Raw genomic sequence first — 576,716 nt, forward strand, 5'->3', positions numbered from 1 at the left:
ATCAAACTTTCTGACAATTTAAGTTATTGAAACATGATTGATTACACGAAAGAACGTCTTCCAAATATGTTTTAGTACATAACACATTTGATGCTAATTTTAAATGTTAACTTTATCGTTGTATTTTTTGATCATATACATCCATGAATAAAATGAAATCTCACATATTTACTTGTTTGGTTCAAGTCTTATTACTATACTTGGTTACACCCACCAAGAAAACCCATAGTATTTCTTTACATTCACTCTACATGAATCTTTATCAGCAAAGAACCTGTACTCGGTCCTATCATTAACAAATTAAATGCTGTTGTTCATTAAAATAGGGGTTTTTTATATAGCAACTGTTTTAAGTGGACTTGTTGTCTCTGGATTCTATTGTTTTTTAAATCCATTGGACCATAAAGCTTACATACATTTAAAGGTATTTATCATTCTAATATACAACTACAAATAGATACGTGAATCTAAGTAAATACGTAGAACGCGTACGAATTATGTTTTACGTAAGTAATTTACGTAGATATTTAACGTAGGTTTTTACGTAGGTATTTTACGTAGGTATTTTACATATGAAATATACTTTGGTATTTCAAGGAGATATTTTACGTAGAAAATTTACGTACGTATTACGTAAGTTTATTTAAATATTTTATGAAGGTATTTTACGTAGGTAATTTACGTAGGTATTTTACGTAGGTTATTTACGTAGGTATTTTACGTAGGTTATTTACGTAGGTATTTTACGTAGGTAATTTACGTTGGTATTTTACGTAGGTAATTTACGTTGGTATTTTACGTAGGTAATTTACGTTGGTATTTTACGTAGGTAATTTACGTTGGTATTTTACGTAGGTAATTTACGTTAGTATTTTACGTAGGTATTTTACGTAGGCAATTTACGTAGGTAATTTACGTCGGTATTTTACGTAGGTAATTTATGTAGGTATTTTACGTAGGTAATTTATGTAGGTATTTTACGTAGGTATTTTAATTAGGTATTTTACTTAGGTATTTATTTCCTTTAGGAAGAAAACTACTACACAAGCTGTCCGTTCAGGCTGACCATTTTATGTAAATCAAACATTCTGACAATTTAAGTTATTGAAACATGATTGATTACACGAAAGAACGTCTTCCAAATACGTTTTAGTACATAACACATTTGATGCTAGTTTAAATGTTAACTTTATCGTTGTATTTTTTGATCATATACATCCATGAATAAAATAAAATCACACCTATTTACTTGTTTGGTTCAAGTCTTATTACTATACTTGGTTACGACCACTAAGAAAACCCGTAGTATTTCTTTACATTCACTCTACATGAATCTTTATCAGCAAAGAACCTGTACTTGGTCCTATCATTAACAAACTAAATGCTGTTGTTCATTAAAATTGGGGTTTTTTATATATCCCCGGAGATACCTGTTATTTTACGTAGGTAATTTACGTTGGTATTTTACGTAGGTAATTTACGTTAGTATTTTTCGTAGGTAATTTACGTTAATATTTTACGTAGGTAATTTACGTTGGTATTTTACGTAGGTAATTTACGTAGGTATTTTACTTAGGTAATTTACGTCGGTATTTTACGTAGGTAATTTATGTAGGTATTTTACCTAGGTATTTACGTAGATATTTTACGTAGGTATTTGAAAAATACAGAAATATATTACGTCTAATAACACTTGGAATATTATATTTACACTTATGATGTTGACTTACAAGACGGCAAATACATGTAAAAGTTGGTAAGTGGTGATTGATTTCGATTGGACACTCTAATCATCATCAGACCCAATAGGCGAATGACAAGAATCAAAATGGCGTTCCCTTATATACTATTGGTTACCGGAAGTACCGGCGAATAAGATTCTATAAGTACAAATGGAGTCAAAACTTACTTGTTCATTGATGAGCTTATTGTTATTTTTACATTTTTCCTTATAAATATACAATTCTTCCCAAGCATCCATCGCATTTCCCTTCTTACAATTTTACGTAGGTATTTACTAAAAAATTGGTATTTAGGTATTTAGTATTTTTACGTAGGTATTTTAATTAGGTATTTTCCGTAGGTATTTTTTTCGTTTAGGAAGGAAACTACTACACAAGCTGTCCGTTCAGGCTGGCCATTTTATGTAAATCAAACATTCTGACAATTTAATTTATTGAAACATGATTGATTACACGAAAAAACGTCTTCCAAATATGTTTTAGTACATAACACATTTGATGCTAATTTTAAATGTTAACTTTATCGTTGTATTTTTTGATCATATTCATCCATGAATAAAATAAAATCTCACCTATTTACTGGTTTGGTTCAAGTCTTATTACTATACTTGGTTACGACCACTAAGAAAACCCGTAGTATTTCTTTACATTCACTCTACATGAATCTTTATCAGCAAAGAACCTGTACTTGGTCCTATCAATAATAAATTAAATGCTGTTGTTCATTAAAATAAGGTTTTTTTATCTAGCAACTGTTTATGTGGAATTGTTGTCTCTGGATTCTATTGTTTTTTAAATCCATTAGACCATAAAGCTTACATACATATAAAGGTATTTATCATTACAATTTACAACGACAAATAGATACGTGAATCTACGTAAATACGTAGAACGCGTACGAATTATGTTTTACGTAAGTAATTTACGGCGATATTTAACGTAGGTTTTTACGTAGGTATTTTACGTAGGTATTTTACATATGAAATATACTTTGGTATTTCAAGGAGATATTTTACGTAGAAAATTTACGTACGTATTACGTAAGTTTATTTAAATATTTTATGAAGGTATTTTACGTAGGTAATTTACGTAGGTATTTTACGTAGGTTATTTACGTAGGTATTTTACGTAGGTAATTTACGTTGGTATTTTTCGTAGGTAATTTACATTGGTATTTTACGTATGTAATTTACGTTGGTATTTTACGTAGGTAATTTACGTTGGTATTTTACGTAGGTAATTTACGTTGGTATTTTACGTAGGTAATTTACGTTGGTATTTTACGTAGGTAATTTACGTGAGTATTTTACGTAGGTAATTTACGTTGGTATTTTACGTAGGTAATTTACGTTAGTATTTTACGTAGGTAATTTACGTTGGTATTTTACGTAGGTAATTTACATTTGTATTTTACGTAGGTAATTTACGTTGGTATTTTACGTAGGTAATTTACGTTGGTATTTTACGTAGGTAATTTATGTAGGTATTTTACTTAGGTAATTTACGTCGGTATTTTACGTAGGTAATTTATGTAGGTCTTTTACCTAGGTATTTACGTAGATATTTTACGTAGGTATTTGAAAAATACAGAAATATATTACGTCTTATAACACTTGCAATATTATATTCACACTTATACTGTTGACTTACAAGACGGCAAATACATGTAAAAGTTGGTAAGTGGTGATCGATTTCGATTGGACACTCTAATCATCATCAGACCCAATAGGCGAATGACAAGAATGAAAATGGCGTTCCCTTATATACTATTGGTTACCGGAAGTACCGGCCAATAAGTATCTATAAGTACAAATGGAGTCAAAATTTACTTGTTCATTGATGAGCTTATTTCTATTTTTACTATTTTCCTTATAAATGTACAAGTCTTCCCAAGCATCCATCGCATTTCCCTTCTTACAATTTTACGTAGGTATTTACGTAGATATTTTACGTAGGTATTTTAATTAGGTATTTTACGTAGGTATTTATTTCCTTTAGAAAGGAAACTACTACACAAGCTGTCCGTTCAGGCTGACCTTTTTTTATGTTAATCAAACATTCTGGAAATTTAAGTTATTGAAACATGTTTGATTACATGAATAAACGTCTTCCAAATATATTTTAAATCATTTCACCCGTTGTTTGAAGACTGTGATTTGCGATATAAAGTCACTATCTAGGCTTGACTCCAACACTTTGGTTTATTGTTTGAAACACTCTTACGAGAGGTTAGGAATGGGTTATGCTGTAGCAGTCCAAGTGAATCAAACTTGCGTTGAATCTAACAATGGCATTGAAAGTTACATAAAGGTTACATGTAAAACGCATGTAAAACCAAGTAACTATATACTATTTTATTTACGTTAAGGTAATATCGTTCAAACATGCAATGCCAGTTTAACATACCCAGTAGGTTAAGTTCCATGAGCCAGAAGGCGAAACGGACTGACTGGTTCCGCCCGTTGACTTTGAATAACACAACCCAAGTTCAGTTGAATCGCCCCGGTTTGGCTACTGACGCCCAAAGGACTTCCTTTTCTACTTTTACTGGAGAAACTTGTATATTTGATCAATTGAAATTATTATTTTGTAACAGGTTACTTACATGTGTTTTTTAAAACATTTCTTATAAGAAGTTTAGTTTAAAATATTTTTTTGTTAAACAATCTTTAGAAGACATTTGTATTAAACTGTATTTATTATAGGAATTAGACAGTGTTATTACGTATTAAACGATTAATTTATTTATGGCTGAAAAAAGTATTAAACCATAATCACATTTATAGCAAGATAGATATGGAGAATATTGTCAAATGTTGTAGTTTGCTTGTTTATGAATATATTTTGATCAAACTTGGCAAATTTATTTATTTTGTACTAAGCTATCAATATTTTACTCAAAAACACACTTTATTAGTTTGCTTGTAGCAGCAAACCTAGGTACTCGTTAAACCTAATGTTATTAAAATATATTTAACTGAAAATCAATTCAGACAAATGGAAATTCGCTTAGTCGGCAGGTTTGCTGCGGCGGGGGTATTCCTTATAAATATACAATTCTTCCCAAGCATCCATCACATTTCCCTTCTTACAATTTTACGTAGGTATTTACTAAAAAATTGGTATTTAGGTATTTAGTATTTGACGTAGGTATTTTAATTAGGTATTTTCCGTAGGTATTTTTTTCCTTTAGGAAGGAAACTACTACACAAGCTGTCCGTTCAGGCTGGCCATTTTATGTAAATCAAACATTCTGACAATTTAAGTTATTGAAACATGATTGATTACACGAAAAAACGTCTTCCAAATATGTTTTAGTACATAACACATTTGATGCTAATTTTAAATGTTAACTTTATCGTTGTATTTTTTGATCATATTCATCCATGAATAAAATAAAATCTCACCTATTTACTGGTTTGGTTCAAGTCTTATTACTATACTTGGTTACGACCACTAATAAAACCCGTAGTATTTCTTTACATTCACTCTACATGAATCTTTGTCAGCAAAGAACCTGTACTTGGTCCTATCAATAATAAATTAAATGCTGTTGTTCATTAAAATAAGGTTTTTTTATCTAGCAACTGTTTATGTGGAATTGTTGTCTCTGGATTCTATTGTTTTTTAAATCCATTAGACCATAAAGCTTACATACATAAGAAGGTATTTATCATTACAATTTACAACGACAAATAGATACGTGAATCTACGTAAATACGTAGAACGCGTACGAATTATGTTTTACGTAAGTAATTTACGGCGATATTTAACGTAGGTTTTTACGTAGGTATTTTACATATGTAATATACTTTGGTATTTCAAGGAGATATTTTACGAAAAAAATTTACGTACGTATTACGTAAGTTTAATTAAATATTTTATGAAGGTATTTTAAGTAGGTATTTTACGTAGGTAATTTACGTTAATATGTTACGTAGGTAATTTACGTTAGTATTTTTTGTAGGTAATTTACGTTGGTATTTTACGTAGGTAATTTACATTTGTATTTTACGTAGGTAATGCAATTTTTTAAAAATTTTTTTAAAAAAAGTATTAAACCATTATCACATTTATAGCAAGATAGACTAATTAACTGAAATTTGTCGTAATGTTGGCTATGGCTAAACAATAAATGTTTGTAAACCTTTCCACTCAACATTAATTTTTAACTCATATAGTAATTCCGTAATTCTAAAAATATTTTCACTTTGAGTAACATATTGAAATATCACGTATAGATTCGACATCCTTTGTGCTTTCAAACGTCTCCTTCTATTTGAAAAGTTAAATATTTATGTAGTTGGTTATAAAAGTAAAGCTGTTACCACCAAAAGATTAGTCTGAATTTAAAGTTTCTTATCTCCAAAATAATTAAATAAAAAATATATATAGGGCTGCACTTTTACGGCAGTTTCCAAACAATTATAAATTAGTTTTAAGAAATATTTCATGAATAGGTACATAGTTAAGGGACGAAGTTGTATTGTAATTTCAATTTACAAGCTATCTATGAACATGCTTCTAGTAATTATTTTAAAAATCTATAAATAATGCTGTTAGATAAACAAACTAATCTCCTAATTTAACTTGTTTTTTTTCAGTAAATGTTTATGAAAAATCTATAACAACCACATTAGTAGGAAGTTAAAAAAGAATTTGTAACATAAACAGCTTTGCAGTGAGTTAACCATAGCCGTTCCAATGGTTAGTTTGACAAATAATACGTGTTCTTGGACTGAACACATCGATTCCTTTTTTTCCCTTGAGATCTAAAAACATATGCATACTTGTGTGGGTGGGTGTGTCTGCAGTGTCCTTTACCATGATCATTGGAGTAAAAGATTAAGCGATTTCAATTATATTTTGTACAAACCTAAGTTTATTAAACAAATTTGCAAACCAGCATGGACTATGGGAACATGGTTTTATGGGGTAAAATAGGGTTTACGCATTTTAGACCTTTAATTCGCTTAGTCTGCAGGCCTGCCACGTCGGGGGTATTTGCAATTTCAAGGGAAATTTAACACCTCCCTTGTTATCTTCCCCGATTTTAAAAGACCGAAAGGAAACGTTGTCTCTTTCCCCCTAAAACGCCTAGGGTCTGCCTTAATCGCCAAAGAGATTACATTTTCGTTGTGAAGTTTTTCCTTTTGTAACATTTAAAGTTGAAAGTACTTTTCAAAGTATTATGTTAAAGATTACGGAAATTACAATTAGTAATATAATTTGGAACTTTAAGTTAACAAGTTACAGGTAAACAGTTTTACAGGTAAGGAAGTGGAATAAGAATTTCTACAAAGATTTTGTAAGACGTATTAATATAATCTACTTTTAAAGATATAAACATTAAATATGTATTGGCAGTGGCAGTATACAAAACTCGACCCATTTTCCTCCCTAATGACCCATTTTCACGAACCCAAATAAAGTGGTGCAAAATATTAACTCCGCACAATTTTTTAAGAGGTTTTAATTTTTCCCATATCTATATTTGCTCATTAGCAACGCTAAAAGATAGTTGTTGTGTAAACAAAAATAACAGAAGTTCCATTTTTCTATTAAGTTTTTTTTATACAGAATATTGGCATTTTACACATTTTTGAACATTTCAACGTTAGAACCTACCTGATCTTGAGTATAAACTACACGACTAGATAAACTAACTTCATCCCAAAGAAAGACAATTTTAGGTAAACGAAAGCCCTTCAGCCTTTCCTATGATTGTTTTAAGTAAGCGAGAGCGTTATGTTATATTTATATGTTACTCCATTCATTTGTGGAATTATTCTTAACTGACGAAAGTACAGTTTTTGTTGCAAAGATTAGGCATAAATTCTTTCAACTAAGAGGTGGTCATCTGTGTGATATGTGTTAATTAATGTGAGGTGTAAAACTAATTGTATGACAGATAATTAAAACATTTAAAGGTGAGACAAATTTGAGTTATTATGTAAATCAAATGGGAGCCTCGAAATTTAATTCGCTATAATTACCGATGCAAATGACTAAACTAAAATCGCACGCAACCTCCTAGATATATTTTTTTAGGTTTGTTAAGAAAATAAATCCATTTAGGCCTATGGTATCGGAAACACTGTTGCCCGATTACAATAACCGTTAAATACCTACCCCAGTAATAGTATCATGGTCTACTTAAACATATTATCACACAGGGAATAAATTACCTTATTATTTAAAGATCCCTAACATGATAAAATATGTAACACATTCCACAGCTTAGTTATGTTCTTAACTCTTGAGTAAATTAGCTGGATTACCAATACGAGATGGTTTAGGTATACGTTGGCAAGGCTTTATTAAGTAAATTACCATTTAATTAACCATCCAATTAGTTCAAATATAACGACTTTTCACAAAAATGCAAGCGTATCAGACACAAAATATCGCTGAAGGATGTTTCGTTAAGGAAAAATATAATATATTTTTTCGTCGGAAGGAGATCAAAGACGGGAATTTAATAAGATCTGGCAAAATAAAAACAAATTAAAGACTTCAGCTTGTTGCGAAGCGTTTCAAGTTTTCCGCGATAACGTAATTCGCCCCCTTTCACGCGATGATAGTTTGGTTTGAAAATACGTTATGAAGTGTAAAATCAAAATCTACAACAAAGTAAGTACCCGAAACTGAATATAAAACTAAGTAGGATTATGTACTATAATATAACTAAACATCTACGAATTGTATTTTAATCATACTATTTAAAACTTTTATGAGAATTGTGGACTTTATAAACCTCAATACGACAGTTTGTCAACAAAAATATTAATGACTATTGATTTCTGACAATTTTACACCATTTATTATGCTTAAACTGTATGTGCTATAGTGAAATAAAAGGTTAGAAAAGGTCGTAGGACATAAATTGTAAACATATTTAGTACTCAGAGAAGAAGGACCAAGATGTTCAATTGTTCTAGCTAGAAACTAACATAAATAGTTGTGTTGCAATTTTAGTACGTTACCCTAATGTAAACTAATATGCCATCATGTTGTATAAATATTTATCGTCCAACATACCATATTTCATACCTCAAAAATATCACAGATAACCTAAATCAACCAAAGAATGTCACAAGTAACCTATATTATTCGGAAGAATTTATGCTGGAGCAGTCACGAACATCAAAATTTATTTCGAAACAAAAGTAATAAATTGAAGACAACTCGGCCTCATGAGACATAAATCTTTTCCAGACAAAAACTTTGACTGGAATTCATTTTCTAAGGTAACGGGTTCTTAGTTTCACCAGCAAGACTGATAATATTTGCAAATGTTAATGAATAATTGGAAATTGTTGAACAAAAATAACATAACAATGAATAATTAACGACAAAAGCTGTTACTTTAACGTTGATCGAATTGACGAATTATATGTTAGCAAATATGTATAATATACATACATTTTCTATGTCATGTAAATGATATGGATAAATAAATGTTTATTTTATTTTCGTTTTTTTAGAAAATAAATGAGATGTTCCATATAAAATACAACGAAAATATAGTCAACACAAGATTTATTATAATCAGTTCTTACAAAAAGCTTGCAAATGTAACAGATAATGGAGCGCCATTATTCATTGGAAGATAAAATAATGTAAAGCTCTTTATACCCTTTTCATGTTTAGCATTTAATGCTCTCAGCCTCTTTGTTAACCCTCAATATAAAAAAAATAATGTATTTCTTGACTCAGCCTATATTCTATCCTTTTTTTAATAGAGCCATCTACCATGCACGGCCACGGATGCATATCGGCTACGCACGGCCTGCATAGTTATGTTTAAGAAGTAAAGTATATTGCCATTAACACAAAATTTGTAATTATAATATATTTAACCATTTGTGGCTAGTTTAAATTCAGCTATGTGTGTTTTATCGATAATATTAAACTCAATTACAAGTTTGTTGCTTATGGAAACTAAAGTGCAAAGGTTCCATCAAACACCCAGGTAACAAAAACTTGATGAAATCTGTTACGAACACTTTTTATTGAAATATGAGGATGTTTCTTACAATATTTTTAAAAATGGGGTTGTAGGAGTTAGTAGTTAAAAAATAACTACAGAGATATAGTTTTTTTCAATTGCTTTATTGTAAAATGATAACTTAGTTTTATAAATGAATTTTCGAGGGGCTGATTTACTAACCACTGTCACATTACAACATGCCACTTTACGGAATACGTTTATTTAAGACAACAAATCACGAGATTTGGCCTAAAAGATGTCTAAAAATTTTGAAGATTTTATGTACTTCGAATGTACACAGGAAAGTTGTAGTATGGATTTAATTATAAGGATACATTCTTTCTTCTAGAAAAGAATAACGTCTTCTTTAAATATACCAAAGTCAGATTGAGAGAGGTTTTAATTCTTAAGGTGCATAAACGAATATGTATGCTATGTAAAATTCATTGGAGGTAGGTACGGGTATTTTTACTATCACGTTCAAAAATAATATAATAGAAAAATTTTAACTAAAAAGCTTATATACAACTTTGGCCATTGTCTAAAATTATTATATTATATTATATATTATGTATATATATTATATTATTAATATCTTATTCTTATATTATACTTGATTGCTTGGCTATAAATCATTAGATGTTTCCTTACTCCTGACATGGATTGTGCTGTCCAACCCAAGTTGAGTTATAGCAGTTGGTAAAATGCGGCTGTAGTACCTCAAAGGGGTTTTATCTTTAAAATAGTTTTTAAAAATAAATATTAGATTAACACGTGACGCTCAACAGTTCGTAAAATCATTACTTTTTATTTAAACCATAAAGAGTCAATAATGATATATTTAATCACTTGGTCTAATGTGACTCTTTTGGTCCAAGACCAACTAAAAAAAATAGGAAGTACTATTACTACATTCTTCATGCAAAATAATACAACAAACGTGAATTCCGGTAGGTTTTCTTACTTTTATAATTAACTCTATAACTGGTCGCCTATTTTAGAGCAGTTAGTATACAACAGAAAAACGAGAAGGAAACAATTTTACTGTATTTGTTACTCTGCCAACAAATTTATATTGTAATAACTTATAATTTATACTTCAATTTGGCTAAAATGATAAATAAGTACATATATTTGTTGTTAAATAATGTGATGACAAACACAAATAAATGTTTATACTGATACTTCAATATATTTGTTCCCTGAAACCATTTCTCGTAAAAATAAACAGACGAATTTAACATTTTTACACATTTTTCACCACAATGCAGCAAACCCGGCTTTTTAAATACATTCGTTGCGTCCTTATACACAAAAAAGAATCTGCTGGAGTCAAGGACATGGACTAGAAGTGTCTAGTCGACCCTTGCTCATTTTCCATCCCAAACTCGCCTTGGTTTTTAAGCTTGAGTTCGTGTTGATAAAAACCACTATAGACCACGGTGTTGAATATAATGAAATTTCCACTTTTGCCAAAAAGGGGAATAATTTCCTACAACTCCTACTGCATTGCAGGTATGTAGTGTTCATTAAGTTACATTGTTTGTAGATAAACATAACGAAATCTATAAACTTACCTTTTATGTCGAAAATATGCATATTTAATCAATGATTAGTTGTACAAACAATTGTATTTGTAAATTAGATCATTCATATTCGAAACTCCACGTAAATACTTATAATACACAAAGAAGGAATTTAATTTGTTGGATAATTGACTTCCAAGATACCCACTTTCTGTAATAATAAATAAAGGGTAATATTTTGATATGATTTGAGAGTTTCAAAATAATGTAATAACTATACCCGAATACACACAAGTATTTGATTAATTGGCTACTATAATATAAATATATATTGGATTATAACTTTGTCTGATGGTAATTCAATTTGAAATTGTGCAACATTTCTTATTTAGTAGATACATGGAGTTAATGCTAATGCAATTTGTTAATTAACTTTGTTTATTGCAATTAGTCTACTGGTTTTCGGAATAATTATATCACATTCATAGAGTTATTAAAATATTACTCAGTTATATATTACTTTTATACCCGTGATATAGCGGTTTATTTAGGTTATTATTTTTCATATGCAAACCATTATCTGGCATGAACCATGTTGTTAAATAGATCAATATTTTATTTGTATATCAAGTATTTTTCTCCTTAATTTTAAAATGTAATAATTGTTTTATACTTCATTAATTTGATTTGTTTAATCCAAAAGGTCAGTAACACAACAAACAACTGGTTTTCTGTTTATATATATATATATTTATAACCCCAGCTAACACTATGCTCGCGGATGCGTTATACGTCTGAAGATACAACTGTTCACACATGAACGAAGTACATTTTTTTCTCCAATTTAAATTATCCTGATCACTATTTTAGCAATTGCTACAGATTTGTAGTCATTGATGGGGTTTGTGACTGGTTGTTACTGACTGATACTGGTTGGGTGTGTTTGTGGAATAACGTAAATATAAAGGTTGGGTAGATAAATAAGAGTTGAGACATGGAAATATTTAATAAAATAATTGTATGGTTGAGGAATTAGGAAGGGCTGTATTTGTCTATTTTAAAGGAAAGGTTTTACCCTGAGGTTGATCGTGCCCATTGCCGTAAACACCCTAAGCCAACTTTTCATGAGCTGTGTTTTACTAATTTATAACATGAAAACCTTATAACTAAACCACTACCTGAAAATGTAAGAATTGCGTTGACATGAATAACTAATAATGAACTAACTGTGGAGTATGAAACCTTTATTGCAGTAATGTAATTTGGGAATAAATTACTCGGATTGACAGCCGAGAATAAATGATCAATTTAGAGAGAACCATGTGTATTTGTGACTTTGTTTTAACAAGCTTAATGCTGGTTCCTCTTAGGGAGAAACCGACATTTTAAATTGTAAAACTACATACTAAAGCCCCTGGTTTCTCCCCAGCAACCCCTAACTAAAGATTTAACTATTTCATGTTACTGAGCGAGAGCCACAGCGAGTAGGTTAGGGCTTTTTGTAATTTCCTTCTGCTGCGTTTGGCAGGTGCTACTGGTTGTAGCCAGACTGAATGTGATTTCAGCCATTGCGCGCTGGGTACATATATATAACGGTGACGTGCACGGCACACTATAATATAACTCATATGTTATTTTTATTTTCATAATTGAATACTGTTCTCAATCGCAGTTTGAAATTAATTATGAAATACTTCACATATGCATTCGCTACCTCCAGAATAATATATTCATCCAAGCGTGCAGATTCGATTGTTTTAACCAGTTCTTTATAGTTGAATGAATACTCTAGATAAGCCTGTATGATTTAGTAATTACTGTAGTGCGTTCAGTTAAAGCCACATGCATCAGTAAGCAAGACTACTGGACTCCAAACAAATTAAAAGCTATATTTATTTATCTATTGACCAACGGCTGACGCCAATACATAAGAAGATTTAGATTAGATATAATTTGAAGAAAAATAACAGATGAAAACTGAGAAATAATTCAGAACAGTATACTGTAACAAGCAATAACATTTGACAACAATAATTGAACAATATAACAAATAACAATAAATAGCGACAATAAATAAAAGTTAACAAACAGGAAGAAGTTTGAATAATAATCTCCAATTCAAGAAAATTTTGATAGCTAATTTGGGGCTATATTGGTCTAGGACTTGATATTAATTACTCGCCTTTGGCTCGCTATATTTATGAGTTCACCTTAAAATCATATATGTTCAAATTAAAACTATTTAGCCGAAAAGAAACGCAGAATAAACCATCAATATTTTAGTTTTGGCCTAGTTGAAGTTGTAAGTACTATTTGGTTAAAAAATTGTTTTCACAAGGTATTTCGGCACAACAAAAACTATTATTTGTTGTAAAAATATTATATTTATCGTAACAAACTAAGAATGTACTTATTGAGTTATTAATACTGCCGTGTGCTTATATACCGTACTTCGAATTTCTAGTTCTAACAAAATAAAAAAATAAAAACACTACAAATTATGTAGTTTTATTTTTTTTCCAAATGTAGTGTTACAAGGTGACTTAGAACACGCGTTATAGGCTTACTCACACAAGTCCTTGGCTTGTCGCGAAATCATAATTCTTGTTTGACATACCCAACGTTTTTCTATTGTTTATAGCTCCTATTGTTAAGTCTTGTTTCAGTATATATTACACTTTTTATACTGTTACTTTGTAATGCATTTTTGACGATAAAACACATGGTGCTTTGCATTACAAACTGACAATCTAAATTATACATACGTTAAAAATTTAATATGTTTTAGTAATTTAATAGATTATGTATGGGTACTCAGTATACTCAGTATACTCAGTATAAAAATTAATATGTTTTAGTAATGTAATAGATTATGTATGGGTACTCAGTTAGCTGTAATGGACCAGGAAACATGCAGTCGCTAGAGTCAGCCAACCTAATGGAAGTTCACTATAAAGTATTGCTAAGTGACATTGAAACTAGTAGCACTGAGTTGTACTGCGAAAGCCTTCTACGTCACTTACCCGTTGTGTGAAGCTACAAAATGATTTAGAATATTAATAATTATTTTTAAAAAGAAATAATAACGTTCCACGTATGCCATTACTTAGTATCTTTTTGGCCGTGGAAATAGGGTGAAAGTTTACTACGATCCATGTAATAAAATGCCTACATTGATATAGCATAAAATTTTGAATAGCTTTAAACATATTTAACAAACAAATTACCATAAACAAAAATAAAGGGCATTTTACTTCAAATTTTATTCTAAGACCAACTGTTTCCCAGTTGTAAAAATATTTGAGTAAAATATCACTTTATCATAAAGGATCCCTAATTTCATCCTTATAATACAAGTTAATAGAATAACCTATATTCGATATCGTTACAGCGAATGCTATGGCACAGTTATTTCCATCGTAACTAGGGGTGGTTACTTGTCATATGTTTTATGCTTGTTGAACTGTAAATGTTAGAAATATTTGATTTTAGGCAAGTGGGATTATTAAAAATTATTACATCAGTCTGACAACTATTTTTTTCCTTACGATGCGGGAGGACATTCTGTCATTATAATTTGTGGTTTTTAAAAGTTATCATTAATATCCAACTCTTATAGCAGATGAAAAATCTCATCATGAGCTGAAAAACATGTTTCAAAATATAGTATTCAAACTAGACATTAATTTCAAAATTTAATTTTTCGTATCAAAATAATATTAAAATTGCGAAATGTCAGTGTGGTATATTTTAATTCATTCCGTGTGTCGATTTTATTGTTTTGAATCCATGATTGACACGGCAATAGGTTCAAAAATGAATTTTCTTGGACAGTAACGGACTACGTAAAATATCAGTACTTTAATCACTGTAATAAAACTGTTTAAGCGATTGAAACTTTTATGTATTACTGAGCATTATTTTTCAAAATTAAAAAAACCCTATAGGGAGTACAATTATGTAGTGACATTATCAGCTTAATTTAATCGATAAATGTGTTTATTGAACAACCAATCAGCTTAATAAAAGTATAAAGCATTACTAATGAAACAAATAAAATGACCATTTTATATTCCCAATATTAGTTATAACAATTGATTACTTTATCTTCATATTTAGCATAACCCATTAGACAAATAACAGGTAATAATATAATGGAAATGTAAATGGCAAGAATAAATAACACAAAGACAGAAAGATGATCCTTAAAAGGAAACAAAGCTTCTGCATTACGATGAATAATGAAGTTCCATTATCTGCAACATTTTCAAGCGTCTTTCCTTAGATATTTAATATGATAAACAGTTTATCCTGAAGTAAATATAAGTGTGTTTTACTCATTCGTATTAACTTATAGCTAAATTTGTATACACACCTTTTATCTACAAAATACTGTTGTTTCGTCAAATTGTAAATTTACAAACCACTACACAGCGTATGTCTCCATCAAATATTATTTGTAATTATTGTAACTTTGTACTATTGTAATTGGTATTGGAACCACATACAATATTACGATAACATTATTTTATAAAATATAGTTTGTTTTCCTCGACTCACAGATCCAAAAATGTCCATTGACCTCCAGGTGGATTTGCCCACCTGATGAATGATAAACTTAGAAACTTTGCTTGTTAAAAGTTACTTTAATTTAACATTTCAAACAGGACTAACCCTAAGCCTTTGAAGTGCGAAAGACTGTTAGTCATTAGTGACAAAGTTCCTTAATGGATTGTCTTTAAAAGTTGACTTGGTTTATAAGTGTAAACTTAAGCATTGACAAGACAGCAATCCTACAGTAACTTTGGATAGTTGCAAAAATATTTATTGTTCTTTAGGTACCTTTCTAAAAGTACAATTCCTCATTTGTACAATTTTATCCCTCATTTGGAATAAAGCCTAAGCGGACTTATATAATAAAACTCTTAACTGTTGTTAATTACAACCCCATCTTATTAAGCATACTGTGGTACAACATATTTAATACAAAGTGCATTACATTTTTACTAAATAAAGGAAATTGTTTGAATCGGTTTCTGTTGAAGGAAGAATGCAGTTTTTTTTATCTAGAAACAAACTTAGTCCTGCATATGGAAACAGCATCTCTAAGGAGGATGTGATTAGAGTTCAAAGAATTCAACATAAAATGTAAATTGTAAATGTCTTTTCATTTTAGTTTTTGTTATAGATTTGTATAGCCTGAATATGGCTGGTAGACTTGAGTAAGTATACAATCCTATAAATGAAACTCTGTTAAAAATAAAGGTATTTTCATTTATTTATTTGTTGCAATCAACTTAAAACTTTCTAACATATCTGCAGTTAAAAATGTTTGTTATATAATTCGAGTTAGGGTTTTGATCTTACTGGCCTTGTGAACACTATGCGTATACCTACGTGTGATTTTGATAATTTATGTATACACTACACACTACAGTCACTACAGTCACTGTAGCCACTACAGTCGCTAGGTCAATCAAATTGCTCATAAATTTAATAAACAATGCACTGTCTATGTTAATATGATCATTATTGCAATCTACTTTTTAATGCGATCACTGACTGTGCACAGCCTTATAATAAACTTTGCGCTTCAAAATCACCCAATTCAGCTTGTGCATCAGTTTTATATTGTGTTTTGAATTCATTTCGGTAACACAAACGCAATTTTCTCATTTGCATATTGATGACATTGTTTCCGATAAATATTTATCTGATGTTGAACCATCCTATTGCGTTCCACGTATAATTTCGATAAAATAGATTGTGTATCGTCGTTAATAAATTAGTTGGTATTGTTTATAATTTGATGACAAAACTGAATACGAGTTCAGACTTTTTGCAGGCATTTTCCAAAACCTCTATAATGATAATAAGTAATGTTGATGCAGCGAAATATCAGTCACAAATAATAAAGACTAAGATAATCGTGTTGAGGTTGGATAACATTTTATAAAGCTTAACAAATTGAAGTGATATAATATAATAAATTGTGTCACGTTAATTAAATGATTTATAAAGCCTCAACACCAAACTGACGCAGTCATTCACTGCTATCCTGATAATCACCTCTGCAGTGACTCACTGGGACTCGTTAATTACATTGTTATAATTGTTCTAAACATTATTTATGGCCTGATTTTAGTTACTCCCAAAACAAGAAGGCCCATAGTTGAACACATCGCTCTTCATCACTCATAAATATTATTTACTCTATATATGATTTGTTTTTATAGTTTTACTTTAATCCTTGGTTGTGTTCTAGAGAATGCATTTTCCTAAAACTATGAAAGGAACTACTTACTAGGTAGGATCAAAAGGTACTAATTGGAATTCATCTTCTAACCATTTCTATCCAAGCATTACTTCGTTGCCTGATCACTTATTACTAAAAACTTATTGCTACCTGATCACTTATAGCAGTTTTCATTTAAATGGTGTTTATGATTCATGAGTACTAATTATAAGTATAAATTACATCATGTAGATAGGAACGGATTCAATTTACAATTATATTTTTGTACAAAGAGTGAATGTCAATTTACGAAATATCACAGTAAATGTTTATTTTAGCTGAATAAAATCTCTAACTAAGTTTTCTTCGATGATAAAAGCCAAAACAATGTTAGCAAACTCGAGGCAACGGTTTCTAAATATCAAATTAATAGCATTAGTATTACTGAGATTGAATGCCACAAGAATTTAATACGTGAAATATTTATATAATCAAATGTTGTTCCAAGTACGCTCCATATAATATCTTTAACATTGACACTTTATCCACTATAGTTCATATTATTACAAGTTGATACAATCATACAAAGATTTTTAATATAATTGCAAGGTGGATTTTTACATTAAAATTTATGTATTTAATTTATTTATTTAATTTTACTAATATTAAGTTTTACTCCTTAGTGTTTACTAAATAACGCAACAAAATCTGAAAAATATATAAATAAAAATCTTTAAACCCTAATGGTGATTGGTTTTCAACAATGGGGATTCAACAGTTACGTCTATAATGGGTGAATGAATATAGCTAAAGTATGTGTGAGAATTGAGCGGATTAAATTGATATCAATAAGGTTAGAACATTTACTGGTTGTAGACGGGTTGAAAGGTATTGAGCTTGAACGGACTCTGTAGGACGTTAGTTAAAGTTGACCGTTATTGGTATTCATATTGTTCTCATGTTTGGGCAATTAGCAGCGGAAAATGTATTAAATTGGATCTCTTGAAGTAACTTGAAGTATCAAGTTTCTTAAAATATGTTTATTTTGTTCTACACCACTTATAGTTTCTTTGTCATAAATCATTCCACAGAAAGTCATCCTTGATCTATAATGATAGGGCAGGCCCAATATTGATTGAACTTATTTATATAATTACCTTAATATATGGTCACTAATCAGTCATGACTAATATCCGTAGTAATTTTTTTTACAAAGCCCACAACTTGTATATTTATTACAAACAAGCCTTCATGATTTGTAAGAGAATTGCAATAATTCGACATTTCATATAATAAAATTTAAAATTAGTCCTTAAGGAATAAAAAATCAAGTGAGCAGTGTTCAACCATCATTATCATACCAAGTGTTCAACAATAGACTCCTGTGAACATTCAAATAATGACTCTGAAGAGAGGAGGAAGCCATAACTTAAATTGCCTAAGAGGGAGTCTATATTTAATCCAATTTAATTAATCTCATCAAGAAAATCTAATTGATAATTGATTCAAGTTACACTAAACTCAAAAGGACTTAATCTAAGCTTTACTTTCAAAATTGAAGTATACACCTTTTATTTTAAGCTCACTTATTAGTAAATTCTGTGCAAATTTTGGACTTACCTTTTAAACATCAAAATTGTATTTCATTGTTAGAATGTTGTAAGTTCAACACTTTAATTATTTGGGTATTATTAAATTCATCCAATCTTAGGATTCAAGCCAGCACCACACCCTAGGCCTACCCTGAGCTTAATTCCATTTAAATTAGACTATAGTAAATTTGATAGGCCTAATAGGCTTACATTTCAGTGTCAGTCCTTTTCATTGCAGCCTTTTTAATTTTGTTTTAAATTTTCAATATGAGAGAATCAACAGGATCACAATACTTTTTTGTATATGAGTAAAATATAAAACATTTTCCTCAAAGGCTTTGTTAACAGTTTTTTTATAATCATGTTCTATCTATTTTGAACAGAAGTTAAATTTGTTCCTTACTAAGAGAACAGCAGAAGGTTTAGTGTGGCTTCTTTGAAACGTGGAAAAATCTTGAAAAAGTTCACACCACCACTGTTTGATGATAATATTTTTAGTATAATTTATAATAACTTGAAAACCCCCTGTAGATTTAGACTGAAACTTCTGCTTAAACAATCGTTGAGACATTTGATGCAGAGATAATTGTTTAATCCAACTGGTTTTGAAGACACCATATAAATACTGTAGTTTATACAACTTATACATTTTTATCTGTAAAAAAAACTCATGTCTATAAACTTGTCAAAGCTGGATTATAAAGCAATGAATCAGCTGATCGATTGAGTTTCCCGCCATCCAATTTCCCGCCATATTACTCTGATGACTTTTGTTCGCACTTCATTTGTTTTGTTTGTTGCCATCACTGTTATTTGATTTCTATGTAAACATGGAATTTGTTTTTTAATGTATTTATTTATATAAGAAAAACAATGGAGTGCATTTTGACTTTTTCCATAGTACGGTTTTTTTATATTATTTAATCTTCGTTTGGCAATTTCGATGTTAATAGCTTCATGTTAAGAAATTATCATAATTATTTCCATACAAGAACGATGCCTAAGAAGTTAAAATTGACATAAACTAATGTCAATTAAATGTATAGAATAAATATCTCTTATATTGATACCTGAGGGCTGTTTTTTGTGAACACTACTCCTCCCTTATTTGTGGACCAATTTCAACGTTTAAGGTGTCAAAAGTTTCGGCCCATTTCGTAGTTTTGCATTAAGGTTTTAGAATTTAAAAATTTTTATACTTAAGTGCGTGAGACCCTTTCAAAGGTCAACATAAGAATATGTAATGAAAATATTTTATTTTAAAAAGCAGCTGTATATTAAAATAAACTCACCAGCTTCTTAGGAGTAAATAGTAATGTGTGTAATATTCAGGAGGTTATAGACATATCCAAACAGTTAATCAGTTTTGTTGGAAGAACAGAAAATGTTTGGAGTTTAAAGAAGAAATATTGAAAACAGGAGGAGGTTAAGAGGAAAGATACGTACTTAAGATACGTAGAAGAAGAGTAGATAAGATACTTGGTCTAACGGTAAGGAATCCAAATACACAATCACTTGGAGAGATAGATGAATATTTTTACCAATTATGCTATGCAACTTATTTTGCAAGTAAAAAAATTATGAAGAATATACATATCATGTTTTCCCAGTGGTAAAGAAAACCTACCTTATGTCAGATCAAATGAATACATACAAGAAATGTTTGCTGGTAACAGCTGTAAGTCGGGAAACATTTGTATAAAACGCAAAAAATAAGGCCGGCTTCCAAAAATTGATAAAATCTGTTTACACAAAGTTCATTATTTCAACCTGTTATTTATAGAGCGAGTATATCAATTAGTTATATAACATTTAAGTCTTTTAAACTTATCGAAATAGAAAATTATGGCTTTTATAACTGCAGTTTTAAATAACGTCTGTAATAACGGTATTTGACAATTGCTTAATTTCGAGCAACAGGCACACTAGTGTTACATGAATAGTTGTTTCAGCAAATTAAAACTGCATTTTTGAAAACACATATCAAAAGTATTCTCAACCGATCTCTAAGTTACTGGTTTCGAGATATTCATCGTTAACAGTTTATAAAGTCTTGTTTCATGTTAGACTAGAGAGTTAGCACCAATTGACCAAACAAATTACACAATTTCAGCCCTAAGCCACTTCTAACTTTAACCATTTGTATCTTTACCCTAGTAAAACCTGGGCATTACGTTTATGTTAAGTTATTCGTTAAAGGAATGTAGAAATATTCACCTGATATAATCATAAAAAATGCAGGGAAATCTTTGTTTACAAGAATACTATTAGTAGAATTTTTACTTGGTTTTGAATACATATTGATGGATGAAACTGTTAAAAAAGAGTATTGATTAGATATGGAACAAATTACGAGTCACAGTTGATTATATTTTTATTTGGGTTTATTGTAATACTTAAATAGTACGAATTTAAGGTTTCTGTCACAGTACTGAACAATTACTGTTCATATATAATCGAAAAATTATTTTGAGTTGATGGTGCCAAAAGAAATATTTTTAAATATCAGAGAGTGTCTTATACATCACACGAGTAATAAATACATTAGCTCGGTCCCAGCCACTGACTCTCGGGTTCCGGATGTTGGCTTTGACCAACTTCGCCCAAGTTTAGTCTTACAAGCTATAGATGTGATCGTCAAGTTATATGGTCCATAACACATCGTTCTGCACGTTTGATATGCTTTGAGAACTTTGTATTGCACAACCCTTCACAAAACGTACTTTGGGCGACCACCAAATTACTCATAAACTATCTCAGACTAAAGCCTAGCATTAAATGTGCCATAATTAAATAAGGCCACTGGCGTGGATAGAAAAATAAGAAATTCATACATACAATTTAAAAACTAAGAGTTTACTTAATTGAATAAATCAAGCTGAAAAACATAATTATAATCCATAATGTGTTTTTCATTTATAGTCTAAGTGTTTGGGCGTTACAAATATTAGCCTCTAGTAAAGTGAATATAAAGTAACAATGCTACAACGGTAGGAGAGGATTTCCTTTTTCTGTGTCTTTTATTGGTGATCCAAGAGTGCATATTTTGTGGCTTAAACTGTTTAAACTAACTGTGAACCTCTCTGAAGATGGGTGTTACATACCAATACACTGATTAATTGCACTATCACCAATAGATCTACGTGACACAGTCTCTAAGGAGAGAGAGGCTTAGTACAAGGATTTAATTAATTAGTTTCCGTGTGAATCGGACCGTTTCTACGCATTTAGTTGGTTTGTCACATCATGTGCTAGATTGTTAGTATTTGTAATCCCGGATCTGTAATTGTCAAATGCATGTTAGTTTCTCTGTTTTTCATTAATATTTATTCACACATCCTCTTGGTCTAATACCCTAGTCTATGTAACCTGACTATATTAACAATCAGCAATTTCTTGTTTTAACGTCTCAAAATAAAAGGGTTTTATCGTATATAACGTAATTTTAATTATTCCCTTCTAACTTGTGTTGAGACTTATTACGCTCCTGATAAAGTACTCTCCCTTCTTAGACTTCGATAGTGTGGATTGCAATTGTCTTAAAAATCGTCAATTTCTAATGCAAAGTAAACATTAACATTTAATAGTGCAAACACAACATCCATGATTAAAAACCTCTTAAAACAACTCGATGCTGTACCGTATTTACAGTTTAATATCTTCAGTGTGTTATGTTTAATGTCTTTAATTATATGTGTTGTATGTTCAGTAGTGTTGAAAGATGAATTTTTAATCCTTGAGAGGGCACCTATACGTACAATTGGTATATGTTTTAGTTTTAGTGATGATTATCGATAGAGTGTAGTATTGTTAGTTGGATGGCGAAAACGTTTGGTAACACCTAATGCTTTACTAAGTCATTACTTTTCTAAGTATAAATAATACATGCACGTTAAGACATTCGCTGTACTCAGAATCAAACTATATCTCTTTAATATGTAATTTTAATGATCTTCTTAAGTTTATAGGTGTATAGAAATATTAAACTTATATTGGCTGAACCCAGAAGCTGAGTTAAGCCACTACATACACACAAGTGTCCCCAACTTTGAGTGGCAGTAAAGACAGATGACACGGGATTAAGCTGAGTTTACCTCAACTGGTAGCGAAGTGGAACTCGTTTGTCTTGTTGATTTTGTTTATAGTGTTACCCTAAATGTTAAGCCAAGAATTTACAACTACCAATGTTGTTCCTTATGTGCGATTTACACTCAAAAACAAACTTGATTCATAGTATAGGTAGTATAGTTTGCATTACTTTGACTTTTTAGTGATCCGTAAAGAAGCAAATAGTGTTATAGAAAATTGTATAACAAGATTAGAAAGTGAGGATCATATATTTGAGACCACGTTTAAGTTGAGAGGTTTATCGATTACTTTAAATATGGTAGTAATTCCTGAGCGTTTTTTTATGTAAGACCTTCTATTTTCAGTTCAAATTTATATTGAATGTACAGTTTTGGTTGTTACAGATTAAAGCAGTCGATAACAAACGTTTGTTTTTATGTATGGAAAATCCATAAAAGATAGTAAACATTACTTTTAAATAGTAAATATTCTTATTGCGTTGTATAAGAAATTAATTCTATATTAAATTACTAAGTTTGTAATGATGATTTTCGCAGGTGGTAAACGTATAACGAAAACAGGTGATTTCACAATGGTGTAGGAAAATGTTAGTTTCGTCCTAATTGATGAATGTGAATCAAAAAGTAAAGTTTATTGTAGTATTATGATATACTATGAATTTTGAACTAGTAGATATGAGACAAACGCACTAACCATCTGGTGTTTTCATCTTTTTAACCGACTTCCCCACAACCAACAAAAGGAGGAGGTTCTCAATTTGTTTGTGGCGATGTTTTTTTTTTCTATGTATGTTCACCAATTTCTCTGTGATTCTTTTACCGATCAGTGTGGTTCCATCACCAAAATAACCGGGAGAGTTTCTATTTGGTACCTTTTATATTATGTTTAAGTATAATATTTGTTTCGGTGAAAAATTCTGAAAACCTTAAATATTCAACATTTATTTTGTTTACATTTTTGCAGATTGTTTACATTTGTGCAGAGAAGGCAATAAATAATGATAACATTCCTACAGCTGTTAGTTGAAACCATTTAAATGAAGCTAGAGACAATTCTTCATGAAACAGTTGCTTCATATTGATCAATAAACTATTTCTTGCCATGCATTTTGTTTTGGTTACTATAAAAAATGTATTTTAACGTTTAATCTGATTTGTGTATACAGTAATTCTGTTTTTTGTATTGAATATTCTGACTTAAAAAAACATATATGTTTCAGTGAATAGCTGTATGATATTGAAAAATAAAGGTGTATTGTGAAAACCAAAGCATTCGTAAAACAGGTCTAAATATAAATTAAATGCAATTATTCCTTACATGACCTAAGAAGTGTGACAGTGCATAATCGTCAATTGTCGTAAAGTGTTAAATATTTTAATTACTAAACATGTATTTGCAGATGTGGAATGTTTATTAATATTCTCTACCTAGTTACTATATCATATCAATACTATTATGCCTGCTTCGGAAAGTCCTAGAGGAAGATGATTTGCAATTTCGACTAGGCTATATCTTGATCAAACAAAACCACCTACATGGCTTGCACCACTTTTAGCTGAACCAATCTTTCATAAACATATTTCATTTGCAGATGTGGAATGTTTATTAATATTCTCTACCCAGTTACTATAACATATCAATACTATTATGCCTGCATAGGAAAGTCCTAGAGGAAGATGATTTGCAATTTCGGCTAGGCTATATCTTGAGCAAACAAAACCCCCTACATGACTTACACCACTTTTAGCTGAACCAATCTTTCATATAATATTTTCCAAAGGTACTATACGTGTTATCGACCAATTTTCCACTTTTGAGAGATTTTTCATACCCATTGATTATGTAACCTGAACAGGTGACTCAAGCAGTTTTAAAATAATGATTGTTCTGTGGAACTTTTGATTGTTTCAACCAGTTTTGCTTATCAAAAAACCTCAAGTAATTAATATATAAAAAATTATACAGTCACTAAAAATCATGAAATAATTTATTTTTGTAAAAAAATACAACCGACTTCAAACGCTCTAAAAAGAATGAAATAATTTCAATAAAGTAAACTTTTGTATTAGGCAAGCTCACGTATTTCAAGTCGGCGCGGCTCAAACTGCAAATATGATTGAAATTAAATATTGTGTGTGTATTTTGAAAATCAATAAATTGTAGGTGGATAACATAAATATATAAAAAAAACATACTGAACTGTTTTGTTAATATATTAAAGGAAATATTTTCTTGTATTTTATGTTTTACTTCAGAATAAATGCATTATGAAAATAACACAAACAAATGTTCTATATGAATAAGAAAATAATTTAGTTTGATATTATGATAGGGAAAAGAAGCTAGTTTGGTATTAAAACGTTACTATTCCATGTTAGAAACATTTAAATGTGTTAAAATCTTTTTAAAGATGCTCGTTAATACCACTATAATGCCGATCTGATTACGGTAATAAAATAACACTTAACGCATAACTATGAAAAAGACATGCAGATTAACAACTTTAGTTATAGATAGTCACCTGCAATATGGACACCCTCTTTCAATTTTGTATCAAAAATCATCATAGAGACGCGCCGACTTAAAATACGTGAGCTTGCCTAATACAAAACTTTACTTTATTGAAATTATTTCATTCTTTTTAGAGCGTTTGAAGTCGGTTGTATTTTTTTACAAAAGTAAATTATATGTATTCAAGTTATTGTATTAAAATCTATTTTATACACCAAACGCTATATATAAATTTGTGAAATCGTGCGTTAGCCTAAATAATTTATAGGAAAGCTTGAAAGATCCTTATATTTAAGTAATCTAAATCCTAATCTACCTTTGAGTTTTGTTTTATTACGTAGTAGAACATCCCAAAAATCGTTTAGTTTAGGTGCAGTTGCCCATCACAACAAACTATTGTTTTGGAACTAATATCCAAATATGTTGTAGAACCCTTCCGCAAATCAGCTGCTATTAGAAAACAAATACAAATGAATGTATGTATCTACCGAATGTATGAATGTATGTACCGAGAGTCTAGCTTGATTGACATATTATACGGATTTAATGTTTTAGCATAGGAAGTAAATATTTACATTGCATTGCATTAGAATTCAGAGACAGTTGTTAAATCATTTCCCACACAAGGTACACTTAGAAAACCTAGCTTAAAATAGTTTTTAAATTTAATCCTACTTATTTTGGGTGATACTTCACTAAACCCTAGAACGGATAACAGATCACGATAGTGATAATGATCATTTTATTTGCTACAACTCAATTGTGTACCTTTGTGCACAATAGTTTCATACGAGCTAGACATTATTGACATCATACAATGCAGGTGCGAAACAAAAGCCATCATAGTAATATGGAGGGAAATTGGATGGCCGGAAACCAATTGATCAGCTGATTGATAGGGTCTTTGATATCTACTTGCCGTTTGAATGACCAACTTTTGTGTCGAAACTTTTAGGTATATCTCAAACTTACTAGTATAGTTTTATCTGAAGGTTACCGAGTTTAATTTTATGAATGTCCGACTTGCAAGCTCGATAAAATATGTTGAAGTTCTTTTAAGCTAGACAATAAATTCACTAATTAATCTTGCTTTGAAACTAGCTTCAAGGATAAAATTAAAGTTGACCCTAAAATATGGCATGTATTTTATGAACTTGTTTATGTGATGTTGCTTGTGACTTGTTTATGAAAATTAAAAAAAAAAGATATTTAAGTTTTAAACACTGTGGTAAAATGATTACTTACAACTGAGTACATACACTGCAAGACCATCATATAAAAAGTAGCTTTAGACTATTTATGTGACTAATAACATTCTAATGCTTTTGAAATTGTAAGAAAATTTACTAAACTTCTTCAGTTTGGCACTTTTACATTCAAATTTCATTTACATAAGAAAATAAGATTTGCTTGTTCATGATTATCATTTTGCTGAATAATATGAAATTTCATATTCGGTACACCAATGCATCTTACAGCAAAGATCATATCTCTATAATTGTGTACTGAGTGGGTGAAATTAGTTTATGATTTATTGCCCTGATACTTGGCTCAAGTAGAACACGTGTTTAATATTTATATCATTATTTTGAGTAACTGATATTATAACCTTAAGTCAAGTCATAATAACGCTATGTACTCGTTATGAGTATATCAAATAATCGGATTCATTGTTTAATAATATATTAGTCTAAACAATTATTGGTTTTCACTGCTTTCTTATAAAAACTACCAAATAAAAGGCTCATACTTGATTTTTTTATGGTAAGCTGTAGACTTTAAGATTTCATTTGCTTATTGTAGTAATATGCAAGGAGACCCCGTTTCAACACAACAAATACTAACAAAGGAGGTTCCCTTTATTTTCCCATTAAACTATAATACACGAAAAACTTTATTATATTCCTACAATTTATTTCAAGAGGTAATTAAATTTTCAATTAGTTAACAATGAAACAGACATAGAAGCCAATATTGTAACAAACAGTGGTTAGGTTTAACTTAAGTTTCAGTCATGCCCATTTCTACTTCAATACCTTTCAACCTGTCTAAAATCAGTGAACTTTTAGAAGTTACTAAGATAAATGGAATTTACCACAAATCAGTCACATTTCGTGAATATATGCTATTCTTGACTTAGGTGGATTAAAACTAAATCTTGTTCCATATAAAATACAAACAACTATAGTTACAAAATTGTATTCAATACATATGATACATGATATTAGAACACTTGTATTTCTGCTAAGAAAAAAGTAAAATTATTACACTAAAAAGGATATATTCAGTTAATAGTTTCGTAAAAGTAATAAAATTAAGTTGATAAAAACACATTACATAATTGTTTATAAATATAGTTAACAATACACAGTAAAGTAAATATTCAGTACGAATAAGATGGATTTCGCACTAGAGTATAATCTGAAGGTTGCATTGGGTGTGTAAAATACTCGACTTTTGACTTATACTAAAAATGAGAATGTAATGAATTTTACATCAATGTTGCTTAGCTGTTTTAAGCTATCGTGGTCCTAAATCACCCTCTTCTATCCCTCTCTATCATACGACTGGAGATTGTTTGTGGGTTTATGAATCACACTATTGTAAACTAATATTTTTGGATTTCTTACTTGTAACAAGCTCATTTGTTACTTTCATAGATTTTTTTATCTAATACTCAACACTCTTTAGGGATATGAACTTTAGATTGAAATAAAACTATTATTTTACTATCAAACAATTGGCATTTGGAAACACTCTAAGTGAAATAACGGGCCTATTTGTTTGACTTCATTCAGAATAATTGTACGGTATACATTAATAAAATATATATATAAGATTAGGAAAGTGGGTAATTCCTTTTTAAAACATATCAGTTAGTTTCACATTTTTTTATGTATTTATTAAAAGGACACTGATGACCGGACTGAACAAGAATTTTAAGCTTTGTCTTCTTTTTAGCCATGTGAAATGAATGTCGATGAACAACAAAGAGGTCTGAAGTACGTAAATACTGTTCTATAACTATTGACACTGTACTGTAAAAGAAACCTAAACCTAATTATTTTTTTTAAGATTAGTAGAAGATTTATAATTTAGTAATTGGTGAAAACCTTAAGTTTCTTTAAAAAACATTTGCCTTTACATTTTTGTGTGCTTAATTTAGGACTGCAGACATCATGCTGATACAAGCTTTTTTGGTGAAACAATAAAATGTATGAACATTTTGAAAATATTCAGCCTGACATGGATTTGATACAAAAAAGTTTAAAGACAAAAAAGTGACAAGTTACGTGGTGAACCGTCAAAGGTGGTAAATTTATAATGTATTCTCCTAGAGTAATTATATAACATAACAATTATATTGCTCCTTTCACTGTCAATACATCTAGCACGGTTAATTACATGGTTGCTTACATACAGTATTTGTATAGCTTTTACAAAAATACTCTGTGATAAGGAAAGCTTTTTTTGAATTTATCTTTTAAAGTAAATAGGCAATACTAACGCGATTGTTTCTGGAGCCTGGTATAATGATTTATTTACATACCGGTAGCAATTTATTTTTCAGTATTCAATCCTTAAAATATGCAAAGGCCGTGTGTTAATGAATTATTTATGAAAAATAACTGTGATGATTCTCTTTCTAAATGTTTAATTGCTAGATTATTTAAATATATAAGAATATAATTATTTACGTCCTTGATTTGATAACGTAAAGTTTACATACATGGGAGGAAAGCAGAGCGTCCTGTTTCAAACTGCATATTCGTATATATTTATTCAAAAATGTTAGAATAATAATTTAAATATTTAGTTTTTGGTTAATTGTAATCAGATGCTTGGCGTATAGAAGTTATATAGTTCAAAATATAAAGGTTGAGTGGTTATTTAACTCATCAAAGCAATAAAATACGTTGAAGCCAAAGTAAATTGTACTGAAATGTCATATTGCAGTGTATAGAAAATAAGTATATTCAAAAGCATCCCGCAATCATCCCGAATCAGCATCGTTCAATAATCTAGTTGCTGGTAACATTTTGGTAGTGAACAAAATTGTTAGCAAATAAATAAGTATATATTAAAAGCCATGAAAGTATTAGATACATTTTATTACAGAATATCTTCTTGAAATTGTGTCATACGTACGAGTAAAAAAAATTAACTAATCGCAACATTTAAGCTTACACTTTAGAAAAAAGTATAAGGAAAATACACAATGTTTTTTATGCGACAATCAACTGGAAATGAAGATTAAAGTCACTTTTAATTCTGTCAACCTGAGATTGTAAGCGGTTTCCAGGAATCAGATTTCATTTGGTTGATTAACTTCAATGTGAATAACAGTAAAATACGAAATAAAATATTTTGACAGTTCCACCGATTAAATCCAAAATCGATATATGCTTCTGTTATTTTTTTTTTACAGAGCATACAGAAGAATTAATTATTATTTAAGCAAGATGAAATATTTTTTTGTAAAATATTTTGAACTTTACACTGGTAAATCTAAGGTTGAAAATTGTCGGGAACCTATTTAAAGCCCCAAGTATGAAAAAATCTTAAGTTCTCGGTCATTAAGTGGTACAACATTTAATCATAGTACTACCCACCACTTGGATTTAGCCTAGTATAAAACATTGATAACATATATTTTGCCATACAAAGAGAAGGGTTAGCAATGCAGGTACCAGTCTAGCAGATGAATCCCTTGTACGTGTCACGTGACAACCAATTACAGAATTCCACCAATAGTTGTACACAAGTAGAGTAGTCATGTGTGGAGGAATTTAATTAGTGACGTCAATCACCTTCGAATGTAGTTGGAGGTTTGTAGTCTACAACTTTGAACCAAGAACTTGAGTATTAGTGAAACTTACTTGTACAGTGTTAGAAAATCTTTAGTTTTAATTAAGAATGACTACAAAGAACTAAAAAGATATCGCGGGATTTAATGTAGATAGTTTTTTTATTATTATTAGTTAAGGATAAGTATTTTAAAGTTGTGTAATAACCTACACAACAATAAGTTGGTGTTCTTTTTGTTTTACTAGGCTTTAGTTGCATTACTTCAGGCAATAAATACAAACCTTCAGGCTAGAACTTAGAGCTCACGGTAAAAACAATATTACTAAAAAAAATCTTATTTGTGATTGGCGGGTTTTGGACTCAACACTAGGAGATCGAAATCCTGTGCTCTACCACTAGACCAGACCTCTTATTCATGGTGGTTTGAGTTAGTAAAAACAAAAGTTATAACCATGTGAATAGTTTGTACCCTTAAGGAACAAACTATTCACTTGACGAGGTATCGATATTGCCAATTGAACCAAATGTTCCTTCTTATATTTGAATTTATTTTTTAGGGTTAAGTTTCGATGTTAGAGTATAAAGGAGGGGAAAAGTTTATATAAAAAAAGGGATAAAAATTTAACTAAAAGAGACTGATTTTTATATTTGTTCATTTTATCCAAAAGGATAAAAATAAATTTACTTTTTTCATTAAAAAATGGACCTTCTTCAAATTTCTATCCTCAATCTCCCAACTATATATGCCATTCTGTATAATTCAATCCTTTTAAAAGTTTTTACTCAACCAAATAAATATATATAGGTTAAAAGTAACTAAGTAAGTAAGTCAGTAACTAAGTTATAAGTATAAATATATATATATATATAAGTTTTTAAATGTATAGTTTAAGAGAATTGTTATGAAAGAAAACAACACTTAAAACTACTGCTTTAAAAAAGAGGATTAGGAACAGATTTTATAATTATATCATAGGTAAAAAAAAACAAAAAAAAAAAAAAAAATTGGTTACCAAAGGTTCCTGTTGGAATTTAACGAAATAGAGCCAATGTACCAAAAAATAAACAGCATTTCCTTTCCTGAAACTGAAATTCAATCACATCGTTGACTTCATATACAATAGACTTATTTAACTACGCGTGAAGATTCGTGTGTTTAGTAATATCCAATGTTTTATGGCACAATAACAATCAGCTTTTAGGCCTTGGTGTTGCATTAATGGGTTACCTATATCGAGGTGCGTTCGACCAAGTATAGTGAGAATAATGCAGTCTGGCTGGATGCGATAGTATTGCATACAGCATTGAATGATTATACAGTGATTTAAACTTAATAGCGAAATGAATTGAGTATACTATCGTTAAAAACCAATGGTAGTATAATTCAAATTCTTTGCAACCAATATACAATTTATCGTAAAAACAAAAATAAAAATACTAAATTTGTTTACATGTATTGCATATATGTAACATAGTTTTTAAAAGTGGCATGATTTATTTTATTTTCATGATGTTTAATTTTAAAAAGATAATCGTATATTGCTAGCCTAAATAAATGTTGGCGTTGTATTCCTTTTAAGAAAACATTTCAAAGGTATTATTTATGTATCAACAACCCTGTATTGTTGAACAATTCTTGAATACAAATTGCTAACTATTTTATACGGCTAAACGTAATGAAATAATGTGTTTTTAAATGTATATAAAAAAACATGCATGACCTAATAATGTAACAATTAATAGTTTATATTCTATAAAATATTGTGGAATTTAAATATACATAACAAAAATACTAATATATCCTCGCCGCCTAGACTAAAAAAAAACCTACAGACTAAGCAATTTTAATTTGCCTAAATTGATTTTTAATAAAATATTTGCCAATAACATTTTAATAAGTAGATTACCTAGGTTTGCTGCTACAGGGAGAGTAATAAATGTGTTTTTATTAGTAAAATATTAATAGCTTACTTAAAAATCAAATTAATTGCCAAGTTTGATCAAAATATATCCATAAACAAGTAAACTACAACAAACTACCTACTCAGTTATTCCCCATAATAATATCATGGGAATTTTAAATTTACAATTTTTCATTTTTCTCCGTAACCTATAATTGCATTTGAAAATACAAAATTATTTGTTTTTTGAGCTCTTCAAAATGTTTGAGAAACTGGAAAATTTTATGTTTTGAGGGTAAAAAGTTAGAAAATGTTTACTCCGTAAATTTCTCATAAAACCCCGTTCCCATAGTCCGATCATGCTGGTTCGTAAACTCGTTTGAATTAACGTATATTTACACTTTTGTACCTAATTTAATGCAAATCAAATCATTTTGCAAATATATGGATTTGAACGGATTGTGTTTTTTTCTGCTTCTGGAGAAATCAAAGCGAAAAAGTAAATCGGTCCCGGGTCCAGGTCATACCATGAGACCTTCAGTAATATTTTATTCCATATTATGGGAAATTTGCTGAAATTCCTTGAATGGGAAATTCGTTAAAGTTAGTACGTCGTTCAACTTATGAAACAAATTTACATCCAAGACTCTAAAGTAACCTATAATTTGAAAGTCAGTTAGCATTATCTAGTTAGATAATACGTGGTGGGGTTGAATAACGTTCTAGCTTTCGCATTGTGAATCTATTACTATTTCCATTAGATAGTGCATGCAACGATAAATATCAGTAGCATTCCAGTAACCTACTCTGAATGTATGAACAAATGTATATTTATTTTGTACTACATAAATGAACCCAAGAATTGTTTGCAATAAAAAAACTCAGTGTGGTTGCCACAAACAATAATGCGTCATTAATTTATTTGTATAATTTAAACTTATTTTATAATTAATTATTATCTTTTTTGTTATTGTAGCTATTTTCTACAATAAAAATTTCTACGAATTCAATAAATTCTTCAAAGCAAATAAAATTAGGCTTTTAAAAGTTTTAAGGAAACTTAGACAAACATATTCGAAGAAATATATTAAACATGGTACAAGAATACAATGATTTGCTCATGGTTAAAAACTATTCATTATGCAGTTCCTATACAATAAATGTTATCTTATTCCGCGTTACTAGTTTTATAGAATACTACTTATTATTTAAAATATTTAAATTATTTAAAACTACCCCCGAACATGCCAATATCAAAATGTTTGTGTTAAGATCTTATTGTGAATAAACATAAAAGTCCTTTGATTGGAATTATTTCACATTTGTATACCGATATCGCTTGGTACCGAGGAAAATTTATACTAATTCAAATTTGTAGAATTTTTATAAGCTCTATAAATTTGAATTAGTATAACAATTTAATAGTACTACTAATTAATTAAAACTGCTTATAATACTAATAAATTAAAACTAACTGTACTATTAACTATAAGTATTATTACTATATATTAGTTATTAGTTATACCATTAAATAATTGTACTAATATTTACTTGTTATATTATTAATTCAAACTTATTCAATTAAAAATTGATTTCAATATTAAGACAAATATATGTGTTTCAAAACTTTTAGGGCTTGAACCATATTTGTATTGGTAAAAAAAACCCAATTGTAAAAAATATATGACCAAAAATATAAATCCCAATTAATAAACAAAATGTATGCCTAAGAAAAAGTCACTGAAATCATACATGCACACTTACAAAGAACAAGATGCTGAGATTTAGTCATTGGAAAAAAGAAATATACCTCATCCTTATTACCTTATTACCTCCTCCTTGGCTTGATACCAGCATAAGCTGGTTAGTCTGCGTTAATGTTTACAATTATAAAATAAAAACTAATATTTGCAATATTTACAGACTTCCATTTAGTTGGATTAAATTAACACAACAACAATAACAACAGACAACCAACAACAACAATAGAACAACAACAAAAACAATAGAAATAACAAAACAAATAAAAATGAAAATAGAAATAGATATAACAATAGAATCGCAACCATACAAAACCAACAGTGATTTGAATGAATATACCTTTTGTGATATATACGACATGTGACTTATCTGTAGATATTTTTGTTACAAAACAATTTATAAACATGAAAATATATTACTATAAAGGGTATATCATGTTAGCAATTTTGAATGTTGCAGGGACGATAACATGAGGTGAATAAAAGTCATGGTGATATTAAACGTCAAATCTTTTAGCTCTGACATTTTCAATAAAACTCAATGTACTAAAATTCTTCCTTTTCATTTTATATTTACTTTCCTAACCTATCTCGGACTCTTGACACATCACAAGTTGATTTTTCTACACAAAATATTCAGGAAAGTTAAAGGTATTACTAACTAAAAAGGTTTAGACGGTTTGTTATTAAGTGGATATAATCTGCAACTGAGAAACACTTGTTTGGAATAGTATATTTCATTACTAGGACCGAAAGTGGCATTTTCCGTCGCGCGCCCTAGTTTTTGTGTGAGGCGAAGCCGAACACAGGGAACCCCAATTACACGTGCGAGGCGAAGCCGAGTATGTGAGAGCTATTTTCACGTACGAGGCGAAGCCGAGGACGGGAATAATGGAACAAGTGCCGGATAATAACTTTCGGTACGAGTTATGAACGATACTTTTCATCACGACGCAAAAATACACAAACACAGAATAGCAGACCTCAGTATATTAAAACGATTTGATTTCTCAATTAATTTGATTGAACTTCAAAATAAAATAAAATCTTCTAAAAAGAAACCTACGTATATTTCTCAATAAATTTTGTTTAAACATCAAAATAAAAGAATAACACAACTTTTAAAAATACATACAGCTGATTAAAATCATTAAATTAAACCGTAACAAAAGTTTTTCACCACACTATGATGTTTTTGGCTGTATTACATACGTTAATTGGTGGCTGAAAGTTACGTTTTGCTGGCCATGTCAGCTGTCATCGTAATTTGGGGACCGAGCAGGTTTTTACAGGCCGGGGCCGCAAAATCAGCTGTCCGCTTACTTACTTAAAACATGAATGAATTTTAAATACACAATCAAAATCCATAGCATTGCAATAGAATTGTGTTATTGTTACCGTTGCCTAGCAACTATTTATTTTTATTTTTGCTGAAAGTTACGTTTTGCTGGCCATGTCAGCTGTCATCGTAATTTGGGGACCGAGCAGGTTTTTACAGGCCGGGGCCGCAAAATCAGCTGTCCGCTTACTTACTTAAAACATGAATGCATTTTAAATACACAATCAAAATCCATAGCATTGCAATAGAATTGTGTTATTGTCACCGTTGCCTAGCAACTATTTATTTTTATTTTTGCTGATTCCTCAAATTATTTCTTCACGTAACCTTAAAGTTGTAGTTGTGTTGACTATCAGTGTGCATTATTATAGTGGTGAATAGTGGTAATAGGGTATAGTGTGGTGAAAAATAGCGTTCGTACCACGGACCGAAATGGTTTTGCAGCTCTCGATCGAGCTACAAAAAAAAACTATCTCGAGCCGGCAAAACCTCATTTTTGGCCCTAGGTACGAAGTGTACTATTACACTATAGTCTATGAATTATAGGGTCTGAGCTTTACAATGTAGGTAATTGGTGGGGTTTACACACGAACATCAAGACAGAAGCTATCCATTTTACCTACTAATATCCATTGTCAGTTAACTTTTATATCACCATGTAATCCTTTTGTGTAATTTTGATACTAAGGTCAATTATTTGAGTTTTAGTTTATAATCAGTAATGCGATTATCTAATACTAATAAACACTCAGCAAAACATGATCTAATTAGTTCTGAATGTAATTATTTCAACTTTCCTCGTACGTATTGTATTGGCTAAATGTACAATTTAATTACTGCACTTCACCACTAAAGTATACTTTTTGCATTCGTTTTAAATTAATGTTTCAGTTTATTATGATAGAGTATAAAATAAATGTTTACCAATAAAATCCATTTCCTGAGAAATTTTTATTTTTGTATTCATTACGTATTACAGCGAAAAAAGTATTTTTAGTTCTCATTTAACAAAAGAATATCTTTTCTACAAGTCTGATGCCAAATTCGTTTTGAAATTATGTAGGCTCTATATTATTAATGAAATAAATTTACATTCATAATTTATAATTAATATTATTCATAAGCCAATTAACACAAACAAGTATTATATTAAAATACAAGTACAATATTTCCATAAAAAATAAGCTAAAATAAAATATCGAGTAGGCCTACTATAAGTAAAATTAAAAATGGTGTGTATAATTAAAAAGTAAAAGGTAAGCTGAACTGTTTAATTCTTCAAGAATGTGGGAATCATCAGATTTTTGTGTTGTTCTTTCATATACATAAGCACAAGTTTTTAATTTGTTTAAATTTTTGAAAAGCATATAAGCGTATGCAATATTTTTCAAGAAAAATGGAAACAACAAAGAAAAGGGTTGACCATCGTTAAAAATTATATACTGTAAATTTGTATTCATCAAGTTCAGGTGATTAATCTCTTACCCAGACTAAGCTTCCACATTTTGGGTTATGAATAATTAAGGTCTATTATCTCATAGACCTCGTTGTCTCATTTGTCTCATAAGAGTTTGATAAATATTCCTTACTTCAGTGTTGAGCCTTGGAAACTATTCTCTAAAGAATGGCGACACACTTTAAAATGTTGGTTAATATTCATAATACCTATTATAAAATTACTTGTCAGTGGATATTTTATGGTAAACCTTATTTGATATTCACGGGATAAGCTTTATATACTAATTCTACTGATTTGTGTTTTAGTTGTTCTTTTAGTCAATTCCTTTTATTACATTTTAATCTTTATGATTGATACTTCTACTTGATAACATTTACAATAATCAACCACTTATTTCAGACTTTGTATAGCAATTCACACCATTGTTGTAAAAAGATTGAAATGCCTTGAAATAAAAGTTATATTTTAAATATTTAATTATAATTAATATTAACTCTCCTTTTAAAAGGAAAGAAACTAATCTGAGAAACAAACTTTAAGAGAATTCCAGTCAAAGTTTTGTTCTATAAAAGATTTGTGTCCCTTGAGTACGAGTTGTCTTCAATTTATAACTTAAGTTTTATGAATAAATCGGGACAGTCACTACTTTTCCTCAATGGTGATATTTTTGTGAACTTTGGAATTTGAATTGTATTTATTTTTGAAATGGTCAAAATAGATCTGAAAAATACGTTTAGGGTTCTTTTAAATCGTAATGTAAAGCGAACAATTCCATCAGTAAAAATACCACGTTGAGAGTGTAGATTCGTATTTTGACCACTTTAAATAATGTAATAAATTAGTAATAATTTAATAATTTTAAAATTATTTAGATGCAAACGGGTGAAAACATAAGCTTAGGAAGTTAAGGGAAAAAGTGTATATAAAATATTTTTTTTCTCTCTAATAATAAAGTGGTTACTTTTGATCTGTTCTTTTTTAGATACCCGGTATTCTTATTATTATTATTATTATTTTTTTTTAAGAGGTTGGCGGCCTCTTTTAACCTTGCATTTGCCCGTCCACATAGACTAAGCGCCCGTGCGTGGATCGTTTACAGCAAAGCAAGGAGAGAGCCGGTACGGTACGGTACAGTACAAATTAACCGCAGGGGGCTCACGCTTGCGTGGGTTCGTGGCCTGGGCGACCACGCGGACCCTAGCTCTCCCAGAGGGGAGGTAATTGCCCGGTGTTGGAACCGGCACTTCAGGTAGACCACAAGCTATGGACGACTGGACAAGCCAGCCTCTTTGGGTTTACCCAAAGTGAGAGTACCCAGTGACATTCCCTCCATTCAGGGTGGTGGGGGTGTTCAGCTCTGCTAGTGTTGATTAAGTTCATAGATCTTTCACCTGCCTGTAGCTTGTGGTTGTGACTGAGTCCTACCTGTCGTGTACGACTGGCATTTTGTGAGGCATATCCTCGACTTTGGAAGTAGCCTCGTCCTGGGAGGTGAAATACCTAGCCCCCAGAGGGGAGGTAAATGCTCCGTGTTGGTATCGGCATTTTCAAGTTGGCCACAGACATGGACGACTGGGCATCGGGTCCCAGTGACATTCCTTTATCCAGGATGGAGGGGTGTTTAGCTCTAGGAGAGATGGAAGTACATCATAATCTCTAACCTACCTGTGTCTGTGGTTCTTTGGGCTTCGGCCTGCTTGTTGTGTGCGACCAGCATTCAGTGGGCAAATCCTCGACTTTGGAAGTAACCTTTCCTGGAGGTGAAAACGGGCAAGTACCCGCAGCTCACGGGGACACTCAAGGGCAACGTAACTTTCCGCAGTGTGAGGGCAACGGTTTGTAGGTACTTATGCAAACCAATCCCTGTCTCTGAGCACGGACGGTATGGTTATCTTGAGTGTGGGGGGTTCTTCCCGGAACCTCAATTGAGTCAAGGGTGTCGCCACCTCTGGTGGATAGGTTCATCCGGGTGGGTCCCACTTCTATACCTGCCTCCTTTTGGGAAACCCTGATGGCCTGGCTGTTGGGTCTGACGGGCAAACGAAGTAGATCGGGTGCTGGGTCCGAGCCCGCCAGGGGTATCTGGGGATCTATCGCTCTGGTTATCTCTGGTTTCCCAGCAATGGGTAAGGCCTCGATCGGGCAGCGGTGTAAATGGGAGGTTGGGGTTCCCCCCGTCAGCGTGCTGATGGTCCCCTTCCTCCTGGCTATCGATGGCGGGTTCTGCCTGTCAGGGATTAGATAGGTCCCGAGTGTTGCTTGCACTAAATGCGTCGGGGCGCTCTACCATGGACCTCTAGGTCCCGACCTAGTGGAACCCAGGTGGAGTGACGCTTAAACAAGCAGCCGGAATCCCTGGTTAGGATTGAGGGGCAACCCTCTTTCCGAAGGGTCTGCTTCGGCAGCCGGCGAGCCTGATGACCTTAAGTCATCCGCCCATGGTGTGCTAAAGGTTGATGCGTAAGCTTCGGCCTACATCATGGGGCCCGGGTATGTCATAAAGGATAGGTACCGGGTATGCAGTCAGGGGGCTTCGGCTCTCATGACAACAATAAATGTAATGTAAATGGTACAGTACAAAGGTGAACAGTACTGATAAAATGTTATCGGCTGTGACCAGGATCCGAACCCACGACATCGCTGCCTTGGGCCCGAAGTCCCAAGGGCTACCGACTGAGCCACCGACTCACTAAAGAACTCACTACGACTCACTATTATTCTGAAGTTGTAAATTGGTGTAATATTATTCGTCTTGAAGCATTTTGATAAACTATTTCTTTGGATACGCCAAACCAACATTTACAAGTTTTGGTTAGTAGAGAAAAATGTCCGCCTTCATGTATAAAACGTTACTCCCTTCTGTAAATGTATCGACAAAATTATCTGCTTTTTGTATGTATTTAACTTTTACCATTAATTAAAAATATTTTTAATATTTATAGTTTAAATTATGTAACATTGTATAAATTGTTTGAACAATAACGCTAATTAAATCCGTATATGAACCATGGCTTCATAATACTGTTAGCTGTTAGAGTTTATATATGTTAACACTAAATAATTCCATTATTATTTTAACCTGTGAATACGATATTATACGTAAAAAAACATACATACACGATTTTGTTTTCATTTATGTAAACACCTTTTAACAAATATGTATAGATAATGCTAAGGAATTACTCATATATTTAAACTTAGACAGTTTATTCACAAGAGATATTTCGGGTATTTGTCAAACCAACCGCTGGAACGACAATTTTAGAGTCACACTCGGGTGATCACTTGGGTACAATACGTTCGCTGTATCCGCTATAGTTTGGCAAATATCCTATCAAACTTGTGTTTTCTGAACTACAACTGTATTCTTAAAAACAGTTTAAGAAGATTAAGATAGTCGTACTATTTTTTTTTGCTGTATTGAAATTATATTTTTTATGAATGAGTTTATACGTACAAGTACTTTAATTTGTATTCTTTGTCTTCATGAAAGTTTCTTTCGTGTATTATAAGCCATTCAAGAAATGATTGAAACCTACATGCAGACAAAACAAACATCGCATTGCTAACATTGTTTATCACAAGTAACGGACATCTAACAAGAGTTACCAACAGCAATTTTTGTGGGTAATTAGTACATTTCTTAGATTGCGAAAGTTAAGAAATAGATTAATTTAATACAAGTTATAAGACTTATAACTTGCTACTTAGTAGCATCAAACAAATGAGTAATATCTAACACTTCTTCTTTGTAATACGTCAGGTCCTGTCATCCTATATAAGCAATGTTTTTATATAATTAAAGATGCTAATAATGCATCTGACTTAACGATAATAAGTTGACATCATTATAGTTTCTGTTTTAAACTAATACAGTTTATATGTTCCCCAAGTTAGGTGTTTAAACTGTATACGATTGTGATGTACTTTTCCAAATTGAAGAGTTTCACTATCTAAGCCCAACCAACTGATCATAGATCGTGTAATACTAAGGTGAAAAATAAACCTTAAGAAGTAGAGTCCGACACTGCCATCTTAATACTTCTTTTTATATTACCACACCATGAGTATATTACGAGTACGAGTACGGTACGAGTGACGATTTCTAAATCCCAAAAGAGTGAATTGATTGAATTAGAGAGTTTTAAGATCAACTGTGTTTTGGAAGAGTTAATATTTGGTTTTTTGTATTTTTAAATTTGTAACGAACTTGCATAGTTCACTTAACCAAAGATATTGTAGGCAGGTTTTTCCTACTAATATTATGCAGTTAATAGACTAACGGTGCGAAAAATAATTCTTACGAAAAAAACATCACCATTAGAAAATTAATTGTATAGTTATTTGTGTAACTAGTGGTGAAAGTGGCACTTTGCTGCACACGAGAGCAATGTTTACGCACGAGCCGCAGGCGAGTGCGGAATGATCTCGAGTGCAGCAAAGGCCTTTTTAACTCGTGTTACACATTATATTTTTCCTACAGTCACTATAAAGCATATAAATAATTAGTCTTTCAAACACTATACAACACGTTTTTAGGTTCAGCTGGCAACACAAATAGGTGCCCTAGAGAAAGTAGTACCTGTGGTCTGTATCACTCCGCTATTTTTCCTCGGCAAGAAATGTGCTCCGCATTTTGAGAATATAGTTCCGTATGTTTTTGTAATTTGAAGTGGTTTCCGCGCCTAAAAAAATGCTTTAAAGGTATTTTCTTGTTTATTAAGATCCAGTCTAAGATCCAGTTTATTATTTATCCAAAATCCATAGCATTGCAATAGAATTGTGTTATTGTTACCGTTGCCTAGCAACTATTTATTTTTATTTTTGCTGAAAGTTACGTTTTGCTGGCCATGTCAGCTGTCATCGTAATTTGGGGACCGAGCAGGTTTTTACAGGCCGGGGCCGCAAAATCAGCTGTCCGCTTACTTACTTAAAACATGAATGCATTTTAAATACACAATCAAAATCCATAGCATTGCAATAGAATTGTGTTATTGTCACCGTTGCCTAGCAACTATTTATTTTTATTTTTGCTGATTCCTCAAATTATTTCTTCACGTAACCTTAAAGTTGTAGTTGTGTTGACTATCAGTGTGCATTATTATAGTGGTGAATAGTGGTAATAGGGTATAGTGTGGTGAAAAATAGCGTTCGTACCACGGACCGAAATGGTTTTGCAGCTCTCGATCGAGCTACAAAAAAAAACTATCTCGAGCCGGCAAAACCTCATTTTTGGCCCTAGGTACGAAGTGTACTATTACACTATAGTCTATGAATTATAGGGTCTGAGCTTTACAATGTAGGTAATTGGTGGGGTTTACACACGAACATCAAGACAGAAGCTATCCATTTTACCTACTAATATCCATTGTCAGTTAACTTTTATATCACCATGTAATCCTTTTGTGTAATTTTGATACTAAGGTCAATTATTTGAGTTTTAGTTTATAATCAGTAATGCGATTATCTAATACTAATAAACACTCAGCAAAACATGATCTAATTAGTTCTGAATGTAATTATTTCAACTTTCCTCGTACGTATTGTATTGGCTAAATGTACAATTTAATTACTGCACTTCACCACTAAAGTATACTTTTTGCATTCGTTTTAAATTAATGTTTCAGTTTATTATGATAGAGTATAAAATAAATGTTTACCAATAAAATCCATTTCCTGAGAAATTTTTATTTTTGTATTCATTACGTATTACAGCGAAAAAAGTATTTTTAGTTCTCATTTAACAAAAGAATATCTTTTCTACAAGTCTGATGCCAAATTCGTTTTGAAATTATGTAGGCTCTATATTATTAATGAAATAAATTTACATTCATAATTTATAATTAATATTATTCATAAGCCAATTAACACAAACAAGTATTATATTAAAATACAAGTACAATATTTCCATAAAAAATAAGCTAAAATAAAATATCGAGTAGGCCTACTATAAGTAAAATTAAAAATGGTGTGTATAATTAAAAAGTAAAAGGTAAGCTGAACTGTTTAATTCTTCAAGAATGTGGGAATCATCAGATTTTTGTGTTGTTCTTTCATATACATAAGCACAAGTTTTTAATTTGTTTAAATTTTTGAAAAGCATATAAGCGTATGCAATATTTTTCAAGAAAAATGGAAACAACAAAGAAAAGGGTTGACCATCGTTAAAAATTATATACTGTAAATTTGTATTCATCAAGTTCAGGTGATTAATCTCTTACCCAGACTAAGCTTCCACATTTTGGGTTATGAATAATTAAGGTCTATTATCTCATAGACCTCGTTGTCTCATTTGTCTCATAAGAGTTTGATAAATATTCCTTACTTCAGTGTTGAGCCTTGGAAACTATTCTCTAAAGAATGGCGACACACTTTAAAATGTTGGTTAATATTCATAATACCTATTATAAAATTACTTGTCAGTGGATATTTTATGGTAAACCTTATTTGATATTCACGGGATAAGCTTTATATACTAATTCTACTGATTTGTGTTTTAGTTGTTCTTTTAGTCAATTCCTTTTATTACATTTTAATCTTTATGATTGATACTTCTACTTGATAACATTTACAATAATCAACCACTTATTTCAGACTTTGTATAGCAATTCACACCATTGTTGTAAAAAGATTGAAATGCCTTGAAATAAAAGTTATATTTTAAATATTTAATTATAATTAATATTAACTCTCCTTTTAAAAGGAAAGAAACTAATCTGAGAAACAAACTTTAAGAGAATTCCAGTCAAAGTTTTGTTCTATAAAAGATTTGTGTCCCTTGAGTACGAGTTGTCTTCAATTTATAACTTAAGTTTTATGAATAAATCGGGACAGTCACTACTTTTCCTCAATGGTGATATTTTTGTGAACTTTGGAATTTGAATTGTATTTATTTTTGAAATGGTCAAAATAGATCTGAAAAATACGTTTAGGGTTCTTTTAAATCGTAATGTAAAGCGAACAATTCCATCAGTAAAAATACCACGTTGAGAGTGTAGATTCGTATTTTGACCACTTTAAATAATGTAATAAATTAGTAATAATTTAATAATTTTAAAATTATTTAGATGCAAACGGGTGAAAACATAAGCTTAGGAAGTTAAGGGAAAAAGTGTATATAAAATATTTTTTTTCTCTCTAATAATAAAGTGGTTACTTTTGATCTGTTCTTTTTTAGATACCCGGTATTCTTATTATTATTATTATTATTTTTTTTTAAGAGGTTGGCGGCCTCTTTTAACCTTGCATTTGCCCGTCCACATAGACTAAGCGCCCGTGCGTGGATCGTTTACAGCAAAGCAAGGAGAGAGCCGGTACGGTACGGTACAGTACAAATTAACCGCAGGGGGCTCACGCTTGCGTGGGTTCGTGGCCTGGGCGACCACGCGGACCCTAGCTCTCCCAGAGGGGAGGTAATTGCCCGGTGTTGGAACCGGCACTTCAGGTAGACCACAAGCTATGGACGACTGGACAAGCCAGCCTCTTTGGGTTTACCCAAAGTGAGAGTACCCAGTGACATTCCCTCCATTCAGGGTGGTGGGGGTGTTCAGCTCTGCTAGTGTTGATTAAGTTCATAGATCTTTCACCTGCCTGTAGCTTGTGGTTGTGACTGAGTCCTACCTGTCGTGTACGACTGGCATTTTGTGAGGCATATCCTCGACTTTGGAAGTAGCCTCGTCCTGGGAGGTGAAATACCTAGCCCCCAGAGGGGAGGTAAATGCTCCGTGTTGGTATCGGCATTTTCAAGTTGGCCACAGACATGGACGACTGGGCATCGGGTCCCAGTGACATTCCTTTATCCAGGATGGAGGGGTGTTTAGCTCTAGGAGAGATGGAAGTACATCATAATCTCTAACCTACCTGTGTCTGTGGTTCTTTGGGCTTCGGCCTGCTTGTTGTGTGCGACCAGCATTCAGTGGGCAAATCCTCGACTTTGGAAGTAACCTTTCCTGGAGGTGAAAACGGGCAAGTACCCGCAGCTCACGGGGACACTCAAGGGCAACGTAACTTTCCGCAGTGTGAGGGCAACGGTTTGTAGGTACTTATGCAAACCAATCCCTGTCTCTGAGCACGGACGGTATGGTTATCTTGAGTGTGGGGGGTTCTTCCCGGAACCTCAATTGAGTCAAGGGTGTCGCCACCTCTGGTGGATAGGTTCATCCGGGTGGGTCCCACTTCTATACCTGCCTCCTTTTGGGAAACCCTGATGGCCTGGCTGTTGGGTCTGACGGGCAAACGAAGTAGATCGGGTGCTGGGTCCGAGCCCGCCAGGGGTATCTGGGGATCTATCGCTCTGGTTATCTCTGGTTTCCCAGCAATGGGTAAGGCCTCGATCGGGCAGCGGTGTAAATGGGAGGTTGGGGTTCCCCCCGTCAGCGTGCTGATGGTCCCCTTCCTCCTGGCTATCGATGGCGGGTTCTGCCTGTCAGGGATTAGATAGGTCCCGAGTGTTGCTTGCACTAAATGCGTCGGGGCGCTCTACCATGGACCTCTAGGTCCCGACCTAGTGGAACCCAGGTGGAGTGACGCTTAAACAAGCAGCCGGAATCCCTGGTTAGGATTGAGGGGCAACCCTCTTTCCGAAGGGTCTGCTTCGGCAGCCGGCGAGCCTGATGACCTTAAGTCATCCGCCCATGGTGTGCTAAAGGTTGATGCGTAAGCTTCGGCCTACATCATGGGGCCCGGGTATGTCATAAAGGATAGGTACCGGGTATGCAGTCAGGGGGCTTCGGCTCTCATGACAACAATAAATGTAATGTAAATGGTACAGTACAAAGGTGAACAGTACTGATAAAATGTTATCGGCTGTGACCAGGATCCGAACCCACGACATCGCTGCCTTGGGCCCGAAGTCCCAAGGGCTACCGACTGAGCCACCGACTCACTAAAGAACTCACTACGACTCACTATTATTCTGAAGTTGTAAATTGGTGTAATATTATTCGTCTTGAAGCATTTTGATAAACTATTTCTTTGGATACGCCAAACCAACATTTACAAGTTTTGGTTAGTAGAGAAAAATGTCCGCCTTCATGTATAAAACGTTACTCCCTTCTGTAAATGTATCGACAAAATTATCTGCTTTTTGTATGTATTTAACTTTTACCATTAATTAAAAATATTTTTAATATTTATAGTTTAAATTATGTAACATTGTATAAATTGTTTGAACAATAACGCTAATTAAATCCGTATATGAACCATGGCTTCATAATACTGTTAGCTGTTAGAGTTTATATATGTTAACACTAAATAATTCCATTATTATTTTAACCTGTGAATACGATATTATACGTAAAAAAACATACATACACGATTTTGTTTTCATTTATGTAAACACCTTTTAACAAATATGTATAGATAATGCTAAGGAATTACTCATATATTTAAACTTAGACAGTTTATTCACAAGAGATATTTCGGGTATTTGTCAAACCAACCGCTGGAACGACAATGTTAGAGTCACACTCGGGTGATCACTTGGGTACAATACGTTCGCTGTATCCGCTATAGTTTGGCAAATATCCTATCAAACTTGTGTTTTCTGAACTACAACTGTATTCTTAAAAACAGTTTAAGAAGATTAAGATAGTCGTACTATTTTTTTTTGCTGTATTGAAATTATATTTTTTATGAATGAGTTTATACGTACAAGTACTTTAATTTGTATTCTTTGTCTTCATGAAAGTTTCTTTCGTGTATTATAAGCCATTCAAGAAATGATTGAAACCTACATGCAGACAAAACAAACATCGCATTGCTAACATTGTTTATCACAAGTAACGGACATCTAACAAGAGTTACCAACAGCAATTTTTGTGGGTAATTAGTACATTTCTTAGATTGCGAAAGTTAAGAAATAGATTAATTTAATACAAGTTATAAGACTTATAACTTGCTACTTAGTAGCATCAAACAAATGAGTAATATCTAACACTTCTTCTTTGTAATACGTCAGGTCCTGTCATCCTATATAAGCAATGTTTTTATATAATTAAAGATGCTAATAATGCATCTGACTTAACGATAATAAGTTGACATCATTATAGTTTCTGTTTTAAACTAATACAGTTTATATGTTCCCCAAGTTAGGTGTTTAAACTGTATACGATTGTGATGTACTTTTCCAAATTGAAGAGTTTCACTATCTAAGCCCAACCAACTGATCATAGATCGTGTAATACTAAGGTGAAAAATAAACCTTAAGAAGTAGAGTCCGACACTGCCATCTTAATACTTCTTTTTATATTACCACACCATGAGTATATTACGAGTACGAGTACGGTACGAGTGACGATTTCTAAATCCCAAAAGAGTGAATTGATTGAATTAGAGAGTTTTAAGATCAACTGTGTTTTGGAAGAGTTAATATTTGGTTTTTTGTATTTTTAAATTTGTAACGAACTTGCATAGTTCACTTAACCAAAGATATTGTAGGCAGGTTTTTCCTACTAATATTATGCAGTTAATAGACTAACGGTGCGAAAAATAATTCTTACGAAAAAAACATCACCATTAGAAAATTAATTGTATAGTTATTTGTGTAACTAGTGGTGAAAGTGGCACTTTGCTGCACACGAGAGCAATGTTTACGCACGAGCCGCAGGCGAGTGCGGAATGATCTCGAGTGCAGCAAAGGCCTTTTTAACTCGTGTTACACATTATATTTTTCCTACAGTCACTATAAAGCATATAAATAATTAGTCTTTCAAACACTATACAACACGTTTTTAGGTTCAGCTGGCAACACAAATAGGTGCCCTAGAGAAAGTAGTACCTGTGGTCTGTATCACTCCGCTATTTTTCCTCGGCAAGAAATGTGCTCCGCATTTTGAGAATATAGTTCCGTATGTTTTTGTAATTTGAAGTGGTTTCCGCGCCTAAAAAAATGCTTTAAAGGTATTTTCTTGTTTATTAAGATCGTAGGAATGTTTTAAAAAACGTTTAAATGAAAAGTCCAGAAAGTTCAGAAATACCTAAACTATAAACACGAAATGACATGTTAAATCGTAGTTATAATAGTCAATCAGCTGCTCATAGTATTATTATCTTTAAGTGTTGCCAACCTATTTCCAAGCGTACACGGATTACGTGCATAATAGAACCACGCTGTTTTGTGTTGTTTCGCTGGAATCCTGATGTGCGGCAAAGTATAAACCGTACGGCAAAGTATAAACCGTACGGCAAAGTATAAATATGCAGCAATTAGCAGCTTTCTGTACTATAAACAGTACAAGGAAGCCAACTTTGTCGGGTGACTGTAGGAAAATTATGTTTTCCATGGAATAGAAAACAAAAATTTTAACAAATCTCAGCTGTTTTCGTATGTAGAATCATGAAACGAAATTATACATACTATAAATGTGTTTTAATAGCATTAAAATATGCACTCTAGGCAAAGACCCAAATAAATATCTCTAAGAAGGACGTTGCGTGAGATTTAACCTTGTGATCGCGTTATAACCAGTCATTGGATCTAATGGCTTCCTCTTAAATAAAGATAAAACTCAAAAAATTGTTTTTCGCCTTAGACCGTGTGAATTAAATATGTTGGATGGCTATGTAGACAACGTGAAATTTCTTGGTATTTATCTGGATAAGACTCTTTCCTGGGGACCTCATATTGATTACATAAGTTCTAAGCTTTCAAGGGTAATTTGTCTTATGACTAAACTAATACATTGTATAGATCAAAATTATATTAAAACAGCCTACTTTGCTTATTTTCAATCCATTTTTAGATACAATATTATATTTTACGGCAATTGCAGTAGGATAGAGGAAATTGTAGTCTTACAAAAGAAGTTGGTTAGAATTATATCCTATGAACCCCAACAGGAACACTGTAAACCCCTGTTCATTCAGCTACAAATTCCAACAGTGATTAACATTTATTTATTTGACTCTGTATCATACGTTCTAAAAAATCCCAACTTAATCAAACAAATTTCTCATGTTCATTATACTAGGAATAAAAGCGTTGCTGCCATAGATTTTTTCAGACTGTCTAAAACTCTTAAAAGCCATATTGTAATCTCACTAAAAATATACAACAAACTAATACGTTTAATACAAAAATATCCTGAAAACACTTTTAAAACAAAATTCTACAGATGGCTTTTGAACAACCCATTCTATTCTCTAAATAAATTTTTTGAAATGTCTGGTATTAATTTTTAAGTAGAGTTAAGAGTTTGCGAATTGACCAAATTATTTACTGTTGGACTTTGTTGGTTATGCGGTTTAATCACTTCCATTATTTTCAATGCCACAAATTTTTCTTAAGATTAAGATTACCTATTCAATTGTAATATTTAAAATGTGTATTGTAAAGTGTCTCATTTTATGTAGTTAGCTATATTGTATCTTACTGTATTTATTAACTGACTATGCTATAAACCGTAGCAGTTGTATGACTTTGTCAATAATTTGTGAAAATTCTAAGGACAATAAACACATTTCATTTCATTTCATTTCATTCAACCAACATTCACTAGCGGCTTTACTAATTACCGTCATCTGTTTTACCGCCTATAAAGGTTTTACTTTTCATCCAAGCAATATTATCACGTCCCACTTTAATTAAAAGGAGAGTGTGTGAATAAATAAAAATAACACCTTTTTCCTACCGTGTTAAGACAACTGTGTTTACAAGTTGCAAGATGTGCATAATCTTGTACAATCATCACAAGCATTTATCACACTGATGACAACCTCTTATGTGAGGGGAAGATATGCCTAGTCTTTGTAACACAAATTGTGCATCCATCGGTTAAGAATAATCACGTACAACTACAATTAATATATTACATTTATATTCATAAATTGAAGAAGTAATGCGATACAATTTTGTTTAACTAAGAGAAAGGATGTTTCAGAGTTCGAAAAGTGTTATAGAAGGAACAAAAAAATGTTTTTACTTTACATATTTATTTTCATAATTCTAGGTTTCAGTTGTATGTGGTTCAACTCAAATCCCAGGATTAATTTTTATTTTTTTAACAATGTGACTATTGGCCCACTTTTGACAACATAAAACGAAAGTATTTTTATAAGTAAAAAAACTACCTTACCAATATGTGTTATCACAGCTTTTATAAAATATACTTGGAAAACGTTCACATTCATTCACAGCTTACGCCTATACACTTTGCAAAGTAGTTTTATGTTTGGGCAATGAAAAAAAAAGATTGATACAAAAATAAGCTTAACTATTTAGTGACAACACGGACCCGGTCATTGACAGCTAAGAGAAATATAACGTTTCCTTCCACATTTTTAAAATGGGAAAATAACTAGGGATATGCAAAAATGACCACTGAATTTAGAAATCCTATCCAAAAACATTTTTATTGTATTTTTCTCGCAACATTGTATACTCCAATATAAAAGAGAATCTACATATTCAGTCCGAGCATCCGCAATATTTGTCAAGCCAACGACTGGAACGGCGATGTACCGGTCACACTATGGCAGTTACTTTGGTTCAATACACCTACGTTTAGAGACCAATTATTCACAACCAAACATGTCTTAATATTGTGGTTATTGATTTTTGTTCAATGCATTTTATATAAACTAATACAAATATCTTAGTAAAGTTTTAAAATTGGTACACCTGTTTCACACCGGTTTATGGATTACTATCAAGATCAGAGTAAAATATAAAACTAAAGATACAAATATCTATTGTTTGAATGAAATACTTAGTCAAAATATCATTTGGAAAATAGACTATATAATTTCAACTAAATGGCTTGGTATACATAAACTCGAAACTATTCCAAACACATCTAACCTGAAGGCTGTGAAAAAAAACATTTAGAAATTGTTTAAAATTCACAAATTTGCTAAGGAAAAGTAGAGAAGAAAGTCCCGTGGGTGTCAGTTACTGAATCCAATGCAATCCAACTGAACTTGGGTTGTGTTATTCAAAGTCAACGAGCGGAACCAGTCAGTCTGTCTCGCCTTCTGGCTACACTGATGGAACTTAAACTTCTGCGTATGTTAAATTGGAATCACGGTTGTGGATGATAATAGTATAAAGTAGATAATTTATCCATATAATTTATACAAGTATACGTTTTGCTGCATGTTTTGTTGAGAAATAATCTCACAAAATTGTAAACGAGCACTGAGGGCATTTTGGGCTCTGTGGAGCAGTTAGATGTGTTAGATTTGAACCCGAGCATTAAACACCCTATTTGCGTGTACTCTATAAAACTATATTGAAGTGATATTTCAGAGTTATATCATTACATAAACATGAGTTGTAACTTTGTTTTGAAAAGACATAATAAATTACTGGTTTATAATTTTTAATAGCAGTAACTGTGACTTGACAATACATTTAATTTATTTAATTATTTAATATGAACGTGTATTTGTGTGTAAAATGAAGTGAGATAATATATGTAGCTGTGTTATTGACTAGGAACAGCTGATTTTAGTCAGTCTCTTAAGAGAGAGACTTTCTAAAGATTATGAAAAATTAGGTCTAGTTTCGATCAAAAAGCTGCTAGCTTTTCTCACGATGGAATAGGTTGCACTCTAATTTTCAGTTAACCTATCACCTACCAAACTATAGGCTCATATATAAGTTAAAATTAGAGTAATCAGTCTATTCGGATGTGTCTTAGATTAAAGGTAAACCCCCACTTTTAAAGTATTTTTTCCCATAAAAGATGAGTGTTTTTAGCGATGTCTTAACCATTTGTTTGATTTCTCAGACCTTTGAATTGATTAACTATGAAACTATTTTGTGTTGAATTTGTGTATACAAATCTTCCGAAATAAAAGAAAACATGCATTTTAAATACGTGCTATTCAAACACAATAATTCTGCTACATAACATTTTATTTTACTTCACCTTAACATATAAACATATTTACAACTGTCTTGTTTAATTGTATCAAACAGTAAGCCTAAGTGTTGGAGTCAAGCCTAGAGAGTGACTTTATATCGCAAATCTCAGTCTACAAACAAGAGGTGAAATGATTACAAGTGTGCTAAAACACAACTCTCTTGCTGAACACGTTCCAAACACTTGACATTGTGCTTAGATTTAGAGCAGTAATATCTGTTACTAAGTATTACCTCATGCAGTAAATCTCAGATGTTCACAAACAACATACATAATGATTATAAGTATGCATAACACAATTCACTTACATTAGAACACAGGTATTAAAGAATGTATATACATTCACAAAAGGTGTTAACCTACTAGCTAGGGCAATTAAATACATTTTTAGTAAAAAAATATTTTTATTTGTTGCACAAATTCCGAAATGTACAGAGTAGATTTTTTTATGTGAGAAGTATGCACGTCAAGATAATAAATTGAGTGTTAATATTTGGGACGTACCTATAGTAGTTTTCATCACTAGGAGCGAAAGTGGATCTTTTTGGTATGCAATGCGCCTCGCTTGGAAATACGATTAAGTACCAAAAAGAAACTTTTGCTCCATGTGATGAACAAACTATATTCATATTACTGTGGAAATAAGCTTCTAATCGTTATAAAATTAGACCACATAATTTGAGGTTTTAAAAAGTCATCATCAATTGTTTTGTTTACATTACTGTTGTTTAACAAAATAACTTTATATATTGTGTGGTTAGTAACATTTCCGTAATACGCTGATACAATTTAGAGATTGGTGAACCGAAAACATTACCAGATTTTTTTTCTGTTCCCTATTTGAAGTTACCTGAAAACGACGATTTTGCTGACGCTTTAGAGAACTAAAACGGCTGCTTTTCTGAACAGTATGATGAAAACACATATTATTTAAGAAGTGTTATTTAAAAGTCGTAGAGACAATATGATACTGTTGCTGAATATCTTTTAAGGAAAAACTTCCAGTGCATTTACTTCCTTGGATACGTAGATACATATCAATTCGATATAATACGCCGAGTGTTTTTTTAAAGAAAACTTATGCTGATTCCGTATAGATACGTGATAACCAGTCATTGAATATTTCTTTGGCTCAAATTAGCGTAAATAGCCTTATCTTTTTATGGTTACCAATCATAAGCCTATACATTTATAATTTTTTTTTATTTCGTAATAATAAGCTAGTGAATTAGCTATTACAATAAATCTCACGCTTGGGACCGATTTACTTTTCCATTTCAGGTCCTCAGAGGCCAAAAACACCATCCGTTCGAATTCATATAATTAATTATGTATATATATACATAATTAATTATACATTAAATTATACATAATTATACAAAAATATTATTATGTGGGTTGGCGTGACACTGTTAGCACGATACCTCGAGTAAAATTATTGAATTTCGATTTAATTTGATACAAACGTGTAAACCGTCGTTTATTCAAAGGAGTTCAAAAACCATTATGATCGGATTATGGAAACAAGATTTTAAGGGCGATTAAAAGTGTACAACATGTTTTTTCCTCCCATCATCTTAAAAACAGGCAATTTATTACACTGAAACGCTTTTGTATGTTTAATAATAAAGCTATAAGAGTTCACTAAAACACTCTTTATTAACTTTCCTGTAGGAACAAAAATAAGCATTAATTCTAATTTTATTTTAGTGAACAAATCTGACCTACGAAAGAGTTCGTAAACATCTTTCCTAGTATGCAATTTTCCTTTTGCGGGATTATTTTTAATTTAATCCAAAGGTTTATTTGTCTCTAGTCGACTGTATAATTATTTGCATATAATCTATGAGACATTATGATGTAATAAAATTAACTTCAAAACAATACAACATGATAAGGTATAATACAAATATATTTGAATCCATTAGAAAATACGTTGCTACCTAATAGCCTTACTAACTTTATTTTACCTATTTACCTAACTTTATTTGACTAGTAGCATGACAAAATAAATTAGTCTAATCAAATCTATATCAACGATGAATGAATCAAACTAATTACCCTATTTAAATACCTTACATCTTTGACAACTCTTTTACTAAAATCATAATCATCGAGCTACCATTATTAGCGTAATATAATCTAATTTATCTTACTAAAACAACAGGCCGGCTACAGGGCTGCCAGTGTAGCAAGATAAGAGTATTTCCATAACAAAGCAACGCTTTCCAAAGGACTTGTCCAGAACACCCGGCATACACATCCGGAAACTGTCACCCTAAATTGTTTATTAAAATATTTAGAACATATTATATTATATCATATTATGTTTGAAGAAAATATTTCATTAAAAATTGTGAACTGTTTAGTGATTTTCTTGGAAGTTAAAGGCAAAAAAAATATATTTTAAATATTTTTCTTACAGGGTGAGTTTTAATTGTTCCCCCCTAACTTTTTTCTACATTTTTTCAAATATCAATCCCACACCACTTCAAAACATTGTTGGGTAGTAAGTACTTCATTTTGACAAGGTGGTAATTTTCGGCCGCCATCTTGGATTCGTCATATTGGATACAAAATATTTTTTCAAACGTAAAGGTGGGGTTGTGACCCATTATTTCGATCTAGATTTTTACCCTGATTACAATGCCACAGACCTTTTTTAAAAATCTTGACCCATTCCAAAGTTATTGGCTTTTTATAACTTTATTTTTAGTCCATTTTAACATTGTGGATTTATAAACTAAGACTATTATCTCAAAATAGTGGTAGATAAAGATAAGTATACACTATGAGTCTTTGTTGACCTATTTCCACTTGGTTATGACAAATGTATTTTTTCCGCCGCCATCGTGAAGCCGTCATTTTATGTCAATATTTCAAAATCAAAATATGAAAATGAAAAATGGATCGTGGAATTGAGTTAAGCTTAAAATAAAATTTAGTTTGTTGAAAGAACAATATAGCCATAAAATATAGTCTCTATTTATATAGTCTGAATATAGTCATCAAAATAATAATAATACATTGCAGTACTGTATATGTTTTTTAACTTACTTATAATCATCAACAACCTTCCCATACACTGAAAATAATATTCTTGTTACCCACTGATGAAGTGATATGAAGTGGGACAATAGTATTAATACTATTTGGAGTTCATTGTTTAACTGTCTTTTAAATCATCATACGCTACAAATTGTCTTAATTTATATTTCGTTGTAATAGGTGTGTAAAAATCTTATGTTTCCTATGCTATAAGATGTTAAGATGTTGTGTTTAAAATATACTTATTTTTAACATTTATAGACTAGTTGACTATAATTGATGTATTTTGTTTCAATAAAACATTATCCTTGTAAAAAATTAAACTTGATACAATACAATACTATACAATACAATACAATACAATACAATACACATTCCACTTCAATAACCATTAGTTCTCACACTGTCTGAGTAAGTATTAGAGATGAAATGCATTGTTGTATTGTTATATATGACAGACATGTATGTCTAAACTGCATTACAATTGCTTGAGATCGTGATAAGTTCACATACACATTTCAATTTAGCAATACGAAAGCAATAAATATTGTCCTTTGAATAATACACCGGGTTTTAAAAACTGCGTATTTGTATTGAATGACAAAAAATATAAGTAAATAATTTAATAAATCATGTAAGAAAAGTTGTAACTCTTGAAAGGTAACAATCCATTAAATGCATTTTTACTGTATTTTTGTCAATTGGATGTAACTTAATTTCAATTTTACGTTCCTTATTAAAAGGATTGAATTCAATTTAAAGTTGTATTAATTCAATTTTAAAACAGTGTTATACACATTGTATATACGTTTTATACTTTTCATTTAAATGGCGACCATACAAAGTAGGTACACTGTTTACAGGTTTGGCAATGTGATCATTTCCATACAGTGGTAGGGTAAATTATATAGAAACACCGCTATTTGGACCGTCTGCATTTCCGTAACAAACTACCTGTCTCAACTTTACAACATAGAGTTGATCTCAAGTCGTACAACTCTCCCTGGTCCGTGACGAGAGGAAGGAGTTACAAGAAATGTTGATGTGGAAAGTCATTCATCAAATCACCAGCCGAGACTGATTTGTGGCCTCAGAACCTTCATTTGTACCTTGCAACTCTGAGTGGAGATTTATTTTATAAATGAAACATTTGATTTAATGTTTCTCTATTTAAATGTTAAGAATATTTGCGCTTTTTTATTGTAACCAAGATTAGGAACTTGTGAGACAGTATGTTAGTATCATCTCTAAAATAAATGCATTACGTGTTAATGGACACAATGAAAATGAGGAAACAAAAACGAATGTAAAAATATAATATTTTTGTAACTTATAGTTAAAATTTAGTGTTATATACAACCTTTTAACCATAAATATAATCTTTCTCCAAGTTCTAAAACTTGCCCGATATTTTATAATATCTGAATAATGAAATGTTGACTAATAAATCAGTTGATTTTTGACAGTGACGCAAGTATGGTCTATTTATTCTACTCTTAATTTAACACCTTAACTACGCAAGTTTGCAAATTTAAGAATGGTTTTGTGCTTATTGTATATGTAAACTATCCATCTACACACCATTAAATATTACATTTTCTGTTCGTATGTAAAACTGTTATTTTACCAATTTATTTTAGTGAGAAGGAAAACTGCAAAATGAGCTATGGAAGCTGAGAAAATTGGTTTGCTCTTGGAAATAACTTCTTGAAAAGAAACATAGTTTCCACGACTCCTTCCAAAACATTTGCTCCAATACCAATTATAACAGTGATTAGTTGAGGATAACTTATAAACCGTTTGTCCAAGTCCGATTCCGCTTTTTATTTGCGAGTATTTATTGCAGTATTGGAAAAATCGGCGTACTAATGAAATGTAAATAAAAAAACAAGTGTAAATACTAAATCCCCAAAAATCATATAGCGTGACGCGTGAGTAAACCGCAAAACTCCGAGAAGTAGTTCTATGGGTATAGAAAAAAATATTTAAAAAACGCTCCGTTAACCATATATGCAACATTTTATACTTTTTACATATACATTATTATCTTTGAGTTTAGCTGCCCTTATGTATAATTTTAAACTATTTAAAGGCCACCAATTTAGTGTTTATAGCTTAAATTACTAAGATATATCTTATTTTATGAGATGTTTCAAGAATAGTTTTAATCAGCATTTAAGTTTCTTTTATCAAACGACACAAAGTTTAAAAGAATCGAAAAATAAATAGCTCAAATATCACGATTTCGTGTTGTAAAATAAGGCAAAATAGGCTATGTTAGTGAGGGTGAACCTCATTTTTACTTATTTTACTATGGTAAATCTTGATAGTTTAGTTATTTGTCACTGTAACTTTAATTTGACCCATATATCCATTTCCCGAAGTCTGGATATTTAATATTATGAATCACCCTGAACAAATCTAATAATTTTTTTTAATACTTTTTTTTGTAAATCGTTGTCTTCATTTGTGCTCATCATAAATACAACATGCACGTACAAAAAAATAAGTACAATAAGTAATATATAGTTTAGGGTATTCATAACTTCTGTTTGTGTAATTAGGGCTTAGGCCCTTGCTAGGTCCATTCAACGATAAAAAGTTGTAAACCGTAGCTATTTTAAATATATTTTCACATATTGGCTTAACAAAATACAATATGTAAATTGTACGATAATATCCTAGATCACAAGTTACACAGCCGCATTCTAACACAATAGAATTGTAATTAAGTAAATGCATTGCTTGCTAATCCTAACACTTCATTCACACATGTGTTAAGCACTGATCAGATATGAAGTGTATTGTTCCTTTGTTACATCTGACACGGAATTGTGTTTGCCTCAAACAAACAATAGCTAGAAATACCGATTCTGAATTTGGTTAATGTTTTTAAAAGCTACAGTATTTACTGCAAGGAATGTGTTTTTCGTTCATTCGTTAAACAATGTCTAGATCAGCTGTTTTCGAAAAACATTGCAATTGGTGTCGTATAACTTAGCATTTTTAACATTAAATAGAAACAAAATCTGTTTAACTACAATGTTTATAAAGGATCACGATTGAAACACCTAAAAAGCCCTTATGAATGAATGTAAAATGGTACAAAAAGTTATATTATAATTATACAGGAACAAACAATTAAGTTTGTAAAACACTAAAAAAGTGTTGACCTTGAAGGATAATGTGAAAAATTACCTTTATCTGGTGCAAAAGCCATTTACTGCTAGAGCTTATGACGAATATCCAGAAACCCCTCAAAGCCTCGTTTAGGCCACACACATAGGGCTGTGAGGAAAACTCGATGTGGAAAGTCGTTCGTCGAATTGTCAGCCACGATTTTTTTTTTGTAGCCTCAATGTATCAATCCTCTTTCTAACATATTTTTAAGAACATTAGTTGAGATGTTTTTCTTTGAAGTTTATTTTCGGTCATTGTGGACTGAAGGATGATTGGGAATTTATTGCAGACATTTTCCAACACAATGCGCAATAAATTGTAAAAAATAGTTTTTTATCCATCTTTATAAAAAATATCCGCAATCCTAGCTACCATTTTGGAGGCATTAATAAAATGGCGAAAATATATTCTGTTTTTCAAATAAAATAAAATAAAATTGCTGTTAATGAAGGGCCGATAACCATCTTTTTAACATCATCATACCAATAGTTTAAGACCAAATGTGATCTAATATAGGTGTGTATACTGTGTTTTATAAAGGATATAGAGAATAAAGATTACGTTACAACATTTTCTTCGATCAGGCTGTTATAGTATTTTTTTTGTACATTATGTTTTACATTTAGTCCTCATTTCCACCTCTGTCCACTTTTCCGTGAATGCAAAAATTGAAAGTAAAACCTGAATAATTATAATATAAGTTTCTACCACAACGAGGATTTTCCAATTACCCAACAGAACGTTCATAGGTTACAAAATTCTAAAAACTACAAAATGTCATCTTACTCAAAGCGCAAAATGTCAGAATTTGTGAAAACAGTCGGCGGAAAAACATACGTTCAAAACAGAAAATTACTATCCGTCATTACTGTGTTTAAAGCGTATTAATTATGTGAGCATCGGAAGTAATTTACAAACTTTATAATTGTTTTATTTGAATGCAAATGTTTTCGTTCGTTTATCTTGTGTTTATTACATGCGATTGTATTGCTCAATTCATTCACTAGGTAAATAACCCTCAATAGTAATTATACGTAAACATCGCTGTTTTGTTAGTGTCGTGTCAGCCTACATCTCTCTCATTACTTTCATAAACTGTTGTTTATTCATTTCCGAACTTTAACGGTAATAGAAGCATAATCATCTTAATCGTAATTTGACACTGTTGATTCACATTAATCATTGCTATTTCACAGAAAAATTACCAATGATGTATTAGAGCACCAATTCGTTAAAAGAGAACTCCACAAGCATTATTTGATGAATTGAAACTAGTAATCTTTAAGTAAAAATATAACTGTCAGTTGTAATATTGGAAATATGTTGCGAGGAAATGCATTATTTTAAAAACGTACCCTTTGCATCCAAATATGAAAAGTAATGAATAAATAAATTAAGAACATTAAGTTTTATGCTCAAACTGGATACAGTTTTTTTTAAAAGAATTGAATTATGGATTACAATATATAGTTTAGGGTATTCATAACTTCTGTTTGTGTAATTAAATGTTTATTCACTGTTAGGATGTAACGTTTATGACACAAAGTATGACAGTTTTTATGTTTTTATAGTGTAATGAAATTGTGCAACTCCATGTCCTGTTTCTTGAAGCTTATTACCATGCATTCTCACACAAATCATCAGGTTTTTAAGTACTAACTGTCCTGTCTCACTTAGACAGATGAACTTTTAGGTCAAAGTTTACGTACTACTGCCGTACAACTAGTTTACTAGTTTAGAGCATCTAATTCAACCGCAGTTACAATAAATAAACATTCCTGGTCAGCTATTTTATCTGAATAAATCGTCCAACGCTCCAAAAAACTTACATTCACATTTTAAGCTACTCTTAACGCTCTAACGAATCTTCTATTACACGCACACGTACCCCAATCTTTAATTACACGTCAAGACCCATCCTAAACTAATTCTCACCCCTCGACAAGATACAAGGGCGACGATTACAAGTGACGGCGTGAGCAATGTAGTGGCGGGGGCAAAAGAGCGGACAAAGACGATTAATTAGGGGTGGGCGAGGGGCGGGATCTGCGCGGGGGTTGAGCAGCAGCGCCGCGGCGTCAGACAGTGCCGGGCCGGTGTGCGGAGTGCGTCGCGACGCTGCTAACAATACAGTGACGTGTGTGTGTCACATGGGGATGTGCTGAGTGTGACGTCATCATGTACTCAACGTCCTCAGCTACGTCACAGGTTCGTATCACGACACTGACAGTGTGTTGTGTGTACGATGAATCCATTGTTGTTTCTTTGTCATGTATTGTGTATACTTCAATGTCGTAACTTATGACTTAGATTGTAAGATTGTTAATTGGATCTTTGATTGTAATGTGATGGTAAAAGTAATACATTTAACAGATAGTAGTAGAATAGAAAAAAAAATATACATGTGGAGTGTAAGAAACATATTGTTTTAAGGGATTTTACAGGATGTATACAAGTTAATAAAAGAGGTACTATACAAGCTGAAGTTATGAGGTAAATATACATGATAGTGCTGTATTAGGAATACAAAGTTTTAATTTTATCGAGTATCCCACTATTAAGTAACCGCTTTGGTCCATTAGAGTAAACGTTTTTATTATTTAACTAGCTGGGAATCAGTGTGGTTATAGTGGTTGTCTAACAATAAAAAGGTTGGTGGTCCAATATTGAGAAAATTTAGTAGCTTTTCGATCGTTCAAAAATGGGCCCAGCTGCTCATGATCAATGGCTTACAATTAACGACCCTCGCTAAATTAACAGCTGATTTCAGTCAGCAATAAAATAACGAATAAATCCAATAGAGGCTAAACTAACGTCACATATTCAGCTTAAAATACACACTTTGGTGAGTGTTTTAAAGTATGGATAATGATGTAGTGCAATGTGCATTGTGCCAAAATAGAATACAATTATGTTAATTGTGTCATTTGTAACTACTTTTTCATCTTTAGTATGTGTTATTTATTGTAGGAAAGTATCTGCAAGAATAAATAAATAACACAGTTAATACTAAAAGAATAGCCTCAATCGTGGTACCTTGATTGCAGATTGTAATCCCGATTCAGGTAGTTTTAAAATTGATTATTACAGTTATTGTTGTAAGTTGGTAAACAAAGGATCCCGGTGGTCCGTGCACCTGCAAGGCTTAGCGTTACGTACGGTGCCATAAACAAGGTTTATTATACAAGTTATTCTTAGAGTTTTACACCATTTGGTACTTTATAACTATATTGATCCCGCCATATACTAGAGGTAGGTTAATGTTACTGTATGCCCTTTTTATAGGACGATATAGGTAGTTAAAAATAAAGTAATCTACAAGGATTTCATAAACATAATTAAGTGCTTTGAAACTACTGACTACTTATTGCTACTTATGCTACTTATTTAATGCATTCAATATTTGTTTATCTACTTTCATTGTTGTTAATAAAATTAGTTAAAATTATACTCAAGTATGATTATTTTTTTAAATGTCGTTTAGATCAAGTTAATAAACTTTTTTAGATGGTAACTTTTACATCAATAATATTGCTGTCCGTAAGTTTACTAGTATTCCCATGTATAAGTTAAATTAATATGTTTGAATCTAAATCGTTTCCTCTATAAAGCACAATGAATGTTCTTCAACTCACAATATGGCTTAGTCCGAAACAAAAAAAGAATAGAAATATTGCATGGAACTAAAAAGATAATGTTATAGGCCTATAAAGTTTTTATTTTATCACTGACTGAAATCGATTGTAAGTTTCTTGGAGCCTGAAGTTCTTTTTCAAACTCATACAGTACTACTCAAAACATTGAAAATAACTTAGCAGTTCTTTAAATTTCAATTTAAAACGATTTCATCTTAATTTTTTATAACGTCGACGCATTTATTTTTATACTCAGTTATAGTAAATTTATTTATGTATTTTGAGTTATATATTTCAAATACATATAATTTATATAACAAATATACTAACATATGGCTCATAAGTGGAAGCTAATTTTTGATTGCTAAACCATAAACATTTCTAATCAATTTAATAACATTTTATGGTATTGTAATGTTCCAAATTTGGAGGAGAATACTCCTATTATTACAATAGAAACGTCTAAAAATAATACTGTTACGATTGTTAAATCAACTTATGCATAACTCAACCTTAAAACATAAAATAGGTAAAATAATAGTTAGTATTAGGGTTTGAACGCTATATTTATATTGCTGCTTGTTAAATTATAATATCATGAAGTTGGAGAAAAGTTTTGGAGTTTACCCTTGCGGCTGCATAAAAGCTTAATCCAATATGAGAAAACTCTTCTCTTGAATGTTGTTAGGATTAATTTCTTGTAATTTTACCTTTCTTCTTGATAAAGATAAACTTTTCGACCCAAACGATTTCTCTTTTATAAAAGTACTCGGAGTTGTGGTGTATTTCCCTTTTTAAGTAATGTAATATTGTTTAAATATATATTTTGGAGTTTTAATTACTAGTTTTATGGCTTATTACATATTTGGAATTTGAAATATTGAAAACGTTTTACCAACTTTATGTCACAGTATACAAGGTGTGTCGCGAAGAGATTGCTGTTGTTATTTTAATATTCCAAAAGAATGGACGAAGTAAAATCTCGATATTCTACAGTTGTAATACCTTACATGTTTATTAGATAAGATCAAAATAAATGACGGAGTAACGAAATAAGAACAAAATAAATTACCAAAAACATTTGCTCGTGCGATTAAAAAATATGCACACCGATATATAGACCCAAGTTTGATCAAAGGGATAAGAATCAAATAATATAATTTAAAATTTACCAATAGCCTATAGCTCAAACAACTTTAATTTTGTTTCCCTGAGTAACATTATTTAAATATTAAAAACTAATACAAATTCATTTTAAAAAAATGGTTTAAACGAAAACGTACAATGATTTTGAGGTTCCACTGTTTTGTTTAAAATGGTCAAAATTATGTGGGAATAAAGGATAATTAAATGTGATAATTGCAGCTATAAATTTTTAATTTTGTAAAGTGTTCTTTGGTTTTGGCATTTTAATTCAAACATAACACCCTTTTTGGGATACCTATATTTGTAATAAAAATAATTTGTGTAAGTTATAAATACGCTTTGACCACTAGAGGTGAAAAGGTAATTCAAGCCTACTCTTTTATTTTTTTTATCTTTGGAATGGAATTCATCTTGGTATTTTTGGGAACTAATAATACTTATTTTACTTACCTTTCTAACCAAAAACCATTAATCGATATGCAATTTTAAAGAATTGGTAAGGTAATTGTAATTTTATTAACTCCATTGATTTTTTAAATATTGCTCGCATTTAATACGGATAGTGTTTGAAAACATACAAATACTTCACTGAAGCACAAATTGAACTCCAAGCTATACAAAATACTAATTAAACCAGTATATTTCAGTTTTTCGCTGCTAATTTTCACTGGAATTTTTCACCTCATTAAAGTCGCTGTTTTTAAACCAAATCCAGAGAGGCGTACAATTGCACGGTTGTGTCGATGATTTGAATTTCCCAATGGAATGGCGCTTTGTGTTTTAATCCCCCGCGCTGGGGAAATCTTCAAAAGCAGATTTTGTAAACAGAATCTTCGCGTCACTGATTGAACGCTACGTCACACCGGACATGTTTTTGACAAATTCTGTCAAGTTTTATTTATTTAGTGAACTGAAAGGACTTAATTTACAAAAGAATAAACAGGGTTGGCCTAACGAGAGCTCTTGTGAAACCGTTATCAAACTGTCGGTGTAAAAGTTGAATAGAATAATTTCACACTGTTGAGGTGATATTTTAGGTTGCAATTACTAAATTCTGTTGAAATATCAAAATATATGTATATTAAATAATTTTGAGGGCAAAATACTATATCAATATGTCACAAGGGGGGAATTATTAAGTCTTTAAAAAGATTATAACATATCATAACAAACAGATATTATATTTTTAGTTATTGACAAACACATATAAATTATAATTTATTAAATAAAATAAGCTAATGACGCAAAAAATAATATATAGCTTAAAATGGGTTTCATTTTTAAACTTAACAGACAAGAATTATTAATTTAATCAAATAATATGATTACCAATCTGCAATATTATATCCATAATGTCTTATGTTCTTTTACTTAAAGATTGAGTGATAATGTGTGGTTTAAATGTTTGATAATTTGTATTCATTAAAACAATAGTATATAATGTTTTGCACGATGTAATTCCAAATGTATACAAATGGTGAGGCGACAAGGCATGCTTGTTTGTCTGTAGCAATAATTAGTTTGAAGAGTAAATGAGAAATTGTATCAGTCATCACACAAACGTTTGCTGGATGTTTGCATTTCATTAATAGCTACAAGACATGACTTTGTATGTAAAATAATAGTGGTATTAGTTTTTACAATGTGAGTGGTAGGCCTGTATTTCCTATATACGAGAACATATTCATTCAGTTTCATGAGCATTAAAAAAACCACGAATGAAAAATATGTAAAGCAATAGGGTTATCAACTAAGAATACCAAACCTTAGTACATTTTAACCCTTAAATATCATATGCATGTTAATTTAAGCAAGGGCAGATTTTTGTCCTTACACAGTATTATAAGTATTCTATTTCGTTATAGAAGGAATTGATATTGTTAGTGAAAGAAAAACATAAACACCAGAAGGCAAATGATAAGCCAACAACACGCTTCAAACCAATAAAAAGTTAGCCAACTTTCCGCTCGATCATCGTGATTTATCCTTCGAATAAAAGCTGCATGTCAATGTAAACCCTAGATAACATTGTCTAATAGAGCTCAGTGACCACCCGCCCTGAACAAACTTTACTCAAACAGATTTACGGTCTTTTCCCTCGCAAGCATTCATCGTCACAAACAAATCCGAAACAGAGCAATTAAATACGGAATGGGTCTCCGCAATAAAGGAACCTCGCCAATCTACGTATAGACATTACAAAAGATACCGCAGGCCTGTTGTTTGGGTCGACGATGGAAAATTAAAACCAGCATGCGAAAAGAGCCTTTGTTTGTAATTGTACCTGCCCCCCTCCGAACCACCCCTTAACTACTTCCAACGTATAGAAAACGTCGCGTAGGATGAAAAGAATTGTATTAAAATGACCCTTACGCGTTTGTTTCGGTTTTCCGATAGAACGGTGGATCATTCGATCGTGAATAATGATTTGAAATCCGAAACATTTGAATTCAACGTATTTCAAGCGTTATTTAAAGCAGGTTTTAGCTAAGCGGTTTTTTATTTAGGATGGTATTAACAAAGGGTATTGAAGAGTGGTTTTCTTTTGTGTGTTTCAGTATAACAAGTATCATATGAGATTATGTACATAATGTTCTCCATTTGTTTTTTTATTATTATAACAATATTTTTGATAAACACCGCCGAATTTGATTTCAAATTAAAGTCAATTCAAAATAAATATTATTTATATAACGTTCCCAAAAGAGATAATGTTCTAGTTTACGATGAATAACAACAAAATCTATCGATCAAAGATGAATGATGAAGTACGTTTGAGTGATTACATTAAATTTTCCGTGCCATTAATACTTTTGTTCATACAACCACCAAAGATTAATAATCTTTTAATAAGTTATTAATAATCTATTATTAATCTAATTTAATTAAGATTAACTCATTAGGGATATTTCTAAAGAAATTCATACCTAAACATAGGCTAATGACTAAATGTCGGCATACTCACTATATATTTGTAAAAGAGACGTATGTTTTTATATTACAATAGCTTAGTAAGTAAACGAATTTCACATTTAAAAATAATCTGGCTTCTATGATAGTGATCCCTTAAATTTATGTAAAATCATAAATATGTTATTTAGAGTGCACACCATAAATAAACGGAACTCCTAGAAATGGAACTGGACATTTTAATCCTGCAGGGTTCGCTCATATTACAACATGATTGATCAACATAGTTTATAATGTTTTAACGATAACATGTTTATTTTTTCAGATAGTGAAGCACCTATAGTGCAGTGTGAGCCAAGCTCGGTCTCCAAGGATGGATTTGATTCTAACATTGTTGACTTGCGCAGTCACCTGCAACGCGCTAGCTTTTCTCAAAGGTAAAACAACTATTATTTTCATATTTTAATTTCATGTATATTAAACACAGTTAACATTTAATAATAATCTGACATTCCATGGAACGCTATCCCCATATTCAAATATTATATGGATTTAGTAATGATAGATTTGCGAAATCAGAAACAAAAAGCGGTTGACTTAAAGAAAAAAATAATTTAATCAGCTTTTGGTTGAATTTTTGTTTGTTTTATTTTGTGTCATATCGTTCCTATATTAAAATGTTTACATTATTGCTCAAATCCTCTTTACGGGACAGTCTTGTGGTAGTTGGTTTGGGTGTAAATGTCAATTTGTCTAATTAAAGATTATGTTTTGATTTCGGTTTAACTAACTATTACAAATTTTACGTGTTAAAATCTGCTAGATAAACTACAGTTTTAAAATGATTAAGTTTGCAGTAATTACTTTGAGAGTAAATTAAGAAAATATTTCCATTGAAAACTATATTAGTTAACAAATCCAGGAGTAACCAATTTTAAACATTATGTGAAAGGTTTTCCATAGCCAACCATACAACTAATATTGATTGTTGATATTTTTGACATTTAGTACCTTTTTCTTACGTATCGAGGCAGCAGCGAACTGAAATAACACGTAACACTTATATGAAAACGTGCCTCTGTAGTTATAACCCTCTTGTGTACACTTTAACTCCACGTGTTAGATGCCTATAAAAACTGTAACATAATAAATAATACTTATTAGAATATTTTAGTTTTCATGTAATTCCAAGTCAAAATAAAAAACAACAGTACACAAAAGACACAGAACAGAACACACCCTGTTAATACTACTTTGTAAATACATCAACTAGTACTAACAGTATTTTACTAGTGATAAACTATTCAGCATAATGTTACGAAACAGATTTTTTAATAAAGTATGAAGATAACGGTTGTAAAATATAAACCTAGATATTGTTTAAAGTTTTAGACGAGAAATAAAAATAATAAATGACTCTTCGTTCATATGGTAGATTCTATTCTTATCCAGTCTCACTATACTACCACTATGTAAAAATATTTATAAAGATAAAACATACATTTTACTCGATGGTCACTAAACAATACATAAATGTTATGTTAATATTCAGTGAATATTGATATCGATGTTTCGAAAGCAGTTCAAATAACTAGTCGAATATGTAACAATTAAATAAAATATTTAAGCTGTAAACGTTGAGTTATTTGCTAAGTATTATAATGTTACTCTTTTGGTAGTGTTAGATTCACTCTAAGATAAGTTCATATTTTATTACAAACAACCAGTAACAGTATAACTTAATTAACGAACAACTAAATTATTGAGAATCGTACCATATTTATATTTTGCTAAATAAAGCGCAAAATTATTCATAATTTATTGCCTAAACATATGAATGTTATATTTTGTAAGCTATATATACAGTATCACATTATGTTCAAAAGAATCGTTTATCAGTTAGTCTAATTCTTTATGACCTTTTACCACATAATAACAATAGTTTTATTTTACAGCTTATTGATAAACAAAAGCTCTGTATGGAAAAAAAAAACGTTGACTAAATACCAAAAAAATCTATTAATACAGCATTTAAACGATAAACTATTTTCCAAATCGTCCATATATACCAATATGTCTGCGTATATCCATTAAACAAATACGGCTGACCAAAAAACATTTAGAGTGTTTTAGCCAGCAGAGTGGAGTGGTGCAATGGCTTCAGTCAGTGATTTATGGTTATTGCTTCAATATCATCCCCATCATGTAATTACCATTGTGTCTAAGTGTCGCATCGTGTCATCTATTACAAGTATAATCGGATATAGTTACGGCTTACTTTACCATCGACATGCGATACGGTCATGTTTTGATAATGCAACATACACATTTTTCTATTATTGTTAAGTTATATTTAGATATTTGTTGTAAGCTGAAATAACTAAGATCGAAAGTCTTAGCTATTGAAGAATAATACAATTAAAATTGTATTTTATAACTATAATTAATACAGTTGGGGCTTGAATAAGAATAGATTTCATAAAACACTACTGACTGTAAGAATCACCTATTTTAATAAATAATTTTTTTTATTAATAATTTTAAAAGGAAGGTATATACCTGTAAAGAGGCTAATATTTAAATTATTAGTTTTTAATTTAATAAATTGTGTTGAAATTTTCTTATAACTTTAATATGTTCAGTTATTAAGTATTATTTTAATGGTAAAAGTATATTTAATTTCAAAATTGAGTGTTAACCTTATTAAAATGTGACATTTGCGCATGGGACCCTCGTTGTTAACAAATTGGTTGTAAAACAAGTATTTTAAGTACAAATATTTTCGTCAAACATCAACGTTGCTCGAATTCCTAAGGTATTATCAGCGTTGAAGTGTGCATAGTAAATTGCATTCCAATCAGCATTTAGGCATTCAATACGTAATATAATTGCAAGTTCAAATCGAATCATGTTATTGGGCCAAAGTAACAATAATACAGTTTGCTTTAGCCATGTCACAACAGTACAAAAATACTATACTTAACATCAATTACTAATTCTAATATTTACAACAATTACATAATAGAGCTTTCAAAACATTTTTTGAATTCTTGGACGCTGTAACAGGTTATACTTAGCAATTTATGTTTTAACTGATTTTAAAAATTTGTAAGGCTTGGTTCTAACTAGAGGTAAAATGATAGTGAGTTGAAAAGCTTTATGCCAATTTAACAATGTGTGTTTTTTGAAAATAATTCGTGTTTAGGAATTGGTAAGTTAAATGAATTGCGCAATGTGTATTGATTTGAGTAAAGAAGTCAAAATCAGCAAAGTTTTGTTTTAAATCGGTCAAAGATTCTAGAATGTAAATCAAGGGAAAAGTCAAGATTTTTGAATAGAAAAAGTACTCTCTGCAAACTGAGTATTTTTTATTGAATTATGTCAAGTTAAAAGTTTTTTTCATACTGTTCAAACCAAGCATTGATAATATAATATGAGCATACTTATTTTACACATAATTTATGTTTTATGTTTATGGAAATAAAAACTTCAAATCCCTAGATAAGACTTTGTCATAATTTAACTGATAATGTCTAAACACAACTTTATATTACTGATAAATCAATATTGCGATCAAATAGTGACTAGATACCAACAAATCTTTACTAGACAAATTCTATCTTTTTTTATTTTTATATCATACCTGTATTAGCATGTTTTTAAATATGAATTTATTGATGTTTTTTTAATCAATGCAATCTTGGTAAACCAAGATTTAATTTAAAACTTATTAACTAAATAAACCTTTGAATTCTCCAGTTATAATTTTTTCAGACAATTTTATATGTTTTATAATATGTGAGTAGTAGATTTATTTACTAACTCTCATGCAATAATTAAAACTAGACATTAGTTCATTGTTTAAAGTTGGGGTTTTATTATGTCAAGTTTTATATTATGACGTAAACTTTACATCTCTTAATAACTTAGATATTTTATGATATCAAATTTAGATAACATCGCTTATATCATACAAGTATATCCACTTTACTTATTCCCGTAAGTGTTATACAGATCAAACCTACGCTTGCAGTTAGACTAACAACATTCTGGGTTTATTAAAACTCAACTCCAACGCAGATTGCCTTGCTCAACTTTTAAGTGGGAATATTATACAAGTATTCTTGTGTGTTATGTCTCTGTGGATAATATTGTACCTACAACTTGCTGTATCTTACACTAGTAGACATGTAATATTTTAACAGTTTTGAATACGCAAAATAAAAGTTAGCACAAAAAACTAAGAAAAAAAAATAATTAGAAATATTTGATGAGTGCAGTTCACTAAACCACTAATTACCTAGTATTTAGACAGCAATGGGGCTGCAATAGATTTATTTTTTTAATTACAATTATTGTCTTAAACCATCTCAGCTACTACTATCTTGTTAAAGACGTACAGAATTGATAGTCCAGTTACTAGCTGGAAAGGTTGTCACACTTGCCCGTAGGACGCCCAATCGGTGCTGAACTATTAATCTATTTAGTAGAAACCATTACATCGTTGGTAGAAACGTAGACAAAAACTGTTTTGTCGCTGGTAGTAATGGGTTTTTTATTGTCTTTTACATAAGAGAACGTCTTTAGTCAACAACTATGTGTAACATTACTTCAGAATAATTCTAAAAGGTTGTGGAAATATTATATAACTAGCTGTGTGCCCGTTCTACGCACGGGGATCTTATAGTAGTCAGTTGAAACCTACTTATATTAAGATTAAGAACAGCAATTAGTTTGCACATTTACAGATATGCTGGCAAAACTATTATATATAAACCTTCGCAAATACAGTATCTGACAGTTCAAGCCAAAATAAATGCTTCGCAATTAAATGTCACCCGGATCGTGTTGGTCCATATGTCCAATGATTAAACTAAAAAATGTTTTATTGATCCATGAAGCGTAGCCCTAAAGTAGGCCTATAATTGAAAGTTACTTTCCACATCGGTTAACTTAAACGTATTTAAAGTACTACCTCAACCTCACCATTTAACACTTTATTCCGGTTGACATTTTCGGTATCAAAGGTGCTCTTGTCCATTCCGTGAAACACTGAGAAATAAGGACATTAATGCGTTACCAACATAGGTACAACAAAACAACACAATACAACAATCCAACAAAGGCCACGAACTATTGATACATAAACAATATAAAGGCGTAAACAATTCATGATGGTTTGCCCAACAAATGTTTTACTCAAATAGGTTATCATTTTCTTAGCATACCGGAAGCTAAGATTTGGAATCCAGACAGAAAAAGCAAAACTTATACAGAGTTAAGACATCACTTAAATTGAATACGGACGGCTCTAATAAATAAGGTGCAACACCAACGATATCAAATTTGTAAACTACCGGTTCTAAGGAAAAGAACCAGTACCTACGTAAGAACCTACCTAAGAACTATAGTAAATCGGACCAATTAAATACATTAATATCTAGTCCAGAGGTTATTGATCTCTTGCTTTCGGATTTTCTCGTAAAAAGTTATAGCGTAAACTTATCGGTGTCAGTTTGAAAAAAAAGCAACCTTACCCAAACAACTTTTTGTTATTTAGGCCTAATAGATTACGCATTCTATAAACAATGATTAGTATATCTATTAACATTAGAAGGAAATGTGACGAAAATCACAGAATGTTGGGGTTTTGGTCATTTGTAATTTTATTTTTTAAGTAGGTAGGCCATGTCGTATTCTATGGAAAAGTACCGGTATCAAGGATCGTCGTCAAAAAGGTTGTTATGAATAAATATGTAGGCTTACGTACCCAAGATATGAGCTATGGGCCTATTGGCTGTATGGTCCAGCGATTGCATCACACGGTGAGTAGAAACAGAAAGTGACACATTGGAAAAGCGAGTTTAGCACTTCCTCTGTTAAACCTCTGTTACAATCACCCACTGCAGTTGTGATTTTTTACTTTACACTTTACACAACCGCCATTGAAGCGCCGTCAATGAGTGGAAACCTTTTTTGTAAGCTATTGGCGACGATCATTTCAGTGTCCAGCCCTATACAACACTGATTCAAGGTCTTCTTCTTTCTGGTTGTCAAAACTCAAGAAACATTTTATACTCAAAGAATTTATGGTTCCGATTTGGACGATGTCTAGTTATTTAATTTCATTTACGGTTACACTATTAGACTATATTATTGCACTTGCGATTAATTAAATCCGTTATGTAAGAAAAACGTTTTTAATCCCACTTGGTTCGGATTTGCTTTCAAAACGTGATTCGAAATAGTTGCGGTATTTGTAAACAACATTTGTAAACATGTCATTGACAGCTAGAAAAAATAATCTTGATCCGAACAGCTGTTCGTTATTTCATAGACGATTATGTGATAAAAATTGAACGAAAATTTGACAAAAATCGCACAAAACTGCATTTTTGAACGTCCGTAATTTTATTTACAAAGTAGTGAGGCTATATTTTAATCACTAAAGACACTCTCGCCAATCCAGCGAATACATTAAAATGACTTGGATCTTGATATGTACTCTGGTTTTCACGGAGAAGATTGCGTAAAATGCCATCTTGAGTGTTACAGACAAAGGGACAGACAGACAGACAGACAGAAATTGAGATAAGACTCGTTTCTGCTTCTTTAATGTATAAAACGTAAAAATAACCTAAAAGTATATAATTCTGAGCAATGTACAGACAAAACTCTAATTTTATTTATATAGATTACTAATGATCGGTGAGATTTTAACCCAGAACATTGAAGACCTGAATACCGCATTCTACCCCAAACTATCTCATTCAACTGAAAATGGAATGAGAACAAACTACAGTATCGCTCTTTTTGTAACAACAATTTATCATCTACCTCTTAAATGTAAAATGTCTACAATTCTCCATCATTGCGTATAAATTAAACTATAATCAAATTACCTTTATTCAAGATTTTTTCATATTGTACTCATGTATCGGCTGAAAATTATTTATCAGAAAGCATAAGAATTTGTAAGCAACATTAATATTGACCCTTGTTTGGTAGCTGCTTACAGAACTACGATTGAAAAAGTTATAAGCGGTTTTAATTTAAATAAAACAAGAATTGTTGCGGTGGTCAATATATAACTGCAAATGGACACAACGTTACATAATTAAATTCCAAGCGTTAATTCGAGACTGAACTTTCAATGATACACATATTATCTAGCTTATTAATTCAATAGTAACATTTTACTTATAGTTTTCCAATTCAAATGTTAAACCTAATATAGTGACTATATTTATCAGACTGCAAGTTTCATTACAATTAACAAAATAAGTACAGTTCAATTAAATATAATACTGAGGGAGTTTGTCTATTCAAAAATATACCGTTTTATACAATAACGTAGATTAAGCAGTTGTGCATTGATAAAACAAAATTTTGATCAATAACACATGAACAATTTGACTTAAAATGGCTTACATGATGTTTCAAATTAATCCGCTTACTGGATGTATTGAGTTTTAGCAAAATGAACAATTCAATTTTAAATAATAATTAAAACTCATTCATTATAAATATCCAAATGTTATAGTTGCAGAAAGAAAACTGCTATCGACCTTACTCCTGAAGTCTTGGAGAGAACATAAAATGCAAATTCAAAGTTAACCTAAACCAAGTTTGACTCGCTTAACCTTTATTCATGGTAGAAATACTTACTTTAGCTTTAGAATGCGATGCAACTGGAATATACTTTATCATCAGTTAAACCTTTTTCAGTATTATTCTTGAAGCATGAAACAATTCTAATATGTAGCAAACGTTATCATTTCAAGCCACATAATCTATGTAAGGTTTATTTAGATATTAACTACCACTAATAAGCTCCCTTGTTTGAATATTGTTTTAAATGTTTGGCTATAAATGGTAGGTTTATTTGAACGTATTTGCTTGTAAAAAATGTTGGTTAAATCTAACAGCAGTATTAAATGGTTCAAACTTCAGTTTTAAGAAAGTAGTATATTATGTAAAATGCAGATAGTATTGAATATAAGTTGGGTGTAATAGAGACTTTATTATCACCTGCAAATTTTAAATAAGTCTAAAACCTGTGAAGCTGACCAAAAGATATTACATTCGTTTAATTCGTTAAAGAGTAATTATAACTGAGGTAAACATGTCATTACTTACTTACATTACTTAGGTTATTTTAGTTACCCTATAAATGTTGAAATAAAGTCAACACGTATAGAGAAAAGTAAATTTTATATAATTGCTGTTGTTTTCTTCTATAGAACAATAAATATTTGTATGGTTGTGGCAATTCACACCTGGGGAATGGTGTTTCTATAATCCGGCGAAAGTGGCGCTTTTCCACATAAGCCGGGCCGTGGTGCCGATTTTACAACTCATTCGGACCTTTATTAGCCCAATACTCCAGACATTGCCTTTTATCGTCCTTTCAAACAAGTTAATTCACGGTTTTTAGATATAAAAACCAACAACTAATGATAATTGAAAGGGTATATCCTAATTAAATCAAAATTTTTATGTTGCAAAATTGCAATGTTTATAGCAGCAGTGAGATAGATATGTTTAAGCTTACAGTAAACATTCACAAGTGAATTTTATGCAAAAAGAAAATATAAAGAATTTCGATTAAAAAATTACATAAGTAACATTTATATGTATCCATATATATGGAGTAAAATGAAAATAATAAAAAAGTAAGTAAGCTTTATATAGTTTTATATGGTTTATATAGTTCATGCCTTGTATTTAAGGATGCTGTTAAAGTTACAAACAGTAAATGTTTTAAAAGCTGTTTACATTCAGATTTCCATCGTTTCACAAAAATGTTACAACGATATGACCTTCGATTCGACTTCTATATGACCAAAAGTCTGCGAAAACTTGCTGTCTTGCGTTTTTTAACAATATTTAGTGGCATGAGAAGCTATGTTAACCTGAAGTTAAATATAAAATATTAAATTTACACTTTAATTTTTATAGTATAATGATCTTAAATATTGAAAGTCTAAGGGTAAGAGCCAGTTGATAAGCGTCATTTAAAATTACAGCTCAAATTACATATAATATTTTATTTAAAGAAATCTCACAAATGTTAAGCTACGTCACATATAGTATGATACAGGTTTATGAAAGCATCTGTTATATGTCTCATTTGAAAATGTGCTTGTCTCTTTGCTCATATATTCTGTCAGAATATGACATGGGGACTTTGAATATTGCCTTTATAAAGTGCAGCTTGTATATCGTTCTCTCTCCGGGAATTCTTCGTCTCTTAGTTATTATAACTAAACAAAACATATTTTTGAGTAACCATTATTGTATGGATAATGTACGATTGCAACATAAAAAAGTACAATATTGCATTAAAGCAACGATATACTGAATTTACAAATCGTGTAGAATTTGATTTTGAATAAATTATGGTGGACGAATTAATTTATGTGTAAAACATCATAACCGGTATGAAGAAGTATTTATAGCTTTGAGTATCAACAAAAATATATCAGTGAGAATGAGAATGATTTGAGAGAATGAGAGAGAATGAGAATGAGAATGAATGAATGAGAATGATTTATTTCCTGAAAGCATAATATGTACAAGGAAACGTCAATACATCAAAATCTTAGCCTAAGCCTGCAACACACCATGCAGAGAATTGAAAAACAAAAACAAAACTTATTTATCATCACACATTGGCACTCATTGGCTAAAAAAACTTACTTACTTGGCCAGGTGAAATTTCAAAATACTCTTTGAATGAGTAAATAGGATTTGCCAACAGAAGAGATTCAATCCCCATTTTGAATTTTGCTTCCGTCAGGTTCCAAGCTGTACAAGGGAGTTTGTTAAAAAACTTATATCTCTGTATACAATAGCTAGATTGGACCTTTCTTAATCTAACATAGGGTACATTCAAGTCGTCCTTCCTCCTAGTATTGTGAGGGTGGATATCACTTCGGAGTTCGAGAGAGCCTGACTCCTGCTTAGTACACAGAAGAGATTGGTAAATATATAAGCTGTACACTGTCATAACGGATTCAGAAATAAAGATAGGTTTGCAGTGGTCTTGAAAATCAGCACCTGCCAAGATTCTGACTGCCGCCTTTTGGAGCGTCAAAACCCTCTCGACTCCCGGAGTGCCACCCCAAAGTCTTAAACCATAAAGAATTATGCTCTGAAAAAACGCAAGGTAGGCAGTTCTTAGCCATTCAGTGGGTACAGAGTTCTTCAAGTTCCTGAGCAAGTGAATCACCCTGGAAAGTCTACTACATACAAAAGATATGTGACTATTCCAATCCAGCTTAGGATCCAACATTAATCCAAGTAGTTTAACGCTTGTGACATCTTGCTTAAGCTGTCTAAGACTAAATATTATGGACTGAGTCTTACTCTCATCCAGGAAGAGAAAGTTAGCTCGGAACCACGCCGAGGCCATTTGGAGAGTCTGAGACATAGTGCCCTGCAGGACATTTAAGTTATCATTTACCCCAATTAGAGTAGTGTCATCAGCATAGCAAACAACCCCCTCTCCCAAATGCAAAGAAAGGTCATTTATCATTATGTTGAAAAGCAAGGGCCCAAGGACAGACCCCTGTGGGACGCCATGAGTTAAAGATTTGACAACAGAGGACTGACCATTTACAGAGACAAACTGTCTGCAAACTGTGGGCAGACAAATACATTTTTTTATACTATTTTTTTAACTAATTTTATATTTTTTCATACCAATAATTCGGTGAAAACTAATATATCATGGCATATTTTCTACCAAATATATTGAAAATGGAAGCCCAGTCGATGGAAATTAATTGATTAATCAATTAAAGTATTTAAATTTAAAATTTCTCCATATGATAGCTAATTTAAGCCTCATATTACCATGGTTCCAGTTATGAATACATTTCGCTTCCATACCTGATACATCAAAAGCTGGACACCCTGTAACAAGTATCGTTGCAGTTGTGCAGTCTGTGATTTATCGTTATTGATTCAATATCCTCTTAACACATGACTATCTAATGCGTCATTCCGTCATGGAATTTTACCCTAATAATGATTATTTTATTACGAATGAATATATTACTAAGAGCAGTTTGCAATTGTAAATTATACATTTTCATCAAATATTTGTTCAAAAATCAATATAGAGTGTTATTACTGTTGTGTAATATGCAAAACCCAGTAGTATTAGTATAACTTGCTTACATGTAAGTATGTCATATCATCAACCATATGTCATATTCACTTTCAAAATAGTCTGCGCTACTCAAACAAATGACCTTAGTGAACTTCAAAGGGCGTAGGGCTATGGCAGCTTTATGGCGAGTCATAAGTGCGTTTCAGTCTTATGCATTTAGTCACGGCATGTTGGTTATCGCAAAATGTAAAGTTGGAAAGGCCGATGAGTGTGTTATGAATAATTTAATAATGCAACGAATATTATTCCTAAAAAAAATAAAGCAGATAGGTATTGAAAGAAAATCATTAAACATCCTATGGTTTGTGGGAAATATAATAATATAATGAGTGAAACCGATGCAATGCAAAATTTTTACCTAATCTTAAAATAAATTGTAAAGTCTTATACAAAACTGTTAGCGTATGTTAAAGTCGCACATTTAAAAACATGCTAATATTCTGAACAATATATTCCCGATATAAATAAAAGGGCAGCTGTAAAACGTATATTTGCAGATATAGAAGAATTCTGAAGATATCAAAAGTTGAATGATTCAAGCATTTTGCGCTTAAGGGTGATAAAAGAGCATCCAATTAAAACTACCATTGTGATAATAGCATTGCAGCAGGCTGTAAAATATTCATGAATATACATGATGATAGTGTCGTTTTACCTTTTAGTAAAATCTTTAAGTGAAATCGTTATGCTGAGTGTATTAATTAGATAAATAGAGTATTTGTTGTTTAGGAACGTCTAGGAAATTTATCCTATTTACAAGATTAATCAAAAGTAATTAGGTCCCAGTTATAAAAAAGTAGTCACATTCAAACCATCATAAAGAAAGTTGGTCAGCATAACTGGAGCTTTGAAAATTGACTGTAGGAATAAATAAAACGTGAAGGGGCGAAGCCCTAAAGGGAGCTACCTTTTGATTGCAATTTAATTACCTAAGGTGCGCTAAATCATAAGCTTTAAGATTACACCTCAATCACAACAATAGGTTAAGTAAGACGACTGGGAAAGATATGTTACAGGTAATCCCTTGTTGTATTAATTGTACACATTTTAATTTTTATTTAACAATTTTACATTTTTCAAAGTGACTTAAAATATTTTTTCCATGACAGTTTATATAGAAAAGGGATTATTTTTTGAGATAGTCAAAAATGAAATGAAATTATGTATAACGTGTATTTTCATGTCAGTTAGTTGGATTTTACATATAGTTATATTTTTGAAAGAGTAAAATAATAATGAACCAGGGGCAAAGCCACTTTGAGTTGGCTGAAATGTAATGGAACGAGTTAAAGGGACGCTTAAAGGTAAGAATAGTTACCTACATAAAACAGAACCCTAAAGCTGCGAACATGAGCAATCTGCAGGGTTATCTCGCTTTATGATTGGTTCAAGTGTCATTGGGGTTGTCTTTAGATAAAATCCTCTATATTAAATGGTCCTCAGCTTACACGGAATGAACGTTTTTATCTAGTGTTGTGAGAGACAGGGCCCACACACAATATGAGCAAAATCATGTCAAATTACTTGTTTAGTTGTGATTATAAGTAATTCCATAGTTAACAAATATTTTACTTCATATATTTTCACGAATCACATCCCATTGGTATGGGTTAATTTACATTAATTTAAATAATGAAACATGTTTCTACTCGTTAAATGATACATTGGCGAACTATTTTTGTTTCATTTAAACCACGCTAAATAACTTTACGAATATTATCCATACTTGCAAATATATATTGTAAATTTGTGTTATTATAATCATAAAACTTTATCAGATAATTGTGAATTTTTAAGATATTTCCTTAATGGAATTAGCTAAATCATGTTTAAATTAGTTTAAAGGTGCTCAACACCTTTTATCTATAAGTGCAAGAAGACCACAAGCCTAATCCTTCCCCAAGTGAAGGTTTATGCCCACGCAAGTGTCTGGACATAAACAACGTTATGGCTTCCACTAATCTCTTGTAATGAAAAACGCTAAGCCTTACATTAAAAGTTTCTGAGATAAGGATATTAAACACAAAAATGTTTATTTTACCAGGTGTGCAGTAATTTAAAATTCAAAACTAATTGTATATGCACTCAAATAAGATGAACGTGTTTTATCAACCTTTGAACAGAGCAATTTAAACATTATTCAATAAAAAAAAACAATGATAGGTTTTGAAATTAGTTTTAATAAATTGAAGATAACAAATGAAGATTTTTTTATATTCTCTACACACACGTCTTGCTACCCAAAGTTAAACACAAAACAAACCAAGTGAATACTTTATATGTTGACAATATCCATTCATCCAAACTAGATACTTGAATATTCATAGAAAGTCAGGAAATTCACAGTAACGTAAAGTTACTTAATAAAAGAATTTTGTTTAAAAATGTTATATTTTTTATTAATTTATAGTTTTAAAGTTGTTGCGTCTTTTTTATTAATTGAAAAGGCATATTTATTTAGAGAGAGTTTCTTTTACTAATCACATGAACTTCTAAATAACAAAACAAAGAAACATTTTTTTTATTCGCTTTTAATATTTCATTTGTATGCCATAACAATATTATATATTTTCTTAGATTCATCTTATTTGTTAATGCTATCAATATTTTTGTATTAGTTTTAATTCCTTATTATATGTATATACCTCATTAGAACTACACTAAACAGTATATCATAAACATTTATATAGAAAAACATTCAATCATACGTAATAATGAAGATTAAACGTATTAATTATAATAAGATTATAATAAATTATAATAAGATTATAATAAATTATAATAAGATTATATTAAATTATAATAAGATTAATGTTTAACCTTGTTTCAGATATATATAATTTATTTTGTAAAACGTGTTTATAAGTGAAAATAAAAAACATAGTGGGACATTTTTTTGTAAATCAATATAAAATTGGCATAGTTCAAACGCGTTTAACCAAATACGTTTTTGGATACTTCCAAATACAATTTTAAAATAGTTAATCTAATTATGTTTTTATCCCTTCAGCCATGAAGTTTAGAGTGTTTCATTATAAGGGTTTAGCGGTAAGCTATAAAACCTGTTTATGTAGACCACTTGCTGGAGGGATGTAAGATAACCCCTTGGCTTAGGGGATTACACGCAAACCCCTCCTCAAACTCGGAGAGACACCTATTTTGCTGGATGAGATATAAAATAACGTTCCTTGAAACGACGTTGGTTTTTCGTACCAGTAAAAACCCAAAACCACAGTTATCAGATGAAATCCTTCTAAATTGAACGTTTGGAATGTAGTACTCTATAAATTCTGAAACATTTGATCCACGTTTAGTAGAATTTAGTAAGAACATTTATTTTCTTAGCAAACATAATTAGGAACTGTTTACGTTTTTCCTTTTCACAAATAAGCACAGGACATCGACTAAGTTATACAATTATAACTGTTTATTGTGTGTCATTATTTTATATTCTTTTGTAAGTTTGTATTTTACAGTAACTATCGTTAAGTTAGATCTTTATGACGGTATTGTTAGCGTATACCATTACTGCACGGTCGTTGTAACATATTTTTTTCTAATAATAGATTATTATTATAATCGGAAACTTAGTTTTAAAATTTAAAAGAATCCTTATACAATATTAGTCACCACAACGATTGTTTAATTTATATACATGTAGAAAAGGAAAAATATTCAGCTAAAAGAAAAAGAACTGAACAAAATATTTCCTCTCCTAGAAGTTGTTTGTAGTGATTTTTAGTAAACAAAAAACTATCGTTGGTAAAAAGTAGTGTACACAACTTGTGTAAATAGTCTTAAACATACTTGCAGAAGTTTTTAAGGCACTCGCCAAGGCTGGTATATCTTAAATTTCTACTCGTGTCGTTAAGACTATTTACACAAGTTGCGTGCACTTCATTACCTACGAAAGAATTTAATCACACGTACTAACAATCACTACTCATAACTTCTAATAGAGGTCATATTTTCGTTTATAACACCTCATTGTCACTGACAGTGATGCAACAAATCATTGTACTAAACACTAATTTGCACCACTCAACAATTAAATTGGTCTATACAGCTGATTAGTTGACATTCAAAGCATCATAGTTTTACTTCTTCTCTCTCAATCCTTGAACCTAATTGGTCCGTCACTCATGTTGTTAAGTAAAGCAACAATACTGTTAAAGTAAGTAAACAATGCTATAATAATCTTAATAAAGTAAGTGATTCTTTTCAATTCTAAGAACTGACTGAAACGGCTATTAAAAAAACATTGGTAGTTAAAGCTATAACTACAAATCATTAATAATTAGCTATGCAACAAAAACCCGAGGTTCAAATAATTGTTTACGCCACTTAATATTATTGTAGAACTTGTAACTAAGATAGCATTAATCTCCCACAAATAAAACAGAAAATCATGGGTTTTTTTATACTGACCAAAAATAACATAAAACAACTTTTATAAAACATAAAAACTAATCAAATAACTTGTTATTTCATAAAAATACTGAAATTTATGCTCACTGTCTGTGTCGTATTTTACATACTGTATATATTGTATCTGTATGCATTCCATATTAATATAATAAATATTTATATGTGAACTTAAAGCTTGTAGTTTAGCATAGTATTGGAAATCATATAATACAAACAAATACATTAAGGTGACGAAATTATGAATATTAAACAGATTGTAGGTATAATGATTTCGCATGTTTCAATCCGTCTTAATAATAATTGCCATAATCAATTAAAACTCTATGCCTACAGTACATTAAAGGCAAATAATGCTGCAATATCCAAAATTTGTTTGCACCTACTGTTTGTTTGTGTAGCATGGAATAGTTGAAAGCTGCACGAAAAAAACTTTTGACAAATTTTTATTTACTACAGGCTGAGGTAAATAAGCAATAAATATCGATAAATATTTATTAAATATGATCTATATATTTCCTTTACACACTTATAAGATGCATTCTGAAACTTTGCTATCACTTATTCCCATGTTCAACATACAGAGAGGTGGTTTAGAGTTCAATTAACTTATTGGAGGGATTGTTTTTTGCAGCACTTAGTGCGGGCTATAGCCCAGGTCTTACCATTCGCAAGTAAGAGGCTTATAAAGCTGTCTGAGGGATTTAGGGATTTCCCTTTTATCCCTTTCCCCTTAAACGCGTCGCCTTTTATGTTGCTTTAATGTGAATTTTTATATCACGCTTCATTTAAGTTCCTCCGCAATGTCAGTAAAGTCATTTTGAATACAATAAAATAGGCTTCCAATTAAAAAACATTAAAAAATAAAATTAAAAAATAGTGTTTTGTGGACTTAGTTTTTATTTTTTTAACTCGCACTAAAAGATTGCATAGCAATGAGAAAATAATAAAAAATCTTGTGTAGTGAATGTTATAAGCTGCTGGAAGCATCTGTAATACAGCGAAAAGTAATGAACAATTACATCTTATTAAGGGCTTTTAGTATTATTCGACAATTACCATAGATTGTTGGGAGACCACAATACATAATGACAATACACAATACAGTTTTCTGTTATTATATGATAAAAACATACTCATTAAAAAAAGTGTCACGTTTCCTCTTCTAATTGTTTTAGTTTATCTTTTATTAAATTTAGTTTTACCTTTTTTCTGAACTTTAGTCTATTGAGGGCTTATTTTAGTTGATTTATCACTTAATAGAACTGTTAAGGGGTTATCTTTAAAATAGCTGTACATTTAGCTTTTTGTAAAGAATATGAATCAATAAACTCTAGTTTTTAACTTTAAGGAATGTATTATTAGTAAATATCAAGTATACTTAATCTATGAATTATACGTTTTTACGGGAAACTTTTAAGGCAAACATAGATTGAACTCATGTTATATAAATTGTCAATTAAATCCCAAAAATCCAAGTTGTAGGCCTACCTCGATGAAAAAAATACTTTACTTATAAAAAATTATATAATTGCGTTAAAATTAATAATGCTTTTAGATGCTAATATGTATAATTAAGAAAATCTATAATTAATAAATCTATGATAAAAACAATACAGGGTGTCCCGGAACTCTCTACCAATATCTTATGGCATTGCTCCTGGGTAAGAAACATACCTAAATATTATATTTAAATTGTCCGGAAGTCCTTAGTTACTCACACAGCCACCATTTTTTTTTCAGTTATTAATTTTTTTCTAAAGAATGGTTAAACATACGAAATGGAAACTTTGCACAAACATTTATGACAACTAGACAAAGCTACAAAAAAATTATGACGATTTTTCAAATTCACAAAAAAAATGGCGGCCATTTAAAATTTTTATAAAATAAACAGTTTTTGAGTTAATTAAGAGACAAAATTTTTAATGTCCGCCATTTTGTTTTATGAATTTGAAAAATCGTTATAATTTTTTTTGTAGCTTTGTCTAGTTGTCATAAATGTTTGTGCAAAGTTTCCATTTCGTATGTTTAACCATTCTTTAGAAAAAAAATAATAACTGAAAAAAAACAAAATGGCGGCTGTGTGAGTAACTAAGGACTTCCGGACAATTTAAATATAATATTTAGGTATGTTTCTTACCCAGGAGCAATGCCCTAAAATATTGGTAGAGAGTTCCGGGACACCCTGTATAATCGATTGAGATAAAATATGACAATAATTCTAAGCAAAACAACTTTATGTTAATTGACTCCAAACAAATAACTTAAACAACCAAACAAACATTTCGGATTTGAAAATGCTTTATAACTTACCTCAAAGGGGAAAAATGCCTAAACTTAAAATAAAACTATTAATAGCCCAAGCATCTGTTCAAAACTATTAGATACTGACTAGGTAACTACTTAAAGGTACTACCAGTACCTTACAATATACAGGGTGTCCCGGAACTCTGTACCAATATTTTAGGGCATTGCTCCTGGGTAAGAAACATACCTAAATATCATATTTAAATTGCCCGGAAGTCCTTAGTTACTCACACTGCCGCCATTTTGTTTTTTTTTCAGTTATTAATTTTTTTCTAAAGGATGGTTAAACATACGAAATTGAAACTTTGCACAAACATTAATAAAAACTATACAAAGCTACCAAAAAATTATGACGATTTTTCCAATTCATAAAACAAAATGGCGGCCATTTAAAATTTTGTTTCTTAAATAACTCGAAAACCGTTGATAAAAAAAATAGGATAACTTTTTTAAGGCAATTTTATTACAAATCGATTGGCATCTTAGTTTTTAAGATTGGACGAGTATTAACTGAGATATGGCGATTTTAGTGATTCGTGACCTCTGAAGGTTAGTTGGAGCGCATGCTGAAAGCGGTCACGTATCACTAAAATCGCCATATCTCAATTAATACTCGTCCAATCTTAAAAACTAAGAAGTCAATCGATTTGTATTAAAATTGTCTTAAAAAAGTTATTCTAGTAAAATGTTTGTAAAATCAACGGTTTTCGAGTTATTTAAGAAACAAAATTTTAAATGGCCGCCATTTTGTTTTATGAATTGGAAAAATCGTCATAATTTTTTGGTAGCTTTGTCTAGTTGTCATTAATATTTGTGCAAAGTTTCAATTTCGTATGTTTAACCATCCTTTAGAAAAAAATTAATAACTGAAAAAAACAAAATGGCGGCTGTGTGAGTAACTAAGGACTTCCGGACAATGTAAATATGATGTTTAGGTATGTTTCTTACCCAGGAGCAATGACCTAAAATATTGGTAGAGAGTTCCGGGACACCCTGTATCAAATAAAAGCTGCAACCTTATACGCCTTACGGATATTTAAGATCGCACGCTAGTCTTTTACTAACAAATCTTATTATTTCTTTTGTATAACTGTAAATAGGGATTTCCTGAGTTCGCCAATATCATGTTATGATGTTATGATGTGTTGTGATGATCATGTCATGATGTCGTGCTCAACTAAGAGTCAGAAGTTTACCAGTTAAATTTTGCGTGAAAAGTCAAGATGCTTTTTAGTGGTTCGAAACAAGACTCCCCATCAATACTGGATGTTTAATAAATGGTCCTGGCTAAGTAATCCAACTGATCTTAGTCTGTAACGAAGCTGACATCACATAAATTCTTCAAAAATCCTCCAATTATGTCGTACTTAAATTAGGCACCTGGTGTTTCTGCGCCACAGTAATTGAATGTAACGAAGAACAAATATATTTTATTCAATTTTGTCAATTTCGTTAGTTAGTTTCCTTCGTTTGTGTTTGTAAACGTTCTGTCAGAATCGTAAGCAGTTCAGTTCTACTCTCATCGAAGGACAAGACCTGGAACCTTGGTTTCCCCACTTGAGTTGGTCGTAAAATGGGATAAACAGGCGACACTTTTACACCTTCTCCGTTCACGATATTATCCATTTTAGAACCAGGTAATGCTTTCGTCTTTTATAAACTATTATTTTTCATAGTTTGTGGTTAGCAATTTTTAATTAAATAAACATAACAATTTATATTCTATTTAACAAAATAAAATTAATCTTGACTTTTAGTCCAGTCATTTTAGGTATAAATATCCCTCTACCTGGAAATAATTCCAAAAAATAACTATAGCAAATTAATTAAAATAATTAATTATTTTATTTGAAATAAAAATTGAAAGATAATGTCATGCAATATGACAAATGTAAGGATCTTCTAGTCAAAACCTGTAACACTACGTATTGGCGTATTTATCAGTTATCGTAACTAGCAACGCACTAACTATTAACGTACAAACGTATTAACTACTAACGTTGCTATTGACGTGTTAACGTATTAATATACCTTTTCGTTGGCTCATCTCATTTATGTAAACACCACCGCTCTAAAAAGGATAAACAGTTTACAAAATATATACAAGGTTGGATTTTGTTATGAAAACTCCCAGCTAAGCCTAGCTTTAAAAAGTTCGATTGGTTTTCTCATATTATTCTTTGTTTTACATGTATCTTCTAAATATTTGTTGGCAATGCATACAAATATATATTTATATTTATATTCATAATGCTAATATAAAGAATGGACGAATGCAGCAAAAACGTGAACCATAGTGAGCATTACAAAGAGCAGATGTAATCGAATATGCGACTTTACCAAAGATTGAGTTGTCAGCTTTAGGTGATTGTTGTGGATTCTCCTATTTTTAAAATTTCTTTCTCCATTTAAAAATACCTCAGAAGCGAGTTAAAAATCTGAAATATAGTAAACACCACATGACATTTTGTGAAATCAACTCAAATCAATATTGTGTTGAGGATGAAGAATAATATAGTTGTATTAAAAAGTTGCAACTGTTACATATGTACGACTAAAAACGTACACTTTGTTACAATCTACAATGTTTCAGTTTGACACATCTCAACGAGTACAAACTGTAAGTAAAAAAACAAATTAAATAAAAAAAAAACACACATCAAAGTCACGAGAGGAAACACTTAAGAGGGTGGTTGAGTTTAATAGCACGCCTTATTACGCCACTCTACTGTAGGTTATGTTATTAGTCGTCGGATATAAGCCTTTACCTTAGTGATTAAACCACAACTGGCGATAGTGGCTTACATAAGCCATACAATCATTACAAAATGGAGACTTTGTAGACAATTCAATTAGAACCATATCAATAAAAGTTTTATATATACGTAGGGAATGAAAAGTATTTATGAATATTGTCAAACTAGCAAGGCTAAGATAATTTTCTCAGTTTTTTTTTATCTCACTCTTAGAAGTTGTATATAAACAAGCTACTTTTTAGACAAAACTTGAGCAATATGTTTGCCGAATGCTTTTATGGCAGGAATCAAACCAAACCGGCATTTGGCCAAACCGGCCAAAATACTGTATATTTGTCTCCTTGTTCTACATCATCACTCAAGCAGTTTCTTTATGCCGGCGCTCAATAGTTAGAAAAAGTTTCATTCCTGAAATGTAACAACATTAAACTTAGCTGAAAGTGTTAAAACACTAAGAGAACCAAGTTCTCTAACATAATACCCTGTATAACTTTTTTGAGTAGGAGTAGAAAAAGACAGAGATTAAGTGGGTTTTCCTAGGAAACTTACAGCTCTGCGCAGATAGTTCGTCTTCTGTGAAGGTTAACCAAAATATATGAGACAAGTCTAGATCACATTAATATCGTAATAATTAAAATACTTGATAACTATTGGTAGTATAATAGCTTCTTAAAAAAATTCCATTACTGTACAATGATCTGGGTAGAAGGTTGATTATTGCGCTCACCTTTAACTATTAATGTAGCTATTCGATTCCATTACTATTGCTAAAATATGCTATATCTTAATGGTTATCTATCTAATAATGGTAAATAACTAAAGGTCGAAGTTAGATAGTTACAAGACCAGGGTTTAGACCGTTCCCTAACAAAAAGTTAAAATAGTTAAGGTGTGTACAAGTAATAAAAAACAGCCTCTGTATAAAAGCTATGGAAGAAAAATAATAAACTTTTAAAAGACGTTGACCTAAAATGGAATACAGTCAGTTGTCACGAGCTGTAGGGCAGATAAAGGATCGAAGTGGTTGTAAAACTGGCGTTATGTTTTAACGAGGAAGGCAGCGTGTTTTAACGGATAATAGAAACAACATGTAATCCTCTTACACACCATTTACAGGTTTTGAAGCATAAAACCCTTAAACTCTAAACCGAAAGTAATTCATAAAGTGTTATGTTTACCTGTAAGGATTTTCTTCATTTGAGAGTTATCATGTGGAGGTCAATATTTATTTGAAAATTAATTTTATGTTGAATGTTTATGACTTGAACTAGTTATGCTGTAAAGAATTATATTATTTTAGTATAGTAAAAAAATATATTTGTCTTATAGCATATTACGTTACTAGTCCTGAAAATAGGTGTTTACCGGACGAGTGTGTCAGTTCCCATGCGAGACAAAGTCGAGTGCGGGATTACCATACGAGTCCAGTAACAGATTTTGAACCAGTAACGTACGATATTTTACGTCATACTCTCAGGTAACTTAACAATAAAAAATCTGTACCGATCCTCATATTGCCACCGACAAAAGAACTATCAATCACTACTCATAACCTCTAAGAGAGTTTATGTCTTTGTTTGTAACCACCCATTGCCAAATATAATCAGCTGGTTGGTGTCCAGTAAAACAACACATTAGTACGTAATGGAACGCCATTTGATTAAGCTGGTGGCAAACAGTTTTTTCTGGACTAAATGCTTGTGTGGGAAGTTCGTTAAAACAGAATAGTATGGCGTAAAATATTTATTGAGCTCGTTTATTTGACCATAACTCTTGTAAAATAATCGATTTAATGTGTTTTAAATTTATTATGTGCATTGTACAAGGATTTAAGCTTTGGAAAGTTAAATATTACTGCTCTTAAGAAGGATATTTACCTAGTACTACATTCAATCCAAGCATGTTTGTATAAAACATGAAATATACACAGTTGTATTTTTTTTTTTTCAAAACCTTTCTTCATTTAAGCAAAGATGCCAATTATTACTGCTAGGACAGCGAAACATACAACGCAACGCCGCCTTGTGAAGTATTTTTATGGTATACAACAGGTTTTGAATTGAACGGAAAACATGTCTACAAGTTTTCACATTGTTACAACAAATTATTTATCGATGTAATATGTTTCTTTACGTAACAATGGTGTAGTTAACTTGTATTTATGTTTTTCATTATAAATAAATATAAATTATCTCCTTTCGTTAGATTATATTGGGATATAAAATATACAAAAGGAAATGTCCACGGTCTAATGGGGAATAAAAGAATGGCTGTGTTATAAAACAGGCCATAGCCAGGCTTAGGTGGGAAAACGTCACTTTTGACGGATTAAATAAACCACAGTTCACCAGTTGTGAATTGCCAGGGTAGCAAATACAGTTTTTCACAATCTAATACAAAAGCTTATTTATCTGTGAAAAGTTAAAAATTAATTTAATACCACTGTTTTCTTTTTATATATATAAACAAAAAATATCAGGTTAATTGTAAAAAATGTATAAAAGCATTACTCACATAAATGACCTAAAAAATAAATGACAAAGTTATTTGACCCAACTTTTTCAGTATGGAAAACTAATGTTGTAAAATCGATAACTTCGACGAGTGGATGGAAAACGTTTTCATTATTTGCATACAGGTATTTCTGGAATTTTGTTTCCAAGCTAGATGATGAATTGCATTGTTCAACGTGAACGAATATTTTAACTGTAAACATCCCAATGCAGAACAACCATGATTGACTGCAAACATATGTTTATTACTTTTTATTTTTTAGCTTGCCAGTAATGATCATGAGTACCGTATATAATTGTTAGATTGGTTTCGGAACGACGTTACATTCATGCTGATTAAAGATTAAAACTATACGCGTCAAAGTAAATTCAATGTTTAATAAAATGTTTTGTTGGATATGCATGTAATGTACTTTCTTAACCAATCTAATAATGTGTTTAAATTAAATGTATCAATACAGAATATATTAGTTAATAACACGAGTCTTAATCACGAGGGAATCAATGGAAAAGTGGATTTTAAAAAAAGTTCTTTTTAATCACCAGTTTTCCGCCATATTTTAAACTAATTTTGAAAATGATGGATGGCTTAATGTTTCAGGGATCACTATGCAAGATCGATGCAAAACAATAGATAATTGCCGTTATTTTAAGGATTTATCTTACGTTTTATGTAAAATACCCGTCATTGCTCAGTCAAGAAATATTTAGTGATTTCACCAACAAAATTAATTATAAGTGCCAGTTGTGACGAGGTATATACTAAAAGTACTATCCTACTATTTCACAACTATTTGTAAACTTTTTTCTTTAATAACTTTGGATATATACTAGGCAAATATTTTAACTAACTGTACGTAACTATCAAATAAAAATATCGATTTATAAAACATGATATTATTACATGACTTTGATTTGGAAGCTTTTTATAAAAAAAATTATCTTCTTCCCCGATAATACTATTTATATCTTTTGTATCTTTCTAGGTATGCTACTTATTTATATCTGAATAGGGGCTAAAACCACCAAACAATGAATCATCACAAAGTCAGAAACCAATGGCGGTTGGTGGTAGTTTGATTTGGACCTCATAGTCAGAAATTTTTCAATTTATGCCAACCATTCTGCAGAAAAATTAATAATAATGTTTTCTCATAAGTTTGTGTGTCAATTTAAAAGAGCACTTTTCTTCCAGTCAATATTAAAGCTAAGCATTTAAGCTAACAGTAAAATGCGACATTTAAACTCCAATACAAGGTATGGGTTAGGGTTTTAAGCGATAACTGGCTTGTAAATTCACCCTTGCTCCGTTATTGTATTTCCTGGGGCTACTCTCGCACCTTCGTCCATTCCCTAACTCGATCCTTAGGAATAGAACCATCACAATATATGCAAAAGGTTAATATTATTCTTATTTTACGTTTAAAATGTGTATGGAACTGGAACACAGCTAGGCAATTTTTAACTTTTGGACCAAAATAAACTTTCCTAAAATCCTTTCAATCTATTTATTGAGTTTTGTATACAACCTCTCTAACTTTGTGTATTAGTTGTTATGTGTGGTACATGATTTGGATTCTTAAGGAAAAAAATATATTAGAATCCAGTGATACTTAAAGTTCAAATGAGTGTTTTAATATTTAGTCAATATGTTACGAAGTATAAAATTAATATATTACTTGCCTAACCTGGAATATAACTACTAAACAAATTTACATTGTCACTTTAATATTTACCGATATAAATGAATATTTACATGACATTTTTAAGTTTCACTTTTTTTAGCCTAGACAGGTTCAGTTATAAACACTAAAATTGAATAAATATAAAAGCCGTGTTGTGAAATAAGTGTATTGATTATGTAAGCCACTGTCGCCAGTTGAGGTTTAATCACTAAGGTATATAAATCCATATTGCGATCAAATAGTAACTAGATACCTACAAATCTTTACTAGACATATTCTATCTTTTTTTATAGCATACCTATTTTAGAATCTTTATAAATAAGAATTTCTTGATGGTTTTTTTATCAACGCAATCTTGGTAAACCAAGATTTAATTCAAAACTTATTAACTAAATAAACCTTTTAATTCTTCAGTAATAATCTGATTATTTATAATATGTGAGTAGTAGATTTAGTTACTATCTCTCATGCAATAATTATAACTAGACATTAGTTCATTGTTTAAAGTTTATATTTTATTATGTTGAGTTTTATATTGTGACGTAAACTTTACATCTCTTAATAACTTAGATATTTTATGATATCAAATATAGATAACATCACTTATATCATGCAAGTATATCCACTTTACTTATTCCCGTAAGTGTTATAAAGTTGATTAAGCCTACGCTTGCAGTTACACTAACAACATTCTGGGTTTATTAAAACTCAACTCCAACGCAGATTGCCTTGCTCAACTTTTAAGCGGGAATATTATACAAGTATTCTGGTGTATGATGTCGGTGTGGATAATATTCTAACTACAATTTGCTGTATCTTACAATAGTAGCCATGTTATATTTTAACAGTTTTGAATACGCAAAATAAAAGTTAGCACAAAACCTAAGAAAGAAATATAATTAGAATTATTTGTTGAGTGCAGTTCGCTAAAAAACTAATTACCGAGTATTTAGACAGCAAGGAGGCAGCAATAGATGTATTTTATGATTTTCAATTATCGTTTTAATCCATCTCAACTACTACTATCTTGTTCAAGATGTACATAATTGATAATCCAGTTACCAGTTGGAAAGGTTGCCACACTTGCCCGTGGCACGCCCAATCGGTGCTGTAATATTAATCTATTTAGTAGAAACGTAGAAAAAAACTTTTGTCGCTGGTAGCAATGGGTTTGTTTATTGTCTACTACATAAGAGAAAGTCTTTATTCAACAACTATGTATAACATTACTTCAGAATAGTTCTTAAAGGTTGTGGAAATATTATATAACCACTGATGATTGGCGAGATTTTAACCCAGAACATTGGAGACCATAGTACCGCATTCCACCCCTAACCATTTAATTCAACTGAAAATGTAATAAGAGCAAACTTAGGTATCGCTCTTTTTATAACCACAATTTATCATCTACCTCTTAAATGTTTATAATTAATTCTCAATGATTGCATCTAAATTAAACTATAATCAAATTACCATTCACTCAAGATTTTTCCATATTATAATCATGTATCGGCTGAAAACTATTTATGAGAAAGCATAAGTATTTGTAAGAAAGATTAAATATGGACCCTAGTTTGGTAGCTTCACACAGAACTACGATTTAAAAAGTTTTATGCGGTTAACAGGTTTAATTAAATAAAACAAGAATTAATTGTTGCGATGGTCAATATTTAACTGCAAATGGACACAACGATACATAATTAAATTCCAAGCGTTAATTTGAGACTGAACTTTCAAAGATACACATATTATCTAGTTTATTAATTTAATAGTAACATTTTACTTATATTTTTCCAATTCAAATGTTAAACCTAATATAGTGACTATATTTATCAGACTGCAAGTTTCATTACAATTAACAAAATAAGTACTGTTCAATTAAATATAATCCTGAGAGAGTTTGTCCATTCAAAAATATACCGTCTTATATACTGCATATAACATAAGACAAAATTATGATCAATAACAATTGGAACTATTTTGTACAATATAACTTAAAAAGGTTTACATGATTTTTCAAATTAATCCGCGGACTGGATGTATTGCGTTTTAGCAAAATTAACAATTCAATTTTAAATAATAATTAAAACTCATTCATTATAAATATCCAAATGTATAGTTGCAGAAAGAAAACTGCTATCGACATTACTCCTGAAGTCTTGGAGTGAACATAAAATGCAAATTCAAAGTTAACCTAAACCGAGTTTGACTCACTTAACCTTTATTCATGGTAGAAATACTTACTTTAGCTTTAGAATGCGATGCAACTGGAATATACTTTATCTTCAGTTAAACCTTTTCCAGTATTCTCGAAGCATTAAACAGTCCTAATATGTAGCAAACTTTGATAATTTCAAACCACATAAACTATGTATGGTTTATTAACATATACTAATAAGCTCCCTTGTTTGAATTTTTTTAATGTTTGGCTATAAATGGTAGGTTTATTTAAACATATTTTGGTTGTAAAAAAGTGTTTATTTAATCTAACGAAATGGTTTAAGCTCTAGTTTGAAGAAAGTAGTATATAATGTCAAATGCAGATAGTATAGAAATATAAATTGAGTGCAATAGAGGCTTTATTACTACCTGACAATTTTCAATAAGTCTAAAACCTGTAAAGCTGACCAAAAGATATCACATTATTTTTATTCGTTAAAGAGTAATTCTAACTTAGGTAAACATGTCATTACTTACTTACATTTCTTTGTTTATTTTAGTTACCATATACATGTTGAAATAAAGTCAACACGTATAGAGAAAAGTAAATTTAATATAATTGCTGTTGTTTTCTTTTATAGAACAATAAATATTTGTATGGTTGTGGCAATTCACACCTGGGGAATGGAGTTTCTATAATCCGGCGAAAGTGGCGCTTTTCCACATAAGCCGGGCCGTGGCGTCGATTTTACAACTCATTCGGACCTTTATTAGCCCAATACTCCAGACATTGCCTTTTATCGTCCTTTCAAACAAGTTAATTCACAGTTTTTAGATATAAGAAACCAACAACTAATGATAATTGACAGTGTACATTCTAAGTTTAATCGACGATTTTACGTAAAAGGTAAGCTGATATTGCAATCTTTGTTGAAGCATATGCATATGATATAGGTTTGTTTAAGCCTAAAGTAAATATTAACAAGTAAATTTAATGCGAAAAGAAAATATGAACGTTTTCGATAAAAAAAAAACACATAAGTAACATTTATATGTGGACAATGGAGTATCCATATATATGGAGTAAAATTAAAATAATCAAAAAAGTAAGTAAGTTTTATATAGTTTTATATGGTTTATATAGTTCATACCTTGTATTTAAGGATGCATACCTTACAAACAGTAAATTTGTTAAAAGCTGTTTACATGCAGCTTTCCATCGTATAACAAAAATGCTAAAATTGAACGACCCTTATATGACCTTCGATTCGACCTTTATATGCCCAAAAGTCAGCGAAAACTTGCTGTATTGCGTCTCTTTGAAAATCTTTACGATATTTAGTGGCATGTGAAGCTAACTTGAAATTAAATATAAAACATTTAATTTACACTTAGACTTTTATAGTATATTGATTTAAAAAGATTTAACGTTTAAATTTAAGAGCCAGTTGTTAAGCACCATTTTAAATTACAACTCAATTACATATAATATTTTATTTAAATACATCTCACAAATGTTAAGCTACGTCACATATAGTATGATACAGGTTTATGAAAGCATCTGTTATATGTCTCATTTGAAAATTTGCTTGTCTCTTTGCTCATATATTCTGTCAGAATATGACATGGGGACTTTGAATATTGCCTTTATAAAGTGCAGCTTGTATACCATTCTCTCTCTGGGAATTCTTTGTCTCTTAGTTATTATAACTAAACAAAACATATTTTTGAGTAACCAGAATTGTATAGATAATGTATGATTGCAACATAAAATAGTACAATATTGCATTAAAGCAATAACGTACTGAATCTACAAATCGTGTAGCATTCAATTTTGAGTAAATTATGGTAGACAAATTAATATTTATATGTGTAAAACATAATCACCGGCATGAAGAAGTAGTTATAGCTTTGAGTATCAACAAAAATATATTAGTGGGCACACAATTACATTATTTTAACTATTTTTTTATATTTTTTAAGCAATAATTCGGTGAAAACTAATACACTACTAATTGTATTGAAAATAAAAGCCCAGTCGATGGAAATAGATTGATTAATGAAATAAAGTTTTCAAGTTCAAAATATCGCCGTATGATAGCTAATTTAAGCGTAATATTACCATGGTTCCGGCTATCCATACATTTCGCTTCCATGCATGATACATCAAAGCTGGACGTCCTGTAACAAGGGTTGATGCAGTTGTGCAGTCTGTGATTTATTGTTATTTCTTTAATATTCTCTAAACATATGACTATCTAATGCGTCATTCTTTTATGGAATTTTACCCTAATAATGATTATTTTATTACGAATTAATATATTACTAAGAGCAGTTTGCAATTGTAAATCATTATCAATGTTCATCAAATATTTGTTCTAAAAGTGTTATTCCTGTTGTATAGTATGCAAAATCCAGTAGTATTAGTATAACTTGCTTACATGTAAGTATGTCATATCATAAACCATATGTCATATTCACTTTCAAAATAGTCTGCGCTATTCAAACAAATGACCTTAGTGAACTTCAAAGGGCGTAGGGCTAAGGCAGCTTTATGGCGAGTCATAAGTGCGTTTCAGTCTTATGCATTTAGTCACGGCATGTTGGTTATCGCAAAATGTAAAGTTGGAAAGGCCGATGGGTGTGTTATGAATAATTTAATAATGCGACGAATATTATTCCTAAGTATAAGGAAGCAGAGATTGAACGTAAATAATTTAAACATCCTATGTTTTGCGAGAAAATAAATACTATAATGAGTGAACCAATGCAATAATTTGAAGGGAATGCACAATGTTCACCCAACGTAAAATAGATGTAAAGTCATATACAAAACTGTTACAGTATGTTAAAGTTGCATATTTAAAAACACGCTAATATTCCAAACAATATATTCCCAATATAAATAAAAGAACAACTGTAAAACGTATATTCTCAAATTTAGAGGAATTCTGAAGATATAAAAAGGTGAATGATTTGATTCAAGCATTTTGCGCTTAAGGGTAAAGTGTGATAAAATGGCTTCCAATTAAAACCACCACAGTGATAATAGCATTGCAGCAGGCTGTAAAATATTCATGAAATTGAATACACCTGATGATAGCATAGTTTTACCTTTATTATCTTTTTGCTGAGTGTATTAATTAGAAAAAGTAGAATATCTGTTATTTAAAGGAAATTTCTAAATAATTTATCCTATTTACAGGATTAATCAAAGTTATTTAGGTCACAGTTAAAAAAGTAGTTACATTTAAACCATCATAAAGAAAGTTGGTCAGCATAACTGGAGCTTTGAAAATTTACTATAGAAATAAATTAAACGAGATGGGTGGAAGCCCTAAAGGAAGCTACCTTTAGTTGCCATTTTGAGGTCAGAGGTGCACTAAATCGGTTAAGTACGACGACTGGAAAGGAGATGTTACAGGGAACCTCTCATTACAGTATTTGTAAGTATACACATTTGAATTTGTATTTAACAGTTTAAAATTTTTTAAAGTGACTTCAAATGTTTTTCTATAACAGTTTTTATACAAAAGTGATTATTTTTTGTGAACGTTCAAAAATCGAATGAAACTATGTATAACGTGTATTTCCATGCCAGTTAGTTGGGTTTATGATATAGTTATATTTTTGATCGAGTAAAACTGCAATGAATGAGAGGCGAAGCCACTTTGAGTTGGCTGAAATGTAATGGAACGAGTTAAAGGGACGCTTAAAGGTAAGAATAGTTACATAAAACAGAACCCTAAAGCTGCGAACATGAGCAATCTGCAGGGTTATCTCGCTTTATGATTGGTTCAAGTGTCATTGGGGTTGTCTTTAGATAAAATCCTCTATATTAAATGATCCTCAGCTTACACGGAATGAACGTTTTTATCTAGTGTTGTGAGATACAATAATTCACACTATTTTTAGTATATTAACAGTATAAGTGTACATTTGTGGGGCAAATATACTTATAAGCTTAAATTGCGGCAGGAGTTGACAAAAATGGATGACGTATTACATAAACAATACAAAAATATAAACCAAGTATTTACCATGATTAGTTGAATTGGGTTCTTTAAATAAAATACAACAGGGCCCACACACAATATGAGCAAAATCATGTCAAATTACTTGTTTAGTTGTGATTATAAGTAATTCCATAGTTAACGAATTTTAAATATTTTACTTCATATTTTTTCACGAATCAGATCCCATTGGTATGGGTTAATTTACATAAATTTAAATAATGAAACATGTTTCTACTCGTTGAATGATACATTGGCGAACTATTTTTGTTTCATCTAAACTATGCTGAATAATTTTATGAATACTACCCATACTTAAAAATATATTTTAATTTGTGTTGGTCTAATAATAAAAAATGTTTCAGGTAATTGAGTATTTTCAAGATATTTCCTGTATGAAATTAGCTATTTCATGTTTACATGAGTTTAAAGGTGCACAACACCTTTTATCTATGAGTGCAAGAAGACCACAACCCTAATCCTTCCCCAAGTGAAGGTTTATGCCCACACAAGTGTCTGGACATAAACAACGTTATGGCTTCTACTAATCTCTTGTTATTAAAAACGTTAAGCCTTGCATTAAAAGTTTCTGAGATAAGGATATTAAACACGAAAGTGTTTATTTTAACAGTTTTGCAGTAATTTCAAATTCAAAACTAATTGTATATGTACTCAAATAAGAAGAACATGTTTCATCAACATTTGAACAGAGCAATTTCAACATTAGTCAATAAAATAATAATAATAGGTTTTGCAATTAGTTTTAATAAATTGAAGATAATAAATCATGATTTTTTTATATTCACTCCACACACAAGGCTTGCTACCCAAAGTTAAACACAAAACAAACCAAGTGAATAATTTCTATGTTGACAATATCCATTCATCCAAACTAGATACTTGAATATTCATAGAAAGTCAGGAAATTCCCAGTAACGTAAAGTTACTTAATAAAAGACTTTTGTTTGAAAGTGTTATATTTTTTATTAATTTTAAATTTATAGTATTAAAGTTGTTGCGTCTTTTTTATTAATTAAAAAGGTATATTTATTTCGAGAGAGTTTCCTTAACATGTTTAAAAAAAATAAAGCAAGGAACAATTTATTTTGTTATTCGTTGTTAATATTTCATTTGTATGCAATAATAATATAAGATATTTTCTTAGATCCATCTTATTTGTTTAAGCTTTCAATATTTGTTTACTAGTTTAAATTCATTATTATATTGTTTATACCTCATTAAAACTATACCAAAAAAATCAAAATAAAATCAATATTTTATATTGTAAATCAATATAAAATTAGCATAGTTCAAACGTGTTTAACCTAATACGTTTCTTTGATACTTTCAATACAATTTTAAAATAATTAACCTACTTTTGTTTTTACTCCTTCAGCCATGAAGTTTAGAGTGTTTCATTATAAGGGTTTAGCGGTAAGCTATAAAACCTGTTTATGTAGACCACTTGCTGGAGGGATGTAAGATAACCCCTTGGCTTAGAGGATTACACGCAAACCCCTCCTCAAACTCGGAGAGACACCTATTTTGCTGGATGAGATATAAAATAACGTTCCTTGAAACGACGTTGGTTTTTCGTACCAGTAAAAAACCAAAAGCACAGTTATCAGATGAAATCCTTCTAAATTGTGTCTATCGTTCTATGTAGACCTTTCTCCAAACGTCAGTAATGTACGTTTGAGAATTTACACTCTATAAATTCTGAAAAATTGGATAGACGTTTAGTAGAATTTAGTTAGAAAATGTTTTTTCTTTGCCATACTTGGGACCTTTCGCGTTTCCCCTTTCACAAATACGCACATTGTAAGGACATTGACTAAGTTCTAAGACTTAGTGTCTGGAGAGAGAAGAAGTAAATCTATAATGCTTTGAATGTCAACTAATCAGCTGTTTAGACCAATTTAATTGTTGAGTGGTGCAATTGGACATTGACTACAATTAATTATAACTATTTATTGTGTGTCAGTATTTTATATGCTTCCATAAGTTTGTATTTTACAGTAACTATCGTTACGTTAGATCTTTCTGACGGTATTGTTAGCGAATACCACTAATACATGGTCATTGTAACATATTTTTTGTCTAATAATAGATCAGTATTATGTTCAGAAACTTAGTTTCCAAATTTATAAGAATCCATATGCAATAGTAGTTTACGCAATGATTGTTTAATTAATATGCGGGTAAAAAAGGAAAAATAGTTAGTTAGTTAAAGAAGGAAACTGAACAAAAACATTTCTTCTAAAAAGTTATGAGTAGTGATTGTTAGTAATCAAAAAACTGTCGTTTGTAAATGAACTGTACACAACTCATGTAAATAGTCTTTAAGATGCTAGCAGAAGTTTTTAAGGCACTCGCCAAGGCTCGTACCTTAAATTTCTACTCGTGTCGTTAAGACTATTTACGCGAGTTGCGTGCACTTCATTACCTACGAAAGAATTTAATTACTCGTACTAACAATCACTACTCATAACTTCTAATAGAGGTCATATTTTCGTTTATAACACCTCATAGTCAATGACAGTAATGCAACGAATCATTGTACCAAACACTAATTTGCACCACTCAACAATTAAATTGGTCTATAAAGCTGATTAGTTGACATTCAAAGCATCATAGTTTTACTTCTTCTCTCTCAATCCTTGAACCTAATTGGTCCGTCACTCGTGTTGTTAAGTAAAGCAACAATGCTGTTAAGTAAGTAAACAATGCTAGAATAATCTTAATAAAGTAAATGAATCTTTTCAATTCTAAGAACTGACTGAAACGGCTACTTAAATAAAACTTCGGCAGTTAAAGCTATAATTACAAATCATTAATAATTAGCTGTGAAACAAAAACCCGAGGTTCAAATAATTGTTTATACCCCTTATATTATTGCCAAACCTTTTAAGATATCATTAATCTTTCAAATAAAAAACAAAAAAATCATGGCTTTTAAAAATTATACTGAAAAAAAAATTATTTACTAAAAAAAAACAAATCAAATAACTTGTTATTTCATAAAAATTCTGCAATTTATGCTGACTTTTTTGTGTCATATTTTACATACTGTATATATATTGTATCTGTATGCATTCCATATTAATATTATTAATATATTATGCCAACTTAAAAGAGGGTTTTAACTAATTTTGTATTTTAGCATAGTATTGTAAATCATATGATACAAACAAATACATTAAGGTGACGAAATGATGAATACTAAACATATTGTAGGTATAATCATGAATTCGCATGTTTCAATCCATTTTAATAATAATTACTATAAGCAATTAATATTTTGTACCTACAGGCTGTACATTAAAGGCGAACCATGCTGCCGTATCGTTAATTTATTTGTACCTACTGTTTGTTTATTAGGCTGGAATAGTGGAAAGCTACAGGAAAATAAGGTTTGTCTAATTTTTATGTATTAAAGGTTGGGGTAAATAGGTAATAAAAATTACTGGATATTTAGTACATATGATATTTCCTTTACACACTTATAAGATGCATCATGAAACATTGCCATCACTTATTCCCATGTTCAACATACCTAGAGGTAGTTTAGAGTTCAATTAACTTATTGGAGGGATTGTTTTTTGCAGCACTTAGTGCGGGCTATAGCCCAAGTCTTACCATTCGCAAGTAAGAGGCTTATAAAGCTGTCTGAGGGATTTAGGGATTTCCCTTTTATCCCTTTCCCCTTAAACGCGTCGCCTTTTATGTTGGTTTAATGTGAATTTTTATATCACGCTTCATTTAAGTTCCTCCGCAATGTTAGTAACGTCATTTTGGATATAATAAAATAGACTTACAAATAAATAACTTTTTGTAAAATAAAATTTTAAAAAATAGCTTTTTGTAGGCAAGGTTTTTTACTTTTTTTAATTGGAACTTAAATATTACAAAGCAATTATAAAATAATTTGAGACCCTTAGTGGAAAATGTTATACGCTGTTGGAAGCATTCGTAAGATAGCAAAATTTAGTGATCTATTACATCTTATTAAAGGATTTTTAGTATTATCCGACCATGATACATGGATTGTTGTGAGACCACAATACATAATAACAATATACATGACAGGTTTCTGATATTATATGATAGTAACATACTCATTAAAAATAGTATATTTCGTACCTAGGGCCGAAAATGAGGTTTTGCCGGCACGAGATAGTTTTTAAGTTCGAGACGAAGTCGAGAACCTAAATCGATCGAGAGCTGCAAAACCATTTCGGTCCGTGGTACGAACACTAATTTTCACCACACTATACCCTATTACCACTATTCACCACTTTAATAATGTACACTGATAGTCAAAACAACTACAACTTTAAGGTTATGTGAAGAAATAATTTGAGGAATCGGCAAAAATAAATAGTTGCTAGGCAACGGTGGCAATAACACAATTCTATTGCAATGCTATGGATTTTGATTGTGTATTTATAATGCATTCATGTTTTAAGTAAGTAAGCGGACAGCTGATTTTGCGGTCCCGGGCTGTAAAAACCTGCTCGGTCCCCAAATTGAGTTGATTTACCATTTAATAGAACTCTTAAGGGTTTATCTTAAAAATATCTGTGCATTAAGCATTGTGTCAAGATTATGAATAAATAAACTCTTTGTTTTAAACTCTAAGGAGTGTAGTATTAGTAAATATCAAGTTTATCTAAGAATTATAATATTTATGAGGAATTTCAAAGGCAGGCATAGGTTGAACTCATATTATATACATTGTCAATTAAATCCCAAAAATCCAAGTTGTACTAAAAAAAAACTTTACATAAAAAAATGATATAATGATGTTAAAATTAATAATGTATTTAAATGTTAATATATGATGAAGCAAATATATAATTTATAAATTAATGATCTATGATTAACAAAAGGAATTAATAATGGATTGAGATAAAATATGACAACAATTCAAAGCAAAACTACTTTATGTTAATTGACGGACCCTTAACCAACCAAACAAAAATATTTTGGATTTGAAAATGTTTTATACCTCAAAAGGAAAAAAATGCCTAAACTTAATATTGATAGCCCAATCATCTGTTCAACACTATTAGATACCAGGTACTAGTACTACTTTAGTAACTACTTTAAGGTACTACCAGTACCTTAAAATGTATGAGATCAAAGCTGCAACCTTATACGCTCAAGGAATATTTAAATTCGCATGCTAGTCTTTTACTAACATGATCTTTCAATTTCATTTGTATGTAAATACCTGTAAATCGGGACCTCCCGAGTAGGCCAATATCATGTTACTAATATTCTCGGGTATAAGAATTCAGTTGGGTAGCTGATTGAATGTCGTGCTCATCTACAAGTCAGAAGATCACCAGTTTAATTTTGAGTGAAAAGTCAAGATGCTTTTTAGTGGTTCGAAACAGAATTCTTTTTCCCATCAATATTGGGTGTTTAATACTGGGTCCTGGCTAAGTAATCCAACTGATCTTAGTCTGTAACGAAGCTGACCTCACATTAATTCTTCAAACATCCTCCAATTATGCCGTACTTAAATTAGGCACGGTGTTTCTGCACTGCAGTAATTGAATGTAAAGAAAATCAAATATATTTTTGTTTAATTTTGTCAATTTCGACTTTTAGTTTACTTCGTTTGTGTTTGCAAACGTTCTGACAAATTCGTAAGCAATTGAGTTCTACTCTCATCGAAGGACAAGACCTGGAACCTTGCTTTCCCCACTTGAGTTGATCGTAAAATGGTATAAACAGGCGTCACTTTTACACCTTCTCCGTTCACGATATTATCCATGTTAGAACCAGGTAATGTTTTCGTATTTTATGAACTATTATTTTGTTCATAATTTAATATGTAAACACCACCGCTCTAAATAGGTTAAAAAGTTAAAGGATAAAATATTTACAAGGTTGGATTTTGTTATAAAAACTCCCAAAGCTAAGCTTAGCTTTAAAACGTTAGTTTGGTTTTCTCATATTATTCTTCGTTTTACACGTTTATTCTAAATATTTGTTGGCAATTAATACAAATATTTATTTATATTCATAATAATAATATAAAGCATTGACGAATGCAGCAAACACCACGTGAACTATAGTGAGCATTACAAACAGCAGAGAAAATCAAATATGCGACTTTACTAAAGATTGAGTTGTCAGCTTTGGGTGATTGTTGCGGATTTTCCTTTTTTTATTTTTTTTCTCCATTTTATAATACCTCAGAAGCGAGTTAAAAATCTTAAAAATATATAACACCACATGATATTTTGTGAAATCAACTCGGATCAATATTGTGTTGAGGATGAAGAATAATATAGTTTTATTAAAAAGTTGCAACTGTTACATATGTTCGACTAAAAACGTACACTTTGTTACAATGTATATTTCAGTTTCACACATCACAACGAGTACAAAACTGTAAGTTTTATAAAAAAATAAGAAGAAAACACACATCAAAGTCACGAGAGGAAACACTTAAGAGGGTGGTTGAGTTTAATAGCACGCCTTATTACGCCACTCTACTGTAGGTTATGTTATTAGACGTCGGATATAAGCCTTTACCTTAGTGATTAAACCACAACTGGCGATAATGGCTTACATAAACCATACAATCATTACAATATGGAGACTTTGTAGAAAATTCAATTAGAACCATATCAATAAAAGTTTTATATATACGTAGGGAATAAAAATAATTTATGAATATTGTCAAATTAGCAAGGCTAAGATAATTTTTATAGTTTTTTTTTTTAATACCACTCTTAGAAGTTGTATAGAAACAAGCTTCTTTTTAGATAAAACTCATGCAATATGTTTAGCGATTGCTTTTATAGCAGGAATCAAATGAATTCGTCATTTGTCAAAATATATTTGTCTCAGTGTTCTACATCATCACTCAAGCAGTTTCTTTATGCCGGCGCTCAATAGTTAGAAAAAGTTTCATTTGTGAAATGTAACAAACTTAGCTGAAAGTGTTGAAACACTAAGAGAACCAAGTTCTCTAACATAATACTCTGTATAACTTTTTTGAGTAGGAGTAGAAAAAGACAGAGATTAAGTGGGTTTTTCCTAGGAAACTTACAGCTCTGCGCGGATAGTTCGTGTTCTGTGAAGGTTAACCAAAATATATGAGACAAGTCTAGATCACATTAATATCCTAATAATTTAAATACTTGATAATTGGTAGAATTATTACTCCATAAAAAAAACTCCATTACAATGATCTGGGTAGTAGGTTGATTATAGCGCTCACCTTTAACCATTAATGTAGCTATTCGATTCCAAGGGATAGTATTGCTAAAATATGCTATTTCTTAATGGTTATCTAATGATGGTAACTAACTAAAGGTCGTCGTTAGATAGTTACAAGACCAGGGTTTAGACCGTTCCCCAACAAAAAGTTAAAATAGTTATGGTGTGTACAAGTGAAAAAATCTCTGTGGAAAAGCTACGGAAGAAAATAATAAAATGTTAAAAGACGTTGACCTAAAACGGAATACAGTCAGTTGTCACGAGCTGTAGGGCAGATAAAGGATCGAAGTGGTTGTAAAACTGGCGTTATGTTTTAACGAGGAAGGCAGCGTGTTTTAACGGATAATAGAAACAACATGTAATCCCCTTACACACCATTTACAGGTTTTGAAGCATTAAAACCCTTAAACTCTAAACCGAAAGTAATTCATAAAAGTGTTATGTTTACCTGTTAGGATTTTCTTTATTTGAGAGTTATCATGTGGAGGTCGATATTTATTTGAAAATTAATTTTATGTTGAATGTTTATCATGGCGAGCTATTCAAGCTGTAAAAGATGATATTATTTTAGTATAGTAAAATAAGATATTTGTTATATAGTACATTACGTTCTAGTCCTTAAAATAGGGGTTGACAATTGTGGTAGTTCCCGTGCGAGACGAAGTCAAATGCGGGATTACCATATGAGTTTCGGTTAACAATCGTACGATATTTTACGGCATGATAACTCTAAGCTAACTTAACAACAACAAAAAATCCCTCATATATACCCACTGACTAAAGGACAAATAATCACTTTAACCTCTAAATGAGATTACGTCTTTGTTTATAATTTACTCATTGCCATTATCAGCTGATTGGGGTCCGGTAAAAATTCATTACACTACAGTAGTACGTAATGAAATGACATTTGATTAAGCTGGTGGCAAACAGCTGTTTTATGGACTAAATTCTTGCGTGAGAAATTTATTCAAGTGAGAAATTACAAAGTAGTATAGCGTAAAATATTTATTGAGCTCGTTTATTTAACCATAAATCCTGTAAAAAATCGATTTTTAATGTGCATTGTACAAAGATTTAGGCGTTGGAAAGTTAAATATTACTGCTCTTAAGAAGGATATTTACCTAGTACTACATTCAATCCAAGCATGTGAGTATAAAACATGAAATATACACAGTTGTATTTTGTTAACAAAACCTGTCTTCATTCAAGCAAAGATGTCAATTATTACTGCAACGACAGCGAAACATAGCATGCAATCGCTGATTCGACTTAGTGTTCCTGTGAAGTATTTTTATTGTATACAACAGGTTTTGAACTAAACGGAAAACATGTCTACACGTTTTTACATTGGTACAACAATATATTCATCGATATAATATGTTTATTTATGTAGCAATGGTGTATTTAACTTGTATTGATGTTTTTTATTATAAATGGATATAAATTAATTCCCTACGTTAGATTATATTGTGATATAAAATATACCAAAGGAAATGTCCACGGTCTATTGGGGCAGCAAAAGAATGGCTGTGTTATAAAACAGGCCACAGCTAGGCTTAGGTGGGAAAACGTCACTTTTGACAGATTAAATATACCACAGTTCACCAGTTGTGCATTGCCATGGTAGCAAATAAAGTTTTTCCACAATCTAAAACAATGGACAGTTATTTAGCTTATTTATCAGTAAAAAATAAAAATAAATTTAATATCACTGTTTTTTTTATATTAAAACAAAAATATTATTAGGCTTAATGTAAAAAAACAATTTTAATAGAATTACCTCAATAAATTTTCCTAATGAATAAATGACAAAGTTATATGACCCATACTCAAATATATAACTACATTAATCCAACGCATATTAATAAAAATTAATAATACACTAGATATTTCCAATATGCATAATCTGAAATCGATAGAATAAATATAGCCATGAGTTACTCAACGCATTACATTTTGAATATAGAAAACGAATGTTGTAAAATCGATAACTTCGACGGGTGATTGGAATACGTTTTCATTATTTGCATACGGGTATTTCTGGAATTTCGTTTCCAAGCTAGATGATGAATTGCATTGTTCGATGGGAACGAATATTTGAACTGTAAACATCCCAATGCAGAACAACCAAGATAATTATTGACTGCAAACATATGTTTATTACCTTCATTATTTAGCTTACCAGTAATGATCTTGAGTATAGATTGTTAGATTGGTTTCGGAACGACGTTACTTTAATGCTAATTAAACATTAAAACGTATACGCATCAAATAAATTTAATGTTTAAATGTTTTGTTGGATATGCATGTATTGTATTTTCTTAACCAATCTAATTAATTTGTTTGCATTAATTGTACCAATACTGAATATCTTAGTGAATAACACGAGATTTACGCGAGGGTCAAAAGAAAAGTCGCTTTTAAATTAGGTTATTATAGATCATAAGTTTTCAGCTATGTTTTAAGCTAATTTTGAAAATTACGGATAGTTTCCTTTTTCAAGGATCGCTGTGTATGATCGATGCAAAAACAATAGAAAATTACTGTTATTTTAAGGGGTTATCTTACCTTGTAAGTAAAATACCCCTCATTGCTCAGTCAAGGAATGTTTAGTGATTTAACCAATACAATTATAAATGCTTGTTAATTATATATGTACTAAAATTACTACTATATATAATAACTCGATTTCTATAAGAACTTTGGATATATTAGGCAAATATTTGAACTAACTGCACGTAGCTATCAAATAAAAGTATCAATGTTATAAAACATGATATTATTATATGACTTTAATTGGTAGAAGCTTTATATAACGAAAAATGTACTTTTCTCCAGATAGTAGTATTTATTTATTTGTGTGTCTTTCTAGGTATGTAGCTTATTTATAGCTAAATAGTGACTAAAAACCACCACACCATGTAATCCATCACAAGGTTAGAAACCAATGGCGGTTGGTGGTAGTTCGGTTTGGACCTCATAGTCAGAAATGTTTTGCTTTATGCTAACCACCCTACAGAAAGCATAATAATTATGTTTTACTCTTTAGTTTGACTGCCAAATTAAAAGAGCACTTTTCTGTCAGTCAATATTAGGCTAAAGCTTAGCATTTAAGCTAACAATAAAATGCCACATTTAAACCCCAATACATGGTAAGGGTTAGGGTTAAGCGATAACTGGCTTGTAAATTCACCCTTGCTCCATTATTGTATTTCCTGGGGCTACTCTCACACCTGCGTCCATTCCCTATCTTGATCCTTAGAAATAGATCAATACTTTACACAATATTGGCAAAGGTTAATATTTATACGTATGTTTCAAATGTGTATAGAACTGGAAGACAGCTATGATTTTTTTTCACTTCTGGACCAAAATAAATTTTCCTAAAATCGTTTCAATCTATTTATCGAGTTGTGTATACTCTACAACCTCTGTAATTTTGTGTATTTGTTGTTATAAATGGTGCATAATTCGGATTCTTAAGGAAAAAATATTAGAAATTCAAATGCGTGTTTTAATATTTAGTTAATATGTTACGAAGTATTAAATTAGTATATTCTGTACCTAACCTGGAATATAACTACTAAACAAATTGATATTGTCACTTTTATATTTAAAAATATAAATGAATATTTACGTACATTTTTACATGACATTTTTAAGTTTCACTCTTTTTACCCTAGACTGGTTTAGTTATAAACACTAAAAGTAAATTAATACAAAAGCCGTGTTGTGGAATAAGTGTATTACTTATGTAAGCCACTATCGCCAGTTGTGGTTTAATCACTAAGGTAAAGGCTTATATCCGATGTCTAATAACATAACCTACAGTAGAGTGGCGTAATAAGGCGTGCTATTAAACTCAACCTCCTTCAAAGTGTTTCTTTTCATTACTTTGATGTAATGTTTAGAAAATAAAACCACAGTATTCGTTGTAATTATGTACCTAAAAAAAGTTATTTAGCATACCATTTTTCGCTGTAAAATCAAAACAGTTGTGTTAGTTATACATAAAACTATATTATATTTAAAATTATACTTAAGTGTACAAAATGTTCTGATCAAGTCATATCCCTGGTTTACATGAGTAGTCTTAAAACTATTAAACAACCAAATCAACTAAACTTTAATTGTTATTGAGCGGAGCGAGCGAAGCGAGCGAAGCTCTTTGGGATCAACATCAATGCAAACAATATAACACCATCACTCAATAACGGCTGAACCTATTTCAGCCAAACTTAACAAGACTACTTAGACTAATAATGAGATGGTTTGTAAACAAACAAATTTCAATTAGATAATGCTAATGCAATTTAAAACGAACTTAAAATTTCAAATTTTTATCATTAGGCTTATGGGCTTAAAGTAGCTATGACAGTTTTGTTGTTTACAAGAAAAATGTAAACCAGAGAATCATAAGGTATTTCCGAACTTTCTATACTTTTCTTTTAGACGTTTTTAAACCATTCCTATGATTTTAATAAACAAGAAAATGCTGTTAAAATATTTTTTTAAGGCGCGGAATTCACTGAAAATCGAGAAAATATACGGAACTACTTTTTCAATGCGCGGAGCATTAACAAGGATCGGAGGGATACGGACCAGTGACTACTTTCTTTGAAACCTATTTGTGTTGCCAACTGATTAGAAACAGCCAATGTTGGAAATCAGGATTTAATAAGCGATATATCGAATCGCATCGAAATCTATATTTAATCCGATAATACATCACAGATTATATTATGTTGAATTACATCGACGGTGCAGTAAGTTATTACACTTATTAATAAAACGCAGATTGAACACTGATCTAATTTAGGCATGTGGGGAAGGTAGGTCGGGGTTTATTCGTGACTACATTAAGTGTTTTGAAGTAAGGTTAGATTAGGGAGGTAAAGTGTAGGTTATAGGTAGGTGATCGAGTTTATTTGTGTTGCACCATATAATTCTTATATTTTGGAATATTTGGTTAAACGGGGAAATGATTTCAAAAATGTTTGCATATGGCCTTAACAAACCATCTACTGTATTCTAGCATTGACTAATATAAACATAAAGTCAATGATTCTAGCAAATTACTACATAAAAAAAAGAAGAACATTTGGATTTGGACCTTTGCCCATAGCAAAACTAACATATAGTTTATGAAATGTGAAAAGTTGTACATTATTAAATACTATTCTGTAATATTAATAATTGTTCGGCAAATCCTAATTTTAATGGCTCGGCTGAAAATAGAATCTGCATTTTGTGAAACAGTAGTTTGTTAACAATTCAGTAATTTCAAACGTTGATAAAAGTAGCCTATCCTATATAAATAATGTTATTTGATTGCCAAGCCACGGACTATACATACGTCCAGCTACAACCGTAACAAGTAAATAATTAATTACCTGGGCTAATAGAAGTACACTTTTAACCACGGTATGGATAATTGTCTAGGCCTGCCCAGAAGTAGGCTACTAATTTCTAATTATATTATCTACATTGTATATTTAAGGCATGTCTTCCCTTCTTATTATTATTCTGTTTTCACTTAAATCAGCTGAATGTGATGTTTACTTAAATTACTTATGTTTAGGCCAACATTTCAGCCATTTTATTTTATTGTTCAATAAATTAGTCTTTTTGCAGTTTTTACACATTGAAATACATGATTGATAATTCAGTTCATTTTAGTCTTTTAAAGGTGTTTTACATTTAAGTCTTACATTAAAATAGCCCTACATTTTTCGTAGGTCTATGTTTTATCTTTGACTATCAATACAACTTATAGACATTCCATCCCATGTTAAATTTATAGCCAGCTTTTTCATCAAAATCTTCTGTATCCAATGGTCAATGGTTTTATTAAGGCCAGTATTAAAATTCCGTCTCTAAATCGTCCCAATAATGGTAGAAGACCTACATTCCAGTTACATTACAATCATATCAAGAATACTTGGTATTAACAATCATAAATTATTTTCAGCAAAGAAAGCTGAGTTTAACCGATTGCAAGGGTTGAAATGAAGACCAATGTTTATGTTGCACAGTTGAATTTAAATTTTAAATGTCAAATTTCCCCTCCTGATGTTATACTTTAATACTCGTTTTTTTTTTTTTTAAATAGTTACTGTTTTTTTATACTTAAATACTTTAACCGACTGTAAGGGTGAATACCCCCGTTGCAGCAAACCTGCATACTAAGCAAATTTCCATTTACCCGGCTTGATTTCTATTAAAATATTCCCTATAAATTTTCAGATTTATTTCCTATTTAAATAACATTAATTTTAGTGAGTAGTTAGGTTTGCTGCTACGGGGAAGATGTTGAGGTGTGTTTTTTCAATTGAAATATTGATAGCTAAGTATGAAATAAGCCAAATTGCCAAATTTGATTAAAAAATATCCATAAACAAGCAAACTAGAACAGTTTATTTATTCTCCATAAGAATAACATGGGAATTTTAAATTTACAATTTTTTAAATTTTCTCCGTAGTCAATGAACATACCAAAAAAACTTCAATATACTAAATTATTTGTTTTTTTAAGCTCTTCAAAATGGTCTAGAGAGAAATTTAGAAATTTAAAGTTTTTAGGGTCAGAAATGAGAAAAACCCATTTTTACCCCATAAAACCCCCCATAAACCCCTGTTCCCATGGTCCGATTATGCTGGTTCGCGAACTCGTTCGAATAATCGTAGGTTTACACGTTTGCACCAAATTTCATCAAAATCGGATGATTTTTGCTCGAGTTATCGCGCTAACGGACACACATATATATATATATATATTAGGAAAACTGTAGTGATTAGGGCTACTTTTTTGATATGTAAATGCATTATTAAAACTAAGTACCCTTTTTTTAATTCATTTTATTTAACAACGACTAGTTTCGACGATTATGTCATAGTCATGTTGTTTTTATATCTAACAAATACAATAAACATTTTATCTAAATAATAAATACAATCATATGATTTCATAGGTTTTGATGACTGACTTTAGATTTCTTCTGTTTTAAATGGTCTTTATACTATATATAATAATTTTCTCTCTTAATTTAACTGCAGGATTTTTTTCAAATATTGGATTGCATTTGTTGATGTTCATTGTGTTTAGTAAATTTTCTGGGTGTTGTTTATAGAAATCTAAAGTCAGTCATCAAAACCTATGAAATCATATGATTGTATTTATTATTTAGATAAAATGTTTATTGTATTTGTTAGATATAAAAACAACATGACTATGACATAATCGTCGAAACTAGTCGTTGTTAAATAAAATGAATTAAAAAAAGGGTACTTAGTTTTAATAATGCATTTACATATATATATATATATATATATGAATTTGAACGGATGGTGTTTTTGGTCTCTGGGGACCTCAAAACGAGAAAGTAAATCGGTCCCGGGTCTAGGTCTTACCATGAGACCTACGGTAATAGCTTATTCCCTATATGGGAAATTCGCTAAAAATGAAGACCAATGCTTTTGTTGTAGGCTACAGTTGAATTTGAATGTTCGATTTCCTTTCTCTTTTTTATACTTTAATTCCCTTTTTGGATGTTAATATCAGATTCCAACTACTGTAATATTTTCCTGGTCAAAACTACCATAATGCACTTCTGGAAGAGGTGTCTAAATAACAAGATGTAGTAAAAACAAATTTGAATTATTATAATTTTAATCAATAAAACAAGCATTAATACATCTATTGACTTTTTTACATTTAGTTACTTATACAAATATCAAATCACGTTTGTTCCGCTCAACTGGCTTTCACCTCTCTGAAAGCAACCCTAGTTAAAATCGTATACAAACTGTAGAACGGACAAAGAATATACGGTATAAGGGAAATGATTGCTTTTTACAAACGTTTAAAAACTTATGTAAGGCGCGGGCCAACAACAGATGTTGATCCAAATTTATGAGATGGAGCTCAAACTTTGATAGCGTCTTCGCTGTATCCAACTCATCTCTTCTAACAAGTTTAAAACTATAATAATTACGGCTTTATTCAGATCCATGTTTGAGAAGATATTATTATTATTTTGGTGTGTAGTCTTGTATTAGAAAATATATTTTTATACAAAGTATCTCTCGACCTAACTAGTTATAGAAAAGAGTATGCAAGTTATTAAAATGTATTTTTAATATAGGGATATTAAAAAATTACATTTATAGGATTTATGCGATACATTTTAGATTTAGACTTTTTTTGCCAATTACTGTCTACAAGTCATTTAATGATTGATAGTTAAATTAAAATCCTGAATAAAAGTAGTTTAGACCTTTGGAAAAGGTGTGCTGGTAATCTCTAAATCTACCGGACAGCTTTACAAGCCCCGCAAGTGTCTTGAAATAAACCGGGCTTATCGCTTCTACTGATTTTATCTTAATGAACGTTTTTACAACTCGCATTTAAACCGTTAAGTTCTTTAGAACGAATATCGATGACTTAGATCCTGGAATATGATTAAAATTGATTGAAATAGTGTATCAATAGATTGTATTGAGAGTTAATCAAAATGTTTATAAACATGTGTGAGACCATAAATCGTATATAAACTGTTATCAATAAAATTGGTATAAATAAAACTGTTCTTAAATAAATACGTATGGAATAGTTGCAGAAAAAATAATGTGGACTTAACCTTTTTTTCTGGCAGTTTGGTTGTCTTCTATAAATAATATCCAAGCACAACAAAAACATACTGTTTTAATGTGTCAGTGGTTCTGAGATAAGAAAAATAACTATTTTGTATTACTAAATTATACGACAAATAGTCGAAACACTAAACTAATATAGGCCTAGTTCATCATGAAAATATAATAAAACTGTTGGAATGGCTCATCTCAACAGTCCTATTATATTTTTATGATATTTTGTCTAACCAAAATGAGTATTTCGGCTTAAACATGACTTTACGAGTGATTCTCTAAGCCAAGGAGTTGTCTTACATCCTTCTAGCTATCGGTCTACATAAAAAGCTTTTTTTAGCGTAGCGTGAATACCTGGCATTACTGCATTAACATTTTCATTGAATGTTAACGAGGTTCTGAAGATGCATTTTGAACTATAATTTACAATTGTTTATAAATGTTTTTTTTACTAGATTACATTTTAACAATCGAAGGTGTTTGTTTTGGTGATATAACTGCATTTGAATGCATTAGTATTAGGATCATCTGTTAATTTATTTATAAAACTAAATTAAAATAAGTAGGATATTTGCGTGTCTTTACTATATATAAAATTCTAATATATTCTGCATAATTTGGGTATATTTTACGAGTAAACAACTACAGTTCTCGCATAATTATACCTGGAATAATTAGGTAAGAAATACTTACTCAATATTTTTTATAATAGTGCATTTATTAACAATTGATATCTTGTTTACAAACTTAACTCTCACCAGGTGTATAGTTCTAAGGGAAGGGTTCAAAATGAACTTACTTGGTCTATCCCGTTAGTAATATCTCAACAGTATACACATTGATTGTTTTGGCTGGTAAGTCCCCAATACAAAGCGAGAGGTTTTATTCCTCTTTGGCAATATTTCCTAAAAATCTATGCAATTTATATAAACTTATCTCTGTTGGACAAAACACGTAACAGACTATTAAATCCATACGAAATTCAAACCTCCTCTTAGTAGAAATCTAGTAATTACAAAAGGAACCATGGTGACTTTGGCCTAAGCCAAAAGGCCCTATGGGCCATTAAAAATGTTATTGGATTAAGCTGTAAAACTGGTTTATGCCAAGATTTTAGGAGGCTTTAAAACCTCATTGGTCACAAGATTACACTCACTACTTTACCTTAGGTGGACATAAACTGTGATAAAACCAAGATGTCTTGGCTATAAATAAAGTATAATATTTCATGCTGCTGTTATTAAAGGATAAATGACGTGAGAACCCAAGCAGTACAACACTTTATTGTTCTTAGAATATTTTATCCAATTGTAAATGCTAATACTCTTTTATCTATTGGTTTTTAGGTGTACACAGGTAATAGTTTGTTCAATTGCATCGTAATATATCAAGAAAATGAGGGGTTAAATGACTTACGGTTCAGATAAGGACCTTAACAGAACTTTACTTCCTTCCAACATCGAAAAGCCATTCATCTAGACTTCCTTTACACACTTCTGGTGGGAAAATGTACGGTTTATGTTTTAAGTTTCGGTTAAAGTTGATATCCCAAAATCATTGTGTTTTACAAATTGTGAAAAGAGAAATCTATTTGGTGATTATAGATCTTATTTTATAAGTTTTTTATTCGTTAAGTTGTTTAAACACAAATAAATCTTAATGTTTTGGACCTTTACAGTTGGTCCTTTCTCTTGGAATATTTTTTTCCAATTCAATGGCAAGGTTATGATTATTATTCTTTTTCCCTCAAACATAGTGTGCTACGGTTTTTAAAACCAAAATTATTGTAAGTATTGTATCATAATTGTAGCTAGGAAATATATTCCTTTAACTTATTTTTATTATATTTTCATGGTTTTCGATTGAAATTAAACTTAACTATTTACGTATAGTATTTTTATGTCTCGTAATTCCTGTGTGGTTGAATGTATCTTTTAAATCGTGATGCACTGTATATAATATTTATCTATTTATATGAATAGTGTCCTAAATTAAAAGTCCTTAAGGGATTTGTACGGTTGTATGATAAGCTAAACTGCATATAAATCAATTCCCCACTCAGAATGACGCATTAGATAGTCATATGTAGAGAGGATATTAAAGCAATAACTATCAATCACACACTGTACTACTGCAACTTTCCATGTTAACTGATATAACGGGTGAGAAAATAGTTGGATATATACTTATTATGATAGTTTCTGGTAACTATATTTAATTTTTAAAGTTTCCTGTTAGAAATTTTGTTCAGCATACTGCTTGAAAAGATTTGTATGCCTATTATCTACCACTGATTTTGTGAGATAGAAGAATCGTAACGTCTTGTGATCTGAAATCTGATCCCAACTTTGGGTACGTACGAAGCCCAAAGAACATAATAATAATAGGATTAGTAGACAAACCTGTCAGCGCTGGATAATGCGAAGGCTAAACTTATTAAATAATTTAACGAGAAAAACTAAGAAAAGACAATTAACAAGTCAAAATTATTGTAGATGAGGTTCAAGATTGATTTGAACTATTGACGATAAAAACCACACAGTTTAAAAAAAAATATATTCTTTGTTGGTTATTTCATGTGGAAAATAAGGATAACGTCAAGAAAAATATAACAATACAATAGTGACATTACTTTTGTGTCCTCCAAACAATTTAAGATTTAATGATTTAAAAAATGTGCAATGTGCAAAATCCTGCTAACCTACAATATACATGCATACATCCATACACTTACATACATCCATACCATACTACATACATTTAATAGAAGCATGGCTAGATTATAAATAAATGTATTTAAGTATACAGCCTTCTCAATAGTATTACACTATTAAATATACTGGTGGTTGACAATCAAGTAAGTACAAAACTATTTAGAAGTATATCTTTTGTATTGCAGAGTATTTTTATTTCTAACGATCAAGTTAGGAAATGGACGCAGGTGCGAAAGTAGCCCAAGGAAATGCAATAATGGAGCAAGGTTAAATTTACAAGCCAGTTATCGCTTTACCCTAAACCCTACCTTGGATTGTGGTGTTTTAGATATGAAACGTAACTTTATATTATGTATTTGAGATTTAAATTTGAAATCATGTCGTACAATATTTCATAATTTTTCTAAATACTAGCTATATTTTTAAATATGGGTATAGTAAAACTCATCGAAGTTGCAACACAACTTAGCCTACTATCTCAAATCAAAATATCAATTTTACATTATTACAATCCTATCCTTTGCATTTCTAAAACAAATTTGTGGTTTATTGACGAAAAACCCCAAAATCATTAACTAAAGCACAATTAATAGTTATTTGTGCAACTAGTGAGGAAAGTGAGCAATTGACTCACTCGAGAGAAATGCCTACTCACGAGCCGTAGGCGAGTGAGGAATGGTTCTCAAGTGAGGCAATTGCACTTTGTACTCGAGTTGCACATTATATTTTTCCTACGGTTACCATAAAACAAATAAATTGGTAAAGAAAGGTAACATATTTTTACACAGAAGTGAACTTTTAATATGACATTTATTGATACAACAGTACAACAGCTGACCAGCTGATTTACAGCCAGTGCTGCCAACGTATTTCACGCGCATACGATGTTGTCTGCACGCTACGCGCTCACTATTTCGTGCCTTCAAGTTGCAAATCTGGAGTAAGACAATGTTAACATTGTCTCACTGATGAGCGAATTGGTCACTTTGCTTTCTCAAATCAGTGAGAGAAAATGTACATTGTTAGGTAACTGTAGGAAAAGTAATTTATTGATCTCTTAATTTAATATGCCTTAAGTTAATTAATGCAGTAGCTAAAACACAACGAAGATGTATTTATTTTACTTTGTTATTATGAATAATCACGTAAATACCAGTAATTACGTCCAATAAATTCAATAAATGTAATGAATTACCATCAAAAGGTTATAAAGTCAAGTAAAAATAAGCATTTAGGACTAAGGGTGGTAAGAAGATGAAAGAATATTTCTCTTTTAGCCTTTGATTTAAAAAGCAAACATTTCTTTGAGGACCAAAATTTGCTCAGTTATTTTTCCATTAGTTTCAGTAAATACCATTCTTAAAAGAAATATTGGATTCAAAAAATATAGTAGGCCTATTTTTAAATAAAGTATGTTTAGTACAATAATCTGAATGAAATCCCATTTGGTTCTTTATGACTTAATATCCATTCGTTACTTGAAATCTCAAAATTGAACTAAATAATCGTAGATTACTGTGAAATACAGAATATATTTGTTGGCAAACTTAATAAATAGTAAAAAAGAACAGTGCTCGAGCTAATAAACGCAACTTAGAAATGCAGTTAAAATGAAACCAATTGATACAATACAATTGATAAATCTTTCAATAAAAAGTATTTTATTTGTTATTTTATATCTACAAAACATATGTAACACTAATTCTTGGTATGAAGTATTAAACATGCATACAAGACTACATAACAGACATAATATGTGAACATAGGGTTGTGTTTTATGAAGAGTATTTAATTTGTCAATCGACTATACATCTTCAGTATTATCTATTTAAAAGTTAGTACAAAATGTGTGCCCAAATGTTTCAACTAGCTTTAAACTTTAAGGATATGGGGAACGTAAAATAATGAGTTTTCTCCCGTAAAATAGGATAAAGAGGTGAGACTTTTACAGCCTTTCCGTTCACGAAAATCTCATGGGACAGAGCGGATCTTCTGGTTACTAATAAATAATCCCTAACTATATGTTATCGGCCTAGTTCTAGGGGTTCAGATTTTGTTATTAAATAATAACGTTTTGCCACCGAATACATAAATAAGTCATTTCCCTTATTTTGTTTGATGGGGTCTGTTTAATATTCTTTTTATATTATCTTTTAATTATCAATTTTACGTAGGCAATTTTTAGAAAATTTACCTACAGGAAAGAAGGTTAGCCTATTGCCGTTGGTGGCGAGGAAAGACCTAGACCAGGTACCAGTTTCATTTTTTATTTTGATGTCCCCAGCAACCAAAAGCACTACGGTAGTCTTTAAAGTTTTATAAATGTATCTAATGAAGAAATAGAGAGCGGTTGTAGTTTGCTTGTTTACGAATGTATTAAGAACAAATCTGGCAAATGTAGTTATTTCATCATATATTTATTATTTTATTTAAACCCCCTTTTTCCCCATCCTCGTGGCAGCAACCTAAGTACACATTCAATATAATGTTATTCAAACGGGGAATAAATATGAATTGTTAATATTTAAGTTAAAATTCAAGTAGAGGAATTGAAATTCTAATAAATTATGAAGTTTATACCGAGGTACGTTTTTAATACTAATTTAAGGTAACTAATGGAAGTATGTAAATAGGTCGAATTGTTTTATTTAAATGCATAATTGTTGCTACTAATAAGCTATGAATTACGAGTGGGATAAAATATCAGTATTAGAAATGAAGGAATTTTCAGGTTTCAAACTATAACTTTCAATGATTAGTTTCACATATAAATCAACCTTTGAATATATAAAGGACTGGTGATAATTCGAAATATATACATTTTAACATTATATGTTTGTGTTTTAAACTAACCACATCAAGGTAATATTTTGCAAACAAGCTGAATAATTTTCTTCGTATATTATTGTAAGTAAGCGGAAGGATGATGTTCCAGTCCATCGACAGGTGTTTGCGATGCCAAGAACGCGTTATCAGAATGCAGTAGACTGTGTAATAATGTGCCTTAACGCAGCTCTTACTTGACAAATGCCTCTATTCTGCCAGGCATTGGCTCCTTTTGAAGATGTTATGTTGTAGGTTCTAAGATTCTATAACTATCTATTAAACATATTCCATTATATCAGAGTTATAGGTTAGCTAATGAATGTTTTACAGTACATTTATGTCAAATATATTAATTAATTTACTATTTATTTATTGAAACTTCACCTGTAAAACATATTTTCAAGGCATGAACCATGAACTTGTGGATTTACATATCCTTTAATTTTAAAATCATATACCAAAACGGAAACTGTACATATCCTAAAATAAAAGCACGCAGTCGACATTAAACAAATGTCATTATATGTTCAACACGCATCAAAACAAGCTTAAATGATTATCACGTGATAGATTCTGTACTTGCACTATCGAGAGTCCCAAATTTAATTAGTTATACCTAAATTGTATAAAACTTATTTGTTAAGTTATATGAAAAAATTAAATAAAGCGAAATATTTAGTTTGATTGTACACTATCGGATACCAAATACGGATTTGGTATTTTATAAACGGTTGCAACAGTTAAACGTATGTTATAATGAAATCCTGTGTTTTATTAGATAGTTTATGTTAATATAAAGGCATTTTCGACTTTAAATTCAACTAAATATTGTGTATGTCGAAACAAGAATTGTATTTCCTTATAACCGCATTCTAGAACCCTTTATTCGAAAATTGTATTATATTGATGCAATAAGTAATTAATTTCAACACCTTTATTTAAAGAAAAGATAAATTCGCCAAACAAAAAATACTGCTTTACCAACGTAAAATAAGCAAATCGACCAATTGCAGAATTTTTATATTCATAAAAATTAGCATATCAAAAAATTTAATTAAAAGAATAAATCTGGAATAGTAGTCTTAGTTAAAGAGGTTTAACAAGATTTAGTTAAATGTAATGTTTCTTTCCTTAATAAGATTAACAATATATGTATGTGTTAAACCTTAGTTATTTAATTTATTATACACCTGAAGTATTTAAGGGAACGAATAAAATTTAAATCAGTTTATGTAAGAATATTTTAATAAACCGTTATGAATAAGATCATAAAATTTATCTGAGCATTGTAAGTAGACGTAAGCACGAACCTTTGTTGATTCTATTTTGAAATGCAAAGATTTACTTTCATTGCTAACAAGCCCTGTTCGTCTTTATTTGTTTCGTCTAAACTTGGATCAATCCAGAAATGTTATTAGTCCCATACCTTATACAAAACATATTATTTATTTATTGTATTGATTTATAAAAAATCCTGTCAACATTTCTGTGTAAGTTATAATTTTAAAATGGTTTTGTTTGCATTTTAAGTTTAACGTAGGTTTTATTTGTAAATAATAAGTCTTGTTTATAGTTGTCATGTTATAAAGTTTACATGATGGACTTGTTTTTAAAATTATGGTTTATTTTATTATTTAGGAAGGAAAAAGGCTAAATATATTTTTAATCCAACTATTTTTTCTTCCGAACTTTTTTTGTTGATAATGGGTTAGGTAATTTAGATTATGTAAGCAATATATAATGCAATACATAAATAAGTATTAAAGGATCTAAACTGTTTATAAACAATATTTTGATTTTTTATACCATCGTTAAACATGCATTACGATCTTCAACATCAGTAGTTTTAACAAGGTATTACTGTGATCTGTTTTAATGGTTGAAATACTCAGCTTATCATTAGTTGAGGGAATTGTACAGATACATGAATAATATTTACAAAAGCGTATTAATATCAAATCTCTACGATGTAATAAGTGTTTTTCCAAAGGTCTTTTTTCTTTAATTATCCTCAATTAACTGTTGTGCACTATTCAAATATCAAACCAATTAAAATACGGCAAAATTATAAAAGTAAATGCAAAAGAAATTTTTTTTTACAAATTTACCAAAGCTGTAAACATAAATTTAATCTTCAATTAATTTAACAGTTTCTCTTAAATAACAGTTTTTTTGTGAGTTATTTTGTAACTCGTATACTGTTGAAGTAACAGGTGGATTGCATGGTTGCATGTCGAATGTTATTAGAACTCAGTAGATCTAACCTGAAAATTGCTTCCGCCTACCACCTACGTACAGTAAGGGTTTTGTTTTAACGTACACCAGGAATACAATTTTATTCTGTGTATATTACCGTGTATTTTAAGAAATAGGTAAAATATTCAATGGGTGATGGCTGTAGTGGCTATTTTATTGGCGTTTTTCTGTTTTAAAAGTAACAATTCCGTTAGAGCCACTCCATCTTTATATATCACAGATGATTGACCAGATGTATGTAATCCAAATTATAATTCTATTAAGATAATACATTATAACTGAATTCCAGGCTTGAAATTGTTTATATAATGTTGGGGGATATAATTCCTGACTTTTCCTCAGAGAGAGTTCGGTTTACTTGCATCAAGAAACTAATCTACCACTATCAAATTTATAAATCCATTTTCCTACATACATACATTTTAATTGCTGAACAATGAAATGCATTTTTTATGACTTACGTCTTAAAAAAGTAAATTAGTGAAGGCTTTAAGGACAATAATGTAAATGTGGAATAAACCAAAAAGGAAAATTATAAAAAGGATTATTAAACTTTGGTTGACTGAACTAACATCGTTGATTCTACACGGAATACGAGATTCGGAGGAAATACATTGCAATTGCATTAAAATACATTCCAGCCAAGTTAATTATGCGTAAGTAGATCCTCGTCAACAAACGCTAATATACTTAAAATTTAGATTGTAACAGAATAAGAAAATATATTAAATAACTACGTGTAAAGTATTGGTAAAGTATACATTATTAAACATAAGACCACTGCAGGTAGTAATAACATTTATCTATTCTTAGAAAAACTGTGCATTTATGAAATATCTTACCATCCTGTTTGAGAGTTCTATAAACATTCTTAGTTAGTTAAAGAAGCATCCGCTTGCTTTCCTCAAACTGTAATTTTAATGTTAAACAATTTCTTTGAAGCTTAGTTTACCTTCTCAAAATAGTCAACAAATATTTGAAATACTGTATAAAGAATATGAACTTGTGATGATAGTCAGTGTACCGAAATGAATGTAAATAATTAACTTAATGATGAATGAATCCTTAACATTTTTTAGGAAAAATTTAAACTGATGCCTTTAAATTTATATATTTATGTTTTGCTTTGGATTAAAATATTTTTTAAATCCTTTAAACAATGAACTTTAAAGACTATACTAAGAAAAGTTAAAATAAACATGTATATGAAGACCAATGGGTAATAAATGATTACGCAGTGTGAGTGTGAACTCAGTGAGTCATATATAATGTAAAACACCGTGTTAGTTAATGCTATGGAGTTTCGCTTGACACATTTCAGCTCTAACATTACCACATTTGCCACCAAATGCACATAACATTCATTATGTCAGTCCAAACTAAGCAGTGGTGGTGCGATTTATTGTTAGCACACATGTGCTTATTTACGACACTATACGATATACAGATACTAATGAATGGAAGTCACGTTTGGAGGGACTGGCCGAACACAAATTAGAATAAAAAATGTTTACCACATCTCTTCAACAAGTTTAAATCACATAATTATTTCCTATAAAATGTATAGTAACACTTTAAAAGTAATGTTTGTTAAATCCCATTGCATTTAGCCTTACTGTAAAATGTAGCCTACATACTAGCAGATATGTAAACTGATAAAAATATAAATAAGAAGAAAATGATTTGTTCTTAATCGTAACTGTGTTATAAAGTAACCATTTGCCAGAATAGCAAACACTATATGCAATTTCAACCCTTCCGTTTCGTGCTAGTTTTAAATTATATCTGTTTACTAGTTTTTCTTGCTCAAAAAATAGTAGACTTAAAAAAAAATTGCTGGCTCGGACGGTAAAATTGTATAGGCCTACCTTAGGCGAATTTCTATGTAAGCAAATATCTATTATCGTAGGTTAGGGTAAGACCTGGACCTGGGACCGATTAACTTTTTCGTTTTTATGTCCCCAGAGGCCTTAAACACAATCCATATTCCATTCAAATTAACATATAACATTTTTATATATGTTAAAGGAATTATTTAAAAAAAATCCAATCAGAGAAACTAAAACTCTTTTAGCTTGCACGTTTGCTACGGAAAGGGGCTTTCTCATAATTACTAAACGGAATTATTTTTCAAGAACTCATATATTTTATCAGATCAAAGTGTTGCAGTATATTAAATGCCACCCGGCCTTTACCTTATTTTTAATGAACTTAACACTAAACAAATTCATACAACCTTAAAAAATTAATTGAGTGTTAGTCCAAAACAGACGTTGATGTGGGATGTATTAAGTTATATGATTGCGTTGATAGCTTTTAGTTACATGAGATGTAAGGGATTTTAATAGAGCCTCTACGGTTCTTATTCTCAAAGTGTAATTCAAATATCAAAATAGTAAACCAATTACCCTTTAATGTACCGAGAAAAAAAAATTGAAATGCGTTATGTTGATAATTGTTGGTCGTAGTAAAACGTTTTTATCGTAATAATAACATTTAGGCTTTGCTTTAATTTTAATGTTTCAATATAATATGAGAATATTTTACAACAGAGAAGAATTGTTTGTTTGGGTTTCAAATAATTACAACAGTTAGTCAAGAAAACATCCGCTTGGTTTCGTTAACAACTGTAATTTAAAATTCAAACAATCTCTTTGAAGCTCGGTTTACCTTTCCATTAAAACCAGAAAACTATGCTTGGTATTTTAACAGGGACAAGGCATGTTTCCAGTGAAAATATTTAGTAAATTATATGTTTCATGAAATATTGAATTTTTATAATTATTATTATATTCAATGGTATTAGTGGAAGTATATTATCATTCGCCAACACTATTAGATTTATCTCAATGTTGATGTATACAACGGAAACTATGTGGATAAAAAATAAATGAGCAATCAATATGATCCTGTAGAAGGACTCTTATAATATTACCAACAAGGAAAAGTTTTTTAAACATAGAGATATAAGTTAAAACTTGTTATGTTTTTCTACAAGCAAATTAAAACTTGAGTTGAGTACACTTTCATGGATAACACCATGCCCAAAACGTATTTATACCTACGTAAGAAGTTAGAGGTACAAATTTAAACCGCTATGTAATAGTTAAATTGATGCTGAAAAACATAATATTTGAACTTTGTCAGTAGCATAAAGAATAAATAAATATGTTTGATTTGCTGTATAATCTTTGATAAAAAAAAGGAATTAATAATCGATTGAGATAAAATATTTCAACAATTCAAAGCAAAAACTACTTTATGTTAAATGACGGACCCTTAACCAACCAAACAAATATTTTTGATTTTAAAATTCATTATGCCTGAAAGCGGAAAAATGTGCCTAAACTTAAAATAAAACTATTAATTCCCCAATCATCTGTTTAAGATCATTAGATACTAACTGGGTAACTAATTTAAGGTACCAACAGTACCTTAAAATTTATAAAATCAAAGCTGCAACCGTATACGCCTTACGGGTATTTAAATTCGAATGCTAGTCTTTTACTAACACAATCTTTTAATTTCATTTGTATGTAAATAACTGTAAATCGGGACTTCTTGAATAGGTCAGTATAATGTTTATAATATTCTCAAGTATAAGAATTAAGTTGGGTAGCTGATTGAATATGGTGCTCATCTAGAAGTCAGAAGATCACCAGTTTAATTTTGAGTGAACAGTCAAGATGCTTTTTAATGGTTCGAACCAAGACTCTGTTTCCCATCAATACTGGATGTTTAATAAATGGTCCTGGCTAAGTAATCCAACTGATCTTAGTCTGTAACGAAGCTGACATCACATTAATTCTTCAAGCATCCTCCGATTATATTGTACTAAAATTAGGCACGGTGTTTCTGCACTGCAATAATTGAATGTAAATAAAATAAAATATATTTTTGGTCAATTTTGTCAATTTCGTCAGTTAGTTTACTTCGTTTGGTTTGTAAACGTTCTGTCAGAATCGTAAGCAATTCAGTTCTACTCTCATCGAAGGACAAGACCTGGAACCTTGGTTTCCCCACTTGAGTTGATCGTAAAATGGGATAAACAGGCGACACTTTTACACCTTCTCCGTTCACTATATTATCCATTTTAGAACCAGGTAATGCTTTCGTCTTTTATAAACTATTATTTTTCATAGTTTGTGGTTAGCAATTTTTAATTAAATAAACATGACAATTTATATTCTATTTAATAAAATGAAATTAATCTTGACATTTAGTCCAGTCATTTTAGGTATAAATACCCCTCTACCTGGAAATAATTCCAAAAAATAATTGTAGCTAATTAATTAAAATAATTATTCTTTAATTTAAAATACAAATTATAAGATAATGTCATGCAATATGACAAATGTAAGGATCTTCTAAATGTCAAAACCTGACACACTACGTATTAACGTATTTATCAGTTATCGAAACTAGCAACGCACTAACTATTAACGTACAAACGTATTAACTACTAACGTTGCTATTGACGTGTTAACGTATTAATATACCTTTTCGTTGGCTCATCTCATTCATGTAACACCACCGCTCTAAATAGGATAAACGGTTAAAGGATAAAATATTTACAAGGTTGGATTTTGTTAGAAAAACTCCCAAAGTTAAGGCCATATTTAAAACGTTGGATTGATTTTCTCATATTATTCTTCGTTTTACATGTTTCTTCTAAATATTCGTTAGCAGTGCATACAAATATTTATTTATATTCATAATGCTAATACAAACAATGGTCGGATGCAGCAAAAAACAACGTGAACCATATGAGCATTATAAAGAGCAGATGTAATAAAATATGCGACTTTACCATGATTGACTTGTCATCTATTGGTGATTGTTACGGCTTCTTCTATTTTAAAGGCTGTTTCTACATTTAAGAATACCTCAGAAGCCAGTTAAAACCTTAAATATAGTAAACACCACACGAGATTTGGTGAAATCAACTCAAATCAATATTGTGTTGAGGATGAAGAATAATATAGTTTTATTAAAAAGTTGCAGCTGTTACATATGTACAACTAAAAACGTACACTTTGTTACAATGTATATTTCAGTTTCACACATCACAACAAGTACAAACTGTAAGTTTAATAAAAAAAATATAAAGTAAACATACATCAAAGTCACGAGAGGAAACACTTAAGAGGGTGGTTGAGTTTAATAGCACGCCTTATTACGCCACTCTACTGTAGGTTATGTTATTAGACGTCGGATATAAGCCTTTACCTTAGTGATTAAACCACAACTGGCGATAGTGGTTTACATAAACCATACAATTATTACAAAATGGAGACTTTGTAGAAAATTCAATTAGAACCACATCAATAAAAGTTTTATATATACTTAGGGAATAAAAAGAATTTATGAATATTGTCAAACTAGCAAGGCTAAGATAATTTTCTTAGTTTTTTTTTAAATCTCACTCTTAGAAGTTGTATAGAAACAAACTTCTTTTTTGACAAAACTTGAGCAATATGTTTGCCGATTGCTTTTATGGCAGGAATCAAATCAAACCGTAATTTATCAAATAATCATCATCACTTAAGCAGTTTCTTTATGCCGGAGCTCAATAGTTAGAAAAACTTTCATTCCTGAAATGGAACAACATTAAACTTAGCTGAAAGTGTTGAAACACTAAGAGAACCAAGTTCTCTAACATAATACTCTGTATAACTCTTTTGAGTAGGAGTAGAAAAAGACAGAGATTAAGTGGTTTTTCCTAGGAAACTTAAAGCTCTGCGCAGATAGTTCGTGTTCTGTGAAGGTTAAATAAAATGTACGACACAAATCTACACCACATTAATATCCTTATACTTTAGAATACTCGATAATTAGAAGAATAATAACTCCATAAAAAACTCCATTACAATGATCTGGGTAGCGTGGTCATTATAGGGATTACCTTAAACTATGAAGGTAGCTATTTGATTCCAAGGGATACTGTTGCTAAAAGATGCTATTTTTTATGGTTATCTAATGATGGTAACTAACTAAAGGTCGTCGTTAGAAAGTTACAAGACCAGGGTTTAGACCGTTCCCTAACAAAAAGTTAAAATAGTTATGGTGTGTACAAGTGAAAACAACAACCTCTGTAGAAAAGCTACGAAAGAAAAATAATAAACTTTTAAAAGACGTTGACCTAAAATGGAATACAGTCAGTTGTCACGAGCTGTAGGGCAGATAAAGGATCGAAGTGGTTGTAAAACTGGCGTTATGTTTTAACGAGGAAGGCAGCGTGTTTTAACGGATAATAGAAACAACATGTAATCCTCTTACACACCATTTACAGGTTTTGAAGCATTTAAACCCTTAAACTCTAAACCGAAAATAATTCTTAAAAGTGTTATTTTTACTCGTTAGGATTTTCTTTATTTGAGAGTTATCATGTGGAGGTCAATATTTATTTGAAAATCAATTTAATGTTAAATGATTATCATGACTTAAGCTATTCAAGCTGTAAAAGAAAGATATTATTTTAGTAAAGTAAAATAAGATATTTGTTTTATAGTATATTACGTTACTTGTCCTGAATATATGTCTGGTAGTTTCCGTGCGAGACGAAGTCAAATGCGGGATTACCATATGAGTTCGGTTAACACATTTTGAACGAGTAACGTACGATATTTTACGCCATACTCTCAGCTAACTTAACAATAAAAAATCTGTACAGATCCTCATATTGCCACCGACAAAAGTACTATCAGTCACTAATTATAACCTCTAAGAGAGTTTATGTTTTTGTTTGTAACTACCTATTGCCAAATATAATCAGCTGGTTGGTGTCCAGTAAAATAGTACAGTAGTACGTAATGGAACCCCATTTGATTAAGCTGGTGGCAAACAGCTGTTTTCTGGACTAAATGCTTGTGTGGGAAGTTGAATACAAAGAATAGTATGGCGTAATGTATTTATCGAGCTCGTTTATTTAACCATAAATCCTGTAAAATAATCGATTTAATGTGTTTAAATTTATAATGTGCATTGTACAATGATTTAGGCTTTGGAAACTTAAATATTACTGCTCTTAAAAAGGATATTTGCCTAGTACTAAATTCAATCCAAGCAAGTGGTGTATAAAACGTGAAATATACACAGTTGTATTTTTTTTCTAAACCTTTCTTCATTTAAGCAAAGATGCCAATTATTACTGCAACGACAGCGAAACATAGCATGCAATCGCTGATTCGACTTAGTATTCCTTGTGGAGTATTTCTATTGTATACAACAGTTTTTAACTAAACGAAAACATGTCTACTCGTTTTCAAACTGTTACAAAAATATATTTATCGATATAATATGTTTCTTTACGTAACAATGGTGTAGTTAACTTGTTTTTATGTTTTTCATTATAAATAAATATAAATTATCTCCCTTCGTTAGATTAAATTGTGATATAAAATATACAGAAGGAAATGTCCATGGTCTATGAGGACAATAAAAGAATGGCTGTGTTATAAAACAGGCCACAGCCAGGCTTAGGTGGGAAAACGTCACTTTTGATGGATTAAATAAACCACAGTTCACCAGTTGTGCATTGCCAGGGTAGCAAATACAGTTTTCCACAATCTAAAACAATGACAGTTATTTAGCTTATTTATCTTTGGAAAATTAAAAATTAATTTTAATACCACTGTTTTTTATTAAAACAAAAAAATATTAGATTAATTGTAGAACAATGAATAAAAGAATTACTTAAATAAATTACCTAAAGAATGAATGAAAAGGTATTTGACCCATACTCAAAAATATACCTACATTAATCCAACCCATAATAATAACAACTAATATTTCCAATATGCATAATCTGAAATCGATAGAATAAATATAGCCATGAGTTACTCAACGCATTACATTTTGAATATAGAAAACGAATGTTGTAAAATCGATAACTTCGACGAGTGAATGGAAAACGTTTTCATTATTTGCATACGGGTATTTCTGGAATTTTGTTTCCAAGCTAGACGATGAATTGCATTGTTCGATGGGACGAATATTTGAACTGTAAACATCCCAATGCAGAACAACCAAGATAATTATTGACTGCAAACATATGTTTATTACTTCCATTATTTAGCTTGCCAGTAATGATCTTGAGTATATGCCCGCTAGATTGGTTACAATCAGATCAACGTTACTTTAATGCTGATTTAACATTAAAACGTTTCTATCGTCAATATTTTATTTATAAAATTATTGTAAAATTATGTATACTAGCAACAAATAAACATTGAAAATAAATTTTAAAACGTAAACGTATCAAAGTAAATTCAATGTTTAATAAAATGTTTTTTTTTATATGCATGTACACTTGTACAGTAAAGTATCTTCTTAACCAATCTAATCAATTTGTTTGAAATAATTGTAACAATACAGAATATCTTAGTGAATAACACGAGCTTTTCACAGGAGGGAATCTTTGGAAAAGTGGATTAAAAAAAAGTTCGTATTTATCATCAGTTTTCCGCCATATTTTAAGCTAATTTTAAAAATAACGAATATTTTCTTGTTTCAAGGATCACTATGTAAGATCGATGCAAAACACAACAGATAATACTGTTATTTCAAGGGTTTTTCTTACTTTGTATGTACAATACCCCTCAATGCTCAGTAGAGGAATGTTTAGTGATCTCATCAACACAATTAATTATAAATGCCAGTTGTGACGAGGTATATACTAAAAGTACTAGCATACTATTTCACAACTATTTGTAAACTCTATTTCTATAATAACTTTTTTTATATATAAGGCAAATATATTAACTAACTGCACGTAACTATCAAATAACAGTATCGACGTATAAAACATGACTTTAAGTGGTGGAAGCTTTTTATAAAGACAAATGATCTTCTCTCCAGATAATACCATTTATTTCTTTGTGTATCATTCTAGGTGTGTTACTTATTTATAGCTAAATAGTGGCTAAAAACCACCACACCATGTAATCCATCAAAAAGTTAGAAACCAATAGAGGTTGGTGGTTTTTAAATTTGGACTTCATAGTCAGAAATGTTTCGATTTATGCTAACCACCCTGCAGAAAACATAAAGATGTTTTCCTCATTTGTTTGTGTGTCCAATTTAAAGAGCATTTCCTGTCAGTCAATATTAAAGCTTAGCATTCAAGCTAACAATAAAATGCCACATTTAAACCCCAATAAATGGTAAGGGTTAAGGTTAAGCGATAACTGGCTTGTAAATTCACCCTTGCTCCATTATTGTATTTCCTGGGGCTACTCTCGCACCTGCGTCCATTCCCTAACTTGATCCTTAGGAATAGATCCATACCTTACACATTATTGGCAAAGGTTAATATTTGTATGTATTTTACGTTTAAAATGTATATAGAACTGGAACACAGCTAGTCATTTTTTTACTTTTGGACCGAAATAAATTTACCTAAAATAGTTTCAATTTGTTTATTGACTTTGTGTATACAAAATCTGTAACTTTGTGTATTTGTTGTTATAAATGGGGCGTGATTCGGATTCTTAAGAAAAAAATATTAGAAGTTCAAATGAATGTTTTAATATTTAGTTAATATGTTACGAAGTATTAAATTAGTATATTCGGTAACTAACCTAGAATATAACAACTAAACAAATTTATATTGTCATTTTTATATTTAACAATATATATGTATATTTATTTTTTTTTACATGACATTTTAAGTTTTACTCTTTTACCCTAGACTGGTTCAGTTATAAATACTAAAATTAAATTAATACAAAAGCCGTGTTGTGGAATAAGTGTATTACTTATGTCAGCCACTAATGCCAGTTGTGGTTTAATCACTAAGGTAAAGGCTTATATCCGACGTCTAATAACATAACCTACAGTAGAGTGGCGTAATAAGGCGTGCTATTAAACTCAACCTCCTTCAAAGTGTTTCTTTTTATTACTTTGATGTAATGTTTAGAAAATAAAACCACAGTATTCGTTGTAATTATCTACCTAAAAAGTAATTTAGCATACCATTTGCGCTGTAAAATCGAAACAGCTGTGTTATTTATAAATAAAACTATATTATATTTAAAAATTGTACTTTCGTGTACAAAACCTCATACAGTCAAAACTTTATACAGTCGTCTAAAGTCATATCCCTATTTTGCATGAAAACTAATAAATAACCAAGGTCACCTATAAGGAAATAAAATGCATATGTAATTAGTATCTTTATTCGCATACAACAACTTGAACAGTATTTTAAAGGGAAATAACTAGCCAATCAACTAAACTTCAATTGATTGTTATTTGAAATCGTATACAAACTGTAGAACGGACAAAGAATATACTGTAGAAGGGAAATGATTGCTTTTTACAAACGTTTAAAAACTTATGTAAGGCGCGGCCAACAACAGATGTTGATCCAAATTTATGAGATGGAGCTCAAACTTTGATAGCGTCTTCGCTGTATCCAACTCATCTCTTCCTAACAAGTTTAAAACTATAATAATTACGGCTTTATTCAGATCCATGTTTGAGAAGATATTATTATTATTTTTGTACGTAGTCTTGTATTAAAAACATACTTGTATGCAAAGTATCTCTCGGACTAACTAGTTATAGAAATGATTATGCAAGTTATTAAAATGCATTTTTAATGTTTGGATATAACAAAATTACAGTTATGGGATCTAAATAATTCAGGGCTTATTTGTGGTATAAAATAGTTACGGTATTAAGATATGTCTTGTACAGTTTATTATAATACATGTGAGTACAAAAGGCTATATTAATATGATCGTGAATAAATTATACGAAGGAAGGGCATGTATGAATTTTTTTATTCATAAAAATATGCCCGTAAACTTAGCTACTATCAACTTACAACTGTTTGACTTGAACATCTAAAAGAAAAATATTTAGCACTATCGACTATAGCTTGAGAGAACTTTTTACATAGACATGTATTTATTGTATAAATGATCCACATATAAAATGCAGTTTAATTTATTTTAGTGACATTTTGCTACATAACACATGTAGTCTATCACTTTAATTATGGGAACCAACCCAAAATCCTAATGTATACGAGTTTGTAAAAACCAGAAGTAGGAGAATAGTAGGAGAATGCTGTTGACGGATTTATACCAAAAATTTTACATTAAGACTAATTTTTTCACTAATTACTGTCTATAAGTCATTTAATGATTGATGGTTAAATTTAAATCATGAATAAAAGTTGTTTAAACCTTTGGGGAAGGTGTGATGGTAATCTCTAAATCTACCTGACAGTTTTACAAGCCCCGCAAGTGTCTTGAAATAAACCGGGCTTATCGCTTCTACTGATTTTATCTTAATGAACGTTTTTACAGCTTGCATTTAAACCGTTAAGTTCTTTAGAACGAATAGCAATGACTTAGATCCCAGAATCGGATTTAAATTGATTGAAATAGTATATCAATAGACTGTATTGAGAGTTAATAAAATAATTATAAACAAGTGTGAGGCAATAACTTATATATAAACTGTTATCAATACATTCAGTATAAATAATACTGGTTTTAAATAAATACGTATGGAAAAGTTGCAGAAAAAAAATCAAGAATAATATAGACTTGACTTTTTTGTGGCAGTTTGGTTGTCTTCTATAAAAAATATCAAAGCACAACAAAAACATACTATTTAATGTGTTAGTGGTTCTGAGATAAGAAACAGCAATATTTAGTTTTGCTAAATTATACGACACAAAGTTGAAACACTAAACTTAGGTACAACCGTTATGATTTTCACAATTATTTTTCTACGATATTCTAGTTCATTTGCATAAAAATATAATATGACTGTTAAGATGGATCATCTCAACAGTCTTATTATATTTTATGATGTTTTGTCCAACCAAAATTAGTATTTAGGCTTAAACAGGACTTTGCGAGTGATTCTCTAAATCAAGGAGTTGTATTTCATCCTTCTAGCTATCGGTCTTCATAAAAAGGTTTTTAGCGTAGCGTGAAAACCTTGCATAACTGCATTAACATTCTCATTGAAGGTTAACGTGGATATGAGCATATATTTAAAACTATAATTTATAAATTGTTCATAAATGATTTTTTGTACTACATTAAATTATAACAATTGAAGGTGTTTTAACTGCATTTGGATGCATTAGTATTAGAAGATTTTTTTAATTTATTTATAAAAGTAAATTAAATTAACTAATTGAGCATGTTTAATATAAATACAATTTTAATGTGTACTGCGTACATTGGGTATATTTTACGAGTAAACAACTACAGTTTCCGTTAATTATCTCGTTATATTATTATTATACTTACTTAATAATTTTTTTTGCATATATTAACAATTTAAATCTTTTTTACACACTTAACTCTCACCAGGTTTTTAGTTCTGAGGGAAGGGTTTACAACGAACTTACTTGGTCTAGCCCGTTAGAAATATTTCAACAGTATGTCTATTCATTGTTTTGGCTGGTAAGTCCTCAATAGAAACCTATAGGTGTTATTCCTATTTAGTTACATTACCCTAAACTATATGCAATCTATATAAACCCAACATAACTGATGGATAAAACACGTAATAGACTACTAAATACATACGAAATTCAAACATCCTCTATGAAGAAATCTAGTGTTTGCAAAAGGAACGCCACTTCTTGTACGGTGACTTTGGCCAAAGCCGAAAGGCCAAATTCATTTCAAAAATGTTAGTGGATTAAGCTGTAAAATAAGTTTATGCCAAGATTTTAGGAGGCTCTAAAACCTCATTGGTCACAAGATTACACTCACTACTTTACCTTGGGTGGACATAAACTGTGATAAAACCAAGATGTCTTGGCTATAAATAAAGTATAACAATTCATGCTGATGTTATTAAAGGATAAATAACGTGAGACCCAAGCACGTAACCCAAGCAGTAGAACACTTTTTTGTTCTTAGAATATTTGATCTAATAGTAAATACTAATACTCTTATATCTATTGGTTTTTAGGTTTACACAGGTAATAGTTGCTTGAATAGCATGGCAATATATCAAGAAAATGAGGGGTTAAATGACTTACGGTTCAGATAAGGACCTTAACAGAACTTTACTTCCTTCCAACATCGAAAAGCCATTCATCTAGACTTCCTTTACACACTTCCGGTTGGAAAATGTACGGTTTATGTTTTAAGTTTCGGTTAAAGTTGATATCCCAAAATCATTGTGTTTTACAAATTGTGTAAAGAGAAATCTATTTGGTAATTATAGATCTTATTTTATACGTTTTTTATTCGTTAAGTTGTTTACACAAATAAATCTGAATGTTTTTGGACCCTTTTTAGTTGGTCTTCCTCTTGGAATATTTTTACCTATTCAATTGGCAAGGTTACAATTATTATTCTTTTCCCCACAAACATAGTGTGCTACGGTTTTTAAAACCAACATTATGTAATTATTGTATCATAATTGTAGCTAGGAAATATATTCCATTAACTTATTTTTATTATATTTTCATGGTTTGCGATTGAAAATAAACTTAACTATTTACGTATAGTATTTTTATGTCTCGTAATTCCTGTGTGGTTGAATGTATCTTTTAAATCGTGATGCACTGTATATATATATATATATATTTATTTATCTATTTATTTGAATAGTGTTCTAAATTAAAAGTCTTTAAGGGCTTTGTACGGTTGTATGATAAGCTAAACTGCATATAAATCAATTCCCAACTCAGAATGACACATTAGATAGTCATATGTAGAGAGGATATTAAAGCAATGACTATCAATCACACACTGCACTACTGCAACGTTCCACGTTAACTGATATAACGGGTGAGAAAATAGTTTTATATATACTTAATATGATAGTTTCTGGTAATTTTAGTTATTTTTAAATGTTTACTGTTAGAAATTTTGTTATCATACACTTGAAAAGATTTGTATGCCTATTATCTACCACTAATTTGTGAGATAGAAGATTCGTAAAGTTTTGTGATCTGAAATCTAAGCCCAACTTTGGGTACGTACGAAGCCCAAAGGACATAATAATAATAGGATTAGTAGACAAACCTGTCAGAGCTGGATAATGCCAAGGCTAAACGTATTAAATAATTGAACGAGAAAAACTAAGAAAAGACAAATAACAAACCAAAATGATCAAAGGTAAGGTTCAAGATTAATATAAACTATTTACGATAAAAACCACACACAGTTCAAAAACTTTTATTATACGTTGAATATTTAATGTAGTTGTAAATAAGGATAATGTTAAGAACAATATGACAATACAATAGTGACATTACTATTGTGTCCTCCAACTAATTTCAGATTTAATGATTCAAAAAATGTGCAATGTGTAAAATCCTGCTAACTTGATACATTAAATACATGGCTAGATTATAAATACATATATTTATGTATACAGCCTTCTCAATAACACTATTAAATATACTGTGGTTGACAATCACTAAAGTACAAAAGTATTTAGAATTTTTTCTGTAAATAAAGCAGGACGTTTTATTTCTAACAATCAAGTTAGGGAATGGACGCAGGTGCGAAAGTAGCCCAAGGAAATGCAATAATGGAGCAAGGGTGAATTTACAAGCCAGTTATCGCTTTACCCTAACCCTTACCTTGGATTGTGGTGTTTTAGATATAATATATAACTTTATATTATGTAACTGTTATTTAATTTGAAGTCATGTCGTATGATATTTCATGATTTCCCTAAATACTAGTTATATTTAAAAGTATTTGTACAGTATAGTAAAACTCAATTAAGCTGCAAAACAACGTACCGGTATTTTCATTAATCAAAATATCACTTTGATTGTGTGTATATTATTATAATACTATCCTCTAAATTTCTAAAGCAACTTTGGAGTTACTTGAAAAAAAATCCCAAAATAACTAAGTAAAGCTTAATGTAATTTATTGAACTCCTAATTTAAACATACCTAAGTTAATTGATACATTAGCTAAAACTAAGATATTAATTTTACTTCATAAGTTTGAATAATTACGTACATACCAGTAATGACGTGCTAAATTACTTACAAATAATTACGAATTAATTAATTACTACAATTAATTACTATTAAGAGTTAATAAAGTCTCGTATAAAATATTCTCATTTATAAAAATAAGCATTTATGGCTTTAGGTATGAAGATGAAAGAATATTTCTCTTTAAGCCTTTGATTTAAAAAGCAAACATTTCTTTGAGGACAAAAATTGCTCAGTTATTTTTCCATTAGTTTCAGTAAATACCATTTTTAAAAGAAACATTGGATTCATAAAATATAGTAGGCCTATTTATAAATAAAGTATGTTTAGTACAATAATCTGAAAGAAATCCCATTTGTTTTTTATCACTCAATATCCATACGTTACTTGAAATCTCAAAATTGAACTAAATAATCGTAAAATATAGAATATCGTTATTGAAAAGTTAATGAATAGTAAAAAAAAGAACGGTGCTCGAGCTAATAAACGCAACTTACAAATTCAAACTTGATATGAAGCCAATTGCAACCATACAGTTGAAAACTTTGTCAATAACAAGTATTTTATTTGTTATTTTATATTTAGAAAAAAATACGTTACACAGATTCATAGTTTAAGTATTGAACATGCTTACAAGACTACATAACAGACATAATTTTCGAACATAGGGCTGTGTTTTATGAAGAGTATTTAATTTGTCAATGGACTATACATCTTTAGTATTATCTATTTAAAAGTTAGTTTAAAATGTGTGCACAAATGTTTCAACTAGCTTTAAACTTTAAGGATATAGGGAACGTGTAGTTTTCCCCAGGTTGAGTCTTCTCCCGTAAAATAGGTTAAAGAGGTGACACTTTTACAGCCTTTCCGTTCACGAAAATCTCATGGGACAGGGCGGATCTTCTGATATGTAATAAATAATCTCTAACTACAAATGTTATCGGCCTAGTTCTATGAGTTTAGATTTAGTTATTAAATAAATGTTTTGTGACTGAAGATTAAATTTATCTTGTTTGAAGGGGTCTGGTTAATGTCATTTTATATCCTCTTCGAGGAACACAATTAAGTAAGCAATACTTAGCAAATTTCCCTATGAATTTCGTTTTATGGAAGAATATTAGCCTATTACTATTACCATATTACTTATTAGCCTATTATTAGGTGGCAAGGAAAGACCTAGACCAGGTACCGGTTTCATTTTTTATTTTGATGTCCCCAACGGCCAAAAGCACTACTTGTTTTAATTTGTATAATTATATCACACGGAGAAAAATAAAGCGGTCGTAGTTTGCTTGTTTACGAAAGTATTGTGAATAAATTTGGCTGATTAATTTCATCATATACTTAACATTTTATTAAAACCCCTTTTCTCTTTCCTCATAGCAGCAATCAAGTACTCATTAAATCTAATGTTATTATAATATTATCTAATGTAAATCTAAATGGCTTGTCAATGGAAATATTTTAGTTTCAATTCAATTAGACGATATTTAATTTCTAATGATTATATGTCTGGTAAGGAGGTACATTTTTAGTGAAAAATAAGGTAACTGTACTGTAATGATAGTATGGAAATATGACGATTCGTTTCAATTTTAATGCATGATTTTTGCCACTAAGCTTATGTTACGCATTATATGAAATTATTGTAGACTGGTGAAATAAAATATCAGATAAGAAGGAATTATTTAAGTTTGGAACTAAAACGTCCATTGGATAGTTGCACATTTAAATCATTCTTTGAGTATATAAAGGTCCGGTGATAATTCGAAATATATACATTTTAACATTATATGTTTTCATAATGTAGTTGTTTTTCTAAACCACGTTAGCTAATCAATAAAAGGTTACAGTACCTGCAGACTGCCTTGTGGGTTTTGTTAATCCAGTAGGATTACGTACGTTTCGGCAAATATATTGCCATCATCAGATCCAGAACTTGAAGGTTAAAATCTTGTCGAAAATCAAGATTTTAACCTTCAAGTTCTGGATCTGATGATGGCAATATATTTGCCGAAACGTACGTAATCCTGCTGGATTAACAAAACCCACAAGGCAGTCTGCAGGTACTGTAACCTTTTATTGATTATATGTTTTTGTTTTTTATTAACCACATTAAGGTTATGTATTGTAAACAGACTCAACAATTTCCTTTGTAAATTATTGTAAGTAAGTGGAAGGATGATGTTCCAGTCCATCGACAGGTGTTTACGATGCCAAGAACGCGTTATCAGAATGCAGTAGACTGTGTAATAATGTGCCTTAACGCAGCTCTTACTTGACAAATGCCTCTATTCTGCCAGACATTGGCTCCTTTTAAAGATGTTATGTTGTAGGTTCTAAGATTCTATAATTATATATCAAACATATTCCATTATATCAGAGTTATAGGTTAGCTAAAGAATGTTTACAGTACATTTCTGTCAAATATATTGAATTTATTTACTATTTATTTACGTAAACTTTATCCATAAAACAAATTTTCAAGGCATGAAATATGAACGTGTGGCCTACATATCCTTTAATTTTAAAATCATAAACCAAAACGCAAACTGTACGTAGTTGTGGTTTATCCTAAAATAAAAGCATGCAGTCGACACTAAACAAACGTCATTATACGTTGAATACACATAAAAATAAGCTTAACAGATTATCATGGGATAGGACCATCGATCTCTATTATTACTGATAGGACCTGTACTTGCACAATCAAAAGTCTCCAATTTCATTATTGTATTTTATAAGATAATTAATGTTAATATTAAGGCATTTTCGACTTTAAATTCAACTAAATATTGTGTAAATGTCGAAAAAAGAATTGTATACCTTATAACCACTTTCTAGATTCCCTCTTCCCGGAATTGACATTATATTGATTCAACACCTTTAATGAGAAGTAAAGGAAAATTCGCCAAACAAAAAATATTGCTTGATAATAATTTATGATAATTGATAAATTACAGCATTTTTTATATATATAACTATTTATAAATCAAAGCCTTTATTTAAAAGAATAATTCTGGAATATTAGCCTTAGTAAAAAGAGGTTTAACGAGATTTAGTTAAATGTAATGTTTCTTTCTTTAATAAGATTAACATTATATACACATCTGTTAAACCTTAGTTATTTAATTTATTATACACCTGAAGTATTTAAGGGAACGAATAAAATTTAAATCAGTTTATGTAAGATTATTTTAATAAACCGTTATGAATAAGATCGTAAATTTTATCCGAGCATTGTAAGTAGACGTAAGCACGAACCTTTGTTGATTCTAATTTGAAATGCAAAGATTTCTTTTCATCGCTAACAAGCCCTGTTCGTCTTTATTTGTTTCGTCTAAGCTTGGATCAATCCAGAAATGCTATTGGTCCCATACCTAATACAAAAATATTGTTAATTGTATTGATTTATAAAAGATCTGTCAACATTTTGTGTAAGTTATAATTATAAAATAGGTTTGTTTGCATTTTAAGTTCAACGTAGGTTTTAATTTGTAAATAACTAATTAGTCTTGGCTATAGTTGTCATAACATCAAGTTTATATATAATAGACTTGTTTTTAAAATTAATTGTTCTTATTTCATTATTTAGGTAGGAAAAACGCTAAATATCTTGTTAATCCAACTATTTTTTCTTTCGACATTTGTTAGTTGATGATGGGTTAGGTTATTTAGGTTATGCAAGAAATATATAATACAATGCATAAAAAGTTACTACATAATCTAAACTGTCTATAAACAATATTATTGAAATATTTAAATACCATCGTTAAACGTGCATTACAATCTTCAACATCAGTAGTATTAACAAGGTATTACTGTGATCTTTTTTAATGGTTGAAATACTCAGCTTATCATTAGTTGAGCGAATTGTACAAATATCTGAAAAATATCTACAAAAGCGTATTTCATCAAATCTCTACGATGTAATAAGTGTTTTTCCAAAGGTCTTTTTTCTTTAATTATCCTCAATTAACTGTTGAGCACTATTCAAATATCAAACCAATTAAAATTACGGCAAAATTATAGAAGTAAAATAAAGTACTTTTTTACAGCTTTAAACATCAATTTAGTCGTCAATTAATTGTTTCAATAATTTCTCTTACCTAACAGTTACTTGTGAGGTATCTCGTAACTCGTATACTGTTGAAGTAACAGGTGGGTTGCATGGTTGCATGTCAAATGTTATTAGAACTCAGTAGATCTAACCTGAAAATTGCTTCCGCCTTCCACCTACGTACAGTGAGGGTTTTGTTTGAACATACACCAAGAATACAAATTTATTCTATGTATATTACAGTGTATTTTAAGAAGTAGGTAAAATATTCAATGGGTGATGGCTGTAGTGGTTATTTTATTGACGTTATTCTGTTTGAAAAGTAACAATTCCGTTAGGGCCACTCCATCTTTATATATCACAAGTGATTGGCCAGATGCATGTAATCCAAATTATACTTCTATTAATATAATCCATTATAACTGAATCCCAGGATTAAAATTGTTTATATAATGTTGGGGGATATAACTCCTGACTTTTCTTCAGTAAGAGTTCGGTTTACTTGCATTAAGTAACTAATCTACCGCTGTCAAACTTATAAATTCATTTTCCTACACACATACCTTTTTATTTTTATAGCTGGGACGGGTGGCGTCGTCCTGTAATCCAGCTACTAGGAGGTCACGGATTGTGGATATTTATAGGTATGCACTGTGGATGGGATACTCCCTGGTGTGGATTAACGTCCGCACTAGTGAGTATTACGACTATCCGCAGTACTATCCTGATAATTAGACCAATTCGTATATACCAAGGAAAAAATGTGGTTCGGATTCCACTATAAACTGTAGGTCTTTTAGTTGCCATTAGCTGTTTGGGCTATTAATTAACAGCTGTGTCTAAGGAATGTCGGCCTTAGTCACTAACAAGACTACAAGATCGCGGCACTCATCCTACACTCATCTCCATTCATACTTGGCTTAAAATACCTACATTGTATGGTCGCCATTTCATAAGAAAGTATTAAAGTATTGAAGTATTTGCCGAATAATGAAATGCATTTTTTATGATTACGTCTTAAAAAGTAAATCAGTAATATAGGGTTTAAGGACAATAATGTAAATGTGGCAATAAATCAAAAAGGAAAATTATAAAAAGGATTATCAAACTTTGGTTGACGGAACTGGCCCCTATTAGACGAGGTAGCCTGGCGACGTCGCCAGCGACAGTAGTTGGCGACGCACTGGCTACCAAACCTAGTAGCCAGTTGAGTAGCTAGAATTTTACCGCCGTTACTCATTTTGTTGTGAGTGCTTGTCTTGTACTTGTACTTGTTATGAGCACTTGTACTTGTGTACTTGTTGTGTTATGTTTACAGTGAATAATGAGTGATTATAAGTATCTTCTCCTTCTGTTACTTCTGAAGAAAAGGAGGCAAAGGAAGAGAAAAATGTACGTTCATCCAATGCTTAGTGCAAGAAGAATCAAAAGGGTTATATTACACCCTTTTTGATGAGCTCTGTGCGGACAATAAAAAATGTTTCAATTATTTTCGTATGTCACAATCCAGTTTCTTCGAGTCATAAAGGATGATATAGACATTTTATCAACTGAAGTGAACAATTCACACACTCACAACACAACAGAACGCAACACAACAGTGTGCAAGTACCCCCGTGATATGAACTGACCGAGTGGCGACATGATACTGGCGACCTAGTGTAATAAGCTCCATATGCTACAACGCAGCGTCGCCAATATGGGTAGCCAGTGGCTACCGCAGTGGCGACGGGGCTCGGTAGCCAGTCGGTCGCCTAAGTGTGGCTGCGTCGCTGGCTACCCTCGTGTAATAACATCCATAAGAATCAATTACCCTTGACAAGCTGAGTAGCCAGTTTGGTCGCTGGCGACGTCGCCAGGCTACCTCGTCTAATAGGGGCCTTACAATGTTGATTCTACACGGAATACGATATTCGGAGAAAATACATTTCAATTGCATTAAAATACATTCTAGCCAAGTTAATCATGCGTAAGTAGATCATCGTCAACAAACGCTAATTTACTTAAAATTTAGATTGCAACAGAATAAGAAAATATATTAAATAACTATGTGTAAAGTATTGGTAAAGTATACATTATTAAACATGAGACCACTGCAGGTAGTAATAACAATTTATCTTTTCTTAGAAAAACTCTGCATTTATGAAATATCTTACTATCCTGTTTGAGAGTTCTATAAACATTCTTAGTTAGTTTAAGTAGCATCCGCTTGCTTTCCTCAAACTATAATTTTAATGTTAAACAATTTCTTTGAAGCTAAGTTTACCTTCTCAAAATAGTCAACAAATATTTTAAGTTCTATATAGAGAATACGAATTTGTGATAGTCAGTGTACCGAAATGAATGCTAAATAATTAATTTAACGATGAATGAATAATTAACAATCATTAAGCAAAATTTAAAGCGATGCCTTTAAATTTATATAATTATGTTTTGCTTTAGATTAAAATATTTTTTAAACCTTTAACAATGAACTGTAAAGAATATATTATGAAAAGTTAAAATAAACATGTATATGAAGACCAATGGGTAATGAATGTTTACGCAGTGTGAGTGTGAGCCCGGTGAGTCATATATAATGTAAAACACCGTGTTAGTTAATGCTATGGAGTTTCGCTCGACACATTTCAGCTCTAACATTACCACATTTGCCACCAAATGCACATAACATTCATTATGTCAGTCCAAACTAAGCAGTGGTGGTGCGATTTATTGTTAGCACACATGTGCTTATTTACGACACTATACGATATACAGATACTAATGAATGGAAGTCACGTTTGGAGGGACTGGCCGAACACAAATTAGAATAAAACATGTTTATTACATCTCTTCACAAGTTTAAATCACATAATTATTTCCTATAAAATTAACAATAACGCTTTATAAGTAACGTGTTTAAAATACCATTGCATTTAGTCTTAATGTATATACAAGGAAATATGTAAGCAGGTAAAGATAAAAATAAGAAGAAAATGATTTATTCTTAATTGTTACTGTTTTATAAAGTAACCATTAACAGAATAGCAAACACAATATGCAATTTCAACCCTTCCGTTTCGTGCTAGTTTTAAAATATATCTGTTTACTAGTTTCCTCGCTTAAAAAATAGTAGACTTAAAAAATCATTGCTGACTCGGACGGTAAATGTGTATACCTTAAGCGAATTTCCAAGTAAGGAAATATCTATTATCGTAGGTTTAGGCTAAGACCTAGACCTGGGACTTATTAACTTTTTAGTTTTTATGTCCCCATAGACCTAACACAATCCATTCAAAGTAACATATATCTTTTTTTATACATGTAAAAGGAAATACTTAAAATAATCCAATCAGGGAAACTAAAACTTTTTAAGCTTGCACGTTTGCTACGGAGAGGGGGTTTCTAAAGATTACCTAATAAAATTATTTTCTAGAACTCATATGTTTTACCAGATAAAAGTTTTGCGGTGTATTAAATTACAACCGGCCATGCCTTAATCCTAATTAACTTTATACTAAAAAAGCTATACAACCCTACAATTGATTAAATTTATATGTCCAAACAAGTCGTAGATATGGGATGTATTATTTTATATGATTGCGTGGATAGCTTTTAGCCACATGAGATGTAAGGGATTTTAATAGAGTCTCTACGGTTCTTATTCTCAAAGTGTAATTCAAATATAAAAATAGTAAAAAAATTCCCTTAATTTAATGTACCGAGCAAAAAAAAAATGGAAATGCTTTATGTTGATAATCTTTGGTCGTAGTAAAACGTTTTTATCCTAATAATAACAATTGAGCTTTGCTTTAATTATAATGTTTCGATATAATATGAGAATATTTTACAACAGAGAAGAATTGTTTGTTTGGGTTTCAAATAATTACAACAGTTAGTCAAGAAAACATCCGCTTGGTTTCGTTAACAACTGTAATTTAAAATTCAAACAATCTCTTTGAAGCTCGGTTTACCTTTCCATTAAAACCAGAAAACTATGCTTGGTATTTTAACAGGAACAAGGCATGTTTACAGTGAAAATATTTAGTAAATCACATTTTTCATTAAATATTTATTTTTTATAATTATGATTATATCCAATGGCATTAGTGGATGTATATTATCATTCATCAAAACTATTAGATTTATCTTCTTGCTCAATATGTAAAACGGAACTATTTGGATAATATATTAAATAAGCAATCAATATGATCCCGTCACACACGTGGTTATAATGCCCAGTCTCTTAAGGACTTTTTTTTAGAGCGAATCCTGGATTTTTTATACCTAATATTTGTGAAGAACTCTTATAGTAGTAGTACCAACAATTAATAGTTTTCTAAACTTATAAATATGAGTAAAAAGTTGTTCAGTTTTTCTACAACCAAATTAGAACTCGAGTTGAGTACACTTACATAGTTAACACCATGCCAATTACTGTATGCATACCTACGTAAGAAGTTAGAGGAACAATTTTAAATCACTACTTAATAATTTAATTTGAAGCCGAAAAAACGTTATGATTTTAACTTTGTATGTAGCATAAAGAATAAATAAGTATATTTAATTTGCTGTATAATATTTCCAGTTTTTATAATAATCTTTGTACATCTTGTTTTCAAATTACCGCATTTTTTCACCAAATGCACATAACACTAAGATTATTGGTAGACACTAAGCACAAATAAACAAAAAAATCAAATGTTCTACGTGACAGTATTTTTAGAATGGATAGATAATGCTATTTCCCAGTTTGCATTTAGGATTGAAAGTTCAATATAATTAATATTAAATTATTATAAAATAATTACATTTAATTTTATTCTTTTACATGAATTAAGCTAATTAACCATACAATAATTACAATGGATGTCTGATATGATAGTGAAATACTATTGTTTCACAGTGTTAGGAACCTCAATCATAAAAAATATAAAATAAAAGTGGTTTAGTTACCTTTACTTTCGTCCCAGTTCAATAAAAAGTTGTAATATCTACAACCATGGTTTCGACGCTAGTTGCGTCATGGTCACGTAGTTAGCAAGTCGAGAAGTATCTTGTCATAGTCGGTCGCTTGGACGTCGTCATATTTACACAAACACGGACACGGACATAAACACACACGTACATTGATTAAAATAAAAGGTTCTCGTGGACGGAACACAGGCCTGTGGTGAACAGTTAATTTGTACCGTCGCGGGAGCCGGCAGGAGAACACTCAAACGTTCTCTGAGACGTACGAACTTCTTCTGTACGTGTGTGTTTATGTCCGTGTCCGTGTTTGTGTAAATATGACGACGTCCAAGCGACCGACTATGACAAGACCCTTCTCGACTTGCTAACTACGTGACCATGACGCAACTAGCGTCGAAACCATGGTTGTAGATATTACAACTTTTTATTGAATTGGGACGAAAGTAAAGGTAACTAAACCACTATTATTTTATATTTGTCTTACCAGTTCAGGGGCAAGCCACAACAATGAGTGAACCTCAATCCCTCAATCCAATGTGTATAAAAAACATATATTTCAATATCGTGTTTTGGTTTTATGTTAGTCTGGTTACTGATATTTTTTGGTATTTAAATAGTCACTTGAGTGCCAAATTGTCAATATTACCGATGGTAGTATAAACTAGTTTGGGAAAGAAAAATTACGAAATAAAACACTAAATTAATGAACACACAGAGTTAGTTTACAAGAAATACTTAAAGGGAAATACAAAATATTCCATCTCACTTATTAATAGGTATGAATAAATATAATTTGTTTACATATTTAGTATTTAGAATCAGTATGCTCTACACTTTTTACCGCAATGTACTATGATGAATCACTCAAAGTTGACAAATGTTGCTTGTTAAATGGATTTATATTTTTATAAAATATCGAATCTTTAGACATTTAACCAATACTGCTGTTATTCAAAATAACTATAAAACCATATAAAATTTATTTGCAAATACGTAAATAATCAAATACAACATTATTTGCCCCGCAATTTTCGGGCAATGAAAGCATTATAATGTAAGTCTTTGTAACTAGGAGAGGGAAGCCAAATAACAACAGCAATCTTTCTCCCTCCCCCTCTCTCCATCCTCTACAATTTTCACAATGATCAACAATGGCAAGCCTAACCCTCGTACCTTCCTAAATTGAAGAGTTTTCAAAATATTATTTATCTTGATAATTTTAGTTTCCACATGTTTAATCTTTCACGATTTAGATAACAGAAATTTTTATTTGTTGTTATTTACAAGCATCATGTCCGTTATAATAAGATTAGTTCTTAATTCTTTTAGAAATGTAAAATGTTTACTGTTGTGTATTAGTGACCACAATTCGCTTATTATTTGTTATTTTGGATGTTTTTAAAGGGCTAGTAATAACGTTGGGGATTGAAAATAAATACTAAAAAATGCATAAACAGTGTGGAATAACAAGACGCGGGCACAGAAACATGTGGTTTTCTGATTAGCAAGAAAGGCAGAGCAGGTGCACAGGTTTTGGAAAAACAATAAAGGGAAGGCTGTATTCAGCTACAGTTATTACCTTTGCCTTACTCAGATGTAAGCAATTGCAGCTGTTATTGATCTGAATATCCAATAATCCGTTTTTTCGGTATCAAATTTTGTATTAACAATACAGTTCTATTATAATTAACCTTTTTCATATCCATTGTAAACACAGTTACCTTTTATTTATTGGTGTTTTGTCATAAAAATGTACAAACTTTCTAAAATACCTGAATGATTAAAAAAATTTGGTTAAAATGGTTAATAACTCACTGTGAATTTTGAGTTTGCTCATTTAGTTGTGCATCTAAGTTTGATATATTCTTTGTGACTGCAGACTCATATACTGTAGTATCCAGGGTTAATCACGAAAATGTTTCACTAAGCTTTACACTGTATTTGGTTACAGTTTGTGCTTAATAATTGTAAATATTTAATGTTAAATTCAGGCTCATTTGATCAGATCACTTCAACACACTGACACAGTGATTGCGGAATGCAAAATAATTCTACGGGTTTCAATGATCGGTTTAGTAGTTGTCAAACACTAATTTATCAATAATACAGTACAAAGAATCGTCAAATGACATTTAATCTCATTAAATGGTATTTTATATACTCAATCAATTACTAAACTTAATCTTTTATTTCATAAACTGACGTAAAAAAATTAATAAAATTACAATACAAAAATGGAATTGGACTGTACAAAATCATTGTTTGGTTTAGTTAATCTGTAATGCAAATACAATAAAACAAAGTAGGCCTATTTCAAAACAGCGGAAAATCATGAAATTCCCAGTAACCAATATTTAAATAAATTCAACAAATAATATTGCGCTGAAAAAAGGCAATGATTAGACTAAACAATAAAACCTCGAAACTATTTAATAGTTGAACTACACAAATATAGTAAAAATATTAATTATGAAATTAAACATTATTCTACAATTTTAAAATTATAAAAAGTGCTTCATCAGCTGAGGAATAAACAGAAACACATATTGTGGTTTGCAATTACAGCTCTGTGATTAAATGCTAACAAACACATGTTTAAGGTCATCCATCCAAGAAATCGCGTTCTCTGAGCTGTGATATTCCGCGGTCAACAATCACTGTAAAACACTGTAATCAACATATTTTGAGTAATTCACATATTATCTGTCAGATTTTAACGATCACTTTATCAAATATTTACTGTTTTGAGCTGTAAAAAGTGGAATGACCCTTCTATTGGATGTAATTTTATATTTGGTATGAAAAGTTAATAAATGAATAGATATTAATTTGTATTAAAATAATGGTCCTTTAGTTATCTTTTGTTATTAAACTATGAGAATTTAATTAGTAGTATTACAATTAATTATTCTCAATATTAGTTCATAATAGTATTTACAGTGTCAATGTGCGCGTTTGGTATTACATTTATAATAAAATAATAAAACAACACACGTTGTTTAAAAGTAATTAGGAAAGAAAGTTTATAGTGTATTTTGGACACTGTACTAGGTAAAATATAAGTAGATGTGTTTATTTTTTCTTATTTGTTTGAATTGTATATTTGTTTTGTTATTGTAAATAATTTAATTTAGTTCTAGTTCTAAAATTTAATTTTTAATGTTAATTTAGAAATACATTGTAATATTTTGTATTTGTAACATTGTTTTGTAAAAAATATGTTGGAATAAAAAATCTTGAATCTTGAATCTTTTAACGGAATTCGTGAATTTATTTTTGCTACTAAGAAAAATATATCTGTGCATTTAAAACATATCACATCATCTTACATGTAGAACATGTACAACTTGTACAACATCAACATGTAGAACATCAACTGTTCTTGAGAGTTTATGACAGTACAATGATATGATATCATTTTAACTAATTAGCTAAATTTCAACCACAGCTAACTCTACATACAGCACGATAACAGGTGGTGCTTCTTTGGACGAGGTCGTTAATTTAACTGCTTTACACATAAAATATAACAATTTTAGATATAAGTTTTTGTAAGAAAATAGTAATATACGCAACGATCGGGTAAGTATATTCTTTACGACACGAGTAGAAAATGCTAGGTACGAACCTTGGCGAATTCCTTTAAAACTACGAGTGTCATAAAGGCTAATTACGCTAGTTGCATACACTACCTTACCTAAGACCGTTACTCAATTACTAACACTCACTACTCATAACTTTCAAGATAGGTTAAGATTGAGTTTATAACCTCTCATTGTCACTGAATGTGATGTAACGACTTATTGTCCCAACCACTCACTCTATTGATTGATAAATTGAATGCCTTAACAGCTGATAAGTCTACGTTCAACGTATTACAATTTTACTTATTTTCAGATCAATTCTTGAGCATCATTGGTCCAAACTTGTACTGTAAAGTATCAAAACAATACTGTAAAGTAAGTTAACAATGATGTAAAGTAAATATTTTTAATTCTAAGAAATGAAAATAAGAAAAGGCTACTTTAAAAACTGTCGTAGGTAAAATAAACATCTGTACAAATAAGATATTGTTAATCAATAATTTCTAGTATTATGACTAAGATATAGACAGAGGTAGAAGTAACAAGTATAAATATCCAAGAGGAAAAGAAAGAGAAAGAGATAATGTCGAATAACAAGAGCAATCTTCTTCTAAACCCCTCTATTGTAAGTGCTGTAGGATAACAATGGTATTTCTTGTCCACCTTGTACTATAGGGTGCCTTCAACGCTGTTGTCATTTTTCATTGCAAAATATGATCGAGCAATATCTCTTAAACTGTTGCCATATTTAATATTGAATTTGAACAACTTTATATTGAATTCGGCTGATGTATTATTGAAATTAAAAATTACGGTAACGTCTAAATTATCCACTCAAGGACAACCATTTGCAAAACTGTAGGAATGTAATTTGTCCGAAAGTGATAGGTTAGAAAATTATAAATTTAAATAAGAAATATTCGTTTGAGAATTATTCCATACAAACCTTTTAATTTGAATAATTTAATTTATTATTCTGGGAAAGCATTACTGTGCAATTCATTGTCTTGCCACGGTTGGCTTATGCATTCAGGCTATGGTAACAATATTATGTAAATAAAATGTTTAATTCCAAGAAAACCACTAGCCGATATGTGTAAACTTTGAAACACATTAAAAGATTATTTTCACTTCAGAATGTGTTAGTAAGCTTTGTACTTTACGATTTAAATCGTAATTTATAATTTCAATATAGGCCTGTTTTAAATGTTGTGAAATACTTTAAAAAGTAAAGTATTTATTAAAATATTGAAATAGAATACTATGACGCAGAAAATCCACAGACTAAGCGAATTGACGTTTGCCTGATTGAAATTACACAAATGTATTTTCTAAAATATTTCACATTTATTCCCTTTCTATACCATTAGGCTTAACGAGTGCTTAAGATACATTTCAACAGAGTAGTATGGCGAAAAACGTATAAATCTAATAGGTACTTATTTTATATGGTTATTTAGCCTGACGTTGTTTGAATCATATCCTATGATTTACAATATCAAGTTGACGAAGGGTTATCATTGTCTGCTGACCATTCAGGCTAGGAATTACATCCAAGGCTGTCAACTACACCAACAACTGAAGCGTTCTTATGTCTCCAACCCTTGTCATAAGCAACAGTAGACCTGGTTTGGTCAGGCATCTTACGATAAGGTCTTGTTGGTTTAGTTTGAGAATTTTTTATAGACAATTATGTGTTAAGTAAATGCACTTACAGTTATTAAATTGAAATTTTTAATCAAATCGTTCTATAATTAAAGTTATAACTATGCAAAAACTATGCTAAAGGCTATGAGATTAAGAAAGAAACTTAATCTTTGATCCTCTATGTTTTCAATAATATTAGTCACATTGTAAGCCTATTTGAATTATTTTAAGTTAAGTACTTTTTTGGCCCAAAAGTTACACCAATACTTTTATGGTAAAAAAAAAAACTATTTACAGTCATCCTCATCAACTATCGGTTTGCAGCAGGACGCTTTCGACAAAAATAAATATAAATAATGCAAATCATTTTTGAAATTATAAACACGTAGTAAAGTATTGTGGTGTTAGCTTATTAACTCATATCAAAATAAAATCATCTAATACCACATTCATATCTCGTAGTTAACCAATCGATTAGACTATAGAAATATTTTAAAAACAAGTCTATTACAAGGGTTATCTGTCATAGCCAACATAAAACATCGAAACAGTGAAAATAGGGGAAATAACGTGTAAATGGAGCATGAAAGTGTTGATCCTTTTTGCATCACAAACTGCGAAACGATCTTTGTCTGTTATTTGTCCTTTCTTGTCTTCAAACCCTATCTTTTATTTTGTTCTTGTCAAGCTGCAACAACAAACAGCAAATTTAACTAAACAAATAAAACCGTCTCAAAGGAACAATTTATTTACAATGTATTGCAAAATAAAAATCATTTCGTTGGTAAATATAATTGACAAAATGAATTTTCATATCATTCATCTAACAATATAAAGGTTAAAAGTTAGACCATCTTATTAATTATTTGATTTAGTTTGAAATCTGCCTCCCCCTTTGCTTCAACTGTTTTAATCCTACATAGTAAAAATTAGGTAGTGGAAAATTAATTTAGCACTTACACTAATTATTTATGACACTTAATACATATGCGAATCCTCAATAACTCATTTTTACCTTGTTATCTTGACTGAAATACAATTTCACTGCACAAACATTTACATGATAAACGCTTGTTAGTTTAGTTTTATGGCCGTGTTCTTTATGAATCATTTCACTCAACTCTAAATATCAGTTAATTAACTTTAGATATGCGTTTCGCGTGGTTTATACTCCCTTATTCAACTACAAACTTGGTGGTTGGCAATTAATATAATGATATTACTCTAAGAATATGATAAATAAAGCGTGATTCTTAATTATTGTTACACTTTTTAAACTCTATTAATGAAAAACCATACAACCTATCATCAATGATGAGAATTGATTGATTGATTGATTCTCATCAGTATGAGAATCAATTGAAAGAGGAGATTATAAAGTGTTGTTTGACACCACTTTGGAAAACATAATTGCAAAGTTAGGCTCTACAGACAATTTTATATTTTAACTACGATTGTAAAATAATTAGCTGACTAAATTTGTTATACCTTAAATATGAATACTCATACTTTTAACATGGAAAATTCCAGAGCCACTGGGATGGCGTGGAACCAAATAAAACACAAATAATATGACATAGTTGACAGTTACGAGTTTGATTTCTACTGCTAAACAAATTTTTTTACAAAACAAGTTTTTTGTCACAGTCATAAAAGGTAAAATATTTTCTAACAAATACGTTCATACATATTGGTGTTTTCTTGTACAATTTGTAGGATAACTTATACAGTTCAAGAGAGGTTTTTTATTTTTTATTGTTGATGTAATATAATGATAGATAATAACGAACGAATGAAGATTGTTAATTCCAACTTTTAATGCCCAAAAAGTCTTTTGTGGTATTTAAAAGTTTAAGCTACTATTAACTTGTTTTCATGCATGCAAACTAAGTATGTTTAAAACAAAGCATGCAAGATTGAGTCTGTTGCACCACTTGTTTTTTTTTCATTTTGTTGAAAGTCTAGTATTATGTTAAAAACTAAACTTTGTAATTGAAAAAAGCTAGAATGTTCTCCTTACACCAGTTGATGTCACTTGCAGTGTGGCCTGGAGCTTTGAGGACTTCTTGTAACACAAACTGTCCCATTAGCCATTAACTCTGAAATGGCACTGGCCCGAACAGGTTCTTACTTGTGAGCCATTGTAACAAAAAATATTGTAACACAAGTTTCTGTACGGGAGCAGGCTATGTCATTGACATACTCCTGTATAAAGTTTCCAACACAATCTATTCGGTAAATTCAATTCAAGTAAGAGATTGAGTAATCCAATTGTAGGGAAGATAATATAGTAAACATTTATATGAGGATAGATTATGTGAATATGGGTTATATAAACGTAGGATTGATCGAATCGTGCTTTAGTTTAGTATACATGAAAATGTAAACAAACAACTGTTCACACTAAAAATAAATTACTTAAAAAGCTGTGGATAATTTAAGGCTCATACATTATTTCTTATAATAGGGGGTTCAAACTAACTATTGCAAAAAGTTTTGGTAATGTAAGCCGAATAGTACAACTAGAAAAAATAAGTATTAATTACAATCCTGTATGTTTATATACATAGCTGTATTTAACCAATAAATTCGTTTATTTATTTTTCCATTGCTCTTTATAATACGAATTTATCTTCTAAACATTTATTTAAATGTTGTGAAAAATTGATTAAATCATTTACATGATAATTATAATTCATTAAAATTTAAATCATTCAGAACAGGATCACTAAAATTGTATTCATTCAGAACAGAATAACGTATCTGTTTAAGCAAGCGAAGTAATTTATTGCTGTAATTATGAAACGCAAGGGGAAGTCAAGCGGGGTTTGGTGCTGATTTAAATTCCGTTGTTGATAAATACGATATTTGCTGCTTATTGTTATTCCATATAACATAGATAATTTTTGCTATAAACGAGAATATACCATTTGAATATGCACAACCGATGTAATATGAATATATTTTGTATAGGTTTCAACCAATATGTTTATCAGGATTGATTTTCTAAATAGGATTGTAATATTTTGAAAAAGTGTTAACAAGATATTTTGGTTGATATATTTACTTTGTAAATATAAAAAAAATTTAGAAACATTCATTGATTATATTTTATATATGAATAATTTTATTTATCGCATTACATGAAATCAACCCACTATATAAGTGTCTTAAAACAATTATATAACGAAACTAATGAGTGTGGGTGTTCATTTGAGCGTCTCACTATTTACTTGAAATAATAGTAACAACAGTTAGCCCGCGCATAAAATATTTTGCCAATTACAGAAAGAAATTTAATTTGAAAAATAAAAATGAAAATTTCACTGCACTCTCATTTTGCCAAGTTTACACAAGTTAATTATTTTAAATTTAATTGGTAAAACACTACTATTTGTAAATTTTACAAGTTAATTGGTACAATTAAAAAATGGTTTGGATTAATATATTTTGATTTTTTTTAAAGTGTATTGTGATGTAATATTTGCAAACTTTACATTGTTGTAACCAGAAACGTGGTCTAGTTGTAATAAATGTTTTTTGTTTCAGGTAAATATAAATAAAATAAAAAAATGAACCAGTTATTAAAATCTACTTCTTTCAGTAAGTATAGTTATTACCACTAAATATAAGAAGTCCGGCTATATTAACTCACGTAGCTGAAATTTCAGTTGAGATTTGTTAGCACCTCTTCTGAGAAATAATTCTCTTGACCTTTTTAGATACATTTTAGAAAAATCTAATTTTTAAAACTTCAAGCAAGTTTTTGAAATAAGGAAGACAATTTATGGCCACGTAAAATTATGAAATTATTGTAAAATAACCATCAAAGAAGATTTTATAACCGAGAAACAGTATTGTTCATTGGTTTTAAAATATATAACACAATTGAACATTATCTAAAAGAACACAAGGGTAAAATACAGTAAAAATCTTTTCAACTTTTCAACCTCCTTTTTAATCTGTTATAAACTTTATATTTATTATTTATTAGCACAATAAGATCCATATCATATAATATTTTTTCTATTCCTAGTTTACAATAATTTAAAAGTGTGTAGACATAAGAGAGATAGAAATAACGCGTAAATACCGCTTCAAATTACAAACAAGCAAAGCATGAAATGAATAGCAATAAGAGCTTTCACTGGAATGATTTTGGATCGCATTTTTTTTCTGTGTATTGAAAATCTTGAGACCGATGTATTTTCGTCAAAATATTTATCCTTTGTAATATTGACTTCTCTGTATTATACCCTTCTTCTTATTTATTTGAAATACTACTGAATATTTGGTAAAAGCCGTATTTAAATCATGTATTGAAAATTATTTGTTTTTATTCAGTCATTCAACGTTTGGCTGACAATTTTATAGACTACCAGTATTTACGCTTTTAAATACTAAACAAAAGTTGATTTTACTATACTTAACGTTAAATTTAATTGTTTCATAATCTTTAGTTATACTGTTAATACATTTTATTATATTACTAACATTATTTACCGAATTGTTTATAGCATTACTCGTAATCAAATTTAAAACTACTGTAGGTCATATTTTTATAAACACAACTTAACTTTTACACAACAAACACAATAACACAATAACTTTTAAACATGTTACAAAATTAAACTACTGATACTTACAAAACATTTAAGGTATCGGTTAGATATATAATACAGACAATTGCAATGAAATACCATAATGTGGGTAAGAGAACGTTCGAAAAATTTAAATTGCTAATGATAATTAATTATAAAGTTAGTTAACTACTTAACATTTTTTATTTGTTTTTTATAGCAACTGTTAAATACCAAGAGCGTGCAACGAAACATACTCCTAGATAATTTATAGGCCGCTGTTTGAAACAATAACGTGGAACAATATTAATATTTATTTATAGTATACTACATTACTGTTTAAAACCCACATTCGTAAATTCAATTAATATTTTAGCAGCATCATACATACTCAATCATTCTTTAGTGTAGAACACGAGTCTCAAACTAATAGCGTGTAAATGAACTCAGAAGTGTCGGGTTGTTTCTAGGCCACAGACACACAACGATATTTCTGACCTCTCAAGCATGTTATCTTCAGCCTTTATCCACGATAGCTTTTATTTGTGTTTATTCCTTCTTTTAAATAAACATGGTTTAAAATACAATTCGGCGAACTTATCTAAGTCTGTAATGATTTACTCGTTGTGAAAAATGCAAATGCTTTCATTTGCAGTGTATGTTAAGTAGTTTTAAATTTGTTATTTAGTTACTACTCTAGCATTCAATAATTGATTGCTCGTGACAATTAACTAATAGTATACTTTATTAAGCTGGGTAAACAAATTTCAAATTAAGTATAGAAAATACAAATACGAACAAACATAAACCACATGCCATCAATGTATTCGTAAGCTATCTGCATTCCAAGTAAAGATATGGTACTGACATGCACACCTAATAGTATATTTGATCACTAGGGTGTAAAGTAGATTTTTATCGAGCTCAAGTTTCATCTGATTCGTCTCGTTTTGAAAACGAGCGAGAGTTGAAAATTATTAAAACAATTATATTTACACTAATTCCTGTTAAGATACATTACCCGTTAGGATTTTCTTTATTTGTGAGTTATTGTTTGGAGGAGGAGATTTGTTTTAAAATTAATTTTATGTTGAATGTTTATCATGACATAAACTATTCAAGCTGTAAAAGAATGATACTATTCTTGTATAGTGGAAAAAGTAATTTTTTTTTTATATTTATTGAACGCGTTACTTTAACCACAACTCATGGAAAATTATAAATGTTATAGGTTTAAACGTAACGTATAGGTATAAATGTTATAGGTTAGTTATATGCCTTGGGCAAAAATTTAAGCGTTAGAAAGTTATGTATTGCTGCTTTAAGGAAGGACTTTAAGTATTCCTAGTACTAAATGCAACCCAAGCAAGTGGTGTATAAATCATGAAAAATCCACCACTGTATTTTTATTTCACTAAACCTTTCTTTACTCAAGCAAATATTCCAATTATAACTGCAACGACAGCGAAACATGCCATGCAATCGCTGATTCGACTTAGTGGTCCTTGTGAAGTATTTTTATTGTATACAATAGGTTTTGAACTAAACGGAAAACATGTCTACTCGTTTTCACACTGTTACAACAAATTATTTATCGATGTAATATGTTTCTTTATGTTACAAAGGCGTATTTAACTTGTATTGATGTTTTTCATTATAAATAAATATAAATTAATTCACAACGTTAGATTATATTGTGATATAAAATATACAAAAGGAAATGTCCATGGTCTATCAGGACAATAAAAGAATGGCTGTGTTATAAAACAGGCTATAGCCAGGCTTAGGTGGGAAAACGTCACTTGTGACGGATTAAATAAACCACAGTTCACCCGTTGTGCATTGCCAGGGTAGGAAGTACAGTTTTTCCACAATCTAAAACAATGACAGTTATTTAGCTTATTTATCAGTAAAAAAATCCAAATAAATTTAATACCCCAGTGTTTTTTTTTAGATATTAAAACAACAAAATTATAAGGTTAGTTGTAAAAACATTTATAAAATAATTACTTAAATAAATGATCTAAAGAATAAATGACAAAGTTATTTGCCCCATACTTAAATATATACCTACATTTATCCAACCCATAATAATGAGAATTAATGACACACGAGATATTCCAATATGCATAATCTGAAATCGTATAAAATAAATATAGCCGTGCGTTACTCAACGCATTACTTTTTGAACATGAAAAGAATAATGTTGTAAAATCGATAACTTCGACGAGTGGATGGAAAACGTTTTCATTATTTGCATACGGGTATTTCTGGAATTTTGTTCCCAAGCTAGATTTAGAATTGCATTGTTCGATGTGAACGAATATTTGAACTGTAAACATCCCAATGCAGGACAACCAAGATAATTATTGACTGCAAACATATGTTTAGTACTTTCATTATTTAGCTTGCCAGTATTGATCTTGAGTATATGATGACTGTTAGATTGGTTTCGGAACGACGTTACTTTAATGCTGATTAAACATTAAAACGTATACGCATCAAAGTAAATTTAATGTTTAATTAAATGTTTTGTTGGATATGCATGTAATGTATTTTCTTAACCAGCCTAATTAATTAGTTTAAATTAAATGTATCAATACAGAATATATTAGTGAATAACACGAGTTTTACATAAGAGGGAATCAATCGAAAAGTGGACTTTAAATTAAGTTCATATTCATCATAAGTTTTACGCTATAGCCTACTTTAAGCTAATTTTAAAAATAACAAAAATTTTCTTGTTTCAAGGATCACTATTTAAGATCGATGCAAATAACAATAGATAATTACCGTTATGTAAAGGTTTATATCACATTTTATGTAAAATACCCCTCATTGCTCAGTCGAGGAATGTTTAGTGATTTAACCAATACAATGCTAGTTGTGACTAGATACTCGTACATACTAAAAATACTAATACATCACAACTATTTGTAAACTCTATTTCTATAATAATTTTGGCAATGTAATAGGCAAATATTTTAACTAACTACACGTAACCAATGAATAAAAGTATAAATGCATTAAACATAATAATTAATTATCATATGACTATAAGCTTTTTATAAAGAAAAATGATCTCCTCTCCAGATAATACTATTTATTTTTTTCTGTTTATTTCTAGGTGTGTTACTTATTTATAGCTAACTAAATAGTGGCTAAAAACCACCACACTATGTAATCCATCACAAAGTTAGAAACCAATGGCGGTTGGTGGTAGTTCGATTTGGACCTCATAGTTAGAATGTTTCGATTTATACCAACCATTATGCAGAAAACTTAATAATAATGTTTTTGTATTTAGTTTGACTGCCAAATTAAAAGAGCACTTTTCTGTCAGTCAAAATTAAAGCTTAGCTTTCAAGCTAACAATAAAATGCCACATTTAAACCCCAATACATGGTAAGGGTTAGGGTTAAGCGATAACTGGCTTGTAAATTCACCCTTGCTCTATTATTGTATTTCCTGGGGCTACTCTCGCACCTGCGTCCATTCCGTAACTTGATCCTTAGAAGTAAATCCATACTTTACACAATATTGGCAAAGGTTAATATTTATACGTATTTTACGTTCCAAATGTGTATAGAACTGGAACGCAGCTAGGCAATTTTTAACTTCTGGACCAAAATAAATTTTCCTTATATAGTTTCAATTTATTTGACTTGTGTATACTTGTGTATCTGTAACTTTGTGTATTTGTTGTTATGTGTGGTACATCATTCGGATTCTTAAGGAAAAAATATTAGAAGTTCAAATGAGTGTTTTAACATTTAGTTAATATGTTACGAAGTATTAAAATCGTATATTCTGTACCTAACCTGGAATATAACTACCAAACACATTTATTTTGTCACTTTAATGTATATTTACTTACATTTTTACATGTCATTTTTAAGTCTCTCTCTTTTTACCCTAGACTGGTTCAGTTATAAATACTAAAATTAAATTAGTACAAAAGCCGTGTTGTGGAATAAGTGTATTGCTAATGTAAGCCACTATCGCCAGTTGTGGTTTAATCACTAAGGTAAAGGCTTAGTCTAATAACATAACCTACAGTAGAGTGGCGTAATAAGGCGTGCTATTAAACTCAACCTCCTTCAAAGTGTTTCTTTTTATTACTTTAATGTAATGTTTAGAAAATAAAACCACAGTGTTTGTTGTAATATGTAACAACCAAAAGGTAATGATGTATACCATTTTCTGCCGTAAATTTGAAACAGTTCTAATAGTTTTGAGTAAAACTATATTATATTTAAAATTATACTTAAGTGTACAAAATGTTCTGATCAAGTTATATCCCTGGTTTACATGAGTAGTCTTAAAAGTATTAAATAAGCAAGGTCGACTATAAGGAAATAAAATGCATAAGTAATTAGTATCTTTATTCCTATACAACAACTTTAACAGTATTTTAAAGGGAAATAATTAGCAATTCAACTAAACTTTAATTCATTGTTATTTAAAATCGTATACAAACTGTAGAACGGACAATATGCTGTAGAAGGGAAATGATTGCTTTTTTCAAACGTTTAAAAACTTATGTAAGGCGTGGGCCAACAACAGATGTTGATCCAAATTTATGAGATGGAGCTCAAACTTTGATAGCGTCTTCGCTGTATCCAACTCATCTCTTAATAACAAGTTTAAAACTATAATAATTACGGCTTTATTCAGATCCATGTTTGAGAAGATATTGTTATTATTTTGGAACGTAGTCTTGTATAAAAAATATATTTTTATACAAAGCATCTCTCGACCTAACTAGTTATAGAAAGGAGTATGCAAGTTAGTAAAATCTATTTTTAATGTGTGGATATTAAAAAATTACAGTTATGGGATCTACATAGTTCAGGGCTTATTTGTAGTATAAAATCATTACGGTATTAAGATATGTCTTGTACAGTTTATTAATGATACATGTGAGTACAAAAGGCTATATTAATATGTTCGTGAATAAACTATACGAAGGAAAGGCATGTATGCATTTTTTATTTTAATTCATAAAAATATGCCCGTAAACTTAGCCACTATCAACTTACAACTGTGTGACTTGAACATGTAAAAGAACACATTTTTAGCACTTTCAACTATAGCTTGTGAGAACTTTTTACATAGACATGTATTTATTGTACAAATGATCCACATATAAAATACAGTTAAATTTATTTTAGTGAGATTTTGCTACATAACACTTGGTAGTCTATCACATTAAATTATGGGAACCAACCCAAATTCCCAATTTATATGAGTGTAGGAAAACTAGAAGTAGAAGAATAGGCCATGTTGTTGACGGATTTATGCAATACATTTTACACTAAAACTAATTTTTTCACTAATTACTGTCTATAAGTCATTTTATGATTGATAGTTGAATTTAAATCATGAATAAAAGTTGTTTAAACCTTTGGAAAAGGTGTGATGGTAATCTCTAAATCTACCGGACAGTTTTACAAGCCCCGCAAGTGTCTTGAAATAAACCGGGCTTATCGCTTCTACTGATTTTATCTTAATGAACGTTTTTACAGCTTGCATTTAAACCGTTAAGTTCTTTAGAACGAATAGCGATGACTTAGATCCCGTAATCTGATTTAAATTGATTGAAATAGTACATCAATGGATTGTATTGAGAGTTAATCAAAATGTTTATAAACATGTGTGAAACCGTTATAAACTATAAACTGTTATTGATAAAATCTGTATAAATAATTCTGATTCCAAAATAACACGTAAAGGAATGTTACAGAAAAAAATTAAAGAATAATATTGAATTAAATTTTTTTGGCTGTTAATAGGTTGTCTTCCATAAAAAATATCCAAGCACAACAAAAACACTTACTATTTTAATTACTGTGCATATATTTGTTTTACTAAATTGTTCAACCAAAATGAGTATTTAGGCTTAAACAGGACTTTACGAGTGATTCTCTAAACCAAGGAGTTGTCTTACATCCTTCCAGCTATCGGTCGACATAAAAAGGGTTTTTAGCGTAGTGTGAATACCTCATATTACTGTATTAACGTTCTAATTTAATGTTAACGAGGATACGAGCATGTTGAACTATAATTTACAATTGTTCATAAATGATTTTTTTACTAGATTACATTATAATTTATTTATAAAAGTAAATTAAATTAAGTAATTGGGCGTTTTTTATGTATATAAAATTTAAATGTATTCTGCATACATTGGGTATATTTTACGAGTAAACAACTACTGCAGCTCTCGCATAATTTTGAATAATTAGGTTATAAATACTTCTTAATATTTTTTATGATATTTCATTTGTTAACAATTTAAATCTTGTTTACAAACTTAACTCTCACCAGGTGTGTAGTTCTAATGGAAGGGTTTAAAATAAACTTACTTGGTCTATCCCGTTAGTAATATCTCAACACCCATTGATTGTTTTGGCTGCGACAAGTGTTATTCCTATTTAGTTACATTTCCCTAAACTGTATGCAATCTATTAACCCAACTTAACTGTTCGATAAAACACGTAATAGACTATTAAATACCTACGAAAATTCAAACAGCTTCTTATAATCTAGTAATTGCAAAAGGAACGCCAATTGTGGTGACTTTGGCCCAAGCCGAAAGGCCCTATGGGACATAAAAAATGTTAGTTGATTAAGCTGTAAAGCTGGTTTATGCCAAGATTTTAGGAGGCTTTAAAAACTCATTGGTCACAAGATTACACTTACTACTTTACCTTAGGTGGACAAAAATGTGATAAAACCAAGTAAGAGGTCTTGGTTATAAATAAAGTATGACTACTTATGCTGCTGCTATTTCATGATAAATAACGTGAGAAACTATGCAGTGAAACACTTAGAATATTGTATTTAATTATAAATACTAACACTCTTTTGTCTATTGGTTTTTAGATGTTCACAGGTAATAGTTTGTTCAATAGCATGGTAATATATCTAGAAAATGAGGGGTTAAATGACTTACGGTTCAGATAAGGACCTTAACAGAACTTAACTTCCTTCCAACATCGAAAAGCCATTCATCTAGACTTCCTTTACACACTTCCGGTTGGAAAATATACGGTTTATGTTTTAAGTTTCGGTTAAAGTCGATATCCCAAAATCATTGTGTTATACAAATTGTGTAAAGAGAAATGTGTTTGGTAATTATAGATCTTATTTTATATGTTTTTTATTCGTTAAGTTGTTTACACAAATAATTCTGAATGTTTTTGGACCCTTCCAGTTGTCTTTCTCTTGGAATATTTTTTCCAATTCAATTGGCAAGGTTATAATTATTATTCTTTTCCCTCAAACATAGTGTGCTACGGTTTTTAAAACCAAAATTATTGTAAGTATTGTATCATAATTGTAGCTAGGAAATATATTCCTTTAACTTATTTTTATTATATTTTCATGGTTTGCGATTGAAAATAAACTTTACTATTTACGTATAGTATTTTTATGTCTCGTAATTCCTGTGTGGTTGAATGTATCTTTTAAATTGTGATGCACTGAATATACAGTGTATATATGTAATAAATATATGCAGAAAATTTACATTTTCATATACAGTATATATTTATCTATTTATATGAATAGTGTCCTGATTTAAAAGTCTTTAAGGGATTTTCACGGTTGTATGATAAGCTAAACTGCATATAAATCAATTCCCAACTCAGAACGACGCATTAGATAGTCATATGTAGAGAGGATATTAAAGCAATAACTATCAATCACACACTGCACTACTGCAACGTTCCACGTTAACTGATATAACGGGTGAGAAGATAGTTGGATATATACTTATTATGATAGTTTCTGGTAATTATATTTAATTTTAAAAGTTTCATGTCAGAAATTTTGTTTAGCATACTGCTTGAAAAGATTTGTATGCCTATTATCTACCACTGATTTGTGAGATAGAAGATTCGTGACGTTTTGTGATCTGAAATCTAAGCCCAACTTTGGGTACGTACGAAGCCCAAAGGACATTATAATAATAGGATTAGTAGACAAACCTGTCAGCGCTGGATAATGCGAAGGCTAAACGTATTAAAGAATTTAACGAGAAAAACTAAGAAAAGACAATTAACAAGTCAAAATTATTGTAGATGAGGTTCAAGATTGATTTGAACTATTTACGATAAAAACCACACAGTTCAAAAACTTATATTCTGTGTTGGTTATTTAATGTGGAAAATAAGGATAACGTCAAGAAAAATATAAAAATACAATAGTGAAATTGCTTTTGTGTCCTCCAAACAATTTAAGATTTAATGATTTAAAAAATGTGCAATGTGCAAAATCCTGCTAACCAACAATATACATGCATACATCCATACACTTACATACATCCATACCATACTACATACATTTAATAAAAGCATGGCTAGATTATAAATAAATGTATTTAAGTATACAGCCTTCTCAATAGTATTACACTATTAAATATACTGTGGTTGACAATCAAGTAAGTACAAAACTATTTAGAAGTATATCTTTTGTAAATATTGCATTTTATTTTTAATGATCAAGTTAGGGAATGGACGCAGGTGCGAAAGTAGCCCAAGGAAATGCAATAATGGAGCAAGGCTGAATTTACAAGCCAGTTATCGCTTTACCCTAAACCCTACCTTGGATTGTGGTGTTTTAGATATGAAACGTAACTTAATATTATGTATTTGTGATTTAAATTTGAAATCATGTCGTACAATATTTCATACTTTTTCTAAATACTAGTTATATTTTTAAATATGGGTGCAGGAAAACTCACCGAAGTTGCAACACAACTTACTATCTCAAATCAAAATATCAATTTTACATTATTACAATCCTATCCTTTGCATTTCTATAACAACTTTGGGGTTTATTGACAAAAAACCCCAAAATCATTAACTAAAGCACAATAGTTATTTGTGCAACTAGTGAGGAAAGTGAGCAATTGACTCACTCGAGAGAAATAGGCGAGTGAGGAATGGTTTCTCGAATGAGGCAATTGCACTTTGCACTCGAGTTGCACATTATATTTTTCCTACGGTTACCATAAAACAAATAAATTGGTAAAGAAACGTAACATATTTTTACACAGAAGTGAACTTTTAATATGATATTTATTGATACAACAGTACAACAGCTGACCAGCTGATTTACAGCCAGTGCTGGCAATGTATTTCACGCGCATACGACGTTGTCTGCACGCTACGCGCTCACTATTTCGTGCCTTCACGTTGCAAATCTGGAGTGAGACAAAGTAATTAGAGTGAGACAATGTTAACATTGTCTCACTGATGAGCGAATTGGCCACTTTTCTTTCTCAAATCAGTGAGAGAAAATGTACATTGTTAGGTAACTGTAGGAAAAGTAATTTATTGATCTCTTAATTTAATATACCTTAAGTTAATTAATGCAGTAGCTAAAACACAACGAAGATGTATTTATTTTACTTTGTTATTATGAATAATCACGTAAATACCAGTAATTACGTTTAATAAATTCAATAAATGTAATTAATTACCATCAAAAGGTTATAAAGTCAAGTAAACATAAGCATTTAGGACAAAGGGTGGTAAGAAGATGAAAGAATATTTCTCTTTTAGCCTTTGATTTAAAAAGCAAACATTTCTTTGAGGACCAAAATTTGCTCAGTTATTTTTCAATTAGTTTCAGTTAATACCATTCTTAAAAAAAACATTGGATTCAAAAAATGTAGTAGGCCTATTTTTAAATAAAGTATGTTTAGTACAATAATCTGAATGATATCCCATTTGGTTTTTCATGACTCAATATCCATTCGTTACTTGAAATCTCAAAATTGAACTAAATAATCGTAGATTACGTTTGGAATACAGAATATATTTGTTGACAAAGTTAATAAATAATAAAAAAAGAACGGTGCTCGAGCTAATAAACGCAACTTAGAAATGCAGTTAAAATTAAACCAATTGATACAATACAATTGATAAATCTTTCAATGTAAAGTATTTTATTTGTTATTTTATATTTACAAAACATATGTAGCCTTAGTTCTTGGTTTGAAGTATTAAACATGCATACAAGACTACATAACAGACATAATATGTGAACATAGGGTTGTGTTTTATGAAGAGTATTTAATCTGTCAATCGACTATACATCTTTAGTATTATCTATTTAAAAGTTAGTACAAAATGTGTGCCCAAATGTTTCAACTAGCTTTAAACTTTAAGGATACAGGGAACGTGTAGTTCCCCCCAGGTTGAGTCTTCTCCCGTAAAAAAGGATAAAGAGGTGAGACTTTTACAGCCTTTCCGTTCACGAAAATCTCATGGGACAGGGCGGATCTTCTGGTAAGTAATAAATAATCCCTAACTACAAATGTTATCGGCCTAGTTATAGGGGTTCAGATTTTGTTATTAAATAATAACGTTTTGCCACCGAATACATAAATAAGTCATTTCCCTTATTTTGTTTGATGGGGTCTGTTTAATATTCTTTTTATATTATCTTTATATTATTAATTTTTCGTAAGCATTTTTTAGAAAATTTACCTACAGGAAAGAAGTTTTGCCTATTGCCGTTGGTGGCAAGGAAAGACCTAGACCAGGTACCAGTTTCATTTTTTATTTTGATATCCCCAGCAACCAAAAGCACTACGGTAGTCTTTAAAGTTTTATAAATGTATCTAATGAAGAAATAGAGAGCGGTTGTAGCTTGCTTGTTTACGACTGTATTAAGAACAAATCTGGCAAATGTAGTTATTTCATCCTATATTTATTATTTTATTTAAACCCCCTTTTTCCCATCCTCGTGGCAGCAACCTAAATACACATTCAATATAATGTTATTGAAACTGGGAATAAACATGAATTGTTAATATTTAAGTTAAAATTCAATTAGAGGAATTAATATTCTAATAAATTATAGAGTTGATACGGAGGTACGTTTTGAATGCTAATTTAAGGTAACTAATTGTAGTATATAAATAGGAAGATTTTTTAAAAATTTAAATGCATGCTTGTTGCTACTTACTAGTTATGAATTACGTAAAATCAGGATAAAATGTCAGTATTGGAAAAAAGGAATTTTTAGGTTTTAAAATGCTTATTGACACATTTAAATGAACCTTTGAATATACAAAGGAGCGATGAAAATCAAAAATATATAGATTTACACATTAACGTTGGTGTTTTCAATTAACCACAATAAGGTAATATCTTGCGCTGGTAAAATCCCCATATAATTAGGCTCATTAGAAAGAAAAATAAAACGTAAACATGTTAGTAATCTGCTGAGACCCTTTCATTGTAGCTACATCTTCTAGTTGCTTATTTTAATCTTTGGTTACATTAGAAAATTCTACTCTAAATTAATTTTGTGTTATTGTGTCCTAATTTTTACATATTAACTTTTAAATTGTGTTTTTATTTCATATATAATTATTTTTAAGAAATGTAGTCAATGTTTTAATTAGACAAGTAAAATCATTGTTTATCCACAATATACCAGATAGCATATTTAGAACTCTTTTTCCGCACACGAGCTTATGCCTATGCGGAAAAATATATTTCTTTACAATTTATATCTGTGTATTGTATTGTTTAAATTTTGGAAATAAACGATTTGATTTGATTTGATTTCTTGTAAAAAGAGTCAAACATTTTCTTTATAAATTATTGTAAGTAAGTGGAAGGATGATGTTCCAGTCCATCTACAGGTGTTTACGATGCCAAGAACGCGTTATCAGAATGCAGTAGACTGTGTAATAATGTGCCTTAACACAGCTCTTACTTGACAAATGCCTCTATTCTGCCAGGCATTGGCTCCTTATGAAGATGTTATGCTGTAAATTCTATAATTATTTATTAAACAATAAACATATTCCATTATGGTGAAGTTATAGGTTAGCTAAAGAATGTTTACAGTACATTTCTGTCAAATATATTGAATTTAATTACTATTTATTTATTGAAACTCTACCCATAAACATATTTTCAAGGCATGAACTATGAATTTGTGGACTTACCTTTTAATTTTTAAAATCATAGCCGAAAACGCAAACTGTACGTATTTGTGGTTTATCCTAAAATAAAAGCATGCAGTCAACATTAAACAAACGTCATTATACGTTTAACACGCATCAACATATGCTTCAACAGTTAACCGTACGTTATAATGAAAACCTGTGTTGTATTAGATAATTTATGTTAATATAAAGGCATTTTCGAGTTTAAATTTGACTAAATATTGTGAATGTCGAAAAAAGAATTGTATTTCCTTATAACCGCATTCTAGATTCCCTTTACTCGAAAATTTTATTATATTTATGCAATAAGTAATTTATTTCACCACCTTTATTTAAAGAAAAGATAAATTCACCAAACAAAAAATACTGCTTTATCAACGTAAAATAAGCAAATCGATCAATTGCAGGATTTTTATATTCATAAAAATTAGCATATCAACAAATTTAATCAAAAGAATAATTCTGGAATAGTCGCCTTAACAATAATAATGTTTAACAAGATTTTGTTAAGTGTAATTTTACTTTTTGATAAAATTAAATAGCCGTTAGGTTATAAGAGATACGTGTATGTATTGTATGTAGCAAACCTTTAATTATGTATACACCTGATGTATTTGAAGGAACGAATAAAACTTTATCAGTTTATGTAAGATTATTTTAAGAAACCGTTATGAATAAGATGATAAAATTTATCCGAGCATTGTAAGTAGACGTAAGCACGAACCTTTGTTGATTCTAATTTGAAATGCAAAGATTTCTTTTCATCGCTAACAAGCCCTGTTCGTCTTTATTTGTTTCGTCTAAACTTGAATCAATCCAGAAATGCTATTGGTCCCATACCTAATACAAAAAATTTGTCAATTCTATCGATTTATAAAAGATCTGTCAACATTTTTGTGTAAGTTATAATTTTAAAATGGGTTTGTTTGCATTTTAAGTTCAACGTAGGTTTTAATTTGTAAATAACTAATTAGTCTTGGCTATAATTGTCATAACATCAAGTTTATATGACAGGCTATTAAAATTAATTGTTCTTATTTTATTATTTATGAAGGAAAAAAGGGTAAATATATTTTTAATCCAACTATTTTTTTCTTCCAAAATCACGAGTTACGTAATTTGGGTTATCCAGTAAATATATAATACAATGCATAAATAAGTATTAAAAGATCTGAACTGTTTATAAACAATATTTGAAATATTTTAATACCATCGTTAAACATGCATTACAACCTTCAAAATCAGTAGTTTTAACAAGGTATTATTGTGATCTGATTTAATGGTTGAAATACTCAGCTTATCATTAGTTGAGGGAATTGTACAAATATCTCAAAAATATCTACAAAAGCGTATTTTCATCAAATCTCTACGTATAATAAGTGTTTTTCCAACGGTTTTTTTTCTTTAATTATCCTCAATTAACTGTTGTGCACTATTCAAATATCAAACGAATTAAGTTACGGCAAAATTATAAAAGTAAATATAAAAATTAAATATTTTTACAAATTTACCAAAGCTGTAAACATCAATTTAACATTAATTTAACAGTTTCTCTTACCTAACAGTTTCTTGTGAGGTAACTCGTATACTGTTGAAGTAACAGGTGGGTTGCATGGTTGCATGTCGAATGTTATTAGAACTCAGTAGATCTAACCTGAAAATTGCTTCCGCCTTCCACCTAAGTACAGTCAGGGTTTTGTTTGAACGTACACCAGGAATACAAATGTATTCTGTGTATATTACCGTGTCTTTGATGATAGTCTTTTAAGAAATATGTAAAATATTCATTGGATGACGGCTGGAGTGGATATTTTATTGAAGTTTTTTTTAAATTGTATGTTTTAATGGTAACAATTCCATTCGGGACACTCCTTCTTTATGTATTCGTTAAAATAAATAAACACATTAGTCACATAATAAATCCAAGCTTATGTTTGTGAGAATCTGTAATCGAAAATTCCCACTTACAGACAATGTTTCAATTTTGGAACAAATATTTCAATTTCGATCGTGATTTGGAATACATCTTGAAGTGTGTCTAGTTTTATAGGCAAAGCAGTCCTTAATGCTTTGTTACCTAGTTTAAATGTACATTTTATCCCACATCAATAACAATTCTTGATAGCCCTTTATCACAGATAATTGACCAATCGACAGTTCCGACAAATAGTTCCTAGATGTATATATTCCAAATTATACTTCTATTAAGATAACACATTCTTACTAATCCCTGGCTTGAAATTGTTTATATAATGTTGGAGGTGATAATTCCTGACTTTTATTTAGTAAGAGTTCGGTTTACTTGCATCAAGTAACTAATCTACCGCTATTAAATTTATAAATCCATTTTCTTACATACATACCTTTTAATTGCTGAGCAATGAAATGCATTTTATTATTATTACGTCTTAAAAAGTAAATCAGCGACATAGGGTTTAAGGGCAATAAAGTAAATGTGGCAATAAATCAAAAAGGAAAATTATAAAAAAAGTGTAACTTTGGTTGACTGAACTGACAACGTAGATTCTACACGGAATACGAGATTCGGAGAAAATACATTGCAATTGCATTAAAATACATTCTAGCCAAGTTAATTATGCGTAAGTAGATCATCGTCAACAAACGCAAAATTTACTTAAACTTTAGATGGAACAAAAGCATAAAATATATTAAATAATCATGTGTACGGTATCTTGTATACATTATTAAACATCAGACCTCTGCAGGTAGTAATAACATTTAGCTATTCATAGAAAAACTGTGCATTTATGAAATATCTTACCATCCTGTTTGAGAGTTCTATAAACATTCTTAGTTAGTTTAAGTAGCATCCGCTTGCTTTCCTCAAACTATAATTTTAATGTTAAACAATTTCTTTGAAGCTACTTTTACCTTCTCATAATAGTCAACAAATATTTTAAGTTCTATATAGAGAATACGAATTTGTTATGATATTCAGTGTACCGAAATGAATGTTAAATAATTAATTTAACGATGAATGAATAATTAACATCTTAAAAGCAAAATTGAAAATTGTGCCTTTAAATTTATATAATTACGTTTTGCTTCAGATTTAAATATTTTTAAACCTTTTAAACAATGAACTGTAAAGACTATATTAAGAAAAGTTAAAATAAACATGTATATGAAAACCAATGGGTAATGAATGGTTACGCAGTGTGAGTGTGAACTCAGTGAGTCATATATAATGTAAAACACCGTGTTAGTTAATGCTATGGAGTTTCGCTCGACACATTTCAGCTCTAACATTACCACATTTGCCACCAAATGCACATAACATTCATTATGTCAGTCCAAACTAAGCAGTGGTGGTGCGATTTATTGTTAGCACACATGTGATTATTTACGACACTACACGATATACAGATACTAATGAATGGAAGTCACGTTTGGAGGGACTGGCCGAACACAAATTAGAATAAGAAAAATGTTTACCACATCTCTTCAACAAGTTTAAATCACATAATTATTTCCTATAAAATTTACAGTACACTTTAAAAGTAATGTGTTTAAAATGCCATTGCATTTAGTCCTACTGTATATACAAGGAGATATGTATGTAAACTGGTAAAAATAAAAATACTGTAGGAAGAAAATGATTTATTCTTAATTGTTACTGTTTTATAAAGTAACCATTTGCCAGAATAGCAAACACTATATGCAATTTCAACCCTTCCGTTTCGTGCTAGTTTTAAATTATATCTGTTTACTAGTTTCCTTGCTAAAAAAATAGTAGACTTAAAAAAAATTGCTGGCTCGGACGGTAAAATTGTATACCTTAAGCGAATTTCAATGTAAGGAAATATTTATTATCGTAGGTTTAGGGTAAGATCTAGACCTGGGACCGATTAAGTTTTTCGTTTTTATGTCCCCAGAGACCTTAAACACAGTCCATTAAAATTAACGAATATTTTTTTATACGTGTTAAAATTTTTTTTCAGGAAATCCAATCAGGGAAACTAAGACTCTTTTAGCTTGCACATTTGCTACGGAGAGGGGATTTCTATTGATTACCTAACGAAATTATTTTTCAAGAACTCATATGTTTTATCAGATCAAAGTATTTTGTGGTGTATTACATGCCACCCGGCCATTGCCTTCCTAATGAACTTAATACTATAAAAAAGCTATACAACCTTACAATTGATTGAGTTTAAGACCAAAACAGTCGTGTGGGTTGTATTAAGTTATATGATTGCGTTGATAGCTTTTAGCCACATGAGATCTAAGGGATTTTAATAGAGCCTCTACGGTTCTTATTCTCAATGTATAATTCAAATATCAAAAAAGTAAAAAATGTCCCTTCATTTAAAATACAGAGAAAAAAATAGGAGATGCTTTATGTTGATAATTTTTGAGTAGTAGTAAAACGTTTTTATTGTAATAATAACAATTGGGATTTGCTTAAATATAATGTTTCAATATAATATGAGAATATTTTGAAACAGAGAAGAATTGTTTGTTTGGGTTTCAAATAATTACAACAGTTAGTCAAGAAAACATCCGCTTGGTTTCGTTAACAACTGTAATTTAAAATTCAAACAATCTCTTTGAAGCTCGGTTTACCTTTCCATTAAAACCAGAAAACTATGCTTGGTATTTTAACAGGAACAAGGCATGTTTACAGTGAAAATATTTAGTAAATCATATTTTTCATTAAATATTTAATTTTTATAATTATAATTTTATCCAATAGTGTTAGTAAATGTATGTTATCATTTGCCAACACTATTATATTTATCCACATGCACAATGTTGATGTGTAAAACAGTAACTATATAGATAATATTAAATTATCAATCAATATGTTACTGTCACACATGTGGTTGTCATGCCCAGTCTTTTAAGGACTGCTTATTTAGACCAATTTCTGGATTGTTTTACCGCATATTAGTGAATGACTCTTATAATAGTACCAACAATAAAATGTTTTCTAAACTTATGAGACAAAATTTGTTATGTTTATCTACAACCAAATTAAAACTCGAGTTAAATACATTTCCATAGATAACACCATGCCCAAAACTGTATCCATACCTACGTAAGAAGTTAGTGGAACAATTTTAAATCACTACGTAATAATTTAAATTGATGCTGGGAAAACATTATTAATTTAACTTTGTATGTAGCATAAAGAATAAATGAGTATATTTAATTTGCTGTATAATATATCCTGTTTTTATAATAATCTTTGTATATAGTGTTTTTACATTACCGAATTTTTTCCCCAAATGCACACAACGGTATTTTTAAAATGTGTAGATAACGCAGTTTCCCAGTTTGCATTTAGGATTAAAAGCTCAATACAATTAAAAAATAAAATACTTACATTTGATTTATTCTCTTATGTAAAATTAATCCAACTAACCACACAATAATTACCATGGATGTCTGATATGATAGTGAAATACTATTGTGTCACATGTTTAATGTTTAAAGGAACCTCAATCCATCAAACCAATGTGTATAAATAACATTATTTAAACATCGTGTTTTGTTTTTTCCGATAGTCTGATTACTGATATTTTAACGGTATTTAAATAGTCACTTTAGTTCCAAAATATCAATATTTATTACCGATGGTAGTAAACTTGTTTGTCATAAGTCATAAGTCATAAGTCATAAGTTCTTTATTCCAGAATTACAAAATTACATTGCATTGGAATAGTCAAGTTTATAATGAAATGTACAAAGTTTGGGAAGGAAAGATTATGAAATTAAACACTAAAGGAACATACAGAGATAGCATACACGAAATATACTTTAAGAGAAATCTATATAATTAATACGCTACATGAAACTTTGTCGGTTGAACTCCTCCGCCATTTCTTAACCGATTTTATCCATTGACGTCTCATTGGAAAGAGCGTGTCACGTTGATTTGCAAACTGGCCTTATATTTTTGAAAAAGTCCCTTGGGCTCTGCCCCAGTGGCTTCGGAAGTTCCCATGTTATCCTTATGGAGAACTTAATTGTTTAAATTTTGATCAGCCGTATAATTTAATTGCTGTTGTTTATATTTCAATTCAATGAAACGCATTGAGTATATTTATTTACTATTTGAGTTTGTGTAAACATAACCCCCAAGACGGATCGTGTTAGTCTGGTTGTATCTTAAATTTGTGTATTTAACTTTGTTTTGTGTTGCTATGAAAGATCGTGTTAGCATGATTGTAACTTAAATTTGTGCATTCATCGTTGTTTTGTGTAGCTATAATTTGTTTATTTGTTGTTTCTTTTAAATTACTCCAACGTGACGACAACGAAACATAGACAGGAGGCGTAATCGTGATAACGATCGCAGCTACAGAACAGTGGAGCTAATAGGCTTAACTCATCACCTGACTCTGGACAATCTCAACTATTAGGTTACAAATACGCCCTTACACTACCCCAAAACGACTTTTCGTTCTCAATTATTAGCCCTCTATCAATGGCCTGTGTTACCTGTACACTGTACAGTGACGCGTTTTGAGAAGGAGAAAACCGGCCGGAATGCTTTAGGTTTATTAATAATGAAGATAATCATGGTCTGAGTTACACACCGGTAATCTTTGAGTTGACTCTTTTAAACTCATTGTAAATATGGCTGTTATTCGTTTAGAAATAACTCCTGTAATACTTTGAAATTGCTCGAATTCGAGCAACATGTACTCTAGTACAAGTTATACCATCTCACGTAACGATAGGGATGTATAAATATTATTTGTTTAGATATTAAATATATGGATTCAGTAAGCTATACACTTTTTATCGCAATGTACGACAAATATTGCTTGTTAAATGAATGTATATTCTTATAAAATATCGAATCCATAGACATTAAATCGACTAAAATTTATTTGAAAATACGTACGTAATAAAATACAAAATTGTTTGCCCCGCAATTTTCGGGCAATGAAAGAACCATAATGTCTTTGTAAGTAGGAGAGGGAAGCCAAATAACAACAGCAATCTTTCTCCCTTCCCCTCTCTTCCTCTACAATTTTCAAAATGATCAACAATGGTGAGCCTAGCCTTCGTACCTTCCTGAATTGAAGAGTTTTTAAAATATTATTTATCCTGATAATTTTTATTTCCACTTGTTTAACTTTTTTTACGATTTAGATAACATAAATTGTTATTTGTAGTTATTTACAAGCATCATGTTCGTTAAAATAAGATAAGTTCTTAATTCTTTTAGAAATGTAAATTGTTTACTGTTGTGTATTAGTGACAACAATTCGCTTATTTTTTATTACTTTGGATGTTTTTAAAGGGCTAGTAATAACGTTGGGGATTGAAAATAAATTCTAAAACATTTATAAACTGTGTGGAAAAACAAGACGCGGGTACAGAAACATGTGGTTTTCTTCTGATTAGCAAGAAAGGCAGAGCAGGTGCACAGGTTTTGGAAAAACAATAAAGGGAAGGCTGTATTCAGCTACAGTTATTACCTTTGCCTTACTCAGATGTAAGCAATTGCAGCTGTTATTGATCCAAATTGTGATCAAATTGTGTATTAACAATACAGTTCTATTATAATTAACCCTTTTCATAGCTCTTGTAAATAAAGTTTCATTTGATTTATTGGTGTTTTGTCATAAAAATGTACAAACTTTCTAAAATACTGAATGATTCAAAATAATTTGGTTGGTTATTTGGAATGGTTAATAACTCACTGTGACTTTTGAGTTTGCTCATTTAGTTGTGCAACTAAGTTTAATATAATCTTTGTAACTGCAGACGCACATACTCTAGTATCCAGGGTTAATCACGAAAATGTTTCGCTAAGCTTTACATTGTATTTGGTTTTAAATTGTGCTTAAATATTGTAAATATGTAATGTTTTAGCTTTGAATAACAAAAAGAAAATTCAGGCTCATTTGATCATATCACTTCAACACACTGACAACAGTGATTGCGAAATGCAAAATAATTCTACGGGTTTCTATTGTCGGTTTAATATTGTCAAACACTAATTTATCAATAATACGGTACAAAGAATCATCAAATGACAGTTAAGCTAATTAATTGGTATTTTACTCTATTAAATCAATTATTAAACTTACTGTAGTTTAATATTTCATAAACATTAATAATTTAAAAGAAATTCAATAAAATACCAATGCAAAAATTGAATTAGACTGTACAAAATCATTGTTTGGTTTTAGTTAATCTGTAATACAAATAGGCTACATTAAAACAAATTAGGCCTATACCAATTAATTAAATAAATTAAACAATTAATATTGTGTAGAATAATAAAAGCGCCAAAAAAGGTTATGATTAGTCTAAACAATATAACCTAGAAACTATTTTACAAGTTGAAGTTCACAAAAATAGTGCAAAAATGACCAATTGTTAATAAAAACATTATTCTAGTTAAATTATGAAAGTGCTACATCAGCTGAGGAGTGAATATACAGAAACACATATTGTGGTTTGCAATTACAGCTCTGTGATTAAATGCTAACAAACACATGTTTAAGGTCATCCATCCAAGAAATCGCGTTCTCTGAGCTGTGATATTCCGCGGTCAACAATCACTGTAAAACACTGTAATCAACATATTTTGAGTAATTCACATATTATCTGCCAGATTTTAACGACCACTGTATCAAATATTTACTGTTATCGAGCTGTAAAAAGTGGAATGACCCTTCAATTGGATATAATTTTATATATGGTACGAAAAGTTAATAAATGAATAGATATTAATTTATATTAAAATAATCGTCCTTTAGTTATCTTTTGTTATTAAACTATGAGAATTTAATTCGTAGTATTAAAACTAATTATTTTCAATATTAGTTCATAATATCATTTACAGTGTCAATGTGCGTGTTTGGTATTACATTTATAATAATATAATAAAACAACACACGTTGTTTAATAGTAATTAGGAAAGTAAGTTTATAATGTGTTTTGGACACTGTAATAAGGAAATTTTATTAGATGTGTTGTGTGCATTTAAAACATATCAGAAACACGTAGGACATCAACTGTTCAGGAGAGTTCATGACATTACAATAATATGATTGTGTAACATTTTAACTAAGCAGCTACATTTCAACTACCGCTATTTCTACATACAGCATGATAACTGTTTTGCTTCTTTGGACGTAGTCGTTAATTAAACTGTTTTACACATAAGATATTACTATTTTAGATATTTTTGTAACAAAATAGTAATTTACACGACGATCAGGTAAGGATAGTCTTTACGACACGGTAGAAAATGTTCGGTACGAGCCTTGGCGAATGCCTTTAAAACTACGATTGTCATAAAGGCTAAATACGCTAGTTGCGTACACTAATTTACCAGACCGTTACTCAATTACTAACAATCACTACTCATAACTTTCAAGAGAAGTTATGTTTTCGTTTTTAACCTCTCATTGTCACTGATTGTGATGCAACGACTCATTGTCCCAACCACTACACTGATAAACACTACATTGATAAACAAATTAATTTGGCCTTAACAGCTGATAAGTCTACGTTCGACGTATTACAATTTTACTTCTTTTCTCTTAATTCTTGAACCTCATTGGTTCATACTTGTACTGTAAAGTAACAAAACAATACTGTGAATTAAGTTAACAATACTGTAAATTAAATCTGTTTAATTCTAAGAAATGAATTGAAAATGCTAGTTTAAAAAACTGTCGTAGGTTAAATAAACATCTATACAAATAAGATATTGTAAATCAATAATACCTAGTATTACGACTAAGATATAGAGAGAGGTAGAAGTAACAAGTATATAATATCCAAGAGGAAAAGAAAGAGAAAGAGATAATGTCAAATAACAAGAGCAATCTTCTTCTAAACCCCTCCATTGTAAGTGCTGTAGGACAACAATGGTATTTCTTGTCCACCTTGTACTATAGTGTGCCTTCAACGCTGTTGTCATTTTTCATTGCAAAATATGATCGAGCAATATCTTTTAAACTGCAGCCATATTTAATATTGAATTTGAACAACTTTATATTGAATTCGGCTGATGTATTATTGAAATTAAAAATTACGGTAACGTCAAAATTATCTACTCAAGGACAACCATTTGCAAAACTATAGAAATGTGATTTGTCCGAAAATGATATATTAGAAAATTATAAATTTAAATATGAAATATTCGTTTGAGTAATAATCAATAGAAACCTTTTAATTTGAATAATTTAATTTATTATTCTGGGAAAGAATTACTGTGCAATTCATTGTCTTGCCGCGATTGGCTTATGCATTCAGGCTATGATAACAATATTATGTAAATACAATGTTTAATTCCAAGAAAACCACTAGCCGATATGTGTAAACTTTAAAACACATTAAAAGATTATTTTCACTTCAGAATGTGTTACTTTACGATTTAAATCGTAATTTATAATTTCAATATAGGCCTGTTTTAAATGTTATGAAATACTTTGAAAAGTAAAGTATTTATTAAAATATTGAAATAGAATACTATGACGCAGAAAATCCACAGACTTAGCGAATTGACGTTTGTCTGACCGAAATTCCACAAATTTATTTACTCAAATATTTCACATTTATTCCCTTTCCATACCATTAGGTTTAACGAGTGCTTAGGTACATTTCGACAGAGTAGTATGGCGAAAAACGTATAAATCTAATAGGTACCGGTACTTATTTTATATGGTTATTTAACCTGACATTGTTTGAATCATATGCTATGATTTACAATATCAAGTTGACGAAGGGTTATTAGGGTGTGCTGACCATTCAGGCTAGGAATGACATCCAAGGCTGTCAACTACACCAACAACTGAAGCGTTCTTATGTCTCCAACCCTTGTCATAAGCAACAGAAGACCTGGTTTGGTCAGGCATCTTATGACAAGCTCTTTATGGTTTAGTAAATACGCAAAATTAGTAAGAAAATTGTATAACCTAATGACAACCTTTGAGAATTTGTTAGAGCCAATTATGTGTTAAGTAAATGCACTTACAGTTATTATTCTGGATTTTTTTATTATAGTTATAACTATGGAAAAACTATGTTTAAAACGATGAGATTTAGAATGGAACTTCATCTTTGATTCTATATGTTTTCAATCATATAAGTCACATTGTAAGCCTATTTGAATGATTTTAGTTAAATACTTTGTTGGCCCAAATGTTACACCAATACTTATTATGTAAAAAAATTATCTACAGTCATCCTCATCAACAACTAACCATCGATTTGCAGCAGGACGCTTTCGATAAAAATAAACATAAATAATGTACATCATTTTTGAAATTATAAACACCTAGTAAAGTATTGTGGTGTTAGCTTATTTACTCATGTCAAAATAAAATCATCTAATACCACACTCATATCTCGTAGTTAACCAATCGATTAGACTATAGAAATATTTTTAAAAACAAGTCTATTACAAGGTTTATCTGTCATAGCCTACATAAAACATCGAAACAGCGAAAATAGGGGAAATAACGTGTAAATGGAGCATGAAAGTGTTGATCCTTTTTGCATCACAAACTGCGAAACGATCTTTGTCTGTTATTTGTCCTTTCTTGTCTTCAAACCCTATCTTATATTTAGCTCTTGTCAAGATGCAACAACAAACAGCAAATTTAACTAAACAAATCAAACCCACTCAAAAGGAACAATTGATTTACAATGTATTGCAAAATAAAAATCATTTCGTTGGTAAATATAATTGACAAAACGAATTGTCATAACACTCATCTAACAATATAAAGGCTAAAAGTTAGACCATCTTATTATTAATTCTATTTGATTTAGTTTTTAACCTGCTCTCCCCCCCCCCCCCCTTTGCGTCAACTGTTTTAATCCAATATAATAAAAATTAGGTACTGTAATGGAAAATTAATTTAGCACTTACACTAATTATTTATGACACTTGCGATACATGCGATTTATGATACATGTGAATCCTAAATATATGCATGACAAACGCATAACAACGCTAAACATTTACATGATAAACGCTTGTTAGTTCAGTTTTATGGCCGTGTTATATTATGAAGCGTTTTACTCAACTATAAATATCAGTTAATTAATTTTAGATATGTGTTGTGGTTTATACTCCCTTATTCAACAACAATCTAGGTAGTTTGCAATTAATATAATTATACTAGTGCACTTGTTGCTCGAATTCGAGCAATTGCAAAGTATTGCCAGCGTTCTTTCAAAACGAATAACATTCATAATTTCCGATGAATTAAAAGAGTCAAATCAAAGATAATGTAATCAATCACTCCACTCCAGTTATCGAAACTGAAAACGAACGCTTTTGTGTGTATCATGTGTTTACTATGAACAGCTGTAATTAATATTTATTTTTAGTGCATTTGAGAATAAACAAAATCTTTTCTTCATAAGAAATACATTGGTATTACGATGGCCTGTGGGGCAAAGGCCGAGGACTTTTATTACAGGAATTGGTGAAAGGGGCCTCTACACAAACAATACTTCATTTTGACACATCGTTTGTAAAAATCCATCCAATATTAACGGAGGAGTAGTGTTTCATAGAAATCGCCTTTTGGTATTATATATAAGGATTACTGTAATAATATCATAGAGAATAAATACAGCGTGATTCTTAATTTTTGTTACACTTTTTAAACTCTATTAATGAAAAACTATACAACCTATCATCACAGGATGAGAATCAATTAAAAGAGGAGATTCTAAAGTTTTGTTTGACACCACTTTGGTAAACATAGTTGCAAAATTAGGCTCTACAGACATTTTTAGATTATAACTTCAAATTAAAATTAATTAGCTGACTAAATTTGTTATACCTTTTAAATATGAATATTCTAAAATACAAATAATATGACATAGTTAACAGTTACGAGTTTGATTTATACTGCTAAACAAATTTCTTTTACAAAAAAAGTTTCTTGTTCACAGTCATAAAAGGTAAAATATTTTCTAACAAAAACGTTTATACATAATGGTGTTTTCTTTTACAATTTGTAGGATAACTTATACAGTACAACAGAGGTTTTTTGTATATTATTGTTGATGTTATAATAATCTATAAGTATAAAAGAGTATGTTTGTATATATATATATATATGTTTGGCAGTGATAAACTCAGACACCGCTGAACCGATTGCCACGAAACTTGGTACATACGTGTAGAATTTCATGGAATAGGTTTATACACCATCAATTTCGTGATCCGTCCAATCGGCTCCGCCCCAGTGGCTCTGGAGTTTCCCATGTTAACCTTATGAGAAATGGAATTAATGAATCTTAACAGCTGTTTCAATTAAACCAGTTGGTTCTGTTCTATGATGTTCAATAGCATTAAAGTTACAAGGATTACCAACAGGGTGCAGCACTATTATTTCTTTTACATTTATGACTACAGCTAATTTGCAACCAAAAGGTGAGTGAGCATAGCGAACGAACTTCAACCTGGAGGCGAGTTAGCGTAGTGAACGAGCTAACCTGATGGCAAGTGAGCGTAGCGAACGAACTTCAACCAGGACGTGATTAAGCCGAATACAAAGACCAAAAATATTGTCTACCCACTAGCATTAATATAAGAGCAATAATAAAGAATCGGTTATCCTTTGTACTATATGTGTTTCATTAGTTGTCGTACGTATTTTAATTTAGTTGTAAGCACTTCATATACAATAAGACAATTAAACGTTACGGTACTTAAATTATAAATAGTCAAAGGCAAGACAACGTCTGCCGGGTTCAGCTAGTATAATATAATGATAATTAATAACGAAAGAATGAAAATTGTCAATTCCAACTTTTAATGCCCAAAAAATCTTTATCGGTATTTAAAAGTTTAAACTATTATTAACTTGTTTCCATGCATGCAAACTAAAAATGTTTAAAACAAAGCATTCAAGATTGAGTCTCGTGTACCACTTGGTGTTTTTTTCATTTGTTGGAAATCTAGTATTATCTTAAAAACAAAACTTTGTAATTGAAAAAAGCTAGAATGTTCTCCTTACATCAGTTGATGTCACTGGCAGTGTGGCCTGGAGCTTTGAGGACTTCTTGTAACACAAACTGTCCCATTAGCCATTAACTCTGAAGTGGCACTGGCCCGAACAGGTTCTTACTTCTGAGCCATTGTAACAACAAATATTGTAACACAAGTTTCTGTCAGGGAAATATAACAATTTCAACACAATCTATTCGCTATACTAATTTTGAGATTATATAGTTTTAATTTGACGTAAGAGATTAAGCAACCTAATTGTTGGGAAAAGTATAAATCATTTATATGAGGATAGGTTATGTGATTATGGATTATATAAACGTAGCATTGATTGAATCATGCTTTATTTTAGTAAACATAACAAGAGAGGGATGAAAATTTAAACAATCAATATGTGATCCAACAGTGAAAAAACAGTGAAATTGTTTTAAACAATATTGATGATATACCGTATCTAGTAATGTAATATATCATTGATTCAACACCATAAAAGGTGACACGATGTTAAACTTTTAAATTAATTTAAGTAATTTATATCTATGATCCATGGAGTGTTATTAGAGAAAGGAAATGCAAATGAATTCACTGTTCACATTAAAAATAAATTACTTTGAAAGCTATGGATCATTTAAGACTCATACATTATCCCTTATAATAGGGGCTTCAAACTAACTATTTCAAACATTTTTGGTAATGGAAGCCGAATAGTACAACATAGAAAAAAAGTATTAATTATAATCCTGTATGTGTATATACATAGCTATATTTACCAAATAAATTCGTTTATTTCTTTTTCCATTGCCCTTTAAAATAAGAATTTATCTTGAAATGTATATATCTTTACGAATTTACCTTCTAAACCTTTATTTAAATGTTGTAAAAAGTTGATTAAATCATTTACATTATAATTATAATTCATTATAATTGAAATCATACACAACAGAATAACGTATCTGTTTAAGCAAGCGAAGTAATTTATTGCTGTAATTATGAATTGCAAGGGAAGTCAAGCGGTGTTTGGTGCTGATATAAATTCCGTTGTTGTTAAATATGATATTTTCAGCTTATTATTATTCCAAACAACATAGTTAATATTTACTATAAACTAGAATATACCATTTGAATATGCACAAACGATGTAATATGAAAATATTTTCGATCGGTTTTAACCAATATGTTTATCAGGATTGTTTTTCTAAATAGGATTGTAATATTTGTAATAAGCGTAAACAAGATATTTTGGTTGATATATTTACTTAGGAAATATAAAAAAAATAGAGAAACATGCATTGATTATATTCTATATAAGAATAATTTTATTTATCGCATTACATGAAATCAACCCACTATATAAGTGTCTTAAAACAATTATATAACGAAACTAATGAGTGTGGGTGTTCATTTGAGCGTCTCACTATTTACTTGAAATAATAGTAGCAACAGTTAGCCCGCGCATCAAATATTTTGCCAATTACAGAAAAAAATTTAATTTGAAAAAGATTTCACTGCTCTCTCATTTTGCCCACTTTACACAAGTTTTATTTTAAATTTTTATTGGTAAAGTGACATTATTTGTAGATTTTACAAGTTAATTGGTACAATTAAATAATGGTTTAGATGAATATATCTTGACAATTTTATTTTATTTTAAGTGAATTGTGATATAATATTTGCGAACGTCTGGTTCTAATAACTGTTTTATGTTCCAGGTAAATATAAATACCATAAAAAATGAACCAGAGTTATTTGAAATCGACTTCTTTCAGTAAGTATAGTTATTACTATTTTAATATAAGAAATATAAGCCGGTTTTTTACTTGATATTTGTAAGTAGCGTATAGAGAAATAATTCCCTTGACCTTTTTAGATACATTTGAATCTAATTTTTAAAACATCAAGCAAGTTTTTGAATTGAGGCTCATAATTTATGGCCACGTAAAATTTTGAAGTTATAGTTAAAAGGTATCAAAGAAGATTTTTAAACCGGGAAATAGTATTATTTATTGGTTTTAAGGCTCGTACCTTAAATTTTCTAATCGTGTCGTTAACACTATTTACGCAAGTTGCGTACACTACTTTACCTACGACCGTGTTTTAATTATTAAACATCACTATTCATAACTTCTAAGAGAGGTTAGAGTTTCGTCTATATCCTCTCATTAATTGATGCAACTAAACATTGTACCAAACACTAATTGTAGCTCAACAATTAATTAAGGTGATACAGTACTCACTATCCCGCCCATGTTAAAATGACAGTTTTTAGGTACACATAACTTTTACAATATTAACCTATCAACTTGAAATTTTTGTACTAAGTTTAATACACTATTACCAAAAATAATATGAACAAAAAGTTTTTGAGCAAAATTAAATTGTAAGTATGATTTTAAAACTTATAAAATATTTTGTAATTTTTTTAACATAAAATATTTTCTTATTTCAAAGGTTTTTGGTTGTCATGGAAACTGATTCGTATTATTGTTCCTTATCATATAAGGGACACACAAACCAATTTTTATTGAAATTAGATTATAATTGAGGAAGAAAAGTGTACCTGACTAAAAACCACTTGACTTTCGGAAAACGACAAAAGTACCCCCTGTCACGGGTAGTAGTAGGATCCTTGGGCATGGGCATGCTTAAGTAAGAGTGTATAAAAGTCGCTGTATAGCTTAAAATAATTTTTTCTTCCATAATATTTGGTATGTACTTGTTAAGGAAAGTGTGTTCTACAAAACTAAATGATAAAAATGTTTACAAAAAATTAATATTTGACGGCGTACCCTCTGCGTCTTGATCAGTAGTAGGACCTTGGACATGCTAAATTAGGATGCAATAGTTTATAAAAGTAGCTGAAAATTGTAAAAAAATTTTTTCTTCCCTAATTTTTATTATCTACGTGTTCAGAAATGTCTGTTCTACAAAACAAAATAATAATAAAAATTTAAAAAAAATGTTATATTCGAGTACAGTGTTACCTTAAATCAGCCAACTGATTGAAGTTTGAATCATTGCAATTATACTTCTTATCTCTCAATCCTTGAACCTCATTGGTGCGTTACCCGTGTTGTTATGAGTAAAACTATGCTGTTATGAAAGTAAACAATGCTATTATGCTTTTCTATTCTAAGAACTAAACTGAAACGGCTACTTAAAAAAAAACGGTCGTAGGTAAAATATATAACACAATTCAACATCCTCAAAAAGAACACAAGGGTAAAATACAGTAAAAATTGTTCTTACTTTTCAACGTCATTTGTGCTACAAACTTTATATTTATTATTTACTAACACATGAAGAACAATTGAATAGAATATAATAGTTTTTAATCCTTAGTTTACCATTTCAAAGGGTGTAGAAATAAGAGAGAAAGAAATAACGCGTAAATACCACTTCAAATTACAAACAAACAAAGCATGAAAGGAATAGCAATAAAAGCTTTCACTGGAATGATCTTGGATCGCATTTTATTCTCTGTGTACTCAAAATCTTGAGACCGATGTATTTTCGTCAAAATATTTATCCGTTGTAATATTGACTTCTCTGTATTAGACCCCTCTTCCTATTTATTTGAAATACTACTGAATATTTGGTAAAAGCCGCATTTTATAATGTGAAAACCATGCATTGAAAATGATTTGTTGTAGTTCAGTCATTCAACGTTTTCTTGGCTGCAGATATTATAGAATACCAGTATTTACGCTTTTAAATACTAAAGAAAGTTTATTTTACTATACTTAACGTTAAATAAAATTGTTTCATAATCTTTACTTAGACCATTTACTAATGTTATTGTATTACCCACATTATTTACTAAATTTGTTTACAGCATTAATCGTAATCAAGTTTGAAACTACTGTAGATCATATTTTTATAAACACAATAACTTTTAATAAATATTATTTAATAATAAATTGTTAAATACCAAGAGCGTGCAACGAACATATTCCTAGATAATTTATAGGCTGCTGTTTGAAAAAATAACGTGGACCAATAGTGATATTTATTTAAAGTACACTACATTACTGTTTAAAGACCAACATTCTTAAATTCACTTAATAGTTTAGCAGTATCATACATGCGCAATCATGCTTTAGTGTAGAAAACGAGTCTCAAACTAATAGCGTGTAAATGAACTCAGAATTGTCGGGTTGTTTCTAGGCCACGGACAACAAACGATATTTCTGACCTCTCAAGCATGTTATCTTCAACCCTTAATCCACGATTGCTTTTATTTGTGTTTATTCCTTCTTTTAAATAAACATAGTTTGAAATACAATTCGGTGAACACATCTAAATCTGTAATGATTTAATCGTTGTGAAAAATTCCAATACTTTAATTTGCAGTGTCTGCTAAGTCGTTTTAAATGTGTTATTTAGTTGCTTCTCTAGCTTTCAATGATAAATTACTTATGACGAATAACTACTAGTATACCTTATTAAGATGGATGAATAAATTTCAAGAAAATTATAGAAACGTTGAGTTGATGTTTAAAATAGAAAATATCCACATGAAAAACACGAATACGAACAAACATAAACCACATACCATCAATGTATTTGTAATGTATCTGCATTCCAAGTAAAGATATAGTACTGACATGCACACCTAATAGTATATTTGATAAATAGGGTGTAAAGTAGATTTTTTCGAGCTCAAGTTTCCTCTGATTCGTCTCGTTCGGAAAACGAGGGAGAGTTGAAAATACCCTTGTGATGAACTATCTTTTTCGTCATATCACATTATTTAACCAAACTAAGCTAAAAACGAAAATAGTTAACTTAAATATTTAATATAACCTCTCAAAACTACTTCTAACTTATTTAAAAAAATTTGATAATGCAAACAAGCACTTCTTTAACAAGTGATTTAATCAATTAATTTGACTATAACGATATTTATTTTATTTAGTCTTATAACGATTGTTTTCGTGATCGTGTACATTATACAATCGATATGTCAAACTATTGACACGAATGAAACAATAAGCTACAACCAATTAAATCAACCAACGAATAACTCACAAATGATTATTCACACACATGTTATTTATCTGTAAACTTTCGATGTTTATTATAAACTAAAATTATTTTAATTTGTGGTCCAATCTGTAACAACTTGACATGTTCAGAGCTCAGTAGAGATGAATGGTGTAAAGGTTAGTCAGCTGTTACATGATAAGAGCTTGTTAGTTTGGTTTTATAGTCCTCTATCTCATGTTACGCTTCACTCAACTAGAAATATCATTTAATCAACCGTAGATAAACACTGGCATGATTACAAAGATTAATCCACACAATTAAGAATGATGGTAGAATATCTAGCGGATTCTGTTGTGTATTTCCGTCAAATAATGATTGTTTACGCATATACAGGGTGGAAAAAAGTCTATGAAGAACATTTTAACCTATTGTTACATTTAATATTTTCTTTTGACTTCTAGCGGACCGTCCCCTTGAATAGGCAGTGTATCACCGAAACATGAGTTACAATGATTATAATGCCCTGTTATTGTGTACCAAATTTTGAAGCTCTACCTTTATTACTTTTTAATTTAACCGTCCCGGGACTTTTTCCCACCCTGTATATATTGAGACTATAAAAATTTATAAGCGGCAAAACTAAACGTGTTTGAAATACTCAATAATGAGCCATTTGCTGTAGTAAGTAATTTGTCCTACGCTTTTTGTATAGTATATGGTTTGTATTAACCCTCAAACATTGTTTCATATGATAAGAAATATGTGGGATATAATATACCAAGTCAATGGTATTTGTGTGGAACAAATTTGTTTTGGCGTTACATCTTTGAAAGCAACAATTCTATATGCATATTACTGTACGCTTATTTGGTTCTATAATAATTGGGTTTTATGATAATTTAAAGTAAGTTTTGCATCGTAAAACAAATTTATATAGCAACATTTTTGTTTAAGGCCTCAATTCAGATTTTTATAATATGCCTGGTTAGAAAATTATCATATTTTAAAATACATTTTGCAACTCAAAGTATCACAAATTGTGACAACGATATCTTAATGTAACTACAGTATGTTAACCGCCACCTAGGATTATGAAGACTTTTTAAAAATAAACACCGCAATTTAAGATATTGATAGCCAATAAATAACAATAGGGGTTATTAAAAACACGTTGACCTCAGAATGAAGAAACATTCCAAACGCTTGCAATCATTTTTATTCAGCAAGACATACTACTTCTTGAATAGTCATTGTTAAAGGTAAAGAAATACACTTATCATTACTGAGAAGTGGGTTTAAAGTAACGTTCGTTTATTTGTTGATACAAATTTGAAACGCAAACATTTCCTTTCATCCTTAACAAGCTCTACTCGACTTTTCAATTATATTACTGAATATTATATTTAGAGTATTTGAAAATATTGTTCTGTTCTTGAATTTAAATGGAAAAAACAACGATCCATACAATTTGTAATACATAATGTTGAAGTTAAAACCTTCCATATTAGATTTTATCCTTTTCATATAAAACGCAATAGTTTTTACGTTGTATAAGTGGTGCAGGGTGGTAAAATTAATACCAATTTTTAATTTAATCACGTGTCCCTAAATTTGTCCAGGAAACGTAAATACCTGTTTTAATATGTATTCTTCTACATTAGCCATTATATAGTACCATTGAATTTTTAAGTCAATGATGGCATTGAATTAATATGATTGTACCATTTCCCACTGATATGTTTGCTCTGAGAAAACAAATAAAGACATTAATTGTTAAATGATGGTTTATAAAAATGTGTATAAGACCTCCATGTTCGATCGACCCAAAAATAAAAAAACAAAAAAGATCTTAAATTACCAGTTGCGTTACCAGCCCGAAGGTAAAAACGTTTGATTTATATTAAAATTAAATTATAAAAAAAATCCAAACAGATGTGACGCATATTAGTATATATTTAGGCCAGTGACGTAATGTATCTTTGTTCATGTTCTCTGCAGTTTTATGTTTTATGTTATGATTATCATGAAATGTCCATTAAAATTTGTATGAGGAACATCATATGAATTTTATTTTATTGTAAAATAAGGGTTGTGTTCCTTTGAGAATTTTACTGCGCGTCTTAAAATAGGAAATGAGTCAAATCTTCCATTTCAATTTTGTTAGCCTTGTTTTGACCAATTTACTAGACACGATGTTCGTAGTTGGTGTTGTCCACACCAGGTGGTGTGCCTGTTTGTGGCAATGTTGAGGTTTTGTGGTAAGCTGAGACACGTCAGTCTGTAGTGTGTCAGTCCACCACAACCCTCACCTTACCCTAAACTCTACTGTATACCACCATACCTCTGAATACCATCCAACCACAGTGTACAGGGAAAATTCAGAAATTTAAGTGTGTTTTTTTTCAGACAATTTACCACAAAGTAGCCTATATTATAGGAAAAAGTGATTCACACGGTTCAAAAAATTTAGTAACACATTATTATCACTGAAAGTCACAAATAAAATTTGTATTTTACTAAAATTTCGTTTTCTTTCATAAGCATGGTTAAATTTTACCGTAACACTTAGTGTGATTAAATGAATACATCCTTAAACTTTGACAAAAGAGCGGTAACATTATCTGTTAACAACTTATTTAAGTTTGATTAACGGCCCAAATTATCCTTAAAATGTTTTTAACTTATATCCAATAGTCAATGCTTATACACACGTAAAACAATGTGATTATTCTGTGTGAAAAAAAAACACAGTTAGTATTACAGACACAAATAATGTTTCTATACGCATAAAATAAAAATAAACATTAATAGAATAATAATTACTCATAAAAGTTGTGATTCCGGCCAGGATCGAACTGGCGACCTTCTGCGTGTAAAGCAGATGTGATAACCACTACACCACGGAACCGTTGGTGTTATTGTTAGCTTGGCCGAGTCCACCACAATTAGCCTGTGTCTCTGCAGACAAGCGCAACACACTTAAAAATAGACGGGCACTTTCATAGCATGGTAATGTGTCTTGAATCATTTATAAATAAGTCGAATTATTTCCAAATACATATTTTTAAATAATCTTACACGATTTCTACTAGTAGATAAACTGTTGTCAGAAATGTTTGTGCAATGTTATAAATTCATATGTTTTACCATTCTTTAGAAAAAAATAAGTAAAAAAATGGTGGCTGTGTGAGTAACTTAGGACTTCCGGACATTTAAAATATGGCATTTAGATACATTTCTTACACAGGAACAATGCTCTAAAATCTTTGTAGAGTTCTGTGACAACCTGTATAAATATTATTCATTTGATCTTTGCAAATATATTTAAATAAGTGGCATGTTTGAGAAAATAACATTATCCTGATAAACGTCCGCATTTAAAAACTTGTATTTATCTTATTCTATTTTAAGCTGTAAATAGCATCACACGTGCTATACTACCTCAATAGACAAACTGTAAGGTATTTAATTTTTATATATAGTTTTATTTTGTAATTAATACATCACTCTAAGGGTGGCAGTTTTCAGACCCCACTCATCATTGTATTTCTGCTAAACGCAGTAAACAAGATATCTGCTGGATCAAAAGCTCGCCGTTTATAGAGAAAGTTTCTTGTCCAGTTAAATTGTGGGGAAATCATGTAAATCTCTTCAGCTTACAAGTGTTTGGGGACAGGCCAAGCCTTGACACAGCTGGTTAAGCAGACTGTTTAGAATTTATCACAGTTCAATTTCTGATGTTCAAAAGTGACTTGTGACATTTACTTTGATATCTAGCTAACCAACCATCACATGAATAACAGTAAACGTGTTAAAATGATTCTTATAATCACGTATACATGATTTAAAACTATTAACTATTTATCCTTATTAAAGAGATATTTTATGCTACGAGGTTTGTAAGAAAAAACCATTACAGTGTTATGGTAAGTCGATATTGTTAGGGACAGCGAATCAAAACAGATTTTATGGGTAGGTATCTTTGTCCCGACCATTGTGGCATGTGCCACACACAAGGTCAGGCCTATGAGTGTGGATGGGCAAATGCAAAGATAATTAATACCACCAACAAATTAAAAAGTAGTTTGCAATTATCCTTTTCAATTAATAGTACATCATTCCAAAAATATTTAGTGTATGAAACACATAGTAATTGAGTAAATATTTTATTATATTAATTTTTTTATCATATTTTTAGAAGGTAAAACAATCTGGTGTTTAATATATATATACATATTTCTCTTACACGATAATTTGTTTTTAAATAAATGAACAAGCTGTGGTTAATATTCCTCAATAATACTTCAAACAATGCAAATTAATGTATTTTGGGTTTTGTGTCTTATGTAACTTTGTGACAATCCTAGTGACTATGCACAATATTACTCTCACTATCCGACATAATGGAGGGAAATAGGATTTGTTGAAACCCAATTATGATTACTATCGCCAACGCTGAGTCCATTAATAATAAACCACCTTTTATCATATGATGTATGCGTTGGACGTGATAAACTGGATAATGTAAGCCAGAGTTAATTTGAAATATGGAGTAAAGGCTATGATAAATAGTTTATTATCAAATATGACTGATCTAGACATAAAAATATACACGTTTTGTTTGGAGTCAAGTCTATACCTGTTCAAATCACTTAAATCTTAAACTTAATGGGTTAAACTAAATTGGAATTGATATAGAATCTGGGAATCGATAATTAAATAAGAAATGAAATTATAATAATTATATACAACCTGATAACACATACAATATATAACTAACGTATGTAAAGAGAATTTTTTTCTATTGGTAATTGTAAAAGCTTGATACAGTCATGCTAATACTTGTGTAAAATGTATATTAAAATAAAAAGTTTTCTACAATCCATAAATTTAAACGGACCTATTGGAATTATTGGACTAATTGAATCACTATGTTAATTTTACAATTATATTTTAAATCACACTATGAAACTGTATATTAGAAAAAAACCTTTACGATTCGTAACTTATAAATTACTCACATTTTTTGTGCAGATGGTTTATACCCCCTTATTAGAAATTAAACTATATGTTAATTATGATGTTGGCAAAACGGTTAGCTATTTTAAGCTGATGCAATCTAACCTATGTGAATCTAAATATTTTTGTGCATTTCGTACGTCTACTGTACATATTACGTTTATGATTTATTAGTAAACACTTTGGAAGTATTGTTGAAGCAATGTTACACCTGATGCCTGTGAAAGTGGCAAGTATTGGCCGTTTGCCAAGTCCTAAGCCTTAGGCAATTTATTGAACACATTGTTGGATCGTCTTTTACGTGAAATTACCTATAGGCCTAACTCTAAAGGCAGCCCATACCTATGTAAAAATTCGGCAATTTGGATTAATCAGGCATCTCCTTCACAGCCTTCTAAAAATCCTGTAGAGTAGTTTTTTACTACAAACTAAATAGTTATAAATAATATTAAAAAATAAATATATACTGAGATTAAATTGGAATGCAATAATGTTTGCAGCAAAATTATACGATTTACATCTTGTAAATTATTTATTACTTTCTCTAAATTAAATTTAGATTTAGAGCATATGTGAATATTTATTAAAGTTTTTTGTGTCCTCATAATATAATATTTTATAACTGTGGTCACAGAACTTTTTATAGCTATGGAATGTACGAAAATGTTGATAGGAATATCTTGACTTGAAATTACCACAACAGTGTCTTGTATCACAATATACTAAATGTCAAACAGGTTTATGTATTTTGGATCTTTCACAACCACAGAAAAATAATCTTTTTTATAATTACAAAAGTGTATTTACAAATCCTTAAAACCTCTTATTATTTTGAGTCAGACTTTTTGTATGGTTTGAGATATTGTCATAAATTGAAATTATCACAAATTATTTAATCTATGAGAACACCACATGCTACCTTTACCTTAATGCAACAAGAATACCCAAAAATAGATCACACTCTTCCCTGACAGTTTCATACCTTTCATACAAGAAATGATTCATACCTTTACTCGTATCTTACCAAATCTTTCCCTAATATGTCCTTAAAATTTTTGAAATTCTGATTACTAACCCGTTTTAATCAATGGAGCAATCGGTATGTAGTTTTAATAAGCTAACGAAACTCTTAACTGGAAACTTGTAAGCCTTAAAGTTTTTTAAGCATTTAACACACAACAGATTTCATTTAAACTAACTCGTAAGGAGAAAAAACCGGAATATAACTGAATATTACGTTTTATGTTTGAATATCGATTGAAAAACTTGTGTTGCAAAATAAAAGATATTTTAAAGGGTTTGCTTTCTTATTGAGTTAAGCAGCAATATTTCTTTATGAATCAAGAAATGTATTTACGGTCCAATTACAGGGTTTTACGAGCTCTTTGTGCTGAAGAGTAGTGTTAGAATCCAATTATAAGATTCATTTAAATCCATTCATGTTTCTTGCAAAGAGGCATTTAAATTTGTATGAATAAAATCATAACCTTTTCAATAAATTAAGTTTAACTTGTTTATATATACATACAAATAAATATATTATATAAAAAACAATTAAGTATAACAAATTAATTCCCTTACAAAAGTGAAGAATTAGAGTTCATAAATGTTTCTGAAACCACAAAGTTTTTTGATTAGATAAAAAAAATTACGTAATAAACAAATTATTACATTTTAAATCGGCATACCTTACATTTCGAACTTGTTGATTAGTTTGAAATGACTTAAGACACATTTTTATTCGATTACATTACATTTAATTTTCGATTTAATTTACGATTTGGAACGATGCGAGTCTATGCATCTGACATTGTTATTATAAATTAACTATTGTTAAAAAACATTTATTAAAAGGTTGTTTGAACGAAGCACCAAGTATTCCTTTTGATAGAAAACCATGACTCGTTGAGTATAATTTGATACTAACTTCAATGTAGTAAACAGTAGATTAATTAGTAAAAATGTATGGAAACCAAAAATACTTTTAAAAACCATCAGTCACTTTTTTAGAACGAATTTTAACGAATAATTTTTAGGCTTGTCGGGACATCAAAATAAAAATGGTTAATCAGTCTCAGGTATAGGTCCTACTGCTACCAACTTCAACCATAGATTTTTCTCTTTGGGAAATTCGCTAATTCAAAAAAATAACTAAGAAGTGCATCACGATAGACTATGCATACGATATGAAAATACGAAATACAAATTACACATTGAGTGATATATAAACAAATGAATTATAGCTTTTTGTTTAGTTTATTAAGTTGTTATGCATGTTATTAGCAATTAGTTTCACTTTTAATTTAAAATTTCATTGATCCTTTTTTTAAAGTACAATTGACTGTAAGCTAGAAGTTCATTAAATTACAAATAGATTGAAAATTCTTATACTGTTTTGACAATTCAGTCTAGTTTAAATTGAGTCTATGTACAGAATCTTTGTGACTGGGAAACTTTATTGATTTGAGTCAGACACTAGAGTCAATTTGTTTGTGAACGAGTTGTTATTTTAAAATGGAATTACATTAATTGTCAGTTAATTCATTACAAATATATCTGACCAGGTTGAGTTGGGTTGATATAGTCCAGAACCAAGATATAACTGAAACCCTTGATTGCTGTAGTGTTAAATACAATTCATCATAATGACAGTTAGAGCAAACGCAAAGTAATCCTGTAAGACCAGAGTTGCGCAAATTAGAGATAAACCCACCTCTTCTGAATTTACGTCATTACTGCGGGATTTACTTTATTTTTTTTTTTATTTGATAAAAGGTTACAGGTCAATGACATTTATTGACCTGATAGTAGTTACTTCTAAGCTATACACATTTTTATTTTGAAAAGACAAGTCACGTATGCGATATAAGGGAATTTACATAAAGATTATGTCATAAATGAAAAATAACCTTAAAATTGAAAATACAAAATGACAAACTCATAAAAAAATTTCATATATTATTTTCCATAAAATGTGGTTTATAAAGATACTCTTTAGTTAAATGGTTATTTATTTAATTTTCCGAATCAATGTTCCTATAGTGCAATTTCTAATTTACACTGGTGGGTAAAATATGTCTAATGTTAATAGGTCAATGTTGCAAGAAATTAACTAAGGCCGTTTACTTATTTTACGAAATTAAGTTAAGAATTATTAGGGATGGTTTTAATCATACGATAAAATCATACGAATTCTAAAATTTTTTTTACAAAAGATAGAATAACACTTGTCCTAAATTTATATTAATACCCTGCCACAAAAAGCCCGTGGAGTAAGCAACTTTCCATTTCTATGATAGCATTTTTTAAATATAAATTACATTAGAGTGAAAGAGTACTTAGAATTATTGCAGCAGGAAAGGAAGATTGTTACTTTTACGTTTAAAGTACAATACAAATATAAATACATTTGCCAAATTCGATCAAAATATAACCATAAACAAGGAAACTACAACAGTTTTCGTTCATTCCATAATAGTACAATTGGGTTTTTAAATGTAAGTTTTAAAAATATTTTCCCTAGCTTTTAATGGTACAACAATGCTTTGATATGAAAATGTTTGTTTTTGTAGTTACATGCGATGGCTGTAATAATAATTTAGTATTTTAATTTTTAGGAACGAAAACACAAAGACAATTTTGTAAAACTTTAAATCTCCATAACGATTATCCAGCTTATTCATAAAAATCTGACCAATGTTGCTTGAGTTATCGTGTTCACGGACATATACATGTATACAAATTTTAACGAATAGATTTGTTTACTCTCAGGGGACATTAAAACAAATGAAAGAAGTGAATAACAATAACATCTCACCAATATTTATTCGTGTTTTATTACTAATGTTGACTGTTTTAAACTTGTTTAAATGTATATTTATTATGATGAAAAGAGTCACATCTTGTTAACATGGTTGCACGAGTAAAGTTGTAAAGATTGAATGTCTATATTCCAATGCTCATCGAACTATCTTCAATGGGAGTTTAAAGCAGAGTCTATAATACATTGTTTCCGTTTCGCATATGTTAGCAAGGTAATTCCCTTTGCTTACATATTTGTATAAGGATTTTAAAAATGCAATCCTTGCATGAAGCTTGTTTTGCTATGTTATACTCTTGTAATTTATACAAATTTAAGAACACAGGGAGTTTGATCTATTTGTTTTATCTGCGTATATTTATATCAAGGTTATTTACAATAGGGTGTTGCACTAACCAATGGTGATGGTTGCCAACTGATGATTCAATAACCTTTGTTTGTTATACGAATGAATGTTTAAACGAAATGTTTACCAAACTAAAGAATAAGGTGAGCAGGGTAATCCTCTCGTAGCAAAACGTTACAAATTAGTGATGATGATGTGTCATAATTTTAGCCATTATTACTAGCCTTACCTTTCCTTTCTTACGGGGTTTTTCACAGAAAATACTGTTATATCAAAACCGAACTTAAAAATGTTGTTTGGATATCAGACAAATATATTTCAAATTATTTAATAATAAATTTAAGTATTAGTCCTTACTTTATCTATAATTTCGTGTTCTACCTGTTAACATGAAAATCGTAAATGCGCAGCGTTGTTTATGGTGTTAATTATGAAACCACTTTCGTACTGCAAATCCCAATGTGATTAAATATTCTAAAAGAATAACCTTAGTAGGTATACAACCATAAAAAAAAATTGAGGTAATGATATAAATAATATAGTTTATTCTTAACTTCGAACATATAAGGTATTATATATTGTATAAGTTAAAATAACTTTCTTAAGGACTAAACCTTTTAACGTGGGGCTTTATTATTCATCTTATAATATTGTTAGCATTTATTTTTAAATTTTTAGTTAGTTATCTGTAAAAAAATAAAATCAATTTGTATTACATTTGAAATTATAAAAAGCTAACTAAAATCCATGTAAATTGTATACTATACTATGTATATTAAGTACAAAAATGTTTTAACAAAACAAATATGGACAGAGGTTTTCATTGGATTTTCCCTCGCATATTTTCGATAAGCTCAAAGCTTTGTTGTAGATACAAACCTTTAATGGAAATTTGCATTTCAAAGAAGCTGGAATATTGTTTACATTCTGCCGTTGTCAGAAAGAGATAATCTTTTTCAATCTGTAAACATGTCAAAAATAATCTAAGAGATATCAGTAACGTGAGTGTGTTAATAAATTGAGCAATGATTTTATATATTTTGATCACCAACGACATTATTACTAATATTGCATATATTAAAGCACATCACATAACAGATGCATGCATTATACGAATTAATAATGTGATCCATTATCTAGACTTGCCCCTACATTAATAAAACATAAGCTTTTAAGTGGTAATTATGTATCGCAGTGGAATGATATTGTGGTTGACCTAATAATGCATGGTATGGCTGTTGAATTTATTAAGATAATCTGTGAAATATATTTCTCATGGGAAAGAACTTTAAATCCAACACTAGGTCTAAGTAACTAGATGTAACACACCACATTACACTTAAAATGCAATAAGCAGAATGTAAACACTATAAACAATATGGCGTTTTGAGATATTGTAATAAAAGAAACATTTGCATTTCTTAATATCTGATTAAAACAGTTCATTGATCTATCATCTCTATATGATTATTTGATTAATCTCAGACAACTAGTTAACCTCCAGATACGACCTTCAGAGTAAAACTACAACACGTTTCTTTTGAAATAAAAAATGCATTACAAGTGCGACCCTCTCTTTTTTTAACTTATGTCACCTTCTTTACGTGAAAGTAATTTTTTTTTTTGGTGCCACCATTTATCTAGTATCAAATTCCAACACTGAAATCTTACCTTTTTTGTATTCTGAAAAATAACTGGTTTTACAATATGATTAAATTACGCTGCAAAAAGTCGACGTTTCGTTTTACAATGTGCGCTCAGATCTACTAAACTGAGGTATACGTGTCTTTCAGGATGCATATCATCAAATTACTTCACTCAAGCCATCTCTGCTGAAACATGACACCAGCCCCTCACAATCATACAAATCATAAGTATTTATCAAATTAATGAAATCTTCGTTATCTGTGTAACCTAAGTACAGATGAGAAGAGTATTGTTTAAAAGCTTAAGAGGACAACCCTTCACTGACAAAGTCCTCTCACCCCTTCCACAGAACTTAAAACAAATTGTTACCAAATAGGTTAGCGTAGCCTAACTTAATTAATAACTAAATATTTTTTTTTCTGTGCATTGTTTAAATTAAAATCACTTTGGATTAAAATTGTAAAATAATAAGAAAAGAAGAAAAACACATTTGTAACGGTTTGTTCCAAATTAACATTGCTCAATAGATAATTATATTCAGTAAAATTGTCGCCTAAAAACGACAAATAATCTTCTGGTAGATAGTATGGCACATAATATAGTAGGCTATAAGTAAAAAGTAGGCCATCAGTGATTTTTAAAGTCAACAAGCGCTTTTCATTTAGAACCATTGAAGAAATTTATACAAAAATCTATTTTATGATCTATCTATAAAAGAAGCTTGTAGCTAGAGTAAATGTTGCAAAACTGCATTTAGTATCACACATATTTGTTTAGTTGGTGGGACAGACGAATAGAAATCTTTGTTATCGGTACTTGTATTTAATATAAATGTCTTTACTATTATGAATTACAAAAAATTTAACTTTCTGAATAGCTGAAATAAATTTCATCATATGAATACATCATTTTAAGAACTTGACTGAATTAGCTAAAAATTCGTTTGCATAAACAATGGTAAAAATTAACTGTGAAAAAGTATAAACCTATTATTTATTTAAAGTTATTATATATTCCGATTTTGTTAAAATCATGTCATATTATTTACAATATCAAGTTGACGAAAGGTTAACAGGATGTGCTGGCCATTCAGGCTAGGAATGACAACCAATGCTGTCAACTACACCAACAACTGAAGCGTTCTTATGTCTCCAAACCTTGTCACAAGCAACAGTGGACCTGGTTTGGTCAGGCATCTTACGACAGGCTCTTTATGGTTTAGTAAATATGCAAAATTAATAATAATAAACAGTATTATCCAATTACAGCCATTAGTAAGGTGTTAGTGTTGAATTTATTTTTCAGTATTTTTCATGCATTTTCATAAATATTGCTCCTTATTCATAGTTAAATCAGTAGGTAACACTTATAGGCCAATTTAGTTCAATATTTGATTTCCTTAAAATTTCCATCAATATTTTTTTTATCATAAAATTGATTCACTCTCACTCATAAGTGTATTAAAAGGGTTATTTGTATCCTAATAAAACAAAACAGCACATAGTTAGTTATTGGCTTCATTAGTATTCGCTTGGTTACTTTGTTTAAAATTATTTTAAGTTTAAGGAAGATCTGTGGAGGGGTGAGAAGACTTTATCGGCGAAAGTGTAGCACCTCTTAAACTTTACAATACTCTACTAATCTGTACTTAGATTACATAGATAACAAAAATTTATCATTTTGATAAAAAAAACCTTTTGGTTTGTAAGTGTGAGGGGTTTGTGACATGTTTCAGCAGATATGGCTTGTGATTATATATCCTACATAAGACAACCGGATAGTGAAATATTGGGCTTTCTTGCTCTTCAAACCCTATCTTTTAATAATGAAACAGCAAATGTCACTACACAAATAAACACCTTCAAACAAAACAATTTATTTACGGAGGGATTGGAAAATGAAAATCGTTTCGATAGAAGATATAATCGACGAATTGAGTTATCATATTTCTCACCTGACGATCAGAAGGTTAAAAGTTTGATCTGGAAAAATAGTAGCAGAATGTGACAGCTGTCTTTTAACATAAGGCTTCCAATGGATAATTATGGTATCACAATCCCAAATGATTCTAACTATAGAAACAGCTTAAATTGGTCGGCCAAAAAGCTATTATCTTAATAATTCCATCCTGGTTTCCTTTGAAATCTCCCCTTACCTTTGCATCAGCTAAGTTTTAATCCAATATAATATAAAATTAGTATTGGTGGTTTAATTTTTCACCTACACTCAATTTAGTTTATTACACTCAATATTATGGGAATCCTAAATAACTTAACATCATTTGTTGTTTATTATCTTGACTGTAATGCAATTTTACTGCAAAACACATTACATGATAAACGCTTATTAGTTATGTTTTACAACCCTGATCGTATAGAGTTTCACTCAACTATAAATATCACTCTAGATATGTACTTCGCATGGTTTATTCACTCTAGTTCAACTACATTGTACTGTCACTTTAATTTCAACACTGTAATGCTATTTTTATCTACACATGCTTTTAAAGATACAGGTCAATCTGTCTGTTATGACACTCATGCCAATTTAAGGAGAGAAGAATTAAGGTAGAATGTTCTCCCAACGGTTATGATATAAGAAACACTGTTTCTAAATACTACGAAAAATGTTACTGCACTCCTTGCAATAAGATGATAATAACACATGTTATAGCATTTTTTGAAATAAAATATTATTAAAACCGTTACGTTTTAATTAAAACTACAAAACAATAATTCAAATACTGTATATTAGATTGTAATATATTTTACTTGATCAAAAGTATTTTATATTACTTTCCTTAAATAAAGGGATTTAATTGTATTAAATATTTTGTTAAAACTTTAGTTATATAAACTGAAGAGTTTTATTGGTCATGAGCTTGTATTTACAAAACATTTACCTACAAAGGACGTAATTCCGGCTTATTAAAAGCTTATTTATTTTTTTTATGCGAAACAAAATCTAAATTGTGTAAAGGTTAGTAAGCTGTTACATGATAAGAGCTTGTTAGTTCGGTTTTATAGTCTTGTATCTCGTGTTACGCTTTACTCAGTTATAAGTAATCTTGTAATAACCATATACATGATTATTACTTGTGGTATATGGCAAAACTGATTACAATCTTCAGAGATGAAACTACCTCTAGCTATATTATATGTGGAATTCATATATATTAATTTTTTATTCAATTGAAAGAAAAAAACCGTAGATTTTCATAATTTTGGTCTTAAATTAAAGGTACACCTGCATAGATTTACCGTAAAGCATCAGAATTCATTTGTCTGACGTATATTTTGATTTATGCACAATAGCAACTTCCACACTGTACATTTCTTATGGGAGTAAGATTTAGTTTATATTTCTAGATTCGTTTGGCCTTCTACCCGACTAATTTTTACAATTTTGGTCTTAAATTAAAGGTATGCATGCAGAAATTGGCCATCAAGCATCATCATTCATTTATCTAATTTACTACCCGACCAAAAAGAATTAATTTAAATTTTTCGAATACTTTCTTTATTTACAGGTGCATTTCACCAGATCTTGTTATATTATCCTGTATAGTTTGGTATAAGAACCTTTAGTGAAATACATCATATTGAATTGGTTTTAATTTGTTTTTAGTTTATTAAAAATCTTTTTGTATTAAGGTATTTTGGATATAAAAAAAACTGTAAAAAGTATTTTACTTGTTTACACGTAAGAAAATCAATAACATTCAAAACAAAGCATTAAAAGATTAAGTCTATTGTTCCCCTTGTTGTTTAATTTGTAAAGAGTCGAGTTGATAGTTAAAAACCAAGCCTTATAACTTAAAAAAAAATAAGCTAGAATGTTCTCCTTACATCAGTTGATGTCACGGGCAGTGTGACCTGGAGCTTTGAGGACTTCTTGTAACACAAACTGTCCCATTAGCCATTAACTCTGAAGTGGCACTGGCCCGAACAGGTTCTTACTTCTGAGCCATTGTAACAAAAAATATTGTAACACAAGTTTCTGTCAGGGACATATCGTTTCCAACACAATTCATTCGGTGTATTGAATTTGAGATTATATAGTTTTTATTTGACGTATGAGATTAAGCAATCGAATTGTTTGGAACAGTATAAATCATTTATATGAGGATATGTCATGTGATTGTGAATTATATAAACTTATTATTGATCAAATAATGCTTTAGCTTAGTAAACATAACACAAGAGCGGTGTAAATTCAAATGTCTAACAAGTTGTGAACCTTCAACAGTGGGATAGTTTTAACAATTATTTTTTTTCTATACGGGGTGTCCATAAAAAACGTTTCAGGACCTTGGCAAATGAATCCTCATACTAAAAGGAAGAACAAAATTTATGTAAAGGTATGTCCGAAAATGCATATTTACCCAGCTATCCACCATTTTGATTTAAACAAAAATATTTTTATCTTTGAAATTTTTCATTCGATGATTATGAAATTTGGCAATCATGTTAATATACACAAGAACTATTATAAAAAAATAATAAAGTTTTTCCAATTGTAAATTTCAAAATGACAGCCGTTTGAATTTTTATAATTTAAATAACTCAAAAAAGGCAAATAATATGAAAAAATGTCAAGTAAACCTTTTTTAGCATTTTCAATTCCCTATCAACTGATACCAAGATAAAAAAGATCGGACAAAAGATAACTGAAATATGACGTTTTTTGTGCAAAAATAAGGCTAAATTAAGGGTTTCCCGACTAACTTTACCTTCACATAAACTTTTTTCTTGCTTTTAGTATGAGAATTCGTTTGCCAAAGTCTTGAAACGTTTTTTTTGGACACCCTGTATATTGTAAATATTAGATGTAATATAACATAAATTCAACTCAAAATAGACATAAAATGACATGAAAGGTTATTAAAGAAAGAAAATACATTTATTGTACCGTTTACACAAACTATTACTTGATCATTTTAGGCTCATACATGATCCCTTATAAAAGTGGTTTGAAACTAACCATTACAAACATTTTTGCTAATGTAAACCCAATAGTACATTTTAGAAAAAATTAACTGTAAATGTTAGTTCTAAATGTGTATACATAGCTATATTTAACCAACATTATTAGCAAATATTTGCAGTGAATTAAACCTTACACTTAAATAGATATTAGATTTAAATCGTACAGAGTTACGTATCTGTTTAAGCAAGCGAAGTAATTTATTGCTGTAATTATGAATCGCAAGGGGAAGTCAAGCGGTGTTTGGTGCTGATTTGAATTCCGTTGTTGTTAAATACGACATTTGCTGTTTTACATTATTATTTACATAAACATATTAAATATTCCATTTCAATATGCACATCGGATGTAATATGTAACATTTTTTATGGGTTATACAATGTATTCACCAGTATCTTTTAAATATATTGAGATATTTTTTTATAAGTGCTAACAACATATTTCGATTTTATGTTATGTCGAAAGTATTTCGAACAAACAAAATCATTCATTTTTATGTTTATAAATATTTGTATATATTTTATAACATGAAATCAACCTACTATATAATGGTTTTCAAACATTAATATAACGATCCAATTAGAGTGGATCTTTATTCGAGCATCTCTTTATACTTGAAATGCAGAATATAATAATTACTCGGATTACGTTATAGCCCACGCATCAATGTATTCTGCCAATCACAGAAAGAAATTAACTTTAAAAAAAAATCCGCTTAGTTTTTAGTTTGTCAAGATGACACAGGTTACCTATTTTACTCTTTTTGTAAATGCTACTATTTTAGGCTTTAGTATAATTAATCAACACTCTTGCGTATTATGGCTTTGACTAACGTACTTTTTAATGAATTTGTGTATTGAAACATTATATTTATTTATTTTTTAGTGCTGCTCTCTCAAATAATTTGAACTTATTCTTAAAATTGTTTTTATGTTCCAGGTAAATATAAATACCAGAAAAAGGAGGGATTTGAAAACTAATTCTTTAAGTAAGTGTAGCAACTACCTTTAAAATATAAGAAGTCTGTCTATAGCTCACGATAGCTGACTTGTCAGATGAGGTTTGTAAGTACTTTTTCTGCGGAACTAATTCGCTTGACTTTTCCACATCGATTTGAGAAAAATCAAAATTTTTAAACATCACGCAAATTTTTCAAATGAAGGCTATTATTTTATTGGCTCATGCACTTCTTCAAAATATTTAAGTTCAGTAAAAAACTACAAACAAATCTTGTAATCGAAGGATGATATGTCTACTATTTTAAAAGTATGTTTATATGAAAAATATAACACAACAGTGACACTTCTATTAAACATGCATCCTTAAATACACTTAACATTTTGTAATTTTTTTATCTCCCAATAAATGTGTTACAAACTTTGTAACACATGAAGATCAATATCATATAATCTATTTTTAATTCTTAGTTTACAATTTCAAAGGGTGTAGAAATAAGAGAAAAATAAATAACGCGTAAATACCGCTTCAAATTACAAACAAGCAATCTATGAAAGGAATAGCAATAAGAGCTTTCACTGGAATACTCTTGGATCGCATTATATTCTCTGTGTACTCAAAATCTTGAGACCGATGTATTTTCGTCAAAATGATTCTCCGTTTTAATATTGACTCCCTCTGTAATAGATCCTTCTCCCTGTTTATTTGAAATACTCAATCTTTTGTTAGAAGTCAAATATAAAATTATAAATTGTGCCCTGATATTATTTATTTTAGTTAAGTAATTATATGTGTTTTATGGCTAAATATGTTATATTACTATTGGTGTTCACACATTTAAATACTATATAGAATATTGACTATTGATTGTTTAATTTTTAAATATGTGATTAGGGATAACTTTATCTGTTACACTTTTCACAGCCTTTGGTTTTGACCATTGACATGTTTTTTAATAATATAATTTACTAAATCATAAATGTCATAGAATTGCTCAAACCAATTCTAAAACTATTGTAGATTCCATTTTTATAAAACTAAACACTTCTGAAAACGTTTGGATGAATGAAATATTAACTAATAATACTGACAATAACACAAAGGTTGTTGGGTAAACCTATAACAGTAATACCATGGACTACTCTAAGTCAATAATTAAATATACACTTTAAACATTTGTAAATTTTTTATGACGAATTGTTAGATAAACATGCCATAAACATATATGTAGTTTGTTTATATGCTGATGTTTAAAAAGATAGCATAAAATAATGGAACAATAGTTAGGTTTATTCATAGTTTACAACAATAATGTTTATGGTTCAGAATCTTTGAATACACGAATAAATACTATTGCATTATAATAAACAAACATGCTATAGTGAAGAACACGAGTCTCAAACTAATAGCGTGTAAATGAACTCAGAAGTGTCGGGTTGTTTCTAGCCACAGACACCAAACGATATTTCTGACCTCTCAAGCAGGTTATCTTCAGCCCTTTATCTACCATTGCTTCTATTTGTGTTTGATTTTTCCTCTTAACGTACATGCTAAGACAAATATAATTCAATGAACACATAAAAATCCGTATTGATTTATTTACTGTCCACTCACCAAACAATTCAATTGCAATGTCTTTTGAGTATTTATAGTCTAGTCATACAGTAGCTTCCTTTCTTTTAAATAATTGCGTATGACGAATAGCTATGTATTTGAATAACTCGCTAAGCATGCTTCGTAAAATTCCGCTAAAAATAAAGAAATTATGATTTCATTTGCACAATATAAAATATAATCATGAAAGACAAACATATAAACAAACAAAATTCATATTTCTTCTACATATTTAATAATTAATAATATACAGTTCTGATAAACACCTAAAGGTTCTTATTGTTTGTTTGCCTGGATTTGCATACTCATTTTATTGGCTGTTCGTTTATGTTAAATATAAACACGGATTTAAATAATTAATTAATTGCTTAGTTTAATCTTTAAGTTATTATTTTTCCTACATGTTTTTACGTCATCGATAACGCCAATAGAAATTAATCTGTAAACTTTCCATATATATTGTACACTAAAATTATTTTAGTTAGTAGTATAATCTGTGTCAACTTGACATGTTTAGAGCTCAGTAGAGATGAATGGTGTAAAGGTTAGTCAGCTGTTACATGATAAGAGCTTGTTAGTTTGGTTTTATAGTCCTCTATCTCATGTTACGCTTCACCCAACTAGAAATATCATTTAATCAACCGTAGATAAACACTGTCATAGATTACAAAGATTAATCCAAACAATTAAGAAGCGTCATGGAACATCTAACAGATACTTGTGTGTACTACTGTAAATTAATGTTTATTTACGCATAAGTTTTTGTGATTAAAATAAATAAGCTGCCAACGCTAAACGCAATTTATATATTTATTATTGACACAATTGAAATAATTATTATTATTATTATTTTTGTATTATTGATAAGTTATTTGTCCTAAGCTTTTATCATCCCATGTGAATATGCTTTACCCTTCAATACTACGTAAAAATGAGTTTTGTATTGTATAAGAAATTTAAGTGAGCTATAAGACTGCACCTATTCTTTTTTCAGAACACAATAATACCACTAAACTTATAAGAATAAACAAACAATAGAATTAACACGATTTAAGGTATATATTCAGTTAGAAATATTTTAATCTTTCTACTATATTACAGAATTAAGTTTTAAGACGCATTGATTGCAATTGTCATATGAGTTTTTCGCAATGCTTGGTATCTTCATGTCATATATTCTCTACCAGGATATATATCCTTTAACGATGAGAGGAAAAAAATCATGACATTCAACTTTGATATGTTAGTTATATTCAGTGTGCCTTAGCCTGTAATATGATAAAATGTAGGTGAAATACGGGTATGACCTAATTATTTGGTGCTATTTTTCACATATTATTATTATTGTATTATAGTTTTTGTATACAGTTTTATCGACATGTGTGAACTTAATAATCAGTATTTAAATTATAAATGTGTGTAACAGACAATGTTCTGTGTTAGTTTTGTAATAACGTAATAATGTTAAACGTTAACATAATATCCTGACCGGACTAGTTTGTGATCTTTTAAATAAACCAAGAAAAACTTAGGTATTTATTATTTTACTATGTTTAAGAATGAAGAGGTTTATAACATGTTAGGTTAGGACAAATTGTCATATTCTAACATACATTTAGGTACTCAAAGTATTACAACATGTGACATATATATCATGTGACATGTATATCTTGATGTAACTTTGTAAATCGTCACTCCTTTAGACCTATAATATGTAGATACTTAAAAAATAAACACTTTAGTTTAAAATATTGATATACAACAAATAACAATAGTGATCATTACAAAAACTTTGACATCAGAATGGAATATTAGCAAGACAAGGTAATTCCCGAAATATGTATTATTAAGGGTAAAGAAATGCATCTTATCATTACTGAGAAGTGGGCTTAAAGTAACATTCGTTTATTTGTTGATACAAATTTGAAACGCAAACATTTCCTTTCATACTTAACAAGCTCTACTCGACCTTTCAATTATATTACTGTATATATATTTAGAGTATTTGAAAATATTGTTCTATTCCTTAATTATAAAGGAAAAACGACGATCTGTATTTAATTTAAATTGTTTGTCCTTTGTCGGTTTTCCTTTATAATTCAGAATAAATGACAAAAGGATAAAATTTAATATCGTAGTGTTTTTCTTAAAACACTGCGATATTCAATTTTATCCTTTTCTTATAAAATGCAATATTTTTACGTAATAAGGGGTGTACGAAAATTAAGTTAATACGAATTAAGTTTCCAGGAGTTGAAAATGCCTATGAAATTTAATCCTAAAACCTTTGTCACTAATATAGGCTTTTCTGTTATTTCATTGCACTCATATTTGCTAATCTCCGAGAAAACAAATAAAGAAATTAATAAAAAAAAATGTTTAAGGCTTCTATGCTGGATAGATATACTGATACTGGAATGGAAAACTGTATGGATCGTAAACATGAAAAAAATACGTGACTGCCTCGAGAGTCAAAGTGCTTTTTTTAGTTTATGAAATGTAATGGTTAAAAAAGTCCAAACTAGATGTTACGCTAATCAGCATATATTCGGGACAGTGAAGTCATATATCAAATTTTATGATATAAGCATTTTTCTTTTCAAATATCCGTAAAATGACCATATCCATTTTTATGTATAATTTATTAAAGACTAGAAGAAACATCATACCAATTTTATTTAATTTTAAACTAAGTCCCGTGTTTTTTTTTTATTTTTATATAAGATCAACACCAAACGAATTTAAACATAATCTGAGAATATCTTTCTATTTTGATCCTGTTAGTCTTGTTTCAACCAATTTACTAGACACGATGTTCGTAGTTAGTTTTGTCCACACCAGGTGGTGTGCCTGTTTGTGGCAGTGTTGAGGTTTTGTGGTAAGCTGAGACACGTCAGTCTGTAGTGTGTCAGTCCACCACAACCCTCACCTTACCCTAGGCTTTACCATATACCATCATACCTCTGAATACCACCCAACCACAGTGTACAGGGAAATTAAGTCTGTCAAAAATACATAGATACATTTTTACGCCATGTATATTGTGTCACGAACATTTAAAGTATCCTTAAAACCTTTAACTACAAGAATTGTCTTCTACTTATAATACCTTATGTCTGGACCCAAATATAACTCATAACATGAACAGTCAGACAATTATTTTAAAGATTACCTTAAAAAATAAAAAAAAAAACTTTTGTTACTAGACATAAAACCTTAAATTGTATATCGATAAGAAGTGATTCACATGGTTTAAAATATAGTAAAACGCTATTTACGCTGAAAATCATTAAGTATATTTTATTTTACTAGACTTTTCGTTTCCTTATTAAAAGTATTGGTTAAATGTTACCATGATACAATGTTAAATGTTTGGTGTGTGATTGAATGAATACAGCTCATCCAATAATTTTTCTACAAGAGTTCGGGGTTACTAAAATAGTTGATAAAAACTTGCATAAGTGTGCTTAAGGACTTAAAACGCTCTTCTTATATTAATTTACACTTTGCGAATGTTTGTTTAGTTAGAAGTTTCTTAGGAAAATTGCATTATACTGCTAAAACCAGCATTTTAATACTTTTATTTATTTCATTTAATTTTATGTAATTACAGCACATATGCTTATAATTCCTTATAAGCGAAGTGTATTTTAATGCTTTAATAGGTACATCCCTTAAAAGGCTATTATTTTCCAAAACTCACTAACCATTTATATTTTCTGCTAAACAGAGTAAACAGGATAAACGCTGGATCAAAAGCTCGCCGTTTATAGAGAAAGTTTCTTGTCCAGTTAAATTGTGGGGAAATCATGTAAATCTCTCAGCTTACAAGTGTTTGGGGACGGGCCAAGCCTTGACACAGCTGGTTAAGCTGACTGTTTATCATATATCACAGTTTAATTTCTGATGTTCAAAAATTACTTTTGTAATTGTTTTTTGAGATTTCATACTTAGCTAGCCAAATGAATAGTACTATACATCTTTAAATGGTTCTCTCAAACAGGTTTTCATGCTTTATACTACAAGAGCTTTTTTCAAGCTACGTATATAAAGTGGGTTGTGGCAAGTAGCGTTTTTTATTATGATTCCAGTTACATGGTGAATTGGTAGTGCGACTGACAATGAATCAAGAGGTGGTGTTGTGGGTTCGTATCACGGTGTCCACCAATAAATTTGATCATTACTGTTTAGGCCTACTCCTGTCCAGAATATGGTTACCCAATGTTTTTCTGGATACGTACTACACACTCTTTAGGCCTATACATGTAGACAGGCAAATACAAATATTCTGCCCCCCCCCCCAATCACCTTAAAAAGTAGTTGCAGCTATGCGTTTTAATCTATCGTACACCATTCCAAATATATTTTGTCTATGAACATGTCTGTCATTGTAATATTTCTTTTTCCTCGTGAAATATATTTATTTTTTATAGATAAAACAATCCGTTGTTTGAAAAAGATTATAAAGATGATTTTATTGCTATAAATATTGTAAAATCTCTGAAAAAATTGCAGTTATAATACCTAAATTATATTCTTTTAATACAAAATACCGATTTTGTTAAGGTTTAGTGAATAAGGTTTTGTACTCTATGGAGATCCCAAGCTACAATGTATTCCTACCACTATCCGAGATAATGGAGGGAAATAGGATTTGTTGAAACCCAATTATAATTACTATCGCCAACGCTGAGTCCATTAATAATAAACCACGTTTTATCACATGATGTATGCGTTGGACGTGATAAACTGGATAATGTATGTCAGAGTTAATTTGAAATATGGAGTTAAGGTTATGATAAATAATTTACTATCAGTGATCTATTCATATAAGTTAGTTGGTCCCTCTTTATGATAAAATATATATGTTTTGTTTAGAGTTAAGTTAAAAGCTGAAGAACATTACACGATATAAATATAAGGATGATAATTCATATTTGATATCTTTTGGTTGGCCTACATAAAAAAAATGTTTAAGATTTATTTTATAAACACGACAAAATATTTTCCTTTTGTAACCTTTCTTGTTCATTCATCAACAACGTATATTTTCCCATTTAGGCAAAATAAAAAAATAATTTCCATCAATGGTTTGATTCACATCCCTAACTTTGTAAGGTGTTTATGTCGGGTAGGGCACCTATCGTAAACTTACCTCCGATTTGCTCGGACAGCTCAGGAGTAGTCCAGGGTTCTCGCTAGCAGTCCTCGTCGCTCGCTCGCCGCCTCTCGATCTTCGTATATGTTTTCGTCCTACACGTACCCGAGACTATGGTTGCGTGTCAGCACAACGACGCGCTGACCAGGAATATATTGGCACTCAATACGATGCTGTTATGAGAATTAAAATAAGTGACCAGCTTCTAGTCTAACAAAAGGTATCGCTTCTCGAATAAAACTAAAAATAAAACTCTCGTAATGAAATAAAAGGTCGACCCGCGCAATAACAAAATAACGAAATGAAATGGCGTCAGCGCTAATATGCCAATGAACTTCTTGGCTTCGAAATATAACTAAATGAAATACTTTTAGGTAAAATAAAATAAAATAACTTCCGATAAATAAACTAAAAAGTGTAGGCTACTGTGGCACCGCACACGCAGTGCCGGCCCGAGAAATACAATACGCTAATCACCTACAACTAAGATTATAGTAAATGGTAACTCTTACTCGCCAAAGTAAAACGGGGAAATAAGATGGTTATTAACGTAATGATATACCACAGTACTTACGTCTGACGATACTTCTCTCGATGTATTATTTTTCGCTTTTATGTTGCCTCGCACGTTACGAATCAAATCGACGACCGCTGCACAGGTCCGCTGCACGCTCTTGAGGAAGGTTGTTAGGCGAACAAGCGCTCGCCGTAGACTCTCCTAAGGGTAAAAACATAGTGGAGCAGGGCAGGTAGCTGGTAGCCTGGCTGGTCGCTTACTCGCTTAACTGCTGGTTACCTGGAGGGTAGCTGGGACATACACACAGTGGCGCTCAGTACAGTCGCTTGTCAGCCGCCGATACTAATATTATCACTTATAATATTAGTGGTATAGGATAAACGTTTGTTTGAATCCTAGTTCATTCGCTATTTCATTCTACAGATCGTTGAGTACGTGACGTTTGTGGTGGTCCGGATGGGCTTGGTTCCACAAAGGCACACGGGACACGGATAATAACCTCTGATATTAATCTGTCTATGTCCATTATTTTATTTCATGTTAACAAAACAACATCCAAATAAATCAACTAAAACAAACAACACTCCGTATAATTACAAAGAATGCGCAGTGAAAGATCCTGCGTGGACTTGCGAACTCGAGAACACGTGGCTGTCAAGTTCTGCTATTTGCGCATGCCCCAGTCGAGCCTTCCCCGCTTGAAGCTCCCAAACAATCGACTTGGCAATTCTTCTAGCTTGCCGCCTAGCTTACTGCTACCATGTCGGCTACCTGCTAGGCGCGACTGTGTGCGTACCCATAACAACGCGTGCTTTAATTCTACATCGCAGTAAGCGAGTAAGCGACCAGCCAGGCTACCTGCCCTGCTCCACTGTGTTTTTACCCTAAGAACTGTCCACTGTCCACCGGTCTCGGCTTCTCCCCACCACGTCTACGTCAGCGCCCCGAGGTCGCGGCGGCCAAGTCACGAACTAGGAGCCTTGACAAGTGGACAACTGGACATGTTTATTTCCGATAATTGTTGTCGAGCGCACTCTAGCACTTCGTGGTCTTTAAATAATTAAAACGAACCCCCCCCTAATAAATTTGACCATTACACCCCCTTTTCACTTTGGCGAGAAAAAAAACGAACAAAAAAAAATACCTCCTGCCTGCAGGTATCAACTCAAACATAATCCCACGAGGCGACAACCTTCGCACCCCGCACGGCGCTCGACCTTCGCTTGGTCGAGTAACCTAACTCGTCCGACTCGTGGGCGGGGAGAACACTCTCCTCCTGCCTCCTTAACGAAACGAAAACACTCTCGTAAAACAAAATAAAAATTTAACCAAAAATAGCTTCTCGCTTAGTAAGACACATATCTTTAATTCCGGCGATATTCGTCCTTTAAGAACTTTCGCCGGTAGGTGGTCCCATCTTCTCGCTGGAAGCGCACCCGGTACGTCTTGCGGACTCGTTTCCGCCCTCGGTTTCTCCGTGGGTTCCGGAACCTCGGATGAGATTCTCGAGGATCAGTAGTAGTCGTGGGCCCTTGGGTAGACGTCGCTGTTCCCATTTCCGCAGATACGCGCTCCTCTCGATAAGGTCGGGGTTGGCCCCGTGCAACCGGGTCAAAATCCTCGAATGGGTCGGGACTAGAAATATCCGACAATATCGGTGACCCCATTGGAATCGCGTTTACCGGGATTGTCACTTGAAATCCCCCCTCACGATTCACGACTCTACTACGGTTTGGAGAAGCCACCACTTCAATCGAAGACCCGTTGCCCTCTACTGATTTGCACATTTCCTCAATCTCGTCCATAAGATCATCGGCTGTAAGTGACAGAGCGGGCGACTCACCCCCCACCGCTTCTGGTGACTTCACTTCTTCCGTCTCCTGCGTCACTACTCGCTCTTCGCCGGAAGCTGCCTCCTCTCTACTAAAAATCGGGACGTATCGCGGTGACCCATACGACCTGAAGCTAACCGGGTCTATCGCTACGTCCACCACCTCTGTTGACGAGTCGGATGTCGTAACTGTCAACCGGGATAAGTGAGATGGTTGGACACGTCCTCCGTACCGCAGATCTTGTTCCCTAGGGACGTTTACTTCCAACAGGTCGAACACTTCGTCCTCCAATCGTCCTTGTCGTAAGGCTTTCGCAACGTCACGACGCCAACGCTTTTCGTCGACTTGGAGTTTCCCGAATGGCGTCGAAAGCGAGATACAAGAAACACAGGCACACACAAATATACCCGTTGACTCCGACTTCTCAGGTCGGGGATGATCACTCGGCGTATCTAGAAATCTCCAGCTACTCTCCTCTAAACAGTCTCCCTGTTCTTCAGCTACCTTCGCTAGGAAAGAGAAAACGATTCCCATCTCTCGACGTCGACTGACTAGTGACGGGTCATATGCACCGATCGTCGCCGAACCAGGCCTGCAGACCACTATGGCCCAGAGCCCCTTACCATCTTCACCACTTACCAACACAGGAAATAACAGCAGCGAGTGCGTTAATACGTCCATTCCCGCCGTCAACGAACAAGTACGCTCAAATCCACCGTCCGCCCGTTCTTGAAAAAAATTCACTGGGAACGCAAACACACTGGGTAGACCGATGTAAAATCGGCTCCGCCTTTCAATCAATCGTAAAAATGCATTCATTACGTGGGGGTTCAACGAGCACCCAGGATACAAACAGTCCATTTCAGCCGGGCAAAGCGTAATAAGAGGTCTTATACATGCCATCGTGCGCAATAACTACTAATACACTTTAGAAAAAGCTGTCTCATGCACAATACACTTCACCAATCACTACCACAAGCATCTAAGATAAGAAATTTGAAGCACAAGCAGGGTGCGAAAGCATGCAGAGCGTGCACACGAAGCAAACCTGCGAAAGAGAGTTTATTAATAAATATAAACTAATAAAATACGACAGGGAATCCTACTAAAGTATTATAATGCACTAGTCACAACCGCAACCACAAGCTAAGTATCACACAGAAATGTAAGTTTGGTGAACTAAATGAAACTATTATGAGTGGAAATGCACCTCACTAAGCGATAAACAATAAAACCGGATTGGAACTCTGACCTACTTATCATCCGAATGGAAAGGTTTAAGGTCCTTTACATGGGCCACGGTGGTTTTACCCGTTGCCACGTCCTTTATCACGTACAAATTATACCCTCGCCTTTTGCTCACTACAAAAGGACCATCGAATTTTGGCGCGAGTTTGCTCGCGATCGCGTCGACAGCTGACGACAGTACATGGGTCCGCTTTAAAACCTGTTGACCTATTTCGTACCGAACGTCACGCCTTCGTAGATTATAAGATCTAGCCTGTTGATCAAACGCAGCTTTAAGATTCTTCTGAGTGGTATCATACAGCCTCCGGAAACGGTCCATACGTTCCATATGTATGTCAGCCGGCGTCGGCTGTTCACCTCTCCGACTCGCGACGAACAGCGGGCCTCGAAGTGCCGCAGGGAGCCTGAGTTCGCGCCCGTAACACAACATCGTGGGGGTACACTTTGTCGACTCGTGGCACGCTGTGTTTACGGCGAACGCGATCTCTTTCAGATTCGCGTCCCACGTTTGGTGATCGCCTTTCACTGACTGAGCGATAAGAGTCTTAAGAACGCGGTTACGTCGCTCGATGGGATTAGATTGCGGGCTATAGGGCGCAGTCGTCTGAAACTCGATGCCCCATTCCTTTGCCATATCTTTAATTATTTTCGAGGTAAACTGAGTACCGTTGTCCGTGATGAGTACATCCGGCGCGCCAAATCGATACAAGACGAGTTCCTTGAACTTAAGCACCACCTGAGACGCAGTCGCGTCCTTCAAAGGGGCTAGTTCAGTCCACTTACTGTATTGGTCCTGAAATGCGACAACGAAGCGATTTCCTTTCTTCGAACGCGGGAGGGGACCTAATAGATCCGCGGAGACAGTATGCCACGGCCCACCAGGTGGACGAAAATGCATTTGGCCGGCGGGTTTCGTCTGTTCAACCTTGTAACGTTGACATACGGGACAGTTCCTTACATACTTACGCACGTCACGTCTCCAACCGGGCCAGTAGTACTGTTCGCTTACTTTTCTAGCGGTCTTCTTAACGCCGAAATGTCCAGCTGCAGGGGAGTCGTGCACCTCTCTCATAACCACCGCCCGTTCGTCCTTGGGAACACACATTTTCCATGTCTGTTCCCGGCCATCACCTTCCGAAGTTTGCCGACCAATCGAGCGATATAATTTTCCTTCCCGAATGACATATTTGTCGTTTATCCCGGGATTGACGCTCGTTTTATCCCAGAGTTTCTCGTACCACTTGTCCGACTGGTTACTCGGCCTTTCGGGACCGTCTCCAGCGTCGGGACCTCCATCCAATTGAAGTGGACAGACCGCTGTCTCAATAGACGTCTCCTCGGCTACACCTACGGGGTGCCGCGATAACGCATCCGCCACCCGGTTGGCGATGCCTTTCCTGTACTGCACCTCGAAATCGTGCTGCTGGAGTTCTAACACCCAGCGTGCTAACCGGCCTGTCGGCTCCTTAAGCCGTAGCAACCATTTCAACGCTATATGGTCTGTGACGGCGATGAAGTGGTACCCCTCAATATAGGGTCGGAACTTCCTCACGGCCCACACCAACGCCAAACACTCCTTCTCTGTCACGGTAAATTTACGTTCTGATTCAGAGAGAAGTCTACTCGCATAGCCAATAACGTTCTCCTTTCCGTCCTTCTTCTGTGTGAGGGCGGCACCGAGCCCGTCGTCCGACGCATCAACTTGCAGTACGAACGGCTTACCGAAATCGGGACAAGCTAATATCGGTGTCGTGGTCAACTTCCGTTTCAGCCCGAGGAACGCCTCCTCTTGGCTTTCAGTCCAGCTCCATTTCGTCGATTTCTTTAGGAGACACGTCAGTGGAGTAGTAAGTCGCGCGAACTGGTCTATAAAGCGTCGATACCATGACGCGAGTCCTAGGAAGCTTCTAAGGCTCTTTACGTTAGTTGGACGCGGAAATTCGGCGATTGCTTTAACCTTTTCCGGGTCTGTACCAATACCGTTCGCATTAACGACGTGGCCGAGATACTTCAGTTCGGTCCGACAGAACTGACACTTCTCAACATTGAGCTTTAGCCCCGCCTTTCTGAGTCTACCCAGCACTTCGCATAACAAATCGAGATGTTCCTCGAAGGTTTCAGAGATCATAACGAGGTCGTCCAGGTACGCGAACGCCCTAGGCTCCAATTCCGGACCGACTACCTTATCCAACAACCTTTGAAAGGTCGCGCCAGCCGAATGAAGACCGAATGGCATCGATGTGAACTGATACAGCCCGCGCCCAGGAACCGTAAAGGCAGTGAGAGGCCGGCTCGCCGCCGCCAACGGCACTTGCCAATATCCATTAGCCAAGTCGAGTGTGGAAATAAATCGTGCCTTTCGCAACTTTTCAAGTATGGCAGATATTCTAGGGAGGGGGTAAGCATCCTTCTCTGAACAATCATTCAGACGTCGAAAGTCTATACAGAACCGATATTTTCCACTAGGTTTCTTAATAAGCACTACAGGGGAACTCCATCCACTAGTAGATGCTTCGATTACCCCGTCACTTAGCATACGATCCACTTCAGCGTTTATCACTTCCTGCATAGCGGGATTTCGCGGGTAATACCGCTGCTTGATTGGAGTAACTCCTTTCTTTAAACGGATTTCGTGTTGGATCAGTTCCGTGCGACCAGAAACGCTTTCAAATAAAGGCAATTCGGCCTTTAGAAATTCGCCTAATCGTTTCTTTTGGCCCTCAGTCAAGTCCGATATTGCGCTTAATTCGACAATCTCGCCGGCGACGTTCGTCCTACTAGTATCTAACGCGACGTTATACGTCACCAAGTCCAGTCGTTCGAGAGTGTCGATACCGAGAACCACGTCACTAGTGAGAGTGGGGAGATACAATGTATGGAACTCCTCGTCGCGACCTTGAATCGAACCCTTAAAACGATAGGATTGGTCCGATTTCGAACAGCTGCCGTTCGCGAGTCTCACTACCGTGGGAGTCGAAACAGACATAATTCCAGACTGTTCCAAGTGACGTGCCACCGCCGTGCCGATCAACGTGACTACGGCACCTGTATCTATTAGCGCGGCGAACTCTCGCCCTGCTATCGTCACTGATACGTGCGGTCGTCTGTCGTTGGTCTGAATCTGAGCGTTCTCGGTTTCCGGGAATTTCTTAATTTTCTCTAACCAAGCGCACCAGTCCGGGGAGGTCTTCGTAGTAGGCACTACTGAGGATTCAGGCGACCTCCTTCTTCCTGAACCCGCCGATCGTTTCCCTGGCACCGACAGTCGTGGGTGCGGATGCCCACCTTTTTACAATAGAAACACTTTAGAGTTCTCGGCATACGGCAGTCACGAAACATGTGGCCTTTCTTGTCACAGTTCCAACATGTGATTGTAGACTTGTCACGCACATTATCGGGCAATCGCGAAACTGTATTGTTATCTCGGGGTGAACCTTCGCGCTCACGCTCCGAGTGACGTCGTGGGCTCGTAGATGACGAGGTCCTCGTAAAATTACCCATCCGGGGGTTCGGAGAGTTCTCTCGTGACCTACGTGGTCTTGCCTCTGACCGGAAGCCTACGCGCTTCTCGGTTAATCGTCCCGTCACGCCGTTCGATGACTGACACTCGCCAATCGTCGAAACTCCGAAATTATCTCCTGATTAATTATCGCGTCCTCGTCTCGGGTGATAAGCCGTTTCGGGGACCAACGCTGCCGACGGAGGTGGAGGGGGACGGAAAAGAGATTTTTCCCTAAAATAGCTCTCAACGTGTTCCGCTTGTCTGAGCATTTCGTCGACCGAGAAAAAATCGTGTCTCCTCATCGTCAACTTATATTCGGGTCTCATATTCGTATACAAAATATTTAATTGTTCGTGGAGACTGAGGGTTCCCTTGCGTCGCATGAGAGTAGTTAAAGCCACAACAAAGTTTCTAAAAACTTCGTTGTCACCTTGAGTCCGACGCCGAATTTCTTCGTCTAGATTTCGCTGGTATCCCGGTGGTAGGAATTGTAGTTCGAAACTCGATCTAAATGACTCATAATTATGCCAGGAGTCTTTATAGTTTCGATACCACAACAGTGCATTACTATGTAGTAGTTCGGGGAGTGCTCGTATAATATCGTTCTTATTAATTTCGTAGGCCTCCATAAGCTCTTCCAGGTGTTCCAAGAAAGAAACGGGGTCTTTAGTGCCGTCAAAACGAACGTTCCACTTTCGAACTAGATTACACAACGCCGAGACGTCAACACCAACCTTACGAATTACGTTCGAATTTTCGTGACACGAAGGCAAACCACTACTGAATCCGTGATTCACGCTTGCCTGTGTAGCAATACCTAGTTGTTCGCTCGCGAACCCACCGTACGGTCGCTGACCGGTACCGGGCACCGTAGGTCGATGAATCAAATATGTAGAGTGGGAGGTGTCGAAAGCATAGTTAACACTTGGTCTGGTTAGTGTACTATACACTAACCCCTCGGAATTTGTAAAACGATCTGATTGTGTTACATTGACTGGATAATTACTAGCCTGATTGTTGGCCTGATTGTTATCAGCGCGCATTGTTAGGCTTGATAACGAACGACAAACGTCCTCAAAGTTGGTTCCTGGAGGCAAACCAACTATCTCCCGTACTCTGTCAAGTTCCGCACTTCGTATGTCACTGGCACCTGGTCGCGAGTCGACATATCCCGCGTCATAGTCGAGTGGAAGTGCAGTCGCACCGTCCACGCTATCATTCACGTCCTTACCGTACACTGCTCGGGGAATGCCATGTTTCCAAAATTTACAAAAAGATTTTCGAAGTTCCTCGACTGTCCCCATATTCGGCAAACCGTATCGACTCATTTCGTAACGAAGTTCATCCTTGGTTAACGTGTGAATCCACCCAATTCGCGGGTCATCCTCTGAGGGACTCTTAGACGTCAACGTACGATCAGTCGTAGTAAGTAAATTTAAAGTCGTTGGTACCATTAACTGTGACGTAGTTGTACCTACTTGAGGCTGAGTAGCCTCTGCGGTCGTAGTGGGAAAACTTAAAGTCGATGGCACAGTTGGTTGTGAAATAGTTTGCGCTACTTGAGCTTGTAAAGAACCTGCAGTCGTAGTCGTGGTTGTCGTGGTCGATTCAGTCACTGCTTTGACCGTTTTAGGCGTAGTTTTCGCGCTAACACTCGATCCTACCATTTTCGCTTTTTCTTATATTCCAAAGAAAAAACCACTACGATATCGATTTTACCGTTCGGGCGCCAATACGTGAAGCACGTATGAATATTACAATAATAACGAAACTTTCAATGTCCCTGTTCGGAGGCGCCACTTTGTAAGGTGTTTATGTCGGGTAGGGCACCTATCGTAAACTTACCTCCGATTTGCTCGGACAGCTCAGGAGTAGTCCAGGGTTCTCGCTAGCAGTCCTTGTCGCTCGCTCGCCGCCTCTCGATCTTCGTATATGTTTTCGTCCTGCACGTACCCGAGACTATGGTTGCGTGTCAGCACAACGACGCGCTGACCAGGAATATATTGGCACTCAATACGATGCTGTTATGAGAATTAAAATAAGTGACCAGCTTCTAGTCTAACAAAAGGTATCGCTTCTCGAATAAAACTAAAAATAAAACTCTCGTAATGAAATAAAAGGTCGACCCGCGCAATAACAAAATAACGAAATGAAATGGCGTCAGCGCTAATATGCCAATGAACTTCTTGGCTTCGAAGTATAACTAAATGAAATACTTTTAGGTAAAATAAAATAAAATAACTTCCGATAAATAAACTAAAAAGTGTAGGCTACTGTGGCACCGCACACGCAGTGCCGGCCCGAGAAATACAATACGCTAATCACCTACAACTAAGATTATAGTAAATGGTAACTCTTACTCGCCAAAGTAAAACGGGGAAATAAGATGGTTATTAACGTAATGATATACCACAGTACTTACGTCTGACGATACTTCTCTCGATGTATTATTTTTCGCTTTTATGTTGCCTCGCACGTTACGAATCAAATCGACGACCGCTGCACAGGTCCGCTGTACGCTCTTGAGGAAGGTTGTTAGGCGAACAAGCGCTCGCCGTAGACTCTCCTAAGAACTGTCCACTGTCCACCGGTCTCGGCTTCTCCCCACCACGTAATAAATTTGACCATTACAACTTTTTGAGTGAAAACTTAGGGATTACAATTTTGATCTTACAACTTTTACATATTTTGTAGGTCTATACGATTTTATAATTTTTTTACTTTGTTTGCAGTTGGTTTACACAATCCTAATTAGATAGATATTTTACTTTATGTAGAATTGTGCCATAATAGTAGAGCCATTGCGATTCCAATAAAAAATATGCGAATCATAATATTTTTGAGCATTTCGTACGTCTACTGTATATATTTCGTTTATGATTTATTAGTAAATACTTTAGAAGTTGTGTTGAAGCAATGTTACACCTGACGCCTGTGAAAGTGGTAAGTATTGGCCGTTTGCCAAGTCCTAAGCCTTAGGCAATTTATTGAACACATTGTTGGATCGTCTTTTATGTGAGATTATGACCCTCTATAGGCATTTTGCACTTATGTTGTTAAAAATATGTTTGTACTTGATGAGCGTAGTATACAGTATAGTATATAATAAGTATTGTTGAAGCTAAAAGTTTACAGTTCCACCTTTACTACCAATACATAATTAGTAGATTACTAATTAAAAAGTGAAAGACTAATATGAAAAATAGAATAAGTTGAATATTAAATTTCAATGTCTTAAGAATAAATCCATAAATACATTTAAACACATCGTATATAATTTCTTATGCCATTCTGAACGTTGTACAAAACCTAAATGTAGATTACCTTAAGGCTCTCCATTTTTTGCGTATGCTGTTTACACTCTAAAGGTAATTTTAAAACACTGTTTGTATTACTACACATCAATTTTAACAGTACAAAACGAGTTTTAAATTAACACTATAAACTTATAACATAACATATGGAACATAAAATTATAGAAAAATGATTATTTATGTTTTTACTTTTAATTAAATATTTATGAACTATTTTTTAACTATGTAAGCACATTTTAAATCTTTTTCTTAGTGTAACATTATTATTCCTTGTGATAAAACTACACAAAAGGCTTTATACTATTGTGAGACAATTAATTGTTATTCTTATACTATATCATTGAACATATAACACTTATAAACTCAATCATTATATGTTTATTTTTATGTATATTTATTACATTGCATCGATTTGGATTGGCAAGGTTAACATTTCATTTATATAAACTCAAATGCCTCTTTTCATTAAATATGAAAAGATTTAAATAAATCTTCTAATTGGATTCTAACACTACTCTTCAGTACAAAGAACTCGTAAAACCCTGTAATTGGACCGTAAATAGATTTATTGATTCATAATACTTGTTGATGAGTAACTCTACACATTTTTTAATAATGCAATACAAGTTTATTTCAAAGATATACACAATAAAATGTAATACTTAGCTATAATCAGTTTTTATTCCTAAATAGTTTTTTTTATTACATCTGTTGTATGCTATATGTTAAAAATAAAATGTAAAGCTTAAAAGGTTCAGTTTAAGAGTGTTAGAATATTAAAACTGCATAACTGATTAAATCCTATGATTAAAACGGATCAATACTCAGAATAAAAAAAAGGTTAAGGAAATGTTAGGAGAAGGATATGGAATGATACTACTTAAGGTAAATATACGTTTTATCTTCTAACTATTCACGGAAGAGTGTTCTATTTTTAGATATGCTTCTTGGATTGAGGTTTACCTTAAAGATTGTTTCCAAGAATATTTGAGCTAGATCAATGTGGTGCTTATGAAAAAAAAAACACGCTTTGGAAATTAAATTTATTTAGTTGATTGTATACTTTAGATATATTTTGAAATATTTCTTTAAATCGATATAAGCAATACACCTAAACTATTTCATAGGACACGATTTTTTGAAAGGTATAAAAGCCTAAACATGCAGTGTTACGTTATTTTAATTTTAAGTGTTAGCATTACTTTATTTAGGATCCAAAAACATTACAGTGGTCTCTGAAGAGCCCAGCATATGACAATATAGCTAAGCCCATTATAAGTTCTATTATAAAATTATAGAAGGATTTAAAATTTGTTTACACACTTTTGAAAGTACAAAAATGTAATTTTTCTGTTGCTGGAATGTTCCAAAATACATAAACTGTTTGACATTTAGATTGTGATACAAGACACTGATGTGGTAAGTTTTTAGGTAGCGGCCACCAACTCACATTAATTTGTCTCACCTACATTCGGATGTTTTATGTGCTAAAACATCTTCATTCTTGTTTTGGACAATCCGATTTTCTCCATAATTTCAAAAACGTATCAAACTAAACAGAGAACCCTTTATGTGCTTCCTTAAGGTCCATACATTTTATGGCTTTAGTTCGGTCGAGTGAGTACCTTAGCATGATTTTTGTACTTTCCATAGGCCTAGCTTTAAAATAATCTTTTGGTTCAATTAAAAATACGTTTTAATAATTATAATTATTTATTGTTTTAACTAAAAGTGCATTTTTTTACAAGTCACAAAGTTTTTCAACTTTCACATTCTGGTATAGGAGTATTTAATATGTATTTTATTTTTAATGATAGGTCCTGAATAATAAATATTTGTAATCTTTTACTACAAAATCAAACGTAGTGTAAAAAAAATAACATGTTAATCATTCACAACAATCCGCCAATTTAAGGAGGCCTTGTCGAATAATTTGGGATTATCTTTGTATATAAACATTTAATTATTTTTATTTTGTAATAATTTGTGTATAAAACAATTACAATAGATTTTATTTTGTGGCCTGAAATTAAATTAAAATTATAGTAAAAAATCATTTCCAGGATTTAATAGTCTAAATTTTTAGCAAATAATAATATATTATAATACATTTTTTATGTTCTCTCAGTATAAATCTTCTATTGGATATTGTTTTCAATAATATTCTGGAACTATGCCGTTATCTGAAGAATACAAATAGTACATGAATATTGCGCTGTGCAAAGAGATGAGTGAAAGCTAAAATGGCAGATTTTTTACATAAGTGCAAAATGCCTATAGAGGGTCATAATCTCACATAAAAGACGATCCAACAATGTGTTCAATAAATTGCCTAAGGCTTAGGACTTGGCAAACGGCCAATACTTACCACTTTCACAGGCGTCAGGTGTAACATTGCTTCAACACAACTTCTAAAGTATTTACTAATAAATCATAAACGAAATATATACAGTAGACGTACGAAATGCTCAAAAATATTATGATTCGCATATTTTTTATTGGAATCGCAATGGCTCTACTATTATGGCACAATTCTACATAAAGTAAAATATCTATCTAATTAGGATTGTGTAAACCAACTGCAAACAAAGTAAAAAAATTATAAAATCGTATAGACCTACAAAATATGTAAAAGTTGTAAGATCAAAATTGTAATCCCTAAGTTTTCACTCAAAAAGTTGTAATGGTCAAATTTATTACGTGGTGGGGAGAAGCCGAGACCGGTGGACAGTGGACAGTTCTTAGGAGAGTCTACGGCGAGCGCTTGTTCGCCTAACAACCTTCCTCAAGAGCGTACAGCGGACCTGTGCAGCGGTCGTCGATTTGATTCGTAACGTGCGAGGCAACATAAAAGCGAAAAATAATACATCGAGAGAAGTATCGTCAGACGTAAGTACTGTGGTATATCATTACGTTAATAACCATCTTATTTCCCCGTTTTACTTTGGCGAGTAAGAGTTACCATTTACTATAATCTTAGTTGTAGGTGATTAGCGTATTGTATTTCTCGGGCCGGCACTGCGTGTGCGGTGCCACAGTAGCCTACACTTTTTAGTTTATTTATCGGAAGTTATTTTATTTTATTTTACCTAAAAGTATTTCATTTAGTTATACTTCGAAGCCAAGAAGTTCATTGGCATATTAGCGCTGACGCCATTTCATTTCGTTATTTTGTTATTGCGCGGGTCGACCTTTTATTTCATTACGAGAGTTTTATTTTTAGTTTTATTCGAGAAGCGATACCTTTTGTTAGACTAGAAGCTGGTCACTTATTTTAATTCTCATAACAGCATCGTATTGAGTGCCAATATATTCCTGGTCAGCGCGTCGTTGTGCTGACACGCAACCATAGTCTCGGGTACGTGCAGGACGAAAACATATACGAAGATCGAGAGGCGGCGAGCGAGCGACAAGGACTGCTAGCGAGAACCCTGGACTACTCCTGAGCTGTCCGAGCAAATCGGAGGTAAGTTTACGATAGGTGCCCTACCCGACATAAACACCTTACAAAGTGGCGCCTCCGAACAGGGACATTGAAAGTTTCGTTATTATTGTAATATTCATACGTGCTTCACGTATTGGCGCCCGAACGGTAAAATCGATATCGTAGTGGTTTTTTCTTTGGAATATAAGAAAAAGCGAAAATGGTAGGATCGAGTGTTAGCGCGAAAACTACGCCTAAAACGGTCAAAGCAGTGACTGAATCGACCACGACAACCACGACTACGACTGCAGGTTCTTTACAAGCTCAAGTAGCGCAAACTATTTCACAACCAACTGTGCCATCGACTTTAAGTTTTCCCACTACGACCGCAGAGGCTACTCAGCCTCAAGTAGGTACAACTACGTCACAGTTAATGGTACCAACGACTTTAAATTTACTTACTACGACTGATCGTACGTTGACGTCTAAGAGTCCCTCAGAGGATGACCCGCGAATTGGGTGGATTCACACGTTAACCAAGGATGAACTTCGTTACGAAATGAGTCGATACGGTTTGCCGAATATGGGGACAGTCGAGGAACTTCGAAAATCTTTTTGTAAATTTTGGAAACATGGCATTCCCCGAGCAGTGTACGGTAAGGACGTGAATGATAGCGTGGACGGTGCGACTGCACTTCCACTCGACTATGACGCGGGATATGTCGACTCGCGACCAGGTGCCAGTGACATACGAAGTGCGGAACTTGACAGAGTACGGGAGATAGTTGGTTTGCCTCCAGGAACCAACTTTGAGGACGTTTGTCGTTCGTTATCAAGCCTAACAATGCGCGCTGATAACAATCAGGCCAACAATCAGGCTAGTAATTATCCAGTCAATGTAACACAATCAGATCGTTTTACAAATTCCGAGGGGTTAGTGTATAGTACACTAACCAGACCAAGTGTTAACTATGCTTTCGACACCTCCCACTCTACATATTTGATTCATCGACCTACGGTGCCCGGTACCGGTCAGCGACCGTACGGTGGGTTCGCGAGCGAACAACTAGGTATTGCTACACAGGCAAGCGTGAATCACGGATTCAGTAGTGGTTTGCCTTCGTGTCACGAAAATTCGAACGTAATTCGTAAGGTTGGTGTTGACGTCTCGGCGTTGTGTAATCTAGTTCGAAAGTGGAACGTTCGTTTTGACGGCACTAAAGACCCCGTTTCTTTCTTGGAACACCTGGAAGAGCTTATGGAGGCCTACGAAATTAATAAGAACGATATTATACGAGCACTCCCCGAACTACTACATAGTAATGCACTGTTGTGGTATCGAAACTATAAAGACTCCTGGCATAATTATGAGTCATTTAGATCGAGTTTCGAACTACAATTCCTACCACCGGGATACCAGCGAAATCTAGACGAAGAAATTCGGCGTCGGACTCAAGGTGACAACGAAGTTTTTAGAAACTTTGTTGTGGCTTTAACTACTCTCATGCGACGCAAGGGAACCCTCAGTCTCCACGAACAATTAAATATTTTGTATACGAATATGAGACCCGAATATAAGTTGACGATGAGGAGACACGATTTTTTCTCGGTCGACGAAATGCTCAGACAAGCGGAACACGTTGAGAGCTATTTTAGGGAAAAATCTCTTTTCCGTCCCCCTCCACCTCCGTCGGCAGCGTTGGTCCCCGAAACGGCTTATCACCCGAGACGAGGACGCGATAATTAATCAGGAGATAATTTCGGAGTTTCGACGATTGGCGAGTGTCAGTCATCGAACGGCGTGACGGGACGATTAACCGAGAAGCGCGTAGGCTTCCGGTCAGAGGCAAGACCACGTAGGTCACGAGAGAACTCTCCGAACCCCCGGATGGGTAATTTTACGAGGACCTCGTCATCTACGAGCCCACGACGTCACTCGGAGCGTGAGCGCGAAGGTTCACCCCGAGATAACAATACAGTTTCGCGATTGCCCGATAATGTGCGTGACAAGTCTACAATCACATGTTGGAACTGTGACAAGAAAGGCCACATGTTTCGTGACTGCCGTATGCCGAGAACTCTAAAGTGTTTCTATTGTAAAAAGGTGGGCATCCGCACCCACGACTGTCGGTGCCAGGGAAACGATCGGCGGGTTCAGGAAGAAGGAGGTCGCCTGAATCCTCAGTAGTGCCTACTACGAAGACCTCCCCGGACTGGTGCGCTTGGTTAGAGAAAATTAAGAAATTCCCGGAAACCGAGAACGCTCAGATTCAGACCAACGACAGACGACCGCACGTATCAGTGACGATAGCAGGGCGAGAGTTCGCCGCGCTAATAGATACAGGTGCCGTAGTCACGTTGATCGGCACGGCGGTGGCACGTCACTTGGAACAGTCTGGAATTATGTCTGTTTCGACTCCCACGGTAGTGAGACTCGCGAACGGCAGCTGTTCGAAATCGGACCAATCCTATCGTTTTAAGGGTTCGATTCAAGGTCGCGACGAGGAGTTCCATACATTGTATCTCCCCACTCTCACTAGTGACGTGGTTCTCGGTATCGACACTCTCGAACGACTGGACTTGGTGACGTATAACGTCGCGTTAGATACTAGTAGGACGAACGTCGCCGGCGAGATTGTCGAATTAAGCGCAATATCGGACTTGACTGAGGGCCAAAAGAAACGATTAGGCGAATTTCTAAAGGCCGAATTGCCTTTATTTGAAAGCGTTTCTGGTCGCACGGAACTGATCCAACACGAAATCCGTTTAAAGAAAGGAGTTACTCCAATCAAGCAGCGGTATTACCCGCGAAATCCCGCTATGCAGGAAGTGATAAACGCTGAAGTGGATCGTATGCTAAGTGACGGGGTAATCGAAGCATCTACTAGTGGATGGAGTTCCCCTGTAGTGCTTATTAAGAAACCTAGTGGAAAATATCGGTTCTGTATAGACTTTCGACGTCTGAATGATTGTTCAGAGAAGGATGCTTACCCCCTCCCTAGAATATCTGCCATACTTGAAAAGTTGCGAAAGGCACGATTTATTTCCACACTCGACTTGGCTAATGGATATTGGCAAGTGCCGTTGGCGGCGGCGAGCCGGCCTCTCACTGCCTTTACGGTTCCTGGGCGCGGGCTGTATCAGTTCACATCGATGCCATTCGGTCTTCATTCGGCTGGCGCGACCTTTCAAAGGTTGTTGGATAAGGTAGTCGGTCCGGAATTGGAGCCTAGGGCGTTCGCGTACCTGGACGACCTCGTTATGATCTCTGAAACCTTCGAGGAACATCTCGATTTGTTATGCGAAGTGCTGGGTAGACTCAGAAAGGCGGGGCTAAAGCTCAATGTTGAGAAGTGTCAGTTCTGTCGGACCGAACTGAAGTATCTCGGCCACGTCGTTAATGCGAACGGTATTGGTACAGACCCGGAAAAGGTTAAAGCAATCGCCGAATTTCCGCGTCCAACTAACGTAAAGAGCCTTAGAAGCTTCCTAGGACTCGCGTCATGGTATCGACGCTTTATAGACCAGTTCGCGCGACTTACTACTCCACTGACGTGTCTCCTAAAGAAATCGACGAAATGGAGCTGGACTGAAAGCCAAGAGGAGGCGTTCCTCGGGCTGAAACGGAAGTTGACCACGACACCGATATTAGCTTGTCCCGATTTCGGTAAGCCGTTCGTACTGCAAGTTGATGCGTCGGACGACGGGCTCGGTGCCGCCCTCACACAGAAGAAGGACGGAAAGGAGAACGTTATTGGCTATGCGAGTAGACTTCTCTCTGAATCAGAACGTAAATTTACCGTGACAGAGAAGGAGTGTTTGGCGTTGGTGTGGGCCGTGAGGAAGTTCCGACCCTATATTGAGGGGTACCACTTCATCGCCGTCACAGACCATATAGCGTTGAAATGGTTGCTACGGCTTAAGGAGCCGACAGGCCGGTTAGCACGCTGGGTGTTAGAACTCCAGCAGCACGATTTCGAGGTGCAGTACAGGAAAGGCATCGCCAACCGGGTGGCGGATGCGTTATCGCGGCACCCCGTAGGTGTAGCCGAGGAGACGTCTATTGAGACAGCGGTCTGTCCACTTCAATTGGATGGAGGTCCCGACGCTGGAGACGGTCCCGAAAGGCCGAGTAACCAGTCGGACAAGTGGTACGAGAAACTCTGGGATAAAACGAGCGTCAATCCCGGGATAAACGACAAATATGTCATTCGGGAAGGAAAATTATATCGCTCGATTGGTCGGCAAACTTCGGAAGGTGATGGCCGGGAACAGACATGGAAAATGTGTGTTCCCAAGGACGAACGGGCGGTGGTTATGAGAGAGGTGCACGACTCCCCTGCAGCTGGACATTTCGGCGTTAAGAAGACCGCTAGAAAAGTAAGCGAACAGTACTACTGGCCCGGTTGGAGACGTGACGTGCGTAAGTATGTAAGGAACTGTCCCGTATGTCAACGTTACAAGGTTGAACAGACGAAACCCGCCGGCCAAATGCATTTTCGCCCACCTGGTGGGCCGTGGCATACTGTCTCCGCGGATCTATTAGGTCCCCTCCCGCGTTCGAAGAAAGGAAATCGCTTCGTTGTCGCATTTCAGGACCAATACAGTAAGTGGACTGAACTAGCCCCTTTGAAGGACGCGACTGCGTCTCAGGTGGTGCTTAAGTTCAAGGAACTCGTCTTGTATCGATTTGGCGCGCCGGATGTACTCATCACGGACAACGGTACTCAGTTTACCTCGAAAATAATTAAAGATATGGCAAAGGAATGGGGCATCGAGTTTCAGACGACTGCGCCCTATAGCCCGCAATCTAATCCCATCGAGCGACGTAACCGCGTTCTTAAGACTCTTATCGCTCAGTCAGTGAAAGGCGATCACCAAACGTGGGACGCGAATCTGAAAGAGATCGCGTTCGCCGTAAACACAGCGTGCCACGAGTCGACAAAGTGTACCCCCACGATGTTGTGTTACGGGCGCGAACTCAGGCTCCCTGCGGCACTTCGAGGCCCGCTGTTCGTCGCGAGTCGGAGAGGTGAACAGCCGACGCCGGCTGACATACATATGGAACGTATGGACCGTTTCCGGAGGCTGTATGATACCACTCAGAAGAATCTTAAAGCTGCGTTTGATCAACAGGCTAGATCTTATAATCTACGAAGGCGTGACGTTCGGTACGAAATAGGTCAACAGGTTTTAAAGCGGACCCATGTACTGTCGTCAGCTGTCGACGCGATCGCGAGCAAACTCGCGCCAAAATTCGATGGTCCTTTTGTAGTGAGCAAAAGGCGAGGGTATAATTTGTACGTGATAAAGGACGTGGCAACGGGTAAAACCACCGTGGCCCATGTAAAGGACCTTAAACCTTTCCATTCGGATGATAAGTAGGTCAGAGTTCCAATCCGGTTTTATAGTTATCGTAGTGAAATATAACCAACAGAACAGAGTTGTGACACCAAACTGCAATTTTGGAGTAGCTAAAGATGATAAAATATAAAATAAAACATACGTTTATGTAAACAAATCCAATATGCTTAAAAAAGATTTAAACCTTAGAGTAAGTAAAATGTTTAAACAAATACACTTATAAAAGCAGTTCACGAAAAGAGGTCCTGGCTAAAGGCTAATCCATAAAATTACAAAAACACCACAATACTTTACAATTTAAAACGTAGCCGACCAGTTTGTTAGTACGACTACAAATTATAGTGAGTGGTTGCTTAAACAAAAATAATTTTGCCAACTATATTTCTACAGTTGGTTTTTGCTATATTGTTTTAAAAAGGTTAAAGTATGGCTAAATACACGATATGGGAGGCAACAATGGACGGTGTTACAGCTCAATGGAGTGTAAAAAGCAAAGATAAAACTTTGTTTTACCAACCTACATGGAAATGGCGTGGACACTGTCATAATTGAGTGTTCGCCCAGTAATTGTCTGCTTGTAGCAACGCCTCTACTACACCATTTCTGAGTATAAAATTACCTTATTTCTGAGTATTTTTTTACGTTTTGAAAGGGAAGAGAACGCTCAAAACCCTGGTCTTGTTACTATCTAACGTCAATGAATACAACCGTTTGGTCATAGTATTGTATACCATTACGATGCCAAAAACAGTAATATTGGTTGTATAACGTTTTACTTACCAAATTTGAGGTACTACCTAGACCTTTAGCTGCGAAAGTTTTCAGATAAACTTAACAATTTCAACGTCAGATTCGGCTCGCCCAAAAGTCCTGTGTGTATAAATAGACGACATCTTATTAACACACAAGCACTCCCGAGGTGATGCATAAACTAATCTCGTTACTGACAAACTCAATTATACAAACTTACATAACTTTTGCCAGGAGATCAACGTTACCCAACATAATTGGCAACAGTTAAAATTACTTTACGCATGCTTGATCCTATTTCAGTTCTATTTATACAAATCTGTATTTTAAACTATAGCTCGGCCGCTTAGAAAACGAACCCCTCCAGCATTGGTTTAGCATTAGCGCGCAGGTCGTTTTCTAAGCGGCCGAACTATAACTCCTAAAGTGTATTTCTAGCAAATTAGTACGATGTGTCACCTCTATACCAAACTGTTTGGTTACATAAGTTTTAGGAAGACTCTACTCCACGTATAATAAACATTATGTATTATTGATATTAGTTTATTATCCAATATGGCAAGGTATCTAAGCCTTCAAACTTATCATCGTTTACCTACGTCATCAAATCACTTGTCCACCTTACGCAACTCAGGCCCTCTCTACTCAAATACGTTACAAAATATTCCCAAGTTTTCATCGGATTTCCCCTCGCATATTTTCGATAAGCTCAAAGCTTTGTTGTAGATACAAACCTTTAATGGAAATTTGCATTTCAAAGAAGCTGGAATATTGTTTACATTCTGCCTTTGTCAGAAAGAGATCATCTTTTTCAATCTGAAAACATGTCAAAAATAAACTAAGAGATATCAGTAACGTGAGTGTATTATTAAATTGAGGAATGATTTTATACATCTTTGATCACCAACGACATTATTACCAATATTGCATATACGAAAGCCTCACATAACAGATGCGTGCATTAAACGAATTAATAATGTGATCCATTATCTAGACTTGCCCCTACATTAATAAACCATAAGCTTTTAAGTGGTAATTATGTATCGCTGTAGAATGACATTGTGGTAGACCTAAAATTGTAAGGTATACTTGTTGAATCAATAAGATAATCTATGATATATTTTAATACTATTTAAATATTTTAAATCTAACATTAGGTCTAAGTTATTAGACACCCAAAACATACTTAATGCAATAAACAGAATTTAAACACTGCGTCATGTTAATTTAATGAAAAAATGCCTTACGATTTTTTACTCTCCGTTCTAATTTATGTGATCGTTCTCTATGTACATGTGTGAGAGTCTGCCACTTTATGCAACACTTATCTGCAACTTTGAAATTTTTACTCTTTTGAACTCTAAAGAAAAATTTAAATGACATACAAATGTCATTAAATTAATGCTGCAACAGCTCAACAAGGACATATTTGAACAACTAACCTAAACTTGACCAAATTATATTTTATAAATGTGTACAATTTAGGCTTGGATCTACAATATTAATGAGTTTTGCCCCTCTTTTAGAATCTGTATCATCAAATTACCTCACTCGTCTTAACTCAAATATGTCAACCATTCCTCTTCAACTTATTCAAATCTTAAGTTTTCCAAAGGATGAAATGTACGTAAAAATATCAAAATAAAACCGGTTGTTGGACCTTCACCAGACTGGATCAGCTCTCCCTTATCCTGGCATGCGGGTGTGTGATTTTCTAGCCAAGATTGGAAGCTATTACAATAATTCACAATTTCTACACTTTTTACAATCTTTAAGAAATATATTTCTTTATTAAATTTACCATTACTTTGCTATTTACGTTTGTATGGACAAATCATCATTTTTATTTACCAAATATAAAACTGTATCCTACATTTAGAGGAAATAACTTTTTTAATTGAGTAAAAAAGATTGATCTGCAATTATAATTGCACAGATATATCTCTAAGTTTTACAGTTACCGTATAAGAACACGTTTCATAAACAAAACAAGGTATTAATGTGTCTAAACTATTTATCATGTCTTATTTATGTTATGTTTATGGAGGTAGTGGGAATCATCGTGGTGTTTTTTGGTAAAACACTGAATGCAAGTTTGTTTCGAACATATGTCTGATGAAACAAATTTTTCAACGCTATTTCATTCATAAAAAATATTGCTAAAAAATAAAATCAAGATTTCAACAAACAAAAGTCTTTTCATATGTAACTTCAAATACGCCTTTCACACTAGGCTACTTCCCCTCATCACTTTTGCCTAGTTTACATTACCAAATTATACCTACTAGTGCAGAAAATTATGAATTTACTAGGGGTAGGGGTGAAAGGGGGGATATGTTGTTAGAGAGTAGATGGGAAAGCAAATGGCTCGGGACTAATCAAAGGCCCATTACCTCTGATGAATGGCCATACTGTAGTTGAGACTGTAACTGACATTAACCGATACATCTTAACTGGCAATTAGTTCTATATGATTAAGTTGTTAATTTAAATCAACATTTGAAACAAAGTTTGACATTATTTCTTGTAATACCTACAAACAAATCTAAAAACGAACAACTTACTTTGGAATCAAATAATTGAATTTGTCTTTTTTAAATAAAATATAAAAAATTTAGTATTCGAAATATTAACATTCGGTGCAAATAATAAAGAACCAACCAGGTACTTAGAGTATTTAAAGAGATCGAAGATTAGGATTGTTACCGAACTGACAGGCGTGAAATCCAATTTGTCCGAGACTAAAGTGAAATCAACCTCGCATTATGTCCCGGATTCGATATTAAACTTATTTTGTGGAATGAAAAAAAACGTCCATTGAAAATGGAGGATACTTTATTTACATTCGAAAACCAAAGAAATAAATTATAACTGACGTAATCTGATACATATTTCTATGGCCTGAATATGTAATATAGAAAGTCGATATATTGTGATATACCAAAATCTATTTCGATGATGACCAAACATATCCACTGCATTTTACTATGAATATAAGAATGAAATAGCGTTGAAAAATTTGTTTCATCAGACATATGTTCGAAACAAACTTGCATTCAGTGTTTTACCAAAAAACACCACGATGATTCCCACTACCTCCATAAACATAACATAAATAAGACATGATAAATAGTTTAGACACATTAATACCTTGTTTTGTTTATGAAACGTGTTCTTATACGGTAACTGTAAAACTTAGAGATATATCTGTGCAATTATAATTGCAGATCAATCTTTTTTACTCAATTAAAAAAGTTATTTCCTCTAAATGTAGGATACAGTTTTATATTTGGTAAATAAAAATGATGATTTGTCCATACAAACGTAAATAGCAAAGTAATGGTAAATTTAATAAAGAAATATATTTCTTAAAGATTGTAAAAAGTGTAGAAATTGTGAATTATTGTAATAGCTTCCAATCTTGGCTAGAAAATCACACACCCGCATGCCAGGATAAGGGAGAGCTGATCCAGTCTGGTGAAGGTCCAACAACCGGTTTTATTTTGATATTTTTACGTACATTTCATCCTTTGGAAAACTTAAGATTTGAATAAGTTGAAGAGGAATGGTTGACATATTTGAGTTAAGACGAGTGAGGTAATTTGATGATACAGATTCTAAAAGAGGGGCAAAACTCATTAATATTGTAGATCCAAGCCTAAATTGTACACATTTATAAAATATAATTTGGTCAAGTTTAGGTTAGTTGTTCAAATATGTCCTTGTTGAGCTGTTGCAGCATTAATTTAATGACATTTGTATGTCATTTAAATTTTTCTTTAGAGTTCAAAAGAGTAAAAATTTCAAAGTTGCAGATAAGTGTTGCATAAAGTGGCAGACTCTCACACATGTACATAGAGAACGATCACATAAATTAGAACGGAGAGTAAAAAATCGTAAGGCATTTTTTCATTAAATTAACATGACGCAGTGTTTAAATTCTGTTTATTGCATTAAGTATGTTTTGGGTGTCTAATAACTTAGACCTAATGTTAGATTTAAAATATTTAAATAGTATTAAAATATATCATAGATTATCTTATTGATTCAACAAGTATACCTTACAATTTTAGGTCTACCACAATGTCATTCTACAGCGATACATAATTACCACTTAAAAGCTTATGGTTTATTAATGTAGGGGCAAGTCTAGATAATGGATCACATTATTAATTCGTTTAATGCACGCATCTGTTATGTGAGGCTTTCGTATATGCAATATTGGTAATAATGTCGTTGGTGATCAAAGATGTATAAAATCATTCCTCAATTTAATAATACACTCACGTTACTGATATCTCTTAGTTTATTTTTGACATGTTTTCAGATTGAAAAAGATGATCTCTTTCTGACAAAGGCAGAATGTAAACAATATTCCAGCTTCTTTGAAATGCAAATTTCCATTAAAGGTTTGTATCTACAACAAAGCTTTGAGCTTATCGAAAATATGCGAGGGGAAATCCGATGAAAACTTGGGAATATTTTGTAACGTATTTGAGTAGAGAGGGCCTGAGTTGCGTAAGGTGGACAAGTGATTTGATGACGTAGGTAAACGATGATAAGTTTGAAGGCTTAGATACCTTGCCATATTGGATAATAAACTAATATCAATAATACATAATGTTTATTATACGTGGAGTAGAGTCTTCCTAAAACTTATGTAACCAAACAGTTTGGTATAGAGGTGACACATCGTACTAATTTGCTAGAAATACACTTTAGGAGTTATAGTTCGGCCGCTTAGAAAACGACCTGCGCGCTAATGCTAAACCAATGCTGGAGGGGTTCGTTTTCTAAGCGGCCGAGCTATAGTTTAAAATACAGATTTGTATAAATAGAACTGAAATAGGATCAAGCATGCGTAAAGTAATTTTAACTGTTGCCAATTATGTTGGGTAACGTTGATCTCCTGGCAAAAGTTATGTAAGTTTGTATAATTGAGTTTGTCAGTAACGAGATTAGTTTATGCATCACCTCGGGAGTGCTTGTGTGTTAATAAGATGTCGTCTATTTATACACACAGGACTTTTGGGCGAGCCGAATCTGACGTTGAAATTGTTAAGTTTATCTGAAAACTTTCGCAGCTAAAGGTCTAGGTAGTACCTCAAATTTGGTAAGTAAAACGTTATACAACCAATATTACTGTTTTTGGCATCGTAATGGTATACAATACTATGACCAAACGGTTGTATTCATTGACGTTAGATAGTAACAAGACCAGGGTTTTGAGCGTTCTCTTCCCTTTCAAAACGTAAAAAAATACTCAGAAATAAGGTAATTTTATACTCAGAAATGGTGTAGTAGAGGCGTTGCTACAAGCAGACAATTACTGGGCGAACACTCAATTATGACAGTGTCCACGCCATTTCCATGTAGGTTGGTAAAACAAAGTTTTATCTTTGCTTTTTACACTCCATTGAGCTGTAACACCGTCCATTGTTGCCTCCCATATCGTGTATTTAGCCATACTTTAACCTTTTTAAAACAATATAGCAAAAACCAACTGTAGAAATATAGTTGGCAAAATTATTTTTGTTTAAGCAACCACTCACTATAATTTGTAGTCGTACTAACAAACTGGTCGGCTACGTTTTAAATTGTAAAGTATTGTGGTGTTTTTGTAATTTTATGGATTAGCCTTTAGCCAGGACCTCTTTTCGTGAACTGCTTTTATAAGTGTATTTGTTTAAACATTTTACTTACTCTAAGGTTTAAATCTTTTTTAAGCATATTGGATTTGTTTACATAAACGTATGTTTTATTTTATATTTTATCATCTTTAGCTACTCCAAAATTGCAGTTTGGTGTCACAACTCTGTTCTGTTGGTTATATTTCACTACGATAACTATTACAATTAGTTGCACATTAACCAAAACTCATTACCACAGATTTATGATTTCTTTCGATGTGTAAAAGATCTATCTTATGTGTGTGTGTGTGTGTGTGTAAATTGAAACTATAATTCAATAGAGCCACGTGAACAATTGACATTAAAAATATCAACCCAGTTTTCCCGCCATAAACGGTGTTTCCCGCGATAACTGCACCGTCGGCGGGAGGTGACGCGAGTAGATTTCATTAGCCAGGATTATCTCAAGTGTCGTTACGACTTTTGAATATTCATCAGCCTTCCTGATCCTCATCCTCTTCTGATTGATTAACTTGGATGTTCATAAGCGGAATACGATCGTTCGTTCAAAGCGTTCTTGTTTTATAGATATGGATTGTTTAAGGATAACATGTTTTTTTATACATCGACGTAGGAAGTGTCTATTAAAATATGACGGCAAAGATAAGTATTGAATAGATGAAATGGCAATTTATGTAGTAACTAAGTAAGGGCAGCTGCAATCGGTTTTGAACCACTAAAATGATTTAGAATTTACTCAATAAAAAATCCCACTTATTAATAGACGGACAATCAGTAATATGTATGATAACAGTGCTAACACGGGTAAAAAAAACAAAGCATTTTCTATTATGTGTCAACTATTCAGTATTGCATTATAAACTATTTTAAATTGATTTCATCGTAAAGGTGAACGCAAAAATCATCAAAAAGGCTAATAATTAAGTGGGTACTTAGGCCGTATGGTAATATTTTTTTAGAATACCAAAGGATGAATATAGTTTGTCAAGGAATGAGGGTAAGTGATCTAAAACCGAATAAAAATATAAATGACTAAAGCTTATTTATATTGTACGTATACGTGTAGTTTTCTCGCGTAAACATGGATTGTCAAAGAATATGATAATTTGTTGAAACATACAATTAAATCATCTTTGACACGAATACCAACATTAACACCCACACTAGCTACAATGAGTCAGCAGAAATTACAGCCCTTGTGAGGGTCGTTCAAACTAATAAATTTTTTACTATTATTTTATTACTTTACTTTATTTTATCCTATTTTTAGCTAAACATTAAAACTAATATTTTACACTCCGCAATAAAACGCAACATTGCTGTTGATAGTCAATGAGATGGTGATGACAATATTATCAATCTCAATGCCACAATGAGTCGCGAATGATGTCAATGACAAGTTGATTTAGTGGGAATTCATTTCCCGATCAATGACACGTTGTTTGACAAATGGATGTTGAATTGAAAGCTGTTATGTGGAGGAAGTAACAATGTTAGTTGTGTCAATGTGACTGAGAACTGTGCGTGGCTGAGTGCGTATGCAATCTTTACAGTTTTTAATAATATTTACGTCCTTTTTAGGTTTGAAAAGATTGGTTTGAAAGTAAATAACTTTTTCGAATGGAAACTTTGTATATTTACAACGAGGATGGATAAAATAAATATATTACTTTTTAGCCAGTGTAAATAATGTGTTTAAAACATATATTACACTTAAAAACATATTTTATTTTTATTGAAAACCTATGTTAGCATTCAGTCATGTTAACATAGATTATTCGTGCAGGCTCTGTTGTTTTGGGGATTTAGATTAGTGTGTATTAGTAGTGTCATGAATCTAATTGGTTTTAGTGACACAGTAATATATATTTTATATTGTAGTTAAATAGCAAACAAATTTAAATAAATTTCATGTAAATTATCATAGTCCATTTATTGTAGTTTCATTATCGTCAGACATTCAGTTTTCTCCTTATTTAGCCATGTCAGTGTGAAAATAAATAGTGTTTTCAAATTCCATTGGCTCCGTGATACGATTTATGTTTCATAATTCTCCATCGTTAAGCTGTCTTCTATTCCGTTACGACGATAATTTCTTAAAATAATTTTACTATTTTATGGGATCTTTTAAGAACAAAGTTGACAAATGTCTTCGATACGATAAAATTGTAATATTGTATTTTTTTATTCTGATTTTAGTTATTTAGGTAGTACGTAATAGTTGATGTTTCAGACAATCCTTGCTTGATTTGTGAAACCAACTTTTTTGCCAGGACAGAATAACTGTCCACATAATAGAAAATTATTGTTAAAAAATGTTAAATGATATTTCATCTTAACATTTTGTATGAATACCTTTTATAATTACAGTTGTTAATGTAATAATATATATTACAAATATAAAAATATGTAAGACGATTGAATTCAAATCCTTTTTTGAGCGGAGCGAGCGAAGCGAGCGAAGCTCTTTGGGATCAACTTCAATGCAAACAATATAACACCATCACTCAATAACGGCTGAACACATTTCAGCCAAACTTAACAAGACTACTTAGACTAATAATGAGATGGTTTGTAAACAAACAAATTTCAATTAGATAATGCTAATGCAATTTAAAACGAACTTAAAATTTAAAATTTTTAACATTGGGCTTATGGGACTAAAGTAGCTATGACAGTTTTTTTGTTTACAAGAAAAATGTAAACAAGAGAATCATAAGGTATTTCTGAACTTTCTATACTTTTCTTTTAAACGATTTTAAACCATTCCTATGATTTTAATAAACAAGAAAATGCCGTTAAAACATTTTTTTAAGGCACGGAATTCACTGAAAATCGAGAAAATATACTGAACTACTTTCTCAATGCGCGGAGCATAAACAAGGAGCGGAGGGATACGGACCGGTGACTACTTTCTTGGGAACCTATTTGTGTTGCCAGCTGATTAGAAACAGCCAATGTTAGAAATCAGGATTTAATAAGCAATATATCGAACCGCATCGAAATCGGTATCTAATCCGATAATACCTCATAGGTTATATTATGTTTAATTACATCGACGGTACAGTAAGTTATTACACTTATTGATAAAACGCAGATTGAACACTGATTTAGGCATGTGGGGAGGTAGGTCGGGGTTTATGAGTATTCGTGACTACATTAAGTGTTTTGAAGTAAGGTTAGATTAGGAAGGTATAGTGTAGGTTATAGGTAGGCGATCGGGTTGTTTATTTGTGTTGCACCATATAATTTTTTAACTTTTGGAATGGAATAGTTGGTTAAGGTTAAACGGGGAAACGATTTAAAAAATGCTTGCATATGGTCTTAACTTAACAAACCATCTACAGTATTCTAGCTTTGACTTTATATAAAGTCAATGATTCTAGCAAATTATTACATACTGACAAAAAGAAAAGAGAACATTTGGATTTGTACCTTTGACCATAGCAAAACTAACATATAATTATGGAATGTGAAAAGTTGTATATCATTATATACTATTCTGTAATATTAATAATTGTTCGGCAAATCCTCATTTTAATGGCTCGGCTGAAAATGGAATCTGCATTTTGTGAAACAGTAATTTGGTAACAATTCAGTTATTTCAAATGTTGATAACAGTAGCCCATCCTATACAAATACTGTTATTTGATTGCCAAGCCACGGACTATACATACGTCCAGTTACAACCGTTGATAAGTAAACCTGGGCTTATAGAAGTACACTTTTAACCACGGTATGGATAATTGTCTAGGCCTGTCCAGAAGTAGGCTACTAATTTCTAATTATATTATCTACATTGTATATTTAAGGCATGTCTTCCCTACTTATTATATTATTCTGTTTTCACTTAACTCAGCTGAATGCGATTTTACTTATTACTTATGTTTAGGCCTACATTCCAGCCATTTTATGTTGCACGGTTGAATTTAAATGTCAAATTTCCCCTCCTGTTGTTATACTTTAATACTCGTTTTTTTATAGTTACTGTTTTTTTTATACTTAAATACTTTAACCGATTGTAAGGGTGAAAAATGTAGCCGTTGCATTTGAATGTTAAATTACCTTTCTCATTTTTATACCTTACTTTTTGGATGTTAATATCAGATTCCAACTACTGTAATATTTTCCTGGTCAAAACTACCATAATGCACTTCTCGAAGAGGTAAATTTGAGTTATTATAATTTTAATCTTTAAAACCAGCATTAGTAAATAAATCTATTGACCTTTTTACATTTAGTTACTTATACAAATATCAAATCACGTTTGTTCCGCTCAACTGGCTTTCACCTCTCTGAAAGCAACCCTAGTTTTACTACTATTTAGTAACGGTTTCTTATATAATTACTTATTTACTTTTTGATACAAAACAGGTTACTGTATGGTTGAGGATAATACGTATTATTTTCTTATCACTATGTATCTTTTGGTGGGGGTTATCTTATAGAGTCTGATAATACAAAGCTACTGCAGATAAATCAACACAGAAACTTTCGTATTTTCACAAAAATGTTTTATATTAGTTTTGAAACTGTTTTAATCAATTAGTAGACTCATTAGTAATGTGTCAAGTGATGTCCACTAATGAATATGGGTATCTAATGAATCAAAGGGCTCATTATACGCAAACAAGTCTCTTTGAATACAAATGCTTCCATTTTGCCCCAGTTTGTATCGCGTTGTGCATAAAAAGGTTTTGAACTGATCAGATTAAATTAAATCAGCAAAATACTATCAAGTAAATAGAGCTTAGTGTACAATTAACATTGTCAGTATAATTATGAAATATTGTTGTACAATTAAAGATCTTAAAATATGCAGAAATTAATGTTTGGAATTTTTAAAACATTGTATAGTGTGAAGGTTTCATTAAGTGTGAGATAATCACGTTTCAAGTAATAGGTGCCAAATCAAAGTTGGGCAAGTTTTACACCGTTGAAATAATTACCGTTTAAATTGTTTAAACGTTTAAATACTTTTTTTTTGCTTCAGGACTTGCGTTAGAAATCAAACATTACTAAAAAGTTAATTTCATAAATTTTTTTAAAATTTAAAAATCTAAACTTAACAGGCACAGCACCGGCCGTCCCATTTTAAATGGTTTTCAAAAAGGGATGTTTGTATAGTATTAAACTTTCCACTTGTTCCACGTATACTGGCAGAACAAATAGAATCATTGTTCACGACTTTCATCTATAAAACCAACATGCTATACTTCCTTTTGACTTCGACGTCACTTACTTTTCCATGAATAAATTAGTTTTACTTCCCATTGTACAAAGCAACTCCTGTCATAATTGCGATAAATTATTTTTATTTGTAGCGTCATAAAAAGCTAATGAGTCTGGTAATAAAAGTTGAACCAAGCATTTAGCAGACATTAAATGCAGATCAAACTGGCATGTGTGATATGATGTGATGGGTTCAACTATAATTTATTGGTTTGGACGACGATGATTTAGTGGCCATCAATACAGCACCATGTCACGCCGCCTCTGTGACTAATGGAAATCGGATCAAGCATTTCGGATTAGAAATTTCTGTCTCTTTTAAATTTAAATAATATAAATATATCCATATGCAGATCGATTATAATTTTGTATTTATTTAACTGCGTACAAGAAAACACGTGCTTTTTCTTTACAGATGCTTTCTTGTAGCCCAAAACTGTTATAGTAAGCTAATATGAACTAAAAGCAAAGCGAATGACACCATAGAACAGGTTGACAGTTGGAACAGGCGGATTAATTTGAAAGATAAGTGATATAACCTTCTGCGTGCAACAATTGTAATGCAATCCACAAAGCAAAACACAAAAGTTGTTCTTGAATTTTCTATTAAATTAGATAACATTAGCAGGTTGAATAAGGTAAAATACATTATACCGAATATTTCATTTCGTAAAATGTTATCACTAGGAGTAGGAAGGGATCTTCCTAGTACAATGAAACATGCATGCTTTAAACTAAAAGAATCGTCGTTTGAAGTAATAATGTATAGTTTCGTTTATTCTATCAGTGCCATAATGAAGAAAACCGAAAAAAGAATTTTGACAATACACTGTGCCGTTTTGTACACATATTGTGCTCAGTAAAATGTTGTGAGTATACAATAACTAATTTAATATTCTTTTAAACTCTATAATGTGTCTACACTTTTAAAGGTAATTTATCTAATTTTTATTTGATATAGTATGTATGCCTTAATGTTCATAAGAAAAATTAAGGCGTTTTAAGGGTTAATACTGGACGTAAAGTTTTGTGCTCTTTATTTTATAACTTTGGATTCTAGGACTTTGGATTTTAGAACTTTGGATTATAAATTACAAAATTAATAATATGGCTAGGAAATTTTATGAACCAGTCAATTGCCCTAATATTAAGATAAGAAATCATGTTTTGAGAAGTATTTAACCTGTAATAAAGCAATGATAAGAACAAACCTTAAAGAAATACACAAACCGCACACATGAACTAGTAAATATTTCTACAATCATGTCAAATCGTCCCTTTGATATTTTTTATTGACTCAACTATTATCTAGAAACATTAGCAAATAAAGCGGTTAGACTTAAAAAGTTATAACCAGTTTGATCTCACTCATAACTTTAATGTCTTAAGATTGAACACACTTCTAACATTTCGGTAACCAAGTTTTCCACTTTATATAAAAAAAACTCGGTAGGAAAATTCATCCTTGGAATTCTGCTTCTGAACATTGCTTCATTCTTTTAAACAACCGTCAAATACTTAGTACATTTTATTGTCAATATAAAAAAGAGTACTAAAATAAATAATTTATTTCTTATATTTTTTATATTAGGTAATTGGAAACTATTGGAAATAATGACAGTCTTCGATTGTAAAACATTATAAGTTATGAAATTCCTCAGTAATCTAAACAAATTTAAATAATTTCGTAGACCTATACAAAATTGAAGTTTTCTAACGAAGTAAAAATCCAGCAATTAAATAACAGTAAGTATACACAACAAACATTTTCAGAATGTCATGTCAACAGCTTTAGTTATCTAGGATGCACTAAATATTATAAGTCTAGTAAAATAAAAAACTATATAAATATTGTTCAAATTGTTTAGAGTGTTAAGTTTCATGTGCTTAAATAGAAATAATTATGTTTAATAAATAAAGCAAGAGGCCAATTATATTATTTTTTTATATATGTAAGTTTTGACTTTTACCTACCATTAAAAGTCTGAATTATGTTTGAGAATTCGTGTTACATTTGTTTATGTTTCGCGAGACGATTGATTTGTCAGATAAAAGTTGCTCAAGTTCGCTCGACTCTCTGATTCACGACTCCAAGACACAGAGTCAGGTGCAAGACATGTGTTGTCTTAGTTGCAAACATTTCTCTATAGTTTTGTTGAAACTTTGTTCTAAATCACGTTTACCTATACTTTGGACCTCAGGTATTCTTCTGTTCTTCATTTACTATGGTTATGGACTATAAGGAATAGTTGGTTGATAATTTTTTTTGTCTTTAAATCATCTGTAGAATAACTTATATTTATTTAGCGATATTGCCGAGGTAGCTCTGAAAAATCAATTTGTCATCACTCTGTCCGGAAAACAGCCGTTTTTAGTTCTACAAATCATCCGCAAAATCATAGTTTTTTGGTAGCTTCAAATAGGGAACAGAAAAAAAACATATGGTAAATCTAACGGTACGCTAACCTTTAAGTTGTATTAGTACATTATGGAAACGTTGCTAATCACACAATATTTTACACGATATGATGTTTGTAAACATCAGAAATGCAAACACTTATGACGAATTTGTACAAACTTAAACTATGTGGTCTAATTCTTTAACGATTAGAAAGTTGTTTTTACAGCATGATGAAAAAAGTTAGTCAACACCCGGAGTGAAGGTGTCTTTTTGGTATTTAATAGTTGTTCCAAACTCGCCTGCGCCTCACTTGTAAAACGAGATTGCGTACGAAAAGGACCCACTTACGCTCCTAGCGATGAAAACTACTATTTCAGCTGTTGTTGAGTATTATTGTATAATGTACTGGTAGTACATTATGTATTTACAGTATTTGTGTATGTACAGGATTTGAGATATCTTTGGTAGCTTTCGTAGTGAGTTTATTTTTAACAATATAATAAGAACAATGTATTTTTACTCGTAATATAAATTTTTATATTCAAGCTGACATGTTGTTATGAGTAGTAAAACACCTAGGGGATGAATCACAACCTTATATCCTCAAACTATTAAGTAAGTTTACCTACCAAGGTGTTTCCCTACCCTTATGTTTGCCAAACCACAAGATACACAGACATGTTGGTACGTTTAATCTCCTATTCACTGTTTAACATTAATCTTCAATATTTTGGAGGTGTCTTGTAAGTAAAACTAAATAAAAGTTTTAAAATGCTAAACTAACGATGGTTTTCAACTACGGAGGTATTTTACTTAGAACTTTATACATAAGTGTATTTGTTAAACTTTTATGTCAATGTGTTTTTTATAAATTTTTATAATCAATACTGATAGGTATATCATAATGATAATTCAACCTTAAATTATGATAACAATTTACTCGATAATTTGACAGTTTTTAATATTATTTAACAATAAAAAAGAAATAAAACTCTGTTAAGTTTAACAACTCCCATTATAGAGTTGCTCTGAAAATGGCCTATAAAAAGATGTCCAAGAATTTTATAATATCAGCCAGATAATGTACACACTTCTTAAGTAATGTAGAAAGAACGAACCACTGCATTTTCACTAAAGTTAATAAACCCCCTATACGCCAGTTCTTAGAATTATGCGTAACATTTACATACTTGTCAAACATTGTGTGCAGTAAGTTTAAAAGATTGCATTGTTGATTTGCGTCTATGTCATAACTTTAAATGCTGATACAAGGTTGATATTTCCCTAATTCGTTCTAAATTATAAACTAAAATAAACCATCTATTTTTACCCTAATGCCTAAAAAGTATATTGTATTTGAGAATTGTAAATTATGGCAAGCGTCATATTAAAGATATAAAAGGATACTAGATGTTATATCTTAAAATAACTACCAAATATTAATTATATGTAGTTTACCTCAATAAGATGACTAGAGTTCAATGTAAGTTTCATACATTTTTATCCTTTAAAATTTTTAAAATATTAAATTAAAATATTATAACACCTTTTTTAAATGCATAACTACAATATTTTTGCACCAATGTCGAATATAAATTTTATTAACACTGCTATTAATAAGCCCAATGAAGCTGAATTCGACGATGTCAGTTAAAGATATTAACATGTATAAAATAAATGATACAAATCAAAAGCTTGTTTCTGTTTAAATTGGTTCAAAACTTGATGATTTGTGAGACAAAAGTTTGTCAAAAAGTTTTCCTAACTTCACGTTCAACAAACTTCATAACATGACGTCACAGGTGTTCTGTACGGTGACTTCAGAGTTATTGTGATAATACTTGTACTTCTTCAAACATAATTTAAACACAAATCACGTGACATCCAAATAACGGACAGTCTCAACTCTCCTTATTACAGGATTGTCATAGTAAAAAAAAACTTGTATGTAAAAGTTTTTAGACGTACATAAAAATAACACAAACTATCACAAATGTCAGTTTCGGAAAAGTTTTCAATTTTCAATTTTTTTTATGCATTGATGACGCTTAATATTTCATAGGCTAAAACGACTTTCGATAAAAAAAGGTAGGCTAACCTTTTGGAACATAAAGTTGTCCCTATATGACTTGCTTAGTATTTGTGTAGTACAAAGTATTTGTTGGTTTCACATAAACTATAGATTAACTTTAATGGTTAAAAGAAATAAAAGGTATACGGCACTAAATTTGTAATAATTAAACTCTCTTAAACCATCTAGCGCAACGGTTGTTAAAAGTAAGCTCTGTTGTACATTCGGATGAATTTGACAGATAAGTTTTAAAATTAGTATGAAAATCTCTGAGAAAATTCCCACTGTTTATCTTAGATCTGTTAGATCTATTTAATAGTTACTTTAAATGATTAGAATAACCCATCTATAACTCCTGAATCGTACCCGTATAGCATGTAACTTTTTATTCAGTTTACAGAGGTTTATTTAATTTCATTTGATAATTCCTTAAAATATTTTCATAAATTAATCAAATATTAATTGAAAACCAATAGTTAATCTAAGTTTATTACTCATTGATTAAAACAGGAAAACAGAAGGTTTAAGGTACAATTAATTAATAGCACTCGGCAATGGCTGATAAACTGAGTGACCGCATCAAAGCACTTCTCTCTCTGAGGCATTAGTCTAATGGCTGTCTTTGGCTTTGATGGCTGCTAAACCACTGTGTGAGTATACACTAATGAGCACGTATTAAATTGATCTCATTGAATATTTTCTCTCTTTGTCTAAAGGACGAAATATTTAAACTCGTGTTTAATTTTTCTCACAGTTTCAGTGAATGGCAAGGAATTGCGGATATGTTTCCCAAGGTTAAGAAGTGGCTGCTAAGAAAAAACGATATCTATTCTATCATACATTTTATATTCTATAGCTGCAGTTTTTAACATATTATCTATAATCATATATCAACAAATATTTAATAAGGAAAGCTTCTTAGCATGGCTTTGAACACTATCCATAAAATTTCTCCCGTAAAATAATATTAGTTATTTGAGAAGTAATTAATTTCCTTGATAATAACTTGGTTTAATATTTTCGGCAAACTCAAATATAAAGAGGAGACCACGATTTCACAAATATTAATGTTGAAATTTATAAATATTTTAAGTGCTATAGTATGTTTCACTTCGTAAAATTTATTATATTATACACTTCTTAACTTCAACGGTTAAGAAGAAGAACTTTATAACAATAAAAAAAGTAAAATGATCAGTATCACGTATTGATTTAAACAATCACATTCATTTAGGAAGTTTTAATGTATATTTTTCATATCATACTTCTATAATATCTAATAGTGTTTGATTAAATAAAAAACTTGGAATTATAACTTAATACAGATTTTCATATCCAACCTACACTAATATATGTAAATATAACCATGGTTTGTACCACAATGCTTCACATTTAAAACCGCGTCCATTAAAGTTGCAATCTGTTTTGAAAACTTTAACGTGAATAAACTATTCAAGTTAAATATATGATCGAATATTCAAGGGTTATTTTCTTATTAAAATCATACAATTTCCTGTTATGTATTAATTAATATTAACAAACTATTAGAGAAATCGACAAAACCATACTGTTATCTAGTTGACAAACAAGAGTTCTTCTCTCATAGGTGTTTGTGAAAAAATAATTAAATAAGAACCTTGAAACACAGTTTACGATTTCGTTTAAACATCCACAAAATATTTATTCAAATTTTAGTTTAGTTGTCTGGAAAATATCATCGTCTCATACAACCAGAGGATGTAGTAAATAACAAACACTAAATGTGTATAATAATACAAAGAATTAGCCGATTAATGGGAATTTACATTCATTGATTTACGCACAACACATACATTATTCATAATTCAAGTTAGCTAATTTGTTTAATGCTTTGTAGCAAAAGGATAAATAAAACAGAAAATAATTCTGTATAGAGATGTGACTACAAAAACTGTCTGATTAAGATTGGAACTAGTTATAATACGATTACATTTATCGATTAGGTTACGTAAAACTTTTACTATTATAAGAAATAAAATTATACAAGGATATTAGTTTTTGACAGTGATATCATATGAACACAGATATGCTTTTACCAGTAAATTGAAGTATGCTTGTCCTTATATGAGGGGTTTGACACTGATTTGGTTTCCAATTGCAGTTAAACTCTTGCTTAATATGTATGGAGTGAATCCCTTAGCTTAAAATAAAACGTATTACATACATATACATTTTTTACATGTTGATGACAGATTTAAATATATTTAATGCAACATATTTAAAAGTTATGAATATTTATTTTTTGTCAATAAATAGATAAAGAGTAAAGTTATTCGAATCATGAGTTGAGTAGCGTAGTAATTTAAATACAATTATGATACGGTCAATAGCACTAATAGACCTTTATTGGAGTACCAGTAACTGTACTGATATCAATTTGATTGATTGATTGAACCAATCTTCCATACATCTGATATTTACTCCACGTTCAGTGTAAAATAAGTTAATAACAAAAAACAAACATAACGTTAGAAAAGTTGCTTTTCTTTTACTTGACTTTTTTATGTAAAACCTCATAGAAATCAAACCATTGTCTTGTACAAAACTGCTCGGTTACAGCCTGCGTATGTTACGTATAGTGATAGTTTTCAATTAACAACTGACATCACTACAGAAACGTATGTTGTACAACACTTTCACATCAATAATTATTTTTCATCCTTTCAGCAACATTTTTTAACTTAGATAATACATTCAAATCGGCTATATCTTACAACTAGATTTTGATTATATGAGCTATTTTTGGCAACAAGTAATAGTTCATATATTTTATTGGCCTATGTTCTCTTAGGTTAGAGAGAAATATTACATTATTTAAATTATCTTGTTTTCATTAGCATTTGAAAAAAAAAATTGATTTACTAAAAACTATTTATTCACCAAGAAATAAACAAACAGCCCCATAAGTACCCTTACAATAATACTATATACTTCTCGTTATCAAAAAATATGGTTGGGTTTGTGTAACCAAAATACCATACTAGTTTGTATTAAGGGTGTACTAACACGTAAACAAATACATTTTAAGGGAGCCAGGCCAAACCTAATGAATCCTTTTGTTTAGTTTGCTGCGTGCATTTATAACACAGAGGTTTTGTACAATTATTCTCTTTGTTTCCGAGTCCGTTAAAACATTCTCATAACTCAATTACCCTTTGTATTTCATCATCATATTGTTGTTTTGCTACATTTCAGTCACCAATATCATTAGCCATGGGAAATAAATCCTAAATCAGTCATTGTGATAAGTAGGTTTGGATAGTATTTAAAATAAAAAATTAGATTTAAGTACAATACTAATGTCACAATGTGCTATAAATCACAATGAGCTTTAAGTCCAAAAGTTTTCAGTATACAGTACAGGAAAAGTGAAACTCTAAAAATAATATTCATGATTTTGGAACGAAGTTGCTAGAAGTTGCTCCAATATTAAGAACTTCCCAAATAAAAATTATGTACTAAAGTGCTTTTTTCAATTCCACATATAAAATTGTATTTTTAAGTATGCTTTTTAATTTGCTCTCAACACATAAACAAAATTTTTTTTCTAGAATCAAAGGTGCTACAGTTTGTTTCAACCTAACTGCTACAGTTGGTGAATGTTTTACCGAGTTGAGGGTACTATTACGGGTTGTGGTTTGATTGTTTTTTGTGAATTAACTCATTACATCATCCGTGTTCAAGATAACGTTGGTTTTCAAATAAAATGCCAATTATGGACATTACCTGAACTGGAAATAGTAATACACCAATAAAGTAATTCGCTTTATAACAAAACGCTTTATAACAACTGTCTTTACTGGTCATAAACATTTTGCTTATAATTGAATTTATTTTCTAAGTAATTTTAGGAATCTAATTTAGGAACATTTGGTGTAAAGACTACTTTCAAGTTTTACTAAAACTATTTTTTACGAAACTTTCATTAGATTCATAATAAAAACATTATTAATTTTATTTTATTTTTGATTGAAAATTCTTTTATTGCAATCATGTTAAAAAAAGAGTCCAACGTACATATAATGGAAACTATTACAAAATTACAAGGTGTGGTAAGTAAGCAAAGGGATATATTGTACTGCTCTTGTGGTTTCCAAAGCCTTAAGAGTCAATCAATTACTCTTATCCCTCAGAGTACGGTGGTTAGTGTGGCTACTTTATGTATCGGTTGCCATTTGTATAATTGCTCGGATAAATGATAATTCCTTATAACAGTATTAGCTCAAAATGGTAGTAGCTCCTTTATATCAATATCAGTTTAAGGGTAATACTCTTATATTGAAATATTAAAGGCTTGCCTTAGAAAAACCTTTAATCGATGTTAACGTTTGACAAGAATGTTGAATACTGTTAAAATTATGTATTCGCCAAATAATATCTCCGAATTAAGGTCTCAAAATAGATACAATATTTGTAAAATAGCTTACATCATGCAAAGTATTTTAATGAATCATTATAAAATAACTTTAAAATAAAAATCTTTATCCAAAACCCATTAATATCCAAAAAAGTAATACCATTTATTAGTTTTTAAATTCATTGCTCAGGTGATATTCCAGTTAAGGTTAAATTGAAGTTCATTTAGCTACTTGGAGATGGCCAAGTAACTAAAGTCAGGATTTTTGACCAAAGGTAATAGATTTGAAGACAGAATATCATTACAGAGTTTAGGGTTCCTATCGCCGTCATGTAGGCTTAACCTTAGTGAGCTCGTTTACAAAAATGCTACTTGTAATACATCTTACAATCAAAAATAATTTTTAATGAAAAACTAATTTGTACCTCGTGTACGCGAGTAAACGAGTTTTTTTTTTAATGCTGAGTCAATGAACGATTACAGACCTTAGATAAACATTCCACATAGATGAATGGTTGATATATCCCTTTCTGGATTGCTGAGGAATGATTGTTAGTTTAATTACTAATGCCATCCATTATATGGAAATGGTACATGCATTAATAAAACAGATGGCTTTATAAGCATTATGCATCACTGGCAAATTTAACTTCACGATATACAAATGATGCTAACTGTAGGGTAATTTTATTCTAACCCAGTCCCTGTATTGATAGTGTAAACAAGTTCTTACAAAATAATGAATGATGAAAATTAAAAGGGTTAAAAGGGTAAAAAATTAAAAAAAGTAAATAAATACTTTTTAAATTTTTAAATATAAAACTACGTAAGTGTTTGTATTCCATAATCAATGACTTTTAATTTGAGATTTACTGAACCATTTGTTCATGAACTTATGTTTGTTTCAGGTTGGTTGAATACTTTGCATGTAACAGATAAGTATTATATGTTCCTTGCATGTCATAGTTTTTTATACAGTTTTAGTTTGCAAGATAGATAACTATAAGTTAAAAACTAATATGGAGGATATTTAACTAATATATTATTATATTAAACAACTAAAAGGTTACCGGATATTTAATGTTTGAATTCTAAAACGTTTTTAGTTTTGCTTCGTGCAATTTATAACTGACAGACTAAACAAAACTTGAACGTAATGATCGTTTTAGAAGATTGATGATTCAACACATTTTATATATTATAAAAAGGAATATGATAAAAACAAATATCGTAAGGTAATTTTATTTGATGAGTTTGTCAGCCTCAATTAATAATTATAGTACAAAAGTAATATTGTTTTATAACTAGTTTGAAAAATTACAGTTTCTTTTATTTTTACTGTGAATTTAGCTTTTGGAAAGTTATTATTCAATAAACAATCTCTGTTTGTAATCCAAATAATTGGAAAGCGATACAACAATTTATATACAGGGTTAGTAAAAAGTCTGGAGACCACCTGTTAATTTTTTAATGGCCCATACTAGAAAAACTAAACTCGGCACAACTGTATGGTATGTTATGAAGTACTTTTTGGACATAACCGCGACTTGGTGTATATCCCCAAAATGGGAGATTTTGGGGGAAACTAAAAAATTTCAAATGGTTAGACTCATCGAGTGACCTCTCATTTTGAAGGTCCTGGTAAAAGAAAACTAACAACGCAAACTAGAGGTCTCTATCTCAATAAAAAAAAAAATTGCAGCCAATTAAAATTCTCAGAAGTAAAATTTAACCTACAACTTTTTAATTTTGGAGACCACCTGTAAATTTTTGTAACGGCTCACACTAGATACATTTAACTATGCACACATTTATGGTATGTTATGAAGTACTTTTTGAGCATAACCACCTCTTCGTGTTTATCCCCAAAATGGGGGATTTTGGGGGAAACTCAAAATTTTACAAAGTTAAGCCCCATCGAGTGACCCCTCATTTTGAAAGTCGTGATATAATAAAACTAACAACGCAAACTAGAGGTCTCTATCTTAACCCAGTAAAATATGGCAGTCGATTAAAATATTTAGAATTCAAAATTGACTTGCAATTAAAAATTTAGATAATTCAATTGACTGCCATATTTTAGAGACCTCTAGTTTGCGTTGTTAGTTTTATTCTATCACGACCTTCAACACTCAATGGGACTTAGCATTGTAAAATTTTGAGTATCCCCCGAAATCCCCCATTATGGGGATATACACGAAGTGGTGGTTGTGCCCAAAAAGTGCTTCATTACATGCCATACAGTTGTGCCTAGTTTAGTTTTTCTAGTATGGGCCGTTAAAAAATTAACAGGGGGCCTCCCGACTTTTTACTAATCCTGTATATTATACATCAATGACATTTTCTCCCTACGTAAAAAAATACCGTTTTTTTTACTTCAACAATTGTAACAAGCATTAAGTCTTGTGAATACGTTTTTGTATAGTTATAATTAATTAATTTAATTCATTTTGTAATTTTAAATTACACAAAAGAAGAAAAACAAACATTCCTTTAAGTACTATCCAATCATAGTAGCAAAGTTGAAACTTAAGTTTACTGTTGCAAACTCTTTGAGTTGTTTTTTTATCTTTAATTAGCAAACACTCATTTTAATTAACCTAGTTCTAGAAAGTTTCAAACAGTTGTAACTTCCTTGTAAGAAATATTTTTAAAAAATAACCACATATTTATATACGATTTAGTAAGTGAACCATCAAAACACTACTAAGACATTTTAGAATTGATCCGATGGCGTGTTGAATATTAGGCGAGTACTGTAAGCTCTTAACTAACTTAAATAACTAACTTTACTTAGTGGTAATAGTAGTTAAAAACTAATGAAGTTTCAGTAAATTCAGTAAATGCGTGTTTTAATGAATATAGTTAATAGTATATTGGGATAGCTTCGCTGAATCGTCAACTCAATCAGTCAGTTGACAATAACGAACAACAACCGCGAGCCATTTTAGCACACAAACATGGTAAAACATTCAAATGTGGTTTGGGATTGGATGAAACTGTTGCGCCGAATGTTCTGGAAGATCAACAATATGAAATATTTCGATATAAAACGAATACCTTTAAAATAGATAGTTTGTAAAATAAATAATTTTCATCTGTATTGTTGAGTATTCATTCCTAGAAACTAAAACACGTTTTGTTGTAAACTTTTACACTCGAGTATCTAAACGTCATATATTTTTTTATTTTATTTTGTAAGTGAGTTTGCAATTCACATTTTAAAGCTATGAATCATTTTTAGGAAATTGTTTAGGGTTTAATACGACCTGGGATTAATTAACAAATTGTAATCTATATTTTAGCGTGTAACTCAAAGTGGTTTAGTTAAAAGGTGAAGGAGATTCAACCTACTTTATTTAGATAAACAGCTGTTAAATAATCCATTTTATTTTATGGAAAACATGTGTATTAAAATTAATGAACTGAATGTTTTTATTCTCGTAATCTATAAGATTTCCGTAAATGTTTTTAGAACAACTGATTCGGAAAATTATATTTTTTAGATAACGTCAGTATATAATTGATTCCGGGTTTTTATTTACATCAAATATCTTTCACTTTTAATTGAGTGTTTTCTTTCGTTCAACGAAATTATTTTACTTTATTTAATATAAATACTATTATAAACTAACTTACGCCTCAATCATATAGAACTAATCGCCAGGTAAGATGTATCGGTTAATGTCAGTTACAGTCTCAACTACAGTATGGCCATTCATCAGAGGTAATGGGCCTTTGATTAGTCCCGAGCCATTTACTTTCCCATCTACTCTCTAACAATATATGTACCCTCTCCCCAATAATTTTTTATTTTCATGCGCTAGTAGACACAATTTAGCAATTTTAACCAACCCAAAAGTGACAAGTGGATGTGATAGGAAAGACGTAATTAAAATATAAAGAGTTGTTTGTAAAGGTTGTTAAAGATTAGGGGCTTTAGTAACGAATTTGATCTTAGGTATATATAGTCAATGTTAATATGTAATAATTGTTTGGTTTAAAAGTTTTAGGAAGATTCAACTCAATGTATACTATATTAAGTACTGTGACTAAACTGTTGTAACCATAGCAATCAATGCATAATTGGCTTATCTCTATATTCAGCATTAGTGTAGTAGGCTTTGCTACAAGCAGACAATTACAGGGCGAACACTCAATTATGACAGTGTCCACGCCATTTCAATGTAGGTTGGTAAAACAAAGTTTTATCTTTGCTTTTTACACTCCATTGAGCTGTAACACCGTCCATTGCTGCCATACACACCATTATTTAGCCATACTTTAACTGATACAACAATAATATTGCAAAAAACGACCATATAAATAGAATAGGTTATAATGTGTATATTCGAGCAAACTATAATATAATAATATAATTATGTAATATAATATAGCCTAACTATAACTATCATTGAAATTTAAAAAAATATCAAGCAAGTTTTCCCGCCATAAATGGTGTTTCCCGCCATAACTGCACCGTCGGCGGGAGGTGACGCGAGTAGATTTCATTAGCCAGGATTATCTCAAGTGTCGTTACGACTTTTGAATATTCATCAGCCTTCCTGATCCTCATCCTCTTCTGATTGATTAACTTGAATGTTCATAAGCGGAATATGAACGTTCATTCAAACCGATTATCTTTAGAGGTGCATAGATATGTAAATATGTTATATTTTTATGACATCGATATATGAGTTGATTAATCAGTGAGTATTGAATATACGAGATAGCAGAGTTGTTTTTCTAACAACAGCTGGCTTATAAGCCAGGATTATTCAATAAGAACCCAATGATCAAGGACACAGCTGGACCCAGTTTAGAACCACTAAAATAATGTTTACTTTTCTCAAGATTGAACTGGCAACCTACAGATTTATAGGTGAGTAATACGTATAGTGACAGCTGTAAGATGTGTAAAGGAACCAGGAATTTGTCTAATATGTTTTACTATTTTGTATTTATTGATAAAATATTTTTAATGAATTTTATTTAAAAGGTGACTGCACAATTAAACTAGTAAAATGATCAAGGAAAAGTCTCTTAAATCATAAATAATGTCATGAATTAAGTATGTTCTTATATTTGGTATAGTAAGGTTTTGATAGAAGACTAAATGGTTGACTATTGCTTTCCATAAACCTTATTCGTATATATTGAAGTGAACTAAAATTTACTTATAACGGAAATTGTGTCATAAGTAAAGATTAATAAGCGTGTACGGTAATTTATGAGTATTTATAACGGTCGTTTTCTTACATAAACATGGATCGTTAATTAGTCAAGTTTCATAATTCGATAAGACATGCAATTACGTCCTCTTTGACATGAATATCAACACTAACACTCACCCTAACTATAATGAGGCAGCAGAATTTAGAGCTCTTGTGAGGGTCGTACAAACTAATAATGTCACCGTGTCAAACTTTACACCTGCTGCAGAGCCTGAAATAACTTGCCTGAACGTTATTTTTTAACATAACATTTATTGGACCAAGTGTACGAAACAGATTCACTGTAGTAGGAGTATTTTATTACACACAAGGTTCGAAAATTGCAAAATACCCTGTAATAATATCTAATCTATACTCAATGAAGTTCAATGTATGCGAATGTACGCTAAAACAAACACTGTTATTGAGAGTCAATGAGATGGCGACGACAATATAATCAATCTCAATGCCACAGTGAGTCGCGAATGATGTCAATGACAAGTTGATTTAGTGGGAATTCATTTCCCGACCAATGACACGCTCGTTGACAAATGGAAGTTGAATTGAAAGCTGTTATGTGGAGGAAGAAACAATGTTAGTTGTGTCAATTTGCCTTAAAACTGTTGTGTATGGCTGAGTGCAGGTGCATTTTTTTATTGTTTTTTACTATTTACGTACGTTTTAGTTTTAAAAAATTCTTCATTTAAGTAAAACATTTTGTAATGCATAATATGTTGAATTTTTTTTATCTATGAATGTAAATAAATAATTAGAATGTTGCCAATGTAAATTCTTTTCAAATAAATACAAACTTAAATGAACATATATTTATCATTTAAAACTAGTCTTAGCCTTGCAATCGATTGATTGAGCAGGCTTGGGTGTTATATGCCTATTAGCACGTATAGTTTTTTTTTCGTTTTAACGGCACATCAATGCATGTTTTATATATAGTTTGAAAAGAAAATTAATTTAATAAACTCCATGTAAATGAATATAGTAGGTTATTGTCAATCAAAAAGATTTATTTTTTCTAACTATTTACTTATGTTAAAAGTGAAAATAAAATATATTTGTAAATGTCATTGGTAACATTGGAATATTTATATTTTGTAATTTGCTACGGTAAACCCGTCTTATCTCCACGACTATAAATTTCAAAACAATTCATTACTTTTCCTTTTTCTTAAGGAACAAAGTTGAGATATGTCTTAGAATACAATGTTTGGAATGAATGTTTGGTTGTGTTGCTAGCCAAGTGGCTAGCGTCTCGGACTTCGGTGCGGGAGGGACGGGTTCAATCCCCGGCACATCCACTAGACATTTATCTCGTAGAACTCTCTCGTAAAATGTCACTGGCATTGAAAAAAAAAAATACGAGGAAAGGTCTGCAATTTGTGACTCTTACTTTATATTAGTTACTAGTTTGATGTAGTCACTAGTAGTAGTATTAGTTGATGTTGGAACCAGTTGATGTAGGCAATACTTGATTGATAAGTGAAAACCAATGGTTTTCCGTTGAATTATTGGTTTGAAAATAACGCAGAATGTAAAACATTGTTTAAATTTAACCAATTTTAAAAAAATGTTCTTTTGTTCTCAAATGTTAAATATAAAATAATAGATATGAAAAATAAATAATAACGTGGAACGAATGAATTAAATATCTCACAATAGATAAATTCCGATTATACGAAACTACTATGGTTAAATCAACAGAAAAACCTTCACCAATCCGCAACAACGTTTAAAATAATTTTCAAACTGTAGTAATCTATTATTAGACTCATTATCAATGTGTCAAGCGATGTCCGCTAATGAATATGGGTATCTAATGAATCAAAGGGCTCATTATACGCAAACAAGTCTCTTTGAATACAAATGCCTCCATTTTGCCACAGTTGGTATCGTGTTGTGCATTAAAAAGGTTTTCAACTGATCAGACTTGATTAAATCCGGAAAAGAAATCAAGTAAATAGAGCTCAGAGTACAAGTAACATTGTCACTAGAAGAATGAAATATTGTTATATAATTAAAGATCTTAAAATGTGCAGAAATGAATGTATGGAAATTTTTTAAAATTTTATCGTGTAAAAGTATCATTAAGTGTAAAATAATCATGTTACAAGTAACAGGTGCCAACTCAAAATTGGGCAAGTTTTCCGCCGTTTAAATGGTTAACAAGATCTAACACATTCTTTGCTCAGGATTTACGTTGATAATCAATCACATCTATAAAATTGTCAATTTCAAAATATGACAGAACCTTAACAGAGTTCTAATCATGCAAAAGAGGGCTGTTCGAACCCTGACTGGCATTGAGACAACAGATAGTTGCAGACCAGAGTTTAGGAGGTTAAAAATCCTGACCGTAGTCAACCTCTTCATACTACGGACTCTTACCATTGTCGACTCTTCCCGGACCTGTCGTCATCAGGAGGTGCACTCATACAACACAAGACGAAGAAATGATTACAACCTTCCTGCTCACAACACAATGCTCTATAAAGAGAAACCCTCATACATGCGTGCCATGTTTTTTAACGTCCTTCCCGTCCACTTGAAGTCTCTTCAACCCAGAAAACTGAAGAAAGAACTAAAGTGCTGGCTGTTACATAGACCATTTTATAGTCTGAATGAGTATTTGTCTTGGCAAGAACTTGAATAAATCATCACTGCAAGAACTCTGATCAGCTATTTTTTATTCTTAAAAAAATAACAATTTGTATTGACTTTTATATAACAACTGCACAATTCTGTATTGACGCCCTTTCAATCTTAAAGATTGTAAATAAAGTATTCTTGTATCTTGTATCTTGTATGAAAATTTACAACCTTAACATGTTCAATACCGGCCAGCACATTGCTCTGTATGTAGAGTCACGAGATACCCGGTAGTAAGTGTGTTAATCTATAGCATAAATAGTTTCAAAAAGGGGTTTTTGTAAGACATCTATATACTGAACATTTATTTTTCAAACCGTTCCATGTACGAGAATACTGGCATAACTTATGTTATCACAGTTAACAATTTGATCAATAAAAGCGGCATGCTAATTCCTTTTTAATCGACGTCACTCACCTTTCCATGAATAAATTAGTTTTACTTCCCATTGTATAAAGAAACTCCTGTCATAATTGCGATAAATTATTTTTATTTGTAGCGTCATAAAAAGTTAATGAGTCTGGTAATAAATGTTCGCTCAAGTTGAACCCAGCATTTAGCAGACATTAAATGCAGATCAAACTACCATATGTGATATGATGTGATGGGTTCAAATATAAGTTATTGGTCTGGACGACGATGATTTAGTGGCCATCAATACAACACTATGTCGCAACGCCTCTGTGACTAATGGATATTAGATCAGGCATTTCGGAATGAAAACTCTGCCGCTCTTAAAACAGAAATACTCTAAATATATCCTTAAACACATTAACCTACTTCTTCAATTTAATCAACTAAGGATCCAAAAATTACATAGGCCTTTTTTCCTTTTCTTTTTCTTATAGTATTATTATATAGTTATTATTCTTCTGTTCCGAAAATGTTTTTGTAAACCAATGATGACCTAAGATAAATGAAAGTCGTAACATAAAACAAGTTTCTAGTCAGATAAGTTTTTCACTAAACATCACCGGATTACTTTGAAAGAATGGTAATATAGCATTCTAGCTATAATAATTGTGATGTACTCCGGAATGAGATATTTAGAAACATTTAGTGTTGTCGCTGCTTAGTAACCATATAAACAAGATACACAGGAAGAATAATTGTTCCACTTCATTATTCCAGTACATAGTAATCTAGCCAGCTCCCTAAGCACTGCCAAACGCTTATTAATACAAGCAGTTACAAATTGTTAAAATTAACTTTTAAATTATATTTTATGTAACTATATGAACCAATGTCTAAATGACAGTAAATAAACTTTTGGTGTTTATAGGTTTAATATAGGATGTAATGTTGTGTGCTCTTTATTTTTATAACTTTAGATTCTGTGTAATGTGAACGTCGTGGTGTGTACCGGTCCGCACAACGATGTAATCACTTTTGTTTAGGCCGGCCAAAAGTATAAATTCTCAATGTTACGTGTAAATACAGGGTGTCCGGCCATAAGTGTTAAATAAAATTTTGCATCAAACTACATGGTAATGGAGACATAATGACGCACATTTGAGGTTCCCAACCTCAACCGTTAGGGAATAACAAATGAATTAAGGTTTTCCAAAAATTATTGTAGTTGTTATGAAAAAGGTTATATTACTCTGTTAAAAATGCACTAATTGTTAATTTAAATGTCATTTTCAGAATCCTCACAACATTTTAAATAGATATAACACATAATCGTTGGGGTACGGAAAAATATCCTACTTAAATTTCTTCGTTAAACAATTATTTTTAATATCGACGAAAATTTAAATAACATTTAGCAATTTATTTCTCGGTTACCGAGTTCCACTGAGTTTAACAAATATTACTAAAAACTTCCTTATTTAAAGGGCTTTACAATGGTGTAATATAGTTTTTACCAAGTTTCAAATTTCCCAATGTAATTCAATCATTGTTGTAAAAAACATGGTAGGGCAAAGAAAAGCTATTGTGAAGAATAATACATTTAAGTGCAGGCAACGAATAATTTGTATTTTTTCCTCGCATGCAACGTTTTTTTTATAACTATTAAGCTAAGTAAAGAAACATATCGTTGTAAAATGTGTTTGTGATAAAGGTACGGTTATCGTATATTTTTCATATTTCAGATAAGATTTCAATTAACTCGCGGAAGTTCGGTTGTGGCTATACCAAAACTACCCGAAATGGATTGGGCGTGGTCGACGTGGAGGAAGTGTGACATGGCCTCCTCAATCTCCAGATTTGAGCACGATAAATTTTTTTGTTTGGGGTTACATGAAAGGTCTAGTTTACTCAACTGTTGTAAACTCTGAAATTGAGTTACGGGAGAGTATCTTTGAGACTGCTGGGAAAGTAAGGAAAAAATTGACGTATGAGGTCACAGTTGGCGCAATTCACAAGCGAGCTAGAGCCTGCTTGCGGGAAAACGGAGGGCACTTAACACCCAAACTGTGATTCCACCTTAATAAAAGTTGTGCTTCGGACAAAGTATGTCATTGATTTGATTTTTATTGTGTATTTTAACTAATGTATTGTGTTTTTTTTTATTTTCTAAAGTCTAAACAAACACTCTTTAGTTTGATGGAAGTGTAGTCTGGTCAATTATAAATTACACAAACCCTCATCATCAATGGTCAGCTCATAAAATAGTAAGTAAAATTCATTATTTTTTACAATATCTGTTTTAGTTTAACCGTGTTTTTTCACAATAGTGCGTAAAATTCACCATAGATTTGACATTAGATAAATGTAGTTATACATCATTGTAAAGCCCTTTAAATAAGGAAGTTTTTAGTAATATTTGTTTAGCTCAGCGGAACTCGGTAACCGAGAAATAATTTGCTGAATGTTATTTAAATTTACGTCAATATAAAAAATAATTGTTTAACGAAGAAATGTAAATAGAATATTTTTCCGTACCCCAACGATTATGTGTTATATCTATTTAAAATTTTGTGAGGATTCTTAAAATGACATTTAAATTAAGAATTAGTGCATTTTTAACAGAGTGATATAACCTTTTTCACAACAACTACAATAATTTTTGGAAAACCTTAATTAATTTGTTATTCCCTAACGGTTGAGGTTGGGAACCTCAAATGTGCGTCATTATGTCGCCATTACCATGTAGTTTGATGCAAAATTTTATTTAACACTTATGACCGGACACCCTGTATAAATATTTCGTGTGTCAGTGTAGTATGTGTATATGTGAACTTCAACGGTGGCCAATGCTATCAACAGTAATTAACAAGACAGAAATTTTGACAATGGGGCTGTTGGCCCCAAAACTATAGTCATTATAAAAGACGACATGGATTGAGGACGTAAACAAGGTATTTAACCTATTATTATTATTAATGTGAACGACAAAATAAATAGTATGGTTACGGCATGTTCTGAGCCAATAATTTGCTCTAATTTTATGTTATGAGAAATTATGATTTTTGAGAAGTATTCAAACAACAATAGGGCAATGATAAGGCCAGGATTTCAATAAATACACATATTGCACACAGAAACTAGGAACTATTTCTACGAGTAAATCAAATTGTCCCTTTGATATTCTTTATTGACTCAACTATTATCTAGAAACTTAGGCCAATAAAGTGGTTAAACTAAAAAGTTATAACCAGTTTGATCTCACTCTTTACTTTAATGTCTTAAGATTGAAAACACTTCTAACTTTTCGGAAACCAAGTTTTCCACTTTATATGGAAAAACTCGGTAGGGAAATTCCTACTTAGAAATCTGCCTCTCAGCACTGCTTCATTCTTTTAAACAACTGTCAAGTACTCAGTACATTTTATAGCGACAATATAAACTATAATTTGAAAATAAATCATTTATTATTTATATTTGGTTACATTGATTATTGGAAATTATGAAAAATAATTACGATCTTTTATTTAAAAATTATGATAAGTAATGAATATCCTGAGCAATATAAACATTTAGAAACTATTTTTAATATACAGGGTGGCTAAAAAGTAACTTGCACCCCCCTTAACTTTTCAACCATTTGAGATATTTTAAATCGGTTTGCGGCAACCTTCTTAGATATAAGGGGCTACAATAGTTATGGTCAATTTTGAAAATTTTGCCCTTAGGGGTAGCAGGGGTAGGGGGTAGCTCAAAATTTTTAAAAGACAAGTATAGTCGAGTTTGGTATCATTTTACAGGTCTTGACAAAACATAAACATTGACATAAAGAAAACAAAAATTGGTCCACTAATAACAAAATGGCGCCCAAAAACATTTCAAATCGAAATAACCATGAGGGTGGCAAAAAATTAACTTGCACCCTCTTTAACTTTTTGACTAGGGGAAACTGGGGCACAGTGGGCCACGGGGCACAGTGGGCCATAGTTAATATATTATACTGAACTACTTCCAATAAACCAGGTAAATTTTGTTTTGAAAGGTCTCTAGGTTGGTCACACTGAGGTGAAAAATCTAGAGTCTACAACTATTTGGAGGGAAGTTAGAAGCACATGTTTGTTTTTGGTAGTCTGATTGCTGAAACAGGTAGTGTTAAGATATCTTATTTTGGCAAGTTATTGTATAAATTAAAAATGAAAATTAACATAGATATTTAGTTTTATACCTTACCAAGCCACTCCACTTTCTTTCTTTCGTGTATTCATCTTAGTTTGGTGGTAATTAAATCTAACCTAAAAACCAACATTAGGGGCACAGTGGGCCATCTTTGGCGGGGCACATTGGGCCTAGCTCTTAAACAGGACATAGAACGGAAACTTCCAAAACCAATACCACATGGAGGCACAGAAAGGACCTTATCTCAATTGAGCTTTTCTATTGATCTTCAATGTTACGGAAATTGTTTGTCCTGAAATTTTGAAACAATCGTCTTTTCATTTTTAAAGATTTTTTTAAATATCAAAGGACTTCTAATATTAAAAGATTTTCTATTCTAAAGGGTTGTTAATGTTTGTTAAATGATGTTCATAGGTTTTCAACTTTGTATTTTGAATAAAATAATGTTTTTTCTCAACATTAAGGCATAATATTTATTCATGGCCCACCCTACCCCGTTGTGGGGTAGAGTGGGCCATTATGTAAATAGTTTTAAAAAAAATTACTACAAATTTTATTTTTCATGAAAAAACTCAGAAACAAATTGTAGAGATCAATGAAATATGGTACTTTACTATAAAAATATAAGTTTTGCATTTAGTAAAGTCATTAATAAATTATAATAGCAAATATATAAAACTGGCCCAAGGTGCCCCGGTCTCCCCTATTTGAGATATTTGAAATCGGTTTTTGGCAACTTGTTTGGATACAAAGGGCTACAATAATTATGGTCAGTTTTGAAAATTTTGCCCTTAGGGGTTCGGGGGTAGGGGGTAGCTCAAAATGTTCAAATAGCAAGTATAGTCGAGTTTGGTATCATTTTGTAGGTCTTGACAAAACATAACAATTAACATAAAGAAAATAAAAATCGGACAATTAATAACAAAATGGCAGTTCAAAATTACTTTAAATAACCATTGTCTCAATCATGTTTAGCTGCCATTTTGTTATTAATGCTCCGATTTTTATTTTCTTTATGTTAATTGTTATGTTTCTTCAAGACCTACAAAATGATATCAAATTCGACTATACTTGCTATTTGGACATTTTGAGCTACCCCCTACGCCCGATACCCCTAAGGGAAAAATTTTCAAAATTGACCATAATTATTGTAGCCCTTCATATCCAAACAAGTTGCCGAAAACCGATTTCAAATATCTAAAATAGTTAAAAAGTTAAAGAGGGTGCAAGTTAATTTATTTTCCACCCTCATGGTTATTTGGATTTGAAACGTTTTAGGGCGCCATTTTGTTATTAGTAGACCGATTTGGGTTTTCTTTATGTGAATGTTTATCTTTCGTCAAGACCTGTAAAATGATACCAAACTCGACTATACTTGTTATTTAAAACTTTTGAGCTACCCCCTACCCCCGCTACCCCTAAGGGCAAAATTTTCAAAATTGACCATAATTATTGTAGCCCTTCATATCTAAGAAGGTTGCCGCAAACCGATTTAAAATATCTCAAATGGTTGAAAAGTTAAGGGGGGGTGCAAGTTACTTTTCAGCCACCCTGTATAGGTTACGTGGGTCTATACAACATTACATTTATCTAACGTAGAGTTCAAAATATATTTTCTTTGTCCAATTTGTTCAATGAATTCCTGAAAAAAATTAGGCCTACCAAATAGCTTATTGTAATTTCAGAGCATCTCATTAAATTTTAATATCCTTTGCCATTGCCAAAATAAAGAAACCCAAATCCGTTGTATAAAAATTATATAACTATAGGCTACACAACAACCCTTTTTAGAAAATCGTCAATATTTATAGTTATTCAGGAGGCACAAAATACAGTTCTAGTTTAAACATTATATCAATATTTTTTTATTTGTTTAGGTCTAAAGTTTCAAGTATAATGTGTTTCCCTATGTACACAATTTTTAATTATTAATAACTAATGTAAGGAGGCAATACATGGGTTTTTAACACACAAGTAGATTGTGGGTGCTACCTACTATGACAAATAGTCTGAATTATGTTTGTGAATTCGTGTTACATTTGTTTATGTTTCGCGAACTTGTTGATTTATCAGACAAAAGTTGCTCAAGTTCGCTCGACTCTGATTCACAACTCCAAGACACTGAGTCAGGTGCAAGCCACGTGTTGTGTTAGTTGCAAACATTTCTCTATAGTTTTGTTGAATCTTTGTTCTTAGTCGTGTTTACCTATACTTTAAACCTTAGGTATTCTTCAGTTTGGCATTTACTTTGGTTAAGGTAAGGGACAATAGTCTGTTTAAAAATTATTCTGAAAACCCTGAATATATTTAGTGATCTTGCAAAGCCTAGTGAGGTGTGTGTAGCTCGAAAAAAAAACAAATTTTCTGCAGTTTTTGTGTATAAGTGTATTTTTGTGTAATTATATAGCACCTAGGGGATATACTATAACCAAACCATCAAGTAGTTTTATGTTCCAAGGTATTTCTTTGACCTTATGTTTGCCAAGCCATAAGAGACACAGACATGTTTGTACGTTCAATATCTGCTTTGCTGTTTAACATTATTCTTCACTATTTTGGAGGTGTCTTGCTACTAAAACAAAAAAAGTTTTAAAATGTTAACTATATATTAACTATTATTTTAAAATACGAAGGTATTTTGTATACCACATGATGCATAATTTTACTTGTTAGACTTTTATGTAGCTTTATTTTTTAACCATATTTTAAGATTAATAACTGATAGGTATAACATAATGATTTCAACCGTGAATAAATATTTGAATTTACTCCATAATTTTAAATTTAGGAATACGTAATACTTAACAATAAAAAGACACGAAACCCTTTAAAGTTTAACAATTGCCATTCAAGAGTTCCTCAGAACTTTTCTTGTTAAAAAAAATATCAAAGAGTTTATAATATTAGCCTTGTAATGTACATCATTTTTACATAAAGTAGTTAGAACAAACAACTACATATTAAAACACCGCATACGCAATTTCTCAGAATCATGCGTACCTAACCTTATATACATAAACAACCTTGTGTACAGTATATAAAAAAAATATAAAAAAATACTTTTTTGCTTTGCATCGACAATATATGTACATAAAATTTTGATACACAGTTGAGATAACCCAATTTCTTTTTTATTGTAAACTTAAGTTTTAAGTAAAAAATGACATTTCAGAAATGTATTATCTATATGAATTGTAAATTAAACATGGTGGGCATCACGTCAGAGATATCCCAGCACACTACATTGACGAAACATTAAATAAATACCAATTGTTAGTTATACGTAGTTAAACTCAATAAGATGACGATAGTTCAATTAAATTGCATACAATTGTGTGCTCTTAAATTTATAAAATATACATTTTTGAAAATACATATCAAATAATTTTTCTTTAAAGTCCAAAGTTCATTACCACTGCAATTAATGGATACAATGAAGCTGAATTCGACGGCATCAGTTAAAGAGGTAAATGTTAAAGAGGTTAAAGAGGTATATGTATAAAGAAAATTAATTGTTCAAAGCAAAGGCCTGTTTCTGTTTAAATTATTTTAAAACGTGATGATTTGTGAGACAAATGTTTGTCAACAAGTTTGCGCAACTTCAGGTTAAAAATACTCTATAACATGTCGTTGCTGGTGTTTTCTACCGTGACTTCAGATTATTGGGAAAATAGTTTTACTTTTTAAAATACCATTTAAAAACAAATCAAGACTTGTATTGGAGATATTGGCAAATAAATAATTAAATATAAATAAATCAATAATAAAATATAAATATAAATAAAATAATAATGTAAGATTTTAGGATTGATTTTATTCAACTCATATTTAGCAGCATTCATGTATTTAAAATATCACATATAACGATGTTTGTCTACTATCTATAGTTAATATTCACACACGCATACATAGAAATAAACATAGAAAGTTTTTTTGCAGTTGCAAGAGTATTTAAACATGTTTGCATAAGCAGCTGATACCGTGACGTCCCTCCCTGCGTTCAAGTTTCTCAGTAGGCCTACAAATGTCGTCCAGGCAAACATATTAATTAATAACCATGTGTACGCAAACATGTTTAAACACTCTTACGATTGCAAAAAGTGCTCTACGTTTATTTTCTGTGGGTATATAAACAGTAAATAGTCGCCAAACATCGTTCGATGTAATATTTTAAATACATGAATACTGTTGAAGATGAGCTGTAAGTAGCTCGAAACATGTACAACATGAACTAAATTTAACAACTTCAGGCAAAAGTAAGTAAAATCTTACCTATTATGGTAAGAATACATTTTAGTGTTCAAAAATACAAATATATATATATATATATATATATTTTTAATTCCATAACCTTAAACCTTCAACCTTCAAATTTTGTTTAACATTACAAATCAAGTTATCCAAACAACGGACTTTTCAAAAAAGGTCCAAATACCTGCTATTATGCAATCCAATATTGTAGCAAACACAACTAACTAGTTTCAGCTCCTATGTGAAGCCATAATCAGGCTGTACAGTACAAGAACGGTTTTCTTTCTTCATACTAAGAGCGTCATATTATTTAGCATGGGAATAGTAAATAAACATTTAAACACGGTACAAACAGAAATACGAAACATTTATGGTAACTGATCAGTAAAGAAAACAGACGACGCTAACCCGGCAGAGTTTGAGTCCAGACTGACCACCCCAATATTTACTTAAAATTATCATAATAACTTATTTAAAACTTCTGAATCACACTCGTGTGCAAGGTAACTGTTTATTCAGTTTACAAAGAATTGTGTTATTCAATTTACTTATTCCACTGATTTTTTCTTTAGAACAACATCTCAAATAATAAAAACATACGGTTCATCTAATGCAGTATATTACTCATTGACAAAATAGGAAAACAGAAGGTTTAAGGTACAATTAATTAATAGCACTCGGCAATGACTGATAAACTGAGTGACCGCATCAAAGCACTTGACTCTCTCTGAGGCATTAGTCTAATGGGTGTCTTTGGCTTTGATGGCTGCTAAACCACTGTGTGAGTATCACTAATGAGTACGTATTAAATTGATCTCATGTATATTTTGTCTATTTTGGTTAAATGTTGGAATATTCGCATACGTGTTTATATTTCCTACGGTTAAAGTACGTTGCCAAGGTATATTTAGGCCTACGCGTATTTTTCCAAGGGTCTAGTAAAATGGTTGCAATCAAAGAGAAAAAAGTACTCATTCTGATATCTATATAAATAAAATTAGAGTTTTGTCTGTACATTGCTTAGAATAATGAACTTTTTGGTTATTTTTACATTTCATAGGTCAGAGAAACCGAATCAAACCTTATCTCAATTTCTGTCTGTCTGTCTGTCTGTCTGTCTGTCTGTCTATCTGTCATTCTCTTGGTAACGCTAAAATACGCACTTTATTACAACTACTCCTCAATAACTATAGCACTGTCCCGCCTGAAACTTATTTTCCAAATACTATACATATATGAGATGGTTTTAGACGTATTTCATCGAATATGAGACAGTTAGATATTTAACAGTAAACCCTTGAAAATCAAGTTTTTGTCGATTTTTGACGTGGAATTTCTGGAAGCCCATGTTAACCTTATGAGAAATGAAATTATTGAATCTTAACAGCTGTTTCAATTAAACAAGTTGGTTCTGTTCTGTGATGTTCAATAGCATTAAAGTTACAAGGATTACCAACAGGGTGCAGCACTAGCACTATTATTTCTTTTACATTTATGACAACAGCTAATTTGCAACCTGGAGGCGAGTGAGCGTAGCGAACGAGCTAACCTGAAGGCAAGTGAGCGTAGCGAACGAGCTAACCTGAAGGAAAGTGAGCGCAGCGAACGAGCTCCAACATACAGGTGAGTGAGCGTAGCGAACGAACTTCAACCAGGACGTGATTGAGCCATGCAAACGAGATCAGATAGTAAAAATAAAAGTAAGCCTACCGTTATAGGATCGACCGGCAGACACAGAGGTAATTTAACCTTTTATTGATTGTCATACCGATCCGGAACAACAAAAAACAACATAAAATGAAGCTATGTATAATAGTTTGGCCAGCATATCTTAAAATATGCAAACCAACTGCTGTTCTTTATATAAGAAGGTTTCAACTGAATATTATAAGATCCCCGTGCGTAGAACGGGTACACAGCTAGTTCTACATTCTACAGGGTGGTCCACGGGAAACGGACGTATTTGAATCGCGCGGTACTCGGCGACTGGTGGAGGGGGAGACTCGCGGTGAAGGTCATTCGACTCCCTACTCCGCGCCATTTAGTTGCCATCATGCCGCTGTGGACGAAAGATCATCGCGTGTTTGTATACGATACCTTTGTTAAAAGTGGTGAGTCTGTTATCGAAACTCAACGGTGTTTTAGGCGTCATTTTCGTATTGGTCGTCATGGTGAAGTCCCAAGTCGGAATACAATTTTAAGGTGGGTGAATGCATTTAGATCTAAAGGATCCGTAATGAAAACAAAGCCACCCGGCCCTTCTCGCACTGCACGTACTCCACAAAACGTGGATAGAGTGAGAGATGCGATTCAGCGCAGTCCTGGCCGTTCCGCAAGGCGTCACGCAACGGAACTTGGGCTGAGTAAGAGCACAGTGAAACGGATATTACACAAGGATTTAGGGTTTCATCCATATAAAATTATGATTGTACAGAAGTTAAACGATGCTGATTATCAACAACGCGTTATGTTTGCTGAAACAATGTTAAACATGTTTGAAGAGAATGACGACATAAAAATTTTAATGAGTGATGAAGCCCACTTCCATTTGGATGGGACTGTTAATAAACAGAACTGCCGTTATTGGGCCTTGGAAAACCCTCGTGAGCTACATCAGAGACCATTGCACAGTCAAAAAGTCACCGTTTGGTGTGCTGTAGGGAAATTTGGAATTTTCGGACCATTTTTCTTTGAAGAAAACGAAAGAACTGTGACTATAACTTCTGAACGATATGTCAATATGATGACAAACTTTTTCATTCCGGAACTTGAAAGACAAGGAATCGACCCCGATCATGTATGGTTTCAGCAGGACGGGGCTACTGCGCATACGGCCCGAGCCTCTATGGCAGCAGTTCGAGCATTGTTCCCAGGGCGACTAATCTCACGGTTCGGTGATGTTGCGTGGCCACCACGTTCACCGGACTTATCAATGTGCGACTTTTTTCTTTGGGGTCACCTGAAGGCAAATGTTTACAAAGAAAAGCCACGAACTCAAGAAGAATTGAAGAATGCAATTCGGTACCAAATTGAACTAATCAATGAACAGTTATTGATAAAAGTGGAAACCAGTTTTCGAGAAAGACTCAATATGTGTGTCAATTCAAATGGCCGTCATTTGGGTGATGTAATTTTTAAAAAATGAATCAAGGTACTTTTTGTAAATGGCATAACTTTACCTTTATTTCTGTACTAATAAAATTTGTTTATGTTTCTAGCTTTTAGAGCTATTGTTTTTTTAAATACGTCCGTTTCCCGTGGACCACCCTGTATAACTACAGTTTATATAGGCATATTAATATTTCAAACATATACCAGCATATACTTGATACGGGGAGCCTTCTCCCAGATATATGAGTTTGAACGGGATCCAGGATATTTCCCCGTGAAATAGTATGTATTATAGACGAAGGTTTTGTATTTCATTGTCAATAATTTGGATTTAGCTATTTGAACCTATTACACTTCAAAAGAAGATAATGATTTTATGCTGATATTCGTGATGGGCTTAATTATTTGCATGCTCCATGATCATCCACCCATGCACGATTCTGATCGCACATGTTTTTTTTTTACCAATTACGCTGCACTTTCCTCTTAAACTGTAAAGATTAGTAAAGAACGTATCAGAAAAATTGAACAAATGTAATTATATAGAACGTAAACTGTTGTAAAATTGGTTTTTATTTCTATCTTTTAGTTCTCAAATTAGCTAATGGTAAACACCTTTAAAAGAGTTTAAAATTAAGTTCTAACGTCCATAAAAGCTATTGATTCAGATATTTAATTTAGTTGTCTGATAAATATCACCGTCATAGACAACCTGAACTTACACTCATTGATTAACGCAGAGTAGGCTACATACATTATTCATGAATCAAACAACTTAGCTTAATGATATAATAGTATATATGTGATGAGATGTGGCTACGAATATTGTTTATCAAAGAGATTAAGATCAGAACAAATTATAATATGATACCCATTCGTCGGTTAGGGTACCTTAAAAACTTATTATTATTAAAATAAGTAGTAAGATATTAAAACCTTATAACTTAAACTATTATTATGATGAATAAATAGATACAAGGTCTATTAATTTTGGCCTTGACCTACCATATTAATATTTGACAGTTATATCATACGAACACAGGTATGCTTTTACCAGTAAATAGAAGTACGCTTGTCCTTATATGAGGGGTTTGACACTGATTTGGTTTCAAATTGCAGTTAAGCTCTTGCTCAATATGTATGGGAGTAAATCCCTTAGCTTCAATTAAAACGTATTAAATAAAAAGAAATATGTTTTATCTTTGAATAAGATATATTACATGTCTATACGATTTACTCTTTTATAGAAACAAACAAAACATACAACTTTCATGACCTAAAGTGCAGGAGATACTTTGTGTGAAGTGGGACAAAGAAATAAACTTATGTTACATTGTGAGATATAAAATGGGATTATTCCTGCATTGTCTAGTACTGTTCATGGGTTATCAGGTGCTTTCTTAGTTATAATGCTATTGTTGAGATAGATTGTGACAACGACAAATTATGAGTAACAACTAATATTGTAAATATTATATATTCTCAAATATAAAAAAATCCGTCATTAACATTAGAGGGAGCGGGTGTGGTTTCTATATCAAGCTCTAAATTTTATTTTACATATACTAATTGTAATCGCTATTATTCATAGTTTTCATTCGATATAGCAGAGGTTTTGAAATATCGATGGACGCTGTACGGTGGCACGACAATACGTTCTTTTAACCAATCACGCAAAAATTGTGATAGCATCAGAATTTAGTTTGCATAGGAATTTTTCAATCATTCGCGTATATAGAGATTGTTTTTATTTTATACATCTATTTTGACTACACTGAAATCTGCATCCACACGATCATGGAAGTCTAGTAAATATTTATTGATCCTATGTTAACTATTCTCACTCTCAGATACATCGTTTGGGTCGAATTGTATAACTGTGACTTATACAACATGTGTAAATACAAAGTATTACTATTCCTTTATTTTAGTAAATCACATATTTAGCCTAGTTCATATAAAATCCCACAAACTACAAACATATCAGATAAAGCTAACAATTTCAGTTCAAAGAATTCATATTTAAAATTTTCAGGAATAGAAATTTTCATAATAGTCAATTTTTGGTCTTGAGATGATTAATGTGTGTGTTGATTTATAGAGAGCATAGTTTGTTTATACATGTGTAAATCTTTTAAATTGGGAACATATCCGTTATAAGTTTTATAAATATAGTATATCGTACGAAAACAGCAAAATTCTAATAGGAATGATGCAATTCACATAAAATAATAACATCAAAGAAATTTAAATTCAAACACACTTTTTTATCATTAGCGAATAACGAGGATTTAACAAACAGTTACGTCATGATATAATGTCAGAGGTGACTTTATAGCTTATTAATTTCTTAATTTTATTTATGTGATCATACTTCATCATAAATTATAGCTGAAGCAAATAAAAAAATGCAACCATATATTACAAGAAACTAAATATTATGGATTCAATTCATTTTATTAACAAATTGTATGCTACTAATTTCATGTTAAATGTATAAAAACATCTTAATTTTAAAACCTTTAATAAATCTAAATTTATAATAAATCTAAAGTTATCAAACAGTTCATATTAAGTTACGCAGCTTGTATTATTTGTGTTTAAAATTCAGCTTCAACAATATACAGTTGAATCTATATGACACTTATTCTACTAAAAGCAGTTGATTTTGGTAGTTATGATTAAACAAGTAATACAATTTTACAAAGGCTACAATTTTTATAAATGGGATACACATAAAATTTAAATTCCATGAATGCATTATATAGGCTATAAATTTTTAGGTATTTTAAGTTGTTTAATTGAACGTATTATACAATAACCAATGTAAACTTCTCCGATCACATTAAAGTTATGGTAATAATAAATATAAAATTATTCTAATAAATTTCATTAAAGGATAGGATTAAATCTTATTACACCAAGGGGCTCAAGTGTCCCTTGAATCTTATAACTCCTTACGTCAAGTGTAAAAATTAAACGCTCTTTTGACTCAGAAGATCTCACTATAATAATTCCACATTACCCCTTTTATTATTTCGTAGTCCTACTTTGTAAAAAACAAGTGTAAATAGGGTTTTTGTGTTGCAGTTAATTTAGTTTATTTCGTTAAACCTATAAGCATAGACATGAATGACATCAAGCAGACCATTATTTAATATAATTTTATATAGTTTAAATATGTATAAATATACGTGTCATATTAATTATAAATTTAAGTGCATTTTTAAGTGCATAGGAACAATTAAAACTAATTTGAATTTAAGGAAGCCAGGCCAAACTTAATGAATCCTTTTGTTTAGTTTGCTGCGTGCATTTATAACTCAGAGGTTTTGTAAAATTACTCTCTTTGTTTCAAAGTCCGAACATTCTCAAAACCCAATTACCCTTTGTATTTTATCATCATATTATTGTGTTTCCAGATTTGAATAACCATGGAAAGTAAATCATAAATAAGTTATAGAGACAGTGGGTTTGAAAAAGATTTTAAATGGAAACTAAGCATAACTTGATCTTAAGATTTATCTACGATCAAATTTGGCGGAAAGAAATACAAAGTTTCTTTTCTCAAATCATCACAGAAACTGGTATAAATAATTCATCTTTCATAACGACCATTAAATAGAGTTGATATTCCTGAAGATAATGCAAATCCTTATAAATAACATTGTTTCCGTTTGTCATAGACAAACACAAAATATGGGGAGCGAGTCAAATGGTAGAGCGCGGGACTTTGGTATCTGAGGCCCCGGGTTCAAATCATAGAACCATAAACACTTGTTGTAGTTCTATGGTTCAAAAGCCACAAAATCAACAATGAAGTTTATCTAAGTGATGATACCGCAACCCTTAGGTCTAAAAGTACAGGTAAAACTCACCTAAGAAAACATAAAAATTAGTCTATTCATGAAACTTGCAGGAAACGTAGTAATTACCATTAGGTTTTGAAATCTGAAGAGTCCCTAGTGATTGTGGGGGTGGAAGTACCATTTTATGGGGGTTAAAGTTTAAGGGGGTAGTGATTTTGAGAAAATTTTTATTTATGGGATCCAAGCAAGTGAGGTGTCGTTTTCTATGTTTCATAGGATGCAGAATCGAAAAAGAACATAATAAAAGCAATACAACTGACGGTTTATTAAAAAAAGACTAATTTTTTAATGAAAAACTAAATATGACAAATTAATTAAGGTAAAATAACCCAGTTAATATCAATTATTACAAAACTGACCATGAGTCTGTGTCACATGTTAAAGTTGTGAGGAAAATTAACCACCATTAATTAAGCACTTGTAGTGCTTGAATACGATATATAATCCCAGTTTGTCAACGGTCGAGTTGTATTAGGTCATTTCAAAATGGCGGCCGTTAATCACTAAAATAATTAAAAATTGTCTAGTGTTTATTTTATCAACTCTCTCCAGAAATCCGCAGCAATCTTTAATTTTCCTTGCAATCATAGGTCGTGATGCCGTCTCTCTATTTCCTGGAATAGGCAAAATACCCCCAGTGCAGCAAACCTGCAGATTAAGTGAGTTTCCATTTGCCTGATTTGATTTTCAATTAAATAAATTTTAATCGAGTTTAATTAGTACCTAGGTTTGCTGCTACGGAGACAATAGTAAAGTGTGTTATTTTTTATTAAAGTATTAATAGCCAAGGTCAAAATAAATAAATTTGCCAAGTTTTATCAAAATATAACCTTAAACGAGGAAACTACAACGGTTTTTTTTATTTTCCATAAGAATAAAATGAGAATGATAAATTTACAATTTTTGAATTTTCTCGGTAGGTAACCAATATTCGTACAAAAACACTTCAATAAACAAAATTATTGGTTTTTAAGGTATTTATAATCATCATTATATCCAAAATTGTTTAGAGAGAAATTTGAAAATTTTATGTGTAGAGGGTTAATCATGACAAAACCCAATTTGACCCCATAAATCCCCCCAAAAACCCCGTTCCCATGGTCTGATCATGCTGGATTGCGAACTCGTTAAAATCAATCTAAAGATGTTTTGAACTTTTCTATATGACAAAACATAAAACTTTAACAGCGTTAATGACTGTAGACGTGTCCTTTTTAAAGAACGTTAGCACGATAACTCAAGCAAAAATGACCCAATGTTGAGGGAATTTGGTAAAAACGTGTAAACCTACGTTTACTCGAACGAGTTTGCGAACCAGCATGATCGAACCACGAGAACAGGGTTTTCTGGGGGATTTATGGGGTAAAAATTGGGTTTTCTCATGTTTGCCCCTCTAAACGTAAAATTTTTGAATTTCTCTCTAAGCCATTTTGAATATCATGATTGGATATTTTGCTAGTTTATGGTTATATTTTTTTAAAACTTTGACAATTGATTTATTTTAAACTATTCATATTTTAATTAAAAAACACACTTTATTACCCTCCTCGTAGCAGCAAACCTAGTTAACACTAATTAAACTTTAGGTTATTGAAATAGATTTAATTAAAAATCAAATCAGGCAAATGGAAACTCACTTAATCTGCAGGTTTGCTGCGGTGGGGGTATTTTGCCTATTCCATGAAATGCAGAAACGGCATGACAACCTGTCATTGCAAGGAAAATGAAAGATTGCTGGAGATTTCTGGAGAGAGTTGATAAAACAAAACGCTAAACAATTTTTAATTATTTTAGTGATTAACGGCCGCCATTTTTAAATGGCCTAATCAAACTCGACCATTGACAAACTGGGATTAGATATCGTATTCAAGCACTTGTATGCCAAATTTCATTAAAATCGGTTCAGGCATTTATTAATTCATAGCGACCCAGCATCCTCTTACGAGCGCCATATTGATGACGTCATTACGGGCGACCAAGGTCCTTAAAAATTGGGGTCCGAGCGGTTTTACATTCTTGGTCTTATATATTATTTCACCCTAAGTTGCAGGATCACCGCCAGAACTGAAATATTTTTGCTACCCATACTTAGCCGTCAGTGTTAAGTCAAGACGACGATGGAGAAGAACGAGTTAGAGACCCTGACCATTCCATGGATGGTGATGATGCATCAGTAGCCGATGAACAATATGACGAAACTACCAGTTTCTTGGTTAATTTTCCTCACAACTTTAACATGTGACACAGACTCATGGTCAGTTTTGTAATAATTGATATTAACTGGGTTATTTTACCTTAATTAATTTGTCATATTTAGTTTTTCATTAATAAATTAGTCTTTTTCTAATAAACCGTCGGTTGTATTGCTTTTATTATGTTCTTTTTCGATTCTGCATCCTAAGAAACATAGAAAACGACACCTCACTTGCTTGGATCCCATAAATAAAATTTTCTCAAAATCACTACCCCCATAAACTTTAACCCCCATAAAATGGTACTTCCACCCCTACAATCACTAGGGACTCTTCAGATTTTAAAACCTAATGGTAATTACTACGTTTCCTGCAAGTTTCATGAATGGACTAATTTTTATGTTTTTTAATGGTTTTTTAGTATTATTTTACCTGTACTATAAAGTAATGCCTAAAACCATTCCTCGCTTGAGCCTAGCGTCCTAGAAAGAAAAAAATGTCATCGATTTTTTAAACTTATTTTAGTTATATAAATGGCTAAAGATAATTTATATTTTACTTATTGTAAAAACCCATGTAAGCTGTTTAAAACATATTATTTAATAATAAATCATTAGTTTTAGTAGAGAAAGATGCCTCAAATCATGCAACACATTTTACCCTTATTACAACTAAGTGAATATCAGGGATTCGCCGTTCATAAGTCATGTCATTATTGTGAGCTTAGCCCTTCCTCTGATATAATTGCCACTGTATTACTGCTTGCCCGCCGTTCTGCCATACATTAAATCATATAGACAAGTTTCAGTTTTACCTTATTTTAATAGCATTCGTAAAGTAAAGTTAAATTATGGTAAAATCTACTTACAGTTTTACAACATCCAAATATAAAATATGCCAAGTAAGAAGCTAACCTAAAAACTTAAGTATGAAAAATTTAATATTTTACCTATTTTAAAGACATCTCCTTCGGGATCCAGTTGAGAACAAAATCACTCAAGTACCACATATCCTCTTTTATAGTACCACATATACCACATTTTATACTTTGCAGTACCATATGCAAAGTATAAAACCATTTCAAACCTAAATGATGTTACCGTCGTTTCCGATTCTTTAATGCACGTTTTGAAATTTCATTTTTTATTGTTATCGTCCGTACCTTTACATAATCAAGTTTTTTTCGAATTAATTGGAGATTAATATTTTATGACTTTTTAGTCATTGGCAAGATTTAAACCCATGCCTCTTAAGACAAAAATCTAAACCTAAGCCAAGCCATTAGTTATGACCGTGGCTGCTTTAACTCAAATTGATAGTTCCACTGATAATATAGTAAAGTAAAAGTCTAAGAAATATAGTTGATTAATGATCTTATTGTCCTTAAATATAAAATATTGTTTCTCTTTTCAGTTTCTTGAAGTTGTGGCATTATAGAGATGGTCTTCCCAAATAAAAAGATAGATGTTGTTGTTTTAAATTTCACATATAATGCAATATTTTCAATGTATATCATTTAATATTTATTATGGCTTTTACATAAGCGAACCATTTTATTCTAGAACCAAAGGTGCTACAGTTTGTTTCAACCTAACCGCTGCAGTTGGTGAATGTTTTACCCTGTTGGTGGTGCCATAATGGGCTGTGGTTTGATTGTGTTTGTTGTCAACTGACGGATTACATCAGGCGTTTTCTAGATAACGTTAGTTTTGAAATATTTATTTTACAAACTTGGCCAAAAACTTTCATATAATAGTAATATGGTTTTAAATTTATAATCTTGCATTAATTCAACGCTTTATTACAACTATCTTTACTAGTCTCAAAAGTTTTGCATAAAAAGAACTTACTTTTTAAAGCACTTAATTTGAATGTGAAATTTAAGAAACATTTTATGTAAAGTCCACTTCTTAATTTCACTAAACCTAGTATCTGTATGGTACGTTCTTAAACGTCAAAATAAAAAAAAACATTCCTATTATCGACTTAAAAAATCCACCATGCCGCATTTCTATGTTCAGTAAAGAATATACCACCATATACCACGAAAAATATAACTATGGCAATTATTGCAAAATTATAGTAGGATGTCTTGTATAATAATCATTAAATATTATATAAAATATGTTTTGTTCAAATTTTCATTGGTTAACATTATAAACAGTTTCAATGAAGACTATTGTATGGCTTCTGTGGTTGGTTTCAAAGCCTTAAAAGTCAATCAATTACTCTAATCCCTCAGAGTACGGTGGTTAGTGTGGCTACACTTTGTAACGGTTGCCATTTGTATAATTGCTCGGATAAATGATAATTTGTATAATACTATTAGCTCTTTTGTAGCAATATTATCATCAGGTCAATACGCTTATATTGTATTGCCTAGTGTTTTGCTTTGAAAACGCATATTTATTCAATATTTATTTTTGACACGAATGTAAAAATGTCTTTCAAATTACGTATGCCAAATTATATCTGATAATCAAGATCTCAAAATACGTGCAATGTTTGTAAAATAGATTAAAATATGTAATTAATTTATATAAAAACTGTAATAAAATGAAAAATATTTATCCAAAACCCAAGTTTTAGTTAATACAGATGATAAATAACAAAATAATATAAAATATATTTAAAATTATTAATATTTAATGGTTTCTAAATTGTATCTTGTTATTTCAGTTACCATTAAATAAAAGTTAATTAACCTACTAAAACCCCCCACTTGTTGTGCCTATTGGTTGATATCTCGAAGTTTGGACCAAAAGGGGCGGATTTCAGCCTTGGTCAGAGTTTAGGGTACCTTCTACTTTCACGTACACTGTGCTCTTGTTAACAAGCTAATAATTCTTTGTTTAAGGTGAAAACAATATTTAACCTCGTGTACCCGAGTAGACGGGTTTCTTAGACACTGAGTTGGTAAACTATTGAAAACCTTAAATAAACATTCCACATAGATGAAAGGTTAAAATAACCCTTTCTGTATTGCTGAGGGATTGTTGGTTAAATTACTGATGCCATCCATTATCGTAAAATGGTACATCCATTAATATTACAGATGGCTTGATTAGCAGTATGCATTACTGGCGAATTTAAATTCACAATATACGAATTAACTCTAGGATATTAATATTTTGAACCAGATGCCATATTGATAGTGTAAACAGGTTCCTACAAAATAATGTATGATGAAAATAGAAATTGCCTTGTGATAAATATGTTTTTATTTTTTATTCATTACAAATTACTTAATGAATTACGTCTTAGTTTATTTTCATAAATTTGTAGAAGGCGAGAACAGGTGTAAGCTAAAAGTAAGATCGGATTACCTAATATAATTAAATATAATAAAACAGAAAGCTGACATGATATTTAATGTAATTTTAAACGCTTTTTAATTTTGCTTGATCAGGTTTATAACAACATTCTGCAAGTTGCTGAATTATAATGAAATGCTAGTTTTAGAAGATTGATGAATCTTCTTGAAATTAAAAATATGTCTATTTTTGTACCAATGATGTCAAAATATATTGTATCACTTGAATATATTTTAATTACCAGCTTTTTTTCTTTTCATCATCTTAATTTACCCAAATATTTTTGTTAATTTCCAAGCATAGGGCATTATTTATTTAAGCAATTAATAAATGAACAAAGATAAAATATTCAATAAAAACATATTAATGTTCAATTAAAGAGTGCAATTTGTTACTGAACGATGTCAGTTCAGTAAAAAAAAGGAATGAGTCAACCACTTAGGTAAATCATGACATTACTACAAGCTTAACCCTCCTTTGGTATTATTGCCACAGTATTCATGTTTGCACGTGCAAGTAATCGTGATACATTAATGTAGTATTAACGCTAGAATTCCTGCCACATTTCCTGCTGCAATCCTTCTTTTGAAATACGTTGATTTAAAAATATAAAACTGCCACTTTATGATTAAACCAAGATTAAAGAAAACACATATTACAAAAATAAAGTGAAAATAAATGAGAAGGTGGTCTTATTAGACTAAAAAAAAATATTTTTACCAAAATGAGTACATTTTATGGTTATAAAAATAAGAGCCACAGTTATTTTTATTGTTAACTCGCTTTTAGAAAAATAATCAAGAAACAGTATTTGTTTATGGTAAAAATAATACAAAGTGAAATAAAAATGAATGAATGTATTGTATTAGTTAAAATATAACAATCATAAAGTTAAAATAAAGAGAAGGTGGTCTTATTAGGCTTAAGAAAATATTTTCCCAAAAATGAGTACATATTAAGGTTATAAAAATAAAAGCCACAGCTATGTTTATCGTTAACTCGCTTTTGGGAAAATAATCAAGAAACAGTATTTGTTTATGGTAAAAATAATACAAAGTGAAATAAAAATGAATGAATGTATTGTATTAGTTAAAATATAACAATCATAAAGTTAAAATAAAGAGAAGGTGGTCTTATTAGGCTTAAGAAAATATTTTCCCAAAAATGAGTACATATTAAGGTTATAAAAATAAAAGCCACAGCTATGTTTATCGTTAACTCGCTTTTGGGAAAATAATCAATAAACAGTCTTTGTTTATGGTAAAAATAGTATAAAGTAAAATAAAAATTAATGTATTGTATTAGTTAAAATATTTTCCTACAGTAAAATCATAGTACAATGTTTATTTCTAAATCCCAAAGAAAATATACTGGTTTTACGAATTTATGACATTTTTGCAAATTTATGATTCAAGTCATTCAAATCTTTTACTTGTATATTGCACAAGACAGCAAAAACATCATTCCTTTAATTATTATGTAATCATATTAGCAAAGTAAGAACTCAAGTTTACCGTCGGAAACTTTTATAATTATTGGTCTTTTATCTTTAATTAGCAAAGATTTACTTAAAGTAACCTAGTTCTAGAAAGTTTCAATAGGTGGCAACTTCCTTGTAAGAAATCTTAAAAGAAATAGCCCAGTTAGCTTAAACTTCAGCATGAGGAAATTCACAATAATATAATTTACTACTTCAAAATGTGTTTTTAAAAAGTTAGTGATATCTATATTGTCGTTCGCTATGGGAATGGTGATTTAAATACCACTACTAGATGGGGACGCTACCTAGCACTAATACAAATGTTAGTGAGGGGTGAGTGTAGAACGTAATGTGATGATTTGTGTAGCTTTGTTACTGCACAAGACCAGGTTTTTCATTTGCCAGGATAATTTATTTATAAACTATATATCATTAACAGATAAGTCCAGTGACATCCATGGAAAAGCTACTGACTTTTTCCTGGATCTAATTAGCAAACTTTGGTCCAATCTCCGTCGATGATATTTAAATTTTTCACATGCCTTTTCATAGATCGTAAGTGAATATCACCTAGGTATGTCAAAGCTAAGAAGGATCTGCACTTTTGAGAAAACCATAGGCAGCACTTCTACCAATGGTATATTTGAATGAAAGATCTTGTTGTGAACCTTCCCCCAAAACATCAGTTTTCGATAACTCCATCTCCTAATAGCAAGAATCACAATTAAAGAGCTATATTTCACCCCATTTAAAATATTGAAGATACATCAGGCTTTTAGATTTTTTTGTTTTAGTTTCATCGTTTAATTTTCCTTGAGTTAGCCTTTTGATTCTACCATAGATTTATATATTGCATCAAGAGAAGTGACACTATGGTTTTCTAATAATGTGGGAAAGTGTTCAAACCTTTGAATAATGTTTCAATTGTTAACTTATTAGTTCAGTATTATATATTTTAATAACACAGCAATTGATGTTGCAGACAAATGTTGTGTATAACTAAGTGACACAATAATTATATAGTCTGGACGGTCCGACTGAAAAAAACGCATTTGTAGGGTATTTTTCCTTGTGACATGGATATTGATAAAATTATTTTACATTAATTACAAGCGCTTAATCAACTAGTTTACATTGAACAAGGCTGTGAAGACTCACCATATCTTCCCTGTGTTCTCTTCCCGTGACGAGACACGGGCAGATCAACTAATATAATTAATGATATATTAATGAAATATATTTTAAACGGTTTCATTTTATTATAAGAAATAAAATGCAATAACATTTCTGCATTAACAAATCCAATCTAATTATTTAGGGCAGCGACACCTTAATTATTTTAAGGTAAGATGATCTGTCTAACATTTATAATAACTTAGAACAGCTGTTTCTCAGCCAGGAATATTTATAAAAAGCCATTGACGAAGGATAGCTGGGTCAAGTTTTTAACTATCGAAGAGCCATTTCTTAAAATTAATTGAACCGTTAACGTTTTTATTAGCAAGCCAGTACTATAAGGACTTAGCTACTCAGTCTAATAAAAAAAAAAATCCACAAATCACTATATTAATCTCGTGTTTTAATGAATACACCTATTTAATAGCTCGTTGACATAACCTCATTGAAACTCCAACGAAATCAGTCAGTTGACAATAACGAACAACCGCGAGCCATTTTAGCACACAAAACATGTTAAAACATTCAACAACTGCGGTGGTTTGGGATTGGATGAAACTGTTGCGCCAATTGTTCTGGGAGATCAACAATACGAAACACTTTCTAAGGTCAAATGTCCATAAAATAGATAATTGTAAAATAGCTAATTTGCACCTGCATTGTGAAGTATTTGTTACTAGGAACAAACACAATAAATAATGAATAATGAATTTATTTTCTCAAAAATAAACATGTAATAAATATTGATAAAACAATACAAACATAATATGTTTTGTTTTAATTGATTAAACTCTAGTGTTTGGTTATCGAAAATCATTGAAATCATTAATTAGTAAAATTAAAAATAACATACGTATCTGTAAAGTATTAACATTTTAAAACAAGTTTTGTAAGGTGGTTAATAATCTATTAGATTGATCGAGTGTATTTTATTTATTTCATTTTTTGGACGTGTCACTTAAAATATCTTAGTTATTAAGATATACATGGGAAATATTACTCTTTAAAAACATTAAAGGTAACCAATGTTTTTTTGCAAAAATAGAGTAAAACCTACAAAAAGGTTCCATGCATTACAAAACAAACAACTAACTGTTATCACTTTGTATTAAAATGGAATTAAGTATGGGAAATGAATAAACTGGCTAATGAAGAACTAAATAAAAATAGGTAGGGGTAAAGTTAGGCCATTGCTCGATGTGTTTCGAAATTGTAATTTTGTAGTATGAATGTCAATTCATTTAAAATTAATTCATATTTATATTATTAAAAAAATATTTGTTCAATTGTGACTATAATTATATTGCAATTATTATCAATAAGAACATTTACCTGAACGAAATGTAAGATCACATATAATAAAGCATATTAATTTAAAAAAAATATTTTCGGTGTATGCAAACTAAAAGTTGCAGTACTCCCATTTGGTACAAACACACATAGTACCAGCGACCACAGAATTAAAAAAGAATTATTTTAATTCTGTGGTCGCTGCATAGTACAAAACACAGTGTATTGACTATGTGTTTTGTTTTGTTCTCCTCAGTAAAGTATAAAAATACACTAATGCTGTTAAATACAAACCTCAAACTACTGACAGATAATTCAAGTAAAAGCTCATCTAATTAAAATAATGTATACCGGCTTTAAAACATATACTATGAAAGTTGCTCTTCTAATTTTATTTAACTTGGAAAGAATTATTAACATTTTAATGTGAAATCTGATAAAGATCAGGATAAGGCTCAGGTTTCTCTTACCTCGAGGATTACTTCAAGGGAAAAGCAGAAATTATATAATTTAAATATCATTTAAAGCCATAAAAATATGTTATGGTATAATTCTCTTGAATTATGTCCTTTATATTGCTTATTTGATTCTTTCAAGGTCGACAATTTATAATATAAATCAATTCTGTTTTTGTGTTTCATAATATGCAACCTTTGAGTTAATAATATTTTGAAAGTGTACATAATATGGTTGGGTTTCTTAGAAATAAATAAATTGTATTTTTTATGTCTATAAATGGTAACTTTTACTACGTCAGTTAATTAAAATGGCAACCTAAGATATTTACTTCTTTGATATTTCATAAGGTCATAGTTCTCTATGACACATTTGTAATATCTTAGAGTTTAAAAAGTAAGTTGAGTTTTTTTCCAAAGATCGTGCTCTTCTAAATACAATATTATGTAAACCAATACAAAACGCCTATACAACCCATAACATATCTTTATATACAAGACATAACATGATAACATATTCAACTAATTAAAAATATAACATACGCTTATACAAACACTTTTTATATCACCTTATATACAATAGTGGTCTATATCAGATGCCTCTTTAGATTAATGAAACAATCAATTGTAATATGTTGTGTTTGTTTTAGAAGAGTGTTATTAATTATGATTTATACCGGTCCAAATCATAATCTCTGTACTATGTGCATTCAAATTTGCACATTATGGTTAAGTACATTTGATTTTTTCTATAATACAAAATTTGTACATATACCAAATGGGTTAACTTAGTTTATCTCCCAGTCTTTTGTCCATTACTTTTTATTTCCTTCTTAACGTTGTTAAACAAGATAAAGGATAATTTGGACAATAGGTTTCTGTGGTGATGTCAGTTGTTTGTTAAAAACTTTGACCGTCAGCAACACATGCGGGTTGTAGCCAACCCTTGTATTGTACAAGACAAGGGTTTGCTTTCTCTGGCATTTTCCATCAAAGAGTTAGGCTAAACATAGCCCACATCACTTACAATCCAAAAGAGTATCGTAGTAGTGTGTGCGTTATTCCAAAACTTAGTACGCCAAACTGCATTGTTCTAGTATATTTAGTAGGCCTATTTTCTTCATTTCGTGGTAAATTAGTATATTTTAGTTTTTTTTTGTACCGAATTATATTTGAGTAAATATTTTTTTATAAAGCTAAATCCCCTTGCAATGAATGTAAGCAAGACAACTTATCCTTCAATAGCTACGTATCATAATATCATTACTGAAGTAGTATTCCTAGTTATTTGTGTAGTCGAACGGTTGAAGGTTAGTTGTTAGCATCTTAAAACACAATTTGAGAGGATTGAGCTCAGCAGCATATTAAACTGATTCGTGACGCTTGTACAACAAAGTGTTTTGTAGTTTTTCATACAAAATGCCAATGGGGTATACACTAAGCAATGGATGTTAAAATAATTAGGACCGTAACAGTTTTCATGGTGTACGAAAGGTATCAATTTTCTTATACCAGAATATAATAGAAGAATTAGGCCAGTTCTATCTTCTTAAATAGCTTGGATACATTTACATTATCTCACGTAAATACATTAGTTTTATCGTAAAATAACAGATTGGCTTACTTGCTAAGGACATTATAGTATATACCATAGATGCAAAATATGTAAAAAATGACAAAGAATTACTACTCTTGCCCTAGCAGCCAGAGATAAAATAAATTAAATTTCAATCAACATCCTATCTATTCTTGTAGATTTGTAGATTGTATTTGTAAGTAAGTTCTTGAAGTATAAACATTTTCCAGTTAGCATTCATTTATATTAATTGAGCACAATAAATTGCAGTTTTGACACTTTTTTTATAATTAATTGTGTATGAATATAAAAGGTTCTGTAATGTTTAAATAACATAAATGCATGTTAAAGAAATGACAAGATTTTACCTATCTCGAGAACCTTATTTACCCAACAGAATCGATATTCAGGTTTTCTAATATCTAAACCGGTGTTATTGTTATCACAAGACTTTAGGTATTTAAATGAGCTCTTAAAAAACTTAAATCTAATGCCGTAATACAAATCAATTTTTTGAGGTGTTTTAATGTTTTGACAAGTTGATGCCCTTCAATAATTTTCAGATTAGGAAAAAAACCAATTTTATATTCATTTAAAATGTTTAAATAATGTATTGTACATTTACATAAACCGTGTTTATTTTGAAATAAAATCTGTCTTCATTCAAAAATAGGATGCAGTTTATTACATTTTAGTAAAATTCAAGGCTATGTAAAGTTATACTTGTCACTATTTCAGACTGATTTTGTTAGCATCAGATGAACCACAAAACACATCAGTGAATGGATACAAATTACATTATATTGGATGGAGGGTCGACGGACGTGTCAGCCAAAATGAAACATTCACTAAAATTAACTTTTCAATAAAGGCTCTTGACATTTACATAGCAAACGCCCTCACATGTGTTACAAATGTTTATAATTTGTTTGAAAATATCTTTGAATACTCGAAATGCAATGATTTATTGTACTAGCATTTAAATAAAATTTAAATTTCATTTAAATAAGTAGTCATCATGTACGTTATATACGCTGTATTGCTTCTATTTTAAATTTAATGTATTTATTTCGTAGAGTTAAAAGTTTAAATTTACATTGTGTTTGCCTTTTTCTACTTCTTCTATCATAACAATAGCCTCAAAATTATTTGTAGTTCAGTAATCCATACTATTGTATGGACAAACAATTTTAAAAAATTCGTTGATTAGTTTTAAGGTTTCATGAAGCTCAATAATTGAAATATTTCCTATTAGTTTGCTTATATTGTAGGAATTTATGGCATCCACACAGTGGTTATTGTAACATAATTATGCCTATAGGTTATTGGGATCTGTTTAAGTGATGACATATTTTATTTTAAAATACTTTTGTGAATTTAAAATTTTTGTTATTTATAAAAATAATTGTAGTCTTAGTTTTTTTGGTGTATGTATCCGTCTTAGAAAATAATCATAAAAAAGAAAAGTATGTATTTCATGATTATACAGTACAGTTTATTGTACTCATAGCGTTACTCTTTAAAATGTCTATTTGGAAAATGTTAGGGCTACTACACCATGGATTGCTGATATTGTTGGTCGTTCTTTGTTATTGGTTGAGTTACCAATCCAACTAACAGTTATAGTAAAATATACTGTACGACAATTTATAAAATGCCATAAAAGTGTTTTATACTTAATTTATATTTGAAATGTCACACAACGTTTATCACAACAGTAATCTCTGAGATGGGAAGCAATGCCCGAAATAATGACATGAATTATGATAAGAGGTAAGTTTATCTCCAATTTGTGGAACTCTGCTATGGTAGGATAACGTTACGTTTCCCTTAACATTCGCTACATTTATAAAGAAGACAATACTAGATGTATAATAATACTTTTTTTTCATCGAAGCCTGTTTGCTTTATTACGTAATAATTTACGATTTACGTAGGTCAATGAATGACCCATAAACGGGAAGCTATGTAATGAGTTACTCGTATTAGTTTTTTAAAGTTGAATTTGTTGTTCTCGAACAGGAAATCATTTGTAGAAAAATGAAAAGTAAATTTAATAATTATGCAATTGGATGGTAAAACAAGTTTTTTAATCAAGTATGTAATTTTAATTACCAGAAACGATGTGCAAAATGGGCTTGTTTAAAAACAGGATCATAACGTGATATATGCCTAACAATGTTAACTTTATATTTGTTAATGTTTGATTCCTGATCTTTGTACTTAATGTCTGGAATGCGTGTACCGCAATGTAAGACTTTGTGTAGGTTTCTAGAGTTTGGCGAGCCACGTGTGTGTAAAGTTAGTTGACTTTACAAGCGAGCCAAGTAATGTAAATGAATGTCTACCTAAAATGTTAAACAGGGAGTGAGAGCTAAGAAGTTGGCACTGCTTCCAGCACTTTATTCGAACATATATGAACCAATGTTAAAATGTGATGATTATATCTGCTACAATTTTTCAAACAGTGTTTTTAAAGGTTAACTATGGCTTAGAGCATGACAAAGATTAACATTGTAGTTTCCGGTAGAACATTTTAGGTAAATGTTTGGAAGTCACATTTAGATAACGGCTGGACCGGATTATCAACGTAATTGACCGGAGTTTGGCTGTTTGGACTATCATTTACTAACTTTGTAGCTTAAGATACCGACATTTGACGGTTCAAACTACAAATCATACAATTTCCTAGTACTTAGATTTCTTTGATTTAGATTTATTTTCATATATTTCGTTAATATATTTTATGAATAAAAGTCCGTTTGAACTAATGTTTTTTGTCATTGACTTTAATGATCAACTTTAAAATATAATTACCTGGTCTGAAAGCCAAATCCAGATTCTGCTCAAACACCCTCATCCAAGAAAATTAATGAATTGGATCAGAACGGTTATTAGAAAGAATACTGTAAGATATGTTCATTATAAAGCCTTTTTCAATGCTATTACAACGCTTTTAAGATCCTTGGCTTATAGCTGAGCTTATTAGCTGAGCTATATTTATCTAAAATAAAAGTTTTTTTTTTTTGTTAAGAAAAATATTTTAATTTGTGCATCGGTAAAAATGTACGATCTTGAAATTTTTCGTTTGACACTACTATTTTGATAAACAATTATTTGAGACCTCAGTTATTAAATAATTGGTAAAACAAACACGAATTAAGGAAATGTGTAAGATTTATTTATTCAACGTAAAATATTGACAATTACATCCTAGAAATATATTTGTGATTCATTATAATTGTAGTCTGAGAAGAAAACCCAAAATTGTTTTTGAATTTAAATAGGAAATAATCATTTGTAAATAATCTTAACCCGATAAATTCATATAATATGTACACATTAGGACAGGATATAACAGTTTTTTACTTTAGAAAAATGTTTTCAGCAAGAAAGATTGAAAAACCCGTTACTCGTTTGCATCATATAGTCAAAAATATTCAGGTTTGCGCCCTCGTTTGTTCAAAGCATTGTCCATCAACACCTGTCGATGTTTTAAAGGACAAGGATTTGTCATTTTGCAGAAATATCATCTAAACAAACCCTCTTGGTCTTTTTTATTTTAGGGTTTACTAAATTATCACCCATTTCATATGCCATTTTGTGTTACTACACAAATTTTAATCATAAAGAAAATCTGGTTCTATATCTCATAAAATGTTGATTGAAATGGTTAAACAAATCATACATGTTAATAATATACTTATTGTACATTTATGATTTTTAACCTATTTAGTTGAACGTGTATGTCAAATTAAATTACTAATTGGTTCTTTTTGTATTTTTTAAAATTTATGCCTTTTTACTTTACTAAAATCAATAAAAATAAATTTCATACAAGGCTGAAAATCCTTGTATATATTTCACAATTTACCTGGAACACGGGATTTCATTTCATGCTAAAGAATAATTTTGATGAATACCACAGGTACAAGTAGTGACTAAAACAGTTTTTTGTTTGTGCAGTAAGGGTGTTCATTTTATAACATAACTCTTCTTGTATTAGAAAGGACAAACTCTAAGCCAAGCGAATGATTATTAATAAAGGTGTACGGTTATTTTTTTTAATTACATAAATAAACACTAAATAAAATAACCTAAACAATATACCTCCTTAAAAATCTTCTAAATTTGAAATAAAACTATCTGAGAAAGTAGTATTTTCGAGTCTCACTCTAAAAAAAAATCATGTATGTATAGCTGGCTGCAACTGGTCCATATAGATGTGATGTATAATTCAGTATTGAAACACAATGATAAACCCAATATACTATTTCTGAAGTGTTTTTAATAAATTCGTAGTTATCTATAAGCTACAATAAACTCCAGTTTATAACACGTTAACTTGTAGCCTACTTTGTTATCAAGAAGGAAACACGTTGTCAAAACACCCTCAGCGAAAGAATGAAAGATTGTTGAAGTACTTGTGAGAACAATTGAATTGTCTGATGTATTTGTCTGTAGACTTTACACTTATCTTATTTGTTATCATATTATCTCAGACACGTTCAACAGCTTCAAGCTAAGTGTTTTCTTACTGAGCAATGTAAACGGAATTTACTTCATTTCAGATGAGCGAGTTTTCAGCTAAATTAGTCGTACATTTTAATTGGTTTATAAATTGGGAATGGTGTTTTTATTAATGTTAAATAATATGAAATATTTGTTATATTTCATGCTTATAAATCTGTTTAATGAATTTACAACGCAATAGGGTTACCAATTAAAATATTCGCGAGATAAATTTTAAACTTTTGTTACTACAGTTTTTTATGCAAATCTACATTTCTCGTAATCGTAATCTGACACGTATTTGGTAATTAGGAATTCGATAATGGAACTATGGCGAAAGTCCACGATGAAGGACACCGCACTAATCATTGTACTAGAGTAAGAGTAAACTGGTGTATGCACTATGTCAGGTGTTCCCTCATTGCTATGACGGTTATGTAAAACGTATGATTCATAAATGTGTAAGTGGAGAGACCTGACTCAAGTTTTGCCTTAACATTTATGTATAATGTATTAGTTAGTTGATATTTGTATATTATTTTTTTCAACAGTTTTAATCTTTTTAATACTACATACTATTAAAGATTATTTTATTAATTTTCCAAGTCCAATTATGCTGTAAAAAGTAATGTTGGACGTCATAAACCAGTAGCATGGAGTTTATAAAAATGTATTTCATCATCAATATGAACAAATTATATGCTAATTACATTAAAACGACCAAAGAAATAGAATATAGCAACATTATTATACATCATTAACAGTAATGATTTCCTATTAGGGTTTGGAAATCTAACGATAATAATTACACATTTCTAAACATGTTGTTAGGCTATTTTTTATAAATTTAGATTATTATTTATACCTTAGTAGACAATAGTCTAGTCGTCATATTTTGTTAAAATATCTGTTATAAGATTTCAAAAACGAATATGTATTCAGTCTATGGAATATGTAGCTTTGCAATTTAAATTGCAAAGCAGAATGTGACATAAACGGATGCGGTTTTGAATGATAATGAATGAAAATGAAACATTGCAAAACAAACGTCTGTGTTTTAATTTGCATATTTTTAAAACACTGTTTTGGTTGATGGAGTAGTTTCATGCTTAACAACTACACTACAGCGTTTTGAAATGCTTTAAACTTATATACCCCATTCCTTTTTTACTTATAAATGAATAATCTGTCTCTGACAAAAACGTCGATGTTTTTAAACTGAATATTTTTTTATTACTAGCTCGTAAGAAATAATATATGAGACTTAAAGATTCAGATGAGTATGAATGTAATCGATTTAGGAAAAAAACATTAAATTCCTTATTTAATAAAATTAATTACATTAAAATATAAAACAAAAAAAAATACTAAAGAAAATTGTAACACTGTGCGTATGGTTAAAAACATATTCATAAGTAGCCAATCTTGATTTCAGGTTTGTATACCTTTAAGGGTGTGAGTTAAGTAATGTTTATATTTGTTGGATTGTTTTTTTTTACATTACTTCAGGCTAGACCTAGGGGTAGCGGCATTATCAGATAAAATCCATTGGTGACTTGGCGGGGTTTGAAGCCGTTACCTCATGGACTGAAGTCCCGCTTTCTAACCCCTACACCAGCACACTCCCCTATAAGTCAATAAGTAGCCAATCTTGGTTTAAGATGTATATAAAGACACACTTAAGGACGAGAGTTAAGTAATGTTTTGTATTAGGCCTATTATGTTTTAAAATGTTTTATTTTTCTTACTTTAACCGATTGGTATCACTGAATAATGGAGCTAAAATAAACATAGTAAATAAATTAAATAAAAGACCGTTATGAGGGTATACAATTGTTAATCTAAGGCTTTCACATAATAAAAATACATGTTTTAAATTTATATGATTCATTTAAATTTATTTCATTGTATCTTGCAATTATTTAGGCAAATCAATTTATATTTCATATTTACTCTATTATTTAATAGTTAATATATAGCCTACTAACACATACCAAACCAGTTGTTTCAGTTTTTACAATTCCGTTTCAGTTTTTATCAAACTATTTAACTGATGCAACACATAGGACCGTGAGAAAAGGTTGGTAGTCATGTTGATGTAAGTAAACCCATTTACACTGCAAATTGTACGCCAATGGATCATGCGTTACATTACTAATGTATGTTGGTTGGCATTATCAGTTGGAAATGTCTAGTAATCATTGCAACGATGAATATTTAATTGAAATGGTAGACAGATGTTAGTAATTCATAGTGTTTTGGTATGTGTGTGTATGACAGAACTCGACAAGGTAATACGACGAGTGCCTCAACATATATAAATAATATAACCTTTTAAAACATTGAATATTCACAAACATCAAATTGATATTTTAACACTTTAAAACAGGTTTTTTTAATAGTTTATTAAAACTGTGATTATCACGATTAAATCTACATTTAACATAAAATTTAATTTATTTCTGGGCTTATATGTTCTGTGACCTGTATATTTAGGTGGATGTTTGTTGTATAAAAATTGCAAGTACTTGAAATGCATCAATACGATGCTACTTAGACATGCATTCATGTTCGGCATGCATGTAAATTTATATTTCCTTTTCCGACTGATATTGAACTATATTGGGAAAACTAGTCTAATTAGTTATTCATTATACATGACCTAGGATAATTTTGTTCTGTTAAAGGAAATTTGTTTAAAAAAAATTACCAACAGTTTTTAAGGGTTTCACATTAAATTGCTATTATGCGAGCCAATTGAAAAAGGTTAGGGGTAACTTACTGTTTCTGTTGTGGACAGTAATTCCTTAATGTAACTGTTATTCAAACATAAAATGTAATATGGAATACTCTATGCTATATAGCGTATTATAAATATAGTTATTTCCAAACACAATATTTCCTCTCAATACACATTTTAGATTTTTACAATTTCATTACATTTCACAATAACTTTTCAGTCACGTGGGACAATACACCTGTGACGACATGTTATGGAGTTTGTTGAACGTGAAGTTGCGTAAACTTGTTGACAAACTTTTGTCTCACAAATCATCAAGTTTCCAAAGCAATTTAAACTAAGCGTTGCATTGGTTTGTATACTTTACCAAATCTTTGAGCAGTTCCTCGTCAACACATTTTTTATCTATTTGGACGATTAACCGAAAATCAAATTATTTAACTTGCCAACCTTTTTTTCTAAAAGCCACTTTCGAATGGGATTGTTTATGATACGGATTTGGACAGTTATAGTCTTTGTGCTCTAAGATATATTGTAAATTATTTGAATAACATGTAGCTCACAACAGTTACAGTACAGTTCTATACAACAGTTAAAATATATTTCATTGGTTTACAACCTATAAATTCAATATCTAAAACCGTGTGGATATTTAAGGCTTGTAAATTTGTTATTTGTTGCTTAGTTCTTAATACTTAAGCCTTACAACCTTTAATTGATATAGCAATTGCATAATTTAATTTCATTCGGGACAACTTTCATACCTGATTTTAATTTGAAATTTACGCAAAATGTAGTTGATGTTTCGTAAATTAGTTAATACAGATTTAATCATGTTAAATAACGATCCAGAGGCTATATTTTCAAATGTAAATTAGTTACTTTCAGTATACAGGGTGTTCATTTGAAAACTTTCCATATCTGTTGTGTGCAAAGGTGAGGCTTTTTACACTTGTTTGTTCTCATTTCCCCCTAATTTGGACATGCCAAATCCAATAAAATTATTTTCAATTTCGAAAAATGCCCCAAAAGGGCCCAACTCGGGGGGTAGGGGTGTTTTTTGAGAAATTTTCAAATGTAAACATGGGTTGTGTGATACATCAATTTAAAGGTCTAATCATCCCGACTATTTTGGTGCAATAAAAATGTAATTATCTTTAACCGTATTTACAGGGTGGGTCAAAACGTTTTAAAAAAGGACTTTGAGGTTATGTACCGTATTAACCGAACTACTGAACGTAACAGCGCCAAATTTATTTCCAAGCTTATTCTTGATCTACTCTTTAAGATAACTTGTAATAAGGGCATTTTCCATGTTATTTTCTAATTTTTAAAAAATCTAAAATTTGAAGAATAAAAGAAAGGTGAAAACTCAAAATTCTTAAATAGCAAGGTATAACAAATTTCATACCACGTGAAAGGTCCTTTTTTAACAAACATTTTACGTATTTAAGTTTTCTTTCTATCTCTTACAGTTTAAAAATTGCAGCAGAAAAACTGAATTTTCTATGGTAAAATTATAACTAGTTTCCTAACAAAACACATTGCACTTTGCTCAACGATGATTTATGATTAACTACAAATTGATCAACTACTTTTACTTGTGTCAGTACATCTTTGACCCTTCATCCTGTTCTTTTCTCATTGGTAACTGAGCCAGTTTCAGAAATTTCTTAACTAAATCATTTACAGCTTTATGACTTAAGGTCTTACCTGGATATTTGTTGTTAAACACTTTGCAGTTATCCTGAAACACTTTTGTTCTGCCCAATAAGTAAAAATAAAGTCTATTTTTTAAGTGTACACCATATTCGATTAGATACTACAGAAAATAGTACTTTTTGAAATTAGTACTACCATTGACTAGTCAAAGGTACTACAGAAAGCGGCCCACATGTAGGTTGTCCTCATCAGCTATAAGACTTGTTTTTCACAAATTAAAACATAATGACTTGTTTGTAAATCAGGGTATCAATAATTATGAATTGTTTCCTTCAGTTAATGCACCATTAAATGTGTCTAGAGACGAATTTTGGCTGTTTTATTAGAAAACTAGTTACAATATTACTATGGAAAATTCAGTTTTTCTACTGCAATTTTTAAACGGTAAGAGATAGAAAGAAAACTTAAATACGTAAAATGTTTGTTAAAAAAGGACCTTTCACGTGGTATGAAATTTGTTATACCTTGCTATTTAAGAATTTTGAGTTTTCACCTTTCTTTTATTCTTCAAATTTTAGATTTTTTAAAAATTAGAAAATAACATGGAAAATGCCCTTATTACAAGTTATCTTAAAGAGTAGATCAAGAATAAGCTTGGAAATAAATTTGGCGCTGTTACGTTCAGTAGTTCGGTTAATACGGTACATAACCTCAAAGTCCTTTTTTTAAACGTTTTGACCCACCCTGTAAATACGGTTAAAGATAATTACATTTTTATTGCACCAAAATAGTCGGGATGATTAGACCTTTAAATTGATGTATCACACAACCCATGTTTACATTTGAAAATTTCTCAAAAAACACCCCTACCCCCCGAATTGGGCCCTTTTGGGGCATTTTTCGAAATTGAAAATAATTTTATTGGATTTGGCATGTCCAAATTAGGGGGAAATGAGAATAAACAAGTGTAAAAAGTCTCACCTTTGCACACAACAGATATGGAAAGTTTTCAAATGAACACCCTGTATAAATCATATACATATTACATTTTTATAGTACTAAATAAAAAATATCTTTTCCTTTGATCGACCGTTATTTTACATACATTGACATTTGTTTGAGGAGAACCTTAGCAGTTAGTTTGCATATCAAGTTTTAAGGTGGATGCAAGCTACAGAGTATCTTTACACAAAGTTTGTAACGTATATAAAGTCAAACATGATCATGAAAGTTGGCAATTGAGTTTCATCACGTTTAAGAAAGCAAGTTTTCTTGTGTGTCAGTTTATAAATTTAAACTTAGGTTTGCATTTCAAACATCTCATGATGAATCTTGTAGGGTTTATTGAATAAAAAGTGTTTATGCATGAGATAAATCCGTATGAGTTTGATATTTAGATAATGTTTTTCTAATCCAATGTGTAAAGCTAGAAATTATAATGATTGGTAAAAGTTGATTTATTAACAACGTTGAATTCACTTTGCTCTGATCGTATGATATAATCGGTTCTGAGGCATGGAAAACTATTGATTTTAAAACTGATATGCAGTTAGAAACATAAATGTGGTTTTATATTACACTTTCTTCTTTAATTTTACTGATCTATCAAATTGTTCTGTTGAAAAAAATTAATAAATAGTTTAAATATCCAAATCCTTGTTATTCAAGTTCTTCAAACTATGAGGTTACTTCTTTGTTATTTCAATGTATTTACATTTTTATTCATATATTTGGATGCACAATAACAGGTTAACATATTTTTTTTCTTTTATAAAGTAAATGAACTCCTACTCGGATATTTTAATTATTAGATGCATCGTGACTAACAGGTATAGTTTTGTTGTTATTATAATTTAACAGATTTGTAATAACAAGAAGAAATGTTGTAACAAGAGATGGCGTTGTAAGCAAAGCCATCGTCCTGTTAAGGGGTCGGACAGTAGTTATGTGTTAATTGTTTACAATTAGTTCCAATACCATTTGGGTCATCTGACAGCGAATAAAATAAAACAAAATAACAAAATCAACACATGTAATTACTTGTTGATTAAACTTATTTTAAACTTCCTTTGCTTTAATCGGTAACGTGTGACGTCATGAAATTAATAAAACATTGTATTAAGTTACAGTTATTAGTTAATGGTTGTAACGGAATAATAAAACTGACAAGTCATTTCTCCCACTATACCAATTATGATGGGTCTGCGGTTTTTAATGAGAAATAATTTGAACATTGCAACCTTAAAGTTTTCAACGTTAGGAGTTGTGCAATTTTGTTTATGAATAAAATGACTATAACATAGTAAATGTTGATAACATTTGGTAGGCACACTTTCTACAGCACACACGTCAAATCATTGTAGTTTATTTACGAACGACCAGAGACAGCTATAGTTAATGATACTTACAAGTACCCTTTTCGATGATCACCTTTTGTGCACACATTTTTTAACATGGCAAAATAACGACTTAACTCAATGTGTGTAACATTATGTTTGTGTGTTATATGACATTTAGAATAAATTTATATTTTTAAAAGTAAACTCTATTATTAACCAATTTTTTAATTATAAAGGAATGTATGTTTTACATTGAATAGCTCTTGGCATTACAGGTACAGTATGTAAAAATATTTAAGTTAATGTTCAACATGCGTAGCTGAGGCTGAGTTTACAAACAAGTCTGTGTATATTGGGCCTTAGCAAACATAAGGGTAGCCTCAGTGGTAGACGAACGCCTTAGTAAATAAACGCACATAACAATTTAGATAATAAAATACCTACCAATATACATATACTCTACTAAATGGAATTCATCTGAAGTCTACGCTGAGGATTAAAGATTTATTTGATTGTTGGAGTCGATTCCGCTAATATTATGCTGTAAATATCTAAATAAACACTAAACATAAGTGGGAGTGACTGAAGTTTTTCTTATATCAAATTAAAATTATTGAGACTCAATTTTATTGCTTATTTGTTTAATTCTTTTTTTTATTATATTTTAAGTTGTTCTATCCCGGTAACATTTGGCAAAATAACAGTGTAATCCGTAAAAAAATGTAAACACGTAGGATTTATTGTTTGTTTTGTGTTCCGATTTGACCGTCAATCTGACATATGTTTATTAAATGAGTTTCTTGTACTAAAAAAGGGCTTAAACATTTTAGGGGGCCTATAATTGTATTAAAGTTTTTTGGTATCGTCATTTTTAAAGAACGAACTATTTAATGAAGCGCCAAAACAAATTCCCTTCGCAGGGAACAATAATTTTAAACTAGTAGGTTTTGACTAAATAACCAGTAAATGATAACTGGTTATTGGATATAATAGATCACAGGAGTAAGAAACATTTAAAACTACAGCACATAAGTAGTAAGTTAATTAAACTAATAGACAGCAAGAATCGTGACTAATAATTAGCAAGGATCATGACTAATTTTGTCTCAAAAGATAAAAGATAGCTAGGTCCAAAATTCTAAGGATGGATATATTTTAAAACGTCAACTAAAATTCCTGTTGAAGCAAACTATACAGATGTGTTTATAACTAACACATGTCTCTTCCACCTGACGACCCATGTCAACAACACACATTCGTTTGTGAAAGGAAGAATTGAGGAAACTCTAGCAACTTTTGTCTAACAAATCATCATGTTTTAAAACACAGAAATCTTGTGATGTAGAGAAAGATAATGTTTTTATTTATTATTTTATCAATAAATGTTGAATTGGCATGAAAGATCTCACATAATATACAATTTATCACATAGTAAAGTAAAAATCAAATTGTATATATTATTCGTAAGTTTTACTTAGAGTTTTCACAACATATATTAGAGTTTGCTGATATGTGTACTTTGAAATGTTACCAATACACTTTCTTGTTTCAGGATCAGCAAAAGAAGAACTTCAAGAACCTTTTCTAAGTGTAAGACCAGGTTAGTATTAGTTTATTAAAACAAAAAACTTTTACTGTTGCAAGTAATTTAGGCAAAGATTAAAGTTTTAATTTGTTAGTAAAGCGTATCGTTAATCAGATAAGCATTTGGTGTTCCCTTTGCCAATTTCAGTTAATTATCTAAAAACCAACTAATTTCAGTTCATTACAATTCAACGTTATAAAATAAGTATTTTTGTAGCATTCAAAGCTTAGTGGATTTTTTACAAAAAATCTTTTTCTTCTTCTAATTCGAAAAAGATATACGTCTAACAACACTTGTAAAAATATGTTTACACTTATACCCTTGACTCATACATATAAAAGATGTAAGTGGTGATCGATTTCAATTGGACACTCCACCAATAATTATTAGAACCAATAGGCGAATGACAAGAATCTCTCAATGGCGTCCCTATATACAATTGACTATGGAAAAACCGGCACATAAGTTTCCATAAGTAAAATTGGAGTCAAAATTTACTTGTTCATTAATAAGCTTATTTCTATTTTTACATTTTCCTTATAAATATGGAATTCATCCCAAGCATTCATTCCATTTCTTTTCTTACAATTCTTTAAAATGCATGACTTCCATTTTTCCTAATGAGTGGACATTTTGTATAGTTTCTTATCCATCACCTATTGGGTCTGATGATGATTGGAGTGTCCAATTGAAATCAATCACCAATAACCATATTTTATATTTATTTACCGTCTTGTGAATCATTAGTATTATTAGACGTAGTATTACAAGTGTTATTAGACGTATACAGGTAATTAAATAAAACGTACGATGCTGATCAAGAAGCTATACACAAAATCGCATATTTGGTATTTATAAGTAGGGTTTAAGTAACTGATTTACATTCAGAGTTTTCTATTGTTAAACCCCAAGTGAAAATCCATGATTTATTCTTTTAACTATACTTTTATACAAAATAATACATAACTAACAATTATTTTCTTAAAGGTGAGTTCAATCTTTAGACATAAACTAAATGTAGGTTTTAAGTTGAGTCACAGTTGAAATTTCACAGTTTATAATGGGTTTATTGACAAATAACTGTAATCTTACTAAAGGAAAATTACAAATAAAGCTGTGCGTGTAGTTTGAACACCGTTAATGTAAAAGCAATGTGGAATAAATTATTTACAAAATTAATATTCTTGTTTGTGAAAGTTAAACCAAGGATAAAATAGGTGCACATATGTTTACCACTTTTGCATGAAACTGTGTAAGCAAACATAACAGTTTACCTTGGAAGTATTTTACATTGGTGAATATCAAGTGTGTTTGTTTGACGAGGGGGGGGTAGAGCTGAAGTATTGGTTTTTGGAATCGGAATCGTTCGTACTTGATTGAAAAAATGAATACAGTTCAATATCGTTTTTACAAACAGACATTAGTAAATTGTTTATAAGTCATGATTGCGTTTTAAATCGGGTAAAATTTCAAATAGTTGTAACGATAAGATTACAGTAATATTTTTTCGTACTCATTTAAATTAAAAATTACTCTTTTTTCTCCTGAAAACACTTTTTTAAACTTTAGATTTAATCACCAAAATAAATCTTTTGTAACTTAATTACAATAATCAATTGGCAAACATCAGGTAATTTAACAAATTTTTTGTCTAAATTATTTTTTTAAGAACCAAAACTATGAATGTAATCCTATGGTTACAACTATTGAAAACTCTACCTGATTTTAAACGTGATTTTGACTCATAAATGATTTACAAATGCCTGTTTTTAAAAACGATTTTGTACTGCATGCATCAACGAAATGCATCTCCTGTAAAGAATAATTACAACGATCAATTGGCGGATATAAGGTAATTTGACGTGTTTTTTGATTGTCTATATTGATCACGAATAACCACAAACAAAGATAAAAATTGACATTTTGTTATTTTGATCATACTACTAGGATTGGCAGTAATTAAAGACGTAGTTAAAATAAGATGAGCGATTAAAATTATGTAAAGTCGTATATTAAATCGTTATGCTTGTTCCAATTTACATCAGTTATAGATGCAGTGCAACATACTGATGACCTCTAAATCATCATTATTCACACCATCGGGAGCTATATATGCTACCAACACTAAACAACTAAACACATTTAAACAGTATGGCCTAAGACTTTTGACAATTAAAACTTAAGTAGTTAGTTAAGAGTTATTTTTTTTTATATAAAACATGTTACAAATAAAAAACAATATTCAAAACTGCAATTAAGTAGTATATCATTTAAAATCACCTTATTCAACTGGGACTTATACCATAAGCTCATTTTCAAGCCAGGAAACTTAGAAAGATCATGTCTCATTCTTACCTATTTTATGCATTCCCCTTCGCTAGAATATTCAAAATTTGTATGAAATAAATACAAACGAGATAAACGTTTTATAGTTAACGACTACGTTCAAATCTCTTTGAATAGTCCAAAAATAACCGCATGAATCTAATCCCCATTAAAAATAAACAGCATAAATCGTAAATGTGACGAAATAGATTAATTTTTGTCAAAAACTTATCTTTTACATGAATAAGTATAATAATTTTACAATGTCACCGACATTAACTGTATGCCATTTACTGTCGATAATACGTTTTATGGTTCAGTAGGTTTAGCACGAACCCCCTTTATGCACAACGCGATACCAACTGGGGCAAAATGGAGGCATTTGTATTCAAAGAGACTTGTTTGCGTATAATGAGCCCTTTGATTCATTAGATACCCATATTCATTAACGGACATCACTTGACACTTTGCTAATGAGTCTAATAATAGTATTAATTATTTCATTACAAACTCGTATTTAATTTCAATTAGAGTTTGAACATTCAATAAAACATTAAATATATATTAAAGGATAACGTTAAGCTTTTTAAAAATGAAACGTCTATAACATATTTTTTGTTGAATCAACCAATCCCTTCTTTACTACTTTGTACGTGTCATTTTAAATTGTACATTTATGCTGTGTAAGTGAATGAGCTGTTTCTTGCTAGATGAGCGAAAATGTTTTAACTTGCGTTTAGAATATTACAACTATTCATATCAATGCAATTTTTAAACATCTCTTAGTTTCAAACCTTTGTAAGATTAAAAAAAGTACTAAACCTTATTCCAATCGGGGTTTTTCACATAGTTTAGAACTTATAAGTGAAATATCCTTAGTCATTTAGTTTTCACGCCTTACTTGAAAGCCTTCAAAATTTTTCGCTAAAGTATAAATCAAATTCAAATGTTTTTTTTTTTACCAGCCTATTGAAAAAATAATTTAAGTTAGTCATTTCCATATTTTGCAATCTAGCTTTAGTCTAGCTGACAAATAAATCAAAGTTAAAAAAAAACGTTATTTCTAGAGATTATAAAAGATATTGGTCAAGTGTTTGATTTGCTTAGCTTATCTTAATCTATTATAATATACTTAAAACAATAAAATATATAAACAAATATTACACATATTATTTTGAACAGATTAAATCTTACCAGTTGATTGTAGAAAATATGATATATCATTAAAAAGATTAGTTGATATTCAAATTTTCTTTTCTTATATTATTTGAATGGTTCTTTATTAAGTTTCATTTTGTAAACAAAATTATTTTACTTCTAAGAAGTCTTTTTTGTATGTAAATGTATTTTTTGCATAACTTTTCTTACACAACTATCTAATATGATATTAGTGGTCAATATTTTAACTGAAAAATATAATATGACAAATAAACCAAAATAAAAAATAACTAAGTATAATATCTATCTAGAACTGAAACTGTAATTTTCAATTCATAATATTGAATAATATGTAAGGATTCATCACTAGTTTGACACTAAGAAACTAACAATAAAAATTAAGAATACAACTATTATAAGAAGAAACTATAACTAAGACCACTAAAACATAACAATACAAACGTGGTAATTTAGATAGGATTAGTTTCAATGCAATTGAAACATACATAGCCAATTCTGAAATCATTCGAGGTCCATCTCTAAATAGATCATGGTATGTTAATTGAATCATTGTAATTACAGAAGGCCAGTTAATGTTTATTCACTAGTCAGTTTCTACTATGATACATTAGTAGGCAGAATTGAGACTTTCTAATCAAAATATCATTACAATGGTGATTGATAAACACTCAACTCTCAACTGCGAAGAGAATAGTTTGTCTGTGTGGTTAATTAGTTGTTCATATTGTTAACTATATTATGTACAACGTTGCCTTTTTGCTAGTTTGTAAATTTAAAATTTAACATCCAATCATTGGCAGCGTTCTTACTCGGAAGTCTTATGATGTATAATTTGTAACTAAAGCCACAGATAAATGCTGATCGACCTAACAAATGTTGTACTCAACTCCTTAGCACAATCTTTAGTCGAATCTTGAAGACCTTAAAGGTTTGGTCGTGGTTGTTCGTGTACATAGAATAAAATTATGACCAAATAAGTAATAGAAAAGTATTTTAATAAGAGTTAAATTGTGTGTACATTCCTGTAGAAAACAAAAATCAGACTAACTTAATGCGTTGCTATGACAACGTCATCAGCTGACGCTACACCAGCCCCCCACGGAGAAAAGGAATCTATACATCATTTTGAAAAGTAACCCGTGGTCGGATTTGTCTTCCAGAACGAGTTGTATAAGAATTCGTAGATGGAGTTTGACAAGATGGTGGTAGTTTTGAGGATTCCTCTGCTTGTCCAGTCGGCACCAAACGTTTCGTGGGCTCAGGAATAGGACTTTCATCTGCAATAATATAGGCTGGCTTGACCCTGTCCAAAGATACCTTAGTTTCTTGGCCTCTTACAATGATGGTAATTGTCTTTTCGTCACGGCATATGACCTTGTAAGGACCAGAATATGGAGCCTGTAAAGATTTTCTTAAGCTGTCTTGTCGGAGGAATACAAAGTCACAAGTATTGAGGTTCTTGAACACAAACGACCCTGGTTTAATGTGGCGTGATGCGGGTGTAGGTCTTAGTCGATTCATATGCTTACGCAGCCCTGATACCAATTCTTGTGGCTCGTTGCTCTCGTGGGAAGGTATTACGAAAAACTCTCCCGGAAGACGCAGTGGTTCTCCGTACACCAGTTCAGCTGATGAAGCAGTGATGTCCTCCTTGAAGGCAGATCTTATTCCGAGAAGGACAAACGGCAGTACTTCGGTCCAGTCTGATTTGCTGTGAGCCATTATAGCAGCTTTCAACTGGCGGTGGAGTCTTTCAATCATACCGTTGGCTTGTGGATGCCAGCTGGTAGTGAACTGGAGCTTTATGCCCAACTGTCGTGCTAGGTCTTTAAACAAAGTCGATGTGAACTGGGATCCGCGATCACATGTCAACTTTTGTGGGCATCCAAATCGAGCTATCCAAGTAGAGACAAACGCTCCAGTAACAGATTCGGCAGTTATTTGATCAATAGGACAAATTTCAGGCCAACGAGTAAATCTATCTATGATAGTTAGACAGTACCTAGAAGATTTTGATAAGGGAAGTGGGCCAATTAGGTCAATGTGGACATGAGAAAAACGTTCTGTAGGTGTATGAAAATCACCAAGGGGAGTAGAAACATGTCTAGTTATCTTAGATCTTTGGCATGAGAGGCAAGATTGAGTCCATTTGTGGCAATCCTTACGAATGGAAGGCCAGACAAAACGATCGCAGATAAGTTTTGTTGTGGCACGTATTCCAGGATGACTCAGCTTGTGGAACTGGTCGAAAACTCTACGTCGCAGTTCTGATGGCACAAAGGGTCTAGGAGTTCCTGTTGAGGTGTCACAGATAAGGCTCAAATGGGTTCCAGGAATCGGAACTTTCTCCAATCTAAGAGATGTAGTACTTTCTGAAATGAGATTTTGAAGTTCTTCGTCTGACTCTTGTGACTTGGCTAAGGATTCATGATCTAAAACAGTTGAAATGGCTTCAACACGTGACAAAGCATCAGCAACTATATTTTGTGAACCACTGATGTGCTTTATGTCTGTCGAAAACTCAGAGATAAATGAAAGTTGGCGTAACTGAGCTGGAGGCAACTTGTCACGGCGCTGTTGAAAGGCATAAATAAGTGGTTTATGATCTGTGAATATAGTGAAAGAAGTTGTTTCCAAGAGATGACGGAAATGCTGCACAGCTTCATAAATAGCGAGGAGTTCTCTGTAGTATGCAGGCCAGATGCACTGTTTGGATGATAGTTTCTTGGAGAAAAAACCTAGTGGTTGCCAAGAGTCATCGACAAACTGTTGGAGGCAAGCACCTACACTTACTCCAGAGGCGTCTGTAAAGAGACCAAGAGGAGCATCAGGTTTAGGATGAAACAATAGTGTTGCTGATGATAAGCTAGCCTTGCATGCTTGGAAAGCTTCTTCTGTCTCTGGAGTCCAGGGCACAGGGAGGGAACCTTTTGAATCAGCGTCACTAAGTAGGGAGTGCAGAGGTGCTTGAAATTCAGCGGCCTTTGGCAGAAACCTACGATAAAAGTTCATAATTCCCAAGAATCTGCGAAGACCACGCATTGTCTGAGGTAACTGGTAGTCTTGTAGAGCAGTGACTCTCTCCTGAGGTGGACGTGTCCCAGCAGATGAGACTAAGTAACCTAAAAATTTAACTTCTGGTACACCAATTACACATTTAGATGGATTTACAACTACTCCATAGTCAGAAAGTCGTTCAAACAACATTCTTAGGTGTTCTTTATGTATTTCTTCAGACTGGGAAAATACTAAAATGTCGTCAATATATGCATAACAAAAATCAAGGCCGTGAATAACTTCATCTATGAATCTTTGAAATGTTTGACCCGCGTTGCGTAAGCCAAAAGTCATGAATGGAAATTCAAACAAACCAAATGGAGTGGTGATTGCTGTTTTTTGGATGTCATCTTCGTGGACGGGAATTTGGTGGTAAGCCTTGGTCAAATCAATGGCAGAGAAATGCGTACAGCCTGCTAAATTGAACGAGAAATCCTGAATATGTGGTACAGGGTATCTGTCAGGAACAGTACGAGCATTTAAAGCGCGGTAATCACCGCAAGGACGCCATCCATTTTCACCTTTAGGCACCATGTGCAAAGGTGAGGACCAGGGGCTTTCAGAGGGTCGAGCAATACCAAGCTTAACCATCTCCTCAAATTCTTTCCGGGCAGCTTTCAATTTTTGAGGATGTAAGCGACGTGGTCGACAGTGAACAGGAGGACCAGGTGTAACATTTATATGATGAACTGTTTTATGTTTCACAGCACGAGGTAAGCCTGGAGGACGAATAATATCAGGGAATTCAGAAAAAACTTCTGCCAATGGCGAAGAGAAAGATATAACTTTAATACTAGTTTGATTGTTGTTAGAAACTATTCCCTCGGCATTCAATCCCGTTTTCTTGTCAACCAAACATTTCATTTTGCAATCGGGTAATAAGTGATAGTGTGAAAGGAAGTCTGAACCTAATATAGGTATTGAAACATCCGCTACCACTAGACTCCAAGGGAAATTACGTCTAAGGCCTAAATTAAGGGTGAGAGGCATGGTACCATAAGTCTTTATTTCACTGTTATTGGCAGCACTTAGTGAATAGCTAGTAGGAAAACGTTTATATTTGATAAGGCGTTTATGAAAATACGACACATCAGACCCGGTGTCGATAAGGAACCTAGTTCGTGAATTTCTGTCCATCACAAAGAGACGGCCGCCAGCATTTGAACAATCCGTTGCGGCCTCTACGGATTGTTGCTGAGGTTTCCCTGAAAAGAGCACGGAGAAAGACATTTGGTAGCATTGTTTTTGAATTTTCTATGGTACCAGCACCAGTTCTTAGAGGGATTAGGTTCGTTTCCTGATCCACCACGAGACTGGGAACGACCCCTAGGTCTCACCTGTGTATCTCGTACTCTGGTTTCTGATAATGCTTGAACTTGTTTAGAGAGGGATTCTATTGCATTTAATAAAGAAGTGTTACCTGAAGAGACTTCACAAATACCAGGTGTTGAAGGAATGTCAGCTACCTCCATGATCTTATCAGCCAGTTCTGCCAGTTTGTCCAAGGAGAGCTCAAGTTGCGTAGTCAATATGGCTTGTGAATGAGGAGGGAGTCGTCTGAGCCACAGTTGACGAAGCATGTTGTCTTGAAGGGGAGTCGAGCCCGCAAGAGACCTAAGATGCCTCAAAAACTGAGAAGGCTTGCGGTCTCCAAGGTCCTCTTCACTCAGCAGCCGCCGCACACGTTGCTCTTCGGATGCAGAGAGGCGTTCAATCACTTTCTTTTTTAGATGTCCGTATTTGTCGCCTTGAGGAGGGTTTGTTATGATGTCTTCGACTTCAGCAGCAATTCCTGTGTCCAATTGCGAGACCACGTAGTGAAACTTGGTGTCGTCGTTGGTAATTCCAGATATAAGAAATTGCGAGTCGACTTGACAGAACCACAGACTTGGTCTTTCAGGCCAAAAGGGCGGAAGTTTGACGGCTACTCTGTTCACCGACATGTTTTGAGAAGTGCTGGGTTGTCCAATCCGTTGACGCAGTTCTTCATTCGCAGTTCTAAGTTCGGCGAGTTGAGTCTGCAGGTCTTCTAATGACATCGTTCGAAGGAGGAAACACAAAAGATTTAAACTCTTCAAAGAAAATAAGTCTTTAGATAACGGTTGTAGTCGGGGTCACCATTTTGGTCGTGGTTGTTCGTGTACATAGAATAAAATTATGACCAAATAAGTAATAGAAAAGTATTTTAATAAGAGTTAAATTGTGTGTACATTCCTGTAGAAAACAAAAATCAGACTAACTTAATGCGTTGCTATGACAACGTCATCAGCTGACGCTACAAAGGTACGTAAATAGTAATAAAAAAGGAGATGCATTCAACGCAACGCAACGAGTTTGACATAAACACAACTAACATTGTTACTTTCTCCACATAACAGCTTCAGTTTCAACTTCCATTTGTCAACGAGCGTGACAGTGATCGGGAAATGAATTCCCACTAAATCAACTTGTCATTGACATCATTCGCGACTCACTGTGGCATTGAGATTGATTAAATTGTCATCACCATCTCATTGACTCTCAATAGCAATGTCAAGTTGTATAGCGGAGTGTAAAATATTAGTTTTTATGTTTACCTAAAAATAAAGTATAAGTTCTAAAAATTATTATAGCACATATAAAATCCATTTCATTTTAACTCCACCATCCTTTTTACAGTTTAGAAAAATAATATTGAATACTTTAAAACAAAACCTATCAAGGAGAAACAGTGTTTAAAACAGGATTTACATTCAACATGTGCAAAATTATAGTTAAATAATTTATAAACGAGAATTTACAACTTTCATCATGTACCTATCAAACGTATTACATTCACCTTTGGACTTAAGTCAGTTTCATACGCTTTGTCCAAATTGTATGACAAATTAACATTCAGACAGGTTATATAAGTCCCTGCAGGACGTGTTGAGTTAATGTAGATAAAGTTTGACGGTGACATTATTAGCTCACACGACCCTCACTGGTGCTGTAAAGTTGACCAACACAACTACAGTCATTAGCATGAGTGTAAATGTTTGTTATAATTTCAAAGGTAACTCAAATTATATATCTCTGAAAGTGCTTTAGTAATGGCAATCATCAATTTCCAATGGTTAGGCCTAGATTGAGCTTTCAAGAGCTTTGGTGTTCTTTCATACTTCGATAGGCTGAAAAAGGTGACGGGTACTAGGTATCTTATGAAGGGATAGTCGATTGTTATATTAAGGAAGTTATCGAAATTAAATATAAGAGTGTTTATAGTGGTAGCCTACTTGTTACAAGGTCATTAGTTCGATCCCGGGAAAACTCAGTAGCTTTTTAGTGGTTCGAAACTGAGCCCTTCTCCCTTGACCACTTGACTGAATAATAAAACAGCTGATCTAGTGAGTAGCGAAACTACACAGATGATCTCGTCCATTATATATTCACCTCATATTCATGTTCAGTATAAAGTACTCACGTTGTGGTCGTTTTAATTATTGAATACATTGATATGGCTGCGTGTTACATCGATTCTACTACCCATCACTTTACATTACTCTATTTGCGTAAAAGTTATGTATTTTTACTTCGGATTAAGAAAAAGGCTGTTGTTATAATATTAACCAAAATGCTATTAACCATTTCAGTTTGAAGATTGTGCCACAATTCCCCCATTGCTCTATTGAGCCTTCATTTTATTATTTTATATATATTATTTGTCTTACCAGTTTTAATTGATTTGTAGTAGGAAATTATTAGGTGTTTACTTTAAAAAATTATAAAATAAAATAAAATGCAATTTTGAATTTTATTATACACAGTTAAACTAATATTACTTGGTGTATATCCTGCAAGTCTTTTTGATAAATACTTTACGGCCATTAAATATTTAATAGGTTTGAAATAATTTCAATAAAACTTAATATAAAAGTATGTAATGCAACTATTTCCTCCATGGAGAAGTGATGTAAGTTTTTATAATTGGGTTTGTCAGTAACGAGATTAGTTTATGTAATACCTTGGGAGTTCTTGTGTGTTTATTAGATGTCGTCCGTTTATACACTCCAGTCTTACGGGCTTTGATAAATTTGATAATACAATTGTTTACGTTTATGTTTAAAAATATTTCACTTTAATTAATGCATTGAGTTTTATTTTAATGTACTCTTTAGTGTACACATGGACTTTATTTTAATTCGGATATATTTTGAGAGCTGTTGAATGTTTCTATATTATATTTTTATCAGAAAACCATTTGGATTAAAGCAAAAGACAACCAGTTTTACTATCGTTATAGTTTTTGTATGTTTACACCCGAGGATTAGGAATCTTAATTTTAATCCCAATTTTATGGTCAACCATATAAGCCATCCATAATTACATCATTTTGAGGTTATCATTAACCTACCCTGTGTACTGTAAACCTTCAACTCAGTCAAAGTATTTAAAACATATTAAACACTATTACAAAAAGCTTTAAACTTTAAATGTTTTATTTTTTTAAATACTTAAAATTAGGGAGTGTTAAAGGCGCATTTGTAATGTTAAGGTATTGTTAGAGAGTAGATGGGAAAGTAAATGGCTCGGGACTAATCAAAGGCCCATTACCTCTGATGAATGGCCATACTGTAGTTGAGACTGTAACTGACATAAACCGATACATCTTACCTGGCGATTAGTTCTATATGATTGAGTTGTGGTAATGCCAGTTAGAAGAGAGCTTGATATAAGACCAATTAGAAAAAAGATAAGTTTTTCATCAAATCTTAATATAGAATTTAAGGAAAAAACTGTTATGTGATGTATTTATGATGCAAACGTCGGTTTTTCAATCACGCCAATTTTGAGTATTTTCTAAATTAAATAAGATTACATCCATAGTATTTTGTATAAGCTATAAGCCAAATAATATTAGTTTTCCTATATTAATGCACGTATTTTTCTAAAGATAATATTCCAATTGCTACATAACAAAAAAATCACGTAAAGGACAAAATTCCAGGCATTAAAATGTATATTTTTTAGGGGAGGAGTAGGAAACAGTAAAAATAAGTTACAAGTTCCATTATAAGTGGCAAAATGATATTAAATATCATAAAATAAAATTATACAGTATAAATATAGCTGTAATTTTGATTCATATACACTAGGATGTTATTTTAAGAGCCATTGAAAGAAAGAATTCAATGAAAATCATTCTACAAAAGGTGTAATATTAAAGTATGAAATAATTTGAATTCTATTTAGAATTAGCTGTAAGGCCTAACGTTTTCACTGTATTTTCAATATCGAATCGTGGTAAAAGATTGAAAACTGTTGAATCAACCGGGTACTTAGAGTGTTTAAAGATATTGAAGGTTAGGATTGTTACCGAACCGACAGGCGGGAAATCCAATTTGTCCGAGACTAAAGTGAAATCAACCTCGCATTATGTCTCGGTTTCGATATTAAACCTATTTCTCGAAATTCTGAAATCGTATCTTTTATCTTTTTTTAACGGATGAATCTAGGCCTTTTTCGAGACACTTCTTTGAAACGTAAACAAATAAGGGACTGTTTTCCTAATGATTACTTTGTTTAATTTTTTTAAAGTTAGGTATTTTTTTTTATCTAGAATAACAATTGAGTCGGTGAGTTGTTTAATCAGTCGTTACCACGATGAACATCGGTAGTGAATTTATAGTTTCACTTCCCGGGATCATCTCTAGCACTAAAGTTAAACTTATTCCTAATGCTTAAAACGTCAATCCTAAACTTAAAATGTTTAATGCCAAATTTCACGAAAACCGTAAATATTAAGAACATTGCGTTTTCAATCAAAAAGATAGAGAAATAAACCTCTAATCACATGAGATATTATTTGTTAAAATCGGATGACAAGCAACCAAGTTATCAGTTTTTTTTCTACATTTGGTTAGGCATTTTAAAAGGACTACCATACTGCTCTTTAGATAGGTCCTATTAATTTGCCTACCAGATGCACACTGAATGCAGTTATTATTTTCTACTAAATGTAGAAGAAACTGATAACTCGGTTTTTTTTTTTTTTTTTTTGCTTGAGGTTGAAAGGGACATATAGGAACGAAATCTGTTAAGCTCGTTTTTCCTTCTAAACTACAAATTTATACAAATTTTGAAATTTCTATCTTTGAAAATGCCCAAGATATAAAATAGTTTTCTAAAATTACAAACAGACCGACAGACATTTTGGCAACTCTTGGCATTTCAGACCAATATTTATACGGCATTTTATGTTTGTCCTAGCCCAAGGAACAAGTCCACAAAATATGTCCAGACAATTTGAAAACACCCTGTATATTTGTAATTTATACTGTTACCCTACTATTGGTTAACCTGATAATTCCAGTTCCTCTTTTAATTATTTCATGGAAAAATAAATATATTTTAAATGTTAAATTAACAATAATTCACAATAAATACTTTTTTTATAACTCGATACGTTGCCCTGGTAACCCTTCTAACTGCATGTGAAAAATATCGAGTTACTTCGACAATATTTGCAAACCAAGAGAACAAGATAAACATCCTTTCGTAGGGGAAACTTTATACCCAAAATGCGCAAGCACAAGTGTTTACTTTGGCTTAAAGTAGGACCCTTTACACTCTTGTCACCTCGTCACCTTCCATTCTATCTCCTTTAACTGCCTCCTCAGAATATATTATTAAGAGTCTAGTAAGGGTTTTAAGTTTAAGAGTGCTTGATATCCAGAATTGTTATTTGTAATTAACAAACTCAATAAAAATATTTTCAGTAAACTACTTCGAATCTTAAGGGTACATAATAATAGTTTACTTAAAATGTTTTTACATTAAAGTTCAAGTTCACGCTGTAATGAATTCGTTGTAATACAGTTACGGTAAACAAATTTACTGGAAAGTAAAGTTTTCTTTTTCGTTAAACGAAAGGTCGAAATTGTACTGACTTTTTGCTCGTTTGTTGCACTTTATGAAGGTTTTGAACATTTAAAATTACTACCTTTGGTTATTTTTGAAAAGTTGTAGTGGAGCAGGTTATGACAGTTCCCCAAAATCATAACAGATCCTGTACCATGTAAAGTGCTTATCATGTCAGTTTATTACGTCAGTGAGTAAATTAAATACGCTGATACAGTCTGTTTACACAGTATAATTTTGCAAACTGAAAAAGATGATTTCGCCACGGCTGATGTCATAATTAATTCAACAGTTCAACCATGATTTTGTTACCACTTTCAGCAATTTCTAGCTTGTGGTATGATCCATTTTGTTTAGCTTTTTGTTTGAATGTATATTGACTTTCGTATCTGGAATTAAATTAAGGGGTTTCCTTTCTAATATTTGTGTTTATACAAGTTTTTGTTTCTTTTTTAATTTCTAGTAGTTGCAGGTAATCGAACAAATGTCCAATACTTTGTTTCTAGCCTTACAATAATTTACAAGAACTCTTCCCCCGATCACAGATCGAAAGTCTATCCGGGGGAATAATTCCATGTAATGTAATGTTTTATTGTACTGTTTGATTTTTTGGAATAAAAGTATTTTGATTTGATTTGATTTGAAAATCCTATCCAAAATAAATCTCGCTAATAATTTTGAATAGTTTCTAACATAAATTTTATAGGATTTAATTTTGTTCAAATAATCCACATGCAACGTTTACGAGTTACAAGATATCCTGTTGTGATTGAAACAAACAACTGCATTAAATAGTTACAAAATAAATATTGGAAAATATAAAACCAAACATCAGGTGATTACAAATGTGTCCCTACTTTAGTTGTATTAAAACTAGGTCTAAAGGTTTTTACAGTTTTTGTACAAACCTTATCTAACCAACCACCCTTACAAAGGACATAGAAAAAACTATACCAAAAGAACATTGATATAGCATTAGATAACTTTAGCCAAGGTAGTTTGGAACGTAAAAGAGCAATAAATGTTACCAGTAATTTTTCGGTGAGTCAATTTTTGGGTTTTATTTAAACTAAAACCTAATAAATTAATGTCATCACAGAGGTGTCCACTAAAAGAATTCAACATTTAAATGACGTATTTTAGAACGACGCGATGTACAGTATTGTATTTTCAAGAAAAGAGAAAATAAGGTCTTTAAAGGCATGTATAGGTCTTCTTAGGAGGATGTTGTTCTTATCAAACACGATTATTTGCGAGTAAGGTTTCTCTTGCACAAAGCTTCATTCACCCTTATAGGGGAACACTGACTTCCCTACAAATTATTTCATAGTCATTCAGTCCAAAACACTCAACTATTCTTAAGGTAGGTATTATATTTTTCGTAGAATAAATTAGATTAGTTGTTTTATTAGTTTGTAGCAGGTTGTATATTTCATTGTTATAAAGTAATTAGATTAATGTGATGAAGACACTTTACATGGAGTTGCGAAACCAGTGTTAACCTAGTTTAGGTTTATTACCCTAGGACTAATGTCATGAATCATTCTATTCAATTTCACTGTGGTAATTTAAATTAAAGAAACCTTAAATAGTAACAGGTTACGTAACTTGACGTCCACAATTTCTCAGTTAAACTTCTGTTGACTAGTTTCGACTGCTAAGTAGTCATTTTCTAAACAGAACGTAAAAAAAATCATTCATTGCATTAAATGTCGTCAAATCTTCTTAAATACATTGAACACAAACACAACACGAACACGGTAGACATTTAACATAGTTGACCGGCCGGCACTCATCATTGAATTCAATACTTAGTAGTCGAAACTAGTCAACAGAAGTTCGACTGAGGAATTGTGGACGTCAAGGTACGTAACCTGTTATAATTGATTGCCAATTTCGGAAGACTTCAACATGAATAAACTGAAATAGTAAACGTAAAAATACGATTTCAGTTAAATTAAAAAATGTTAATTTTGATAGACATTGATATGATTATCATTATATTTTTAAACCACTATAAAAAATATAGTTGCTATTGGTGGTTTTGGCCTCAAGGGATGTGAAAGTAAATTGGTTCCGGGTCTTGGTCTCACCAAAAAGTCTTGCAGTAATAGTTTTAAACTTGTATGAAAGATTCCATAAAAATGTAATAAGGAATAAATGTTAACATAATTTTTTGTTCATTTGAAGCCTAATATAGTAAAACATAGTCCAAGTATTAATTTAAATAAATCTAGGATTATCGTAAATAATCTTTTTTATAAGATTATATATTATTCTCGAAATTAAATGACGACCCACTGCACATTACTTAAGCATATTTTTATATTGTTATAATCAGTTTCCAAAACTGTGAAACAGAGGGTGAAACGTAGGTTATTTTTATACTACACAAAGACTGAGATATAATGCTAGGTTGATTTCACTTGAGTCAGACAAATAGGATTTCACGCCTGTCGGTTCAGCAACAACGGAACAGTAACTTCCAATCTCTCTTTGAGTTTTCTAAGTACCTTGTTGATCTATCTTGTATTTTTTTTATTATTTCAGAGGTAATTAAAATAAGCTTCGCCTTAATAACAGAGCTTTGGTCAAATCGTTGATATAAATGATAGGAAGGCTTAAATTTATCGTTTCGAAAATAAGTGTTTTAAACACGAAAAGATTTAAACAAAATCTTGGTACTCAGATTAAAATTGAAAATGAAAACTATGGTCACTAACCTGAATACAGAACCACTCAACATTAACAACGTCAATTTTTAACCTTTTATTTCAATGTGTATTATCTAGGCAATATTTTTAGCAATATTTTTATTTACCATTATTTAAGCTCTTTTACCCCTGTTCAAAAAAGGAATACTTGACATAATAGAAGGAGTAGAATGTAAATTGATTGAAATAAACCAAAATAAATATTGGCTTAAACCTTGTTGCTAAATTGTTATCTTGGCAGAAAAAACAAGTGACAGGTTATTAACACTAACGCCTGGCAGTTTATCTTTGAGGTGGGCAGGTGTGGCGTCAATATTGTGAGATGAATGGTTTCATATATTATATTGTCTGCAGCCCAGCTTATATTGATAGAATCATATGTTTCTATCTAATACATAGTACATTTCAGATATTTTGTGTAAGAGAGTTAAAAATCTGCAGCGCAGGGAGTACTATAAGACAGAGAAAATTTTACTTACTTAGGATGCTTATTATCTTCTAAGTGGGTGAAACTACATCTTAATGTGGGCTCTTACCCACTCTGTCGTGTCATAATTATTGAGCTTAGACTTATTTGTGATTGGAAGGATTTGAACTAGGGTACCAGGATTTTTCCTAGTTCTTACTACTAGATAAGCCGTATTCCAGTATTTGTATAAATTGTATTCACTAAGACTACAGATGTAAAATTTGTCTTTGTTGAAAACCCAAACTATTTATTTTATAAGTAATCGTGTATTTAGTAAGATAAGCTTGAATCATTCTTTGATACATAACACTCAGTATGTAGTTTAACTTTGTAACATTTGCAGTATTGTATTTCCATAAAAAGTAGTGTAACCATAACACTCCAAATTTAATTTCTTATTTTTTTTAATAGTACAATTTACATAAATAGTTCTACTATTAAAACTATTTAAATGTCAAAATAGGTATCTTAAGATTCTGGTTTATGCGTTACATTTACTATTTTAACTATTTAATATGTGAATATTGCAGAACTTTATTACTTCTAGGGCAGTTCAAACTAAAATATTAAAGTAAATCCTTGGATATTTATAAGAATCTCCTTTAATGTCACTACAATAGTGATAAGAGGTATTGTATGGTCTTTATAGATGGTGTAGATCAGTATGTATATTGACAGTATGCATAATATCACAATATATATAATCATAATATTTCATCATAATCAGACATGTGTTAGTGCATGAGATGGACACAAACGTTTAAAAAAAAAAAATCTTTAAAGTAGATTGGGAAGTCAGTAGTTTCAAAATGTATTTATTCCCTTATTATATAATACTATGAATCCAGCAGCTTTGTAAAATCCAAAGGAGATTATAATTAGCAAGGATTATCCAAAGTATCCGTAAGACTGCTGAATATTCATTTGTTTCTCGCCCCATCTCTGCAGATTGGCCTTTCAAATTATAATTTTGATTCGTGTTTATAGTTCAGATAAAATTGTAGAACCATAACATAATAAAAACCAATACTTAATAACGAAATTTTACATTAAAACAAACTGTTAAGAAATGTTAACATTTTGCAAACACTTGCTAACCAAAGAAACCTCTAAGAATATTTGTAAAGGCAGTAAAGGTAAGACATAAAAATCTATATTGTTTTATTTGAGAAATAAGTGCATACCGGAGAAACTATTTATGTTATAATCACGAGTGTATGTTGGTGATCTTTTTCGAAATGGCTCAAACGTTCTTTGTTATATGAATACAAAACTTTCAGTTAAGGAAACAAAATCAAAATTATATTAAGACATATTTATGTAAAGGTTATGATGAATCAAACGTGTGATTGTTACTAAAAATACAAATCTTTGCGATCGTTAATGCAAATGAGTTTAATATGGACCGAAGTTTTTGTATATGAATGCTCAAAAAAAATGTTTTTTTATATACTTATGGAACCGAAAATAAATAGGAAGCCAAAGTACCTTGGAGAGGTTGTTAGAAAGTTGATGATTAAATATTTGACCATTTTGAACATTGACTATTTGTCAGTTGCTTTATAGATATAGGGTTGCTATTAAATGTTTAATATATATATATATATATTTTAAGTGTGGAAAATTACAATCTCTTAAGATATTTTGAGGACGTAGTGATTGTAATATTATTCAATATTATCAGCCTTTGGTAGTGTTTGAAAGAAAATATTACCTAAAATCAATATTTCAATGATATCAATATTTATTTAATGATACATAATACTGTTGTCATGCTTACATAAGTTCACACACCTCTTTGTAGTCTCAACCAAAACTTAACATTCGTTAGAAAGTTTTCTTATGATTCGAATCGTTGAAATCTTACCAAAGTATTTTCTCGCTCACAAAAACAACTCCAATCATTTTAGTCTTTGGAAAATTATTGTTCGTCGTTATTTTAAGGAGGGTTTACTGAAATCATGATAACCGGTATTTTTTTTTAAGTACCTTTGTTATACAACACTAACGGGATTTCATCATTATTCATGGATCATTAAATTGGCGATTATCGATAACTTTTAGGAGAAGTACAAAGATACATTTGAAAAATAATATTTGAAGAGACTTAATTTGAAGGACTTTACAAGTACCCAATTATATGATTGTAGAATAAAGATTTATATTACCACTATTTATACTTAAATTATCTAAATCTTGTTAATAGCAATGTCGCACAAACGAAAAATTCTTGAAAAACATGAAAATGGTCATTTATCTGGAAAACATGTACCGTAATTTAGAAAACAAATACCGTAATTGCACACAAATTACCTCTTTATTTAATTTATTCGTGAATCACTGTATTTAATTCTATGAATCATTAGGTGTTAAATACATCGATGGAGAACGAAAATTTATCAAAACTGAGTCAGACAGTTTTATTTTTAATATCAGAGAGTCATTAAAAAAATATTTGTTACATAGTATGCAGCTTGTGGATATGGCTGGAGAGAATTCATTTTTTGGGACAAATATTTTGTCTACTCATATAAATATTCAACAGTGTAACGACATGTTTGGGTTGAATTTTATTTGTCACGTTATACGTTATTTACTTATCTTATATTAATCACTAAAAACTGAGAATTTAACAAAATAAGTACGAATGACACACGAACAATTTCCCTATGGATAAACTTTGATCAGCCCGAAGCCGTTCACATCCCCAACAACTATGATGGACTAACATTTCAACAACTCAATCATATTAGACCAAAATCGCAAGATTTGTTGGTTACTGTCAGTTACAGGTTCAGCAACAGTGTGGCCATTCGTCTGTGGTAATTAACCCAAGAACAAATTACTCTCACATCAACACACCAACAACAAATCTTCCTTCAAACACTTCTCTTTCAACTATAAATACGTATTATACCGGTCCAGCACTGGTTTTTAAATACACATTTTATTTAAACGTTCTTTATTTGCTATCTTTAAGTGTAATTGATATAAGTTACATTTTGAATAAAGGCAGAAAATAATGATTAAACATTGAATGAAACTGTACTACAAAAACGAAAGTATTTTTGTTATTTTACAAAACAAACAAACAGGGAAGTAGACCAGTTTCCGTCGGTTGTGGGTCTACAGGGATATATGTTTGGGATTGTTCCATAACTGAATCAGGGAGGAACGTTGAAAGAGGTGGATGTTTTAAAAATATATTTCTCTCATAAAAACGTTAAATTATAAAAGTATTCTTACTTACTCATCAGTCTGTTAATTACTTTATTTTACCTTACGTAGGCATTTAAGTTTGTTGTAATGTATAGCAAAAAGATATTTGAAGTAAGGTTCGTTTGAACTTGTTTGGAACATTGAAACATTTTAAGTTGCACACCATTCCTGTACCTTGACAAGCTGGGTACTTGGGTAGTCATAGTGATTGCCTAACATTCAAAATGTTGTCAATTTAATTCTGAGCTAGCTTTTTGATAGTTCAAAACTAGACCCTTGTATAATTGAGCTTTAAATTAGTGATCCTTGTGAAAGGAAAAGCTGGTCTTAGTCTGTAACAAAGCTACACAGACAATCTTATGCAATTCTACACTGATCCTCTCTATTCATATTTTCCTTGGAATAAGTACCAAGGTGTCCGTAGCTGTTACGAATTTAATTTTATTTAATTACGAAATTTCAATTTAAAGAAAATTTTCTATTAAACAATAATTAAAAAAAAAAAAATACTTACAACAATATTAAATCTTCGCAAAAAGTGTTTTAAAGATTCGATAGTCATATCATATGCAACCAACTGTAACGTAATATAATATTTTATAAGGCAACTTTGTACATTCCTTTTACTATGTCTGTGTGATGTATGTCACAAAACATCTTTAGTTCATCCATCACAACTTCCTTTTGTCCTTTTATTGTGTCCTTGTAGTCTTTGCGCAACAGTGAATTTAATTTGTTAAGATATAACCATTACCTACATGCTACAACAAGCTTCTACTTATTATGACGTAGGGTAAATGTATCACCTTTATTGATAATGATTCCTAATCCATCCAGTAATTAGAAATTGTTTTTTTAAGTACTCCAGTATAAAAGCGTTGTCGTGTGTAATTGTAGGATTACAAAACATGTTAACGGAATATCTGGTTATAATTTAAGTCCATCATAACCAACGCTTGTTCATTTAAGTTTTCTTTGTTATTTAGTGTTGCTTTTTTGTTAGTTTACTTATTTTACATTGTAGGGCCTACACAAATACTTTTTAAGTAGATATATGAAAAAAGATTTTTAAAACAGGATTGTGCCTAAAAACCTCTTACTGTATTCGTTAATTGTTACATTTTTAGGGTTTTTTTATATTTATAACACAAGAAATTAATGCTGGGGTAATGAAATACACCAACTGTTGATCTCTGTAAACCACGCTCATACTTCTAGTAGAAGCGAGCAAACTTTAATTCTAAATGTAAATAATTGGGATCATAGTTACCTAAAAAAATTGATTTAAAATTAGTTTTCAAAAACTACTTTTACTTCTAATCGTCTAATAAGCGTTTTTAAACAACGCAAAAAAAAGGTAATGTTGCGGTTTTTGAACCTTATTTTACTTTTTATTCTAACTTGTATATTGATAAATATAACGGTTTAACATACGATATATAGTCCTAACTAACATATGGGAATAATTTGACATTATAACACCATTAAACTTGTTTACAGTGTACATAAATATATTTAGCAATACAATTCTAAGTGTTATAAAAATTGTTTGACTACGTACAGTTTCCTTTTATTAGATTGTTTAAACGACCAACATCATATATCTTTTTGCTGCGTGGCAAAGTCTTATTGTAGTAAGATTAATGGTGTTTGATTTATTAAATTTTCTTCAATGCGAGCTTACAAACGTGGAAGCAGGGGCCAATTTCTTCAGAAAAACCTCTGAGAGTGATTAAAATGGAATAACGATTAATAATTTAATAAATCACATATGTCGTGTTAAATTGCATGTGGAAATTTAATTTATTGTACCACTTTGTGAAGAAATAATGCTATTGTTTTGGGGACATTATTAATTTTAAATAACTACCTTAACTATGAAGAAAGAAAGTTTTTATTCATAATTCTATGCTTGATTTTATAACATTATGTAAATAGAATTTTACAGTAGATTGTTGTTAAATAGAATGATTGTTTAGGCGCATTAAATACCAGCCTCCAAACAATTAAACCTTTATCCAAATATGGAAATATCCAAACAAGTCTTATTCCATCTAAATTAATAATTTAAATATTTACTACATACTTGACTTATTCTATAATAGAAGTTTTTTGAAATGTCATACTATCGCTAATATGGCTAACTTAGTCAACGATGTTTAATCGTAAAGATTTTCTTCAACATAAGTTAACAAAAAACGTTATTTCAAGTTTATATTGTGTTTTCAAAACATACATACCTGCCGACGGGTTTCCTTTATTCAGTTATGAAACAATCACAGCCAACGGATGTCCCAGAAGACCTGCAAACAGACGGAACTAGTTTCCCGGATTATTTTTTTATTCACAACATAAATTTAAATTCTGCTACATTCTTTTACGCTCTCTAAAATTATTCGCTATTAAATACACTTGAAATTTTTAGAATCATGATGCGATTTAGCCTACTCTATGGATAAAATAGTGTTCTGTGTACAACTAAGTTGTATTTCGTATTGCACAAATAAGTTTTGCTATGGGAACTTAAGTTTATTTAAATGTTCAATTTAACAAAGTTAATTTCTTTAATTCTTTATTAGCATCGTGGCCAATGTTTCGTCATATAGTATTTGGTAAGGGGATTAACGGTACGGATTTAATACAATACGCCTTTTTTAAATACTAAAATATTTACACGTTTGCTACCACTGCAAACGTACAATTCAGTAAGTATACATAATACCCCCGCCGCAGCAAACCTGCAGACTTAGCGAATTTCCATTTGCCAGATTGGATTTACACTTAAATGTCTCCTTAAAAATATCACATTTGTTCCCTGTTTAAACAGAATTAGTTTAACGAGTACTTAGGTTTGCTGCAACAGGGAGGGTAAACAAGTTTTTTAATGTAAAATGTTAAAAGGTACTGTAGTTTAGTAAGAAATTAATGTATGTTCCAAATTATATCAAAATATGTTCATAAACTAGCAAACTACAACAGTTGACTTATTCTCCTTATTAATTTCTTTTTATTTTATCCGTAACAATTAGTCACATAATAACGCTTCAATATACTAAATTATTTGTTTTTTAAGCTCTACAAAATGGTTTAGAAAGAAATTGTGAAATTTTGTGTTTTTAGGGTCAAAAATGGGGAAAAAACCTATTCTTACCCCATGAAACTCCCCATAAGCCCCCGTTCCCATAGTCCGATCATGCTGGTGCACGAACTCATTCAAGTTTATCCCGCCTCACACCTTCAAACCAAATTTTATGAAAATCGGACAAAAATTACTCAAGTTATCGTGCAGATGGACATATATATATATATATATATATATATATAGATATATACAAATTTGAACGAATGGTGTTTTTGGCCTCTGGGGACATCAAAATGAAAAAGTAAATCGTTCCCGGGCCTAGGTCTTACCATGAGACCTACGGTAATAGCTACTTCCCTATAGGGAAATTCACTAAAATATTACAACAGCGTTCAATTTTGAACAGACACCTATCATTGGGTCCAATTGAAAACAATGATGTTGGTGCGGTCTAATTACCTAAAATCTTAGTAAATATGATTTATTGTGAAGCAGTTGTGTTGTACTCAACTAAAAAAAAAATTATCCAAACTTTAAATCCAGCCACATACTTTATTCCTGCCTGATTTAATTTCTCTAGTCAATTTTACAACAATGTGAACCAAGGTTTGAGTATACAGTATTTACAATTCATTTGAATAACTTCATGTTACTTGAAGTTAAGAGAAAATGTTTAGTGTTTTAGCTAAGTCCGTACATTGTCAACGTAAACCTGCACATGGCATACCTTTATTTCAATTGCGAACTATTTTATTTCCAAAGCTAATTTTGTATACACGTAATAATGTTGAATATTGATTTGTGTAGTTCCAATCGTTTCTTATTTTATTGGAAATAACTTTACGTAAAACTGCCGATAAAATTTCGGAAGAGTTGCCATGCATAATTCTACTTGTATACAGTAATTCATATCTAGCACTGATACCAACGTCGCAACCCTGGTTATACAGGTTCATAACGAGGTTTGCCCGAGTGTGTTAGGTTGGTAGCCGTGAGCAAGACGTGTGTCTGCATATTAATTGAACATTTATATCTAGTTTGTCTCCAACTTTGAACCTTACGAGCTTCACCATGTAAGTCTCGGAGTGTAGGTCTATACCAAACCTGACAACACCGCTTGCAACATTAATTGCTGATTACTAATGTAATTCCTTGAATATTGTAGGTCTATGGTATATTGGTACGCGTGAATATTAATTAATCTTACGTTGCACGGTTTATGGTATGAATATAATAATTCTAATACCAACATTGGTTAATATACAAAATTTTTGTTGCAAAACTGCAAGTGCTATTGTAATAACAATTGTCATATTTGGTATAATAATATTTTATAATATAATTTCTTTTTCGTATTATAACATATCATAAGAACATATTCAAAATGAAAAGTTGACCTTATGACTCGTCAGTAAAATTAAGTTTTAAAAGTAAATAATTAGTTTAAAGACAGTAATTTTAGCCATAAAATTTAAAACGGTTAAACGTCGTATAGGTTTATCGATTATTTATTTTTATATCTACTAATCAACTGTTTCAATACATTAGAGAACAATTCCATCTATGTGTCCATGTATATATTGTATGTAAAACCTGCTAATCCTCTTACCAACACAATAAACTGAAAGGTAAACCTAAAAATCACTCGGCTTCAAGTGAACACGACAAACTATAAAATGAAAAAAAAACTGTCTCTTCTTGATTTAACATTATCACAAAAACCGACTATTTGTTTCTTTAAATATTAGGAAAAAATATTCATTTTATTTTAGTCCACTTATTTAAATATGCATTTTCATCCATTCAAATATGCAAGGAACGTGTTATACTTGTGTTAACGTTAAACCACAAAACGCGGTTGCAGGTCTACGAGTAAGCGTCTTCCTAGTTTAGATAATCTCTCTATTTAGCTTGAGTTTATCACAACAGCGATTCCTGCCTCGGAAATTTCATTACGTAGCCAAGTCTGCAAGCAGTGTATATTGCGCATTATTATTCATAGAGTAAGCCAGCGTTAACTTTTAGTGGCAACAGGGGAAATCTTTTAGCTGATTAAATCTGTTTGAACGCATTTTAACATCTCTATCTGCAAGCTGCATTCTTGAATACAAATCGACCTACATTTCTTTATAAACTTAGTTACGGAATTTATTATTATTAAAATTAGTTCTTACTCAATTTTTATCTGTCTATCTACACCTTAATTATTTTTTGTTTTTTCTAAGAGAACGATCCAAACTACGGTCTTATTACAATCTAGTGTCGACCATTTACTAGTTAGCAATTATTTCAATGACAAAAAATGCCATCTGGATCTAAAAACCATCTCGTTTGGAACCAAACCAGTGACCTTCAGATTTGAGGGTGAACATCCCTTAGGTACCACTCGGCTACCCAACAATAAAGTAGTATGTATTAATAAGAGGGGATCGGTATAGTTTGTATTTAAAACAGTAGTATACAGTAATATATAATTTAAAAATTGTTAAGAAGAAAAATAAGTAAAATTATTACTTTAAATCCTATGTTTTGTTTGAATACAGAACACAATTTATTTGTTTGGGGATACAAATTTCATGATTAAATCAATTAAAATTGTATATATTTATATTCAAGACTTTGGATACTTAAAGGTATTCCCAACTATATAAACGAAATTGAGTCAGATATTTTCAACCGAGAGATATGTTCAAGGTTAGAGTTAATGATGCTTTCATAGAATTAAACTACCATATTTTTCTTTAAGTTTTTGGTACCCGTTCCGTTGAACTTTGACCTCTTAATAGTACAAACAGTAGTGAATGGGTAAACTAATTATTTTAAAATAAATGTTTGCACACTTTCTAAAAAGTTAAATTCACACTTTCTATCTAAAAAGTTAATATTTTAACATTGGAATTCAATTTGTATAAGATATACTGAGCATACAGTAACTATTATACAAAATATTTTCTTAAATCAAAATCATTGTACAAAAATACAAACCATATCCCTACAGCAGGTTGTCTATGAACACTCTCAACGTAACTATATACAATGCATTCATAAACAGTTAATGGAGGGACTACAATCTAAATAGCTGTCTATAAAGGGTCTAATGGTAAGATCAACAACAGTAGAGAGTAGAGCAGTCAGTAATGGAGTGGCTTCTTAGATAGTTCTGTCAACACCCTTCCTTCAAAAGGATTTGACTCTTAGTTAATCTATAATCTAAAACGTTTTATCGCATCATTCTTTGCTGAATCTAAATGTTTTTGTAGTGTTTTATGTACAATAGTTTGCGAACATTCATTATTTCTCACATTTACCTTTTTTCTTCTCCACCATAAACAAAAGTTTATAGAAGAATAAAGAATTTGTGAAGTTTTATCATTAGGTACAGAGTTTATTATGCACTTTTTACTAAAAATGTTTTGCACACGAACCTTTTTAGACATGTCTTACAGACATTAGTATTTTTAATACAGCTCAATATTGATTGGACTTAAATTTCTCGCGTTTTGTGAAAATGATTCTGCATTGGTCTTAAGTGTCCTAAGTATATTCAACCGTTTTTGTAATCCTGGACCTAGTTTTTCTTGATAACTGGGTTTTAAAATTGAACTGGCTAAAGAAGGGACTGTTCTTAGCCAGTAACACAGCTGTAATCATGCACATTTAAATCTATTGCTTAAATCATAGGTACCCACAAAAATATAACAACTATCAAGAAATCCCTATCTTATAAGCTTTTCGATATTTATTTCAGCATAAACGGAACGATTTGTTCCAAGTGTGTCGAGGCTTTGTGCCACAGTTGCAGGCCCGGGGGAGCAATATGTTGCCACAAGTCAGACGGTATCCACACCTCATCTGTCACATCTCTTGTGTTGTTGACGGACCAATCCTCGCTTTATTCTCAAAGCGATCGGGTTTTGTCTCGAGAATAAGCTAGTTTTATCTTAATTTAAAATGGCAAATGCTATGTATGATCTTAAACTTTTAAAAATTGTAATATATTAATTTCCTTTAGATATGTGTATGATTTTTCACTTAAATTATAATTAATATAAGATAATATAATGTAATCGTTTTATTAGATTTATCTAGTAAAATATTAGGCCATCAATCATTATTTTGTATTAAAAATATTAAAAGAATCATTAAAAATAAAGTATCAAAAATAAAATGCTATTGCAGTTGAATTTAGACCAATTCTAAATCCAATAAACCAGCTTAGTGGGTTGCCTCACATATGTTAAATTAGGTAGCCCAAGTGTCCTAGTTTTGCCACGAGTTCTATTAGGTTTTCCCTATTTGCTAGTAGGTCGAGACACGTTAGTTCTACGAAGTTTTGATTAGTTCTCAATACAGGCTCAAAACCTTATCATGAATCTGAATTTGCGATGCCATTCAGTCACAATTTGTTAAGGTTGTGAAGCAGTTGTAGTTTTATATATCCCTAGGTTCGTTTATTACTCCATAGTTCACTAATTTTAGTTTTGAAGTTTTACCTGGGTGTACACCCTATATGAACCAATTGGTCTACAGAATAAAAAAATTTATAATAATTATAGCTTTGTAGTAAGGCTTGTGTTTCCCAGGCCTTTTAGTTTGAGAGTCATGTGGTCATGGGAAATAATTAACTACTCCCAAATCGATTTAGATGTAGCTTTATAATCAGAATAACAAAATCATAGTTTCCCAACAAAATAAAAATTCTTCTAAAATATAATAAATAAATGGGTAGATCTTACTTTAAGGCGGTAGTCTACTTGGGGCTGAATTGGCACAGCTAAATAAGGTTATATTTCCATCAACAACTGGAACTCGTCTGAAAAATTTACCAAAAAGATTTAATTCTAAGCTAAAAATACTAAACTAAGATTTTATATGATTTAGGCTACAGTTGGAACATACAAATTGTTTCATGTCGAAACGAAAGTAGTTACACATATAAAGTTCAAACAGTTTACATAGTCAAATAAATACATATTGATCGAGATTCTTGAATACTATATATTTCTGAAGTGAAAAGAATTCATTAAAGATCACAAATAATATTTAATTAAATCTACTTACATTATCACGAGTTATAAAATTGTGAATGTGCCAACCCCTTTCCTGACTGATACAGATTCAATGCACAATTTTCCGGCTAGAACATCTACAATCAATGATACCACTACAACAAAATAAAAGTACTTCCATCTTAACTATAGGTACATATATAAAACATATATATATTTTTTTACAAACAAAATAATCGGTACATGGGTGAGTTGTCATCACGGTGATGAGCTTTTCAAAAAAATATTAAAATATTGTTTGTAAGATCCAACTAATGTTTTGCAGATTTCCTTGTGCCTGCAGACCTAAAAATGTTTACTAAAAAATTATAAAGGGTAAAATATATGTCTGCCATCAAACTGTACATTATTACAGTGAGCACCAGCAACCAATGGTTTTCATGCTGTAGTAGTTGGGTTGTTTTTAATCTAAAACATAACTGGACTACATCGTCGAAGCTGCTTAATAAACTACATAGTAGCGCCAACATTTTTTGGAGGGTAAAGGAGATTAAAAGATCAACATAGGGTGTAACGTACAAGGTTTACGCTCTTACCAACTTTTAACATCAACTGGGTCAACATTCGTTTGTTATCCTTAAAATCTCAAGTAATTGTATGACTTATGACCTAAGCTTTTACTTTTCCAGGTTGGGAGGCCAAGGAGGAGAGACCAGTAGCTTTACTGACAGAGCCGGACTTTGTTGGTCCAATGTCTAACCTGACAGTTCCTCTAGGCAAGGAAGCGGTGCTATCGTGTCTCATAGACAAACTAGGGAAATACAGGGTGAGTTAAAACTGAAGATAAAACTTTGATATTCAACTCCATAGTACCTACAAACAATAAAAACTGGTATTATCTGACGTATCAATCTATGAATAACGAACACATTCGAAAACCATATCATATGCATTTAAGAGGTAAAACCCTAACATAAAGATACAATTAAATAGAAAAAATACGATATTTTACTAGAGTAAAATTTAATCAATTACTAACCAACTTCAAATATCACTAAGATGAAAATATAGAAAAATCCATTATAAGTGAACAATCAATTTATACGGTGAAATCATATGTCAATTTACATTACTTTGGAGGTAACATAAACCACTTTGATGGTTGTGGCTATAAAGACATATTTGTAATCCACATCAACTAGTTGATGCTGAATTATTACTTGAACTACTGAGTTTTGCATAGTAAAAGTCTATTTCGGATAACGATACTGTGCATACGTGTTTTGGAACAGAAAATTTACATATAAAAGTAAATAATTTGTATTTTTTACTTAAAGTCTAGATAGAAATAACACCAATTATGAGCTCTGGCTTTCGTCGTGTTTGTTCTACTATTTCAAAAGGATATTTGTAAAATAACAGAAACTTCAGACAACATACAGTTTAGCCTTGTGGTTAGAATCTCGGACTCCGGTGTCGGAGGGATGGGTTCAATTCCTAGCACATCCACAATACAATTGGGGATTGACTGATTTCCCAAAAGGTGCTTGGGTACTTCTTCCTGTAACTCTAAAATTCAATGTCGCTGGCATAGACATCAATGAAAAACATAGACAAATTATTACGACAAATTACAAACAGATTTAAATAGTGAGACGATAATTTAAGGCACAGCAAGAAAATAAGTTAGGAAGGTGCTCTCCTATTATTTTTCTTGGCGGATTGAAAAACGTTTATAAACTTGATTCTGTAACGCACATGGGTAGAGGATAAACAATTTTAAATCGTATAGTATTAACTTTTCACCATCAAAGTAAATGTTGTATAAACCACCTAAAAACTATCGGTTAATAATTCTAGTAATAAACCACGATAAAAATCACTAGATTCAACAAACTTCCTTAGTACTCTTAGTTATAATCTACTCACATTATAAGGAATTGTAATAGTCCAGTGATGCTTCCTGATATTCCTCACTATTTTCCTTGTCAGGTTGGCTGGCTCCGCGCAGAAGACCAAACCATCTTGAGTCTTCATACGAGGGTCGTCACACACAACTCCAGGATATCAGTGACGCACGACAACCATCGTAACTGGCAACTGCACATCAAACAAGTCAAAGAATCTGACAGAGGATGTTACATGTGTCAGGTTAACACGAACATTATGAAGAAGATGGTCGGCTGCATAGACGTGCTGGGTGAGTTGTGTCTGTACTAATAGATAATCTTGTTATGCGTAAGCTTACAGTTGTTTGCATAAATCTATGCGAAACGTGGACTTCTTATTTCCAAAGGTCCATACTTTGGTAAATGTAACTAATTCTATGGAAAGCCAAACCATTTGCAATATAGCAGAGTACTTGTGATTGCATAACGTTTGTATGAGGAGGTTATTATGAGGAGATTCTGGAAAGATTCAGTTGATTTTTGATGGTTTGGATCTGGATCTAGCTAAGTTACTCTTATCTTTTACACGTTGGGGTTGAAATAAGTATGATTGTGTTTTACCTTGATGTAATCTTAATAATATGATATTGTGATTTATTTTACGCTATCGATTTCAAACCAAAGTGTTTTATTATCTTTATTTTATTTTACCTACTTCCCCAAGTTGATTTAGTTAGAAACTTTAAATTATTCCAATGAAGTTACATTTAAAATCCCATTGTTAAGTCCAAATTTAGCCCACATGTTCGATAACATTAACATTGTATATTACTGCTAATAGCCGGCAAGAAGGATTATCCAAGTATTTCGATGGATAACTTAAAAGTAATTTCATGAGCAATTACCAAAACTTGAACGAAACATTTGAGAAGTTTTGATATACTCTTTTACTTACAAAACACCTACCCAAGGTGTTACTAGCCTCGGACATCGGTCCGGGAGGGGCAGGTTCGTCTGGTACCCCCAAAAACTTATGGGTTTTTACTACAATCCTAAAAAGCGTTTGAATAACACTCTCTCTATTCTCGTCTGGAAATCACACAGGCGTCGAAAAGAACAAGAGAGAAAACCTGTACTTCCAATACAATCGATAACCTAAAATACATTATCGTAGTCACAACTAACTCCAACGGATTTCAAGACAAGTGTAACTACTGCGATGTTAAACGTTGGATGACATTTCCACGCAGGTAACTGCTGTTTCATCTCCCGCCATTACGATCACAGACTAAGGCACTTAAGTTTTAGTGATAATTACCGTTCCCTCTGCGACCACCTCGATTAGCTGCGCTGTTATAGAGTAATAGCTCCGGTGGAATTTGTAACACTTAAACAAAGGGTCTCGGGACTGTCTTTGTTTGAAGTGAACTCGGTTAGGAAGTTAGTTAACTCAAAGTGACAACTTGAAAGAACATGTATTTTATGTTTGAGCTTGCTCTTACAATGTACCGGATTTTATTTCGCTTTATATACCATTCCGCTACAAGAATGAATTCTGTTTGTAAGTTAGTAGCCCTAGATAAAAAATAAATATGTTATCTACTTTCAGATAATGATAAAGACTTAACTATATATTTTAGTTATGTGGTAAAACAATCTTATTTCCAACACGATAATTGATTTTCATATCCCAATTATATTGTTTTTTTTTTGTTTCGATTTGACGTTTATTACACTATTCTATTTAAAGGGAATTATAATATATTCTTTTTGAAGAGCGTCACTCATAAAGCAACCAAGTTTCGTGAATTTTAATTATGTTAGACACTAAAACAACGTCATTAGACTAAAAAAATTTATTTTATTAACTGAAATAATCAGTTCATAGACTATTTTACTGTTCAAGGTTTGTTTGAGGGACATTTTGTAAAATTTTATATGTAAGTAATGGGTTGTGAAATAACAGCTGATGACGTTTTTTTGGCAGTTCCACCAGATATAATCAATGACGAGTCGTCTTCAGACACGTCAGTGCAGGAGGGAGAAAACGCTACTTTGATTTGCACCGCCTCAGGACATCCGACTCCTAGAATCTTCTGGAGAAGAGAGGACCAGGATGGCATCATCATACGGAAGGGGCCAAGGGACATACTGAAATGTTAGTAGACAATGAACTAGTACAGTCCCAGTAGAAAATGGTTAAGGACTGAATCGGGATTGACTAACACAATAATCCAGAAGCAGCCTGGTCCCTGAACCAGGAGCCACTGAACATAGGTCCCTGAGGTCTTGAGTACAAATCCTATCGGTTACAATGGATTTTATTAAAAGTGATAATGCTGTGAACTCACCACCTAACCTAAAATAAGTTAAAAACTGTCCCAAGTTTAGACCCTAGTGCCCTTGGATGTAAAAGTAGGTGAAACACAACAATTAACTGTCATCATTTCAAGGAATTGATAGTCAGTCCTAAGAAAAAATATGATCAATTACTTAACAGGTTTTATTGATCATGTTTAGCTACGCATTGGCTCTTAATTGTTGTTCTGATTATACAGGGTGGGGCAATGAAAGCGCCCCAATTTATAAGCAGTACAAACTCAATAATATTCACCCTATGGATATAAATAGCACATCAAAACAAAGCTTATCTTTTGCCATTTTAACTTAACAAAGTAATTTTTCCATTTCTTGAGAACGAAATCCTGCAAGTGACGTCCTTGTCCTACTTGTCATTAGGCACTTGAAAACTCCATCAAATACTCCTCCAGCATTTCTTCAGGAATCACTTTAGTTTTTGGACAATTCTCAGCTTCGGTTCAAGCAAATCTGTGGGGTGACTTTGAAAAACCTCGAACTTCAAGTAGCTTATTAGAAACCCCCTCCCCCTTCCAAAAAAAGGAGCCAACGTAAAGCTTTCAACAACAACGGCTTCCTGGCAAATCTCTTTGGACTTTGAGTTACTGCGACTCGCACTCTTTCAACATTTGCTGGTGTACAAAGAGTTTTGCGGCACCCACCGGTTATTTTTAGGGTTTAAGCGTTTATCCTAAATAATTTTACCCAGTTCACCATTGTTTTCCAATCTGGAACAGTGCCATGTTGACCAAGGATGGAATGTGGTCCAAACAATCTCTGGGTTTTTGCACAAGAACCACTATTTTAAAAATAGGTTTGCACATCAAAATCTCAGTGTTAATAGCCTCGGGCATAATATTTACTAAAATGGCATAGTTTAATTGATGTTTTAAGCACAGCTGATCATTCGTTGTTGCAACAATTAACATGTGACAGCAAAAACAAATTGTGGCGTTCTCATTGCCCCACCCTGTATATTTTACGATGTGCCTATGACCTGTTGAATCTGAATTTCCATACATGCCATAAATGTATCTAAAACTCTAATACTAGTAAGATTTCAATGTTGTTAAAGCCATTGGTTTTTTAAATAAACAAAATAGAAAGGTGATTTTCATGAGTAGTTCTATGTCCATATGTATTTAAGAGATGTATTGACACTGATGGATCCATATGTTTTTTTTTTACCATTTATGACTTTCATTGTAAGTTCGCGTATTTAAGTAAAAAAATTACGATGTACATTTGGTTAAGTTTAACATAATGTTAAAATAATGGTTTGCTAAATACAATTTTTTGTTCACTCTTGTAAGTTTAAGCTACAATAGTTCTTATTCTAACACATGCTTGTAAATAGACTCACCTTTTTAGCATGTAAGCCACGGTTAACAAGGGATTAGCCTACATAATAGTTTAACTGTCAAATTAACATCTATCATACGAATACATGTACGTACTTACTTTAATTCATTTGGATTTGATATACTTAAATAAATACATACAAAAGAAGTTTCTTGTATAGGATAATCTGTGATTTGTTTTTTATTGTAACAGTGGACGCGTACAATGGCAGTGCGATGACCTTCTGGAAGGTAGACCGAAGACAGATGGGAGTCTATTTCTGCATCGCCAGCAACGACGTTCCTCCAGCGGTCAGCAAGCGGGTCACCTTCAATGTCAATTGTGAGTTGCCTCTATCATTCAATATGGTATAAAACGGCTTTGAAAATATAACACATATCACCTGGATAGTTTATTATTGATGGATAGCCCACCCTTTTACACAAATTCCACCTATAATTATTGTAGGGACACATATGAGCCTTGTTATCCCAATTTGTGCAAAGATAACACTTCATTTTGCCATCACTATTTTTCTCTTCAAAAGATTTAAGCTTGTACCCAGCATGATTCCCACATTTCACAGGGACACGTGCACTTGTTCACTTTAAACTTGGAAATATCTTGCACAGGATGGTTCCCGAATAAGGCTGCCTTTCAGCCTGTTCTTGTTCTTTGTTTGTTTACGTCGGCAAAATCCAAAATAGATAGTAAACATTACTTTCACATAGCAAACATCCTTCTTTGAAGTAAGCAATATAATGATGAATTTTCCCAGGTGGCAAACACGTAACGAAAACATTTCACAGTAGTGTAGTGAGAAATAGATTTTAGTTGTCAATATCTACCTGAACCTTTTTTAAAAATCACATTTTATTACTTAATGATTTACTTAAGATTTTCTGATGAGTTGCAATAAGATAGCACACAACATTTTCTAGTTTAAATGTTTAGTTATATATTTTTCTTTGAACGTTTCAGTTGCTCCGGTCATTAAGGTGCCCAACCAACTTCTAGGAGCTCCTCTGGGAACGGACGTACAACTGGAGTGTTACGTGGAAGCCTTCCCAAACACAATCAACTACTGGATAAAAAACCGCGGGGAGATGCTCCTGGATGGGTAGGTTTAAGAACTAAGCAGCATTGTGAAATTAATAAGGGGTTTAACTATTACTTTTTTGCTAAGGTTGTAATTTTTTTTTTCATTTGCAACAGATGGTGCTTTGGTTAAATAATGAAAGTTAATTTCTTGTTCTCTTAATATTAGGAAACATTACCGAGTATAAAAGAGTCGAGACTGTTTGAAGAGGCTTGCAAACTTTTTTTTGTTTTTTTTTATAAGCACTTAAATGAAAAACACAAACGTATATTCTAGAAATCACATGTGTAAGACTGCGTTGAAGAGCCTACTTATTTCATGAGTTTGCTGATAAGGGATAACATGGTAAGGATCACATTGATGTCAGATAAGTTACCATAGCCACCAAGCCCTTAGACTTAAGAGACCTCAGACGCCTATTACTTTTATAGTATTTCTAGAAAGGGGGGGGGTCTTTATTGGAGGTCCGAAATTTACTAAGCCAGACGAGTTTTTTGGTTGGCAAGAATGGCAAATAGTTTATCTGAACATGTTAACTTTGCATAATATGTAACCTAAAACGTAAAATGGGTTAAATGTTTCTTAAGGATTGGTGTTGGCTACGATTCCTGAGACCGTTAATTCCATCAGATTGTTAGAAATTATAATAAGATCAGAATTAGAATCAGACGACAACCAACGAAAAGAGTAATTCAGTGATAATATTATTCAAACAGTTAGTTTAACATGTTTTTATTCAAATAATTTAGCCAATATCGTGTGTTATGTTAGCAAAAGTATAAAATTCAACAGTAATTAGCCTAAAGCTGAGGGTGATTGTAGAATAAGTTAGTTTTTAATGGATTAGAAGTTATTACACTGGAATGTTTAAAGTTATAATGTAAAAACTCATATGCGTAAAACCATTTACTCTAAAAATGATCAGGAGCAAACTCGTTCTGTTTCTCTTTGTCTAAAGTCTTAAAATGTAAACAAATTAACAGAATGGAATCCTATAAGGCAAATGTTAAATTTTGATACGTTTGCATTCTCATTATGGAGAAAATAGATTTTTCCTGGCTATACCACTGGTCTAGAACTTATTTTTGACGCAGAATTTAGTTACACCATAAGTATAAATGTGATTCTTGGCACCGATTCCAAAGTCGAAGCAACAAGAACTTAAACTTGATTTATTATATATATGAAATATTTTATTATAGTCATAATGTAATCTAAACACATTTTTAATATATAAGTTACATCACATACAAAAAAGGCCAATTCTCTGTGGTTATGTATAGATAACCCAAATTAAATATAACGAATTATATTCCTAGTCCCATAACTTGCACATTTAAAATATATTTATAACATATATATTGACAAATAATATTTCAAATATATTTCTTTTATACATTTCCAATATAAATTTTCTATGTGGGAAACTGAATTTTACTACAGTGTAGATGATAAACAGATAATTTACTTCTAGGAGTGGGATAAAGAGAATTTACCTTGTTTATTAATATTAATTTGGAAAATTAACACTTAATATAAGGTTTGCGTTTTGTTTGATTTATTAAAGGAAACTACAAAAAATAGGGTGATGTACTTTGCAGTTATTCAGTAAAGCGCTGTCAACAATTACACCGAAGGACAATAAAAACTGAACGGCTTTGAGCGGCACGATTGATTTAATGTTTACAACAGTCTGAGTTTAAGCCATTGTTATAATAGCTCTAGCAAAAATCCTTTGCTGAGAAGGGGTTTGTAAATAAATACACATTTCATAATTAATTTATGAAAATTAGCTTAAAGTTTCAAAACACATTGAAAACATCTTGACCAATATAAATTAAGCCAATTATAAAGAATATCCTAAGGACAATTATAAAACAAACAATTATTACACAATGAGAAAGAGGAAACAGTATTAAAAAATAAACACTAATATCCATTCTATATCAAATACGGTCGAGTAGATCCTGGAGTTGGATTGACAAATGGTGAGCAATTAAAGTACGGCAGAGTTAAACAAATGGAGTCCACTTGAGCCTCGAACAGCCCTACAGTAGAGGGGCACAAATGGCAGTATTATCTCATAATGTACTCCATCGCTCGCTTTACAAATTGCTTTGTTTTATTGCCGATACATTTATTGTGATCTCAACTTGTTCATCTCTTTCATTGACGTTTATAAGTCAAGTAGAAACCTTTTAAGGTCAAATTGAGTTTTATTTTCATACTTTTTATACAGTATATAAACTGAATATCTTTTTTAAATAAAACATAGTTTAATCTTATTTAATAGTTTTAGAGGATTTTTAGTACATATAGTAATATTTAGATGTATTAAGCTTAAATGTTACTTAGGAGCGTATTTGAATAATTTAAACTCCAAGCCTAATTTGTTTATAGATAGTTTAGGTCTTGTGTCTACTATCAAGTACAACATTTTGATACATCGATTTATGATTTATTTAAATAGAGGAGTGTAAAAATATCTTAGGTAGTATAATACTATAAAGACTTAAGGAGTGTGGTGTTTATGTCACAGTAATTCTATATGTTGAAAGATTGTTTATTTCGTAGTTGATATTACCAAATATGTAAGTCTTCAGAATCACTTGTAACATCTACCACCAGGTCACTCAAAGTATTTCTTGTATTTTGTTCGAAATGTTTCTTTACGTCGCGTCGTAGGTTTTATTTTCACTGAAAAATTTGTACTTTCCTGATTGATTTACTACAAAAATAACTGTTGCGATACCTTATCAAGGTTGTACATTATAGAATCAGAGTAGACAGACGAGCCAAAGCTTTCACTGAGTTTTTCAGTTGGTGATACTGTAAAATATAGTTACTGCAAACTGAATATTGCTGATTGTTTCAGAGTGAAGTACTCTATACACGAGAACAGATCCAACTACAAGGTTTTCATGTGGCTAATCATCAGACAGTTCAGCCAAGCAGACATTGGCACGTATAACTGCGTCAGCACAAACTCACTAGGTCGTGCTGAGGGAACTCTTAGACTTTACGGTGAGTTCCTTAAGGAATCAGAATGTAAATCAGAACACAGTTAGGACCAGAATGATGTTTACCACATCCAAGTGCCACGATTAGAAAAGTCCCTTGAAGTTTGTCACCTTCCTTATATTAGGTAAATTTTCTCTAATATTTCTGTAAATTTATTAAAGTGATGTATATTTATTTTCCCTCTGTGAAAGCGTAATTCTGGTTAGCTTTAATTTAAAGTTAGGTATATTACTTTTCTTTCCTGTTAATATCTGACTTATTACGTGTTATGATTTATTACTTAAAAAAGGTGTCGAAAGTATAGTTAAGATCGGCGTTAATGTTAGTAATGGTTTTACTTTCAAGTATAGCGAAATTTATCTGTTTTCTCTTTCTGTATATTTTTTATATTTTGTATCAATGTGTTACGCACGAGACATTTTTTTCGTTTCCAATACATTGATTGCTGTGTTTAACGTTGATCCAAATCCCTTTTCCAGTTCAAAAGAATCCTCAGTATAAAATAAGCTAAAACAGTAATCTAGCTTAACTACCTACTCAAAAGATAAGACCTATTATTCGAAAAAAATCATGCTTTCCCCGAATTGCACTAGATAAAACATTAATGAGGTACGCTATGATATCGTATAAGACATTTTTGTACTTGTGTTTGCCTATGGTGTTTTTCTTTTGTTTATTATCCCTTAACCTTTATTTATAGAAGTATTTTATTTCTTCATAAAGAAAATTAAAAGGGTTATTTTCACCCTCAAACCCAAAACGAAACATTTGGTTATTTTTTAGTTCTTAATAATGTTTGTTTCTTTCAGAAATAAAAAATTATTCAAAGTTACAACAACGAGGTAAGCATTCAGCCTTTTTTGGAGGTGAGTTTTTGTTTTGTCAATGAATGTCAATCACTAGATTTCACTGAAACGGTCAAACCGTGTTTTATCACCTCCTTTGTAAAAATATATAATAGTTTCATATAAATATAAACTCATCTGTTCATACATCCATGACAGTTTTAATTTGTACTGAGACATAAAAGAATTCGAATTGAAGAATAACGTGTGTTTTATTTTAACGTAATACACAATGTATAGTTTTAGGAATAGAACAATCATTAGGGAACCTGTCCTGTACTACCTAAGTTATAAAGCACATTGTTTCGATATTGAAAATATTCGTATCGAAATGGTCACGTTTACTTTTAGAAGTAGTACTGTATAATCTATTACAATTAGTTATTTTAGTCCTTACTTTTAACATGAAAATCTTAATCATCACAATTAAAAAAACTAAACATATCTTCTACTGTATTACTCGATAATAATGTAATATATTTATTAACTTTAATAACAATTATACGTACTGATTTGAAAACCCTTTCAGTTAACCTATGGTTTGTTTAAGTTTTTAAATAAAATTAACAATGAATGGCTTTATAAAAAAAAAAACAGTAGTTGTAAAAACGTATTTAACCAATGCATGTACTGTAAATATTCCAGTGAAAAACAGTGACACTAAAGCCTTAATTTCACATTGTGCTGGTTCCAAACTATGAACAGTTTTATTTATGATACATCATCATTGCGAAATACACGATGTGTCCAGGTCCATCAATATATATATATTACTTAACTAAGGCCTTCTTTTCTTGCTCTATACCAATATATTCATTCGTCCACAAGCTTTTAGGCTCTCTGCTCCAAACTGGCAAATTAACTCAACGCAAATCTTCTCGTTCTCAATCCAAGTTATCCGTTCTCATCATAATTTAACTATTTGTTTCTTCGAAAGGTGAATGCTTAGTTTTTATTCTTAGTAATAGATTTCATAGCTATACTCTACTTAGCTAGCTTTCTCTGACAAATAGTTTCAGAATAAATAAGTTACTGTTATGTTTATGATACACCATAGCTTTTCGAAAACGATTATTAGAGTACAGTTTGACTAGTTTAAATAGATACTTTTGTTTTTGTTTTATTACATAAGATATACCTTGATTCAGCTTACTAGGTTTTTTAAACGTTTAAAAAAATTATCTTAATTTACACTTTTGATAATATTTTGCTGAATTATAATTAAATATAACTGGATATGCAATAATTGTTACAAAGACTGTTTATTATACGAAAACAAACATTAGGGTACTAGTTTAAAAAAGTAGGTCTACTAAATATAGTACTTGTATTGAAAAATGTATCTACCAGTTTATTATTATTTATTATTTATTTATCGGCCAAATAAATGCGTATGAGTGCATATTATGCAATAAATTAGGTGAACGGTTTTAAAACCTAGATGCAGTTAAATGTTATAGCTAATAAATATTGGCAAATCGTTTAAATGAAAACCGTTAAACCATCTGAATAATTTAAATTTTAATGTTAAACGCTAAAAAATCATTATAGAAAAAACTTAAATCCTTTACTATGTAACTACATTATTCGTATTACATGTTATTTACCTGGCTTTAAACCAAATCAGTTAACACTATTATTTGTCTATACTAAAGTAGCTTTTAGAGAATTTCCTTATAGGGAAGTAGTTATTACTGTAGGTGGCACGGTAAGACCTATGCCTGGGACCGATTGACTTTCCGATTAATTTTGTTCCGATTTTAATGAAATTTGGTTTAACGGTTTAAGGTGGGATAAACTTGATTATGTTCGCGAAGCAGCTTGATCGGGCCATGGGAACGGGGTTTTACGGGGTGTTTTAAGGGTTACAAATTGGTTTATCTAATTTTTGACCCTAAAAACACAAAAGTTTTACCATTATTTTTCTTTAAACCATTTTAAGAGCTTAAAATAACAAATAATTTAGTATATCTAAGTGTTTTTGTACGATTATTGGTAACGGAGAAAATTTAAAAAATTGCAAATTTAAAACCCCTATGTTATTCTTATGGAGAATATTGTAAAATGATGTAGTTTGCTTGTCTATAGATATATTTTGATCAAACTTTGCAAATTTATTTAGTTTATACTTGGCTATTAATATTTTACTGAAAACCACACTTTATTAGTTTCCTTGTAGCAGCAAACTTAGGTACTCGTTAAACTTAATCTTATTATAATAGATTTAATTGAACATCAATTTAGATAAATGAAAATTCGACTAGTCGGCGGGTTTGCTGTGGTGTGTGTATTTTAAATAATATAATCATGGTTTATGATAAAGAAATAGTAAACACAATATTATTCAATAGACACGTTAATGTATTACATTGTTTGTACCTTTAAAAATAACTTGGCAAATGTGACCGACTTCACGTCCATAATGTGGTTTCTGAGTTCGCAAAGTAGTTAGTTTTTATCAAACATGTGTTGCAGGATTGGCGGAAACCACAAAGAGCCACACTTCCGCTTCCAACGGAAGTCGAGAAAACAGCGATTCTTCCGGAAGCTGTCTGTTAGCGTCCTCTCTGCTGTTAGCTTCCGCCGCCATTTTGTCATCGAGGTAACCTTTTTGATGGTGACATTTCCACGACTGAAATAAGTGTTTCCTTCCCAAGAGGACTCGATGGGTTTTCACAGTGTTGGCAAAAAGGTTTCTTCCAATTTAGAAATGGAAAACTTTAATCATAATTTTTGTTAACAATCCTGTTAGGCAAAGGAAAATTCCCTGTAAAAAACAGATTATTAGAAGAAATAAAAAATATATAAAGATAGGTATTAATAATTTCTAATAATTTCATTTTTAAGATAGAAAAAAATATTTGTCAATAAAGATTTAATACAAATGATATTTTATAAAAAAAGAACCATGTTAAAACAATTTGTTTTAGTTATAAAAATAGGATAATTTAATTAGTCTTTTTGCCAATATTGTAACCTTTGAACTTTTATCTTCTAATTAATGGTGGACCCTTTCTATACCACCGTCATATTGTTCTGTGATGCTTAGCAACTTTGTTCGAAATAAATTCATGTTAGGTGTACATTTGTAAAACTATAATGCTTAGAGCGTTGTTTTGAACTGAAAAAAACTTGTATATAACAACTAAAATGTGATACTATGTTTGTAACAGGGTGGTTATAGTTGTAGATGTATAGATTATGGTATAATCTTAGTAATCCGTTGATGCAACAACCTAATCTGTTTTAAATTGTTGTAATATATCATGTTTGAAAAATGTTACTGAATTTGAATCAAAGTCAAGATAACTTGGTATTTAATTATTCGCTGAGTTTATAAAATATAAAATAGTTCCTCTTTACTTTATTCAAAATAAACTAAATATACAAGTAGAGTAAAAACATTGTAACTATATATTTTAAGTACTGCATATTGGAAACATTTAAAATTATTATCGTATAAAAGTTCAAGTTACTATATCATACATGTTTCCAACTAAAAACTATTATCTCATGAGTGTTCCTTTTTATTTTATTATCTGGCACATAAAAGAGTTATATTTTTTAATAATTGCATCTAAAACTGTACGTTTGTAAATATCAAAGGCCTAATATGAACTAGAATTAAATGTAAATTATCATTAGTTTTACTATATAAGTTGAAATATATAACCTTTAACATTTTTATATAAAAAAGGTCCTGTCAAATAGCACCTCAAGAATTTTAGTTTCTACAGTACATGAAAAACATATCATGATGTAGATTTACGTAAACCAACAAAGTATATTACCACCCATCTATTCCACTTAATATTTTTATAATCACAGAAAACTAATGAGATCAATTGACTTGGTTTCTAGTCAAATGTTTTTATTTCCATCATATCATTATAAAATTACCAAATACTCATATTAGATTATAGACTGGAAAACAGAATAGTTCTAATATTTTAATTTGTTCAATGACCTATTATATGCCCAATATAGAATAAATTCCCTTTAAAATTTAATTGAGAGCCATCGTTTTTGTTTGGAAATACTTCAATGGTTTATTTATTGATAAGTCTATAGTAATTTGCAAAATCTTTCTTTTATAAAGTTTTAAAACAAGTATTTTAAATCAAATACTTTTCTAGTTGATATGTTATTTATTTTTTAAATTAATAATAGCATAACGATGAGTATCGTAAGAAAAACTTAATAATGTAAAATCCATTTAAAAATTTTCAATGATAATTTGTAGATAGTCTAATAATGTATATATTGTAATTATGAAACAAAACGTGATTCATTAAAACCCATTGAATCCTGTATAGTACTAAATAAAGCTTGTAAATAATTAATTTTAAATTATTTTGGCTTTGAATTTTTTTCATAATTATTTTGTAAGTTAATATGTACTCATCCGTAACTGCTCAATAACAAACTATTATTCACTAAACATTATTTTGTGAAAGGTTACTGTGAATTTTAAATTTTGAAGAAGTGTTCAATATTGTAGGTTACTTTAAGGTTAAGCCATTATTATTTTTAGAGTGAAACCTTAATGTGTATCTAACTGTTTTATGGATGTAGCTTAGTGTTCAAGCCTGTAAATATGCTTGTACATAATCTTCCTACATTGTTGGTGCTAACATAGGCATCCAATAAATACTTCTTTAAAGTAAGTGATTGCATTTTATTCAATAAATTCTTAATCAATATTTTACGTTTTATTACATTTTGGAAAGGTGAATAAAATATAGTCGAATAGCACTTAAAACATATATTTACGCTTATACTGTTAACTCACAAGACTGATGTTGATTTTTGGGATTGATGTTGATATATAAAATTTGGGTCTGATGATGACTGGAGTCTCCAATTGAGATCGATCTCCACTTAAAAATTTTTATGCATATTAACTGCCTTGTTAGTTAATAGTATAAGTTAAATGTATGTAAATATAACATTATATAAGTGTAATTAGACGAACATTTTATTTACTTTCCGTGCATTTTATTGTAAACGAAAAAATACTATTCAGACTACAATATTTATGTTTTTTATATTATATTGTACTTTGGAAGTCAAAAGCTATATTGAAAGAAATTTACTTTAAAAACCTTACTGTCAAACAATTACAAAACAATTAATCACATCTTATAATATTCAATTACGTCTCAATAAAATATTTGAAGACAATACTAAACACATTTTTTTACATTGGTAATACTTTTCCACTTCTCTATAGTTCTCTTGGACGAGGTTGCGGTAGTGATATATTACCATTTCACTAAAGCCCACTAAGATGATTTGTTCACATTTTACACTGTTGCACGTGCCTAACAACAACATGACAGAAAACTGTCTTTGTACCTATCCACACCATGGCATTTTTTTAGAGAAGATGAAAGAGCGTGTTTTTAAAGTTTTTTTTTTTTTTTTTTTTAAGAGGTATTAACCCATTATGTTTTGTGGGCGTGCCGGAAATCGAACCCTTCCCTCCCGCACTAGATTCCGAGACGCTAACCACTAGGCTAGAAACACACTCAACACTTGTAAAAATGTAGACATAAAATAACCACAATTCATCAGGAAACGGTTTATTAACAAGCAAACAACAGTTTTTTTAAGAATTCATAAAATACCTAACATCTTAACTCTTAACTTTGCCAAAAGTTTAGTGATTTTATCACTAGAGCCTTATCAGTATGCTAGGTCACGAGTGTATGTAGACACACAGATTACCATAATACACAGCTCTGTATGTCGCGCCACCACGGGACTCTTACTGAGTGAAAGGGACTTGATTACACTTTACCACATATTGTAGTCTATACTAAACCCTGGAAACTTATCAGGGAGCCAGCGATTTCTGATTTCTTCAGGGATAAGAATATTTACAATTATTGCGTTATCTAAATCGTACGATTGATATTTTTCTATCTAATGATAAAATTTGTCATTTGGAAATATATGTATGAAGCTTTATGAAAAAATCTCGTCACGCCTCAACATCCAATCATAGGTTTAAAGTGTTGATTTTCAAAAGAAAAATTGATGGTTTTATCAACATATTTAATAGGTGTAATGCAGTTAATTATGGATAAAATACATCTCATCACAGGTTTGCATGGCTAAGTCAATCATGGGACGTTTTCCGATTTAAAAAGCTCTAGCTTGTAGCTTGAATGGCAAATATGTAACATAACTTTTCACGGGCACTGTTGCTTGTATATGAAGTCAAATGGCGACATTCGGTGATCGCAGCTCCGATACATTATCTTAACTGGCTCTTCCTCACTGTTAGCTGTTGTGTAGGATTTAGGGTATTACACAATGTTTGTACTATATGACCCAGCAAAACATTACGCTCCTTGAATTAATATTAAAGTGAAGCTATTTTTTCATCGTGGTAAATTTAATTTGGTATACAATCCAGTTGTCTAGGCTAAGAAGACTAAATATTTGATATAAGAGGTAGGGTTTTCAAAAAGAATGTATACTTTTCAATAATTTAAATAAAGAATGCATTTTATTAAATAGGAATCTGCATGTGTAAGACCACCTTAAATAACTATATTTTTTAAGTTAACTATATTATTCTACCATTCTTTTTAATTACTGTGTTACCAGAAACCAGAACACATAACTTTTTACTAATAAAAATAATAAAAAATTATGTCATCCATCCATCAAAAACTAAAATAAGCTTTTATACACCAATAAAAGCAATTTTTTTAATGAGCTAATATTACGTTCTTCTATATACATTTTACATATGTGTTAGGAAATACCTGAGATTTAGATTTTGTTCTCGCTTTGTTAAGCTTTCAGATAATAATTTCTAAGGAAACCCAGTGCCCTTTCCACAGTAGCACCAACTATGAATGCCATTAATGTTGAACCTTATGAAAACATATTTTACCAGTGCAAGATACTTTTATAAGATTTTTATTTTCATCACAGAGAAATATCTCTTTTCAAACCTGTGATTTTACAATTGTAGTACTGAGCACTTTTAAAGTCTGTTTTTTTTCAGTAATAAAGACAATATGATTTGTGTATCATTTCACCCAATATTAGCAAAGGTTTCGTAAGGTGATGCAAGGGTTACTGAAACTATTTACAAAATTTAATTTAAAATCCCGGTAACACCAAACACGACAAACTTTTCCAGGGAGTTCGTTTCGTTCGCAATCTTTTAACAAGATTGAACGAAGCAGCCCCTGCTTGGAAATGTAAATGATACTCAATTTCGTGAGATATTTTACCCAACTTGAAAGCTAAATACTTTTACAAAGTCAAGCCTACTTAAGGGAGGATTTTTATAAACTCTACAAACAATGATTACCATGGTGAGAACTATAATTTTAATTTATATCTAGTTAATAATATGAGAAGTGATACTTTGTAGTTTTTAATTTGTCAAAGTTTAAGTGTTTACTTAGGGACAGAGGAACCTAAAACGAAAGGTATCCTAATATGAAACAAATATAAAAAAGAACTACATTTACTAAAAATAGATTATGAATAGTGTAAAAAACAACACACGATGTCTTAAACCTGACAAAAACACCTGTAGACAAAATCGATAAATTTTAAAAAAATTTACATTGGTAATATTTTTTCACTTCTCTATAGTTCTCTTGAACATTGAGAACTAGCATCCACACACAGATTATAAACTAGGCTACTAACTATACTATATATAACAGTATAGTACAATTATATGAATAACATATAATTAGCTATGTTAAATAGCTAATAATTAATATTAGCAATGTCGTGGTTGTTTATGAGTGTTGATTATATACACTATTGATAAAGCTCAAATAATTACTAATTGCTGATGAAAATATATAATCTGATTTTACAAACTTGTTTCATAATTTCCTTTATTTATTTTGAAAAACATGAAGGTATTCAAACGAATCCAATACGTCATCAGTGAGTTTTAAATTGTTAAAATAAATTCAAGGAGAACAAATTGCTCAGTTACCTCAGCTATCTATGGATGACAGAACGACGCACCTGTTCTTTCCCTCTTTATATTTTATTGTTTTATTCATTAGGTTTATGATGATTAGTTTAAACTACTCTCCTATTGAGGCAAACGTCTCAGAAAGTAAATAGCACAAAAGTATGTATTTCTCATAGTATTAAAATGAATAAAATAAATAATAGTGTACAACATTAATATCCACACATAATGTGCACGCTCTACGAGCAGCAGTCTGTATATCACGAGAAACTACGTCATTGCGTGACCTCCGCTGTGATACATTATCTTAACTGACACTTCCTCATTGTAGGGGTTAGATTTACATGTACAGTACTATATCTTCCTGTGATTCACCTTTTGTCTTGATTATGGTTATGTACAACATGACAATACCATTATCCACCACACATATGCATGGTCTAAGAACAACAGTCTATATATCAGGATAAACTACGACATTGCGTGACTTCCGCTTTGATACATTATCTTAACTGACACTTCCTCATTGTTGGATGTGCCTTTACATGTAGGTTAATGCATCTTCCTTTGAGTCACCTTTTGTTTTGAGAATGGTTATGTACAACATGACGTTGTCATTAATATCCACTACACATATGCACGGTCTAAGAGTGGCAGTCTGTATATCAGGATAAACTACGATATTGCGTGACCTCCGCTGTGATACATTATCTTAACTGCCACTTCCTCATTGTTGGATGTATATAAACTGTATTACATTGTGCTGCTAGTCACCTTTCTTGAGAATGGTGATGTACATGACCATAACATTAATTTTAATCAAACAAACACATGCATGGTATGAGAACAATGATTTGAGTTATTATATGTCAGTTTATATTTTGTTACCAAGTCATCAACCCTTAAATAACAAATGGCATATATGTTGTGTAATAAATATGTTAAGTTTTGTTTATTTTACTTATAGGTGAAGAGTAAGTGGGTTCGGACTTCGAATCCTTGGCAGCAATTTCGTGAGTTTAGATCCTGGTATCTATCGCTAAATTGTACCAGTACAGTCTAACCTTGTACCATTAACGGGCAAATGCAAGGTTTAAAGAAGCCTCCAATAAAAAAAAAATAAACTGTAATGAACGTTAACGTTTTAATTGTAAAATGAATGTTATGCACGTTCAAAAATGAACCTTTAAAGTGTATATATGTAGTTGTAATCTCACCACAGGTTTAACACTCGCAGGTCGAACGTGGTTTGTAGAGGTGAGCATTTGGTAATCTCTGTGTCTACACTGACGCATGACCTTGCATACTGATAAGGCTTAAGTGATAACAAACTCTAGCTCACTTGAGGTGACTATTAATCAGGTAAGTCGTAACAAGTCGTAACTAATGCGTCATCAACCCTCCAGGTGCCTAAAATTAGTTAATGTATGTGTTTCTGTTGTTACAGGCAATTTTATTTTATAATTTAAGTTTTAAAGGAATAAACGATTAAAGGTTTGGGTAGTTTTGTGATGTTTTGCAGTTAACCCCTAGACAATATACCTTTGAGTTATTCTCATACAGCAAAAATACCTTGTTGTTTACTACAATGATTGATAACAAATTTTAGTTTTATACAGTGCATTTAATATTTTCTAATGTTTTCAATAGAGTGTATTATAGAAACTAAAAATAGATACTAATAATTATATAAAGTGGACGACAAAGAAACCAATTTTTAAAGAATTTCCAAACAGAATACTAGTTCAGAAATAAGGATTTGTAATGCTACAACAGCGTCGTTTAAGCCTCTACTTATTGATACCTCTATTACACAGTTAAGTTTGTGATGAGAGCGCAGTTTTTAGGTCTTATGCAGTCTGCTCAAACTTGAAGATTTTGTACTTCATTTTAAAAAGTCATTGCAATTGACCCTGCTTATGAAACTGGGTTGCTATAAGGTTGAAACAATTGATAATTATACTTTGACCTCATAGTTAAAATCAAGAAAGTCAATATATTTTGTCCTTTTACCATGGCTTGGTCAAATATTGTTTAGGGATATGACATTTTTATGGCTTACAAAAGGTACATTATAATATTTCATTCTTTTTGTCTATGATTATACAGATCTGTCTGTATATCCCACAGTTTAAAAAGACGATTTCATGCAAACTTTGTATACTAGCATATTCTTATTAAAACTTTTGTATTAATATGTAATTCAATTTATATTACTTGCATAATTCTCTTTAGTAATAGTAAAGTAATTTCTTTTGAAATTATTCGAATACTCAAAAACGGAAAAGTCTATGTGTGTATTCATAAAATACCCTGATAATATTAATATAAACACAGCCAACCTTTTCATTCAACGTGTTTATAAACTAAAAGGGAATCTACAAATACACTTTCCTTTTCGATAACTAGTTACTTGGTTATAATCCTCGGAGGCAAGTAAGGTTATCGGTTGAGCCTTATCAGTATGCGACAACACGAGCCGCTGTAGGCACACAGATTATCACCTCTTTACTCTACTTGTACTTGTATAGTGGATGAAATATAGCCTTTAAATCTTAAAGCGCAAAAACAATGAATAATAAAAACACTAGAGTTAATTGACAAAAATACTTTCATGTGGTCCAACTTTTAGTATTATTACGAATGAGAATAATGTTATCACCATTAGTTAACAGTCCTCTGTTTTGTGATAAAGCAATACTAAAGTATTTAATTATTAAGAGCAAAATGCTTAATTTTATTGTTCGAATTAAATTTTTACATGAGGAACAGTGACTTAGAGCAAGATGTAATCCAGTAAATCTACTCCTAACAATGAGGAAGTGTCATGTTAAGATAATGTATCACAGCGGAGATCACGCAATGTCGTAGTTTATCGTGATATACAGACTGTCGCTTTTAGACCCGACATACGTGTGGTGTAATATTAATGGCAACGTCATGTTGTACATAACCATTCTCAAGACAAAAGATGACTCACAGGAAGATGAAATACTGTACATGAAAATCTAATCCCTACAATGAGGAAGTGTCAGTTAAGATAATGTATCTAAGCGGAGATCACGCAATATCGTATTTTTTCCTGATATACAGACCGTCGTTCTTAGACCATGCATATGTGTGGTTTATATTAATGGCAACGTCATGTTGTACATAACCATTCTCAAGACAAAAGATGACTCACAGGAAGATGAAATACTGTACATGAAAATCTAATCCCTACAATGAGGAAGTGTCAGTTAAGATAATGTATCACAGCGGAGGTCACGCAATGCCGTAGTTTATCGTGATATACTTGCATTCACTCTTAGACTATGCATAATTGCATATGTGTGGTGTATATTAACGGTAACGTCATGTTGTACATAACCATTCTAAAGACAAAAGGTGACTCACAGGAAGATGTAATACTGTACATGTAAATCTAATCCCTACAATGAGGAAGAGTCAGTTAAGATAATGTATCACAGCGGAGGTCACGCAATTTCGTAGTTCATCCTGATATATAGACTGTTGTTCTTAGACCGTGCATTTGTGTGGTAGATATTAATGCCATCGTCATGTTGTACATTACCATTCTCAAAACCAAAGGTGACTCACAGGAAGATGTAATACTGTACATGTAAATCTAATCCCTACAATGAGGAAGTGTCAGTTAAGATAAGGTATCACAGCGTAGGTCACGCAATTTCGTAGTTCATCCTGATATATAGACTGTTGTTCTTAGACCATGCATGTGTGTGGTGAATATTAATGGCATCGTCATGTTGTACATAACCATTCTCAATACAAAAGGCGACTCACAGGAAGATGTAATACTGTACATGTATATCTAAACCCTACAATGAGGAAGTGTCAGTTAAGATAATGTATCCCAGCGGAGGTCACGCAATGTCGTAGTTTATCCTGATATACAGACTGTTGTTCTTAGACCGTGCATTTGTGTAATGGTATTGTTACTACACCCATCGTGCAAAATTATACAAACACATTTTGTTATTCATTTTTACGTTGTTGTACCATTAAAAGGTACAAAGAAAAATTCAAATCCAAATCAAAAAATAAAAAGGTCCATGTTTTTCTTATCGACAAATGTAGACTGTTAGAATTGCTTGTTTATGAACAGGCCTATATCTATATAAATAAAAATGAATCCCTTTTTTATGGTATACCATAACTCGAGAACGAATGCACCGAATTGGATAGTTCTTGTTTTGTTGTTTTCCTTTTTGCTAGGGGAAGGTGCATATGTGAAATTTATAATTCATCCAACCGTTATTTAGTAAAACGTTATTTTATTTAAAAAAAAATTTTAAATATTCTCTCTACATTAGCAATGGAGGAAAATATTTTAATTAAACTTTGTGATACAATAATTCAACCAAAAGGTGAGTGAGCGTAGCGAACGAACTTCATGCTGGAGGTGAGTAAGGGTAGCGAGCGAGCTAACCCTGAAGGAGAGTGAGCACAGGGACCGAGCTCCAACCAAAAGGTGAGTGAGCGTAGCGAACGAACTTCAACCAGGACGAGATTGAGCGAGCTCTTCTTGAAAATAAACGAGCATTTGGCATAAAATCAGATTAGGACAGGACGACGTCTGTCAGGCCAGCTGGTTTAAAATAAATTTGGAAAATGTATTTATTTCATAGACTAATATTATCTTTGTTCTAAAAACCACGTATTTCCTTCCCTGTAGCAGCAGGCATAAGAGTACTCGTCAAACTAATGATATTTTAAAAGGGAATAAATCTGACCGACATGTTTGAGGAAATATTTTATTAAAAGTCCAATCATACATGGAAATTCACTGAGTCGATCTGCAGGTTTGCTGTGATGATTTTTGTTGTTGTTCCAAGCAACTATATATATATTAAAATTATTAGAAAGTAATCTTTGTTCCCGCGGTTTTTAATGTGACTCCATTTTCTACAAGTATTCCATTAATTTATAAATGATAAATCAATATGTTTTGCCGAGACAACTACGTATTTATCACACAAATTGTCTTATCGTCAACTTATCGTATTTATTTCCATGACATTAATTTATAAATGATAAATCAATATGTTTTCCCGAGACAACTACGTATTTATCACACAGATTGTCTTATCATCAACTTATCGTATTTATTTCCTTGGCATGAATTTAAAACTAGAATGAGACACATCTCACAATTAATTAAAAATCATATCCTGTTTGGTTTTTTATCATCACCAAGATATTTATCAATTTTAACCTCCAACATACTACAAGCACTGCTTAGTTAAAATGATCAATTAAAATTTACTTTTTTTCACACAAAAACCTTCATATTGTAAATTTTACGTAAGTGCCTAACATAACGGGTGCCGTTCAAACTAATCCTCATAAACCTAACGAATGATACAATAAAAGATAGAGAAAAAGAACAGGTGCGTCGTTTTGTCCCGAGATGGCTGAACTTAACTGTGCAATTTGTTCCCTTGGAATTTATTTCAGCGAATTCGGAATTGTCTGATAGCTTATTGGAATTGTTCGAGCGCCCTAATATACCCTTACATTTTTTACCAAACAAATACAATCACTACGTCTGCATATTAACAAAATGATCGTTACAGATGTCTGCATGTACGAGTTGTTCAACATGTTTTAACTAAATAATGGATCTATCGTTTTACAGTTTTATTTACAGGGTGAAGAACTTAACCGTGCCACCATTGTTAACTCAGAAACTTTTATATTTTTAGAAAACATTAAATGGAAAACTTTAATTATTTTGTTTGACATTCTAAAATATAAATTATACTTTTTTCGAAATTGGCCGCTTCTTAAGAAATGGCGGCTAGCTTCGTATATAAGCTAAAATCTCTTATGTGAACCCTAATATTATGGTGTTTTTAGAATGTAGATGTAATTTTCTAACTTTTTATTCTTAAGATTTTTTTCGTGTTAAATATCGGTAAAATGGCTAGACGAGTAAATTTAAAGAGGAAATGCATACAATAAATTATTCTTAAAATTGCATTGATTAATTCAAACATTGTAAAATACATTAAAAATTTCAATTTCACTTTTTGAAAAATGGCGGCCAATAACGGTGACTAACTTTGGAATTTCTTACAAAGTTCCATTTGTTTTATGATGCTTCAAGAATTAAGATGCGGTTTTAAGATAAATTTATTCTTTGAATTTCCTCTCTAAACTTGCTCGGTTAGAAGCTACAGGATGCAGCACGTACAGAATAAGCCACAACAAGTATGTGTAGCCTACTAAACAACTTCAAAACATTTAAGTTATCTTCAAGTGTATTCTAGTAAACGATAACCAAACCCTGGCGATATAGAGGTTATAAGCCCTGGAGCTAACTATGAGTGAAATCAGTCCTTGTATTATGGTAATCATTATGCGTACAAGGGGTCGTGTCCTGCATACTAATCAGGAATATCAAGCTACTTGTGATATATCACTGGTTAAATTTAACAGTGCTTAAATCGTAAGTCATGGAAATAGTTATTCTTGCTTAAAACTAAACTGCTTAATCATAAGTTGTTTAATAATAAATACTTACGAATCTACACAATTATAACTATGTCACTCCGATATTTAGCTAACTTCATTTTCGATCGGGGCAAAGGACAATATAAAAAATTCATACAGGGTGGCTGAAAAGTAACTTTCAACCCCCCGCCCCTTTAAAATTGCAATCATTTGAGATATTTGAAATTGGTTTGCGGCAACCTTCTTAGATATGAGGGGCTACAATAATGATGGTTAATTTTGAAACATTACCCTAGTAGCGAGGTTAGGGAGTAGCTCAAAATCTTCAAATAGAAAGTATAGTTGACTTTGGTATCATTTTACAGGTCTTGAAAAAACTAAATAATTGACATAAGGAAAATCGATATCAGACCACTATTAACAAAATGGCAGCTAGAATGATCAAGACACTGGCTATTAAAAGTAGTTTTTAACTGCCATTTTGTTGTTAGGGGCCTGATAACTATTTTCTGTATGCCAATTGTTTAACTTTGTCAAGACCTGTAAAATGATACCAATCTCGACCATACTTCATATTTGAAAGTTTTGAGCTACCCCCTACCACCACTACCCCTAAGGGCAAAATTTTCAAAATTAACCATCATTATTGTAGCCCCTCACATCTTAGAAGGTCGCCACAAGCCGATTTCAAATATCTCAAAAGGTTCGAAAGTTAAAGTGGTGTGCAAGCTACTTTTCAGCCACCCTGTATAACCTAGGCAATATTTATAAAAGTATTTAAACTTGTAAGCTATTAAAAATTTAAAAAAAGAACATTTTTCGTACTTAGCTTAACTTATAGCATAATTGTATGATATATACAGGTTGTCCCCATCTCTCTACTGACCTTCTGGGGTACATTACTGGACCAAAGACATACTAAAATATCATGTAAACAATTTCGAAATCTCAGAAGTACCGGTAACCTTTACAGCTACCATTAAGTTTTTCACAAAACTATTTGTTTATTGTTTTTTGTAGAAAATGTATACACATACATTAATCAGGCAAAGACCGGTTTGAAGAAAAAATTTAATTTACTTTTGAAATGGGCCTTTTTAACATTTTCAAGCTGAGTTTTAAAATCCATAAAGACGTTAGTTCTGCAATATTACTACTATTAAATTGGACTTTTTCAACGAGTGTTGTGTTTCAACTACACAAATTACTACTAATTCTGGAATTTTAAAAACTCCTCCCTTTATCAAGTACAAAATACTAATTCCACATTAATCTAAATTGACCTTCAAAAGGTGGCCAGTCACAAAAACCGCTTATTGAAACACGAATATTTACAACAAACAACAATAAGAAATCAATGAAACCAAAAATTTAAAAAATATGAAAAACACTGAAAAGGCAACATTGGGACTTTACAGAATAAGGAAACTTGAAAACAAATCATGATGCCAAATGTCATCATTGGGACTTAAAGGGTTTTAACTCCCAACCTTACAGCTATAAGTAGCTGTAACTTACAGCTGTAAGTATACTTAATATATACTTACAACCTTACAGCTAAACACAAACAAAACTAAATACTGAACTCACGCTACACTCCACCACCAACATTGATGTCACTCCACTTGTTAACTATGATATACTTTTGTTGGCGCTTAACGATTATTTTTAGATATAACCGTAATGTCTTGAGTTAAATAAAAAAATATATATATTTTTTGAAGAAGAATTTTGATAGAAAATACGAAAAATGGACCGAGTGCCGTTAAAGGCTTCTGACAACATTTATACCTATCTACTCTTAAAAATTATTGTTTGAATTTTTTCAAAAGGATGACAAAAACCCATTAAAGTGTTACTGTTATGCTTTAAATAGTTAACAGTTTAAAGAATCAAATTTAAGTAGAATGAATAACTGAGTTCTTGCATACTAAATACATAAGATGGCTAGGGCCCGCGTAATAGGAAACATAGGCGAGGGGATGATATTTTCTCTTTACGTAACTTAAGTTTCGGATATAACATTTCAAGTTTGCGTGAGTCGTTGTACTTGTCTTAGTTAATTAGAACCTTGCGTGTTAATAGTAATGATAAACTGCATAACTTTTACGCAGACAGTCTTATTTTTGTATCATATTAGGAAAATTTTTAGTTTAAATTTAAATAAGTCATGTTTCCCAAAATTCAAACTACTTAGAAACTAAAGCGTCTATACTACGATAAAATAGTAAGTTGTATTGCAGTCTAAAAAAATATAACGATATCTTAATTTATATTTATTGTATAAGTCTGAAACACCGGTCGGGGTAATCTATTTTGTACAAAGATTTCTCAAATTAAATCTTAGTTCATAGAAAATGTAACCTTGTTCATAGGTATTAACCTTCAGATGTGATTCTAAGGTGCAGTATTCCCTTATTTAGGATTTAAATAGCTCATTAAAGTAACCATACATTTTACATTATTTTTCTACTAACTAAGCTATTTTTTTTAATAAATGCTATATTTTTTAAATATATTACCTAGCTCTTACAGTTAATAGATTATGGGATACAAAACGCAAGAAGAAAAGCAATATGTTTATTTATTTATATATTTTTTAACAACTTTTGTTAGTGCAAGGTCTTCCGTTATAAAATACAAACATTGTGTAATACCCTAAATCCTACACAACAGCTAACAGTGAGGAAGAGCCAATTAAGATAATGTATCGGAGCTGCGATCACGGAATGTCGCCATTTGACTTCATATACAAGCAACAGTGTCTGTGAAAAGTTATGTTGCATACTGGCCATAAAATCACAAATATAGAGGTTTTTTTATCTGGAAATGTACAATTTGGAATTAGGCTCATACAGAACATTATCATAACCGATTATACTTGTGAATAGAGATATATTACGTTATACTAACAAATACACAGTTGTTATATGATGTGCTAACAAAACCTTCCTTAGTCCTTTATAAATTTAACCTTTAAACCTTGGTATAGCTGTTTAATCGTTTCAACATGTTTAACGAAATTCTCATACATCATTCCCAAATGACAAACAACATCAGGGGAAAGATAATAATCTTTACACGCAGTAATTAGCACAATGCATAGGATTATTCTCTCATGAAGATTTCAGAAATCGCTGGTCCCTGATAAATTTCCAGGGTTTAGTGTAGACTACAATATGTGGTAAAGTGTAATCAAGTCCCTTTCACTCAGTAAGAGTCCCGTGGTGGCGCGGCATACAGAGCTGTGTATTATGGTAATCTCTGTGTCTACATACACTCGTGACCTAGCATACTGATAAGGCTCTAGTGATAAAATCACTAAACAGGATTATACACTTAAAAGATGGCTGAAAGGTTTGATGTTTCTTTATGAAATTTCTATGTCTCACTCTTTCGATGCAAAACTACCATTTTTATGTTGAAACATTTACATTTTCTTTGTTTTGACAAGCCCTTTTTATAAGCATCGTACGTGTGATTAAATTACGTGTTATTAGGTATTCGATACTGTTAAGAGTGAAAAAGTGATTTTTGTTGGATTTAACACTTGATGTTATTCAACAACTACTACACTATTACGTTTACTTGCACACTATCACGCACGGTTATTTTTAAAGTAACCAATATTATTCAGAATCAAGTTTAAAATTTAAGTTTGAAATCAATTAAATTTCAATCAAAACATTACACTACATCTCTCATTACAATATTCACATTAAGCATCACCATTATGAACAATGGATACCTTTTTTTACTACGTAAAAGAGCACATTATCATTTTTCATTTGCATTATGATTGTGTTTTTGCACGCGTGTAGGACACCTTATATCACTGAAATGGTGGGTTTGCGTGATCCCGACGCCGATATATTATCTCTACTCCGACTTTTAACTGTTTGTTTTATATTTAGTTCATACCCACACACATTTTTCATATATTCACATGGCTAAAAGTTATGTAAATGTGTTTTACATACGGAATTAGAAGCGGGTTTTGTTTTTCGGTTTGGCATTTTTATGAATATAATCTGATTCTCATCGAAAGCTAAATCTAAGTATTTCCAATTTATGATTTCCTATCTCTTTACAGACTTAGCTTGGTTATAATATCCAAGATTATTTCTGGTATTTGTTAAGTGAACTTAATGTACTATTCCTGTTTTAATGTATCTAGTGTAAGCTGCAATGAGAAAACCCAACAGTATCATGCTAACTGTTGTAAATAAAGAAAAACTACAATTATTATACAGGGTGACAAAAAAGTCTGGAAACGGCTTGATAACTCTTTTAAATAAATTCGTTAGAAAATTCAAACCTTTCACATCAACTTATATGTATGAAAACTACTTTTTGCAAGAATTACCATTTTTTTACCTTCACCAGTGGACGGCCCATGAGGAGTAGGTACATAATCTTTAATGTAAGCATAGGTTGATATGCACATCATTTTAAAGGTCTGGTCAAGTGGAGTTCATTGCCGGAAACCGCATCAAAGAGGGTTCATCCGTTACAAAATGGCTTCAGTCCAAAGTTCTTGCGGAATATACCTGCACAGGCCTTAGTATTGGTAAATACTCATAGTCAACATTAGCCGGGAAATCTGAAACCCGGTTAAATTTGTTTTGAAGATTGAATAAACTTAGTCTATGAGCTAGTTGACTTTTAAAAACAATTTCAGCTCTCAAGCTAATGTTTAATGCTAGTATTTACCAATACTAAGGCCTGTGCAGGTATATTCCACAAGAACTTTGAACAGCCGCCATTTTGTAACGGATGAACCTTTTGAGACGCGGTTTCCGGCAATGAACTTCACTTGACTAGCCCTTTAAAATGATGTACATCTCAACCTATGCTTACATTAAAGATTATGTACCTACTCCTCATGGGTCGTCCCCTGGTAGAGGTAAAAAAAAATGAAAGTGCTTGGAAAAAGTAGTTTTCATACATGTAAGTTGATGTGAAAGGTTTGAATTTTCTACCGAATTTAGTTAAAAAGTTATCAAGCCGTTTCCAGACTTTTTTGTCACCCTGTATATAGAGTATTTATATGAAAGCCTAAAGTAAAACATGAAAAATCTACATTATATACACATGCGAGATTTACGTATTGACTCCAAATCCAAACAGATTCACGACTGCTAACATTACGCTGGTTGTAACCGAATAAAAAAATAATAATCAAGGTTATCTATAGCAATTTAAAGCACTCAAGTCATTAACTTGGTTGGATTATGTTTTACCCATATTATGAGTGCTAGTCATCACACGAAGTCCACCTCACCATGTCAAACCGTGTTAGGTTGTGTTATGGCTATTTTGCGTGTACTTCTAATGCAATGACTTATCAACGTCAAGTACTTCCTTGCCACGTTAAACGCTTTCCTCAGCTACCTTCCTGTGTGTAATCCAATTCACGTTTGGTTAAATCTCTGGATTCTAATTAGTTAGGGTTACATACATTAATTTTAAAAGAAAGTTCTTAGATTAAGTAATACTGTGCAGGCTAATCAAGGATAGCACTGAAATAATAAAGTACAAAAGGACATTAAGACTTTTTTGTTTTACACATTTATATCGTTAGTTTTAAACCTATATTTTCGAAATCAGTGTACATCTTACGAAAAAACCGGATCATTCGACATTCAAATAAATTGTTTTGACTTTTTCATCGTATGGACGTAATCCAAAGACTAAAAATAATCATTTCCTAGTTTAAAAAACGTATTAACTATTGTTATAAAAATTTCAACCACAAAACGTTAACGTATCCTGATTTACGTCCCTTTCATCCCTCATGTTCGGTAAAAAGCTCCGATTTAACGCATCATTTCCTCCCAAGCACCCTTAACGTCAAACAGTTGACAGGCTTTGACGCGGGAAGTGATTTACAACGATATGTTTAAGCTCTCAATATATTGTAATGGAAGTATTATTAAAGTTTGGTTTATAGATTTTTACAAATTGACATATAAGTGTATAGCTAATATCAAACTAGGCACATTCATATGGGTTAACTTAGAAAATAGATGCAGGTGCATTATAAACAATACAATTTATGTACGATTTACACCATATTTCTTCGTAATTATCATCCAACAAAAGCATAATATAATTATTTATCTGTTCAAGTTAATTACTGAAGTATTATATTAATATGTGTGTTTATTAACTTATGTTTGTGTACTTTAAATATTTCAATATCCTTCCTTCTCAGATTCTAACTCTAGGCCCTATCTCTGAACCGTGTACACATTACTTCAGGCTATAAGAGTCATGGAATTATCCAAAAAATAAACTATTAGTGATTGGAAATATTTTAACCCAGCAACTCAAGAACAGAAGTTCTACGTTCCACATCTATACCAGATCGTTCAACCCTATGATTAGTATTGGGGTACTGTGTACTTAGTGCTTGGTAAACTGCCAATACCACATTAAAGCATAAAAAATCAAAACAATATACTCAATATATATTTTAACCCCGGGTTTATTTTATTTTTTTCTTGGCATGCTTTCTTTTTAATCAGTGATATAGCAATATCTATGTTTTAGGAATAAAAAAGCTCGTACTAAAAAACTGACGTTTCAAGAGTTTTGCTTTATTATTTTAGAATCAATTTCCTACTTTGGCTTTGTGACATTTTCTCGAACACTAAACAATTTTGAATTATTGGTTTTTATTTTTAACCAACGAAAATTCTTATAAGTCTCTTTATTAACGAAATGTTATCGCATCCAATCTTTAATTAAAATTATTGATTCAAAGTCTGAACATAAAAAGACAATAAAAATAAATAATTGGCCTTTGCTATTTAATTTTAATAGTATTCGTATATGGAATTAGACTCTTTACAAGTGTTAAAACCTGATACCTTCTTACATCTAATACGTAATATTAAAGTAATATAACTAATCTAGAACAACGTAAGAAATACATCTCATAATTTAAACTTTAAATAAACGTTTTCAAATAGATATGTTTTTGGTTTCATTTTATTATTTAGCTTGTCATGTAAAATTTGGAAGGGGAGTACAAAGAATTAATATCGAGTATATTAAACAAGCTTTAAGGCCGAAATATTTAGACTCTTGTAATTAAAAAAGGGCTTCATGTCTGAAGCATTTTTTTAAATTTTAGTAAAGAGAGAGAAAACGATGAAATACCGGACTCTAGGCGAGGCTTCTGTGAACCTTTCTCCGGGGAGCCCTTGTATCGGGTAGAGAGGTCTCCGATCAACTGATCCGTAATATCCATATTTAAGGATATAACATTTTATATCTTATATTGGGTATATTTCCAACATACAAGGGCGTAAAATGAATTTTCAGTCGTTTTGTGTATACCAGATAGATTACCATAAATATTACAAAATTGATTAAAGAATTAAACTTTTAGCACACTTGAATATGTATCGTATATATTGAATATGTGGTAACATGTATATATAATGTGGATCAAATTTTCTTTATAGATTATGCTATTTCTTTAATTGAATAAATTGTGCAATGTTTCTTATAGCTTACCACTTAAATGATGCATAAATAAAAAATCCATCAACTTGATCTAATTCAACAATACAGCTTATGAAGATAATTATTTTCAGATAGTAAATCGTCTCTTTATAAGACCTGGATACTGTTTTAGATTACTTTTTGTTAGTAGAAAAAGGTCTTAATCTCCGAACCAACCACGGGTATTTCTATGATGTTCTCCACAACTACAGAAAGAAAACTACACTGTGCCAGAAAAATTCTGTTGTAGAAAATATACGATTTTAATTTACGAAATTAAACCATACTGTTCAGTTGAACAGTTAGTATACATAAGTAAAACATGACACCTAATGATGATTTTAAAACGCATTTGAGGAAGTTATCTGCAATGTAGTTAAGCTATTTCTGTCACACAAGATCAGGGGGAATTTCCTCATTTAACGTTTTTCTAAGAACCAAACTCAGCAGATTCTCCGCACGTTCTTGGACGTTTTCTTTAACATCGCTCGTTCGACGTTCATTGGTTTCCAATACCGGACATCCTAGTAGGCCATTGATAACATGACTGGAATCGGAGGATTTTGTGGCCACAGACATTGATCTTTTAATATTTTATAATAAATCGTCACTGTAACTGGTTTTCAAATACTCTTAAGTACATACATATTGTGAATGTAAATTTATAATTTTCAGGAAATACCTACTTCATGTTTACCTCATTAATTGATAGTTCTTACATATTCTTATGTAAGATGAATTTATAATAAAATATAGAATTTTGAATTCTATTTTAGGTTATCAGAACATAATTAACCTCCCTTAAAGTTAACACATTTTCATTATCTTAGGCAAATACTTTTTCATTACTCTTGACATAATTTTTGAATCCTCTTTTTACTTTTTGAACTTTATATTTATATTTGCTTCATTGAACTTTATTGGTGTTGTATTATTCACTCATCACCGACATATATTTTGAGAATTTCCACCTGTTCCCGGGAGTTGACCTAAATTAATTAATTTGAAACAAGTCAGTTGAAATAAAATGTCTTAGCTCAACATTTATTTACTTAACAATGTTATTATTAGGAAGCTTTAAACATATTACACAAATAGTCGACAACAATCCTAATTAGTACAACAAAATCTCTCTACTGTAATTTCTTTGATAAACCCCCTCAGGTTCTATCCACAATTAAATTATTGAAACTTTTTTATATGTATTATGCAGTAAACAATATAAAAAAATTAAGCCCGTTGCTCCGGGCATGATAATGTTGTAGAACACCTGACTTGGTAAAAGAAACCAGGAGTCGCTAAACTAGGGTGTATAAATTATCTTTGAATTAACAAACAATCTGCACTGAGCTATAACAACAACTGACAATAACGTAAAAAGTTGGTTTACTGAATAACAAATGCATTCAAAAAAGATTTGGTTGTAAAAATAATATTTTCCCTAATCGTGCCTAGTGGATACCAAAACATTCTTTCCCAAAGGGGACTGTACAAAGAACACAATGAAGACCTACATAGTATATTAGCACAGAATAAAAAAGTGATCCTGACTATCTTTCTAAAAATAACATTATCATTATGTATAATGTAGTATTAGTTGGAAAGATGTTAGGTCGTTTTTTATTTTCGTAATTTTCCTGTGTCAGCAAACAATAATCCAAAGATTACTTATATTTCAATAAAATAATTTAATGAACATTACTTTTCAATGTGGAGATTTCTGGTTGTCTAGTGTTGTAAGCGCTCAGAGATTAGTTCTCTCTCCATTCATAATGGACATTTGCTACGTGATAATGGAATAACATGGTGTTTAAAGATTGTCTTTGGCTAGATCCACCTATCACGTGAAAATATGGATCCTTCATGTTATGAGCACTAACAAAAAAGCTGTTAAGCTGTGTGTGTGTGTGTGTGTGTGTTTAGGCTTTTATTGTTATGTAACAGTCCTGTAGAAAAATATTTTAAGTTATTTATTTATGAAGCAAACTAATAAACATTGAACAAAACATGGCTGGCTAACATTTATAAGAATGGGGAAAAGGAAAATTACAAACGATTATTATTATCTCCAATAGATCTGTATGAATCTTCAATGACTGTACATAAAAGAAAACTAATTAAAATTCCTTAGATCTGTATAGTTTTAATAAATTCTTTTAAAGGCACTGGGATTTACAAATTAGTTTCACTTTTAGGTGGACTACATGATGAAGGAATGACAACGTATTTTCATAAACTAGAGATAAAACTAAGTTTGTGTCCATGAGGTTTCTGAAAACACCTTAAATTCGATACAAAAACTATAACATGAAGTTAATGTTTCAATAAAGCTATGTAAGAATAGCTATTTATTGCTTTATTGCCAATGCAGCCCTTAATTTAGGATTAAAATTTACCTAACTCAATAGAAAATGGGCTAAACAACTGCATTTAAATAATATTAGGCCTACCAGTACTTAAAATTTGATAATTCTAGCTAGATTAATAGAGACCAGATTTATTTATTTCTCGTTTTATTTTTTATACACAATCATTAATTGCAAGCCTCGCATTGGTTACCTGACGCACGGCTCAGTGGTCAGCACATTCAGGGCACGTTTCTTGCACTGCCTTAACCACCACTCGCCGATCCGGCCCTGAAAGTGCAAAACCTGCCTTTATAGAAGAGTAAATTTAAAGAACTTAAAGAAAAATATGTATTTAAAATTATAAGTACCTTGCCAAGTAATAATGGCAAACTTAATACTGTTGAGAAAACATGTATATATACTTATTTTTTTAAGGACGGAAGAAAAGGATTTTGCTGGAAAATTTGTAATCTAATGTTTAACGATTGTTTAGGGATGAAGATAAAGATTAAATTAATCGTTTTAATTGGATACAATTTTAACAAAAGTTTGCAACAAGAAAGACCTTCATGATTTGGTTACCACAGTTTTAATTTATTTATTGTTTAGTAAGTTTATCTTGCAAAGACATGAAAGAAATACAAACATTGTTTCGTAGCTAGTAATTTAAAACTATATAGTAGCAATAGAAAATGCTATGCAAAAACAGCAAATATTCGCTTTGTATTGAAACAGAAAAATAAATTTGACATTAAGCTTCTTAGAAATTTTATTTGAAATAAATGTTGATATAATCAAATTGGTATACCTGATTAGAATATCCGCATTCCTCTTCACACTTCATTAGTTTTCTTATCACCTCGATGCAATAACCCGTCGAGTGAAGACTGAAGAGTATAAACTCGGTGAAGGAGAACCATATAGGTTTAATATATTAACTATAATACCTTGTTATGTCTTAATAAAGGTAATTCAAAAGGTAAAGGACAAAAGGTGTTTAATAAAGGTAAAGGATAATTCACGGCCTTAACATTGCCTTATAAACGAGGCAAAAATAAAGCGCCTTTTAATCTGAAATGTATTTTAAAAGATCATGTATAGTCAGCGCAAAAATGTTATACCTACAAGAAAATATGCTTTCATCATCGTCAGTACTCTAAAATGAGGTACGTTCCGAAAAAATTTTATTTCTGAAAATAATAAATATAAAATGTAGTTTATTAGTAAAGATAATTACATTAAGAGTCTAAATAATAAATAATTTTGTAACAAAAGATCTTCTTACAAAGCATTATGCAATGTTAATTAAGAATAAGATTTATACTTTAATACATTTGTTGTATAGCTCTGGCTGAAGTACACTTTTTTACTCCAAACAAATGGTATTCAGTTATTAAACTCTGACAGTAAATCTTCTCTGAAATACAAAACAACACAGATGATAGTAGAAAACAAGATGATTATTATAACATCTTTAATTAAATATTATTCGCAATATTGCTGAAAGATACAACTAAGCAGTAATGCGTAGGAAGATTTGGCTAAAAGAACTTAAATTTAAGTACGAAAAAGAAAAACATTCCTCTCACGTACTTTTCCACCGTCCTAAGCGGCTTTTATCGATTTTCAAAGTTGGCAACATGTCCTTTACGTTGCCAGAAGATTACAGAATCAATCCATCAAGATTATACCATAAATAAAAACCCCTTTATAGGTCAAATCTTGTCTTCTCTTAAGGTAGTCTTAAAGTGATTTAGGTGTACGTTAAATATGGCTACTTGGGAGCCTAAACAAATGCTGGTTATCGAGCAAAAAGTATCGCTTGAATGGAATTAATGTAATCATACCTTAATATATTTACATTGTAATGTCGAAACTAAAATCAACACTATCTAAAATATGATGATACCCAATGTTTGTAATTTGTAATGGTAATAACTATTTTCATTTCATCTAGTCAATGAATCAACACCAGCTGTAACAGTATTACAGCACAACCTTCGTTGTTTGACTCGGGATTTGAACGAATCACAAAATAGTCTTATAACATAAAATCTTTCATTCTCATTTTTGTATGTGTCTTTAGGTTTATAACTCATGTAGATATACATAATTTATAACAACTGCGTGTAAAATGTAATTTTCGTGTTAAGTTTTAATGTGATGTATTTTTATTTAGTTTTCAAGTATATATTTAGTGGTTAAAATTATTTTGTCTTTAAGATCTGGTCTAATATTTTACGATATTAGATATTGAGATACAACGAAGAGTATTAAAAAGTATTTGAGAGCACATACAGTAATACTCGGCAATTTGATATAATGGTTATATATTTTGAATATTTTGTTAAAAGTTAGTTTTAATCATGAAACGCACTGATTATTGCTTATCGTAGTACATATTGTGTTACAAATTATAACTTATAAACTGATTGGTGGCTTATTTGTAATGCATCTGACAACTATTAATACCTATTGTTTCATTGGGGATGGATAAAAAAAATCCTCTCGTAAGAAAGTTTTTTTTTAAATTTTCTGTAATCTTACTAAGTATTTGGGCTTTTATAAATATACAGACCTTGTATGCCTGTTCTAATGAAATAAGATAGTGAAAAGTCACTTCAAACTAATCGTCTGTTAAAACGACCCACAATTTCCGTAGATATAAAACACTTTAAAGAAGAAATAACAAGTTTGATGCAAAACGGTTACTGACCTTTTCTTTTCCACACGTACTGCCTTACACTTATCACGTGCGACCAATCCTATCATCGACTTGAGGATTATACGTGATATCTTATAGGAGGAGAACGAACCATATAGAGACTCCATGTTGTTTGTCACCAGCTTGAAAGAACATTATGAATACAGTTTCTTGTAGTTGTATCAACTCTATTGATAGAATGGTAGAGTAAAATTACTTAAGAGTAGTTCTTAAGTAACTACTGACTTGTTTTACTCCTCTACTAATACTAATTTACGGCCGTAACGTTACTACTACTTCTTAAAGAGTAAATGTAGTACTTAAGAGAAGTTAAGAGTACAGTACTTCGAGAATTAAAATAGGGCATACTACTTCTTCTAAAAGCCATATGCTCACAGTGGAAAAAATAAAATACAAACGTTTTCATATTTTAATCCACTTGCTAGGGGGGTTCCCGTGTGCAATTTATATATAGAAAAACACCCTAACGGATCATGTAGGTACTGTGTGGGTTATCATTTTTCACGTGGGTGCCAGCTTGGCAGAGTGGGCATAACCTCAGAATCCGCCATTTTTAAAATGGCGGCGGGATTTATTACATGAAACTCATTAGGAGCTTATATCTCGAAAACGGTAATATATAGCGAGTTACTTTTACTACAATAAATTTTGCTTACACAATAAGGAACAACTTTTGTATTTACAAAAATGCCCTAAATATAACCATTTAGGAGTAGTTGAGCAATTTATGTTAATTTGATCTATAAATTTTTACTCTGTTTGACAAAACATTCTAATATCTTAAAAAAAATAAAAAACTGTTTTTTTTTATTTGGCACATAGCACTAATTGCTCTTTACATCTAAGGTCTAAATACCCCCGTCGCAGCAAACCTGCAGAATCGGCAAACATTTACCTGGCTGCATTTTTACTAAAATATTAAAATCGACAGATTGATTTCCTAATTAAATGACATTGATTTGTAATGAGTACTTAGTTTGCTGCTTCAGGGAAGGTATTGAGGTGTTTTTTTTATGTTTTATATTTTTATTGAAATGTTGATAGCTTAGTATGAATGAAACAAAATTTTTGAAATTTGACTATAATATATCGATAAACAAGCAAACTAAAACAGTTTATTTATTTTCCATAAGAATAACATGGGAATTTTAAATTTAAATTTTTTTTATTATCTCCGTAACTTTTGGGCATACAACGCTTCAATATACATAGTTATTTCTTTTTTGAGCTCTACAAATTGGTTTGTTCATTATAAAATTTCGTGTTTTTGGGGTCGAAAATCGGAAAAATCTATTTTTACCCCATTAAACTTCCCATAAACCCCCGTTCCCATAGTCCGATCGTGCTGGTTTAATAGTCCGAATTCGTCTGAAAACGTAGGTTTACACGTTTGTGATAATTTTCATCAAAATTGGATCATTTTTGCTCGAGTTATCAAATTAAGTCGTAGTTCTGTCTTCGGATACAGATACCGTAGTTTTGGCTTTACACTTTATGAATGGATTCACTTCGGAAGGTTTGCAAGAATTGTGGATGCGACTTGGTACAGCCAGAACTTCATGATATGTACTAGTTCACATTATAGCAAACAGGCTTGGAAGTAACCTTTGCTCAGTTCTCTCAGCACTCCATATTTTAACGGGCTGTGACTTTGCCAGCAAATTTGGAACAAAGCGTGCTACCCTAAAATGTAATCTAAGTACTTTGCTAATGGACTTTGGAAAAGATGGGGAGGAAGAGATAGAATAAAGTTTGAAAACACAGAGAAGTATCTAGTTCACATTTAAAAAAAGATACTCAGTGTGAAACTATGAACGATCTAAGACACTGGATATACGTACACTGTCACTGTACAAAGAATACTCAAAAAGAACTGCATCCTTTGCTCGTAAAGAGTTTCTGTCTGGTAGAGCTACTATACAGCATATCTTACGTGCTTTTTATTGTACATACATCCAAATCCATAGCATGGAAGAACACGTTTTTCAACTCGATCCTTTGAGTTTTGGACACAGTGATGGTGGTTACTCTTTTCCGCAATGCTTACAAGTATATTGTGAACAGTTTCATTTTTTTGATGACTATAAAAGGGAACAGATCTAATTCCTCTTAACCCAAAAGGCATCCCTTGGTTAATTTAGATCCGATAACTGCGCTCAAATTTTATGATCCACGAAACTAGTTTAATATGAATACAATCAGTCCAAAGCAGCCTACCACCAATGTCAAGGTACTGGTTGTGTTAACGCAACGTCAATGCTTGGCCGATGCACCAACTTAGCCGCCGGTCCCGTTCCCGCTCCATCGCCGTTTTAATAATAAATGTTATGAATTATAATAATAATTTCTATTACATCCGTAGATTTATTATTATTTGTAATAATAAAAATTCTGTATAGTTATAGAATGGTTTAAATTTATTTTTATGTTTGTATGCGTCATTTAATAACAAAAAATTAATTTAAAAATATTTTATATTTTTTTAATAGCTATATATCTGCCAGAAGCTTCTCGAATGCTTTTTGCAGGTTTTTTACCTTAAATGCCAAGAAAGATTTGTGCTATGTGCCAAATTACAAAATAACAGCTTTTAGCGAATTTCCCTATAGGGAAGAAGCTATTACCGTAGGTCTCATGGTAAGACTTAGGCCCGGGACCGATTTACTTTTTCATTTTAATGTCCCCAGAGGCCAAAAACACCATTCGTTCAAATTTTTATATATGTATATATATATATATATATAGATATATATATAGATTTATATATATATATATATATGTCCGTGAACACGATAACTTGAGTAATTTTTATCCGATTTTGATGAAATTTGGTTTGAAGGTGTAAGGCGGGATAAACCTGAACGAGTTCGCGATCCAGCATGATCGGACCATGAGAACAGGGTTTTATGGGGTAAAAATTGGTTTTTCTCACTTTTTACCCTCAAAACACAAAATTTCCCAATTTCTCTCTAAACCTTCTTAAAGAGCTTAAAAAAACAAACAATTCAGTATATCAAAGTGTTTTTGTACGGTTATTGGTTACGGAGAAAACTAAAAAAATGGTAAATTTAAAATTCCCATGTTATTCTTATGGAGAATATTGTAAAATGTTGTAGTTTGCTTGTTTATGGATATATTTTGATCAAACTTGGCAAATTTATTTATTTTATAGTAAGCTATCAATATTTTACTAAAAACACACTACTTTATTAGTTTCCTTGTAGCAGCAAACCTAGGTACTCGTTAAACCTAATGTTATTTAAATAGATCAATTGAAAATCAATTCGGCCAAATGGAAATTTGCTTAGACGGCAGGTTTGCTGCGGCGGGGGTATTTTATAATTATTAGATTTTTTTGTCAACAGAGATAAAATGCATAGGTTAAATACTATGAATATGACAATTTTAATATTTTAGTAGAAATGCAGCCAGGTAAATGTTTGCTTAGTCTGCAGGTTTGCTTCGGTGGTGGTATTTTGACCTTAAATATAAAGAGAAATAAGTGCTATGTGCAAAATTAAAAAGGAACAGTTTTTTAAAGATATTAGAATATTTGTTTGTCAAACAAAGTAAAAATGTATAGGTTAAATTAACATAAATTGCTCAACTACTCCTAAATAGTTATATTTAGGGCATTTTTGTAAATACAAAAGTTGTTCCTTATTGTGTAAGCAACATTTATTGTTACAAAAGTAACTCGCTATATATTACCGTTTTTGAGATATAAGCTCCTAATGAGTTTCATGTAATAAATCCCGCCGCCATTTTTAAAATGACGGATTCTGAGGTTATGCCCACTCTGCCAAGCTGGCACCCACGTGAAAAATGATAACCCACATAGTACCTACATGATCCCTGAGGGTGTTTTTCTATACATAAAATGCACACGGGAACCCCCCTAGCAAGTGGATTAATTTTTAATAAAAGAAGGATTAAAATACTTATAACAGGTTACAAGCGATTGACAATAAAGGTGTAAATCTCAATACAGTTGGTTCATCAGTTTGTAACGACTTAGTAACTGGACCTTGCAGCTTGGTTCTCAATCTCTACTGGGCTAAGTTTGTTGTTGGAGATTCTACCGCAAACTTAAACTACTAAGTTGGTTTGCCAAACTTATTGCATATCTTGTAGGGTTTTACATCTTATTTTGGGGTACAAAAGCCGTATGATTTATTTACAGGCTGTTACTTTTTTTTTGGGGGGAGGGGGATTGGTATGATAGTTATTGTGATGGGTAAGTGGAATATAGCCAGTCCTACATATATTTACTCTAGAAAATCAAGTCCAAGAATAACCATTGATAATCTCTACAAACAAGAGTGTCGTAGATATTTGGTGACAACATTTCTTATATCACAATGACGTGTTTAAGCCGGTTGAGGTTGGCTCATTGAAATAAATACATAATACATTAAATTTAATTCTTGGGATTGGAAATTAATAAAAATCTGAAATGGAACATTTATTTTGAAAAGTTACTTGCCAAAATCTTATCAGAATAACACGCTTTATCTAGATTGAAACATTTAAGTGAAAAACAAACTAAAATAAATAAATACTCTCAGAGCCGAGGGAGGTTATTTAGTATGAAGAAATGGCAATATATTGTAATGTAGCATAGTAATTTCTGAATCCATTTTGCTGTTCCTATCACTATCTTTAAACTTAAACTAATTAAGAGTTTATTTGAATTTTTTTAACAAATTTTCGACTTATAAAACGTTTTATAAATTAAATCTGAATTATAAATCTTTTTCATTCAAATTTAATTTTTATACTAGTAATTTTATTTTTATTATTAATTATTAGTTTTTAATATAATAATTTGTTACAATTTAAAAACCCATATTTCATATTTTTAAATTTAATATTGGAAACATAAACCTAACAGTTTTTGTGATTTGTCCGATGATGTTTCCAGCCCAGCTAAAAAAAGGACTCATGAAAATGTAAATTTATAAACTTGAATTTTTTATTTTTAATCAAATTTAACCCAATACTACCAGTTTTCAATGAATAAAAACCACTGTGATTTTTATATTCCTAAAATATATTATCTATTTTAATGTCGGTATACACTATCGTCTATTACAAAGGATAGAAAAGAAAACGTATAACTAAGAAGTGAGCCCAAGTGAAGAGATTGAGTTTGATTAATGGGAATTCACTCTGAATTTCCCTAGAGTTCTTTCCTACGCTGGAAGACTGGAATTTTCATACCTTGCAGTCATCCAAAAGTCAGTATTAATAATTTTTATAATTCAAGAATACTATCAATTTCTTTCATAACTTAGACGTAACTAATAGTTATCCTAATTTACCTGTTATCTTAATACTAGTTTATATAATACAAAGCCATCAAAATTCACATACCTCTTCAACAGGGAATTTGTCCTAATAAATGCTATTTCTAAATCAAGTTTTCCTTCAATACTTAATTATCTGACAGCAATTACTACTATATCGTAAAAATCAACATACTGTTTAGCTCATCCCTAAAAATTTACAAAGGCTACAATTTTAAACTAATATCCGGAACGAGACGAATGATTTCCGACTCGGATGTGAGAAATATCCTGGTTAGCACATCTGGGCTTGATACAAAATCGTATGGAATGTCTTAAAATGAGCAAAGCAGAAAGCTTATTTTGCAGGATTATTATGATATTATGATTTTATTCCGAGTTAAATAGATTTCTATCATATAAGATTATTTTTATTGATAAAACTACTACAGTTTTATTTTAACTAGGAAATAATAAAAGCCCACATATCTATGTTTGATTTATCTTGATTTATAAGACTGCCCATGACGCATTTCCCTCGAAAAAAGCTCATGGTGGGACAATTGTTTAAAGATAAGATCAAACTAACAGAAATAGCCAGACAATTCCTAGCTAATGTAGTTAATAAAGAGATGATATAAATAATATTTCGCTTTCAGTGAAGTAAGAGATAATATAAATCACATAACAATTGTGTAAACATGATCTGACAAATGTTACGCATTTTTATATTCTTTATTGTCTAACTTTCGATCTTTGAAATTAGATTGTAAAAATAGTTCAATGAAACAAAAAAAAACTAATAGCTGATTGAGGTTAATTCACACAAGAAACAGTGGATATAGAAATTACTCACACTATGGGTGTTTTCATCAGGGTTTTTTAAGGTACAGGGCCACAATTTCCTAGTTGTTTTGCATGCATTCAAATAGTATATTTCGTAACTAGGTCTAAAAATGAGGTTTTACACGCTCGAGATCATTTTTCGAGACAAAGTCGAGAACTTAAAACGATCGAGAGCTGCAAAACCCTTTCGGCCCGTGATACAAATGTTATTTTCCACCACAGTAAACGAAATTGAGAAAATATACACAATAAATGCACACTTGCAGTTAACTTTGAGAAATTCTATAATTTCTTTCTGTAATCTCATAAATGATTCTGGTTAAGTTATATTCATTATATCGTAATGGAAAACTAAAACAAAGAGATAACCCTTTCTTTGACACTGGGTTATGAGTTGTTAACCTTCTCAAAATAAACTAAATTACTAAAAACTAGCATTTTATTTCTTATAAATTATAAATAACCGCAATTTTGGCTTTATCTTAAAACAGAAACATAAATTAGACATTAAGCTTATCATAAATTTTATTTAAAATAAATCTTTATAAAATTAAAATCGTATACATGCTTAGAATATCCACATTAGTCTTTACAACTTAATTAATTTTTTATCAACTCAATGCAATAACCCGTCGAGTGAATACTAAAGAGTATAACTCGGTGAAGGAGATCTGTTTATGTTTCATATATTAACGATAATACCTTGTTATGTCTTAATAATGGTGATAATTCAGGGCCTTAACATTGCTTAATAGATTAGCCAAAAATATAGAGCATTTTAATATGAAATGTACTTTAAAAGGTAATGTATAGACAGCGCTATAACAAAAATTGTATATCTATAAGAAAATGTGTTTTCATTGTCAGTACTCTAACGTAAGGTACGTTAAAAGCTTATTTCTGAAAAAAATCTGTACAAAAGGTAGTATTTTTGTAAATATAATTACTACTCACATTACTTACTTTTGTAACAAAATAAGATCTTCTTGCAAAGCCTTACACCATGCTAATTAAGAATAAGAATTATACTTTAATACATTTGTTGTATGGCTCTGGCTGGAGTTTACCTTTTTTACTCTAAACAAAAGGTATTCCGTTATTAAACTCTGACAGTAAATCTCCTCTGAAATACAAAACTCCACAGATCATGATAGTAAGAAAGAAGATGATGATTAGAATATCTTTAAATAAATATTAATCCCAATATTGCCTAAAGCTACAACTAAGCAGTAATGTGTTGGAGCATTTGGCGAAAATAACTTGAATTTAAGTACGAAAAAGAAATACATTCTTCTCACGTACTTTCCCACCGTCCTAAGCGGCTTTTATTGTTTTTCAAAGTTGGCAACATGTCCTTTACGTTGCCAGAAGTTTACAGAATGAATCCATCAAGATTACACCATCAATAAGAACCCCTTTATAGGTCAAATCTTGTCTTCTCTTAAGGTAGTCTTAAAGTGATTTAGGTGTACGTTATGGCTACTTGGGAGCCTAAGCAAATGCTGTTTATCAAGCAAAAAATATCGCTTGAATGAAATTCATGTAATCATACCCTAATATATTTACATTGTTATGACGAAACTAAAATCAACACTATCCTAAATATGATGATACCCAATGTTTGTGATTTGTAATGGTAATAACTATTTTCATTTCATCTAGCAATGAATCAACACCAGCTGTAACAGTATTACAGCACAACCTTCGTTGTTTGACTCGGGATTTGAACGAATCACAAATAGTCTTATAGCATAAAATCTTTCATTCTTTTTTGTATCTTTAGGTTTATAGCTCATGTAGCAATACATGATTTATAACAACTGCGTGTAAAATGTAATTTGTGTGTTAAGTTTTAATGTGGTGTATTTTTATTTAGTTTTTAAGTATATATTTAGTGGTTAAAGTTATTTTTTCTTTAAGATCTGGGCTAATATTTTAGGATATTAGATATTGAGATACAACGAAGAGTATTAAAAAGTATATGAGAGCACATACAGTAATACTCGGCAATTTGATATAATGGTAATATATTTTGAATATTTTGTTAAAAGTTAGTTTTAATCATGAAACGCACTGATTATTGCTTATCGTAGTACATATTGTGTTACAAATTATAACTTATAAACTGATTGGTGGCTTATTTGTAATGCATCTGACAACTATTAATACCTATTGTTTCATTGAGGATGGATAAATAATCCTCTCGTACGAAAATTCTTTTCGATTCAAATTTTCTGTAATCCTACTAAGTATTTGGGCTTTTATAAACATACAGACCTTGTATGCCTGTTCTAATGGAATAAGATAGTGTAAATTCGCTTCGAAATAATCGTCAGTTAAAAAACCCACAATTTCCGTACATATATAACACTTTAAAGAAGAAATAAAAAGTTTGGTGCAAAATAGTTCTTGACCTTTTCCTTTCCACACGTACTGCCTTACACTTATCACGCTCTACCAATCTTATCATCGACATGGGGGTTATACGTGATATCTTATAGGAGGAAAACGAACCATATATAGGCTCCACGATGTTTGTCACCAGCTTGAAAGAACATCATGAATACAGGTTCTTGTAGTTGTATCAACACTATTGATATAATGATAGAGTAAAATTACTTAAGAGTAGTTCTTAAGTATCTACTTACTTCTATTACTTCTCCACAACTACTATTTACTACCACTACAATACTACTCCTTCTAAAAGAGCAGTACTTAAGAGTAGCCAAGAGTACTTCGAGAATTAAAATAGGGCATACTCCTTCTAAAAGACATTTGCTCGCAGTATAAAAAATCATATACTAACGTTTCCATATTCTTTATAAAAGTAGGATCAAAAATATCTATACCATGTTACAAGCCATTGACAATGAAGTTGTAAATCTCAATACAGCTGGTTTATCAGTTTGTAACGACTTAGTAACTGGACCTTGCGGCTTGGCTCTCAATCTCTACTGGGCTAAGTTTATTGTTGGAGATTGTAACGCAAACTTAACTAATAAGTTGGTTTGCCAAACTTACTGCATGCTGAATTCGGCTTTTTATTTAGCTGATGAAAAGAACATCATTTTAAGAATGGTTTTAAGATATTTTGTATGTCTTGTAGGGTTTAACATTTTATTTTGGGGTACAAAAAGCCGTATGATTAATTGGCGTGCTGTTTTTTTTTTTTTTTGGGGGGGGTGGAGGGGGATTTTTATGATAGTTATTGTGATGATGGGTAAACGGAATATAACCAGTCCAACATAAATTTACTCTAGAAAAAGAAGTCGTTACTCATTAACCGAATTGATGATCTCTACAGAAAAATAATTTCGTAGAGTCTTTTTTGAGAATTTTGTTGAATTTGGGACAAAATTCATTTTATGAAAATGACATGTAAGCTGGTTGAGGTTGGCTCATTGACAAGCCAATTTAAATATTCTCAAAGCCGAGAGAGGTTATTTAGTAATGACAATAGTAATGACAATATATTGTAATGTAGCACAGTCATTTCTTTAATCCATGTTGCTGTATTTCTATCACCATCTTCCTACTAAAACTAATTAAGAGTGTGCTTTAATTGTCACATCATCCTACTTATAAAAAGTATATAAATAAAATCTGAATTACAATACTATTAAATGTCACTGTATTTGTTGGTTATTTTTTCAAATTTAATCTTTATACAAAAAATTTTATTTATTTCGTTGTTGGTTTTTAATAAAATAATATGTTATATTAAAAAAAACCATATTTAATATTTTTTCGGTACTTTCCTGTTAAAGGGAACATTCATTATTATCGATGATTTTTTTTCGATATATCGATATTTTTGTTTTCCGATCAGATCTATTACAAATTGACAACAACAACTAACTGATCTTGTTTAGGTTAAAATAGTCTATATGGATTAAGAAATGAAACTGTTCTAAGCTAACCTAACATAACCAACCAAACTTGATGTACCATTAAAAACTTCCGTTTGGGTTTGATAATGGAAAAGGCAAGCTAAACACGGAATTTTTAAATGTTACAGCAAGTTTGGTTAGTTATGTTAGGTTATTTTTTTAGAACAGTTTCATATACTGAATAATATTTATCGTAGTTGTCAGCTGATATGTTTCAATTTGTTAATATCGATATATCGAAAAAAATCATCGATAATAATGAATGTTCCTTTTAACAGGAAAGTACCATTTTTTCATTTAAAATTGTTGACATAAACAACACCATCAGTTTTTGTGATTTGTCCGATGATGTAACGACTTACCCTTTATTAGTCCAGCATAGCTGAAAGGACTAATGAAAATATAAATGCATACACCTAAAGTTTTATTTTAAATTTAATTAAACCCAATACTACCAGTTTTTAATTAAGAAACGCCATTGTGATATTTGTATTCTCAAAATATATGTATCTATTTTAAGGTCGGTATACACTATCGTCTATTACAAAGGATAGAAAAGAAAACATATAACTAAGAAGTGAGCCCAAGTGAAGAGATTGAGTTTGATAAATGGGAATTCACTCTGAATTTCCCTAGAGTTCTTTCCTACGCTGGAAGACTGGAATTTTCATACCTTGCAGTCATCCAAAAGTCAGTATTAATAATTTTTATAATTCAAGAATACTATCAATTTCTTTTATAACTTAGACATAACTAATAGTTATCCTAATTTACCTGTTATCTTAATACTAGTTTATATAATACAAAGCCATCAAAATTCACATACCTCTTCAACAGGGAATTTGTCCTAATAAATGCTATTTCTAAATCAAGTTTTCCTTCAATACTTAATTATCTGACAGCAATTACTACTATATCGTAAAAATCAACATACTGTTTAGCTCATCCCTAAAAATTTATAAAGGCCACCATTTCAAACTAATATCCGGAACGAGACGAATGATTTCCGGATCGGATGTGAGAAATATCCTGGTTAGCACATCTGGGCTGGATACAAAATCGTATGGAACGTCTTAAAATGAGCAAAGCAGAAAGCTTATTTTACAGGATTATTATGATATTATGATTTTATTCCGAGTTAAATAGATTTCTATCATATAGGATTATTTGTATTGATAAAACTACTACAGTTTTATTTTAACTAGGAAATAATAAAAGCCCACATATCTATGTTTGATTGATCTTGATTTCTAAGAGTACCCATGACGAATTTCCCTCGAGAAAAGCTCATGGTGGGACAATTGTTTAAAGATAAGATCAAACTAACAGAAATAGTCAGACAATTTCTAGCTAATGTAGTTAATAAAGAGATGATATAAATAATATTTTGTAAATAATATTTTGGACTGACAAGATCATGGCCATGCATCTAACTTCTCCACTGTGTCTTTGCAAATATTTATGTATAATCAGTGTCTATATTTGTAAATATTCTATTCAACCGACAATATCTCAAGTAAGAGATGAAACACAAATAGTTTAGCTTAGCCTAGGACTGACGATAACGCTCCGGCGTAGAAACCTAGGTCTCCACAATAAATTAATTGGATCGTAAGGTAAGCCTTAGATTATAATAATAATATTTTGCTTTCAGTGAAGTAGAAGATAACATAAATCACATAACAATTGTGTAAACATGATCTGACAAATGTTACGCATTTTTATATTCTTTATTATCTAACTTTCGATCTTTGAAATTAGATTGTAAAAATAGTTTAATGAAACAAATAAACTAATAGCTGATTGAGGTTAATTAACACAAGAAACAGTGGATAGGTATAGAAATTACTCACACTATGGGTGTTTCCATAAGGGGTTTTTTAAGGTACAGGGCCTACACAATTTCTTAGTTGTTTTGCATGTATTCAAATAGTATATTTAGTAACTAGGGTCAAAAATGAGGTTTGGCCTGCTCAAGATAATTTTTTTAAGTTGGAGACAAAGTTGAGAACTTAAGAGATCGAGAGCTGCAAACCCTTTCGGCCCGTGATACGAATGCTATTTTCCACCACAGTAAACGAAATTGAGAAAATATATACAATAAATGCCACTAACAGTCAACACAACAACAACTTTGAGGTAATGTGAAGAAACATTTAAGACAGCTGGAATTTCGGCCCGGAAAAGCAATACGTAGCTTTCTGCCTCCAATTAAGGTTTGTAAAACGACTAAAACATTTAGTGTGGTAAAAAGGTTTAAATAAGCGATAAACAACTGATGTCTTAAAAATCACCAGATTTCTTGTAGAGTGATGTCTGAAAATAACATCATCAATACCGCAATGGTTGTATGTAAAATTATAGTTTTTTTACATCATTATAACGTCACTGTAGCATTATGTACCAATTCATGTCTACAATACAAGTGATTTGTCCACAGATTAACAATATTACCTGCCGGCATGATCACCAGTGATTGAATGCTAGATAGATGTATCCTGTATAATTATACAGCAATTATCATCCGCATCTAACACTTTAACTGGAGATTAGCAGTGAATAAATAGTAGTTTACGCAACGATTGCGTAAAGATAGTGTTAACGACAAGTAGTAGAAAATTTAAGGTACGAGCCTTGGCGAGTGCCTTAAAAACTTCTACGAGTGTCGTTAACACTATTTACGAGAGATGCGTACACTACTTTACCTATGACGGTGTTTTAACACGTTCACTGCTAATGACGCACTTGTGCGTCATAAGTATATTAGCAGACATATAATACATGATGTATATAATTGCATAATATATTTTAATCCACAATTTATTGTATAAAATTTATTTAATTAAATATATATTGTCACTCAATTAACATGATCATGTTAATGTTTATATTTTTTAGCCATTTATAAAAGTATTACATATCATTAGCAGTGAATGTGTTAATTACTAAAAATCACTGTTCACAACTTCTAAAAGAGGTTATGTTTTTGTTTATCTAATTGCCACTGACAGTGAAGCAACGAAACATTGTATCAAATACTAATTGCACCAATCAACAATTAAATTGGCCTGATTTGTTGAATTTCGAATCATTACAATTTTGCTTCTCCTCTCTCAATCCTTGAACCTCATTGGTCCATTACCTGTGTTGTTATGAGTAAAACTATGCTGTTATGAAAGTAAACAATGCTGTTATGAGATACTTTTCAATTCTAAGAACTATACTGAAACGGCTACTTTAAAAAACGGTCGTAGGTAATAGTATATTACCAAATTAGGATGAACGGTAAACAATTAATGCAATTATTTGTTAACTAACTATTCAACTTTGAATTTCATCAAAATCATCAACATTGTTTGAATTAATTTTTTATATTTTTTTCATAAAAAACATAAACAAACATGTTCATTCATGTTTTTCAAACATGTTTTTTCATGTGCAAACATGTTTCGCAAGGATAACACTCAAAGGTATACCTGGTATTTATGAGAACGCAATAAAGCGTATACTGAAAGTTGATCTATTATGTTTTACGAGCAATGCATGGTATTTCATATTCTACTGAAATCTTATTGGAATCTTGTTTGTAGGCGTACGTTTATTGCAAATTCCAGCTTTAAATATCACTATCAAAAGACGTACGTTTGAACGAAAAACTCTATGAAAATTCAAAAGGTGAATCAACAAAGCTAATAGCTACGTCGTTTATTTACATCGTATTACAGCTTTCTGGGAATTATTAAAATACAGTTTCTTTATTGAATTTACACCTCAGTGATTTTGTAAATGTTGCCTCAAACTATACTTGCTTTTTACAATGTGATATTTCGGGACTTTTCTTCTTTGAAAAGATGTTGTTAATAAAAATTGTAAGATTAGTTTATTAAATTTTATTAGATGTAAAACAATATTGTTCCACATGAATGATGCAATATTCATATTATGTTTCCAGTCATATGGATAAATTAAATAGTTTAGTTTTACATGAACGGATGTAGTTATAAGCATAAAAATCACCCGTTTTATAAGACTTAAAATACTGCAGTTCCTCCATATATATAACTAAAATAAATGATCTAATTCATTGCAAATTACATCTTTGTAATTCTTCGTGTAAGTATAAGCGTTTACATGTTTATGCGTCGTTAGTATCTTTGATTATACTGTGTTGTTGTATTTAGGTAGTTAGTATAATGTTTGCAATTGTAATCCTGTCAAGAATTACCATAAATATTGATTTACTTTTTTGTTAAACATTCAAAACAATATTGCAACGCACGTAATTATAATTGTTTAAATAACTGTAGGTAATTCCATCCCTCGGCAAACGTTTGATTAGGCTGCAGTTCCAACGGAAAAATCTACTTCACCTTTTAGATTACGCTTGACCTCTAAATACAGTGCCTCGATATAAAACTGTACAAAACTGTTTCATCACAGTTTCCTTCGCCATGCTGATTAAAAATCACAAGGCGAGACGTTTTACATGGCCAGGGTAAAACCTTTGGTAAAAATGATCAGATAAGCATGCTTACCTCACGGACAATTGTACGTTGCGTTTTCGAAGGTACGGGTACACAGCATTATATATTTATAGCTTGAATATTAATTATAATTTATGATCCTACAAATATATCTATTTGTACATACCTAAGCCTAAACAAATCATGAGAAGTAAGAAAATATCACAGTTAGGGAATTTGACTATAAGTCAAACAATTGCTTTAAACCTGATTACCTCTTAAACCTTGGATTCGTTGGTATAAAAGATACAAATTTATTCTTGTTTATTCAAATTAGGCTAGAATATTATTTATTGTATTATTAATAACAAAAATGGAGAATAACCTATACAATAAATTATATTCTAACCTTATTTGAATAACCAGGAATAAATTTGTTTTTTTCTATACCAACCAAGCCAAGGTTTAAGAGGTTGTTATTTCACGAAGTAACTAAAATAAGGCTGATACGAGTATTAGACGCACAGTGTACAGATGAGTTGATTGTATTGTTAGGTCGGACGTCCCTTGGTCCCTCAGCAATTAAGAGTCTACGTCACGTGACACAATGGTTGTGTTTTAAACTTGATATATAATCCTGGAGTTAACCTTTGTTAGAGGTTTCATTTGTCAGGTCAGTGTGCTAGTTCTTTACAAAACGAAATGTGATGTTCTGGGTAAGTGAACAAATTCCCAGGATGTTTAACTTTTTTACAAGTAATGTGAATTAAATAATAAACCACTCTGATGGACCACAACCACACTCTCTAGAGAGAAGAGCTTCCTCTTGTATTGTTGATTATCCAATATGTAGGATCACCAAAGCCAGGATATGCCGTATGTATAAATTTGTTGGATTTTGATCATAAGATTACATTTGCTTTATGCTGGTTCTATGAACAAATAATAGATAGTTAATTTTCATTTCTTTGGAGGCTATTTATATACAAAAAGCGAAACAGTCCCGAAATATATTTATCTAAATAACGCTGTTGTTTACTATATTTTTACAACCAAAACAGTAAAGTTTTTAATTATCAAACATAATTTTTATGCAATGAATAAAGTTTACCACAAATCATCGCTTAATTTCTAGCCCTTAAAGCTTTACAATTATATTCATCGTAAAATATGATTCAGATTATGTGTAATGAATAGTTTTCAATCTAATATCATCAGTTAAAATATACTATTATACTGGTTTTCTAGTGACCATTTTCAATAGTGGGATATAAGCGTATTGGATTGAATATTCTGGCAATGGCTACTGACTATGATGAAATGGGTCCGTATACGTATAAATTTGTCGGATTTTAATCATAAGATAAATTTGCTTTATAGTGGTACTATGAACACACAGGGTGGTAAAAAAGTCCCAGGACAGTTAAATATTTTAAAAAATAATGCAGATAGAGCTACAATACTTGGTACAAAGTTACAAGGCATAAAACTCTATTTTAACACATATTCAGTGATCCAATAACTCTTCAGGGGGACGGCCCACAAGGAGTCGGAAGAAAATCTCAAATAGAAGCATAGGTCAATATGCACATCAAAATAAAGGTCTTCACTAGTAGATTACGATGCCGTAAATTCAAGCTCAAAAGAATGCCTGAGTAAAAAATGGCAGTCGTTCAAAGATTCAAAATGGCGGATTTAAGAAATCTTTGAACATCTGCCATTTTGCGCAGGATCAACCTTTTGAAGTGCGGTTTGCGGCATTGTACTCTACTAAAAAAGACCTTTAATTTGATGTGCATATTGACCTATGCTTCTATTTAAGATTTTCTTCTGACTCCTTGTGGGCAGTCCCCCTGAAGAGTTATTGGATCACTGAATATGTAATAAAATAGAGTTTTATGCCCTGTAACTTTGTACCAAGTATTGTAGCTCTATCTACATTATCTTTTAAAATGTTTAACTGTCCTGGGACTTGTTTACCACCCTGTATAATAAATAACCACATTAATTTTTTTTGAGGCTATTTATATACAAAAAGCAGAACAGTCCCGAAAGATATAATTTAATTTACGCTGTTGTTTAGTATATTTTTACAACTGAAACAGTTAAGTTTTTAGTATTAAACATAATTGTTATACAATGAATAATGCCTAACACAAATCATCACATGATTGCTAGCCCTTAAAGCTTTACAATTCTATCCATCGTAATAACCTGATTCAGAATATGTGTAATGAACAGTTTTCAATATAATATAATCAGTTAAAATATACTATTATACTGATTTTCTAGTAATAATTTCCAAACCGCAGAAAAAGCCTTCAGGTTTTATGTCACTGTTAACAGACTAATGAGAAACAAGCTCTACAGGAGAGTTTAGACAAGGGTATGATTGCTGGCTTTGAACTGTCTATATTCAGATAATTAAGTGCAAACACTGCATTAAGTCTCTTGACATTGGACTAAAAGGTACTAATCCAAACAACCTTTCGTAATATAAGTTATTTAATTAAAATTATATTTTTTTTCGAGAAAGTTAATGAGTTTTTATGACACGGTATTGTTATTTTCAATGAAATTATTGTCCACATCATAGGAGCTTGGTGCAAACAGAAAATTGACAATACATGAACATTAGTTATTAAAGAGGACTAACTTGTTCTAGAAAATTTTTAACGTCTACAAGCAATTTTCCGCACAAACCAAGTATATATGGTGAAGAACCTTTTTTACAAAGATGTGTATTTAAAAAAATAATATACCATACTAAAATGGATCATGACAAGGTTAAATATACAGAATACCGAATGTACAAGACATAACCAAGAATCATAAAATCCAATTTCCTAGGGTGGATGGGAGATTTATATTGTGCGGATTTATGAATGCATTCTTACAATCGGGTTGAAATGCTTAAAAATGCGTTTTCAAAACTAAATTCCAAAGTAGCAATGGACTTAATTAAATGACTTTCTATCAATTTCTGAATGCAATTTTAAGGATTAGTTGGAATTATTGCAATTTTTCTGGGTGGTACAAATATAATAGGCACATTAAATCTCACGTCACATACTCAAATCACGTCAAATTTTGTGAATAACGAATATGAACGTTAATTTTTCACACTCAATTTTTCGCTTTATTGCTGGTTTTAACAACTGGAAAATGTAAATGAAAAATCTCAATAGAAGCTGGTCAGTGATGTTTTATAAATTTCTTCTTTTACGTGAAAGTTTTAGCAAAGTTAATAAATGTTAATTAGTGTACCCACAGTTTACTAAATAAATCTTTAATAACTTCACATTACTGGATGTTATATGGGTTTGTGCAGTGTTAACCCTATGTACAGTCACATGTAAACCCACGGACTAATGAGTCAAAGCACAGTGTGAGAGTTTCTAGTGTTGGTAGTTGCTGTCGTGACCTCAACCACTATACGTTGATGAGTTGGGATGCTTAACAAATATTTTAAAGGGGCTTATGCAACAAATTTAAATGATAATAACTTTAAGATAATAAATATTGGATTCAACAATGATTATTCATTTCATTATAGAACTTAGGATAAGTTGACCATAAAATCTACATTTGAAGTTTTGTATTGGCGAAAATAGCTTTAATCCATACCAAAAGGACTCGAGACCATTTTTACTACACATTAAAAATAATTTATGTAGCTAAGTAAGGTTTTCTTACTATTCTTAGATTATTAGTAGGCCTCATCTAACGACGATCTCTGAACAAACAGCTGTTTCACCACTAGGGACAGACTTGTCTGTTGTTATGTTATTGTTGAGGGACATTGGGACTTAGCTACCACATAATTTTACCACTACCAACTACTATAAACTACCTTTTATATTTTGTTGGTTGGTCTAATCAAATTAATATTCAATCTCGTTTTAAATTTTTACTTGCTCACTGTTTCATTGACTTTGAACTCAGTTGAAACTCATCAATTCTTGATATAACGAATAATTTATTATTATTTTTTCTACCATTTATAGTGTCATAATTTTTTATTGCATGATTAATCTAAAGACGGATTTTTTGCTACAATTGGTTTCCAATTCAAAATTTTAACGGGAGAATTATAAACTAATCTTTACATTGGAAAATGAATAAATATTGAGTCATCATCGTCTTAAAAGGATTTGTTTTATATAAATATGAGCAATTAGATTACAAATAGTTTTCAATCAATGTTTAGATTTGCTGTGGGTGCGACTTTGTTAAAATCTTAGACAATTTATAAAATAACTACTGTCTTGATTTCTTAAAAATGACAATTAATTTTAATAAATATTAGGTAGAGTTTCTAACTATTTATTACGGATACATGCTCTATATTTTTATCTTTCTTTTCTTTTCTATCTATCTTTTTGTCAAAGATATTTAGGCCTATTAAAAACAACTTAAATAAGGTCATAAGATAACATTATTTTTGGTCTGTACCGTAGAGTTAACAAAGCACATGGTATTCTTTGTTTTGATAAAAATCATATTTCTTTTTCATTCTCAAAAATAATTAGGCCACTACAATTATTAATACGATTTTAACATTAGATATATCGTCGAACATAACAGGTAAAAACCGTTACTCCGAGGTTAAATATTTGATTAGAATCAAGAATTGCATTTCGTTTCTGTCATGAACATGACATGCTCGATAACCACCGGTCCTTTGGGAGATGTCAACACAGCCAAATAATCTTCAGTCATCAGTACATTTCATGTCAATGTTAATATTTACATTCTAATGGTTGTGTGATTCATTTAAGCTCAGAGCAACGACTTACAAAGTGGAAAACACGTTCATCTACGTAATTTTTATTACATTTTCAAAATATTATTGATGTTATATATAAAATATGATATATAGATAACAAATATAATAATGATAAATATGTTATGTTAAATATAAAGTGATGTATAGAAATTTGTATACTTATTAAAACTTTTTTACTGGTAAGAAAAAATGTGTTTATACATTGTCGTTGATACAGTCAGTACAGTATCTTTTTAAATTTTTATTTCCTTAAACATAAAATTCATAATAGGCCCTATACTCTACATTATAAGTTTAAATTTAGGATTGACACACTGTATATTTTACATATATTTTATTTTTTTTTATTTTTTTTACTATGTTTTTAGCTTAAACTCATTTATTAACACCATGAGTAAATCATTAATCTCTCTATTTTAGACCTTACATAAATTAATGTGAACTCCAGGATATCAAGTTTAAAACACAACCATTGTGTGACGTGACGTAGACTCTTAATTGCTGAGGGACCAAGGGACGTCCGGACCTAACAATACAATCACTTCATCTGTACACTGTGCATTTGTATGTATTCGGTCTTAATAGCCTTAATATTATTTCCAAAAATATAATTCTTAATTTTTTCAAAATCTTTCCTTAGGAAACAGTAATTGATCAATTTAACAAAAATACTCCAAGATTAAAAATATGTTACGCTTAATTTCATTGTGGCCCAACAACCAAAATTTACTACTATTTACATTATTTCAAATATTCTTAATTTGATAACGGTGCTATTTCCCCATAAGAACCTTTAGATTAACATGATTATATACAAGGTATTTCACCATAGCTGAGTGTTTATATTGCTCGTCTGGCATCCATAAGGACGCCGGTTTGATCCTGAGATAGGTAGTTTTTATGGTTCGCAACTGGACCAAGCTACCCTTGAACATTGGGTGTTTAATTGATTGTCCAGGCTGATGAAACAGCTAGTCAGTAACAAAGCTGCTTAAACTGACATACTTGTTCAAGCTCACATTAAAATGTATTATCCAAATTTTTTTTTGAAAAAAAAAACTATAATGGGTAGACGGGAAAAAGGGGGGAGCGATAAATAACTATGAGTTATTATGGAAAAAATTAAAAAAATACAGTACATTTTTGTTGGTATTTTTACTGAAGTTGTGGTTATGATATTGTGCTTAGAATAAAAAAGGCTACAACATAAAAAAATTATAAATATTTTTCGAGCTGTTTTTTGACACACTTCACTCAAGGGGACCCAAAACAGTTATCTCCCCCAAAATCCCGTAATGGAATTCGGGCCTGAACAAAAGAATCGCAGCACTGTAAAAGCTATATGTTATTCACAGCTTGGCCAAGAGTTTTGGAATAAAACAAGAATAAATTTAAGTACAAATATAAATAACAACACACATTTTCAATTGATCTTGTACGTACAAAAACATGTTTGGAAAATGAATTCAAATTAATTAATAACATTTCCTCTCCGCAAAATCAAGATCACACCGTTTGATTGAATAATTCTCCGAATAATTAATATTTAAGTAGATCGATAGAGTAAATTTGATGAGCTGATAGCAATACGCAGAAACGGGGCTTGATCAAACGTTTACCAAACGATGGACCAAGTTGTACAATCGGCCTTCCAGTAATTACTAAAAAGCATTTCCTCACTTATTTTAAGATTTATGATTGTTTCGCTGTTAAAACAATTAATGTTAAGCTTAAAAATATTAGAAGATTAAATGTGTTCGTCAACCAAAGCAAAAAAATGGCATAAAGCTGCAATTTTGTTCAATACTATAGTATAAATATACTATTCAGAGCACGTACTATGAAGATTAAATTTATGTGTAATTAGTTACTTTAAGTGCAAAGTAAAATATTGCAAGAAAAGTTAAACATGTTAAAGAAGGAAAAATTGCATAAACCATAAACCTGGTTATGCTGTGAAACCAGCAGTCAATATAGCAACGATTAATCAACTAATACTAGTTTTCTTTTTGTTGAAATCCTTAAACAATGAAAGAAATCAGGTCAACGGATATTTAGGTTTATGTCAAACAAGAGCGAGATGGAAACACGGATACTTTTATGTTCAGGAGATTTAATCAAAATGATAAATCCAAATTACATCATGTCTAGACTGGACGGAGTTTACTCAAATCATTTTCGATTTATAATTATATTTGCTTCTATTTCGTTATCTTTGCAGTGTTTTGGCTTGAATTTTAAGCCATTGTTTTATTGCCTCTTTTAACAGCAGTGATTATTAATTATCAAGTGGCCAGTGTTTATGCATTATTTGTATAGTGTGTTTCTACACCAATGGCATTTATCACGTGTTGAAAGGGAACTGTCCAAACCCTGGTCATGTCTAACGTTGACTCTTTTGTTGGATAGCATCATTGGTTTATAGCCAAATGATAAATGCAAGATTTGTCATTTGTATTGTATGAAACGATGAAACCTAGACAAAATTTGATAGTAAGGGTAACATAGTTTTGTAGTACTGTATGCCCTGTGCATTAAAAATAAAAGATGAAGCCTATACTGTGTATTTCTATGGAAATATTTAATTTAAAATGTAGCTGAATAAATACTAGGATACCAGAACATTCCGCCATAACTAGGATACCAGAAATAACTATTCATTGATTGTTAACGGTATTATATTCAACAATCTCGAGGTAGGTAAACTCAGGAATGGTTCTGTTCTTATGCTACTTTAATCGAGCTAGTATTTAAATACTAATATGTTTCTAATTGAATCCTTTCCATTGAGAAAATATAATGAAATCTTGTACATTTTGATTTTAAATAAGGTTTTGTAGTAAAAGCGGCTTGTGTGCTCCAAAGGAAAATGAAAATACTATCTTAATCTAGGAAAATCAGGGTTTAATACTGCATGTAACGTTACCTCAGTTCTACATGTTCAGACAATTCTACATGTTTTCCAGGAAAGATGAAAAATTGTCCACATTAGAAAACAATAAACGCAACCCGCTAAGGACAGTGGCCAACAACGTGAGGCGAATGTTTGTTGAACGTTGTTGCTTGAATGTAAAACGTTTAAAATGTACTTGTTAAGCTATCACAAAATATTATACAAATGAAACATAATATATAGAGTTTGCATTATTAATCTAAGTTTTTATTTAAGCAGAACTGCTTATATAAATATATTCAAAGGCTAAAAAGCTACCAGAAATACAATTGTTACGTTGATATGTTGTCTTAAAGAAAGAACATTTATAAGAAAATGATGCTACACTTTCAAATATTTTCTTAAAATCGTAACGTTAATGTATTAATTAATGTATTTTGACTCTTAAACTAACTACTCAAACAATACGCAATTTTCTTTTTTTAGAGACTTTATAGCTCAAGACAAAAGAAACAAATCAATGTAAAAGAAATTAATTGTATAGTATTGATAGGCTTTACTTTATTTTGCATAAAACTATATTAATATACAAAATCATAGTCGTGCAGAAATTTTTAACAGTATTTATTTTTACTTCACGTACAAAATATTGCATTAAAATAAAATCACTATTATTAACTAAAAAATAAATACATTTATCAAAACTAATCCCTTTGAACAAATTAAAGGCAACGCGTCGTAGAGTGAGGCGCCTCGTGGGACAAAGAGAAAACATTCATCAATCTTTGTTGTTCTGCGATATTAGATCTTTTTATTAATAGAATACTGCTGAACCTATTTCGAAGTCACGTGTTTTAATATTTGTCATACAACCTCTTAAAATTACAATAAGCAATGATTAAGGTTATTTTTCACAGTTTAAAATCCATACTTAGAGTGATAGAAGAAAAGTGTAGAAAGACCTAGCTGAAAATCTCTTACGCGTTTGATAAAGACAAAAACCTGGAAAATTTTAGAGAACACATTCTTACCACGTACTTGGCCTCCGTCCTTGTGTGTTTGTAGTTTTTCAATAATGGTCCTTAATGTGGTTTTTTGTTGACAAAACATTATCTTTCGGACCAGAAATGCTTCTTTTTTTAATGGTTGTCGATATCATATATAACGAAACAAAAATCTATAACTATTAACAGAACTTATGCTACATACATTGTGCATTATTAAAATGATATCTTTTTAGGTAGGTACCGAATATACAGCATATCTAAAGGAAATAGTCTACTTTTATGCCTCCTTAGTTTAAATTGCTGAACTAGTTTAAATAACGTAAAGGATACAGAATGTTTTTTTTTTTCAATTAGCTCATTAAAATAATTTTAATTTCCTTTTTTAAGTCCTTTTTTAAGTGGAAATTAAATTTTATGAAGTTAAATAAAATGCAAACCATAAGAATATTTATTTTGATCTTAAAAAAACAAATGTACTTTGGTTTCGATTTCGTTGTTTAGCATGCGAGTAAATCAATTGATATCTCAATTATTAAGATGACACATCAGTCCATATCCAGCCCATGTTAAAATGGCAGTTTTTACGTACAGATAACTTTTACAAATATCAAACTACCATCTTAAAATTTGTCCACTGTGTTATAAATTATTGCCAAATATTATAAGAAGTAAAAACAGTTTTTGAGCAAAAAAATGTGTTGTATAATTTTTCAAATATTTAAAATATTTTTTGATTTTAACATAAAATTATTGTTTAGTTAAAAGCTTTTTGGTTGTCATAAAAACTGATTCCTATTGTTGTTCCTTATCATATGAGAACACACACACACCATTATTTATTGAAATCGGATTAGAATTAAGGAAGATAGGTGTACCTGACTAAAACAAATTGACTTTCGGTAATTGATCTGTTCTAAAAAACTAAATAATAAAAAAAATCATATTTGACTGTTGTGCTACTAATATGGTCTTTTAACCTTTTTGTACATTAAGACTATATCAATTTTTGCAATAATTATTAATATGATAAACCGTGACTTGCGTAATAAATAGTTCAATTTGAACCAAATTAGTTCAACCAAAAATGAAAATTATAAAAGTTAACCGTAATTCTGTTCTATAATAGCACTAAGGAGTCAATTTTAGTATGTAAATGTTAAATCACTTGAGGGAACAACAAGACGTAGTAGCAGACGAGCTCAGGTGTTCCAACCCAAGCAAGATTATAGTTGACAATTTACGTGCTTGGTTTACAGCCACTCAATAATCACAAACAGAGTTAACTGTTTTAGTTACACACAGTTAAGTTAAATAAGCATTTAAAAATATATTTCACCTGTACTGTGGTCAAATAATTGGTTAACATTAGTAAAATAAAATAACTTAACAATATTTAAATGTTTTAACAGTTTCTCAAGCAACTTATCGTAAAATATAGAGAGCTCAGTCTTTTTGGTATATAAATTCACCTATTTGACACTTGGCTGTTTGATGAATTTATGATTACAAATTTATAAAATTATGTAAGTATACGTTCAACTTTAACAAGTTAATCAAGCTATACATTGTTATAATGTTTGTTTATAAAAGAGTTATTGGTAATTGCTTATTAGTTCACAACATTAAAAGTACAATTAACTAGGTGTTTCCAAGTTATTAATATCCCCTTAGGATACTCGGTGTTAGAAACCTATGAACGAGCGATGTTAAAGAAAACGTCCAAGAACGTGCGGAGAATCTGCTGAGTTTGGTTCTTAGGAAAACGTTAATTGGGAAATTTCCCATGATCATGCGTGATATATATTAAGCTTATATTTCAAGTAGTATAGTTTGAGAGGTTATTTTACACAGAAAGCTCTTTGAGAAAATTACCAAGGCTGCCTATAGTTAACATTTAACCATTTCAGCACGATATAAGGTTAGTACATTTGGAAATTAAACTATATAAACTACGTACTAGTGTTGCAAAGATGCTATCTATAAAACAATTCTAGTAAATTGTAATACCATACATAGCTTATATTTAATTAAAACCATCCTCCCCATACTATTAATATTTTACTACAATATTTTCAATAAATGAAATATCGTTAGCAATATTTACAAATCTATTTCATAAGGACTTGTGAAGCACGTACAGTTTTACGAACACATTGAGAAGAAGTATGTTATATTACTTATCATAAAATAATGCTGTAAAATGTTATACCCTTAAATATGGATATTACGGATCAGTTGATCGGAGACCTCTCTACCCGATACAAAGGCTCCCCGGAGAAAGGTTCACAGAAGCCTCGCCTAGAGTCCGGTATTTCATCGTTTTCTCTCTCTTTGATAGCGTTTTCTATACGGCTTTGATCCGGTGAAAAGACCAATTCTTCCTTAGTTATTTAAAAAAATAGTTTTCTATATTGGTAAATAAATAGATACTGTAAACATTTTAATTTTTATTTAAGAGATTAGCCTGTTAAAAATCAAAATTGTGTTAGAAATGCCAACTGCAGCTATGATTTTCAACGTACAAATTTAATAAAATTATATAATGTACTAGCATACCCAGTCTTAGCTTTTTTTGCGAAAGTTGAAATTAAAAACTCTTTATTTGACACAAAATAATAAGACACGTGAAGGTCAACAGGTAGAATCTGACTACATATTATATTTTTGTTCCATCCGCTTGCATGTCATCGCCGAATTAGACCTTATGTGACAACTATGGTTAAACTAAGGAATAACTTCCTTTTCAAAATGAACTATTCTTCCACCATGAGCTAGAATTAACAAGGACATTGAAATAGTCACTCCAACATCCATTAAAAATTGTATGCAACAACCAACATTTAGATTTTGACCAGAAACCAAGTTAAATCATATTAACTTTTTTTGGCAACAAAATGACTGTATAAAATAGTCAAAATTCATAACCGAAAAATTTCTTTTCGAAGTACAAAATACGTACTAGTTTATATTTATGTTACGAAACATACAAATCACATTTATATAGCTTATAGTTCAAGGTTATTATTTCTTATATCTCACACTGGACTTGATTCCAGAGAAAAAAATACAATCAGAATTTGACAATGTAAGTAGTCTTATATTTCTAACGGCAGTGAGTAGTTAATAACGAGAACATTACCTCTCAGATGAGTTTTAAATAGTGGTTGTTTAAGTTCGTTTGAACTTATGGATTTGTACACTTTCTTTTCTTGTTAGGTTGGTACTCGTATAGGGGTTCCATCGTATGGGAACAAACACACTGGTCCGGTAAAGATATTTTTTACTATAAATGCTATAAAAAAGTTGTCTTATTTCTAAGAATCACCAAAATAAATATGAAAAAAATATTCCCAAGAACAAATCTTGTCGGAATATTCTAATAATTTGACACAACGCCCTCAAACGACAATCATTTCTAAACAAAAATTAATTGTTAATATTCCAAAATTCTTAAATCGAACTAGAATTCTATTGTTTAGACAAACTGGATAATATAAATGAGAAGAACTAAGAAATGTTATAAAATATAATAATTGTATTTATTTTAAATAATTTAATTCTTTAAATTTAACATATATCACGAGTAATTACCTGAAGTAATAATTTATACAACAATTTATTTTTGTCCTCCCAAAACAACAGTTGTAAATTAAGCAGGGATAAATAGCCCAATTTACCTTTAGTGATCGAGAAACACTGAAGCACCTGCTCTCTGTCCATTAAAATGGTGTTATATTTGCTTAGTTATATCATAAAATATCCAGCTAAGTAGACTTCTGATGCCATTGTAAAAGCTTAGCATATTTTTCGTGTCTACTTCATGTTGGCGACACTCACTAGGTCGACAAAATTTCTTTATAATTTTAAGAATATTTGTATAATATGAGATATGTTTTTTTTTTAGTTCTATAACTACAGGAATAACTATAAATGATCATGATACGAGTTTTTAAATCACTGATAACACTCGAACCAAATTGTAAAAAAACATGCTCCTAGAGGCACCGGACGGAACTAACTGTCTTGAGCTGATCCATACGGATAACAAATATACTGAGGAAGTATGCTCACAGACAATAGACCACCATGATTTATGATGGTCTAATGGTATATTCTCTGTGGTGGTTATGTTTATGATTACTTCAGTAGATATTATAGGGAATACAGACGTGGGGTGAAATCATTAGTTTTTTGTATTCATAATGGATTTTGTGTAAGAAGACAACCCATCAGCTTATAATGTGATAACTATTAATGTTGGGAAAATGTTGGAAAAACTAGTTTTAACTTACTAAACATTAAAACTAGATATAATATATATTTTATAAATTAATCATCTCTAGAATCAATAACTTTAACTACAATACTAGTCTTATAAATTAATATCGGTCCCAATACTTTGAAAATATTGCGCTTTCAACAAATCCTATATAATCCGTCCACTGAAGACGTCAAATATTCGACATTGTTTAGAAAACGGGTATCCTCTTTTATCCTTTTAGCCTTTATATTTGTAATCTATCCTATTCAATAACGACAGTAAAATCTACAAAAATAAATTAAACACATTTTCTTACTGCTACTAGACAAATTGGACTCCTTGCACTGAGCATAGCACGCAAAGTAGCTTGAAAATAAGTTGGCAACACTTAGAGATACAACGACTACCATCAAGCTGGTACAGCGAATCTCATTTCGTTGAACGCTCGGATTTAACCTAACCTATGAACGTGTGCAATAGTGTTTTAGACACTGATTATTTATATGTTTTATAGTAGCTGTAGAAAAATATAATGTGTAATGAGGGCGCAAAGAAGTTTCAACGTGGATTTATGGTGGTTTAACATTGCCCCAATTACTTAAAAGGTTTCTTGTAGAACACAGAGCAAGCACTAATGGGGATGTAATGCCTTGTTTGAAACAGTTACAAGTTAACTTCTTGGAAACGTATCACCTTAATTTGGATTTCAATACATATTTTATTTGAAAATCGTAATCCCTCACCATTATTTCCTAATGTATAAACGTTTTAGGATAACCCCATAATATTTTTACAAGAGTATTACTTGTAGTACTAAGTACTACTGACATAATAATAAATAAATTACCGCAAAAAAATGTTTTTTAAAGCGTGACGAGGCGTAAAAATTGCCGCCCTCAGCAAGGGAGGAAACTCAGGGGAAATTCCCAGCCAAGCCCTATTTATCAAACTCAATCTCTGCACTTGGGATCGTTTTACCTTAGTTTGCTTGCTTTCAATCTAAATATACACAGGACAAATAAAATTATCCCAATACTCATTGTTCGTTTACAAATTGTCTTTGCTGTTTTTGCGCACGTAATTGTGATTGAGGTATTAAGGTACTTACAAACAATAATCACATGTGTACGTAAATGTAATAATGTGGCTCCTCTTGTTGGCTAAAACCATATTTGACAAAGTTATCAAAGAAGTGGTCAAAATATAATGGTCATCTTATAGCTTTACCCAATGACGTGCATTCGCCTGGGTAAATTAGAAAAGGTTTTAGCATTAAAAAAACGTGTTATACATTGAATGCATATAAATATGAAATTAACAAGACTTAGGCTTGCATAATTCCATTTAGAAAAAACGCCGGGCTTGCTGATTATTAGGCACGCGAAAGTTGCTTTGGGAGGATATTTCCTTTGTAGAGAATAAAAACCATAATTGTACCTGAGGATGTTTGAATAACCATACAAATAAATAATGCATTGATGAAAAATTTCAATGTTTTGTCTAAAAATCAACTACAGTTTTATTTTTGTTAAGATGGTATTACAAATCTGACGTAAGCTTAGGTAAGTGGTTGCAATAGCACTACAGGGGAACTCGAATGCTACAATCAATGACTGTTCTACAGCTTTTTGAACTGCTATTATTGACTTGCTACCATTAGAAGGACCAATCGTATTGCTTTCCTGGTGCGATTGGGTTTTAACTGGTGAATAGCTACTAAGTGTTTAGTGGCAATGTTTAAATCTTAAGTTTTAAGAAACATTTTTTTACAAGTGGATTTTGCGGCACTTATAAACAAAATTTCAGAGATAAGGTAGGTTTTATATTGTAAAAAAAACAGGACAAATAACAATAGACAATTTATAATGATGACAAATAAATTTCTTATTAATAAGGAAAGCTGCCTCTTCAAGACATGGGTGGCATTTGCCTTGATATATGATTTTGTCAGATTGGCAATGCTAGATTTACTACATAGTTTACTAAAATCAAAAATTATCAAAACCCCCTTTGGTTAGGTTTTTTGGTTAAGGTTCTACAATTGACCCTTAAAGTTTTTAAAGTAAATTTACAGTTAGTAGTATGAACTATGTGTATGCAAAAAATTTGGAGCAGCATATCAAAACTCCGTGACACAATAACATAATGAAAGAATAATGTTTTTACTGCACACATGTGTAGTATAACAGCTGATCTTATTCTCGTGTTGTATTAATTGAATCTGCAAACATATAATATGTGTATTTTGATATGCATAACGACCACCATAGAATTAATATCAACCTTATAATATTAAAAGAGCCACGTGTTACCATTTGTTTCAATTGTGTTTAGAATAATGAAATAACTTTATTTAAAAAAACCTTCTTCGTCGTTATTAGTACGAAATATACAGGTTTCCTTTGTAGATTTTTTTTTTATAAGGACCATTTTTCTCTCGCGACCTAGTTGTATATATACATATCTCAAAACTATTTAATGTCTTTCAATATTATTTTAAGGTATTTAAGGTGTTGTTATTTTTTTTCACAGCAAAGAAAACGGTACTTAATTTACGTAATGGAAATCATCAACGGAACTATTACTAAATAACCGCACCCTCAACGAAAGTTATAATTGGCATATAACAATATTGGTTATTCACTAGTTACATACGATTGCGATAGTTACAAACGTAATAATTACAATCCTGGGTTGTTTATAAGCCTATCGTTACATAGCATTACTAAGCTAATTTCATATATAATGGCCTCGAGATATGACAAAGAGGATCCTACTACATCAATCGTACTGTAAATATTATATTGGTTGCTGTAATTTCACAAAACGATAATTTTTTTACTCCTCAGTTATATAATTACAATATTTTGCTCATCTAACCCCGAAAAAAAGGGAAAAACTGTGATATTTTAGTTTACATTGACACTTTTTTATATAGTTAAAATTTAAATGTTACTATTTCGGATAGCATCAACCCCAACTTTAATTAGCTAATATAATAAAATATGTGTTCTGTTCTGCAACAATTAAAAATGTAGGCTATCTACGTACGTAGAGCTCTATGTAAAAATACTAAATCCTTATTATGCATCATTGTTCTTTTAGTCAACATAATAAATATTGAACAATAATTGAATAAAGTGGTAGCTCTTATATCTAAAACATGCTTACGTACATATTTAATGGTAGTCTGTATATTTACCTTGGAGTTTACTTTTGTAACAGACACAACAGGTGAACGATAGATTTTTGTAGATATTAGCCTAGACACCTATTTCTTATGAGTATTTTTACCTTTTTTGGTAGCCTAAGGTGTCCAAAATCCTTATCTCCTGCGAGACGCGTTTCGCATTAATTACAATGCATCTTCAGTCGCTGTCATTGTCAGGTTTCAACATTGCCCACAGAAGTGGTTGTCACGATTTACAAAACATATAACACAGTTCACGAAACACATATTTATATACAGTTTTACAACCATGGTCACACACGTACTGTACATCAAGCGAGCGGGAGACGACACGCGATACCGCACAAGGTTGTAGGCCTACTGGTCATTCCTCCCTTATCTTGTCTTGACAACCACTTCTGTGGGCAATGTTGAAACCTGACAATGACAGCGACTGAAGATGCATTGTAATTAATGCGAAACGCGTCTCGCAGGAGATAAGGATTTTGGACACCTTAGGCTACCAAAAAAGGTAAAAATACTCATAACGATAGATTAATATTGGTAGCTAATAACATTTCTAAAATAGCATTTCACTTAACAGGAAGGTTGAGAGGTCAAACAGCAACATACAGGTCACGTTTGACACAGACCAAAGAAGAGTTTTCAGTTAAGTGTGTTTTTGGCTTTTACCACACATTTCTTACAATCCATTAGGTAAGTAAGGTCCTTTCAGAACGCACTTTTCACGTTTTCAAAACATCTTATTTGATCAATATTTTTTAAATTCACCATCAGGAGTATGGTAAACATGATCGTTCTCTGGGTTTGCCAAATCTTCTTGAACATAACCCTCGACATGTAAATCGTCTCCCGGACTACCGAAGACATCTCGTGCGATCATGGAGAAATCATCATCACATCGTGACGTCATTTAATCACTGGCGGTTGGAACAAATCCCGTTCCAAGGAAATACTACGTTTAATTAAATTCCTCTAAAAATATTGCAATCAGATTTTTAGGCATACTGATAAATGAATAAGTCAGTGAGTTAGTAGCATATGCCCTATATAAGTAGGGATAAAGTTGAATACTGAACCATCAAACTCAAGGCTTCAAATCTGCTACAGGTATGTAAATTATTCCATAAACGGCATTAAAACCATTCAGAGGAATCATGTGACTTGGCTTAAACACATTACTGTTCGCTTCTCATTTAATTAACTCGTCACCTTAATAATCCACCGTCATGTGGCAATTGTTGGACCGATTAAGTTAGTTAAGTCTGTGGTGGTAATTTAATTGTGGATTATATTTAAATGAATTTCTACATTTGTCACTTCCTCAAACTTAAATCCTCAGCATTTTCGTGTTTTACATTTGTATATAAATGCACTTTAGATTTTTAGTGTGATTTCAATTAATACGGGTTGCATTTATAATATAAATATATAGTGACCAACTAGAGATATACAAACGGTAAAATAGTTTTTTTATATAAAATGTGCTATACGAAATTATTTTTTTTATTTTTTGACAGTAAAAGCAAAACTGGCAAGATTTATCCACCACAAAGATGAATTGATTTATTTATAAGAATATATTGCACTTAAATCACATAGGGGATTCCCTTAGGCGGTCCCTTAAGGGTTGGAGTGTAACTTCGTTTATCATACATAATGAGGTGATTAAATAAATACTATAACGAGTTGTACACAATAATAAATATATCAAATCAAGCGCATTTTAAAATAAATTATCTTCTATATGCTTTAAAAAAAACGCTGACAAACCGTTATAGTTATAGTTTGTTGTGCAATCTCCAACAACAAACTTAGCCCAGTAGAGATTGAGAGCCAAGCCGCGTTGTCCAGTTACTAAGTCGTTACAAACTGATAAACAAACTGTATTGAGACTTACACCTTCATAAGTAATTGGATGAAGGTTTTTGACACCTCACTTTTCATCAAGGCACCATTAAGGTCCTTAATAATTATGTTAAGAAACGATCAATTTTATTCATAACATGCATTCAGGATTGATTTAAAACGGCACGTGCTGAGTAATTAATGTTTGACGAGAAGAAATTCAAAAGGACTAGAAAATTGAGTTAAAATCCCGAAACTAGAACTCCACTAGAATTATTAAGATTAATTGATGATGGGTCATTACCTTATTTACAATAAATGTTGTATCTTTTTGTTCATAAAGACTTTGTTTAAGACATGGAAAATAAAGATAACTATTTACTTGCAGTAATATTGGAGTTTACTATATTACTTTATATAATTTATTATATATTTCAACCCTTTATTTTAGTAAGGCTTTTCAAACTTCATGGTTACTGCAATTAGTTATTACTCTCTATGTAAGCCACCGTCCTTATATTATCCCTACATCAGGGACCCTGAAGACCGATCAAGGATATCACAAGGATATTCTCCTTACTTATAGATCACTCTTGGGGAGAGTTGGGACTAAACGTTCCCTAAGGTACTAAATGTCAGTACTTGCATGGCTGTTTTAGTATCATTCGCACATCAACATTTTTATATGACGTTGTTGAAATAAAGCAATACAGTATCTTCCCTACAGCATGTTTTAATATGTCCTACTTTAAAAACCAATATTGAATGGAATAAGAGTGTGTCTCTTATTATTTGGATATTAAAGTGAGGCCGCTGCAATATACTCTAGGGGATGGTCTCCTCTGTTCAATAAAGGCCATCCTCGGCGAACGTTTAATTTAACCAATCTCTAGAGTATGTGAGGTTAAATCATTTACGCGAGTTGCGTACACTACTTTACCTACGATGGTGTTTTAATTACTAAAAATCACTACTCATAACTTCTAAGAGAGGTTATGTTTTTGTTTACAACCTCTCATTGCCACTGACAGTGAAGCAAGGAATCAAACACTAATTCACTAATTGCGCCAATCAACAATTAAATTGGCCTGAACAGCTGAGTTGTTGAATTTCAAATCATTACAATTTTGCTTCTCCTCTCTCAATCCTTGAACCTCATTGGTCCGTTACCCGTGTTGTTATGAGTAAAACTATGCTGTTATGAAAGTAAACAATGCTGTTATGAGATACTTTTCAATTCTAAGAACTGTACTGAAACGGCTACTTTAAAAAACGGTCGAAGGTAAAATCATTAAACTCAACTACATCATGTGTGGTTTGAATGATGTGTAATTGACACATTTTGACACATTGTGTTGTTTTACATGATTCTATTATACTAATTTGTATAGCCAAGCTTTAACTACTGTATGCATAAAATAACTGTAGTAGATTGATTAAATGAGAGGGGTGCTTGTCAATTAATAGGAACAGAATGTGGAGTTTGTATGTTCCCAGTGTATGTAAAAAATAAATACTCATTATGAGATTGTTGACTGTCCTAATCTCAATTAAAAAAAATAATAATTTCTGTCCTGAGAGAGGCACCCAAGGACATATTTAAACATGGAGAAAAGATAAACTACAACTGCGAATAACAAAACGTTGGATTCAGAATAAGCTATCTTTAGCTCATCTTTTGCCAAACGTTTTGTCATAAATAAACTTTTTATTATGTTACAATTATTACATCTGGATGTGTCGGTATGACAACTTAAATATTTAAAAGTAGAACGTGATAATGGGGAATTTGTTTAAAACTAACGAGTACTTGATCTATGATGAATAAAACTTACTCACTACATTATAATGGTACACACCCTTCTTTATAATTATTTATATACATAATATTTATTTATATGGTAACTAATATTAGGGATAAATAGATTAGTTTTGGAACCTACATTGTACATTGTTTTAGGTATTCCTAATCCACGAATTGTATTAAAATATATGCTTTTGAATGATTTAATTTTATTTTTTATTTTATAATTCAATAGCTTGTCTTAAAGCTATCTCGAATAACCGTAGTAATGCCTTAGAGCCTTGTTACTTGTTTTGCACGGACCTTTATGCAAATCTGTGACCCAAACTGCTAAACTTTGGCACATCGGATTCCTGCCTCATAAAATCCTGACTCCTGCATAAACTAACAAAACCTGGGTTACATACATAATAGTATTACAGGAGACATTTTGTTTGTTTGATATACTAAAATAGGCGATTGTCTACGATACATATTCCTGCTATTGATTAAGAGAACCCCAAACGGTATTATGTTCGTTAAATACACATTTGTTTCCAATAGAAAAATAATTCCTTACTCTGTTTTATTAATGTATTAAATAAAAAAAGGTTTTGTATATTGTTACATATTTTTAGTTTTGCAAACACCTTGAACAATATTGGCATTTTGGTATTTTATTCCAACTACCCACTATATACTGTTGGTATGTTATGCAGTTCAGTGAGGCAAGTCAGTTAGTATCTATGACAAATTACATGTCATTTACATATTAAACGCCAATATCAATTGATGGAGAAAATACCAATGCAACAAATTATATTTATGTTTATGTTTAATACCATTGTGTTCCATTGAAGGTACATTGGGGAGCGAGCTAGCGTAGTGGTTAGAGCGCGGGACTTCAGTCCCTGAGGTCCCGGGTTCGATCCCCGCCAAGTTACCAATGGATTTTATCCAAGTGATAATGCCGCAACCCCTAGGTCTAGCCTGAAGTAATGTGAAAAACAATCCCAGGCTCGTGACTAGCGTCCTAAGGACAAAAAAAAAAAATGAAGGTACTGTTTGTGTATTCAGTCATGTCTCTGTTTAAAAATGATTGAAGTATGAATATGCAGGGCGTATTTGGTTATTCAAGAGTAACCACATCCCAACCTCATGACAATATTGTGAAGGGACCTAGTGAATTCAACTTAGTCCTGTGGTCTACTGTATAATGCATACATGTATAGGGGATATTAAGATTTAGATGACTTTATAAACCAAAATGCTCTATGGGTATAAAAATGTTTTGATAAAGGCGAAATTTAATAATAATACGAATTATTGGATTATCAACGAGTTGTTTCAATAAATGTTTAATTATGTATGAAACATTTAATAGTATTTATCAACCCTCAATTGTTTTCTTAAACGTTGATATTCTGTGTTTCGTCTAATATTCTACAGAATATTGAGTTAATAACTGAAAGATTGAATTATTACAAGATTAATCACATTCCAATTTTTTGTGGGTGGTATGGCTAAATATAGTAGTATATCCTGATAGTTAGAATAATTTGTCAGTTCCAAGGAAAAAATTTAGTTCGGATTCCACTATAAACTGTATCGGCTGTATGAGTTATTAACAGCTGTGTGTGTCTAAGGAACATGTCGGCCTTAGTCACTAACAAGACCACAGATTTTTTTCTTCTCTTTTTTTGTTTTTCTTGTCACCCTTAATATCATTCTTCATATGTTTTTCAAATGTGTATTTCTAGATTGTAAATACTGCAATAAATGTCAAAATGGCTTTTTGCTAAATTTCCATCTTGTTAGTTGTAATATGCTTGTACTAATTTAAGTCTATATTGTAAACTGGTTTATGCCGTTGTTTGATTGAAGACCACAATATTGCGTTATTCATCCTACACTCATATTTGGGTTAAAATACGAACATAGTGGCGTCCCTATCTTAAATAATTGATTGATTGATAAATGAAATAAACTGTCAATGCACGTGTCATCGTATGAAAATACTCTATAACAACACCCACTCCCATAATATTTTTTTCCCAATAATTGGCTAACAATATTCTAAGAAATGTATTATGGTTTCTCTTTTGTATTATGGTATCTCATTTTAAAAATCAAATTTTAATTATCCACATCGAAACTTTATATTTATGCCTATAATAATAGAGGTAATAATACATCTTTTCTAATTTTTAAATTTGTTCTCAATATTACTTGTTATTTTATTTTATTGTTTCGAGGGGTTGAGTATATTCTTCTTTTGTCCTTATACTTATATATTTTGTTTTTATGCTTTAGTTTACTAAAGTAATACACTTGTACAGTGATTACTTGTAAATTGACTTTTTCTGTAATTTATACAATCACAAGTATACAATTACCTAGTAAATCAATACATATGTTCCTAAAAGATTTCAGATAAACAGTAATTCCTATGAATTTAAAACCGCAATAGCAATATTTATACCCAAGTGATGCAAGTGAGGAATAACATACATTGATAATATTATATACTTGAACAGATAGGTACAATAAAACACTAGTCCAACAAGTATTATTACGTAAATAATTTAACTTGGCCTTACTTACCGTTTCAGATTACAATATTGTTTTATCATTTTTCCCGGTTACATCGTGACTTCAAAACATTAAAACCGATCAACGATAAGCAGTAACACTCGTAGGAAATGATGTCAATGAATCACAAAAGTTATTAAAGAGTTAAACACAGATAGCCTGCATGGGAACGATTTTAATTAATCTAAAATGTAGGTGCGTGAATTATTCTCGTTACATATATCTTAAGTCAGTTATTTATTAGTGTGTCAACTATTAGGTGAAAATGTATTAGTTTATTATTGCATGGACATTTTCTTCGTGGACATTCATAATTATAGTATTACTTAACAGGTTCAGTACCGAACGTCACACTCCACTGAATGCAGATTCTTCAGTCACCTGGTCGTGAATGGTTTAAACAGGATTAGTAAAAAATGAACCAACCTTCAAAAATCTATAAAATATATAAGTGGATATGTTATAAAACATAAACAAGGCATTATATAAAGAACGTTCTATGTGTTATGAAATGTGCTCCTCAGGCACATCTCCAAGTAAGGTATTGTATTTTAAGAATGGAAACCTCTATATTTTAATCTTCCTCACGAACAATACCACCAATTCTTTGGCCAGTGTTGCCAGAGCCACTGTTATCGTGTACAGGCTTTATTATTGGTGTAGGACTGAGACTGTTGTATTACCATGATGTCAATGCAGCTTATCGCAGTTAACCGCAGGGGGCTCACGCTTGCGTGGGTTCGTGGCCTGGGCGACCACGCGGACCCTAGCTCTCCCAGAGGGGAGGTAACTGCCCGGTGTCAGACCCGGCACTTCAGGTAGACCACAGTTATGGACGACTGGTAAGAGCCAGCCCCTTAGGGGGAGCCTCCAGTGACATTCCCTCCATTCAGGGTGGGGGGGGGTGTTTAGCTCTCAGTGACGCCGTTAATTCCGCCTCTCCTCAACTACCTGTAACTGTGGTTGTGACTGAGTCCTACCTGTTGTGTTCGACTGACATTTTGTGAGGCATATCCTCGACTTTGGAAGTAGCCTCGTCCTGGGAGGTGAAATACCTAGCCCCCAGAGGGGAGGTAAATGCTCCGTGTTGGTATCGGCATTTCAAGTTGGCCACAGACATGGTCGACTGGGCATCGGGTCCCAGTGACATTCCTTTATCCAGGATGGAGGGGTGTTTAGCTCTAGGAGAGATGGAAGTACATCATAATCTCTAACCTACCTGTGTCTGTGGTACTTTGGGCTTCGGCCTGCTTGTGGTGTGCGACCAGCATTCAGTGGGCAAATCCTCGACTTTGGAAGTAACCTTTCCTGGAGGTGAAAACGGGCAAGTACCCGCAGCTCACGGGGACACTCAAGGGCAACGTAACTTTCCGCAGTGTGAGGGCAACGGTTTGTAGGTACTTATGCAAACCTATCCCTGTCTCTGAGCACGGACGGTATGGTTATCTTGAGTGTGGGGGGTTCTTCCCGGAACCTCAATTGAGTCAAGGGTGTCGCCACCTCTGGTGGATAGGTTCATCCGGGTGGGTCCCACTTCTATACCTGCCTCCTTTTGGGAAACCCTGATGGCCTGGCAGTGATGTTGGGTCTGACGGGCAAACGAAGTAGATCGGGTGCTGGGTCCGAGCCCGCCAGGGGTATCTGGGGATCTATCGCTCTGGATATCTCTGGTTCCCAGCAATGGGTCAGGCCTCGATCGGGCAGCGGTGTAAATGGGAGGTTGGGGTTCCCCCCGTCAGCGTGCTGATGGTCCCCTTCCTCCTGGCTATTGATGGCGGGTTCTGCCTGTCAGGGATGAGATAGGTCCCGAGTGTTGCTTGCACTAAATGCGTCGGGGCGCTCTACTATGGACCTCTAGGTTCCGACCTAGTGGAACCCAGGTGGAGTGACGCTTAAACAAGCAGCCGGAATCCCTGGTTAGGATTGAGGGGCAACCCTCTTTCCGAAGGGTCTGCTTCGGCAGCCGGCGAGCCTGATGACCTTAAGTCATCCACCCATGATGTGCTAAAGGTTGATGCGTAAGCTTCGGCCTACATCATGGGGCCCGGGTATGTCCTGTAGGATAGGTACCGGGTAAGCAGTCAGGGGGCTTCGGCTCTCATGACAACAAATCTAAATCTAAATCTAATCTAAATCTAAGCTTATCGCAGTTACTTGTTGATTGAGGAAACATAACGTAAGAATATATATATGGTGATTTTATTTTAATTAATTACTCAAGCTACATAAAGTTATATTTTAAATAGTAAGAAAATATTTGCATAATAATAATACCCGTATTTTTGTCAAAATTAAGATCATATAGATGACTATTTTTACACATGTTTTTTATAGTCAAAATATGAAGGTTTTATGAATGAGTTTTTTAAAGACTATGTGGAGTGCCATTAGAAATAGCAGACAATCAGAAGTAAGAAATAATGCATTAACAATAAATTATTTAAATTCTGGCAAAACGTAGTAAACCACAAAATTAGTAGTCATTGCAGGTCAGCTTGTTTGATCTGTGCTCGTTTTAAATAAAAAAACTATTGTTTGAGAAAAGTGCCGATTTGGGAAAGAATATCAGTTTCAATACAACAAAAACAGGTTTGGTGATGCTTCCTCATGTTGCATATATATTTTCATCCGTTTTCAAAACCAAAAACCTCCCTGCTGTCTTTAAATCGTAAACAATGTTAACCCTTACTTCGTGTGACAACTACGTAAATACGATGTCTAATTTAATTTACGTTGATTAGGCAGAACAATTATTACATCAATACAAAATCAAAAAGTAAAAAATGTTAGTTCACTAAAAAATCAATTTCCTTACAATAAAGTCTATACGTTGCTAAGGTTAACACGATCAAAACAAGGCAAACCCCGGTTCGACAAATGGACCAATAAGCGAGGTGACGCCGTTGTAAGCTGACTATTTCTCAACCGAGGCCCTTAAACATACGAGAACCATCTCAGGCGTCTTTTGTATTCATTCTTGTGTTTTTGTTTGAGAAAAGGTACCCGGACGATTTTTAAAATATAAGAAGTCTTAGGTTTGTTTCACTTGATACAGTGTTTTAAATTAACTCTTAGATTTTGCATGGCCAAATATGCAAAAGGCTTAACCGAAGTTTTTAAATAACAATAACCAAAGAGGACATTAAATTGCTTTGAATTTATTTTAATTTCGATTAACACTTTACGTAAAAAAAACTAAAATGTTACACTTGAATGGATTATCTCCTCTCGAGGGACGAGGTTGCTGTTATATAAAGACCCAAGGGATGTTGTTGACCCTTTCATTATGGGTCGTTCCCAGCGATCGTTTGACAACATATCTCGAAGTTGCTATTAGTTCAGCAACATGTTTTCAAATACATGATTGACTTGAATTTATAACGTAAAAAGTTGTGGTAGTGTTTCAAATGAGGGGTCTTTGAATACTTCAAAAACTCAGTTCACAATTTAACTTGAATTCACCACGGCATTTATGTAGTGTGATTTGTAAATTATACAACTTTATTTTTTTAAACTGTATATATAATAGTACTAGCCTATGGTTAAATTTAACGTTCCTAATACTAAGTAGAATATGAAAAAGAAAGGTAACACAAAGCCCAACGAAACATTTAAGAAGCTGTATAACATTTGGGATTAATAATATTGACTTTTAATCTTAATAATAGGGGTACTATCATGATAAGGACTGGATACATTGCTAAAGACTAAAATTGGAAGCTTTCTACCTATCTGATTTTTACTAATTTATTTATAATCCAATAAGAAATATAGATGAAAGTTTATTCGAAAAATAACGATCCAAATTGAATAGATAAAGTAACAGTATTACATAGTTTCTTGTTGTATGTTTTGTACGTAACTTCATGCAAATTTGTGACCCAAACTACCAAACTTTGGAAGCCTACATTGAATACCCTCATAAAGTTGAGTCTCTAGTATAACATTAAACTTTAATAACTATTGTCGTTTTGCATGAGGAAATTACCAGAAGTTCAACTTTGAAGCATAAAAGTTATGCGTATACTAAATTATTGCTTATTACTTTCTTTACAATTTATTGACATTTATTTATTGTACCAAATAAAGCACTCTATAGGATGCGTAATATGAAAAATACCACTTATAGTCATTTTATTATTGACTGTTCTACATGAATTAACTACAATTTGTGGAAAAATGTGATTTCCGTGTAGTTTTTTTAATTCAGTATGCCTTTTAGAATTTAACTGAGACAGTTAAGCAACAGTTATATTTTTAGTATAATGTAGAATTGTAGAACAAAATGCATTCTACCTTTTACTTTGTGTTTTCACTTGACACATTTTTAATAAACGGTATCAGCATTCTGACACATACTTTCTCCCATAAGTTTGTCAACAACCTTTATCATGTGTAAGTGGTGAGAGTAAATATACGCAAATGAGATTTGTACAATTTAGTTCAGAATTTAAAGGACTATAACATGAAACATTTTTATCAAAATCAACGAATCATTCGAGCCATTTTTGGAAAAATCCGATTTTTATGTTATTTTATGGGGGTTTTAAGGGAAAATGACATAATTTACAATAACTTTCGAACCGTAATTTTTACAGAAATGGGATTTGTACCATTTTGTTCAGGATATAAAGGACTATAACATAATAAATTGTGATCAAAATCTTTGGGGCCATTTTTGGGAAAATCATATTTTTCCGTTATTTTATGGGGTTTTATGGGAAAATCCCCATAAAAATTAAAAATTTCTAAAAAATTAAAAAAAAACCATCAAAACTGTAAGGACTATAACATACTATGTTAAATCAAGACCGGGTTTTTTCTAAAATCCTATTTTCGTTATTTTATGGGGTTTTTATGGGAAAATAACACATTTGACCATAACTTTTGAACCATAATTTTTACAGATATGGGGTTTGTACCATTTTATTCAAACTTTAAAGGGCTACAACATACTAAATTTTTATCAAAATCGTTTGGGCCATTTTTGAGAAAATCCGATTTTTTCGGTTTTTTATGGGTTTTTATGGGAAAATCCCAAATTTAAAAAAATTAAAATTTCAAAAAAATGAAAAAAACGCCTGGATATACCATGGATTAGAACTTACATACCAAATTCCATCGAAATCGGACCACAGGTGTGGTCTCTAGCTCTGTACACATCCAGACACACAGACACACACACACACACACACGCACACACACACACACACACACACACACGCACACAGACATCACTTCGAAAACCACTTTTTTGGGTCCAGGGGGACCCAAAAGGAATATATCCACTCAAAACTCAAACTCGAAAATTTTGACGAAAACAATACTTTCTCCATATACTATGGTATAGGGGGAGAAAGTAAAAATCATAATAAACAATCAACTCTTACTTTGTGTTTTCACTTGACACATTATCAACTAATTAGGATTTCCAGGTATCTGTTACCGTAACGGTTAGTATCCAATAGTGCGCTAAATCCTACTTCTACACTCAAAACGCTATATGCATCTATCACGACGAGAATTACAAACAGGCCCACAGAATGCTGGAATGGGAAGATGAACTGTGCAGGACCTCCAACAATCAAATTGAATTGTTAAAAGTTTGACGGACCTGAAAACTTATATTTCAACATGTTTAGTATCCATTCCTATACAAAATCAAGGGAGCGAGCTGGTCTAGTAGTTATAGTGCGGGACTCCGGTGGCTGGGGTCCCGGGTTCAAATCCCACTTGTATTTCATCTAAGTGATAACACCACAACCCTTAGGTCTAGCCTTTTAAGTAATGTAAAAACAATCCCAGGTTCGTGCCTAGCGTCCTAGGAAAAAATACAAAATCAGGAATCGTGATGATGGTAATGCAGCAATAAGAGATTATTTTGCATAGAATTTCACGACAACAAGTTTTTTTTCAGCTTATAAAGAATATCTAAGAACACTCGCAAAATCTATATAATCAAGAAAAACGTTGAAATAATAAATGAGAGAAAGCGAGTGATGCATTCTTGGAAAAAGAGTAAAAGGTTTCAAATCAATCTGCACTAGGTTTTTTTAAAGATTCCTTGTGAATTTTACAAGGTAATACATTTGATAAATTGAACAGTTGTTTGATTTTCTAAGTTACAATAAGCGGTACAATGAAGGGACGACAGAGTCCCAAACTCCCACAACAATATTGTAACGACAGGCCCAAGCAATACAACTGTTTCCATTATCTACAGCTATCAGGGGAACCAAGAGTGTTGACTACGAACTGAAGTAAGAGTTGGATAAAGGATAATCTTCAGCCACGTTAAACATTTTGATTTCCTTAAAAACACTATTTAATTGTGTTAATAAATTGTTGAGGCGGTTATTTCAATATTAAAGAAGTTGTCTTCAATTATATTCTTCAGCTATATACAACACAAATAACTTTACTGCTATTAATACGCATAATACAATAAAGGTATATTGTCATACTGATATAGCAATATGAGCTTCATTAGTGTAGATTATTGTGTGATTTCGATATTCTCTAATAACTAAGCACAAAGTCTCTTCATAGATTTTAAAGATAATTTTTGCAAATAGATTTTTTTCATTGTAGTGATATACATAAACGACTCTATTATGTGGAAAAATGAAAGTATCTAAACTAAAAACTTTAATTAAAGATATTAAAATACTTTTTTGAAATAAAAAGAACCGAACGGAGTGAAATTACCTTCGCATTATTCTTATGACCGCAGAATTATCTCTAGAGTCCTTTGATCACATCAATAATCGTAAGTAGCTGTCCTAATCAAAGCATTAACCATGACAAGCTTCCGTGATCGCAGAAAAATCTTTGATTAACTCAAGTTAGCTTAAAGCTCTGAATTATTGGTTTTTCAGCTCCCATATTGTAGCATTATCCGCAATTAACTCCCATGATTGCATTATTATCTGTATTTTCAGTGTTATCTGTTTTTACTTCCAGTGATTTGTTATTCTTAACTAGCTGCCATGAAAGCAATATGATCCGTGGTAGACTTCCGTGAGCATAACATCTCTTGTGATTAAATCCTATGATCGCAGCATCACCTGCTATTATTTTCCAATCGCTAATTATGTCCAATCTCGTGATCATTATGTATTTATAATTATTTGCTCTATTTGAAACATTGTATTAATACATTATACACATTTTTACTATAGTAAAATTACTTTAAAAATTATAAGTAGTAGATTTATTATAGTACTAATTGCATGATGGAAATAAACATAGATTATTTAAATTTAACATAAAAAAAATTCTTTTGGTATATTCAAAGAATTATGTATTACCTGTCGGCGCCATTGGAAGTAAAGCAGTGTTACTACAATATTTCTCACTTCCGGTGTAAGATACACAACTTCCGTCTCCGGATGAACATGACATTATTATATTAGTTATTGGTTAGCTATCGGTGTTTTTTTTCGGCATAGCAAAATATATATTATATTTATACTATTATATTATCAATCTACTTTTTTAGCTATGAATTTGTTAAGTGTGGCCAAGAACTTAATTTTCTTAGTATATCAAAGTCGGTTATTATTTAGTAACTGAATTTTCTTATGAGACTGAATAAGATATTTAAATTCAGTTTACCGTAAATGTAATTAAAATTTATTTGAGTTTGATTTTATTTCCAAACGAAAATTCATCTAATATTTTTTACTCAGGTGGTTTATTTTTCAAGAACTAAATAAGTCCTCTTGAACTTTGGTGCTAAAGTATCATAATATTTGTCTAAACTAAAGTCATTAAAATTATTTATTTCATAGCTACAAGAAGTTAAAGCTTATATTTACAAAATTTGATATTTAATTAAAGTTCTTGAACTGTTGCACGTTTAGCATTGTTTGTTTTCATATTGTTTACAGCTATCTTATGATCTTGGCACTTGGCTTAAATAATACATATCATATAACTTTTAAACCTTTCATTTAATCTTTATTTGAAAAGTTATATCATTTACTTCTATACAAATGACGCAATATAAAAGCAATTATTATTTGATCTGTTACTAAATTCTTTAATATATTTGTTGATTGTTTATAACTATATCATAATGACACTGAATAGCTAGACAGGGCTGTCATGGGTCGTCTTACAGTTTTGATGGGAATAGTTAGACCGTTGCATGAATATTTTATGGTTATGACTCGTGCTTATAGTGTATTGCGAACTGACATTAAGCTTTGTGAATTTAACAAAGTTGAAGTAATTTTTATTCCTTAATTAAAACGTTTTTATTAGCTCGCTTTCCTGTCCGGTACAAATTTTGAAATCAATTTTATACTAACTTCCCGACGAGCTAAAGACTTGAAACTTGAAACATAGCTCACAAATGGATGACAATGCAATATTATATAATGTAATTTTCATATTTCCCTTGGCCTACGCCCCTTTGGCTTCCAAATTTTCCATGTTTACTTTTTAAAAGAATGTAAACATATAAATTAATTTAAGTCAGCTATAACTTAAATTTGACAGTTAGAAGAGCAGAGGTTGAGTTACAGGTTCTACTCCCGAGATATTCTAAAAATATAAAACAATCATTTCAAAGTAAAGATAAAAAATCTTATTACAGATAATAAGGTTTTAGGTTTTGGTTATGTATTAAGGGGCTATATAAAATAGATCTAACATATTTACACATTAAAGACTAAAAACTAGATAATAATTTATAAATTAAAATCCTTTTAAAAAAACACGATTTTAAACCCACTAAAAAGTATAAAATAATTTATAAAGTGTTGAGAGAATAAATACTTGTAAGATTTAAAACGGAAAACGTGGGGCGCATGCAATAGATCATAATAGTTCAATAGGTGAAGCATGCGCCCCTCGTTTTTCGTTTAAAATCTTACAAGTATTTATTCTCTCAACATTTTATAAATTATTTTATACTTTTTAGTGCGTTTAAAAACGTGTCATTTTTTTTAAAGTATTGTTATTTATAAATTATTTTATATTACGAATGATATGAAAGTTGAAATGACTGTTTTTGTGGTGCGTAGTTATAAAGATACAAGTTAACTTAAAAAGTCCAGAGAAGTACGTTTTGTCATTAAAAAAATATAAAAAAAAGAAACGGATTATAGATTTGCATATATATTTTTTAATTTCAGTAATTTATTACTTTTACGTCTATTTTTTCATTTAATATGGAACTTAAAAAATAATTATTGAAACATTTTTCTGGTTGAAACCCTGAAAATAAAACACAATATAAAAGAGATAAGCATGTTCATTTTACATTGTTGTATCATTCGGCCACGATGCCTATCAAAATAAATATTTCTACAAATAAATAGTTCAAAATAAATAAACTATCTTCAAGAAGAACTGTTAATATTGGAATTAATACTAATTTGAAATAACAACTTTGCCAATATTTCTGAATTTTTAATTTGTATGATGCCTTTCGCCAGATATGCTGGCATCATCAGACATACAGTTTTGTGATGTGTCTGAGGATGCCAGCATAACTGGCGAAAGGCCTCATAAAAATTAAAAATTCAGAAATATTGGCAAAGTTGTTATTTCAAATTAGTAAATAAACTATTTTTATAAATAATTTTTAATTCTATGATTGTCAATTATAATTTTAATATATTTTACCACCCATCTTCTCATATGCTTTGTGAAATGTTTATATTGGTGAGTATGCTACGTGTAAATCCATTAACCTAAATAAATTTATGATTGTGTTATATCTATACTTTTTTGCGCATATAACTTATAAATAAGTACTTGTATAACGTATACTATATGTTGTTCGTTGTTTAACCTTTTGTTGGTACATCAGGAGGTTGTAGATTTGCTACAACAATATTCTCCCTCCTTATTTTTGCTAGCAGCAAGACCTTAGCTGGGAATTGCCTTACATCTCATTTCAGGCTAGACCTAGAGGGAGTCATTGTATTATCATTTATATAAAATCCATTAGTGATTGGCGGGATTTGAGCCCAGGACTGGAGGAACCAAAGTTCCTCCGCTCTCTAACATTCAGCACCCATTCCCTTTCTATGTACGAGTAGCATTGATTTAGACCATTCGAACATTGGGGTCTCATAAAAAATGTTGCTCTCGGTATAAATACAGGGTGGTCATAAAAGAATCATCAGGTTTTAATGGCGTGTACCTCACCCAATTCATGTCCCACATTAATATTTGAAACATGTGCTTAATAAGCATGATTCCAAGTTTTATAATCAGCTGTTCAATAGTGTCGTGGTTTTTTCTTGGACGTGTTTGCACCATTTTCAAAATGATTCAAATTCCAGAAAAAAACATTTTGTGTTTTTCATTATGACTCAAGTTTATCTTTAATAACTGCCCAGCATGAGTTTCGGGGGCACTTTAGACAGACTTCTCCTACACAACAAAGCATTTTAAGGTGGTATCGCCAGTTTAAGAACTCTGGAAGTGTATTAAAAAGTAAAATTAGTGGCCGAGCAAGAGTTCTCTTAAAAACTGAGGTGGATTGGCAAATGTAACGATAGTGACTTTACCCTTCTCAAGTGCCCCCCTAGATCCCCTGATCTTTCGGCGTGTGATTTTTTTCCATGGGGCTATGTAAAAGACAAAGTTTATATACCACCAATGCCTCAAACACGTCAAGAGCTCCGTGGACGAATTCGTAATGCCGTGTAGAATCAATCAACCTAGCGATGCTAGCCAGGGTATAGGACAATTTACAGCATAGATTTGAAACTTGCTCCACGGCTAATGGACGGCACATTGTAAGAGTTCTCCTTAATGTTGATATGTTTTATAACCTTATTTGTTTAACATTAGCGTCAATAAAATGTTTTAAACCTTGATGATTCTTTTATAAACACCCTGAATTTACAGTTTTCATAATTAAGTGATTTATTTATTTTTTTGTTAGCAAAAGTATATAAGTCTTAACACTCTTTTACATTTTTTTCATTCTATCTTAAAATGCCTTTATTTTTACCCGAATTCAAAAACGAGACAGAAATGGTAGCACATTGTACAACAGTATTTAAGGGTACTATAAACAACAAAACACCCTATTTACGGATATCCATTGTGAAACAACAGATGCACTTGATAGTTTCCACAGGTTTGAAGTGGTTTTGTCGATGACGAGCCAACAATATGTGAAACTCAACACACGTCAAACGCAGAACCTTGTTACCGATACTGATATCACTTATGACAAATGCCATATCATTTAATGTTTAAAATAAAATAATACACAAACAAGTTTCAAAACTTTTGAAAGGTAACAACGTTATTTCAAACTATCTTAATATTTTATTTTCGAAACATACCAAATGCTTTATGGCACAAAAAGGTTCCCAACAAGGAATTTAAAGCTAAACAGGTTGATGCGAAGTAATGCGGTCGTTGGATTCATCCGAGTTAAACTAAACTGTCTAAGGTTAAAAGTTTACCTGAGGCGAATTCCAGTCAAGATACTTTATTTGGAATCAACCATTCTTTCAAACGTGTAGCCTATAATTTGCATTATTGAACTTTCTCCAAATTTAATGAATCTTAAATGTAAATTTTTAACTTTAATAGTATTAGTTCTAAGCTGTATTTTAGTCCTTAAATATAACTTAAGGGGAGATATCTAGCGTTGACAGTTACTGTAATATAATTAATAAATTCTACATATATCACGTTGCTCAAACGTTCCTGAAAACCATTTTTACTTCATTTAGGTAACCTTTCAATTCAATCTAGATAGCTAACTAGATGAGCTAATTAGGATCAATCGTAGGAATGAAAACGTAGTCTTAAGGTCATCTATATTTTCTATTTATTAGAAAATGCTATTTGTAATCTCAAAAAAGCTTTGATAACACCTAATACAAACTATATTAAGTTTATATTCTACGTTTAAGCATTGACTATTGTATACTGAAGTTGTATTGATAGTCAAAGGTTTAAGTCTACAATTCTTTTAAAGGCTATTTTGAATATTTCTCACCAATTTGAATATAACCGAATAAACATATTTGTATACATGTAGTGCAATTGATAATATAATTTATTTTGTTATATAGATGATTAATAGTAAAATTAATATCATACAAAAGCATGCAAGACCAAGAAAAAAATTGAAAGCCTTAAAGTAGACCAACGAATAAGAAAAGAGAGGACCAGAACGATGTCTTAAATATTATAAATTATGTTGTAGCCACAGTCTATTTACTTTGGTGAACGCTTTGCTTTGCCATATCGGAATCATCATTGTTTATTTTAAATATCATCTCATAAAGAATACTGGTTAAAGAATTACTGTTCGCTTTATATAAGAATAGATTCCATTTACCTATAGATGTAAGTTATGCCTCTTCTCGTCTTACCATTGGAATATTATAAGGTTAAACTTGAAAATTTTACTTAACTATTATTTAAAGTTTTGTTGTTTATATTTGGGGGGGGGTTTAGGGTATTCATGTACCCTTAGCTACTTCGAACTGTTGACCTATTGTAGCACTTCGTCGATCCTTTTAACGGGTGTCTTTGGATAACCACAAAAAATAACATCATGACATAAGGGAATTAATACAAACATTTTGTAAACATAGTCTTTGGTGAGTGTTAAACACAAACTATGCAAGTCTGATTGCAGAGATAAGCTGTAGATGCCAAGACTAACGAGGTAGCCACAAAGTCTGGATGTAGTTTTGATTAGTGGCTTTGAGGTGGCTTAATGTTTTGGTGATTACACGTGACACTGTCTACTGTGCCAGGGACTATGTGCGCTAAGCAGATGGACTGTGTAAATAATATTTATAGTGTAGAAAATAGTTTGATGTTCAAATTTAGGCATAAATGCAACAAAGGTGTGGATGAATAAAGTAACATACTACAAATAAATTATGAACATTAAACAAAGCGTAATACGGTTGCATTTTGGTAGTAGGTGAGTTGAGCTAGAGTAAAATTTTTCCTTCCGCCTCTTAGTTTAGCTTATTTTAGCGAGGCACGTAAAACAGCACAAGCGAGACCTCCTTCATACTTCATACCTATTAGTTGAAAACTCGCTACATGTTGTTTTACCAGTATCTATATATATAAAAGGCAAAGCCCTCACTGACACACTCACTCACTCACTCATCACTAATTCTCCCACTTCTCATTTACCTAGGAGGCTGAAATTTGGTACACTGATTCTTTAGGCATTAAATAGGAAAACTAAGTGGTTTTTATTATGATCGGACTCTCGGGCTCCGCCCCAGTGGCTATGGAGTTTCCCATGTTAACCTAATGAGTACTCATATTTAAATGGAATTAATGAATCATAACAGCTGTTTCAATTAAACAAGTTGGTTCTGTTCTATGATGTTCAATAGCATTAAAGTTACAAGGATTACCAACAGGGTGCAGCACTATTATTTCTTTTACATTTATGACAACAGCTAATTTGCAACCAAAAGGTGAGTGAGCGTAGCGAACGAACTTCAACCTGGAGGTGAGTGAGCGTAGCGAACGAGCTAACCTGAAGGCAAGTGAGCGCAGCGAACGAGCTCCAAACCTAAAGGTGAGTGAGCGTAGCGAACGAGCTCCAACCCAAAGGTGAGTGAGCGTAGCGAACGAACTTCAACCAGGACGTGATTGAGCCATGCGAACGAGATCATCTTGAAAATTAAACGTAACGGTACTTTCTTTCCATCGGTCTGTCTTAGGGGAAACCTATAACTTAGGCGATACGAAGTTCGACGGGTCAGCTAGTAAATTATAAGTATGAGACATATTGAAAATTGAAGTATTTTGAAACTTTAAAGATCATCCTTACACGATGAGAAAATTATAGCATTCACCAAACGAAACATTTACCAGTTTTGCGTTATAAACTAGTAATAAAAATGTAAGAAATAATTTAAGTTAATATGTTGTTTGTTAATAGGAAATATCATCAACAGTTTTAAAGAAATTCAAAAACTTTACAACATCCTACGTGTTATTTATAATATTATTTATTTGAAACATTGTTTTTAAAAGTAGTAGAAATATATGTATCTAAGATACGAAGCAAGAATTGAATTACACGTTTTCAATTCTATTGTCCTGCGTAGACTACAATGTTTAAAGACTATAAGTCAAACATTTAGAAGTAATAAGAAACCTCTTTCTGGCCCATAAAATCTGCAGAAGTAATTAAAGTTTTATGGCCACTCTGAGGCCTATTACACGTTTTAAACCTCAACACGCTCAGCTTAAGAGGCAATAAGAATGGTATTTCTGTAAACAACACTTTTAGAAATGAGATTTTAATTTTTTTATAACGATGTATAGTGTTTGACTCAACTGAAGGCTTACTAAGCCTTCCCTAAAAACAGTGGATTAATGTTTCATTACAATCCTTTTCATAATAAACTAACCGGTTTTTATCAATTTTTACTAATTTATCAGTCCACATAAATAAATTAATGTTTAACACAGCAGGTATAAAGTATACATGCCTTTATTTTAAATCCTTGCACATAATTCGATCATGGAAGAGGTGACTGGAGGTTCCATGCTGAGAAATGGAAGGATTCAGAGTTGCGGGTTCTGTCATTGATACATTTATCTTCAAAATCCCCTGAATTACACGTGTGTTACAATGACAGTTCCTCTAAATGTGAGAAATGTTTCAATCAAACTCTCTAACCTCAGATTATTTTACCATACACAATCGTATGACTAGTTAAACCATTAATGACAAATAGATTTGTATGTAAAAACCTAAATTTGGAATTTAAATGTGAAATTTAGTTATAAGTACTCGTGAAATACATTTTGAAAATCCACATACAAATATTCGTAACATTATCGGAGGATGAAATCAGAAATCAGGAATCCTTTATTGTCCTTAAGCAAAACAATCTTGCAATAGACATGGTCACATATTATAGATGCAAATCTACATCATGTTATATGAATTAAACAAATAGATTTTTTACAGATTCTGTCATACAACTGTCCATATGAGTCCATATACATAAGTATGACATAATAGATTCTTTTCTCAACAATGTAGGCCTCCAAAGTAAAGCTTCAAGGAGATAAATTCATCAAATTCGCGTAGCTTAATGTCAGTTCGCGATACACTATAAGCCCGAGTCATAACCATAAAATATTCATGCGACGGTCTAACTATTGCCATCAAAACTGTAAGACAACCCATTACAGCCCTGCCTAGCTATTCAGATCAATTATGTTAGATTGATACAAAAATCTACATAAAAATGATAAATTATTTTAACGAATTGAAGCAGGTTATATGGCAATATTAGGAAATCTATTCGTTTTAAAGTGGTTGTACAAGTCTTATTTAGAAAAGTTAGTAATATATGTTTGAAATTAGTATCAAGGAATATTACAATTATTTTTTGATTCAGTTGTCGTATTTTGTGAAAACGTATGCATTTTTTACAGAAATAACTTTTTACGGATATACTGTTTAAGTGGAGTTTTAATTTACTTTCGTTGAAACTATGTATTTATTGTTTGATAAACAAATATTCAGTTTCAAACGTGTTGAAGAGCCGACACTTAAACAACACTCTTGATATTACATGTTTGACTTTTAAAGTAGACTTGTAACTACGCTTACGCAGTTCTCAAAGAAAAAAACATGAATTTTAAATCAATACATTTGTGTGCACATATTCTTATACACTCAAGACTTTGTTTCCTTACTTAAAGAAAAGCAACCGTAAGGTGTTGTAAATAATTTCAGAAATAACAAAAGACACCTTTAATTCATAAGAAAATCATAAAGGTTTGTATCTTTTTGGCAAAGATTCGCCAATAGTTTAAAAACTGATATAAGAATGTCACGCACATCCGGAGACGGAAGTTGTACATCTTCCACCGGAAGTGAGAAATATTGTGGCAACACAGGTTTACATCTATAGTGGTGTGGATAGGAAATACATAATTCGCTGTTGTTTTCAATTAAAACTGTACTAGTATCGTAATTTCCATCGAAAAATAATAATTTCAACAGTTTAAAAACTTATTTAATAAAAAATCATAAAGGATTACGTCGTGGTGGTGGCACATCTAATGTGAAATAGGATTACAATCCTAATACTAATGATTTAATGATTAATCTGTATGTAATGTAATAAACTTCTGTAAAATAAAATAAAATAATTAATGCTAAATAGGTACTGTGAGGATAAAAGTTTTATTTATTGGGTTAACAGGAAATATAACAGTATACGTTACATGTGTTACCAGGCAAACCCGATTTTAGGACCAACTAGACTAGGATGATCTAATTTTTACTGATGACCCTAGGATAAACTATTTATGCCTACATTTTCAGAGGTTAAACTAGTTGGGATTAATGACATTAGGAATAACTAATCTAGTCTAGTTGAATTGTTAGGTCCATCTAGTTAGGTTTTTTTAGGTTTTTAGATTAGGTTAGGTTAAGTTAGGCTAGGGTAAAAATAGGCTGCAAAACAAATAGATGTCTTTCTTTGCAAAAATAATGTACTGTGCAATTCTAAATGGCATTCGAGTTTGTAATGTAACAAAAAGTGAACCATAAATATGTTCAGTTTTGCACCTCTGAATATCGAGATGTTAATTATTCATTACCCTTAAACTTTTTATAATACTCTAGTAAAAGTTTGAACACATGAGTTTGGCCTGGTCTAAAGCAGGTCAATCTAGTCTACTCTAACGCCACCAGACCAAACCAGTTCAGCCTGTAATCTATAAGGCGAAACTAGTTTATACTAGGGCGATCAGGAAAAACTAGACCATCCTAGTTCAAACTAGTTTGTCCTGTAACATGTACTACGATTTTGCTTTTGCTGCGATTTCATTTTGTGGTACTGAATAAACAAGATGTTGATAAATGTTGTATTTAGTACCACTGAAAACGGGTTTTAAAGCTGGCTCTATGACTCCAGCTTTGAAACGACCAAATAAATTGTAAATTAACAAACACAGATACTTACCCTTTCAAAGATATCCACTTAATACAGTTTGATTTCAAAAACCCTTAAAAAAATCAAGTATAACCGATAACACATCAGAACTTAAGATCTAGTGACTTGGGGTACTTTCGGTCCCATTCCTCCCCAAGGACAATCTATAATGTTAGAGGAAATATCTTCGTGATATCTTGCTCGAACTCGTCCTAAGAGCCTTGGGTGTAATAAGCATGCGAATATAAGGGTGGTATAGAAATGACAATGGACGAGGTTGAAAATAAGTAGGGGAAGGTTTTGTTGTACAAACTGCTTTGTAAGTTGACTAACAGAGGTAATTTATTCAGCTTGTAGTAGAAGTATAGTAGTATAGTATATTCGCAAGTAAACTTATACCGATGTTAGTGTTTATTTTATAAAAAAATACTTGAAAATACAGTTGTCATTTATATGTTCGTAGAAATACGTCAACACTTTGAAATACAGAGAGCCTAATAAGTAAACAATAAACCTCTGGAAAATGGTTTTCTGAGTCAAATAAAAAAAAAAAACTAAAATTAAATTTCTTGTTATTGATATTTATGTTAAGGTATTCTTAACACTTGTACACAAAGTTAGCCATTTCTTTAGTAATTCATATTCTGGAGATTGGCAGTTTAGTTATGGGACACTCTGTACTATTATAAACACAGACACGTGTAAGTTAACTTCTATTTCTAAAATTTCATAAGATTGTTATATCCGCGTTTCGTATGAAATGTTTTTATACTGCTTAATAACGTGTGTTAATAATTCTGATGAGCTAAGAACATTATAAATTAATGCTGGGATGTGAAGAGAAGACTAGGACTTAGGAGACTAAATGCCATTTAACAGGTAATAACATTAGCATTTATATTACATTTCCCGTCACAAACTGTCATAAAAATGTACAAGCATATTCTTGATATAGCCTCCTATGCAATACACTATTCCAACCTAAAACATCAAACATTAAAACTAACTTGTAAAGTTATACCTATTTTTGTAAAGAAATGAAATTGATATATTTGTTGGATGGAGATTTTATAGAAACATTGGTCCAATGATACCAAAAGTGATTTGCTGAACAATAATACTTTTAACCAATAAACAACCTTTTTCGTAAAAGTAGTGTTTTTTTTGTTTTTTTTTATTTAATGTCATTCCCTTACAACTTTATAAACGACAAAAATAAATGGTTTTACCAAACAATAAATATACTCTGAAAAGCTAAAACTTGTTACGGTAACTTCTAAACCTCTTTGATAGACAGTGTCATAGCACGATTGACTAAAAAAAGTGTTTGTCATTGATCTGAATTGGTATGATGTTGTTGTGTCAATAGAATGATTTCAGATTTTAAAATCATTGATTTACAGTTTAAAAATCAAAATCAAAGTCTGTCAATGCTTTTACATCAAAGTTAATGTGTTTATTTGGTGAACCCAAAATAGAACGAAATTAATTTAAAGTATAGTTTTTTATGTATCTGAATTGTTTCATAGTACAAAATATTTATTCTATACTTTCATAGAAATATATACAATAACTGACATGATGAATGATTACACATCGTTTATTTTTTTTTTTGTGAAATATTATTCTTTAAACCTCTTATTATTACTTGTACTTTTTACGTCAATGGGTTCTATTATTTTTAATCAATTTATTGTAGAATGTAGTTAGTTATGTAAAATATTAAACAAAATTTAATACTAGCACTGTAACAGTTATATTTTTACGTGTTACTTCTTTTAATGTTATTAATAGTTATTGTGTATATTGTGGGGGGTGAACCTGCTTGGCAGTGAGCACAAAGAAAGGTACTCGAGGTTCGATTATACAAAATTATATTTTTATTCTCAACAAAAAAATTTAAACAATTACAGAGATATAAATAATAGAATGGAGATATTATAACAAGAACATCAAGTAGAAGATCAAGAAGATCAAGTACTAAAGGAAAAAATATTATTTTCAACTAAGTATAAATGTTTATGTTGATATTCTCAAAATAACTATTCAACCAAAGAGGCAATAAAAATTGGCCTGTATGTAAATATATTTAATTGTTTCAAATAGTATTTCAATGAGTATGTCAAAACTATCTGTGCCATCTAAAAAAAATTGGGTACAAACAGAGAGAGTAAGACCATGATCAGCAATTTTTTTGATATTGAACTTACTGAATGCAAGAAGGAGCACAAAACTGCTTACACTCAGCAACCTACATTGAACAACCAACTGCTGTAACTGATACTTCTACAATTGTTTGATTGATTAAAAATCATTTACCATATGCATTTTTTAATTTATTTTTAAATTAAATTATTCTCCAAAAATGTAATCCGCCATACCATCACAGTACGTTCAGTATAACTTATAAGTATTTTTTTAAATTAATATCATATATCCGAAAGTGTAGAAATATTACTCTTAATATACTTAAATGACACTAACGACACTTTTGTATTTACACTTTTGCCGTACATTTTCACGATTATATACATCTCAGCAATCTTACCATATACCAGAGAAACATTTATCTAATTATCAAATCACTATATAAACAAAACCATTTAAACCACTACTACTTACCTGCACTGTTAAATTTCATTTTTATAAATGGTTCAGATATGTGTGATATCATATAAGGCAATTCAGCTATAAACAACTTGGAGATATGTTGTCAAACGATCGCTGGGAACGACCCATAATGAAAGGGTCAACAACATCCCTTGGGTCTTTATATAACAGCGGCCTCGTCTCTTGAGGGTGGATTATCTCTTCAAGGGTAACATTACTATAGTTTTGATGTAAATGGTTGAACAAAATTAAATTAAAAGTGAAATGTGTTATATCTTTGCTACTTAGTGAACCTATTGATAAAATTTTAACCAACAAAAGTAACTTTCTTACTATAATCACCTGTGCCATCAATGTTATTGAACAGTTTATATATATAAATTTTAATATAAAAGATTAACCAAAGTAAGGCAAACCTAATTTACATTTGATTTGCTACATCTTTAAAAAGTCAATAAAATACAGGTTATAAACAAACTTTCAGGAAAGATTTATTGTATTTGTTTCTTAGGTCAAAACATTTTTTTCTTTATTCCTTTACACATTAAGCGATTGACGTCAAACTTAGTACGGAAGTGGTGTTCAAAATTACTATTATTTACACAAATTATAAAACTCTCACTAATTCAAAATGGTAACCTTAAAAATGATTTTAAAGAATCAAGTTATTCTAGTGAAAACCATTACCAAATTTATTCCACCAAGACAATATGTTTTAGGAAATTCTATAATCAGTCCAACAATGCTTGAACTGTAAAGATTGCTTAGGAAATAAATAAAATATTGTAGTTTTTATGTTGCCGTGTATGTGAATTTGATGATGTTTTAAATAGTCCCCTTTTGGTCCCTGAGAGGCACGATCTTGGCCTTGTACGGTTTCAGAAAAATACAAATATCATGGTTGTTATGAACATATTTTTACAGTTGAAGCATCATTGGATTAATCATAAAATTTCATAAATAATACATTTTTCCAGGTTTTTAGTAAATTACTCGTTTTAAAGATATACAATTTAAATGGCCACAACTTTAAATTGGCACGAACTTTAAGTATGTATTTTTTTAGATATTGGTCCGTCGCTTCAGGGATCTGATAGGTACATTCGTAAAACCAAATAGAAATAAACTTATAGAAGCACAAGCATTTAAAACCCATGTTCATGTGATATGTTTGATTGTTTAACCCTAGGAACATATTCTAATACAAAAAATATTTCCAGAGAACACCAAGAAATGGACTAACTCATCTTGCATTAGTGGTTAGCCAAAACTTAGGCAACCAAAACCGGATGAGTATTGTGTACACCAGTAAAAAAAAACAAAAATAAATTAGTGACAGCCAACATGTATTACAATAATTGAACCAACCCACGTAAGATTTCCTATTTACTCTACCCGTATGTCACATTTTTAACAAACTTTTACATAAGGAAATGCAAAGAAACCTGGAATTATAGTTCTCGTATGTTCGAGGAGATTTGGTTGAAAAATGTTCAGCTTACCAGGCGTCACCTCGCTTATTGGTCTATTTGTCGGGGAGCTTGCGAAATTTCGATCGTATGAAACATGTGACCTGTGGACCTTGTTGCAAGGTACCGTAGTTGAAATTAAGATTATTATTTTTTTTATTATTTGCACTGCGAAATATCTAAATAAACTTTTCCTGAAAAGGTTAAGGAATTGAGATATGAGTTTTTTTACAAATAAGCCCTTAACTAAATAAAATAAAAAAATAAATATAAGCATGAACATATAAGGAATAATAAACAAACTACCATACAGAGCAAGCTTAGAGACCTTCTTTGTCATAATAAAGAAATATTGACAAAACCATTGAATTTTACTATGTTTTCCTCGATTTAAACTAGATTAGATTAAATCTACAACTCTACAAATGTATGCTTTTGGGTTACGAATTCTACTATTTTACGGTTGATGCTATTGACTATCCTGTTACAACATAGTCAAAAAATACACAAAAAATATATGAGTTCACTTCGTTCATTGTATATATGTCTCACATTGTATTCGAATTATGCTTGAATACTATAAAAAATGTCTTCATGGAAACCAGCTAGGTATTATTAAAGTGCAAAAGTAACTATAACGACCATGAAAATCCTGGCATTTAGTACCTTAGGGGACGTTTAGTCTCAACTCTCCCCAAGAGTGATCTATAATGTAAGGAGAATATCCTTGTGATATCCATGATCGGTCTTCAGAGTCTCTGATGTAGGGATAACACTATGACGATGGCTCATGTCGAAGGGAATAACTATTAACTTGCAGTAGCTACAGTTAGTTATACAGTATATTCATTTTTGTGTAATCATGTGTGTAATCATGTGTGCAAACATTTTGGATGTTCATGTTTGAACAGTAGTTAGGAGTATTCCTAGTTTAAATCAAAAGTTTCATTTTATTTAGATAATCTGATTGTAAGAATAAAACAGAGTATTGTCGTAGAAACCTGATTTGGCTTGAATAATTATTCCGAACACACTCTATCATGATTGCTATAAAACAGTGTTGTATGGTTTCATGATCTGAAATATAATTTTCGTACAGTTGCCTGACAAAGTAGGCTTCCTTGTACTGATTAAAGCACGCCAAGTAGCTAGTTGCATATTTACTTACTTTTGCCACACTCTAGTATTCCAACCAAACAACACAAAACAGTGTGCTTTTATTAGGCATGTAATACGTGTACGCTTGAAAATAAATTGGCAACACTTTAAGATACTACGACTACTATAAGCTGGTGCAACGTTTCAAATTTCGTTCAACGCTTTGACTTAACCTAACCTAAAAACTAGTTTTATATTGTTTTAAAGACGAATTATTTATATGCTTTATAGTAACCGTAGGAAAAATATAATGTGTACCGCGAGTGCAAAGTGCCTTTGCTGCACTCGAGAAACATTTCTCTCATGTGCAGCAACGTGCCACTTAGCACACTAGTTACACAATTAGTTATACTTTCTAAGGAGGCACACTTTTTTCTTGATTTGACCAACATGCAGTTGGCATTTTTCTTTTGCTATTTCTACGCACTTACTCATCAGAGAACGTTGTCAGATCCTAAATCCAAATCTTTGTAAACACTTCTTATCGTAAGTAATAAACTCTTAAGCTATAGTCAATAAGTTTCCCCCAACCCCTTATGAAGGTGTAAATCTCAATGCAATGTTTATCAGTTTGTAACGACTTAGTAACTGGACCTTGCGGCTTGGCTCTAAATCTCTACTGGGCTAAGTTTGTTGTTTTGAGGTTGTAACGCAAACTATAACAACCGAGTCTGTTGATGATGTTCTTGTTTGGCAAATAATTAAATTTGAACAGTTTGTCTTATCATTATGGATGTATAAGAGAACCTTAGGAGCAGATATATTCCCAATCGTTAGACTCATGTAAAAAAACTAGAAGTGCAAACATCCCTTTGCAAGAAATCTTCTTCTGAATCCACAGCTAATACTTTTCTGTTCCCTTCAATATTTCGATGTTAAAATGTGAACATAGGCTTAAATAATTTAATATAGGTTAAAAGGTAAATTGTTTACCAATGCAGAAAACAATACAACTCGCTTTCCCTGATTTGAAATTGAATGTCAAATCTGAAGATTTTATATAATCCACAGTTAAATTACAATCACAGAGACATTAACTGGCACACAGCGGTGGATTATATTAAGGTGACAAGTTAATTAAATGAGAAGCGAACAGTAATGTATTTAGGCCTAATCCAAGTCACCTGATTCGTCGGAACAGTTTTAATATCACCCCTTGAATTAAAACTTAACCTGCTAGATCAGTCGGAATCCTAGTTTTATAATATTCATTTGTAATTAATTTGTAAAATTTTTATTTAATGCTTCAGAATATTTATATAAAACAAATTTATGTCATAACTCGAACTATTGTGTTTTGTAAATATGTTAAAATCTCAAATATAAAGATACATCTCAAAAGATTATTATTTATAGTGGATCTGATGAGAAATCTGTAATAGGAGGTAAGCAATAACTCTAATTCAAAGACTGAGTTTGTTAAATTGTATTTAACTTTGAAAAGACTTTAAGTATCACGATCCTTGTTTGAGTTTTACAATAAAAGCTATAAATGGTGTTTGACTATTAATAATATTTTGCAAATGAATGTACCGTACCGGTAGTAGTTTTAGATCAAATATGATGGTTTTTTGAAAACATGAAAAGTAATTCAGAAAGGACCGTACTTACCTAATGGATCGTAAGAAACGTGTGCTAAAAGCCACAAACACACTTTACTGAGAACTTGTCTTTGGTCTGTATCAAACTTGGCCTGTATGTTGCTGTTTAACCTCCTCGACCTTCCTGTTACGTGAAATAAGATTTAAAAAGTTAAGTAATTATTGATACTTTATTTATATAATTCGGTCTACTAACATTCACTTCTAATAATGTCTCTTGTAACTAACTGTCCATAACAGCACACGGGTTCCTTCAAGGATTTATAATAAAATCACACACTTTTAAAGAATCAAATATATGCATAAATTACCAAGCAAATTTAGAGGGTATTGTCTTTATCCATACCCTCAACTGTAGCTTAATTATTCGGAAATAACGTTAAGGATATCCTATGAATATTTCACTGTGATTATATAATGATTGGAAAGAAATCCAATAGTATCCAGTCTATAAAGTACAACTAGGCTTTACCTATTGCTATCTAATTTCATTTAAAACAATAAAAAAGCATAATATTTACTAATATTCTTGGTCATGTTGCATATAATTAATCTTGAGACATGTAGCGCAAATATTTCTTACATCGAGATATTTTTAATAGATAATTTTTAATAGTTTTCCCTTTTGGTCATCTGAAACGGTTAAAATGTATAGCTTTGATATTGATAATTATTATTTCTAACAAATCACGTTAAGGTAAATCCAAACTAAAATTTTGATTGTTAGTGCAATATTGTCTTAAACTATAATGTTTACAGTATCGTTCATGTGAATGGGACTCAGTTTGTCATATCTTGAGGCCATTACATATGATGTAGGATTAGTACTGCATGTAATCATAGGCTAATTACAATTGTAAGCACCTCATGATTAACCAATTGTCCAGGGTATGTTGTTAATCATCCGCTACTACTGTTCTTTAATAATTAATAATGTCAATATTCATTGTGTTACTCTTGTTAATAAACCAATACGAATTTAAAAGCTTAAATGTTGTTTTATACACAAAGATCGAAACCTTCTCGTAGAGTTTTTTTATTTAAATCATCGAGATGGTGTGATTCTTTTAGTATGATAAGTCAGTAACCTTTTTCGAATATTTCTTCATCATGTTCAACTTATTTGCACACATTTGGACTAATGAGTTGATAGTTTGTTCTAAATTATAGGAATTTTATCTTCATAAACTACCCAATTTTACTATTGATTCATATAATCAATATAGCCAAAACCACATCACATAAAGGTTCACCAACGATTGCAAACTTAACAGTAGTTCGACATGTTGTAGATCCGTCGTCGGAGCAAGCGTGCTTCTGAGGTTCCTTAGTAATAATAACAACAGTGAAATCAGCTGATTTAGTAAGTGTGAATGGTAGATTACCGCTCTAGAGCGTAAAAACTATTTTGCATCATTTTTACAGGTATAGAAATGTTATCATTTCCATGCCGTGGTAGGAAAACATTATTTTCGTCGTTGTATATTATTCTTATCGTCTTTTACAAAATAAAAAGAAAATCATTATCATCTTCTTAGCTATTTGTACGTACTTTGAACAATCTTCAAAACTAATATTAGTTCGGTTTTGGATTAGGCACTCAACAAATATTTGGATCACTGTTTATCGATTTGAAGAAATACATTTAATTTTTATACATAATTAATAATAAACACATTTATACTTTTGGTAACTTACGTAAGTCCTTTATGGTAACGTAAGCTTACTCTACATATACATATACATTTAATTTTCCAAATAAACGTATTGAATTACAAAATTATTGTAGAGATTCGTCGTAAACTCAATGGAGCACGCAAAAATTAATGTATTTATTAGTTAAAGGATCATAGAAAGTTAGTTTAATAAACTTAGCCTTAAAAACACAATGGGTTTTGAGAAATTCTGTATTTATCCTGTATATATTTAGATTGAAATCAAACAAACTGAGGTAAAACGATCCCAAGTGTAGAGATTGAGTTTGATAAATAGGGCTTGGCTGGGAATTTCCCCTGAGTTTCCTTCCTTGCTGTGGGACGGCAATTTTTACGCCTCGTCACGCTTTTGCAAAACAATAAATAAGTAAGATTTTGTGATGAATGTTGTGCTGGTGTAGAGAGCAAAAAATATTTAAACTTGTTCTAAAATGTTGGTTTAACCAACGGTAACTACAAATCGCTATTGTAAATTGAAAAAAAAGTAGTAACTATCTTCCCAAGAACAAAATTTTCTACGAAGTTAGCCTTCTACTGTACCTGTTTCTAAGAACAACGCTACATCTCCATTAGTGCTTTGTTCTGTGTTCTACAAGGAACCTTTTTAGTAATTAGGGCAACGTTAGCTACCATTAAACCATTCTAATTTGTAACATTACTTAGCAATCTTATTGTACTGTAAGTTATATGTAGCATGCTCTTTTAACGCATTATTGATGCCCTCAGTAACCAACATATTATTAGAACATTTAACTTGATAGGATTCATTAAATACCAGCATTTCCTGTATATACGATGAACGATTGTTCCATCTCAAAGAGGGTTTAAGTTTCTGAGATACTAACTTCAAAACTCTTTAATTGAAACAACTAAGAGAATATTTTAATTTAAATACTATAAGTAATTATCAACGTGTTTAAAGACTCGTTTGCTCTTCTCTAAAAAAACAAGTTCTTTCAGTGACTGTGTAAACAGAAAGATTCATATTCAACTACCTTACATAGCTTAAACTTCAAATTACTTTAATTAATTTGTATGGTAACAAAAATGCAATTAAAAAATACAATCCTGATATACATAAAAGCTCTACAATAACTATTAAAGTTGTTTTCGTTCATTGCGATTTATTTTACAACTGATATAGTACTCGACTTTAAATATAAAAGCCGCTGGTTAAATTCCACTTTACAATTGTCATTTGGATACTGTATTTATAATTAATGATGTTATCCAATCACGTTTTATACAATTTCCACTTGGTCCAACGACTACAGAGTTGAAAATATGATGTATATATTTTTTTATAAATAAATTTAATTTTGATAAGATTCGAATTTAAACTTTTTAACCAGTGCTTGGACCTTTAAATAAACCGGAAAATATGACAATTACATTGAAACCCAAATACAAATAACCAATCATTTTAGCATTTGAATTTCTTGTATAATTGATATTGTAAGGGCTTACCTTAGCCATTGTTGATCCCATATTAATTTCGAACCCGAAGGATTGGATCAAAGGAACTTCTATAGTAGTTTCCAGTATCCACCCGAGATAATATTGTGAAAAATATTACATTTTCTACGAAACCTATCAGGTGGGTACTACTATAGAAGTTTGGTTGACCAAATCCAACTGAAGATGAACCTTCGGTTATGTACAAAATTACAGGAAATCGTTATGTTTATCTAGTTTCCACTATATAAATATATAATATATAAATATATAAATATATAATGATATACTTTATCATTTAAATGGTAAAACTTATCAATATAGTTCATGTAAGTAACGTTCTACAGGTTTTGATGAAGAAACCGACCACCAGGGGCCCATTTCATAATAAACTACAAGCTACAAGTTACAACTTGTAACTTGTAATTTCCATTAGATTTGCATTGGGCGATCAGCTGATTAACTAATAATATTAGTTTGTACTTTATTATGAAATGATGTCCTATGTCTGTGATCTTTCGGCTCTAAAACTGGTGTATTATGCTTTTGTACATTCATTTATATCATACGGAATTAGTGTGTACGGAGGGACCTCAAAATCAAACCTTAATCAAATACTTCTGTTACAAAAGAAAGCTATTAGCCCAGTAACTTAAGTAAAAAATCAAGGCCAACAAAGACATGAAAGATGTAAAGCTGATTTTTTGCATGGTGATAGTGTATGATAGAAAGGGTGTTTTCTGAAAGTTCCCCGGATTTCCCCCCTTGCTTCCCTTTAAACCCCCCCCCCTCCCCCAAAACACCAGTTTGAAAGTGTAGTGTTTTACTAAATCGCCTATATCTTTTAATGTAAACGAGCTATCAGCATAATTGTTTTTTCTTAGAACTCCCCAATAAATTTACTTTAATAAAATAACCTTACATGTAGCATTATCTCTATTGGGTGGGTTTATATCTGTGATATAACCAAAAATTTTATTTTTTTAACATAAAATTGTAGATTAGGTCAAACCCCGGTTTTTGCAGTAGGTCGTACGTCAATGTGTTTGAAACAAAACTTTTTACCTATTTTATGAGCTTTCCAAAAATGTATAACAATATATATTTTAATTTAAGTTGTTACCGAATGATGCTCTTTAAATCCATGCTTCACTTAGTGCACTTAGTGCATCATTCCAAATTGTTCAGTAAATATTATTAAATGATTACTTTTTATTTATTTATTGTTTACACACCCTGTGTGAATGTTTAACAAGCAAAATAAGATCACTTAATTACAAAATTAGTAAGAAAATAAGTATTCACAAGAATTAAAAATGAAGTAATCGGTAGTTATAAGAAAAGGCAAATATTTGCTCAATAGGTTTATTTAATTAGCCTACAGTTAAAAAAAAAACACTTAAGTAAGACATAAACAATACAGTACATATCAACTTTCTTTTCCCTCATCATCGTCAGTTCCTTCGTCAATGAAGGGTGGGAGTGAATTTATACAATCATTTATACAATCAATTTAGTTGTACAAGGTTAAAAAAAAAAACAATTTAGTATTTTTCACCACTTAAAATTTGTAGATCACTTAGCTTATTACCAATAACTTTTAAATGGAGGGAAAATCTACCAAAGTGGATGTGATATTCTGAAAGAGAATACAAATTACTACAAATAACTACTATGCAAGACTATGCATTTTTTGAAAATACTTAATAAAGGCAGCCAAAGCTGGATACAAATAGAAACTTGAAAACAGAAACTTGAAAAAAGAAACTTTCACCACAAATATTTGATAAAATCACACTTTCATAATAATTTGCAAATCTAAATGAATTAGGCTTTCCAATGACCCAATAATTAACAAAATCGGTCTAGTAGAAGTCTAGATTTAGTTGTACAAAGTTTAACGAAAATATCCATTACTCAGTATTTTATCATTACTATAAATTCAGAGGTTGCTTAGCCTTTTAGCAAATAACTTTTAAATTGTGAGGAAATCCACCAGAGTGGAAGGTGATATTCTGAAAGGGAATAAATTTCCTACAAATTGGTACCATACACTTTTTGGAAATACTCAAAATAAGTAGCCAAAAGTCGCACCCAAATAAAACGTGTAAAAAACACAGTTTTCAATGCATTTCTTATGGAAAACATTTTTTTATATTTTTCACCATAGATCATAACAAAAACAAACTTTCATAATTATTTTCAAATTTAAATGACACACATTTGAGCTTTCCGACGACACAATACTGTAATTAATAAAATCGGTCCAGTAGAACTCTAGATTTAGTTGTACAAATATTTTTAAAACTGAATTATACAGGGTTAGTAAAAAGTGTGGAGACTCCCTGTTATTTTTTTAACGGCCCATACTAGAAAAACTAAACTGGGCACACCTTTATGGCATGTTATGAAGTACTTTTTGGGCATAACCACCACTTGGTGTACATCCCCAAATTGGGGGATTTTGGGGGAAACTCAAACAACCCTTTAAAAACAACATTTTAAATGTTAAGCCCCATTGAGTGACTCCTCATTTTGAAGGTCCTGGTCGAAGAAAACTAACAACGCAAACTAGAGGTTTCTATCTCAATCCAGTAAAAAATGGAAGCTGATTGAAATCTGAAATAACTTGCAATTTAATATTTAATTGGCTGCCATATTTTACTGTGTTAAGATAGAGACCTCTAGTTTGCGTTGTTAGTTTTCTTTTATTATGATTTTCAAAATGAGGGGTCACTCGATGGGGCTTATCATTTAAAGTTTTTGAGTTTCACCCAAAATCCCCCATTTTGGGTTTGGTAACCAAGTGGCTATTAGGCTTAAAAAGTACTTCATAACATGCCAAAAAGGTGTGTAGAGTTTAGTTTTCCTAGTGTGAGCCGTTACAAAATTTACAGGGGTCTCCAGACTTGAAAAGCTGTAAGTTAAATTTAACTTCTGAGATTTTCAATTGGCTGCCATTGTTTACTGGATTGAGGTAGATACCTCTAATTTGCGTTGTTGGCTTTCTTTTACCAGGACATTCAAAATGAGGGGTCACTCGATGGGGCTTAAAATTTGCAATTTTGGAGTTTCCCCCAAAATCCCCCATTTTGGGGATGATCACCAAGTGGCGGTTATTCCCAAAAAGTACTTCATAACATGACCTAAAGGTGTGCCGAGTTTAGTTTTTTTTTAGTATGGGCCGTTAAAAAAATTAATAGGGCGTCTCCACACTTTTTACTAACCCTGTATATAGAATAGATATTTACTGGACAAGTTGGAATGGTACGCTAAATGCGCTTTGTGGCTGTTTGAAGCATGGATTTAAATGGCTTCATTCGGTAACAATTTAAACTAAAATATATATTGTTATACATTTTTGGAAAGCTCATCAAATAGGTAAAAAGTGTTGTTACATTGACGTACTACCTACTGCAAAACCGACGTTTGGCCTAATCTACACTTTCACGTTTTAAATAAAATAATATTTATTTTGTATCACATATAAAGTCCCACCCAATAGAGATAATGCTACGTGTAAGGTCATTTTATTAAAGTAAATTTAACGGGGAGTTCAAAGAAAAAACAATTATGCTGATAGCTTGTTTACATCAAAAGATATAGGTGATTTAGTAAAACACTACACATTCAACCTGGTGTTTCAGGGGAGGGGGGGGGGTTTAGGGGGAAGCAAGGGGGGGAAATTCGGGGAACTTTCAGAAAACACCCTTCCCATTATATACTATCACCATGCAAAAAATCAGCTTTACATCTTTCATGTCTAGGTTCCTACCTAAAGTGACTGGGCTATATTAGATTCATGCTAAGTTTAAATTGGATTGAAAGTGCAAAGTATCATTTTTCTAATTTGGAAATCCTAACAGTGTTTGGAATTTATATATACGAGACAATAAAATATACTAAGCAGCACCATTTACCAAAAATACAGTTAGAACTAAGTAGGCCTACCAGTAATAGATATAATACCAGAAATGCACAATATGTTATACAAAACAGACATAATTTAGAATTTTATAAAAAAAACACAGTGTATAGAGGCCTTAGATATATAAGTTTTTTACCAAAAGATATAAAAAATGAATGTAATAGTAGGAAATTTTACTTTAAACTAAAAAAATACCTAGTAGAAAAAGCAATTTCCTCCTTTGAGGAATTTTACAATTTAAAATATTGTGAATAGACAATAAGTACTCACTGACTCTATTCTTTGTACTTGTACATTCATGAATAAAGGAGATTTTGATTTGATTTGATTTGATTTGATTTGAAATGGGCCCCAGATCTCAGCAGTTTAAAGCACGTTACTGAGCCACTTTTCAGGTTCTCGGACAATCTAGTAAAAGTAGTACTTTGGATCCAATCTAGTATTTGTTTTATTACGAATACTAAACATCGTCCCGTTATTCAAAACTATAGTAAACTATTGTCAGGTAATAAAACTATTATCAAATGGATTCCTGTAAGGAAAACTTAGCGATAAAAGGTTGTCAAAACAAGAATTTAAGCTAAGTAATGTATGTTTTATGGTAAAAAGAAAACTAACGACCACTACTGAAAAGCAATAATCGCACAATGCCAAAGACAAGGGCCAAGACGTGGAAAGAATGTATTCTGCTTTTGTTGCCAGGATTTACAATTTTACCATACAAATTATAAAAAGTAAATGTAGTAGTAGTTAAATATACTACTAATGACATGATGGTAATAAACATTGATTATTTACAGTTAAAATTTAAAATATTTTCTTTAAGTCAATTAATTTGAAGAATTATGTATTCTTGCCCTGATTATTTATTACCAGTCGGTGCGATTGGAAGTAAAGCAGGGTTACCACAATATTTTTCACTTCCGGTGTATACACAACTTCCGTCTCCGGATAAACGTGACATTCTTATATCATTGTTAGGTCATTTGTGTTTTTCGCCAAAGCAATTTATATATATTTACTATTATATTTTCAGTCTACTTTTTAAGCTAGAAAATTTGTTTAGTATCTCCAAGGATTTTATTTTCTTTGTATATCAAAGTCACTCGTTATATAGTAACTGAATTTTCTTAGGAGGCTGAATTAGACACTTACATTTAGTTTGCCGTAAATGTAAAATTAAATTAATTAGAGTTTGATTTTATTTTTAAAAAATGCATCTAATATTTCCCGTGATTTATTTTTTAAGAAGTCCCTAAGTCTTCTTTAAGTTTGGTGCTAAAGTATCAAAATATTTGTCTTAACAAAGGTCATTAAAATTATTTATTTCTTAGCTATCAGAAGTTGAAGCTTTATCCTTACAAAACTTTGATATTTAATTAAAGTTCATGAATTGTTGAACGTTTAGAATTGTTTGTGTTCATATTGTTCACAGCTATCTTATGAACTTGGCACTTGGCTTGAATAATTCATACCATAAAATTAATAACAAGTCATTGAATCTTTATTTACAAAGTTACATCATTTACTTATGTGCAAATGACACAGTATAAAAGCAATAATTCGTTTGTTATATTACAAAATCCTATCATTTTTATGCTGATTGTGTACAACTCTAAAATAATTGAACTAAAGAGTTAGGCAGGGCTGTGATAGGTCGTCTTACAGTTTTGATGGCAATAGTTAGACCTTTGCATGAATATTTTATGGTTATGACTCGGGCTTATAGTGTATTGCGAACTGACATTAAGCTATGCGAATTTGACAAAGTTGAAGTTATTTTGATTGCTAAGTTTTAAATTACTGTATTCTAACGAAATTAATGTTCTTATGGTTGTTTTTGTGGAACGTAATTATAAGGATACAAGTTAACGTAAAAAAATCCAGAGAAGTACATTTTGTCAGTAAAAAAAATCATTATAAAAAACATAGAAACGGATTACAGATTTGTATGTATATATTTTTTTAATTTCAGTAATTTATTACTTTTACGTCTATTTTTTCATTTAATATGGAACTATAAAAATAAGTATTGAAATATGTTTCTGGTTGAAACCCTGAAAATAAAACACAATATAAAAGAGATAAGCATGTTCATTTTACATTAATGTTTCATTCGGCCACGATGCCTATCAAAATAAATATTTCAATAGTTATTAATTCTATGATTGTCAATTATCATTTTAATATATTTTACCACCCATCATCTTATGTAGACGCATCTTCTCATATGCTTTATGAAATGTTTATATTGGTGAGTATGCTACGTGTAAATTCATTAACCTAAATAAATTCATGATTGTGTTTTATCTATACTTTTTTGCGCATAGAAATTATAAATAAATAAATACTTGTATAATGTATACTATATGTTGTTCGTTGTTTAACCTTTTGTAGCTACCTTATGTCAATTTGCTACAACAATATTCCCCTTCCTTATTTTTGCTAGCAGCTAGACCTTAGCTGGGAATTGCTTACATCTTATTTCAGGCTAGACCTAGAGGGAGTCATTGCATTATCATTTAAATAAAATCCATTAGTGATTGGCGGGATTTGAGCCCAGGACTGGAGGAACCAAAGTTCCGCTCTCTAACATTCAGCACTCATTCCCTTTATATGTAGCCTTCGAGTAGCATTGTTTTGGATCATTTGAGCATTGGGTTGTATAAAAAATGTTGCTCTCGATAGAAAGATTTACAGTTTTCATAATTATGTCTTTTATTTATTTTTTGTTTATCAAAAATATATTAGTCTGAATCGTTCTTTTGACATTTTTTCATCCTATCTTATAATGCTCTTATTTTTACCTGATATCAAAAACGTGACAGATATGACGGCACTTTATATAACAGTAGTTAAAGTTATCATAAACCACAAAACACCCTATTTACGGATATCCTTTGTGAAGCAACTGATGCACTTGATAGTTTCCACAGGTTTGAAGTGGTTTTGTCGATGACGAGCCAACAATATGTGAAACTCAACAATACATGTCAAACGCAGAACCTTGTTACCGATACTGATATCACGTATGACAAATGCCGTATCATTTAATGTTTAAAATAAAATAATACACAAGCAAGTTTCAAAACTTTTGAAAGGTAACAACGTTATTTCAAACTATCTTAATATTTTATTTTCGAAACATACCAAATGCTTTATGGCACAAAAAGGTTCCCAACAAGGAATTTAAAGCTAAACAGGTTGATGTGAAGTAATGCGGTCGTTGGATTTATCCGAGTTAAACTAAACTGTCTAAGGTTAAAAGTTTACCTGAGGCGAATTCCAGTCAAGATACTTTATTTGGAATCAATCATTCTTTCAAACGTCTAGCCTATAATTTGCATAGTTGAACTTCCTCCAAATTTAATGAATCTTAAATGTAAATTTTTAACTTTAATAGTATTAGTTCTAAGCTGTATTTTAGTCCTTAAAAATAACGGGGAGATATCTAGCGTTAACAGTTACTGTAGTATAATTAATAAATTCTACATACATCACGTTGCTCAAACGTTATCTGAAAACCGTTTTTACTTCATTTAGGTAACCTTTCAATTAAATCTAGATAACTAACTAGATTAGCTAATTAGGATCAATCGTAGGAATGAAAACGTACTTCTAAGATCCTCTATGTTTTCTATTTATTAGAAAATGATATTTGTAATCTCAAAAAAAAATTATAAAACTTAATACAAACTTTATTAAGTTGATATTTTACGTTTAAGCATTGACTATTGTATACTAAAGTTGTATTGATAGTCAAAGGTTTAAGTCTACAATTCTTTTAAAGGCTATTTTGAGTATTTCTCACCAATTTGAATATAACCGAATAAACATATTTGTATACATGTAGTGCAATTGATAATATTATTTACTTTGTTATATAGATGATCAATAGTAAAATTAATATCATACAAAAACATGCAAGACCAAGAAAAAAATTGAAAGCCTTAAAGTAGACCAACGAATAAGAAAAGAGAGGACAAGAACGATGTCTTGAATATTATAAATTATGCTGTAGTTACAGTCTATTTACTTTGGTGAACGCTTTGCTTTGCCATATCGGAATCATCATTGTTTATTTTAAATATTATCTTATAAAGAATACTGGTTAAAGAATTACCGTTTGCTTTATATAAGAACTAGCTGTGTGCCCGTTCTACGCACGGGGATCTTATCATAGTCAGTTAAAACCTTCTTATATAAAGCACAGCAGTTGGTTTGCATACTTTCAGATATGCTGACAAAACTATTCCTTCGCAAATACAGTATCTGACAGTTTCAAGCCAAAACTAATGCTTCGCAATTAAATGTCACCCGGATCTTGTTGGTCCATATGTTATATCCAATGATTAAACTAAATAAACGGTATCAGCATTCTGACACATACTTTCTCCCATAAGTTTGTCAACAACCTTTATCATGTGTAAGCGGTGAGAGTAAATATACGGAAATGGGATTTGTACAATTTTGTTCAGAATTTAAAGGACTATAACATAATGGTTAAAAGTATTTAAGGTATTACCTCAACCTCTTAATTTAACACTTTATTCGGGTTGACATTTTCATTATCAAGGCGCTATTGTCCTTTCCGTGAAACATTGAGAAACATTAATGCGTTACCATCATACATACACACAAAAATACCGAACTTAATTAGGGAATCTGCTACGCTTTAAGCATAAAAAGGTACATATAAAATTAGTACTTGAAATCTTTGTTAATGCCATAAAATTTGATCATAACAATTTATATTTGCTTGGACCGGAGATGACTCGAAATTCTGTCGAAATGCTATCTGAATCGGTTTGCTATATGAAATGAAGTACAGTAGGCCTACTATAGACGATTTAGATTGGTAATTTGTAATAAAAATTACCAAAATAGGCCACAAACTATTGATACATAAACAACGTTCAAAGTGTTTGAACAATTCATGATGGTTTGCTGAATAAATGTTTTACTAAAATGCGTTATAGTTTTCTTAGCATAACATTTTCGAATCCAGACAGAAAAAGCAAAAATTATACAGTTAAGACATCAATTAAATTGAATAGGCCTACGCCTGTAATAAATAAGGTGCAACACCAACGATAACTAATTTGTAAATTACTGTGATGTGTTGGTACGTAAAAATGATTCTTGCTGCTCCTAAAGGTTAAAAGGAAAAGAACCAGTACCGTACCAAAAACCAACGTTTACAGTTAAGAACTGTAGTACAGCCGACCAATTATATGCGTTAATCAAGGTTATTGATCTCTTGGTTTTGGATTTTCTAGTAAAAAGTTATCGGCAATCAAAGTTATTTCCCATTAATGTCCCAAGACCATAAAATTCGTTAAAACTATTAATTCTATTATTTTAAAAATGGCGGCCATTTTCCAAAATGGTGGCAAACTTGAAAAGTGGAAAACTGTGTATTTTATGGTCTTTATGGAATGTGGATGGAATATTAAGACTTCTTTGACTTATTTACTCATCGCATTTTCGCTACAAACCTACTTGTTTAGGACCTACATGATGTAAAAATGTACACCGGGAGTCATTTTTTCATAGGCTGTAACTCCTAAACGAGTGGGTTTATCAAAAAGATGTCAAGAATAAAAAAGTTTTTAAATTGTCTGTTCTATCCGAAAACATGATAAAAGGGTGTTCCATCAGAAATTTCAAAGTTGGCCGCCATTTTGGAAAATGGCGGCTGAATTTCGAAAAAATAAAATCATATTTTTAACTGCCACAAAAAATAAAGGAATGTGTCCCATTTAAAGTTTTCTCTAATTCTTACCGTTTTCGATATCCCAATGGTGGCCTCCTTGAGTTGATCACCCTGTATATTAACATTATAAGGAAATGTGACAAAAATCACACAACGTTGGGTTTTTGGACGTTTATAATTTTATTTCTTAAGTACCTAGGTAGGCCGTGTATTCTATGGAAAAGTACCGGTATCAAGGATCGTTGTCGAAAGGGTTGTTATAAATAATTGGGTAAGCATACGTACCACACGTACCCAAGAGAAGGGCTATGGGCCTATTGGCTGTATGGTCCAGCGATTGCATCACACGGTGAGTAGGAACTATTGATTTTATATAGTCAATGGTAGGAACAGAAAGTGACACATTGGAAAATCGAGTTCAGCATCATCCGTAAACCTCTGTTACAATCACCCACTGCAGTTGTAATTTTTTGCTTTACACTTTACACAACCGCCATTGAAGAGCCGTCAATGAGTGGAACATTGTTTCTAAGCTATTGGCGACGGTCATTAGTAAATTTAAGTTTCCCAGCCGTATACAACACTGATTCAATGTCTTCTTTCTGCTTATCAAAACTCCAAAACAATTTTATACACATATTTCTGGTTCCTGACCTGGATAATGCCTAGTTATTTAATTTACGGTTACACTATATTATTCCACTTGCGATTAATTAAATCCTTTATGTAATAAAAACGTTTTTAATCTCACTTGGATGGGATTTGCCTTCAAAACGTGATCGGAAATGATTGTGGTGTTTGTAAACAACATTTGTAAACATTTCAGTGACAGCTAGAAAAAATAATCTTGATCCGAACAGCTGTTCGTTGTTTCATAGATGATTATGTGATACAAATTGGAAGAAAAATTGACAAAAATCGCACAAATCTGCATTTTTGAACGGCCGTAATTTTAATTACAAAGTAGTGAGACCATATTTTAATGGCTAAAGACACTCTCGCCAATCCAGTGAATACATTAAAATGACTTGGGTCTTGATAGGTACTCTCGTTTTCCTGGAGAAGATTGCGTAAAATGCCATCTTGAGTGTGTCAGACAGACAGACAGACAGACAGACAGAAATTTAGATGAGACTTGTTTCGGCTTCTTTAATGTATAAAACGTAAAAATAACCTAAAAATGTATGATTCTGAGCAATGTACAGACAAAACTCTAATTTTATTTATATAGATAGATTCCATTAACCTATAGAATGATGTAAGTTGTGCCTTTTCTCGTCTTACCATTGGAATATTATAAGGTTAAACTTGAAAATTGTACTTAACTATTATTTAAATCTTTGTTGTTTATATTTGGTGGGGGGGGGTTTAGGGTATTTATGTACCCCTAGCTACTTCGGACTGTTGACCTATTGTAGCACTTAGTCGATCTTATTAACGGGTGCCTTTGAATAACAACATCAAAATTACATCATGATGTAAGGATATTAATACAAATATTTTGTAAACATAGTCTTTGGTGAGTGTTAAACACAAACTATGCAAGTCTGATTGCAGAGAGAAGTTGTGTATCCCAAGACTAACGAGGTAGCCACAAAGTCTGGATGTAGTTTTGATTGGTGGCTTTGAGGTGGCTCAATGTTTTGGTGATTACAAGCGACATTGTCTACTGAGCCAGGGACACCTTAGGTGACAGATGTACACTGTTTAAATAATATTTATAGTGTAGAAAGTAGTTTGATGTTTACTTTTAAGTATAAATGCAATAAAGGTGTGGATGGTTAAATTAACATGCCACAAATAAATTATGAACATTGAACAAAGCGTAATAAGGTTGCATTTTGGTAGTAGGTGCCTTGAGCTAGAGTAAAAAAATTCCTTCCACCTCTTAGTTAAGCTTATTTTAGCAAGAAACGTAAAACAGCAAAAGCGAGACCTCATTCATACTTTATACCTAATAATAGAAAACTCGCTACATGCTGTTTTACCAGTATAAATTATAAGTATGAGACATATTGAAAATTGGAGTATATTGAAACTTTAAAGATCATCCTAAGACGATGAGAAAATTATAGCATTCACCAAACGAAACATTTACCAGTTTTGCGTTATAAACTAGTAATACAAATGTAAGAAATAATTTAAGCTAATATGTTGTTTGTTAATAGGAAATATCATCAACAGTTTTAAAGAAATTCAAAAACTTTACAACATCCTACGTGTTATTTATAGTATTATTTATTTGAAACATTGTTTTTAAAAGTAGTATTTAAAGAAATGAAGCAAATTTGAAGATTTGAAGATTTGAGGATTTGAAGAAATGAATGATTTATCTGAGATACGAAGCAAGAATTTAATTAAACGTTTTCAATTCTATTGTCTTGTGTAGGCTACAATGTTTAAAGACTATAAGTCAAAACATTTAGAAGTAATAAGAAACCTCTTTCTGGCCCATAAAATCTGCAGAAGTAATTAAAGTTTTATGGCCACTCTGAGACCGTTATTACACGTTTTAAACCTCAACACGCTCAGCTTAAGAGGCAATAAAAATGTTATTTCTGTAAACAACACTCACAGAAATGAGATTTTAATTTTTTTATAATGATGACAAAATGTATAGTGTTTGATTTAACTGAAGGCTTACTCTAAGCCTTCTCTAAAAACAGTGTATTAATGTTTCATTACAATCCTTTTCATAATGCACTAACCGGTTTTTTCAATGTTTTTTTAATTTTTCTGTCCTCATAAATAAATGAATGTTTTACACAACAAGTATAAAGTATAAACGTCTTTTTTCCTTGCACATCGTTCGAATACGATCCCCAAATTCGAACATGGAAGAGGTGACTGGAGGTTTCCATGCTGAGATATGGTAGGATTCAGAGTTGCGGGTTCTCTCATTGATACATCTATCTTCAAAATCCCCTGAATTACACGTGTGTTACGACAGGTACTCTGAATGTGAGAAATGTTTCAATCAAACTCTTCAATCTCAGATTATTTTACTCTACACAATCGTATGATTAGTTAAACCATTCATGGCAAATAGATTTGAATGTAATAACTTAAATTTAGAATTTAAATGTGAAATTTACTTATAAGTACTCATGAAATAAATTTTGAAAATCCACATACAAATATTCGAAACATTATTGGAGGATGCAAATCTACATCATGTTATATAAATTAAACAAATTGATTTTTTACAGATTCTGTCATCTAAATATTCTGTCTTATGTATATGAGTTCATATACATAAGTATGACACAATAGATTCTTTTCTCAACAATGTAGCCCTCCAAAGTAAAGCTTCAAGAAGATAAATTCATCAAATTCGCATAGCTTAATGTCAGTTAGCGATACACTATAAGCCCGAGTCATAACCATAAAATATTCATGCGACGGTCTAACTATTGCCATCAAAACTGTAAGACGACCTATTACAGCCCTGCCTAGCTATTCAGCTCAATTATGTTAGATTGATACAAAAACCTACATAAAAATGATAAATTTTTGTAACGATGTGAAGCAGGTTATATTGCAATAAGGAAATTTTTCGTTTTAAGGTGGTTATACAAGTCTTATTAAGAAAAGTTAGTAATATACGTTTGAAATTAGTATCAAAGAATATTACACTTTGTCAATTATCTTTTGATTCAGTTGTCGTATTTTGTGAAAACGTATACATTTTTTACAGAAATAACTTTGTGCGGATATACTGTTTAAGTGGAGTTTTAATTTACTTTCGTTGAAACTATGTATTTATCGTTTGATAAACAAATATTCAGTTTCAAAAGTGTTGAAGATCCGACTCCTTAAAGGACCATCTTGATATTACATATCAATTTTGTTCAACATAAATTTTTCTCGTTGCTAAATAATTTTGACTTTGACAGTAGACTTGTTACCACGTTTAAGAAGTTCTCAAAGAAAAAACATGAATTTAAAATCAATACATTTATGTTCACATATTCTTTTACACCAAGACTTTGTTTCGCTACAGAACATCAATCGTAAGGTATTGTAAATAATTTCAGAAATAACAAAAGTCACTTTTAATTCATAAGAAAATCAGAAAGGTTTGTATCTTTTTGGCAAATATTCGCCAATAGTTTAAAAACTGATATAAGAATGTCACGCACATCCGGATACGGAAGTTGTGCATCTTCCACCGGAAGTGAGAAATATTGTGGCAACACAGGTTTACATATATAGTGGCACGGATAGGAAATACATAATTTGCTGTTGTTTTCTATTAAAACTATGCTAGTATCGTAATTTCTGTTAAAAAGTAATAAAATGAAAAAGTTTAAAAATGTATTTAATCAAAATTCAGGAAGGATTACGTCATGGTGGTGGCACATCTAATGTGAAATAGGATTACAATCCTAATACTAATGATTTAATGTTTAATCTGTATGTAATGTAATAAACTTCTGTAAAATAAAATAATCCATGCCAAATAGGTACTGTGAGGATCAAAGTTTTGTTTAAGGGGTAAACAGTAAATATAACAGTATAATTTACATATTTTACCAAACCAACCCGATCTTAAGACCAACTAGTAGCCTATAGACTAGGATGATCTAGTTTTCACCGATCACCCTAGGATTTTTCAGAGGTTTAACTAGTTGGACCTAATAGCGTTAGGATTACCTAATCTAGTCTAGTTTAATTGTTAGGTCTATCTAGTTAGGTTTTTTTAGGATTTTAGTTTAGGTTAGGTAAAGTTAGGCTAGGGCAAAAAATAGGTTGCAAAACAAATAGATGACTTTGCAAAAATAATGTATTTTGCAATTCTAAATGGCATTCGAGTTCGTAATGTAACAATAAGTAAACCATAAATATGTTTTGTTTTGCACCTCAGAATATCGAGATATTAATCATTCATCACCCTTAAACTTTTTATAATACTCTAGTAACAGTTTGAACACATGAGTTTGGCCTGGTCTAAAGCAGGTCAATCTAGTCTATTATAACTCCACCAGGCCAAACCAGTTCAGCATGTAATCTATAAGGCCAAACTAGTTTATACTAGGGCGATCAGTAAAAACTAGACCATCCTAGTTCAAACTAGTTCGTCCTGTAACGTGTAATACGATTTTGCTTTTGCTGCGATTTCCTTTTTGTGGTACTGAAAAACAAGATGTTGTTGAATGTTGTATTTAGTACCACTTAAAATTTTTTTAAGGCTGCCTCTATAACTTAAGCATTGAATAGACTAAATAAATTGTAAATTAACAAACGCAGATACTTACCCTTTCAAAGATATCCACTTAATACAGTTTGATTTCAAAAACCCTTAAAAAATCAAGTATAACCGATAACACAAAAGATCTAGTGACTTGGGGTACTTTCGGTCCCATCCCTCCACAAGGACAATCTATAATGTTGTAAAAAATATCTTCCTGATATCTTGCTCGATCTCTGATCGTCCTTAAGAGCCTTGGGTGTAATAAGCATGCGAATATAAGGGTGGGATAGAAATGACAATGGAGGGGGTTGAAAATAAGTAGGGGAAGGTTTTGTTGTACAAACTGCTTTGTATGTTGACTAACAGAGGTAATTTATTCAACTTGTAGTAGAAGTATAGTATATTCGCAAGTGAACTTAGATCAATGTTAATTTTTTATAATGAAAATACTTTAAAGTTTAGTAGTCATTTATATGTTTGTAGAAGTACGTCAACACTTTGAAATACAGAGAGCCTAATAAGTAAACAATAAACCTCTGGAAAATGGTTTCTGAGTCAAATAAAAAAAACTAAAATTAAATTTCTTGTTATTGATATTTATGTTAAGGTATTCTTAACACTTGTACACAAAGTTAGCCATTTGTTTAGTAATTCATATTCTGGAGATTGGAAGTTAGTTATGGGACACTCTGTACTATTATAAACACAGACACGTGTAAGTTAACTTTTATTTCTAAAATTTCATAAGATTGTTATATCTGCGTTTCGTATGAAATAGACAATAGACAATAGACAATAGACAATAGACAATTCTTTATTCCGTTAAACAATATACATTGCAATAGGAAAGGTCAATACAATTTAAACTATAATACAGTCATCGTTTTGTAAACATTAAACAAAAGTTTTACAATCTAAAAAATCTTTGGTAGAGAAAAAGGCATTTGCTTTAAGGAGTACAGAGATGGCTGACTTAAATTTGACATAATTGAGATTTCTTAATTCTAGTGGTAACTTATTGTATAACTGCAACTGTTGATACAAATGACAATTCAAGGTTTTACTTAGCCTAACATGGGGGGTGGACAGATCATTTCTATTTCTGGTTAAGTGTACATGACAAGAAGCTTGTGTAGAAAATGAGTTGATGTTTTGTTTTACATGGAGGAGGTTACTAAAAATATACAAAGAAGGCACAGTCATAATGTTTAGCTCTACAAAACTAGCTCTACAACAACCTCTAGAGGCAAGGTTAGCAAGTACTCTGATGGCTTTTCTCTGCCATCGAAAAACTTTGGTTACATGGGGGGAATTTCCCCAGAGACGGATGCCATAACTAATGAGTGAATGAAATAGACCATAATAAGTGGTAATCAAAGTATCCAGGTTTACAGACAATTTAAGTTTACGTAACAAGCCAACCACACGAGACAGTTTTTTACACAAATTAAGAATATGTGGTTTCCAGCTTAACTTGGAATCTAAAGTGAACCCCAGAAGTTTAACATCACTACTTACATAATCAGGAACTTGCTTGAGAGAGAAATAGATCAATTCAGTCTTTTCTTCATTTATAATTAAGTTGTTGGCTTTGAACCAAGATTTGGCACAAGTAAGAGCTTGAGACAAGTTCTGTTTTACATTATCAAATTCCAAATCAGAACACATTAATGTTGTGTCGTCCGCATAAAATACTGAAAAGGTTGGAACATTACAATACAAGTCATTTACATATATAAGATACAAAAAAGGTCCGAGAACGGAACCTTGCGGAACACCTGCTGATACATCAAGAAAAGTAGAACATTTGTCTTCAACAACAACCCTCTGCTTACGATTAGATAAATAAGATTTTATAAGATTCAACTCACTATTTCTTACACCATAAAAAGCTAACTTATCATATAATATTTGAAACGTAATACAGTCAAAGGCCTTTGTTAGGTCAATTAGGTTGGAGGCTACCACATGTTTATTTTCAAAGCTATTTACAATTTCGTTAACAACGGCTTCCAATGCAAGAACTGTGTTGTGATGGGGACGAAACCCATATTGATGTTTGTAAAGCAAGTTATTTACATTAAAAAAATTATAAAGTTGTAAAAACAGACATGATTCTATAATCTTACCTAATATTGGTACAATAGCAATAGGACGGTAGCATTCCGGTTTCATTCTGTCACCTTTCTTGAAAACTGGGGTCACATTGGTCATCTTCAGACAGTCTGGGAAAATGCCTTGAGAGAGAACTAAGTTAATTAAGAAGGTCAAGGGGTTGATAATAGAGTCACCAGTAGATTTGATTACATAATTGGATAGGCCGAAAATATCTTCACTTTTTGAATTGCTTAGACCTGAAAGAACTTTGGAGACCGTCTTGTTATCCACAGGTTTCCATCTGAAGCAGGAATCGGGTAAAGGCTTATTAAAGTTTTCCAGTAGATTGCAGTGGTTAACGTCACTTCCGTCTAAATCAGAGTTCAATTGAGCAGCTTTAACCGTAGTGGAAACATTTACAAAATAGTTATTTAAACTATCTGGGGGAATTGGTATTTCTTTTTTTGTTGTGACAAACCCAGATTCACTTCTGATAACCTTCCAGGCCATTTTACATTTGTTTTTAGCAGTCTTTATAAGATTATCATTAGCAGCTTTTTTCTCATTGCCAATCTGCTTGTTATAAATCTTTCTGAATTCAATATATCTACACTTATCTTCTATATTATTAGTATTTTTCCATCTGTCATACATTGCAAGTAAAACCCTCCGCATTAGGTGTAATTGCGGTGTAAACCATTTATTAGACGCTGAACTTTGTTGAGGTCTACTAGCAACTTTCCTGGGCAGAATGTTTATTGAGGGACACATATCATTAAAACAGGTAGACAAGATATTTACAAAGAACAAAAATGCAATATTTACATCACTTAGTCTATAGAGGCTAGACCAGTCATATTGAGATAGATAGTTTATGAAGTTCCCAAGCCTATCACCCCTGAGAAGGCGAACAGTTTTTTTTGGTATCTTCACATGATAGTTAGTTTTACTTTTGTTACCATTACAGTAGTTGAACTTTGTCCATACACCTGCATGATCCGAGATGCGATCCTGGCCCAGTAGCGAAACTTCAAAGTGCTCAGGTGTAAGGTTAGTGTAAATGTTATCAAGGCAAGCCTTGAAACGGGTTGGCCTGTTGTTTGTGTGATAGAGATCAAAAGATCTTAGTAAATTTAAAAGTTCAAAAGACTCAGAGCTATCACTTTCAAGCAAGTCTACATTTAAGTCACCAGCTAGAATTAGGCACTCGCCAGAACTGACATATTTGTTAGTGACATGGAGCAAAATGTTTTTATACTGCTTAATAACGTGTGTTAATAATTCTGATGAGCTAAGAACATTATAAATTAATGCTGGGATGTGAAGAGAAGACTAGGACTTAGGAGACTAAATGCCATTTAACAGGTAATAACATTAGCATTTATATTACCTTTTCCGTCACAACCTGTCATAAAATGTACATGCATATTCTTGATATACCCTTCTATGCAATACACTATTCCAACCTAAAACATTTATTAAACTTACCTTGTAAAACAATACATATTTGTGTAAAGAAAGGAAATTGAAATATTTGTTGTATTAAGAATTAAAAAAAAAAAAAAAAAAAAAAAAAAAAAACACATAGCACAATAATTACCAAAAGTGCTTTGCTGAATAATAATACTTTTAACAAATGAATATCCAGTTTACAGCAAGAAAACACTTTGTCGTAAAAGTAGTGGTGTGTTTATTGTTTGCCATTGCCTTACACCTTTAATGTAATTTCATGTCACACACAGCGAGTTCCACGTCAAAAATGAAATGTTTTACCAAACATCCATAGACTTTGAAAGGCTAAAATTTGTTACGATAACTTCTAAGCCTCTTTGATTGATAGTGTCATTAGCACAATTGACGTAAAAAAGCTTTTGTCATTCATCTGATTTGTTACGATAGTGTTTTGTCAATAGAAAGATTTCAGATTAAAAGGTCATTGATTTACAGTTCAAAGACCGAAATCAAAGTCTATCAATGCTTTTACATCAAAGTTTATGTGTTTATTTGGTGAACCCAAAATAGAACGAAATTAATTTAAAGTATAGTTTCATTATTTTATATTGTATCTGAATTATTATAGAGTACAAAATATTTCTTCAATAGTTTTCATAGAAATATATACAATAATTGATATGGTAAATGATAACTTATCGTTCATTTTATTTTTTTGGTGAAAAACTTTTCTTTTAAATCTTTAATTAGTACTTGTATTTTTACGTCAATATTTTCTATTAATTTAAATCAATAAAAAAATGTAGTTTGTTGTGTAATATATTTAAAAATTCTTATACTTGTATTTTGAACATAACATATGGTATTCGTTATCAGATGAGTATCAAATATCCGAAAGTGTAAAAATGTTACTCTTCATACACTTAAATAATACTATGAATCAAATTAATCGATGTAGTTTTAAAATGAACCACAAACAAATTGCTCCGATGTTAATTACTAATTTCTGACAAATATTCTTAAACCAATTCCGTTATGGCGCAACTACGAGCCTTACCTTAGTACAAAAAGTTAAAGATTTTTTGTAACAAAATAATATTTTTTAAATATCACCATATGAAATTTAGGCAATACTTTACGATCAAAACTTTAACAAGAAATTTGATTTACAGTATCTAAATTAATGTATGCACAAACTACTCCTTTGTTTAGCCTCTACCAATACTTTTGTATTTACAATTTTGCCGTACATTTTCACGATTATATACACCTCAGCAATCTGACCATATACCGGAGAATCGTTTAGTTAATAATCAAATAACCATATAAACAAAACCATTTTAAGACACTACTACTTATCTGCACTGTTAAATCCCATTTTTATAAATGGTTCTGATATGTGTGATATCATAGGGCAATTCAGCTATAAACAACCTCGAGATATGTTTTCAAACGATCGCTGGGAACGACCCATAATGAAAGGGTCAACAACATCCCTTGGGTCTTTATATAACAGCGGACTCGTCCCTCGAGGGTGGATTATCTCTTCAAGGGTAACATTGCTATGGGTGATATAAATCGATTGAACTAAATTAAATTAAAGGTGAAATGTGTTATATATTTTCTACTTAATGAACTTAGTGATAAGATTTTAACCAACAACATTTATTTTCTTACTATAGTCACCTGTGCACAAATTTAAAAACTCGCACTAATTCAAAATGGTAATATTAAATATGTTTTAAAAGAATCAAGTAATTCTAGTGAAAACCATTACCAATTTTATTCCACCAAGACAATATGTTTTAGGAAATTCTATAATCAATCCAACAATGCTTGAACTGTAAAGATTGCTTAGGAAATAAATAAAATATTGTAGTTTTTATGTTGCCGTGTATGTGAATTTGATGATGTTTTAAATAGTCCCCTTTTGGTCCCTGAGAGGCACGATCTTGTCTTTGTATGGTTTCAGAAAAATACAAATATCATGGTTGTTATGAACATATTTTGACAGTTGAAGCATCATTGGATTAATCATAAAATTCCATAAATAATACAGTTTTCCAGGTTTTTAGTAAATTACTAGTTTTAAAGATATACAATTTAAATGGCCACAACTTTAAATTGGCACGAACTTTAAGTATGTATTTTTTTAGAATTTGGTCCGTCGCTTCAGGGATCTGATAGGTACATTCGTAAAACCAAATAGAAATAAACTTATAGAAACACAAGCATTTAAAACCCATGTTCATGTGATATGTTTGATTGTTTAACCCTAGGAACATATTCTAATACAAAAAATATTTCCAGAGAACACCAAGAAATGGACTAACTCATCTTGCATTAGTGGTTAGCCAAAACTTAGGCAACCAAAACCGGATGAGTATTGTGTACACCAGTAAAAAAAAAATAAATAAATTAGTGACAGCCGACATGTATTACAATAATTGAACCAACCCACGTAAGATTTCCCATTTACTTTACCCGTATGACACATTTTAACAATCTTTTACATAAGGAAATGCAAAGAAACCTGAAATAGTTCTCGTATGTTCGAGGAGATTTGGTTGAAAAATGTTCAGCTTACCGGGCGTCACCTCGCTTATTGGTCTATTTGTCGGGGAGCTTGCGAAATTTCGATCGTATGAAACATGTGACCTGTGGACCTTGTTTTCAAGGTAGTTGAAATTGAGATTATTGTTTTTTTATTATCTGCACTACAAAATATATATTTAAATAAAGTTTTCCTGAAAAGGATTAAGAATCAATATGTGATTTTTTTACAAATAAACCCTAGTAAATAACATCAAAAAATTAAATATAAGTATGCACATTTAAGGAATAACAAACGTAACACCACAGAGCGAGCCTAGAGACTTTCTTTGTCATAATAAGGAAATGTTGACAAAACCATTAAATTTTGCAAAATGTTACTATGTTTTCCTCGATTTAAACTAGATTAGATCAAATCTACAACCCTACAATTCTATGCTTTTGGGTTACGAATTATACTCTTTTACGATTGATGTTATTGACTATTCTGTTACAATAAATATTGAACAAAATATACAACAAATATACGAGTTCACTTCGTTCATTGTATATATTTTACACATTGCATTCTAATTATGCTTGCATACTATAAAAACAAGTCGTCATGGAAACCCGTTAGGTATTATCAAAGTTCAAAAGTAACTATAACGACTATGCAAGTCCTGCTATTCAGTACCTCAGGGAACGTTTAGTCTCAATTCTCCCCAAGAGTGATCTATAATGTAAGGATATCCTTGTGATATCCATGATCGGTCTTCAGAGTCTCTGATGTAGGGATAACACTATGACGATGGCTCATGTCGAAGGGAATAACTATTAACTTGCAGTAGCTACAGTTATACAGTATATTCATTTTTGTGTAAAACTGTTTGAACAGTTAAGAATGTTCCTAGTTTAAAGCAAAAGTTTCATTTTATGTAGATAATCTAATTGTAAGAATATAATATAAGTATTGCAGTGGAAACCTCATTTGGCTTGAAGAATTATTCCGAACACACTCTCTTCATGATTACTATAAAACAGTGTTATATGGTTTCATGATCTGAAATATAATTTTCGTACAGTTACCTGACAAAGTGGGCTTCCTTGCCCTGATTAAAGCACGCCAAGTAGCTAGTTGCACATTTACTTACTTTGACCACACTCTAGTATTCCAACCAAACAACACAAAACAGTGTGCTTTTATTAGGCATGTAATACGTCTACGCTTGAAAATAAATTGGCAAAACTTATACTACGACTACTATAAGCTGGTGCAGTACATAATTTTTGACGTCCTGGATGGTCATGAGAGACAAGTGGCAGCGTTTCGTCAAGTGCCCATTCGATGGAACATTAAAAAACTGGACGTGGCAAAATTCAATGGAGCCATCCTACGAAGAACGCCGGTGGTTCATCCTGCAACTGGCGTGCCTCACGCAGAGGCGTTAGTTGCATCCACGATGAAACTGATTGTCTCGGCCTGCGATGAGTCTATGCCTCGCAGGAGATACCGGTGCAATAAGCGTCCTGTGTACTGGTGGACTGCCGAGATTGCGGAATTGCGTCGAGCGGCATTGAGGGCCAGAAGACTTGCTACCAGGGCTAGAGAACCCCTAGACAGACGGCGTAAGTCGGATGCTTATAGGGTGGCTAGGAGGTATCTTCGTCGAGCCATCAATCGGAGTAAACGCAGTTGCTGGGATAAATTAAGGGACGATGTTGATTCCAACCCGTGGGGCCTGGGTTACAAACTTGTAACCAAGAAACTTGGAACCCGCCCTCCACCTTCCGTCATGGACAGGGTCACTATGGAGAGGATAGTCGAGTCCCTTTTCCCGGCTCACGCGTTGCGCCCACTGCGGGATTATGGAAGGGTGGACGACGTCCCACTTTTCAGCCCTGAAGAGCTGGTGGCGGCCGTCACATCCCTGAAGAACAACAAGGCTCCTGGTCCCGATGGGGTGCCCGGTGAAGTGCTCAAGAAGGTTTTGACTACCAACCCCTTGATCCTTTTGAGCATGTATAACGCCTGCCTGGTTGAAGGGGTTTTCCCCTTGTGCTGGAAGACAGCTAGGCTTGTGCTTGTTGGGAAGGGCAAGGGAGACCCAGATCTGCCATCCTCTTACAGACCTCTGTGTATGTTGGATACGGCTGGCAAAGTCCTCGAGAAATTGATCCGTTCCTGGCTAAATTCAGCCGTTGTCGCTGCGGGGGACCTCTCCCCTCGTCAGTATGGATTCAGGATGGGGCGATCAACGATTGATGCGATTGAGGAGGTGAAGCAAGCCGTGATAAGAGCTGAGGATTTTACCCACTACTCTCGCAGGGATGTGCTGCTCGTAACGCTCGATGTGCGAAATGCATTTAATTCGGCGAGGTGGTGCGATATGCTGGATGCTCTGGAGAACACCTTCCACTTGCCGGCATACCTCATGCGCATCATAGAGGATTATCTCCGGTTTCACCTCCTAACGTATGACACTGCGGAGGGCCCGCGGACGATGAGTGTCACTTCTGGTGCTGCCCAAGGTTCCATACTCGGCCCAGACCTCTGGAACGTCGCTTATGACAGCCTTCTGAGGTCTGAAATGCCTGAGGAAACAGTCTTGGTTGGGTACGCAGACGACGTTGCAGCTTTGATAGCTGCACGTAGCGTTGAGCTGGCTCAGCTAAAGCTAAACCGAGTTATGCGTACCATAAACACACGGATGGCAGACCACGGTCTCTCGCTTGCTCTGAGCAAAACCGAGATCGTGATTTTGACAAAAAAAACGGATTGACACCATCGTGCCGTTGAGGGTGGGAGCCGTCGAGGTTCAAACTGTTCGTTCTGCCAAGTATCTTGGGGTCATGGTAGACAGCAAGCTTAGCTGGCGGGATCAGATCTTCCGTACAGCGGACAAGGCCGCTAGGGTGGTTTCTTCTCTTAGCCGGTTGATGGCCAATGTCGAAGGGCCTCGGTCCAGTCGTAGAAGGCTGTTAATGTCTTCGGTCCAGTCCGTACTCTTGTACGGTGCGGAGGTGTGGGCAGACGCACTAAATAAGGAGGCATACAGGATGCGGCTCGCCCGAGTGCAGCGTCAGGCAGCACTGAGGGTAGCATCTGCCTACCGAACAGTGTCCGAGCCCGCCGTCCTGGTGATTGCTGGAGTCATCCCCGTCAAACTTTTGGCGGCGGAGAGAAAGGCAATTTACCGGCGCCGTGGGGAGGACGAGGCACGAACAGAGGAACGCACCCGCACCTACCAGCTGTGGCAGGAGGGCTGGGAACAGGAGACACGGGGACTCTGGACCAGGCGACTGATACAGCAAGTCCAACCTTGGGTTGATCGGCGGTACGGAGAGGTGGACTTCTACCTCACCCAATTTCTGACGGGACACGGCTTTTTCCGTTCGTACCTGTTCAGGATGGGCAAAGCCGTGTCACCCGACTGCACTGCCCAGGCATTCTCGATGACGTGGAACATACATTTTTCCACTGCCAGCGCTGGGAAAGGCCCCGCCTGGAGGCTCAAAAATTAATAGGACTGCTGTCGGTGGACACGGTCATACCGATTATGACGGAGGGTGAGGACAATTGGACCTGTGTGTCACATTATATCCAGGGTATTCTCCGCACCAAGAAGATCGACCTTGACCGGGATGCGGTTGTAGGTCATTAAGAATCGAAATGCCAGAAACGGTGCGAGCCCTGAGGGCTTAAGTCACATGTTGGCCTGACTTGAAGTAATGTGACAAACAATTCCAGGTCTGTGTCCAACAGAGTAGAGGGGGTTTTTAGTGAGTAGTCTGACAATTTTCAGGAGTCTCACACTACAGGCTGGCTACCTGTGTGCGTAAAAGCATTTTCCATCCTCTCCCTAAAAAAAAAAAAAAAAAAACTATAAGCTGGTGCAACGTTTCAAATTTTGTTCAACGCTTTGACTTAACCTAACCTAAAAACTAGTTTTATATTGTTTTAAAGACGAATTATTTATATGCTTTATAGTAACCGTAGGAAAAATATAATGTGTACCGCGAGTGCAAAGTGCCTTTGCTGCACTCGAGAAACATTTCTCTCATGTGCAGCAACATGCCACTTAGCACACTAGTTACACACTTAGTTATACTTTCTCAGGAGGCACACTTTTTTCTGGATTTGACCAACATACAGTTGGCATTTTTCTTTTGCTATTTCTACGCACTTACTCATCAGAGAACGTTGTCAGATCCTAAATCCCGAATCTTTGTAAAAACTTGTTATCGTAAGTAATAAACTCTTAAGCTATAGACAATAAGTTTCCCCAATCCCTTATGAAGGTGTAAATCTCAATACAATGTTTATCAGTTTGTAACGACTTAGTAACTGGACCTTGCGGCTTGGCTCTAAATCTCTGCTGGGCTAAGTTTGTTGTTTTGAGGTTGTATCGCAAACTATAACTACCGAGTCTGTTGATGATGTTCTTGTTTGGCAACTAATTGAATTTGAACAGTTTGTCAGATCATTATGGATGTATAAGAGAACTTTAGATGCAGATATATTCCCAATCGTTAGACTTATGTAAAAAAAACGAAAAGTGTAAACATTCCTTTGCAAGAAATCTTCTTCTGCATCCACAGCTAATACTTTTCTGTTCCCTTCAATATTTCGATGTTAAAATGTAAACCTAGGCTTAAATAATTTAATATAGGTTAAAAGGTATATTGTTTACCAATGCAGAAAACAATACAAAGTGGCTTTCGTTTATTTGAAATTGAATGTCAAACCTGTAGATTTTATATAATCCACAGTTATATTACAATCACAGAGACATTAACTGGATCATTTCAACAATTGCCACACAACGGTGGATTATATTAAGGTGACGAGTTAATTAAATGAGAAGCGAACAGTAATGTATTTAGGCCTAATCCAAGTTACCTGATTCGTCGGAACAGTTTTAATATCACCCCTTGAATGAAAACTTAACCTGCTAGATCAGTCGGAATCCTAGTTTTATAATATTCATTTGTAATTAATATGTTACATTTCTATTTAATGCTACAGTACATTTATATTGAAATATATTTATGTCATAACTCAAACTATTGTGTTTTGTAAATTTGTTAAAATATCTAAAATATAAAGATACATTTCAAAAGATTATTATTTATAGGGGATCTGATGAGAAATCTGTAATAGGACGTAAGCAATAACTCTAATTCAGAAACTGAGTTTGTAAAATTGTATTTAACTTTGAAAAGACTTGAACTATCATGATCCTTAGTTGAGTTTTAAAGTGAAAGTTATAAGTGGTGTTTGACCACTAGTAATATTTGTGCAAATGAACATAAACGTTTTGATCAAATATGATGTTTTTTGAAAACCTGAAAAGTAATTCAGAAAGGACCTTACTTACCTAATGGATCGTAAGAAACGTGTGCTAAAAGCCACAAACACACTTTACTGAGAACTTGTCTTTGGTCTGTATCAAACTTGGCCTGTATGATGTTGTTTAACCTCATCGACCTTCCTGTTAAGTGAAATAAGATTTAAGAAGTTAAAAAATTATTTAATACTTTATTTATAATGTTCATTCTACTAATAATCACTCCTAATAATGTATCTTGTAACTAACTGTCCATAACAGCATACGGGTTCCTTCAAGGATTTATAATAAAATCACACACTTTTAAAGAATAAAATATATGCATAAATTGCCACGCAAATTTAGAGGGTATTGTCTTTATCCTCAACTGTAGCTTAATTATTCGGAAATAACGTTAAGGATATCCTATGAATATTTCACTGTGATTATATGATAATTGGAAAGAAATCCAATAGTATCCAGTCTTTAAAGTAGGCCTACAACTAGGCTTTACCTATTGCTATCTAATTTCATTTAAAACAATAAAAAACATAATATTTACTAATATTCTTGGTCATGTTGCATATAATTAATCTTGAGACATGTAGCGCAAATATTTCTTATATCGAGATATTTTTAATAAAAACTTTTTAATTGTTTTCCCTTTTGGTCATCTGATACATTAAAATGTATAGCTTTGATATTAATAATTAATATTTCTAACAAATCACGTTAAGGTAAATCCAAACTAAAGTTTTGATTGTTAGTGCAATATTGTCTTAAAATATAATGTTTCCAGTATCGTTCATGTGAATGGGACTCAGTTTGTCATATCTTGAGGCCATTACATATGAGGTAGGATTAGTACTGCATGTAATCATAGGCTAATTACAATTGTAAGCACCTCATGATTAACCAATTGTCCAGGGTATGTTGTCAATCATCCGCTACTACTGTTCTTTAATAATTAATAATGTCAATATTCATTGTGTTACTCTTTTTAATAAACCAATACGAATTTAAAAGCTTAAATGTTGTTTTATACACAAAGATCAAAACCTTCTCGTAGAGTTTTTTATTTAAATCATCGAGGATGGTGTGATTCTTTTAGTATGATAAGTCAGTAACCTTTTTCGAATATTTCTTCATCATGTTCAATTTATTTGCACGCATTTGGACTAATGGGTTGATAGTTTGTTCTAAATTATAGGAAATTTATCTTCATAAACTACCCAATTTTACTATTGATTCATATAATCAATATAGCCAAAACCACATCACATAAAGGTTCACCAACGATTGCAAACTTAACAGTAGTTCGACATGTTGTAGATCCGTCGTCGGAGCAAGCGTGCTTCTGAGGTTCCTTAGTAATAATAACAACAGTGAAATCAGCTGATTTAGTAAGTGTGAATGGTAGATTACCGCTCTAGAGCGTAAAAACTATTTTGCATCATTTTTACAGGTATAGAAATGTAATGATTTCCGTGGTAGGAAAACATTTTTTTCGTCGTTGTATATTAATCTTATCGTCTTTTACAAAGTAAAAAGGAAATCATTATCATCTTCTTAGCTATTTGTACGTTTTTTGAACAATCTTCAAAACTAATATTAGTTCAGTTTAGGCACTCAACAAATATTTGGATCACTGTTTATTGATTTTAAGAAATACATTTAATTTTTATGCGTTATTAATAATAAACACACATTATAGTTTTGGTAACTTACGTCCTTCATGGTAACGTAAGCTTACTACACATATACATTTAATTTTCCAAAATAAACGTATTGAATTACTAAATTATTGTTGAGATTCATCGTAAACCCAATAGAGCACGCAAAAAAGTAACGCATTTATTAGTTAAAGGATCATAGAAAATTGGATTAATAAACTTAGCCTTAAATACACAATGGGTTTTGAAAAAATCTTTATTTGTCCTGTGTATATTTAGATTGAAATCAAACAAACTGAGGTAAAACGATCCCAAGTGTAGAGATTGAGTTTGATAAATAGAGCTTAGCTGGGAATTTCCCCTGAGTTTCCTTCCTTGCTGTGGGGCGGCAATTTTTACGCCACGTCACGCTTTTGCAAAACAATAAATAAGTAAGATTTTGTGATGAATGTTGTGCTGGTGTAGAGAGCAAAAATTATTTAAACATGCTCTAAAATGTTGGTTTAACCAACGGTAACTACGAATCACTATTGTAAATTGAACAAACGCAATAACAATCTTACCAAGAATAAAATTGTCCACGAAGTTAGCCTTCTACCTGTTTCTAAGAACAACGCTACATCTCCATTAGTGCTTTGTTCTGTGTTCTACAAGGAACCTTTTTAGTAATTAGGGCAACGTTAGCTACCATTAAACCATTCTAATTTGTAACATTACTTAGCAATCTTATTGTACTGTAAATTATATGTAACATGCTCTTTTAATGCATTTTTGATGCCCACAGTACCTACATACTATTAGAACATATAAATTTATAGATTTCATTAAATACCAGTATTCCCTGTAGATACGATGAAAGATTGTTCTATTTCAAAGAGGATTTAAGTTTTTATCAATACTAATTTCAAAACCCTTTAATAAAAATAAAAAAAACTAAGAGAATATTTTAATTTAAATACTACAAGTAATTATCAACGTGTTAAAGACTCGCTTGCTCTTCTCTCGAAAAAAAATAAGTTCTTTCAATGACTTTGTAAACAGAAAGATTCATATTCAACTACCTTACATAGCTTGAACTTCAAATTACTTTAATTAATTTGTATGGTAACAAAAATTCAATTAAAAAAATGCAATCCTGATATACATTAAAGCTCTACAATAACTATTAAAGTTGTGTTTCGTTCATTGCGATTTATTTTACAACTGATATAGTACTCGACCTCAAATATAAAAGCCGCTGGTTAGATTCCACTTGACAATTGTCATTTGGATACTGTATCTATAATTAATGATGCTATCCAACCACGTTTTATACAATTTCAACTTGGTCCAACGACTACAGAGTTGAAAATATGATGTATATATTTTTTTTATAAATAAATTTAATTTTGACATGATTCAAATTTAAACTTTTTAACCAGTGCTTAGACCTTTAAATGAACCGGAAAATATGACAATTACATTGAAACCCAAATACAAATAACCAATCATTTTAGCATTTGAATTTCTTGTATAATTGCTATTGTAAGGGCTTACATTAGCCATTGTTGATCCCATATTAATTTCGAACCCGAAGGATTGGATCAACCGAACTTCTATAGTAGTTTCCAGTATCCACCCGAGATAATATTGTGAAAAATATTACATTTTCTACCAACCTATCGGGTGGATACTACTATAGAAGTTTGGTTGACCAAATCCAACTGAAGATGAACCTTCGGTTATGTACAAAATTACAGGAAATCGTTATGTTTATCTAGTTTCCATTATATAAACATCACTAATTGACGCTATGATATACTTTATCATTTAAATGGTAAAATTTTATCAAAATAGTTAATGTTAGTAGCCTTATACAGGTTTTGATGAAGAAACCAACCACCAGAACTCAGATGTTTAAAGCACGTTACTGAACCACTTTTCAGGTTCTCAGCCTTAACAATCTAGAAAAAGAACGGCTAACTACACAGCTAAGTTAAAAACACAATTATTACAAAGACGAACCATTGTCTCGTTATCCAAAACTATAGTAAACTATTGTCAGGCAATAAAAATATTATCAAATGGATTCGTGTAAGGAAAAACTTAGTGACAAAGGTTGTCAAAACAAGAATTTAAGCTGTGTAATTTATGTTTTTACGGCAAAAAGAAAACTAACGACCACTACTGAAAAGCAATAATCGCACAATGCCAAATACATGGGCCAAGTACGTGGAAAAATTTTATTCTGCTTTTGTTGCCAGGATTTGAAACGTGGAAAACATTGCAAATTAGAGCTCCAAAAAACCTTATACTTCAATTATCAATTATTATTTATTTATTTAAGAAGGGGACGCCACAAAGTGCGTATTTTAACCCAAATATGAGTGAAGGATGAGTGTAGGATGAGTGGCGTGATCTTGTAGTCTTGTTAGTGACTAAGGCCGACATATTATTCCTTAGACATAGAATTTAATTGATAGTTAACTTATATGAATGATAATAGAGTATGGTTATTTGAAAAAAAACTAGTATGGACTTTTAAATATTATTGAACAATATTAATCGTATATCTATGAACCTAAAATATAACTATTATATAGAGCTCGTCAATAAAAATGGTTGATAGGCAGTGTCAAACTTAATAGGAGTTTGTAGGGGTTTATACAAATATCCAAACACTTATTAGGTTTAGCCGTAGTCTATGTAACAAAAAGATCAAATATCGCAGAACAACAAAGATTGAGCAAGATGAATGTTTTCTCTTTGTCCCGTAAATTTCCCACGAGGCGCCTCACTCTAAGACACGTTTCCTTTCATTTGTACGGATAAATTAGTTCTGTTAATTATTTTATTTTTTACTTTGATTTAATTCAATTTGGTTGTGGAAGTAAAAGTACAAATTGGTGCGTTCTTTAAATGTTAAAATTTAAGACTAATTAATACTTGATTAATTAGTTTACTAGTAGACCTAGGGAATCATAACTCTGCAAAACGCATGTTTCATCTCCACTATTTTGACCCAAACCATAAGGCTATTTTAATTATTTATCCATTCAATAATTTACATTCTGTCGATTCATAGGTATTCCAGTTGTTTAAGAAACGAAAAGCGTTCATAAGTAAATAGCATTTTGTACAAATTGGGGATAATTTTTGTTCCATACTCATTGATTCGTACATATGTTATTTTTTTCAATACATACAGCAATTTTTGCGTTGGCATTAATTTTTTCAACTACGTTTATTCATAACAAGATTTATAGGTTATGTTTAAAATACTGCACCCTAGTTTCATTTAGCTTAGAAAAATACTTCTTTAAACGTTTAACATTCAAGGAACGCCTCTAAACTAAACATTCTCCCCTTGTTTTTGGTGTAACACTAGCAATAATACCATTAGTAGCCTGTGATAAAGCATTATAACAAACAGTGAGTTGGAAATGATTACCATGAAGGAGGTAATAGTTTATCCTTGACTTGAGTATTTAAAATTCTATGTACTTAGGTTAATTAAATTCAAATATAACAAAAATGTATATTGAGTACACTATATTGAGTTCAGGTGTTTTCGTTATTTATTATCAGCTACGAAACGTCATATTTACATACAACTGGCTATTGTTCACAGACGAAGATTTTTCACCGTAAACAATGTCATGTAAACAACAGACACAGTATTATAAATGTGAATTAAAAACTACACAGTAAATTTAAATTTGCAGTTTAATATTGATCTATTTTGAAAAAGTCTCCAGTTACAAAGTGATGATTAAAAAATACAAACTAAGGAAACATACACATCCGTTTGTATTACTTAGGAGTAGAAAGAATATAATGAAAGTCTGTTAGTTAGTCCCAATGTCCCACAACAATAATATAACAACAGACGACAATGCTGTCCCTAGTGGTGAAACAGCTGTTTGTTCAGAGATCGTTGTTAGATGACAAATACTCCATGAATATGAACAGTAGTTAAACATTATAAGGAATGTAGTTTAAACTAGTCTGTACCTATGTAGTTTTTCCAAAGAATAACTAATTTAGGGGTGTGTGAGTTGGTGAAAACCAAGTGATAAAAGGTAAAAGATTCATCTATGGAGTTTTAATCCTTCTCTAAAATAACTGTCGACGTTCTCTGATCAGAATGTTCTCATAAATGCATATGAAGGGTCATTTTCTCTAATTTTGTACACGCAGAGCAAGGATATAAAAATTAAATATCAAATATACATATTTGTCTGTGTCCGATATTCAAGTAAAAATCGTTCGATTTTGAAATAGTTATGTACAAAAATGTGTAAAAAAGTGTTGAATGACTTATTTGAATGGACTATGGGAACAGGGTTATATTGGGGTTTTATAGGATACAAATTGTGATTTCCCCTAAGATATAAAATTTCACTATTTCTGTGCAAATTTATTTCGAAGGGCTTAAAAAAGAATAATTGAGTAGGCCTATAAGTGTATTTGTACGCTTAACGGTTATGGGCAAAATTGCAAAAAATATTAATTGTTTTGGTTTGCTTGCTTGTTGACAATTTTGTGCCGAATTCAAATTCGGGCAGATCAGACATGTTAAGAACAGATTTTTAGTTAGAATCAAATCATGTGAGTAGAATTTCGCTTGTTCTTTAAAATATCATTCCCATAACCAATCAATCTGCAATAATAATCAATCATAATCAATTACCAGATCAATGATAATTTGACTTAATTCTTTAAAAAACTTAACAAAAAACTCAATATTCAATCAAATGGCCATCAAGAGTACTGGTAGGCCGCACACATCTTTAGGTTAACCTTATAAATTGGATGCTCAGTACACAAACGGCTATTCAATACATTAGCAATATCGTTTGTTGTATGATTTGTAGATTAGTAATCTCAACATTTCAACTCATCAACGTATAGTGGTTGAGGTCACGACAGCAACTGCCAACACCAGAAACTCTCACACTGTGCTTTGACTCATTAGTCTATGGTTTGAATGAGGTTGAGGGTTGTAACTGAACATGTGACTGTGAGCAAAGGGTGAATTTTCTATAGTAAGAATGTCCACAATCAAGTATTCAACTGTGTTCAGTTCTAACAGTGTAGCAAGTATATTATATAAGGGAAAAGTGACTTTTAATTTAGATTTATTGATATTTCTTGAGAGATGGAAAAGTTAAACAGAAAGATATAGTTTGAATATTGCAAAATATATGTTTTTAGACGATTTATAAAATTAACATGTTATGTTGAACAATATACAACACACTAAAAAGGTTTTCGGTTATTATTTCAATCTTTGATCTGTCCATCGCAATTTATAAACCATTAAAAAATAATTACTTTACTAATAGGTTGATACTTTTTATAATTATGATGTTTGGTTTAAATGTGCTTCAAAATATAAGTCCAAAAAGAAAACTGATTTGGAAGCATTCCAACAAATGTTTAATCAGTCTAATAAAATTGCTTTCTAAAATTGCTTGGTTATCACCGATAATTGACAATATTTGAACATTAATTATCAGTGAAGGTTCTCGTCTAGGAACATATGGACGTCAAGAATTTTCCTGTACAAACCAAGAACACATTTGGGAATTTGGTGAAGAAAGTGTTTCAGAAAATAAATTTGAATACTCAAAACGGGTATGCTTTTTCTAAAGACAAACCATTTTTTACATTCTTAGATTTTTCATAAAGTAACCGAATTATTCAACTATTTTAACCAAACATAGAACAATTTTCATGGTAATGTTAGACAGCACGTTTTAAACAACTAAATAGGAAACTACTATAGTTTTAAAATAAGAAATTGACGTTTAGTCTTTTTTTAGTTAGAGCAAAGAACATTATTTTAAAGGTATATTGGTATATTTTTCTTTGATTTATGATCAAACGCATTTAAGTGGACCTCGGTCGTTATCCTCATTTTGGATGTTTCAATTAGGCTACTATTTATAAAGGAATTGAAAACATCTAAACACCTCGCATTGTGTCAGGACAGTAAATTTAGCTATACAAATTAAAACCCGAATCCGCTAACCCCAATCAAAACCACTTTTTTTTAAGACCACTTTGAAGTTGGAAAGTTATGCAATAATGTCAGATAACTCAACGTTACAGTTACACTAATGTCAGTAGGTAGGATTTACAATCTTCGGCAGTGATTCATTTTATGTGAAATTTTATAGAAAGATCTTAGTTTTTTTTTTTAAATTGTCGTTTCAGTATTCTGCCCATATGTAGCATTTTCATACGGTATTGTTTTTTACACACGGTCTGCTCACCGATGTTTTAAGTTTATTGGTTTTGAACCAAACATCCCAGCATCAATATAGGAAACCCGAGATCCGTACAAAAATGCTCCGTTGCATTCAACCTGCAGACTAACCTAATTTCAATTTGTCTGCTTGGATTTGTATTAAAATATTTCCATAAACCATATATATTCCCTGTTTAAACGACATTAAATTTAAGGAGTACTTTAGTTGCTGCCACGGAAAAGGGAAAGGGTGTTTATGATAGGATTAGAAAAATAGATTCACCAAACGTTACCAAACTATATTTATAAACCAAATTTTCAAAAATGTTCAGCCTCATAAAACTCTTTTCCCACTATCCGATGGTTCACTAACTCAATCCGGTTTATTCAGCTCTACACATTCATGCAACATTTTATCAAAATCGGACTTATATTCGGTCATATATAAATTTAAACGAATAGTGTCTTTTTTACATCTGAGCACGTCAAAATAATAAAGTGAATTTGTCTCGGGTCTAGGTATTTTCGTTCCCCCTACGTAAGTCCTAGGTCGCGTGAATATTTAAACGTAAAAAATTCAAGTTAAAAATATTAGCAACAGATTTAAGATTTATTAGCAAAAGACTTATTGAATTAGTTTACTATGAACAATATCCACCATCAAAATAAAAAGCGAATACTAGTGTATAAGTACCAGCATTAACAAAATCCATAAGTTTTTTTTATCAATTCAACAAATTTAATAACCTACCTATTTTAAATTATATATTAAATAAAGGATATTTATCATAATAGTTTTATGATATATTTATCATAACAATAGACTTCTGCCTTGGCCACTCACCTTCAATACGTTAAATTTTCATCAAATCGCATAAAACACGGTTTCAATAGTTCAATAGACAATTCGTTTCATCGTGGACGTTACCAGTGTCTCGGCGTCAACAGGTGCAGCAGGATTAACCAACACTCCCTGTGAACTTCTCAACATCCTGATTGTCCGTATTCCATCGGCAAGGTCCATATCGTGATACGGACACTTTATCACGGTGTTCATACAGTGTACAAAAACAATATACTGATGATCACTTGCCCTGGTCTTCAATGACTCTCTAGTCGGGAATCGAACCTCTCATACCAGGGCGCTGGAATGTAGGCGTGTTGCCCACGTTTGAGACGAAAAGTCCGGCCTTAGTGGCAAAGTCTAGAATAACACATTTCGTTTATCATAAGTTGCCAATCATAAGTAATTAATCATAAGCCAATCAATAAGTTGCAATTATACGAAATATACGAAAATATGTTGTTACGTTATGATTTGATTACAAATTCTTCTTTAAACGTCAATGAATATGCAAGATTTTTTGTTCAACATAGATTCTTATACAATATTTAACGGTAAATATCATTTGGAAACGTTTACAACGCCCAACTCGCTATTAAAAAGATAGAAATGTTATTTTTTAGACAATATTTAATAATAATTAGAGCAAAATCTGAAGTAACGTTAGAATTAGAAAAGCCAAAAATATGTCTACATTGTAACAAAAAATTTTATATTATTACTTCTATTATTGTTTTTTAATTGCGGATAGATTTGCGGATGTATCTCCATGACTATAAGTGTTTACTTCCTTTCTAACTTTTATTTCATCGACTTCTATTCATTATACATGTATTACTAATAAACATTTATTAATTTGTGACTATTTAAAATTGTACTAAATTTTATGTATTGATACAAACTTTATAAACTAGATAACACTCATATTATCTCTGTGATGATTGTTTTGGGACTAGTGTGACTCCCCTTCCCCTAGCAGATGTCATACAATATGTCTTCGTGGCTTAAACATACATTACAATTATTGACATATCATTCAATTAGGGAGATGAACCTACACAATAACATTAGACATTTTCAACATCAGATTGATAAAAACAAACTACCACTTATCACATTATGAATGGTTTTTTGTTTCACTAACGTTAACGATTCCGTATTTAGCTTTGTAACAGTAGTTAAATCAAACATATCAAATATACGATTTTCTTGATCACACCATAAACAAGTTTTACGTGAAACGTTGAACCTAATTTTTACATCTACGTTCTCTTCTAAATATTACTGTTATATTAACAATAACAGGATATACACAATGTGTGAAGTGTACAAGCAAGGGTCTTCAACCAAAGACACACAAAACGTAACTAGTTCCTTGCCAGTATGGGAGAGTCACCATATGATCAGTCACAGTGGAACTAAAACCGACAACCCTCACTACATCACTTCACTAATGAGTCAAAGCACGACCGTGGGAATCTTTGGTGTTGGTAATTACTGTTGTGGACGATTCCACGTTATGGCTCGACTTTTTACCAGGCACTAGCCAATTTTTTTTTTCTTTTGTGTTTTTATCACTTCAGGCTAGGCCTATAGGTTTGCAGCGCTAACTGGAAATAAATCAATTGGTTATTGGCGAGATTTGAACCCGGGGTTATGGGGACTGAAGTGCTACCCTCTAACACTAAATGAGCTTGCTCCCTCCTTTTTGATTCCTCCTACAACTCAATTATATTCTGATAAAACCTGAAAGTTTAACTTCTTGTGCTATGGAAAAGAAGATTATAGCGAGGAATAAATATATGTTCAGGTTCTACCTAGCTTTTAGGGTCATCGTCAACTCCGATCGGAGTGAGTCGAGCAAGTTATTGAGTCATAATAATTTTTCCAAAGTCAGCAGCTTTTGTAAGCATTTGTTAAAATAAAAAGGTTAAATCATAATAATTATTTACATTATAGTTTAAATATATTATTTAAATTAAGCTACTTTTACATAGGCCTACTTAATTCTTGCCTACTATGATTACTGCATTAAACCATAACATAAAATACCCCCGCCGCAGCAAACCTGCAGACTAAGCGAATTTCCATTTGCCTGATTGGATTTACACTAAATTGTCTCCAAATATCACACTTATTCCCTATTTAAAGAACATTAGTTTAACGAGTACTTAGGTTTGCTGCAACAGGGAGGGTAAAAGTGTTTTTTATGTAAAATGTTAATAGTTAGTAAGAAATAAAAACATTTTCCAAATTTGGGCAAAATATGTTAATAAACAAGCAAACTAAAACAGTTTACTTATTCTCCATAAGAATAACATGAGAATTTTGAATTTAAAATTTTTTGGAATTTTCTCCGTAACCATTAGGCGCATTATAACGCTTCAATATACTAAATTATTTGTTTTTTAAGCTCTACAAAATTGTTTGGGAAGAAATTGCAAAATTTTATGTATTTGGGTCAAAAATGTGAAAAACCTATTTTTACCCCATAAAAGCCCCATAAACCCCCGTCCCCATGGTCCGATCATGCTGGTTCGTGAACTCGTTCGAATAAACGTAGGTTTACACGTTTGTACCAAAGTTCATCAAAATCGGATCATTTTTGCTCGAGTTATCTCGCTAACGGACACATATATATGAATTTGAACGGATGGTGTTTTTGGCCTCTAGGGACCTCAAAACGATAAAAAAATCAGTCCAGGGTCCAGGTCTTACCATGAGTACTACGGTAATAGCTTATTCCCTATATGGGAAATTTGCTAAAAGGCCAGAAGCCTAATCAAATGTCAAACCATATCATTTATACACTAAAATTATAATTAATGCTATGAACAAATTTTAAACTCATGCGAGATACGAGTATGTAATACTATGTTAGAAGTTCATTGTTGTGATGGTGAGTTAATGTTGTTCAAAGGTTTATTTGCGGACATTTTCCATCACGAATGTAAAAAACAATACACAACGTTTCGGGATCTGGAATCTGATCCCGTCCTCAGGTGAAAACAACTTAACTAACACATTACAACTAACAATACACAAACGCCCAACCTATGTTGGAATACACTACAGAGGGTAGTAGTCAAAAAATATGCACTGTATAGCAGTAAAAAAATATAACAAATATAGCAGTGCATATTTTTTGACTAACTACCCTCTTTAGTGTATTCCAACTTAGGTTGGGCGTTTGTGTATTGTTAGTTGTAATGTGTTAGTTAATTTTTTTTTACTGAGGACGGGATCAGATTCCAGATTCCAGATCCCAAAACGTTGTGTATTGTTTTTTACATTCGTGATGGAAAATGCCCGCAATAAACCTTTGAACAACATGTAATACTAGACGTAAAAACTCTCTAGACGCAGAAATAAAAAAAACCACTCATATAATGAAAGAGTGTAAATATCCAAGATAAATTTAACCACGAAATAATGAGCTTTCCGTTAACTAACCAAGTTCATTTAGAAACAAACTTCATATATCAACCAAATGAAACCTCTAACAAAGGTTAACTCCAGGATTATATATCAAGTTAAAACACAACCATTGTGTCACGTGACGTAGACTCTTAATTGCTGAGGGACCAAGGGACGTCCGGACCTAACAATACAATCACTTCATCTGTACACTGTGCATTTAAATGCCCATCTTATTTTAATTACATTCTGAATAAGATTAATTTACTACTCAAACCTAGGCCAGTACATTAAATCAAAACTCACACTCAAAACATTGAGACACGTGGAAACACACAAGGCAAATTACTGACTGTTTTATTAAATATTTTTTTTGTAATTTTTGCATTTAGGTTTTATTAGTGATTTTCTAACCCAATTTTTGTTGGTTTGTTTAAGACTTTCAGTTTTGTTTGTCGGATTGTATACAATATTTTATTTTCTTGGCACAAAGAAACTTGACTAAAAATACCTATTTCAAATAATGCGTGCTTCAATTTATCATCATCGACTGTAAATGTTTATTAAATTTTACCTAAAATAATTTCAAGAAATATCTTCTGCCATTTAAATTTAGTTCTTGTTTAGTCTTACATTTGTCGAGAAACATAACTAATCAAATTTGTTTATCAATTATCAATTATTTAAGATGGGGGCGCCACTATGTGTGTATTTTAACCCAAATATGAGTAAAGGATGAGTGTAGGACGAGTGGCGCGATCTTGTAGTCTTGTTAGTGACTAAGGCCGACATATTCCTTAGACACAGCTGTTAATTAATAGCCCATACAGCTAATGACAACTAAGGGACCTACAGTTTATAGTGGAATCCGAACCACATTTTTTTCCTTGTAATTTACGAATTGGTCTAATTATCAGGATATTACTGCGGGTAGTCGTAGTACTCACTAGTGAGGACGTTAATCCACACCAAGGAGCATCGCATCCACAGTTCATCTCTATGAATATCCACAACTCGTGACCTCGTAGTAGCTGGATTACAGGACGACGCCACCCGTCCCAGTTTAATAATGTATTAAACGTGTTGTCATAATCAGTGCACAACAATCACCCATGCCATTATCGTGAAATAAATGAATACATTATATTCCATTTTATGTATAACCAATGTTACTTTTGTAGTAATTTGTATTGCTACGTACCAGTATACAAACTATTATCAAATAAAAGGCTTTTATGCCATTTAACCTTAAATTATAACTAGGCCTAGATTTTTTATGTTCTTGGTCAAGAGTTCTTTAAGTCATCCTTAGAGAACTTATTTCTAGGCTTTATCGAGGAAGTGAATTTAATTATTTGTTTTATCTCCAGCCCAATCAAGTGTTTGCAAATAAATGGGAATTTTTTAATAATTCACCTTTACATAATGTGCATTTATTGCTTTATATACTTTTGTAAAGGTATATTTCATAATAAGTTTAACAGTTTTAACTATTGTTTTTAGGTTAAGAATTGTTTTTTGTTGTTTTTTTTACCTACGATGACAGTTTTTATAAAGAATTCAGAAAAAGTACTTTAAAAAATACACTACATTTTTCAGAAAGCTGAAGTATGTTTTAAGACAAATTTAGAGCTATTTTAGGTTACAGACATTATTAGTTTTCTTCACTGCCTCTTAAACATGCATACAAATAGAGTTTGTAGAAAGTCGTTTAAACCTACTAACTTTTCGATATTATAATCCAAAGTTGGAATTTGCAATATAAGTGCGCTCCTAGAATCAAATTTCCAATATGCTTTCAGTAGAATATGAAATACCATGCATTGTACCGTGAATATTAATAAAGACAATCTCAATACAAACTTTGTTGAGCTGCTTTATACACCAAGATTTATTTTTAGTAAACTTAATTCACTGAATGTTTTATTTAGGATTATAATAGAATAAGATGTCTTACAGTTATAACAGTATTAGTAATTTTATACAATTTTACTAGTTTTGTACTAGTTTTGGTGGATGGTTTTATTTTTCTAGGCAATTAATGTACAAGTAGTTAATTTTATTTATAACCAACTGCTAGTTTCCAGATAATGTGTTAGCTCAGAATTGTTTTAATTAGGATTTATATTATAAGAAAAGTCTTACAGTCATTATTAGTAATTTTATAAATTTTTGTACTAGTTTTATTCGATTTTTTTATTTGTCTATGTAATTAATGTACCAGTAGTTAATTAAATTTAGGTCTATAACCAACTGCTAGTCTCCAGATAAATTGTTACATGAGGATTATAATTACTGTATGATTATACACTATACAGGATACATTAATCAGGTGTTCAATCACAGGCTGATACGTGAACAAACCACTTGTATTGTGTAAATGAAATGTAAGTACCAATATAGTACGGCTTTAAAAACCATCGTTTTAAATACAATTACAAGAAAATACAGAACATAGGTATTAGATGAGCCCCTGATCTATATTAATTAAAACCATAGTAAATTAGTTAGCAGACTATGTGAATGTTGTTTTTGTCGAAGTTGAGCTCACATGGAAAACATGTCTAAGTCACCCAGCGTGAGTCTTTCTCAGGGGAAATTCAAGACGTGAAGCCCCATTTATCAAAATCAATCTCTTGACTAGGGTAAGCTTTGTTCTTTCCTTGCAAGTTATTTAAGGTTTAGTAGATAATAAACAGGCTTAAAGTAGAATTCAAATGGTGGACAAACAAGAAATAATTATGTATGCAATTATTTCATACTTTTAACAAAACAAAATTTTTATAAAAAAAATATTAACTTAAAAGGTATTCAAGATCGAATCCAGATTGGCCCCCCAGGATATTGCCTACATCAGATCAGGAAATCACTCATCTTCTGTCGGATATCAGTTTGAACTTTGTAAATTTTTCGTCTTAAATAAAAATGAACATTAAGTTCTACCTGAATACGTTTAAGTAGCAGTTTGTCATTGCAACATAATGTCTTTATAACAAATTGTGTGTTTATTAAAAAAGCTGCTTTATGACTACCTTCTAAGCGCAACGACAATTAAACGGTACTTTTCACCATCCAATGATTCCAAATCTAAATACTATACATATAATCGCTATACAAGGCAATCGCTATACAGGGGATAAATTTATTTTAGGGTACTATTCATATATTCACACATGTGAAGAGTGGACAAAACTAGTATATCACTTAAAAGAAGAAAATAATTTTAACACTTCCTAAATGTCACACTCACTGAACTCCAATAAAGAAATAATTATTTTCTGAGACTTAATACGCTAGATGAATTGCGGAATATTTTTAGCTAATAATAATGTTGGCTTAATTTTTTATTATATTGGATAATAACCATTAGAGTACTGCATAATCTAGTTTAATTTTACAAACAACAAGAAGATAACAAATATGCATGTTGTCACAGGAAAATCGGGATAAAACTATAACTGATCAATGAATATCACTCGACACTTACCCTTATGAGCAAATGTCTACTAAATCACCCTTACGGATGTTACACGATACGGCAATAACACTCACTACATGGTTACTAGACGTGGTGACATGAAAATACATCGCACCGTTCAACGGCACAAAATAAAGACAACAATGAAAATGCGAGTAGAGGTCTCCATAACCAATCGCAGCTGTTACGAAAAATGGCCTTTGGTTAGTATACTAGCCAAGACTTGAATAAGCAACAACATACTGTTTGCAATTACTTGTTAGATTATATGTTATATAAGTTAATATACAGTAACAGCAAAGGGAAAAACTATTTTCGTTGCCATTAACGTTATTATTTTTACCAATGTTAAATAAAACATTATTTTTAATTTATTTAGACCTATTTAACAATAGTAAATTTTACGAACAGACTCGTTATTATAGTAGTCATAGTTATAGTTTGCGGTACAATCTCCAACAACAAACTTAGCCCAGTAGAGATTGAGAGCCAAGCCGCAAGGTCCAGTTACTAAGTCGTTACAAACTGATAAACCAACTGTATTGAGATTTAACTTCATTATGGATTGGTTGAAACTTCTTGTGACCTCACCTTCGATCCAGGTACAATGATCAGCTTGAAAAATTTAAAAGCTCTACAACTTTAACAAATTGTTATACAAGTTGATATTAGTTTAAGTTTATATTATTATACAAGTTATGTTTAACAAGTTTAAACTTTAACAACAACTGCAAGAATGAGGTTGGTGAATATTTCTTCTTATACACAGTAAATTTACATAGGTTCTTTTTCTTTTTAATAAACCTTATTACGGGTATCAGAATAGCTATAAAACCAATGATTTCGCGAATATATAGTTTAGTTTCGAGCCCATCCTATGCATGCATTTGATTCAGGAAAATATAATATTTCTAAATATGCCTAAGTGATTTTTTACTACGTGAGAAAAATATGCAACTAAAATTAATTAATCTAAAAATTTAAAGTTTTTTAAAATTAATTTTAAACACTATTGTTTTTATGACCCTAAATAAATATTAAATGAAATATGTGAAAGATTTATGTTCGGTAAACATTTTTGATTTGTTCTATTCCCAAGTCAAAACAACAAAGGTTGGCGTGTAATCATGTTACACCTGGTGTTGATTTGGATGCATTTGATCAAATAGAAATTGAAATTTCCTTCGAAAAATACAAACCATAATTTAATAAAAAATACAATCACTGTTGCTATTACTTCTGCAATTATTATAGCATTAAGTTCAATTTTAACATAATTGGGAGGGGTTGGTTTAGTTTCCAACGTTTAGGGCTTGAATATAACACTTAACGTGAAGTCAAAGTTAAATATTAATATTGAAATTTTACACAATTTTAAGACAACTATACAACTTTTTATGAATTATATAATTACATTTATAAACTTTTAAATCTGTATTCAGCAATAGCTTTCAACACAGCATTTAATTGTTATATAATTTAAAGGAAGCCCTGCCAACTTTAGAAACAATAAAAGCCGCTAAGGACAGTGGCAAAATACGTGAGTGGAATGTTTTTCTTTTCCGTTCTTGCCCGGATAAGAAATTTCTTAGATGGAATCTTCGAAGATTTTAAAACTAAGTCATAACTCAAGCTTATGTAAATATTAATCCGATAATATTAAGTAAAAATTATATTCTGTTTATAGTTTGCACAGAAAAATATTTCTTGTTTTGCATTAAAATAAAAATGTAAAACGCGAATAAAAAATGAATGTGTATTACAGTGAAAAATATTACTTCAGAAAAATATCAAATAAATGACAATATAACATATCTTCCTAACATCAGATATCTTATATGAATAACAAATACTATTTATTATGTAACAATTGGGTTATGTAGCCCGTTAAGTAAAATTTGTAAATAATTGAACCAAACGTTGAATTTATTTGATCTCTTTCATTCTTCACATACAAGCTAGTTAAATTGATAAAGAGTCCAATAAAATTTATCGAAATTTCAAATCCATTTTACAAATTCACTGTATTGTTTACAAGTTGAGCGTTATTTATAAGCTGTTTTACAATACCCAAAACATCTTTACAAAGTATGTGTTACCATTTGGGTTTGTTATACTGACCTGAAATGTGATGCTTCATTACGTTATGCTCTTCCCACGACGAGAAATTAGATTGAGGTGACAAGAAATTTAATTAAGCTGTGAAGAGTAATAGCTTTGCATGGATATTTTCAGTTTGTATAAATTGCATACTGTGAATAACATCATCAGGTATCACGACGACTTAAGATTAATAAGCAATGATATCGATTGATGATATACTGTACTATATTATAGGAGAACAATGGAAGTGTATGATTCCAATAGTTAGCGAAAAAAAACATATTAATCCAATACTTTAAAAAATTTGAACACAAACTGATTGTTCTCAAAGACCTTAAGACGATAGGAGTTGTTTAAGGCACTAGTGATAAAATATATTAAAGTATAACGCCATTAATACTTCTAATATAATTTTCATGTCACAGTGTATGTTAAAAATCATCCGAAGCGGCTTGACCAACTCTTATAAAATGTTGTGTTTATGTTCTGTAAATAAAATAATTAAGAATAGAACCATACTTCTTTCTCCAATATTCGCAAATGTTCTGGAAGAGACATGCGAATAAAGAACAGATCTTAACAGAATACTGCAACAATATTTGATACTAACAAAAACGTCGGTTCGAAGGATTCGCTTATTGAGGAAATAACACAAAAATGCCACTATTAATTTTAAAAAATCTGTTCTAGGACAATAGTTACTTAAAACTATGTTTACTAAACCAATTTAACGAAACAAACATCTATATGTATAAAATATAAAAAAATTGTTTTCATGACCTTATTACAAGAAATTTAGTTTTGCTTTAAAAAGAGCGTAAATAAAATATCGTTATAGGTCAAATTGTCCTGCTATAAGAGAGTAATTTGTGAGCTTAGCTTCTGAGAAGTTTAAATTCAACTTTAAACTACATTCTTGGTTGATTGTCTTCTGTTGCATCCACATAGGAAACATGTAAGCAACTAAGATCATGTGAGCAATATTGCATTTAGTTACAAATAGACATAAAACGTTGTCAGACAACTTAATATTGGTTTAATATACATAAGACTGTAGTTATTTAGTTATTTTTAATACCATGGTTCTTGTAATAAATTACTACAAAATACTTGTAAACTATACGATTGCTATAAATTTATTGTATCATTATATAATTCCATTACAGAAATATAATTTAATTTAAAGAGACTATATTAAAGCTAAGCAATAAAAGACCGTTGCCATAAACCCCATTAATTCCAGTCATGTTATCAATGGCCTACTAGGATGTCCGGTATTGGAAACCAATGAACGTCGAACGAGCGATGCTAAAGAAAACGTCCAAGAACGTGCGGAGAATTTGCTGAGTTTGGATCTTAGAAAAACGTTAAATGGGGAAAAATCCCCCTGATCTTGTGGGACAGAAATAACTTGCATTGATATTTATGAAAAGCCGAAAGCGTTCAAGTACAGTAGCAGTTAGTAAGTAACAATTTGTTATTTTAAATACTTATTTTATTGTAGACTGTGTAAACATTTTGAAGTCAGAATTTAACAATCAAAATTAATTCTCTTTATTATGTATATTGATTACATACTTCTTGATTAGGGAAAACCCCCTTTTTTCAAAGACATTGTGCTTCGATTAATGCCGCTTTATCTCAGTTTTGAAGTCAAATTCAGAAACTCAGCCACAACATGATTGATGTGTCATGGTCAATCAAAGTGTACTTTTGATTGAAAAAAGGTATTTTTTCTACCAAAACAAATTCTACAACGTCACCTAAGTTTTAATAAGTACACAAATAGTGACAAACAGTCAACATTCAAAGTAGGCATTCTTCTAACATTCTTACGTGTTTTATATTTTAGAAAATGCTAGCCATTGTATGGCCATTTTTAAATAAACTTATAACAATAATATCAAATCGGATGAAGGTTAGAATACCAAGAATCTACAGTATGTTACTATAGAAGCATATCAAAGGAGATAGGATAAAAATGTTTAAACCAACGAAAGTACTTTTTAGTCTCTTTTTAACTGTATGGAATACGGGAAATAAAGGGTATAAAATGTTTCCTTAAATATGGATATTACGGATCAGCTGATCGGAGACCTCTCTACCCGATACAAGGGCTCCCCGGAGAAAGGTTCACAGAAGCCTCGCCTAGAGTCCGGTATTTCATCGTTTTCTCTCTCTTTGATAGCGTTTTCTATACGGCTTTGATCCGGTGAAAAGACCAATTCTTCCTTAGTTAGGATATTTTGAAAAGCAGTTTTCTATGTTAATAAATAAAAAGATACTGTAAAATTTTAATTTCTATTTAACAGATTAGTCTGTTAAAAATAGACATTGGTTAAAATTCCTACTGCAGCTATGATTTGCAGCTTATAAGTGTAAGAAACATCGCCTAGAGTCCGATATTTCATCGTTTTCTCTCTCTTTGCTTCAGTTTACATAAAGGCTGTCTGATTAGGATATGCACAGGACTAAACCATTAATAATTACAAAGATTCAATGTCTACCTTGTTCAACATACTAATAAATTCTATAAATGTCCTAAGTTTCGACTACTTTTTGAATTTGAAGAGTTTCCTTGAATGAACAAATTACACAATTTTTACGAGATGTACTTAAAAAAAGACAAAACCATCAAAGACATCCGGGTAAAATTTAAGAAAGGATTTAGCAAAAATTTGCATTAACTATATACCGCTACTATATCCAAAAATTTGTCTAAATAATATAAATATTAAAATTTTAAAATGATTTACCTTTTTCCAAGTATTGCACCATTCATTTCCCTTCTTTTATTTAACTCGAATTTACTATTAGTCACTTATCACAAAAAGAAATACAATAATCGTAATCACTACACGATATAGACACTACAACCATATAAACACTACACGTAGTAACATGAAAGTGCGTAGTACCTTTCAGCGCACAAGACAACAATGAACGAACCGAATAAGATCATGTGAGAAGTAGGACTTGCTAATCAGCTGTCATCCGTCCAAGTAAACGACCTTTGGTTTAGAACGGCAGCCACACTGTACGTGTACTATATGATGTGATCGTCCGTCATAAGGCAAATATTTGTTATAAGAAGACTTATAATACAAATATACGACTACAGAATAATAAGGGTAATAGTGATAATCTATCATCTTTAAAATTTGTATATACCATTTGTGACATGTATTTATATTTATAACAATGCATCACATATTCATTGAGATATGCAGACCTAGTAAGAATGTAAAATGTTCAAATTGTAACCTCCTTCAACGAATTTTACTTACCACAAGCATTCACTCTTGGCTTGTGTTCTAGCATTGACTATATGTTTTAGACAAGTTAGGTAAACTCTGCCTCACCACAGGTTTAATTAATTACGATTTGTATTGATTTTACTCCAACTATATTGCAACGTTATAAAAGAAATAATCTGGTAACAAATTAATTTAAAAGTACGTGAAAAGTATTTTTCAATAGAAAGATATTCATTTATTTTACATTGCAGTTATAAAATAATAAATATATTTTGAAACTGTATTTAAATAATACAGTATTAATTACCCACCAATGTGTTATTGATAATTGTAATTGTAATTTTTAACTTAACTAAAAATATATCCATGGTGGTATAATATATAAAAAAAACTTTCCATTACAATATATTGAGAGCTTAAACATATCGTTGTAAATCACTTCCCACGTCAAAGCCTGTCAACTGTTTGACGTTAAGGGTGCTTGGGAGGAAATGATGCGTTAAATCGGAGCTTTTTACCGAACATGAGGGATGGCTGAAAAGAAAATGGCTCGGTTAAACATTTTTAACATGAGGGATGATAGTTTATTGTAGCAGTTAACCTGTATAATCTATAATATTAAACATTTTAGGTGGTGTTTGTCTGTTTGCCTGTCCGTCTGTCTGTGTGGCTGTCACGACTAAAATAATGGTTTAGATTAATGGTTTAGATTAAAGCCATAATTAAACAAAACGATGGTCCACATATTAGTGTCATTCATTTAACTGAGTTCCTCTTGGGCTACGCCCCTTGGATGTCAACGTTTTGAGGTGAGGTTTTCAAAAGTAAATATTCATAATTGGTCTCCATGGAAGCATGTGAAAACTCACAATGTTTATCTTTGCGTTGACATTTAAATTATTTAAAAATCAGAGCTACCAAATGCCTATTTCACAATTTCAAACAGCTGATCCAAACAAATTAAATATAATATTTTACACAACTATAGGTTTTTTTTATCCTAAAGCTTTTTTCTACAGTTACCTGACAAATTGACTTCCTTGTACTGATTATAGCACGCAAAGTAGCCAATTGTTGCATTTACTTAATTTTTCTGCACTCTTTTTACTTTTGCTGCACTAATTCTTTTTTGCCGCACTACAGTATTCCAAACAAACAACACAAAACTGTGTGCTTTTTTAGACACTTAATATGTGTATGCTTGAAAATAAGTTGGCAACACTAAGGATACCACGACTACGATAAGCTGGTGAAGCGTTTCCAATTTTGTTCAATGCTTGGACCTACCTAAAAACGTGTTGTACAGTGTTTGAAAGACTATTTTTTTTTTTACTAGAGGTCGTCCATTGGTCTAAAACTCGACCAAAAATATGTATATGCTTCTCTATTTTCACCCTACGCTGTAAATAAAATATGAGATTGTAATTTCTTCTGTTTGTTTAGATTCTGTATTAATTTTTCGTTGTTATTTCGTCACTATCCTGGCAACCCACAAGGCCCATGTTCAAACTCTTTTTGTTTTTGCTCATTTAGCCTATTTCAAGTTGCAAAGGGATTCTGCTCATCTACAGGATAATATCCTTCTCAGTATGCATAGATTAGGTGTAGCATAATAATGCTATTGTGACCTAGGCATTGATTGGTTTAACTGGATAAGTAATCTGTATAAAAAATACCTAAAATGTGCCATAAGTGAAGTGAAATTTAAACTCAGCTGATGATGAACATAGGTGTGTTTGTTTAATTCATTGTGATCACGCGGTTAATATGAGTCAACCACGTGTTTTTATTCGTCTTGGTTAATATGTATTGTTGTCTTACACAAGTATTTATCAACTCAATTGATTCAGAAACAAATTGAACAAAAGTAAACGTTTTCCGTAAAAACTGAAAAGGTAAATAAACTGAGAGCTCAATATAAATGCTAATCCACCACTCTGCTCGCTGCTCTGAGATGGTACATTTGTTGACAAACATTCAGAAACTGATTCAACTGAACCAGCACACTTGATTGCACAATATAAGGGGGGGGGGTAAATAATTATTTAACCTGACTCTTGTTTAATAATTTTACATGGAACATTTTGACTGAGCTGAAGTTAGTAGTGTGAACAGTTACTCTTTTACAAGCATAGAAATGTAATAATGTCAACGAAAACTATACTGAAATTCTTAAGCGTTGATAAATTGACAAACAAAAATGCCTTATATTGAGTTTTTTAAACATCTGTAGAAGGAAGCAGAGTTTTTTTATGTAAGCCCGTTGGAATCCTGTTGTAGCAAATCGATACTTTAATTCGAATTACTGTATAGATAAAGAAGGTCGTTACAATTTTAGAATAGATGTATCTTATTTTTTATTTGTTCTACTACATGATAATAGTTTCGTTTGTTTAACATAAATCGTTAATAATCTTACTCTAATTGGAGTACGTTGATTGTAAGGTGAAGGTCTACGATTGGTTTAGTAAAAAGCATTAAATAGTATATATGTGTCTTAAATTATCACATTCTACTTATTAATTGCCTTTTTGTACTCTTTCTTTTTCCATAAATGTCTTTCTACAAGCGTCCAAGTTGTGTAAAAGTGAAATCCTAAGTAATAAACCCATTTCAACTAGTTTTCGAATATTTTTACTATTCTAAAATCTCCTGAAAATTTAAACGTCAAAAGATGGTGGCATTTTAGAACTTAAGTTTTATGAGGGAGAACATTTACCTTTTGTAGAACAAATGTTGATGATCTTCTAGGCACTAACGAACTTTTAAAGTAGTTAATTATAGTCAGTGGCATCACAATGTTAGGTAACAACTAATGAGTTTGCCATAGACACGCCTTGTAAAGCTGGCAGAGTTGTTGTAATGAGACTGAAGATTTCATGAGGCGGAAAGAGTCTCGAATTCGCCGCGAATTTATAAACACAACTCCTGACTAATTTGCATCTCGACTTGTAAGTGTGAAATGCTTACCACGGCAACTGCTGATACATTTTAAAGTGTTAGATATTAAAAGTATGAAAATATCTTATTTGCTTGAGTTCTATTTTAAAGATATTTGCGTAAAAATTCACAATTTTAACGTATTGGATGGTTGTTCAACGATAGTAGTATGGACCGTGTTTTTGTCTTTACCTAGCTATAAGCATATTTAAGGTTTTTTTTTCAATTACTTTTGGCTTTTACCGTCCAATAAATATTTGTAAAGTCACCTCATTTTAAGGCTAGTTTTCAATGGTAACGAAGTATATGACATTTATTTGCACTACTAATAATGATTGTGTAGACAAGATTTTTATTTCCTGATGTGTACTTAAATTGTTTGTTCATTTAATTCTTCCTTGAGAGCAATCTGGTGTAAAGGTGTAGCGCAGGACTCCGGCCCCCGAGGTTCCGGGTTAGATTCCCGAGGATCACCAATGGATTTTACTTAAATAATAATGCCGCAAACCTCGAGATCTAGTCTGAAAGAATGCGTTTAACTGTTCTGGGCTTCATCCTAGAGCCCTCATAATGTAAAGGTGGCTAATATTAGCTGTGCCTTTTATAGTTATTTGTAGAACTTTACGTTCGCGTTATATTTTAAAATTTTCTCAAAGATTTTATAAAGCACATAAAAATTAGTCTTTCAAACACTAAACAACACGTTTTAGGTTATGTTAAATCCAAGTGTAGAACAACAATGGAATGTTAACACCAAACAATAGGTTAGGTCGCGTAGTATCAATTCGCAAAGGCTGCGAAACGCTGCCCCAGCTGATCTTAGTAGTATTATCTTAGGCATAAATGTTGCTAACTTATTTAACGTACACGTAATACGTATCTTACAAAAGCACAATGTTTTGTATTATTTTGGTGGGAATACTGGAGTGTGGCAAAATAAAATGAGTGTGAAAAAAGTAAGTAAATAAAGCAATTAGCTACTTTGCGCGCTATAAACAGTGAAATGAAGCCTGCTTTGTCAGGTAACTGCAGGGAAAAATGTTAGGTACTGTACAAACATCCAACCACAATGCTGCAACATTTTACCAAAAATAGAGAGGTTGCACAGTTTTTAAATAGACAATTTTAAAGTTTATAATTCAGGTGATAAAATATCCCCTCCAGTGGTCTTGAAACCACAGACGATTTAGCAGTTACATTAACTCTTCGAATAACTTTCGTTCTCTTGATCTTATTTAACTTGAAATTTCTTTTACAATGAAAAACCCCTAATGAAAGTTTATGTTTTGATAAAAGTTTTGTTTACCATACAAACAAAACCATATTTTTTTCAGATCTTAAACGTAAAAATAAATGTAGAATGTTCATATTTAATTGACTACATGAAATTTCGTTAATATAAAATTCTCGTTCTTTCTCCATTAAAAAGTGTGATTTCATACATGTTTGATTGTGCTGCCTTCAGGGTTATTTGAAATTCAATCAGTTGTTTTTATATGTTTTAATTAAACTGCTAATTGTCAAAATACGAATCGTTTTACCGGTTTTTGTTTTTGTTTTGGTTAGTTTGTAAATTAAGTTCAGTATAATTATTGAGATAACTCATCTGATGGCTTGTTCTTTATAGAGCTTTATTGACATAATTTAAAAAAAAATAACCAAAATCTTTAAAATTAATCAACGAAAAAATCATAAACCGTAAATTTATACAAAAAATCGAAAAAAAAGTTTTATTTTTGGTAAGTAGTGGTGTCAGTCCATTAAAAATTTCTCAAATGTATATATTGGTAATTGGGTGCAAATTCATTTGTCTTTCGAAGTAAAATATCGAATACAAGTTTTAAGTACTTGAAGGAAATTTCTTTTACATAAGGTCTTATAAATTTAGTGCTTTTACCAGATATATAAGCCAAACGTGAATAGAAATACCTTTACTTGAAAGTAGAATCTTTAAAATTAAACAAAACAACTAAGACGATTGCTAAAAATATGTGTCCACATTTTATTGACTATAGGTAACTTATATTGAAGAAAATATTTGCCAAGTAGAGCGGAGGCTGGTCTATATCCCCCCTCCCCCCCTGGTGGGAATTTTTGAAATATACATTTTTGTGTTCGTATTGACACGTGCTTTAAGATTTTAGGTGTTTGCCACTTGTGAATTACAGCATGTTCCAGAAAACACGAAAATATCATGATAGAATATATATACATAAAAAAATTGTTTTTCTTTTCCGATTTCGTTTGGCACTTTTTTATTATTGAGGTCTCAAATTGAAGGTATTAACATACAGATTGCACATCAAGCATCGGCATATATTTGTCTACAGTCCCACTTGGCTTATACGTAAACGACATTTTCTCCCCATGTATTTCTTATGGGAGTTAAATTTGGGTTTTCTTTTCCGAGTTCGTTTGGCACTTCTACCCACTCGATTTTCATTATTGAGGTCTCAAATTGAAGGTATTAACGTACAGATTGCACATCAAGCATCGGCATATATTTGTCTACAGTCCCACTCGGCTTATACGTAAACGACATTTTCTCTCCATGTATTTCTTATGGGAGTTAAATTTGGGTTTTCTTTTCCGAGTTCGTTTGGCGCTTCTACCCACCCGATTTTCATTATTGAGGTCTCAAATTGAAGGTATTCACGCACAGATTTCACATCAAGCATCAGTATATATTTATCGACAGTCCCACTCGGCTTATACGTAAATGAAATTTGCCCCCATGTATTTCTAAAGGGAGTTAAATTTGTTTTTTTTCTTTTCCGAGTTTCTTTGGCTCTTCTACACGTCCGATCTTCATGATTGAGGTCTTAAATTGGTAGTATGCACACATATATTTCATATCAAGCATCATCGGATATTTATCTACTTTATTACTCAACCAAAAAACATAGATTTGATATATTTTTTAATGTGTGTTTCAATTTAAATTGTACGGTATTTTACCATTTATAATTGTACCCTATATATTTTGGTCTAAGAACCTTAAGTGAAATATCGGCTTGCATTTAAGATATTAGTTATTCAAATCGGACGGGTTTCAAGCATACGCAAGGTAAACATCCAACATAAAAAAATTGTATGGTTTTTCTATGATTCAATTACGTTTTTTATATGTTTTAGACTCAAAATAATCAGTCAATTATAGGCTTTAATTTGAGCTATTGATCGTTTGAATCAGTTAAGTTTAAGATACTGTATTACACAATCAAAAATCATAAATTTGATTATTTCTCGGATATGATATTTATTTAAACGTTGCAGTGCAGCATGTGTTCTTTAGTATAGATTTTTTAGTTTGATTTGTCGATTCCTGTGCGTAGGACGGGCCCACAGCTAGTTAGAATTTGAAAATGCAAGTATGATGAAGTCATCAGATTGTTCTCACAGTGACATGCAAGCAAATGAAATTAAACGACTTATTTAATGTAGACTTATTAAATGGAAGACAATTTATTTAATGTAGATAATCTAGGGAAAGCTGCATGCAAACAGATTAGTTGAGATATGAGCTAAAAGAAATATTTTTCTGGAGTTTTACTGCTGTCCCAGGAAAGTGATATTAACCTTGAGAAGCTGATGACATACCCATTAGATCCAGGACCATGGGCATTAGCCACTACCGATGGATGCCCAATAAAAACAGAAAAGGCCAAACTGCTCCATGCTTTGGAGAACAAGGGTATATAGTAGACGAACCTTCCAAGATTGAAGAATGTATGTATGTAATTGACGGTATGGCTTACTTTTAGGTTCTCACCAATATTCCAGAAACCTCTGGTGAACTAGCACAGATTGCCTTCAGCCGTTTTCCGAAATTCAGCAGGATATACTTTATTACGGATACCTATTTAGATGTATCTATTAAAAACATTGAAAGGGAGAAGGGGATTTGGAGAAACGTTTTTAATGAGAGGTCCAAAATCAAGATCCCACGGGATTGGAAAAAAATCCTAGCTAATGGTAAAAATAAGAAACAACAGGTTAACCTGCTAAATAATGAATGGTATCAGCACAAATATGCATAAATTCAAACAAGCTTCAATACACGTTTCTATAGGGTAATGTAAGGTCCTTTTTGGTGATATTTTGAAATTCACCCCCCACCTACAAACAGGGTTGCTAAGAGTAGCTTAAATTTTTTTAAAGGCAACCCATATCAATCAGCACATTATTTTAAAGAGATTTAAAAAGAAATTTATTGTCGCAAATCCGATTTTGATACGAGGAAAGCGAAGTTTTAGACGTTAATTTTACTGGAACCTTACATTCCAGTAAAATTTACGTCAAAAATTTCTCAATTTATTTAATTTAAACAGAATCTCTTAAAATCTCTTTCCTAGAGGTTCTCGTTAAATCTAATGTTATTTAAATAGATTTAATTGAAAATCAATTCAGGCCAATTTGAAATCCGCATTGCATGCAGGTTTGCTGCAAAGGGGGTATTTTATTAACTTTTTTTTTATTTTCATTTGAAGCCTTTGAATACATACTGAAGAAGTCCATAAAAAATATTTCACCAGCAATTAACGCAGGCTACCCTTATGTAATTTAAATAAAACAGTTTTTAAATTTAACAGTTTTTCTTTATTTTCCGGAATACGTTGTAATTTAAAAGAGGCAAACAACTGAATTCTTAATCTGGTAGGTAATACCAACAAAAAAAAGTCATAAATAAGTCATAAATTCCCACGGGGGGGGGGAGGGTTTCATATTGGTGGCTCATGGTCTAAAGGTACACCAATCGATCAATTATTATTTTAAGTGAGAAGGTTATTAATAAAATGGAAAAAGTTAATATCTGACTCCATTGCATTGTTGATTGTTAGAGTCACTGTAGAAAATTTAGTTTTTAGCGAATTTTCCTATAGGGAAGTAGCTATTGCCGTAGGTCTCATGGTAAGACCTAACCCCGGGACCGATTTAATTTTTTCATTTTGATGTCCCCAGAGGCCAAAAACACCATTCGTTCAAATTTGTATGTAAATATGTGTGTGTCCGTGAACACGATAACTTGAGTAATTTTTGTCCGATTTTGATGAAATTTGGTTTGAAGCTGTTAGGTGGGATAAAATTGAATGAGTTCGCGAACCAGCATGAAAACGGGGTTTTACAAGGGTTTTATGGGGTAAAAATTGGTTTTTCTAATTTTTTACCCTCTTAACCCAATGTTTCCCAATAATTTCTCTCCAGACCTTTTTAAAGAGCTAAAAAAAACACAAATAATTTAGTTTACAAAGTGTTTTTGTACAATTATTGGTTACGGAGAAAAGTGAAAAAGTTGTTTTTTTACAATTCCCATGTTATTCTTATGGAGGATATGGTAAAATGTTGTTTATGAATATATTTTGATCAAACTTGGTAAATTTAATTATTTTATACTAAGTTATTAATATTTTACTAAAAAACACACGTTTTCCCTGTACACACACCCTGTAGAGCAAAGCCTATGTACTCATAAAACCTAATGTTAATTAAATACATTTAATTGAAATCAATTCAGGCAACTGGCAATTCCCTTAGTCGACAGGTTTGCTGCGGCGGGGATATTATTTAGTTTAATATTGGTTATCGATCAATCTTTACCCTAAGAAAACTCTAATATTCGAAGGATAGTTTATTCTTTTATTTTACTTGTGTGTGTTCTTATAGGGGTAAAACACATTAACATCAAATTGAAATATCCATCACCCTCGTATCACCTACTGTATTTCTTTGAATCCCTCTAATACATCTGTTATTCACGAGATTTCGAAGACGAATGTATCAATAAGGGAACTGACGGCTCACAATCCCCTCATTTCTCAACAGACAAAACCTGCGGTCGTTCTTATTCACAGGATTTGATTTAATTTATATTATAGGCATTTTCAATACGCTATTACAGTATGCCACGTAAAAACAGATTGTAAATAATTTACGTGTAATTAGATTTTTAAATTTATGTATTTGATTTCTTATCTTGGAGAATGGATGAGGAGGGACAGACTTTGTCAAATTTAACGGAAATACTACGATTATTTACTAAAGATTTTAAAATCTATGGTAATATATAATTTCAAATTACATTTTCTTTTCTGGCTGAAGTGAAATTTACAAAATTTCACACAATTTTAGGATACATAAACTATATACTTAATACAATAAGGGTTATTCCTGTTACGTTTTCTTTTCAACCTTACTGCTTAATAGTTTTTTTTAGTTTTTTTTTTATTTAGGTATCGCTTTAAAGCTCCATGTTCCAGCGGAGTATCTAATAATAAATAAAATGTTATTTCCCTGGCGATAGATTTATTTCTAGAGTTCATTTTCAAATGATGCTAGAATGAAATGTGTGTAATAAAGTTTATCTTTAAATAAAGTGCTGTTAATTTTCTTCTTCGTATGGATCTTAACTGTGTAATCTTGAAGTTTGAAATTTTAGAGTTACCAAGAAAAGCTTGAGAGAAAAACGTTTGTAAAATAATTTAAGAAAAATACTACGATTAAATTAAGAACAAATTAATTGTACAAAACAGTTTCATATTTATAACAAGAAGACAAAATATAACCAAAACCCAACAATAATCAAGCTCATGTTATATTCTAATATTTTTTAATATTCAAAAAACCCTAAACATGTGTTAGAGCCAGATCAAAGGCAAAATATTCAAATATCAAAACATATTATGTCTTCGAGACATAACTAAAAGTAAAATATATTTTAATTAATGGAATACTAGACAAAACCGACCAATTTTCTTTACAATGAATTCAAATGTGAATTGTAATAACGGCCTTTCCTTCAGTTGACTGTTTGACTATAATCAGAAACAAGAGACAAAACCGTTCGTGAAAATAGATTTCTAATAGCCAATGCTACTTTTAGTGATAATAGTAACATATTTTGAGTAAATAGATATGTTTAGTAGTATGAAGGTGAGAAAATCTTATTTACAAAATTCAATAAGGATAAAGTGTTGTAAAGACGGGGTGTGTTGTTTGTACGTGCCTCGCCGTCCGATGCTGCAAAACCAGGTGTCAGATAATATCCTAGAACAGTTTGAACTGGCGGAATTTTAAATAACACATTATAAATTATCCAAAAGCCTAAGCAAATTTTCCATGGTAAAGAATTTGCCATATTTTTAAACTGCAAATAATCCATTGTGTTAATGAAATCACAATAAGTATCTGGTCTAGTATATTTATTAGTTGTCATCATTGTCTCAGCCACCAATAGTTATTTTACACGGTCCATCTGGCGACAACCAAGGTATCCCTGGCTCAGTAGACAGTGTCGCTTGTAATCACCAAAACATTGAGACACCTCAAAGCCACCAATCAAAACTACATCCAGACTTTGTGGCTACCTCGTTAGTCTTGGGATACACAACTTCTCTCTGCAATCAGACTTGCATTCTTTGCAGCTGTAAACATTAAGAAGTTTATTTATATTTAGATGGATTTGTTTGAGAAACAGTTGAAACCATTTTTCTTTTGGATGCATTAGGAGGAAGAAAGATACTTTATCATGGGTCATATTTAAATAGCTATATCCCTATGTATGTAATACAAAAGTAATACAAAGTACATTAAACGTTTTCTGGATCATTCATATCATAAGAATATTAATAAACGAACTATGCATTAATTTAAAATAAATGTAAACCCTAGGTGCTATATATTTCATTTAGTTCTTTGAAATTCTGAATTTTTCCTGCTTCTATTTAGGAAAAAACTTATCATACCAAAACTCATGATTTAATGACTGTTATTTTATCAAGTAATGTTATACTCATTAAGAGTAAGTAAAGGATAAACATGCTTAGTAAGTAAAATAGGCTTGCAGTTTCGAGCTGTGTATATTGTAACATTGGCTCTAGATGATTGAAATCTGTGTCGATGTTTACTCAACTACCAACGTAAACAAACATATGTAAACAATCACTGTGTAACGGTACTTGCATTGATTATTGATCACTATAATCTATTGAAAATGCTATTTGGTCAAATTATTTTTATTATACCAATACACAAATTTATATTGTACGTTGTATTTATTATCTGTCAAACATTTGCAAGGCACAAACCTCTATAGTTTCAATGCACGAGTAATAAGTATTATTTTTTTCAAAAGTGATATATAAATAATATTTTAATTGTCTTTGTCGACGTCATGGTATTTACACTTACGTCTACAATTGTGTTAATTAAGAAAAGAGAAGTACTAGAAAGTATGAAGTATTGGATGGTAGTAAAAGTTTTAGTAAGAGGTACTATTGCCTTATAAAGAAAATTAATATGTTCATAACGCCGTGTAAAAACTGCCAAGTTAGTACTGTTGAAATACTCAAATATAATGAAAACATTAGTAATAGAAAGGTTATAAAATAACATAGCCTCTTTTAAATACAACCTAGTGAAAAAATTTAGTAACTGGAATAATTATTTTATCCTCTTCGTTCCCTAGGCTTCACAAAACCCATATGTACTGTAAAGGGTAGGTGGCTTCATTATTGTCAATTTGGTGCTCGAGTACTTACCTAAGGTAATTATTTTCCAGGAGCTTAGTACGGTGGCTGATCATACTACTAAACACTCAGTAGGGGGGAAATTCAGCTAAAACGGTCGAGTTCTGTACAATAAGAGTATTTTGGCCTTTTAAAAAATTATTGTGTTATTTTATCCAACACAATATAGCCTACGTTATCTGGGCTGTTACTTTAATCTGGCATGAAAATTAAATTATATTTGGCAGCGTTTGATCCATTTGTCAGTTTTTTTTTTTTTTTTTTTTTTTTTATCCTGTTGGACGATGAAGGGTAGGATGAGGTCAAGATATTTATAAACTGAACAAGATAAAACTACAAATTTGAAGCTGTAATCTATAAAAGTGATAAAAACTCGCTCATCATTATATATTAGATAAATTTTAACGTTCTTTTTTTTAACTGCAATTAAATAAAAAAAACTAAAATCAACTAATTTTTAAAGTTTTGCACCTCTAATTTGATCTAAAAAAAGTGTAAATCTTGAATTAATAATACTATTGGTAACTTCCCCAATATTTCGTTCGACCTCTCATCAATACAGCAGACTCAAGACAAGGGTAAACAATACACAATATAACAAGCTAAATACAATAGTACCGTATTGTATTGCATTGGCCTTTATATTGAGCTGCCTTGTTTACATTTCATACTATTGTTGTTCATCAAGGCACGTTTATATGTTGAAGTGTGTTTTAGTAGTGTAAATAAAAATAAGTAGCTTTTAAACATAATATCTAAATAACAACTCATAGAAAAGTGTAAAATATAACCATAATTGACGTTGGCTTTTAAATTGAATAAAAACTAAGGGTTTGTTATAGATAAATTCGTCGAACTACATCTTACATTCAATTTTTCATCATTATCGACTACATGTTATCATTAAATGCATAGTTTTAATGTAGAGTATTTGGAATGCATCGTCACATGCAAAAAAGGTTGACATTGCAGTCAATGACATGGCTTGGATTGTAACTGGGTGTTTGAAACCAACCCCAGTACACAAACTCTATTCTATCATAGGGATCGCCCCTCCATCAATCCGACGTGATGTCGCTGCCGACGCAGAAAGGACTAAGCAAGAGACAGACCTTCGTCACCCATTACACGGCCACCAACCTGCAGAGCGATGGCTTCGGTCCAGAAAGGGCTTTTTATCACGGACACGAGTCCTGGATGCACCACTCTCAAGCAATCGGGTGGCAAGGTGGGAGGCCACGTTGACTAACCCTCCCATACCAGCCAGGGAGGAACTGGCTCCTGGTGGAGGCCTTCATTACACGGTGTGGAAGATCCTAAATCGAATAAGGGTCGAGATACCAAAATGCAAGACAAACATGCAGAAATGGGGTCTCTTACCAGACGAAGAAAACATCTTGTGCGCGTGTGGTGCTGTTCAGGATCCTGGCCATCTTCTGATCTTCCTACGCCTAGACCAGTCTTGCACGTTAGATGATCTTTTACATGCGAATGACAAAGCCATATCGGTAGCTAATTTTTGGAAAAACGAAGTCTGATTTCCGGACACAGAAAGTAAGTAATGTAGAATATAATGTACAGAAATAGTTACTCATGCTATTACGGAATGTGGACAAAGTCCTTTGTATTTCTTTTTTTGGCTTGACGCCTTTATAAAATTTTCTGTTCTTTGTACCTTAACGTTAATACAATAGTAATCGTGCACAACATCATTATCAAAAACAGTAGACACAAAAGCCAGAAAATCCACGTAGGCCTACACTTTGATCACTTTAAACTTTTTAAAAACTAAATATATTGGGGATTATTTAAGTCTACATTATTTACGACTATATCATGTTGGCTTTAGAATTACGTTAACTTAACAGCGTAAAGTTATTAAATACATTTATTTATTACATATATAAAAACTAACGGGTTGAGTCTTATAACATTATAGTACAATGCTATCCAAACTTCCGTTAGATTACTTTCATTACCATTGTTATCACTATTACCATTACTTGCGTGTTGTTTACATGTCTTATAAGTGGCTTTATATACTTAGTCTGCTTGAGGGTGCTAAAACAGTTTTATTAGTAGAATTTTAGCTTGTACAACAAAATGTAGATCTTATAATTGTAGAAATAACGCTATTATTAGGCCTGCCTCCGAGTGTGTTGCGGTTTAAATAGTTTGGTAACCGTCTCAGAGTGTACATTAAACTTTAATTACCTCTGCAGATTTTATGATTTAGAAAGAGGTTTCTCCTGTCTACTATACGTTATGATGTTGTGATTTGACACAATGAATGGACGTGAACTAACCGAAATAAATAATCAATCCAATTTTAATTCATTCATTTAATTTTGTGGTTACAACAATTAAATAAGTATACCAGTATCGTGGAATGATTACAAATTTTAAAAGGTTAAATAATTTGTCGAAACAAATTAAACTTGGTTATCTGTTTCCTAACAGTATTCGTTACCCAAAGCAAACATTTGACTCGAATACTATTCGTAAATTTTACTTATACGTAAAATTTCCTACGTTTTGGAAGTAGTTGAGAAATTTGATTGTGCTTGTACGGTTTGGGCCTTGGTATTAGTAAGGCTATTTATATACGTGCCTACCTTTTAAATGTTGGTTTTACAAGGCACAGCAATGGAAAACTGACGGTAAACTGTGTAATCACCTAATAACTTATATGACTTTGGTAATTAAAGTTTTCATGAAACTCGTTATTTATAATATATTAGTAATACACTAGATGTTTATAATCTTCAATAAGATTCAGATAACAATACATTCTTCAAGAAATAATAATTGTGTTGTAGAAGAAATTCCCCTGATAGTCATAGTCAAATACCTAAATTTGCTAACCTTCATTTAAAATTAAATGTTTGGTCACCACAACATAAAAAGGTTTTGCTTCCGTAATTAGTAACTCCAAATCTAAAAATCTATTTTGAGAAATACTTTAAATAACAGGGCTGAGGTCATAGTCTAAGAAAGCCTTAAGAATATAATTACAGGGGTTGCTGACATTTAACTCTATGTTCTGTTCTAAATACATTATGGTAATTATTTCTTCATTTCTCCTCTAACCTCAATAAAGAATATTATAAGATTTTTTTTTACTTTTTATCCTTAAGTTATATTATATTATAAATATTAAATTAAAATTTATTATCTTAAGCTAGACCTACAATATTTTAATAATTAAGAGCATTCTTACAATCCAAAGTAGTTTAATGAAAATGCGAAAAAGTTAAATTTGCAACAAAAGGGAATGGAGAGAAACGGGTACAGTTTAGGTAACAATGTAAAGTATTCTTCAATACCACTCGTATTAAGCCTGCAATACTTAATATTTAAGCTCTATTTTTAGTAAACATTTGTTTTTTTTTATCAGATAAATTTTCTACTTACTATAAACTGAACAGTATATTCTATTACTCTATCAATACGTTTATGCAAAGAAAAATAATATTTAAGAAAATGTTATATCTATTGACAAATAATACTATACCAATCAATAGTATTCGCTTATAAATAAGTTGAGATCTGTGAATTTCAAAAGTAAACAAACATTAAGTCATTTATTAACAATATCTTTTGTTTTTTCATCCAATGGAACATCTTTCTTAGTTCACTGACCGATTTCTTAAAATAAAAATTCTAAAAACTTCCCATACAAAAATACTGCCCAATGAAACAACACATAACACATTACAGTACAAATATGGTTGATTTCAATTAGGATAGCATTTTCTGGTTTTTATATAGTACTCGTCAAAACGTTTTGATTTAAATGATAAACATGAAACCCTCATCTTGTTCCGTACCATTATAGCAGCAAGTCCTATGGGATATTGTCTCTTTGTTAATATTGACAGTTCGGTAGGAGCGGGACATGCGGATATGTACATTGTACATTCAATACCGATTGTCTTCGTATATTGTACACTTGCTGTGTATTTAAACTGCCTAATATTGAATGTCTGCTTTGAAAACCCGATTTTTGTATGAAGGCAATGAAAGTTTAAGGAAAAAAGAATAGTTAAGAGAGTCTATGGTATATTACAAATAGAACTGTTCTTATATTTAACGTATAGTTGTGAAAAAGAATTTTAATCTCGATAAGATCAACTTGGAGTAACTGTTCTCAATTACAAAACTACATATTAACATTCTAGAGTTGTATGTGATTAGTAAAATGGAGTTAAGTTTTAATGACATTAAGTTTGAAGCATATGAATTCTTTGGCAGTATATTTTGTTTTGATTGTTACCTTTTCGATTATTATATACCTAGAGAATTCTGTGCTTATACATACATATAGACATACATTAATTCATATACTATTTACCCTACCTAGAACATAAAATTAATATTTTAATTGTAAATTCATCCTGTGATTATAAGATAAATGCATCAATTAAGAGCTGCATTCATTATAACTATAAATCTATATTATACTTGTTACTACAGTAGAACTTATAAAACTATATCAATCGACTTTTTGATCAATATATAGTTGAATCATTTACTTTATAGTATATGTAATCTTTTGGGTAAAAATCATTTGTTAATTAGTTCTACAATCACTGGTAATAATCAGTTTTATATGACATTGTAAATACAAGTGATATCAATATCAGTAACAAGGTTCTGCATTTGACATGTATTGTTGAATTCCATGCGTTGTTGGCTCATCATCGGCAAAATCACTTCAAACCTGTGAAAAATGTCAAGAGCAAAGTCAAGTGTTTAATAAATCCATGTTAATCTCATGAAAGGATTTTTTTTTTACTTTTGATTGTTCATTGAAAAGTTATGAAATCTGTATTGCAACTGTATGTATGCAAGGCAAACAATTATTTTCATGTTATCTAATAAATATAAGCAGTAAAAGGTAATGAAGCAATGTTTGCATTAAGACAGTCAAGAAAAGAAATATACATATACGAGTATTGTTCAAAGGTTTATTGCGGACATTTTCCATCACTATGGTAAAAAACAATACACAACGTTTCGGTATCTGAGATCTGATCCCGTCCTCAGGTGAAAAAACTTAACCAACACATTACAAATAACAATACACAAACGCCCAACCTAAGTTGGAATACACTATAAAGCAGTCAAAGGGTATCAGTCAAAAAATATGCACTGTATAGCATTCAAGTCATACGATATAAGAGTAGTTTATCGTACGTAAAAAGCTTGTTCTAACTAACTAATGAAACTACAAGTGAATAGAATTAGAGCGTTCAAATTGTATCACTATATTTCAAATAAAATATATAATCTTATAATAAGGCATTATCTCCAAATAAGCAAAGATTCAAAAGTTTCACTGACTATTAAAAACGTTTGTGAATAAATGAAGATTTAAAGTGCGAAAGTATTCCGTAAGTGAGTTATTGTTTTCACCAAAGACGAAATTCTAATCTAACTTTAGTCTAACTCAGGGGAACAGGTCTTAAGCCACGGACTAAAAGAACTTTAATTAAGGCTTGAAGACTTTATGTGGCAAAGAGTTTTAATTTGCAGTAAATTTCTCTTCTTTACAAGTTCCCATGGGCATTCTCGGTTTTCAAATATAAAATAAATTCAGCTTAAACTTTGCTACCTGAGGTTAGGTTAGAGTCTGATGCTAAAAGTTTTAGTAATTAATGATTATAAGTATAATCCAACATGTTCCCTCATAGATACCACCATTTAAGTCCTTTATACATTGATATATTACAACTATCTTTTGATACAACACGTAAAAAAAACAACAGTGCTGTAAGTAGCATTGGACTGAAGGTTTTTTTAGATCATAAATTATAGTTCCTTTAAACGTTCTTTTGTTGCATTTTTGCCAAAACAAACATGTACAAACATCCATCTATATATATAATATTATTAAATTGAGGTGATGTCCGTCTGTATGACTGGGTGGCTGTTAAAAACTAAAATACTAAACCAATATAGCCAAAATTAACCACAAAGATGGTCTATTAATCTAAAAACGTGTATGAAACTGTTTTTTCTCCTCGCTGGGAAGCTACAGCTACAGCTACAGCAGCTAGTATTGTATAAAATGTCAATTGAAGAATTGAAGTTGACTCAGCAGTTACAGTACAGAATATACATGAGGAATGAAAGTTATACAATACGGAGAGTAGTTTCTACAGTATTTGAATAAATGAAAGAATAAATAATTAAACTTAGAATAAAATTAAAAAGGACATTGTTTTATTACTTAATTTGATTTATTTCATAAAAATCCTCAGGTATAGCCAAGTATTGCTAGTTCGTCAGCTGATATGAAATTAATATTTACGTGTAATAATTAAAGTACTGTTCTCGATTAAATTAAAATTGTTTATTTAGTTTACACGTATTTCATCAAAAACACTTGCATTAGGAAGAAAACCTGAAACCTTTGAGTTCAGTTTCGATAGCTATAATTTGTATTTAGGATTGATGAATTATATTATAATCCTGATTGTTTTAATTCTGTAATTTTACTAATAAAATCCTTTTTTGGTTAATATTGCCCGTTTCTTAAATTCATTAGTGTAAAAGGTCAATCATTTCCATTGATAAATTATATATTCGGGTTTTCCAAATCTTTTATGTAATGCTGATTATTTAAAACATGTTTCATTTATTTTGTCATTTATTTCAAATTTATTTTTCCCTATTAGGTAATTTAATTAGGTAGAAAATTCAAATAATATAACTGTTTTGGATATAGCTTCTATGAAAAGAAAATTGTCAAATAGAAGGTGTTAGATATTGCTTTTTAGAACTCGTTAATATCGTTTTAATATACAAGTCAAAAATATTGTTTATAGAAGTTTTTAAAGTTTATAATTCAGGTGATAAAATATCCCCTCCAGTGGGCTTGAAACCACAGACGATTTAGCAGTTACCTCAACTCTCTGAATAACTCTCATTTTCTTGATCTTATTTAACTTGGAATTCCTTTGGCAATATAATACTCCAATAAAAGTTTAAATCTTATTCTCAGTTTTGGGAAAGGAATATTCGCCAAATCTATTTAATGATATTTGAAAAGTTATCAAATAATTTACATACATTTTGTGGCTTAGCATTATGGTTTTACATTCTAAATTTTGTGTATAGAAGAATTGTTAGATGTAATAAAATAGACAATATTTTATATCAAATAGGCATAAACACTACATAATTGTTTTCCTGTTTTCCAAGAAAATCTTTTATAAACATCATATTACTTTTTACTTCATTAACGATTCGACCTTCATCTGAATGCAGCATGATATGTTTAATATTCCTCCTTCAGTAAATTATAGGACTTTTGTTATAAATTTGTGTCTCGGAAAGAATACATTTCCAGAAACCTTGCCCTAATAAAACTGCTTGGTAAATATTCTTAGTTTTATTTTACGACATTTTATTAGGTTTATATCAGAACATTTTAAGTAGATATTATTTTAGGATAAACATAACACAACCACTATACTATACTATTTGTGTATGATTTTATTTACAAAACAATTCCTTGGATTTATGATAATAAAGCAATACAGATAAAATATTTGCCCTATCATGATGTAATTTCGTCAATTTAATTGTTGTTACTTATTCATTAGTTTCATGGGAACACACACAAGTTTCATTGCACCGCCTTCAGGATATTTGGAATATGTTTTGTTGATATTCCTCAATTAACCTAGAAAAAATGTAAAACGCAAGGTTAATAATGTAGAAAACCACGATTTTTTTGTTAATTATTGTTGTTTTAGTGTTTAAGAACATTCGTTTAGAATAGTTGAAAAAACAAATGAATGACAACATATCGGCAATTTTTGTCGAACCCGAAAATACAAAAATAAACGATGCAGAAACTTATGTTTGATAACAATACTCTTATGGTTAGAAACGTAATCGTTTTGCTATGGCACGTCGATTAATTATTTGTATAAGAACATTATAAATCCGATTATAAATCTTTGATTTCAAGCAATCGTACGGAACTCGTTTTGTTTTATTTTATTTACTTAATTTTGAAGTGTCTTCCTTACTCAAAACTCTCATTATTCCATTTCACACAGAATAAAAACACGTATGCTTAAAATTGAAATTAAAATCAATTAGACTTGCAATTTCTATATCTTTCCCAGTGACACATCAGTTATTCACGAGATTTGGAAAACGAACGTATCAATAAGGGAACTGACGGTTCACAATCCTCTCATTTCTCAACAGACAAAACCTGCGGCCGTTCTTATATTCACAGGATTTAAATTCAATTATGTTACAGCTTTTTCACATTAAAACGTATTACGAAAATATGGGTTCATTTCATTTGGATTACAAGAGAATACTTCGTGCGTTTAAAGGATATATTTTTTGGTTTTATTTTTAAAACACATTCTATAAACCTTAATCTATATCATGGACTATTAATAAGTTTGAAGATGACAACGTTAAAAAAAAATTGAGGGTAATTTTTTTATTTTGATTTATTTTTTCATCAAAACCAATATAAAACTAAGTTTTTCAGTTGTAAAAAATGTATGTAAGAATATTTTTCCCCTCAGGTCATTAAGTATGTGAGGTTTTCCTATTGTTAAATTATCATGGATAACAGTATGGATTTTAAATACGCTATCTACAATTTAACATCGGATTCGAATAAAAAGTTATCATTTTAATAAAATAATTTGATATGATAAAACAAGAAAAAAGACTGTTGCTTTATTTATTCCTGTAATTAATTAAAAAGAAATAAGGGAAAAGGTAATAATTAATGTGGAGCACAGGTTTAGTGAGATAAATGTGATATTTCTTCTGTAATTTAGTTGTCTGAATACATTTCTTTGAATTATTTGTTTTTTTTTTATCACGTCAGTATAACGTAAATGGTTGTTTAAAACTATTTTGAGATATATTACACTATAGTGTTTTTCAAATTTTTTTTCAACAATAAGATACATCTCATCATAGAATATATTGATAAATATATAATTAATCAAATTATGACAGGTTTGACACTGGAAGATAATGCAACCGCCAACAAAAAAAATACCCTAATATATATCTGAATGGTAGTATACCAATGATTTATTCGTGAGATCCTATTTAGTTTTAAATTAAAGTAACAATTAATTGTATCAATTTTAAGTAGGTTATGTTGCAGAGCTGAGCTCGACGGGGGTCGAATCAATTATAAAATAGAAATGCTTTTAATAGGCAATAAAATTTAAAAAAATTCTAAATCGAAACTCATCATACTTCTGAATAAATATATTTGGACAATTTAAAAGGTAAAAACACAAAACGAAACTTAAAATCATACAACTGACTAACAACGGAAGAACAATAATAAACCAATCAATCAGTGCAAATTTAAAGAAAAGAAAGAGAATAATTGACTACAAATAAATTAAAATTTTTTAACACATAATGTTTAAATACAATTAGTGATATGTAGGGACATAAGTCCCTAAAAAGCTGAAATGTGAAATAAATTGTTATATTAAAACAAACTAAGATTCAAAATATCTTTTAGGCTGCGTCTCTGAAAATTGTAAGATAATAATTTTACCACTTTAGTGAAAGCAGAATAGAACCATAGACTTCTTGTTCACACATGGCTAACAGATGTAGCCTTCTTATCCATTGATAAAATTGGAGCTAGTTTTTTGTGTCTAGTTTATGTAAAAAATTTTTTTTCAATTATTTTACAGTTAGTTTCTATTCATGGATTGTGCCTTACTGTTTTAACTATGGGACGAGTTATACTCGTATTTGATTAAACGAGGTTTTAAATAACTTAACCACACTGGACGGTGCCAACAATAAAATGTCTTCAGCTAAGTATCATCATAAGGAGGACGGGGATATGTTTAATCTATAATAGGACGAAAGAAAAAATGGGGGCGAACTCTCTTCCTTTTAGAAAATACGTCTACGCTAAAAAGAAAAAAAAAGATCTTAGATAATGCGATAGGTTAAGAAGTAGGAATAAGAGGAAAACTTATTTACCAAATTCAATAAGTATAAAGTGTTGCAGATCTGTGTCTCTTGTACGTGCCTCGCTGTCTGCTGCAATATCAGATGGAAGACTATTTATACTCTGAGGGCTTGACACGATGTTTCAAACTCTGGGTTTTAAATAACTTAGGTTAAAATGTATAAAGACATAGCGGATGTTCTCGTAGTGAAGTATTTGTATCAACTTCTTGTCTAATTCATGAAATTCCTAATTGAAATGAAAATGTGTCGAAAAATACTATTTTTAAATGCACTTAAAACCAGATTTATTGTATGTGTCATTTATGTACTCTATTAAATAGTGCATTTCTACTTTCTACGGCTGTTGAAGTAGAGGTTGTAAAGCTATTGAATCCTCAGTCTAGTGAGGGCAAATGTTGAACTTAGGGATGAAATCAGTTTTCGACTAAAGTAAAAAAGTATATTCTAAAATATTAATAGTAATTATCTCAAAGATTTTCCGTCAGCACGAATATCATATTACCTTCAAGAAAACGTGGTTTATTTACTGAAGAAATATTACTGACAGTAAAGGTGTTTATGGTATTATGAAAATATTTAATTAAAAAATGTTTAATGTCAAAACATAATAACCGTAAATTGAGCACCAACAGACTAGCAACGCAAGTTTTTGTTGCCAATACTAAGATTTACTTTCCTCATAATCTACACAAAAGTACTTTGGCAAGTTTTATTGTTTTTTTTTTTTTTTTTTTTTTTTGCCGTCTATTTCTCTAATTTCTCTTTGACTTTACGTTAGACTAATTACGGTTTTACGTATTTCTTTGCTTTGCATTTGGTCTTTTAAATGCTCTTTATTTGTAGTAGTAATGTTTTGTTATTCGTACAAAGAAGTCATACGAACACAAAAAACTGCCTGAAATTTTGATATTATAAAAGTGGTACAGAAATTATTACCATTCTGATATTAGGCCTAAACAGAAAAATATACTACATTTTATTTCAATTCACTTAACCTAATATTTAAGATAAACCAAATAACTTAGTTTAAGTTATGGAGCTTATGAGTAATAAAACGTCGGTCGTTAAAAATTTTTCAAAGGTTTTTGTGAATAGCCTACTTACACTTTTCTTTTAAGATCAAATGTAAAAAAATATATATAACCACTTTATCCAACAATTTCCATTCGACCTGTCCTGTAATGAAACCGGACTCATGTCTAGAGTAAACAATACACAGCATGGCTAGGTAGACACAATGGTCCCGTATTGCACTGCATTAGCGTTTATATTGAGCTGGCTTCATGTTTACCTTATATTCTATTGTTGTTTACAAATACTTGTTTATAAAGTTCACTGTATCTTTTGGAGCATTGAAAGACAGTAAATGACATTTTAAAATAATATTCAAGAGATTGTTTATACAATTTCAAATGTAAATCAAGATTTCATAATGTAAGTTTAAAATACCCCCGCCGCAGCAAACCTGCCGACTAAGCGAATTTCCATTTGTCTGAATTGATTTTCAATTAAATTTATTTAAACAACATTAGACTTAATAAGTACCTAGGTTTGCTGCTACAAGGAAACTAATAAAGTGTATTTTTTAGTAAAATATTAATAGCTTAGTGTAAAATAAATAAATTTGCCAAGTTTAATCAAAATATATCCATAAACAAGCAAAATACCACAGTTTACAATATTCTCCATAAGAATAACATGGGAATTTTAAATTTACAATTTTTGAATTTTCTCCGTTACCAATAATCGTACAAAAACACTTTGATATACTAAATTATTTGTTTTTTAAAGCTCTTTAAAAAGGTCTAGAGAGAAATTGGGTAATTTTGTGTTTTGAGGGTCAAAAATTAGAAAAACCATTTTTTACCCCATAAAACCTCCCGTAAAACCCCGTTCCCAAGGTCCAATCATGCTGGTTCGCGAACTCATTCAAGTTTATCCTGCCTTACAGTACCTTTAAACCAAATTTCATCAAAATCGGACACAGATTACTCAAGTTATCGCGTTCACGGACGTATGTATATATATAAATCTATATATATATATATATAGATTAAACATTAATGAACTTAGTACCCAAGTAAAATTATTTATTAAAATATTTACTGACTATAGTTTCGGCTCTAAGGCCATTTTCAAAGTAAACAAAAATCAAAATAAGAAATGTAAATAAATAAATAACATATGATATTATAAAACTTTTCTAACTTGTAACATAATTTTGTCTTCATTGATTAATTTATATACTATATGATGTGTTGTACTTATTTTCATTAATATTTTCTCAATTTTGCTATTGTTTCATATATTGGATTATTCAATTTTGGAATCATTGTATTTAAAATATTTGATTTGTTATTTTTGTAGTTTATATAAATATTAATTTCTTCTTTTACATTCAATTTGTCTGTCTTTTTCAATTTCTAATAATGTTAGGTTTTCTTCGATCTTAGTAAACTTATGTTTGGATTTTAGTAAATGATCTGCAAAATTTGATTTCATTGATGTTTTGTTTTTCGATTTATATGCCTGTATATGTTCGTTGAATCTAACTTTAAAATTTCGATAGGTTTGTCCAATGTAGTAGTTGTCACAGTCATAACATTTAATTTTGTAGATACCAGATGCATTGTATATGTTTGCTGTATTGTTTGTTATAGGATTGTTGGTTTTATTGTGTATGATTTTAAAAATGTTATTTAATATGTTATAAAATATCTAGCTGAAAAAAATTTATATAGAAGCAAAATTATTGATAATATGATCAATTCATATATATATATATTTCTTTGCATATATAAAAATTTAAACGAATTGTGTTTTTGGCCTGTAGGGACATCAAAATGAATAAGTAAATTGGTCCCGGGCCTAAGTCTTACCGTGCCACCTACGGTAATAGCTACTTCTCTATAGGGAAATTCGCTAACAATACACTGTATTATAATGCTGAGTCTGACTTAGTACGAGAAACACATTTTTATAAATTTATAGTTACTAAGGAAAATCCTTTTTAAGACTTTCATACGTTTTACAATCTTGTTTGTGAAATCCTTGTATAAATTAAATAATAAACGTTTTTAGACCTAGTTATGAATGATATTGTTTGAACAACATTGTTATTGCCTCTTAAGCTGAGCGTGTTGAGGTTTAAAACGTGTAATAACGGTCTCAGAGTGGCCATAAAACTTGAATTACCCCTGCAGATTTTATGGGACAGAAAGAGGTTTCTTATTTCTACTTAACTTTTTAAATCATGAGAGCATTATGGTTTTACACAGTGCTTGATTGGCCAAAAAAAACCCAATTATATATCGATGTGTAATGAATATTTTAATTTATCTCTTATTTTTTCTGCTTGTCGAGTAAAATATTTATCTCCAAGCATAAATCTTTTAGTTTAATAACTAAAAAGAATTTCCACAGTAAAAAACAAAGTAATCAAGTGAGAAAAGCAAATTCAATTGTTTGGAAGTAAATAGGTTTATTAAAATGTATAGGTTTTTTATTGATTAAATCTTTACTTTACATAGCTATCTACAGTATACAATCCTTATTCCACAGTAATCATACGTATTTAATATTATTTAAACTGTGTACATCTGTCGCACGACTAGGTATCCCTGGCTCAGTAGACAGTGTCACTTGTAATCACCAAAACATTGAGCCACCTCAAAGCCACCAATCAAAACTACATCCAGACTTTGTGGCTACCTCGTTAGTCTTGGCATCTGCAGCTTCTCTCTGCAATCAGACTTGCATTGTTTGTTCCTCAAAAACTTTTATTCTTAAAAAAAACATGGGCGCATAGTATATCAACTCACCATATTCTCTAACTGTTGTAAAACAATGATGATGAAGCGAATCTCCACAGTAAAAAATTGTATAAGTGAGAAAAGCAATTCATATAATTCAGAAGTAAATAGGTGCATTAAAATGTATAGGTTTGTTATGATACTTTTGTTGGTTTTTTTTTTTTACTTTGTGTAAATGGTGATGATGATAGTGATGATGGACATTGTTATTTTATGTAAATTTATGAATTCGCAAAATTTTCTGATTTGAAATTAAATAATTATTAATTCATTGAGACAGCGGCGCACACATAGGGGTGCATGTTAAATTTAGTGTGAATGCAAGAAGATTATGGGATGGAGTTAGATAATCTTAGTAGTTTCGTTACTGACTAAGAGCAGCAGTTACATTAGTAAGGATTATTTATCACAATCCCAATAGTCGTGTTTCGTTTAGTTAAGTACTTTACAAAACTATATTTTAAATAATAAACATGAAATTCAGTAAACAAAGTTGTGATCTAGTTAGCATGAAAACTATCGGGCAAGTTCCAAATTACACGATACTGCTATGATTGTGTTTGCCCTAAATACCTTTGAAGAGGTAATTTGAATATTTACAAACTAATTTACCTTTACATAGTTTGAATGGTTTTAATAAAATAAATGAATTTAACTGAATAGATCATTATCTATGTTTTCAGAAGTAATAATGATAAAATGTAAATGAGAAAGAGAATATTATATGGTAAAATATTATATAACTGAAGATACGATAACACCCTGACATCGATCATAAGGGGCATGTGACGTCACGGTTCAAAAGAAGTAAGTACAACTCTCTTTATATTTGCAACCAAATGCAACCTTCTCTGAAAGTACAGGTCAGCAAATCAACTGCCACCGCCAATATCATTTCATTTTTAACTACTCGAGTTATATTGTAGAATCGTATAAGTTATATCTGCGTGACCAGTGTTATAAAACGACCGTAGTTAAGGAAATACCAAGATTTATGATTTGTCACGAAAAAATCTACAGTACTTGATTAGCTAAGAGTGTCAGTAACTTAACACAGAAGCTAAACTTGGAATAAGTTTCCCCTTATCCGTTTTGGCAGCAGTTGGAAAAGTTTATTGTGTTTCTAGGGTTTTGGCCACCGTCTTATTAAGGTCGTTTCTCTTCGTACCTTTTAATAATTGTCAATTTTACAAAGGTGCATACGTGAAAGTCTAATAATAAACCAAAGTCATAATTTACATGGCATTTCCAATATATATAACGTGCAGTAGACGTCACATTTAAAATAACAAGTACGAATTAAGTGATATTAAGATTTAGGTAATAAGATATGATACTATTCATAAGATATGTATATTTTGTGAGGAATCCTCTCAAACTATATAATAAATATTAAGAAACATATAACTAATAAAAATAAAGTGTTATTTTGTTAAAACATTACATCTGCGGTACTCATGAAAAGATTCTATTACTATTGTGTTCTTAATTACTCAATTAAAACACTGCACCAGGAAGGCAATCATTGCGGTGGTATTTGTCTGAAAAACTCCTTAAAGAAACCCTATGTCACTATAAAATGTAACTTATTTACAGTATTTCTCATTTAATGTTTGAGCAATTTACAAGGACATAACAATTACTTATAAATGTATGTATATTATCTTTCCTTAAAATATAACTGATTGTTTTTATTTATTTTTTGGTCAAAAAATTAAGTTGCATTGTTTGTTTAAGTATTTTTTTGTTATTTTTCTCAATAATTATTGTATAATGTTGATTATCTGTTACATTAATATTAATTTTTGGAGTAAATTAATCATTGTTAATGTCGTTGTTTTATTTGAATTATGTAGCCAACCTGGCCGACAGCCCTTCCGGTCCTAAAGTGTTTTGTTTGGCAGATGTCCTGTGTCTCTGAGAACTTAAAAACAAACAAAAGCAACAATAGAACATTTAATTATTCATTTCTTGTATATGCTGAATACAGTTTAAATTTTTAATTTATAGTTGTTAGTTTTATTTTTATTGTCATTGTATATATATAAGCTTCAGAATTATTATCGGTTTTACTGTAAAGCCTCATATATCGTTAAACTCGACAGATATGTAACATGAGAGAGTTAAGCTATGATGACTCAACGTCATCCTAATCTCTTTAGAATGAGGAACTATTGGCAGTGATGTTATCATCCCAGGTTTGGTGTAGGGATGTAATATAATAGTGTAAGCAAGCAACTACAGGTCATGTGTTATGTATTGGAATTATTATAACACAATTTGTGTATATTTCTTTATTGAAAGTATGTATATTATGACATGTTCAATTAAAGAATAGATCAAAACTGTTAAATGCTGTGTCATCAATTTTTTATATTCCCCTTGGCCGATGGACTCAGAATCGTTCGTGTTATAATAATTTGATATTTGAGCCTTTTTGAAAATTTTAAGTTACAAACATAATTTTTGGTTTCAGATTTATTAATACGTATTTTATCAGTCAAAATTATTCTAGTTTATGCTTGAACACATATGGTTTAAATACGGTCATTGACTATTGGAAACATACGGTACAATAAAATCAATTCAACTTTGTTATTATTTAACTCATGTAACAGTTTAGTCATCCTGCATAACTTCTATAACATCTACCACAATATTTTTGGTACACTTATTTACTAACACGCAACACAAACCTAATTAATATCAAACAGGGAAGGATATAGTTCAATTGCTGTATTGATTTTTATACTAGTACTGATAAACAAAATTGTTGAGAAATGCGAGGTGAAAACAATGATCTTTCTCCCATATTTTCTAAGATAAACTCACAACCACGTTAGCACGAATATAAATCATCAGATGAATCTTTCCACGAGAGAGTCCATGCAATATATGTGAGAAAATCCTATGTATTGTGGAAATAAGATTCGACAAATGAGTAATGTGCGTACGTGCGAATCTTCCTCATGCGAAAGCCACAAATAATATTCTTCATTGTAGATGTGATTTTACTCCAAATTCAATAACTAAGTATATCATATTAACATCCTTCAATATATTTTTTGCAATGGGAGCGTCAAAGATTTATTACACAAAATTACAACAGTGCCATGTATGCAAAAATGTACAACAAGAATGAACGAAATGTTTCTTCTAAAGAAAGTAATTCAATATTAAATATTAATTTAACTATAAATAATTAATTAAATTAATTAAAATTAATTAAAATTAATAAAGTATAATTTTCGGTTCTAGAAGCGTTGTAGGTTTAAGTGAAAGAAATACTACCTTAATAAGACGACAGCCTGCACTCGAAGAAACACTATAAAACATCCAGCCAGCTTTACCTGATTATAGAGAAAGTACTTGTAACATAAAATATCCCCTTTCATAAACTACATAGTTTTTTAAAATGAAATTTCTTTTAATGCATCTGTGCGTTATGTAAGGTTAATTTCGTAAACTGTTTATCTTCAAAAAGGTAACGAAATCTAGATAGCTAAAAACCAAAAATTAAATTTGAGTTGAATATTTTAAAAAAAACAAAATAGTAAACTATTACTTTTATACGTTGTTATTTTCTACTTTATTGTATATAAAAAAACGCAAATAAAAACTATTGTTATCATAGTTGTCATCAATAAACCAAAGGTAATAAAGGTTGGCAATACCAAACCAAAGACGCATGAAAGTTACCAGTTTGTGTTAAACAGTTTAAAAGGGATTGTTTGAACAAAATAAACCTTTAATAGCATCCTTACCACTTTTCAGGTACTTTTACCTTTTTAATTTTGTTTTTAATGTGTGTGTCTTTAGACTCGCCAAGTTTGACACATATATTTTGAATATTGTTAATATAAATTGCATTTAGTAAGACAATCTATTATGCAAGGAACTGTCTGGACAATACATACGATGCTACTACAATTTATTATATGAAACGTTTGATAAGTAAATACAATATACTGCTTCCCATGAGACAATGTCCCTCAGTGTAAATGGCCTTGTGTAATGATATGGACAATCCAGTGTGGTGAAGGCACATCACTATGCACATACATTATAGTGATTACCAATGCTCATGGGTACAGAGTCACCCCTTCAAATATAGCATAATGCATTGGAAACATTGTATTAGCCACATATTTGTTATTATCTGTTACTTATCAGTGTGATTTGTGATTGAATATTATGTTTACTCATATTCGGGGGTTCTTTGTTAATTTTCACCTGTTCAAAAGGGTTGGGATACAGATTCGATTGTGTATTTAATGAATTATAAAATAATGATTGTGGTTAAAATAAAACGAAATTAATAATTTTCTACAAGATTACTTGGATCGATGTGATACAAGTAAACTTGTATGTAACCTGAACTCAAAAGAATATTCTCAAATGAAATTGAATGGAAGAATTGTTCAGAGTAGTGGTAAATTACATCATCTTAAATATAATTTCTTTGATTCTAATATATGCGAATCATTCTCAATAGTCTGTTTGAAAAATACGTGACTATTATATTGAAGCTATATGTAAAATCGTATGTATCCAAAAGTGTAAGTTAGAACGAATATTTAAGAGAGATACTTTTAATAATCATTTTCAGGTGCGTTTTTGTTGCTGGATTTTCAACAGCACAGTAAGCTACAAAGAACATACATCCTTATTTACTACCTATAAGATATTTTAATTTTAAAAAATACCAGCAAAATGTTTTAACGATTGTCACTAAAACATTTATGGTTTCTAACTAAAGAATTCATAGTTGTAAGTCACTATGAACTATTTCGGAAATTATTGATCCTCAATATGGAAGAGCGTACAACGCCACGTAAGTTTTAAACATTTACGTTATGGATCAATTTTAGGTATACAGTTTCAAAAAAATAAAATAATTATAACTTTAAGACATTAGAGTAATGCCATATTATTAATATGTTTGTTAGACTTTAGTATTTTATTACTCCAATAAAAATAATATATTGTTGGTATTTTCATATTATTTCTTCTTGGAGGGTCCATAAAGATGTTATATAATTCTTAAGTGGATTCAATTATTTCACAAACCGGCTTATCCACCTTAATTTTATTCAGGACAGTCTCTGAACCGTGAATGATAAATTAAAATATTGTTTAACCCAAGAGTATTACTGTTGTTTAGATATTAACGTGTAAACAGATTTAGCAACTGCTATCTGCTAGTGTTTATGAATAATGGCATTTTAAAACTAATTTGCTTAATTATAACTAAATTTAACTGTAATCATGTAGAAAGGTAAATGCTAAAGCAGTTTCTGTTGTTGATGTGCCTTCAAAAAATCTAGATTTTATTCCCAAGTCTTGGCTTTTACATAGCAAACATCACTTTAATTAGTTAATAAACTCGGTGACTAAGAAGTTAAATAAAATATAGCATTTACAACTGATACCGGAAATCAGTACGTAGATTTAAAATTAAAATTGAGTTTTATTTGTAAGTCATAATAACCAAATAACGGTTAACACTAAAACACCTTGTAAAACCTTGGTTTAAGATCCTAAATTTTATGAAACGCAATGCATTTCGTAAAATGTATAAATGTAAATATATTTCCATTAAGAGTAGTTGTTCTCCTATTTGTAATATATTTTAAGTATTGTAGAAGGTGTAAACTATATTATAACTATAACTGTAATGCCACTAACTGTTGTGAATTAAACTATTTATCTTCAATGGTTAATTAATCAAATAGCTTTGAAAGTAAAAGCATTATCATGATGTTTAAATTAGTGTATTTATTTTACAAATGTTTTGACCTAAAACATAAAAATTAAGAATACGCCATTAAAGTTAAGATTAATATTATTCCCTACAACTGAGAACACCGTTGGTAATTTGTATAAACAAAGAAAATCCGCAAAGATTTGCTTGTTGTTGCGCAAACTTTTAATTGAGTAGATAAGAATTTGAGAGTAATAAGGTCTTTGCAATAACTAAACTGTTTTGTTTGCTGAAGAGTTAGCCTTCGGCAAACATAAATAAGCGTTTGAAAATCCTTCTTCCACCATAATATCATTAATTGACAATTCACTACATTTACAGAACATGTAATTTTTTTACGTGTTTCATAGTTGTTATTAAACTTGTCAAGTTGATTTATAATATCAGAATGTAACCTAAATCTGTATCATTAGGCCGCTTGTATACTATATATACACGTATCTCTTTTTAGTAGGTCATATTTTGCCTTAAGCATATTTCATCTGTCATTCCTAAAATCTAGAAGTCAATATTCTTACTTACTGGACTTATTACACATTTTTCCTGCCATTGTAATGAAGGTTTGACGATACATGTACGAACTGTATGAGAATAAAATGATTGGCAGTAGTAAAGTTGTCGTATTACGAAAAGTTTATTTCTCTGAAGGAGTATTAAATAAACTGTCTAAATTATTGTAAAATTATATTTTATATTTAACTTAATTTTATAAGAATTATATTTTACACCTAATCTGAAATTTAATAAGGTTTGTGCAATACCATTGGTTAACAACCTCTAAAATAATTATTGATCTTCTTGAATAGCCTACTTAAATACTTGAATAGCCTAAAATTCACTTCTAGGGAATTACAAATTATTTTAATAAACATAAAAATACAACCGAAGAAGGTAACGTAAAAACAAATTAAGTGTAATTGTTTACAAAATGTTTGTTTACACTCTGTAGAGCAAACAACAACTCTGATTTCAATCATCTTAAGTCAATGTTGCCAACGTATACATTTCAAGAGTGCCAGCCTAGTTCACAGAACAAACGTTTTCATTTTACTTGTGAGTAATGATAAAAATTATTTCCATATAGCCACGAAAAAATGACGTCTACAGACTTAAATTTCAATTCTTAAATTTAGATGAATTATGGCTGTCTGAACTAGTAGAAAACATAGTAAAAACGTATGTATTGAAAATAAATTTTACAATTTGTTTGTAAATAATTATTTGACAATTTCATTCCTTCTGATAGTTTACTAACTAAGTAACAGACAGTAAAACTATGATAAATTATGTTACGGATACCAATAATATTACGTTTCAGTGACATTTTGCATGTATATAAAATTGAATCCGTAACATCATTTATATGTCTTTAGATCATCAGTGGGAACCCCCTATGAATGGCTAGTAACTCATTAAAAAAGTGTTTTCCTTATAGAAATGTTGAGAACATTACAAAAAAAATGCAACATAAAGTAGTAGCTTCTTTGATATAAAGCGATTATATTCAAGATAAACAAACTCATCGACCAAATTAAAACACTAAAAAGGCTGGTTGAAGAGCAGCTGTAGATCCCAAGACGAACGAGGTAGCCACAAATTGTGGATGTAATTTTGATTGGTGGCCCAATGATTTGGTGATTTCATGGAACCATGTCTAAGGAGCCAGGAATACCTTGAGATTCTGGACCTTCAAAAAAATTCCATTTCATACAACCTAAAACCATCATACAAGGGTATGCACACTCAATAAGTAAAGTAAGACACAAATGTCGCAAAATCCAATTTTTTTAACAGTTATTTGTTATAAGTTTGTTAATATGAAGCATTTATTTTTTGATAGCCTAGGTTAAATGAGTATTGCTTGCCACATAGTAAGGCAGCATTGGAAGGCAAAGCACGTAGCAGAGACACAGCAAGCCCTCCTCAACACTTTATCCTTATTGAATTTTGTGACCCAATTTTTTTTAATGAGTAAAATTGATTTAAAACTATATTTTACTCAAAAATTAGTTGTGATCGTCTTATATTTAATTTAAATGAACTATGTTTCTTTATAAGGCCTTGGCATTCATCTCAAGTCGTGATCACAGCAGTAATGTCGTTATTGGCAATAGTACACGGTACATGTACATATTATACACAGTCCTAATAACACTAAAAGCTATTAAAAAAAATAAGAAGCCTATTTTGAAAGCTAATCCATAAGTCTATAAAAGTAGCAAATTTTTCATTTTTAAGTTATTTAGCTTAAATAGTGCAGTGGGACAAAAAATTGTTTATCACACGAACCAAAACCGTATTTTTAAGTTTACCCTCCCTAATGTTTCCTCTTACCTTCTGAGTTGTATTAAAAAGAATAAATGTATAGTAAATCCTCGTGATGTATTACTATCATGTGTGACCTTTATTTCTGTAAATAGTTTTTGTTATTGATTTATATTGATAATTTGGTTGAAATTATAGATGTAGCCTGCTTACTGATCACTTAACATTAACATTTTCATCAAATAAAAGTAATTGGTATATATTATAGTAAAACGATAGTCATTCTAGTAAACAATTTAGGCAGAACTATTATGTGGTAATAGCTTACTCGAGATGTTACGCAGGTGTACCACCTTGACAGAGATTACTATTGACAATTTATAGCAGTTGGCAGCCTTGTTGCAAGTTATAACGTATAACTTGTTAGGCATCTAACAACCGATAAAAATCCCCTTAGGTCACCTTAGTACTCACTTTGTATTTATTCATTTACACTTCTAATCTCACGTGCATAGCCAAGGAATGTAATCATAGTGAATACTTAATATTAATAAATAAAAAAATATACTTTACAAAAATTATATATATATTATTTATTTTTATAGTTTTTATTTTGTAATTACGTAACGTAGCCATAAAACTGTTAAAGCTTCCAAAACGTGTGGAGAAATAATGAATGCTTTGTTTGACCAGTCAAAGCTATGGCAACATCGCCCTATTAACGCGTATCCTCGATCAGACCAATATAAAAAAACGATGGCTCGTCATAAGTATTAAGAAATTACGAAAATAAGTAAGTGGTGGTATTATTAATTTAATAATTCCCAAAGCCTAAGAGTGAAGATTAAACCTAGGCTTTTTGTTTAGTTCCTACTCAACTTTGTTGAAATAGGAAAGTAAAACGTACTTAGTTACCACATGAAGTCAAGTGTTACTTGAATAAAGGAGGATTTAATATGAGTCAAATCATAACTATATTTTCATTTTCCCTACTAACAAACTCCTACGAAATAATTAATAACTGTAACTGATCCTGGTAATCTCGAATGTGTACGTTGGCAACATTGGCTCTAGATGATTGGAATCAAAGTTGTTGTTTGTTGTAGTACCGGCAAACAAACATTTGTAAACAATTGCCCTGAAACTGTATTTAAACATAATTGAATATAAAAGTAGTGTATAGTTATATAACATTAAAAAATACATACGGTTGATTAATCCTTTGGATTTTATGGGTTGAAGAATAAATAATATTATCATATGAATATAATGTAATATATTATAATATTTAATAGTATTACATTATTAATATTCGTTATTTTCTTACGGATAGTAAATAAAAGAGACTTATACCACTTAAAACATATATTTACGCTTATACTGTTACTCACAAGACAGTAAATATACAAAAAAGATGGTAAGTGGTGATCGATTTCGATTGGACACTCCAATCATCATCAGACCCAATAGGCGAATGACAAGAATCTTGAATCTTCCCTTTCGTTATTATAACAACTTGTATGTATAAAATATTCCGAAACAAGTATTTTTATTGATTCCAATAGTGAAGGTATGCAAAACTAGTAGGATGTTTATTTCATCGAAAATTTACAAGAACTTTACAATCTAGAAGATTGTAGAAGAAATTTGTAGAAAATTGTAGAAGAAATTTACAATCCCAAAAACTTTGTTCATTTTAGGTGGTCCTAATCTACTAATTTTAGCTCTGCCACAGTCTGGTAAAAAAACTTAGGGTATGCTGATTAGACGTGGCCGAAACTGGATTCAATCCTTAGATGTTAAAGGGATGACAATTGTCTATTTTAATGCGGTTGCATTATATCATGCATTATTTCATTTGGTACTTTAAAAAAGTATATAGATTTGTCTCAATCAATTACTAATATAATAAACTACCATTTATAAAAATAATTATTAGATCAAATAATCAATCAAAATGCCTTCATTTACCTGGACAATTTACTTTTACTATTTATATAATCCTTAATTCGGTTTGTCATTTTACTTTAGGTCACATGATAGCATTATCTGCATTCTATCTTGTGTGTCTATTTTGTACAGTGTCTATCTTGGGAGTACGATTTTTTTTAATCACCTGACTTACACATAATGTATCAAAATATGATGACAAACATTATTCTTAGTGAAAGTAAAATCAGTTTTTCGGAAATGGGTAAAAGAATACTCAAGTAAAAAAAATTGCATTATCTTGACTACGAAATTGAAGTATTTATCTCAGGTGAACCTTTAACCTCAGACAGTTTAGTTTAACTTGGGCGAATTCCACGACCGAAATATGACCAATGTCACCTATTGGGTCGATTGGAGAGGCCAATCGAAATCAATCTTAAATACATGACTTCATTTTATATGCATTTACAGTCTTATGAATAAACAGGTTAAATGTAAATATATTATTACAAGTGTTATTTTTGTGCTCTCAGAGAATATTCTTTTGAAACCGGTTTCATTTTTCATCTTCAATTTGAATAACATAATCAAAATAAATAAACTACCTCGAATGATACATCTCGATAGAAAAAAAATATTAAATGTATAAGAATCGTTGCATTAGTATTTCTGAACTACAAAAGAAACTATAACTATTAATATTATTATTTCTTATATTAAAATAGTAGGGTAATTCTGAGCAATTACTTGGTCAACCCCAAATTTTTTCATATTTTACTACGGTCATCAGGAGGTTCTCAGAAAGCAAGAAACATATAATTCAAGGCCCGCAAGGCAATTGTATAGGTTGCCGAGCGATAAGAAGGTTTAAAGTCCAAGCGATAACAGTGGCTTGCGGGAGACGCGCGGAAGGCCAGTTGTGACAGTACCGTTATGGCTATGGCTAGTGGTTCCTCCGACAATCATTAAGCAATTAATAACCTAACTTAACCTAACCTAACCTAACTTATTATGTTTTTTTTTTAGTCACAAATACATCTCTAAGGCCAATTGTAACAGTGCCGTTACGTTAGGTTAGGTTAGGTTAATTAATAACCTAACTTAACCTAACCTAACCTAACCTAACTTAACCTTGCGGGGCTTGAATTATATGTTTCTTGCTTTCTGAGTACCTCCTGATGACCGTAGTAAAATATGAAAAAAATTGGGGTTGACCAAGTAATTGCTCAGAATTACCAATAGTAGGAATATAACTGTGTATTGATCAGTATAAAAAATTATATAATTCTTATACGAGAATAACAACTATTTAAATTATTGTTAACAATCACCACGTTATAATCAGATCCACGTGACATTTGAAATACAAGTGACATCAGTATCGGTAACAAGATTCTGCGTTTGACGTGTATTGTTGAGTTTCACATATTGTTGGCTTGGCATCAGCAAAATCACTTAAAACCTATAGAAAATATCAAGTTCTTCAGTAGCTTCAAAAGATACCTGTGGCGTTTGTCTTACAAAAGTTAATTACTAGATTACTTTTAGAGTTTGGTCCTTCACTCTTATTAATTGGATTTTAATTTTGATTGCACAATAGCGTATACCTTCTTAAATGACGTTAACAAGTGTTTGTGTTTACCCATTCAATTATGCAATTAGTTGTGATATCCCAATATCCTAAACTCGCACACCATATAGGGCCAAAGAATTCAACTGAAAACTACTATAGTTTGGGGCAAATTGCCCTTACTTCTGAGGTTTTCAACCTTAAACTTTCTATGTAAACATGTTAGTTTAGATTTTTTTTACTCTTAACTTAAAGTAAGCAGATAGACCTGAGCTCAGATATGTGAAATTGTTTGGAAGATAAATATGAGATTTTAATACATAATGTATTTTTCTATTTTAAGAACTACACACTCTATAATCCGTAGTTTTTGTCGTCTAGTATTAATTTAGCACGTTGTAGTAGCTGTTGTAGAGTTAATACTATAGTTCCTTTCAAACTTCAATACCGAGAATCATGCGTTGCAGCTATTAACAGCATCAAGAGCAAATGAGTTGTAAAAGCTGGCAGAGTTGTAGTAGTAATGAGACTGAAGATTTCATGAGGCAGACAGAGTCTCGAATTTACCACGAACTTATAAACACAACCGACCCAATTTATGTCGCAACAGGTAAGTAAACCATTTATCTGTTAAGTTACAAAATTATAAAACAGGTAACTGATAGGAATATCTATCTTGATATAGAAGTATTTTTAATGAAATGCTAAGAGAGTGTAAATACTTTTACCTAACCCGCCATGTTAAACTTCCCTATCCCAAGCGTGATGTATACAACTTCTTTACTTCTCGAGTGATGTAAAGTTGAAAAAACTCACTCGGTGAGGTAATGAAACCCATTTAAATAACATTGAGTGCTTAACTTAAAAAATATACCTCTATGGAGCCTAGAAATTACGTTCAACGCTAGAAATCACCTGTGCGCTTGAATTTCATTGTTATATTTTGAAGAATTTTCCTAACCTAGCTTTTGTTTGCAAATGAACGTTAGAAGATGAGTAAAATGGATAATGAAAAATATTGTTCGTAACCTCCCGTATATTGTCGGGTCAGGTAAAATATTGTACGTTACACGTTACGCAAGAGCGTGTTTACATCACTTAGGTAAATTATGCAACTCGCTTCCACTCGTTGCACAACATTCACCTGCATGATGTAAAAACGCTCTTACTACACTTGTAAGGTAAATAGCTATATTTCTATTAGTGAATTTTCTTTTCAGCCAGTATGAAGCAAACTATCACATTTTTACTATTTACGAACCCAATGAAATTATGTACTTGCTCAAACGATGTTGTTTCATTATTACAATCATGTGAACACACACATGCAGTTTAATTGAGTCAGCTTCAGGATGTTTGGACAGTTCAGTTTTGATGGCATTTATCAAAGTAATTATCCAGGTAATTAGGAATGAACGTAACACAGGCTTGAAACTAAACAAAGTAATATTGTTTATCAATTATTGTTGTTGTTGTTGACAAAAGGAGTTTAATGCTGGTTTAAAACGTAACAGTTGAAACAATAATTCAAATTTGTCCTTTAGAAATTATAAATAATGCAAGCAATATAAACTATATTAGTAATTGTTGGTGTTTATTTTTAAATGGTCATAAAACATAAAACATGTTTCTTGAGCGTGGCAGATTTCAGGAAAATACATAGAAATATATTGAATCCTTACCGTCTTCACTATCAGAGGTGATACTCCATGACACTGAGTTCCAACAATACATTTGTTGTAAATGAATAAAAAAAACAACAAAATGCTGTAAATGAAAATGTTAAATATTCAAGTAAACGACACTATAAAATATACAGGGTGTTTTTTTTTAGTGTGCCACCATTGGGATCTCATTAACTAATGATTTTACAGCAAACTTTAAAAGGGGAACATTCTCTTGTTTTTAAAGAGGTTCAAAAATAATTAAATACAATTTTTGTAAATGGCCGCCGTTTTCCAATATGGCGGTCAACTTTGAAATTTCTTATGGAACACCCTATATTTTATCATGTTTTCGGATAGAACATGCAATTAAAAAATTTTATTCTTGACATTTTTCGATAAACCCACTTGTTTAGGAGCTACAGCCTATGGAAAAGTGACTTCCGGTGTAAATTTTATATCATGTAACTCCTAAACAAGTAGGTTTATAGCGAAAATGCGAAGAGTAAATAAGTCAAATAAGTCTTAAAATTGCATCCACATTCCAAAAAGATCATATAATTCGTTAAAAATATTAATTCTATTATTTCAAAAATGGCGGCCATTTTCCAAAATGGTGGCAAACTTGAAAAGTGGAAAACTGTGTATTTTATGGTCTTTATGGAATGTGGATGCAATTTTAAGACTTATTTACTATTTGCATTTTCGCTATAAACCTACTTGTTTAGGAGCTAGATGATGTAAACTGTACATCGGAAGTCATTTTTCCATAGGCTGTAACTCCTAAACGAGTGGGTTTATCGAAAAAATGTCGGAAATAAAAGATTTTTTAAATTGCATGTTCTATCCAAAAACATTATAAAATATAGGGTGTTCCATAAGAAATTTCAAAGTCGACAGCCATATTGGAAAATGGCGGCCATTTACAAAAATTGTATTTAATTATTTTTGAACCTCTTTAAAAACAAGAGAATGTTCCCCATTAAAAGTTTGCTGTAAAATCATTAGTTACTGAGATCCCAATGGTGGCACACTTAAAAAAACACCCTGTATAACACATAACACCTAGCTAATATTAGCTAAGTACATAATTAATTTCGAAAAACTTGCCTTTTAAAACGTTAGAAGCAAAGAATATTCAATTTGGTTGTTTTTTTTTTTGTTTTTTTTTATCATAATGTTGACTTATTTCGTTTAACTTAAATTTACCACTTTCAATTTTAAATTTTAATATTCAATTTGTTTTATTTTTATAGTTTATCCACGCAATAAGCATTTGTTACACTTTTTCTAAGGGAAATTTCCAAACCCTTATTATTATTATTAATATTATAATAATAATAATTATTATTATTAATATTATAATAATAATAATAATTATTATTATTATTATTAGTATTATTATTATTATTATTTCTATTTCTATTTTTACTATTATTATTATTGACCTTGTTACTATCTACTGTCAACCTTTTGTTAGGGAGAATCATTTACACGATAGCCACATTTACAGGGACGAAAGACCAATTAGACTTGTATTTCTAAATTACTTTGGTCATATTTTGTTGTTCTCTTGTGTTTATTTAATTCTCCATTGTTTTTTATGTCAAAATAATTGCCCATGTTCTTTTGAAGATATTTATTGAACATCATTTATTGTTGTTTTATTCATTTTTCTATTGTATTGTTGTGTTTTATACACTGGTACTCTTGAAAAATATTCATTATTTATTATGCATGTCAAGTAAATCTTTGTAATGTTTTGGGCTAAAATTTAATTTGGTTTTACACCAGTTTTGTCATTGGAATAAAGTAAATAAATACATTTCCTAACTCGCTTCCTGTAACACATCTGTTATTCGAATGTAATGTAATCGAAGACGAATGTATCAATAAGGGGGCTGACGGCTCAAAATCCTCTCATTCCTAAACAGACAAAACCTGCGGTCGTTCTTAACACGAAATTTGTATATAAATGTGCCTTACATTTATTTCAAGTGATATAATAAAACCACCATCTTCATGTTTTCAATTTCAACCTTTAATGTGCCAATATAATTTTCAAAAACCGATATATTTTACTAATTTTGTTTAATTTGCAAAGGATAATAACTACAGTACCAATGATGGTCAACAATTTGAGGTAAAATGGGCCTGATACAAAGAGCACAAATTAATGTGAGAGGTTAAATGTAAGTAGAAAAAAATCCTACACCACTTAAGTCCATCATTTTTGGTTTTGGTTCAATGTTAAAAATGTGATTTTAAAAATTACAAGATTTAAATAGAGTATATTATCTTATGTCTGTTCTTTACTTAAATGTTTATCTTGATGTGGGATTTATTAGAGATAATCCCTTAATAGTCAGTGTTTTTACACCCAAAAAATTAAATAGAAATCTTGATCAATTAAACTTTTAAACTTTGAATCCAACCTTTTGTATTAAGATCGAATCAACTAAAAAACATTTACATACATTACGATAGCTATCATTTATTCATCTGTTTTATTTGTATTAGCATAAATACTTAAAGACAACCGTAAACCTTTCTATCTCCTTTGTTTTCCACTGGCCAAGGTGTTATAGTGCTGCACCATAATTCTCTACTTTCTTCAATTTTAAGGTTCCTGCTTTTTTAATTAAAAGTTTTCCCATCAGTTCTTAGCCTAGAGTACAGTTCCAGAATTTATCTAGAGGCAGGACGTTATCCGAAAGATATTTAGAACGTACTCCAGATTTATATTAAGGAGTAAAGGAGGAGAATGTTGATGAAGTATATTTATAATACTACGACATTATACATTACAATGGGTTGCACATTTTTTTCGAAACTGTGTATATACTGCTCTGTATTGTTTCGTCTATAACATATTTTCATTATTCCAGGTTATGTTCACTAGGCAGTTAATTCAGCTTATTAAGTACCGATGAAATTTGAAATTAGAAGTCTACAGGCATAATTCCTAATGTGTTTTTTAATCACGTGCAGAAACATAATGTAATGGTTCATATAATATTTCAAGGAAAATTTAAAATAAATAGGTGAGGTAAATACGATAGGATGTATTTATAATATATTTGAGAGTGGTACAGTATTATTATACAAAAATGAACTATTTTCCTTAACCTTTACTGATAGACTGTAAACTGATGCAAATGGTCATGAATAACTACTGAAAAATAATAATGAATAAATACTGTGAAAAATACCTTTGTAGGCCTACCGTTGATTCACAAAGTTTTCTATCTGAATTTATTGATTTCTTAAGAGAGCAATATCAATTTGAAACATAATAATCTATGCTGTCTTAATAAAACTAGTTGTTATGTTTAAAATTTAATAACTAAATAGTTATTTCTCTAAAATTGCATATAAATACCAATGAGTTCACATAAAATTTCAATAATAACTAAGTTCAAAATGACTAAAATACAGTTTTCTCAGTTTTTTTTTTTACTTTCACGAAAACTGGTATATACTCGTAAATGTAATACAACCAAATTATACCAGTTCAGTGATACAATTTTTACTCACTCCATTAATTATTTTACAAAACTTTAAGTTTTTGACTTTTAACTATCAGTAACGACTTTTAGATTGATTGAAAGGATCAAAGTAACTTTTCTTTCCGAAAGAGCGTTCTCCCTTAAAAAAATTTCAACTCTGATTTCGATTAAATTAACAGACCCATGTTTTGTCTTGAAATAATTTAATTGTTGAAAATTTATTTATATTATTATTTAAAAATAACCAAGGGCAAAGGGCCAAAAAGAGCAAAGGAATAAAGGGCAAAAAATTGCTAAGGCAAAAAAAGGGCCTTTGGGCAAAAAATGGCAAAACAGGGCAAAAAAGGGCTAAGGGTCAAAAAGGGTTAAAAAGGGCGAAGGGCAAAAGAGGCCAAACACAACGGGCAAAAAAGGGCTAAGGGCAAAAAAGGGCCAAAAAGAGCTAGGGGCAAAAAAGGTAAGGGGGAAAAGGGCAAAGGTCAAAAAAGTTAAAAAAGGGCTAAGGGCCTAAAAAAGGCGATGAGCAAAAAGGTTTAAAAAGGGCCAAGGGTCAAAAAAGGGCTAAAGGTCAAAAAGAGCCAAAAAGGGCTTAAGGCCAAAAAAGGGTTAAAAAGGGCGAAGGGCAAAATAGGCCAAAAACAACGGGCAAAAAAGGGCTAAGGGCAAAAAAGGGCCAAAAAGAGCTAGGGGCAAAAAAGGTAAGGGGGAAAAAGGGCAAAGGTCAAAAAAGGCCAAAAAGGGCTAAGGGCCTAAAAGGACAAAGGGCCAAAAGGGGCTAAGGGCCAAAAAGAGCTAAGTGAAAAAGGGCTTAAGGCAAAAAAGGGCAAAAAAAGGCTAAGAGCCAAAGAGGATAAAGGGCCAGAAAGGTTGAAAGGGCTGAGAAAGTCTATAAAGGGCTAAGAGCAAAAAAAGCAAAGGGCAAAAAAGGGCTAAGGGCCGAAAAGAGCTAAGGTCTAAAAAGGGATAAGGGCAAAAAGGGTTTAAGGCAACAAAAAAAGGGCTGAGAGCCAAAGAGGACAAAGGACCAAATAGGTCAAAGGGCAAAAGGGACTGAAACGGGTTGAAAATAGCTAAAAAGGGCTAAGGGCAAAGATTCAAAAAGAGCAAAGGGCAAAAAGGGCTAAGAGCCAAAAATTGCCAAAAACTGCTTAAGGTAAAAAAAGGGCTAAGGGCAAAAAAAGGCGATGGGCAAAAAGGTTAAAAAAGGGCCAAGGGTCAAAAAGGGCAAAAGGCTAAAAGGGCAAAAAAATTGCTAAGGTCAAAAAGGCCAAAAGGGCTAAGGGCCAAAATGGGCAAACAAGGTAAACAAGGGCTCTTGGCGAGAAAACGTAAAGGGCTTAAAAGGGCTAAGGGCCAAAAAAGGGCCAAGGGCCAAATGGTCTAAGAAACGCAAACAAGGGCTCTTGGCTAGAAAACGCAAAGGGTTTAAAAGGGCAAAAAAGGGCTAAGGGTAAAAAAGGGCTAAGGGCCAAAAAGAGCAAATGTTTAAAAAGAGCAAAGAGCCAAAAAGGGTAATGGGCATACAAGGTTTCAAAAGGGCTAAGGGCTACCAAGGGGGTTATTGTTCGCAAAAAAGGCCAAAACGGTTATGGGGTCAAAAAGGGCTAAGGACAAAAAATTTGCAAAAAGAGGCTTAAGGCCAAAAAAGGCAAAGGGCCAAAACGGGCAATATGCAAAAAAGTTCCAAAAAGGGACAACGGCCAAAAAAGGCAAAAGGCCAAAAAGGGCAATGGGAAAAAAAGGCCAAAAAGGGCTAAGAGCAAAAAAAGACCAAAAAGGACTAAGGGCCAAAAACTGCTTTAGGGCAAAGAGCTAAGAGCCAAAAAGGGCTAAGAGAAAAAAGGATCAAAAAGGGCTAAGGGCTAAAAACGGCTTAGGGGCAAAAAGGGCTAAGGGGAAAAAGGCAAAGGGCCAAAAAGGGCTAAGAACCAGAAAAGGCAATGGGCTGAAAAGGGCAATTGACAAAAAAGGGCAAAAAAGGCAAAGAGCAAAAAGGGCCAAAAATGGCTAAGAGCTAAAAAGGACCAAGGTCAGAAAAGGGTAAAAATATATTCTAAGGGTCAAAAAGGGCTAAGGACAAAAAAGGACCAAAAAGGCCTACAGGCCAAAAAGGACATAGGGCCAAAAAGGACATAGGCCAAAAAAAGGGCTAAGGGCAAAAAAGGCCAAGCAGGGATAACGGCTAAAAAGGCCTAAGGGCCCAAAATGCCTAAAAGTGCTATAGGCAAAAAAGGGCCAAATGGCTAAGGGCTAAAAGGGCTAAGGATAAAAAAGGGCCAACAAGTGCCAAGGGCCAAAATGGGCTAAAATGGGCTAAGGGCCCTTATAAAAAGGACTAAAGGCCAAAAAGGGAAAAGGGCTTAAAAGAGCAAAGGACCAAGGGCCAAAAAGAGCGAAGAGCTAAAAGAGCAAAAAATTGCTAAAGACAAAAAGGTCGAAAAAGGGCTAAGGGTCAAAAAGGCAAAGAGCAAAAAGGGCAATTCAAATTCAAATATATTTATTTAAGATATTATTAGCATGGCCTTGCTAAGTTTACAAAACTTGTCGGTGAGGACCAATAAATTCCAAAAATATTTACGAATTTGTTTTCTTTAGTTTTGTTTTCTGAGTGCAAAAAATATGAAACTAGTTCTAAGGCGGTTTGTGGCAGACACTTATTAATAACAAGAGTATTTTAGCAGCTATTTTTGGAGAATTTTTTGGAGAATTTTTAGCCCTTTTTAGCTTATTGCCCTTTTTGGTCCTTTGCCCTTAGACCTTTTGCCCTTAGCCCTTTTTTGTCCCTATATTCTTTTTGGCTCTTAGCCCTTTTTAGCTTTTTTCCCCATTGCCCTTTTTTACCCTAAGCCTTTTTGGCCCTATTTTGGCCCCTGTTTTGCCCTTAGCCCTTATTAGCCCTTTTTAACACGTTGCCCTTTAAGCCCTTTACCCTTTTTGGTCCTTAGTCCTTTTTGACCCTTAGTCATTTTTGGTCCTTTTTTGCCATTAGCCCTTTTTAACCGTTAGCCCTTTTTGGCCCTTTCCCCTTTTGGGTCCTTTGCCCTTTTGGGTCCAATGCCTTTTTTGACCCTTAGCCCTTTTTGGCCCTTTTTTGCCTTTGCCTTTTTTGCCCTTTTATTGCCAATAACCCTTTTCAGCTCTTTGCCTTTTCTGGCCCTTAACCTTCTTTTGCCCTTTTTTACCCTAAGCCTTTTTGGCCCTATTTTGGCCCCTGTTTTGCCCTTAGCCCTTATTAGCCCTTTTTAACACGTTGCCCTTTTAGCCCTTTACCCTTTTTGGTCCTTAGTCCTTTTTGACCCTTAGTCCTTTTTGGTCCTTTTTTGCCATTAGCCCTTTTTAACCGTTAGCCCTTTTTGGCCCTTTCCCCTTTTGGGTCCAATGCCTTTTTTGACCCTTAGCCCTTTTTGGCCCTTTTTTGCCTTTGCCTTTTTTGCCCTTTTATTGCCAATAACCCTTTTCAGCTCTTTGCCTTTTCTGGCCCTTAACCTTCTTTTGCCCTTTTTTGTCCTTATCTATTTTTAGACCTATAAGGTCTAAAAAGGGCTAAGGACAAAAAAGGGCCAAAAAGTCTGTCAGTGTGTAATTTAAATGCGTTTGAAGATATTACAACAGACAGAATATGGATCGTAAAGAAAAAAAAATCTCGATATATAGAAAAGAAATCATCGACAATAATGAATGTTAGAGTACGGTTTTCTTTTATAGATTTTGTTTATAACACGCAATTTAAAAAATGTATTGCATGTTGGGTTAGTATTTTTATTATATAGAGATAGATTGAAAACAATCTTATTTTGATATACATTGGAATTCGTAGTAAAAGCACATCTCGAATGAAAAATATTATTTGTGGCTTTCGCATGATGGAGATTCGCACGTACGCACATTACTCATTTGTCGAAATTTATTTCCACAATACATAGGATTTTCGCATATCTTGCTTGGGCTCTCTCGTGGAAAGATTCGCCTTTAGATGTGTTTACATGGCTGGTTAATAGTTTATAAGATCATCTGAGAAAATGAATCATCAGATCTTGTTTGAAGAGCCAAAGTAACTGTTATCAACACCGTGTTTTAAGTAATGTGAGGAAACATTGTAGAATCATTTATCAAATATGCTAGACTCGCTTAGTTTTCATTAAAAATTGTACAAGGGAGACTTGTAAAACATTTGAGTGAAAGTATTATGAAATACCCTCAGATTAATGGGGTAGAGGCTTGTAACAAAATTGTTTCTTAGTATCGTACTAAGTACTTTATAGTCAGCTAGAATAATTAAACACTAGAAAAAACATTGTATAATTGTAACATAGAGTATCTAGCCCAAAACCTCTAGCAAAGTTTTTTGGCTGTATAGGTTGAACTCCTAGCTACTCTAAGTTGAACAAAATGAAACGCACAATTCTTCTTACACGTCTCTGAATTAATCTATCATCAGACCTATTTAAATTTTGTATACAATTTCGTTAATGTACTATTCAATAAAATTGCCAATGAATCCATACACATGTTCTAAAGCAGGTGTTTCATCTTAGACAGTTTCAATACACAGCAAGTGTACAATATACGAAGACAATCTGTATTGAATGTACAATGTACATATCCGTATATCCTGCTCCTACCGAACTGTCAATATTAACAAAGAGACAATATCTCATAGGACTTGATTCTTACATAATGAGGGTTTGCAATCTATGTTTTTAATCAGAATGCATAATTGTTTAACATACCCACCAAAAGCTTTTATCGTAGTTGAACTACGTACTGTAAAATTAATTTCTGGGATTTTTGGACGTGCGTGAAAACCACTAATTATGTGTGTAATTGTGTGACACCGGTTAATGTACTAAAAATATGTTTTATTGGATGATAAACAATATTGCTTGTTGATAAATAACAACAAGTTTGTTTACAGAAAATATTAAAATCCCTCTGTTTTTATATAAAGTGAAATAAGGGTGTAATACAGTTTTTTGATTAGTATGATAGTCTTTGTCAATATATAAGACAGTTTTACTTAATCTTCATCTTTATTGACTTACAAAACTGTTTAGATAGAGTAACAGCAGATGATGTTTAACTTTTAGAAAGTAGAGTTCTGAGACTTTATGCTAAATGACACAAAAAACAGAGCTTAGACTTGATCCCGATTATAAGGAAAGTTCCATATTTTTTACATCCAATATACGAGTTTCCTTCGTTACCATTTACTTACAAATGTATTTATTTGTATTGTAAAATGTTATACGTTTACATTAAACGTGCCAGCCTTGCTACGAAAACCCTTTGGCAAATTTGTGTAACACATCCAGTCATTATAAGGTAAAACACTATTTTAATAAAATAATTTCTTGAAATGATGAACATATATTGTACAGCTTAGCATTTTATATGTTTATTATTTAAACAGTGCTGTTATTTATATGGTATACCACTTTAAACTCCTTGCCTTTGATACAACTTCAGGAAAGATAAGCCAGAACGTATAGAAAAGAATGCATTAATTATGCTGGTTACTGACGAGGAAATTACTTTAAAAAATTGTTTATAGCCAAAGCAAATTTATATTAGTTTCTATAGTTTTAACAGGTGAACTTGTCGCACCTATTGCTTGACTGCATTATATACCTCTTACAATATATTACAATCATAACAGGTAGAGACACCTGTCATGATTGATTTAGAATAGTTCCTTATTCTAAAGAGATTAGGATGACGTTGAGTCCTCATAGGTTAACTCTCACATATTACATGTCTGTTGGGTATAATGATAAGTTTGGTACTTCAGTATGATGTCCAAACTTGAAAGTAAAATATAGTTATAGCTTAACATGTTAACAAAATCGATAATAGCCTGGTACATATCTGATCCAAGGTTGTAAGTAACATCCTGTTAAAATATTGTAATAAAAGTAGTAGAAAAACATAATAACCACAACCACAACTAGATGGTTCTAAAACAGAGGCGAGCTGTTGAATTAAATGACAGCAATCTCGGTATCTTAAGGTTTTAGTTATACAATGACTACAGTAGCCATTGCGTTGTGACTGGTGCAGAGCTTTAATTCAGAAGATATAAAACAAAAGTAAAAGAAACTGTTCAATTGTGCAATGGTCTTTTATTAAATCTCGTTATGAGTTTTCAAGCTTACACTGACGATAGCTAAAACACTTGTTACTTTTAAAAATATTCTGAGAACTAAACATTGTATAACAAATGAAGGGTGGTAAAACCGACGAATTTCTCTACAATTATTTTTAATATTTTAAAAGCACGACTGTTATTTTCCAAGGAAGATGGTGTTTTTCCAATCGTATCGGTGATTAGAAAATCTTCTTAATTTATAGAAATAGAGGGTTGCCTGCAAACGCCAGTTTAAGAAGTCATATCAGTTGTGAGTTGAGTACCTACTCATAATTATTGTTAAATGCATTATGATTTTTCCATGGCTCCACTTTGTATAATCAACAATTATAAGGTACAAAGGGAAGTAGCCTTAATAAGACGTTGACCCAAACCCTATAAACACAATTAACTCTTCCTACAGTCGCCCGACAAAGCGGACTTCCTTGCACTGGTTGTAGTACAGAAAGTTGCTAACTGCTGCATCTACTTACTTTTGGCACACACCTTTTTTGTCGCGTGGTTTTTTTCCCGCACACCAGTATTCCAACCAAACAACACAAAACAGCGTGCTTTAGTTATTCAAGTAATCCGTGTACGCTTGGAAATAGGTTGGCAGCACTTAAAAGATATTACGACTACGATCAGCTGGTGCAGCGTTTCCCATTTCGTTCAATGTTCGGATTAACAAATCCTCTAAAAACGTGGTGTACGGTGTTTGAAAGACCACTTATCTATATGATTTATAGTAAATGTATTAAAAATATAATGTGTAACACAACACAAGTGCAAACTGCCTTTGCTGCACTCAAGAAACTTTCTACACTCGCCTGCGGCTCGCGCGTAAACATTTCTCTTGTGTGCAGCAATGTGCTACTTCACCCCTAAACTGTTTCAAACTGCTGCCAAAACGGATAAGAAGAAGAGTAATACAAGTAGAACTATTGTGTTGGATTTACTAACACTTTTATAAAACTGCAAACCAAGATTAATTATATTGTTAGGGACATCTTGTACTATTTTTTACCGTTCCGTGATATTAATAACATGTCTATTTGTTTTACAATAAAAATTGTGAATAAATAATACGCTTAAAACTAAATACGGTAAATAATATCCCAGCTTTTAATACAGAGTCATGATTTTCAGTAGTTACTATGTTAATTGGAAACACGATGATAAGTTACTTATTTCTATTAAAACTATATCATTATAGAACCTTTATTACACGTTTCAGGGTAAAACAACGTCTTAAGTTTGTAAAAATGTAGGACGCAATACTAACTAAGTAAGTAATCAGATATTGAAATTTATGCACCTTAAAAGCTACAAAATAATTATTAAAATTTCATTTCATAAAGTCAAGTCTGATTGCAGAGATAAGCTGTGTATCCCAAGACTAACGAGGTAGCCACAAAGTCTGGATGTAGTTTTGATTGGTGGCTTTGATGTGGCTCAATGTTTTGGTGATTACAAGTGACACTGTCTACTGAGCCAGGGATAACTTAGGTGACAGATGTACACTGTTTAATACTTGTTATAGTTTTTATATTAGGTAGATTTCAAACAAGGTTAGGTAAAATGAAAAAAAAAGAAGAATCATTTTATAGGAATATCGGTACTTTCCTGTTAAAGGGAACAGTCATTATTATCGATGATTTTTTTCTCGATATATCGATATTAACAAATTGAAACATATCAGCTGACAACTACGATAAATATTTTTCAGTATCAACAAACAATAATGAAATGAAACTGTTAAAAAAAACCTAACATAACTAACCAAACTTGCTGTGTAACATTCCATGTTTAACTTGCCTTTTCTGTTATCAAAAGGAATTTTTAAATAGTACAGCAAGGTTGGTTGGTTATGTTAGGTTAGCTTAGAACAGTTTCATTTCTTAATCCATATAATAGACTATTTTAGCCTAAACAAGATCAGTTGTAAATATGTAATGTATCGGTAAACAAAAATATCGATACATCGAAAAAAACATCGATAATAATGAATGTTCCCTTTAACAGGAAAGTACCGGAATATCCTACTGTAAAATTACTTATGCCTATCATCTTGTATCAATTTTTAATCAGACTAATCACAAAATGTTTACCTGTAAAAGTAATTAATTTAGTATTTGAGTGATTTAAATATAATTGTGGATTCCCATTTATCTTGCCGGTTTGTTTGTATTGTAAAGGAACTACTGGCTGTTTCTGATAGACTCCATGTTGTACACGACGCAAATTCAACTATATTATGTTATTAAACGTAGAAAAACTGTCAATTTCCTTGTTAAGCGTCCGACTAAAACACAACTCTTATACTGTTTAATACTGAAACTTTATTGTGCACTTACATTTTACTTGGTAAATGCAAATATTGTACCTTAAACCGCAGCTTCGGAGTCAGTATGGGTTGTTCGTTTGCAAATTCAATACCAACTGATAAATAAAAACACATGAAATCGTACTTAGTATAATCAAAATAGCCATCCTTTACTCTCTTACTTATTCAACATTTTAAAACATTAAATTTAAAAATATTTGAGCTACGCTGATCTTTAAGATTGCCTTTTTAATGTGTAATACAACAACATATTAACTCTTATTTATATTCTTGTCCTTCACCTGATATTTGCAGCAGTAGACGCAAAGACACGTAATGGAGACACAGTGAGCTCTCCTCAACATTTTATTCTTTTAGGCTTGGTAAATAATATGTTCCAACATTTTCCATACACGAATTTCTAGTCTTGCAGACAGAGTAATAACTAAATCAATAACTAAACAATTTGTGTTTTTCCAAACTCTAAAATCTGTGGAAGGTTTGTTGGTCATTCTGAGTCCGTTATTACACGTTTTAAACCTCAAGACGCTCAGTAGAGCTTAAGTGGCAATAATAGGGTTGTTTAAACAATTAGTTACAGCTATATTTTGTAAAAACATTTAAATTAAAATAGTTATGTCGACTTTTTATAATAATGCTTTGTGCGTAAACTAATTGCATTAAAGTTTAGGTATAAAGAACAAGAAACTTTACTAAGGAGACAAGCAAAACAAAGAAATACAACGAAACAAACGAAACTGTACTGTATCCACCTTTCATAGAAGCACGAGTGTTGTCCTAATATTTGAGTTTCTTCTGACAAAAATAGACAAATATTTACATAAAACTAATCTTCTCAACATAGCTTTGGGTACAAGCAAACAATTAATTTAATTACTTTCGTATATAGTTTCAAATAAATACTTCACCATATAATTTGATAATGATTTTTAATTTGACTTGGTGATTGTATTCAAATAATTAATTTGATCATAACACGTTATCTTCGTTATATATGAAACTATTATAATGCATTGTATGCTAAAATAAAATTATGCATGTGGATAAAATACATACAGAGTTTACTGTGGTCTATAATGTTAAATTTTAGTATGAGATGTAGTACGAAAAATATATTTATATATATGTAAATTAAATGATATAATAAATAGAAAAAATGAAGTGTTACTTTAATTTTGATTCCATTTTAACGCCATAGACTTTTATTGCTATTTTTTTTTTTTTTATTTCTATGAAAGTCTTTATACAAGATTGACATGCATACTGCTAAGGCTAACTGGATTTTTTTAATGTCTTTGTGTCCACAACAATAGCATAAAAGGTAAGCAAGGAAGCTCAATATAAACGCTTATACAATGCAATACGGGACCATTGCATCTCCCTTGCCATATTGTGTATTGTTCATTGTTGACTGGAGTTGGATCAGGTAGAATAGAATATAATTTGGTTCGTTGTCTATGGTTTTAGTCATTATTTTTAATTTTTTTAAACTAATTAGAGAAGTTAATATTACATATATATTTAATTTGGAAAGATAATTAGTGTTAAATTATAAAATATAAATTTGATACACAAAAGTTAAAATAATTTCCACTTTTTACATTACATAGCTGCTGAAACAACTGAAACTAGTCCAGGATATTTAGTAATTTGTGCCTTACGTGTTCTTAGTTTTCTTGTGTTATGAATGATCTTAGAATTAACTATTAACTTTACTTAGTCTATTAATAGAGATATACTGTAATAATTAAGTCTAGATCAAGATGTTTTTGTTCGTTTCGGAAACATTTATTTTACACGATTAAACAGTCAGCACTAGTAACAAGTGTTCATGGTTTTTATTCTGTCCCACCTTACTTCAGGCTAGTCCTAGAGTGCTGTGACATTTTCACATAGATAAACTCCATTGGTGATTTGTGGGATTTGAACTCGGGACCTCGTGCACCGAAGCTCCGAGCTCTACAATTAGACCAACTCATACCCCACAATTGATCGTAGTAAAATATAAAAGCAGTAAAATTAACTGTTGGTCTCACGAACATTTATTTATTGGGGATCAGAATTTTATTACACTACAAAGTGAAAAACTTAGACTCAGAAGAGAAACGACAGCAATAAGACGACAAACCAAACCCCAAAGAAACATAATGAAACTTGCCAAATCACTTTCGTCTGAATTATGAGGAAAGTTAATCGTGGCAAAAACTGGCGACCCAGGTCTGAGAGTACTAAGTATTTTGCAGATACTTTTTCATTTGTTAAAATATTACGGTTTTGCTTATAAGCTCAATTTTAAGATGGAAAGTTTATGGTTGGTTCATTGAAATGGGTTTTTATGTTTTTGTATAGTGATATAAATAACTAGACCGAAATAACTAGGCCTGTCATGAATCAAATAAAGAGATCAGAGGCTATTTGTTATTCTTGCCCCTCAAATCAAAGACGAGTTGTTGGTCACCAAAATAATGTAAACCAAAAAAAAGTAAGAAATTAGCTTCCAATGTTATTCTTCCGGTACATCATTTTAAATTATATTTTGAGATTTTAATTGTTAAAAAAAATAAACCCTATCCTAACGAACATAGCCAAGATATATACCATTAAATATTTTACAAAGTTTAATTTTGTTATATATTTTGTAATTCTTGAAACTAAGATGCATCTGAAACCAGTAAGGGGATTCACTTAGCTCATTCAATCGTTTAAAGAGTTGTTGGCAAGAAAAATATTATCGGATTTTTAAAGTAACAAGCAACTTTATATGGTCACCATGAACCTCAATTTGGGAAGTAACCCATAGCTTAAATACAGGTTGGCTCAAACATTTACTAAAACTACATTACTTTACTATTTAAGTGCAAACATAATTGAAAATGGAACATTGTTAAACTTCTAGCAAGTGCAATTGCTAACAGAATTTGTATCAGTTGTTATGTCTAACAAGTAATGCGTTATAGCAACAAGGCTGCCAACTGCTATAAATTGTCAATAGTAATCTCTGTCAAGGTGGCACACCTGAGTAACATCTTGCGTAAGCTATTACCACATAATAGCTCTGCCTAAACTGCTTACTGGAATGACTCTAGTCTTACTACATATGTGATCCTGATTATTGTTTATGAACAAAAGAGTTAAATCTACAATTTCAACCAAATTATCAGTATTATAACCTAAACTATTTAAAGAAAAAAAGAAAGGAAAACCAGTGAAGGAAACAACATACTTATGACACAAACCATACAATACTTTTATGTAATATAATACTTTACTTTTTAGAGCGTTTGAAGTCGGTTGTATTTTTTTACAAAAATAAATTATTATAATGATGCTTATAAATTATTATAAAGTCTGGATGTAGTTTTGATTGGTGGCTTTGAGGTGGCTCAATGTTTTGGTGATTTCAAGTGACAATATCTACTGAGCCGGGGATACCTAGTGTGACAGATGTACACTGTTTAATACTTGTTATGGTTTTTATATTAGGTAGATTTCAAACAAAGTCAAGTTATATTGGATAAAAAAAATAAGAAACATTTTATAGGAATATCCTACTGTAAAATTACTTATGCCTATCATTTTGTATCAATTGCAATCAGACTAATCAGCAAAATGTTTACCTGTAAAAGTAATTAATTTAGTATATGAGTGATTTAAATATAATTATGGATTCCCATTTATCTTGCCGGTTTGTTTGTATTGTAAAGGAACTACTGGCTGTATCTGATAGAATCCATGTTGTACACGACGCAAACCCTCGACCATTCAACTATATTATGTTATTAAACGTAGAAAACTGCCCATTTTCTTGTTAAGCGTCTGTATAAAACAGAACTCTTACTTTATATTGAAACTTAATTATGCACATACATTTTACTTGGTAAATGCAAATATTATACCTTAAACCACAGTTTCGGAGTCAGAATGGGTAGTTCGTTTGAAAATTCAATACTGAAAAATAAAAACACATGTATTCCTTCTTAGCATAATTAAAATAGCCATCCTTCAGTCTTTAATTTATTCAAAATGTTGAAAAAATTAGATTTTAAAAGATTTGAGCTATGCTCATCTTTAAGATTGCCTGTTTAATGTGTACTATAACAACATATAAACTCTTGTTTATATTCTTGTCCTGCACCTGATATTTGCAGCAGTAGACGGTAAGACGCGTAATGGAGACACAGTGAGCTCTCCTCAACACTTTATTCTTTTAGGTTTGGTAAATAATATTTTCCAACATTTTCCATACATGCATTTCTAGTCTTGCAGATAGAGTAATTACGAAATCAATAACTAAACAATTTGTGTTTTTCCATACTCTAAAGTCTGCAGAGGTAATTAAAGTTTCTTGGTTTTTCTGAGTCCGCTATTACACGCTTTGAACCTCAGAACGCTCAGCTTAAGTGGCAATAATAGCGTTGTTTAAACAATTAGTTACAGCTATATTTTGTAAAAACATTTAAATTAAAATAGTTATGTCGACTTTTTTATAATTATGCTTTGTGAGTAAACTAATTGCATTACAGTTTAGGTAAAAAGAACAAGAAACTTTACTAAGGTGACAAGCAAAACAAAGAAATGCAATGAAACGACCGAAACTGTATCCACCTTACATAGAAGCACGAGTGTTGTCCTAATATTTGAGTTTCTTCTGACAGAAATAGACAAATATTTTTAATTATAGTAATTTTATAATACATAAGATTAATCTTCCCAACATGGCTTTAAGTACAAGCAAACAATTAATTGAATTACTTACGTATACAGCTTCAAATAAATACTTTGCCATATAATTTGATAATGACTTTCAATTTGACTTGGCTTAAACACTTATTGATTTTATTCAAATAATTAATTTGATTATAACACGTTATCATCGTTATATCAAACTATTATAATTAGCATTAAATGCTAAAATAAAATTATGCATGTGGATAAAATACATACAAAGTTTACTATGGTCTATAATGTTGAAACTTGAGTATTAGATGTAGTACGAAAAATGTATTTATAAATACTTTAATTTTGATTCCATTTGAACGCCATAGACTGTTATTGCTATTTTATTTTAAAATGTCTATGAAAGTCTTTATACAAGATTGACATGCAGACTGCTAAGGTAAACTGGATTTTTTAAATTTCTTTGTGAACAACAATAGCATAAAAGGTAAGCAAGGAAGCTCAATATAAACGCTAATACAATGCAATACGGGACCATTGCATCTCCCTTGTCATATTGTGTATTGTTCATTGTTGACTGGAGTTGGATCAGGTAGAATAGAATATAATTTGGTTAGTTGTCTACGGTTTTAGTCATTACTAGTGTACCTGTTGCTCGAATTCAATCAATTGTTAAGTATTACAAGCGTCATTTTTAACAGTCATAATTTCTGATGACTTTTAAAGTTTCGACTCAAGATGTACATAACAGATCGATATAATCAACATTTATTGTAAATATATAATCATATTTTAAAAGCTGATCTTGTTTTTCAATGTTTTCTACAAATAGCCTTACTCATGGCCTTACTCATTAGGTTGTCCATAATAACGATTATAAATTCTAAAAAAAACATGATTTCTATTTCTTCTCCTTGGTGGTGGTGTATGACTTTCCTATGTTTCCATAGTTTTCCAAATCAACTCTTTCAATAATTACTAAGAAATGCAGCACAGTGTTAATTCTGTTTTCTTTTTAGTATATCAAATTATCCAGGATCTCTCGCGTTTTTCCATTGTAATATTTACGCCAACCCAAATTCAAATTGTAAATATTTAATTTCAACCAAGTCTGTAAATGTTTTTAGCAAACTGTTAAATAAGCAAACTTATTGACTGTTTACAATATCATAAGTTCTTCTTTTCGCTTTTAATTTTTGACAACGGCTGGAGTTTCATAACAATGTTTGTTTCCCATGTTAATCTTATGGAGAAATACGAAACTTTAAAAGGGCCCCAGGGCCTCACTCTCTAATTATTTCCCTAAAAAGAAAGTTTCCAGCACAACTTCACGTTAAGCTCTTTCCAATGACACCAAAAACATGTCAATCGGTTCAGTAGTTTCGGAGGAGTAATTGTCACAAAACACTTCCTTGCGTATTAAATAAGTAAATATAGATTTTTAATTTTTTGCAACTAATTAGAGAAGTTAATACTAGGTGGCGTTCGCAGAGGCATCCACAAAATTGAGCGGAGTCATCAAGGGTTCATATTATACTGTTTTTGTAATACTGCAGTAAAAACAATCGTATGTAGCAGTAAAAGTAGCATTTTTACTCTTTAGGGAGGGTCTATGGAGTAAAAATCAGCTGTTTTCAACTTATTTGTAAATGTCTATGGTAAACTATTGCATGTATCGAAATATGTATCGATTCGTGCTGCGTAATAGTTTTAACCTACAGTCTACAGTCTCTTCCCATAGCATTTTAGAATTGTGGATAAATTAATCCATTCCCACACTCAACACTGCTCACCATTACTACTTCCTTCACCACCCCTATAATACACCTGGACCTGTTTTCCCCTCTTCCCATAGCCTTTAAGGATTGCAGATACATTAATGTAATTGTCAAAGACAGTTCCCACACTCTGCACTGCAAGCCTTACTACTTCATTCGCCATTTCCAACGTCATAGACCTGTTTCCTTCCCTTCTCATAACATTTAAGTATTAGATACATTAAATTTATCTAACTGCCCAAATGGTTCCCCCACTCTGCACTGCCAGCCTTTACTACTTCTTTCACCACTTCCTACGTCGAGGGGCCTCTTTCCATGCCTTCTCATAGCATTTTTGGATTGAAGATACATTAATCTAACTGCCACAGACGGTTCCCACACTATGCTCATACTTTACTATTTCCTAACCCATTTCCTACATCGTGTACCTGTTTTCATCACTTTCCATAGAATTTTAGTATTTTAGATACGTTAATCTAATTGCCACAAACATTGACCACACTCCGCACTGCTAGCCATTACTACTTCTTTCACCATTTTCTATGTCGTGGACATGTTTCTATCCCTTCTCATAGCATTTTAGCATTGCAGGTACATTAATCTAACTGCTACAAACGGTTTCCAGTTCCCACACTCCACACTGCTCACCTTACTACTTCATTCACCTCTTCTTACGGTTTGTAGATACCTTAATCTAATCGTCATAAAAAGTTTCCACACTTCGGACAGCTCGACTTGACTACTACCTTCACCACGTCCTACTTCGCGGACCTGTTTTCCTCCCTTTACATTGAATTTTAGGAATGCAGATACCTTAATCTAATCGTCACAAACAGTTCCCACACTCCGAAAAACTTGCCTTTACTACTTCCTTCACCACTACCTACGTCACGGACCTGTTTTCCTCCCTTCCAATAGCATTTTAGATTTGTAGATACCTTATTCAATCGTCATTAACAGTTGCCACACTCCGGACAGCTCGCCTTGACTACTTCCTTCACCACTTCCTACGTCTCGGACCTGTTTCCTTCTCTTCCAATAGCATTTTAGGATTGCAGATACCTAAACCTAATCGTCATAAACAGTTTCCACACTCCAGACTGCTCACCTTTACTACTTCCTTCACCACTTCCTACGTCACGGACCTCAAGCTAGTGACGTCATTTGATTATATTTATGATGATACATACCGTTTCTGTTCTAATATCTGTGGATTAATACTATCAGCTATTTCTTTATCTACTGCATTCAAAATTCAACAGCTGATCATATGTTTTTGTTTATGTGTCAAATTCTGCTTCCATAAGGATTACATTGAAACTTTGAGACCCAGTGGGGCGGATTCCTGAGAGATTTTTTTAACGCCATATAGATGTTGGCACTCACCGATATGGTCTTTATCACCATGCAAAATTTGAAAACGATTGATTCAGCAGTCTAGGAGGAGTTAGCATATTACGAAATGCATAAGAGTCGACGTATAAGAGCTTCGCTCGCTTCGCTCGCTCCGCTAAATTAAATATATATTTAATTTGGAAAGAAAATTAGTGTTAAATTATAAAATATAAATTTGATACACAAAAGTTAAAATAATTTTCACTTTTTACATTACATAGCTGCTGAAACAACTGAAACTAGTCCAGGTTGTTTAGTAATTTGTGCCTTACGTGTTCTTAGTTTTCTTATGTTATGATAGATAGATAGATAGATAGATAGATTTATTCGATCATTAAACATTATACATAAAATGCAATAGATCATGTCAATACAGCAAACAAGTACATGCAATCAAGCTACATCAATCAGGTTTACATGCACAAAAAAATAGGTACTTATAAGATAAATTATGAATAATACAGACAGGCTTACTAAAATAATATATGCAATAGTAATTAAGTATAAAAAAGTTAAATCACAGTGGGCGACATACTTGAATAAATAATACACTAGGCAAGCAGCTAGCAATGAAAGTTTTACAAGTTAGAAATTTACACAAGATAAAATCACAATATAAAATCACAGATAAAAAAAAATCAATGTGGTTAAAAAACTAGGCTAATATCACAGGCAAAGAATTCTTCAATACTGTAGAAGGGTGTGACTGAAAGCCACCTTTGAAGTACTTTTTTGAAGTGGTCAAAATCAGCCAGATGTGCTTCAAAAGGCAGCCTGTTAAACAATTTTACACCAACTTGTTCAAAAGAATTGAGCACCTTGCTCAGCCTGGTGTAGGGTCTAGCTATTGAATTACAATTTCTTGTGTTATAATTATGTACATTTCTGTTAAGAGTTAAACTGTTAAGATTTTTCTTTGTGTGAAGCATGCAGTGAAGGATGTAGAGATTTACAACAGTTAAAATCTTTTCTTGTATAAAAAGTGGTCTGCAGTGATCTTTATAATCAGAATCGGTCATTATTCTAATACATTTCTTTTGGGCGAGAAGTACATCAATCACAGAAGGGCTATTTCCCCAGAGCAAGAGACCATAGGAAAAGGCACTTTGAAATAGACTAAAGTAGACAGTTTTAACATAGTCAGAGGATACATATTTCTTCAAGTGTTTCAATAAATAATTAATTCTACTTAGTTTTTTACATACAAACTCTACATGCACATTCCAGGATAATTTAGGGTCTAAGTGAATACCAAGCAACTTAACACTATGACTAGAATCTACTAAGCCAGGGTTCAAGGAGAAGATCATGCTTTGAGTTTTCTCTACATTCATAAACAAAAGATTTGACTTATACCACTCATTGGCTTCACTTATGATGCTACTGAATTCATCCCTAATTATGGCAGCAGAGGGACTTGTCTTAAAAAAGGTTACGTCATCTGCAAACAGGATAGAACTAGCATGCACATTCAGATCTAGGTCATTTATTAAGACTAGAAAAAGGAAGGGGCCTAGTACCGACCCCTGTGGTACCCCATATTTCACCTCAGTTTGTTCCGAGAAGACTTGATTGGAATAAACTTTTTGTTGCCGATTACTGAGGTATGATCTAAAAAGACAATTTTGAATGCCAATTATTCCGTATGATTCCATTTTTTTCAAAAGAATGCCATGATCCACACAGTCAAAGGCTTTAGTAAGGTCGCAAAGAATTGCGCCTGTAGGCTGGCCAAGTTCAAAGTTTGTTAATATAGATGAGATTAGCTCTCCGACTGCATCAATCGTGGACATTCCTGATCTAAAGCCAAACTGATTCTTTGAAAAAAGGCTAAAAACTTCAAAAAAATGACTGACCTGAGTTTTAATAATCGATTCATAAACCTTGCCGAAAGTCGGGACCAGAGAGATGGGCCTATAGCTACTGACAGAATCACGACACCCTCTTTTGTAAATAGGTATAACCTTTGAAACTTTAAGCTTTGAGGGAAAAAAACCTTCAGATAAACATACATTAATGCACATGCTTAAAGGAATTGATATCACACTGATGACCTGCTTCAATAAATAATTTGAAATATCATAAATATCGGCACTTTTTGAGCACTTAAACTTGGATACAACTTTGCACACATCACCAGGATTCACAAGCTGCCATTTGAGGTTTGTGGGGGGTGCTCAATGTTGGGTCCTGAGGGCTGGCGTAGGAGAGGCGCTACCAGGGATGCTGCTCCGGACATCTTCAACAACAGTGATCAGGTAGCTGCTGAAGTCAGACGCTGCAGGACCAGTGTTCATCGTTGAGCTGGGACCGGACTCCTTTTTTATTATCTTTTTATGAATGATCTTAGAATTAATTAACTATTAACTTTACTTAGTCTATTAATAGAGATATACTGTAATAATTAAGTCTAGATCAAGATGTTTTTGTTCGTTTCGGAAACATTTATTTTACACGATTAAACAGTTCGCAACTAGTAACAAGTGTTCATAGTTTTTATTCTGTCCCACCTTACTTCAGGCTAGTCCTAGAGAGTTGTGACATTATCACATGGATGAAATCCAATGGTGATTTGTGGTATTTGAACATGGGACCTCGTGCACCGAAGCTCCGAGCTCTACCATTAGACCAGCTCACTCCCTACAATTGTTCGTAGTAAAATATAAAAGCAGTAAAATTAACTGTTGGTCTCACGAACATTTATTTATTGGGGATCAGAATTTTATTACACTACAAAGTGAAAAACTTAGACTCAGAAGAGAAACGGGAGCAATAAGACGACAAACCAAACCCCAAAGAAACATAATGAAACTTGCCAAATCACTTTCGTCTGAATTACGAGGAAAGTTAATCGTGGCAAAAACTCGCGACTCAGGTCTGAGAGTACTAAATATATTGCTGATACTTTTACATTTGTTAAAATTTTAAGGTTCTGCTTATAAGCTCAATTTCAAGATTGAAAGATGATGGTTGGTTCATTAAAATGGGTTTTTATATTTTGTATAATGATATAGATAACTAGACCGAAATAACTAGGCCTGTCATGAATCATATAAAGAGATCGGAGGCTATTTGTTATGTTTGCCCCTCAAATCGATGACGAGTTGTAGGTCTCTAAAATAATGTAAACCAATATCAATAAGAAGGTAGCTTCCAATGTTATTCTTCCGGGACATCATTTTAAATTATATTTTAGTTTTTGATTGTAAAAAATAAACATTATCCAATAACGAATTTAGCCAAGATATTTAGCCATGAAATATTTTGCAAAGTTTAATGTTGTTATATTTTGTAATTCTCGAAACTAAGATGCATCTCAAACCAGTAAGAGGTTAAGAGATTAAGAGGTTAAGAGGTAAAAGGTTCACTTAGCTCATTCAATCTTTTAAAGAGTCTGTTGGCAAGAAATATAAAATGGGATTTTTTAAGTAACAAGCAACTTTATATGGTCACCATGAACCTCAATTAAGGAAGTAACCCATAGCTTAAATATAGGTAGGGCTCTAATATTTATTAAGACTTACATAGCTTGATTATTTAAGTGCAAACATAATTGAAAATGGAACATAGTAAAACTTTTAGCACGTGCAATTGCTAACGGAATTTGTATCAGTTGTTATATGTCTAACTAGTAATGCGTTGTAGCAACAAGGCTGCCAACTGCTATAAATTGTCAATAGTAATCTCTGTCAAGGTGGCACACCTGAGTAACATCTTGCGTAAGATATTACCACATAATAGCTCTGCCTAAACTGCTTACTGGAATGACTCTGGGTTTACTATATATGTAATCATGATTATTGTTTATGAACAATAGAGTTAAATCTACAATTTCAACCAAATTATGAATATTATAACCTAAACTAAAGAAACAAAGAAAGGAAAACCAGTGAAGGCAAAATATACTTATAGTCTGAGTTGTGGAAGTGTATGTTAAACACACAGCGCCATTTGAGCTGAATAACTGATTAGACTTAAATTTTTCACCTTTTTTAAATTTTGATAAGCTTTGAGAACAGGATTTCTTTATGTTTCGCAACATTTTCCAACGCCATAACAACATAAGAACTACTTTTACTGTTTTTTGTCCATCTTCAGTCTTAAAATGGTAGTCTTAAGATTACCAGTCATAGTCCATATCACCAGGACGCAGAGTCAAATCCAACATCATAGTCTATAAAATCCAAATGACGTAACGTTTTATTACTTTCCTTCATCAATGGTTGATAGCAAACTATAACATACTCTTTTAAATCAAACATTAGACGATTACCATTTCCTTTTTCAGATTTTCATGTTATAGAGTATAAACATGATCTCAACAAAATATTTGATCCTTACAAAAGCCAACACCAACAGTTTTGTGAGGGTTCAGTTACCTAACTAAACTCTTGTATAAAGAGATAAGTTAAGTAGAGCAATATGACAAAATCTTATTTACAAAACTCAATAAGGATAAAGTGTTGAGGAAGGCTCGCTGTGTCACTGCTACGTGCTTTGCCGTCCAATGCTGGCAAGCAATACTCATTTTATCCTGGGTTTTCACAAATAAATTGCACATATTTACAATCTTATAAGAAGTACTTGTAACTGTTGTTTAAACAGTTTGAACAATTTGCATGCACTTAGTGTGAAAACAGAGCTTGAATTCGGATTAGGCAACCAACTAGTGTCTTACTACACAAATGTGCTAACCCGTAACGATTATTTTACCTTTTAGGTTGTAACGAATGGAATTTGCTACAAGTATTACTGGAATTTCACAATTATTTGAATAGAACATTAAACAAAGGTTAAAAGTATAATAAATTATAAACTGGTAATGTGTATGTAATAACAGGTGCTAAGGGAACTTCATTTATTCATTGTTGCCGTTTCTATGAAACCACATTAATGCAGTTTAGTAACGGATTGTTAGGTTATTGCACAAATTTTATAAATTAAACATAAATTGATCAAATGTAAATTGAAATTTTTGTTTACAAACAATACAAAAAAATTAATCCTCATAAAATGAGGTAAAATATGAAATGGCATATCAACATTCAGTCCTCACTCCTAAACATAAATCATTTATTTATTTTACAACACTTCAAGCTGTTTATAAAAAAGGAAACCAAATAAAAATAAATTATTTCGAAAACCCACAAATTTTCCGGTGTGATTTGTTTTTATCACTTTTCACCTTGTACATCGGCTGTAAACTACTTCATTAAAGATTGTAAATTAGCTCAGTAACAGGAAATATCAACATTTTAATTTTAGGAATAACGGGAGGAATATACTTAAAGAATATCTTAGAATAAATTTACTAAATGTAGCAATGCAAATTTAGGTTACAGAATCATTTTTACATTTCACTTTTAAAAGTTTAATAGGAATAACTGAACAGTGAACATGTTACAGAATATACACGGGTTGTAAATTTATTAACTGTAATTTAATTTTTTGTATATGGTGAAAGAAGAATTTACAAACGCTTGATTCTGCAAACAAAACAGTTTAGTTATTGTTAAGACCTTATTACTCTCAATTTCTTATCTACTCAATTAAAACTTTGCGCAACAACAAGCAAATCTTTGCGGATTTTCTTTGTTTATACAAATTACCAACGGTGTTCTCAGATTAAGCTAATATTAGAAATCTTAATTTAAATAGCGAATTTAACAATTATTCAGTTTCAGAGCAAACATTTCTAAGACAAATACTTGACATATCATATGATAGTGCGATTTAGTTTTTACAACTATTTGATTCATTAACTATTCAAATATTTTTAACTACAGCGTTGCGGAGAATTCATCAAAGTTAGGAGCATGACAATTAACAAAAGATAGAAAGGACACTTTGAAGGTGACGAATATATAGTGAAAGTAGTAACTAATTTTGATTATAATGTGTAGCTACAGTTAATGAAATATATTGTGCATCGTACAGTTTGGAATCTTTTACTTCATATAACCATGGCAAGGCATTTCGTTTATTTGTTGCCGTTACGGGGTTAATATAAGATACAAGTACAAATATTTCACTTTTTATCACATATTAGAGTTTTATGGTTAATTTTTAATTAATGCTATGTTTTATTTATAAGTTAATATGCAAGAATTGGGATACAAATTTAGATTGGATGCAGGTCCACAGCAACAAATTTACGCTGGTTCATTATTTACCTTTACACCCAAACACAGTAAAGTTTGGTAAGTATTAGGTCAATTAGTTATCTAGCAGTTAGCAGTTCCTATATGTGTAGTACAGGTTTATATAGAAATAATAATAATAACTTTAATTAATCATTCATGGTTCAGAAGCGGTTATAAATTTATTCGACGTGGATAAGCTGTTTTGTGAAAACATTTCATCCACATGGCAATTAGATTTTCGTAAGACTGTATCACCTTCATAGTCATCCAGAAATAAATAATATGAGAGTACCAATTATGGATTTTTTTATCAAAAAATCTAACAGGCCACCAAACACTTAATCATGTATTACTCTAATGTCTTATTTATTATTGTATTTTTCTATTACTGTATTCCTAAGGTTGTCCTATAAAATTAAATGTGTGAAACTTATGTTCTATATTGAGCAAAACATTACAAAATAATTATATCTGTGTTACAACTATAGTTTTAAACTTTTTTTTATAAAACCCTTTCCTTGTTATAACTTATACTTTAAATTGAAACATTTTTGGCTAATATTTCGGTTGATAGTCAAACTAATGAAATAATCACAAAATTATGTTTGGTATTACTAAGTCGAAAACTTTGTTATAAGGATTCAAAAAAATATTCCAAAAAGGACAACAAAATATGTTGTAAACAACTGACATTACCCTTGGAAAACACATATTAGTAAAAACCCGTTCTACTATACTTAAACATCAGCCTCGTATTATAGTTAGATGTATTTTTTAGTAACTTGCTGCATAGCGGAAAATGGATTAAAAAAAAAGGTAATCTGAAATTGGTTATTAAAAGTAGGCCTATTCTTTCAAAGTAAAGGAAAAATATTTTAGATTAATCTTAAAACAAAACCGTTCAGATTATTTGCATCAGATTATTGAGAGTTCTTTACGTACATTGGATTTAACGAAACTGTTGTTTGAGATTGCTAAAACGGTTACTCTATAAAATTCTTCCATTCAATGTCATTTTAGATTACTCTACTGAGTTCATGTGACATAATATTTTACCCGTAACACATTGATTTAAGAATCTCATTCTGTACGATCTATTTAGTTTTAGTTCTACTAGCATCATTATTTTACTATGCATTACAACATGCGGTTAAATATTCGTCTAAACCTTTTGAACATTAACAGAGAAAGGCCGAACGTGAGTAATCCAAATATTAAATCACAAAGTATTTTACAATTTAAAATTTTATGTGACAGCTAATGACAAATATTTATGTTTTATAATATTCCCAATATAATATAATATAATATAATATAATATATTATACTGTACATAAAGTGGTGACGCCGTACCCATGAGCATTGGTAATCACTATAATGTATGTGCATAGTGATGTGCCTTCACCACACGGGATGGTCCATATCAACATACAAGGAAATTTACACTGAGGGACATCCTCTCATGGGAAGCAATCGATTGTATTTACTTATTAAAATTCTTCATTCGATTTAATAACATTGTATTTAAATCGTAGTACCACAACTAATACTGTATGTATGTTCTGGGCAGTTCGTTTTCTAATCATTTGTCTTAGTACAAGCTATTATTACAAACACCATTTAAAACACATTATTTCTTAAACTCGGCGAGTTCGAAAAAACATACATAAAACTTACTTTATTAAGTTTGAAATAAAGTACAAAAAATATTTAATGTTGCTATTATAAGTTTTTTTTTTGTTCAAACAATCTCTTCCACAAAATGCTTTCTTTCTTGAGATTCGTCTTTGGTTTGTTATTGAAACCCTTCTTTCTTTTTGATTTTACTAACAGACTCACGTGGCTGTTGCAAGCAACAATTGAGTTGTTTCTTTGCTGTGATGACTTCTTTGGTTCTAATTTTTATTGTGATAACAGTTACCATACTTCCGTCCTGCTTTTCGGGAAGATTAACAAGTCATGGCTAAATATTCTCTATTGACAAAATATAAATGAAAACAGATCCTTTGAGGACGTTTGTAACAAATTTAAAGTACCCTTTTGAAGATCACACCATCACTACACGAGACGGGTATGTTCTTACTTACCATCGAGTGGCAGCATCGTCTCCCGAGGTGGAAGGTAAAAGGAAGGAAGAAGCTCACAGACATCCTGTGCTCCTTGTACACGGTATCCTACAATCCTCAGCGTTCTACCTGGCAATACCTCAAGGACTGGCGTACAGGCTGGCAGACGCCTATATATACCTATATACCTATATATACCTTCGATGTATGGTTGGCGAACCACAGAGGCAATCCCTACTCAAAGGCCCATCTGAGTAGTGGCAATATACCTTGAACAAATTTCCTTTGAATGATTTATTTCTCAAATTGTCTTAAATATTGAAAAAAAATTAAAACATAAGCTAATCTCAGTCTATTGTTAACAGCTCAAACTTTTTTTAACAACTTCTTTGTTCTTAACTGTCAAAACAGTTTTGAAGGGCTAAGCATACGTTGTTTTCTATAGAGAAAACATGTTTCTGAGGAAATTTTTCGTGAAACAAAAATGGATAAATGCTACTAACGATATAGTTTAAGCCTAATCCTGAGTGTATTCGCTGGGAAATATTATATTTTCTTACGTTATTTGTACAAGTTTCATAGTTGCGATAATTATTAAAATTTAATGATTTTTAACAAAATTTTTTATGTATGTTTTTTAGTTATAACTAATAAATGGCATTACGTAAATATAATTTTCAACAGTTTTTTGTGACTTTAAGGCCTAACACTATATAAAGTTAAGCCCACAGACCGCAACGGTTATTTTACCGCCTGCACTGTTACTATCAGTACTACTAACTAATATACAATACTATAATTTAGTCCTATATGAGTTACTGAACACCTATGTCTCTGTATTCTATATTTTTTACTAGTTTGAAACTTATGATTCGTATTGCATATGAATCCTCTTCTCAAAATACATAACATACAACGTGTGTCTAGTTATTGATAAATACAGTTTAAAAGACAAGAATATGAAAGAAAATGAAAAAAGACTGAATATGAAGAACTAATGGTACGTCTCTTACCAATTATAATGACTGTAATAAATAAAAACATCAAAATATACTTTCATTCTAGAGAAAGAATGAACGAAACTTGTGTTTATAATAATTAAAATAGACAAACCTAATTTCAGCTAATAATATTCCACTAATGATATCCCTACAATTTAATTCTGAAGCCTTTATCTATTTACATAATATCATATGAAATGAAAATAAAGCTAAAACTATCAGTTTCAGAAATAACTGTATTCTGCATAGAGTTAAAAGAATGAGAATTACTATAAATGCGTTTACATTATGTAACAACGCAGACATTTCCTTAAGGGGTTTTTTTTCAGACAAATACTACCGCAATGATTGCCTTCCTGGTGCAGTGTTTTAATTGAGTAATTAAGAACACAATAGCAATAGACTCTTTTCAATGGGACGTATACCACAATTGGAGTTAAAATCTATTTACAGCTTCTTGAGAATTCTATTCATACTAATTATGGGTTTCATGGTATTTATTATGTTGTTTGTGGTGGTTCTAGTATAAGATGATTCTCATTTCCCCCATTTCCCACAGAAGGTGCTTTGTATAAATCTTACTTCGTACTTGTTATTACAAATAAAACGTCTTCTGCATATATCTATCGGGAAAGCCATGTAAATTATAACTTGGGTTTATTGCAAACCTCGTTATTAGTTTTTTTCACGAACGCGCCTTGGTAAAATTTACAATTATTCAAAGGTACGATGAGAAACAGCCTTAATAAGACGGTGGCCCACACCCTAGAAACACAATAAACTTTTCCAACTGCTGCCAAAACGGATAAGGGGAAACTTATTCCAAGTAGAACTTGTGTGTTAAGTTACGATACTTTTAGCAAACCAAGTTTATTTTTTTTAGTGGCAAATCATAAATCTTCGTCTTTTATTCACTACCACCGTTTTCTATAATCGTGTAGGTGTAACATATATGATTATACAATGAAACATGAGTGGTTAGAGACGAAATTGTGGTTAAAATGTATACGATTGAATTTTAGTACAGAATATCTGTTCTTTCAAGAAAGGCTGTATTTGCGTGCAAATAAGAAGTTAAGTTTTAAATACTTATTTTGAACATTAGCCTTACAGGTATCGTATGATAAACATCGGGGAGTAATGGCATCTTCAGTTATAGCATATTCTACTATCCAAAATTTTAGTTCTCACTTTCGTCTGTCATCGCTATTTCTAAACAGATTGATACCGTTTAAGCACTACTTAAAAGGTATTTAATGCAACAACAACTAAAACAGTATTTTTTCACTTTGGAACGTGTGCTTTCAATTTGAATGCTAACCAATTCACAATTTGTTTACAGATTTTTCATTTTTTTTTTCTAAATAAAATATATAAATACGTTAACTACTCTGCAAATGACACGTCTTGAGTGAGGTTAGTCATTAAAAACAAATGATACTGACTAATGAAACGGCTGCTCTTAGTCAGTATATTCATATATTCATCTAACTCCACTACGATCAACTTTCTTTCATTTTTAGTTTAAATTACCCACCCAAGTGTGCATCGTGTTTGAGAGAATTTATCATTGATTGAGTTTGAATCACGGAAACATTGTAACTTGACAATCATAACATCATACTTCCAATAACTTTTATTTTATTCAATCAATTTGTAGAACAAAAATTGTTATGTTGTATGGTAAAAAATGAATACTAACAGATCGTCTTATCCATGTGGTTTTAAGAATAATAGTTTTGAGGAACAAACTATGCAAGTCTGATTGCAGAGAGAAGCTGTAGATGCCAAGACTAACGAGGTAGCCACAAAGTCTGGATGTAGTTTTGATTGGTGGCTTTGAGGTGGCTCAATGTTTTGGTGATCACAAGCGACACTGTCTACTGAGCCAGGAATAGGTGACGGATACATTCTGTTTAAATAGAACTTAACAAAGGTATCGTAGAATAAAGATTTAATAGTTACACACGTAAAATGACAGATTTTTAAAAGTTCCAAAAATAGTATTATGACTACTTTTATAACATTTGATATGACAATTATTTTTGTACACTTTAATATAAATTATGATCATCTATTTTATTTCCTACAAAGTGTTTTTCTCTCTTTGTAAATACATCATTTACTGAGGATATTTTTCAGCGAGTAAACCTTAAGATATAATTGAAACTTAATATCTTTTATTACCAAACAACAACTAAAAAGATAAATTTAAATATAAATTAAACATTCCTTCGGAGTTGAGTTTGTTTAGTTCAATTAACCACAATGCTCAAATAATTTATAACGTTAAGTAGAAATGAGAAACCTCTTTCTGTCCCATAAAATCTGCAGAGGTAATTAAGGTTTTACGGCCACTTTGAGGCCGTTATTACACTTTAAACCTCAGTACGCTCAGCCTAAGAGCCAATAACAATGTTGTTTCAACAATAACATTCATAACCAAGTGTTAAATATATTCTATACTGTATTTAATTTATACATGCAATTTACAAAAGATTGTTAAACACATGAAAAACTAGTAGTGTTTTCATCTAGACTTTATAAATATATTAAATATGTTTCATGTACTTTTAAGGCAGACTTAATGTTATAATGTATGTTTTTGAACTGATATTTAATATCTTTAACTGGATTTTAAATTTTATATACAATCTTTTAAATTATTTTTCGATTTCACCTTATAGGCCCCTGAATATATGGTTTAACCTAGAAATAATTAGAACACAAATGAAACCATTGTAGTTTGATAGTGAAAAGTATTGTGAATAACATATCAAAAGTCTCCAAAAATATCTTTGGTGGAACACCACAATTTTTCCAAAATGGCGGCCAAATCCAGTAGTTTTTTGCTTTTTATCGAAATTCTGACTTTCCAGTCAATATTGGTGAAAAGTCGTAAATACATTTTATTTTCCTCCTGAAATTACCTTTAAAATGATACCAAATACATGTACGTATAACCAAAAATAAACCCCGCAGAAATAATAAAATATTTCAAATAAAGGTTTTCCAATAAATTAATGTAATAGTCCAAGCAAAATAATAAAAGAATCACAGGGATCGTATAAAAATTTGCAAGTAAACGTTTTATGGTTTTATTTTTATTTTGTGGTGTGCAGAGTGACATATCAAAAGTTGCAAAAAATCGGTCCACGGGAAACCCCTAAATTAATTATATAAAATGGCGGCTTTTCCCAATATTGGAAAAATTTTGCAAAAAGAGATACCGAATGCTTGTTTGCACATTTTTCGAGATATTGAATTGGGACCACCGCCAATATTTATTGAATGGTCCGTAATTAATTTCGATAGGGGATGCTTTTTGGGCCGCCATCTTGGATCTTTCCATATTGGATATCAATATTATTTAATGTAATTATAGTGTTGTGACACATCATTATGAACTAGATTTCCACGCTGATTTCAATGCTGAAATCCGTTTTTAAATAGCTATTTTCTATTTTAAGACATATACAAACGAAAATTCTCCCCCATACATTGCTTATGGACGTTTCGTACTTTGACAATTTAAACACACATTGAAAACTACCACAGCCTAAGAGTGTACCATCAGGTTCAAGTATGGCGTGGAAATAGTTCACCAGCAGAACCAACCGATTGGGGTTGGTGTTTGACTGATGGTACATATGCCCTTTATACCAGCACTACCCTCTCTATTAAAGCTCATCCACTGAAAACGTCATTCCGGTTGTGGCAGTAAGTGTAAATGCCAAAAGAGGGGTGATGATAAAAAAAATGGTATATGTGAGTACTTTGATACCAGAACGAACTTGTTGACATATTAACAACCCGAGATATAAATCTTTTAACAAAAACTGATTTAAACAAAGGGTATTTTAATATTGTGTTGGGGTTTGTACCTCGTCTCCAAATAGTCTGTTTTAACTATAAATAGCTAAAATGAAAGCTCTTACATCACTGAATATTTTAAGGCTATAACGAACTGCAAGCATCAATAAGACCTGGAGAAAATGTCAAAGTACGATACGTCCACAAGTAATGTATAGGGGAGAGTTTTCGTTTTAATATATCTTAAGACGCGAAAAAACTTATAAAAAAACGGATTTAAGCATTGAAATCAGCGTAGAAATCTAGTTCATAATGATGTGTCACAACAGTATAATTACATAAAAAAATATTTATATCCAATTTGGCGGATCCAAGATGGTGGCCAAAACCGTGTTTCCTATCGAAATGAAGTACTGACTACCCATTAAATATTGGTGGTGGTCCTAACTTAATATCTCGAAACAATTTGCAAAAAAGCATGTTGCATATTTTTCAAAATTTGTCCAATGTTGGGAAAAGCCGCCATCTTTTATCATTATTTCATTGTCGGGGGGTTTCCCGAGGACTAATTTTTGGCAACTTTTAGTATGTCACTATGCACACCCAACAATAAAAATAAAACCATAAAACATTTACTTGCAATTTTTTACACGAACCCTATGTTAGTAATTTTAGTTTGCTTGGACTATTACGTTAATTTATGAAAAAATATTATTATTTGAAATATTTTATTATTTCTACGGGATTTATTTTTGGTTGTAGGTACATGTATTTGGTATTATTTTAAAGGTAATTTCAGGAGGAAAATAAAATGTATTTACGACTTTTCGCCAATATTGACTGGAAAGTCAGAATTTCAATAAAAAGCAAAAAGCTACCGGATTTGGCCGCCATTTTGGAAAAAAGGTGGTGTTCCACCAAAGATATTTTTGGAGACTTTTGATATGTTATTCACAATACCTTTCACTATCGAATAACAATGGTTTCATCTGTGTTCTAATTATTTCTAGGTTTTGCTATTTTTTTTCTTATTTTAAGGCGCCTATTATGTCTTCCAATGTTCTTAAACGTACTGAGCTATAAATAATCTTTGTAAACAAAAATAGACTACAAGATAAGCATACAAGCAGCTCAATATAGGCTAAACAGAACCAACCATTGTATCTACCTAGTTATATTGTGTAGCCTACTTACTGTTGACCAGAGTTGGATGTATTTGGGACAGGTCCAATGAAAAGTGTTAGATAAAGTGTTAAGCTGATTTGTTTACTGTAAAAGAAATAGCTGCAGATACTACGAAAGCTGATCCCCAGTATTTAGAAGTCATTCAACCATTGTACCGAGATATTACAAACTAATTACTTAAGTTAGGTACTCGATTACCAATGTTGCCTATTATATAACTACATGATTGAAAACTAATATGTCTAAAAAGTGCTAAACCATTTATTTAAAATAAGGAAACTGTCATGTTTAAACTCAATAGCTTTTTCCCACATTTTAATTGCAAATAAAATTTTGTTCGTTAAATGAATAACATTTTTACATTTTTAAAAGATTATTTATAACCATTTATCTCACTACTCGATACATCTGTTTTTAATCTTCTGAGTTAACAGGATGTTTTTACAGAACTTCAATGTATCCATATTATGTTGCTAAGGAGAATCGTAATGGCAAAACTCAACAAAGGAATTCCACAGAGATTTCCTTGCTTGTCGTTGCGCAAAGTTTTAATTGAGTAGATAAGAAATTTGGAGCAATGAGATCTTTATAAAGAGTGAAATAATTTTCCAAATAAAGATTGTGAATAAACATTTAGAGATAAGAGTTTTGCAATTTTTGGTTACGGTTTTTTTTTTTATCATCGGTTTCTAAAAGGGCTTGCTTTACATATAATGTCCAAACTACAAACAATTCACAAATATAGAGTAATTAACAGTATTTCAACACTATCAAAAATCACTGATTTAAAGTAAGATTTTAACTGTCTTTTTTTATTATCCTTTAGCTTTACTAGTAATAATTCCAGGAGTGAATATAACAAATATTACATCAAAAAGACACTTTCCAGGCCATCCATGGAGAAATTATGTTGGAAAGCTAACATTGTGACTGATGCAATCGTTTTTAATTTACAGGATAATACTTAGAAATAAAACACAAGTAAATAGCTACAATATCGGCCTGTATTCTATAATTTTAACTAGTGCACAAATTTACCTCCGCTAGCATCTTTCAAAGGCTAACAATAACCTACGTGTGTGGGTGTGTGTGTGTGTGTGTGTGTTTGTGTGTGTGTTATACTATTCTTTGCAAGTACATTTTTGAAGTAATAGTTTACAAAATGAATGCTAGTGCTTGGTAGCAAACATCTGGCATTTTAATAATCTAAATCCAACGTTACCAACCTACATAATTCTGAATTTTAAATGCAAATTCACCCTATAAGAGGAATTATTACATTTAAGTAGTTTTGACGGGTTTCAGTCCATTTGATAAAAAATAGAATAAATAATGGGTTTACGTGTACAATTTTCTATAAATTGTGAGGTGCTGAGATTTATACAATAAATAACTTCAAATAATAAAACACTACTCCGTTTCATGAACTATACAGGGTGAATAAAAAGTCAAGACCCCCCCATCTAATATTTTTTCAAGAAAATATACAGAGATATTCTTTTGGGGGTCGTGCAATCTAAGCAGGAAGTTTCATTTTATGATTTTGAAATTTTTGAGTGTCTCCCCAAAAGGGGGGATTCGGGGGGTAACTCAAATATTTTAAATGTAAACCCCCTTCAAGTGACACCACATTTTGAAGTGTTTACAAAAACTTAAATAATGGTGAAAACTAGAGGTCGCTATCTCTTCTCTAACCAAAATGGTAGCCCGTCAAATGTTGTGGAAAATCAATGGTAAAATTGGTTTGTAATGGTAATATTGGCTACCATTTTGGATAGAGAAGAGATAGCGAACTCTGGTTTTCACCATTCTTTAAGTTTTTGTAAACACTTCAAAATGAGGTGTCACTTGATGGGGGTTTACATTGATAAGTTTTTAGTTGCCCCCCCCCAAAACCCCCCTTTTGGGGGACACTCAAAGATTTTAAATGTAAACCCCCATCAAGTGACACCTCATTTTGAAATGTTTACAAAAACTTAAAGAATGGTGAAAACCAGAGTCTGCTATCTCTTCTCTATCCAAAATGCTAGCCAATATTACCATTACAAACCAATTTTACCATTGATTTTCCACAACATTTGACGGGCTACAATTTTGGATAGAGAAGAGATAGTGACCTCTAGTTTTCACCATTCTTTAAGTTTTTGTAAACACTTCAAAATGAGGTGTCACTTGAAGGGGGTTTACATTTAAAATATTTGAGTTACCCCCCAAATCCCCCCTTTTGGGGGGACACTTAAAAATTTCAAAATCATAAAATGAAACTTCCTGCTAAGATTGCACGATCCCCAAAAGTATATCTCTGTATATTTACTTGGAAAAATATTAGATGGGGGGGTCTTGACTTTTTATTCACCCTGTATAATTTATACTGCGTATCAAATAATGTCGTATTGTCTTCGAAATTATAGTCCACATAATAAAGCAGTATTTGCTTATTTAAATTTGTCCTTATTTAAATTTGTGTTAATTGTTGTTTAAATTTGTGTTGTTTCAAAATATCTTCAAGTACATCGCCCTTAAAATTAAAGGCCCTTGCCTAAATCTTGACGTAAATGGAAGTGCAAGACCATTTCGCCAAGCTACCGGATTAGAAAAAAAAATTAGAAAAAGGGTTCAGATTTATGCTGGAAGAACTTTTTTGATGGTTGTTGCGTTATTTTTGAGTGTCAAATCTACGAGTATCACAATTTTATGGACTACACATTGGTAAAAACATTCTATGATAATAAATATCTGGTTATAGTATTTCAGTTTCAAAAATATAATTATGTGTAAAACGTCTCTAAAATGTTTTAAACAATCATTTACGTTATACTGACGTGACTTAAGCTAAAAACTAAGTTAAAGAAATCTAAGAAATTCAGCGAGAAAGCAAAATTGCAGAAGAAATGTCACATTTATCTAAGTCAACCTCTGCTCCACAGTAATTATTTCCTTTTACCTTTATTCTTTCCTAATTAATTACAGGAATAAATTAAGCAACGACTTTTTATCTTGTTCTAGCAATTAATTGTATTTAAAATAAACTTTTTAATCGTACTCGATGTTAAATTTAATATAGCGCATTCAAAACACAGTAAATTCACGTAATTAACTAGGAACACTTGACACACTGTCTTGCGTATTTTCTTATGCAAATATGTACTCTGACGTACTTTTTTACTTTTTGTTAGTTTTTAAGCCAAATAAATTAAAATACACCCCCTTAAATTAACTATAAAAACGAACTAATTTGTTTCTATAGCATAAAGGATTTTTTTTTATTAAATTTAGATAAGCTATCCATAATTTTTTTTCATCCGTGCTTTCGTATATCCTGGAATCGCAGGAAGCATACTTGTTTAATCCGAATTAAATGAATTCATACATTCTTAACCAGTTTCGATGTGAAAGGCTTAATAATATAATTGAAATCAAATTCCGTGTTAAGTACGACCGCAGGTTTTGTCTGTTGAGAAATGAGAGGATTGTGAGCCGTCACTTCCCTTATTGATACACTCGTCTTCGAAATCTCGTAAATAACAGATGTATTAGAGGGATTCGGAGAAACTAATGAGACGAGTGTGATGGATATTTCAATTTGATGCACATGTTTTCTTATTCTTAATCAAATAGAATAAATTAAAGTAACAATTAAGGTACAAACTTGACGTGGTATGTAAAATGTGAATAGACTATAGTTGTTTGGATACAATAATACGCAATCGGAAATGCATTTTTATACAAACAGTTCAATCGCGGTGCCAGTGATAAGTTTAATGACACGTTGCTGTATGCGTTTAACAATATAATCAAACACAGACCCCCGTTCCATCTTTACCACAGCAAGGCTAGAAAAATATAGTTTCATTGCTTAATGTATGTTAAATATTTTTAATTAATTGAATACTTCTTCACCTGCAATAACAATAATACTTTTTCTTATAGATGTTTATATTTTTTAAACTTATAACTTCGGTGGATAGCGTGTTTAGACTTTTTTCTAATATAAGCAGGATATTTTGCAAACATAAATAGTCTACGTTTTCAGTGCCTTAATTATGATATCTTTAATGTATAATCTAAACCTAAAGTTCAATGAATTTTTGGGTTTACTACAGTACCGTACTTAGGTTTCACATTTTCCTAATTACCCAGTTAATTGAGGAATATCAACAAAACTCATTCCAAATATGCTGAAGGCGGCGAAATGCAACATGTGTGGGTTCGCATGAAACTAATGAAGAAGTAACAACAATTACATTGACGAAATTGCATAATGCTCGGTGAGGGCAACTATTTTATTCGTATTATTTTATGATCATCAGGTAAAGGAATTAGAAGTTTTTAGTAGTATGGTGATTTTTTTATTTGTATCCTTGAAGTCATAACGTATTTGTATATATGTCTAAAACTGTCATAAATGGCTGTTAGCATTCATTTTCACTTAAGAATATGTATTAAGCAGATTTAATAGCTCAAGGTTTACAGGAAATTTATTTCAATCATTCAGTGACAAATATATAATAACCTGTCATAATATGGGTTAAGAACCAAATTTAACCCATCATTCTGGATTCTGATGAGGGTCGAATCATTTATGAATTTAAAGTTAAATAGTTTTAGGACTAACGAAAGTTTCTAGGAATATGGATGAAATAGTTCCCCCCCCCCATTTCAATTATTACAATTATTACATTATTGGGTATAATTATTACAAGCAACAATACCCATCCTAAGCAAATATTAATTGTTGATCTTTAATCCTAAAACACACGATGTAAGTATCTATTAGATAAGTTTTAAAATAAGAAGATGTGATGAATATTCCTTTCTCAAAACTGTGAACAAGACTTTTATTGTCAAAGGAATGTAAAGTTAAATAAGATCAGGAAAACAAAAGTTATTCCGAGAGTTGACTGTTAAATCGTCTGTGGTTTCAAGACCACTGGAGGGAATGTTTTATCACCTGAAATTAAAACTTTAAAGCTTCTATTAAAGATTGATGACTTATAAATCTCATAAGATTTTAATTATGTTGAACGATCATTTTGTAGTTTAGTTTATTTAATTTGCTATTTATGGATTATCTTAAGCAGTTTTAATGAAAATGTATTCACGATTTCAATTCATAAGAAACTTGATCAGTTAAAAAGGTTATTTAATATGACAAAATAAGTATATACCAAGCATTATTTCGATCATCAAACATAAGGAGGTGGAATTTGCAAAACTTTGATTTACTGAAATATAATTTACCAATGAAAATAATGGTTTTTCTACACGTTTAAATTTAAAAATATAAAATTATAACTAGGTACCTATACGGTTTAAGATCTGCCAACTGAGTGAAGCGAACAAATGTCTAAATAAATATTATTGTTTCCTATATAAACCCAATTGCTTGTTAAAAAATCATAGATTATGGCTTAAAAAATTAATAAAACTTTAAATGATTGATTATGAGATTCTAATTCATTTGAAACGTGGTGTAACGAGTAATCTCCTGTTTTGTTACTGTCCATGTACTCTTCTTGATTTTCTTAACTCTTTATATCAAAAATGGTTCAAACGGCAAGATCTTAATAGTTCTTACTCTCGGCAATGCTACATAAGTCAAGACGAGAGAAAATTCTGTTTCCCCAGTCGCTTGACTTGCAATAATGTTGTTGAAATTAAACATTGGAGCTGTGGTGGGTTTGATCATTTAATAGGTTGGAGACGAAAGAGACAAAAATTCAATTTTCTGACATAATCAAGACGTTTGCTGCTAAAATTAAGAAAAAATGCAATTTATTTATTTTAAGCTTATTGAGGAACTTCATGTATCGAGAGCTGTATGTTCATGGCAATTAATAACAAAATGTAATTTGTTTTATTTGTTCTTATCCAGGTTAGCAGTTCCACAATCAGGTGATGACAAATGGCGAAGAAAATTGTCCCACCAACTGACATAATGTAAACCCAGATTTTTACAGCTGGTTGTAAGCAACAATTTGTAAATTAAAAAAAAAACACCAGCATCAGATCCAAAACTTCAAAGTGGAAAAGTTTAAGGTGATTTAATTTAAAATGGTAAAAACGAGAATGCCCACAGGAATCTATAAAGAAGTTAAATTTACTACAAATTAAAAGTCTTTGCCACATAAAGTGTTCAAGCCTTAATTAAAGTTCTTTTAGTCCGTGGCTTAAGACCTGTTCCCCTGAATTAGACTAAAGTTAGATTAGAATTTCGTCTTTGGTAAAAACAAAAACTCACTTACAAATACTTTCGCACTTAAAATCTTCTTTTACTCACTACCTTTGTCAGTGTCCCTTTATGTATTTTACCTTTTAGTGTCAACACTATTTTTATAGTGAATTTTAAATACAGAGTTATAACTTGGACATTTTGTTCAATTCACTTGTAGTTTTTATGGGTTCTTTAGGTCAAGCTTTTTACGAGTTTACAGTGAATTGCTCTTATAAACAGGGTTTCTTTAAAAACTAGCCGGTCATTATTGTAAATATTCTTTCTAAAATGTTTATATACCTCACCACTTTTCAATGAACGGTAAAAATTGTAAGGAATCATTTTCATGACACCGACATTGATTCAAAATCCAAAACATTTGACACCACAAGCTTATTGTATAAACATTGTTCGGGGGTGAAACACTGAACACGGTTGGATTAATGGACCGTTAGATAGATTTCTCAGATATCTTTTGTGAAGCTACTGATACACTTGATATTTCCCACATGTTTGAAGTGATTTTGTCGATGACAAGCTAACAATATCTGAAACTCAACAATACATGTCAAACTCAGAACTTTGTTACCGATACTGACATCACTTGTATTTCAAATGACATGTTGAATTGATTATCGTCAGTGATTGTGAATAAATAATTGTATTTATAAGAAGAACTTCTAAAAATTACCAAGTTCAAAAATGTTATAAAATAAATTATTTCATTATCATTTTGAATGTAGGCATGATAGGAATATTTGTTTAACTAAATTTTAATCATAAATAATTATGTACCTGTAAGTAAATATGATGTATAAACAATAATAGTGCAATTAAAGAAATTACAGTTTTGTTTCCGTATTTACAATAAAGGTCCATTATTTACAACACAGCAATTGAGTAAACACTATGTTACATCAACCTAAAATTCTTCTGGTAAATTTACTCTTTTTTCACCTACAGAATTCCCAGCTAAAAGTAAAAACATAATAGTATTTTAGTAAATAAGAAAACAAATTCAGACAACTATACTTCAATACTAATACAACAAAAATTAATAAGAGTAAATGTTTTTTCTGTAAAAAAAAAATTTAAGTTAATTCTTTAAAGTTATTTATATTTACACAAAACGTTTTACATTTCAAATAACAAACATCGTGGTGACCGTTACACTGACTGATATATGTTAGCCGATACCCTGGAGAGCATGGTCAGTGGTCAGTGTCCTCTCATCAGTGTCCGAGAATGCAAATGGCTCTTTGTCAGATGTGTCAACGGTGTGGCGTCTGGAAATAATCATAATCTTAGATTTAGTTATTCACTGCTCAGTCCGCTCACGCCAACTTTAAACTAAATTATAATATGTCAATAAATCAATCCTGGAGGCAAATTATGTACAAATTATAATGGCAAAAAAATAGTATTGCTCCTCAGAACAACTTAAGATATTTTACATGCAATAAATTATCAAGAAAAATTGTGAAGATTTTAACTGACCTCCTTTCTGAATTCACATCAAATTGCGCGTTCACATCACCTTCAATGATGAACTTTATGTTTATTCCATTTAAAAACTAAAAGTAAGATTGTTTCAAGAAATATCCACTCATTACTGTCAGGAGTGTGATAAATTATTTTTGGCACATACTTCAATGGTTTTTTTTTTCAATGCAAAATTCTGAATTGTCCAAAGTTCTACAATTCAAATTGGCATGAGCAAAAATTAGAGTTCCACCTCTGGCACTGGTAGACCTTGAACAATTTGTTACAAGGGAGTAGCCGTTCAAGGTTAAAAAGTCTTTACCTGATGTTGGAACCCAGTGTTCCGAGAGGCACACCAAGTCACACTACTGGAATAATGTGAATTCCTCCAACAAAGGTTGCTTATCACCAAATCCCTTTATGATAAAAAAGAGATAAAGCACACAGAAAGTTGTAATAGGGTTAGGTCTAGGCTTACTTACGTATATTGGTGTACAGTCCATATTAACCTGTCTATTTTTTAGTCACTGGATCCAATAAAAAACATTGGATTCAACATTACGGACACCATCCCCGTTTTGACGAGGACGAGAAGGGAAGTATTTGCCAATGAGAATACCCACAGGCCACAGTTCGGCTTTCATAACCTCACTTTCTTGTTCAAAATTGTGCTTTCTTGTATGGAATGAATTGTTTTGTTCTCATGATGTAAACCTGGCATTTGATTTATTTCCAGACAAGGTCGTCTTTTTGTATAATTTGTGTTGTCCCAGAATAACCAAAAAAATGTGTACCAGAAGCTAAAAGTTTTTCAAATCCGTGGTTTAATAGCAGTCTGAATGAACAGAGAAACACTTTAATTTTACTGAATGACTTGCTAAAAATAAGTATAGTAACGATAAGTTGAAAGGATTGTATCCTAAATTTAGGAAAAAATACAGGTCAGCTATCACTGAGGTAAAAATTGAATAAAACGACAGTGTTGTCACTAATGCGCCAAATAAATGTGCTGCTACTTGGCGTCTCATAAAATTGGATGGTACTGACAACTCACTGAAAGTCGAGTCCCTAATTTTAGCACAAGATGAGCACTTCATTAATGTTGGTAGAATGGTGGCAAAAATATTGACTCCTCCAATTGCAATCGTGACTTTGTCACTTTCTTCAAACAGCAACCAATAGATATCCGAGCATTGCTTTCAATTGTTATTGTTAAATAATTAAAAACCTTCAATCTGAAGATATTTTTGGTCTTTCAAATAATGTTGTTAAGAAAATAATCCCTTTCATTGCATGGCCCCCACATTTAATTGTGGGCCCTGTTACCAGGATCTGGCTCGGGCCCTACCAACCGGGGGGTGTGGGGGGTATGGAATACCCCCCAACTTAGAGGGGGTCCGGGCCCCGCAAAAATTTTGAAAATGTCATTTATTTTAGTGAGTTTTTAAGGCAATCTAGGTATTAAATTTGTGAGTATGGTAAATGGCACTTTTGCAGCCTTTTTTAAGGAAGAAAAGAGTTCTTCAATGAGTTTTATAAGCCTTACAGGAATTCAACAATTAAAACTATTATATCAATACACAAAAGCTCCATGCCTAATAATATTTTGTCTTTTTTATTTCCCTGTAAAAGCGTTTGGCTACCTTAACTGCTATAATTGTAGCTACTTTGTAATATGGAGTACCGGTACCTAGGAAAAAAACTTTCGTAAATCGAGTTTAACAGCTTACACCAATGATATCATATTTTATTCAGTGTCAATTTTCATCAAGAAACAATACTACATTTTTTGGAAGTGGATTCCTGAGCTGCCTATCTTGCGCGATTAGTCACGGAGAAAAACAAATGTGCACGAGTAACGCTGAGAATGACTGGTGCTGTCGATGCCGATGCTATCCAATCCATGCTGTAGTACAGTATTATACTGAGCGAATTGAGAAGAAAACTTAGGTCAAAATTATTACAATCTTTCATATTTTTTAAACTTCAAAAGTAAAGAATTTTTAAGTTTGTGTCAAATAACCTAGATAGCTGGCTGTTCTGCTGTTGTATAGTACATTACATACGCACCTACACACCTATAGTATTTAAATATAAACTATAGCCTAGAATCTAGAATTAATACATTTTAAATTATTTAACTTTATTTTTTTTTATATATATACTATTTTTTATCTTCTATTTATAATCTGCTGTAATCTTCGATGGAAAAAAAAAAAAAAAAAAAAAAAAAAAAAAACTTGACCAGCTCTGTGACCAGAGTTGCGCCAGCCCCACCCTTGTGGGGGCCATGCATTTTAGAACCACTAGTCCATCTCATAAGCTTGTCAATTTCTTCATGTATATTCCCACATAGCCTAAAATTTTCCAAAACACCCAATTCATAAAAAGGGAGATAGAACTGTTATTGATCATTTTAGATCAATTTCTATGGTTCCAATTTTTAAGATAATTAAAACGCATAAATTAAATTTCAGCTATACAAAACCATCTCGAAAAGAACGAAATTCTAAGTTCAGCTCGATCTGGTTTCAGACCTGGTTTGTCAACAATAAAGGCAGTTGACAAATTGATTTCAGATGTCTTGAAGTCTTTCGAAGACAACAATTATATTAACGGAGCCTTAATCGACCTTAGTAGAGCTTTTGATAGTACCTACATCACACCAAATTATTTTGGAAATATTGAAATATTATGGGATCTAGAAAAATGAGCTACATTTCTTCAAATCATGTGGCAGATTCTAACAAGTGGTTGTTGGGCAGGATTCATCAGAGTTTTTTTAAACTCTATCAGGAGTCCCTCAAGTCAGTGTTAAGGCCTATTCTGTTTTTATTAATGATTAATGACCTAGTAACTTATGTCACCAATCACTCTTATATGCCGATGATACCACTTTCTTTTCCTCAAATAGTAGTTTTACTGAGTCTGAAGTAACAGTGAACAATGCAATCATAATCTAAATTATCATAATCTCTAATTGGTTCAATGCAAACTAGTTTGCTTTAAATCGTCAGAAAACTGAGCGGATTTGCTTAACGCTAAAACACTTAGAGGGTTCAAATATCCCGTCATCAGTGAAACTTTATCGGTTTTGATTATCAAAATCAACTAATAGCCACAAATTCCTCCAAATAAATCTCTTTAATAAGCTACCTGTATTGTTTCAAGAGCTTAGATTTAATAAATTTAAAAATAAATTGTCTGATTTGCTTCTTTACAGAAGCTTTTATTCAGTGGAGATTTTTTAGTACACCAAATATCTAATATATAGTTTGTTTATACCTGCTGTAACTTATTTTCTATCAATACAATATAACTAATCTATAGAAAAATAATATTTGTTCTGACGTTGTCTATTGTACTTTTGTATTTAATGACAATAAAGATATTCTTATTCCGGTAAAGATGTTCTCCAGGGTATTGGCTAACAGCCTAACATGCATCAGTCAGTGTACCGGTCCTGTTAGTAATTTGTTTAGGACGGCCAAAAGTATTAAATGATAAATGTTTCATGTAAATAAAACTGTATTGTGTGACAGTGTGTGTATGAACTACATGTGGAATGTAATTAATAACCAATGCTTATAACAATAATTAAGAAGACTGAAGGTTTGAGAATGGGACAGCCACGAAACTATAGTCATCATGAAAAGAAGGCTAGAATTGAAGACGTAAAAAGGTGGTATTTGACCTATTCTACTCTTTATCAATCCAAGAGGCAAAACATGGATTTAAAAAATGAAAAGTGACTCTAAGGTTCTTATAACATCAACTTACTTCAGCAAGATAGTCTCAGTTTGTATTTCCAGAAGTTTCCAAGGATTCATAAATACTTTACATGTTCACTTAGCTTCTTTACCACAGGCTGGTGTATTATTTCGTTTACTCCATCAGCAAAGAAAAAATCCAAGTGGTTGTAGTCTTTTGCTTCCTCTTCCAAAAATAGGTAAGCTTTCCCATTAACATCCAGTCTTTCTTTCAGAATTTTAGTGTCTTTCGTAACAGAATAGTCGTCTTTTCCCCCTTGTATAAGGTAAACAGGAACAGTCACTCTGGTTAGGTCATACTTAGGAGGCGTTGTTATTCCACTGTAGTAAGACATGTTCAATCTGTCTCCGTAATCGTACATCATAAACTCGTTTGCACTTCCGACTTGAAGCAGATGAAACAAAGATTGAATCGAAGTTCCTGCTTAATGAGTTTTATTTGGCCTGTTATTTTACAGGGAAATTTATTATTGTTGGAGATTATTTACAGCAGACATGAAATCCAGTGTACTTAACATGTCCTTGTAACTTAAAAGATCTTGTTCCATGCCGGTTAACAAACAAACCAACTTAACAATCCCCCTACATAACCAACCTTTCTTTGTTTCCGGACCACTACACGGGGATCGAGCTATGAACGCAAATCTTCTGTAATCCGGTCGAAACTCATAAAAATTCAACATGTTGAGGGACCTTAGAATGGAATTCACTGCTCCATTTTGGAATTTACTTATGACAACACTGAGTGAGTTAGGTATAGCGATTGGAGCCATTGCTATCATACGATCTATCTTGGTCATGTAATCCGGCCAATAGTGGGCGAACGTCCAGAACATTGTGGTTCCCATGGAAAACCCTATGTAAGAAAGAGTCTTCTTATTAGTTTTCTTAAGAATATAGTCAACAGCTGCGGGTAAGTCAAATTTTCCCATCTCGTCAAAGCTGAACTGCCAATACTTTGAATTCAACGTCGGGTTGAGGTTCAGGTGAGCCTTTGAGTAAGGATTGCCTCTGTGGTTTGCCACCCATACATCGAACCCAGCGTCTGCCAACCTGTACGCCAGTCCTTGTGGTATTGCCAGGTAGAACGCTGAGGATTGTAGGATACCGTGTACAAGGAGAACAGGATGTCTGTGAGCTTCTTCCTTCCTTTTACCTTCCACCTCGGGAGATGATGCTGCCACTCGATGGTAAGTAAGAACATATCCGTCTCGTGTAGTGATGGTGTGATCTTCAAAAGGGTACCTTAAATTTGTTACAAACGTCTTCAAAGGAGCTTTTTCCATTTGTATTTTGTCAATAGAGAATTTGTAGCCGAGGCCAGTATATGTTCCCGGAGAGCATGCTGGAAATAAAGTCACTAAAATTATAGTAAAAGCTAAAATCAAAGAAGTCATCACACCAAAGAAACAACTCAATAATGCTTGCCACAGCCACTCATGTCTGTTGGGTAACTAGTTGTGATCATGGTTGGAGCTATTAAATGATTACACAATGGCATAACTGTGTTCACCACACATGGTACATTTTCCTTAAAAAGTCAGTTTGGCTGTATGTAACTAAAAACATTTGTATTCTTATTGTTTTATTGAGATTATAAAATCCATAATCAGGCTATGTATATTAATTAATTAATTAATTACAATATTAGTTAACTAATTGCGATCATCGTTGGTAATGTAAAAAATTAGACGATGGGTTTTGATTTAACTACATAGTAAATTTGCTTTTTAAAAGTCAGTTTGAACGTCTACAATTCAAATAGTATATTTCTTCACTAGTGTAAATCTTTTCGACCCGAGCTCAAGTCTTACGGAATATGAGCGATGGTTGAAAAGAGACTTTTTGCTCGTGTGATGAACAATATTTATCGTCATATTGCACCATATTTTGAGAACTATGTGACAAAACTAAAATAGTCTTAAATCCAGTTGTCTCCGGGAGTAGACTGAGGACAACTCGCCTCCAACAATCCCACAATCATGTGATGACAATTGGCGAAGACAACTGTCTCACCAACTGACAACCCAGATCTATACAAACCAGCTGTGCACGTCCAGTCGGGTATGATTTGAACAGTTAAAATACCCCCGCCGCAGCAAACCTGCCGTCTAAGCGAATTTCCATTTGGCCGAATTGATTTTCAATTGATCTATTTAAATAACATTAGGTTTAACGAGTACCTAGGTTTGATGCTACAAGGAAACTAATAAAGTAGTGTGTTTTTAGTAAAATATTGATAGCTTACTATAAAATAAATAAATTTGCCAAGTTTGATCAAAATATATCCATAAACAAGCAAACTACAACATTTTACAATATTCTCCATAAGAATAACATGGGAATTTTAAATTTACCATTTTTTTAATTTTCTCCGTAACCAATAACTGTACAAAAACACTTTGATATACTGAATTGTTTGTTTTTTTAAGCTCTTTAAGAAGGTTTAGAGAAAAATTGGGAAATTTTGTGTTTTGAGGGTAAAAAGTGAGAAAAACCAATTTTTACCCCATAAAACCCCCCATAAAACCCTGTTCCCATGGACCGATCATGCTGGATCGCGAACTCATTCAAGTTTATCCCGCCTTACACCTTCAAACCAAATTTCATCAAATTCTGATAAAAATTACTCAAGTTATCGTGTTCACGGACACATATATATATATATATATAAATCTATATATATATATATATATATATATATATATATATATATACATATATAAAAATTTGAACGAATGGTGTTTTTGGCCTCTAGGGACATTAAAATGAAAAAGTAAATCGGTCCCGGGCCTAAGTCTTACCATGAGACCTACGGTAATAGCTACTTCCCTATAGGGAAATTCGCTAATAAAAAAGCTGCCCCTTTACACCATAGAAATTTAACTTTTCCAGGAGAGTGTCTAGATCAACTCCAGTTGTAGCCAACTTAAAGAAACTTCTTGGTAATTACTTCCGGTAGCCAATAACAAACAACAACAACAATAACAAGGGAAGAAACTTATTGGCAGTTACTTCACCTTATTACACGTGTTATTAGACGTATATCCTTTTATCAGGTAATTGAATAACATGTACGATGCTGATCAAGAAGTTATTCAACTTTTTTCCTTATAGAAAGTTGCTATGAATACCTTACCATAGGCCTACCACTTTTCAATGAACAATAAAAAGTTTCACAACATCGATTTCATGACACCGACATTTGTTTGAAATCCAAAACATTTGACACCATACACGCTTATTGTATAAACACAGTAAGAAGGTAAAACAGTGAAAACTATCGGGTTGGTGTTGTTAGAGTAAATTTCTCAGATATCTTTTGTGAGGCTATACTGATACTCTTGAAATTTTCCACATGTTTGAAGTGGTTTTGTCGATGACAATATGTGACACATAACAATATGTGAAACTTAACAATAGACATCAAACACAGATCCTTGTTACCAATATCACTTGCATTTCCAATGTCATGTGGGATTGATTACCATCAGTAATAAATTGTGAACAAATAATCGTAGTTCGTGGCTTTTAAATACAGTAATATAGGTTATTTTGTCATAAAATTCTTTGACAACATATTTTGGTTCGAATGTTTAAATTGGACACACATTTCATTTAGGAGAACTTCTAAAAATTACCAAGCTCAAAAATGTTACCAATAAAATCAATTATTTCATCATTATTTTTTAATGTAAGCATGTTAAAAAGAATATATGTTTCAATTTAAAGAAATTTTAATAACAAATGATTATGGAATCAAAGATGATGTTGTGGCGTAATTTCGGGGTAGGAGACAAAATGAAATATAATATCGTAGTATGCGTGTCCCTGTTTGGCTTGCCATAAAATGTAGCGTAAAATTCCGTTTGGGGATACAACAAATGATAATAACGTCGTTTTCGTGAATACGAGATAGTATGTCTCACCCAAAATTAGTCACACCTTAACATTTGTCCAGATAGCCTAGCCTACAATGAGATAATCCAGGATTCTAACGTGTTCGTAAATTAATCATCGTTTCGAGTTTATTGGCTCAGACTCAGATTATAATTACAAGAATGCTAGTAACTAACTATATTAGCTTACCTAAGTGGTCATCATAGCCACTTGAAATATACGTTGAGATCAATTATCAATTATCAATTATTTAAGATGGGGACGCCACTATGTGCGTATTTTAACCCAAATATGAGTGAAGGATGAGTGTAGGATGAGTGGCGCGATCTTGTAGTCTTGTTAGTGACTAAGGCCGACATGTTCCTTAGACACAGCTGTTAATTAATAGCCCATACAGCTAATGGCAACTAAGGGACCTACAGTTTATAGTGGAATCCGAACCACATTTTTCCTTGTAATTTACGAATTGGTCTAATTATCAGGATAGTACTGCGGATAGTCGTAGTACTCACTAGTGCGGACGTTAATCCTAATTAAGAACTAATATTACAGCAAAATGAGAATTTAACGGAATGATTTTACGAGGTTTAAAGACGAGGTTATAAAACGTGAATCGTTTGTTGTACTTGGTTAACACCAAAGAATAATGGGTCCTAATAGTTGGTCAATACTTAAATACTTTTCAATTAAATGGCGACCATACAAAGTAGGTATTTTAAGCCAAGTATGAATGCCTTCTCTATTTTCACCCGAAGCTGTAAATTAAACATGTGATTTTTTCCATTTATTTTGATTTTCTTTTTATATTTTGTTGTTATTTCAAACACCAGCATGGCAACTCATAGGGCCCATGTTAATTTTTTTCAAATTCATTTTGTGTGCTTATTTTGAGTCTATTTTAATTTATAAAGGGATTCTTCACATCTACAGGAGAATATCTTTCTTACAATTTGCCTAGAATTTCCCTGCGATGCACACGAGCTGAGAAAAAAGGTTTTAAAGAAACATGCTTGCTTATTAATTTACATTTTTTTTTTTTTTCAAGAAAGACCTGTTATTCACACTGCAGCAATGTCTACAATATTATATAGACCTAAATTTCTTCGGGTAAAATAACTCATTTTTTCACTGACAGAATTTCCAGCCAAAAGAACTGTAATTGCATAGTGATAATTCACTAAATGTGAAAGCAATTTAGAAAAATGTCCTTCAAAGCCAATACGGTTGACAAAAAAATAAATAGGAGTTTTTTTTTATAACAAAAAAGGTAAATAAACTGAGAGCTCAATATAAATGCTAATCCGCCACTCCGCAGCTGCCCTGAGATGGTACATTTGTTGACAAACATTCAGAAACTGATTCAACTGAAGCCAGCACACTCCATTGCACAGTGGAACAGGAAAAATATATTATTATTTCACATTACTGTTTTTCATTGATTTTTTTTTTTTTTTTTTAGGAATTAATAGTTTGACTAAGTTGAAATAAGGTGTTACCAGTAGCTCTTAAAGTACACTATGTATGCAATTTCAAATTCTATTTGAAGAATTTTCAACAATAATTACACTTTGTTTGTACAATGTAGACAATTTAACCGAAATAAATACACCAATGTTTTTTAACGTCCATATTTATGAAGAAAAAATTGTGTAGACACTTTTAGAAATAAAAATACCTGTAAAACAAATTAACAGAAGGATTTTCTCCAGATACTTTCACACAAATACTGGTTAATGGAAACATCTTTACAATAAAAAATACAAAAAATTACAATAATTGTAAATAAACATTACTTCAACTAGTTTGAACTGGTTGCGATAAGGACTATGATTAAATTTAATTTACTGCTAAGGTATGACTTTTAGGGCAGTATCCCCATACCGTATATATCATGTAGATCATGTGCTCATCCTGATATTCATTCCCCGCTAGTTGACATGCTGTGTGATGATTCAAAGAAACATCAGGTAAAATGTTATATACATTACAACTAAAGCTTTACATTTTTTGTTTAAAATATATAAAATTTGTTTGAGATCGGCATTTTACAATTTAAGTAAAACTCTACACCAACTAAGTCAAGGAATGCTTGGCTCTGGGAAGGAATTAAAGCATTTCCCTCAGGTGAACTTTTAACCTCAGACAGTTGAGTTTAACTTGGATGAATTTCACGACCGCGTAACTTAGAGCGCATCAACTTGTTCAACTTGAAATTCTTTGAGATAAAACATTTAATTCCTTAAATTGTTCTACAGCATTTCCCATTCCTAATGTCTACGATACAGGTTATACTTGTCATGAATGAAACTGGTTTTGATTGCAAATCAGTATGTTATGGGGTCATTTTAACTCTAAACAAAAATGTATAACCCCCTTATGCTGTAAAGATTATGGTTCAAAGGTATTGCAATTCTTGTGGCTTTCCTCATAAAATATCAGTTACTTCTGCTGCTTAAATATCATTGAAAATCAAGCTAACGGGAACAAGTATGTGTCAGTTTGCTGATACTGTTAATTGAAGAATTAAAGAACATCTGGTTTTAAAACAGTACATATGGAGAGTATTGTTTTCGTAAAAAATCTTGAGCTTAAGTATTTAGTGGATATACCCGTTTTGAGCTCCCCTGGACAAAAAATGTGGTTTTCATAGTGGTGTGTGAGTGTGTGTGTCTGGCTGTATGTGTGGATATGTACAGAGCTACAGACCACGCCTGTGGTCAACTTTGATGAAATGTTGTATGTAGGTACTAATCCATGCTGTCTCCACTCATTAATTTATACATTTTTTGAAATTATGATTTTTAAAGGAGATTTCCCCATAAAACCCATAATTTAACAGAAAAATTGAATCTTTTTGAAAATGGCCGGAACAATTTTGATAAGATTTTAGTATTCTAGCCCTTTACATTATGAACAAAATGGTTTAGCTACCATTTCTGTAAAAATTTGGTTCAAAAGCTATTGTAACTTATGTTATACCAAATACCCATATAAATTAATAAAAAATCTGAATTTGGGAAAACCGCGATGATTAAAATTAGTATGTTATAGTCCCAACAACATAGTACAACGTAGCTGTAAAAACTACGGTTCAAAAGTTATTGTAACTTAGGCCTATATGATTTTTAAAATATCATAGCAACTCCCACGGCTTAACCATGATAAAGGACAAGCAAATGGGATAAAGTATGTGACAGATTGCTGATATTGTTTATTCTCTTTATTTTTCTAAGGTAGTCTGTTACAAGATGGGTCTCCACCAACCGAACATGTTCGTGGAACAGTGTTCGACGGACATTTTGTATTTCAGCCAAACATTGTTCGGTGTTGGTTTGGTGAAGACGCCTTTTCGAAAATTCTGACCGTCGTGGGGGGAACTGGATGTTGGCTGTAAAAGTTTGCTCCTAGACCGAACATTTGAGTTGAAATCACGTTTCTCCTCGTGCAGCTAGTAGTTATTCATTGTGTCTAGTGAAGTTTGGCATTTGCTCATGTTATTTTTAAGACATAGTGTTTTTATTTGTTTTTTGATTGATTGTCAATGTCAAATCAGTTTCGGTTAATTATAGTTAATTATGGCATTGCGATAATTAGTGTCTTGTTTCGAAATAGTTGGCCTAATCAGTGATATAAATCATTCGAAATCCTCACTACACACCCTTGTAAAATTCCTTAATCAGCAACTCGCTGTCAGTTCTGCATGATAATGGTCGCTGCAATCATTTCTTCCTGTAAACAGTTGTCTCTGCCACCAACGAGGAGGTCGACGAGTAGACACGAGCAAATAAGTAGCTGCTATGTACACTAAATAACGACGACACTGTGTACTGTGTAGATGTAACCATCTCTACACAAGATCACCAACTAATCAAAATGTCCGGATCACTTATAAATCTTTGAGCTACTGAAAATGTCCGTCCAACTAATGGAGGAATGTTGGTCCGTTTTTTATGTTCGCGGACAGTGTTCAGCGGACATGTTCGGTTGATGGAGAAGGGGCTTTAAATGCATTCTAAGAGATCAGTTATGTCTGAAAGAGGATTACATGAGATATATCAGTAACAAGTTATGATTATAACAAGCATTATTGGTTCAACATTATGTTTGCTTGCCAGTGGAACGTCTACAATATCAGCAGATATCATGAAAATCATCACAACTTCCAAAGCAGCATGTAATTGATCTAACTTCAGTTTGCATTTCAGACTTCATGACCTGATAATATTTTGCTTATAACATTAAAAATATGGGTCAAAATGTCCAGATCCTAATCTGGGTCTTTATCATTGTTTTCAAAAAATTTTTTTTTAACACAAGAACACGTTTGAGTTTCAAATTTTGAAATTTAGTAGGGAAACGTTATGATTTTTTATATAGCTTTGTTTAGCTATAGTAATACGTCAGTGCTAAGGTTTAAATATTTGAAACTATGATTGCATAGCCAAGATAACCTTTACATCTATCAACCAACCGGTTTTCTTTGAATGAAAATTATATGCAGAGATTAGTTTTATGGTTAAACAGGAAACGATTGAAGTTTTAATGGGGTCAACAAATTAGGTACATTTTATTTTGAAATACAGAATATATAGAAATTCAGAACAGGATAAATGCAGCAAATAAAAGTTGGTATGCATGTGGATAGCTAATTAAATCAAAGCTTATTCAAAGAAAACAAAAATTAGAATCTACAAAACAAAAATTAGACCAGTACTTTTATATGGAGGGGAAAATTGGATCCTGAGCAAAAACAAGGAAAATAAGACACACAAAACACTTTATTTATAACCTTTTAGAAAAAAGTTCTAAGAGCTTTAATACTTAAATACTTTTCAATGAAATGGTGTGACCATACAAAGTAGGTATTTAAGCCAAGTATGAATGGAGATGAGTGTAGGATGAGTGGTGCTATCTTGTAGTCTTGTTTGTGACTATATAAATGTGAATATGGAGGATTGAGAATCTGCTACAACCAATAGTAAAGAGAATCATTCCGAGACCACGATATTGTAGGAGAGGCCAAAAGCAGAAGAAGGTGGGTTGGCCATGGCCATACCTTGAGGAGAAATGAGAAGAGCTTGTCAAAGAAGGTACTAAGAGGAGATCCGAGGGAAAGGAGACCAGTAGTAGGAAGACCAAAGGCCAGATGGTGGGGTCAAGTCCGGAAAGATATGGAAATACCCTTGCCCCAGCAAACCTACTGACTGAGCAAATTTTCATTTACCTGGCTGGATTTCTACTTAAATATTACCTGAAAATTGTCAGATTTATTTCCTATTAAAATAATATCTATTTTAATGAGTACCTAGGTTTCCTGATACAGGGAAGGTGTTTTTGCAATTTAAATGCTGATAGCTTAGTATGAAATAAACCAAATTTCCAACTTTGATCAAAATACAGGGTGTCTCAGACCACCCGGCTGGCTTCTATAGCTCCAATATGAAAGCAAATGGAAACCTAATTGCAACTGGAACCCCCTATTTTGACCCCAAGGAATTCAGCTAAATTATTTTCAAACCCAAAAAATCACCCCAAAGGGTAGATTTTGGGGGGTGGGGGTGGTTTTTGGGAAATTTTCAAATGTAAAGGGGGGTCATATCATACCTCATTTTAAAAGTCCTCGAGTCTTGAGTATTTTAGTGGAAAAAGATTTAAATTATTTTCATCCCTATTTACAGGGGGTTCAAAAACATACAAAAAATAGACCTTTGAACTACTTTTTACTGCAAAGAGGTGGAATTTTGTGGGGGTTCAAATTTTTATAACACTTTAGTTGCTAAATGAGCTTTCAAAAAAAACTCTGGTTTCACCCCTTTTCCTAACTGTTTACTTATGTTACGCATTTTGAAACTTTTTGAAGTTTCAAAAGCTGTTATCTCAAAAATTTCAAATAGCAACATGGGTTCAACTATCATGTTTATTGTAATGATAGTTTTGTTATTAGTAAGAGGTACATGTACTACTTATAAGATTGAATAAAAGCCAAAATTACATTGACAACATTTTGATTTTCAGACAAAATCTTACTATCTTCAATTGAATTTTTATCATAAGATATCCCATCGACAGTAATATAGGGAACACAAAGCTTATCTAAACTTTCCTCATATAGTTCTTCAAGAGCTTTTAAATATAATTTATCTACTTTTCCTCTTTCTTCGGGTCTAGCTCGTTTATTTAATCTTTCATAACAAATATTATAATCAGTTTTTATGTAGATAAATAATATTTTTTTATAATTGTCCATTATACTAGAATATATTTTCTTAAAATCTTGTAATATAAGGGACTCAGCAGAATTAAAAATATTTTTACTTAAATATTTACAAAATATTTCAAATATACTAAATGAACTTCGTTCCATAATGACAATAGAATTATTTAATGATTGTATAAGGGCATTTCTCTCAATGTCAGCAAAATTTAATAAAGCATTTATTTGGAAAACAAATGCCCACTTCTTTGTATTTTTATAATATACCTCTAGTAAATTTATTCCTCCAACTCTTTTCCACTTTTCAACTGGTTCTGTATATAACACTACATTAAACCCCTTTGCCTTTAATAAACTGTAAAGATTTGTACAAAATGTGGACTTGCCACTAGCAATGTTACCATCTACACATAAAATCATTAATAAAAATGCAGGAAGTTGTTATAGAGTCTCTTATATTAAGGTCTATAATTGATAATGAAAATAAAAAAGCAAAAAAAGTATTTTGCAAATTCTTAAAGGATATTTTTAATCATCTCTCTATAATTAAAAATATAAATTTAAATCATATTAAATCATTTACACTTTTAACTGATGCTATATTTTACTTATTGACAAAAGATGAAACTCAATATTTGTCATGGCACTCATACTATAAAGATTTAGAAGAATGTCTAGAAGATATTAGATTTCCTAACCGTCTAAAATCGACTATAATGATTGTAAGTGAATACCATCAAATGTCACCATTATTGACTAAATATTCTAATGAGAAATATTATTTAAAATTATCTATAAATTATTAAATTCATTTAAAACACAACCAATGGATGTTGAATATTTACAAGATCAAGACTGTATAGATAAATTAAATGCTCTAAAAACATTTACTAATTTATCTGCTGATTCAAATCTTGATGATTTTAACCAATTTGCTATATCATTTAACAATAGTTTAAATATTTTAAAAAATATTGGCTCACGGTTTCCAATAGTTTATGATGATTTTTCACAGTTTATAAATAACTTAAACATCTATACTGAAGAATTATTAAATATAATACAAATGGATTCATTTACAAATTTTAAAATAATAATGGAAAAAGTAAATACCACTTTTAGCATAAGTAAACTTGAAGAGCTGTTTTCACTTGAAACTGATATAAAAATTGGAGGTACATTTAAAAAATTACTTTTAGATTTTAACATTACAGAAGAAGATGTTAAAAGTTTGTCTTTAGAGCAGTGTATAAATTTATATTCCAGAAAGTATTTTGTTTCTAATTTAAGGACTATTGAAATAGATGTAAAAAATGATTGGAGTTGTTTTCAAATAATTCAAACTTTTATTGACTCTAAAGGTGACAACAGTGAATTAATGGAATTCAAAATGGAAGTTTTGACTTTGATTGGGGCACAGGATTTTAAAATATTATAAGAGTTTCTTAAAAATGTTGGTGTATTAAATATTGTAACAGCAATTAAAGAACTTAACACTTCATATAATATTATTGGAGAAAGAAATGTAACTTCATTTAATAGAAATATGAAAGGTTATGTTGATTCTTTTAACAACACAATAAATAATATAATGCAAGATGCCTTAAGTGTAGTTACAATATTAAAATGTAATTCTCTTTCTCAAGTTGTAACAATGATACAAGATGTAATAAGTATAACTGGTGTTGATAATAATTGGCAATCGTTTTATGATCAGTTAGTTGAATTAAAAGATAGATTTAAAGATATATATGATGAACAATTTTCCTTAACTGAAGTTACAACATTAATTGTTTCTATAAAAGCATGTCAAGTTAGTACTGATATAATTCAGGGAGATACTTTAAATGAGAAATTAGAATATCTTAATAAACACTTACTTGCTAAACTGAATGTTATATGTCCAAATATATCATTTGATGAACTAGTAAATTTCTTAACAAAACTTATAGAATTGTCCAAAATTAAAAATGAATTAGATAAAAACTCAATAAAAGAAATTTTAAATAGAATGAAGAATTACAGTAAACTTTCAACTGAGCTTGAAGAAACTAAAAAAGATAATTTCAAATTAATTGAAACCATAAATGAAAATAAAAAACAGTTGTCTATTGAATCACAAGAAACTAAAAAGATTCAAGAGATAAATAAAAACCTGATGGATGAAATTAAAATTCTTAAAAATGAAAAATATGACCTTGAAATATTTCAAGAAAATCAATCTTCAGAGATACGAAAGAAAACACAACAATTTGAAGAACTTAAGAAAGACCTTGATGAATTAAAGGTTAATTATGATATATTAAAAAATGACTATAGTGAAATAACTTCTAAGAAAAAAATTGGTATCAGTCTTCCTCTTAAACGAGATATACAATCACCAACTGAATTTGAGAGTACAGGTACTGAAGGTGTAAGTATACCTCGTAAACGAGCTCGAGAGTCGCCAAATGGATCACCAGATAGAGATAGTAAGCGAAAAGGAAATGATAATACAAGTTAATTTTACATGAGCAATTTATTGATTAAACATGTGGCTGAAAATATACAATACTTTTTAATATTACTCTACAATACATATCATTATATTGAACTTATAATTTAACAACAAATACAACATATTATACAAAACTATAATATGTGACACCTTCTGTGTTTCTTTTTTTGTTTTGTAAATGACTTGCACTTGCAAATGCAGTATGAAAAATTCTTACATTGGCTACAACTTTGACCATCAACTTGATCATCAGGAACCAAGAAACACTTCTTCTCACAACAGTACAGATCCATTGTATCCATTGTATATACTGTAATAACTGTGAACAAATTAAAATTAATATATAAATGGATTTTACAACAGTCTCTTATACAATATTAATATTTAAAATTTAGTAATAGTAAACCAATCCTGTATCTCTACAAATTCCACATTTAGTATTTATTTGTTTTGAACATTCTTGACAAATTACATGACCACACTGAATATGACATAATTGTTTACATTCTAAACATATAGGACAATTCCCTCTAATATGATTTGAGAAAGTAATTTGTAACATTTCATTAATAAGGTAGTTTTTAAAAACTAACAAACCAAATATTTTATTTTTCATAGTTTTTTTGTTAACTTAATATCTAAGTTAATAAAGAGTGGTGCAGAAGAAATGCATATTTTTAATATTGAACTACTGGGACATTGAACTATTGAACTACTGTGAACATCACCAAATGTCAAAATCATATGTCCTGGGAACATTTGTTAAATTACTTCAATGGATGCTCTTGCCATGTGAGCTGTGGCATCATCCTGCTGAAAACAAATGTCTTTCATATTCACTTGACAACTGTCAAGTTCTGGATGATGGAAGTAGTTTAACATTTCAATGTAGTGAGGCTGTATAACAGTAACTGCAATCCCTTCTTCTTTAAAAGAAATAGGGTCAACAATGCAGCACAATACTGTTACCTTTAAACTGTGTAGAGGTTTTTGGTGTTGTTCTTGTGGGTTCTCCGATGCTACCACTTTTAAACATTAGCATAACCATCAAGATGAAAATGTGGTTCATCACTCATGAAGACCGTTTCATTGGGTTTTTCCTCAAACATTTTATCCATTATGGGACAAAACTCTTTACACTGTCAAAATCCTCTTCTTATAGCTGGTGGATAAAATTTGAGGTCATCATGTAAGATGTGGTGAAGCAAACGATCCAACATACCCAGCACTACTGCATATCATCTAGATCTAGTAACTGTAACTGTTGTTCTGACTTGGTCTGTATTTTCTTGAGTACAAACTGAATGAGGAAGCCTAGATGGTTTCTTTTTCATCACATAACCAATATTATTAAACATTGCAATTCATTGGAGTATAGTATTGTGATCAGTCACTAAAGCTTGATGTCCAACTCTAAAATGTTGATGGAAAAGACGTTACACTGGGACTACAGAATCATAGTTTCTAAAAAGCTGCTTGACAACAAACATATGATGTTGTAAACTCCAACATACCATAGTAACTGAAATGGTATTGTATGGGCTATCTGCTTACATTTGTTCAAGGTTAATACCCTATCCCGTTGCCACATACTAACAGTTCGAAAAAAATGTGTTTTTTCTGCACCACCCTATATTAATTAATTTAAATTAAACATTGTATAATAATACATATTTATGATCAAATAAAATTACAGAATACATCAAATACTTGTGAAAAACAGTCTACGAAATAACATGCGTCCCTGCAAAGAGATAATCCTACTCTTTTCTCTCCACTTCCTCATCACCATCCCCTCTTCCTTGCCATCCTCTAAATACATATTGTATCCAGGTTTTCTAAGTTTAACAATTAAGAAATCTAGGCTACATCTTTTATTTCAATCTCTTCTAATTCATTCAATTTAATATATAGGCTATCTAAATTGTTACAATCATTAAATGGCTCCACCCAAAATGACTTTCGTTCATAACAACCAATTATGCTGTAAATTAGTATATCTAATATTTTACATTTAGAGAAGGTATTGGTCTTTTCCAAAACTTCAGACATTGAAATCCCATTATTAACCATTGTACTACCATCTAAAAACTGTAAAGACATTTTATCAAAATAAACACCCAATCTCAATGGATTTCCATCAAAATCAATTCTATGTATTATTTCCCCCTTCGTGATTAAATTTAAAATGATGCAACCAGTTTTCTCTTTCCACATATTTTTAATATTAACAGAGGAAACATCAGTATCAATTAAATCCATAACTGAGACTGACCAATATATTGTGACTAATAGTTTTAGTAGCGGTTTTTGCACTTTCTTAAAAATGAAATTGTAAAATATAGGTTAAATTGGTAACATTGTGTCTCCTTACTTATTAAAAATTAAAATCAAATATTTAAGTAAATATTATTTAATTTGAATAATTGAACAATCTATAATTATAAATACATTGTTAATTAATAAGATTACAAAACACATAAAATACTTGAAAAAAATAATCTACTCTGTATAATTTCTTCCTTAATAGTTGTAGCTTTTCTCTTTTGCAACTTGTCAGATTTATTTTTATGTCCAACTCTTTTAAATTGTTAGGGTGGACACTGCTTAAAATTATAAACTTGGGTCTATGAAGTTGTTTCAAACAGTTTGCAACACAATCATATGAGTTCCGTCCAAGGCAAAATATAGGAATTGGTGATTCAAAGCTATTTGAATGACTTTGAAGAATGAGTTTCAGAATATGTAATAACACTGGATTAAATGCATTGATCAAACATCTTTTTTGAGTTTGGTTATACTTTGTAAAAATCATTGGTGTTCTTAGAAATAAAACGTTTCCATTTTTCTGGATTGATGTAACTTTATCAAGCATCTCAAGTTTGCTCATAGATCTATCACTTTTTTCTCTATTTCCTGTAGAAAGGAGAAGATTTTTATCAATTATTATAGAGTTTCTTATAACACCAACAACAATTCCTTGCACTTTTCTTGGAGATGTTTTAAAAAGTTCATATTCAAACTCTCTTCTCACATCTTCATAAAAATAACTGGAATCACCACTAGATTTGGTGTTAGTTATTTGTTTAACCTGTTCAAGATATTTGTCAAATGCTTCCATGATTAAAGTCACAATGTTATTCACACACTACTTTCCAGTAAACTAATCTATTGAATAAACCAACCCTACTTTTATAGTACATTTTAAATAAATAAATAGAATATACTCAATAAAATATTTCACTTTAGTATTTTAACAATTACACCCTTATTTTATATTTCACAATATTATTATTTATACTCATTTTAAAATTTGATTAATTGTAATTTTTCATAAAAGTTTATTTCAGTAGTATTAAATAATCACTTTCAATGTTCAAAGAATATTTTTATTTGTTCACTGACACTAAAATCATATTAAGCAAAATTATTAACAAATTTCATATAAGATGTCTTAATTTTATTTTTCTACTATATTGTAACAATAATCAAATGATGTTAAAATATTAAAACTTATATACGATTTTTAAAATATTTATAAACAAAATTTCTAAGTTTGCAATGTTATGAAAAAAACACATGGATGGTTGCAGTGATATCTTGGCGACAAACTGCACATTTAGTTAGTGACAAAGCACATTTTACACAGGCCACAGCATGAGCACAGGGTAAGAACACAATAGCCACTTCTTCCATATAGCATATTTTGCATTCATTGTTTCCTAGATTATTTTTTTGTAATTTTGTACTTATTATGTCTTGATTATCCTCCTCTTGTTTTAATTTACATTCATTTAAACCCTCTTGTTTTGATTCTTTTGTTGGAGATTTTGCACATACATTACTAACAAAGCTTTTTCCCTTGGTTGTTAGCAAAAAATAACATTTTGAGAAGTGTCTAGCATGTTCAACCCAAGGTTCATCTGATTCCTTACTCCAATTATTCAACCCCCCACCACAGTAATAGCATATAACGCCATCTTCTTTCCCTGTATAAAAAAATCCAGCCTCACTGAACATTTCAGGTGTAAATTTTGGTGTTTTTGGCCATTTTTGATAAGATTTAAGTCTTGACTCTAATAATTTAAACTGGGGAATGGATGGAAATTTGATTTGATTTATCCCTAAGTTTTGTAGTGATGGTTGTTGATCTTCAGAGATATTTTTTACGGGAACATTTCCACATGGCATGTTTTGGACAAATTTACATGAAGGTGACCATCTTTTATGATCTAGTGTGGGATCATCTCCCTCAACCCAAGATCCAATTTCAACACCACAAAATGCACACCGAACAACGTCTTCTCTTTGAAAATAATAGAATCCAGAAGTAGCCATTGAACTTGGATTTAAAAATGAAACTGGCCAATTGACAAAACTGTTGAGTCTTTCTGTTTTATATCGAAATCTTAGAGTATCAGACATATTCAAATTTAGCAATACTGTTCTTGAAAACTATTATTTGGTATTTCTATTTTGTTTAGGAATTCGGTCTCATCTTCTGTCAGTTTGGGCGTTTTTATGTTATTTTTAGAGGGATTGTTAATTGTCTGTCCCTGAAAACTATTATCATATACATCCATTGTATCTAAAAATTCTATCTCTTCTTCTGTCAGTAGGGGTGTTTTAATTTTAAATGTTTTAATTTCTGAGGCATTATTTATTATTTCTTCTTCATTCTGCAACGGTTCATCAGGAGTTATAATTCTATGTTCTGTTTGATGATGTCCTTCGTCTCCAATAGTTAAATTTAAATTTATAACTTGTTTTAAATATTCTTCAGAGTTTCCTCCATATTGTGATTCTGTTTGTAAGGATGGTTCATCAGGATTTACATCTACATTTTCTGGTTTATAATATCTTTCATCTTCCATAGTTATTTTTTCATTTATGTCTTGATTCAAATATTCCTCCGAGTTTTCTCCATGTTGTAATGTAAATTCTATTTTAGTACTATTAGATTTGATTTTTTCTGAGATTCTTGAAAATACTAAATTCTTTTCTCTTTTAGTTAAATCTGAACTGGGACTTTGCTCAAAATCTTCTTCAAAGTTATTATATTGTTGTGGTGTAACATTGGCTTTATTAATATTAATTGTACATACTTTATTCTTGTTCTTTTTAGTATATTTTCTTGTTTTTGTTACTCTTTTCCAAACTAGTTGTTCTTCTTTTGGAAATATATGAATTAAGAATAAAATTAAGTTTTCAATCTGTAAACGATAAATTGGGTTCAAATGGTAAAAGTTTGACTTAACAAATAAAAATTTTAAAATACCTTCAACAATTCTCTTTTCCTTTCTGTATTTCAATGTTGGTTCCATGTTTCCACTAAGGCTTTCAAATACTTACTAGTTAAATTCCAACACTGAGGCTATCTGCTTTTACCAGAGTTTTCAATTGGGGGTTGTAGTGGTGGTGGGGGGTTAAAAATATTGGTGGGGGGATGGCATTTGTTAATTATAGCACTTGAACTATAATTATTATTTTCAAATTAATTTATAATATAATTGTATTTTCATTTTATCTTTTGATAATTTAAAATATTTGTTTTTCATAACTAACAATCAGTATTAAAGATTATACTTCTGGAGGGTACACATAAGGAATTATATATTCTGGTTCATCATCTTCTTGGAATTTTGCAATTATACATAGATTTGTTGTTTGTTCCAAGGATACTTCAAGGTTATCATCGTGTTGTAATGGATCAATAATCGTATCATTATTATTTGTCAAACTTACTTTGTTTTTCCTAATGTATTTTCTTTTTGTTGACACCTTTTTCCAAACTGAGTGTTGTTCTTGTAATGGAAAGTTACTAATTAAAAATGATATCAAGTTTTCAATTGGTAACTTGTACTTTGCGGTGGTTTGAGACAACTGTCAGCTGACTCGGAACCTTCGAGTGGAGATTGGAAGTGAAGACGCTGAATCATACTCATTTGGCCGCCATCACACCATTCAACTAGACAGAAATCTCTGCAACTTCTGGACGCCGGTCTACAAATTTTGCCCTCAGACTCTTAAGACAGTTGGGATTCCAGAAAAAGTCCTTAATTGCTTCAGGGTTCTAAATTCCATTAATTTGTTTGTAATTAAAATAATTTTCAGTTGTTCAAGCAAGTTACAGATTGTCGTAGTCAACGTGAACTAGGTTTTTCTCAAGCCAAATTAACACGAAATTATAATTCCAGGGTTGACCTTATGTAGGTAATTTAGACCAATGTGGGTAAGACACAAACAATGTTGATAATTTTATAGTTTTAAGTACATTTTCCCTGTTTTGTGATAGAAATTGTCTTGTAATTTTCATGTTGGTGTAAAGCAACAAGTTTGCAACAGGAGTCAGTCACATGGTCTCAAATTTTGCAAAATTGTTTAAACCATTTGTTTACAATCAGTTTTGATTTCTCAAAGTTAGGTTAGGTTGTCCAAAAGGAAGAAATGATATATTTAGTAGTTTTTAGAAATTTTTGTCATTCTTGGCCTAGGCCTACCTTGTACTTGTTCATCATGCTTTTGTTCATATGTAGTTCAGTGTTTTAAATATTTCTTGTTTAGCTTAGAAAATGTAATCAACCTACGCTCTCTAAATTAAATAAATGTAAAGAATGTATTTTGTAAATTATTTATTTTGTAAATGTCAGAAACCAAATTGTTGCTCAGTTGTTCTAAGATAGGCCTAACTTTGAGGCAAGAACAGTTTAAGACCTAGTTTTACTTACTGTTAATGACCTTTTGTCATAACAACTACAAAATGGATTAAAATTTCAGTTAATCAAGGCCTAGCCTTTATGGAACACATGACTTAATAGTCAGGTAAATATAGGATATGACCTTAAAAAAATTGCAAGAAAACGTTTTATGGTTTTATTTTGTAGAGTTGGGTTTGCAGAATGACATACTAAAAGTTGCCAAAAATCGGTGCACGAGAAAACCACTAAAATCACAATTTAAAATGGCGGCTTTTTTCAACATTGGACAAATTAAAAAAACATATTTCACATGTATTTGTTATGCACATTTTTCGAGATATTGACTTGGGACCACCGCCTGTATTTATTGAGTGGTTAGTATTTCATTTTGATAGGGAACATGTTTTTGGCCGCCATCTTGGATCCGCCATATTGGACATAGATAATTTTTTTTCAATGTAATGATAGTGTTGTGACACAT

The 576,716-nt window shown here is 31.4% G+C and overlaps 3 protein-coding genes and 1 non-coding gene across 4 annotated transcripts; 1 reads left to right on the forward strand and 3 right to left on the reverse strand.

Moving 5' to 3' along the window:
- Positions 1 to 60,148: 60,148 nt before the first annotated feature.
- On the forward strand, positions 60,149 to 337,766 carry LOC129002478 (lachesin-like). The gene is made up of 10 exons (XM_054430313.1): positions 60,149 to 60,256; positions 66,065 to 66,176; positions 296,351 to 296,398; positions 325,006 to 325,142; positions 326,309 to 326,516; positions 328,193 to 328,363; positions 330,118 to 330,246; positions 330,886 to 331,024; positions 333,879 to 334,027; positions 337,345 to 337,766. Exons 2-10 carry the CDS (start codon positions 66,113 to 66,115, stop codon positions 337,473 to 337,475), a joined length of 1,176 nt encoding a protein of 391 aa, XP_054286288.1. The 5' UTR covers positions 60,149 to 60,256; positions 66,065 to 66,112; the 3' UTR covers positions 337,476 to 337,766.
- On the reverse strand, positions 188,013 to 188,085 carry Trnav-uac (transfer RNA valine (anticodon UAC)). The gene has a single exon. It is a non-coding gene; the product is annotated as a tRNA-Val (tRNA).
- A 219,627-nt stretch (positions 337,767 to 557,393) lies between the features above and the next one.
- Positions 557,394 to 558,336, reverse strand: LOC129003614 (lipase 3-like). The gene has a single exon (XM_054431912.1). The coding sequence runs from the start codon at positions 558,321 to 558,323 to the stop codon at positions 557,394 to 557,396; it is 930 nt and encodes a 309-aa protein (XP_054287887.1). The 5' UTR covers positions 558,324 to 558,336.
- Positions 558,337 to 573,101: 14,765 nt separating this feature from the next.
- On the reverse strand, positions 573,102 to 573,962 carry LOC129003615 (death-associated inhibitor of apoptosis 1-like). The gene has a single exon (XM_054431913.1). It carries the CDS (start codon positions 573,960 to 573,962, stop codon positions 573,102 to 573,104), a length of 861 nt encoding a protein of 286 aa, XP_054287888.1.
- Positions 573,963 to 576,716: the final 2,754 nt, after the last annotated feature.

Source organism: Macrosteles quadrilineatus, unplaced genomic scaffold (assembly GCF_028750875.1).
Source record: "Macrosteles quadrilineatus isolate MER2022 unplaced genomic scaffold, UCM_ALF_1.0 Scaffold_9__3_contigs__length_116548681, whole genome shotgun sequence".
Taxonomy (NCBI): domain Eukaryota; kingdom Metazoa; phylum Arthropoda; class Insecta; order Hemiptera; family Cicadellidae; genus Macrosteles; species Macrosteles quadrilineatus.

Coding starts and splice junctions, on each gene's coding strand:
- LOC129003614 (XM_054431912.1), bottom strand. CDS start 558,323: ATGACTTCTTTGATTTTAGCTTTTACTATAATTTTAGTGACTTTATTT.
- LOC129003615 (XM_054431913.1), bottom strand. CDS start 573,962: ATGTCTGATACTCTAAGATTTCGATATAAAACAGAAAGACTCAACAGT.
- LOC129002478 (XM_054430313.1), top strand. CDS start 66,113: ATGGATTTGATTCTAACATTGTTGACTTGCGCAGTCACCTGCAACGCG. Junction 296,399..325,005: donor TTTTCTAAGTGTAAGACCAG/GTTAGTATTAGT, acceptor TTACTTTTCCAG/GTTGGGAGGCCAAGGAGGAG. Junction 328,364..330,117: donor GCCAAGGGACATACTGAAAT/GTTAGTAGACAA, acceptor TTATTGTAACAG/TGGACGCGTACAATGGCAGT.